General features: G+C 47.1%; 2 protein-coding genes across 8 annotated transcripts; both read left to right on the top strand.

Moving 5' to 3' along the window:
• Positions 1 to 16,258: 16,258 nt before the first annotated feature.
• Positions 16,259 to 260,198, top strand: LOC125467654 (disintegrin and metalloproteinase domain-containing protein 12-like). 7 transcript variants are annotated; one of them, XM_059650847.1, is made up of 22 exons: positions 16,259 to 16,675; positions 48,535 to 48,644; positions 64,196 to 64,272; positions 81,120 to 81,198; positions 85,602 to 85,678; positions 86,123 to 86,297; positions 99,038 to 99,103; positions 113,065 to 113,136; positions 118,771 to 118,937; positions 122,963 to 123,047; positions 139,559 to 139,701; positions 143,027 to 143,204; positions 146,401 to 146,493; positions 147,847 to 148,042; positions 152,302 to 152,410; positions 162,111 to 162,303; positions 171,984 to 172,061; positions 175,496 to 175,610; positions 188,848 to 188,916; positions 194,623 to 194,782; positions 197,586 to 197,655; positions 260,128 to 260,198. In XM_059650847.1, the coding sequence occupies exons 1-21, from the start codon at positions 16,459 to 16,461 to the stop codon at positions 197,641 to 197,643; spliced, it is 2,517 nt and encodes an 838-aa protein (XP_059506830.1). In that variant the 5' UTR covers positions 16,259 to 16,458; the 3' UTR covers positions 197,644 to 197,655; positions 260,128 to 260,198. The 7 variants fall into 7 exon arrangements, with proteins under 7 accessions (XP_059506830.1, XP_059506827.1, XP_059506832.1 ...); XM_059650844.1 differs by lacking the exon at positions 260,128 to 260,198 and adding an exon at positions 207,926 to 209,242; XM_059650849.1 differs by lacking the exons at positions 197,586 to 197,655; positions 260,128 to 260,198 and adding an exon at positions 207,926 to 209,242.
• Positions 260,199 to 347,955: 87,757 nt separating this feature from the next.
• On the top strand, positions 347,956 to 408,475 carry LOC132210502 (disintegrin and metalloproteinase domain-containing protein 9-like). Its single transcript, XM_059650860.1, has 6 exons — positions 347,956 to 347,982; positions 351,504 to 351,670; positions 358,638 to 358,722; positions 377,138 to 377,271; positions 392,922 to 393,014; positions 408,292 to 408,475. The coding sequence occupies exons 3-6, from the start codon at positions 358,696 to 358,698 to the stop codon at positions 408,323 to 408,325; spliced, it is 288 nt and encodes a 95-aa protein (XP_059506843.1). The 5' UTR covers positions 347,956 to 347,982; positions 351,504 to 351,670; positions 358,638 to 358,695; the 3' UTR covers positions 408,326 to 408,475.
• The last annotated feature ends 27,711 nt before the right edge of the window (positions 408,476 to 436,186 follow it).

Here is a 436,186-nt window from a genome sequence, read left to right as displayed (position 1 = left end):
CATTCAGAATGACATTGCATCCAAATGAATTCCTCTCCCTCTTTGACAGTGAATGTTCAGATTGAAATTAAGATCACTTTACAGTCTCGATTGATGTGGTTTAATGTGTGACATTTAGTCCCAGTTTATAGGAACTGATTTCAAACTGTGTCAAAATGACATCATTGTTGGGAGAATAGCTGTCAGCATTGTCTTTGAGCTGAGCTCACTTGTCCTGACAGCACTTGCCTCTATTCTCCTGAAATCTCTGCATTCTTTATTATCAGAGGCTTCTCCATTTGGGTCAGCCTAACACTGTTCTTTCTCTGGGGGGTTGGGAACTCTTCTAGTGTGGATTCTGAGGACCAAGTGGCAGCAAGGTTCAGTATTGAAATCATGCCTGATATAGTTTCTGGAGTTATTTGTGAAGATGAAAAGTGAGATAGATGAAGAGGGTGTAATGGATGTAATATATTTGGTTTGTTAGAAAATGTTTCAGAAAGTACCTGATAATAGGGATAAACCAGGAAACTATAGGGATAATCCAGGAAACCAGTGAGCCTTACATCGGTAGTTAGGAAGCTATTGGAGAGAATCCTTAATTCTTCGAATGGTGAAAAATTGCAGCATGTTGCTGTGCAGAGGGTCTTGGGTGTCCTTGTACATGAGGGTGCCCTTGTGCATGAAAATAAAGCGGGTAATTAAGGCAAAACAGAATTCTGTCCTTCGTTGCTGGAGGGATGGAGCTTAAAAACAGGGATCTTATGCTGCAGCTGTATAGGGAGCTGGTGGGGCCACACCTCGAGTACTCTGTACAGTTAAGCCTCCTTACACGAGACACTATATACTGGCGCTGGAGGGGGAATAGTGGAGTTTCACTAGGTTGGCTCCAGAGTTGCCGGGGCTGGGGGGGGGTGGTGTTAGCTTCTGAGGAGAGATTGAGTAGCCTGGGATGATATTCATTGGAATTTAGAAGAATGAGGACTGATGTTATAGAAACATGTAAAATTTTGAAGGGGGTGGATGAGATAGAAGTAGGGAAGTTGTTTTCAGTGATGGGTGAAATTAGAACTAGGGGCATCGCCTCAAAATAAGGGAGAGCAGATTTAGATCTGAGTCAAGGAGGAACTTCTTTATTCAAAGGGTTGTGGAACTATGGAATTCCTTGCCTCATGAAGCAGTTGAGGCCAAAATACATTTTCTAGAAAAGCGCAGCGGGTCTGGCAGCATTTGTGGAGAGAATCAGAGTTAACATTTCGGGTCGAGTGACCTTTTCTCAGAACAGGGTTCACTCAACTGGAAACAGGCCTGCTGAACATTTCTAGCAATGTCTGTTTTTGTCTCTGGTTTACAGGCTTGTTTTTTTAAGCATTTGAAGCTATATCATTGAATACTTTTAAGGCAAAGGTAGATAGATATTTGGACAGTGAAGAAATTTAGGGCTATGGTGAGTGGGCGGGTAGATGGAGCTGAGTACACAAGAGAATCAGCCATGACCTTATTGAATGGAAGAACAGGCTTGATGGACCAGACGGCCTACTCCTGCTCCTGTTTCTTATGTTGTTAGGGATCACATTTAGACGCATTTGGAAAAGCGTGGCCTAATTAGGGACAGTCATCATTGTTTTATGTGGGGCAGCTCATGTCATATTAACTGAATTTTTGAAGGAGGTGATAAAAATGATCACTGATGGTAGAGCAATGGATGTTGTCTACATAGATTTTAATAAAGCTTTCGACAAGGTCCCTCATGGTCAGCCTATCCAGAAGATTAAGATGCATGGGATCCACAATGACTTGGCTGCTTGGATTTAGAATTGGCTTGCACATAGAAAGCAGAGGGCAGTGGTGGGAGGGTGTTTCTCTGGCTGGAGGTCTGTGACTAGTGGTATTCCGCAGAGATCGATACTGGGACCTCTACTGTTTGTGATATATACAAGTGACATGGAAGAAAATATAGATGGATGGGTTAGTAAGTTTGTAGATGATACAGAGATTGGTGGAGTTCTGAATAGTGTGGAAGGTTGTGAGATATAGATCAGTTGCAGACATGGGTGGAGAAATGGCAGATAGAATTTAATCTGGGTAAGTGTGAGGGGTTGCAGTTTGGGAGTTCAAATATTAAGAGAAAGTATACAGTTAATGGCAGGACCCTGAACAGCATTGCTGTACAGAAGGAACTCGGGGTTCAAGTTCATAGCTCCCATGGAAGTGGCCACACAAGTCCTTTATTCCTTCAAGGGATGAGGGCATCGCTGGCTAGGCAGAATTTATTGCCCATTGGTAATTGACCAGAGGGCAGTTCAGAGTGAGCAACATTGCTGTGAGTCTGAAGTCACATGTAGGCCAGACCAGGTAAGGATGGCAGTTTCCTTTCTTAAAGGGTATTAATGAACCAGATGTTTTTTTTCCCAACAATTGACAATGGGTTCACAGTCATTGTTAGATTCTTAATTCCAGATATTGAATATTGAATGTAAATACCACCATCTGCTGTGGCAGGATTGGAAACTTTCTCCCCAAAATGTTATCTGGGTCCCTGGATTAACAATCCAGGGAATAATACCGCTAGGCCATTGCCTCCCCTACATAGATACGGTGGTAAAGAAGGCATTTATTGGTTGGAGTATTGAGGACAAGATTCAAGTCATGTTGCAGCTTTATAAGACTTTGGTAGGGCCGCACTTAGGGTATTACATTCAGTTCTGGTCGCCACGTTACAGGAAGGATGGGAAAGTTTTGGAGAGGGTGCAAAAAAGGTTTACCAGGATGCTAGATAATAAAGTGTGAAGCTGGATGAACACAGCAGGCCAAGCAGCATCTCAGGAACACAAAAGCTGACGTTTCGGGCCTAGACCGTTCATCAGAGAGAGGGATGGGGAGAGGGTTCTGGAATAAATAGGGAGAGAGGGGGAGGCGGACCGAAGATGGAGAGAAAAGAAGATAGGTGGAGAGGAGAGTATAGGCAGGTGCTGAGGCAGGTGATGTGGCTGTGGTACCTGGTTTGCTTCAGGACATGGTTGAGCAGGTTATTCCAGAACCCTTTCCCCATCCCCCTCTCTGATGAAGGGTCTAGGCCCGAAGCATCAGCTTTTGTGCTCCTGAGATGCTGCTTGGCCTGCTGTGTTCATCCAGCTTCACACTTTATTATATTGGATTCTCCAGCATCTGCAGTTCCCATTATCACTCACACTTACCAGGATGCTACCTGGATTAGAGGTTGTGAAGTATAAGGAGAGTTTGGAGAATCTCTGTTGTTTTCTCTGAAGCAGTGGAAGTTAAGGGGAGACTTGATGGAAGTCGATAAGGTGATGGGATGCACAAATAGATGTGACGGTCAGAATTTTTTTTCCAGAGCTGATATGTCTAACACTAAAAGGCATGCATTTAAAGCGAGGGGGATAAATTCAAAAGAGATGTGTGAGGCAAGTTTTTCACACAGAGAATGGTAAGGGTCTGGACCATGCTGAAAGATGTAGTGTTGGAGGCATATAGGGTTGTACAGACCCTTTGGTTCAACTCGTCTATGTCGACTGAATAACCTAAGTTAATCTATTTGCCAGCATTTGGCCCATATACCCATACAGTGGCCTTTTAAATGTTGTAATTGTTCCAGTCTCCTCCACTTCCTCTGACAGCTTGCACCACATCCTGGATGAAAATGTTTCCCCTTAGGTTCACAGAATCAACTGTACATTTCATAACTGGAAGGAAAAGTCAGTAAGAATGGAGGTTGGTGGAAGAGGAGTGAGGTGAGACAAATTGAAAGCAGCTTTCTCAAAGAGCAGGTATAGACACGACAGTCAAATGGCCTCCTTCAGATCTGTAAATTTTTATTGGTCTGTGAAAAGGAAGCACTGAATCTGCCACTGAGGGAAGATAGGTTTCTAACTCTGGCTATCTCTCCCTCCCTCTCATCGCCACTTGAACTTTTTCCTGAGACTCCTGCCTGACACTTCCCTTGCCCAAACACAAAGTTTTTCTTAGAACCTCCTTTTCGGAATGTTCACGTATTCAGACAGGGTGTTGCCAGGACTGGAGGGTTTGAGTTTTAAAAATAGCCTGGTACTTTTTCCACTGCAGGAATGAGGTTGAGGAGTGACCTTGTTTCACTTTATAAAATCAATGGTGAATAGCAAGGATCTTTTCCACAGGGTGGGGGAGCTCAAAACTAGTGGGCATATTTTTAAGCTGAGAGGACAAAGATTTAAAAAGCATGAGGGGCAACATTTTTACACAAAGGGAGTTCTGTATGTGGAATGAACTGCCAGAGGAAGTGGTAGATGCTGGTCCAGTTACAACAGTTAAAAGTACGTGAGGAGGAAATGTTGGAGGGATATTGGCCAAGCGCAGACAGGCCGGACTATTTAGTTTGGGAACATGGTTGACATGGATTGTTTGGGCTGAAGGGTCTGTTTCCTTGCTGTATGACTCTATGACTTTAACTTGACAATTGCCATGACTTTTCCATTGTGACTTGTTGCTGACTGATCTTTGAACCCTTAAGAAATACTGGGGAACATACTGTTAAACTGGTGAGCACTGCAAGTCCACATTGTTATTTCAGTGAGAGATGTTTCATATTCAGACCATGTTCTTTTGTTTGCCTGTTCTCTGATGTAGGAAGTAGAGCACACAACAAGCATCAGTTCAGAACTGACAGTGAGACTCTCAGGAACAAACTCACAGTTCTGAACAATTTACATTGGCAGTGAATTTCATTTTAACCAGAATTTACAAAAAGAATCCCATGAACTTCTTTACACTTTCAGAATGTGCCTTGTAACCGGACAACATGCGGACGGTTTTGTGAAATCTGATGGAGTCTTGTTCAGGCAGTGCTTCTCCTGCTGATAAACCAGGTATCAGTGTTGTTTCTGCCCTCTCTCGTGAACCTGAATTACAACAGCAACATCTTCCAGAGCAGGGTTGTTAGCGAGATAAAGGTGACATCAAATCACAAGAGGACACAGCTGGGCAGGGAGCTGGATTTAGTCCATAAAAACACAGAAAATTCTGTAGAAACCGTACAGTTGGAGCATTACTGCTAAGGCCACTGTTGGCCCCTTAGCTAAATTGGTCCCATTACCAAATTATTCCCAGTCCCAAATTGCTTTTTAAAATTGTTTTCAATCCAGAGACCCAGCTAAAGGTCTGGGGACCTGAGTACAAACCCCACCATTTTAGAAGGTGCAATTTGAATTCAAGAAAAATTTTGGAATTAAAAGTCTAATGATGACCATGAAACCATGCTGATTGTCGGAAGACCCCATCTGGTTCACTAACGTCCTGCAGAGAAGGAAAGAATTGCATCCTTATATGGTATGGCTTAAATAGGACTCCAGATCCACAGCAACGTGGCTCATACTTAACTGCTCTTTGGGATGGGCAATAAATGCCAGCCAGGCCAGTGATGCCCTCATCCTGTGAATGAATAAAAAGGAATTCCCATATTGGTCCCATTGCCAAATTTCTCCCACTCCTGATATTGAACCCATTCCCAAATTGATCTCATTCGCAATTTGTTCCCATTCCCAACTTGAGAACGTGGTACTGAGGGAATAAAAGTTTGGCTGTAACCAACCAGACCAGTCACAATCTGTTCTTCCAGTCACTGTGGGCAGCTCTGGTTGTCTTGAGTTTCTTCTCCTTTCCCCAGCCCACTGCACTGGTTGTTTCAAAAGTCTTTCCTGCTCCTCTGATGCTGCATAGCCTGCTCTGTTCATCCAGCTCGACACCTTGTTATCCCAGACTCCAGCATCAGCAGTTCTTACTATTTCTGCACTGAGATAATGGGAACTGCAGATGCTGGAGAATCTGAGATAACAAAAGTGTGGAGCTGGATAAACACAGCAGGCCAAGCAGCATCTTAGCAGCACAAAAGCTGATATTTCGGGCCTAGACCCTTCATCAGAAAAGGGGAATGGGAAGAGGGTTCTGAAATAAACAGGGAGAGGGGGGAGGCGGATCGAAGACGGATAGAGGAGAAGATAGGTGGAGAGGAGACAGACAAGTTAAAGGTGCGGGGATGGAGCCTGTAAAGATGAGTTTAGGTGGGGAGATAGGGAGGGGAGGCCAGTCCCGGGAGGATGGACAGGTCAAGGGAGTGGGATGAGGTTATTAAGTAGGAAATGGGGGTGTGGCTTGAGGTGGGAGGAAGGGATAGGTGAGAGGAAGAACAGGTTACGGAGGCAGGTCGAGATGGGCTGGTTTTGGGATGCAGTGGCGGGGGGAGGGGTAGATTTTCAAGCTTGTGAAATCCACATTGATACCATTGGGCTGCAGGGTTCCCAAACGGAATATGAGTTGCTGTTCCAGCAACCTTCGGGTGGCATCAATTCCCACAGCTACCTAGAATACACCTCCTCCCACCCACCTTCCTGCAAAAATTCCACCCCCAGTTCCCAATTCCTTCGCCTCCGCCGCACCTGCTCTGAGGATGAGGCATTCCACTCCCATCCCAGATGTCCTCATTCTTCAAGGACCGCAACATCCCCCCCGCAGTGGTCGAGAACATCCTCGACAGTGTCTCCTGCATTTCCCCCAACTCATTCCTCACACCCCGTCCTTGCAATAACCACCAAAAGAGAATCCCCCTCGTCCTCCCGTACCCACCCCACCAACCTCCAGATACAACACATCATCCTCCGACACTTCCGCCATCTACAATCTGGCCCCACCACTAAAGACATTTTCTGTCTCCACCCTTGTCTGCCTTCCGGAGAGACTAATCTCTCTGTGACTCCCTTGTCTGCTCCACACTCCCCTCCAACCCCACCACACCTGGCACTTATCCCTGCAACCGCAGGAAATGCTACACTTGCCCCCACACCTCCTCACTCACCCACATCCCAGGCCCCAAGATGACTTTCCACATCAAGCAGATGTTCCCCTGCACATCCGCCAATGTGGTATGCTGCATTCGCGTTTCCCGTTGTGGCTTCCTCTACATTGGAGAAACCAAGCGGAGGCTTGGGGACCGCTTTGCAGAAAACCTACGCTCGGTTCACAATAAACAACTGCACCTCTCAGTCGCGAACCATTTCAACTCCCCCTCCCATTCCTTAGACGACAAGTCCATCCTGGGCCTCCTTCAGTGCCACAACAATGCCGCGCGAAGGTTGCAGGAACAGCAACTCATATTTTGTTTGGGAACCCTGCAGCCCAGTGGTATCAATGTGGATTTCACAAACCTCCCACCCTCCCTCCCTACCTATACTCACCTCTACAGGCTGCATCCCCGCCCGTTTTGTCTTGCCTGTCTCCTCTCCACCTATCTTCTCCTCTATCCATCTTCGATCCGCCCCCCCCTCTCTCCCTATTTATTTCAGAATCCTCTCCCTATCCCCCTTTTCTGATGAAGGGTCCAGGCCCGAAACGTCAGCATTTGTGCTGCTAAGATGCTGCTTGGCCTGCTGTGTTCATCCAGTTCCACACTTTGATATCTCTTATTTCTGCACTGGTTGCTTTGTCACATGTAAACAAAACCATCCTTTTTTTCTGTTTCTGATTGTCCTGTTTGAATACAGAAGGAGTCACCACCTTCAACCCACCCCACTCCCCCTCCCCCACCTCCTGTCCCTCTCCTACTTTTGATGGATTAAGACACAATGTGTGCAGCAAACATTGTTTTGTAACTGAGAACATCAAACTTTCACTCAAACACCAGAAACGTAAACAATTTGTAAAGAAAGCATAGCCGTATCCAGTGGGAAAAGCCAGAAGATCTGGACCAGAACAAGACCAGTGTCTCAGGTTCTTGGAACTGGTCCTGGGGTACTGGTGATAGTGTCAATCTCACTGGCCCAATCTGACAATCACAACCCTATCAATTTCCGAGATAACAAAGTGTGGAGCTGGATGAACACAGTGGGCCAAGCAGCATCCTAGGAGGAGCACAAAAGCTGGAGCTGGATGAACACAGCAGGCCAACCTATCAATTTCCTCCATGATTTCCCAAGGAGTTCAGAGGATTACCTACCAACATTAACTGCACCAATCATTTAAGAATCTTTAAATAATTGGTATTTTATTTGATAACAAGTAAGTATAATAGGTTATGAAAACAAAGTGGACAGCATAAAAAAGACAATGCAAGAAGTGAAAGAAATAATTGTCACTTCCTTCGTACCCTTCACCATGTACGCACTTGAAAAAAAGGCAGGAGAGCAGCTGGACCATAGATCCACCACAGCACAGCTGGGGAGAGGTGGAGGAGGCGGTGCTGGTTGTGGGCTGCTGTTGCAGGCGGGCAGCTGGACCAGACAAGTGAATCAGCTCTGTACAGAATGGGTGAATGGTGAGGGTATGCTGAAAGATAAATTACTTTGCAGTTGACATGGCATCTTCAAATGCAGTCAGTAGGGCTTGTTTGTTCTTTTCCACCTTCCCCATCATGTCTGATGCCAGTGGATAAAGAATCCTTGAACATGATATTTTGGGTTTTTGTGTATGAAAATCTGATGTTTCCGAGAGATTTTAAAAGTCTGGCTGCATGGCCGCAGGGTATTGCTCTTTGCACAATAATTGCATTGAGCTCCTCAAACAGATAAACTCCTGGGGAAAGGGAACATTCTGAAGCTGGAGTCTAAATCTTTTAATTGGAACAGCAACTAGCTGCAATGAAGTAACTTCGGGTTTTCACCTCTTTCAGATCTGTAAATGATTTGCATGTGAACATAGGAAGTATGCTCAATAAGTTTGCTGATGATACAGTTTTGGAAGATCCAATTCAAGACCGAACTGTATGGTTAATGGAAAAGCCCTGGGGAAAATTGATGTACAAAGAGATCTGGGTGTTCAGGTCCATTGTACCCTAAAGGTGGCAATGCACATGGATAGAGTGGTCAAGAAGGCATACACCATGCTTTCATTCATTGGGTAGGTATTGAGTACCAGAGCTGGCAGGTCATGTTACAGTTATTTAGGACTTTGGTTCGACCACATTTGGAATACTGTGTACAGTTCTGGTCGCCACATTGCCGAAAGGATGTGGATGCTTTGGAGAGGGTGCAGAGGAGGTTCACCAGGATGTTGCCTGGTATGGAGGGTGCTAGCTATGAAGAGAGGTTGATTGGATTAGGATTATTTACATGAGAAAGATGGAGGTTGAGGGGGCACCTGATTGTGGTCTACAAAATCTTGAGAGGTATAGACAGGGTGGATCGCAAGAAGCTTTTTCCCCAGAGTGGGGGACTGAATTATGAGGGGTCACAATTTCAAGGTGAGAGAGGAAAAATTTAAAGGAGATACGTGTGGAAAATTCGTTATGCAGAGGGTGGTGGGTACCTGGAATGCGTTGACTGTAGAGGTGGGCATGATAGCGTCATCTTAAGAAGTATATCGACAGATACATGAATGGGCTGGGAGCAGAGGGCTACAGATCCTTGGAAAATAGGCGACAGGCTTAGACAGAGGATCTGGATCGGCGCAAGCTCGGAGGGCCGAAGGGCCTGTTTCAGTGCTGTATTTCTCTTTGTTCTTTATGCCAAAACTGGTGGAGTAGTGGTTACCTCAGAGTACAATGGGATTGCAATCAGGTGGGCCAGTGGGCTAAGGGGTGGCAGATAGAGTTTAGTTTAGATGAATGTGAGCTGCTGTGTTTTGGAAAGGCTGATCAGGGCAGGACTTATATGGTCAATGGCGAGGTCCTGAGGAATGTTACTGAACAAAGAGACCTTGGAGTGCAGGTTCATAGTTCCTCGAAAGTGGAGTCTCAGGTTGACAGGATAGTGAAGAAGTATGGCTGGGGAAGGAAGTGGGAAGGGGTCTCTTTCCATGCTGTATATCTCTATGTATCTATGAGCTCATAAAACAATAATTACTGCTCCATAAATTCAAGATAAATACCTCAAAACAGAAGCCGGCCTTGCAGCCACCACTTTTTCCCCTCATCCATACTGTGTGTGTGTGTGTGTCTGTGTGTGTGTGTGTGTGTGTGTGTGTGTGTGTGTGTGTGTGTGTGTGTGTGTGTGTGTGTGTGTGTGTGTGTGACTGTGAGAGAGGCAGTGTGTGTGAGAGTGTGTTTTGTGTGTGCAAGAGAGAAAATCGTAGGCATAGAGAATCACAGCATGGAAACAGACCCTTTGGTCCAACCTGTCCATGCTGACCAGTTATCCTAAATTAATCTAGCCCTATTTGCCAGCATTTGGCTCATACCTCTCTAAACCTTTCCTATTCATCTGCCCACCCAGATGCCTTTTAAATCTTGCAATTGTACCAACCTCCACCACTCCCTCTGGCAGGACATTCCATACACGCACCATCCTCTGTATGAAAAGGTTGATTTTTCTATGAACTAACTCCGATATCCAGAGACACATGAAAGTAAACAGTAGAAGCAGTCAGCAGTGAAGGCTCCCTGCTGTGTCATGCAGGTGTGCAGGTTTACTTCTTAGCAAGAACTGCAAATGCTAGAGTCAGAGATAACACAGTAATGAGCTGGAGGAACACACCAGGCCAGGCCAGGATTAGGAAAGTTGACATTTCGGGTCCTGGCACAACCTGTTCATCTTCTCTCCCACCTATCTGCCCCGCCCTTCCCACTGACTAATCTCTCCCACACCCTACTTGTATTCATTTGTCGCCATCCCACCTATCTTCCCCAATCCCACCCCTCTTTTTATTTACCAGCTCCCTTTCCCCCACCCCCCAGTTCTGAAAATGCTTCCCAACTGGAAACATCAACTTTTCTGCTCCTCTGATGCTCCAAAGCCTGCTGTGTTCTTCCAGCTTCATACTGGGAGAGCCTTGCTGTGATTGCACATTCTCCCTTTCTCTCCCCCCCGCTGTGACTCTGAGCAATGGGCTCTTATCTTTGACTCTACATCTCTACGACTCTCTTTCTCACACACACGCATGTACACACACACTCTCTCTGTCTCTGTCTGTCTCTCTCTCTCTCACATACATGCCCGCTTTCCCTCTCATACACACCCAGTCTTTCTCTCACTGTCACTCTGTCTCACCCCAGTGACTATTCTGTCTGTCTCTCTCTCTCCCCTGCTGAGACTGTGCTTTGTCTCTCAGTCTCCCTGTCCCCACCAATGTGACTACTCTGTTTGTCTCCCATCCACTGAGACTGTAGTCTCTTCCCCACCACCCCCTGTTGGGACTGCACTCTCTCTCTGCCTCTTTCTGTCTCCCACCCCTGCTGTGACTGCACACTCGCCGTCTGCGCCCCGCCACTGTGTTGCATACTCACCATCCCCCTCCACCACTAAGACTACATTCTCTCTCCTCCCTGCTGAGACTGTACTTTCTCCCTTTCCCCACACTGATGTGACTATGCTGTCTCTCTCCACTGTGGCAGCACATTCACTCTCTCTATCTTTCCCCATCCTCACTGTGACTACTCTCCCTCTCTCTCCCCCCTCGCTATGACAGCTCTCTCTCTTGCTCCCCGCCCACCGCTGTGACTGCATTCACTCACTGTCCCTCTCTTGCAACTCCCCCCCCCCCGCCTTGCTGTGATTGCACATTCTCCCTTTCTCTCTCCCCCGCTGTGACTCTGAGCAATGGGCTCTTATTCCCAATTACAAGTTGGAACACCATCAAGATGCCTTGAGTCGCCTCAACTGGTAGATACTCTGCTGGTGGGGCTGCTGCCAATAGAAGATTCCATTCAGGTTTTAAACTTTCAGGATACCTTTCTAGTTACTGTTGACAATATCCAACAGTGGACAGAAAGAGGTCTGACTCTGACAAAACTGAAGTAGCTCATGGTAATGGAACAGCCATCATGACCAGAATTGAAGCCTTTCTCGACCTAGCAAGACCAAATCCCCTTAGAGGAAGGCAATTTATTATGAGGAATAAGAGTGATTGCTCAAAGCAAAATTTGTCGCCAGAAATTGTCTGAATTCCACCAGGGTCATCCAGGGGTTTCCAAAATGAAGATATTGGTGAAAAGTTAAGTCTGGTGGGCAGGATTAGATGCTGACAAACAGAAGCTTCCCCACTTTCGTGGGAATGATTGGCTAAACCCTGGACTTTGTTATACATCGACTCTGCAGGTTCTTTCGTGGGCTCAATGTTCCTGGTCATTGTGGATGCACATTCAAAATGGCTGGATGTCATTCATCAAACCAGTGGCAATGATGGAAAAGCAGTGAGCATCTTTTGCAATACACAGGCCTCTGGAAGTGTTGGTTTCAAACAATAGGCCATCATTTACCTGCAGGGAATATAAGCACTTCCTAAAGTTGGATGGTATTCGGCACAGATGGACAACTGCACATCATCGGTCGTACGGTGGCCTGGGAGAAAGAGTAGTCCAAACTTTGCAGGCAAGTTTAAAGAAGCAGCCTACAGCTTCATTCGATATCAAACCGTCCCGATTCCTGTTCGATTATAGGACCCTCCCACGTACAACTACAGGGATAGCTCCAGCAGAGTTGCTGATGCAAAGAAGACTCTGTGCCAGGTTAAACCTGATCTTCCAGGACCCACGTTGGGTGTGGAGGAGACAGTTAAAAGGCGTTGGGAATACCAATACCGGCCATAAGACTGCTGTAAGCAAGAAAGGCGTTTTACTTTATTGGATGAGATTTGGTGTTGAAACCACAGCAAGGGCCCTGTAAGGGCAAGAGTCGACATCAACGCAAGGTCTGGTCCCATGACGGACAACGTTTGGGTTGGTGAGGTGGTCCTGAACAAGCGTGTGGACCACAGGGCAGGAGCAAATCATACCCAGCCCTTCAGAACAGCCAGCCGTGCTGTCAGAAACTGTGGGTTGTCTCTCTCCAACTAGTGTCGATAAACCTCTGAAAACAAGATGGACATGGCAGATATTACAGTCTTGACGCAGTTGCTGCCCGATGAAGAAGATGAATTCCAGCCAAGATGCTCCAGGCACAAGAGACGGGCTATGGTCCAGTATACACAGCCAGTATCTGAGGCAGCTTCAAAGGAACCGGACCTGGTGTGAAAACTCCCCAGGAGAGGTGACAGGAAAAGGAATGGCCCTATATCTCAGGATTTAGAGGGGAGGGACGCAATGATTGTAACAATGTCAGCCAGGTAGATCTCAGAGAATCTGAGTTCCCTGATTGGGACAGTTAACCTGGTCCAGTCAAGGTGCCCTGGCTGACAGATATAACCAGGAGCGATAATGGGAACTGCAGATGCTGGAGAATTCAAGATAACGAAGTGTGGAGCTGGATGAACGCAGCAGGCCAAGCAGCATCTCAGGAGCACAAAAGTTGACGTTTCGGGCCTAGACCCTTCATCAGAGAGGGAGCTGGAATAAATAGGGAGAGAGGGGGAGGCGGACCGAAGATGGAGAGAAAAGAAGATAGGTAGAGAGGAGAGTATAGGTGGGGAGGTAGGGAGGGCATAGGTCAGTCCAGGGAAGACGGACAGGTCAAGGAGGCGGGATGAGGTGGTAGGTAGGAAATGGAGGTGCGACTTGAGGTGGGAGGAAGGGATGGGTGAGAGGAAGAACAGGTTAGGGAAGCGGAAACAGGCTGGGCTGGTTGTGGGGAGAGGGGTCGAGCTGGGCTGGTTTTGGGATGCAGTGGGCGGAGCGGAAGAACTGGGCTGGCTTTGGGATGCAGTGGTGGAAGGGGAGATTTTGAAGCTTGTGAAGTCCACATTGATACCATTGGGCTGCAGGGTTCCCAAGCGGAATATGAGTTGCGGTTTTTGCAACCTTCGGGTGGCATCATTGTGGCACTGCAGGAGGCCCATGATGGACATGTCATCTAAAGAATGGGAGGGGGAGTGGAAATGGTTTGCGACTGGGAGGTGCAGTTGTTTGTTGTGAACCGAGCGGAGGTGTTCTGCAAAGCGGTCTCCAAGCCTCCGCTTGGTTTCCCCAATATAGAGGAAGCCACACCGGGTACAATGGATACAATATACCACATTGGCAGATGTGCAGGTGAACATCTTCTTGATATGGAAAATCATCTTGGGGCCTGGGATGGGGGTGAGTGAGGAGGTGTGGGGGCACGTTTAGCACTTCCTGCGGTTCCAGGGGAAGGTGCCGGGTGTGGTGGGGTTCGAGGGGAGTGTGGAGCTGACAAGGGAGTCGCAGAGAGAGCGGTCTCTCCAGAAAGCAGACAAGGGTGGGTATGGAAAAATGTCTTGGGTGGTGGGGTCGGATTGTAGACGGCGGAAGTGTCGGAGGATGATGCGTTGTATCTCCCCTTCCCCCACTGCATCCCAAAACCAGCCTAGCCTCCCCTCTCTCCCTATTTATTCCAGTTCCCTCTCCCCATCCCCCACTTTGATGAAGGGTCTAGGCCCGAAACGTCAGCTTTTGTGCTCCTGAGATGCTGCTTGGCCTGCTGTGTTCATCCAGATCCATACTTTGTTATCTTGGATTCTATAGCATCTGCAGTTCCCATTATCACTGATGTCTTTTCCGCTCAGTTGCCTCTGCTGGATGGGCTCAAGCAGCCTCCTCTTTACCATGGATCTACAATCCTTTTACATATACTTCCCGCATCAGGATGGTCTCAGGACTCTCTGCTTCTTCCTGGAAAAAAGGGATGAACTATCCCCATCCGCTACCAACCCCTCTGCCTGGCCAAGCCAGTCATCACTGTAAACAGCTTTCATAACTCCTCTCACTTTTTTCAGGATAAATGTGTGGCCACGCGTACCCATATGGGCCCCAGATATGCCTGTATCTTTCTGGTGTATGTGGAATATTCCTTATTCCAGTTCTACTCTGGCCCCCACCCACAACTCTTTCTCCAGTATGTCAATGATATCGTTGGAGCTGCTTCCACTTCACTGTCTCACCTAGAATTGGAAAAGTTGATCAATTTTGCTTCCAATTTCCATTCTGGGCATCTTTGACTCCTCCATTCCCTTTCTTGACATCTCTGTTTTCATTTCTAAGGATTGGCTGGCTTCCAATATCCACTGTAAACCCATTATCTCCCACAGTCATCTTGACTACACATCCTCACAGCCTCCTTCCTGTAAAGACTCCATGCCATTCTCCCTGTCCTCCATCTCTTTTGCCTCTGTTTTGATTATGCCAACTTCTACTTCCACTTCCTTCCTCTACTGGGGGTTCCCTGGCACCTTCGTTGACAGTGCCTTCTGCTGAGTCTGATCCATCTCCCAGCACTCATCCCCTTTCTTCCCCTTTTGCCTACTACCCCACTAACATCCACATCCAGAAAATCATTAGCCACCATTTCTGTGACCTCCAGCAGGATGCCACCACCAGACACATTTTTCCCTCCCCTCCCCTCCATTGCCATCCTTCTGCAGGTACCTTTACCCTGGGAAGTCCTGGCCGCTTCCTTCACTACCAACATCTACCCTCACAGCTCCACGGCCCTTTCCCTGCAACCATATATGGTGGAATACCTGCCCATTTACCTCCACCCTCCTCAGGGCCCAAACATAGCTTCCAGGTGAAGCAGCACTTTACCTGCACTTAGAACATAGAACATTACAGCACAGTACAGGCCCTTCGGTCCTCGATGTTGTGCCGACCTGTCATACCGATCTCGAGCCCATCTAACCTGTAATCACTGTTCACAATGTGGTTTCTTCTACATTCAAACATAGAACTGTTGAGCACAGGAACAGTCCCTCCGGCCCATGATCTTGTGCCAAGCATGACACCAAATTAAACTAATCCCATCTAAAAGTCCCTTAAATGCTCCTGTAGTATTGCCTCCACCACCACCCCTGGCAAAGACTCCTAGCTCCAGACTCCTACCACTCTCTGTGTAAAAGACTTGCCCCTCACATCTACTTGGAACTTTCCCCCTCTAACCTTAAATGCATGCCCCCTTGTGTTAGGCATTTCAGTGCTGGGAAAAAGATTCTGATCATCAACCCTATCTTTGAACCTCATAATTTTATAGACTTCAATCAAGTCTCCCTCAGCCTCCACCACTCCAGAGAAAACAAACTGAGCTTTTCTAGCCTCTCCTTATAGCTCATACCCGCTAATCCAGGCAGCATCCCCATTTCTGAAGAAGGGTCCAGACCTGCTGTTCTGAAGCTGCCTGGCCTGCTGTGTTCCTCCAGCTCCACACTATTATCTCTGACTCTAGCATCTGCAGTTCTTATTATTTCTGAGCATCCTGGTAAACCACTTCTGCACTCTCTACAAAGCCTCCATATCCTTCCTGTAATTTGGCGACCAGAATTGAACACAATACTCTAAGTGTAGCCTAACCAAAGTCTTGTAAAGCTGCAACATTATTTCCTGATACTTGTACTCACTTCACCGACCAATAAAGGCAGCAGGTATTTTCTGCAAAGGCGTTCTGGGACGTTTCTTTTCCTACTTCCTGGTTAGGGCTGGGCTGTTCCAAAGTTATTTCTGACATGAATCACAGAATGACACAGATTCAGAAATGAGCTGACACACAGAGACGTTGAGAGCACAAGCACAGAGAAACTGAAAAGGAAAAGAGAGATTGATTAGGAGGACAGGCAAAAAACTATGTGTTAACAATGGAACAGAACTCTGAAGTGGAGAGCAGAGAGTTGTGATCATTTGCAATGTCCGTCTGCAATGTGTGTTTGGTAGTTCTGATCTGGTGCCAGGTTTTAAATCTGTCAGCAGCAGAGAGCGAAGAATCTGTTTTCGACGATGGGAACCGTGGAAATGGAACAGTGTTCACTGTTTTCAGTAACAGAACCATCAGTCATTCACCAGAAGCTGGTTGGGATACCAAGAGTAAAGGAGCTACTTCAGGTGAACAAGGAACTGCTTCAGGTGAGTATGATCAGTCTTGATGTTCCTCTCAATGCTGTCACTTTTCCACAAATCCTGATAAAATGGTTTTTCACTTAAAGTGACAGCATAACAATAGAGAAAATGGTAGAGTGAAGATGTTGGGTGTTATTTTGTGAAACAGGACAGACATCAATTAAACAATACAGGTCGGGAGTGAAGTATTCTCTCAGAGGGGAGTGAATATGAGGAATTCTTTACAACAGAGGACTGACGAGTTTGGGTGTTTAATACATTCTGGGCTGAGAGAGACAGTGTTAAATCAGGAAAGGAATCAAGGCTAGTAGGGAAAAGGCAGGATGATCAGATTCAGGTCAGCCATGATATCATTGAATGGTAGAACAGACTCGATGGGCAGAAAGACCTAATTTTGCACCTCTGTCCTAAGAACAATTTATAACTCAACAATTAAATCACTTGCACTTGGAATACTGCATCCAGTTCTGGGCGCCCTATTATAGGAAAGATGTGGATGCTTTGGAGAGGGTTCAGAGGAGGTTTACCAGGATGCTGCCTGGACTGGAGGGCTTATCTTATGAAGAGAGGTTGACTGAGCTCGGTCTCTTTTCATTGGAGAAAAGGAGGAGGAGAGGGGACCTAATTGAGGTATACAAGATAATGAGAGGCATAGATAGAGTTGATAGCCAGAGACTATTTCCCAGGGCAGAAATGGCTAGCACGAGGGGTCATAGTTTTAAGCTGTTTGGTGGAAAGTATAGAGGGGATGTCAGAGGCGGGTTCTTTACACAGAGAGTTGTGAGAGCATGGAATGCGTTGCCAGCAGCAGTTGTGGAAGCAAGGTCATTGGGGTCATTTAAGAGACTGCTGGACATGTATATGGTCACAGAAATTTGAGGGTGCATACATGAGGATCAATGGTCGGCACAACATTGTGGGCTGAAGGGCCTGTTCTGTGCTGTACTGTTCTATGTTCTATGTTCTACTTAAATTTGAATGAGACCCAAAATTTTCAGAGGGAACAATCTCTTCCTTATTAGCTGAGGTGAGTGGGTCCAGTTGTCATTAGTTAAAAAATTGCTTTTCAGGTTGATGACGTTGTGAGGTTCTTCAGTTTGGACTGAGAAAGAATAGATCTGGAAACTTTGTGAATGGTATCAAGTTCAATATCATGGATATCCAAAGAGACTCGGTGGTGTAAGTTCGTAGATTTTTAAAATGACACAGGCAGGTACAGGAAATAATTAGGAAAGCTCAGGGAATGGTAGCCTTTATATCTCTTCAATCACCAATCAAATTTTTTGAACATAGTTGATGAGGGAAGGGTTGTGGATGTAGTTTATATGGACTTTAGTAAGGCATTTGATAAAGTCCCACATGGCAGATTGGTACAAAAACTAAAGTCACATGGGATTTGGGGTGGGCTGGCTAGATAGATACAAAACAGAAGTTGGTGGAAAAGCTCAGCAGGTCTGGCAGCATCTGTGAAGAAAAAATCAGAGTCAGTGTTTCAGGTCTGGTGACCCTTCCTCAGAACGGGTACAAAACTGGCTTGGCCATTGAAGACAGAGGGTAGCAGAAGAAGGGTATTTCTCAGAATGGAGACCAGTAACTAGTGGTGCCCATAGGGATCAGTCTTAGGTCCTCTTGTTTGTTGTATATATAAATGATCTGGTGGAAAATGTGGGTGGTCTGATTAGTAAGTTTGCAGATGTTATGAAGATTGATGGAGCTGCTGATAGTGCCAACGATTGTGAAAGGATACAACAGGATATAGATAAAAACCAAAAGAACTACAGATGCTGTAAATCAGGAACAAAAACAAAACCTGCTGAAAAAGCTCAGCAGGCCTGGCAGCACCTGTGAAGTAAAAATCAGAGTTAGCATTTTGGGTCTGTGATCCTTCCTCAGAACTTCACCGGACTTGAAATGTTAACTCTGATTTTTTTCTTCACAGATGCTGCCAGACCTGCTGAGCTTCTCCAACAACTACTGTTTTTGAACAGGACATAGATAGATCAGTGACTTGGGCACAAAAATGGCAGATGGAGTTTAATCCAGACAAATGTGAGATCAAATTTAGGTGTGAATTATACTGTTAGTGGGAGAACTCTTAAGAAAATTAACATACAGGCGGATCTGGATGTGCAGGTCCACAGTTCCCTATAAGTTGTAACACAGGTGGCCAGGGCGTTTAAGAAGGTAAAGTGGCATGCTTACCTACATCGATCGGGGCACAGAGTAAAGCATTAGCAAACCATGTTGCGGCTATATAAAAGTCTTGTTAGGCCACATTTGGAATATTGTGTGCAGTTTTGGTTGCCACATTACCAGAAGGACGTGGATGCTTTGGAGATAGTGCAGAGAAGCTTCTCTAGAATGTTTTCTGGTCTTGAGGGCATTGGTTATGAGGAAAGGTTGAAAAGACTAGGACAATTTTCACTGGAAAGACGCCGGCTGAGAGGAAACCTGTTAGAGGTCCACAGAATTATGAGAGGCATCGAGTGGGTGGATAGTCAGAGGCTTTTTCCCAGGGTTGAAGTTTCAATTCCAAGGCGAGAGAGGGAAAGTTTGAGGGAGATGTGCAATGAGTCAACCAGGGCAGTCAGGTTTGTGGATTTTGGGAAGGCGATAGAAGCGGGCGGTTCGGGTTTGGGGAACGATGAGGTTGGAGGCTGTGGGTGGGAGGTCATCTGAGGTGATGAGGTTGTGAGATAACAAGGTGTAGAGCTGGATGAACACAGCGGACCAAGCAGTATCACAGGAACAGGAAGGCTGATGTTTCAGGCCTAGACCCATCTTCAGTAATGGGGGTTAGGGTTAGGGTTAGGGTCTAGGCCCAAAACGTCAGCTTTCCTGCTCCTCTGATACTGCTGGGCCCGCTGTGTCATTCCAGCTGTACACCTTGTTATCTCAGATTCTCCAGTATCTGCAGTTCCTGCTGTCTCTGATGAGGTTGTGGATGGTCTGGGAGATGATGTTTTGGTGGTCGGTGGTCGGGTCATAATCAAGGAGGTGGTAGGAGGAGGTGTTGGAGAGTTGGCGCCTGGCCTCAGCGATGTAGAGGTCAGTGCCCCAAACTTAAACTGTGCCTCCCTAGCTTGTGAGATTTATGGTCACGTTGTGATTGGAGTGGAGGGAGAGGAGATTATGTGGAACAATTCCTCTTCCATACCAACACTGGCCCTAAACCGCACCTCTTCCTCCGTTACATTGACGACTGTATCGGAGCCTCCTCGTGCTCCCACAAGAAGCTCGTACAATTCATCCACTTCACCAACACCTTCCACCCCAACCTTCAGTTAACCTGGACCATCTCTGATACCTCACTCTCCTTCCTGGACCTCTCTGTTTCCATTCACAGTCATCCATTGCAAGTCCACCGACTCTCACAGCTACCTAGAATACACCTCCTACCCGCTTGCCATCCTGCAAAAATGCCATCACCTCTGCCGCATCTACTCCCAGGATGAGGCATTCTTCTCCCGAACATCTCAGATGTCCTCGTTTTCCAAGGACTGCAACTCCCCCCGACTCAGTGGTCTATAGGTAGGAAGAGAGATGGGGATTTAAGGCAGAAATTTAGGGAGCTAGGATGGAAGCTGAGAGCAAGGACGAACAGAGTTGTTGTCTCTGGTTTGTTGCCCATGCCATGTGCTAGTGAGGTGAGGAATAGGGAGAGAGAGGAGTTGAACATGTGGCTAGAGGGATGGTGCAGGAGGGAGGGTTTTGGATTCTTCGATAATTCGGGCTCTTTCTGGGGTAGGTGGGACCTCTACAAGCAAGGTGGTCTTCACCTGAACCAGAGGGGTACCGATATCCTCGGGGGGAAATTTGCTAAGACTATTCGGGTGGGTTTAAACTAATTCAGCAGGGGGATGGGAACCAAAATTGTAGTTTGAGTATAGAAAAGGTTGAGAGTAGGGAGGTCTGAGATAAAGTTTCAAGGGCGCAAGATGGCACCGGCAAGCAAGAAGTTGGTTTGAAGTGTGTCTACTTCAATGCCAGGAGCGTCCGGAATAAGGTGGACTTGCAGCATGGGTTAGTACCTGGGACTTCGATGTTTTGGCCATTTCGGAGACATGAATAGAGCAGGGACAGGAATGGTTGTTGCAGGTTCCAGGATTTAGATGTTTCAGTAAGAACAGAGAAGATGGTAAAAGAGGGGGAGGTGTGGCATTGTTGGTCAAGGACAGTAGTACAGTTGCAGAAAGGATGTTTGGGGACTCGTCAGCTGAGGTAGTATGGGCTGAGGCTAGAAACAGGAAAGGAGAGGTCACCCTGTTGGGAGTCTTCTGTAGGTCTCCAAATAGTTCCAGAGATGTAGAGGAAAGGATAGCAAAGATGATTCTCGATAGGAGTGAGAGAGACAGGGTAGTTGTAGAACATAGAACAATACAGCAAAGTACAGGCCCTTCGGCCTTTGATGTTGTGTCGACCCGTCATTCCGATCTGAAGCTCATCTAACCTACACTATTCCATGTACGTTCATATGCTTATACAATGATGACTTAAATGTACCTAAAGTTGGCGAATCTACAAACCGTTGCAGGCAAAGCGTTCCATTTCCGTACTACTCTCTGAATAAAGAAACTATCTCTGACATCTGTCTGATATCTTTCACCCCTCAATTTAAAGCTATGCCCCCTCGTGCTCGCCGTTACCTTCTCCTCTCTAATGAAAACAGCCTCAAGTCCCTCAGCCTTTCCTTGCAAGACATTCCCTCCATACCAGGCAACATCCTAGTAAATCTCCTCTGCACCCTTTCCAAAGCTTCCACATCCTTCTTATAATGCGATGACCAGAACTGTACACAATACTCCAAGTGCGGCCGCACCAGAGTTTTGTACGGCTGCAGCGTAATGGGGGACTTCAACTTTCCAAATATTGACTGGGTACACTATAGTTTGAGTACTATAGATGGGTCAGTTTTTGGCCAGTGTGTGCAGGAGGGCTTCCTGACACAGTATGTAGATAGGCCAACAAGGAGGCAAAGCCACAATAGATTTGATACTGGGTAATGAGCCTGGCCAGGTGTTAGATTTGGAAGTAGGTGAGCACTTTGGTGATAGCGATCACAATTCTGTTATGTTTACTTCAGTGATGGAAAGGGACAGGTGGATACCACTGGGCAAGAGTTATAACTGGGGGGAAAGCAATTACGATGAGATTAGGCAAGATTTAGGGAGCATAGGATGGGGAAGGAAACTGCAGGCGATGGGCACATTAGAAATGTGGAGCTTATTCAAGGAAAAGCTCCTGTGTGTCCTAGATAAGTGTGTACCTATCAGGCAGGGAGGAAGCTGTAGAGTGCGGGAGCTGTGGTTTACGAAGGAGGTGGAATCTCTGGTCAAGAGAAGATGAAGGCTTATGTTAGGATGAGATGTGAAGGCTCAGTTAGGGCGCTTGAGGGCTGTGAGGTAGCCAGTAAAGACCTAAAGAGAGAGCTCAGAAGAGCCAGGAGGAGACATGAGAAGTTGTTGGTGGATTGGATCAGGGTAAACCCTAAGGCTTTCTATAGGTATTTAAAGAATAAAAGAATGATGAAAGTAAGATTAGGGACAATCAAGGATAGTAGTGGTAAGTTGTGTGTGAAGTCAGAGGAGATAGGGAAAGCACTGAATGAATATTTTTCAACAGTATTCACTCTAGAAAACGACAATGTTGTCGAGGAGAATACTGAGATACAGACTACTAGAGTAGGTGGGATTGAGGTTCACAAGGAAGAGGTATTAGAAATCCTACAGAGGGTGAAGATAGATAAGTCCCCTGGGCCAGATGGGATTTATCCTCGGATCCTCTGGGAAGCCAGGGAGGAGATTGTTGAGCCTTTGGCATTGATCTTTAACTCGTCATTGTCTACAGGAATAGTGCCAGATGAATGGAGGATAGCAAATGTGATTCCTCTGTTCAAGAAGGGGAGTAGAGACAACCCTGGTAATTATAGGCCAGTGAGCCTTACCTCAGTTGTTGGTAAAGTGTTAGAAAAGGTTATAAGGGATACGATTTATAATCATCTAGAAAAGAATAAATTGATTAGGGATAGTCAGCACGGTTTTGTGAAGGGAAGGTCATGCCCCACAAACGTTATTGAGTCTTTGAGAAGGCGACCAAACAGGTAGATGAGAGTAAACAGGTTGATGTGGTGTATATGGATTTCAGCAAGGCGTTTGATAAGATTCCCCACGGTCGGCTATTGTACAAAATGCGGAGGAATGGGATTGTTGGAGATAGAGGGGTTTGGATCGGAAATTGGCTTGCTGAAAGAACACAGAGGGTGGTAGTTGATGGGAAATGTTCATCCTGGAGACCATTTACTAGTGGTGTACCGTAAGGGTCGGTGTTGGGTCCACTGCTGTTTGTCATTTTTAAAAATGACCTGGATGAGGGCGTAGAAGGACGGGTTAGTAAATTTGCAGATGACACTAAGGTCGGTGGAGTTGTGGATAGTGACAAAGGATGCTGTAGGTTGCAGAGAGACATAGATAAGCTGCAGAGCTGGGCTGAGAGGTGTCAAATAGAGTTTAATGCAGACAAGTGTGAGGTGATGCACTTTGGTAGGAGTAACCGGAATGCAAAGTACTGGGCTAATGGTAAGATTCTTGGTAGTGTAGATGAGCAGAGAGATCTCGGTGTCCATGTACACAGTTCCTTGAAAGTTGCCACCCAGGTTGACAGGGCTGTTAAGAATGCATGCGGTGTTTTAACTTATATTAATAGAGGGATCGGGTTCCGGAACCAAGAGATCATGCTGCAGCTGTACAAAACTCTGGTGCAGCCGCACTTGGAGTATTGCATACAGTTCTCGTCACCACATTATAAGAAGGATGTGGAAGTTTTGGAAAGGGTGCAGAGGAGATTTACTGGGATGTTGCCTCGTCTGGATGGAAGGTCTTACGAGGAAAGGCTGAGGGACTTGAGGCTGTTTTCATTAGAGAGAAGACAGTTGAGAGGTGACTTAATTGAGACATCTAAAATAATCAGAGGGTTAGATAGGGTGGATAGGGAGAGCCTTTTTCCTAGGATGGTGACCGCATGCGCGAGGGGGCATAGCTTTAAATTGAGGGGTGAAAGATATCGGACAGATGTCAGAGGTAGTTTCTTTACTCAGAGAGTAGTAAGGGAATGGAACGCTTTGCCTGCAACGGTAGTAGATTCGCCAACTTTAGGTACATTTAAGTCGTCATTGGATGGGCTTGAGATCGGTATGACAGGTCGACACAACATTGAGGGCCGAAGGGCCTGTACTGTGCTGTAATGTTCTATGTTCTATGTTCTCCTACCTTCAACCGTGTCTCCCACATTTCATGGAACTCATCCCTCACACCCCCTCTCCACAGTAACAACCAAAACAGAATCGCCCTTGTCCGTACGTACCACCCCACCAACCTCCGGATCCAACGCCTCATCCTCTGACATTTCTGCAATCTGACCGCACCACCAAAGACATTTTTCCCTCCCCACCCTTATCTGCTTTCTGGAGGGACCACTCTCTCCGTGACTCCCTTGTCCGCTTCACACTCCCCTCCAGCCACACTGCACCCGGCACTTTCCCCGCAACCACAGCAATTGCTGCGCCTGTCCCCACACCTCCTCCCTCACCCCCATCCCAGGCCCCAAAAAGACTTTCTACATGAAGCAGATGTTCACCTGAACATCTGTGAATGTTCAGTGCTGTATCTGCTGTTCCCATTGTGGTCTCCTCTCAATCAGGGAAACTTAGAAGAGTCTTGGGGATCACTTTGTAGGAAACCTACACTCGGTTCACACTAAACAACTGCACCTCCCAGTTGCACACCATTTCAACTCCCCCTCCCTTTCCTCAGATAACATGTCCATCCTCGGCCTCCTGCTGTGCCGCAACGATGCCACTCGAAGGTTGCAGGAACAGCACCTCATATTTCGCTTGGGAACCCTGCATCCCAATGCTATCAATGTGGATTTCACAAGCTTCAAAATCTCCCCTCCCCATACCGCTTCCCAAAACCAGCCCAGCTTGTCTCCACCTCCCTAACCAGTCCTTCCTCTCACCTATCCCCTCCCCCCACGTCATGCCCCACCCCCATCTTCTACCTACTTGCCTCATCCCACGCCTTGACCCGTCTGTCCTCCCTGGACTGAGCTATGCCCTCCCAACTCCCTACCTATATTCACCTTTACGAGCTCCATCCCTGCCTCTTTGATTCATCTGTCTCCTCTCCACCTATCTTCTCTATCAATCTTCTGTCTCCCTCCCCCTCTCTCCCTATTTATTCCAGAACCCCATTCCCCTCCCCCATTTCTGAAGAAGGCCTCGACCTGAAACGTCAGCTTTCCTGCCCCTCTGATGCTGCTTGGCCTGCTGTGTTCATCCAGTTCTGCACCTTGTTATCTCAGATTCTCCAGCATCTGCAGTTCCTACTATCATTGATAATGACTTAGAACAAAGAACAAAGAAAATTACAGCACAGGAACAGGCCGTTCGGCCCTCCAAGCCTGCGCCAATCAAGATCCTCTGTCTAAACCTGTCATCTATTTTCTAAGGGTCTGTTTCCCTTTGCTCCCTGCCCATCCATGTACCTATCCAGATACATCTTAAAAGACACTATCGTATCTGCGTCTACCACCTCCGCTGGCAACGCGTTCCAAGCACCCATCACCCTCTGCACAAAGAACTTTACACTCATATCTCCGCTAAACATTCCTCCTCTTTGAACTCATGACCCCTAGTATTTGAGCCCCCTACTCTGGGAAAAAGCTTCTTGTAATCCACCTTGTCTATCCCCTCATGATTTTGTAGACCTCAATCGGGTCCCCCCCAATCTCTGTCTCTCTAATAAAAATAATCCTAATCTACTCAACCTTTCTTTATAGCTAGCGCCCTCCGTACAGAGAGGGGAACATTCATAGGAGACTCCCGCACTACTTGCCTGCATCTTCTGGTGGTTACCCATCTACTTGATTAAAGCTGCGGTGTGACCACCTCCCTGAAGGTAACATCTGTCACGCTCTCTGCCCTCTGTACGCTCCTCTGTGCGTCCCACTGCCGCTCCAACTGAACCACGTGGTCCATGAGGACCTGCAGCTGGTCACACTTGTGCAGACATAGTGATCAGGAACAACAGACTGCTCCCTGAATTCCCACATCTGACAGGAAGCATACCACTGCCCTAACGGCCGTCTCTGCCCTTGTACACTTAAAAAATAAGAATCTTACCTTGCTTGTGTTCCTCTCAGTGCCCCTTTTTTTATTGCTTTCAGGAGCTTGGTGGTGGAGTGGATGGAGCACTAGACTAATGTAGTGTTTCACGTTTAACCACTCCTTGACACCAGTTCCTCTGCAATGTTCGGACCAGTCTGAATGTCTCTGCCGCCTTCTGATTCAATGATCTTCCTCATGTTAATCACTGAGGCTGCCCTGTCACAATCCACTGCCCAGTCATGCTGACTGTAGTGCCGCCTCTCATAATTCCTCTCAGTGACGTTTCTGTCGCCCTCTGATTTGATACTCTTCCTCACGTCAATAACTGAGAGTGTCCCCTTAAGAATTAAAAAAACATTCATAGAACATAGAACATAGAGCAGTACAGCACAGAACAGGCCCTTCAGCCCACGATGTTGTGCCGACCATTGATACTCATGTATGCACCCTCAAATTTCTGTGACCATATACATGTCCAGCAGTCTCTTAAATGACCCCAATGACCTTGCTTCCACAACTGCTGCTGGCAACGCATTCCATGCTCTCACAACTCTCTGTGTAAAGAACCTGCCTCTGACATCCCCTCTATACTTTGCTCCAACCAGCTTAAAACTATGACCCCTCGTGCTAGCCATTTCTGCCCTGGGAAATAGTCTCTGGCTATCAACTCTATCTATGCCTCTCATTATCTTGTATACCTCAATTAGGTCCCCTCTCCTCCTCCTTTTCTCCAATGAAAAGAGACCGAGCTCAGTCAACCTCTCTTCATAAGATAAGCCCTCCAGTCCAGGCAGCATCCTGGTAAACCTCCTCTGAATCCTGTCCAAAGCATCCACATCTTTCCTATAATAGGGCGACCAGAACCGGACGCAGTATTCAAAGTGCGGTCTAACCAAAGTTTTATAGAGCTGCAACAAGATCTCACGACTCTTAAACTCAGTCCCCCTGTTAAAGAAAGCCAAAACACCATTTGCTTTCTTAACAACCCTGTCCACTTGGGTGGCCATTTTAAGGGATCTATGTATCTGCACACCAAGATCCCTCTGTTCCTCCACACTGCCAAGAATCCTATCCTTAATCCTGTACTCAGCTTTCAAATTCGACCTTCCAAAATGCATCACCTCGCATTTATCCAAGTTGAACTCCATCTGCCACCTCTCAGCCCATCTCTGCATCCTGTCAATGTCCTGCTGCAGCCTACAACAGCCCTCTATACTGTCAACGACACCTCCAACCTTTCTGTCGTCTGCAAACTTGCTGACCCATCCTTCAATCCCCTCATCCAAGTCATTAATAAAAATTACAAACAGTAGAGGCCCAAGGACAGACCCCTGTGGAACCCCACTCACCACTGACTTCCAGGCAGAATATTTTCCTTCTACTACCACTCGCTGTCTTCTGTTGGCCAGCCAATTCTGTATCCAGACAGCTAAGTTCCCCTGTATCCCATTCCTCCTGACCTTCTGAATGAGCCTACCATGGGGAACCTTATCAAATGCCTTACTGAAGTCCATATACACCACATCCACAGCTCGACCCCCATCAACTTTTCTAGTCACATCCTGAAAGAACTCGATAAGGTTTGTGAGGCATGACCTGCCCCTGACAAAGCCGTGTTGACTGCACGAGTATTTTTCTTTTATTTTCATTCTTCAATTTCTCACAAAATCAATGGGCTTGATGTTATCATTTGATGTGACATGGACATCTTCAGTTATAAAAATGTAGTTGTTGACATATCATTAACATCACAGGAGATTCAATAGTGTTGTATAACCATATAACGTCTTTCACTTCTCACAATTTGTGGAAAACTTTATGTTGGAACACTATTAATAACTATAAAAGTATAACTTGTACTTTGGAAGAGAGACGTAATGAGAGATTCAAAGGAGGGAGGATTATTTGGCAGTTAGAGAGAGCCAATAAATGGAGGGGATACTTGTTGAATGAAATGCAGAGCCTAAGAACGGAGCAAATTGAAGTGAAAGGGATGAGGGGGTAAAGCAGGTTTAAGGAATCGAGTGTGGTATAGAAAGGAAGAAAACCAAGAAAGCCATGGAAGGCAATTGTGGAACTGGCAGACCACTTGATGACTAGCAAAGAAACAAACAAAGCAGGAACATAAAGGCAAAGTGTGACTTATGTGTTGAATGTTTGTGTTGAGAAAAGGAGTCCAGTTTGAAAAGAATTATAAAAGGTTTCTGTCATTTTTTTTCTTTATCCATAATCATTGAGCAAAAGAAATCAATATTGAATCTTTGTGAAATAATTGCACTGTTTGAGATGATAAAGTTGCTCATGCACCAAAGGTTAGTCTTCTAAAATTAAGCTTTATTGGAGCATGGCACAAACTTTATGCTGTAATGGACATCACAGCTATTTGAAGATACTAATATTGATGTAAAAGGTGGAAAATAATTTTCGTACAAGACTGTTTCCTGTCAAACGTTTTAAAGTACTTAACAGAATTACTTTTGTAAACTTATTGCCATTAGGGTGGATCATCATTGAAACTTCATCACAAAACCAGGTTTTGACCCATTTTTCTTAAAGCATTATAAGCTTCTTGACAGTGGCATCTGCTCACATTGTTCTCAAATTTCCATTATTTTTTCCCTTAAAATATGTGCTTGATTCACTGTATTCATTCACGGGATGAGGGCACCGCTGGCAAGACAGTCTTTATTACCTATCTCTAAACATCCAGAGGACAGTTCAGACAACATTGTTGTGGGTCTGGAGCCACATGTAAGCCAGACCAGGTAAGGATGGCAGTTTCCTTCCCGAAAGGACATTAGTGAACAAGGTGCGTTTGCGACAATGGCCATCATGTGGTTCTTAATTGTTTATTATTTCTTGAATTCAAATTCCACAGTTGGCCAAGGTGGGATTTAGACCTGGATCCCCAGAATGTTAAAATAGTATCAGAGATCATGGGAACTGCAGATGCTGGAGAATCCGAGATAACAAAGTGTGGAGCTGGATGAACACAGCAGGCCAAGCAGCATCTCAGAAGCACAAAAGCTGATGTTTCGGGCCCAGACCCTTCAACAGAGAGGGGGTTGGGGAGAGGGCTCTGAAATAAATAGGGAGAGAGGGGGAGGTGAAGTGAAGATGGATAGAGGAGAAGATGGGTGGAGAGGAGAGTATGGGTGGGGAGGTAGGGAGGGGATAGGTCAGTCCGGGGAGGATGGACAGGTCAAGGAGGTGGGATGAGGTTAGTAGGTAGGAAATGGAGGTGCTCTTGAGGTGGGAGGAAGGGATAGGTGAGATGAAGAACAGGTTAGAGAGGCGGTGACAAGCTGGGCTGGTTTTGGGATGCAGTGGGGGGAGGGGACAAGCAGGGCTGGTTTTGGGATGCAGTGGGGGAAGGGGAGATTTTGAAGTTTGTGAAGTTCACATTGATACCATTGGGTTGCAGGGTTCCCAAGCGGAATATGAGTTGCTGTTCCTGCAATCTTTGGGTGGCATAATTATGGCACTGTAGGAGGCCCAGGATGGACATGTCGTCTAAGGAATGGGAGGGGGAGTTAAAATAGTTTGCGACTAGGAGGTGCAGATGCTTGTTGCGAACCGAGCAGAGGTGTTCTGCAAAGCGGTCCCCAAGCCTCTGCTTGGTTTCCCCAATGTAGAGGAAGCCACAATGGGTACAGTGGAGAACGGGCAGCCCTCCGCTCCAACCCCAACCTCACCATCAAACCCGCAGACAAGGGAGGCGCAGTTGTAGTATCGCGCACTGACCTCTACATCGCTGAGGCCAAACGCCAACTGTCCGATACCTCCTTGTTCCGCCCCATGGATCACGACCCCACCTCTGAGCACCAAACCATCATCTTCTAAACCATTCACAACCTCATCACAGGTGACCTCCCACCCACAGCCTCCAACTTTATTGTTCCCCAACCCTGCACTGCCCGCTGCTATCTCCTTCCCAAAATCCACAAACCTGCCTGCCCTGGTCGACCCGTTGTCTCCGCCAGCTCCTGCCCCACCGAATTCATCTCCACCTATCTGGACTCCATTTTCTCCCCCTTGGTCCAGGAACTGCCCACCCACGTCCATGACACCACCCATGCCCTCCACCTTCTCCAGAACTTCCAATTCCCTTGTCCCAAACACCTCATTGTCACCATTGACGTGCAGTCCCTATATACCTGCATTCCTCATGCAGATGGCCTCAAGGCCCTCTACTCTTCCTGTCCCACAGGCCTGACCAGTCCCCTTCCACCGACACCCTCATCCGCCTAGCCGAACTTGTCCTCACCCTCAACAACTTTTCTTTCGATTCCTCCCACTTCCTACAGACAAAGCGGGTGGCCATGGGTACCCGCATGGGCCCCAGCTATGCCTGCCTCTTTGTATGTTACGTGGAACAGTCCCCCTTCCGCACCTCCACTGGCCCTAAACCTCAGCTCTTCCTCTGTTACATTGATGACTGTATCCCAAGAGGAGCTCGAACAGTTCATCTACTTCACCAACACCTTCCACCCCAACCTCAGGTTCACCTGGACCATCTCCAATACATCCCTCACCTTCCTGGACCTCTCTGTCTCCATCTCAGGCAACCAGCTAGTAACCAATGTCCATTTCAAGCCCACCGACTTCCACAGCTACCTAGAATACACCTCCTCTCACCCACCTTCCTGCAAAAATTCCATCCCCTATTCCCAATTCCTTCGCCTCCGCCGAATCTGTTCCCAGGATGAGGCGTTCCACTCGCGCACATCCCAGATGTCCTTGTTCTTCAAGGACCGCAACTTCACCCCCGCAGTGTTCGAGAACGCCCCGCAACTCATCCCTCATACCCCTCCCCCGCAGTAACTGCCCAAAGAGAATCCCCCTAGTCCTAACATGCCACCCCACCAACCTATGGACACAACGCATCATCCTCCGACACTTCCGTCATCTACAATCCGACCCCATCACACAAGACATTTTTCCATCCCCACTCTTGTCTGCTTCTGGAGAGACCACTCTCTCCGTGACTCCCTTGTCTGCTCCACACTCCCCTCGAAACCCACCACACCTGACACCTTTCCCTGGAACCGCAGGAAGTGATACACTTGCCCCCACACCTCCTCCCTCACCCCCATCCCAGGCCCCAAGATGATTTTCCATATCAAGCAGATGTTCACCTGCACATCTGCCAATGTGGTATATTGTATCCATTGTACCCGGTGTGGCTTCCTCTACATTGGGGAAACCAAGCGGAGGCTTGGGGACCGCTTTGCAGAACACCTATGCTCGATTCGCAACAAACAACTGCACCTCCCAGTCGCAAACCAATTTAAGTCCCCCTCCCACTCCTTAGACAACATGCCCATCCTGGGCCTCCTGCAGTGCCACAATGATGCCACCCGACTGTTGCAGGAACAGCAACTCATATTCCGCTTGGGAACCCTGCAGCCCAATGGTATCAATGTGGACTTCACAAGCTTCAAAATCTCCCCTTGCCCCACTGCACCCCAAAACTAGCCCAGCTCATCTCTGCCTCCCTAACCTGTTCTTCATCTCACCTATCCCCTCCTCCCACCTCAAGCTGCATCTCCATTTCCCGCCTCCTTGACCTGTCCGTCCTCCCCGGACTGACTTATCCCCTCCCTACTTCCCCACCTATACTCTCCTATCCACCGTCTTCTCTTCTATCCATCTTTGGTCCGCCTCCCCGCACTCTCCCCATACCCCTCTCTGATGAAGGGTCTCGGCCCGAAATGTCAGCTTTTGTGCTCCTAAGATGCTGCTTGGCCTGCTGTGTTCATCCGGCTCCACACTTTGTTATCCCCAGAATGTTATCTGGGTCTATGGATTAACAGTCCAGCGATAATACCACTACGCCATCACCTCCCCAATATCCTTGTTTGTTTAAACCTTGGGCATCCAGTTGTGATGGTAAAGACTCTTAATTCTAGATCGTTATTGAATTCAAATTTCACAATCTGCCATGGCAGGATTCAAAACCGGGTTCCCAAAACATTATCTAGGTCTTTGAAGGAACAGTCTACCGCTATTACCACTAGACCATTGTCTCCCTTTTCACGATGCCCTGTACATGTTCATGTAGGCACTAAATACCTTATACCTAACTAAACACACAACACACAAAATACATGTTATATTAAAGAAAGCAAAATGCAATTTGTCAATCCACCTATGTGTTATTTAAAACAAAAACACATGAATTCTTAAATTTGCCATTACAATTGTTAAGTGGCTGATGTTCCTGAAACTTAAAGCTGGCAGTTGGGACTAAATTTAGGATATCTGGTCGGCTTGGACGAGTTGGACGAAAGGGTCTGTTTCCGTGCTGTACATCTCCATGACTCTATGATCCTATGACTCTATGTCAGAAAATAGAAGACAAACACAAGCAGCACTTAACATTAAAACTGTGTTAGAGCAGTGGGAGGCTTTCATGAGGAAATTGTGAGAGTACAGGGCAAATATAATGTCAGAAAGTATGACCAAGACGAGAGCTTCCTAATGGTGAAGGGACATAAATTTCAGGATAAATGAATTATGGCAAATACTGAGGGTTCAATACGGCAGTGTCCATATGGGAGCAAAAACAGTGCAGGAGGAACTGAAAAAGGTCATTGGGAAAACTAAACCTGCATGAGAAAGCATTGGTGAGTAGAATAACGGTCGGCAGAATGTGGTGACATAGTGGTTCAGTGGTTAGCCCTGCTGCCTGATAGTACCAAGGACATAGAACATAGAACAGTACAGCACAGAACAGGCCCTTCAGCCCACGATGTTGTGCCGACCATTGATACTCATGTATGCACCCTCAATTTTCTGTGACCATATGCATGTCCAGCAGTTTCTTAAATGACCCCAATGACCTTGCTTCCACAACTGCTGCTGGCAACGCATTCCATGCTCTCACAACTCTCTGTGTAAAGAACCCGCCTCCGATTTCCCCTCTGTACTTTCCTCCAACCAGCTTAAAACTGTGACCCCTCGTGCTAGCCATTTCTGCCCTGGGAAATAGTCTCTGGCTATAGGTTTAATTCTACTCTTGAGTGACTGTGTGGAGTTTGCACATTTTCCCTGTGTCTGCATGAGCTTTCTCCCACAGTCCAAGGATGTGCAGGTTAGGTGGATTGGCCATGCAAAATTGCCCATAGTGTACAGCGACGTGTGGATTAGGTGGGTTGTAGGGCAATGGGACTGGGAGGATCCTCGGAGCATCACTGTGGACTTGTTGGGCCAAAGGGCCTATTTCCGCATGGATTCTAGTGATTATAAAACCCAAAGTCGTTTATTAAATAGAATCATAGAGCTGTACAGCATGGAAACATACACTTCAGTCCAACTTGCTCATGTCAACCAGCTATCTTAGATAAATCTAACCCCATTTGCCAGCATTTAGCCCATATCCTTCAAAATATTTCCTATTCTCGATTCTCAATAGGAGTGTGAGAGACAGGGTAGTTGTCATGGGGGACTTCAACTTTCCAAATATCGACTGGGAACACTATGGTTCGAGTAATATAGATGGGTCAGTTTTTGTCCAGAGTGTGCAGGAGGGCTTCCTGACACAGTATGCAGACAGGCCAACAAGGGGCGAAGCCACATTAGATTTGGTACTGAGTAATGAGCCTGGCCAGGTGTTAAATTTGGAAGTAGGTGAGCACTTTGGTGATAGCGATCACAATTCTGTTATGTTTACTTTAGTGATGGAAAGGGATAGGTGTATACCACTGGACAAGAGTTATAGCTGGGGGAAAGGCAATTATGATGAGATTAGGCAAGATTAGGGAGCATAGGATGGGGAAGGAAACTGCAGGGGATGGGCACATTAGAAATATGGAGCTTATTCGAGGAAAAGCTCCTGTGTGTCCTAGATAAGTGTGTACCTGTCAGGCAGGGAGGAAGCTGCAGAGTGCGGGAGCCGTGGTTTATGAAGGAGGTGGAATCTCTGGTCAAGAGGAAGAAGAAGGCTTATGTTCGAATGAGATGTGAAGGCTCAGTTAGGGCGCTTGAGGGCTACGAGGTAGCCAGTAAAGACCTAAAGAGAGAGCTCAGAAGAGCTAGGAGGAGACATGAGAAGTTGTTGGTGGTTAGGATCAGGGTAAACCCTAACGCTTTCTATAGGTATTTAAGGAATGAAAGAATGACGAAAGTAAGATTAGGCCCAATCAAGGATAGTAATGCTAAGATGTGTGTGGAGTCAAAGGAGATAGGGGAAGCACTAAATAGAACATAGAACAGTACAGCACAGAACAGGCCCTTCAGCCCACGATGTTGTGCCGACCATTGGTCCTCATGTATGCACCCTCAAATTTCTGTGACCATATACATGTCCAGCAGTCTCTTAAATGACCCCAATGACCTTGCTTCCACAACTGCTGGCAACGCATTCCGTGGTCTCACAACTCTCTGTGTAAAGAACCCGCCTCTGACATCCCCTCTATACTTTCCTCCAACCAGCTTAAAACTATGACCCCTCGTGTTAGCCTTTTCTGCCCTGGGAAATAGTCTCTGGCTATCAACTCTATCTATGCCTCTCATTATCTTGTATACCTCAATTAGGTCCCCTCTCCTCCTCCTTTTCTCCAATGAAAAAAGTCCGAGCTCAGTCAACCTCTCTTCATAAGATAAGCCCTCCAGTCCAGGCAGCATCCTGGTAAACCTCCTCTGAACCCTGCCCAAAGCATCCACATCTTTCCTATAATAGGGCAACCAGAACTGGACGCAGTATTCCAAGTGCAGTCTAACCAAAGTTTTATAGAGCTGCAACAAGATCTCACGACTCTTAAACTCAATCCCCCTGCTAATGAAAGCCAAAACACTATATGCTTTCTGAACAACCCTGTCCACTTGGGTGGCCATTTTAAGGGATCTATGTATCTGCACACCAAGATCCCTCTGTTCCTCCACACTGCCAAGAATCCTATCCTTAATCCTGTACTCAGCTTTCAAATTCGACCTTCCAACATGCATCACCTCGCATTTATCCAGGTTGAACTCCATCTGCCACCTCTCAGCCCATCTCTGCATCCTGTCACTGTCCCGCTGCAGCCTACAACAGCCCTCTATACTGTCAACGACACCTCCAACCTTTGTGTCGTCTGCAAACTTGCTGACCCATCCTTCAATTCCCTCGTCCAAGTCATTAATAAAAATTACAAACAGTAGAGGCCCAAGGACAGAGCCCTGTGGGGCAGCACTCACCACTGACTTCCAGGCAGAATATTTTCCTTCTACTACCACTTGCTGTCTTCTGTTGGCCAGCCAATTCTGTATCCAGACAGCTAAATTCCCCTATATAATAAAATGTGAGGCTGGATGAACACAGCAGGCCAAGCAGCATCTCAGGAGCACAAAAGCTGACGTTTCGGGCCTAGAAAATTCCCCTGTATCCCATTCCTCCTGACCTTCTGAATGAGCCTACCATGGGGAACCTTATCAAATGCCTTGCTGAAGTCCATATACACCACATCCACAGCTCGACCCTTGTCAACTTTGTCAACAGAAATTGGCTTGCTGAAAGAAGACAGAGGGTGGTGGATGATGGGAAATGTTCATCCTGGAGACCAGTTACCAGTGGAGTACCGCAAGGGTAGGTGTTGGGTCCACTGCTGTTTGTCATTTTTATAAATGACCTGGATGAGGGCGTAGAAGGATGGGTTAGTAAATTTGCAGATGACACTGAGGTCGGTGGAGTTGTGGATAGTGACAAAGGATGCTGTAGGTTGTAGAAAGACATAGATAAGCTGCAGAGCTGGGCTGAGAGGTGGCAGATGGAGTTTAGTGCGGACAAGTGTGAGGTGATGCACTTTGGTAGGAGTAACCGGAATGTAAAGTACTGGGCTAATGGTAAGATTCTTGGTAGTGTAGATGAGCAGAGAGATCTTGGTGTCCATGTATACAGGTCATTGAAAGTTGCCACCCAGGTTGACAGGGCTGTTAAGAATGCATACAGTGTTTTAGCTTTTATTAATAGAGGGATCGAGTTCCGGAACCAAGAGATTATGTTGCAGCTGTACAAAACTCTGGTGCGGCTGCACTTGTAGTATTGTAAACAGTTCTGGTCACCGCATTATAAGAAGGATGTGGAAGCTTTGGAAAGGGTGCAGGGGAGATTTACTAGGATGTTGCCTGGTATGGAGGGAAGGTCTTATGAGGAAAGGCTGAGGGACTTGAGGCCGTTTTCATTGGAGCGAAGAAGGTTGAGAGGTGACTTAATTGAGACATCTAAAATAATCAGAGGGTTAGATAGGGTGGATAGGGAGAGCCTTTTTCCTAAGATGGTGACAGCGAGCACGAGGGGGCATAGCTTTAAATTGAGGGGTGAAAGATATAGGACGGATGTCAGAGGTGGTTTCTTTACTCAGAGAGTAGTAAGGGAATGGAACGCTTTGCCTGCAATGGTAGTAGATTCGCCAACTTTCGATACATTTAAGTCGTCATTGGATAAGCATATGGACGTTCATGGAATAGTGTAGGTTAGATGGGCTTGAGATCGATATGACAGGTCGGCATAACATCGAGGGCCGAAGGGCCTGTACTGTGCTGTATTGTTCTATGTGTCTCTGTTTCTATTCATGTACCATCCAGATGCCTTTGTATTGTATCAGTGATAATGGGAACTGCAGATGCTGGAGAATCCATGAGAACGAAGTGTGAAGCTGGATGAACACAGCAGGCCAAGCAGGAGCTTTTTTATTGTAATTGGTCCAGCTTCCACTGCTTCCTCTGGCAGTTCATTCCATGCACACACCACCCTCTGCATGAAAATGTTGCCCCTTAGCTCCTTTTGAAATCTTTCTCCTGTCTCTTTAATCCTATGCCTCCCCTACCCTGAAGAATAGACCTTGACTGTTCACTCTCCATACCTCTAAAGGTTTTAGAAACTTCTGTAAGGTCATTGCTCAGCCTTCAATACTCCAGGGAAAATAGCCCCAGCCTATTTAGCTTCTCCTTATAGCTCACCACCCTCCAACTCTGGCAACATCCTTGTAAATCTTTATTGGACTCTTATCAAGTATCACAACATCCTTCCTATCATAGGGAGATCAATGTAGCTGTGTTCCAAAAGTGTCCTAATCTCAACCAATAAAGACTAAAGTGTGAGGCTGGATGAACACAGCAGGCCCACATTGGGAAAACCAAGCGGAGGCTTGGGGACCGCTTTGCAGAACACCTCCGCTCGGTTCGCAGTAAACAACTGCACCTCCCAGTCGCGAACTATTTCCACTCCCCCTCCCATTCTTTAGATGACATGTCCATCATGGGCCTCCTGCAGTGCCACAATGATGCCACCCGAAGGTTGCAGGAACAGCAACTCATATTCCGCTTGGGAACCCTGCAGCCCAATGGTATCAATGTGGACTTCACCAGCTTCAAAATCTCCCCTTCCCCCACCACATCCCAAAACCAGTCCAGTTCGTCCCCTCCCCCCACTGCACCACACAACCAGTCCAGCTCTTCCCCTCCACCCACTGCATCCCAAAACCAGTCCAGCCTGTCTCTGCCTCCCTAACCTATTCTTCCTCTCACCCATCCCTTCCTCTCACCCCAAGCCGCACCTCCATCTCCTACCTCCTAACCTCATCCCACCTCCTTGACCTGTCCGTCTTCCCTGGACTGACCTGTCCCCTCCCTACCTCCCCACCTACACTCTCCTCTCCTCCTATCTTCTTTTCTCCATCTTCGGTCCGCCTCTCCCTCTCCCCCTATTTATTCCAGAACCCTCACCCCATCCCCCTCTCTGATGAAGGGTCTAGGCCCGAAACGTCAGCTTTTGTGCTCCTGAGATACTGCTGGGCCTGCTGTGTTCATCCAGCCTCACATTTTATTATCTTGGATTCTCCAGCATCTGCAGTTCCCATTATCACCAATAAACACTAAAAGGCGGTTTATCAGCCTTAAGTATGAATCTGCAAGCCTGGATGAGGTGTGTCCCAGACTTCGACAAAGGCAAGGGGAGCTGGTATCTCGGGCCCCAGAAGCGATTTTGAAATCCTTTCTGGCTACAGTTAAGATGCCATTGGATTGCAGGACTCCTAACCTTTTTTTTCAAAAAGGGAGAAACATAGCACGTAGAACAATATAGCGCAGAACAGGCCCTTCGGCCCTCGATGTTGCATCGACCTGTGAACTAATCTAAGCCCCTCCCTCTGCACTACCCCAAGGACAAGGGAAGGGATAAATGAGGAAGTTAGGTAGAGATGTTATTAGAAAGAACTCTCAGAGACAGAATAAATCTGCACTTGAAGAGACATGGATTCATCAGGGATCATCAACATGGAATTGTTAAAGGAAGGTTGTGTTGACAAAATTCAAGGTTATATAGATGATGTGCTTGATGTCGGCTACAGAGACTTCAGCAAGGCTTTTGAGAAAGCCCCTCTTCACAAACTGGTCAAAATGTAAAAACCCATGGGATCCAAGACAGAATAGCATGTTGCATCAGAATTGACTGAGAGACAGGAAGCAGAAGGTAATGTGGGCCCTTGCTGTTTGTATTGAATGTGAATGATTTAGATTTAAATGTTGGGTGTTTGATGAAGAAGTTCAGAGATATTATAAAACTCGGTCAGGTGTCAAGTAATGACGTGGATATCATCAGACTGGACAGCATAAAGGCAAATGGAATTCGACCAGAAAGGTGTGAGGCTATGCACTTGGGGGTGGGGGCGTTGTTATTGTAGTAAGGGATTATACTGTGAATGGGAGGACACCAGGAACCTCAGAGGAGCAGCGGGATCTTGGGATACTTGTCCACAGACAGTGACAGGACAGGTTAATAGGATCATTAAGAAGGCATATACGAAACTTGCTTTTTTAAGTCATGGCAAGGATTAAACAGGCAGGAAGGTTATATTGACGCTGTCCAGGACTTTGTTGAGTTCACAACTGGAGCACTGTGTGCAGTTCTGGTCCCCACACTATAGGAAGGATGTGATTGCCCTGGAGGGGGTGCAGAGGAGAGTCACTAGGATGTTGCCTGGGATGGAGTATTTCAGCGATGAAGTGAAGCTGCATAAGCTTGGGCTGTTTTCTTTGGAGCAGAGAAGCTTGAGGGATGAGCTGATAGAGGTATACAAGATTATGAGAAGCACAGTCAGGGTGGTTCAGATGTACTTTTGATAGCTGTGAAAGGGTCAAAACCCCTGGGGGATAAGTATGAAATAGAAGTCTGGGGGAATGTTGAGAATTTCTTTTTCATCCAGAGGCTGATGGGAGTCTGGAGTTCACAGCCGAGGCCAGAGACTCTCATAACAGTTAAGGAGTATTTTGATCTTCACTAATGTTGCCAAATTCTCAAGGGCTATAACTGGAATATAGGATTAGTGTAGTCAGATATTTGTTAAGTGGTGCAGATGCAATGGACTGAATGGTCTCAGTCTGTGCTATAATCATCATCATCATTGACGGTCTCTCCCAGATGAGGATGCCTCTCTTCCACTCTCAGGGTAGGTCCATAGATGGCTGCACAAACTACCACAGGCCTTGTTACACTTGGGGGCAGAAGTAGGTCATGGGAAGGGGTGGGTCAGGTGTTGGTGCGATAGCATGGTCCTTTTGCTGTTATTTTCTTGGCTTCCATTTATTCCTGATGGCAAATCTCAAGGGGCTCAATGTAATAAAGTGTGAAGCTGGATGAACACAGCAGGCCAAGCAGCATCTCAGGAGCTTTTGTGCTCCTGAGATGCTGCTTGGCCTGCTGTGTTCATCCAGCTTCACACTTTATTATCTCGGATTCTCCAACATCTGCAGTTCCCATTATCAAGGGGCTCAATGCCTGCCTGGATGCTCCTCCTCCACTTTGAACATTCTTGGCACTGATTCCCAGTGAGGTCTTGAGGGTATCACTGAAGCACTTTCTCCGTCCACCTGGAGCTCGGATGCCATTTCAGATCTGGGAATACAGCACCTGCTTGGAGAATCTCATGTTGCTCATGCAGAAGGTGTGCCCAGCCCATCATTGTCGATCAGGGATGGTCAGTGCCTCAATGCTGGAGATGTTAACCTGTAGAGGATGCTGGTGTTGGTGTGTGACTTCCCAGGAAATTTGCAGGATCTTGTGCGGGAAATATTGGTGATACTGCAACAATGCCTTGAGGTGTCTGTTGCAGATAGTCCATGTCTCAGAGCCACTTAGGAGTGTGGGAACCACCACAGCTCTGTAGACCATGATCTTGATGTCAGATCTGGTTTTGTTATCCGTGATCATCCTTTTTCTCAAGCAGCCAAAGGCACACTGGGGACAGTGCTGGATCTCTTCATCAATAATTGTTTTGCCCGACAGGACAGTCCTGAGGCATTGGAAGTAGCTAATGTTACCTCCCCATGGACCTTGATGATCAGGGGTCACTTCACAATGCTGGGCCCAGGTTAGTGGAGAACCTTCATCTTGTAGGTGCTCAACGTGTGACCAGTGCTCTCATATGCCTCCCTAAAGGTGCTGACAATGCTCTGAAGTACATCCTCCGAGACAACACGTATACAAGCATTATCTGCATGCTGTAGCTTGATGACACAGATTGGGGTGACTTTGGTTTTGGCTTGGAAGCAGTGGTGGTTGAATAATTTCCCACTGGTTCGGTAAGTTTGCTCCACTCCACTGGGGAGTTTGTCAGTGGTGAGGTGAGGTGAGGTATTGCCAATGACTCAGCCCTACTTGATCCTGGTCCAAATGGAGAATGGGTCGGTGTTGAGCGATTTGTCATTACCACAACTTTCATGTCATTGTGGAGCAGGTAAAGGATGGTAACAAACTTCACGGTGCAGCCAAAGCAGATAAGGATGTTCCACAATGCTTCCTGACTGACAGTGGCAAAGCCATTTCTGGAAGGGGAAGAGGTACCTGGACTCTCGTCACCTACCCCCTCCTCTCACCTCAAGCTGCACCTCTATTTTCTACCGACTAACCCCATCCCGCCCCCTTGACCTGTCCGTCTTCCCTGGACTGACCTATCCCCTCCCTACCTCCCCACCTATACTCTCCTCTCCACCTATCTTCTTCTCTATCCATCTTAGGTCCGCCTCCCCCTCTCTCCCTATTTATTTCAGAATCCTCTCCAAATCCCCCTTTCTGATGAAGGGTCTAGGCCCGAAACGTCAGCTTTTGTGCTCCTAAGATGCTGCTTGGCCTGCTGTGTTCATCCAGCTCCACACTTTGTTATCTCCGATTCTCCAGCATCTGCAGTTCCCATTATCTCTGTTCACAATTTTAACCTCACTGCGAAGCTTCTTCCAGGATGCCGAACCTGTAAAAGTTACCTCTTCCGTCCGGACCAACCTCAGGGGATCTCTCTCCCACTGCAACTCTCTTGTCTTCTTCTCACCTATCTCCTGCTCCCACCTCAAGCCGCACCTCCATTTCGTACCTCCTAACCGCATTCCGCCCCCTTGACCTGTCCATTCTCCCTGGACTGACCTATCCCCTCCCTACCTCCCCACTCTCACTCTCCTCTCCACCTATGTTCTCCTCTGTCCATCTTCAGTCCGCCTCTCCCTCTCTCCCTATTTATTTCAGAATCCTCTCCCCATCCCGCTTTTCTGATGAAGTGTCTAGGCCCAAAACGACAGCTTTTGTGCTCCTAAGATACTGCTTGGCCTGCTGTGTTCATCCACCTCCACACTTTGTTATCTCAGAGGTACCTGGACAATCTGTTTCAGGAGACTTTATAAAGCTCTAGTTAGGCCCCATTTGGAATACTGTGTCCAATTTTGGGCCCCACACCCCAAGAAGGACATACTGGCACTGGAGCGTGTCCAGCGCAAATTCATACGGATGATCCCTGGAATGGTAGGTTTAATGTACGATGAACAGCTGAGGATCCTGGGATTGTATTCATTCGAATTTAGAAGGTTGAGTGGAGATCTAATAGAAACTTACAAGATAATGTATGGCTTAGAAACGGTGAACCTGGGAAGTTGTTTCCACTAGGTGGGGAGACTAGGACCCGTGGGCATAGCCTTAGAATTAGAGGGTAAATTTAAAACTGAAATGAGGTGACATTTCTTCAACCAGAGAGTGGTGGGTCATTGGAATTCATTGCCATGGAGCGCAGTGGAGGCTAGGATGTTAAATGTCTTCAAGGCAGAGGTTGATAAATTCTTGATCTCAGAAGGAATCAAGGGCTATGGGTAGAGTGCAGGAAAGTGGAGTTGAAATGTCCATCAGCCATGATTAAATGGCAGAGTGGACTCGATGGGCCAAATGGCCTTACTTCCACTCCTCTGTCTTATGATCTTAAAAATAGAGGCATGGACTATATTCTAAATGGGGAGAAAATTCGGAACTCTGAAGTGCAAAGGGACTTGGGAGTTCTAGTCCAGATTCCCTCAAGGTAAACTTGCACGTTGAGTCAGTAGTCAGGAAGGCAAATTCAACGTTGGCATTTATTTTGAGAGGACCTGAATATAAAAGCAGGGATGTACTACTGAGGCTTTATAAGGGTCTGGCCAGGCCACATTTGGAGTACTGTGTGCAATTTTGGGCACCACATCTCAGGAGGGATGTATTGGCCCTGGACTGAGTTCAGAGGAGATTCACAAGATTGGTCCCAGGAATGGAAGCTCAACATACGAGGAATGTTTGAGGATCCTGGAACTGTATTCGTTGGAGTTTAGAAGGAAGAGAGAGGATCTAATTGAAACTTACAGAATATTGAATTGCCTGGACACAGTGGATGTTGGGAAGATGCTTCCATTGGTAGGGGAGACTAGGACTCGAGGACATAGCCTTTGAGTGAAGGGAAGATCTTTTAGAACAGAGATAAGGAGAAACTAATTCAGCCAGAAAGTGGTGAATCTATGGAATTCACTGCCACAGAAGGCTGTGGAGTCCTAGATCATTGAGTACTTTTAAGACTAAGATAGGTAGGTTCTTGATTCTCAAGGGAATGAAGAGTTACGGGGAGAAAGCAAGGGAATTGGGTTAAGGAACCTATCAGCCATGATTGAATGGCGGAGTAGACCTGATGGGCTGAACAGCCTAATTTCTGCTCCTATGTCTTCTCCCTTATGGCCTTTGTAAGGTTCAAAGAAGACCGTGTCCAAGGTAAGTACTTCTGTCTTCAATCCTTCTGTAGTAGCTGTTGCATGGTAAAAATCATGTCCATTCTGCCCCTCTGTGGCCTGAAACTGTTGAGTTCCTCAGCTACAGGGAGGGGGTGGTTGAAGAGGACCTTGGCGATGACTTTTCCAGTGGTTGACAGCAGGGAGATTCCCCTGTAACTACAAGTGTCGTACTTGTTCCCTTTTTTTGGAACATCTCCTGGAATGGTCTCCTCCTTCCAGATATCACAAATGAGAGTACGTAGCTGCAACAGGAACTCTTCGCCTCCACATTTCAATGCCTTAGTAAGGATGGTGTCTGATCCAGTAGCCGCCTTGTAATTAAGCTGGCGGATGACGTTCTCTACTTCGTGCAGGGCTAGGATATTGCTAAGCCCATGGCATGTAGTATGCTGTGGGATGCCGTCAAGAGCACTTAGATAGATGGCAGATCCCTGCTTGAGGAAGCCTCTGAAGTGCTTGCCCCAGTGTTGATTGATGGCTTTTCTGTCTTTGTCCAGCAGTGACGTGTGACCTTGGATGGTTGTTCTGCAAGTGGTCTTTGTAGCAGAGGAAACCCCGTGTGCCATGGTTTTTGGGCATTTATTTGGCATCCAGTGCTTTCTCCACCCATCTAATGTTCTTTGTGTATGGGCCATGGGCACCTGCATGGGCCCCAGCTATGCCTGCCTCTTTGTAGGTTACGTGGAACAGTCCCTCTTCCGCACCTACACAGGCCCCAAACCCCACCTCTTCCTCCGGTACATTGATGACTGTATCGGCGCCGCCTCTTGCTCCCCAGAGGAGCTCGAACAGTTCATCCACTTCACCAACACCTTCCACCCCAACCTTCAGTTCACCTGGGCCATCTCCAGCACATCCCTCACCTTCCTGAACCTCTCAATCTCCGTCTCAGGCAACCAGCTTGTAACTGATGTCCATTTCAAGCCTACTGACTCCCACAGCTACCGAGAATACACCTCCTCCCACCCAACATCCTGCAAAAATTCCATCCCCTATTCCCAATTCCTCTGCCTCCGCCGCATCTGCTCCCACGATAAGACATTCCACTCCCGCACATCCCAGATGTCCAAGTTCTTCAAGGACCACAACTTTCCCCCCACAGTGATCGAGAATGCCCTTGACCGCGTCTCCCGTATTTCCCACAACACATCCCTCACACCCCGCCCCCCCCACAACCGCCCAAAGAGGATCCCCCTTGTTCTCACACACCACCCTACCAACCTCCGGATACAACGCATCATCCTCCGACACTTCCGCCATTTACAATCCGACCCCACCACCCAAGACATTTTTCCATCCCCACCCCTGTCTGCTTTCCGGAGAGACCACTCTCTCCGTGACTCCCTTGTTCGCTCCACACTGCCCTCCAACCCCACCACACCCGGCACCTTCCCCTGCAACCGCAGGAAATGCTACACTTGCCCCCACGCCTCCTCCCTCACCCCTATCCCAGGCCCCAAGATGACATTCCACATTAAGCAGAGGTTCACCTGCACATCTGCCAATGTGGTATACTGCATCCACTGTACCCGGTGTGGCTTCCTCTACATTGGGGAAACCAAGCGGAGGCTTGGAGACCGCTTTGCAGAACACCTCCGCTCAGTTTGCAACAAACAACTGCACCTCCCAGTCGCAAACCATTTCCACTCCCCCTCCCATTCTTTAGATGACATGTCCGTCATGGGCCTCCTGCAGTGCCACAATGATGCCACCCGAAGGTTGCAGGAACAGCAACTCATATTCCGCCTGGGAACCCTGCAGCCTAATGGTATCAATGTGGACTTCACCAGTTTCAAAATCTCCCCTTCCCCTACCGCATCCCAAAGCCAGCCCAGTTCGTCCCCTCCCCCCACTGCACCACACAACCAGCCCAGCTCTTCCCCTCCACCCACTGCATCCCAAAACCAGTCCAACCTGTCTCTGCCTCCCTAACCGGTTCTTCCTCTCACCCATCCCTTCCTCCCATCCCAAGCCGCACCCCCATCCATCTACTAACCTCATCCCACCTCCTTGACCTGTCCGTCTTCCCTGGACTGACCTATCCCCTCCCTACCTCCCCACCTACACTCTCTCCATCTATCTTCTTTTCTCTCCATCTTCGGTCCGCCTCCCCCTCTCTCCCTATTTATTCCAGTTCCCTCTCCCCATCCCCCTCTCTGATGAAGGGTCTAGGCCCGAAACGTCAGCTTCTGTGCTCCTGAGATGCTGCTTGGCCTGCTGTGTTCATCCAGCCTCACATTTTATTACCAATGTTCTTTGTGTCATGGGTTTGTTGTTGGGCCTCGCCCTTCAGTAGCCTGTGGGCCTGCCTTTCCTCTTCCAAATGCAGGTTGCTGTTATACATTCAGAAATGCTGTGCGCATCCAGCGAACCAGCCCTTGGATCTCCTGATCGTTCTCAAACCAGTCTTGGTGTTCTCTGTTTGAGTGACTAACCAAGTGTTTGCAGGTATTGATGGAAGTAGTCTCAGGGGTGGATCAGAGGCTGTTGGGATTCTGTGACTCAGTGTTGCATGGATCGCTAGGTTTGTGGAGAGGAGCTGGTTGTATGAGGTGATTTTTCCCACGTCTTTGAGTGCCTCAATATTGAACTTCTAGTTGCACCACTTCTGTTGCCTCCACTGCGGCGGGCAATTTGTGTTTGTGTTGATCCTGTCTCAGAACAGGCGATGGTTTGTCCAACGGTCGTTGGTTCGTGTCATGGCGCATGATTTTAATGACTTTCTGATCTCTCGTTCTGACGGTGACGTAGTCAAAGAGATGTCAGTAATTGGTGTGCAGGTGCTGCCACATTGTCTTGTATTTGTCCCTTTGGCAGAACAATGTGTTGGTGATGAGGAGGTTATGTTCACTGCACTTGGTCAAGAGAAAAGTGCTATTGGAGTATTGCTTCCCGACTCCCCTTTTCCCAATTATGTTGTCCCAAAGGTCTGCACTTTTGCTGACTCTGGTGTTGAATTCACCGAGGACAATCAGTTTGTCCACTGTAGAACAATCCATATGTACCATGTCCTAGTGTACATGGATTTAATTAAGGCGTTTGATAAGGTTCCCTAAGGTCGGCTCATGCACAAGGTAAGGAGGCATAGGAAAGGGGAAATGTGGCAGATTGGATTCAGAATTGGCTGACCCTGAGAAGACAAAGGGTGGTAGTGGTCGGAAAATATTCAACATGGTCCTCAGTTATGAGTGGTGTACCACTAGGATCTGTTCTTGGTCCTCTTCTAGTTGTGTAAATGATTTAGATGAAGGATTGGAAGGGTGGATTAGCAAGTTCGCAGACGATACAAAGGTGGGTTACGTTGTGGACCGTGCAGAGGGCTGTTCTAGGTTACAAGCAGACATTGATAGGATACAGAGCTGGGCTGAGAAGTGGTAGATGGAGTTTAACCCTGAAAAGAATGAGTTGATTCAATTTGGAAGAACAAACTTGAAAGCAAAATACAAGGTTAACAGAAAGATTCTTGGCAGTGTGGAGGAGCAGAGGGATCTTGGGGTTCATGTTCACAGTTCACTGAAAGCTGCCACCCAGGTGGATAGAGTTGTTAAAAAGGCATATGGTATGTTAGATTTCATTCATAGAGGGGTTGAGTTCAAGAGCTGTGAAGTTATGTTCCAGCTGTACAAAAGCCTGGTTCGGCCACATCTAGAGTATTGTGCCCAGTTCTGGTTGCTTTGTTACAGAAAAGATGATGTGGAACCGTTAGGAATGGTGCAGAAGAGATTTACCAGGATGTTGCCTGGAATGGTGGGCAGGTCTTACGAGTAACGGTTGAGAGAGCTAGTGCTTTTCTCTTTAGAATGACGAAGGATGGAAGGTGACTTGATAGAGGTGTACAAAATGATCAGAGGTATAGATAGAGTAGACAGCCAGAGACATTTTCCCAGGGTGGAGGTAGCTATTATGAGGGGGCATAATTTTAAAGTGAGTGGAGGTAGATATAGGGAAGACGTCAGAGGTAGATTCTTTACTCCGAGAGTGATAGGGGTATGGAATGCATTGCCGGAGAGGGTAGTGGAGTCGGCCTCATTAGGGGCATTTAAGCAGCTATTAGATAGGCATGTGGATGATAGTATAAGGTAGGGGTGGAGGTTAGATAGACCTTAGGATTAGGTAAAAGTTTGGCACAACATCATGGGCCAAAGGGCCTGTACTGTGCTGTTCTGTATTCTATGTCGAGACTTGTGAGAGAAATTGGTCAAGGCTGAAGTAGAATTTCTCCTTGTCCTCAGCTGCTGCATTGAGCCTTGGTGCATTTGCACTCAATACTGTGACATACTGGTACCATGCAAGAGTGATTCAAGACATCGGAGACCAGGCACTGCTGTTTGGCCTTAGATTGCCTGCTGTAGAGTGCAAACACTTTACCACCAGGCAACACCTCAGTTGTTGGTGCAATGGCACAAGGTCCGAGGTGAGGAGGGAGTGGAAAGAATGGGACAGAACGGGAAAGACAGCACAGTTGCTGCCATTGTGCTCGTCATTCTCAGTTGTGAATGTGAATTCACTGGGCTGGTCGTGACGGTTTGTAAGGTCATTTGGATGGAGTTAGGATAGTGCAGTAAAAAAATTAAGCTCATTTATAAAACACTGAAACTGAATAGGGGAGTGTTTATGAAACACTAAAGCTGGTTGGAGGATGTATAGCATACACTGGTTTCTCAGACATTGTTTAAAAAAAAGTCACTGGACACAGGGGGTTATATAAACACTGGCTTAGAGGTTCTTGTTATAGAATTTTTTTTTACCTTTATTCATTAATGGGATGATAGCATCACTGCTAGGCAGCATTTATTGCCCATCCCTAATTGCCTAATGGACAGTTCAGAGTCAACCACATTGCTGTGGGTCAGCAGGTAGACCAGACCAGGTAAGGATGGCAATTTCCTTCTCTAAAGGACATTAGTGAACCAACTGGGTTTTTACCCAACAATCAACAATGGATTCATGTTATATGAGATTTCTCCTGAATTCAAATCCCACCATCTCCTGTGGCAGGATACAGACCCAGGCCCCTAGAATGGTAATCAGAGATAATGGGAACTGCAGATGTTGGAGAATCCGAGATAACAAAGTGTGGAGCTGGATGAACACAGCAGGCCAAGATGCTGGATGAACACAGCAGGCCAAACAGCATCTTAGGAGCACAAAAGCTGATGTTTCAGGCCTAGACCCTTCACCCCTTTCTGATGAAGGGTCTAGGCCCGAAACGTCAGCTTTTGTGCTCCTGAGATGCTGCTTGGCCTGCTGTGTTCATCCAGCCTCACACTTTGTTATCTTGGATTTTCCAGCATCTGCAGTTCCCATTATCACTGAGTCCAAGATGCTGCTGGGCCTACTGTGTTCATCTAGTTCCACACTTTGTTATCTCTAGAATGGTACCTGGGTCTCTGGATTAACAGTCCAGCAATAATACCACGAGGCCATCACCTCTCAGCGATGTATGCCAGAGAGGTCGAATGGAGTATGAGGGGGGAAGGGAAAAGGGAAGGGGAGGAGTTGTGTGCTCAGCCAGTTGTAAGCCCCAGTCACTGCAGCCATCATGTTGTGCTTTTGTGCTGTTAATGCTGCAGACGAATAATGTTGAGGTAAATCACATAAAACCTGAGCACTGAATGTTATTAAAGTGTCATTCATTCTCTCCCTGTGTTTCATCCAGGCTTTCGATTTCACCAGGAAAAGTTACTTGAAGAACTGAAGGATTACAAGTTTGTATTCCCACAGCTGGTTTCAGGAAGAAGGAAGCGGAGTATCGCCATACTGCCTCAGGTAATGTTGATGAGCCACATTTCCAGGCTGAACCCTTCAACTCACCTCATCCCATTGCTGCTGCTCTTGTGCCATGATCACAAGGACTCTATGATAATGATCAACGCAATCTATGTGGTGTCCTCTGATTGTGATTGGTCAGGTAGCTCAAAGGCAGGGGGAGAGAGAGAGACAACGGGACAGGGGGGAGTTGGTAGAGGGAGAGGTGGGAAACGGGGAGAGAGAGAGGGGGGGGGCGTTGGGATGGGTCAGGAGAGAGAGATGGGGAGAGAGGGATGAGAGACAGGTGTGGAGGGGGTGCAAAGGAGACAGGCGACAGGGGAGGCGAGATGGAGAGTGGAATGGGGGAGAGCTACATGTCAAGGGGGAATGGCAGAGAGAAGGGACTTGGGGGTAAAAAGGGGAGTATGGAGGGGGAACAGAGGGGCATGAGGATCACGATGGGGGAACAGAGGGAATGAGGGTGACTGAGGGTTCTGCTTTCTTTATCTGCCCCTGAGAAAGAAAAGGAAAGGGGGAAAGTTCACTGACAAAGACTGATTGAAAACAGGAGCTGACTGACTGATCTGGCATTGACGCTGTGGACAATGTCACTGACTCTAAATGAAACAAACAGGCGGTGAGAGTGTCTTTCAGATTCATCATAAAAATATTGAAGGGGAAATTGAAACATTTCAACTATCATTGAAATATTTTCTGCAAATTCTTTGACAAAGTAATAAGGTAGTTCTTCAGATAGGGAATGGAGGTTTTGATAAACGTGGGAATCGAGACAGAACATGCTGAGAAACAGAAAGATGCAAAGAATTAAGAGATAGTATGAACTACAGATGCTGGAGAATCTGAGATAACAAGGTGTAGAGATAACAAGGTGTCGAGCTGGATGAACACAACACGCTAAGCAGCATCAGAGGATCAGGAAAGCTGATGAAGGGTCTAGGCCCAAATGTCAGCTTTCCTGCTTCTCTGATGCTGCTTGGCCTGCTGTGTTCATCCAGCTCTACACCTGGTTATGCGGAGAATTAAAATGCCCACAGTACCCAGATCAAATTAAGAACAAAGAAAATTACAGCACAGGAACAGGCCCTTCGGCCTGTTACGTCAAAGGAGACCATTATTTCGTCCTCTTCTATCTTGGTGTCTTTGGTGTTCAGGAATTCTTGGGTGGAGTGAATGGAGTGGCATGAGTCTTCTACTAGGTCTTCCATTCACTCCACCCAAGAATTCCTGAACACCATCAAAGACACCAAGATAGAAGAGGATGAAATAATGGTCTCCTTTGACGTAACAGCCCTGTTCACATCCATCAACATCAACCTGGCCAAAGAAACACTGACTACACTATTAGAAGAACCAAAGACACATACACCAGACACCACCAAACTCATCAGCAAGGACAGCATCATCCAGATAGTGGACCCATGCCTCAACACCCACTTCACTTTCAATAACAAAACCTACAGACAAACCAACGGTACACCCATGGGATCTCCGATATCAGGGTTCTTAGCAGAGGCAGTAATGCAGAGACTCGAACAAACAGCTCTGCCAATCATCCAACCCAAACTTTGGGTCCACTACGTGGATGACACCTTTGTCATCACTAAACAAAACAAATTAGAGGAAACCTTCAAGACCATCAATAATACCCTTACTGGCATAACATTCACAAAAGAGGAGGAAAGCAACAGCAAACTGCCATTCCTAGATGTCACAGTAGAGCGAACAGCCAATGGGGAACTTCAAACCAGCGTCTACAGGAAAACAACACATACGGACCAAATACTGAACTACAGGAGCAACCATCCCAACACCCACAAACGAAGCTGCATTAGAACATTATTCCAACGAGCCACCACACACTGCAGCACAGAGGAACTACGAAGAGCAGAGGAAAATCACCTATACAGTGTATTCAAAAAGAATGGGTACCCTATGAACACAGTCTGCCGATTTCTCAGCAACAAATCCAAACAGACAAAACATGCCCAGAAACCATAACCACTCTCCCCTACATCAAAGACATTTTGGAAATGACTGCCAGACTACTCAGACCTCTTGGCATCATGGTAGCCCACAAACCCACCAACACACTAAAACAGCAGCTAATGAACTTAAAAAACCCTATACAGACAACAAATAAAACGAACGTCATCTACAAAATACCTTGCAAGAACTGTGACAAACACTACATTGGGCAAACAGGCAGAAAGCTAGCCACCAGGATACATGAACATCAACTAGCCACAAAACGACATGACCCACTATCACTTGTATCCTTACATACAGATGAGGAAGGACACCACTTTGATTGGGACAACACATCCATCCTAGGACAAGCCAAACAGAGACACGCACGAGAATTCCTAGAAGCATGGCATTCCAACCGGAAGTCCATCAACAAACACATTGATTTGGAGCTCACCTACCACCCTCTGAGAAAAAGAAAAGGAAATGACATCACCAATGCAGGAAATGATATCACCAATCCAAGGAAACCTAAACAGACAAATAGAAAGTGGGACATAACACCAGCGCTTCACCGGATGCTCACTGATGATGTTACCTAGAATGGTGACGAAGTGTCTGAAAATGAACCTTCCAGCTCAGCGAGCAAACTTACATCCGGAACCTCAACCTGAGCTACACATCTTCTCAAAACTTGCTAAATGTTGACATATGATGTAAAAGAATTAGTGTAGAATATTAAGAGTCAGCAGATTTCATCTTAAAAGATAGCATGTGACTGGAATGCGCTGTAATGCAGTTGCAAGATTGAGGTGCAGCGTTTACCCAACCCTGTAAGATCAGATGTGAAAGGAGCTGCTCACAACTCACTAGCTAAAGAATGTTAACAGTACGTGTAAACATAAAACTTTACATATAACTAACTTTATAGCGGAACTAATATTATGAATTTTATAGCAATTATAGTAAGAACTAACTTTCTTTTGTATCTCCTGTGGTTAGGACAGTGGGAAATTGTAATATGAATAACAGAATTTGATAGGGATAGCAATGAATACAATGCACTTTCCCAGCCCAATCAACTTTTCTGATTTCTGAAGGTTTTTACAAGACATTACTTTATCCTCGTAATTTGTCTCTTTTATTGTAGGATCATTCTTTTCTTTTTCATGCTTGCTGCTGACTTCAGGCAGTCAGTTCCCCAACATCTCTTATCAGACTATCCTTTGCAGACATGTGCAGCTATCGTTTTTACAGAACTCTCTGTTTATTAGCTTGTATGACTCTTTGTTCATAATAGACGCTATTACTTGGGATAACTCCTTCTCAAAGCTCCCATTCTGCCAACTTATGACCTCACTCTAATGTTGAATCAGACAAGCCAATGCTGTTATTGCTGTCATTTATTATGCCATTAGAACATAGAACATTACAGCACAGTATAGGCCCTTCGGCCCTCGATATTGTGCCGACCTGTCATATCGATCTGAAGCCCATCTAACCTACACTATTCCATGTACGTCCATATGCTTGTCCAAAGATGATGACTTAAATGTACTTAAAGTTGGCGAACCTACTACCGTTGCAGGCAAAGCGTTCCATTCTCTTACTACTCTCTGAGTAAAGAAACTACCTCTGACATCTGTCCTTTATTTTTCACCCCTCAATTTAAAGCTATGCGCCCTTGTGCTCGCCGTCACCATCCTAGGAAAAAGACTCTCCCTATCTAACCCTCTGATTATTTTATCTGTTTCAATTAAGTCACCTCTCAACCTTCTTCTTTCTAACGTAAATAGCCTTAAGTCCTTCAGCCTTTCCTTGTAAGACCTTCCCTCCATACCAGTCAACATCCTAGTAAATCTCCTCATGCACCCTTTCCGAAGCTTCCACATCCTTCTTGTAATGTGGTGACCAGAACTGTTTACAATACTACAAGTGTGGCCGCACCAGAGTTTTGTACAGCTTCACCATAACCTCTTGGTTCCGGAACTCGATCCCTCTATTAATAAAAGCTAAAACACTGTATGCATTCTTAACAGCCCTGTCAACCTGGGTGGCAACTTTCAATGATCTGTGTACATGGACACCGAGATCTCTCTCCTCATCTACACTGCCAAGAATCTTACCATTAGCCCTGTACTTTGCCTTCCGGTTACTCCTACCAAAGTGCATCACCTCACACTTGTCTGCATTAAACTCCATCTGCCACCTCTCAGCCCAGCTCTGCAGCTTATCTATGCCTCTCTGCAACCTACAACATCCTTCGTCACTATCCACAACTCCACCGACCTTAGTGTCGTCTGCAAATTTACTAACCCATCCTTCTACGCCCTCATCCAGGTCATTTATAAAAATGACAAACAGCAGTGGACCCAACACCGACCATTGCGATACACCTCTAGTAACTGGTCTCCAGGATGAACATTTCCCATCAACCACCACCCTCTGTCTTCTTTCAGCAAGCCAATTTCTGATCCAAACTGATATATCTCCCTCAATCCCATTCCTCTGCATTTTGTACAATATCCTACTGTGGGCAACCTTATCGAACGCCTTGCTGAAATCCATATACACCACATCAACCGGTTTACTCTCATCTACCTGTTTGGTCACCTTCTCAAAGAACTCAATAAGATTTGTCAGGCACGACCTACCCTTCAGAAAACCGTGCTGACTATCCCTAATCAATTTATTCTTTTCTAGATGATTATAAATCCTATCTCTTATAACCTTTTCCAACACTTCACCAACCACTGAGGTAAGGCTCACTGGTCTATAATTACCAGGGTTGTCTCTACTCCCCTTCTTGAACAGGGGAACCACGTTTGCTATCCTCCAGTCGTCTAGCACTATTCCTGTAGACAATGACGAGTTAAAGATCAATGCCAAAGGCTCGGCAATCTCCTCCCTGGCTTCCCAGAGGATCCGAGGATAAATCCCATCCGGCCCAGGGGGCTTATCTATCTTCACCCTCTGTAGGATTTCTAATATCTCTTCCTTGTGAACCTCAATCCCACCTAGTCTTGTAGCCTGTATCTCAGTATTCTACTGGACAACATTGTCGTTTTCTAGAGTGAATACTGTCAAAAAATATTCATTCAGTGCTTCCCCTATCTCCTCTGACTCTACACACAACTTACCACTACTATCCTTGATTGGCCCTAATCTTACTTTCATCATTCTTTTATTCCTTAAATACCTATAAAAGCCTTAGGGTTTACCCCGATCCTATCCGCCAGCAACTTCTCATGTCTCCTCCTGGCTCTTCTGACCTCTCTCTTTAGGTCTTTCCCTCAAACCCCCTAACTGAGCCTTCACATCTCATCCAAACATAAGCCTTCTTCTTCTTCTATCCATTGTGTGGCCATTTTGTACCATCTCTGACCAGGGGCTGCCCCAACATCCAGAATGGCCTGAGGGAGAGAATTCTTGGATTTCGACCCAGCGACATTGAAGGAACAGTGCTGTATTTCCAAGTCAGGATGGTGATTGGCTTGGAGGGGACCTTGAAGTTAGTGGTGATCCCCTGTATCTGCTGCCGTTGCCCTTCTAGATTGAAGTGGCCATGGGTTTGGAATGAGGTGTCTGAGGAACTTTGGTGAATCTCTGCGCTGCATCTTGTAGATGGCACTCACTGCAACTATTGAGTATCGGTGGAGGAGGGAGTGAAAGCTGGTGCATGTGGTGCCAATGAAGTCGGCTGGTTTAGCCTGGTTGATGTCAAGTTTCTTGAGTGATGTAACTAATTAATTGCACTCAATTATGTCCATTAAGGAAAGATCCAGCGATGAAGGAAGTAAATCAGACCGTGAATATTGTTGCTAAAGAAATACTGGCATATTCATCAGAAAAAGGCATACCTAATAACGTACCATGAGCATCAGCATGGTAATGAAAGGAGACCTGTGCTGTGTCAAAGATGCTTTTGAAAACAAATCCAGGTAAAGCATGGGTTTGCAGTTTGAAAATGAGTTGTAACAAGGCTTTTCAGAAAGGTCAGGAATGGAGACAAGGAACTACTGCTTTCATAGTAGGGGTGTGTGGCAAGCTGAAACTATGGAAAAATGAATTATAAAATCTAAATAATGTGATATCTGCTATACAAATAAAGAAAGTTGGGAAAACTCAACAGGTCAAGCAGCATCCTGGGAAAAAGGCAGAATAAATCTTTTGGGTCAATTTGATCTTTCATCAGAATTTTAGCATGAAATGACCGTGAAATTGATACAAATATTTGAAATGGGCTCAGAGTTCATGTGGTGAAAGAATTGTTTTTCAATTTTAGCAACCCTTTGGGATTGGCTTCAAAGGTACGAGGCCTGTCAAGATTATGTGAGCAGGTCTTGCCTGATCAGTCCCAGCCTGATGGTTAGCAACTCCTTTGTCTGTCCAACTGTCAATTTCTCTCTCTTTGGGCTCTATCTTATCGTTTATTCCCTACCCCACCCACCTCCCTATTTTCTGCATATAAACTGACGTTTTTCCAGCCACCATCAGTTCTGAGGAAGGGTCACCAGACCCAAGATGTTAACTCTCCTCCACAGATGCTGCCAGACCTGCTGAGTTTTTCCAGCAACTTTGTTTTTGTTACTGACTAGTGTGTATCAAGGCACTTTATAAAGTATATTTGTACGAAAGAACAGGTTCATTAATCCCATAAAGGCCCCGGATTATAAAACCTGTTCTTCCAGCAAAACTGGAACTGGAACATAGTGAGCCACTCGAAAAATATTAATTTGTTTCAGAATTCTTGGGTTTCTTTGACAAGGTTTTCTAAAGCAGTATTTTGTTTTGGATTGAATATTCTGTAATGAGAAAAGCATAATTAACATCCCAGCCTCCTGGGAAATTCAATTCACTCTACATGATATTACAGAAACATTTGGAGCCACTGGATACTGCAAAGGCTACGGGCCCTGACAACATTCCAGCAATAGTGCTGAAGACTTGTGCTCCAGGACTTGCCTCTCCCCTAGCCAAGTTGTTCCAGTACAGTACAACACTAGCATCTACTCAAAGGTTCAGAAAACTGCTCAGGCATGCCCTGTACATAAAAGCAGGGCAGATCTGACCCGGCCAGTCACTGCCCCATCAGTCTACTCTTGATCATCAGGAAAGTGATGGAAGGTGTCAGTAACAGAGCTATTAAGTAGCACCTGCTCAGAAATAACCTGCTCACTAATGCCCTGTTTGGGTTCTGCCTGGGGCACTCAGCTCCTGATCTCATTACAGACTTGGTTCAAACATGGACAAAAGAATTGAATTCCAGAGATGAAGTGAGAGTGATAGCCCTTGACATCAAGGCTGCATTCAACTGAGTGTGGCATCAGGAGCCCTAGCGAAACTGGAATCCATGGATATCAGGGGGCAAACTCTCTGGTGGTTGGAGTCAGACCTGACATATAGGAAGATGGTCATTGTTGTTGTTGGAGGTTGGTCATCTCAGCTTCATGAAATCTCTGCAGGAATTGCTCAGGGTAGTGTGCTTCATCAATGACCTTCCCTCCATCATAAGGTCAGAACTGGGATGTTGTCGATGATTGCATAATGTTCAGCACAATGCGCAACTCGTCAGATACTAATGCAGTTCATGGCCAAGTGCAACAAGATCTAGACAATATCTAGGCTTTGACCAGCAACTGGCAAGTAACCTCTGCACAACAAAAATGCCAGGATAGCATTTCAGGGCAGCGGCTAGGAATATGGTAGTAAGTAACTTACCTCCTGACTCACTAAAGTCTGTCCAACATCTGCAAGGCACAAGTCATAGAATCCCTACAGTGTGGAAACAGGCCATTCAGCCCAACACACCACACCATCTCACCCACTTACCGTTTCCCTGTAACCCTGCATTTCCCATGGCAAATTCACCTAACCTATGCATCCCTGGACACTGTGGGACAATTTTGCATAGCCAAGCCACCCAGACTGCACACCCCTGGATAGTACAGGGAAATTTCCCATAGCAAATCCACTGAGCCTGCACATCTCTGGACACTAGGTGACAATTTCCCATAGCTAATCCACTGAGCCTGCACATCTCTGGACACTAGGTGACAATTTCCCATAGCTAATCCACTGAGCCTGTACTTCCCCGGACACTAGAATGCAATTTCCCATAGCCAGCTCACACAGCCTGCATATCCCTGGACATTACAGACAATTTCCTTTTGATAATTCATTAAGCCTGTGCATCATTGGGCAGTATGGGACAATTTTCCATGGCTAACCTTTCCATCTTGCACATCTCTGCACGATATAACATGGCCAATCCACTTAATGTGCACATCTTTGGACTGTGGGAGAAAATGCACACAGACACTGGGAGAATGTGAAATCCCTACGGACAGTTACTTTAAGCTGGAATCCCTGACACTGTGAGGCAGCAGCGCAAACCATTGAGTCACATGCCACCCAAAACACTTGTCTCTAACTTGTGAATTCCTGATCAGTATCACCACTGCTGTCTCCTTCCTCCCCTCCCGGATAGCCAGGCTGCTTGTGGTATGGCTGGCTCTGACTGCACTCCAGCACCCTCTTCAGACTCTGGAATAGAAAGCTGAGTTGTGAGTAGGCCCCAAGGGAATTCTGCACTACATGCTTCCTCATCCTGTGCATTCACCTGTGGTGGGATGACCACCTAAATGTACTTTAGGGTAGGCGATGGCTTAGTGGTATTAACGCTGGACTGTTAATCCAGAGATCCAGATAATGTTCTGGGGACCCAGGTTCAAATCCTGCCATGGCAATTGTTGGAATTTGAATTCAATAACTATCTGAAATTAAGAGTCTCATAATGACTGTGAATCCATGGTTGATTGGCGGAAAAACTCATCTGATTCACTAATATCCTTTAGGGAAGGAAACTGCCGTCCTTACCTGATTAGCCTGCATGTGACTCTGGACCCACAGCAATGTGGTTGACTCTGAACTGCCCACTGGGCAATTAGGGATGGGCAATAAATGCTGCCTAGCCAGAAACACCCTGTGAATGAATAATAAAACACAGCAGCCATTTATGGGTAGTTTCTGTAAATCTCAGCTGTGACAAATATCTGCTGACTGAAGCAGTTCTCTTTAATTCGATGGGAGCTTGAAGTATTAATTTTTTAATGGCCATTATTTCTAGGTATAGTAGGGTAATGAGTGGGCAAGTCTCCAGGATCCACAACTCAAAAAAATTGCAACAATTAACTCTACACCTGTGGTTTGATCCTTGCCTGCTGTGTTGAATGAAACCCCGCATAGACTCATCAATTCCATATACGTCACTGGGGTGGTATTATCACCACACTATTAATCCAGTACCCAGGTAATGTTCTGGTGAACCAGGTTCAAATCCAACCATGGTTGATGGTAGAATTTGAATTCGGTGTAAATCAGTAATTAAGAGTCTAATGATTACGGTGAATTAATTGATGATAGTTGGAAATAGCCATCTGGTTCACAAATGTCCATTAGGGAAGGAAACTGCCATCCTTACCTGGTCTGGCCTGCATGTGACTCCAGACCCAGAGCAATGTGGGTGACTCTTAGCTGCCCACTGGGCAATTAGGGAAGGACAATATATACTGCCTAGCCAGTGACGTGAATGAATAAAAACAAATCACCACGCCTACACTCATACACATCAGATTATGTCATACCATATGATTAGCCAAACCAGAGTCCTCCAGGCCCCTCTGGAGGACATGGTACTCATCAGTTAATCAGCCCATCCCAGAGGCTGCTTGCCAACCAGAGCTCTGGATAGCAACTATGCCCCAGCACCAAAATATATCAATGTCAGGTTCATCACCCTTTGATTAACCTCGGTTTGGGCTGGTTTGCCTAAGTACTATCACAGTGACAAATCCAGACGTACCCACCTACAGACTGTTGTCATATTGACTTGACCCGCCCTGGAGGGCTTAACCCTCCACTGCTCCAGGTTATTGTGAACAATCCCTGGCTACATCAGTCACTCTCCTGGTATCCCCACTGTTTGAGACTGTGTGAACCCAGTTTAGATTTGGGTATGGGGGCAGTTGCTCAGAGCTCCAAGCAAGCCAGGCAGACACATCACAATGAATACAAAGTATGTGACTTGACTACTCACTTGTCAGTGGTCCTGCTTCCTATACCCTGCTCACAGCGCCAAATTGGTTTGGTGGAATGACCAAATGTTTCTCTCGAGGCCCAGGAGTTCACTTCCAGCATCAAAGAGTTTATAAAATTAGATTGGTGGGAAGAAACCCTCTGAAAATCCAGAGAGATCATCACTAAGCAGAGGAAAAGATACATTTTTGTAAATTTTTTTGTTCTTGCCTTTAATCATTTGCAAACCAATCATATCAATTAACTGTATATAGGCTTGTGGTCAAACCCTGGTCCTCCGTGCTGTCCTGATGCTTTGCAGGCAATCTTATCTCCCTTCTTGGCACTTTTCCCAAAGGGCAGTGTAGTGAAGTACATTCCTGTCCAGGCACTTAGCCAGTTGCATTGTGTTAACTGCCAAGTAATTCGATACCTGCCTATCACTTAAGGACCTTTAAATTCCTTATTAACCTCAATACAGGAAATACAAAAGAATATTGTTATAATACCAGTTCCAACAAAGATATATGGTTACACCTAATGTGAGAATGCTTCAGCTAACGAATTGTGAGCAATTTCTTTCTCATTGTGTTGTCCAGGCATGCCTGTCGTTAACCTTGGGTGCCTTGCAATGTGTTTTTTCACTGCACATTCCAATGTCTGCTAGTTTCTGTACCTATGAATCATTTCACCCTGGAATGATGTGGGGACTGCTTTTACTGTCTGAGACTAGTTGGCTCTCATAATTTTTTGTGAACCTTTCCCTCTAATGTTTTTAGTGATTTTCTTTTGTATATAGATGAATCCATAATTACTGCGGAATCTGTGTAAGAACAAACAAAAATGCAGTACAGGAACAGGCCCTTCAGCCCTCCAGACTTGCGCCAACAAATTTTGCCCTTCCATACTAAAACTGTCTTCACCTTACAGAGGTTTATAAAATCATGAGGGACATGGATAGTGTAAATAGTCAAGGTCTTTTCCCCAGAGTAGGGGAGTCCAAAGTTAGAGGGCATAGTTTTAAAATGAGAGGTTTTAAGGTGAATGCTGCTGTTGCGTCTGCTTCCACCACTGGCAATGCATTCCAGGCACTCACGACCCTTTGTGTAAAAAATATGCCTCACACATCTGTTTTAAACTTGCCCCACAGCACCTTGAACCTGTGACTCCTAGCAATCGATCCCTCCATTCTGGGAAAAAGCCTCATACTTTCCACGCTCCTCATGCCATTCATAATCTAAACATAGGTCACCCCACAAACTCCTGTGTTCCAGTGAAAACAAACCCAGTTTATCCAACCTTTCTTCATAGCTAAAATCCCCTATACCAGACAACATCCTGGTAAACTTTTTCTGTACTCTCCAAAGCATTCATATCTTTCCGGTAGTCTGGTGACCAGAAATGTAGACAGTATTCCAAGTGTGGCCTAACTAAAGTTCTAGAAAGTTGCAGCAAAACCTTTCTATTCTTATACTGAATGCCCCTTCCAATGAAGGCAGCATACATTAGGCCTTTTTAACTACCTTATCTACCTGCACTGCCACCTTCAGTGATCTGTGGACCTACACACCCATATCTCTCTGCATGTCAATATTCTTAACAGTTCTGCCATTCACTGTATAATTACCACCTGTACTTGACCTTCCAAAAGGTATCACCTCACATTTGTCCAAATTAAAATTCATCTACCATTTTTCATCTCCAACTGATCTATATCCTGCAGTATTCTCTGATAATCCTCCTCAACATCTGCAACCCCACCAATCTTCATATCATCCACAAAGTTACTAATTAGACTAGTTATGTTTTCCTCCAAATCATTTATGTAGACCACAAACAGCAGAGGTCCCAGCACTGATTACTGAACACCACTAGCCACAACCGTCCATTCCAAAAAGCATCCTTCCCCTGCTACCCTCTGTCACCTGTGACTAAGTCTGTATCCATTTTGTCGGCTTACTTCGATACTATGTGACTTAGCCTTTTGTACCGGCCTGCCTTGAGAGACCTTGCCAAAGGCTTTACTAAGTCCATGTAGACAACATCAACTTTTCCCTCAATCATCTCCGTTGCTTCCTCAAAAAGCATGACCAAGTTAGTACGACATGACCTCCACTGCACAAAACCATGCTATCATTAATAAGTCTATTCGCTTCCAAATGCATACAGATCTTGTCCCTGAGAATCTTATCCAATAATTTCCCTACCACCGACGTGAGGCTTGTAGCCTGTAATTTTCTGGATTATCCCTGTCACTTTTCTTAAACAGTGGGACAACATTGGTAATTTCCAGTCCTCTGGGAACTCGTATGGTCAAAGAGGATACAAAGATGTCTGTCGATGCTCCAGCAATTTGCTGTCTTGCCTCTCTCAATATTCTGGGATAGATTCCATCAGGACCTGGTGACTTATCTATCTTAATAACTTTTACGATGCATAACATCTATTCCGTTTTAGTAGCAACTTGGCTTAGAAACTCAACATTCCCTTCCCTGAGATCATCCTCCATCAGTTCCTTCTCTTTGGTGAATACTGACAGAAAGTATTCATTGAGGACCTCACCTATCTCTTCTGGCTCCATTGAGATTTCCTCCTTTGTCCACGATTAGGCCAAGCTTTTGTAGGCTATCCTCTTGCTTTTTATATATTTATAAAAATCCTCGAGATACTCCTTAATCCTGTATACTAATAACTTGTCATGATCCCTTTTAGCCGAGCTAAATCCTTGTTTTAAGTTCTTTGTTACTTCCTTTATATCCTTAAAGGGCTTCATCAGTTCCCATCCTCTTCGACCTTATGAATGCTTCCTTTTCCTTTTTGACCAAAGTTATGACATCCCTGGTCATCGAAGGCTCTTGTAACTTCCCATACTTATGCTTCGTGCTTACAGGAACGTGCCATTCTGAAACCTTATCAACTACCATTTGAAATACTCCCACATGTCCGATGTGGATTTACCCTCTAATCAAAATTGTCCAGTTCATGCCTAATGTTGTTGTAGATTGCCTTCCTCAGTTTTAACACCTTCACCCAAGGACTGCGGTTATCCTGATCCATGAGATTCTTAAAACTCCCAACATTATGGTCACTACTCCCAAAATGCTCCTCCACTGAAATTTCACTCACCTGACCGGGCTCATTTCCTAAAACCAGGTCCAGTATAACTCTTCCCAACTTTTTTTCCTTCACAGATGCGACCAGACCTGCTGAGCTTTTCCAGCAACTTTGTTTCTGTTCCTGATTTACAGCATCCGCAGTTCTTTTGGCTTTTATTTAAACCGTTTACGTATTGTGTCAAGAAACCCTCCTGAATAGTCCTTATAAATACAGCCCCATACAAGCCCCGAGCACATTGTGAGTCCCAGTCAATACAGGAAAGTTAAAATCACTCATCTCAACAATCCTACTGTTTTTATGTCTTTCCAAAATTTGGCTGCATATTCCCTCCTATATCTCCCCCTGGCTGTTGGGAGGCCTGTAATGTACCTCCAGTATTGTGATTTCGCCTTTCCTATTCCTGAGATCTATCTATATTGCCTTGTTGCATGAATCCTCTGATGTCTCCTCCCTCAGTACAGCTGTGAGATACTCCTTTACCAGTAATGCAATTCCTTCACCCCTTTTACAGCCCTGGGACATTCAGCTGCCAGTCCTGTCCCTCTTTCAGCTAAGTCTCTGTCATTGCAGTAATATCATAGTTCCAAGTATTGACCAAAGCTCTAAGTTTATCTCCTTGCCTAGTATACTTCATGCATTGAAACACATTCTTTCAGGCCACATCACCTGTTACTGTTTGTCTTGGTTTCTACCTCTCCTTCAGTTTCTGCATCTACTGCCCTACTCCTCTGGTTCCCATCCCCCTGCCAGAGTATAAACCCTCCCCAACTCCCCAATCACTCTATCAAGTATCACCACCCATCCGCTCACCAACCCCCACACCAACCAAGGATGTCAGCTCCTGTCCTGCCCAGGTGTATCCCACCCAATTTGCACAGGCCTCAACTCCCCTGAAACTGGGCCCAAATCTGAAACCCTTCCCCTCATACCATCTTTTCAGCCGCATGTTCACCCTGTTTATCCAGCTATTTGCAGTAACCCTGAGATAGACTATCTTTGATGTCCTAATCTTCCTAGTTCTCTATATTCTGCTTTTAGGACCTAATCCAATTTTTTAATCCAATCCTACAGAAGGGAGGCAACACATCATTCTGGACTTTCATTTGTGGCCACTGAAACGTCTGTCTATTCCCCTTACGATTGAATCCCCTATAATTGTAGCATTTCTATGCCTATTTGCTCCTCCCTCTGCAGCAGAGTCAACCATGGTGCCATGAATTTGGTGGCAGCTGTATTCCCCTGATATCAACATTATCCAAAACGGTCATCCTGTTTTCTAGGGGAATAGCTACAGGAGATTCCCGCACTGTCTGCCTTGCCCTCCTGCTCTGCCTGGTGATTACCCATTCCCTTCCTGCCTGTGGAGTTTGACTCTGTGGTGTATCCACGATACTCTCTGCCTCGCAAATGGTCCACAATGTCCCCAGCCACTGCTCAAACTCTGAAACTCAGACTTCTGGCAGCTGTAGCTGGAGACACTTCTTGTACACATGCAGATCACCACTGGAAATGTGCCTGGCTTCCCACATTGAGCAAGAGGGCCAGACTGCGATTTGGACCTCTCCTGTCATGTCTTACCCCTTTGACTTACTTAATCCTCACAATGTTAAATACTTTCAATACCAGTTCAAAGCAGCTGGTGATGTCTGCTCCAATAACAATTTCTCAAAACATACCTGTTACTCATCAACAACAGTTTCCAGAATCTGTTTAGGCTCACACTCCTTTGGAACTCTTGTTGTCAACCTCCCTCTCACGATGTTCCCTCCATTTTTTTTGTTAGAAGAGGAGGGATGGATGGAAACACTTCAGTGAGGCAATATTTGGGGCTAACCATTCCTTAACAACAGGTTATTCTATGATATCCTTCACACCAATGCCGACTGCGAAGTCGACTCCCAGAATACAAACGAACGATGTCTCAGCGCCCTCTGGTTATGACTATTTGAAGGGTCTCAACTAAAACCTGCCATTAGTATTGTAACAGGTTGATTAAAGAGAGATTCACTCATTAAATGCAGTGCAACATGTTGTTACCTTGTCTTATGCATAAGTAACTGCAGCTGCGTACTTGTGAAGATGACATTAGCCAGATATTTTCCCAAGCCCTCTAAGTACTGTCAGCCACGTTCTGCTGCAATGGCGATGGGCAGTCATTGGCCATTTGGTGCTGCTGAGCTATGGGCAGCCCTATCAGACGGAATGTCCTCCTTCTGCTCGACATCATGAACCTGTGGTCAGTCCAGATGGAAGTTACTAGTTTGGTAGAGGTCCTCATGTTGGAGATAGTCAACTATTTAAAGATGCCTATTTTGAAGGAATGACTGTGAGTAGGGACTGTCAGTGAGATCCTCAATCTAATTTTGAGGAATTCTTTGTTTCCTGCACAGGCGTGGTATCCAAGCCACATCAGGATCTCAGTGATTCTAGAGGGGAAGGATTTAATACTAGACCTCAACCGTAATAGGTGAGTGAATGTTTCATTGTGGAATGGAGAATTCTGGGTTTGTGTTAAACTCTGTCCAATCCGTGCATGCAGTCAGAGAGCAGTGTTTCAATTCAATCAATGGTTTCCCAGTCACCACTGGAGAAAAATGCACAAAACGAACCCCACTTCCTTGACAAACCCTCAATGAAGGGATTAGTTTTTATTGCTTTCATTTTTGTAAGACCACTGTAGTTGTAAATGGGTTGGGGTTTGGCATTCTCGGTTGATCTGATTTGAACAGCTCCCTTTGATTTTAAGATAGCAGAACTGCACATGCTGGAATCAGAGGCAACACAGTGTGGAGCTGAAAGAACGCAGCAGGTCAGGCAACTCAGCGAAGCAGGAAACTTGCCATTTCAGGTCGGGACCCCTCTTCAGAAATGGGGAGGGGAAGGGAGCTGGAAAATAAATAGAGAAGAGGGGTGGGGCTGGGAAAGGTAGGTGGGATAGTGATATCTGCCTTTTGTTGGACCCACTCACTCCCCGACTTCCTCGTCCGCTCCACACTCCCCACTAACCCTGGCTCCCCCAGCACTTGCCGCTATACCTCCCCCCTCACTTCCATTCAAGCCTAAAACAAACCTCTCAATACAGACAGGGGTTCATCTGTATATTAATCAACTTGTTCTCCTGCATCTGCTGATCCCGATGTAGCCTCCTCTACATCAGAGACCAAATGGAGACTTGGAGACCGCTTTGTAGATCATCTGTGTTCTGTATGTGACAAACAACAACATCTTCCGGTCGCCAATCATTTTAACTCTCCCTTCCACTCTCTGGGTGACATGCCCATCCTGGGCCTCCTCCAGTATCACAGAGACACCACCCGTAAACTAAGCGTCTAAGCCCGAAACATCAGCTTTTGTGCTCCTAAGATGTTGCTTGGCCTGCTGTGTTCATCCAGCTCCGCACTTCGTTATCTCGAGCATTACCTCATATTCCACCTTGGGACCCTACAGCCGGATGGACTAAACATGGAATTCGCCAGTTTTAAAATTTCCCCACCCCGGCCTCATCCCATGACAACCCTCCCTGTCACCCCACCTTCTTGACTCGATGCAACCTGTCCATCGTCTCTCCCACCTATCCATTCCTCCCACGTCACTGACCAATCCCCACCACTCCTGACCTGCACTCACCTATCACCATCCCACCTACCTTCCCCAGCCTCACCCTTCTTCTCTATTTACTTCCCAGCTCCCTTCCCCCTCCCCATTTCTGAAGAAGAGTCCTGACCTGAAACGCCAACTTTCCTGGTTCCCTGATGCTGCCTGGCATGCTGTGTTCCACACTGTGTTGTCTTTTTGGTTCTTTTAGCTGTTCACAGGTTATCCCAAACTACAGCAAATGCCAGCAATTTGGACGAATACCTGAAGTGCTCAGCAAAGCACCTCTCAGCCCCCTCCATAGTAGCTTCCTGATGGTTGCTGTGTGTTCTGGAGATTTGCCAGGATTCCTGTCAACAGTTTCTGAGTCATGATAGTGAAGTTAACTTTGCCCCAAACTAGAATCTTCTGGAAACAAGCCCAGACTGTTCAAACAAAACACTCATTCCAGGAATCGACTTTGTTTATCTTCTCTGAACCACCTCCAATGCACTGACAGCCTTCCTTCAACAAGGAGACCAAATTTACATACAATCATAGGATTCCTACAGTGTGGGAACAGGCCATTCAGACAAACAAGTCCACACTGACCCTGAAGAGGATCCCACCCAGACTCACCCACCTATCCTATGCCTGCATTTCCCATGGCTAACCCACCTAACCTACACATCCCTGGATATTATAGGCAATTTTGCATGGGCAATCCACCTAACCTGCACACCTTTGGACTGTGGCAGGACACTGGAGCACACAGAACAAACCCATACAGACACAGGGAGAATGTGCAAACTCCACATGCTCACCTGAGGGTGGAATTGAACTTGGAATCCTGGTACTGTGAGGCAGCAGTGCTAATCACTGAACTGCCTTGCTACTCTAAGTCAGGAAGCGATAGAGTCAGATTTTTGCTGGTAAGGTGAGAGGGACAGCCCTTGACATCAAGGCTGCATTAAATGGAGTGTGACATCAGGGAGGCCAAGCAAAACTGTTATCATTGGCTACTGGGGGCAAAGTCTGTGCTGATTGGAGTTATACCTGGTACACAGGAAGATGGTCATGACTGTTGAGGTCGATCATCTTAACTCCAGGACATCTCTGTGGTGTTTCTCAGAGCAATGCCCTTGCCTTAACCATCTTCAGCTACTTCATCAATGACCTTCCCTCCACATAAGATCAGAAGTGGGGATGTTCGCTGGTGATTGCGTAATGTTCAATACCATTCACAACTCCTCAGATACTGAAGCAGTCCATCTTCAAATGCAACAAGATTTGCACAATAAAAGATGACAAAGTGTGGAGCTGGATGAACACAGCAGGCCAAGCAGCATCTCAGGAGCACAAAAGCTGAGGTTTCGGGCCTAGACCCTTCATGATGAAGGGTCTAGGTCCGAAACGTCAGCTTTTGTGCTCCTGAGATGCTGCTTGGCCTGCTGTGTTCATCCAGCTCCACACTTTGTCATCTTGGATTCTCCAGCATCGGCAGTTCCCATTATCACTGATACAAGATTTGCACAATATCCAGGCTTGGGCTGAAGACTCGCAGGTAACATTCACAGCACACAAATACCAGGCTTTGACCATCACCAACAAGGGACATTCTAACCACCACCCTTGTGTTATCATTGACCAGAAACTCAACTGGACTCGCCACATAAAAACAGTGGTTGCAAGAATAGTTCAGAAGCTAGGAATCTTGCGGTGAGTAACTCACCTCCTGACTCCTCAGAGCCTGTCCACCATCAACAAGGTATAAGTCAGGAGTATGATGGAATAATCGCCACATACCTGGATGAGTGCAGTCCCAACAACACTCAAGAAGCTTGATACCATCGAGGACAAAGCGGCCTGCTTGAATGGCACCACATCCATAAACTTCCTTCACAACCGAAGCTCAGTTGCAGCCATGTGTATGATCTACAAAATGATCTGAGGAGATTCACCAAAGATCCTTAAGTAGTGAGTTCCAAATCTATGGCCATTTCCAACTAGAAGATGAAGGGCAGCAGTTACATGGGAACACAACCACCTGCAAGTTCCCCTCCAAGCCACTCTCATCCTGATTTTTGATTTAATTTATTGTAGTCACAAGAACCTAAGTACAGTGAAAAGTTTTGTTTTGTGAGCCATACAGGCAGACTTTCTTTTCTTTATTCACAGGATGAGGGCATTTCTTTTTATTGCCCAGAGGGAGGTTTCAAATCACCACATTGCTGTAGATCTGGAATCACATGTAGGCCAATCCAGGTATAGAACATAGAAAAGTACAGCACAGTACAGGCCCTTCAGCCCACGATGTTGTGCCTTGGAATAATTCTAATCCAAAAATAAAATAACCTAACCTACATTCCCCTCAATTCACTGCTGTCCATGTGCATGTCCAGCAGTTGCTTAAATGTCACTAATGACTCCACTTCCATGACTACCACTGGTAAACTATTCCATGCGCTCACAACTCTCTGGGTGAAGAACCTCCCTCTGACGTCTCCTCGATACATAGAACATTACAGCACAGTACAGGCCCTTCGGCCTCGATGTTGTGCCGACCTATCATACTGATCTCAAGCCCATCTAACCTACACTATTCCATGTATGTCCATACCTTCCTCCTAACACCTTAAAACTATGACCCCTCGTGGCAGTCAATCCTGCCCTGGGGAAAAGTCTCTGGCTATCAACTCTATCCATGCCTCTCATTACCTTGTACACCTCGATCAGGTCACCTCTCTTCCTCCTTCTCTCCAGAGAGAGAAGTCTGAGCTCAGTCAACCTCTCCTCGTAAGATAAGCCCTCCAGTCCAGGCAGCATCCTGATAATCCACTTTGCACTCTCTCCAAAGCCTCCACATCTTTCCTATAACAGGGCGACTAGAACTGGACACAGTATTCCAAGTGTGGTCTCACCAGGGTTTTGTAGAGCTGCAGCATAACCTCGCAGCTCTTAATGTCGATCCCCCTGTTAATGAAAGCCAAAACACCACATGCTTTCTTAACAACCTTATCCACCTGGGTGGCAACTTTGCGGGAGCTATGCACTTGAACACCAAGATCCCGCTGTTCCTCCACACTGCCGAGAATCCTGCCTCTAATCCTATATTCAGCATTTAAGTTCGACCTTCCAAAATGCATCACTTCGCATTTATCCAGGTTGAACTCCATCTGCCATTTCTCAGCCCAGCTCTGCATTCTGTCAATGTCTCGCTGAAGCCTGCAATAGCCCTCGATACTATCAACGGCACCTCCAACCTTTGTGTCATCAGCAAACATACTAACCCACCCCTCAACCTCCTCATCCAAGTTATTTATAAAAACTACAAAGAGCAGAGGCCCAAGAACAGAGCCCTGCGGGACACCACTCAGCACTGGCCTCCAGGCAGAATACTTACCATCTACAACCACTCTCTGCCTCCTGTCAGCCAAGCAATTCTGAATCCAGACAGCCAAATCACCCTGTATCCCATACCTCCTGACTTTACGAATGAGCCTGCTGTGGGGAACCTTATCAAATGCCTTGCTGAAGTCCATGTACCACATCCATTGCTCGACCCTCATCAACCTGTCTCGTGACTTCCTCAAAGAACTCAATAAGATTTGTAAGGCATGACTTGCCCCTCACAAAGCCATGCTGACTCGCTTTAATCACACTATGCTTTTCCAAATAGTCATAAATCCTATCCCTCAGAATTCTTTCCAAAACCTTGTTGACCACAGATAAGGATGGCAGTTTCCTTTTCTGAAGGACATTTGTGTACCAGGTTGGTTTTTATGTTTAAAACAACAATTGTTTCATTTCATCATTAGATTCTTATTTCCAGATGTATTATTGAATTCAATTTGCACCATCTGCTCAGGCAGGATTTGAACCAGTGCTTCCAGAATTGTCCAGTGATAATACCACTAGCCTATCGCTTCCCCAAGCAAATAAGAACATACAGATCGTGAGATGCTTAGACTAGAGTGAGGCATACAAGGTTACACTGCACAGGAGGTATGCAAGCATGATCAATGTAATTTAGTTTTAAAAGCGTAGAACTGTTATAAGAAATGATAGAAAAAGATCTGCTGTAGGGAGCTTGCAAAGAATTGTCGCATCAACTCAGCATATGTACTGCAGCGGTTCAAGAAGGCAGTTCCCCATCACTTTCTCAAAGGCAACAAAGAATGGGGAATAAATGCTGACAAGCCAGCAATGCCCATATTCCATAAAAGTGAATTTTGAAACTATTTCAAGTGGTAAAATCACAGGGTGATAATTGTAAGGATTTCCGTGTCCTACCGTGAATTGAGATGGGCAAAGTGTGAAAGGCTAAGCGGGGTTAGAATTCTGAAGCTATATATGTTCAAGAGAGCTTTGCAACGCAGCACCTGGAGAGGTGTACAAGAGAGGAGCCAGTGCAGGACCTATTACAAAAGGGAATTGTGAGACTGTGGGCCAATATTCTCATAAAAGCGAATTGTGAGAAAGCCCTCGATGATGTACAGGATTGGATAAGGATAAAAAAAGCGCTTATGGCAAATATTAAGGGCTCAAAACAGCAGATATCTGAGGGGAATATAAAAGTTCAGGGTATTGTTAAAAAAGTAAATTAGGAGTATGAAGAGAAGATAAAAAAAATGCTGCTGGGTTAAAATTAAGAAAATTCAAATGTTGTTTATAATTGTATGAGGAACAAGAAAATAACCAGGGAAGCAATAGGAACCATTCAGGGCCAAAGTTGCAATCTGTGTATGGATCCAGAATAGCTGAGGTTTACAGTCAATACTTTGCATGTGGATTCTGTAAGGCTGCAGAATCACACAAGTACTGTGATGCTGGAGGAGGCCATCGGGCCCATTATACCTATTCCGACTCTTTAAACAGGCATCATTACCGAGTGCCAATCTCCTGCCTTTTCCCTATATACCTGAACACCATCACTATCCACATCTTCATCCAATACCCTCCTGAATAGCTCATTTGAACCTGCAGTACATTCCAGAACTAAAATAGTTGCTGTATACTTTCCGGCTTATTCTTGTGCCATCAACAAATCTGCTCAAATATTCAGTCCCTTCATGTGACTCATCGTAGATGGTAGATTGTTGAGATGCCTGTGGCACATGACTGGTATCGAGTAATGCTGCAAGCTGCTTCTTTCTGCCTGTCTTGAACGTTTGGATTTCTCTTTCCACTAGACCATTGGATGGATGGATGGTATGGAGCTGTACTTAGGTGCTGAATGCCATTTGACTTTAGGAAATGTTTGATTTCCCTCATGATGAATGAGAGAACATAGAACATTACAGCACAGCACAGGCCCTTCGGCCCTCGATGTTGTGCCGACCTGTCATGCCGATCTGAAGCCCATCTAACCTACACTATTCCATGTACGTCCATATGCTTGTCCAATGATGACTTAAATGTACTTAAAGTTGGCGAATCAACAACTGTTGCAGGCAAAGCGTTCCATTCCCTTACTACTCTCTGTAATGATGGCCCGTTGGCTGTGGCCAATACTTATGGGAACTTCCATATTGTGAAAGATGCGTGCAGCTTTTCTTTCGCTGTCCCTGTGTTTGACGAATAAACTCTATGCACGTCCGACCACTTTAAATGGGTGTCCACAGTAACTAAGAATGTTGAGCCCATGAAAGGACCAAAATAGTTGACATGTAACTGAATCCAAGGTTTGCCTGGCCATTCCCAGAAACGTGGGAGAGCTCCTGGCAGTGATTTTTGTTGGCTATCTGGGCACTGCTCCACCAATAGGATGTCTGCATCCAATCTTGGCCAGCCACCTCTTGTAAACCCCTGGAAGACCCCAGTGAAGTTCAGTCAGTGTCTGGCAGCAACCTTTGCTTGGGACAGTCACACTTGCACCTCATAATAAAATGCCAACACTGTCAGGGATCTGGTCTTGCCAGATACATTAAGGTTTCAATCCTGGTTACAATGGCCCTGTTGTTTCCTACATCAGCACTAGCTGTTTTAGTTTTGCCAGGACAAAAACGTAGTGTGTCAAAAATCTGATTTTCAGCAGTGACCGGAAGGGTATCCAAAAAGTTTAATACCACAGCGGATTTTTCTAGGGGATATACCATCAGTGGTATATTTTCCAGAGGGAAGTGGCTCAGGCATCCACATGAGCTGATGGCCCCCAAAAGAGTGTTCCAACTTATTATTGTATGCAGTTAAAATGAGAGCCCACCGCTGAATTCAACCTGAAGTTATCAGCAGCACAGGCTTATATTCTTTGAGTAGTTCTGGCAGGGGCCATCTTCATCTGGGCATGTCTTCCGTCGACATCAGCCAAAGTATGGGAGCCATACGCAATTGGGTGTTCCCCTCCACTAGACCAGGGGTGGGTCAACACCACCCCAGTACCATACGGGGAGGAATCGCATGTCAGCACCACCTCTTGCTTGGGATAGAACATAGAGCAATACAGCGCAGAATACCCCTTCGGCCCTCGATGTTGCACCGACCTGTGAACTAATCTAAGCCCCTCCTCCTACACTATCCCCTCATCATCCATATGCTTATCCAAGGACTGTTTAAATGCCCCGAATGTGGCTGAGAACAGACCCAAGTCCCTCAGCCTTTCTTCATAAGGCCTGCGCTCCAGACCAGGCAACATCCTGGTAAATCTCCTCTGCACCTTTTCCAATGCTTCCACATCCTTCCTGTAATGGGGTGACCAGAACTGCACACAATATTCCAAATGAGGCTGCACTAGCGTTTTGTACAGTTGCAGCATGACATCACGGCTCCGGAACTCAATCCCTCGACCAACAAAACCGAACACACCGTAAGCCTTTTTAACAGCACTATCAACCTGGGTGGCAATTTTCAGGGATCTATGTACATGGACACCAAGATCCCTCTGCATAGCCACACTACCAAGAATCTTTCCATTGACCCAGTATACTGCCTTCCTATTGTTCTTCCCAAAGTGAATCACCTCACATTTATCTGATTGAACTCCATTTGCCACCTTTCAGCCCAATTCTGCAGTTTATCTAAGTCTCCCTGCAACCTGCAACATTCTTCCACACTGTCCACCACTCCACCGACTTTAGTGTCATCTGCAAACTTACTAACCCATCCACCTATGCCTGCGTCCAAGCCATTTATAAAAATGACAAACAGCAGTGGTCCCAAAACAGATCCTTGAGGCACACCACAAGTGACCTGACTCCAGGCTGAATATTTTCCATCAACCACCACTCGTTGCCTTCTTACAGAAAGCCAGTTTCTAATCCAAACTGCTAAATCTCCCTCAATCCCGTGCCTCTGTATTTTCTCCAATAGCTTACCATGTGGAACCTTATCAATGGCTTTACTGAAGTCCATGTACACCATATCAACTACCCTACCCTCATCCACATGCTTGGTCACCTTCTTAAAAAACTCAATGAGGTTTGTGAGACATGACTTGCCCTTGACGAATCCATGCTATCTCTTATCATCCTTTGCAAAACTTTTCCTACAACAGACATAACGTTCACAGTTTGATAATTACCTGGGTCATCTTTACTGCCCTTCTTGAACAAGGTCACAACATTTGCAATCCTCCAGTCCTCTGGTACTAAACCTGTAGACAATGAGGACTCAAAGATCAAGGCCAAAGGTTCCGCCACCTCCTCCCTAGCTACCCAGAGAATCCTCGGAAAAATCCCATCCGGCCCAGGGGATTTATCTACCTTCACACCTTCTAGAATTGATAACACCTCCTCCTTACGAACCTCAATCCTTTCAATTCTGATAGCCTGTAACTCAGTCTTCTCATTTACAATATTCTACTGTTTCTGAGTGAAAACAGATGAGAAATATTCATTTAGCACCTCTCCGATCTCCACAGGGTCCACACACAACTTCCCACTTCTGTCTTTGACTGGCCCTATTCCTACCCTAGTCATCCTCTTATTCCTCACATATTTATAGAAAGCTTTAGGGTTCTCCTTTATTTTACCTGCTAATGTCTGCTCATGTCCCCTCCTCGCTCTTCTTCACTCTCTCTTTCAATCCTTCCCTGCTAATCTGTAACTCTCCATCACCTCATCTGAATCACATAAGCGTCCCTCTTCTGCTTTACAAGAGATACAATTTCTTTATTAAACCACAGTTCCCTTACCTTATCACTTCCTCCCTGCCTGACAGGGACATACCTATCAAGGACAAGCAATACCTTTTCCTTAAACCAGCTCCACATTTCAATTGTCCCCATCCCCTGTATTTTTCTAACCCATTCTATGCCTCCTTTGTCTTGCCTAATCGCATTGTAATTGCCCTTTCCCCATCTATAACTGTCGCCCTGTGGCATGTTCCTATCCCTTTCCATCGCTAAACTAAACGCATCTGAATTATGGTCACTGTCTCCCAAATGCTCACTTATCACTAAATCAAACACCTGGCCTGGTTCATTACCGAGTACCAGATCCAGTGTGGCCTCCCATCTTGTTGGCCCTTCGACGTACTGTGTCAGGAAACCATCCTGCACACGTTGGACGAAAACTGATCCATCCGACGTACTAGAGTTATAGTATTTCCAGTCAACGTGAGGGAAGTTAAAGTCTCCCATAATGACCACCCTGTTCCTTTCACTCCTGTCCAGAATCGTTTTGCCGATCCTCTCCTCCACATCCATAGAACTCTGTGGAGGCCTATAAGAAAACTCCCAGCAGTGTACCTCTCCTCTCCTGTTTCTGACCTCAGCCCCATACCACCTCAGTAGACGAGTCCTCATCAAAAGTTCTTTCAGCCACCGTTATACTGTCCTTGACTAACAAAGCCACATCTCCCCCTCTTTTACCAAGTTCCCTGATCTTAATGAAAGATCTAAACCCTGGAACCTGCAATATCCATTCCAGACCCTGCTCTATCCATGCCTCTGAAATGGCCAAGACATCGAAGTCCCAGGTACCTATCCATGCTGCAAGCTCACCTACCTTATTCCGGAAACCCCTGGCGTTGAAGTAGACGCACTTCAATCCGGCTTACCGTCTGCCGGTACACTCCTGTCTCAGTGAGTACCTGTCCATTTCCTCCCTGCTCTCATCCTCCTGTGTACTGAAACTGCACCTCAGTTTCCCATCCCCCTTCTGAGCTAGTTTAAATCCACCTGAATAGCACTAGCAAATTTCCCACCCAGGATATTAGTGCCCGCGGGTTTTGAGAAGATTTGTAACTCAGGTTGAGGTTCTGGATGTGAGTTTGCTCGCTGAGCTGGAAGCTTAGTTTTCAAACGTTTCGTCACCATTCTAGGTAATATCATCAGTGAGCCTCCAGTGAAGCGCTGGTGTTATGTCCCGGTTTATATTTAATAATAGAAAGCGGGACATAACACCAGCACTTCGTCGGAGGCTTACTGATGATGTTACCTAGAATGGTGATGAAACGTTGAAAACTAACCTTCCAGCTCAGCGAGCAAACTCACATCCATATTAGTGCCCCTCTGGTTTAAGTGGAGACCGTCCTGTTTGTAGAGGTCCCACCTTAGAACATAGAACATTACAGGTCCTTCGGCCCTCGATGTTGTGCCAACCTGTCATACTGACCTCAAGCCCATCTAACCTCCACTATTCCATGTACATCCATGTGCTTACCCAATGACGACTTAAATGTACCTAAAGTTGGCGAATCTACTACCGTTGCAGGCAAAGCGTTCCATTCCCTTACTACTCTCTGAGTAAAGAAACTACTTCTGACATCTGTCCTACATCTTTCACCCCTAAATTTAAAGCTATTCCCCCTCGTGCTCGCCATCACCATCCTAGGAAAAAGGCTCTCCCTATCCACCCTATCTAACCCTCTGATTATTTTATATGTCTCAATGAAGTCATCCCTCAACCTTCTTCTCTCTAATGAAAACAGCCTCAAGTCCCTCAGCCTTTCCTCGTAAGACCTTCCCTCCATACCAGGCAACATCCTAGTAAATATCCTCTGCACCCTTTCCAAAGCTTCCACATCCTTCTTATAATGTGGTGACCAGAACTGTACGCAATACTCCAAGTGTGGCCGCACCAGAGTTTTGTACAGCTTCTCCATAACCTCTTGGTTCCGGAACTCGATCCCTCTATTAATAAAAGCTAAAACACTGTATGCCTTCTTAACAGCCCTGCCAACCTGGGTGGCAACTTTCAAGGATCTGTGTACATGGACACCGAGATCTCTCTGCTCATCTACACTACCAAGAATCTTAGCATTAGCCCTGTACTTTGCCTTCCGGCTACTCCTGCCAAAGTGCATCATCTCACACTTGTCTGCATTAAACTCCAATTGCCACCTCTCAGCCCAGCTCTGCAGCTTATCTATGCAGCTCACCTTCCCCAGAATGAGCCCCAATTGTCCATGTACCTGAAGCCCTCCTTCCTGCACCATCCCTGCAGCTACATGTGCAGCTGAAATCGCTCCCTGTTCTTTGCTTCGCTATCACATGGCACGGGTAACAAACCAGAGATAATCACTCTGATCAGAAATAATGGGAACTGCAGATGCTGGAGAATCCAAGATAACAAGGTGTGAAGCTGGATGAACACAGCAGGCCAAGCAGCATCTTCGGAGCGCAAAAGCTGACGTTTCGGGCCCTGCTCCTTCATCAGAGAGCTCTGAAGGGTCTAGGCCCGAAATGTCAGCCATTGTGCCCCTAAGATGCTGCTTGGCCTGCTGTGGTTATCCAGCTTCACACTTTGTTATCAGAGATAATCACTCTGTTTGTTCTAGCTCTCCGCTTCCACCCTAGCTCACTGAAATCCTGCCTGACATCCCTATCCCTCTTTCTACCTATGTCGTTCGTGCCTACGTGGACCACAACTTGAGGCCGGTCAGTCTCTCCCTTCAGGACCCCAAAGACAGGATCTGAGACTTCACATACCCTGGCACCTGGGAGGCAACACACCAACCGTGAGTCTCTTTCGTCCTCAACAAACCTTCCACCAGTCCCTCTGACTATTGAGTCCTCAATGACTGACACTGTCTTCCAGTCCCGCCTTCCCTTCTGTGCAAGAGGGTCAGACTCTGTGCCAGAGACGTGCACCCCAGTGCATGCCCCTGGTCAGTTCCCCCCCCCCCCAACAGTATCTAAAACGGTATACTTGTTTCTCAGGGGAATGACCATAGGGGATCCCTGCTTCTCACTGTTACCCAGCTTTCTTCATGCTTAGAAGTAAATACTTCCCTGTAACTCTTGTCTATCACTGACTCTGCCTCCCGAATGATCCGAAATTCATCCACCTCCCGCTCCAGTTCCCTAACGTGGTCTTGGAGTTGCAAGAGTTGGGTGCACTTCCTGCAGATGTACTTATCATGTTGTGCTACATCTCAGAAGGCTTGTTCACTCCCCTAAAGGCTGTTTCTTGGCTATGTGACCATATCCAAGGCTGGCAATTTTTGAATAGCAGATGTAAGGCTATGTGTACGGAAGATGTGCCTTGTCTCCTCTGTAGCCCAAGTAGGCCACTTGGGGTGGCTGGTATATACATTTTTTCCCAATACTAAGGCACATGGGCCACCGTGTAGAAAAGTCTAAGCACTATGTCTCAGTTCTCGAAATGCTGTTTATTGATCATCTCTATTATTAACTTGTCATCCAGATAAAGGTAATGGCCTAGTGATATTATTACTGGACTGTTAATCCAGAGACCCAGGGAGTGTTCTGGGGATAACAAGGTGTAGAGCTAAATGAACACAGCAGGCCAAGCAGCATCAAAGGAGCAGGAAGGCTGACGTTTCAGTCCTAGATACTGGGATCCTAGTTTGGATCCTGCCATTGCAGATGGTGGAATTTGAATTCAATAAATATCTGGAATTAAGGGTTTAATGATGACTGTGAATCCATTGCCAATTGTTAGGAAAAACCAATCTGGTTCACTAATGTCCTTTAGGGAAGGAAACTGCCATCCTTACCTGGTCTGGCCTATATGTGGTTTCAGACTCACAGCTAATAAAGTGTGAAGCTGGATGAACACAGCAGGCCAAGCAGCAGCTCAGGAGAACAAAAGCTGGCGTTTCGGCCTAGCCCCTTCATCAGATGAAGGGGCTAGGCCGAAACGTCAGCTTTTGTGCTCCGGAGATGCTGCTTCGCCTGCTGTGTTCATCCAGCTTCACATTTTATTATCTTGGATTCTCCAGCATCTGCAGTTCCCATTATCTCAGACTCACAGCAATGTGTTTGATTCTGAACTGCCCTCTGGGCAATTAGTGATTGGCAATAAATACAGCCTCTCCAGTGATACCCTCATCCCACGAATGAATAAAGAAAAAATAACTAATGGCTTCAGGTAGCCCAAGTGAAATGTTCTCCATCCCCTACTGGAAAATTACACAGACTGACAATACCCCAAATGACAGTCTTGTATATTGGTACAAACCCTTCAGCGTAGTAAATGTAGTATACTTTTGGGAAGTCTCATCTAACCACAATTGCAGGAACACATGGCTCATGTCCAGCTTCATGAAGGACAGCCCACACCCCTTCCAGCTTTGTGTATAAATCTTCTAGGCGAGGGAATTGGTATTTATCCAGCTGCAAGTAATAGCTTACCATTTGCTTGAAATCCCCACAAAGTTGAATGACCCGTTAGCCTTCAAAGTCAATAGCACAGGTGTTGCCCATTCAGCAAACTGTTTTGGTTTGATGATTCCTTCACTCTCCAGCCTCCTGATTTCTGCTTCTACTTTTGCCTGCAAGATAAATGGCACTCGGCAGGCCTTACAGAATCATAGAATTATCTCCAGGTCAACATAGAAGGTTTTCTTGGTTCCTTCGATAGTCCCTAGACCTTCCTGAAAAACCTCTAGGTATTTAATTAGGACTTCACTCAGTCAGCCATTTTCTAATTGAAAAATATTGAGCCAATCAAGGTGAATCTTACTCCACCAATTTCATCCATTAGGATTGGACCCAGGCCTTTTACCATTCATATGAAACCAACCAAAGCTGTACCTTTAATCTGTAAAGGTTCCCTGATCTACATTATCAGTCTCGCCAACTGTCTTATGCAAATTTAAAGTTTGGAGTGCAGAACAAATTTTGTTAAACACTGGCGGTGCAATCATTGTAATAGCTGTATTGGTAAGGACTTCCATTAGAACCAGGTGACTGTTTAACCAGATGTTTTTTGTGATTGGTTCTGATTTGGATGTTGCTAAGCAATTTAACGTTCCAAACCACCTGTGGGTAGACTTCCCAATGTGTGCACTCTCCTGGATATGAGTTCTCTTACTCAATTTACGTCTAGTGGGACTCTTTTGCTGTCTTGATTCCGCATTTCGGCAGCAAATACAGTTGTCTGCTGGCCCAGATCCTGAAGAAAATGTTAACCATTTTTACAAGGCTTGACTTTGTTGTGGATTGACCTAGAGTCCCTCAGTTCCAGATGCGACCTGAGTGAGGCTATGCAATTGCCTTCACTCAAGTGGTGTTCTCCAAGCTCGGTCAGACTGACAAGGATGTCCATTTCCATTGGCATATCCTGTAACTCATATGCTCCACTTGCCGCATTTTCTAATGACAAAGCCAGTTGTAGAGTCTATTTGAAGTCCACTTGGGCTTCAGTTTTTGTATGGTTGCATCATTAATTCCATATACCAAACAGTCTCTCAGTATCTCATTAAAGGTTAAACCAATGTCAGTCAGGTTAACCTTGTCAGAAATCCTGATATGGATTTCCCTATTTTTTCCCCCTTTATTCATTAATTGGATGAGGACGTTGCTGACCAGGCAGTATTTATTGTTCACCCCTAATTGCCCAGAGGGCAGTTCAGTGTCAACCGCATTGCTGTGACAGCGATAATGGGAACTGCAGATGCTGGAGAATCCGAGATAACAAAGTGTGGAGTTGGATGAACAGAGCACGCCAAGCAGCATCTTAGGAGCACAACAGCTGACATTTTAGGCCTAGACCCTTCATCAGAAAACCCTTCACCCTGCTCCTATGATGCTGCTTGGCCTGCTGTGTTCATCTAGCACCACACCTTGTTATCTCAGATTCTCCAGCATTTGCAAATCCTATTATCTCTAGGTAAGGATGGCGGTTTCCTTCCCACAAAGGGATTAGTGAACCAGGTGCGTTTTTCCTGACAATCAACAATGGATTCATGGTCAACATCAGGTTCTTAATTCCACTTATTTATTGAATTCAAATTCCACCGTCTGCCGTGGTGAGATTCAAACCCGCGTCCCCAGAACATTATCTGGGCTCTGGATTAGCAGTCCAGTGATAATGCCACAAGGCCATTGTCTCAAATGGTTGTGTAAAACCGATAATGTCTTTGAATTAGAGGAGACTTGGGGTTGCAATATTCCTTGAAAGGTTTTAGTATCTGGTGCCTCAGGAAATGTTAAGCTCCTAATAACTAGACAAGCTTCAGGTCCACAAGCTGTCAGGAGAACTACTCGTTTCTCATATGTTTCAATGTCATTTGCCTGGAAAAATAACACATTCTTCCCACATATTGGGCTCATGCTTCGAAAGCAAGATTGAACAAGTTCAACTTCCCAAATAATGGCATAATGCCACAAATACACACCCCAATTCAAAGATGACTTTTATGAACAAATCTGTCCAGGGGCATACTTTTTTCTCTCATCGCCACTGAAATAACTCCACAAAGGCTGGTATCCCATTACCAGGTCACCTAGAAACAGACCCTTCTGTCCAACCAGTCCATGCTGAACATAATCCCAAACTAAACTCATCCCTGCTGCTTGCTCTTAGCCCATATCCCTCCAAACCTTTCCTATTCAAGTGCTTCTCCAAATGTCTTTTTAACATTGTAATTGTACCCACTTCCACCACTTCCTCAGGAAATCCATTCCACAGTTGGACCACCCCTTGTGTAAAAAAATTGCTCCCCATGTTTAAATCTTTCTCCTCTCATCTTAAAAATGTGTCCCCCTATGTTTGAAGCCATATCTAGGGAAAAAGAGAACTGCTACTAACTTTCTCTTATTCCCCTCATTGTTCTATAAATTTCTATTAGGTCACCTCTCAAACTCCTACACTTCAGTGAGAAAGGTCCCAACCTGTCCAGCCTTTCTTTATAACACAAACCTTCTATGTCCAACAAATACCGTTAATTTTCTTCTGAACCCTCTCCAGCTGGATAATATCCTTCACGTAGGTGGGCAAATAGCACTGGACTGAGTATTCCAGAAGAGGCCTCACCAACATGACATTTTAACTCTGGTCCACCTTCCTCAGTGCCAGCTCCTAGAGTGAGCAGAACCCCTGAAACTCCTGTTCACATCAGTCAGCCTGGACTCTCTGATTGTATCAGGTGGACAGCCCTAATCAGGGAGCTCATATTCTGTTTGGTCCACCTGGCTGACTCATTACTATCACTTCAGTTACTCATGAAGATAAAAATGTGGTCAGCTAGTCAGAGTGAGCTGGGCCTAGCTTGCTTAAAGGCTTTGGTTGGGAAGTGAACGAGTTGGAATCTGGTCGTCTGTCAGCATCTGTGATGGCTCGCCTAGTCAAATAGCTTAAGGTAGATATATAGAGCTGAACAAGTCCTGGAATTGATTGAAGGATCCATTATTATACTCGGACAGCATTACAATTGTGTCTCTTAATAGCCTGCTTTTCATATGCGAATTACATGTAGTCCTGTCCATACATTGCTGTGTTGGATCTCTTCTGGTATCTCGTTGACAGGGTCAGATAGTGTGTATCTTCCATGGACAGAGCACTGCGAAGTGCCTCTGCTGTTCATTTTCATTCTGTTATTTTTTTCCCACAGATTTCTCTTGCCTAGAGGATTCCAGGTGTTGCACTATGATTCCAATGGGACTCTGGTGACAGAGACAGACACTGAAATGGTGAGTAATATCTTCAGGCAGAGACAGGGCTGAATTTGGGAATTTTCAGACGTAAAAAACAGTGCTGCTGAAATGGCTTCCTTCTTACGTGACCTTGGTTTCCCACCCACTTTTGCTTGACAGGGTCCTCAACCACATTCGACCTATCACCTGTACTTCCATCCTCGCCCCTTCACATCACTCACACCATTGTGATCAGGTTCCCCTTGTTCTCACTTTTCATCCCACCAGCCTCCACATTCAAAGGATGATTCTCCACCATTTCAGACAATTCTAGCAGAACATCACCACCAAACATATCTTGCATCACTCCCCCGTCTGTATTTCACAGAGATTATTCCCTCCGACCACTAACACCAACCCCTCTTCCCAAGGCAACCTTGCCATGCAACTACAGATGATGCAATGCCTGTTCCTTCATCTCCTCCCTGCTCACTATCCAAGGGCCTAAACAGTCTTTATAGTTGAAACACCATTTCATCTGTACCCTTCCATTCTTGTTCAACGTATTCTCTGCACCCGATACAGCCTGCTCTACATTGGAGAAACCGAACATTGACTGCGTGACTGTTTTGTTGAACACCTCCAGCCTGTGTGTAAGCATGACCCTGACCTTCCTGTAGCCAGTCATTTTAACACAGCGCCTTGTTTGTGTGCCCACTTGTCTGTTCCCAGTGTGCTGCAATGCTCCTGCAAACCATAGCGCACGCTGGAGGAGCAATATCTTGACCAAGATCTTTGCAACCTCTCTAGGCACAGGAGAGGTCCCAGAGGACTGACGAGTGGCTAATGTTGTTCCTCTGTTCAAGAAGGAAAGTAGAGATAATCCAGGAAACTGCAGAGCAGTGACTCTCACGTCGGTGGTTGGGAAGTTATTGATGAGAATTCTTAGAGACAAGATTTACGTGCATTTGGAAAGGCATGGCCTAGTTGGAGACAATCAGCATGGCTTTGTGCAGGGCAGGTCATATCTTACTAACTTGATTGAAATTTTCAAGGAGGTGACGAAGGTGATCGATGAGGGTATAGCAGTAGAAGCTGTTTAATGGGTTTTTGTAAGGCTTTTGACAAGGTCCGTCATGGTTGGCTCATCCAGAAGATTAAGATGCATCGGATCCATGGTGACTTGGCTGCATGGATTCAGAGTTGGCTCTCCCATAGAAGGCAGAGGGTAAGGGTGGAAGGGTATTTTTCAGGCTGGAGGCCCGTGGCTAGTGGTGTTCCGCAGGGATCTGTACTGGTATCTCTGTTGTTTGTGATATGTATACATGACATGGATGAAAATGTAGATGGATGGATTAGTAAGTTTGCAGGTGATACAAAGATTGGTGGAATTGTGGATAATGTAGAAAGTTCCAGGATGCTGCCTGGACTGGAGGGCTTATCTTATGAAGAGAGGTTGACTGAGCTCGGTCTCTTTTCATTGGAGAAAAGGAGGAGGAGAGGGGACCTAATTGAGGTACACAGGATAATGAGAGGCATAGATAGAGTTGATAGCCAGAGACTATTTCCCAGGGCAGAAATGTCTAGCACGAGGGGTCATAGTTTTAAGCTGGTTGGAGGAAAGTATAGAGGGGATGTCAGAGGCAGGTTCTTTACACAGAGAGTTATGAGAGCATGGAATGCGTTGCCAGCAGCAGTTGTGGAAGCAAGGTCATTGGGGTCATTTAAGAGACTGCTGGACATGCATATGGTCACAGAAATTTGAGGGTGCATACATGAGGATCAATGGTCGGCACAACATTGTGAGCTGAAGGGCCTGTTCTGTGCTGTACTGTTCTATGTTCTATGTTCTAAAGTTGTCACAGGATATAGATCAGTTGCAGATCTAGGAGTAGAAATGGCAGATGGAGATAAATCTAGGCAAGTAAGAGGTGCTGCACTTTGGGCGATCAAATATTAAGGAAAAGTATACAGTTAATGGCAGGACCCTGAACAGCATTGATGTACTGAGGGATCTTGGGGTTCAAGTCCATAGCACCTTGAAAGTGGCCACGCAAGTAGATAGGGTGGTAAAAAAGGCATATGGCATGCTTTCCTTTATGTTTCAGGGAATTAAGTACAAGAATCAGGATGCATGTTGCAACTTTGTAAGATTTTGTTTAGGCCACATTTAGAATATTGCTTTCAGCTCTGGCTGCCACATTACAGGAAGGATGTGGAAGCTTTGGAGAGAGAGCAGAAGTTTACCAGGATGCTGCCTGGATTAGAGGGTATGAGCTATAAGGAGAGGCTAGAAAAACTTGGATTGTTTTCTCTTGAGCGGCAGAGGATGGGGGAGACTTGATTGAAGTCAATAAGATTGTGAGGTTCACAGATAGTGTTGATGACCAGAATCTTTTTCCCTGAGTTGAAATGTCTAAAACTAGAGGGCATGTATTTAAGGTGAGAGGGGGAAAGTTCAAAGGAGATGTGAGGGACAAGTATTTTTTACACAGAGAGTGGTAGAAGCGTGCAACGCACTGCCAAGGTTAGTGGTGGAAGTAGACACATTAGGGGTGTTTAAAAGACTTTTAAATAAGCACATGAATATGCAACAAATGTAAATATATAGACCAAGGGCAGGGAAAAGGGATTAGTTTAATTTGGCATCATGTTCTAACATCTCATCTTCTGACCAGGCAGTTTAAAACCTTCTGGCCTTAATATTAAGCTCAACACCTTCAAATTCTGAACCATCTCCCATGTCTTCCCTTTCTTTTAGTTTTACTTGTTGCATTCTCTGTCACCGTGTCCTCTCTCTTCTCCCCCTACTCCAATAAGACTATGTGTTCTTTCTAGTCCGGAAGTTAGTCAGACGCTTGTTCTGCCATTCTCACATTCCAATTACTGAATCTGAATTATCGACACCTAGCACCCTACATTCATTAACCCCACACCTCCACTCCAACTATAGCATAAATGCTGCCCTGTCCACACCTCACTTTTGCTCTGATGGAAAGTCATCTAGATTTGAAACTTTAGCTTAGATAACAAAGTGTGGAGCTGAATGAACACGGCAGGCCAAGCAACATCTCAGGAGCACAAAAGTTGACGTTTCGGGCTTGGACCCTTCATCAGAGAGGGGGATGGGGAGAGGGAACTGGAATAAATAGGGAGAGGGGGAGGCGGACCGAAGATGGAGAGAAAGGAAGATAGGTAGAGAGGAGAGGATAGGTGAGGAGGTAGGGAGGGAATAGGTCAGTCCAGGGAAGACTGACAGGTCAAGGAGGTAGGATGAGGTGGTAGGTAGGAAATGGAGGTGCGGCTTGAGGTGGGAGGAAGGGATGGGTGAGAGGAAGAACAGGTTAGGGAAGCGGAGACAGGCTGGGCTGGTTTTGGGATGCAGTGGTGGGAGGAGATGAGCTGGGCTGATTTTGTGATGCAGTGGGGGGAGGGGAAGAACTGGGCTGGTTTTGGGATGCAGTGGTGGAAGGGGAGATTTTGAAGCTTGTGAAATCCACATTGATACCATTGGGCTGCAGGGTTCCCAAGCGGAATAAGAGCGGAATAGACAATAGACAATAGGTTCAGGAGTAGGCCATTCGGCCCTTCGAGCCAGCACCACCATTCATTACTTCACTGCCTGCTGTACCTGCATGCTTGCTTTCATTGACTGATGTACAAGAACACCCAGATCTCGTTGAACTGCCCCTTTACCTAACTTGACTCCATTTAGGTACTAATCTGCCTTCCTGTTCTTGCCACCAAAGTGGATAACCACACATTTATTCACGTTAAACTGCATCTGCCATGCATCCATCCACTCACCTAGTCTGTCCAAGTCACCCTGTATTCTCAGAACATCCTCCTCACGTTTCACACTGCCACCCAGCTTTGTGTCATCAGCAAATTTGCTAATATTACTTTTAATGCCTTCGTCTATATCATTAATGTATATTGTAAACAGCTGCGGTCCCAGCACTGAACCTTGTGGTACCCCACTGGTCACTGCCTGCCATTCCGAAAGGGACCCGTTTATCACTACTCTTTGCTTCCTGTCAGCCAGCCAATTTTCAGTCCAACTCAGTATTTTGCCCCCAATACCATGTGCCCCAATTTTGCTCACTAAACTCCTATGGGGGACTTTATCAAAGGCTTTCTGAAAGTCCAGGTACACTACATCCACTGGTTCTCCCTTGTCCATCTTCATAGTTACGTCCTCAAAAAATTCCAGAAGATTAGTCAAGCACGATTTCCCCTTCGTCAATCCATGCTGACTCTGACCTGTCCTCTTACTGCTGTACAAATGATTCGTAATTTCATCTTTTATAATTGACTTATAGTCAATGACATTCCGGCCCCATGTTCCATACTCTGAGCCTTTGCTGTACCTGTTGGAATGGACCATTTAACTCAGAGCCAAAATCTGGTCAGTGTGATCCCTTGTGATGTTGTCAATGTCAGGATGTGTCTTCTTACAGTATCACTGTTATTATGTTGGATCTGTGAGAAGATTCCCTGGATCCCAGGTCTCTGCAAGCACCTGCTCGGGACTCAGGTAAGGAATCAGACAATTCCTTCTCAGGGTTTTACACGAACTGGTGAAACACAGATTTAAGTAATAAAATTTCAATCTGTGTGGTGTTACTTTTGCAGGATCACCTCTTGTGCGTCTCCACTGGGATGTGTTTATTCAACAGGATAAGGGTCACTGATTGTGTAACTGCATTGGGATGTGTTAATTCAGCAGGATGAGGGTCACTCACTGTAACTGCACTGGAATGTGTTTATTCAGCAGGGTTAGGGACATTGACTATGTACCCACTGGGAAGGATTTATTCAGTAGTGTGAGGGCCACGGACTTTGTAACTGTTCTGGGATATGTTTATTCAGTAGGGTAAGGGGTGACTCACCATATATTTGTGCTAAGATGTGGTTATTCGGCAGGGTAAAGGCTGCAAGCAATGTTTTCTGTCTGTCTCTCAACTTGTCTTTTCTGCAGTGCTCTGATTATGTTCAGTAATCGAACCTATGTCATTGAGCCTGTTGAGGGGGTTACAAATGGTCGTCATTTGTTATACAGAGCTGAAGATCTCTTGCCAGTGCCGAGTATCTGTGGAATCAGAACTCCATCCCCCGAGTTAACCCTAACTGATCATCTCCAGCACTCTCAAAGGGTGAGTAATGAGCCCTGTAACTAATTCATTGACAGAAAGAAAGGAGTCCCATTGAAATTACAACCTTCAGGCACACCCTTCAACTCAATCAGCTTGTGTAAGACTCATTTACTCAGCAAGTTCATCTTTTCCTTCTAACTCCTCATTTCCTGTCAGAAGTTGATCTTGATGGAATTTGTGTCTTTAACACTGACTCCGGAAATTAATCCATGGCTTCGCTATTCTTTCTGTGATGCAATCTCTGGTTATAAAGCTCTTCCAATGAATTGTTTCCCTTTGACGTCTAGTTTTCAACTGTCAGTGACTAGGAATCTACTTCCATCCATCAGCACCATTCTATCACTGTTCTTCAGACTTTCTGTCATTGATTACAAAAATATGCTCGCAGCAAAGAGTTCAGACCACTGTGAGAGATATTTAAAGCAGTGATGATTTAACTCAGGGTAAATAGTTCTCACTAAAACCAACAAAGGTGAAGGGCTTCAACAGGTTAGATGTCATTTAGAGTGATAATGGGAACTGCAGATGCTGGAGAATCCAAGATAATAAAATGTGAGGCTGGATGAACACAGCAGGCCCTGCAGCATCTCAGGAGCACAAAAGCTGACGTTTCGGGCCGAGACCCTTCATCAGATGCAGATGATGAAGGGTCTAGGCCAAAAACGTCAGCTTTTGTGTTCCTGAGATGCTGCTGGGTCAGATGTCATTTAGAGTTTGAATGGGTGATTTATTGTTGTGACATGTACCGATCGACAGTGAAAAGTGTTGTTTTGCATGCTGTATAGGCAGATCGTACCACATAAAGTGCATTAGGGTAGCAGAACATAGAACGCAGAACAGTACAGCACGGAACAGGCCCTTCGGCCCTCGATGTTGCGCCGACCTGGCAACTAATCTAAGCCCATCCCCCTACACTATCCCATCATCATCCATATGCTTATCCAAGAACTGTTTAAATGCCCCTAATGTGGCTGAGTTAACCACATTGGCAGGCGGGGCGTTCCACGCCCTTACCACTCTCTGAGTAGAGAACCTGCCTCTGACATCTGCCTCAATTTGTAGCTATGCCCCCTCACACAAGCTGATGTCATCATCCTCGGAAAAAGACTCTCATTGTCCACGCTATCTAATCAAAGAACAAAGAAAATTACAGCACAGGAACAGGCCATTCGGCCCTCCAAGACAGCGCCGATCAAGATCCTCTGTCTAACCTGTCATCTATTTTCTAAGGGTCTGTGTCCATTTGCTCCCTGCCCATCCATGTACCTGTCCAAATACATCTTAAAAGAGGCAAACGTGTCTCTGTCTACCACCTCCGCTGGCAACGTGTTCCAGGCACCCACCACCCTCTGTGTAAAGAACTTTCCACGCAGATCTTCCTTAAACTTTCCTCCTCTCACTTTGAACTCATGACCCCTAGTAATTGAGTCCCCCACTCTACAAAAAAGCTTTTTGCTATCCATCCTGTCTATACCCCTCATGATTTTGTAGACCTCAATCAGGTCCCCCCTCAGTCTCCGTCTTTCTAATGAAAATAATCCTAATCTACTCAACCTCTCTTCATAGCTAGCACCCTCCATACCAGGCAACATCCTGGTGAACCTCCTCTGCACCCTCTGCAAAACATGCACATCGTTTTTGGAAATATGGCGACCAGTACTGTACACAGTACTCCAAATGTGGCCGAACCAAAGTCCTATACAACTGCAACATGGCCTGCCAACTCATGTACTCAATACCCGGTCCAATGAAGGAAAGCATGCCACATGTCTTCTTGACCACCCTATTGACCTGCGTTGTCACTTTCAGGGAACAATGGACCCGAAAACCCAGATCTCTCTGCTCATCAATTTTCCCCAGGACTTTTCCATTTATTGTATAGTTCGCCCTTGAATTTGATCTTCCAAAATGCATCACCTCGCGTTTGCCTGGATTGAACTCCATCTGCCATTTATCTGCTCAACTCTCCAGCTTATCTATATTCTGCTGTAATATCTGACAGTCCCCTTCACTATCTGCTACTCCACCAATCTTAGTGTCATCTGCAAACTTGCTGAGCAGACCACCTACACCTTCCTCGAAATCATTTACGCATTTCACAAACAACATTGGTCCCAGTGCAGATCCCTATGGAACACCACTGGTCACAGATCTCCAATTTGAGAAACTCCCTTCTACGACTACTCTCTGTCTCCTGTTGCCTAGCCAGTTTTTTTATCCATCTGGCCAGCACACCCTGGACCCCATGTGACTTCACTTTCTCCATCAGCCTGCCATGGGTAACCTTATCAAATGCCTTACTGAAGTCCATGTATATGACATCTACAGCCTTTCCCTCATCAATCAACTTTGTCACGTCCTCAAAGAATTCTATTAAGTTGGTAAGACATGACCTTCCCTGCACAAAATCATGTTGCCTATCACTGATAAGCCCATTTTCTTCCAAATGGAAATAGATCCTATCCCTCAGTATCTTCTCCAGTAGCTTCCCAGCCACTGACGTCAGGCTCACCGGTCAATAATTACCTGGATTATCCTTGCTGCCCTTCTTAAATAAGGGGACAACATTAGCAGATCTCCAGTCCTCCGGGACCTTGCCCGTGTCTAAGGATGCTGCAAAGATATTTGTTAAGGCCCCGGCTATTTCCTCTCTTACGTCCCTCAATAACCTGGGATAGATCCCATCCGGACCTGGGGACTTGTCCACCTTAATATCTTTGAGGATACCCAACACTTCCTCCTTCCTTATGTCAACTTGACCTAGAGTAAGCAAACATCTATCCCTAACCTCAACATCTGTCATGTCCCTCTCCTTGGTGAATACCGATGCAAAGTACGCATTAAGAATGTCACCCATTTTCTCTGACTCAGCGCATAACTTTCCTTCTTTGTCCTTAAGTGGGCTAATCCTTTCTCTAGTTACCCTCTTGCTCTTTATATATGAATAAAAGGCTTTGGGATTTTCCTTAACCATGTTTGCCAGCAATATCTCATGTCCTTTCTGAGCCCTGTTAATTCCTAATTTCAGATTCACTCTACATTCCCAATATTCTTGCAAAGCTTCGTCTGTCTTCAGTCGCCTAGACCTCATGTATGCTTCCTTTTTCCTCTTGGCTAGTCTCACAATTTCACCTGTCATCCATGGTTCCTTAATCTTGCCATTTCTATTCGTCATTTTCACAGGGATATGTCTCTCCTCCACGCGCATCAACCTCTCCTTAAAAGCCTCCCGCATATCAAATGTGGATTTACCTTCAAACAGTTTCTCCCAATCTACATTCCTCAGAACCTGCCGAATCTTGGTATTGTCGGCCTACCCCCAGTTTAGTACTCTTCCTTTCGGACCACTCCTGTCCTTGTCCATGAGTATTGTAAAACTTAAGGAATTGCGGTCGCTATTTCCAAAGTAGTCCCCTACTGTAATATCAACCACCTGGCTGGGCTCATTCCCCAACACCAGGTCCAGTGTGGCCCCTTCCTGAGTTGGACTACATACATACTGCTCTAGAAAACCCTCCTGGACACACCTTACAAATTCTGCTCCGTCTTGACCCCTAACACTGAGTGAATTGCAGTCAGTGTTGGGAAAATTAAAATCTCCCATCACCACCACCCTGTTTCTCCTGCACCTTTCCCTTATCTGTTTACATATTTGTTCCTCTATGTCACGCTCGCTGTTGGGAGGCCTGTAGTACAGCCCCAACATTGTTACTGCACCCTTCCTATTTCTGAGTTCTACCCATATTGCCTCACTGCCCGGGCCCTCTATGTGGTCCTCGTTCAGTACAGCTGTGATGTCGTCTTTGACCAGTATTGCAACTCCTCCACCCCTTTTACTTACCTCTCTATCCCGCCTGAAGCATCGATATCCTGGGACAACTAGTTGCCAATCATGCCCTTCCCTTCACCAAGTCTCAGTAATAGCAATAACATCATACTTCCATGTACCGATCCAAGCCCTAAGCTCATAAGACCATCAGACATAGGAGTGGTAGTAAGGCCATTCGGCCCATCGAGTCCACTCCCCTATTTAATCATGGCTGATGGGCATTTCAACTCCACTTCCCTGCACTCCCCCCATAGCCCTTAATTCCTTGTGAGATCAAGAATTTATCCATTTCCGCCTTGAAGACATTTAACGTCCTGGCTTCCACTGCGCTCTGTGGTAATGAATCCCACAGGCCCACCACTCTCTGGCTGAAGAAATGTCTCCTCATTTCCATTTTAAATTTACCCCCTCTAATTCTAAGGCTGTGCTCAGAGGTGCTAGTCTCTCCCCCTAACGGAAACAACTTCCAGCGTCCACCCTTTCTAAGCCATACATCTGCCTTATCTACTACACTTCTCGCATTAAAACAACTGCACCTCAGACCACCTGTCCCTTTGTGTTCATCATCTGCTCCCTGACTACTATTCCCTTTAGTCACACTGACTCCATTATCTAGTTCCCCACAGGCTTTCATTACTACCTCTTTTCTGTCCAATATTTGGTTCCCATCCCCCTGCCACATTAGTTTAAACCCTCCCCCACGGCATTAGCAAAAGCACCCCAAAGGACATTGGTTCCAGTCCGGCTCAGGTGTAGACCGCCCAATTTGTAATAGTCCCACCTTTCCCAGAACCGGTTCCAATGTCCCAAAAATCAGAAACCCTCCCTCCTACACCATCTCTCAAGCCACTCATTCATCCTGGGTCTAGGCCCGAAACGTCAGCTTTTGTGCTCCTGAGATGCTGCTGGGCCTGCTGTGTTCATCCAGCTCCACACTTTGTTATCGTGGATTCTCCAGCATCTGCAGTTCCCGTTATCACTCATTCATCCTGGCTGTTCTTTCATTTCTGCACTGACTAGCATGTGGCACTGGTAGAAATCCTGAGATTACTACCTTTGAGTGCCTACTTTTTAACTTGGCTCCCAACTCGCTAAATTCTGCTTGTAGGACCTCATCCCGTTTTCTGCCTATATCGTTCATGCCTATATGCACCATGACAGCTGGCTGTTCACCCTCCCCCTTCAGAATGTTCTGCAGCCAATCGGAGACATCCCTGACCATGCATCTGGGAGACAACACACCATTCGGGAGTCCCGTTTTCGACCGCAGAACTGCCTATGTACTCCCCTTACAATTGAATCCCCAATGACTATCGCCTTTCCACTCTTTTTCCCGCCCATCTGTACAGCAGAGCCAGCCACTGTGCCATGAACCTGGCTACTGCTGCCTTCAAGATTTCAAAGTGTGAAGCTGGATGAACACAGCAGGCCAAGCAGCATCTCAGGAGCGCAAAAGCTGACGTTTCGGGCCGAGCCCGTTCATCAGAGAGGGGGATGGGGAGAGGGTTCTGTCACAAACAGGGAGAGAGGGTGAGGCGGACCAACGATGGAGAGAAAAGAAGACAGGTGGAGAGGAGAGTATAGGTGGGGATGTAGGGAGGGGTCAGGTCAGTCCAGGGAAGACAGACAGGTCAAGGAGGTGGGATGAATTTAGTAGGTTCTGAGCCATCTCCCCCAACAGTATCTAAAACGAAATACCTGTTTTGGAGGGAGATGACCGCAGGGGACACCTGCACTGCCTTCCTGCTCTTCCTCTGCCTTTTGGTCACCCATTCGCTATCTCCCTCAGCAATCCTAATCTGCGGTGTGACCAAATTGCTAAACGTGCTATCCACGACCCCCTCAGCATCGCGTATGCTCCAAAGTGAGTCCATCCGCAGCTCCAGAGCCCTCCTGCGGTCTAACAAGAGCTGCAGCTAGACACACTTCCTGCACGTGAAGGAGTCTGGGACATCAGCCCTGTCCCTGAGAACCCACATTGAGCAAGAGGAGCACAACACGGGTGTGAGATCTCCTGACATTATTAAACTTAACTTAGATAAATGAAAAAGGAACCAAAAAGTTTTTGGCAATCACACGATATATATAAAGAAACGTGAAATAGAAACAGCCTTACCTTATCTACACACCACCAAGTCCTTTTTTTTTGGTTAGAGGAGGAGGGCGGGTGGGAGGCACAACACGTGTCGTGTCTCGGGTTTAGCCGCTGCCCAAATAAATGAAGACCGCTCCCGCTCGAGGTAAGCATTTAAAGTGGGGAAAAAAAAAACCTTACCTTCCCGGCAGCCTCCTGGTGCTCTCTCTGTCTGGCTCTTGCTCTTCTCCCGAAAATGAATCATCTGTATGTCTCTATTAAGTCCCCTCTTAGCCTTCATCTCTCCAATGAGAACGACCCAAGTCCCTCAGCCTTTCCTCATTGGGCCTGCGCTCCAGGCCAGGCAACATCCTGGTAAATCTCTGCACCTTTTCCAATGCTTCCACATCCTTTGTGTAATGGGGTGACCAGAACTGCACGCAGTATTCCAAGTGAGGCCGCACTAGCATTTTGTACAGTTGCAGCATGACATCCCGGCTCCGGAACTCAATCCCCTTACCAATAAAACCTAACACACCATAAGCCTTCTTAATAACACTATCAACCTGGGTGGTTACTTTCAGGGATTGAAGTACATGGACACCAAGATCCCTCTGCACATCCACACTCCCCAGAATCTGACCATTGACCATTCTGCCTTCCTATTATTCTTCCCAAAGTGAATCACCTCACATTTATCCGCATTGAACTCCATTTGCCACCTTTCAGCCCAATTCTGCAGTTTATCCGAGTCTCCCTGCAACCTGCAATATTCTTCCACACTGCCCACCACTCCACCGACTTTAGTGTCATCTGCAAACTTACAGACCTATCCACGTATGCCTGCATCCAAGCAATTTATAAAAATGACAAACAGCAGTGGTCCCAAAACAGATCCTTGAGACACACCACTAGTAACCGGACTCCAGGCTGAATATTTTCCATCAACACCACTCGTTGCCTTCTTAATGAAAACCAGTGTCTAATCCAAACTGCTAAATCTCCCTCAATCCCGTGCCTCTGTATTTTCTCCAATAGCCTACCATGTGGAACCTTATCAAAGGCTTTACTGAAGTCCATGTGCACCACGTCAATTGCCTTCCCCTCATCCACATGCTTGGTCACCTCCTCAAAAAACTCAATGACGTTTGTGAGACTCGACCTGCCCTTGATGAATCTATGCTGTCCATCTCCAATCAAATTGTTGCTTGCTGGATGATTATAAATCCTATCTCTTCTAATCCTTTCCACAACTTTTCCTCCAACAGACGTAAGGCTCACAGGTTTATAATTACCTGGGTCATGTTTACTGCCCTTCTTGAACAAGGGCACAACATTTGCAATCCTCCAGTCCTCTGGTACTTAATCTGTAGACAATGAGGACTCAAAGATCAAGGCCAAAGCTCCGCCACCTCCTCCCTAGCTTCCCAGAGAATCCTTGGAAAAATCCCATCCGGCCCAGGGGATTTTTCTACGTTCACACCTTCCTGAATTGATAACACCTCCTCCTTACTAACCTCAATCCTTTCAATTCTAGTAGCCCGTAACTCAGTCTTCTCCTCTACAATATTCTCCTGTTTCTGAGTGAAAACAGATGAGAAATATTCATTTAGCACTTCTCCGATCTCCACAGGGTCCACACACAACTTCCCACTTCTGTCTTTGACTGGCCCTATTCCTACCCTAGTCATCCTCTTATTCCTCACATATCTATAGAAAGCTTTAGGGTTCTCCTTTATTTTACCTGCTAATGTCTGCTCATGTCCCCTCCTTGCTCTTCTTAACTCTCTCTTTAAATCCTTTTAGGCTAATCTGTAACTCTCCATCACCTCATCTGAACCACCTCATCTCATCATCACATAAGCCTCCCTCTTCTGCTTTACAGGAGATGTAATTTCTTCAGTAAACCACGGTTCCCTTACCTTATCACTTCCTCCCTGCCTGACAGGGATGTACCTATAAAGGACACGCAATACCTTTTCCTTAAACCAGCTCCACATTTCGATTGTCCCCATCCCCTGCATTTTGATAACCCATTCTATGCCTCCTTTATCTTGCCTAATCGCATTATAATTGCCCTTCCCCCATCTATAACTCTTGCCCTGTGGCATGTTCCTATCCCTTTCCATCGCTAAACTAAACATAACTGAATTATGGTCACTGTCTCCCAAGTGCTCACCTACCACTAGATCAAACACCTGGCCTGGTTCATTACCAATTTCCAGATCCAGTGTGGCCTCCCATCTTGTTGGCCCTTCGACATACTATGTCAGGAAACTGTCCTGCATACATATGACAAAAACTGATCCTTCCGACGTACTAGAGTTATTGTATTTCCAGTCAATGTTGGGGAAGTTAAAGTCTCCCTTAATGACCACCCTGTTCCTTTCACTCCTGCCCAGAATTGTTTTGCCAGTCCTCTCCTCCACCTCACTGGAACTTTACGGAGGCCTGTAATAAACTCCCAGCAGTGTTACCTCTCCTCTCCTGCTTCTGACCTCAGCTCATACCACCTCAGTAGACGAGTCCTCGTCAAAGGTTCTTTCAGCCACCGTTATACTGTTTTTGACTAACAAAGCCACACCTCTTTTACCACATTCCCTGATCTTACTGAATGATCTAAACCCTGGAACCTGCAACATCCATTCCTGACCCTGCTCTATCCATGTCTCCGAAATGGCCACAACATCGAACAGAGTGAAGAACATAGTGTTATAGCCATAGAGAAGGTCCAGAGAGAGAGAGAGAGAGAGAGAGAGAGAGAGAGATCAATATTAACATTGATAATATTGGTTCAAAAGTCTGATAAACGCTGGGAAGAAGAATCTGTTCGTACCTGTAATTAAACATAGAACATAGAACAGTACAGCACAGAACAAGCCTTTCAGCCCACGATGTTGTGCCGACCATTGATCCTCATGTATGCACCCTCAAATTTCTGTGACCATATGCATGTCCAGCAGTCTCTTAAATGACCCCAATGACCTTGCTTCCACAACTGCTGCTGGCAACGCATTCCATGCTCTCACAACTCTCTGTGTAAAGAACCCGCCTCTGACATCCCCTCTGTACTTTGCTCCAACCAGCTTAAAACTATGACCCCTCTTGTTAGCCTTTTCTGCCCTTGGAAATAGTCTCTGGCTATCAACTCTATCTATCCCTCTCATTATCTTTTACACCTCAATTAGGTCCCCTCTCCTCCTCCTTTTCTCCAATGAAAAGAGTCCGAGCTCAGTCAACCTCTCTTCATAAGATAAGCCGTCCAGTCCATGCAGCATCCTGGGTAAACCTCCTCTGAACCCTGTCCAAAGCATCCACATCTTTCCTATAATAGGGCAACCAGAACTGGACGCAATATTCCAAGTGCGGTCTAACCAAAGTTTTATAGAGCTGCAACAAGATCTCACGACTCTTAAACTCAATCCCCCGTTAATGAAAGCCAAAACACCATATGCATTCTTAACAACCCTGTCCACTTGGGTGGCCATTTTAAGGGATCTATGTATCTGCACACCAAGATCCTCCACACTGCCAAGAATCCTATCCTTAATCCTGTACTCAGCTTTCAAATTCCTCCTTCCAAAATGCATCACGTCGCATTTATCTAGGTTGAACTCCATCTGCCACCTCTCAGCCCATCTCTGCATCCTGTCAGTGTCCTGCTGCAGCCTACAACAGCCCTCTATACTGTCAACAACACCTCGAACCTTCATGTCGTCTGCAAACTTTTGACCCATCCTTCATTCCCCTCATCCAAGCCATTAATAAAAACTACAAACAGTAGAGGCCCAAGGACAGAGCCCTGTGGAGCAGCATTCACCACTGATTTCCAGGCAGAATATTTTCCTTCTACTACCACTCGCTGTCTTCTGTTGGCCAGCCAATTCTGTATCCAGACAGCTAAGTTCCCCTGTATCCCATTCCTCCTGACCTTCTGAATGAGCCTACCATGGGGAACCTTATCAAATGCCTTGCTGAAGTCCACATACACCACATCCACAGCTCAACCCTCATCAACCTTTCTAGTCACATCCTGAAAGAACTCGATAAGGCTTGTGAGGCATGACCTTCCCCTCACAAAGCCGTGTTGACTGCATTTAATCAAGCCATGCTCTTCCAGATGGTCATAAATCCTATCCCTCAGAATCCTTTCTAACACCTTGCAGACGACAGACGTGAGACTTACTGGTCTGTAATTGCCGGGGATTTCCCTATTTCCTTTCTTGAAGAGAGGAATTACATTTGCCTCTCTCCAGTCCTCACGTATGACTCTAGTGGAGAGCGAGGATGCAAAGATCTTCGCCAGTGGCGAAGCAATTGCATTTCTCGTTTCCCAAAGTAGACGAGGATAAAACTGGTCCGGGCCTGACGAATTGTCAATCTGAATGTATGTATATTTTTCGGCAGTATTCACTCTAGAAAACGACAATGTTGTCGAGAAGAATACTGAGATACAGGCTACAAGACTAGGTGGGATTGAGGTTCACAAGGAAGAGGTATTCGAAATCCTACAGAGGGTGAAGATAGATAAGTCCCCTGGGCCGGATGGTATTTATCCTAGGATCCTCTGGGAAGCCAGGGAGGAGATTGCCGAGCCTTTGGCATTGATCTTTAACTCGTCATTGTCTAGAGGAATAGTGCCAGACGACTGGAGGATAGCAAATGTGGTTCCCCTGTTCAAGAAGGGGAATAGAGACAACCCTGGTAATTATAGACTAGTGAGCCTTACCTCAGTTGTTGGTAAAGTGCTGGAAAAGGTTATAAGGGATAGGGTTTCTAATCAACTAGAAAAAAATAAATTGAATAAGGATAGTCACCACGGTTTTGTGAAGGGAAGGTCGTGCCTCATAAACCTTATGGAGTTCTTTGAGAAGGTGACCAAACAGGTTGATGAGAGTAAACCGGTTGATGTGGTGTATATGGATTTCAGCAAGGCGTTCGATAAGGTTGCCCACAGTAGGATATTGTACAAAATGCAGAGGAATGGGATTGTGGGAGATAGAGGAGTTTGGATCGGAAATTGGCTTGCTGAAAGAAGAAAGAGGGTGGTAGTTGATGGGAAATGTTCATCCTGGAGAGCAGTTACTAGTGGTGTACCGCAAGGGTCGGTGTTGGGTCCACTGCTGTTTGTCATTTTTATAAATGACCTGGATGAGGGCGTAGAAGGATGGGTTAGTAAATTTGCAGATGACACTAAGGTCGGTGGAGTTGTGGATACTGACGAAGGATGCTGTAGGTTGTAGAAAGACATAGATAAGCTGCAGAGCTGGGCTGAGAGGTGGCAGATGGAGTTTAGTGCGGACAAGTGTGAGGTGATGCACTTTGGTAGGAGTAACCGGAATGTAAAGTACTGGGCTAATGGTAAGATTCTTGGTAGTGTAGATGAGCAGAGAGATCTCGGTGTCCATGTAGACAGATCATTGAAAGTTGCCACCCAGGTTGACAGGGCTGTTAAGAAGGCATGCAGTGTTTTAGCTTTTATTAATAGAGGGATCGAGTTCTGGAACCAAGAGATAATGCTGCAGCTGTACAAAACTCTGGTGCGGCTGCACTTTGAGTATTGTGTACAGTTCTGGTCACCGCATTATAAGAAGGATGTGGAAGCTTTGGAAAGGGTGCAGAGGAGATTTACTAGGATGTTGCCTGGTATGGAGGGAAGCTGTTACGAGGAAAGACTCAGGGACTTGAGGCTGTTTTTGTTTGAGAGAAGAAGGTTGAGAGGTGTCTTAATTGAGACATCTAAAATAATCAGAGGGTTAGATAGGGTGGATAGGGAGAGCCTTTTTCCTGGGATGGTGACAGTGAGCACGAAGGGGCATAGCTTTAAATTGAGGGGTGAAAGATATAGGACGGATGTCACCGGTGGTTTCTTTACTCAGAGAGTAGTATTGGAATGGAACGCTTTGCTTGCAATGGTAGTAGATTCGCTGACTTTAGGTACATTTACGTCGTCATTGGATAAGCATATGGACGTTCATGGAGTAGTGTAGGTTAGATGGGCTTGAGATCGGTGTGACAGGTCGGCACAACATCGAGGGCCGAAGGGCCTGTACTGTGCCGTATTGTTCTATGTGTCTCTGTTTCTATTCATGTACCATCCAGATGCCTTTGTATTGTATCAGTGATAATGGAAACTGCAGATGCTGGAGAATCCAAGATAACGAACTGTGAAGCTGGATGAACACAGCAGGCCAAGCAGGAGCCTTTTTGTTGTAATTGGACCAGCTTCCACTGCTTCCTCTGGCAGATCATTCCATGCACACACCACCCTCTGCATGAAAATGTTGCCCCTTAGCTCCTTTTGAAATCTTTCTCCTGTCTCCTTAAACCTATGCCTCCCCTACCCTGAAGAAAAGACCTTGACTGTTCACTCTCCACACCTCCAACGGTTTTAGAAACTTCTGTAAGGTCATTCCTCAGCCTTCATTACTCCAGGGAAAATAGCTGGCCCTTCTTGGATTTGAGGAATGTCAGTGTAGCCATGACCAATGTGGCTATACCTGTGGAGTGGAGGGTAAAGTGGAAGCGATCAAGATGGTGTAGCATCAGGTAATCAGAGAGGAAAAGAATGCACAAAAACATGAGAGGGAAGATGAGAGAGTCCAGCGAGAGGGTGAGGAAACAAATGGAGAGTGTGTGAAAAGAGAGAGAGAGAGACAGGAAAGCGAAAATAACTGTTCAATTAAAAATTTTAACCCAGAGACACAAGAAAACACTGAGTACTAAATAAGAGGGTGCTGACACTGCTGAGCCTTCAGGTGTGATTGTCTTCCTTCCAAAAAGGATACCTGTCTCAATTTACCTCTATCACACTGACTGAGATTTTCTCCTTTGCAGGTCAAAAGGAACGTGTTACAAGAGTTGAGACACCTGGAGCTGGTGCTTGTCGCTGATACTGGAATGGTGAGTGTCTTCCCTGCTCACATCAATGATGAGTATCTGAGGGCCAACAGAACAAAACAAAATGAGTTCAGCTGGAAAGGGAAGCAAGGAATGGCAGCTTTTAATTGGGGGGATATTGACCTTGGGGTTTCATAGGCTGAAATGTGTCAGAGGGAGGACCAAGGAAGGTGAGAAATTCTATGGTTTCTATTCATAAGATTGATTACAAAAAATCCACGAGTTGAAGTTTGAAAATATAATAAATTCAAGAAAAGGACATGACTCTGTCCAGAAAATGGAAAGTATAAGACCCAGTAGCAGCACAGAAGGAAGTGAATGGCCTGGATTGAAGTGATATGATGAGTCTATCCTGGTTAGGGTGAGACCCCAGCTTCAGTAGGCAGCAGAGAGCCGTAGAAAATGAGGGATGCAAATAAAGATGATGAAACTCACAATAAGGCTCTGACATTGGTACAACAACAAGCAGTGGAATAGAATCAGTATTAGTTGAGGAATGTCTCAGACAATGACAGCAGTTTTAAATAATGCTTTCATGGACAGATGTAAATGAGAGTGTTACAGTACATCAGGAGTGGAGGAGCTTTACTTGAGAGGCACCAGGCAACTAGAGACTGAGAACATTAAAAAAGGTCAAGAGAGCCCAATAATTTACAGGCCAGTCAGTGCCTCCAATTCTGATGGAGAACACATCTTGAACAATTGCATATGTTCCGTTGATTCCTGCAGTTTTCATTTTTTGGTGGACTATCAAGAGGCTTATGTTAACAGCTTGGGCCTTAGCTTCAAACCACATCAGGAGGATCTCCGAGATAATGGGAACTGCAGATGCTGGAGATTCCAAGACAACAAAATGTGAGGTTGGATGAACACAGCAGGCCAAGCAGCATCTCAGGAGCACAAAAGCTGACGTTTCGGGCCTAGACCCTTTATTTGTGCTCCTGAGATGCTGCTTGGCCTGCTGTGTTCATCCAGCCTCACATTTTATTATCTTGGAATCTCCAGCATCTGCAGTTCCCATTATCACTGATACAATTTTAACTTCACTGCGAAGCCTCTTCCAGGGATGCCTAACCTGAAGAAGATACCCTCCTCCCTCCAGACCAACCTCAGGGAATCTCTCTCCCATTGCAACTCTCTTGTAATCTCTTCGGCCTTGAAACTGCTCGACCATGTCCTGAAGCAAACCAGGTACCACAGCCACATCACCTTCCTCAGCACCTGCCTACGGAACCAGATCATCCCCAAGGGACTACAGTCCACATTTCAGCCTTCCCAATTTGGCCCCAACCGTGACCACCTCTACACCCAGAATATTCAGACCCTTCAGAAGCGGTTCTCCCTGCGAGTCCTGAAACAGACACTTGCAGCCATGCGCCGGCACCTCCAGGCACTGCCATCCAGCCTGCCCCAGCTCAGAGCCTCCCTCTCCCAGACCTGCACATGACCCCTGCTGTTTTTTATCCGCCGCAGGATCCACAGACTGAACACCCAGTTCCACTCAGCTTTACTGGACACCAAAAATCGTAAGTACAACCAACTCACTGGCCCCTGCCACCCACCAGAGGATTCCTGCGCCTCCCAAATCCCGAGTCTGTCCCTGCCCCTCCCCCACCATGCACCCGCCGCCATTGACCATGAGGACACGGCCGGAGACCCCACCGATGACGTCACATCGGCCTCCGCCGGCCACAGAACTTCCGGAACCGCTGCTGCAGTCACCACCTCCACGTCCAGGTACTGCAGCCCACACACCACCCTCACCTCAGCTGCTGCCACCCACCCCGATCCTCCCACCGCCGACGGAACCCCGCCCACGGCCGACGCCGACGGAACCCCGCCCACGGCCGACGCCGACGGAACCCCGCCCACGGTCGACGCCGACGGAACCCCGCCCACGGTCGACGCCGACGGAACCCCGCCCACGGCCGACGCCGACGGAACCCCGCCCACGGCCGACGCCGACGGAACCCCGCCCACGGTCGACGCCGACGGAACCCCGCCCACGGCCGACGCCGACGGAACCCCGCCCACGGCCGACAGAACCCCGCCCACGGCCGACGACCTCATCGCTCCGCCCACAGCCAGCAGCCCCAGAGGAGACAGCCACACCCGGCCCTGCCGCATCTTCACCGTCCCCCCAGACCTCCCACTGACTGAGGACGAACGGTCAGTCCTCAGGAAGGGGCTCACCTTTGTCCCCCTACAACCACACATCAACGAATACCAGTCACGGTCGGACATAGAGCAGTTTTTCCGCCGTCTTCGCCTCCATGCCGACTTCTTCAACCGGGAACCCAACCCTCCTTCCACTGACCCCTTCACCCGCTTCCAACACAAGTCCTCCTCCTGGACACCACCCCCAGGCCTCCTACCCTCCCTCGACCTCTTCATCTCCAACTGCCGTCGAGACATTAACCGCCTCAACCTCTCCACCCCTCTCACCCACTCCAACCTCTCCCCCGCAGAACGGGCAGCCCTCCGCTCCCTCCGCTCCAACCCCAACCTCACCATCAAACCCGCAGACAAGGGTGGCGCAGTGGTAGTATGGCGCACTGACCTCTACATCGCCGAGGCCAGACGCCAACTCTCCGACACCACCTCCTACCGCCTCCTCGATCATGACCCCACATCCGAGCACCAAACCATCATCTCCAACACCATTCATGACCTCATCACCTCAGGGGACCTCCCACCCACAGCCTCCAACCTCATTGTTCCCCAACCCCGCACGGCCCGTTTCTATCTCCTTCCCAAAATCCACAAACCTGCCTGCCCTGGTCGACCCATCGTCTCAGCCTGCTCCTGCCCCACCGAACTCATCTCCACCTATCTGGACTCCATTTTCTCCCCTTTGGTCCAGGAACTCCCCACCTACGTCCGTGACACCACCCACGCCCTCCACCTCCTCCAGGACTTCCAATTCCCTGGCCCCCAACACCTCATCTTCACCATGGACGTCCAGTCCCTAGACACCTGCATTCCGCATGGAGATGGCCTCAAGGCCCTCCGCTTCTTCCTGTCCCGCAGGCCCGACCAGTCCCCCTCCACCAACACCCTCATCCGCCTAGCTGAACTCGTCCTCACACTCAACAACTTCTCTTTTGACTCCTCCCACTTCCTACAGACTAAGGGGGTGGCCATGGGCACGCGCATGGGCCCCAGCTATGCCTGCCTCTTTGTAGGTTACGTGGAACAGTCCCTCTTCCGCACCTACACAGGCCCCAAACCCCACCTCTTCCTCCGGTACATTGATGACTGTATCGGCGCCGCCTCTTGCTCCCCAGAGGAGCTCGAACAGTTCATCCACTTCACCAACACCTTCCACCCCAACCTTCAGTTCACCTGGGCCATCTCCAGCACATCCCTCACCTTCCTGGACCTCTCAGTCTCCATCTCAGGCAACCAGCTTGTAACTGATGTCCATTTCAAGCCCACCGACTCCCACAGCTACCTAGAATACACCTCCTCCCACCCACCCTCCTGCAAAAATTCCATCCCCTATTCCCAATTCCTCCGCCTCCGCCGCATCTGCTCCCACGATAAGACATTCCACTCCCGCACATCCCAGATGTCCAAGTTCTTTAAGGACCGCAACTTTCCACCCACGGTGATCGAGAACGCCCTTGACCGCGTCTCCCGCATTTCCCGCAACACATCCCTCACACCCCGCCCCCGCCACAACCGCCCCAAGAGGATCCCCCTCGTTCTCACACACCACCCTACCAACCTCCGGATACAACGCATTATCCTCCGACACTTCCGCCATTTACAATCCGACCCCACCACCCAAGACATTTTTCCATCCCCTCCCCTGTCTGCTTTCCGGAGAGACCACTCTCTCCGTGACTCCCTTGTTCGCTCCACACTGCCCTCCAACCCCACCACACCCGGCACCTTCCCCTGCAACCGCAGGAAATGCTACACTTGACCCCACACCTCCTCCCTCACCCCCATCCCAGGCCCCAAGATGACATTCCACATTAAGCAGAGGTTCACCTGCACATCTGCCAATGTGGTATACTGCATCCACTGTACCCGGTGCGGCTTCCTCTACATTGGGGAAACCAAGCGGAGGCTTGGGGACCGCTTTGCAGAACACCTCCGCTCAGTTCGCAACAAACAACTGCACCTCCCAGTCGCCAACCATTTCCACTCCCCCTCCCATTCTTTAGATGACATGTCCATCATGGGCCTCCTGCACTGCCACAATGATGCCACCCGAAGGTTGCAGGAACAGCAACTCATATTCTGCCTGGGAACCCTGCAGCCATATGGTAAAAGAGCTCTCTGATGAAGGTCTAGGCCCGAAACGTCAGCTTTTGTGCTCCTGAGATGCTGCTTGGCCTGCTGTGTTCATCCAGCCTCACATTTTATTATCAGGAGGATCTCCGCTGTTTACTAACATTTCTCACTGATCTCTGGATTCTCCTTGTTCAGAGAATTGGATTGCCTGTTCCAGTATTAAACCCTCCATGGCAGAAAGTCCGAGAAGTTTTTACATCGACTGCCATATGGTCTTTAACAAATTGACCATTTAAAGCTTCAGAGCAACAACATCTTGCTTAAAAGTATGATTCAGTGACTAGGTCTTGTGGTGATTGCAATGAGCTCCCTGCTTGGGGCTATTAATCTGGTCCAATCAGAGAACTCTGGCTGACAGGTATATAGGGGAGTGTCCCTGATAGGCAATGTGTCAGAGGGTGGTGAGAAATTCAATCATTTTTGCTCATGAGATTGATTACAAAAGATCAATCAGTCAAAGTTTGATAATGTAATAGTGACTTCAAAGAGGTAGGACTAAAGTGAAGGACAGTTCATGTGTAAATAAAGGGTGGACTTGGTGATGGGATACTGGTCTCTGTGGAGTTATTTTAGTGGCAAGGAGAATAAAGCATAATCCTGAAGAAACCTACTTGCAAAAGCCTTTGAATTAGGGTAAATATTTCTTGTGTCATGCCATATTTGGGAAGCATAATTCATTTGATTTTGCCATTCAGGACTGGGCCCAGTATGTGGAAAGAATAGTTTATTCTTTTCAAGCAAACAACTTTGTGGCAGACAAGAAACAATGAGTAATTATCGTTGTTAGCAGCCTAGCTATCCCTGTAGCACCAGATACTAAAACCGTTTGAGAGTTGATAGATTTAGTTAAAGATCCTTTAGTTCTGAGATACTATCAGTTTTACTTGGCAATTCAAGAACCAGGGGAGTCCGTGATGGGATTTTTGGTTGGTTGATATGTGGGATTAATGATGTAACTATGCAAAATTGCTGACTAGGTGAAGCCCAACTGGACTTCAAACAGGCTCTACAACTGGCTTTATCATGAGAAAATGCGCCAAGTGGAGTATATGAGTTACAGGATATGCCAATGGAAGTCCATACTATCGCGAATCCAACTGAGCTTGGGGACCACCACTTGAGTGAAGGCAATATAGAGCCTCACTGAGGACATATCCTGAACAGAGGAACTCTAGGTCAGCCCACAGCAAAACACAAAACAAAGCCAAGCCTCAGTCAAACAGTTAAAATTTTCATCAGGATCCAGGCCAACAAGCCATTGTAATTGCTGGCTGTATGCGGATTTGAGACAGCAAAAGAATCCTACAGGACCTGAACAGAGTAAGAGAACTAATTAGCTGGTATCCAGGAAAGTGCACATGTTGGAAAATCCACCTCCAGGTGGTTTGGAAAATTAAATTGCTTAGCAACATTCAAACCAGAACCAATCATAATAAACATCTGGTTAAATGGCCACCTGGCTCTAATGGAAGTCGATACCAGTGCAGCAGAACCGTCCTTAATAAGATTCACTCTGAACTCCAATCCTTCAGTTTGCGTAAGACCTTGACTAGACTGAGAGCCTATAATGGGGAAACTTTACAGATTAAGGGTACCAACTTTGCTTCTGGTCTGTTATGAGAAGCATCTGGTGCAGTTGCCACTGGTTGTAGTAGAAGGCTTGGGCCCAAGCTTGATGGGTTGGGATTGGTTGAAAAATATTCACCTTGATTGGCTCAATGTTTTTCGTTTTGTTTTTGGTTGCCTGTGTGAAGTATTCTAGGGAGGTTTAGGGACTATTGAACGAACCAAGGCCACCTCGCATGTTGATGAGGAAACAATTGATTCTTCAAGGCCCACCCAGTGCCATTTGCCTTGAGGGCAAAATTAGAGACAGAAATCAGGAGGCTGGAAAGGAAGGGAATCATTAAACCAGTCTGGTTTGCAGAATCGGCAACACTGGTCGCACCACTTTTGAAGCCCAGAGGGCCGGTTCACCTTTGTTGGGATTTTAAGCAAAGGGTAAGCCACTTTTGAAGCTGGATAATACCCAATCCCTCACATAAGGACCTATATACAAAGCTGGCAAAAAGGGGGTGCAATCCTTCATGAAGGACATGAGCCATGCGTACTTGCAAATGTAGTTGAATGAGAATTCCCAGACATAATTAATACCTATAAGAGTTTGTACCAATAAACAAGACTGCCTTTTGGGGTATTGTTAGCCTGTGTCATTTTTCAGTGGACGATAGCGACCAGTTTACAAGGCCTATCTCAGGTCGCCATTTATTTAGATGATGTGCTAATTATAGGGAAGACCAATAAGGAACATTTAGAGAACTTGGACACAGTTCTTAGATGGTTTTCCAAGGTGGGCATATACCTAAGAAGGGAAAAATGTGTGTTTCAGACACTCTAAGTGACCTACTTGAGCTACAAAGAGCCGTCAAAACTAAGTTACATCCGTTAGAAGACAAAGTGAGGGCGATCAAAGGTGCCCCGGCACTCACATCTGTACCAGAGCTTCAGTCAATTTTTGGACGGATGAATAATTCTGAAAAGTTCATCACATAACCTAGCCTCCATCTGGCACTTTTGTATCAATTCCTAAAAAAGAGCCAGCCTTGGAAACGGTCACACAGCAAAGCTGAAGCTTTCAGTAAAATGATAAAACAGCCCTCCGCTTCTTCCGCAGGCCCGACCAGTCCCCCTCCACCGACACCCTCATCCGCCTAGCCGAACTCGTCCTCACCATCAACAACTTCTCTTTTGACTCCTCCCACTTCCTACAGACTAAGGGGGTGGCCATGGGCACCCGCATGGGCCCCAGCTATGCCTGCCTCTTTGTAGGTTACGTGGAACAGTCCCTCTTCCGCACCTACACAGGCCCCAAACCCCACCTCTTCCTCCGGTACATTGATGACTGAATCGGCGCCGCCTCTTGCTCCCCAGAGGAGCTCGAACAGTTCATCCACTTCACCAACACCTTCCACCCCAACCTTCAGTTCACCTGGGCCATCTCCAGCACATCCCTCACCTTCCTGGACCTCTCAGTCTCCATCTCAGGCAACCAGCTTGTAACTGATGTCCATTTCAAGCCCACCGACTCCCACAGCTACCTAGAATACACCTCCTCCCACTCACCCTCCTGCAAAAATTCCATCCCCTATTCCCAATTCCTCCGCCTCCGCCGCATCTGCTCCCACGACAAGACATTCCACTCCCGCACATCCCAGATGTCCAAGTTCTTCATGGACCGCAACTTTCTCCCCACAGTGATCGAGAACGCCCTTGACCGTGTCTCCCGTATTTCCCGCAACACATCCCTCACATCCCGCCCCCCCCCACAACCGCCCAAAGAGGATCCTCCTCGTTCTCACACACCACCCCACCAACCTCCGGATACAACGCATCATCCTCCGACACTTCCGCCATCTACAATCCGACCCCACCACCCAAGACATTTTTCCATCCCGACCCCTGTCTGCTTTCCGGAGAGACCACTCTCTCCGTGACTCCCTTGTTCGCTCCACACTGCCCTCCAACCCCACCACACCCGGCACCTTCCCCTGCAACCGCAGGAAATGCTACACTTGTCCCCACACCTCCTCCCTCACCCCTATCCCAGGCCCCAAGATGACATTCCACATTAAGCAGAGGTTCACCTGCACATCTGCCAATGTGGTATACTGCATCCACTGTACCCGGTGTGGCCTCCTCTACATTGGGGAAACCAAGCGGAGGCTTGGGGACCGCAATGCAGAACACCTCCGCTCAGTTCGCAACAAACAACTGCACCTCCCAGTCGCAAACCATTTCCACTCCCCCTCCCATTCTTTAGATGTCATGTCCATCATGGGCCTCCTGCAGTGCCACAATGATGCCACGCGAAGGTTGCAGGAACAGCAACTCATATTCTGCCTGGGAACCCTGCAGCCTAATGGTATCAATGTGGACTTCACCAGTTTCAAAATCTCCCCTTCCCCTACTGCATCCCTAAACCAGCCCAGTTCGTCCCCTCCCCCCACTGCACCACACAACCAGCCCAGCTCATCCCCTCCACCCACTGCATCCCAAAACCAGTCCAACCTGTCTCTGCCTCCCTAACCTGTTCTTCCTCTCACCCATCCCTTCCTCCCACTCCAAGCCGCACCCCCATCTACCTACTAACCTCATCCCACTTCCTTGACCTGTCCGTCTTCCCTGGACTGACCTATCCCCTCCCTACCTCCCCACCTATACTCTCTCCACCTATCTTCTTTTCTCTCCATCTTCGGCCCGCCTCCCCCTCTCTCCCTATTTATTCCAGAACCCTCACCCCATCCCCCTCTCTGATGAAGGGTCTAGGCCCGAAACGTCAGCTTTTGTGCTCCTGAGATGCTGCTTGGCCTGCTGTGTTCATCCAGCCTCACATTTTATTATCTCATCCTTTAACAACATCTTTATGCTATGATATCCTTCCTTCAATAAGGAACTCAAACTGCTCACAGTATTCAGATCTGGTCTCACCAGTATCTTTTACAGTTGCAATAAGGCATCCTACTCTTCATACTCCAATCCCCTTGAAATAAGGGCCAACCTTCCATTCTACTTCTTGATTACCTACTGTACCTATGTCTAGCTTTCTGTATTTCAAGCACAAGCCAAAAGCAAAGAAAGGAATAACAAAACAGAAGTACAGAACAGGAACGGGCCCTTCTGCCCTCCAAGCCTGCGTCGATCATCACGCCCTAACTGAACTAAAAAACAAACTTTCTGCCCTTATTCGGGTCCATATCCATATATTCCCTCCCTATTCATGTAACCCTCCAGATGTCTCTTAAATGTTACCAGTGTATCTACTTCCACCACCTCCTCAGGCAGTGTATTCCAGGCTCCTACCGCTCTCTGCATGAAAAAGTTCCTTTGCACATCTCCTTTAAACATTTCCCCTCTCATCTTGAACCAGTTCCCCCTTGTAATTGAAACTTCAACCCTAGGAAAAAGCCTCTGACCACCCACCCAATTCTTGCCTGTAAGCATTTTGTAGACCCCTATCAGGTCTCCTCTCAGCTGTCGTCTTGCCTGTGAAAACAGTCCTATTCTTTTTAACCTTTCCTCTTTGCCAGTGCCGTCGAGACTGGGCAACATCCTGGTGAAAATTCTCTGTACTCTCTCCAAAGCCTCCAAGTCCTTCTGGTAATGTGAAGACTAAAACTGCACACAATTCTCCAAACACAGCCGAACAAGGCTTTTATACTGACTAATCAGATGACCCACATTTTCCTCCAGAATATTTATACATACTACCAATAGCAGAGGACCTAAGATTGATCCCTGTAGAACACCACTAGTTACTGGTCTCCATTCTGAAAAGCACCCTTCAACCTCTACCCTCTGTCTTCTACAACCAAGCTAGTTTTGTATTCATCTAGCCAGCCCACCCCAAATCCCATGTGGCTTATAATTTTTGTACCAATCTGCTGTGTTGGACTTTATCAAATGCCTTACTAAAGTCCATGTAAACTACATCCTTGGCCCTTACCTCAATTATCTTTGTTGCCTCTTCACAAAATTCAGTCAGGTTGGTGAGACATGACCTTGCCCGTAGTAAACCATGCTGCCTGTCACTAACTAGTCCATTGTCTTCCAAATGCGCATATCTCTTGTTCCTCAGCGTCTTCTCCAAGAGCTTCCCCATCAGATGTTAGGCTCACTGGCCTACAATTTCCTGGATTAACCCTGCTTCCTTTCTTCAACAAGGGAACAACATTGGCTAACCTTCAGTCCTCTGGACTCTTGGCTGTGGTTAAAGGGGATGTGAAAATATCTGCTAATGCCCCAGCTATTTCTTCCCTTGCCTCTTGGAGTAACCTGAGATAGATCCCATTTGACCTGGGGACTTGTCTTCCTTATTGCAATTTAGGATGCCAAAACTTCCTCCTTCAATATATTGACATTCTCTAGAGTTATGCATATACTCATCCCTGACATTGGCATCAGTCATATCCTTGCCCTTGGTGAATACCGATACAAAGCACCCATTAAGTATCTTCCTCACTTCCAATGTCTCCACGCATAAATTCCCTCCTTTGTCCTCGAGTGGACGTACTCTTTTCTTTGCTCCCCTCTTTCTTCTAATACATGCGTATGATGGGATAGTGTAGGGAGATGGGCTTAGATTAGCTCACAGGTCGGCGCAACATCGAGGGCCGAAGAGCCTGTTCTGCGCGGTATTGTTCTACGTTCTGTGTACACTTTCCCTTGTCATCCATGTTTCCTGGATCCTGCCATTCATATCCTTCAGCTTTGCGGGGACATGCATGTCTTACACTTTAACCAGCTGGTCTTTAAAAGCCTCACACATGCCAGACACCGATTTCATACATCACTGGGTCCTTTTGTGTTGCAACTGTCTGGTGTTTTTCTCCATTTAAATAATGTTCTGTTTTTTTGTTCTTCCTTCCAAAATGAACAACTTTGCATTTGTCCACATTACACTCCATTTGCACACTTTCTTAACCAATGAATATCTCTTTGTAAATTGTCTCTATCTCATAATCTCGCTTTTCACCTACTTCTGTGTCCTCTGCAAATTTGGCTACAGTACGTTGACTTCCTTCCTACAAGTCATTGATTTATATTGTAGACAGTTGCAGACCAAGCACTGGTCCCTGTGCACCAACACAGATTGCCATCCTCACTGTTATCTGCCCATGATTGAATCCTCTAGCCATGCCAGTGTACTACATCCAGCACTGTGGGCTCTTATCGTACGACTTAACCTTATGTGAGGCACCTTGTTGAACATCTTTTCAGAAATCCAAATGGAACACATGTACTGATTTTCTGCTATCCACTCTGGTTGATACTTCCTCAAAAAATTCTAATTAGTCAGACACAGTTTCCCTTTAATGGGCCCATGCTGAGACTGCTTGATTAGATTATGATTTTCCAAATATTCCAACATGACTTCCTTAATGAACAAATGAAAAAGTAAAACACATTCACCAAGCCTGTGCCGACCATCATGCCCTAAATAATCTAAAAATAAACCCGCCATTTTTTTATCCTTATCCCTCTATCCCTCCCTGTTCATATATCCATCTAGGTGCCTCTTAAATTTGTTCAATGTGCTTGCATCCGCTACCTCTTCTGGTAGTGCATTCCAGGCTGCTACCACTTGGCACGAGAAACTTCCTTTGCACATCTCCCTTAAACTTTCCCCCTCTGACCTTGAATCTGTGCCCCCTTGTAATTGAAACTTCAACCCTGGGAAAAAGCTTCTGATGATCCACCTTATCTATACTTGTCATAATGTTGTAGACATCAATCATGTCTCCTCTCAGCCGCCATCTTTCCAGTGAAAACAATCCTAGTTTTTTTAACCTTTCCTTATAGTCAATGCATTGGAGACCAGGCATCATCCAAGTGAGCCTTCTCTGTACTCTCTCCAAAGCTTCCACATCCTTCTGGTAGTGTGGTGACGCTAATAATGATAATAATTGATTTCCAACAATACATGGTAGACTCAGAGATAATGGGAACTGCAGATGCTGGAGAATCCAAGATAACAAAGTGTGGAACTGCATGAACACAGCAGGCCAAGCAGCATCTTAGGAGCACAAAAGCTGACGTTTTCGGGTCTAGACCCTTCGTCAGAAAAGGGGGCTGGGGAGAGGCCTCTGAACTAAATAGGGAGAGAGGGGGAGGCGAACCGAAGATGGATAGAAGAGAATATAGGTGGAGAGGAGAATACAGGTGGGGAGATATGGAGGGGATAGGTCAGTCCAGGGAGGACGGACTGGTCAAAGGGGCGGGATGACGTTAGTAGGTAGGAAATGGAGGTGCGCTTGAGGTGGGAGAAGGGGATAGGTGAGAGGAAGAACAGGTTAGGGAGGCAGGGACGAGCTGGGCAGGTTTTGGGATGCAGTGGGTGGAGGGGAGATTTTGAATCTAATCTCATCTAATCTAAATATGAGGTGTTGCATTTTGGAAAGTCAAATCAATGTAGGCGTTTTATGGTGAATGATAGAGCCTTAAGGAGTGCAGAGGAAGAGAGCAACCTTGGAGTTCAGGTGCACGTTTCTCTGAAAGGGAGACAGGGCAGTGAAGGAGGCTTTTGGCACACTGGCCTTCATCAGTCAGGCTATTGAGTACAGAAATTGGGAAGTTATGTTGCAGTTGTACATGACATTGGTGAGGCTTCCTTTGGAGTATTCAGTTTTGGCCACCTTGCAACAGGAAGGATGTTGGTAAACTGGAAAGAGTCTAGAAGGAATTTACAAGGGTATTGCCAGGTCTCAAGGGACTGAGCTATAGAGAGGTTGCACATGCTAGGACATTTTTCTTTGAGAGCATAGGAGACTGAGGGGGATCTTATAGAAGTGTCAGATCATAACAGGCTGATGGAGTGAATGCACTCAGTCTTCCTCTAGGGTTGAGGAATCGAGGACTAGAGGGCCAAGCGGCATCTTAGGAGCACAAAAGATGACTTTCCACATCAAGATACGAAGCAGAGAGTAATAGTGGAAGGATGTTTGTCAGACTGGAGGCCAGTGACTAGAGTGTGCCTCAGAGGTCAGTGCTGGGATTGTTGCTGTTTATTATCTGTAGCGATGATTTGGATAAGAATGTACACGGCACGATTAGTAGGTTTGAGATGAGACTAAACTAGGCAATATCGTGGACAGAGAGGGAGGTTATCAGAAATTGCAGTGGGATCTTGATCTTTTGGGGAAGTGGGCCGAGAAATGGCAAATTGGGGGGGGGGGGGTGCGGTGACCCTCCACCCACGGCATCCCAAAACCAGCCCAGCTCGTCCCTGCCTCCCTAACCTGTTTTTCCTCTCACCTATCCCCTCCTCCCACCTCAAGCCACACCTCCATTTCCGACCTACTAACCTCATCCCCCCCCAACCCCCCGACCTGTCTGTCCTCCCTGGACTGACCTATCCCCTCCACATCTCCCCACCTGTACTCTCCTCTCTACCTATATTCTCTTCCATCCATCTTCGGTTCGTCTCCCCCTCTCTCCCTATTTAGTTCAGCGCCCTCTCCCCATCCCCCTTTTCTGACGAGGGGTCTAGACCCAAAAACGTCAGTTCAAGGTAAGAGGAAAAAGAATAAATGGGAAGCTGAGGAGCAACTTTTTTACACAGAGTGTGGTATGCATATGGACTTAGCTGCGAGCAGAAGTCCTTGAAGTGGGTACATTAACAACATTTAAAAGGCATTTGGACAAATACATAGATAGGAAAGGTTTAGAGGGATATGGGCCAAGTGCAGGGAAATGGGGTAAGCATGGAATGACACTTTGGTCGGCATGGACCAGTTTGGATCGAAGGGCCTAACTCCGTGCTGTAGGACTCTATGACTGTACGAATCTCTCTCCGTCATCAGGGCTGTCAGTATGTATTCATTCACATAGTCTTCTGAAAAACACAGCAGAAGCAGATTCAAGAGCAACTTCCAAAAGGGAAATTGTTTCAAGGGGAAAGTACTTTGGACGGAATGGCACAAGAGCAAGGATGGTTGGGGGAGGGGCGGGTGTTGGTAGCAGTTGGTTAACCCAACAGGTACACGTTGGATCAAGTGGTGTCCTGTAATGACACTGGCAGTTGAGGTGTATGTGATGATGCGGCTTGAACATGGAGTTATTTTGATCACTGAATTATTGGCAATTGTTTGTTTTCCATTTAGTATTTGTACCTGGATCGTAATAAGGAAGCTGTGGTGCGGAGAATGATTAACGTTGCTGGTACCGTGGACATGGTGAGTGACTACAGAGACTGTGTTCACACTGATGACAGGTTAACCTTCTATTTCACTGTTAACAACCCCATCTTTGTTTATTTCTGTGGTATGAATTCTCAAAACAAGACTGATTGCATTTGGAACATGGATACCTCTCACAATGTAGCAATAGTAAGATATTGCCGGACCATATTTTACAGTCGCCAGAACTACTCAGTTCCTCACATCTTGCAACTTTCAAAATAGCTTTGAATTCCATTTATTTCCCTAACTTTGCCTCTTTTCCTAGTTTTGCCCCTTCACCATCTGTCCTCTTTCTCTCACACTCTATCTTCTCCCACTGACCTGTTTACTTAAGGGTATCATGCCAAAATTGTTGCCTTTATTCAGGCTAGTTTGATTATATTATGATCACTGCTGCATAGAGGTGCCTTTCCTCTGGATCATTAGTAAATCCTGTCACATGGTGTTACGCCAAGCCTGATATATGTTGCTGAGGTGGTAGGAACATGCAGATGCTGGAGAATCTGAGATAGCAAGTTGTAGAGCTGGATGAACACAGCAGGACAAGCAGCATCAGAGGAGCAGGAAGGCTGATGTTTTGGGCCTATACCCTTCTTCAGAAATTGTTCAGAGAATCTGAGATACCTTTTTTCTGAAGAAGGGTCTAGGCCTGAAACGTCAGCCTTCCTGCTCCTCTGATGCTGCTTGGCCTGACATGTTCATCCAGCTCTACACCTTGTTATGTCTGATATATGTTGCTCACTGGTGACTTCCAGAATGTGCTGTTCTAAGGAACTATCTCAAAGGCATTCCTTGAACTCCTTAATCAAGCGACAAGACTATTGCCGTCCCTTCTTCATTAGCACCAAATATTTCTTGAATATTTTCTCCCACATTATGGTTAGTGCTACCAGCTTGTAAACCACTTCCACTAGTGATTTTTTTTCCCTTACTGTTCCTCGTTTCCACTGAAACTCTTTCCAGGAACATAGGAACAGGAGCAGGCCATTCAGCCTGTTCTGCCATTCAATGAGATTATGGCTGATCTGTGGTTCAACTCCACTGCCTTTGACCAGTATCCATTAGACCTTTCCTAAACAAAATGATTATCTCTCTCAGATTTAAATTTAACAACTGATCCTGCACCCACTGGCATTTGTGGAAGAGAGCTCCAAACATCGAGAAATGTTTCCCAAATTCTGCCTGAATGGTCTGGCCCAAATTCTCAGATTTTATCTCCTGGTTCTACATAGAACATAGAACATAGAACATAGAACAGTACAGCACAGAACAGGCCCTTCAGCCCACAATGTTGTGCCGACCATTGATCCTCATGTATGCACCCTCAAATTTCTGTGACCATATACATGTCCAGCAGTCTCTTAAATGACCCCAATGACCTTGCTTCCACAACTGCTGCTGGCAACGCATTCCATGCTCTCACAACTCTCCTTGTAAAGATCCCGCCTCTGACATCCCCTCTATACTTTCCACCAACCAGCTTAAAACTATGACCCCTCGTGCTAGCCATTTCTGCCCTGGGAAATAGTCTCTGGCTATCAACTCTATCCATGCCTCTCATTATCTTGTATACCTCAATTAGGTCACCTCTCCTCCTCCTTTTCTCCAATGAAAAGAGACCGAGCTCAGTCAAACTCTCTTCATAAGATAAGCCCTCCAGTCCAGGCAGCATCCTGGTAAACCTCCTCTGAACCCTCTCCAAAGCATCCACATCTTTCCTATAATAGGGCGCCCAGAACTGGACGCAGTATTCCAAGTGCGGTCTAACCAAAGTTTTATAGAGCTGCAACAAGATCTCACGACTCTTAAACTCAATCCCCCTGTTAATGAAAGCCAAAACACCATATGCTTTCTTAACAACCCTGTCCACTTGGGTGGCCATTTTAAGGGATCTATGTATCTGCACACCAAGATCCCTCTGTTCCTCCACGCTGCCAAGAATCCTATCCTTAATCCTGTACTCAGCTTTCAAATTCGACCTTCCAAAATGCATCACCTCGCATTTATCCAGGTTGAACTCCATCTGCCACCTCTCAGCCCATCTCTGCATCCTGTCAATGTCCCGCTGCAGCCTACAACAGCCCTCTACACTGTCAACGACACCTCCGACCTTTGTGTCGTCTGCAAACTTGCTGACCCATCCTTCAATTCCCTCGTCCAAGTCATTAATAAAAATTACAAACAGTAGAGGCCCAAGGACAGAGCCCTGTGGAACCCCACTCACCACTGACTTCCAGGCAGAATATTTTCCTTCTACTACCACTCGCTGTCTTCTGTTGGCCAGCCAATTCTGTATCCAAGCAGCTAAGTTCCCCTGTATCCCATTCCTCCTGACCTTCTGAATGAGCCTTCCATGGGGAACCTTATCAAATGCCTTACTGAAGTCCATATACACCACATCCACAGCTCGACCCTCATCAACCTTTCTAGTCACATCCTCAAAAAACTCGATAAGGTTTGTAAGGCATGACCTACCCCTCACAAAGCCGTGTTGACTGTATTTGATCAAGCCATGCTCTTCCAGATGGTCATAAATCTTATCCCTCAGAATCCTTTCTAACACCTTGCAGACGACAGACGTGAGACTTACCGGTCTATAATTGCCGGGGATTTCCCTATTTCCTTTCTTGAAGAGAGGAATTACATTTGCCTCTCTCCAGTCCTCAGGTACGACTCCAGTGGAGAGCGAGGATGCAAAGATCTTCGCAAGTGGCAAAGCAATTGCATTTCTCGCTTCCCAAAGCAGCCGAGGACAAATCTGATCCGGGCCTGGCGACTTGTCAATCTTAATGTTTGACAAAATTTTCAGCACATCAGCTTCCTCTATCTCTATCCATTCCAGCATGCACACCTGCTCTTCAAAGGTTTCATTCACTACAAAGTTGGTTTCTTTCGTAAAGACAGAAGCAAAAAACTCATTTAGGGCTTCCCCTACCTCCTCAGGCTCCACACACAAGTTCCCTATGCTATCCCTGATCGGCCCTACTCTTTCTTTGACCATTCTCTTATTCCTCACGTAAGTGTAAAATGCCTTTGTGTTTTCCCGGATTCCTTCTGCCAAGCCTTTCTCGTGCCCCCTCCTGGCTCTCCTCAGACCATTTTTGAGCTCCTTCCTTGCCTGCATGTAATCCTCTCTAGCTGAACTTGACCCTAGCTTCCTCCACCTTATGTAAGCTACCTTCTTCCTTTTCACTAGAAGCTCCACCGCTCTCGTCATCCAAGGTTCCTTTATCTTACCCCTTCTTGCCTGTCTCAGAGGGACATATTTACTCATCACTCCCAACAACTGTTCCCTACGATGCACAACCAGTGGAAATAGCTTATTTTTATCTACCCTATCTTTTCCTGCTAATGCCTTGAAGACTTCAATCAGGGACAGGACCTCCACACAGGATCAGGACCAACACACAGGGACAGGAGCCAACATAGGAACAGGACCACCTCACAGGGACAGGACCACCACACAGAGACAGAGTCTCAACAGGCAGACAGGACCCCCTCTCAGAAACAACCTCCATACAGGGACAGGATCACCACAGAGACAGGACTTAGACACGGGTACAGGACCCTGTCATGGAGACAGGACCTTGATATGGAGACAGGACCTTCACACAAAGACAGGACCCCCATTGGGGAACATGACCCTGACATGGGGACAGGACTCCACATGGAGAAAGAACCCCCACACAGGATCAGGACACGCCCACACAGACAGGATTTCCACATAGTGACAAGCCCCCTACACAGAGACCAGACCCCCACATGGGGAAAAGACTCTCACACGGAGACAAGACACCCCACACAGGGACATGGCCCTCATCTGGAGACAGGACCCTCACAGGGAGACAGGAACCCAACACAGGGACTGGGTCTCCACACGGAGAGGATCCTCACATGGGGACATGAGCCGTCCATTGGGGTCAAGATCCCCACATGGGGACAGGACGCCCGTACAGGGACAGGACTCCCACACAGGGGCATGAGCCCCATACAGGGACAAGATCCCCACAAGGAGACAGGATCCCCACACAGAAACAAGATCCTCCCATGGGGACAGGGCCCTCACACAGGGACAAACCCCCACCTGGGGACAAGAGTCCCACATGGAGACAGGAGCCCCACATGGATACAGGACTCACACACAGGGACATGACTCCACTCAGGGACAAGATCCCCACACAGAGTCAAGATGCCCATTCATGCGCAAGACCCACACATGGGGACAGGAGCCCCAACCGGACTCAGGGCCCCCACACAGGAGCAAGATCCCCACATGTGGACAGGACCCCCAAACAGGGACAAGACACCCACACAGGGACAAGACCCGCTCAACCAGCAGCTACCAACTGCTGCTGCTGACTCTATGACTTACCTTACCCTCCAGAAGGTACGTAGAGAGAAAAAAAAGCTGAAAGGACTTAAAAAAAGAAAAAAAGTGACAAAAGAAGGAAGTAGAACGGTTGGAGCAGATGAGCTCTGGTTCAGTAGCTCTACTCTGCCACAATGTTGACTATATAATTACCCTCAATTCCATAGGCTGCTACTTTCATTATAGTCTACCTCAGTTGTAGAGTCTCATTAAAGGAGCCAGCGGCTGAACTGTAGCAATGTGAATTCAAGCACATCAATCATTTTGGCTGATTGAAGCGTTAATCTCTCTAGCTAGGCAGTGACAATGAGCATGCCGTATAAAAAGGAATTGTAAACAAACATGCTGAAGGAGTCTTCAGCTGATTGGGCTGAAGGCTGATCTGCCAGAAGTTTGGCTCAAAATAGAAATTTGGTTCAGGGAGTGGTGGGAGGGAGGGTGCTTTAATTATGATTTACTAAAAGAAGTAAACTCTCCAGAGCAAGAGGTGAGTGGGAGATGATGAGAGGTGTGGATTGAGCAACCAGCTGCAGTAAAACCAGCAGTAGAGTGACAACACAAGCCACAGTGTGAGTGAGTGAAGAGAAAGTAGTTGATCAGTGAGCAGGACTGGTGAATAGTTCTAATCGTTAAAGTTGAAGTAAGGTTGTCAGTTTTATTTCAACTTGAATTCTTTTTTCTTTTCTTATAAATAACTGCTTAAGTATTAGTGTGATACCAGTGAACACTCTAAAGTAAGTGTTTGCAGCTTTTGGAATTTTGGATCAGAAGTGAGGAGCTGGAGGCTGAGCTGCAAACATTGTACCATGTCAGGGAAGGGGAACATTACCTGGGCATTTTACTTAAGTTGGGGGCATACCCTTCAGACCAGGTCATTAATCTGAGTGTTCCCCAACCAGAAACCATGATTGGATAGCAGACAAACTAATACTTTTCACTATAGCTCAGTAGATGTAACAACAGAAAGTGAAAGAAAGTCACAGTGAGTAATCAATTCACTCAGTTCAAGGGCAATTAGGGATGTACAATAAAAGATGGCGTAACCAATACCACCGTGTCCCGTGAGTTAATCAAGAATAGGACCGTATCAGCCATCCCTGTTGGACAATGTCAGTTCACCAGTTCTATATTACTCACTCACCTACCTCGCAATGTGTTGACTAATCTGGGTATGATTTGATGGTCAATTCAGTTGACACTTAATTTTTGACCGATCAGTTTCAGATCAGTCCTCTGTCTAACAATGCTGTTCTCTCCAGTATTACAGACCATTTAACATTCGGGTTGCTCTGATTGGTGTGGAGGTTTGGACCACCAACCAGATCACCATCGACAGGAGTGCTTCAAAAACCTTGAATCGTTTCCTGCATTGGAGGAAGAAGACCCTCCTCCTACGACTGCACAATGACAATGCCCATCTTGTCATGTGAGTAGCTCACACCCAACCCTCCCAAATCGACACCGGCCAGCAAACTGTCACGATTGTTAAATCGACACAAGGTTGTGGACTGTGATGATAAGTTTCACTTTGATTAACTATCACTGTTTGGTGACTGTGAGTGGCTAAGTTTGTTAAAACTCCCCCAGACCATGTGCTGAAGGAATGACATGATGACGTTACATTTAATCACATTTGTGATCTTGACTGGGAAAGATTGTTAGACCTGAATTGTATCAGAGATACTGGGAACTACAGATGCTGGAGAATCCAAGACAATAAAGTGTGAAGCTGGATGAACACAGCAGGCCAAGCAGAATCCCAGGAGCACAAAAGCTGACGTTTCGGGCCTAGACCCTTCATCATCTCTGATGAAGGTTCTAGGCCTGAAACATCAGCTTTTGTGCTCCTGGGGTGCTGCTTGGCCTGCAGTGTTCATCCAGCTTCACACTTTATTATCTTAGACCTGAATTGTTTCTTTTTAAAGAGATCAATGAAAGGATAGTGAAAAGAATATTTCTTTTTAACATAGCATGCCTTGAAAAGCATACAGTTGCAGATAATCATTCATCTGAATTGCTACAGAAACTTAGAATATAGCAGCAAGAGTAGACCATTTGGCCCTTTAAGCCTGTTCTGCCATGCATTACAATCATTATGATCACCTTAATCAACAACCCTCCTCCTGCTATTCCCCCATATCCTTTGATCCTTTTATCCCCCAAGTGCTTATATCTAACTTCTTGAAATCATACAATGTTTTCACACTTGCTGCTTTCTGTAGTAGTAAATTCCACAGGCTCACTCCCAACTCTGCGAGAAAATATTCCTCCTCATCTCAGTCCTAAATGGCCTACCTAATATCCTCAGACTCTGACCCCAGTTTCTGGACTCCCTGGTCGTTGACAAAATCATTCCTCTCTTTCGCCTGCCTACTTCTGTTAGAATTTTATAGGTTTCTAGGAGCTTCCCCTTCATTCTTCTAAACTCCAGCGAATACAATCTATCTGACTCAACATTTCCAACAATAAATGATGTTCTTTTACAGCTGGGCTTTCTAAGCTATTACAGCTGTCCTCACACCAAGTGATTAGGTGCAGCTCAATCAACACTCAAGAAATTCGACACCATCCAGCAGCCCACTTGATTGGCACCATATCCAAAAGCATCCATTCCCTCCACCACTGACAATCAGTCACAGCAGTGTGTACGATCTACAAGATGCACTGCAGAAATTGACCATAGATCCTCTGACAGCACCTTCCAAACCCACAGCCACTTCCATCTAGAAGGACAAGGGCAGCAGATATATGGGAACACCACCACCTTCAAGTTCCCTTCCAAGCCACTCACTTAGCACAAAGCCTGGCTGACTAATAAGTTTATTCTTTTCAAAATGCAAGTAAATCATATCCCTAAGAATTTTCTGCAATAATTTTCCGTGCCACTGATGCAAAGTCTATAATTTCTGGGATTATCCCCGATGCTCTTCTTGAACAAAGGGATAATATTGGCTATCCTCCAGGCATCTGGGACCACCATCTGTGACCAAAGAGTGTACAAAGATCTTTGTCAAGGCCCCAGAAATCTCCAGCCTTGCCTTGCTCAGTGTCCTGGGATAGATCCCATCAGACCTTACGTTAATTTTTTACAACACACGCAACACAACCTCCTTCAATTTGACCTGCCTTAGATTATCAACGTACCCCTCCCTAATCTTACCATCATCCATATCCTTCTCATTGGTGAATACCGATGCAATTAAGGACCTCCTTCACTTCCTACAACTCCGCACATAAATTCCCTCCTTTGTCCTTGATTGAGCCTACCCTTTCCATAGTTACCATCTTGTTCCTTATATATGTGTTAGATTCTTCTTAATCTTCTTAATCATGACTCATCTAGCCCTCCTAATTCCTTGTTTAAGTTATTTACTGCTTTCTCATATTCCTGAAGGACCTTGCTTGCTGGCAGTTTCCAAAACCTTACAAAAGCTTCTTTTGCCTTTTTAATGAAACTTTCAACATCATTTCAAGAATGGATCTCACAGAAACTGATAAAATTCAAACAGCATTTGTCAGGCTAGATGCAGGAAGAATGTTTCCGATGTTGGGGATGTTCAGAATCAAAGGTCATCGTTTAAGGATAGAGGTAAACCTTTAGGACTGACATAAGGAGAAATGCAAAACAACAAACCAGCTCAACAAGCCAACCAACCTCAACGCCCACATCCCGAGCTATAGATCTGCCCCAAAACCTGAGAGAAATGTCCTCACCCAGAGAGTGGTGAACCTGTGAAATTCACTACGACAGAAAGCGTTTGAGGCCATAGCGTTATCTATTTTCAGGAAAGATATAAATACAGCACTTGTGGTTAAAGGGATCAAGGGATATGGGGGGGGTGAGAGTGGGATTAACGTGTGGACCTCGATGATCAGCCATGCCCGTACAAGTCGGTGGAGCAGGCTGAAGGGGCTCGAATGACCTACTCCTGCACCTGCCATCCATGTTTCAATGATTTGTCGTCGCTGACTTGTTCATGTAGCTGTTTTATTTATTAGATAGTCCAGATCAGTAAGTGGTCAATGGAAACCCTGAGGAAGTTGATGGTGGGAGATTCATTGATGGTAACTATACTTAATGTGCAGCTTGATAGTTCAATTCTGTCTTTTTGGGATAGTGAAGTTGGGACCTGTGGAGAAGACTGAATCAGACTTCAGAGACAGTGTCTCTCTACTCCTCAACACCATCCTTGGGTCTGTCCTGTCCCAGCGGCATGAGAGGTGTGTGACAGAGTGGTACACTGTCAGGAGGGATGTTCCCCAGGGAATCCTCAACTTTTACTTTGGACCCGCTGTGTTCCCATGATATCAGGTCAGTCATGAACAAGGAACCTTCAACCCCTCAACCAACTGAGAAATCAATCAGCCACCAATGAATAGTTAGAGAACATTGGATATCACCGTCTCCACCCTGTTTGTGCTGACAGTTGGGAAGAGCAACAATAAAGCTATCCTTCAAGCCAGGAAGCAAGAATTCTGAGGAGCAGTCATACCGGACCGAAAACTTTCACTTGGTTTTTATCTCTACAACGCTGCCAGACCTGTTGAGTTTCTCCAGCACTTCCAGTTTTAGTTCCAGAGTTCCAGCACCTGCAGGGTTTTAGTTTTACATCCAGTTATGGGACAGAGATAGTAAGAACTGTCAATGCTGGAGACTGAGATAACACAGCGTGGAGCTGGAGGAACACAGCAGGCCACGCAGCATCGGAGGAGCAGCAAAGCTGATGTTTTGGGCCGGAATCCTTTTTCAGAACTTCAGGCCAAAAACGTAAACTTTCCCGCTCCTCTGATGCTGCCTGGCCAACTATACGACAGGTAGCCTATCTTCTGAGATGGAGTAAACGCTGGAATGAGATAAATACAGGATATTTCAAAAACTGTCTCGCAATCAGGCAATTACTGTGGTTTAGTGAAATAGACAAAATGTTTGACTAACTTGCTTGAATTGTTTGAGGACAGAAAACATGATGTGAAGAAAGGGGAAACAGTAGATGTGGGAAAACAAAATTCCCAAAAGGCATTCCATCAGTTTTCTCTTTACTTCTGCAATGTGGGTGCCACCAGCTGAGCCAGAATTTATTTCCCATCCCGAGCTGCTCTGTGTCACTGTGTCAAATCCTGGAATTCCCTCCCTAACAACACTGTGGATGTCCCCACTACACATGGACTGCAGCGGTTCGAGTAGGCAGCTCACCATACCTTCTCCAGGGTAAAGAATAATTGCCATTGTAGGGTTGAGATTTTGTGTCTCTCATCATTGATTATCTGAGTCTAGGGCTCAGGCCAAAGTCTCAGCCTTGATCACAATTCCAAACAGACCGAGGTGGGTGACAGAAAGTGTGAGCTGCTCCGTGGCCTTTGTGAAGCTTAATTGTTAATCCCACCCATGGAACATAAATATTCTTAATTTCAGCACCATCTTCGGTGTTAATGATGATTTCTGCTTTCCAGAAGGTCCTCCTTTGCAAATGGCATTGCTGGCTTGGCACCAGGTAATGGTATATGCACCGTAGACAATTCTGGAGGAGTCAACACGGTGAGCACCGATTTTCTACCACTCCTCATGGGTTCTATCACACGGCTGCTCCAATCCTCAACTCCTGAGAATTCCCATAACAATTACAATCAACCAGCAAATATGACAATATGGTGTCAGAAGTTACAACTGAGATATTACAGCAGTGCACTAAGAAAACTATAAGGGAATTTGACACAGTCAAAATGTTTTGTGAAAAGGAGATCATGTTTTACTAATTTGATGGAGTTCGGTGAAGAAGTAACTTAGAATCATAGAATTACAGAATCATACAGTACAGAAAAGGCCCTTCAGTCCATCAAGTGTGTGCTTTGCTGCACTAGGCCCATAGCTTTGAATGTTATGACATTCCAAGTGTTCGTCCAAATAGCTTTAAATACAGGGGTGATAGATATAGGACAGATGTCAGAGGTAGGTTCTTTACTCCGAGAGTAGTGAGGGCGTGGAATGCCCTGCCTGCAACAATAGTAGACTCGCCACGTTTTAGGGCATTTAAATGGGAATTAGATAAACATATGGATAATAATGGAATAGTGTTGGTTAGATGGGCTTCAGATTGGTTTCACAGGTCGGCGCAACATCGAGGCCGAAAGGCCTGTTCTGCGCTGTAATGTTCTATGTTCGTTGATATCTGTTCAAGTACTTTTTAAAGGTTGTAAGGTTTCCTTCCTCAACTACCCACCCTCTGGTGAAAAGGTTTTTTAATCAAATCCCCTCTAAACTTACTGCCATTCATTTTAAGATTATGGCCCTAGTTATTGATCATCAACAAAGAAAAGGATGCTGTAGTGGAGCAGCCATTTTTAGACCAGCCATTTTGAGAATGACTGTTCTGCAGTTGAAGTGCTGCTAGAAGTTGAAATGTGGGTGTTGGTGAATAGTGGGCTTCAGTGAGAAGGGCGATCAGCAACGAGGTAAGCATAAGGTCAGTTTCTGCTTATCGTTTTAGTGCAAAGGGGCAGAGAAGGCAGTGAGGGCAGTGGTGTGTCCCTCCTGCCAGGTGTGGGAGATGAAGGAACAGTCTAGTGTCTGCAGGAAGGTAACCGGCTGCAGCTCCTCACAGACCGTGTTGTTCAGTGCGACACACTGAGGAGCATACAGAGGGCAGACAGTGATAGATGCCAGCTTCAGGGAAGTGGTCACACCAAGGTTCAGTCGGGTAGACAAATAACTGCCAGGAGAGGCAGGCAGGTAGTGAAGCAGTCTCCTGTGGCTGATCCCCTCTCTAACAGGTTTGCCGTTGTGGATGCTGTTGGGGGGGGATTAACCTCTCATGGCAGTACAACAGCAGCAGCTGGGCCAGTGCTACCACAACTGGCTTTGCTGCAGATGAGGGTTGGGCAAGATCCAAATGCGTGTTGTCATAAGGGACTCACGAGTCAGGGGCGCAAGATGACACTGGCAAGCGAGAACTTAGTTTGAAGTGTGTCTACTTCAATGCCAGGAGCGTCTGGAATAAGGTGGGTGCTCTTGCAGCATGGGTTCGTACCTGGGACTTCGATGTGCGGCCATTTCGGAGACATGGATAGAGCAGGGACAGGAATGGTTGTTGCAGGTTCCGGGATTTAGATGTTTCAGTAAGAACAGAGAAGATGGTTGGGGGGGGGGGGTGTGGCATTGTTGGTCAAGGACAGTATTACAGTTGCAGAAAGGATATTTGGGGACTCGTCAACTGAGGTAGTATGGGCTGAGGTTAGAAACAAGAAAGGAGAGGTCACCCTGTTGGGAGTTTTCTATAGGCTTCCAAATAGTTCCAGAGATGTAGAGGAAAGGATAGCAAAGATGCTTCTCGATAGGAGTGAGAGAGACAGGGTAGTTGTCCAATATTGACTGGGAACACTATAGTTCGAGTACTATTGTTGGTAAAGTGTTGGAAAAGGTTATAAGAGATAGGATTTATAATCATCTAGAAAAGAATAAATTGATTAGGGATAGTCAGCACGGTTTTGTTATGGGAAGGTCGTGCCTCACAAACCTCATTGAGTTCTTTGAGAAGATGACCAAACAAGTAGATGAGAGTAAACCGGTTGATGTGGTGTATTTGGATTTCAGCAAGGCGTTCGATAAGGTTTCCCACAGTAGGCTATTGTACAAAATGCGGGGGAATGGGATTGTGGGAGATATAGCAGTTTGGATCAGAAATTGACTTGCTGAAAGAAGACAGAGGGTGGTAGTTGATGGGAAATGTTCATCCTGGAGACCAGTTACTAGTGGTGTACCGCAAGTATCGGTATTGGGCCCACTGCTGCTTGTCATTTTTATAAATGACCTGGATGAGGGCGTAGAAGGATGCGTTAGTAAATTTGCAGATGACACTAAGGTCAGTAGAGTTGTGGACAGTGACGAAGGATGCCGTAGGTTTCAGAGAGACATAGATAAGCTGCAGAGCTGGGCTGAGAGGTGGCAAATAGAGTTTAGTGGGGACAAGTGTGAGGTGATGCACTTTGGTAGGACTAACCGGAATGTAAAGTACAGGGCTAATGGTGAGATTCTTAGTGGTGTAGATGAGCAGAGAGATCTCGGTGTCCATGTACACAGATCCTTGAAAGTTGCCACCCAGGTTGACAGGGCTGTAAGAAGGCATACAGTGTTTTAGCTTTTAATGATAGAGGGATCGAGTTCCAGAACCAAGAGGTTATTGTGAAGCTGTACAAAACTCTGGTGCGGCCGCACTTGGAGCATTGCGTACAGTTCTGGACACCGCATTATGAGAAGGATGTGGAAGCTTTGGAAAGGGCGCAGAGGAGATTTACTAGGATGTTGCATGGTATGGAGGGAAGGTCTTACGAGGAAAGGCTGAGGGACTTGAGGCTGTCTTCATTGGAGAAAAGAAGGTTGAGAGGTGACTTAATTGAGACATATAAAATAATCAGAGGGTTAGATAGGGTGGATAGGGAGAGCCTTTTTCCTAGGATGGTGACGGCAAGCATGAGGGGGCATAGCTTTAAATTGAAGGGTGAAAGATATAGGACAGATGTCAGAGATAGTTTCTTTACTCAGAGAGTAGTAAGGGAATGTAACGCTTTGCCTGCAACGGTAGTAGATTTGCCAACTTTAGGTATATTTTCGTCGTCATTGGATAAGCATATGGATGTACATGGAATAGTGTAGATTAGATGAGCTTGAGATCGGTATGACAGGTCGGCACAACATCGAGGGCCGAAGGGCCTGTACTGTGCTGTAATGTTCTATGTTCTCTCAAGGTAGACTTGCAGATTGAGTCAGTAGTCAGCCAGGCAAATGCAATGTTGGCATTTATTTGAGCAGAATTGAATATCAAAGCAGGGATGCATTCCTGAGGCTTTAAAAGGCTCTGATCAGGCAACATTTGGAGCATTGTGTGCAGTTTTGGGCCCCATATCTCAGGAAGGATGTACTGGCCCTGGAGCGGGTTCAGAGAAGGTTCAGGGAATTGAAAGCTTAACGTATGAGGAACGTTTGAGGACTCTGAGACTATACTCATTAGAGTTTAGAAGGATGAGGGGGGATCGAATTCAAACTTTCAGAATACTGAATGGCCTGGACACTGTGGATGTTGGGAAGATGGTTCCATTGGCATGACAGTCTTGGACCCGAGGGCACAGCCTTAGGGTTAAGGGAAGACCTTTTAGATTGGAGATAAGGAAACTTACTCAACCAGACAGTGGTGAATTTATGGAATTCACTACCACAGAAGGCTGTGGAGCCCAGGTCATTGAGTACATTGAGTTTAATACTGAGATAGATAGGTTCTTGATTGTCAAGGAGATCAAGGGTTACGGGTAGAAAGCAGGAGAATGGAGCTAGGGAACTTATCAGCCATGATTGAATGGCGGAGCAGACCCGATGGGCCAAATGGCCTAATTTCTGCTCCTATGTTTGATGGCCTTATGGTCTAAAATCTAATATTTCTCCGAAGTCCAACATTATCAGTATGGATAGAGCTGAGAAATTCTAAGGGTAGAAAGACCCTAATGGGAGTTGTCTACAGGTCCCCAAACAGTAGTCAGGATGTAGGGTGCAAGTTGAATCAAGAGTTGAAATTGGCCTGTCACAAAGGTATCACTACAGTTGTTATGGGAGATTTCAACATGCAGGTAGACTGGAAGAATCAGGATGCTACTGGACCGCAAGAAAGGAAGTTTTTGAAGTGCCCCTGAGATGGATTCTTAGAACAGCTTGTACTGGAGCCTACCAGGTAGGAGGCAATTCTGGATCAGCTGTTGTGCAACAAACCGGATTTGATCAGGGACCTCAAAGTAAAGGAGCCATTAGGAGGTAGTGACCATAATATGATAAATTTTAAGCTAGAGGGCACAGGTTTAAGGTGAGAGGGGAAAGGTTTCAGAAGGACCTGAGGGGCTACTTCTGCACACAGAGTGGTGCATAGATGAAAGGAACTGCCAGAGAAAGTGGTGGAGGCAGGTACAATAGCAATATTTAAAACAACATTTGGATAGATACAGGGATGGGAAGGGTTTAGCGGGATTGGGACCAAATGTGGGCAATTGGGACTGAATGGGCACCATGGACCAGTTTGGGCCGAAGGGCCTGTTTCCATGCTGTGTTACTCTACTCTATGACTGTTAAGACTAAAATGGGGCCCTTGACGTCAGCAATGGGTGAATTTATTATGGGGAACAAGGAAATGGCAGAAGATTTGAATAGGTACTTTGGATCTGTCTTCACTAAGGAAGACATAAGCAATCTCCCAGATGTAATAGTGACTGAAGGACCGAGGGTAATGGACGAACTGAAGGGAACTTCTATGGGGTAATGGACGAACTGAAGGGAACTTCTATGAGGCAGGAAATGGTGTTGGATAGACTTGGCTGATAATTCCCTGGGACCTGATGATCTGCATCCTAGGGTATTTAAGGAGGTGGCTCCAGAAATCGTGGACGCATTGGTACTCATTTTCCAATGTTCTATAGATTCAGGATCAGTCCCTGCGGATTGGAGGGTGGCTAATGTTGTCCTACTTTTCAAGAAAGGAGGGAGAGAGAAAACAGAAAATTATAGACCAGTTAGCCTGACGTCAGTGATGGGAAAGATGCTGGAGTAAATTATAAAAGATGAAATTACGACTCATTTGGATAGCAGTAACAGGATCGGTCAGAATCAGCTTGGATTTAGGAAGGGGAAATCATGCTTGACTAATCTTCTGGAATTTTTTGAGGATGTATCTATGAAGATGGACAAGGGAGAACCAGTGGATGTAGTGTACCTGGACTTTCAGAAAGCCTTTGATAACGTCCCACATAGGAGATTAGTGAGCAAAATTAGGGCACGTGGTATTGGGGGCAAAATACTGGCTTGGATTGAAAATTGGCTGGCTGACAGGAAGCAAAGAGTAGTGATAAACGGGTCCCTTTCGGAATGGCAGGCAGTGACCAGTGGGGTACCACAAGGTTCGGTGCTGGGACCGCAGCTGTTTACAATATACATTAATGATATAGATGAAGGTGTTAAAAGTAATATTAGCAAATTTGTTGATGACACAAAGCTGGGTGGCAGTGTGAAACGTGAGGAGGATGTTATGAGAATACAGGGTGACTCAGGCTAGGTGAGTGGACGGATGCATGGCAGATGCAGTTTAATGCGGATAAATGTGTGGTGATACACTTTGGTGGCAAGAACAGGAAGGCAGATTACTATCTCAATGGAGTCAAGTTAGGTAAAGGGGAAGTGCAACGAGATCTAGGTGTTCTTGTGCATCAGTCAATGAAAAGCAAGCATGTAGGTTCAGCAGGCAGTGAAGAAAGCTAATGGCATGCTGGCCTTCATCACAAGAGGAATTGAGTATAGGAGCAAAGAGGCCCTTCTGCAGCTGTACAGGGCCCTGGTGAGACTGCACCTGGAGTATTGTGTGCAGTTTTGGTCTCCAGATTTGAGGAAGGACATTCTGGCTATTGAGGGAGTGCAGCGTAGGTTCACAAGGTCAATTCCTGGAATGGCGGGACTATCGTATGTTGAAAGATTAGAGCAAGTGGACTTGTATATGCTTGAGTTTAGGAGGATGAGAGGGGATCTGATTGAGACGTATAAGATTATTAAGGGATTGGACACTCTGGAGTCAGGAAGCATGTTTCCGCTGATGGGTGAGTCCAGAACCAGAGGACACAGTTTAAAAATAAGGGGTAGGCCATTTAGAACAGAGTTGAGGAAAAACGTCTTCACCCAGAGAGTGGTGGATATATGGAATGCTCTGCCCCAGAAGACAGTGGAGGCCAACTCTCTGGATACTTTCAAGTAAAAGATGGATAGAGCTCTTAAAGATAGTGGAATCAAGGGTTATGGGGATAAGGCAGGAACAGGATACTGATTGTGGATGAGCAGCCATGATCATAATGAATGGTGGTGCTGGCTCGAAGGGCCGAATGGCCTACTCCATCATCTGTTGTCTATTGTCTATTATTGTCTATTACACTACCTGGGCTGTAATTGGCTGTGTTTTTGTCCCCAACACTATTACAGAGATATTTTCCTGTGCTCTGCAACTTTGTCAGAATGTGAAAGTCAGTGTGTGACTGTGTGAGAGTGCGCCAGGGAGTGTGACTGAGTAAATGCGCCTGGGTATGAGTGTGACAGGGAATGTGAGTGTGATGTGGAGTGTGACTGTGTGCGACCGTGGCTGCGTGCGACCGCGCACAGGGAGTGCGACCGCAGGAGTGTGATGGGAGGTTGTATGGGAGGGAGGTGTCATCACAGTAGCGTCTGTGGACTAGTAATTCAGACACACAGGTTTGTACTCTTGGACATTGTTCACATCCCACCATAGCAGCTCTACAATTTCTGTGAGAGTCATAGATATGTACAGCATTGCAACAAACCATTTAGCCCAACTCATCTATGCTGACCAGATATCCTAAAGCAATCTAGTCCCACTTGCCAGCATTCATATCCATATACCCATCCAGGTGCATTTTAAATGTTGTCATTGTACCAACCTACATCATTTCCTCTCGCAGATCATTCCATGTATATACCACCCTCTGTGAAAATATTGCCCTTCTGTCTCTTTTAAATCTTTCCCGTCTCACTTTAAACCTATGCCATCTAGCTTTGGACTCTCCTACCTTGGGAAAAAGACCTTGATTCTTCACCCTATCCAAACCTCTATACAGTCACCCCTCGTTGTCTGATGCCCCAGGAAAGTATCCCGAGCCTATTCAGCCTGTACCTGTAGCTCAAACCCTCCAACCCTGGCAACAGTCTTGTAACTTTTTTCTGAACCCTTTCAAGTTTCACAACACCCTGTCCCAAAGCAGTGAAACCAGAACTGCACAGTGTTCCAAAAGGGGCCTAACCAATGTCCTGTACAGCCTCAACTTAACGTCTTAATTCCTATACTCAATGCACTGATCGACACAGGCAAGCATGTCAAATGCCTTCTTCACTATCCTGTCTACCTGTGACTCCACTTTCAAGGAACTATGAAACTTCATCCAAGGTTTTTGATCCGTAACAGTCCTCAGGACCTTATCATTAAGTTTTCTGCTTTGATTTGCCTTTCCAAATTGCAACACCTCACATTTATGGTGGGAGGAGGGGATAGGTGAGAGGAAGAACAGGTTAGGGAGGCGGGGACGAGCTGGGCTGGTTTGGGGATGCAGTGGGGGGAGGGGACGAGCTGGGCTGGTTGTGTGGTGCAGTGGGGGGAGGGGACGAACTGGGCTGGTTTTGGGATGCGGTGGGGGACGGGGAGATTTTGAAGCTGGTGAAATCCACATTGTTACCATTGGGCTGCAGGGTTCCCAAGCGGAATATGAGTTGCTGTTCCTGCAACCTTCGGGTGGCATCATGCAGGAGGCCCATGATGGACATGTCGTCTAAGGAATAGGAGGGGGAGTTAAAATTGTTCACGACTGGGAGGTGCAGTTGTTTATTGCGAACCGAGCGGAGGTGTTCTGCAGAGCGGTCCCCAAGCTTCCGCTTGGTTTCCCCAGTGTGGAGAAAGCCACAACAGTACAGTGGATACAATATACCACATTGGCAGATGTGCAGGTGAACATCTGCTTAATATGGAAAGTCATCTTGGTGCCTGGGATGGGGGTGAGGGAGGAGGTGTGGGTGCAAGTGTAGCACTTCCTGCAGTTGCAGGGGTAGGTGCCGGATGTGGTGGGGTTCGAGGGGAGTGCGGAGCAAACAAAGGAGTCACGGAGAGAGTGGTCTCTCCGGAAGGCAGACAAGGGTGGGGATGGGAAAATGTCTTGGGTGGTGGGGACGGCTCGTCCCCTCCCCCCACTGCATCCTAAAACCAGCCCAACTCGCCCCCGCCTCCCTAACCTCTTCCTCCTCTCACCTATTCCCTCCTCCCACCCCTTGCCGCACCTCCATTTCCCACCTACTAACCTCATCCCGCCTCCTTAACCTGTCCGTCCTCCCCGGACTGACCTATCACTTCCCCACCTGTACTCTCCTCTCCACCTATCTTCTCCTGTATCCATCTTCGGTCTGCCTCCCCCTCTCTCCTTATTTATTTCAGAACCCTCTCCCCATTCCCCTTCTGATGAAGGGTCTTGGCCCGAAACGTCAGCTTTTGTGCTCCTGAGATGCTGCTTGGCCTGCTGTGTTCATCTAGCTTGACACTTTGTTATCGTGGATAGCAAGAAGGTTTTTCCCAGAGTTGGGGACTCAATTACTAGGGGTCATGAGTTCAAAGTGAGAGGAGGAAAGTTTAAGGGAGATATGCGTGGAAAGTTCTTTACACAGAGGGTGGTGGGTGCCTGGAACGCGTTGCCAGCAGAGGTGGTAGACGGAGACACATCTTTTAAGATGTATCTGGACAGGTACATGGATGGACAGGGAGCAGAGGTATACAGTCCCTTAGAAAATAGATGACAGGTTTAGACATAGGATCTGGATCAGCGCAGGCTTGGAGGGCCGAAGGGCCTGTTCCTGTGCTGTAATTTTCTTTGTTGTTTGTTCTTTATTCCCCTCCAACAACTTGCCCATCAAAAATACAAAAACAAAGAATCATTTTGAGTAAGGGTCACCAGACTCGAAATGTTAACTCTGTTTTTTCCATCACAGATGCTGCCAGACTTGCTGAGCTTTTCCGGCAACTTTGTTTCTGTTCCTGATTTACAACATCCGTAGTTATTTCAGTTTTTATTGCCCATCAACGTCAGGCTCACCAGCCCATGGATCTCTGGCTTTTCCTTACCATCATTCTGAAAGAATACTGTCATATCAGCCAACATTCAGTCTTCCGGCATCTCACCTGTTGCTATCGATGATACAAATATCTCAGCAAGGGTCCCAGCAATCGCTTCCCTGCCTACCACGATTTCTTGGATACACGCATTCACCTCCCAGTGATTTATCCACTTTTGTCCATTTTAAAATGTCCAGCACCATTTCCTCTGCACTACAGATACTTTTCAAGATGTCACTATTTATTTTCCCAAGTTCTCCAGCTTCCATCTCCATTTCCACAGTAAACACTGATAATAATAGAGACAAAGAAACTGCAGATGATGGAATCCAGGTACCTATCCACATGTTTTTTTAAAATGTTGCTATTGTACCTGCCTCAACCACTTTCTCTGGCACCCCATTCTACATCTGCACCACTCTCTACGTGAGGCAGTTGCCTTCAGATCCTTCTTAAATTTTTTCCCTCTCTCACCTTAAAACTATCCCATCTTGTTTTCACACCCTTATCCCTGGGAAAAGGACTATACGCATTCATCCTGTCTATACCCCCCATGATTTTATACACCTCAGCAAGGTCATCCCTCATTCTCTTACATTCCAAGAAATAAAGTCCTATTCTGGCCAACCTCTCCCTGTAGCTCAGGCCTACTAGTCCTGGCACCATCCTCATAAATCTTCTTTGCACACTTTCCAGTTTAACTATGTCTTTTCTGAAACAGGCTGACCAAAACTGTATACAATACTCTAAGTACAGCCTCACTAATGACTTGTACAACTGTAACATAATGTCTTAACTCCTATACTCTGTGCCTTGACTGAATAATGCCAGCATGCTAAATGTCTTCTTCACCACCCTGCCCACCTGTAACAACAATGTACCTGTACTCTTTGGTCCCTCTGTTCCATAACACTCCTCAGGACCTTACTATTTACCATGTAAGTCCTACCTTGATTTGACTTTCCAAAGTGCAATACTTCACACTTATCTGAATTGAATTACACTTGCCATTTCCCCATCTGAACAAGATCCCTTTTAATTTTTGATAACCTTCCTCACGATCAGTGATACCTCCTAATTTTATGTCATCCTCAAACTTACTAATCATGCATTGTGCATTCACATCCAAATCATTTATGTAAATAACAAATAAGGAAGGTCCCAGAGAGTGGTGAGGACATGGAACGCCCTGCCTGCCAATGTAGTTAACTCAGCCATATTAGCGGCATTTAAACAGTCCTTAGATAAACATATGGATGACGATGGGATAGTATAGGGGGATGGGCTTAGATTAGGTTACAGCTTGATGCAACATCGAGGGCCGAAGGGCCTGTTCTGCGCTGTATTGTTCGGTGATCTATGTACCACACTCTGTCTTCTATTGGGCAGCCAGTTTTGTATCCAGACAGCCAGATTTCCCTGAATCCCATGCCTCCTTACTTTCTGAATAACCTACCACTGGGAGTATTATTAAATGCCCAGCTAAATTCCATATACACCACATCTACTGCTTCAGCTTCATCAATGTGTTTTGACACATCCTCAATAAGACTTGTGAGGCATGACCTGCCCCTCTCAATGCCATGCTGACTATTTCTAATCAAACTGTGCTTTTCCAAATAATCGTAACTGCTAGCTCTCAGAATCGTCTCCAATAGTTTGCCCACCACAGAAGTAAGACCGACTGGTCTGTAGTTTTCCAGGATTATCTCTATTCCTTGAGCAAGGGAATGACGTTTGCTACCCTTCAATCATCTGGTACTACTCCAGCGGACAGTCAGTCCGCAAAGACCATTGCTAAAGGGGCAGCAATGTCTTCCCTCGCTTCCTGTAGCAACTCTGGGTATATGCTGTCTGGCTTGGGGAATTATCTGTCCTCATGTTTTTCAAAATTTCTAGCACATTCTCCTTACTGACATCAACCTGTTTGAGCATATCCGCCTGTTTCATGCCACCCTCACAAATATCAAGGTCCCCGTCACTGGTGAATACTGAAGCAAAGTAATCATTAAGGACCTCCTCTGATCCCAGGCACAAGTTCTCTCCACTATCCCTGATTGGCACTGCCCTCACTCTGGCCAGCCTCTTGTTCCACACATAAGTACAGGACACTTTGGGATTTTCCTTAATCCTACCCACTAAGGTTTTTCCATACCCGCTTCTAGCTCTCCTAAGTACATTTTTCAGTTCCTTCCTGGCCACCTAATAACCGTCTAGATCCCTGCCCAATCCTTGCTTCCTCAACTTCAAGCAAGCTTCCTTCTTCCTCTTGACTTGATGTTCCACATGTCTTATCATTCAAGGTTTCTTCACCTTACCATCCGTTCCTTGCCTCAGTTGGACAAATCGATCCAGCACTCGTAGCAAGTGTTCCCTAAATAACCTGCACATTTCTGTTGTGCATTTCCCTGAGAACATTTGTGCCCAATTTATGCTCCACAGTTCCTGCCTAATAGCATTGTAATTCTCTCTCCCCTAATTAAATACTTTTCCGTACCATCTCCTCCTATCCATCTCCATGACTATAGCAAAGGTCAGGGAGTTGTGATCGCTATCACCGAAATGCTATCCCACTGAGAGAGCTGACACCTGGTCTGGTTCGTTGCCAAGCATCAAATCCAATATGGCCTCCCCTCTTGTTGGCCTATCACAGAACCCAAGTAGCTAGCTCTCCTTGTGTCCTGTGCTATCCTAACCTTCATGACTAGCCTGCCATGTAGGACCTTGTCAAGGGCCTTACTAAATTCCTGGACAAACCTGACAAAATGAAGAGGAAGAGGGAGGCTTCTGTAAAGATGAGGAGTGAAGGCTCAGTTAGGGCGCTTGAGAATTACAAGTTAGCCAGGAAGGACCTAAAGAGAGCTAAGAAGAGCCAGGAGAGGACGTGAGAAGTCTTTTGCAGGTAGGATCAAGGAAAACCCTAAAGCTTTCTATAGGTATGTCAGGAACAAAAGAATGATTAGAGTGAGATTAGGACCAGTCAAGGACAGTAGTAGGAAGTTGTGCGTGGAGTCTGAAGAGATAGGAGAGGCGCTAAATGAATATTTTTCTTCGGTATTCACACAGGAAATAGACAAGTTTTGTCGAGGAGAATACTGAGATACAGACTATTAGACTAAATGGGATTGAGGTTCATAAGAGGAGGCGTTAGTAATTCTTGAAGGTGTGAAAATAGATAAGTCCCCTGGGCCAAAAGGTATGTATCTTAGGATTTCTGGGAAGCTAGGGAAGAGATTGCAGAGCCTTTGGCTTTGATCTTTATGTCGTCATTGTGCTCAGGAATAGTGCCAGAAGACTGAAGGATAGCAACTGTTGTCCCCTTGTTCAAGAAGGGGAGGAGGGACAATCCTGGTAATTATAGACCAGTGAGCCTTACTTCAGTTGTGGGTAAAGTGTTGGAAAGGATTATAAGAGATAGGATTTATAATCACCTAGAAAGGAATAATTTGATTAGGGATAGTCAACACGGTTTTGTCAAGGGTAGGTCGTGCCTCACAAACCTTATTGAGTTCTTTGAGAAGGTGGATAAGCATATGGACGTACATGGAATAGTGTAGGTTAGATGGGCTTCAGATCGGTATGACAGGTCGGCACAACATCGAGGGCCGAAGGGCCTGTACTGTGCTGTAATGTTCTATGTGACCAAACAGGTGGATGAGGGTAAAGCGGTTGATGTTGTGTATATGGATTTTAGTAAAGCGCTTGATAAGGTTCCCCACTGTAAAATAAAATGTGGAGGCATGAGATTGAGGGTGATTTAGCGGTTTGGATCAAAAATTGGCCAGCTGTAAGAAGGCAGAGGGTGGTGGTTGATGGGAAATGTTCATCCTGATGTTCAGTTACTAGTGGTGTACTGCAAGAATCTGTTTTGGGGCCACTGCTGTTTTGTCATTTTAATAAATTTCCTGGATGAGGGCGTAGAAGGATGGGTTAATAAATTTCCAGACGACACTAAAGTTGGTGGAGTTGTGGATAGTGCGGAAGGATGTTGCAGGTTACAGAGGGGCATAGATAAGCTGCAGAGATGGACTGAGAGATGGCAAATGGAGTTTAATGCGGAAAAGTGTGAGGTGATTCACTTTGGAAAGAGTAACAGGAACAGAGAGTACTGTGCCAATGGTAAGATTCTTGGTAGTGTGGACGAGTAGAGAGATCTCGGTGTCCATGTGCATAGATCCCTGAAAGTTGCCACCCAGATTGATAGGATTGTTAAGAAGGCGTACAGTGTATTAAGTTTTATTGGTAGAGGGATTGAGTTTCGGAGCGAGGAGGTCATGTTGCAGCTGTACAAAACTCTGGTGCGGCCGCACTTGGAGTATTGCGTACTGTTCTCGTCACTGCATTATAGGAAGGATGTGGAAGCATTGGAAAGGGTGCAGAGGAGATTTACCAGGATGTTGCCTGTTATGGAGAGAAGGCCCTATCAGTAAAGGCTGAGGGACTTGAGGCTGTTTTTATTAGAGAGAAGAAGGTTAAGAGGTGACCTAATGGAGATATGCAAGATGATTAGAGGATGAGATAGGGTGGACAGTAAGAGCCTTTTTCCTTGGACGGAGATGGCTAGCACAAGGGGACATAGCTTTACATTGAGGAGTGATAGATATAGGACAGATTACAGAAGTAAGTTCTTTACCCAGAGAGAAGTGAGGGCATGGAATGCCCTGCCAGCAACAGTAGTAGACTCACCACGTTAAATGTTCATTCCATAAACATATGGATGATAATGGAATAGTGTAAGTTTGATGGGCTTCAGTTTGGTTTCACAGGCCGGTGCAACATCGAGGGCCGAAGGACCTGTACTGCACTGTAGTGTTCTATGTTCTATGTTCTAAAATCTGCTCTATCCAAATTATTCGCACTTCGGAGGTTCCAGTCGATATTAGAGAAGTTAAAGTCACCTATTACAACAACCCTCTTACTTTTGCACCTTTCCAAAATCTGTGTCCCAATCTGTTCCTCAGTGTCTCTGTTGCAGTTTTGGTTGGGGTGGTGTTCCTGCCACTGTGATATTCAAATCCCCATAATGGCCACAACATCATAGCTCCAAGTCCTGATCCATGCTCTTAAGTTCTTCATCCTTATTCTTGACACTTGTTGCTTTAAAATAGACACACTTCATCCCATCTGACTGCAACTTTGCCCTATCAACTGCCTATCCTTCCTCATAGACTCTCTGCATGCTGTATCTGCCCGTGTACCAGCTACGGATCCCATCCCCCTGCCAAACTAATTTAAACAATCCTGAAAAGCTCTCGCAAACATCCACCCAGGGTATTGTTGCCCCTCCAGTTCAGGAGCAACCCATCTTTATTGTACAGGAGGTATCCCAATGATCCACATATGTGAAGCCCTCCCTCCTACTACACCAGCTGAATAGCCATGTGTTCAGTTGTAATCGCTGTCTATTCCTAGCCTCACTAGCCCATGGCACTGGTAGTAATCCTGGGATTACTACTCTGCTTGCCCTGCCTTTTAGCTTCCAACCTAACTCCCTATATTCACTTTTCAGATCCTCATCCTTTTTTCTAGTTATGTCATTGGTACCGATGTGTTCAATGACTTCTGACTGTCACTTTCCCCCTTGAGAATCCCATAGATTTGATCCAAGACATCCCTGACCCTCGCACCCAGGAGGCAACGTACCATCTGGGAGTCTCGCTTGATCCCACAGAATCTCCTGTCTGTTCCCCTAACCATTGAATCTCCTGTCACTGTCACTCTCCTATTCTCCCCCATTCCCTTCTGAGCCAGAGAGCCAGGTTCAATGCCAGGGACCTGACCGCTATGGCTTTCCCCTGGTAGATCATTCCCCCGGAGCAGTATCCAAAGCGGTGTACTTATTATTGAGGGAAACGGCAACAGGGGATCCCTGCACTGTCTCTCTATTCCCTTTCCTTCTCCTGACAGTCACCCAGCTACCTTTATCCAGTAACTTATATTTGACCACCTCCTTATAACTCCTCTCTGTAAACCCCTCAGCCTCCTGAATGATCCGAGTTCAGCCAGCTCCAATTCCTTACACGATTTTTGAGGAGCTGGAGTTGGGTGCACCACTCGCAGGCGAAGTCAGCGGCAACATCAGTACTGACCCTTACCTCCTACCTCCTACATCCTACAAGAGGAGCATGCAACTGTCCTCGCTTCCACTCCCTCTGCTCTCAGTTGCCAACAGAGATAAAGAAAAAGAAAGAAAAACCTCACCTTTACCAACCTTCCATAGAGGACATTAGTGAACCAGATGGGTTTTTCCTGACAATTAAATCATGGTTATCATTCGATTCTTAATTCCAGATGTTTTATTAAACTCAAGTTCCACCATCTGCCATGGTGGGATTCAAACCCAGATCCCCAGAATATTATCTGGGTCTCCGGATTAACAGTCCAGCAATAATGCTATTGGGCCATCGCCTCCCCTGTTCCCTGTTGTCAGTACGTGAATGATCAGAGGATTAGATAGGGTGGACAGTGAGATTCTTTTTCCGAGGATGTCGACTTCAGCTTGTACAAGGGGGCATAGCTACAAATTGAGGGGTGATAGATTTAAGACAGATGTCAGAGGCAGTTTCTTTACTCAGAGAGTGATAAGGGTGTGGAATGCCCTGCCTGCCAATGTAGTTAACTCAGCCACATTAGGGGCATTTAAAGAGTTCTTGGACAAGCATGTGGATGATGATGGGATAGTGTAGGGGGAGGGACTTAGATTAGTTCACAGGTTGGCACAACATCGAGGGCCAAAGGGTCTGTTCTGCGCTGTATTTTTCTACGTTCTATGAGTGTAACTCTAAGTCTGGCTAAATCACTGTTTCAGTGTGAGTGCGTGACTGTGTCACTGTGTTAATGTGTATGTGTAAATATGAGTGTAACTTTTTGTATATGTAAGTGTGTTGAGGAGTATGAAAGTTGAGAGTATGAGTACTATTTTGTAACTTGAACTTCTGTATTGCATTTCTGTGACCATGTGTGTCTCAATGTAAGAGTGAGACAGTGCTGTGCTTGGCCAAAATCCCTTCTCTTCACTCAGAAATAGTAAAAACTGTTGATGCTGGAGCCTGAGATAACAGTGTGGAACAGAAAAGTTTGAAGTTTTGGTTCAAGAAGAAGGGTCTCAACCCGAAATGTCTGCTTTCTTGCACCTCTGATGCTGCCTGGCCTGTTATGTCCCTCCAGCTCCACACTGTGTTATCCCATCTTTTCACCACTGCTTGCTGCTTCAGTTGGCATCACATTGTTGGTGAGAGTATGTGCGAGGGGATGTACACTAGTGAGCTGGCTTTGTCAGGGTTCACCAGCCCATGCAATGGTTCATTCTTGGTGTTGGGGGCTGAGCTTGGAATATGATCACAGAAAATTCCTTCTGTACCTTTCCTTTCAGGACAGAGGGTCAAGTTTCTTGGCTCTCGCTGCGACACTCGCCCATGAAATTGGACACAATCTGGGAATGTCACATGACACAGAAGATCGACACTGTAACTGCCCAGATGTGGATGGTGGCTGCATCATGGAAGAAGCTCTAGGGTGAGGAACAGCATGCTGTGGTTGATGTTGCAACAACTCTCCCTCTGCTCCCCCTTCTCTCTCTTTCTCTCTCAGTCCTAAATCTGTCCCCCAAGTTTTGAGGCTATGAGCTCTTGCTCTAGTTTATTCCCTTGCTCCCTCCCTCCCACTCTCTCTCCCTCCCTTTCTTTTTCCCTCCTTCCCTCTCTCTCTTCCTCATCTCCTCTCCCACACTGTGTTTTATAACACCAAGCACCAACCTCTCTGTCATTAACACAGGGCTGAGGGAAGAGTGAAAATACAATCTTAATTTGCAGACATTCCTTAAAACAAGTTTAAATTGTTTTTAATTGAATTTTAGCAAAAATTCTACTGAAGAACAACACATCCAAGCAGGAGTAGCTCAGAAAGCAGACAGTGCAATTCAAACAGTTCAGTTCACCGTCCACTCCTTTAGTCCCAAAATCCCTTTGTCTGATCATTGAGATGGATATTCACAACAGCAAAACCTTCACCTCACTTCAGAGTCTCACAGAAGTGAGTGACATTGCTCTCACTGCTTCTCTCCTGAGAGCTTGTCCTATTCTCCTGGCACTTGGAAAGAAGATTAAACCTGCTCCTGGTTCATTACTCATTTGAAATCTTGCTAAGAGGTCTCATCCCATTCTGCTGGACAGCAGGATATCCACACCTAGTCTTGAACTGGTCAGCAGAGCCACTCCTCTAGCTAGGCCAGTTTACTGAGTCTCTGATAACAGCTCACTGGGAACAATTGTTTTTAGACTATAACTGTGAGGATGGAAAAGCACAGCAGGTCAGACAGCATCTGAGAAGCAGAAAGTCAATGTTTCAGGCCGAAACCTTTTGTCACGACTGTTGAAGGGGAGGGGAACCTAGAAATAAATAAACAGATGTGAGTGGGGCTGCGGGAAGGATAAGAGAGATGGGGATTGATAGATGCAGGTAAGGAGCTATTGTGATTCGTACATGGGAAGGGTGAGCAGATAGGTGAGTAAGAAGATGGACAGGTTAGATCAGGTCAGGAGTGGGGAGAGCTGGACAAAGGATAAGGCTGGGGGTGGAGGGATTTTGAAGCTGGTGAAGTCAATACTAACACATTGGGCTATATGCTTCCAAGGTGAAATATCAGGTGGTGTTCCTCCAGTTTATGTTTGGCCTCACTCTGACAATGGAGGAGGCCAAGGATGGACAGGGGGAGGGGAATTTAAAATAGATGGCAACGGAAGGTCGGTTCGTTGATGTGGGCAGAGTACAGGAGCTTTGCGGTCCCTGACTCTGCACTTGGTCTCCCCAGTAGAGACGAGACCAAATCAGGAGCAACGGATGCAGTAGAGAAGATTGGATTAAGTGCAGGTGAATCTCTGCCGGAACTGGAAGGATTGTTTAAGGCCTTCAGTGGAGGTGAGAGGGAGCGTATGAGGGCAGGTTTTGCACCCCTTGTGGTTGTAAGGAAAGGTACTGGGTGTGGTGGAGAATTGGTGGGGGGTGTAGAGTTGACGAGGAAGACACCAAATGAATGGTCCCTGTGGAAAGTGGTCAGGGGTGAGAAGGGAAACATCTTTTTGGTGGTGGGATCTGATTTCAGGTGACAGAAATTCAGTCCTAAATCTGTCCCCCAAGTTTTGAGGCTATGAGCTCTTGCTCTAGTTTCCATAAGACCATAAGACATAGGAGTGGAAGTAAGGCTATTCGGCCCATCAAGCCCACTCCACCATTTAAATCATGGCTGATGGGTGTTTCAACTCCACTTCCCTGCACTCCCACCATAGCCCTTGATTCCTTCTGAGATCAAGAATTTGTCGATTTCTCCCTTGAAGGCATCCAACATTCCGGCCTCCCTAAGACCATAAGACATAGGAGTGGAAACAACCTCCCGGCTTCTATCTTATCTTATCCCTTCATAATTTTAGAGAGATAGTAGGAACAGCAGATGCTGGAGAATCTGAGATAACAAGGTGTAGAGCTGGATGAACTCAGCAGGCCAAGCAGCATCAGAGGAGCAGGAAAGCTGACGTTTCGGGTCAAGACCCTTCTTCAGAAATTTTGTTTTCGTAAAATCTCCCCTTGTTCTTCTAAATTGCAAGCCCAGTCTACGCAGCCTCCCCTTGTAAACCAAATCTACTAACTCCAAAATCAACCTAGTGAACCTCCTCAATACCCTCTCCAGTGCCACCACATTCCTTCTCAAGTAAGGAGACCAAAACTGCACATAGTACTCCAGGAGTGGCCTCACCAGCACTTTATGCAGCCGCAACATAACTGCCCTGCTTTTAAACTCAAACCCTCTAGCAATGAAGGACAATATTTCATTTGCCTTCTTAATTACCTCTACCCTCAAACTAACTTTTTGTCACTTATGCACAAGTATACCCAGGTCCCTTTGCATTTGTTGGACAGAAGAGAAGAGAATGCTAATTGTTGTCAAGTAGCTCTGGATGGACTTTGGAAGAGAGTGCAATGTGGAATGTGTCTGCTAATGACCTACAGTTAAATTAAATATTAAACCAGGCACACTGACTCTGGTTGGTCAAGGCATTGTCATGAGAAATGAACTGGTGAATGGCTGTCGCCTGTTTTGAGTTGCTGGGCAGTATGAAATCTGGTGGAGTGCCCAATCACAGTGGGGGAAGAGGGTTGCAGCCAGTCAGCCAGCCACATACAGGCTCAGGATTTCCATATCTGAGCATAGATAGAGCAATTAAGATGATTTCCCTTGGAGAGGAGAAAGCTGAGTGATGATCTGATTGTTTCAGAGATAATAGGAACTTCAGATACTGGAGAATCTGAGATAACATGGGTAACGGAAATGCATTTCTGAAGAAGGGTCTAGGCCCGAAACATCAGCCTTCCTGCTCCTCTGGTGCTGCTTGGCCTGCTTTGTTCATCCAGCTCCACACTTTGTTATATCTGATGATCTGATTGACATTTTCAAAATCAGAAGCATGCTGGGCAAAGTAGACACTGAGTGACTGTGTTCCCAGCCTGTGGCAGCACTGCGCATGAGTGCAGCAGAATTAAAATAATTAGTTAGGAAGGCAGAAAAAAAACAATCTGTGCAAATGCATTTTTGTGCTTCCAATAGCTAGGGTCTGGAATGTACTCTGAGAGTGTGAACGAGGCAGGTTCGCTGAACGTGTTGAAATGGAATAACCTGGTTCTTTGAAATGAAATGTGTTGTGTCAAAAAGGCTGGGGTGAATTGTGCAGAGCAGACACAGTGGACCAAATGGCCTTTTTCTGCACTTGTACACTTCTGTGGTTGTATGCACCTTTCCATACACACTTTAAGCTTTGACCTTCTTCCTCTTTCCTGGTGTTTTGCTCAGATTGAAATTGCCGAAAGCCTTTAGCAGCTGCAGCCGTGCTGATTTAGTGAGGGCTCTCCTCCAGGGTGTTGGACCCTGTCTCTTCAACCTCCCAGATCCTGAGCAGCTGGTGGCGGGACCGAGGTGTGGAAACCTGTACATGGACAAAGGCGAGGAGTGTGACTGTGGCCCCCCCAAGGTAAGTGTTTTATTGTGTGGGGCAGAGTGTGGCTGTCCAGGGCAAAGGAGGGGATCACTGGCAGGGCGCAGGGGATTGTTGGGGGCTGTGAAGTAGGGCAGAGATGGGGGTAGGTAGTGGAAGTGGAGCTGGAATACCTCTGAATCTGAAAGCTGTTATTCCCCTCGCTATCATACAGACTGTGTGTTTGTGTGTCCGATTGGCTGTCCATTACATTGTCAATATTAATTTTGATTGTTTAATGTGACGTTCATTCGATCAACTGTTTCTTAGTTTGTGACAGTAATGAATAATCATGTAGACTCCAGTATTAATGTAAAACTGGGAGAGAAGCTACACACTTGGAGGAACAGTGAGCCTGTAAGATTTACCGATTTAAACTTGACGGACTGTCAAATCCTTCTGTTGTGTGTTTGTTCCTTGAATTTACAAAGTGGCTGTCAAGAATGGAACATAATGAAGATGTCTAAAGAGCAACGATTGCACCGAGATTTCATGTTTCTCTGGATTCCTGCTAGGGACCATGAGGAGCAGGTACTATACCTTTGAGGAAGCGAATTTCAGTTCAGCTTTTTGAAGAAGTAACAAAGAAGATTGATAAAGACAGAGAGGTAGATGTTCAACAAGGTTTCACATGGTAGACTGGTTAGCAAGGTTAAACCATGTGGAATCCAGAGAGAGCTAGCTATTGGAATCTGAAATTAGTTAGAAGGTAAGAGATAAAGGATGGCGGTGGAGGGCAGCTTATCAGCGCCGGGGTATGCTGCTTTTTGTCATTTATATGAATGATTTGAATTTGAATCAGGGAGGTGTCATTCTTTTTTTTCAAGATCGTTTTTCCAGGGTAGGGGGAGTCCACAACTACAGGGCCTTGGTTTAAGGTGAGAGGGGAAAAATTAAAAGGGGACCTAAGGGACAACTTTTTCATGCAGAGGTTGGGGCATATGTGGAAAGAGTTTCCAAAGGAACTGGTGCAGGCTGGTACAATTACAAGGCATCTAGATGGGTATATGAATTGGAAGGATTTAGAGGGAGAGATAACTGCAGGTGCTGGTGAATCTGAGATAACAAGGTGTAGAGCTGGATGAACACAGCAGGCCAAGCAGCGTCAGAGGAGCAGAAAGACCCGAAACATCAGCCTTTCTGCTCCTCTGATGCTGCTTGGCCTGCTGTGTTCATCCAGCTCCACACCTTGTTATCTCAGGGTTTAGAGGGATATGGGCCAAATGCTGGCAAATGGGACCAGATGAATTCAGGACATCTGGTTGGCATGGACGAGTTGGACCAAAGGATCTGCTTTCATGCTGTACAGCTGTGACTTTAAACTGAGGTACCCTCTTTGGTGTTGTGTGGCACTATCACCATGCTAAATGTGACAGACTTCACACAGATCTAGCAATTCAAGACTGGGCATTGTGGGGCGCTGTGGTGCATCAAGAGCAGCAGAATTGTACTCCAGCACAATCTGTAATCTGATGGCCCGGCATATCCCCACTCAACCATTACCATTGAGCCAGGGTATCAACCCTGGTTCAACAGAGAGTGGAGAAGGACATGCCAGAAGCAGCACCAGGCATACTGAAGATAAGGTATCAAACTGGTGAAGCCAGAAAATAGGACTATTTACTCACCAAACAGCGAAAGCAGCAAATGATAAACGGAGCTAAGCGATCCTACAACCAATGGATGAGATTGTAGCTCTACAGTCCTGCCACATCCAGTGTGAATGGCGGTGGACAATTAAACAACTCACTGGAGGAAGAGGCTCGATAAATAACCCCATCCTCAATGATGGAAGAGGCCAGCACTTCAGTGCAAAAGATAAGGCTGAAGCTTTCGCAGCAATCTTCAGCCAGAAGTGCTGAGTGATTGATCAGCCCTGGCCTGCTGCACTACTGCAATCTGTTCAGAATTCCCCCTCAACCCTGACAGCTTCTGTCAATACTGAGATCCCACTGGGCGAACCTTGTGTTAAAACCTGCATGGTTCCTATGCATCTGTGTCGAAAGCACCGTTCAATTCAGTGTTAGCTGTTTGTCAAAGAGGCTACATTTCCAGCTGGTACATTCCCATACAATCTCCAGCTACCAACTGGTCAACTCTGAGAATGCTTTTGCCACTGTGCCATCATCACTGCTGCCTGCTTCCTTAGTGCCCATCACCAGCTGCCATATCACCCAGTTGCATTGGTTCTCTGGCCAGGAGTTAGCCCAAAGGTGAGGTGGAGATAAGCCTGCTCAAGAGTCGCAGCATCAGGAAAGGCTCAGTGATAGTAGCTGCTGACTAGTTTCACTGATCTGATTTGGCGCAGTCCTTATGATCTCTGGGCGTGGGATCTGTGCATGACCCTGCAGATCCTAAACATGGCCTGCTCCCAGTTTGTAGGACATTGCCTTTCCTGGCAACACGTATAAAGTCAACTATTCAAATGTGTTGAACATCCTTACTTAAATAAGGAGACCAACACTGTACGTAGTATTCAGGGAGACGTCTGATCAATGTCTTATATGATTGAGGCGTAACATCCTCATTTTTATATTCAATTACTCTCATTGTAAAGTGTGGTGTGGTGTACCCTTAGCTCTTTTAATTAGGTGCTGTATTTGTAACAAACCTATCTTAGAACAACTAAATCTGTCTGTTCCTCAGACATCTGTACTTGTTCTCCAGTTAATAGTCTGCTTTTATTCTTCTTACCAAAGTGTATGATTCATATTTTCTCACATTAAACTTCATCTGATTACTACCACTCACTGAGCATGTCTAGATCCAACAAGAACTTCCTGATGACTTATTCACAGTACTTCCCCATCTATTTGATGTTCTCTGTGAATTTAGCTACAATGCCTTCTCCCCTTCACCTACATCATGTTATACATTGTAAAAGGCTGACTCCTCAGCATAGACTCCAGGCAGAATTCTACTCATCCCTTGCTGCCAATCAGACCTGATTATCCTAACTCTCTGTTTTCTGTTAGCCAGACAGTCTTCTATCCATGCAGATATAGTATCCCCTAAACTATGAGCTTTTATATCTCACAGTCGCCTTTGAAATGGCACATCCTGATTTTATATTTCCAACCATCAATGTCTGATGTTTTTTGCTTCTGCAATTGAGACAGTGAAAGTGCTGCTACCTTGTGGAAGTGATTTCTCAGTGACTGGTATTCCCTCTCTGTCTGTGTTTTACCCTCAGGAATGTACCGACCCCTGCTGTGAGCCATCGACGTGTAAACTCAAACCCAGGGCACAGTGCCCATCCACTGGTGCCTGTTGCAAAGACTGCCAAGTAAGATCTCACTGCGCCGTGACCCATGGTTCTACAAGAGGGGTCTCGGAGATGGGATATGGAGTAATAGTGGAATTGATCTTATCAGGTTAATACAGCGGCAGGTAACCAATCAGAATTGTTATGACTGTCTTTGACATCAAGGCAGCATTCATAGAACATAGAACATTACAGCACAGTACAGGCCCTTCGGCTCTCGATGTTGTGCTGATCTGTCATACCGATCTGAAGCCCATCTAACCTACACTATTCCATGTACGTCCATATGTTCATCCAATGATAACTTAAATATACTTAAAGTTGGCGGATCTACGACCGTTGCAGGCAAAGCGTTCCATTCCCTTACTACTCTCTGAGTAAAGAAGCTACCTCTGACATCTGTCCTATATCTTTCACCCCTCAATTTAAAGCTACGACCCCTCATGCTCCCCATCACCATCCTAGGAAAAAGGCTCTCCCTATCCACCCTATCTAACCCTCTGATTATTTTATATGTTCAATTAAGTCACCTCTCAACCTTCTTCTCTCTAACGAAAACAGCCTCAAGTCCCTCAGCCTTTCCTCGTAAGACCTTCCCTCCATACCAGGCAACATCCTAGTAAAACTCCTCTGCACCCTTTCCAAAGCTTCCACATCCTTCCTATAATGTGGTGACCAGAACTGTACGCAATACTCCAAGTGCGGCCGCACCAGAGTTTTGTACAGCTGCAGCATAACCTCATGGTTCCGGAACTCGATCCCTCTCTTAATTGAAGCTAAAACCGAGTATTGCATGGAATCGGGGTGGGGGGGGAATTTTCTGCTGTTTGCAGTCATACTTAACACAGTAAGATGGTTATGGTTGTTGGAAGCCAGTCATCTCTCACCAGAACATCTCTGCAGGAGTTCCTCAGGGTACTGTCCTTGGCCCAACCATCTGCAGCTGCTCTTTAATGTCCTTCCCTCCATCATAAGGTCAGAAGTGGGGATGTTCAGCTCCGTTCGTTCCTCCTCAGTCTCTAAAACAGTCCTTGTTCAAATGCAACAAGATCAGGACAATATCCAGGCTTGGGCTGACAAGTGGCAAGTAACATTTGTGCCACACAAATGCCCAGGCTACGACCATCACCAAAAGAAGACAATCTAGCTACCAATCCTTGACATTCAATGGTGTTACCGTCACTGAATTCGCCACTGTCACCACCCTAGAAGTTATCATTGACCAGAAACTCAGTGGACTCACCACATAAACACAGTGACTATAAGAGCAGGTCAGAGGCTAGAAATACTGTGGTGAGTGACTCACCCCCTGACTCCCCACAAGTACGCACAGTTAAAATGTCATCACAGTTCATTGCAGGCTTTGTTCTGTAGTTCCTTCCAGGAGGGACAATGTGCCGAGCGCCAATGGGAGAATGTGACCTGCCAGAGTTCTGTACAGGAAATTTCTCTAATTGCCCTGAAAATGTGTATCTGCAAGATGGGCACACGTGCAGTAATGGGACTTTATACTGCAGCAATGGTATCTGCCAGTCTGCGGATGAACAGTGCCAGGAGATCTGGGGTCCCGGTGAGTACACAGCACCAGAGCCTGCCTTATTCTTACAGCACCACTTGACAGCAAGCAGAGAGAGAAAAACCACGGAAATGGATTGTTAGAGTGTTAATTTACAGCGTGTAAATTTGATGCAAGTAAAAGGTGTCCTGCGGGGGAAGGAAATGTTTGTGATCACTCCTCATCAGACAGAGTAGAATCTGGAGAGAGAAAGAAAATAGGTCCATGAAAGGTGACAAGATGAAATGTTAACTCGGCTCCTCTCTGCGCACTGTCATTGCCAGACATGCTGAGTTTCTCCAGAATTCTCTGTATTTGTTTCAGACTGCTAGGATCCACAATAATTTTTGTGGGCTTACTGCTGTTTATATTTGTAACTTCCAGCAGCCGATGAATATTTATTTGAAGTTGTTATTTGACATTGTCAAGTGTACGGGAATGAGAGCAGGAGAGGTAGTGGTGTATTCGAAATGTCACTGGGCAAGGAACGGGTGAGATGATGGGTGTAGTTCCAGCAACACTCAAGAAGCTTGACTCAAAGCAGTATGCTTGATTGGCAATATGTCTACAAGCATCCACTCCCTCTACCACCGACATTCAGTAGCAGCTGTGTGTTGTATCCTGGGATAGTTTGTCCTTATTTGTCCAAATGTCAATCAGCACCTGGAAGAGAATCATAGGAGGAAAAGGAAGAGGAGAGAAAGAGAAAAATGACACTGTGGAGCTGGAAGATCACAGGAGGCCAGGCAGCATCAGAGGAGCAGGAAAGTTGACGTTTTGGGTCGGGACCCTTCTTCAGAAATGTGGGAGGGGGAAGGGAGCTCTGAAGTAAACGGACAGAGGATGGGTGGGGCTGGGGAAGATAGGTGGGATAGCGATAGGTGAGTGCAGGTAGGCAGTGGTGGGGATTGGTTGATGAGGTGGGAGGAGCAGATAGGTGTGAGAGAAGACGGACAGGTTGTGTCAGGTCAAGGAGGAGGGGATGAGAGAGAAGTTTGGTCATGGGATGAGGCTGGGAATGGGGACATTTTGAAACCAGTAAAATCCACATTTAGGCGATTGGGCTGTCGTCTCCCAAGGCGGAATATGAGGTGCTGCCCCTCCAGGTGGCATCATTGTGACAGTGGAGGAGGCCCAGGTTGGACATGACGTCCAGGGAGTTGGAGGGGGAGTTGAAGTGGCTCACGACTGGAACGTGTTGACATTTGTCATGAACAGAACGCAGGTGCTCTACAAAGCGGTCTCCGAGCCTCCACTAGGTCTCACTGATGTAGAGGAGGCCATACCGGGAGCACGGATGCAGTAAGCCACCTTAGTGGCTGTACAGGTGAACACCTGTCTGAAGTAGTTTAATAATTATCAATTGTCTATTGTCATTCTAATCCAGTGTCAGTTTCCCGCCATTTCCCCCGTATCCCTGCACAAATTATTATCCGAAAAACTGTCCGGTGCCCCTTTAAATGCCATTCAAGTCTTTTATGAATGCTTTTCTTCCTTGTGTCACCTTTTGCTTCCTTTGCAGATCACTTTAAATCTATGTACTCTCATTCTTGTTTCTCTTACAAGCAGAAACAGCTTTTCCGTCCCTACTGTATCCAGCTAGCACCTGGTTTTGAAAGCTTCAATCAGATCTCCTCTCTGCCTTCTCTCCTGGGAGAACACCCCCACATCTTCAATCTATTCCCTCATTCTTAGAGAATTACCTTGGCAAATGAACCAGTGAATGATTGTCACTTATTTTGTGAATTGAAACAGGTATTCTTTCTGTTTGTAAAGCACAAGGCCCAGTAGTAAATTACATAGCTTCTAGTACTTACACGTGTGCGACACTTTGAATCAAACTAGCATTCCTAAATTTGTTCTCAGTGTAATTTATTGCAAGTTATGGATTAGCCAGCAGCTATAATCCAATTTCTGATTCACATTTGATGTTGGACATTGTGTTGCAAGTTTTACAAGTGTGGGTTGATTGAGTATGTTAGGTACTTTCCTTGCTGTGAACTGCCAAAGGGAGTTGTCATTTTGTATGATTTGTCCAGGACTGGTTCTCTTGACCCAGCATGGCAGTCTTCTTCGGCTGAGGCTTCTAGCCCAGTATTCTAGTGGCTCGGCATTGTGGTCTCATCCTGGAATGGTGGTCTCATCTCGGATATGTCCTCCACATATTCCATTGCCCTTTAATTGTCTTTCCCTGAACCCGGGAGACATTAACTAACTGATAAACGTTGTCTTAATTTTTCTTTTTTTAGTACTATGTAACTTCTGTCATTAGTGTAGGTGTGTTGTGAGGCAAATTATAAAACTTTTCTCTATATTTTTCATGAAAAAGTACATGACAATGAATTTCTATTCTTCTTTCTAAAAGATGCACTGCAGAAATTCACCAAAGATCTTTAGACAGCACCTTCCAAACCCACTACCACTTCCATCTAGAAGGACAAAGGCAGCAGGTGCATGCGAACACCATCACCTCCAAGTGCCTCTTCAAGTGACTCAGCATCCTGATTTGGAAATATATCGCTGTTCCTTCACTGTCACTGGGTCAAAGTCCTGGAATTCCCTCGCTAAGGGCATTGTGGGTCAACCCACAGCAGGTGGACTGTAGCAGTTCAAGAAGGCAGCTCACCCCAACCTTCTCAAGTGACAACTAGAAATGGATTGTAAATGAAGATTCAATAGTTAGGGGATCAGGCAGACATTTGTAAGGTTGCAGATATGATTCTAGGATGGTGTGTTGGAGGTAGCTTCCAGGATGTCACAGAATGGATTTTGTGCAGGGCCATACCAGTGCTCTGACTGGAGGATAGAGTTAAACTACAAAAGGACATGCTGATGAAACAGGAAAACATGTTTAAGACAGGTGCGCATGTTTGTGCGCGTGGCCATGATTAAATGACAGGGCAGACTTGATGGGCTGCATGGCCTAATTTTGTCCTGTATTTTGTTATCCCATGGTTATTTGCATCTAATTAAGTAAGCATTCATTTAAAAATTCTCATTTTATTTCATATCTTCCCAAAATCTCTCAACTTCCCTCTCTCTGTAATCTCCTCCACATTCGTCTGGAATTTTTTCTTTGCTTTCTTTATTCATTAATGGGATGAGGATGTTGCTGGCTAGGTAGCATTTATTTCCATCCCTAATTGCCCAGTGGCAGTTCAGAGTCAACCACATTGCTTTGGGCCTGGAGCTCAATGTAGGCCAAACCAGGTAAGGATGGCAGTTTCCTTCCCTAAAGGACATTAAGCAGATGGGTTTTTCCAACATTCAGTAATGGATTCATGTTCATTATTAGATTCTTAATTCCAGGTATTTTATTGAATTCAAATTCTGGCATCTGCTGTGGTGGGTTTCAAACCTGAGTCCCCATTATGTTATCGGGGTCTTCAGATTAACAGTCCAATGATAATACCACTAGGCTATTGTCTCCCCAGCATCAGTCATGAAAACGGAAGTTGCTGGAAAAGCTCAGCAGGTCTGACAGCATCTGTGAAGAAAAATCAGAGTTAACGCTTCGGGTCCAGTGACCTTCCTCAGAACTGGGTTCCCCAATGTCTTTGTTTGTTTAAATCTTGGGCATCCGGTTTAAATTGCATCAGCAACACCTTGGCTAATTGTCAAACTTATGCAAAGTGAATAAATCACAGATTGAGATCTGATTCCAGAGTTATTCTGCACACAAGCTGCTCTGGTACTTCCAGGTGTCTTTCTGGAGAAGTTGTGGCTAGCTAAATTCCCTTTACTGGAGACACTGGACTGGATTTTAGTGGTAAAGTGGATGTGTTTTCAGCACATATATTGCTGAGAGAAATTGTAAAGAAAGCCAGAGGGAATATGGGCTCTGGCTTCATGCCAGGTCACATATTCTCTTTCATTATCGCTCTCTTGCTCTCTCTCCCTCAGAGTGCAGAATTGCAATCATCTTATTCTACACAGACACTTGATCATGTGTGTGTTCTCTGTCTCATGAGCTCTCCGGTCTGTGTGACTTCATCCAAACTCCCTTTTTGCTGTTGCATCCAGCGGCATTTCCTCAGCAGTGTCTCATTTTAAAAAGTTCAAGCTTGATTTGTATGGGTCCACATTGTCTTTATTAGAAGTAGCTTTTGCATCAGAAACTTTTCTCTCCATCTCTAACTCTGAGTCTCCCTTCTCCCAGATACCACTCCCTGCTTACTGAGGTTGGGCTGGGGAGATGACTTTGTGACAGGGAACAGTTTAGAGCAGTTTCTGGTTTGAGGAATCTCTGTAATTCTCCCCTTTCTCTCTGATAGGTGCAAGATCTGCTGAAGATATATGTTACTCATTTACAAATAAAGCTGGAAGCCCCTTTGGAAACTGTGGCAAGAATGAGAATAATGATTACATCAAGTGCCAAAACAAGTATGTTTGGCTGAAAAATTTGGCTTTTATCGAATTGCTTGGAATTTTATATCAAACATAATGTTGACAATATATATGTTTCATGTTGTTTCAAAATTCTGGTTTAAACAATCATGCTACTGGTGAGACCAGAACCAGAACATTGTGTGCAGTTCTGGTCGCTATGTTACAGGAAGGACATAATTGCTCTGGGGAAACTGCAGAGAAGTTTTGATGAATGAATTAATACTTTATTTATTGTCACACATACCTTGAAGATACAGAGAAAAATGTCTTGTTGCCACAATCTGGTGCCATTTACTACACTGCTTCCAGGGCTGGAGAATTGTAGCTGTTTGGAGAGATTAGAGATGTTGGTGCTATATTCCTCGTAACAGAGAAGGCTGACAGGTGATGAGATTGAGGTATAAAAAAATTGTAAGGGGCAGAGATAGAGTAGACAGGAAGAACTTGTATCCCTTGGCAGAGAGTTTAAAAAGTAACAGTGACAGGAAAAAAAAACCCTGAACTACCTGTTGCCTATAACTTTAACGCACCATCCTGTTCCCTGGCTAACATCTTTGTCTCTGGTTTGCTGCAGTGTTCTAGCAAAGCTCAACGCAAGCTGAAAGAACCTAATTTTCCACTTGGGGACCCTGCAGCCCTCTGGACCCAATATTGAGTTCAATAATTTTAGGGCCTAAACTCTCCCATGTCCCAGCCCCCTAACCGACACACCAGGCCTTGAAAGCCCATCATTACACACCACCTATTATTAGTCACAAATAGCCCCCTTTAACAACTATTCACCCTCCGAGCCTGATCATTATCAAATCTTTGTAAGTCCAACTGCTCTTCTCTATCTTGAGGCTATATCCTATGGCTCACTCCCGACCCATCCCCCTTCTTTTTTTTTGCATTTAACTGATGTTTCCCCAGCCACCATCAGTTCTGAGGAAGGGTCACTGGACCCAAAATGTTAACTCTGATATTTTCTACACAGATGCTGCCAAACGTGCTGAACTTTTCCAGCAACTTAGTTTTTGTTCATAAACTAAGGGTCTTAGATTCCAGTGAAGTGCCAGAAAGATGAAAGGGGATGTGAGGAAAAACTATTTAATGCAGAGGATGGTCAGAGAGCCATACAGCATGGAAGTAGGATTTATAATCATCGAGCAAGCAACAATTTGATTGGAGATAGTCAACATGGATTCATCAAGGGCATGTCGTGTTTCACAAACCTCATTGAGTTTTTTGAGAAGGTGACCAAGCATGTGGATGAGGGTCAGGCAGTTGATGTTGTGTACATGGACTTTAGTAAAGCCTTTGATAAGGTTCCACGTGGTAGGCTATTGGAGAAAATGTGGAGGCATTGGATTAGAACATAGAACAATACAGTGCAGAACAGGCCCTTCGGCCCTCGATGTTGCGCTGACCTGTGAATGAATTGAAGCCCCTCCCCCTACACTATCCCATCATTATCCATATGCTTATTGAGGGAGATTTAGCAGTTTGGGTTAGAAACTGGCTTTCTGTATGAAGGCAACAAGTAGTGGTTGATGGAAAATATTCAGCCTGCAGTCAGGTCACTAGTGGTATGCCTCAAGGATCTGTTTTGGGACCACTGCTGTTAGTCATTTTTATAAATGACTTGGATGCAGGCATAGGTGGATGGGTTAGTATGTTTGCAGGTGACACGAAAGTCGGTGGAGTGGTGGACAGTGTGGAAGAATCTTGCCGGTTGCAGGGAGGTTTGGATGAACTGCAGAATTGGGCTGGAAGGTGGCAAATGGAGTTCAATGCGGATAAATGTGAGGTGATTCATTTTGGGAAGAATACTAGGAAGGCAGAATACTGGGTCAATGGAAAGATTCTTGGTAGTGTGGATGTGCAGAGGGATCTTGGTGTCCATGTACTTAGATCCCTGAAAGTTGCCACCCAGGTTGATAGTGCTGTTAAGAAGGCATACGGTGTGTTAGGTTTTATTGTAGAGGGATTGAGTTCTGGTGCCGTGATGTCATGCTGCAACTGTACAAAACGCTAGTGTGGCCTCACTTGGAATATTGCGTACAGTTCTGGTCGCCCCATTACAGGAAGGATGTGGAAGTATTGGAAAAGGTGCAGAGGAGATTTACCAGGATGTTGCCTGGTCTGGAGCGAAGGCCTTATGAAGTAAGACTGAGGAACTTGGGTCTGTTCTCATTGGAGAGAAGAAGGCTAAGAGGGGATTTAATAGAGACATACAAGGTGATCAGAGGATTAGATAGGGTAGACAGTGAGAGTCTTTTTCCTAGGATGATGACGTCAACTTGTACGAGGGGGCATAGCTGCAAATTGTGGGGTGATAGATTTAAGACAGATGTCAGAGGCAGGTTCTTAATTCAGAGAGTGGTAAGAGCGTGGAACGCCCTGCCTGACAATGTCGTTGACTCAGCCACATTAGGGGCATTTAAACAGGTAACAAAGCCTGGTGTGTCAGGTGGGGTGTCTGGGTCCTGGGAGAATTAAGGCCCTAAAATTATTAAGCTCAATATCGAGTCCAGAGGCCTGTAGGGTCCCCAAGTGGAAAATGAGGTGTTGTTCCTCCAGCTTGCTTTGGGCTTCACTGGAACACTGTAGCAAGACAGAGATAGAAATGTTGGCCAGGGAGCAGAGTGGTACGTTGAAATGGCAGGCAACAGGTAGTTCAGGGTCTTTTTTGCGAGCTGAACGTAGATGTCTGCGAAGCGGTCAGTCAATCATTTTCTCCCCTTTGGTCCAGGAACTCCCTACCTACGTCCGTGACACCATCCACGCCCTCCACCTCCTCCAGAACTTCTAATTCCCTGGCCCCCAACACCTCATTTTCACCATGGACATCCAGTCCCTATACACCTGTATTCCGCATGAAGATGGCCTCAAGGCCCTCCGCTTCTTCCTGTCCCACAGGCCCGACCAGTCATCCTCCACCGACACCCTCATCCGCCTAGCCGAACTTGTCCTCACCCTCACTAACTTCTCTTTCGATTCCTCCCACTTCCGACAGACAAAGGGGGTGGCCATGGGGACCCGCATGGGCCCCAGCTATGCCTGCCTCTTTGTAGGTTACATGGAACAGTCCCTCTTCCGCACCTACACAGGCCCCAAACCCCACCTCTTCCTCCGTTACAATGATGACTGTATCGGCGCCGCCTCTTGCTCCCCAGAGGAGCTCGAACAGTTCATCCACTTCACCAACACCTTCCACCCCAACCTTCAGTTCACCTGGGCCATCTCCAGCACATCCCTCACCTTCCTGGACCTCTCAGTCTCCATCTCAGGCAACCAGCTTGTAACCGATGTCCATTTCAAGCTCACTGACTCCCACAGCTACCTAGAATACACCTCCTCCCACCCACCCTCCTGCAAAAATTCCATCCCTTATTCCCAATTCCTCCGCCTCCGCAGCATCTGCTCCCACGATAAGACATTCCACTCCCGCACATCCCAGATGTCCAAGTTCTTCAAGGACTGCAACTTTCCCCCCACAGTGATCGAGAACGCCCTTGACCGCGTCTCCCACATTTCCCACAACACATCCCTCACACCCTGCCCCCGCCACAACCGCCCAAAGAGGATCCCCCTCGTTCTCACACACCACCCCACCAACCTCCGGATACAAAGCATCATCCTCCGACACTTCCGCCATCTACAATCCAACCCCACCACCCAAGACATTTTTTCCATCCCCACCCTTGTCTGCTTTCCGGAGAGACCACCCTCTCCGTGACTCCCTTGTTTGCTCCACACTGCCCTCCAGCCCCACCACACCCGGCACCTTCCCCTGCAACCGCAGGAAATGCTACACTTGTCCCCACACCTCCTCCCTCACCCCTATCCCAGGCCCCAAGATGACATTCCACATTAAGCAGAGGTTCACCTGCACATCTGCCAATGTGGTATACTGCATCCACTGTACCCGGTGTGGCTTCCTCTACATTGGGGAAGCCAAGCGGAGGCTTGGGGACCGCTTTGCAGAACACCTCCGCTCAGTTCGCAACAAACAACTGCACCTCCCAGTCGCAAACTATTTCCACTCCCCCTCCCATTCTTTAGATGACATGTCCATCGTGGGCCTCCTGCAGTGCCACAATGATGCCACCCGAAGGTTGCAGGAACAGCAACTGATATTCCGCTTGGGAACCCTGCAGCCCAATGGTATCAATGTGGACTTCACCAGCTTCAAAATCTCCCCTTCCCCCACCACATCCCTAAACCAGCCCAGTTCGTCCCCTCCCCACAATTCACCACACAACCAGCCCAGCTCTTCCCCTCCACCCACTGCATCCCAAAACCAGTCAAACCTGTCTCTGCCCCCCTAACCTGTTCTTCCTCTCACCCATCCCTTCGTCCCACCCCAAGCCACACCTCCATCTCCTACCTACTAAGCTCATCCCACCTCCTTGACCTGTCCGTCTTCCCTGGGCTGACCTATCCCCTCCCTACCTCCCCACCTATACTCTCCTCTCCACCTATCTTCTTTTCCCTCTATCTTCGGTCTGCCTCCCCCTCTCTCCCTATTTATTCCAGAACCCTCACCCCATCCCCTCTCTGATGAAGGTTCTAGGCCCGAAACGTCAGCTTTTGTGCTCCTGAGATGCTGCTGGGCCGGCTGTGTTCATCCAACCTCACATTTCATTATCTTGGATTCTCCAGCATCTGCAGTTCCCATTATCAGTGACTCAATCTACGCTTCGTTTTCCCAATGTAGAGGAGGCCCGAAACGTCAGCTTTTGTGCTCCTAAGATGCTGCTTGACCTGCTGTGTTCATCCACCTTCGCACTTTTGTTGTCTCAGATTCTCCAGCATCTTTAGTTCCCATTATCTCTGATACAATTTTAACCCCACTGTGAAGCTTCTTCCAGGGATGCCTAACCTGAGGCAGTTACCCTCCTCCCTTCAGACAAACCTGAGGGGATCTGTCTCCCACTGCAACGCTCTTGTAATCTCTTTGGCCTTGAAACTGCTCGACCATGCCTTGAAGCAAACCAGGCACCGCAGCGACATCACCTTCCTCAGCACCTGCCTGCAGAATTAGATCATCCCCAATGAGCTACCTTTTTCTGATGAAGGGTCTAGGCCCAAAACGCCAGCTTTTGTGCTCCTAAGATGCTGCTTTACCTGCTGTGTTTATCCAGCACCGCGCTTTGTTGTCCAGCATAACCTATGCTTCTTACACACGTCACTTCTGCTCCAGAAAAGATTCTGATGATCCAAATATGTGTATCCTGCACCAGCTGTTTAGCGACGCATTCATCTGCTCTAGCCCCCTATTCCTACCCTCGCTAGCACGTGGCACTGATAGTACCTCAGAGCACAAAGGGAGCGTGATTAGATGGGCCAATGAACCAAGGAATGGCAGATGGAGTTTAATCAAGATAAATGTGAGGTGCCTTGTTTTACTAGGATGTTGCCTGGTATGGAGGGAAGGTCTTACGAGGAAAGGCTGAGGGACTTGAGGCTGTTTTCATTAGAGAGAAGAAGGTTGAGAGGTGGCTTAATTGAAACATATAAAATAATCAGAGGGTTAGATAGGGTGGATAGGGAGAGCCTTTTTCCTAGGATGGTGACGGCGAGCAGGAGGGGGCATAGCTTTAAATTGAGGGGTGAAAGATATAGGACAGATGTCAGAGGTAGTTTCTTTACTCAGAGAGTAGTAAGGGAATGGAACGCTTTGCCTACAACGGTAGTAGATTCGCCAACTTTAGGTACATTTAAGTCGTCATTGGATAAGCATATGGACGTATATGGAACAGCGCAGGTTAGATGGGCTTGAGATCGGTATGACAGGTCGGCACAACATCGAGGGCCGAAGGGCCTGTACTGTGCTGTAATGTTCTATGTTCTATGTTCTGGAAAAGCAAATCAGGCAGGACTTATGCACCCAATGGTAAGAGGGCGGGAATGGGATACTGAGTTTGCATGATCAGCTATGATTGTATTGAATAGTGGTGCAAGCATGAAGGGCCAAATGGTGTATTCTTGCACCTATTTTCTATGTTTCTATGTCTTAGGGAGTGCTGGTGAACAAAGAGACCTCAGAGTGCAGTCTCAGGTAGACAGCATAGTGAAGAAGGTGTTTGGTGTGCTTGCCTTTATTGATCAGTGCATTGAGTATAAGAGTTGGGAGGTCATTTTACAGCCGTACAAGACATTGGTTCAGCCACTTTTGAAATGCCACGTCCATTTCTATTTTCCCGCGAGTGTTGGATGCTGTGAAACAATTTGTAGACTCATAGAGATACACAGTGCAGAAACAGATCTTTCGCTCTAACTTGTTCATGCCAAACAGATATTTAGATTAGATTCCCTACAGTGTGGAAACAGGCCCTTCGGCCCAACAAGCCACACTGCCCCTTGGTGCATCCTACCCAGACCCATCCCCCTATAACCCACACACCGTGGCAATTTAGTATGGCCAATCCATTTAGCCATGTGCAAACTCCGCACAGACAGTCGCCTGAGGCTCGAATCGAACCTGGGTCCCTGGCGCTGTGAGGCTGCAGTGCTAACCACTGAGCCACCGTGCTGCCCCAAATATCCTAAATAAATCTAGCCCCATTTGCCAGCATTTGGCTCATATCCCTGTAATCTCTTCCTGTTCATACACTCATCCAGATGCTTCTGGCAGGGCACTCCATACATGCACCATCCTCTGTTGAAAAAAGGTTGCTCCTTAGGCCCCTTTTAAATCTTTTTACCTCTTACCTTGAACCTATGCCCTCTAGCTTTGGACTCCCCCACCCCAGGGATAAGAGCTGGTCTGTTTATCCAATCCATGCCAGTTAGCAGAAAAGGCTAACACGAGGGGTCATAGTTTTAAGCTGGTTGGTGGAAAGTATAGAGGGAGGGTCTAGGCCCGAAACGTCAGCTTTTGTGCTCCTGAGATGCTGCTTGGCCTGCTGTGTTCATCCAGCCTCACATTTTATTATCTCAGTACCAGAAACTTGACTGTCAGTGCTACATGCCACTTGCGAAGATCTTTGCATCCTCGCTCTCCACTGGAGTCGTACCTGAGGACTGGAGAGAGGCAAATGTAATTCCTCTCTTCAAGAAAGGAAATAGGGAAATCCCCGGCAATTATAGACCGGTAAGTCTCACGTCTGTCGTCTGCAAGGTGTTAGAAAGGATTCTGAGGGATAAGATTTATGACCACCTGGAAGAGCATGGCTTGATCAAATACAGTCAACACGGCTTTGTGAGGGGTAGGTCATGCCTTACAAACCTTATCGAGTTTTTTGAGGATGTGACTAGTAAGGTTGATGAGGGTCGAGCTGTGGATGTGGTGTATATGGACTTCAGTAAGGCATTTGATAAGGTTCCCCATGGAAGGCTCATTCAGAAGGTCAGGAGGAATGGGATACAGGGGAACTTAGCTGCTTGGATACAGAATTGGCTGGCCAACAGAAGACAGCGTGTGGTAGTAGAAGGAAAATATTCTGCCTGGAAGTCAGTGGTGAGTGGGGTTCCACAGGGCTCTGTCCTTGGGCCTCTACTGTTTGTAATTTTTATTAATGACTTGGACGAGGGAATTGAAGGATGGGTCAGCAAGTTTGCAGACGACACAAAGGTCGGAGGTGTCGTTGACAGTGTAGAGGGCTGTTGTAGGCTGCAGCGGGACATTGACAGGATGCAGAGATGGGCTGAGAGGTGGCAGATGGAGTTCAACCTGGATAAATGCGAGGTGATGCATTTTGGAAGGTCGAATTTGAAAGCTGAGTACAGGATTAAGGATAGGATTCTTGGCAGCGTGGAGGAACAGAGGGATCTTGGTGTGCAGATACATAGATCCCTTAAAATGGCCACCCAAGTGGACAGGGTTGTTAAGAAAGCATATGGTGTTTTGGCTTTCATTAACAGGGGGATTGAGTTTAAGAGTCGTGAGATCTTGTTGCAGCTCTATAAAACTTTGGTTAGACCGCACTTGGAATACTGCGTCCAGTTCTGGGCGCCCTATTATAGGAAAGATGTGGATGCTTTGGAGAGGGTTCAGAGGAGGTTTACCAGGATGCTGCCTGGACTGGAGGGCTTATCTTATGAAGAGAGGTTGACTGAGCTCGGTCTCTTTTCATTGGAGAAAAGGAGGAGGAGAGGGGACCTAATTGAGGTATACAAGATAATGAGAGGCATAGATAGAGTCGATAGCCAGAGACTATTTCCCAGGGCAGAAATGGCTAGCACGAGGGGTCATAGTTTTAAGCTGGTTGGTGGAAAGTATAGAGGGGATGTCAGAGGCAGGTTCTTTACGCAGAGAGTTGTGAGAGCATGGAATGCGTTGCCAGCAGCAGTTGTGGAAGCAAGGTCATTGGGGTCATTTAAGAGACTGCTGGACATGCATATGGTCACAGAAATTTGAGGGTGCATCCATGAGGATCAATGGTCGGCACAACATTGTGGGCTGAAGGGCCTGTTCTGTGCTGTACTGTTCTATGTTCTATGTTCTATGTTCTATTCCCCAGAGAGGCCTTCACTCCCTACATTTTCCAAAACAGCATACTTGTTTGAGATGGGGGTAGCCACAGGAAACTCCTGCACTCCTTGCCTATCCCTCCTGTCTTTCCTCGAGGTAACCCATTCAGCTGTGGTTTTTCTACCTTCCTGAAACTACCATCCATCAAGATAGTACTCCTGCAAGATGGCAGCAGAGTCAGATGCTTCTGTAAGAACTCCTGTGCTCACCTGTTCTTTTTCCTCCTTTTTTTCCCCCGTTTCTTTTTCCTCCTTCTCTCCTCTCAGCACCGGAGCCGGCAACAAGTCCAGAGCAATGAGCCCTCATGCCTCAGAATGCCATGAGCAGCGAGTCCTGCAGCAGCTTGGGCAAGAACCCCGCAGCAGGATATGGGGAAGCAGTCATGGAACTTTGCGCAGGTAGCGCGTAGGAACATGCAGCCTGAGACGGCGACGGAGGGTCTGCAATACAAATCCTGGTACAGCGTGACTTACCTGGTTGCTGTTTAGTGTCGGTGAGGAGCGGACTGGAGGCTGGAGTGATACAGGACAATTGCTGTACTTGGGCCTGGCGCCACATGCTGAATTGCGTTTATTGGACTGTAATTTAAATCCTTTTCACCATGTTGCAGCTACCTCTATAAGTAATTCTTACGCTTTCCTTTAATTGCCTTTGTGTAAGACCACTTTAATCGGTAAGATTTGTGCCTAGGTACTTATACCTAAGATGGTGCCATTAAAAGGCAGCCATTGTGAAAACTTTTCACTGCACTTCTACACTTCTGTATTGCAGTACAAGTGACATTAAAGGATATTTTATCCATCACAGCCCTGACTCCTGTAAATTCCTCATTGTCACTAACTACCACTCCAACCTATTCATGCAATCCAATAGGATTCACAACCAGATTTGTGTTTAGATGAGCACAGCCTTACTGTGCCAATTGCTGAGTCTCAAAGCTCTGATTTACTGTGTTGTCTGAGAAAGTCTGAGATTGCTCACATTGTAAGCTGATGTCACAAGATGTTCAAGCCTCAGCCATTCCGAGTTGATAAGATGCAGGGCTGTGTGTGGAACAGGAGCTGTTTCCAGCTGGTACCACTGCTGCTGTTGTTTCACTGTCATCCTTTGGGAAACATAGGATCGCTGATCGGCCTCAATTTAACAGCCAGAAGACTGGCCAAGCTGGCCATAATGCTAACTAATGTCAACTAGTGTACATGAAGCTGAAAGTTGTTTGTCTCTCTCCTACAGAGATGTAAAGTGTGGGAAGATTCAGTGTAAGGGTGGAAATTCCTCTCCAGTCCGGGGAGGGAATGTACACTATTCCACCACCGAATTTGTGATTAACGGTGTGCAAATGAAATGCAGGGGGACATTTTCGAATTTACCTGACTCCATTTCTCCAGACCTCATTCGACAAGGAACAAAGTGTGGAGACAAGAAGGTGAGTCATTCATAGTCACTAGAATGTAATATTAAATAAAAATTTGAGGAAGAGACATATCGGACTCAAAAGTTAGCTTTGTTTCTTTCTCCACAGATGTTGCCAGATCAGCCGAATTTCTCCAGCATTCTCTGTGTTTGCCTTGAAGTTGTGTTAACTTCCTCTCCTTCACATTACTCCCAAATTCCCTTTATATTCTCCCTATCTTTGCCATTTCTCATTTCCTCATTCTCAGGCAACATGAACTGCATGGCCCTCATCTATCATCATCACGACCTTCATCTAACAATTTCAACATCTTCATCAAACTGCTTCACCAACTAATAAACAAGGAATATGTACTGATAGTATTTCAGGCGAAAATTTGGATTTGGATTTGGATACAGGTTAAGAAAGGAAAAACTAGAGGAACTGATGTGTACCCAAATCAGGGAAAGATGTAAAAACAGCAGGATTCTGGAGCATAGATAACACAGTGTGGAGCTGGAGGTGCACAGTGGGCCAGTTAGCGTCAGAGGAACAGGAAAGTTGACTTTTTGGTTCGGGACTCTTCTTCAGAAATGGGGGATGGGGAAGGGAGATCTAAAATACCAGAGTGTTGCAGTGGGAGAGAGATCTACTTCGGCTTTTCTAGAGGGAGGAGGGTAAGTTCTTCAAAGCCGTCATCCCTAGAAGAGGCTTTGCAGTGGGGTTATAACTTAGTCAGAGATAGTAAGAACTGTTTGAGTAATTTTAACTTTCCCAATATTGGCTGGGAGTCCTTTTGTGCCAGGGGCTGAGAAGTAGCAGAATTTATTAAGTGTGTCCGGGAGGGTTTAGAATATAGAACATAGGCCGGTTCCTGTGTTTTACTGTTCTATGTGCCCACGATGTTGTGCCAAACATGACACCAAATTAAACTAATCCCTTCTCCCTCCCTTGGCCCAATCGTATCTGCCAGCACCACCATCACCATCCCAGGCAGAGTGTTCCTGACTCCTGCTACACTCCATGCAAAAAACTTGCCCCTCATGTCTCTGCTAAGCTTCCCCCCCAACCTTAAAGCCATGTCCCCTAGTATTAGACACCTCAACTCTGGGGAAAGAGATTCTGGCTGTCAAACCTATCTATGCATTTCATAATTTTGTAGACTTCTATCAGGGCATCCCTCAGCCTGTGCATTTTTTTCTATTCATTTTGTGGGATGTGGGCATTGCTGGCTGGCCAGCATTTCTTGCCCAGCCCTAGTTGCCCTTGAGAAGGTGGTGGTGAGCTGCCTTCTTGAACCATTGCATTCCTGCTGCTGTGGGTTGGCCCACTATGCAATGAGGGGTGCGGGGGGGGGGGGGGGGTGTATCCAGGATATTTACCCAGCGACAGTGAAGGATATATTTATAAGTCCGGATGGTGAGTGGCTTGGAGGGGATCTTGGAGTTGGTGGTGTTCCCATATATCTGCTCCCCTTGTCTTTCTAGATGGAAGTGGTTGGGGTTTTGGAAGGTGCTGTCTGAGGATCTTTGGTGAATTTCTGCAGTGGATCTTGTAGATAATACACACTGCTGCTACTGAGCGTCAGTGGGGAGGGAGTGAATGTTTGTGGATATAGTGCCAATCAACCGGCTGCTTTGTCCTGGATAGTGTCAAGCTTCTAGTGTTGTTGGGGCTGCACTCATCCAGGAAAGTGGGTGTATTCCATCACACACCTGATTTGTGCCTTGTAGATGGTGGACAGGCTTTGAGAAGCCAGGCCCCAGCTTCTGACCTGCTCTTATAGCCACTGTGTTAATGCATGGAGTCTAGTTGAGTTTCTGGTCAATGGTAACCCCCAGGAAGTTGAAGTGGGGAATTCAGTGATGGCAACACCATTGAATGTCAATGGGCAGTAGTTAGATTATCTCTTATTGGTGATGGTCATAGCCTGGCATTTGTGTGGCATGAATGTCACTTGCCACTTGTCAGCCCAATACTGGATATCGTTCAGATATTATTGCATGTGAACATGGACTGCTTCAGTGTCTGAACATTGTGCAATCATTCGTGTACATCCCCACCTCTGATCTTATGATGGAGGGAAGGCCAGTGATGAAACAGCTGAAGATGGTTGGGCCGAGGATGCTACCTTTAGGAACTCCTGACGAGATATCCTGGAACAGAGATGATTGACCTCCCACACCCACAACTTCGCCAACTTTAGGTACATTTAAGTCGTCATTGGATAAGCATATGGATGTACGTGGAATAGTGTAGGTTAGATGGGCTTGAGATCGGTATGACAGGTCGGCACAACATCGAGGGCCGAAGGGCCTGTACTGTGCTGTAATATTCTATGCTCTATGTTCTAACTGTCTTCCTATATGTCAGGTTTGGCTCCAAGCAGTGGAGAGTTTGCCCATGATAACCATTGATTCCAGTTTTGCTAGGGCTCTTTGATGCCACATTCAGTCGAATGCAGTTTAGATATCAAGAGCTGTCACTCTCACCCCACCTCTGGAATTCAGCTCTTTTGTCCATGTTTGAACCAAGGCTGTAATGAGATCAGGAGCTGAGTGGCCCTGGCAGAACCCAAACTGGGCGTCACTGAGCAGGTTATTGCTGAGCAGGTGCTGCTTGATAGGACTGTTACTGACACCTTCCATCACTTTACTGATGGTCGAGAGGAGACTGATGGGGCAGTAATTGGCCGGGTTGGATTTGTCCTGCTTTTTGTGCACAGGACATACACTGGTAATTTTCCACATTATCGGGTTGATACCAGTGTTGTAACTGTACTGGAACAGCTTGGTGAAGGGAGCAGCAAGTTCTGGAGCACAAGCCTTCAGTACTACTGGCGGAATGTTGTCAGGGTCTGTAGCCTTTGTAGTATCCAGTGTCTCCAACTGTTTCTGGATTTCACGTGGAGTGAATCGAATTGGCTGAAAACTGGTATCTGAAATGCTGGGGACCACTGTAGGAGGTCAAGATAGATCATTCACTCGGTACTTCTGTCTGAAGATTGCTGTGAATGTTTCAGTCTCATCTTTTACACTGATGCGCTGGGCTTTTCCATCATTGAAGATGTGGATCTTTGTGGAGCCTTCTCCTCCAGTGAGTTGTTTAATTGTCCACCACCGTTCATGACTGGATGTGGCAGGACTGCAGAGGGTAGATCTGATCTGTTGGTTGTGGGATTGCTTAGCTATGTCTATTACTTGATGCTTGCACTATTTGGTGTGCAAGTAGTTCTGTTTGGTGGCTTCACCAGGTTGATACCTCATTTTCAGGTATGCCTGGCACTGCTCCTGGCATGCCCTCCTGCCCTGTCCATTGAACCAGGGTTGATCCCCTGCCTAGATGGTAATGGTTGAGTGGGGGCTATGCCGGGCCATGAGGTTACAGATTGTGTTAACAATTCTGTTGCTGGTGATGGCCTGCAGCATCTCATGGATACCCAGTCTTGATCTGTGTGAAGTCTGTCCCATTGAACACGGTGACAGTGCCACACAACACGATGGAGGTTGTTCTCAATGTGAAGGCAGGACTTTGTCTCCACAAGGACTATGCGATGGTCACTCTTACCGATACTGTCTTGGACAGATGCAACTGCGGCTGGCAGATTAGTGAGGATGAGGTCAAGTATGTTTTTCCCTCTTAGTGGTTCTCTCACCACCTGCTGCAGAGCCAGTCTAGCAGCTATGTCGCTTAGGACCCAACCAACTCGATCAGTAGCACTGCTGCTGAGCCACTATTGATGATAGACATTGAAATTTTTGGATAGCAAAAAGCTTTTTGCCAGAGTGGAGGACTCAATTACTAGGGGTCATGAGTTCAAAGTGAGAGAAGGAAAGTTTAAGGGAGATATGCATGGAAAGTTCTTTACACAGAGGGTGGTGGGTGCCTGGAACACGTTGCCAGCGGAGGTGGTAGACGCAGACACGTTAGTGCTTTGTAAGATATATTTGGACAGGGACATGGATGGGCAGGGAGCAAATAGACACAGACCGTTAGAAAATAGATGACAGGTTAGACAGAGGATGTTGATTGGCGCAGGCTTGGAGGGCTGAAGGGCATGTTCCTGTGCTGTAGGTTTCTTTGTTCTTTGAAATCTTCCACCCAGAGTACATTTTGTGCCGTCGCTATCCTCAGTGCTTCCTCTAGGTGTTGTTCAACATTGAGGAATACTGATTCATCAGCTGATGAATGACAGTATGTGGTAATCTGCAGGAGGTTTCCTTGTCTATGTTTAACCTGAAGTGGGGTCTGCAGAGGAAGTTCACCAGGATGTTGCCTGGTATGGAGGGCACTAGCTATGAAGAGAGTTTGGATAGATTAGGATTATTTACATTAGAAAGATAGAGGTTGGGGAGGACCTGATTGAGGTCTACAAAATCATGAGAGGTATAAGCAGAGTGGTAGCAAGAAGCTTTTTTCCCAGAGTGGGATACTCAGTTACTCGGAGTCACAATTTCAAGGTGAGAGGAGAAAAGCTTAAGGGAAATATGTGTGGAATGTTCTTTACTCAGAGGGTGGTGGGCGCCTGGAACATGTTGCCAGCAGAGGTGGTAGAGGTGGGCACAATAGCATCATTTAAGATGTAACTAGACAGATACGTGGATGATGATAACAAAGTGTGGAGCTGGATGAACACAGCAGGCCAAGCAGCATCTCAGGAGCACAAAAGCTGACGTTTCGGGCCTAGACCCTTCATCAGAGAGCACCTCTCTGATGAAGGGTTTCGGCCCGAAACGTCAGTTTTTGTGCTCCTGAGATGCTGCTTAGCATGCTGTGTTCATCCAGCTCCACACTTTGTTATCTTGGATTCTCCAGCATCTGTGGTTCCCATTATCATAGATACATGGATGGGCAGGAAACAGAGGAATACAGATCCTTGGTAAATAGATGACAGGTTTAGACAGAGGATCTGGATTGGCGCAGGCTTGAATGGCCGAAGGGCCTGTTCCTGTGCTGTAATTTTCTTTGTTCTTTGTTCTAAATGCTGGCCTAGCCAGTGACACCCTCTTTCCATGAATGAGTATAAAAAAAAACTAGGGAAGGGAATCTTAGACCTTGTGTTGTGGAGTGAGCATGGTCAGGTGATTGAAGTTCCAGTAGGAAAACATTTTGGGAACCGTGATCATGACTCTGTAATTTTTAAGATAGTTATGGATAAAAATAAGACTGGCGTTTGGGTGAAAGTGCTAAATTGGGAGAAGGATAATTACAATAGTATTCAGCAGGAATTTGAGAAATTCGACTAGGACTGTGTTGAGTCCAAATCCACATGTGACATATAGAAGTCTCTCAAAAGTCAGAGTTCAGGATTGTGTTCCTGTGAGGATGAAAATTAAGGATGGAAAGGTTCAGAATCCGTGGATGACAAGAGAAATTGAAAATTCAGTTTTAAAAAGATAAAGGAAACATATACAAGGTTTAGGAAACAGAAATCAAACAATCTCCTTGAAGAATATGAAAGACGCAGAAAAAAAACTTTATAAAGAAATGAGGAGGGCTTGAAAAGGCCATGAAATAGCCAGTCAGATTACGGAAAATCTCAAGGCATTTTATACTTATGCAAGGAGCAAGAGGGTAACTAGGGAAAAGGAATTGACAAAGGAGGGAATTTATGTGTGGAACCAGAGGAAGTGGCTGAGGTCCTTAATGAGTACTTTTGCATCTGTATTCACGAAGGAGAAGGACAAGACTGATGGCAATATTAGGGAAGGGTTTGCTGATATTCTCGGTTGATATTGAGGAGGAGCTGGTGTTAGGGTTTTGAAAAGCATCAAGGTCAATAAGTCCCCAAGGCCTGATGGGATATATTCCATAGAGAGACATAGGAGGAGATAGCTGGTGCCTTGATCAAGATTTTTGCATCCTCTTTAGCCACAGATGAAATCCCAAATGAGTGGAAAATAGATAACGTTTTTCCTTGTTCAAGAAGGGCAACAGGGATAATCCAGGAAATTACAGGCTCGTTAGCCCTATATCAGTGGCAGGGAACTTATTGGAAAAGATTCATAGAGATAGAACCTTTTGCATTTGGAAAAGAACAGTCTTATTAGAGATAGCCAGCATGGCTTTATGCAGGGGGCGTCTCATCTCACAAATTTGAGTTTCTGGAGGAAATGACGAAGATGGGCAGTAGATGTTTTCTACGTGGCCTTTACTAAAGTATTTGATAAGATACATCATGGTAAGCTAGATGAAGCCACATGTGATCCACAGTGAATTGGTAAGTTGGAATACAATTGGCTTGGTCAGAGAAGACAGAGGGTAGTTGTGGATGGATGTTTTTCTGATTAGGGCTCTGTGACCAGTGGTATTCCACAAATGTCCGTGCTGGGATCTCTATTATTTTGTAATATATATAAAAGACTTGGATAAAAATGTTAGTGGTCTGATTAGTAAGTTTGCAGATGACACAGAAATTGTTGGAGCTTTGGATAGTGGGGAAGGTTTTCAAAAGATACAGCAAGTTGTGGATCAGCTGGGAAATTGGGTGGAGAAATGGCAGATGGAGTTTAATTCAGACAAGTGTGAGGTGATGCATTTTGGGAGGTGGACTTCAAAAGGAAAGTATACAGTAAATGGCAGGGTCCTTAGGAGCATTGATGTATCGAGGGATTTTGGGGTCCAAGAACATAGGTCTTTGTCACTGGCAACCCAAATGGATAAGATGGTAAAGAAAATGTACAGCATGTTTGTCCTCATTGCTCGGGACATTGAGTATAAAAGTTGGCATTCATGTTCCAGCTGTGTCGAGTTTTAGTTAGGCCACGTTTGGAATATTGTGTGCAGTTCTGGTCACCACACTAGAGGAAGGATGTGGAGGTTTTGGAGAGGGTGTAAACAAAGTTCACCACAATGTTACCTGGATTGGGGTGTAGTAGCTATAAGGAGAAGTTGGACAAACTTGAATTATTTTTACCAAAGCGTCAGAAGCTAAGGGGGGTGGGGGCCAACCTGTTAGAATTATATAAAATTCTGAGGTATGGGTGGGTGGCATCAGAGTCTGTTTCCCATTGTGGACATATCAAATTCAAAGGAGGAAAATGAGGGACAGTTTAAAGGAGATATTCAAGGCAAGTTTTTTTTACATAGAAGTTGGTAAGTGCCTGGAATGCGCTACCAGGGGAGATGGTCGAAGCAAATACAGTAGCCATGTTTAAAAGTCATGAACAGGCAGAGAACAGAGGCATACGGACCATGTAAAAGCAGAAGGGTCTAGGCCCGAGACGTCAGCTTTTGTGCTCCTGAGATGCTGCTTGACCTGCTGTGTTCATCCAGCTCCACACTTTGTTATCTGGGATTAGATTAGAATGGTTGGCACAGACATGGGCCAAAGATCTGTTCCTGCCCTTCTGTGTACTGTGGAAGTAGTGAGACAATTTGAGAAAGTACTGGAAATACGTGTAAGCGGGAGGCTCTTAGATTTCTAAAGCAGTGGGAAATGTTCTGGGCCAGTTGGGACAGCTTACACCTTTTCAAGACTGGAAACGATATCCTCACAGGGTAATTGGACAATGCTGTCAGGGTTGGAAACCTAAGGTTGAGCCCAAGTCAAAAGGAAGTAAAGCAAGAACCTGGAGATTGAGAAGTAGAATTGGCAGTTAGACAAAGTGGAGGTGAGCATCAACTAAGTTTTTGGATGTAAAATAATGTCAAAGTATAAAGTTAAAAGCGAACAACCTGAAAGCACATGGTATTCACAAGGCCAATAATCAAAAACCACAAATAGAGAGACATGATCTAATTGTCATCACAGAAAAATTGACCCACGGTGACTAGGGCTGGCAACTGAATATTTAATGCTTAAGGATGGGCTCAATCCATTGCTCAGGGAGAATCTCAGATCAGGAAAACTGTGTTGAATCTCCTTTGCATGGAATTAAGAAACAGTAGCAGGCAGCAGTCACTTATATATAGGCCAAGGAATAGCAATGGGAGTGTGGCACATGATCTTTACCAGGAGATGGAAAAAAATATGTAGCATGGGGACCACAGTTATCCTGGGGGATTGCAATCTGCATGGAGACTGGGAAAATGATTTGAGCGCACAAGCTCAGGAGGATGAGTTCCTGGGCTGTTTTCAACATGGATTTCTAGAGCACTGCATTGAGGTGCCAACCGGAGGACAGGCTGTTTTAGACCATGTATTCTGGATTGAGAAAAGGATAATTAACAATCTTGTGGAAAAAAAAACTTTTCCGGATGAGTTCCACAATATGATGGAATTGTCCATGATGTTTGACAACATGAGGCACTCATTGGCTGAAGTGGTTTGGAAAATACATTGAAAAGCCTGACTCTACATGGGCAATGGATAGTCTTTAAAGAACTTACAGCAACTGTGCATTCCCTCAAGGTGCACAATCTCAGAAACAGTCAATCAACTGCGGGCAACAAGTGAATTTCAGGATTGTGTAAGATTCAAACTAAAGGTCTACAAAGTTGCCAGAAGACCTGAAGTAAACCTGAAGGTTGGGGGGTTTGTAGAATACAGCTTTTATAGGTACATAAAAAGGAACCATTTGGTTATAGGAAATGTGGATCCATTACAGGCTAACAGGATTACTTATAATGGGCAGTAGAGGAAAGAAAAGAAGCTAACTGAAGAAGGGTCTAGGCCCGAAACTTCAGCCTTCCTGCTCCTCTGATGCTGCTTGGCCTGCTTTGTTCATCCAGCTCTACACCTTGTTATCTCTTGATTACTTTGTGTCTGCTTTCACTTCGCAAGAGTGGCTTCTGCTACCTTCTCCTGTGCCCCTTAAACCCCTTACCAATCAAGAACCTATCTATTTCTGTCTTTTCTGCAGAAGCATGTAGAGGCCATGAATTGATTCACTGCCCACTGGCTGAAGAAATTCCTCCTCATGTCAATTCCAATGATTTTTTTGTGCTCCTAAGATGCTGCTTGGCCTACTGTGTTCATCCAGCTCCACACTTTGTTATCTCGGATTCTCCAGCATCTGCAGTTCCCATTATCTCTAATGATTTGTTCCTTTCACCCTGAGACTGTGCCCTCGGGTTGTTGTCTCTCCTACTAATGAAAACAGCTCCTCTATGTTCAGTATTCTGTAAGTTTCAATCAGATCCCACCACCCCCCCCCCCCCCCCCCCCCCCACCATCCGTTTAAATGCTTATAACCCTCCGCTGGATCCCCTCCGAAGCCAACATGTCTTTCCTTCAATATGAGGCCCAAAACCACTCTCAATATTCCAAATGCAGTCTGACCACAGCCTTATGCAGCCTCAGCAGTACATCTCTGCTCTCGTATTCTAGCCCTCTTGAAATGAATGCTAACATTGCCTTAGTCTCTGTAACTGCCAACTGAACCTACATGTTTACGTTAAGAGAATTCTGAACTAGGGCTGCCAATTCCCTTTGCACTTCAGATTTCCAAAACCTTTCCCCATTTCAAAAAACAGTCTACACAGCTTGCAGGAACCTGGGAACTGTTGGACAATTGCAATGTGAGCCTTCTGGGTGCCCAGATATGCCTCACTTGCAGTGACGCTGTTCTGTCCCTGATCATAGACCAACATTGAATGACCTGGTCTGAAGGGTATGCACCCCCACCCCCTCCTGAAGTAAAATGCCCAGGTAACTTTTCCCTTCCCTGAAGCGTTTGTTACCGATTTTGCCATAAACCGTTAAAGCTCATTGTTGAAGCCTAATTGGCAGTGACACTGTGACAACTGACATTGTGTTTGCCATTTGACAGGTCTGCTTTGATCGCAGCTGCCAGGATGTGAATCTGTTTAATATACAAAACTGCGAGGAGACCTGCAACTACCGAGGGGTATGGAATTATTCACACTGCTTTCAGTCAGACAGACTGGATGTCATAAGATGATCGTGTTATTGTGCTCAATCTTTGTCAGTTATTGAGGTGATTGCAAACGGAGTATTTTGTTGGATTCTGAGCACTGCACCATCTCAAAGATGGCTAGATGATGTAAGACTGTTCTTAGCCATGAGAAATGTCAGTTACACAGAAACTGCAAATGGATTTATTTTAACAAGATCAGATTAAGAGGAGCTTTGATGCTGAGTGGTCATACTGATTCAGTGTTTGACAGAGGAATTGAGGAGGAGAAGGATCAGTAACTTGAAGGGATAATATCAGCAAACAGGCAGACCCTTTGGTTGAACTTGTCCATGCTGACCAGATATCCTAAATTAATCTAGTCACATTTGCCAGCATTTGCCCCAAATCTCTCTAAACTCTTTCTATTCATGTACCCATCCAGATGACACAAATGTAGTAATTGCTGCAGCCTCCACCACCTCCTCTGGCAGCTAAATCTCAGGTCCCTTTTAAATCATGCCCCTTTCACCTTAAACCTATGCTGCCAAGCTTTGGACTCCCCAACCCTGTGGAAATGACCTTGTCTATTCACCCTATCCATGCTCCTTATAATTTTATAAGCCTCTATAAGAACACCCTTCAGCCCCCAAAGGTCCAGAGAAATAGCCCCAGCCTATTAAGTCTGTCCTAATATCTTAAATGCTGCAACCCTGGCAACACCCTTGACAATCTTTTCTGAACCCTTTCAAGTTTCACAACATCCTTCCTATGCTAGGGTGACCAGAATTGAACACAGAATTCCAAAAGTATCCTCATCAATGTCCTGTTCAGGCATATGGCAAACCAATCCAGGGCAGCTCACAAAGGAATCAGTACCTTCCAAGCTGTTGTGATCTGTTTGAACATAGTTCCTGCCTCAAATGGAAAAGAAAACAGATTTGAGACAACATAAATATCCATTTGTATCAAGTTCCAAATTGGCAAAGCATCCAAAAGTTCAGAATGGAATATCAGCGAGTCAAAAACTTGACATGGCACAGTAGGAGACTGTTCCATCAATCCAGGGCATTGTCCCTCTACACAGCAGCCATCCCCTTGTTCTGTCACTGGGGCTGTGCAGCTTTCTTTCCATTCCAAGCATCAATCCAAACTCCCTTTTCAGATATCAGCCATCATCTCTTCTTTCACCCAAATCAAAATCCAATCGGTTCAGGTCCTTACCAGCAAGTCACTGCATCAATTTGTGATTGTGCTGGAGGGGATGCAACAGAGATTTACCAGGATGTTGCCTCAGGTTAACCTAAACAGATAAATAGAAAGCGGGACATAACACCAGCGCTTCGTCGGAGGCTCACTGATGATGTTACCTAAAACGGTGACGAAACGCCTGAAAACTAACCTTCCAGCTCAGTGAGCAAACTCACATCCAGAACCTCAACCTGAGCTACAAATCTTCTCAAAACTCACTATAATCAACTAATGCCCAGGAATTAAAGAAACAAAGGCAAGCAACTTGAGTTAACATGGTGTGAAGCTGGATGAACATAGCAGGCCAAGCAGCATCAGAGGTACAGGAAAGTTTGACGTTTTGGGTTGGGACCCTGCTGCTTGGCCTGGTGTGTTCTCCAGCTTCACATCGTGTTATCTCAGATTCTCCAGCATCGGCAGTTCCTACGATCTCCCAAACAACTTGAGTGTTTTCCTGCATTGAAGGCACAATATGAAGGTAACCTCTTCTACTTGTCAGGGAGCAGTATTTATCACTTAGAAAACATAGAGCTGAAGGTAAAGTGCCAGTTACCTGTGAGGACTCGATGTATTTTTGATATCTGGACCCATTCTGCCATATTTTACTTCAAACAGTATTATTATGAACACAGTAAGTGTAGAATGGGACTGCGAACGTGAGACACAATCTTTAACTCACATTGCTCTCCCAGTCACTTGCTGTAGATGTGAGCGACACAGTATGAGGATTTGGGGTAGACTATTTAGGACGGAGATGAGGAGACATTTCTTCACCCAAAGAGTGGTGAACCTGTGGAATTCATTACCACAGAAAGTAGTTGATGCCAAAACATTGAATGTATTCAAGAGGTGACGAGATATAGCACTTGGGTCGAATGGGATCTAAGGTTACGGGGAGAAAGTAGGATTAGGCTATTGAGTTGGACGATCAACCATGATCATGAAGAATGGCAGAGCAACCTTGAGGTGCTAAATGGCCTCATCCTGCTCCTATCTTCTATGTTTCTACATTGGTGTGTCAGTATCAGGATATTTGTTGATAGCATTGTATTAGTTCCCAACGCTAAACTCAATTTAATAGCAAATAAAACGTGGGGTTGTGTTATCAAATAGCAGAACTCAGTTGGAAGATCCTCTTTAAATCATCAAAATATTTCCGAGGTGATGAAGATGCCTGAAGCCGAGAGAACTGGTACATTCCTTTGATTAAGGCAGAAGGTCGGGTGAGATGACAAATTACAAGAAGGAAATGAAATATCCTTTTTTTGAAAATATCAGCACATCTTACCTGTGCAGAGGATTAACACGATCTCATTGATTCCTTCTTTTCCCGGTGTCCCATCCATAACAGTGGGTCCATTTATTACATTTTGCAATTCTTTTGAGTGAAAAGCACTTTGAATCGGCCCAGGAGCAGTTCCAGCTTTCCCACCTTCACATGCCCAGGATCTGCTGGTCCCTTTCAGACAAAAGGCAAAGTCATTTGGTAAAATGCGGAGACTCCTCAGGACTTTGCTGAGGAAGTTTTGAATCTAGTTTTTGGTTACACTGCAATTCCCATCTTGATTAAAGAAAGGTGAGGAATCCTGTTTGAATTCACTATGGACATGAGGAGTAGACACTCTGTGGTATAGCAACACTTATACAGAAAAGCTGTCATTGTACTGGCCAGGAGCTACCCCTTGACCAGACCGAGGTTCGTTGATCCACTCCTTGACTTGAAATTTGGAAAGTTGGGAATTTAGAAGAATGAGAGTCGACCTTATTAAACATGCAAAACAGAGCAGGGACTTGACAGGGGAGATGTGGCGAGGTTGTTTCCCCTTGCGGGAGAATCCAGGACCGGGGGAACCTTCTGAGAATAATGGGTCGCACATTTAATACAGAGATGAGGAGGAATTCCATCTGTCAGAGAGTAGTAAATCTGTAGAATTCTTTATCACAGTGACCTATTGAGGATGGGTTATTAAGTACATTAAAGGCTGACTTAGACAAGATTTTTTAATCATTAAGGGGAATCAAGGGTTATGGGGAAAAGCAGGAAAATGAATTTGTGAATAATCAGATCAGCCAAGATTTTATTGAATACCGGAGCAGACTCAATGGGCTGAATGGCCTACTTTTGTTCCTATGTTGATATCCTTAAGAAATAGTAAATACTGTGGGTTTTGTTTCAGGTTTGTAACAGTAAAGGGAACTGTCACTGTGATATGGGCTGGGCTCCTCCATTCTGTAATGTCAGAGGCTCTGGTGGCAGTATTGACAGTGGACCCATGAAGTACACCACACCAGGTAATCATTTTGGTTCCTGTGCTCTTTCTCATTGGCATTTTGTCCCTGCTCTGTCTTTCTCCACGTCTCTTCCAACTGAGCTGGCTCTACTTTCTGCTCATTCTTCATTTCACTGTTCAGCTTCAATCAGCTTTGATTCCTGGATGACAAATCTGCGCCTTCGTTTACCCTCACACATAGGAGCAATTGGCTGTACACTGGTGGCTGCCTGAGCTCACACAGAATACCAGCTTGAATTAGCAGGCATGGGAGATCCTTGAAAATGGCTCCTTTGGGTCTGTGCAGGGTTCGTGGGCAGTTGGCATTTCCCTGCACACCCTGATTGCACAGAGCAACAGCATGGCAAATACAGTCAGCTCCCACTTTGTGAGTTTTTCAGTCAGAGCATGTGCAGGAAGCAGTGAACTTTGTGTTTAAAAAGGCTTCTTTGAGTGGCCCACATCATTTCACAATGAATCTTTAGGACAAGAATCGAACAACAGTTGCCTCCGTCTCTGCAGCTTCACCAAGCCTCCAGCAAGCCCCAGAGAATACAATCAATCGAGGGGGCTATTAATAGACCCTGTCCATCCTCCTTCACGTCTCTTGTCTCTCTACCTCTCTCCGTCCTCACTCATGTTTGATGCTGGGACCAATCTACTGCCAAACTCCTGAAAATCTGACCATTAGAACCCAGTTGCTGCCCTCTCTTTGTTGTTGATACTAATGTGCCTATCACAAACTCTGGCCCACTCCCTACCCACTGCAAAATATTTGATACTGCTCTGTGTACAGACTTCAGGAGAGACTCACTGAGTCATTTGAATTCTAGTTTGTCCCTAGGCTGTAGAACCTCCCCCAGAAACGGGGAAGCAACCCCTCGCTACTCTCCCATCTTGGCCAGCCTCTTGTACTTTGGTATCACAAGGTGCACTCCTTCAGGATATCCTCGCTGCCGTTGGACTTGATGCTAAGTGATGGTTTGAGAAAGGCACGCTTTCGAAGAGGGCTAGGTTTGATCCAGGAAATTTTCATTGTCCCTAGTGCTGAAGGAACTGGAGACACATTCAAACAAGTCAGTCTCTGGATGTTCCCAAAAGGAGTAAGAATTTCAAGGATCAGAGGGCTCATCAGTGATCTAAAACAATCATGATTCCCTCTTTTAGGATTTAGTCACATTCTTGTGGAAAAATTCTTGTTCTTTTGTCTTTGTCCAGATTTACAATTTAATGCTCTGTGACAAGGTACTTCATATTACTCATAGAACGAGCCATTTTCAGACCCCTCAGTCTGAATTTCCAGAGCGCCAGAGAAGCTCAATGGTGGAGTTTAGTGGGAAGCTGCCAGAGTGAGAAGCCTTTGATAACTGACAGGGGATAACTAAGTTAGCAATAAGGGGGTAGAAAATGAAATATGAGACTGAGCTAGCTGGTATTATAAAAGAAAATTGCAAGAATTTTCTTAGATATCTAATAAGTAAGAGAAAGGCTCAAGTAGACATTGGACCTCTGGAAAATGAGGCTGCAGAAGTAGTTATGGGGAATAAGGAAATGGTGGATGAACTGAATTGGTATTTTGCATCCGTATCGGTGTGGAAAACACCAGCAGCACAGCAGAACTTCAAGAGAGTCAGGGACAGAGGTGAGTGCAATGACCACAACATAGGACAAGGTGCTGGGGAGGTGAAAAGGTCTGAAGGTGGATAAATTACCTTGACCAGAGAGACTATGTCCCAGAGTTCTGAAGGAATAAATTACACAAAGGACAGCCAGTGGACCCGAGCTATTTGGATTTCCTGATGGCCTTCAACAAGGTGCCAAACAAGAGGCTGCAAAATAAGATAGGAGCCGATGGTGATAATGGGAACTGCAGATGCTGGAGAATCCAAGATAACAAAGTGTGAGGCTGGATGAACACAGCAGGCCAAGCAGCATCTCAGGAGCACAAAGGCTGATGTTTCGGGCCTAGACCCTTCATCAGAGAGGGGGATGGGGAGAGGGAACTGGAATAAATAGGGAGAGAGGGGGAGGCGGACCGAAGATGGAGAGAAAAGAAGATAGGTGGAGAGAGTGTAGGTGGGGAGGTAGGAAGGGGATAGGTCAGTCCAGGGAAGACGGACAGGTCAAGGAGGTGGGATGAGGTTAGTAGGTAGATGGGGGTGCGGCTTGAGGTGGGAGGAAGGGATGGGTGAGAGGAAGAACAGGTTAGGGAAGCAGAGACAGGTTGGACTGGTTTTGGGATGCAGTGGGTGCAGGGGAAGAGCTGGGCTGGTTGTGTGGTGCAGTGGGGGGAGGGGATGAACTGGGCTGGTTTAGGGATGCGGTGGGGGAAGGGGAGATTTTGAAGCTGGTGAAGTCCACATTGATACCATATGGCTGCAGGGTTCCCAGGCGGAATATGAGTTGCTGTTCCTGCAACCTTCGGGTGGCATCATTGTAGCACTGCAGGAGGCCCATGATGGACATGTCATCTGAAGAATGGGAGGGGGAGTGGAAATGGTTTGCGACAGGGAGGTGCAGTTGTTTATTGCGAACCGAGCGGAGGTGTTCTGCAAAGTGGTCCCCAAGCCTCCGCTTGGTTTCCCCAATGTAGAGGAAGCCAAACCGGGTACAGTGGATGCAGTATACCACATTGGCAGATGTGCAGGTGAACCCCTGTCTGCTTTCCGGAGAGACCACTCTCTCTGTGACTCCCTTGTTCGCTCCACACTGCCCTCCAACCCCACCACACCCGGCACCTTCCCCTGCAACCGCAGGAAATGCCACACTTGCCCCCACACCTCCTCCCTCACCCCCATCCCAGGCCCCAAGATGACTTTCCACATGAAGCAGAGGTTCACCTGCACATCTGCCAATGTGCTATACTGCATCCACTGTACCCGGTTTGGCTGCCTCTACATTGGGGAAACCAAGCGGAGGCTTGGGGACCGCTTTGCAGAACACCTCCGCTCATTTCGCAACAAACAACTGCACCTCCCAGTCGCAAACCATTTCCACTCCCCCTCCCATTCTCTAGATGACATGTCCATCATGGGCCTCCTGCACTGCCACAATGATGCCACCCGAAGGTTGCAGGAACAGCAACTGATATTCCGCTTGGGAACCCTGCAGCCCAATGGTATCAATGTGGACTTCACCAGCTTCAAAATCTCCCCTTCCCCTACCGCATCCCAAAACCAGCCCAGCTCTTCCCCTCCACCCACTGCATCCCAAAACCAGTCAAACCTGTCTCTGCCTCCCTAACCTGTTCTTCCTCTCACCCATCCCTTCCTCCCACCCCAAGCCGCACCCCCATCTCGTACCTACTAACCTCATCCCACCTCCTTGACCTGTCCGTCTTCCCTGGACTGACTTATCCCCTCCCTACCTCCCCACCTATACTCTCCTCTCCATCTATCTTCTTTTCTCTCCATCTTCGGTCCGCCTCCCCCTGTCTCCCTATTTATTCCAGAATCCCCACCCTATCCCCCTCTCTGATGAAGGTTCTAGGCCCGAAACGTCAGCTTTTGTGCTCCTGAGATGCTGCTGGGCCTGCTGTGTTCATCCAGTCTCACATTTCATTATCTAGGAGCCAATGGTGTTAGGAGCAACCTACTGGCATGGATAGAAGACTGGCAAACTGACAGAAGTCAATGAGTAGGGATAAATGGGTACAAACTGAAAGAAATGTGGATGCTGCAAATCAGGAACAAAAACTGAAGTTGCTGGAAAAGCTCTGGTGGCATCATAGAAGATAGAACATAGAAAAGTACAGCACAGTACAGGCCCTTCGGTCCACGATGTTGTGCCTTGGAATAATCCTAATCCAAAAATAAAATAACCGAACCTACATTCCCCTCAATTCACTGCTGTCCATGTGCATGTCCAGCAGTTTCTTAAATGTCACTAATGACTCCACTTCCACGACTACCACTGGTAAACTATTCCATGCGCTCACAACTCTCTGGGTGAAGAACCTCCCTCCAACGTCTCCTCTATACCTTCCTCCTAACACCTTAAAACTATGACCCCTCGCGGCAGTCAATCCTGCCCTGGGGAAAAGTCTCTGGCTATCGATTCTATCCATGCCTCCCATTACCTTGTACACCTCGATCAGGTCACCTCTCTTCCTCCTTCTCTCCAAAGAGAAAAGTCCGAGCTCAGTCAACCTCTCCTCGTAAGACAAGCCCTCCAGTCCAGGCAGCATCCTGGTAAACCTCCTTTGCACCCTCTCCAAAGCCTCCACATCTTTCCTATAACAGGGCGACCAGAACTGGACACAATGTTCCAAGTGTGGTCTCACCAGGGTTTTGTAGAGCTGCAGCATAACCTCGCAGCTCTTAAACTCGATCCCCCTGTCAATGAAAGCCAAAACACCGTATACTTTCTTAACATCCTTATCCACCTGGGTTGCAACTTTGAGGGAGCTATGCACTTGAACACCAAGATTCCGCTGTTCCTCCACACTGCCGAGAATCCTGCCTTTAATCCTATATTCAGCATTTAAGTTCGACCTTCCAAAATGCATCACTTTGCATTTATCCAGGTTGAACTCCATCTGCCATTTCTCAACCCAGCTCTGCATTCTGTCAATGTTTCGCTGAAGCCTGCAATAGCCCTCGATACTATCAACGGCACCTCCAACCTTTGTGTCATCAGCAAACATACTAACCCACCCCTCAACCTCCTTATCCAAGTCATTTATAAAACCTACAAAGAGAAGAGGCCCAAGAACAGATCCCTGTGGAACGCCATTCAGCACTGACTTCCAGGCAGAATACTTACCATCTACAACAACTGTCTGCATTCTGTCAGCCAACGAATTCTGAATCCAGACAGCCAAATCACCCTGTACCCCTTACCTCCTGACTTTCTGAATGAGCCTGCCATGGGGAACCTTATCAAATAGAACATAGAACATAGATCAGTACAGCACAGAACAGGCCCTTCAGCCCACAATGTTGTGCCGACCATTGATCCTCATGTATGCACCCTCAAATTTCTGTGACCATATGCATGTCCAGCAGTCTCTTAAATGACCCCAATGACCTTGCTTCCACAACTGCTGCTGGCAACGCATTCCATGCTCTCACAACTCTCTGCGTAAAGAACCTGCCTCTGACATCCCCTCTATACTTTCCACCAACCAGCTTAAAACTATGACCCCTCGTGCTAGCCATTTCTGCCCTGGGAAATAGTCTCTGGCTATCAACTCTATCTATGCCTCTCATTATCTTGTATACCTCAATTAGGTCCCCTCTCCTCCTCCTTTTCTCCAATGAAAAGAGACCGAGCTCAGTCAACCTCTCTTCATAAGATAAGCCCTTCATAAGTCCAGGCAGCATCCTGGTAAACCTCCTCTGAACCCTCTCCAAAGCATCCACATCTTTCCTATAATAGGGCGCCCAGAACTGGACGCAGTATTCCAAGTGCGGTCTAACCAAAGTTTTATAGAGCTGCAACAAGATCTCACGACTCTTAAACTCAATCCCCCTGTTAATGAAAGCCAAAACATCATATGCTTTCTTAACAACCCTGTCCACTTGGGTGGCCATTTTAAGGGATCTATGTATCTGCACACCAAGATCCCTCTGTTCCTCCACGCTGCCAAGAATCCTATCCTTAATCCTGTACTCAGCTTTCAAATTCGACCTTCCAAAATGCATCACCTCGCATTTATCCAGGTTGAACTCCATCTGCCACCTCTCAGCCCATCTCTGCATCCTGTCAATGTCCCGCTGCAGCCTACAACAGCCCTCTATACTGTCAACGACACCTCCGACCTTTGTGTCGTCTGCAAACTTGCTGACCCATCCTTCAATTCCCTCGTCCAAGTCATTAATAAAAATTACAAACAGTAGAGGCCCAAGGACAGAGCCCTGTGGAACCCCACTCACCACTGACTTCCAGGCAGAATATTTTCCTTCTACTACCACTCGCTGTCTTCTGTTGGCCAGCCAATTCTGTATCCAAGCAGCTAAGTTCCCCTGTATCCCATTCCTCCTGACCTTCTGAATGAGCCTACCATGGGGAACCTTATCAAATGCCTTACTGAAGTCCACGTACACCACATCCACAGCTCGACCCTCATCAAACTGTCTTGTGACTTCCTCAAAGAACTCAATAAGATTTGTAAGGCTTGACCTGCCCCTCACAAAGCCAGAGATAATGGGAACTGAAGATGCTGGAGAATTCCAAGATAATAAAAACGGCTCCATCCAAACCATCTGCACGAAGGAGGTTCCAATCAATATTGGGAAAGTTGAAGTCACCCATAACGACAACCCTGCTATGTTTGCACTTTTCAACAATCTGCCAGCCAATGAGTTCTTCGATCTCCCTACTGCTATTTGGGGGTCTGTAGAGAACCCCCAGTGAGGTGACTGCTCCCTTGCTGTTCCTAACTTCCACGCACACTGACTCAGTCAACAAACCTTCCTCGGCAACCTCAGCCTATACCACCTCAGTAGACAAGTCCTCATCAAAGGTTCTTTCAGCCACCGTTATACTGTCCTTGACCAACAAAGCCACACCTCCCCCTCTTTTACCACCTTCCCTAACCTTAATGCAAGATTTAAAGCCTGGAACCTGCAACATCCATTCCTGACCCTGCTCTACCTGTGGAGAAAAATCACATTTAACATTTTGGGTCTGGTAACCTTTCCATCGAGCAGTTCTGAGGAAGAGTGACCGGACCCAAAGTGTCAACTCTGATTTTATCTTCGCAGATGCTGCCAGACCTGCTGAGGCCAGGCGCCAACTCTCTGACACCTCCTCCAACCACCCCTCGATCATGACCCCACCCCTGATCACCAAACCATCATCTCTCAGACCATTTATAACGTCATCACGTCAGGTGACCTCCCATCTACAGCCTGTAACCTCAATATTCCCCAAACCTGCACCGCCTGTTTCTATTTCCTTCCCAAAATCCACAAACCTATCTGCTGCAGCAGATACATTGTCTCTACCTGCTTCTGCCCCACTGAACCCATCTCTGCTCACCTTGACTCTGTTTTCTCCCCCCTGGGTCCAGGAACTCTTCATCTATGCCCAGGACATCACCCACACCCTCCACCACCTCTAAGACTTCCAATTCCCTGGTGCCCAACACCTCATCTTCACAGTGGACCCCCAGCCTCTGTACACCCGTATCTCCCATGTGGATGGCTTAAAAGCCCTCTGCTTCTTCGTCTCTCATAGGCCCAAACAGTCCTCCTCCATTGACACCATCATCCGCTTAACTCATCTTGGCCTTACCCGTAACAACTTCTCCTTCAACTGCTCCTACTTCCTACAGATTAAGGAAGTGGCCATGGGCACCTGAATGGGCCCCAAGCTATGCCTGGTGTCTTCGTAGGATATTTGGAACAGCCAGTTTTCTGCTGTAACACTGACACTATCATCAACCTCTTCCTCTGCCATATCGATGTCTGTATTGACGCTGCCTCGTGCTCGCACAAGGAGCTTGAACAGTTCATCAACTGGATCAACACCTTTTGCCCCAACCTCAAATTCATCTGCACCATCTCCAATACTTCCCTTCCTGGACCTCACGGTCTCCACCTTTGGTAACCACCTCAACACAAACATCAATTTCAAGCCCACCAACTGCCATAACTACCTGGGCTATTCCTCCTCTCACCCACTGTCCGAGAAGTATGTGATCCCATACTCCCAATTCCTCTGCCTCTGCTGCATCTGCTCCCAAGGTGGAGCATTCCACTCCTGGACATCCCAGATGTCCTCCTATTTCAAGGACCACAACCTCACTTCCACGCTCCCCCCGCCGTCACCCCCACCAAACCAGTGATCAAAAATGCCCTCAATCACATCTGTTGCATTTCCTGCACTTATGGTCTCAAACTCCCCGCCAATAAAAGTAAAGAAAGAATCCCCCAGTTCCTTATCTCTGCATGCACTGTATCACTCTCCGCGGTCTGCAATCTGACCCTACAACCAAAGAGATATTTCTTTCCCCAAATCTATCTGCCTTTTGAATGACTGGTCTCTCTGCAACCCCTCTCATCTACCCCACACTCCTTGCTAACGCCACCACCCATGACACAATTCCCTGCAACTGCAGGAAGTGCTACACCTGCCCTACTTGTCCCCTGTCACCTCCTTCCAATGCCCAAAGCAAACTTTCCAAATCCATCAGGAGTTCGTTCACCTGTGCATCCTTCAACCTGGTCTATTGTATCCGTTGATCCCAATGTGGCCTCCTCTACATCGGTAAGACCAAGTGTAGACTCGGAGACCGTTTCGTAGAGCATCTGTGCTCTGTTTGTGACAAATGACAACACCTTCCAATCGCCAACCATTTTAACTTGCCTTCCAACTCCCTGGGTGACATGTTCAAGCCAGGCCTCCTCCAGTGTCACAATGACACTAGGCGCAAACTAGAAGAGCAACACCTCATATTCTGCCTCTGGAGCCTACAGCCTACTGGCCTGAACATGGAACTCACCAGTTTTAAAATTTCCCCAACCCAGGCTTCATTCCCATCCAACCCTCACTCTCATCCCTGTCTCCTTGACCTGACCCAACCTGCCTACCTTCTTCCCCACCTGTCTGCCCCACGCTTCCCACTAACCAATCCATCTAGCCCCAACTTGTATCCACCTATCACCACCCCACCTACCTTACCCCAGCCCCACCAATGGAAACAGACCCTTTGATCCAACTCGTCCATTCTGACCAGAAATCTTAAATTAATCTAGTCCCATCTGACAGCATTCCGCCTATATCCCACTAAACCCTTCATATTCACATACCGATCCAGATGCTTTTAAAAAGTCGTAATTGTCAGCCTCTACCATTTCCTCTGGCTGCTCATCCATTACACTCACCACCTTCTGCATGAAAAGGCTGCCCCTTAGGTAACTTGTAAATCTTACCCCTCCCGTTAACCCTATGCCATCGAGTTTTGGACACCCCCACTTCAGGGAAAAGACCTTGGTTCTTTACCTTATCAATACCGCTCATGATTTTATAAATCTGTAGAAAGTCACCCCTCAGCCTCTTATGCTCCAGGTCCCTGGCCCCAGTTGAAATCACAAGACAGTTCTAGAGTGTGTGTGGGTGTGTGTGTGTGTGCACATGTGGTTGTGTTGTGTGTGTCTGTCTGTGTTTGTGTCATGAACCCAATATCCTGTTTAAGTTGCCCTCATGGGTGCCCAACTTGGTCATAAAGCTCAGCGACACTGCGTTGTTGAGTATCCTGAAGTCTGCCTTGAGGGACATTTACCCAAAGATCTGAGGCCAAATGTCCTTGACCGCTGAAATGTTCCCACATGGGGAGGGAATGCCGCTGTATGGCAATTGTTGCATGGTGTCCATTTACCAATATACCATGCCTCGCGGCGTCCTTGTCTGCAGCATATGAGATAGATAACATTGGCCGAGTGACATGATTATCTGTTATGCATGTGGCGGGTGGTGTTCCCACATGTGATTGTAATGTCCATGTCGAAGATCTGACATGTCTTACAGAGGTTACCATGAGAGGATTGTATAGTGTATGGTGACTGTTGTCCTGAAGGCTGCGAGCACTGTTCTATTTAAGGTTTTGTGGTTGTTTGAAGGTGAGAAGTGTGGGTGTGGGGAAGATCTTGGTGAGGTGCTCATTGTCATTGATAATGTGTTGAAGGCTGTAAATGTGTTGAAGGCTGTCTGCTCCCGGGAGGTTTCGCACCATATCCCTGGTCTGCCTTTTGAGGAGGTCATTATGGTTTTTCACTGGCACGCGAGAACTGGCAATTGATGAGCATCATACCCTGTTCCTGTGAGGGCAATTTCAACATCTTCAGGTGTCCATCTCATTTCCTTGCATCCGAACAGTTCCTGTATCTGCTTTGAGCTTGTCCATAGGGGACAATTGATTAGATTAGTTTCCCCACAGTGTGGAAACAGGACCTTCGGCCCAACAAGTCCACACCGTCCCTTGAAGCATCCCACCCAGACCCATAGCACTGTAACCCACACACCTGAAGACTAAGGGCAATTTATCATGGCCGATCCACCTAGCCTGCACATCTTTGGGCTGTGGGAGGAAACCGGAGCACCCGGAGGAAATCCACGCAGATACGGGGAGAATGTACAAACTCCACACAGGCAGTCATCCGAGGCTGGGATTGAACCCGGGTCCCTGGCGCTGTGAGGCTGCAGTGCTAACCACTGAGCCACCGTGCCATGAGTATTTTAATATGTCTAAGCTGGATGCTAGAGAAATGCAGCATGTGAGGTTGTCAGTGGGCTTGCGTTAGAGTGAAGTACAGAGGTGTTTGTCCCTGTTAGAGGTGTGTGTGTGTGTCAAACAATGAGACTGTTTCTAAACAGTAGTCCATGATAGGGTACGCTATATCGCCCAGTACTTCCCAGTAGAAACCACGCCATGTTCTTCGCAATTATTGATGATGATGAGTATCTCTCCAAAATCTTACCCACACCTCCACTTCTCACACACACACACACACACACACACACACACACACACACACACACACACACACACACACACACACACACACACACACAGACACACACACACACACACACACACACACAATGGCCTAGTGGTACTAATCCAGAGACCCAGATAATGTTCTGGAGACCTGGTTAATGCCACCATGGCAGATGGTGGAATTTTGGAATTTCAATTTAATAAATTTCTGGAATTAAGATTCTGGTGATAACCATGAATCCATTGTCGATAGCTGGAAAAACCCATCTGGTTAACTAATGTCCTTGAGGAAGGAAACTGCCATCCGTACCTGGTCTGGTCTACATGTGACTCGACAGTAATGTAGTTGACTCTTAACTGCCCTCTGGGCAATTAGGGATGGGCAATAAATGCTGCCTGGCCAGCGGTACCCTCATCCTGTGAATGAATAAAGAAAACAAACACTCAGCACACACATGTGAGTCTATGTGGTGAATTTGTATTGGCAGATACGTTCTATTTTCAAAAAACACACAATTTATAGACAGTCAGTCAATGTGGCGTTTTATAAATTTCTACTGTAGGAATCCAATCTGATGCCAACCAAAACACAAGCAGATTTGAAACAAGGCCTCACACCTAACATGCCTTATTTAAACCTAAAGTCTCACCTTTTCATTACACTGATAAAACCTTTAGTTCTCTCAGGACAGTAGCTTAAAAGGTATTCGGGGATTTACATATACATGTTAATCAATTGAAAATTTCTAAATGATTAATGATTTAACGGCACCTCAGGTTTGTTTAATACATCCTGGTCTGTGGTGTGACCCTTTGCTCTTATAAATTCTGTTTCTGATACTACTAGCCCTGAAGGAGAGACTCCGAAAGCTTGTGTTTTCAAATATACCTGTTGGATTATAACCTGGTGTCGTGTGAAATCCAAACTTGTCCACCCAGTCCAACACCGGCACTTATAAATCATGAACCCTATCAAGTTCCACTACATCCTTCCTCTTGCTGGGAGATCAGAACTGAACACAGTATTCCAAAAATGGCCTAACCCATGGCCGGTACGGCCGCAACATGACGTCCCAACTCCTATACACAATGCGGTGACCAATAAAGACAAGCATACCAAATGCCTTCTTCACTATCCTATCTACCTGGGACTCCGCTTTCAAGGAACCGTGAACCTGCCCTCCAATGTCTCTTTGTTTGTCAACACTTCCCAAGACCTTAACATTACATTTGTGCGTTCTGCCTTGATTTGCCTTAAAAAGATGCAGCACCTCACATTTGTCTAAATTCAATTCCACTCACTACCCCTTAGCCCATCTGACCCAGTTGTATACACTGTAAGATAACTTTCTTGGTTGTCTACCACACCACCAATTTTGATGACATCTGTAAACATATTAACCATTCCTCTTATATTAACATTAAATAAATGCTAAAAAAAGCAGTGGACCCAGCAACAATCCCTGCAGCGCGCCACTGGTCACAGGTCTACAGTCTGAAAAACAACCCTCCTCTACCACCCTCTGTCTTCTACCTTTGAGTCAATTCTGGATCCAAATAAAAACCAAAAGAACTGTGGATGCTGTAAATCAAGAACAAAAACAAAGCTGCTGGAAAAACTCAGCAGTTCTGGCTACATCTGTGAAGGAGAAAATAGAGTTAATGTTTCGGGTCCGGTGACCCTTCCTTTCAACTCGTTCTGAACTAGTTCTGAGGAAGAGAGATAATGGGAACTGCAGATGCTGGAGAATCCGAGATAACAAAGTGTGGAGCTGGATGAACACAGCAGGCCAAGCAGCATCTTAGGAGCACAAAAGCTGACGTTTCGGGCCTAGACCCTTCATCAGTTCGCAACAAACAACTGCACCTCCCAGTTGTGAACCATTTTAACTCCCCCTCCCATTCCTCAGACGACATGTCCATCATGGGCATCCTGCAGTGCCACAATGATGCCACCTGAAGGTTGCAAGAACAGCAACTCATATTCTGCTTGTGAACCCTGCAGCCCAATGGTATCAATGTAGACTTCACAAGCTTCAAAATCTCCCCTTCCCCCACTGCATCCCAAAACCAGCCCAGTTCTTCCCCTCCCCCCACTGCATCACAAAATCAGCCCAGCTCATCCACGCCCCACATTGCATCCCAAAAGCAGCCCAGCCTGTCTCCGCTTCCCTAACCTGTTCTTCCTCTCACCCATCCCTTCCTCCCACCTCAAGCCGCACCTCCATTTCCTACCTACCACCTCATCCCGCCTCTTTGACCTGTCGGTCTTCCCTGGGCTGACCTATCTCCTCCCTACCTCCCCACCTGTACTCTCCTCTCTACCAATCTTCTTTTCTCTTCATCTTTGGTCCGCCTCCCCCTCTCTCCCTATTTATTCCAATTCCCTCGCCCCATTCCCCTTTCTGCTGAAGGGTCTCAGCCCGAAACGTCTCCTTTTGTGCTCCCGAGATGCTGCTTGGCCTGCTGTGTTCATCCAGCTCCACACTTTGTTATCCTGGATTCTCCAGCATCTGCAGTTCCCATTATCACAAGTGTACTTTACACCTGTCAGCAGAAGGTCAGGAGGTATGTAAGTTCTGATGGAGACACCGAGGAAGGTCTTCATGCTGCAATTGTTACTCCCATACTCAGTGCAGTGTGATTCTCAAACTGGGACAAAGTGAGAGAGGTAGGGAGTGACAGAGTGAGAGACTGAGTGAGGGAGGGAGTGAAAGTGTGAGGGGGAGAGTGTGAGGAAGGGAGTGAGTGAGTGAGTGATTGACTCAGTGCATGAACATTGATTAAGGATATTCATGTTTTTCACTTCACACAGCTCCATCACCTGAGACAAAAGGAACTGAAACAAGCATCACCCTGCTGCTAAATACTACCCAAACGTCAGGTGAGATATCTCCTGCAAAGCATCTTGCCCCTTAATTGTAATTTTCTTCTTATTCCTGGGACATGGCATCACTGGCTGGGTCAACATTTATTGCCTGTCGCTAGCTACCCTTGAGAAGATCGTGGTGAGCTGCCTTCTTGAACTGCTCAGCCCATGTGCTGTGGGTTGACCCACAGTGCCATTAGGAAGGGAATTCCAGGATTTTGATCCATCAACAGTGAAGAAACGATGATATATTTCTAAGTCAGGATGGTTAGTGGTTTGGAGGGGAACTTGAAGTTGATGGTGTTCCCATATGTCTGCTGCCCTGGCAAAGGGAGAGTCAGAGGCAGGTTCTTTACGCAGAGAGTTGTGAGAGCATGGAATGCGTTGCCAGCAGCAGTTGTGGAAGCAAGGTCATTGGGGTCATTTAAGAGACTGCTGGACATGTATATGGTCACAGAAATTTGAGGGTGCATACATGAGGATCAATGGTCGGCACAACATTGTGGGCTGAAGGGCCTGTTCTTTGCTGTACTGTTCTATGTTCTATGTTCTATGTAACCACGTTGCTCGGGATCGAAAGTTGCAGGTAGGCCTGACTAAGTAAGGATTGCAGATTTCCTTCCCCAAAGGACATTAGTGAACCAGGTGGGTTTTTCCTAACAATCGGCAATGGTTTCATGGTCATCATTAGACTCCTAATGCCAAATTTCAGTGTCAAGCCTATTGTGCGTTATTGGAGCTACACCCTCTCCAGGCAAGTGGGGAGTATTCCATCACACTTCTGACTTGTGCCTTGTAGATGGGGGACAGGCTTTGTGGGGTCAGGAGGTGAGTTACTTGCCTCAGTATTCCTAGCCCCTGACCTGCTCTTGTAGCCACTGTGTTTATGTGGTGAGTCCAATTGAGTTTCTGGTCAATGGTAACCCCCAGGATGTTGATAGTGGGGGATTCAGTGATGGTAACACCATTGAATGTCAAGGAGTGGTGGGGTTAGATTGTCCCTGTTGGTGATGGTCATAGCCTGGCATTTGTGTGGCACAACTGATTGAAATGTTAGGTGATCTCACTGGCAATGTTTCTACTGGTTAAACGTCAGAATATTTCGAACTCAGGTCACAGTGACCTTTCTCAGAATTATGTGCTAGATGTTCCGGTGAGTGTCACCGTGAGCTTCTGTGATTACCATGAGAGCCTGCTCTGGCCTTGAGAAAGCACAGTTCTCCCACTTTCAGCAGATATCATTTCTACATCCTCTACTGCCCTGCTCCAACTCAACTTAGAGCTGAACCAAGACTCTGAACACTAAATCGAAAAGAACTCCAACACTGCCTTGTTTACCCCAGTACCTACAAGTGACAAGTCATCAGGTTTTAATCTCAGTACGTCAGGAAGATGCCTCTGGATTCTGTAAATGGCTCCAGGCGGCAGCCATCAGTGTCAGTCTCATTCAGATGGGTTCCCCGTTTATCTCACAACTGGCTCCCAGAAATGTGAGGCAGAGGTGGGACCAGGTTGAATAGCTGACCCAACACATCTCCATTCATTAGTTCACTTCCATCTCCAATCCCAACCAGGTTCTAGTGAGTTAAAATTGCTGGCCATATGTAGGGATGAAATGTGACCAGGAGGGAAACGAGGAGCACAGTATGAGTTAAAAGGGACAGGAGATATGGATACTGTTTGGGAGTGGAGTTGCCTGCTTATTGGAGACATCAAGTGGGATAACCCGTGGAGGTTGGTATATAAATCTGTGGCCTGGGAAAGTGTCTACTTTATTGTCTTTAAAAGACAAAGCGTTTGTTGGCTTAAGGGTGTACAGGTGAAAAGTGGTTGAACAGGACGTCTGAGGAGCTGGGGCCTTTGGTGGTACATTGGTAGTGTCCGTACCTCTGAGCCAGGAGGCCTACAGCCAAGTCCCACTTGTACCTGAGGTGTATGATAATATTTCCAAGGTCTCTGGCACAGAGTCTGTCCCTGCTGCTCAGAAGGGAAGGGGGAAGAGGAGCAGAGTATTAGTCATTGGGGACTCCATAGTTAGGGGGACAGATAGGAGGTTCTGTGGGGACGAGAGAGACTCACGGTTGGTGTGTTGCCTCCCAGGTGCCAGGGTGCGTGATGTCTCTGATCATGTTTTTGGGATCCTTAAGGGGGAGGGGGAGCAGCCCCAAGTCGTGGTCCACATTAGCACCAACGACATAGGTAGGAAGAGAGACGGGGATTTAAGGCAGAAATTCAGGGAGCTAGGATGGAAGCTGAGAGCTAGGACGAACAGTTATTGTCTCTGGTTTGTTGCCCGTGCCACGTGCTAGTGAGGCGAGGAATAGGGAGAGAGAGGAGTTGAACACGTGGCTACAGGGATGGTGCAGGAGGGAGGGTTTTGGATTCTTGGATAATTGGGGCTCTTTCTGGAGTAGGTGGGACCTCTACAAGCAAGATGGTCTTCACCTGAACCAGAGGGGTACCGATATCCTGGGGGGGACATTTGCTAAGACTGTTCGGGTGGGTTTAAACTAATTCAGCAGGGGGATGGGCACCAAATTTGTAGTTCGAGTATAGAAAAAGTTGAGAATAGGGTGGTCCGAAATAAAGTATCAGGGAAGCAAGATGGCACCGGCAAGCAAGAAGTTGGATTGAGTGTGTCTACTTCAATGTCAGGAGCGTCCGGAATAAGATGGGTGAACTTGCAGCATGGGTTAGCACCTAGGACTTCGATGTTGTGGCCATTTCGGAGACATGGATAGAGCAGGGACAGGAATGGTTGTTGCAGGTTCCCGGATTTAGATGTTTCAGTAAGAACAGAGAAGATGGTAAAAGGGGTGGAGGTGTGGCATTGTTGGTCAAGGACAGTATGACAGTTGCAGAAAGGATGTTTGGGGACTCATCAACTGAGGTAGTATGGGCTGAGGTTAGAAACAGGAAAGGAGAGGTCACCCTGTTGGGAGTTTTCTATAGGCCTCCGAATAGTCCCAGAGATGTAGAGGAAAGGATAGCAAAGATGATTCTCGATAGGAGTGAGAGAGACAGGGTAGTTGTCATGGGGGACTTCAACTTTCCAAATATTGACTGGGAACACTATAGTTCGAGTACTATAGATGGGTCAGTTTTTGTCCAGTGCCTGCAGGAGGGCTTCCTGACACAGTATGTAGACAGGCCAACAAGGGACAAAGCCACATTAGATTTGGTACTGGGTAATGAGCCCGGCCAGGTGTTAGATTTGGAAGGAGGTGAGCACTTTGGTGATAGCGATCACAATTCTGTTATGTTTACTTTAGTGATGGAAAGGGATAGGTGTACACCACTGGGCAAGAGTTACAGCTGGGGGAAAGGCAATTATGATGAGATTAGGCAAGATTTAGGGAGCATAGGATGGGGAAGGAAACTGCAGAAATGTGGAGCCTATTCAAGGAAAAGCTCCTGTGTGTCCTAGATAAGTATGTAGCTGTCAGGCAGGGAGGAAGCTGTAGAGTGCGGGAGCCATGGTTAACGAAGGAAGTGGAATCTCTGGTCAAGAGGAAGAAGAAGGCTTATGTTCGGATGAGATGTGAATGCTCACTTAGGGCGCTTGAGGGCTACAAGGTAGCCAGGAAAGACCGAAAGAGAGAGCTCAGAAGAGCCAGGAGGAGACATGAGAAGTTGTTGGCGGATAGGATCAGGGTAAACCCTAGGGCTTTCTATAGGTATTTAAGAATAAAAGAATGATGAAAGTAAGATTAGGGCCAATCAAGGAGAGTAGTGGTAAGTTGTGTGTGGGGTCAGAGGAGATAGGGGAAGCACTAAATGAATATTTTTCAACAGTATTCACTCTAGAAAACGACAATGTTGTCGAGGAGAATACTGAGATACAGGCTACTAGACTCGGTGGGATTGAGGTTCACACAGAAGAGGCATTAGAAATCCTACAGAGTGTGAAGATAGATAAGTCCCCTGGGCCAGATGGGATTTATCCTCGGACCCTCTGGGAAGCCAGGGAGGAGATTGCCGAGCCTTTGGCCTTGATCTTTAACTCGTCATTGTCTACAGGAATAGTGCCAGAAGACTGGAGGATAGCAAATGTGGTTCCTCTGTTCAAGAAGGGGAGTAGAGACAATCCTGGCAATTATAGACCAATGAGCCTTACTTCAGTTGTTGGTAAAGTGTTGGAAAAGGTTATAAGGGATAGGATTTATAATCATCTAGAAAAGAATAAATTGATTTGCGATAGTCAGCACAGTTTTGTGAAAGAAAGGTCATGTCTCACAAACCTTATTGAGTTCTTTGAAAAGATGACCAAACAGGTAGATGAGAGTAAACTGGTTGATGTGGTGTATATGGATTTCAGCAAGGCGTTCGATAAGGTTCCCCACAGGAGGCTATTGTACAAAATGCGGAGGAATGGGATTGTGGGAGATATAACAGTTTGGATCGGAAATTGGCTTGCTGAAAGAAGACAGAGGGTGGTAGTTGATGGGAAATGTTCATCCTGGAGAGCAGTTACTAGTGGTGTACCGCAAGGGTCAGTGTTGGGTCCACTGCTGTTTGTCATTTTTATAAATGACCTGGATGAGGGTGCAGAAGGATGGGTGAGTAAATTTGCAGACGACACTAAGGTTGGTGGAAGTGCCCGAAACGTCAGCTTTTGTGCTCCTGAGATGCTGCTGGGCCTGCTGTGTTCATCCAGCCTCACATTTTATTAACTAAGGTCAGTGGAGTTGTGGATAGTGACGAAGGATGCTGTAGATTGCAGAGAGACATAGATAAACTGCAGAGCTGGCCTGAGGGGTGGCACATGGAGTTTAATGCAGACAAGTGTGAGGTGATGCACTTTGGTAGGAGTAACCGGAAGGCAAAGTACTGGGCTAATGGTAAGATTCTTGGTAGTGTAGATGAGCAGAGAGATCTCGGTGTCCATGTACACAGATCCTTGAAAGTTGCCACCCAGGTTGACAGGGTTGTTAAGAAGGCATACAGTGTTTTAGCTTTTATTAATAGAGGGATCGAGTTGCAGAACCAAGAGGTTATGGTGAAGCTGTATAAAACTCTGGTGCAGCCACACTTGGAGTATTGTGTACAGTTCTTGTCATCGCATTATTAGAAGGATGTGGAAGCTTTGGAAAGGGTGCAGAGGAGATTGACTGGGATGTTGCCTGGTCTGGAGGGAAGGTCTTACGAGGAAAGGCTGAGGGACTTGAGGCTGTTTTCGTTAGAGAGAAGAAGGTTGAGAGGTGACTTAATTGAAACAGATAAAATAATCAGAGGGTTAGATAGGGTGGATAGAGAGAGCCTTTTTCCTAGGATGGTGATGGCGAGCACAAGGGGGTATAGCTTTAAATTGAGGGGTGAAAGATATAGGACAGATGTCAGAGGTAGTTTCTTTCCTCAGAGAATAGTAAGAGAATGGAACGCTTTGCCTGCAACGGTAGTAGATTCACCAACTTTAGGTACATTTAAGCCATCGTTGGACAAGCATATGGACGTACATGGAATAGTGTAGGTTAGATGGGCTTGAGATCGGTATGACAGGTCGGCACAACATCGAGGGCCGAAGGGCCTGTACTGTGCTGTAATGTTCTATGTTCTATGTTCCTGGTTACTGAGCAACATATTTGAGGCACTGAGCTGGTCTTGTGTTGAGCACTGTATGCTGTCTGTTGTCGAATTTCCTTTGGAGAATGACTGCTGCAGATAGAGACTCGGTTCTTGAGTGGGGTGTGCTCTAGACTAACCTATTCTTCCTTCTCGCAGATACATTGAGTGCTTTTCAATGGATTGTGCCAGTGGTTGCGCTATTTCTGTTCCTGTTGCCCCTGACTGGTTTCCTGGTGAGGTTTCTAATGAACAAGGGATGGATGTGCACTAGAGCAAGGAAAACAACTTCGACAACAGAGGCATTGTCTGCTCTAAGGTAAGGATCTCTATAATTCCACAAAGACAGTTACCCAAGCCTGTGGTCAAAATCAGATCTTTGCCACTGTGAGGCAGCAGTGCTAATCATTGAGCCACCGCGGTGAGAGGGTAAAAAGCGCTGATGTACAAAGGGACCTGGGTATCATTGTCGATAAGTCACTGAAGGCTAACACGCAGGGGAAGCAGGTTATTTGGAAGGTGGATGGAAGTTAGCCTTGATCATGAGAGGATTTGGGTACAGGACAGCTGGCCGTCTTGTTTCAATTGCACAGGAGCTCAGTTAAACTGCACCTGGAGTACTGTATGCAATTTCAGTTTCCCTCTCTCGGGAAAGATATTAGTGCCTCAGAGAGTGTAATGGAGGTTGTTCAGACTCTTTCCTGGGATAATGGGACTCCCTGTGAAGAGTGATTGGACAAACTGGGCCTGTATTCTTTGGACTTTTGTGTTCTCATTGAGGTACCATTTAAAATAAAACAAACAGTACTGGAGAAACTCAGGGGTTTCAATATCTCTCAATAAAAGCCATGCCTTTGTGTGCTGTAGGAGCTAACTCTGGGGCCGTGAACACCACTTCAGCCATAATGAGGTTTCCTTTGTTTAGAACCACCTGGGTGGACACATTCTCTGTTGCTGCTTTGTGCAGGTTTTACTGTAATGTTCCAACAAATAGAAGATGTAAGCATCCACAAAGATGATGATAAAATGTGAGGCTGGATGAACACAGCAGGCCAAGCAGCATCTCAGGACACAAAAGCTGACGTTTCGGGCCTAGACCCTGCTCCTGAGATGCTGCTTCGCCTGCTGTGTTCATCCAGCCTCACATTTTATTATCTTGGAATTCTCCAGCATCTGCAGTTCCCATTATCTCTCACAAAGATGATGAGTTACCTTTTGTTTTGGTAATTCTAGTACATTTCTAGAAGGAACCAACTTGCTTATTCCATGTTCAATCATAACAAAAGTTGACTTTCAAAATTAACCGGAAAGTAGAGTTCTAAAGAGTGCAATTTAGGCCCTGTCTTCACACCTCGTGATGATGGCAGAAACCTGGCACCTGTACTGAGAGAATGGGAAACTCCTTCTTCGTTTTGTAATCTATTCACATGGGAGGTGTTTAACTGGTACGACTCCAGCACCATCCTGCAGGATAAAGGCAGGGAGAAACTAGCCATAGGAACAGGCCATTCAGTCCCTTAAGCCTAATCCAGCATCAATACGTTCACTAGTTGATTGGCTCTGATCAGTTGACAGCTACACAACTGTTGAATCATAATGTACGTTGCTACCTATATTGAACCTTTGTTTGGGATCCATTTGAAGAATTGTGTTGTGTTCTATATGGTGGGTATTATCAGCAGAGACCTAGGTAGCCAGAGATGGAACTTCCTAGCCTGTTTCCTGTGACCCACCCTATGGTTGAAATCTGGGCTGTATCCAGATGGCAAGCTGTTATTTCCTGTGATTTTGTCCTTGTGAGCAGGCTCACTCCCAGAAACCCTCATTGGAAAATCAGCAGCAAACTGCAATTCTCACAGCAGGTTCACTAGGTTGATTTCTGTTGTAAGGGCTGTCGTACAAGGGGCGGTTGAATAACCTGGGCTTGTGCTCACTGGAGTTCAGAAAAATGAGGGGGAAATCTGATTGAGCTATATAAACACTAAAGGAGACTGACAAAGTGGATGCTGAACAGATGTTCCCCTTGTGGGACAGTCTCAATCAAGAGATTAGAAATGCAGATTGAGAGGAGGAAGGTTCACAGGTCGGCACAACATCAAGGGCCGAAGGGCCTGTTCTGCGCTGTGTTGTTCTATGTTCTGTTACGTTGTGTACTAATCTAAGGCCAACCCCCTACACTATCCCAGCATCATCCATATGCTTATCCAAGAACTGTTTAAATGCCCCCAATTTGGCTGAGTTAACTACATTGGCAGGCAGGGCATTCCACACCCTTACCACTCTCTGAGTAAAGAACCTGCCTCTGACATCTGTCTTATATCTATCACCCCTCAATTTGCAGCTATGCCCCCTCGTGCAAGCCGACGTCTGCATCCTCGGAAAAAGACTCTCACTGTCCACCCTATCTAACCCTCTGATCATCTTGTATGTCTCTATTAAATCCCCTCTTAGCCTCCTTCTCTCCAATGAGAACAGACCCAAGTCCCTCAGCCTTTCTTCATCGGGCCTGCGCTCCAGACCAGGCAACATCCTGGTAAATGTTCGATGAAACTACTTCTCTCAGTGGGTTACAAACCTGTGGAACTCACTATCTCAGAGTGCAATGGAGGCAAAATCAATCAAGAGTTTCAAGAAAAAAATAGATATGTTTCTGATGAAAAGTAGAATAAAGGTCTCTGGGGAGCAGGGAGGAGAGGGAACTTGAGACCAAGATAAGATCGGCCACGATCTTATTAAATGACAGGGTGGGCTCGAAGGGCTGAATTGCCTGCTCCCTAATCCTAATTCCTACATTCATAAACTGTGCACAGTCTTTCAAATTTGATATAAATAGCTGTGAAAACATGTTCAGAACTACTGGGTTCCAGCATGCGTTTGGAACGATAGCACATCTTCTGAAAATGAGGTGGGACACAACAGACACTGTTCTTACTTTGCTCCAAAGGTCCTGCGTCACTACAAGAGCTCACAAAGACAGCTCAATATAATTAGGGCCGACAGTAAATGTTGCCTTGCAATGGGCAAATCCCAAGACAAAATGAAAACCAACACAATACTATCAGTGAAGAAGAGCAAGATTGTTCAGTGTACAACCAGCTCAAAGTGATTTCTTCTTCATTTAGATCAGACATTGACGTCTCCACAAGATTGCAAGATCCACTTCCAAATACCGCAGTCTGACAGTCTGACCCCGTGAGTAATTGAATTTCTCATACACAATGACTAACAGCAAGGCATCAAAGACAAATGGTCAGGGAGGATGTATCCCATATTTGCTGTATATTGCAGAGTGATGTTGAAAGGAAGTTCAGCTTCTGCCTTCAATTGTTTGAGTCTTTGACCCCAGTGCTCTTCTCTTGGGCAGGAAAATGTTCACACAGAAGGACAAAGGGATCATCTGTATGTACCACCTCGAAATATCCAACCAATCCCACTATCACATGGAAATCTATCCAAATTTTCCAATCAGTTCCACAGACTGACCTTCCGCACCAACATCACTGGCATGCAGACATTCTGACATGTCATCATTTAGCGGTAAGACTGGGTTGTTAAGAAGGTGTGCAGCGTGTTAGGTTTTATTGGTAGAGAGATTGAGTTTCGAAGCCATGAGGTCATGTTGCAGCTGTACAAAATTCTGGTGCGGCCGCACTTGGAGTATCGTGTGTAGTTCTGGTCGCCGCATTATAGGAAGGATGTGGAAGCATTGGAAAGGGTGCAGAGGAGATTTATCAGGATGTTGCCTGGTATGGAGGGAAGGTCTTATGGGGAAAGGCTGAGGGGCTTGAGGCTGTTTTCATTAGAGAGAAGAAGGTTAAGAGGTGACGTAATAGAACATACAGGATGATCAGAGGATTAAATAGGGTGCACAGTGAGAGTCTTTTTCCTCAGATGGTGATGGCTGGCACAAGGGGACATATCTTTAAATTGAGGGGTCATAGATATCAGACAGATGTCAGAGGCAGATTCTTTACTCAGAGAGCAGTAAGGACGTGGAATGCCCTGCCTGCAATAGTAGTTGACTCGCCAACATTAAGGGCATTTAAATGGTCATTGGATAAACATATGGATGGTAATGGAATAGCGTAGGTTAGATGGGCTTCAGTTTGGTTTCACAGGTCGGCGCAACATCGAGGGCCGAAGGGCATGTACTGCGCTGTTATGTTCTATGTTCTATTACTTTCTCAAGGGCAACTAGGGACTGACAATAAATGTTGCCCAACTCTCACGAACAAATAATTTTAAAAATTATTTTATAATTCGTCAGTAAGGCCCTTAATGGGGCAAACCTAACCTTTACCAACTTTGTAAACAACAACCTCTTATTGAAAGGTGCTCTCCACAGTGCAAGGGAGCAGCAAGAGAATAGAGAGGGAGAAAGAAATGCAAAAACAGTGCATTCTCTTCCAAACATTAGAAACTTTTCTTCTCTTCACAGATTCAGACATCTGTTGGCCAATAATTAGTGTAGTCTGTATCTGTCTGTGTTCTGCATATGATCCTGTAATGAGAAGCTGGTTGTTTGTGGGGAATGGTACAGTTTGGAGATAGTAGACTGAGCACAATGCTTATGAATCTGAATGAAGAACTAAATCTGCTGTTGGATCACAGCGAGGACAACAGAGTCCCTCTGAGAGTTGATGTAATCCATTGAGCAGTTCTTTCACTTCATTGATGAAACATAGTACTATTGAGACAATGCATTCCCTGCATTCCCTAGCCTCCATTTCTTTCTCCACAGAAAATACTGACACAAGTTTAGGAGAGGAGAGGAGATGTCTTCTTCTGGACATTTTTGAGAGGGGCTGCTTTGTGTTTAAAGTGTTGCTGTAGGCCTAAGTGAGGGTGAATTCTGGGGAGGTGGGTGGCAACAACAAGGTTTGGGCAAGGTAAGACCTTTTATTTGCCCTGAGTGCGATCTGTTAACGGTGCAGAGTTGGCAGTCAGTGGAGGGGTATGATCCTGCTGTCAGATATGGGAAATTAGGAGTAGTTATGTTCCTGGTGACTATGTCTCCATTAAGTGTCTGGCTGCAGCTCCTCTCAGACTGTATGGATTGGTTGGAATGGCGGTTGGAAGCAATGAGGAACACACACAGGAGCCAGAGTGTGAGATGGATAGTAGCTTCAGGGAGATGGTTCAACCACAGGATTAGCCTGGTGGATGAGTGACTGCCAAGATAAGTAGGCATGTAGTGCAGGTATCTCCTGCGGCCAGTCCCCCCTCAAAAGTATATTGTTGGAGGATAGCCTCTCAAGGGAAAACAGCAATAGCAGAGCCAGTTTTTTGACATCATGACTGGCTCTACTATAAAGCAAGATATGGCAAAATCCAAGCAAGCAGTTGTGATCAGGGATTGCCTTGCCATGGGCACAGAATAGTTTCTGTAGCCATGAATGATTCTCCAGGATCGTGTGTTGCCTATCTGGTGCCAGGGTCAGGCAGTTGTAGTGAATTCTCAAAGGAGAATGTGAGCAGCCAGGGGTAATTATATACTTTGGTGCCCATGACATAGGTAGAAAAGGCATGAGCTCCTGTGGAGTGAATGTAAGGAGTTTAGCAAGAAGTTCAAAAGCAGGACCTCAAGGGTAGTAATTTCTGGATTACTCATGGTGGCTCTTGCAAATGAGATTAGGAATACGAGGATAGGGCTCAGGAGCTGGTACAGGGAGCAGGGATTCAGATTCTTGGATTGTTGGAATCGCTTCTGGATAGAGGTGACCTGAACTAGGGAGGAGGACCAATATCCTGGTGGGAAGTTTAGCTAGAGCTTCCTTGGACTAAACAAGTCTGGCTTGGGAGAGGGACCCTAAACAGTAGTGAGATAGAGAGCAGGTCAAGGCTGATAGAAGTTAGAGAGAGTAAGTAAAATAGATAAGGCAGGCAAGAGCATAGCCGGGAGCAAGGGAGAACTAATGAATTAAACTGCATTTCTTTCAATACAAGAGTTCTGATAGGAAAGGCAGATGAACTTGGGGCATGGATGGGAACGTGGGACTGGGACATCCTAGCTAACACACAGCTGAGGAAGGTGGCTCAGTGCTCCAGGGTTAAAAAACAAGAGAGGAGCAGGAGTAGCAGTTTTGATCAGGACAAACGTCAGAGCAGTACTGAATGATATCCTGAAGGCATTGCCCAGTGAGGCTGGATGAGTAGAACTGAGAAACAACAAAGGCAGATCATTTTGAGAGGAGGAAACAGCAGATAGGTGTAAGATTGTAATAGTAAGGGATTTTCATTTGTCTAACATAGGCTGGAACTGCTATTGTGTTCAGGGCTTGGCTGGGTATGAATGTGTTGTGTATTCAGGATTTTTTTTTCTCAATCAATATATAAATGGCCCTAATAGAGAAGGGGCAAAACACCACTTCCTCTTGACAAATAGGCAGGGCAAGTGACTGAGGTGATAGTGGGGGAACACCTTGGGACCAGTGTCCAAATTGCATTGGCTTTAAAATCCTTATGGAAAAGGACAGATCTGGTCCGCAAGTTAAAGTTCTAAACTGGGGCAAGGCCAATTTTGATGGTATTAGACTGGAATTTTCAGAATTTGATTGGGTTGGGGAAGGCTGTTTGCAGGCAAGTGGTGGGCTTTCAAATGTGAGATAACGAAAATTCAGGGACAGCATGTTCCTGTTAGAGTGAAGGGCAAGGCTGGCAGGCATAGGGAACACTCTATAACAAGAGATATTGAGGCTCTAATCAACAAAAAGGCATGTCAGGTGTACGCAGCTGGGATCAAGTAAATTCCTTGAGGAATACACTTACAGGAAAATCAGGAGGGCAGAAAGGGGACATGAGATAGCTTTGGCAGGTAGATAAAGGAAAATCTAAAGAGATACTACATTTAATTTAAGGGCAAAAGCGCAACTAGGAGAAAATAGGGCCCCTTAAAGATCAACAAGGCCATCTGTGTGGAGCCACAGGAGATGGCAAATGAATATTTCTCATCAGGTTTTTACCATGGAGAAAGTGATGAATGTTAGGGAAATAAATAGTGCTGTCTATAGAAGTCGCATTACAGAAGAGGTGCTGGAGGCCTGAAAATGCAGAAAGGTATATAAGTCTCTGGGACCTAATCAAGTGTATCACAGGAGATCATGGGAAGCTGGTGAAGAAATTGTGGAATCCTAGTGGAGATAGTTGCATCATTGACAGGCACAGGTTGGGTGCTGGAAGATTGGCGGGTGGCTAGTGTTCTGTAGAAAGGCTGCAAGGAAAAGCCAGGGAATAACAGACGGGTGAGCCTGACGTCAGTGGTGGGTAAGCTGTTAGAGGAAATGTTGAGACAGGATCTAAACTCCTTTGGAAAGGCAAGGACTGATTAGGAAAAGTCACCATGGCTTTGTGTGTGAAAAATCATGTCTCAAACTTGACAGATTTCTTTTTGAAGAGGTGAACAAGAAGACAAATGAAGGCAGAATGGTAGACCAACTTTAGCAAGATTTTCAACAAGGTTCCGCATGGTACACTGGTTAGCAAGGTTAGATCAGGTGGGATCCATGGAGAACTAGCCACCCAAGTGGACAGGGTTGTTAAGAAAGCATATGGTGTTTTGGCTTTCATTAACAGGGGGATTGAGTTTAAGAGTCGTGAGATCTTGTTGCAGCTCTATAAAACTTTGGTTAGACCGCACTTGGAATACTGCGTCCAGTTCTGGGCGCCCTATTATAGGAAAGATGTGGATGCTTTGGAGAGGGTTCAGAGGAGGTTTACCAGGATGCTGCCTGGACTGGAGGGCTTATCTTATGAAGAGAGGTTGACTGAGCTCGGTCTCTTTTCATTGGAGAAAAGGAGGAGGAGAGGGGACCTAATTGAGGTATACAAGATAATGAGAGGCATAGATAGAGTCGATAGCCAGAGACTATTTCCCAGGGCAGAAATGGCTAGCACGAGGGGTCATAGTTTTAAGCTGGTTGGTGGAAAGTATAGAGGGGATGTCAGAGGCAGGTTCTTTACGCAGAGAGTTGTGAGAGCATGGAATGCGTTGCCAGCAGCAGTTGTGGAAGCAAGGTCATTGGGGTCATTTAAGAGACTGCTGGACATGCATATGGTCACAGAAATTTGAGGGTGCATCCATGAGGATCAATGGTCGGCACAACATTGTGGGCTGAAGGGCCTGTTCTGTGCTGTACTGTTCTATGTTCTATGTTCTATGTTCTAGCCAACTGGATACAAAATTGACTTCCCTATAGAAGACAGAGGATGGTGAAGGAGGGTGTTTTACAGACTGAAGTGCTGTGGCTAATGGTGTGCTGCAAGGATCAGTTCTGGGTCCACTGTTTGACTATTTCTGTAAAAAATTTGGATGTGAATATAGCAGGAATGTTTAACAAGTTTATGGATGACACCAAATTTGGTGGTATAGTGAGCAGTGAAGATTGTTATCTAAGAGCACAACGGTCACATGATACCAGGTTATTGTCTGACAGGCTTATGTGAAATCACAAGCTTTTGCCTGATGAAGTGGAGAGAGGTACACAGGAACAGAATATGTAGGCAGAGAAATAATGGCAAAGTAACACCAGGTGATTAGGAGTGCCAACAGATAAGTATCATAGACAATAGAAAATAGGTGCAGGAGTAGTCCATTCGGCCCTTCGAGCCAGCACCACCATTCATTATGATCATGGCTGATCATCCATGATCAGTATCCCGTTCCTGCCTTGTCCCCATAACCCTTGATTCCACTATCTTTAAGAGCTCTATCTATCTCTTTCTTGAAAGTATCCAGAGACTTGGCCTTCACTGCCTTCTGGGGCAGACCATTCCATATACCCACCACTTTCTGGGTGAAGAAGCTTTTCCTCAACTCTGTTCTAAATGGCCTATCCCTTATTTTTAAACTGTGTCCTCTGGTTCTGGATTCACCCATCAGTGGAAACATGCTTCCTGCCTCCAGAGTGTCCAATCCCTTAATAATCTTACACGTCTCAATCAGATCCCCTCTCATCCTTCTAAACTCAAGTGTATACAAGCCCAGTCGCTCCAATCTTTCAATATATGATAGTCCCGCCATTCCGGGAATTGACCTCGTGAACCTACGCTGCACTCCCTCAATAGCAAGAATGTCCTTGCTCAAATTTGGAGACCAAAACTGCACACAATTGTGTGCAGTTTTGGTATAAATTTTTGTATAAATTGTGGCAGCAGAGTGTCAACGGGCTAAATAACAAGAGAGGGGATGGCCTATGAACCGATTAATTGAAACAGAGAGATAATTGCAAACAATCAAAAATAAAAGTGCTGGAGACATTCCAAATGGCTGGAATAACATGGAGTAGGTATCAGTCACATGACAAGAGTCTAACCTAAGTAATCAAAAACTGTTCAAACTAAGGTTGGGAGATAATCGCAGGTTACAAAAGTAACGGTGTCTAAACAAGGCAGTAGGGAATATTTTATCGATAGAACGATGTGGATGGGTTACATATAGCATGATATGAATGCACAATCACAATTGAGGCCATATTCATGGGTATGGAACTTGGCTATCAGTTTCTGCTCGGCAATTCTGCATTGTCATTTGTCTTGGAGGCTGTTTACTTGAAGATCGGAGGCTGAATGCCCTTGAGTGCTGAAGTGTTCCCCACTGGGATGAAGCATCCTTGTCTTGTGATTGTTGAGCGGTGCCCATTCATCTGTTTTTGCAGTGTCTGCATGGTCTCACCGATACACTACGCCTCAAGTATCCTTGCCTGCAGTGAATGAGGTGGACAACATTGACCAAGTCACATGAGTACCTGCATGTAGAAGGTGGGTGGTGTTGCCAAGTATTATGGTAGTGCCGATGTTGAAGATCTGGCATGTCGTCTTGTAGAGTTTGCGGTGGCAGGGTTGTGTGATGTCTGAGTCACTATACCCAGTGTTCAGGAGAAGTTTGTTGTGAACAGTGGCCAGCTTGAGGTAGGGCAGCTGTTTGGAGGCATACGGATGGCCTTGGTGAAATACCTGTCGTCATCAATGATGTGTTGACTGCTGTGAAGAACATGGCATAGTTTCTCTGCTCCAGGGAAATACTGGTTGATGAAGAGTATTCTATTGGTTGTTCCCGATGTCCATCTTCTGAGGAAGGCATTGTGGTTTTTCACTATGGCAAATCGGAACTGTCCATCAATGAGTTGAGCATCATATCCCATTCTAACGATGATGTGTTTCAGCATCTGTACAGGTCTGTTGCATTCCTCCTCATCTTAGCAGATCCTGTACATACAAGGACTTGTCTGTAGGGATGGCTGTTTTAAAATGTTTGGGGTGGAAGCCAGAGAAGAGCAGCGTCATGAGGTTGGCCATGAGCTTGTGGTAAAGTCAGGTACCAAGGTTTCCATGGAGATGTGTGTCCAAGGATGAGACTGATTCTGAAGGGCAAACCCGAGTGAGTCTGATGGGATGAAACTTCTGATATTGCAATTTCTGTCAGTCTCATGCTTGCACACACTCACCTCTATCAGTACTTCATTCCACCATAAAGCCATGGATAACCTCACTATGGATAATCTCACTATGTTTTAGTTGTGTGCCTTCCACCCTAAACATGTTAAAGCCATCCCCCTGCAGACAAGCTCTGTATTAGAAAAGATTTGCTCAGAGGAGGAATGTGATGGATACCTAGAGACACTGAAACACACCCTTATAAGAACAGGATACAACGCTCAACTCATCAGACACTCGTGAGGTGCTACAGTGACAAACCACAATGATCAGCTCAGAAGACAGACACCAGATACAACTTGGTCATCCGCGACTTCATTGGAGTGGGGAAGCTATGGCATTCTTTATCACTGCAGCCTTCAACATATCGTCATTGAGCATCTTGCCAAGATCATCCCTACTTCTCTCCTTCAAACAGCTGCCTTACGTACAAACGACTTTCGTTCGCAGCAAACTACCCAGCCTTCAGTCGGTGTTCAACTGACCACAACATGATACAATCCTGGATGGAAACCTCTGCAAAATATGTCAAATTTTCATCATGGATAGTACCATCATATGTGGTAACACCACCCACCACTTACACAACAGATACTCATGTGTTTCAGTCATGGGAACTCGCATGTGCCCAAACTATGCCTGCCTCTTCATACGATACATGAAATAGCCCCTCTTCTGCTGCTACACTGGCACTATCCCCCACCTCGTCGACTGCTACATCGATGACTGACTGGATTGGCAATGTCTTGTGCTCCCACAAGGCGTTTGAACTGTTTTTCAACTTCAATAACACCTTTCACCCCAACCGCCAGTTCATCTGGACCTCTCTGATAGCTCCCTTTCTTTCCTGGCCCTTTGTCTCCATCTCTGGTGACCACCTCAAAACTGACATCTATTTAAAGCCCACCGACTCCCACAGCTACCTAGATGACACCTCCTCTCACCCACCTTCCTGCAACTATGCAGAATCCCCTAGCTCCAATTCCTCCTCCTCTGCCATGTCTGCTCGCAAGATGGGTGTTCCACTCCGGAACATCCCAGATGTCCTCTTATTTCAAGGACTGCAACTCCTCCCCCCCCACCTCCTTTCAGTGGTTAAAAATGCTCTCGACTGCATCTCTTGCATTTCCCGCACTTCTGCCCTCACATCCCCTCCCCACAACAAAAACATAGACAGAATCCCCTTTGTCCTCATGTATCACTGCACTAATCTCCATAACGAATGTATCATTTTCTGCCACCTACAATCCAACCCCAGCCCTATCTGCCTTTTGTAGGGACCCTCTCTCTGTGACTTCCTTGTCCGCTCCACACTCCCCACTACCTACGACACTTTTCCCTGCAACTGCAGGAAGTGCTTCATCTGTCCCTACACCTCCCTTCCATTCAAGGCACCAAACAAACCTTCCACATCAGACAGAGGTTTACCTGCACATCAATTAAGGTGGTCTATTGCATCCGCTGTTCCCAATGTGGCCTCCTCTACATCAGTGAGGTCAAGCAAAGGCTCAGAGACCGCTTTGTAGAGTACCTGCTATGTTCATGATAAATGACAACACCTTCTGGTTGCAAACCATTTCAACTCCCCCTCCCACTCCCTGGGTGACATGTCCATCTTGGGCCTCATTGAATGTCACAATGATGCCACCTGGAAATTGGAAGAGTAGCACTGCATTCTGCCTTGGGAGCCTACAGCCCAATGGTCTCAATGTGGATTTTACCAGTTTCAAAATCTCCCCACTCCTGGCCTCACCCCATTACCAACCCTCCCCCTCATCCTCGCCTCCTTGACCTGACAGCTTTTCTCCCACCTGTCCTCTCTTCCCACCTCACTGACCAATCCCCACCGGTACCTACATGCATTCATCTAACACCGTCCCACCTACCTTCCCCAGTCCAACCCCTCTATTTATTTCTGAGCCCCCTTCCCCCTCCCCATTTCTAAGGAAGTGTCTCAACCTGAAACTTCAACTTTCCTGCTCCTCAGGTGCTTTCTGGCCTGCTGTGTTTCTCTAGCTCAGTTATCTATCTCATATGCTGCAGACAAGGATACCACAAAACATGCTATGCTGTCGAGACCATGCAGACGCTATAATAATTCATTTTCGATCCGCCTCTCCCCGCCTCCCTATTTATTTCAGAATCCCCTTCCTCTCCCCCATTTCTGAAGAAAGATCTAGCCCTGAAACATCAGCTTTCCTACTCTTCTGATGCTGCTTGGCCTTCTCTGTTCATCCAGCTTTACACCTTGTGATCTCAGATTCTCCAGCATCTGCAGTTCCTACTATCTCTTGATAATAGATGAACAGACACCTCATGTGACAATTGCCAGACAGGAATGTTTCTTCCTAGTCGGAGCACTTCAGCAGTCAAGGGCATTCAGATTCCTACCTTCTAGTAAGTAGACTTTGAATATCTCAACACACAATTGCTGAGCAGAAACTGATCGCCAAGTTCTATCCCCAAGAGGATGGCATCAACAGTGATTCTGGGTTCACATTGCCATACATGTAACCCCACCGTACTGTTCTGTGTCTGTAAAATCTTCTTTACTGTCCTGTTTTGCCTCCATTGCCTTTGTTACTTGTGATTATCTCCTTACCTTAATTAGTTTGTACAATTTTTGATTACTTTGTTACTTTGGTTAGAACCTCGTCATGCAACTCTGATACCTACTCCCTTTGTTCCAGTCAATTGGTTTGTCTCCAGCTCCATCTTATTTTTGATGTGTTTTTTTTTCTCTTTTTTGTTGTAATTAATTCAGACAGTGAGATGATCAGTTAAAACATCCTCCCTTCACTTGTTAATCTATTGTTGATACTTTACTCTCATGGTTTGACACTTCTGATCACCTGCAAACACTTGTTGTTCAGTCTGTCATTGCATTCACACCAATGTGCCTTCATGGTGATCACCCAGTGGCTCTGACCTCGATAATCACCAAGTGCTTGAAGAGATTGTTCATGGCCCACATCAACTCTAGCCTCCCAGCCTGCCTCAATCCCCTGTTATTTGTCTACCAACATAACAGGTTCACAGCGGATCCATTTCCTAAGCCTTGCACTTTTCCCTGGAACATCTAGAAAAAGCTTCGCCTTCAACACACTAGCCCACTCCAGACTAACATCAAGACTCGAAGACCTAAATTTTAGCTCCACCTTATGCAACTGAATCCTCAGCTTCTTAATCTATAGACCAAAATCAGTGAACACTGGAGAGCTGCATCTCCTCCACAATAATCCTCAACACTGGCACCCCTCCAGGATGCATTCTCAACCCCCTTCTGTTCCCCTGTACACCTATGACTGTGTAGCCAAATTCCACATGAATTCCATCTGCAGGTTTCCTGATAACTTATTGGTGTCAGACTGGATATCAAACAATGATGAATCAGAATGCAGAAAGGAGAGAGCGCTTGGTATGATGGTGAAATGATAAACAGTCGTCAATGTCAGTGAAACAAAAGAACTGATCATTCCTATCAGGAAGAAAGGTGGAGAGCGTGCTCCGATCCACGTCAAAGGAGCTAAGCGGAGAGGGTTGAGGGCATCACATTCTTCAGAGTAATGATTATCAACAATCTGTCCTGGACTTACCACCTTGTTATGACTGCCAAGAAGGCACAACAACACCTTTTCTTCCTCATGGAGCTTAGGAAATTTGGCAGGGCCATTAGTACCCTCTCCAACTTCTACATACGCATTATAGAAAGCATTCTATCCAGGCGCATAACAGCCTACTACGGCAACTGCTCTGCTTAGGACTGTAAAAAAAACTACAGAAGATTGTGTACACAGCCCCAACCATTACAGAAGCCAACCACCCATCAATGGACTCCATTTACATGGCTCTCTGCTTCAGAAAGGCTGCCAATATCATCAAAGACCCTTACCACCTTGCTGATGCGCTTCTACAACCTCTTCCATCAGGAAGAAGATACCGGAGCTGAAACGCATGCACCAACAGGTTCAAGAACAACTTCGTTCCTGTTATTATTTGAGAGATGCATGGACTGTGCAACTTCAAATAAAGTTGGTCTTGGTAATGTTGATCTTGCCTAGCGCACCTCCTGTGCAGTGTAACCTGTATGCATCATTCTGTCTTAGCACCCTATGTTCTGCATGTCCTCATTTGCAATGATCTACCTGTACTGCTCGCACCTAAGCTCTTCACTGTACTTAGGTACATGTGACAATAAATCAATTCAAATATTTGTGCTTAATGATTGCCACTCTTAATTACCTGGAATTATCTTGCCATTATTTCTCTGCCTACATATTCTGTGCTGAGTGCCTCTCCACTTCGGTTCCAAAAGATTGTGATTTTAAATAAACCAATTGGACTATAACCTGGTGTCATATGACTTCGAACTGTGTCTATCCTAGTCCAACACGGGCATCTCCACATCAAGAATAAAACATGATCTTGATCAACCAGGCAAGCAGGCTGCAGAATGGCAGATGGAGTTTAATTTAGAAAAGTGCAAGGTATTGCATATTGGTAAGATAAACCAGGGTAGGACTTATTCAGTTAATGATAGGGCCCTGGGCAGTGTTGTCGAGCAGAGAGAGGTAGGGGTTCAGCTACATAGTTCCTTTGAAAGTGGCATCACAGGTAGACAGGGTCATGAAGAAAGCATATAGCATGCTTGCCTTAATTGGCCAGATCATTAAGTACAGGATAAAAACCGAAAGAGCTGAAGATCCTGTAAATAAGGAACAAAAACAAAGTTGCTTGAAAAGCCCAGCTGGTCTGACAGCATCTGTGAAGGAAAAACAGTCAATGTTTTGGGTCCGGTGACCCTTCCTCAGAATTGACCTGAGGAAGGATCACTGGACCCGAAATGTTAACTCTGTTTTTCCCTTCGCAGATGCTGCCATACCTGCTGGGCTTTTCAAGCAACTTTGTTTTTGATCCATTAAGTACAGGAGTTGGGACGGCATGGTATGGCTGTACAAGGGACCGGTAAGGCCACATGTGGAGTAATGCATATAATTCTGGCTGACCTGGTACAGATGTGATATTATTAAACTGGAAAGGGTGAGCAAAATATTCATAAGGATATTACTGAGACTGGTTGGTTTGAGACGTAAAGAGAAGCTGAATAAGCCGGGACACTTTTCCCTGGAGCTTCAGATTTCGCCGCCAATGGGGCGACTGTTGAGATATGGTAAATAGCCAAGTTCTTTTCCACAGTGTAGGGGGGTCCAAAACTAGAGGACATAGCTTTTGAAGTGAGCGGAGAAAGATTTTAAAGGGACCTAAGGGGCACACTTTTCAAATGGAGGGCCGTGGGTGCATGGGATGAACAGTCATAGTGAAACAAAGAACAAAGAAATTTACAGGAATAGGCCCTTTGGCCCTCCAAGCCTACACCGACATGCTGCCATTACAACTAAAACACCCTACCCTTCTGGGAACTGTATCCCTCTATTCCCATCTTATTCATATTTGTTAAGACGCCCTTTAAAAGTCACAATAGTATCTGCTTCCACTACTTCCCCCGGCCGCGAGTTCCAGGCACCCACAACCCTCCGTGTAAAAAACTTGCTTGATACATCACCTTTAAACCTTGCCCCTCACACCTTAAACCCATGGCCCCTGATAACTGACTACTTCTCCCTGGGATAAAGCTTCTGACAGTCCAGTCTGTCCATGCCCTTCATTATCTTGTAGAACTCTATCAGGTCGCCCCTTAACCTCCATCGTTCCAGTGAGATCAACCCAAGATTTTCCAACCTCTCCTCATAGCTAATGCCCTCCATAGCAGGCAACATTGTGGTAAATCTTTTCTGTACCCTCTCCAAAGCCACCACATCCTTCTGGTAGTGTGGCGACCAGAACGGAATATAACATTCCAAATGCGGCCAAACTAAGGTTCTGTACAGCTGCACAATTATCTTCCGATTTTTAAACTCAAGTGCCCCGACTGATGAAGGTAAGCATGCCATATGCCTTGTTGACTACCTTCTCCACTTGCGTTGCCACTTTCAGTGACCTGTGTGCCTGTACACCCAGATTCCCCTGCCTATCAGTACTCTTAAGGATTCTGCCATTTACTGTATATTTTTGATCTGGATTAGATCTTCCAGAATGCGTTACTTCACATTTTACTGGATTAAACGTCATCTGCCATCTCTCTGCCCAAGCCACCAACCGATCTATATCCAACTGTATCCTTTGACGGTCCTCATCGCTATCTGCAATTCCACCAACCTTGGTGTCATTGGCAAACTTACTAATCAAACCAGTTACATTCTCCTCCAAATCATTTATATATATATATATTACAAATAGCAAAGGTCCCAACACTGATCCCTGAGGAACGCAACGAGTCACAGCCCTCCATACAGAAATGCTCCCTTCAATTGCTACCCTCTATCTTTTATGACCGAGCCAGTTTTTTATCCATCATGCAAACTCACCTCTGACCCAATGCGACTTTACCTTCTGCCATGAGGGACAAAGGCCTCACTGAAGCCCATGTAGACAACCCTCAGCCCTACCCTCATCAATCATCTTCATCACTTCCTCAAAAAACTCAGTCGTTAGTGAGATGCAACCTCCCCTTTACAAAACCATGTTGCCTCCTCTGATGCTGCTTGTCCTGTGATAGGGTTCATTCAGTTGTACACCTCGTTATCATAAGCGTTTGTAGTCAGTTTTTATGTTTCCCTCAACCTTACTCTTATATTTTATATTTTCCTTCTGAATTAAATCATTTGTCCTCCTGAATTTAAAATTTCTCCCAGTGTTCGGGCATGTTTTTTTTCGCCAATTTATATGCCCCCTCTTTGACTTAAACACTAGAAAATAAAACATTACAGCACAGTACAGGCCCTTTGGCCCTCGATGTTGTGCCGACCTGTCACACCGATCTGAAGCCCATCTAACCTACACTATTATATTATTATCTCTTATTTGTCTTGTTAGCCATGGTTGAACCATCTTCCCTGTTTTACTCTAATGCAGTTGTTGAAGTTCATCCATGTGTTCTTTGAATGTCTGCCTTTGCCGATCCACCATCAGAATTAGCTTTCTGTAAGTATCAATATGTAAATTGAAGTCACCCATCATCACTGCTATAAGCTTACTGCATGATCTCTAATTTCCTGTTCAATACCATTTTATCTGTTCACAACACCCACCAACGTCTTTTTTACCTTTGGTGTTCCACAACTTCACCCATACATATTCCACATCATCCAGGGTAATGTCCTCCCGTACTTTGTGTTAATCCTCATCTTAACCAGCAATACTACCCCAGCTCCCTTTGCTTTCTAAGATAATAAAATGTGAGGCTGGATGAACACAGCAGGCCAAGCAGCATTTCAGGAGCACAAAAGCTGACGTTTCGGGCCTAGACCCTTCATCAGAGAGGGGGATGGGGAGAGGGAACTGGAATAAATAGGGAGAGACGGGGAGGCGGACCGAAGATGGAGAGTAAAGAAGATAGGTGGAGAGAGTGTAGGTGGGGAGGTAGGGAGGGGATAGGTCAATCCAGGGAAGACGGACAGGTCAAGGAGGTGGGATGAGGTTGGTAGGTAGCTGGGGGTGCGGCTTGGGGTGGGAGGAAGGGATGGGTGAGAGGAAGAACCGGTTAGGGAGGCAGAGACAGGTTGGACTGGTTTTGGGATGCAGTGGGTGGGGGGGAAGAGCTGGGCTGGTTGTGTGGTGCAGTGGGGGGAGGGGATGAACTGGGCTGGTTTTGGGATGCGGTGGGGGAAGGGGAGATTTTGAAACTGGTGAAGTCCACATTGATACCATATGGCTGCAGGGTTCCCAGGCGAAATATGAGTTGCTGTTCCTGCAACCTTCGGGTGGCATCATTGTGGCAGTGCAGGAGGCCCATGATGGACATGTCATCTAGAGAATGGGAGGGGGAGTGGAAATGGTTTGCGACTGGGAGGTGCAGTTGTTTGTTGCGAAATGAGCGGAGGTGTTCTGCAAAGCGGTCCCCAAGCCTCCGCTTGGTTTCCCCAATGTAGAGGAAGCCGCACCGGGCACAGTGGATGCAGTATACCACATTGGCAGATGTGCAGGTGAACCTCTGCTTAATGTGGAATGTCATCTTGGGGCCTGGGATGGGGGTGAGGGAGGAGGTGTGGGGACAGGTGTAGCTTTCTGTCCACCTTTCCTGAAAATTGAATAACCTTGGACAATGAGTTCCCTTCCTTGGCCACCCTGGAGTCAGGTCTCTGATTCCAATTACATTGTATCCATTAATAACTGTCTGAACAGTTCATTCATCTGCCATATTATAAGTGCTCCTTGCAGGCTTTTTTTTACGTTTATTGCCATTTTAGAAACATGATGTAATGTGGCCCTTTTTGATTTTTGTCTTTGGTTACGCTGCTTTCCATTCTCACTTTTCCCCTGACTATCTTTTGTTTCTGTCCACTCTTTACATTCCTCTGACTTCCTGCATTGGTTCCCATCCCTCTTCCAACAGCAAGAGAAGGCATTTCCCCAGGACATTGATTCTGGTCCTCCCCAGGTACAGACCATCCAGGCTAAACTGGTCCCATCTCCCCCAGAACTGGTTCCAATGTCCAGGGAATTTGAATCCCTCCCTCTTGCACCATTCTTCAAGCCACGTATTCGTCTTAGCTATCCTTCCATTCCTACTCTGACTAGCACATGGCACTGTTAGCAATCCTGAGATTACTACCTTTGAGACCCTTCTCTTTAGTTTAACTCCTGACTCCTGGAATTCAGCTTGCTGGACCACATCCCGTTTTGTTACCAATCCTATATTTATCATGATAGCTGGCTGTTCACTCTCCCCCTCCAGGATGTCCTACAGCCCTCTGAGACATCCTTCACCCTTGCACCAGGGATGCAACTTACCATCCTGAACTCTCATTTGCAGCCACAGAAACACCTATCTATTCCCCTTACAAGTGAATCCCCTATAACTATCACTCTGCCACTCTTTTTCCTACCGTTCTGTGCAGCAGAGCCCAGACTGGTCCATGCTGAACAAGGTGCTCACTTAGCTAGTTCCAACTGCCCACATTTGGTCCATATTCCTCTAAACCCTTGTCATCCATGTACCTATCCAAATGTTTTTTAAATATTGCTATTGTACCAGTCTCTGTCCTTTTGAGTTCTTTTTCACCTAACATATACACTTGAAACAAATGTACAGCTTCAACAGACAGGTGACACGAAGATTGGTGGAGTAACAGATAGTGAAGGAGACTCCAAGATAACAAAGTGTGGGGCTGGATGAACACAGCAGGCCAAGCAGTATCTTAGGAGCACAAAAGCTGACGTTTCGGGCCTAGACCCTTCATCAGAAATGGGGGGTGGGGAGAGGATTCTGAAATAAATAGGGAGAGAGGGGGAGGCGGACTGAAGATAGATAAAGGAGAAAATAGGTGAAGAGACCACAAGCGAGTTGCAGTGAGAGAGAGATCCCCTGAGGTTGGTCAGGAGGGAGGAGGATGACTTCTTCAGGTTAGGCATCCTGAAAGAGGCTTTGCAGTGGACTGTCAGAGATTACAGCAGAATATAGATAGATTGGAGAGTTGGGCAGATAAATAGCAGATGGAGTTCAATCCGGGCACATGCGACATGCATTTTGGAAGATCTAATTCAAGAGCGAACTACACAGTAAATGGAAAAGTCCTGGGGAAAATTGATGAACAGAGAGATCTGGGTATTCAGGTCCATTGTTTCCTGAAGGTGGCAACGCAGGTCAGTGGAGTCGTCAAGAAGGCATATGGCATGTTTTTCTTCATCGGACGGGGTATTGCGTAGAAGTGTCGGTAGGTCATGTTGCAGTTGTATAGGGCTTCGGTTCAGCCACATTTAGAGTACTGCGCACAGTTCTGGTCGCCACATTACCAAAAGGATGTGGATGCTTTGGAGAGGGTGCAGAGGAGGTTCACCAGGATGTTGCCTGGTATGGAGGGCGCTAGCTATGAGGAAAGGTTGAGTAAATTAGGATTATTTTCATTAGAAAGACGGAGATTGAGGGGGGACCTAATTGAGGTCTACAAAATCATGAGGGGTATAGACAAGGGTGGATAGCAAGAAGCTTTTTCCCAGAGTGGGGGACTCAATTACTAGGGGTCATGAGTTCAAAGTGAGAGGAGGAAAGTTTAAGGGAGATATGTGTGGAAAGTTCTTTACACAGAGGGTGGTGGGCGCCTGGAACGCGTTGCCAGTGGAGGTGGTAGACACAGACACAAAAGTGTCTTTTAAGATGTATCTGGACAGGTACATGGATGGGCAGGGAACAAAGGCATACTGACCCTTAGAAAATAGATAACAGGTTTAGACAGAGAATCTCGATTGGCACGGGCTTGTGGAGCCAAAGGGCCTGTTCCTGTGCTGTAATTTTCTTTGTTCTTTATTCATAACTTGCAATATCATTTATTTAAGTAAGTGCTTACAAATATGGAGGATTACTGTACAAATCCCATGCTATACGTGGCGTATTGCACGGTGATGCCCCGCCAATAAGGGAACTGTCTTCCCTTTATGTAAGATTTTACATCACAGTCAGTCATGTATGCAAGATACAACTTTTTACTCCCCCATAGTCATATGCCTAGCAACAGTGATAGTACATGACTTAATCACCTAACTTTAGAAGCAAAGGCCAGCTGCCCAAAAACAATATGTACAACTAGATAGTCCCTCAATTCTCAATTGCTGCTCTAGACAGTCCCTCATCTTTTTAGCCTTAGTTCAACATTTACAGCGAGCAGAGTATAATTAGATTACCACATTTCATCCACGAGGCAGAGGCTCCCACGGTGCAACTTAGCACCTAATTTCTTACATGTCAGCAAAACAAATAATCCCCCTTCAACATTTCATTCCCTCCTTTTCTCATTCCATGATAACTAACTAAATGGGGGCTGAGAAAGGTGCCGCCAGCTTATTCATAAGAATCTTACAACCAGTATTTAAGCAAGTTATTAACACACAACATTCAATGATTATTACAACAAGAATTACTAGCCCATGCAGTAGTTAGGATCCCCAGGATCCTCCCAGTAGCCACCCTAACCAGCCATCTCCTTTTTGAAGACTTTGCCTGAAATCATCTAATTGCTTCTTAATGGACTGAATGGCGTGGGTTATGTTATATGATTCATCCGTAACATGGGTGATGCATTTTTCTCCTACTATAGTACATACCCCCCCTTGTTGAGCTACCTGTTAATCCACAGCATACCTTGTCTGTTGTGCGTAGAGCCTTAGTTCTGCCAGTTCCTTATTAATAGCTTCTAGTCCTCCTACAGTCCCATTTCCCAGGATGGTTAATCCACAAATAAGATAGTTCCTATTCTTGGCACTAATGATTCCCACTGCTCCCCCCAGAGATATGGCCCCGAGGAACCCATAGCCAAGTGAGGACCTCAGTGTTACTGAGTCCTTACAGTCTGTACAGAATCGTTCGCTAATGGCTCGGGTCACTATCTTCCTACAGGTATGTCCTCGCTGGGGGCATGGGATGGTAATTGGTCCGAAAGTACCAGCTGCAAAGAGGGTCGGGGTGTCGGTGTGGCTGTCATGTAAGTCCCATTGAGGAGAAACACAAAACCTTCCTTGGCACGATAGCATTTGACCTCGGTCTGATTGGCATTTATGGTATACTGCTTGATACCCCAGGTTGATTGATATGGGCACCCGGACGGAGAGGGAGAAGAGGGGGATGTGAATGAACCCCCCCCCCTCAACGCCCCAGTACCCCGCCTCTCCACCTCGCCACCACCCCCCCCCCCCCCCTCCGCCGCCGCCGCTGCCGTTCGGAGTCAGATGGGTAGGACCAGGTCACTGAGGAAACATGTGTGCCATTACAGTTACTTTAGAAACTTTAGAGACGAGGTTTGCATCTCTTCTCCCATGATATTCAAGTCTATTTGGGCAGGTGGGCCCGTGTCAGCGTCCCAAGGGGTTCTACTGGGTCGGCCATAAATTATCTCTGCAGCCAATAAACCCATAGTTGAATGGGGATTATTCTCATGTGGTATAAAGCTAAAGGAAGGACTTTTAGCCAATTGAGACCAGTCTTGGACATTAACTTAGTATCAGAGATAATGGGAACTGCAGATGCTGGAGAATTCCAAGATAATAAAATGTGAGGCTGGATGAACACAGCAGGCCCAGCAGCATCTCAGGAGCTGCTTGGCCTGCTGTGTTCATCCAGCCTCACATTTTATTATCTCGGGCATTAACTTAGTCAGTTTAGTCTTAAGGGTTACATTGACCCTTTCCACTATTCCTGCTGTTTGGGGATGCTGAGCACAATGAAATTGCTGCTGAATAAGCAGTACCTCACATAGCTCTCTGTTGATCTTCCCTACAAATTGGGGGCCATTGTCTGAACTAATCTGTCAAAGCACACCGAACCTTGATATGTTCTCTGTCAGTAGTAATTTTACCACTGTTTAGGCTTTATTATTAGTGGTTGGAAAGGCCTCAATCCATCTACTAAATACGTCAACAATAAAAAGAGAATACTTATAGCAGTGTACACGCGGCAATGCAATAAAATCAAGCTGAATGCACTCAAATAGACCACCTGGCAAGAGTGTTTTCCTGTTATGCACCGCACTCCTTGACCAGCATTATTCTTCTGGCACGTTAGATATGATTGGACACGCATTTGGTCTGCCTCAGCCAGTCAAGGGTGCCACCAGGTGCGTAGCATGATATCATTCATTCCCTCCCTGCCAAAGAGGGTATCAGTATGAAGACAGTCACTAAGCATTGGTAACAAAGCATCAGGTACACACAGTTGGCCAACTGGAGTGATTCAGAGGCCTTTTGACACACAGTATGGGGTGTCCCCCTGTAAACGCTGCACCATGACAATGTCTGTTATGCTCATTGTTTTTGAGGCAGGTGAACAATTTAGGGCCTGCTGGTTCATAGAGGACACAATAGAATTGCAAACTGTTGTAGCATCTTTGGCAGCTTGATCACCTGTAGCATTGTCCTTCCTGACACCTGCATCGTCCAGTACATGGGCAGCACATTTGATTATGGCCAAATGCTTGGGGAGGACAAAGAACAAAGAAAATTACAGCACAGGAACAGGCCCTTTGGCCCTCCAAGCCTGCGCCTATCGAGATCCTCTGTCTAATCTGTCACCTATTTTCTAAGGAGGATGGCTTTGAGAAGCTTTTGGACATATAGTGAGTTCTGAATGGGTGATCCCGAGGAGGTGAGGAACTGTCGTTGGGACCAAAGCTGGCTAAAATCATGGGCCACGCCAAAGGCATATTGTGAGTCAGTATGTATATTAGCCGACTTCCCAGTGGCTGAGATATAGGCTCATGTTAAGGCAAAAGTTCCGCTTTTTGGGCGGATACAGGAAGATCGAAAGAGGCTGATTCTAAGGTGGTTGTGTGGTCCACAATAGCATAGCCTGAAAGGGGAACTCCTAAAGGTGCTATTGAAGAGCTACCATCCATGAAAAATATGAGATCTGGTGTTGGTAATGGGTCATCTGAAAGGTCTGTTCGAGGGGAGCTTAGGAAATGATTGTGCAATAGGCAATCATGGTGTGGGGGGGGGTTCCTGAAGTTCTTCGGGTGGGCTACTCGAAGGCCACTGGGTTTACAGTCGAACAGTAAGAGAAGGTCAGAAGGGGATTATTAATGAGAGTTACCTCATAACGGCTTAGGCGTGCCTGTAAGATGTTGGGTCTGATGGGAAGTCAGGAGGGCTACAATAGCATGTGACGAATAAATAGTCAGGGGTTGCTGGAGTGTAATATTGGAAGCAGCGGTTACAAGAGAGTACATAGCAGGGAGAATTTGCGAGCAGTGTGGGAGTCCCATGGCTACTGGGTCAAGGCAGGTCGAGTAGTATGCCACCGGCCTTTTGTGATCCCCATGGGCTTGGGTCAAGACAGCAGTTGCACAGTCCTCCAAGATACTGGCATATAACTGGAACAGCCTATCATACAAGGGTCTTCCGAGTGCTGGTGTACTGGCAAGGGCCTTTTTTAATTCCATGAAGGCTGACTGTTGTTCATTGCATAGGGTAAAAGTATTTGGGGCCTTGCTTGAGGCCAAAGCGGTTAACTGTTTGGTGAGTAATGTTACATTCGGGAGTCACTGTCAGCAATAGTTAACTAAGCCTAAAAAGGCACGCATTTGCTTGGGATTTGAAGGCAAAGGTCTCATTAAGATAGGTGTAATGTGTTCGGGGGTCAACTGTTTATTAGAAGTGCTGATCAAAGTTCTCAGAAACTTTACTTGTCGCTGGGTGCGCTTAACCTTAGTGGCTGCTGTAACATATTCCCAAGAGTGGAGAGCATTCAAGAGACGGTTAGTATCAGCAATGTTCGCAGATTCTGAAGGACTAGCTAGGAGCAAACCGTCAACATATTGGACAAGGGTAGAGCCGTCCAGGAGCCGAAACTTCTGGAGCTGCCGATGTAATATCTGGGAAAATAAAGTAGGTGAATGGACAAATCCCTGGGGGAGGCGTGTCCAAGTGTATTATTGGCCCTTAAAGGTGAAGGCAAATAAATATTGGGAATCTTCAGCTAACGGGATAGCAAAGAAAGCATACTGCAAGTCAACCAGGGTGAAAATACAGGCATCCGTGGGAATATTGCTAAGAATCATTGCAGGGTTGGGCACAACTGGGTGTAAAGGTTGGACTATTTTTTGACCTGTTTAAGATCCTGCACTAATCTCCATTCCGAGCGTCCTCGTTTTGGGACAGGTAAAATGGGGGTGTTGCAGGATGATTGGCAGGGAACTAGAATACCTTGTTGGAGGAGAAACTCTGTCAAGGTTGATACCCCTGCTATAGCTTCCGGTCTTAGGGGATATTGGGGTATCGAAGGCAGGTTTGCCCTCGGATAATCTGGATCCTTATAGGCTCTGCAGAGGTACATCCTACTTCATGCTTAGAGGCCGACCAAATGTCAGAAAAAGGTTCTTCCGAGGTCTCGTGTTGGGCTTGGTGGTGACAGAGTGGGCCCACTCTGGTGTAAGGATCAGAAAAATAAGTTAAACTCCTGTCAGCCAGTTGTTGAGGTCTGTCAATGACACTAAGATCTGACTGATGCTCTCGGCAGTGGGCTAAGAATCCCAGGGCCTTTGCCTTTTATTCTTCATTCATAGACAAGGTGATGTGGGGGGCTACCAAGCCTGATTGGCGCCAGAGGTGGATGGGAACGTCCATCAGGAGAGCTGACCCCTCCTTACTTTCAATGCATCCTATAATACTAACAGAGACAGTCATTCCTAGGAAAGGAGCAAAGAAAGCCAGTAACTCAGTGGAGCTTCCAGTAGGATCATAACAAAGGGTTACATGGGGGCCAGGGGTCCGTAAGGGAGGAGGAAAATCTTCTGGTTTCAAATCAAACGCCCACCACTGGGGGCAACAGTGGGTCCAAAATTGCGTCTTGGTGGCCTCATTCTTTATAGCAATGCCTTCATTAAGACAAAGGGTTTCGACCTGAAGGGAACACAACAAAGCTGTTCCTGCTAGATTACCCCCTAAATCAGGAGTTTGGGTGAATTGAGCCATACAGGTATGAGGGCCAAATTGGACAATCAGTGGTTCTGTCAGGGGGCATTGCCTCTCCTGCCCAGTTAGACCACTGAGGTACATGGAGATGGCGCACACATGGCTGACGCACACAAAAAGTGTCAAGTGTTGATGCTGTGGCTCCCGTATCTATCATAAAGGGGACTTCCTGTCCTTCGTTAGACAGAAGTATTATTGGTTCACCTACAGGGTCTCTGGTCAAAACTGGTAAATTTGAAAGGGGAGGTAGCCGTGCCGAAAAGGGATTACTGGTGGATAAATGTTGTCTTTTCCCATGGGACCTTCCTTGAAATTGATTCTACCATAGGGCAGTCCCGCTTCCAGTGGTTCCGACTACCACAACGGAAGCGTCCGTGCGTTGGGCGGGGTGGCCCAGACCTCATGTTTCGGTTTGGGGCTTGACACATAATTAAGCACATCTCTTGGGGTTTCCAAGGAGTGAAGGCCTGTATAGTGGCCTGGCCTGCCTGTCTGGGATGTGGGTTAGGGACGAATCGATTAGGAAACTGTCTCTGTCTGCGTTTACAGGAACCCTTTTGTCTTTCCCTTTCGAATGGGTCACCAGGATTGACCGGTTCCTCTATAACTCTCCTTGACCATTCTTCATTCTCGGAATTGTAATGTGGAGGATTGTCATACTCCGTACTGCTATCTGTGTCAGTATTATACAATAAGTCTTTCTGCCCCCTATGTGCCTCAAAAGAATTAGTCACTCATTTTTTCTGGGTCTTTGAATGGGATCTCTAGGCCCCTGGATCATTAAAACTATCCGTAGTCTGTTTCTGGTCAGCAGGGTGGGTAACATTTCCATGTGAAATGGGCTGGGTAGGCAGAGCGGGAACTGGGGTAGGTTGCAGGAGTGTGGAAGGTCGCAGAAAATAGGGTGGGGGTAAGGGCTGCTGGCCCTTGGACTGAGGCCGAGGTAGAGGAGCACTGACAGTAGGATTAGGGTATATAGGTTGGTATGGTTATGATGGTGGGGCACTGGGTGACACTCGCCAATCCTCCTCTTGTGCATCCGTATCATTATCCTGGAATAACATGGGCAGACCAGACATGTCAGGAGGTCCCTCTGATTTTTTCCACATGATAAACTGGCTTGACACTTAGATTCTGATTCCTTATTTTGCCTCTCCTTTCTCAATCGTTCCTGTTCTGCTTTACTCAAACCATAATCATCACACTGCTGCTTCAACACCTCCCATGACTTAGGGTTTCCCTCATGATCACATACTCTAATCCCTCTTCGATGTGCATTATTCTCCCAGCTGGCCTGTTTAGATTTATTCATTATTTCCTCAGCAGTCTTTCTCCACGTGGACATTAAAGCTTTCCATTTAGTCCCCGCATTGTGTTTCCAAATTGCTTCTTCCGCCTTTGTACATTTACCTACATCCCAAGTTCTTCCTAGTGGCCAAATATCATTCCTTAGTTCTTTTACCAACAGACGTCTGAACCGTTCCTCATCCTCAGGATTATCTCGGCACATTCAATGTAGGCGAGCTCCAGTGCCAGATTTATCCAAGGTTTGGCCCATTCTTTGAATCACCCCACTTTTTGTTGTCTTTTTTTAACCCAGTGTCCTTAGTCTCCACACCCACTTCAGGGTCCTGACCTTCACGTGGGGGATTTCCACTTTTAACAACCTGTCTAAGGCAGGGTGGTTGAGACAGACAGACAATGTAACAATCCTGTACCTATGCCGGACACTTATTCTACTTTACCAATCTTATATGAGTTCCCCGCCGCCCCAGACTTAGTTAATTTTGCCTGACCTAGGGACTCCTAACCCCACAAATACTGGAGGACTCCAACCTCCAAATTCCTAACCCTGACCTGGGGACTCAAACCCCAATCACCGGGGGCCTCGAATCTCCTGGACATAATGTAAAAATAATCAGAGGGTTAGATAGGGTGGATAGGGAGAGGCTTTTTCCTAGGATGGTGACGGCGAGCACGAGGGGGCATAGCTCTAAATTGAGGGGTGAAAGATATAGGACAGATGTCAGAGGTAGTTTCTTTACTCAGAGAGTAGTAAGGGAATGGAACGCTTTGCCTGCAACGGTAGTAGATTCACCAACTTTAGGTACATTTAAGTCGTCATTGGATAAGCATATGGACGTACATGGAATAGTGTAGGTTAGATGGGCTTGAGATCGGTATGACAGGTCGGCACAACATCGAGGGCCGAAGGGCCTGTACTGTGCTGTAATGTTCTATGTTCTATGTCTGTTAGTGCCCAAGCGTATTATTCATGCTGAGATCCCATCAACATAGAGACCACTGGGACGAGGGGTCGACCGAATGTTAGGTTAATGACAGAGGTCAAAGCAAATCTTACCTTGTGGGCCCACCTGTCTCATGTCCCCTGCACAAGGTCAATCACTTAGTCAGTCCTCCTAGGAGCTCTGTATGTGTTGGGATCCCGTCCTCATTGCCAAATTGTCCTTTTGAGTTCTTTTTCATCTAACATATATGCTTGAAACAAATGTATGGCATCAACAGACAGATAACTTGCAGTATTGTTTATTTAAGTATACGCTTACAAATATGGAGGATCACTGTGCAAATTCCACACTATACGTGGCGTATTGCACCATAGAACATAGAACATAGAACATAGAACACAGAACAGTACAGCACAGAACAGGCCCTTCAGCCCACAATGTTGTGCCGACCATTGATCCTCATGTATGCACCCTCAAATTTCTGTGACCATATACATGTCCACAACTGCTGCTGGCAACGCATTCCATGCTCTCACAACTCTCTGCGTAAAGAACCTGCCTCTGACATCCCCTCTATACTTTCCACCAACTAGCTTAAAACTATGACCCCTCGTGCTAGCCATTTCTGCCCTGGGAAATAGTCTCTGGCTATCAACTCTATCTATGCCTCTCATTATCTTGTATACCTCAATTAGGTCCCCTCTCCTCCTCCTTTTCTCCAATGAAAAGAGACCGAGCTCAGTCAACCTCTCTTCATAAGATAAGCCCTCCAGTCCAGGCAGCATCCTGGTAAACCTCCTCTGAACCCTCTCCAAAGCATCCACATCTTTCCCATAATAGGGCGCCCAGAACTGGACGCAGTATTCCAAGTGTGGTCTAACCAAAGTTTTATAGAGCTGCAACAAGATCTCACGACTCTTAAACTCAATCCCCCTATTAATGAAAGCCAAAACACCATATGCTTTCTTAACAACCCTGTCCACTTGGGTGGCCATTTTAAGGGATCTATGTATCTGCACACCAAGATCCCTCTGTTCCTCCACGCGGCCAAGAATCCTATCCTTAATCCTGTACTCAGCTTTCAAATTCGACCTTCCAAAATGCATCACCTCGCATTTATCCAGGTTGAACTCCATCTGCCACCTCTCAGCCCATCTCTGCATCCTGTCAATGTCCCGCTGCAGCCTACAACAGCCCTCTACACTGTCAACGACACCTCCAACCTTTGTGTTGTCTGCAAACTTGCTGACCCATCCTTCAATCCCCTCATCCAAGTCATTAATAAAAATTACAAACAGTAGAGGCCCAAGGACAGAGCCCTGTGGAACCCCACTCACCACTGACTTCCAGGCAGAATATTTTCCTTCTACTACCACTCGCTGTCTTCTGTTGGCCAGCCAATTCTGTATCCAAGCAGCTAAGTTCCCCTGTATCCCATTCCTCCTGACTTTCTGAATGAGCCTACCATGGGGAACCTTATCAAATGCCTTACTGAAGTCCATATACACCACATCCACAGCTCGACCCTCATCAACTTTTCTAGTCACATCCTCAAAAAACTCGATAAGGTTTGTAAGGCATGACCTATCCCTCACAAAGCCATGTTGACTGTATTTGATCAAGCCATGCTCTTCCAGATGGTCATAAATCTTATCCCTCAGAATCCTTTCTAACACCTTGCAGACGACAGACGTGAGACTTACTGGTCTATAATTGCCGGGGATTTCCCTATTTCCTTTCTTGACGAGAGGAATTACATTTGCCTCTCTCCAGTCCTCAGGTACGACTCCAGTGGAGAGCGAGGATGCAAAGATCTTCGCAAGTGGCGAAGCAATTGCATTTCTCGCTTCCCAAAGCAGCCGAGGACATGATGCCCCCCCAATAAGGGAACCATTTTCCCTTTATAAAGAGATTTTACATCACAGTCAGTCACGTATGCAAGATACAACTTTTTACTTCCCCATAGTCATATGCCTAGCAACAGTGATAGTACATGACTTAATCACCTAACTTTAGAAGCAAAGGCCAGCTGCCCAAAAACAATATGTACAACTAGACAGTTCTTCAATTCTTAATCACAGCTCTCGACAGTTCCTCATCTTTTTTAACCTCAGGTCAACATTTACAGAGAGCAGAGTATAATTAGATTAACACATTTTGTCTGTGAGTCAGAGGCACCCATGGCACAGCTTAGCACCTAATTTCTTACATAGGCCGGCCTATTGTTGAAAAGTGCAAACGTATCAGGGTTGTTGTTAGGGGTGACTTCAACTTTCCCAATATAGATTGAAACCTCCTTCGTGCAGATGGTTTGGATGGAGCTGTTTTTGTCAGGTGTGTTCAGGAGGGTTTCCTTACTCAGTATGTGGACAGGCCGACGAGGGGGGAGGCCATTTTGGATTTGGTGCTCGGCAATGAGCCAGGACAAGTGTCAGATCTCGTGGTGGGAGAACACTTTGGCGACTGCGACCACAACTGCCTCACATTTACCACAGCCGTGGAAAGGGAAAGGAGCAGTTACCAGGGGAAGATATTTAACTGGGGTAAAGGAAACTATGATGCTATCAGACAGGAGTTGGGAAGTACAGATTGGGAGCAATTGTTCCACAGAAGGAGCACAACAGACATGTGGAGGCTGTTTAAGGAGCAGTTGTTGCGAGTGATGTATAAATTTGTTCCTTTGAGACAGGTAAGAAGGGGTAAGATTAAGGAGCCTTGGATGACGGGTACAGAGGTGCTTCTTGTCAAAAAGAAAAAGGGAGCGTACGTAAGGTGGAGGAAGCAAGGGTCTAGCACAGCTTTAGAGGATTACAGGCTTGCTCGGAAAGAGCTCAAAAGTGGACTGAGGAGGGCCAGGACGGGGCACGAAAAAGGCTTGGCAGGAAGGATTAGGGAGAACCCAAAGGCATTTTACTCATACGTGAGGAATAAGAGAATGATCAGGGAGAAGGTAGGGCCGATCAGGGATAGCGTAGGGAACTTGTGTGTGGAGTCTGAGCAAGTAGGGGCAGCCCTCAATGAGTTTTTTGCTTCGGTTTTCACAAAGGAAAGGGACCTTGTTGTGCAGGAGAACTTTGGGCAGCAGGAAAACGGGCTTGAACAGATCAAGATTGAGGAAGTTGATGTGCTGGAAATTTTGGCAAACATTAAGATTGATAAGTCCCCAGAGCCAGACCAGATTTATCCTAGGTTGCTCCGGGAAGCGAGAAAGCAGGTTGCTAAGTCGCTGGCGAAGACCTTTGCTTCCTCACTCTCCATGGGAGTCGTAACGGAAGATTGGAGGGAGGCAAATGTTTTCATCTTTTCAAGAAAGGGAATAGGGAAATCCCTGGAAATTACAGACCAGTCAGTCTTATGTCTGTGGTTAGCAAGGTTTTGGAAAGAATTCTTAGGGATAGGATTTATGACTATTTGGAAAAGCATAGCGTGATTAAAGGGAGTCAGCGTGGCTTTGTGAGGGGCAGGTCATACCTTACAAATCTTATTGAGTTCTTTGAGGAAGTCACGAGACAGATTGACAAGGGTCGAGCAGAGGATGTGGTGTACGTGGACTTCAGCAAGTCAATAGATAAGGTTCCCCATGGCAGGCTCATTCAGAAAGTCAGGAGGTATGGGATACAGGGTGATTTAGCTGTCTGGATTCAGAACTGGTTAGTTGACAGGAGGCAGAGAGTGGTTGTAGATGGTAAGTATTCTGCCTGGAGGTCAGTGCCGAGTGGTGTCCCACAGGGCTCTGTTCTTGGGCCTCTGCTCTTTGTAGGTTTTATAAATGACTTGGCCGAGGGATGGATTAGTATGTTTGCTGATGACACAAAGGTTGGAGGTGCCGTTGATGGTATTGAGGGCTATTGCAGGCTTCAGCGAGACATTGACAGAATGCAGAGCTGGGCTGAGAAATGGCAGATGGAGTTCAACCTGGATAAATGCAAAGTGATGCATTTTGAAAGGTCGAATTTACATGCTGAATATAGGATTAAAGGCAGGATTCTCGGCAGTGTGGAGGAACAGCGGGATCTTGGTGTTCAAGTGCATAGCTCCCGCAAAGTTGCCACCCAGGTGGATAAGGTTGTTAAGAAAGCATCTGGTGTTTCGGCTTTCATCAACAGGGGGATCGAGTTTAAGAGCTGCGAGGTTATGCTGCAGCTCTACAAAACCCTGGTGAGACCACACTTGGAACATTGTGTCCAGTTCTGGTCGCCCTGTTATAGGAAAGATGTGGAGGCTTTGGAGAGGGTGCAAAGGAGGTTTACCAGGATGCTGCCGGGACTGGAGGGCTTGTCTTACGAGGAGAGGTTGACTGAGCTTGGACTTTTCTCTCTGGAGAGAAGGAGGAAGAGAGGTGACCTGATCGAGGTGTACAAGGTAATGAGAGTCATGGATAGAGTCGATAGCCAGAGACTTTTCCCCAGGGCAGGATTGACTGCCGCGAGGGGTCATAGTTTTAAGGTGTTAGGAGGAAGGTATAGAGGAGATGTCAGAGGGAGGTTCTTCACCCAGAGAGTTGTGAGCGCATGGAATAGTTTACCAGTGGTAGTAATGGAAGCAGAGTCATTAGTGACATTTAAGCGACTGCTGGACATGCACATGGACAGCAGTGAATTGAGGGGAATGTAGGTTCGGTTATTTTAGTTTTAGATTAGGATTATTCCACGGCACAACATGGTGGGCCGAAGGGACTGTACTGTGCTGAACATTTCTCTGTACTCTATGTACTATGTACTCTATGTCAGCAGAACAAATATTGACCTTTTAGATTTCACCTCAACCATTTTCTCTGGCAGCCCATTCCATAAACTCACTGTTCTCTGCATGAAGAAGTTGTCTCTCAGATCCTCCTTAAATTTATCACCTCTCCCCTTAAATCTATACCCTTTAGTTTTAAATTTCCCATCCCTGGGAAAAAGGCCATAGCATTTATCTTATCTATGCCCCTCGTGATTTTATACACCTTAATAAGGTCACCCCTCATGCTCCTACATTCCAAGGAATAAAGTCCTATCCTGGCCAACCTGTCCCTACTACTCGGGCCTTCTAGTCCTGGCAACATCCTCGTAAATCTTCTTTGCACACTTCCCAGTTTAATTATGTCTTTTCTGTAAAAGGGTGGTCAAAACTGTACACAGTACTCCAAGTCTCTCCAACAACGTATACAACTGTAACATAATATCCCAACTCCCGTACTCGATGCCTGAAATGCAATCTCTCTTCATCATCGTAGTGCTCCATCACAGGCACCATCTTGGTGCATCTCCTTTGTGCTCCCTGCAGGGCAATCGCGCTGGTCCTATAGTGTGATGACCAAACAGGTAGGTGAAAGTAAACCGGTTAATGTGGTGTATATGGATTTCAGCAAGGCGTTCGATAAGGTTCTCTACAATAGGCTATTGTACAAAATGCGGAGGAATGGAATTGTGGGAGATATAGCAGTTTGGATCGGAAATTGGCTTGCTGAAAGAAGACAAAGGGTGGTAGTTGATGGGAAATGTTCCTCTTGGAGACCAGTTACTTGTGGTGTACCGCAAGGGTCGGTGTTGCGTCTACTGCTGTTTGTCATTTTTATCAATGACCTGGATGAGGGCGTAGAAGGATGGGTTAGTAAATTTGCAGACGACACTAGGGTCGGTGGAGTTGTGGATAGTGACGAAGGATGCTGTAGGTTGCAGAGAGACATAGATAAGCTGCAGAGCTGGGCTGAGAGGTGGCAAATGGAGTTTAATGCAGACAAGTGTGAGGTGATGCACTTTGGTAGGAGTAACCGGAAGGCAAAGTACAGGGCAAATGGTAAGATTCTTAGCAGTATAGATGAGCAGAGAGATCTCGGTGTCCATGTACACAGATCCTTGAAAGTTGCCACGCAGGTTGACAGGGCTGTTAAGAAGGCATACAGTGTTTTAGCTTTTATTAATAGAGGGATCAAGTTCCAGAACCAAGAGGTTATGGTGAAGCTGTACAAAACTCTGGTGCGGCCGCACTTGGAGTATTGTGTACAGTTCTGGTCACCGCATTATAAGAAGGATGTGGAAGCTTTGGAAAGGGTGCAGAGGAGATTTACTAGGATGTTGCCTGGTATGGAGGGAAGGTCTTACGAGGAAAGGCTGAGGGACCTGAGGCTGTTTTCATTGGAGAGAAGAAGGTTGAGAGGTGACTTATTTGAAACATATAAAATAATCAGAGGGTTAGATAGGGTGGATAGGGAGAGGCTTTTTCCTAGGATGGTGACAGTGAGCAGGAGGGGGCATAGCTTTAAATTGAGGGGTGAAAGATATAGGACAGATGTCAGAGATAGTTTCTTTACTCAGAGAGTAGTAAGGGAATGGAACGCTTTGCCTGCAACGGTAGTAGATTCGCCAACTTTAGGTACATTTAAGTCGTCATTGGACAAGCATATGGACGTACATGGAATAGTGCAGGTTAGATGGGCTTGAGATCGGTATGACAGGTCGGCACAACATCGTGGGCCGAAGGGCCTGTACTGTGCTGTTATGTTCTATGTTCTAACTATGCCACGACAGATTACAACAATCATGCCGTATGCCTTCTTAACTACTGTATTAATCCATCTTGCCACCTTCAGGAATCTGTGGTTAAAATCTCCAAGATAGAGTCATACAGCCCAACCCGTCCATGCTGACCAGGTTTCCGAAACGTAGCTAGTTCCATCTGCTTGCATGTAGTCCATAACTATCTAAACCTTTCAAATCCATGAATGTGTCCAAATATTTTAAATGTTATAATTTGTATTTCTCCAGCTACTTGTTCCATAGATTGTCATGAACCAGACGGACTAGATCCTAACTTTTTCTTATTTTAAAGGCAAACGTAATGTGCTGTGTTCCAAATACAATTTGACCGGTCAAACTACTCGATAGTAAACAAAACAGAGTTTAGAATTAGGATTATAAAGTGTGAAGTTGGAAGAACACAGCAGGCCAAGCAGCATCTCAGGAGCACAAAAGCTGACGTTTCGGGCCTAAACCCTTCATCAGAGAGGATCTGATGAAGGGTCTAGGCCCGAAACGTCAGCTTTTGTGCCCCTAAGATGCTGCTTGGCCTGCTGTGTTCTTCCAGTCCCACACTTTGTTATCTTCCAAGTCCAACGTCATTTTTGCATCCTTTCCAGTTTAACAATATCTTTTCCTATAGCAGAGACACCAGAATTTTACTCTGTTCTCCAAATGTGACCTTACTAATGACTAGTGTACAGCCTCAATATGCGTCCCATCTCCTATACTAAGTGATGTATCTAATCGAAGTGATTACACTAGCTAAGTGATGGGAAGTGTGCCAACACGTTTTTTGTCACCCTGTCTACCTGTGATGCTACTTTCAAAGAACTATGTATTTGAACCCCTAAATCTCTCTGTTTGACAACACTCCTGTACTCAAATGAGTAAATATGTCCCTCTGAGACAGGCAAGAAGGGGTAAGATAAAGGAACCTTGGATGACGAGAGCGGTGGAGCTTCTTGTGAAAAGGAAGAAGGTAGCTTACATAAGGTGGAGGAAGCTAGGTTCAAGTTCAGCTCTATAGGATTACACGCAGGCAAGGAAGGAGCTCAAAAATGGTCTGAGGAGAGCCAGGAGGGGGCACGAGAAAGGCTTGGCAGAACGGATTAGGGAGAACACAAAGGCATTTTACACTTATGTGAGGAATAAGAGAATGGTCAAAGAAAGAGTAGGGCCGATCAGGGATAGCATAGGGAACTTGTGTGTGGAGTCTGAGGAGGTAGGGGAAGCCCTAAATGAGTTTTTTGCTTCTGTCTTTACGAAAGAAACGAACTTTGTAGTGAATGAAACCTTTGAAGAGCAGGTGTGCATGCTGGAATGGATAGAGATAGAGGAAGCTGATGTGCTGAAAATTTTGTCAAACATTAAGATTGACAAGTCGCCAGGCCCGGATCAGATTTGTCCTCGGCTGCTTTGGGAAACGAGAAATGCAATTGCTTCGCCACTTGCAAAGATCTTTGCATCGTCGCTCTCCACTGGAGTCGTACCTGAGGACTGGAGAGAGGCAAATGTAATTCCTCTCTTCACGAAAGGAAATAGGGAAATCCCTGGCAATTACAGACCAGCAAGTCTCACGTCTGTTGTCTGCAAGGTGTTAGAGAGGATTCTGAGGGATAGGATTTATGACCATCTGGAAGAGCATGGCTTGATCAAATACAGTCAACACGGCTTTGTGAGGGGCAGGTCATGCCTCACAAACCTTATCGAGTTTTTTGAGGATGTGACTAGAAAAGTTGATGAGGGTCGAGCTGTGGATGTGGTGTATATGGACTTCAGTAAGGCATTTGATAAGGTTCCCCATGTTAGGCTCATTCAGAAGGTCAGGAGGAATGGGATACAGGGGAACTTAGCTGCCTGGATACAGAATTGGCTGGCCAACAGAAGACAGCGAGTGGTAGTAGAAGGAAAGTATTCTGCCTGGACGTCAGTGGTGAGTGGTGTTCCACAGGGCTCTGCCCTTGGGCCTCTACTGTTTGTAGTTTTTATTAATGACTTGGATGAGGGGATTGAAGGATGGGTCAGCAAGTTTGCAGACGATACAAAGGTTGGAGGTGTCGTTGACAGTATAGAGGGCTGTTGTAGGCTGCAGCGGGACATTGACAGGATGCAGAGATGGGCTGAGAGGTGGCAAATGGAGTTCAACCTGGATAAATGCGAGGTGATGCATTTTGGAAGGTCGAATTTGAAAGCTGAGTACAGGATTAAGGATAGGATTCTTGGCAGCGTGGAGGAACGGAGGGATCTTGGTGTGTAGATACGTAGATCCCTTAAAATGGCCACCCAAGTGGATAGGGTTGTTGAGAAAGCATATGGTGTTTTGGCTTTCATTAACAGGGGGATTGAGTTTAGGAGTCGTGAGATCTTGTTGCAGCTCTATAAAACTTTGGTTAGACCGCACTTGGAACACTGCGTCCAGTTCTGGTTGCCGTATTATAGGAAAGATGTGGATGCTTTGGAGAGGGTTCAGAGGAGGTTTACCAGGATGCTGCCTGGACTGGAGGGCTTATCTTATGAAGAGAGGTTGACTGAGCTCGGTCTCTTTTCATTGGAGAAAAGGAGGAGGAGAGGGGACCTAATTGAGGTATACAAGATAATGAGAGGGATAGATAGAGTTGATAGCCAGAGACTATTTCCCAGGGCAGAAATGGCTAGCACGAGGGGTCATAGTTTTAAGCTGGTTGGAGGAAAGTATAGAGGGGATGTCAGAGGCGGGTTCTTTACACAGAGAGTTATGAGAGCATGGAATGCGTTGCCAGCAGCAGTTGTGGAAGCAAGGTCATTGGGGTCATTTAAGAGACTGCTGGACATGCATATGGTCACAGAAATTTGAGGGTGCATACATGAGGATCAATGGTCGGCACAACATTGTGGGCTGAAGGGCCTGTTCTGTGCTGTACTGTTCTATGTTCTATGTTCTATGTACTCCCCATATCCTTACCATTAATTGTGTAAGTCCTGCCTGGGTTTATATATCAAACTCCATCTGCCACTCCTTGGCTCATTGGCCCAAACTTCTTCATTGTCCACTGTATCTCTAATTTTGGTAGCCTTTCTCAAATAATGGAACTAAATTAGCCAATCTCCAGTCTTCTAGCATCTCACCCATGACTTTTATTAAGACAAATATATATGCTGCAGCCCTGCAATTTCTTTCCAGATTCCCACAATGTCCTGAGATACACCTGGTCACATTCCCAGGAATTAACCACCTTTATGCATTTCAAACATCTAACACCTCCTCTTCTATAATGTGGACTCTTTATCAATATATCACTGTTTTTCCCCAAGTTCCCTAGCTTCCATGTGTGTGCCCACAATACATCCTGATGAGAACTATTCATTTAAACTATAGGACCGTAAGACATTGGAGCAGAAATTAAGTAATTTGGCCTGTCGAGTCTGCTCTGCCATTCAATCATGGCTGATAAGTTCCTCAAATCCATTCTCCTGCTTTGTCCCTGTAACCCTTGATCCCCTCAATAATCTATCTCAGCCTTAAATGTACTCAATGACCTGGCCTCCACAGTCTTCTGTGGCAGTGAATTCCATAGATTCGCCCCTTCATGGCTGAAGAAATTACTCATTACCTCCATTCCAATAGATCTTCCCTTTACTCTAAGGCTGTGCCCTCGGTCCTAGTTTCTCCTACCAGTGGAAGCATCTTCCCAACATCCACATTGTCCAGGCCATTCAGTATTCTGTAAGTTTCAATTAGATCCCCCCTCATCCTTCTAAACTCCAGTGAGTATAGTCCCAGAGACCTCAAACAGTCCTCATATGTTAAGTTTTCCATTTCTGGGATAATTCTTATGAACCTTCTCTGAACCCGCTCCAGGGCCGATACATCCTTCCTGAGATATGGGACCCAAAACTGCACATAATACTCCAAATGTGGCCTGACCAGAGCTTTATAAAGCCTCAGTAGGACATCCCTGCTTTGATATTCAAGTCCTCTCAAAATAAATGCCAACATTGCATTTACCTTCCTAACTATTGACTCAACCTACAAGTTTACCTTGAGAGAATCCTGGACTAGAACTCCCAAGTCTCTTTGCTCTTCAGATTTCTGAATTTTCTCCCCATTTAGAAAATTGTCCATACTTTTATCCTTCTTAACAAAGTTCTTGCCCTCATACTTCCCCACATTGTACTCCATCTGCCACTTTGCCCACTTTCCTCACCTGTCCAAATCCTTCTGCAGCCTGCCCACCTCCTCAATACTACCTGTTTCTCCACCTATCTTTGTATCGTCTGCAAACCTAGCCAGAATGCCCACAGTTCCTTCATCTAGATCATTAATGTATAAAGTGAAAAGTTCTGGTCCCGGCGCTGACCCTTGTGGAACACCACTTGTCACCGGCTGCCATCCTGAGAAAGACCCCTTTATCCCCACTCTTTGCTTTCTGCCAGACAGCCAATCTTCAATTCATGCTAGCACCTTGCCCCGAACATCATGGACGCATATCTTCCTCAGAGGTCTCCTGTTTGATCTTCTTGAAGTCCTGGTAGATAACATCCATTGGCTCTCCTTTGTCTACTCTGCTCACTACTTCCTTAATGAATTCTAGCAGATGTTGCAGGCATGACCTCCCCTTGATGAAACCATGCTGACTCAGCCCTACTTTACCATACACTTCCAAATATTCAGAAATCTCATCCTTTACAATGGACTCCAAAATCTTACCCATGACCAAAGTTAGGCTAATCGGCCTGTAATTTTTCGCCTTTTGCCTTACTCTCTTTTTGAATAGGGATGTCACATTAACGATTTTCCAGTCCTGTGAAACTCTCCCTGACTAGTGATTCCTGAAAGATCACCACTAATGCTTCCACTATCTCTTCAGCGATCTCCTTTAGAACTCTGGGCTGTAATCCATCTGCTCCAGGTGATTTATCCAGCTTCAGGCCAGTCAGTTTTACTTGCACCTTTTCCTTGATGATGGCCACCGTACTCAGCTCTGCCCCCAACTCTCATGAATTTTTGGGAGATTACTCATGTCTTCCACCGTAAAAACTGATGCAAAATAATTATTCAGTTCCTCAGTCATTTCCTTGTTCCCCACTGCTAACTCTCCACCATAATTTTCCAGAAGTCCAATGTCCGCTTTTGCCTCTCTTATGTATCTAAACAAACAATTTCAGTCATCATTTATATTACTGGCTAGCTTACCCTCATATTTAATCTCCTTCGTTATTTCTTTTTTTTGTTGCACTCTGTTGGTCTTTGTAAGCTTCCCAGTTCTCTGGTTTCCTACTGCCCTTTGCCACATTATATGTTTTCTCTCTTGCTTTTATGCAATCCCTGACTTCCTTAGCCAGCCATGGTTGCCTCATCCTCTCTGTACCATGATTCTTTTTCCTCAGGATGAATTTTTGCTGCATCTCCAGAATTACTCCCAGAAACCTCTGACATTGCTGTTCCACTGTCTTTCCTGCTCAGCTCGTCTTCCAGTCAATTCTGCCCAGCTCCTCCCTCATACCTGTGTCACCGCCTTTATTCAGCTGAAAGACTTATGATTCAATCTTCTCCCTCTCAAATTGCAGAGTAAATTCTATCATCTTATGATCACTGCCTCCCAAGGGTCCCTTTACCTTAAGCTCCCTTATCGAGTCTGTCTCATTGCACAACACTAAATCCAGTATTGCCTGTTCCCTTGTGGGCTCCTCCACCAGCTGCTCCAAAAAGCTAACTTCTTTTCTCGCAATCCACTACCAACATGATTTTCCCAGTCCGCCTGCATATTGAAATCCCCCATGACCACTGTGACTTTGCCGTTCCTACGCACCTTTTCTATCGCCTGCTGTATCTTGCGCTCCAGCTCCTGACGACTGCTTGGAGGCCCTACACAGCTCCAACTGTGGTTATTTTTTACTTTTACGTTTCCTCAATTCTAGCCATACAGATTCTACACAATCTGATCCTACTTCATTTCTTCCTATTAATTTAATTTCATTACTCACGAGTAAGACAACCACACCCCCTCGGCCCACCTGCCTATCTTTTCGATAGGATGTATATCCTTGGATATTCAGCTCCCAATCCTGATTCCCTTGCAGCCACGTCTCTGTGATGCCTACCACATCATACCTGCAAGTTTTGATCTGCACCACAAGCTCATTTACCTTATTCCTTATACTGCTTGCATTCACATATAACACCTTCAGTCCTGTATTAACCCTTCATCTTCTCATTTTCATTAGTCTGTCCAGTGTTTGATTACTAGCCCTTTGCAAACAATGTTTGTCTGTGCTGGAAACTTTAATAACCTCTTCTGAGATATCCTTACCTGTCATTTCTCTCATAATTTTCCACAGAGTTGAATCCGCCACTACAGACATTAACCTGCGCTTTGTTTCCCACTGGGGCAAGTTTCACTATTTCCTTCCCCCCACTTTCTATTTTAAAGTCCTGTTGACCAGCCTGTTTACCCTTTTCGCTGGAACATTGGTCCCAGTTCGATTCAGGTAGAGACCGTCCCAATGATACAGATCCCTCCTGTTCCAATACTGATGCCAGTTCCCCATGAAAAGAAACCCCTCTTTCCCGCACCACTCTTTCAGCCATGTGTTTGCTTCCCTTATTCTCATGCCCCTACGCCAATTAACACGTGGCTCGGGCAGTAACCCAGAGATATAATCCTTGAGGACCTGTTCTTTAATTTGGTTCCTCGCCACAGGAAGTGGTGGAGGCTGGTACAATTACAGCATTTAAAAGGCATCTGGATGGATATGTGAATAGGAAAGGTTTAGAGGGATATAAGCCAAATGCTGGCAAATGGGACAAGATTAAATTAGGATATCTGGTTGGCATGGACTAGCTGGACCAAAGGATCTGTTTCCATATCGTACGCCTCTATGGCTCTTAAATTTTACGTTTAATGTTGACGTCACGCTTTGTGTACTTTCTCCGCAACTGTAACATTGTAATCCTTGCTCTGTTACCACAATGCACCTCTCGTACGATATGATCTGCCTGTACTGCACACAAAACAAAACTTTTTACTGAATTTTGGTACATATGACAATTATGAATCAGATAAGAAAAAATGAAACCATTTACAATTGACAGAAAACATATCCCATTGGGGAGGGAAATTTGCCATCCTCATCTGGTCAAGCCGACATGTGATTCCAGACCCTGAGCAATGTGGTTAACTTTTAACTGCCTTTTGGAATGACCGAGCAAGGCATTCAGTTCGAGAGCTGCTATGAAGGGGCAAAAATGCTACACAAATAGTGATGCCCACATCCCAAAAATGAATGAGAAAAGATGGGTGAGATCCGAAAAAGCCTTCCTTGTTGAGCAGCAGGAGTCAGGAGAGAGTGAGGGGACCACTAGGTAAGTTAAATCATATATTCTGGAACACTGTGGCACACCTGGGAAGGGGAGAAGTACCTTGGCGCTTTGTTTCAGGACACAGTCACACCTGGTAGATGAAATACTTCAAATTTGGTCAGTGGCCAGGGACAGCAGGGTGTGACTGTAGGCGAGGCAGGTCAGGTGTCCTACAGTCAGGAACAGAGGACCCTCAGCTCTTGACCTTGTACAATAGGTACGAGGTACTTGCTCCCTGAGTGGGTACGGAAAAGGGCCACAGGGAGGATGAGCCAACTGACCACTGCATCGTCATAGGGGAGGTCATTCAAGAGGGGGGAGCAAAATGACAGGTGGTGTTGTAGGGGATTCTATAATAAGGGGGAAAGGTAGCATCCTTTGTAAGCAGAATTGAGAGTCCCGCATGGTGTGTTGCCTGCCCGGTGCCAGGGGAAGGGATATTTCTGACCGTCTGGAAAGGATATTAGAGCGAGAGGGGGAGAATCCAGTTGTTGTGGTCTAAGCCAGAGCAAACAACGTAGGGGACACAATGAAAGAGCAGATAATGGGAACTGCCGATGCTGGAGAATCCGAGATAATAAAGTGTGGAGCTGGATGAACACAGCAGGCCAAGCAGCATCTTAGGAGCACAAAAGCTGACGTTTCGGGCTTAGACCATTCATCAGAGAGGGGGATGGGGAGAGGATTCTGAAATAAATAGGGAGAGAGGGGAGGCAGACCAAAGATGGATAGAGGAGAAGATAGGTGGAGAAGAGAGTATGGATGGGGAGGTAGGGAGGGGATAGGCCAGTCCAGGGAGGATGGACAGGTCAAGGGGGCGGGATGAGGTGAGTAGGTAGGAGATGGAGGTGCGGCTTGAGGTGGGAGGAGGGGAAAGGTGAGAGGATGAACAGGTTAAGGACGCAGGGACGAACTGGGCTGGTTTTGGGATGCAGTGGGGGGAGGGGAGATTTTGAAGCTTGTGAAGTCCACATTGATACCATTGGGCTGCAGGGTTCCCAAGCGGAATATGAGTTGCTGTTCCTGCAACCTACGGGTAGCATCATTATGGCACTGCAGGAAGCCCAGGATGGACATGTCGTCTAAGGAATGGGAGGGAGAGTTGAAATGGTTCGTGACTGGGATGTACAGTTATTGACTGCGAACTGAGCGTAGATATTCTGCAAAGCGATCCCCAAGCCTCCGCTTGGTTCCCCCAGTGTAGAGGAAGCCAAACCAGGTACAGTGGATGCAGTATCCCACATTGGCAGATGTGTAGATGAACATCTGCTTGATGTGGAAAGTTATCTTGGGGCCTGGGGTGGGGGTGAGGGAGAAAGTGTGGGGGCAAGTGTCGCACTTCCTAAGGCCCTCCGCTTCTTCCTGTCCCGCAGACCTGACCAGTCCCCCTCCACCGACACCCTCATCCGCCAAGCCGAACGTGCCCTCACCCTCAACAACTTCTCTTTCGATTCCTCCCACTTCCTACAGACAAAGGGGGTGGCCATTGGTACCCGCATGGGCCCAAGCTATGCCTGCCTCTTTGTACATAATGTGGATCAGTCCCTCTTTCGCACCTACACTGGCCCTAAACCCCAGCACTTCCTCCATTACATTGATGACTGTATCGGTGTCGCTTCCTGCTCCCAAGAGGAGTTCGAACAGTTCATCCTCTTCACCAACATCTTCCTTAAGTTCACCTGGACAATCTCCAACACATCCCTCACCTTCCTGCACCTCTCTGTCTCCATCTCAGGCAACCACCTAGAAACCAATGTCCATTTCAAGCCCATCGACACCCACAGCTACCTGGAATACACCTCCTCCCACCCACCTTCATGCAAAAATTCTATCCCCTATTCCCAATTCCTTCGCCTCCGCTGTATCTGCTTCCAGGATGAGGCATTCCACTCCCGTCCATCCCAGATGTCCTCATTCTTCAAGGACTGCAACTTGCCCCCCGCAGTGGTCGAGAATGCCCTCGACCGTGTCTCCCGCAACTCATCCCTCACACCCCGCACCCACAATAACTGCCAAGAGAGAATTCCCGAGTCCTCACATATCACCTCACCAATTTTTGGATACAACGCATCATCCTCCTACACTTCTGCCATTACAATCTGACCCCACCACCAAAGCCATTTTTCCATCCCCACCCTTGTCTGCCTTCCGGAGAGACCACTCTCTCCGCGACTCCCTTGTCCGCTCCACACTCCCCTCTAACCCCACCACACCCAGCACTTACCCCTGCAACCGCAGGAAGTGCTACACTTGCCCCCACACCTCCTCCCTCACCCCCATCCCAGGCCCCAAGAAGACTTTCCACATGAAGCAGATGTTCACCTGCATATCCGCCAATGTGGTATACTGCATCCGCTGTACCCGGTGTGGCTACCTCGACATTGGGGAAACTAAGCGGAGGCTTGGGGACCACTTTGCAGATACCTACGCTCGGTCCGCAGTAAACAACTGCACCTCCCAGTCGCAAACCATTTCAACTCCCCTTCCCATTCCTTAGACGACACGTCCACCTAGCCTGTTTCCACTTCATCAAAGAACTCTGACAAATTTGTGAGCCATGATCTCCACCACATGAAGCCATGTTGACAACTCCTAATCAAAGAGATAATGGGAACTGCAGATGCTGGAGAATCGGAGATAACAAAGTGTGAAGCTGGATGGACACAGCAGGCCAAGCAGCATCTTAGGAGCACAAAAACTGACGTTTCAGGCGTAGGCCCTTCATCAGAGAGGGCGATGGAGAGAGGGTTCTGAAATAAATAGGGAGAGAGGAGGAGGCGGACTAAAGATGGATAGAGGAGAAGATTGGTGGAGAGGAGAGTATAGGTGGGGAGTTAGGGAGGGGATAGGTCAGTCCAGGGAGGACGGACAGGTCAAGGGGGCGGGATGAGGTTAGTAGGTAGGAAATGGAAGGAGTTGAAATGGTTCATGACTGGGAGGTGCGGTTGTTTATTGCAAACCGAGCGTAGGTGTTCTGCAAAGCGGTCCCCAAGCCTCCGCCTGGTTTCCCCAATGTGGAGGAAGGATCTAGGCCCGAAATGTCAGCTTTTGTGCTCCTCAGATGCTGCTTGGCCTGCTGTGTTCATCTAGCTCCACACTTTGTTACAATGAAATAGGACCTGTTCAGAGATTATCAGGAATCAATTTAAAGAGCACGTCCTCAAGGATTACAATCCCTGGATTACTGCTTGAGCCACGTGCTAATTGGCGTAGGGACATGAGAATAAGGGAAGTAAACACATGGCGAAAAGAGTGGTGCGGAAAGTGGCATCAGTATTGGAACAGGAGGGATCTATACCATTGGGACGGTCTCTACCTGAATCAAGCTAGGACCACTGTTCCAGCGAAAAAGGTAAATACGTTGGATAACAGGACTTTAAAATAGAAAGTGGGGGATGAAGAGAATGGTGAAACTTGCCCCAGTGTCAAACAAAGCAACAGGTTAACATCTGGTGGTGGATTCAACTCTGTGGAAAAATGTGAAAGGAACGACAGGTAAGGATATCTCAGGAGAGGTTATTAAAGTTTTCACACAGACAAACAGTGTTTGGAAAGGAAGGGTACCAGCGAAATTCAGTGCAAGCTGGAACAGCCGACGCCGATGGAACTCCGCCACAGCCGACACTGACATAACTCCACTCACAGCCTCCACAGCCAGCAGCTCCAGAGGAGACAGCCACACTGAGCCCTGCCGAATCTTCACCAACCCTGCCTGACCTCCCCCTGACTGAGGATGAACGATCAGTCCTCAGTAAGGGGCTCACCTTTGTCCCCCTTCACCCACACATCAACGAATACCAGTCACGTTTGGACATTGAGCAGTTTTTCCTCCACCTCCACGCGCACTTCTCTAACTGTGAGCCTAACCCTCCCTCCACTGACCCCTTCTCCCACCTCCATCACACCCCGTCCTCCTGGACATCACCCCAAGGCCTCCTACCCTCCCTCGACCTCTTCATCTCCAAATGCTGTCGAGACATCAATCGACTCAACCTCTCCACCCCCTCACCCACTTCAACCTCTCCCTCACAGAACGTGCAGCTCTCCGCTCCCTTCACTCCAACCCCAACCTCACCATAAAACCTGTGGACAAGGGAGGCGCAGTGGTAGTATGGCCCACTGACCTCTACATTGCTGAGGCCAGACACCAATTCTCTGACACCTCCTCCTACTGCCCCCTGGATTATGACCCTACCCCTGAGCACCAAACCATCATCTCCCAAACCATCCACAACCTCATCATCTCAGGTGACCTCCCACCCACAGCCTCCAACCTCATTGTTCCCCAACCCCGCACCGCCCACTTCTATCTCCTTCCCAAAATCCACAAACCCGCCTGCCCTGGTCGACCAATTGTCTCCGCCTGCTCCTGCCCCACCGAACTCATCTGGACTCCATTTTCTCCCCTTTGGCCCAGGAACTCCCGACCTACGCCCATGCCCTCTACCTCCTCCAGAACTTCCAATTCCCCAGTCCCCAACACCTCAATTTTACTATTGACGTCCAGTCCCTATACACCTGCATCCCCCATGCAGATGGCCTAAAGGCCCTCCACATCTTCCTGTCCTGCAGGCCCGAACAGCCCCCATCCACCGACACCCTCATCCGCCTAGCTGAACTCGTCCTCGCCCTCAACAACTTCTCTTTCAACTCCTCCACCTTCCTACAGACAAAGGGGCTGGCCATGGGCATATGCCTGCCTCTTTGTAGGATACATGGAACAATCCCTGTTCTGTACCTACACTGGGCCTAAACCCCACCTCTTCTTCCGTTACATTGATGACTGTATCGGTGCCACCTCATGCTCCCAAGAGGAGCTCGAAGAGTTCATCCACTTCACCAACACCTTCCACCCCACCTCAAGTTCACCTGAACTATCTCTAACACTTCCCTCACCTTTCTGGACCTCTCTGTCTCCATCTCAGACAAGCACGTAGAAACCGATATCCATTTCCAGTCCACCGACTCCCACAGCTACCAAGGATACACCTCCTCTCATCCACCTTCCTGAAAAAATGCCATCCCCTATTTCCCATTCCTTTGCCTCCGCCGCATCTGCTCCCAGAATGAGATGTCCTCGTTTTTAAAGGACCACTACATCCCCCCCGCAGTGGTCAAGAACACCCTCGACCGTGTCTCCCGTATTTCCCGCAACTCATCCCTCACAACCCGTCCCGCAATAACCACCAACAGAGAATAGCCATTGTCCTCACATACCACCCCACCAAACTCCGGATCTAACGCATCATCCTGCGACATTTCCGCTATCTGCAATCTGACCCCACCACCAAAGACATTTTTCCATCCCCACCCTTGTCTGCTTTCCAGAGGGAACACTCTCTCCGCGACTCACTTGTCCACTCCACATTCCCCACCAGCCCCACCACACCCGGCACTTTTTCCTACAACCGCAGGAAGTGCTGCACCTGCTCCCACACCTCCCCCCTCACCCCTATCCCAGGCCCCAAGATGACTTTCCACATTAAGCAGATGTTCACCTGCACATCTGTTAATGTGATTTAATGTATTCGCTGTTCCTGTTGTGGCTTCCTCTACATTGGGGAAACCAAGCGGAGTCTTGGGGTCTGCTTTGCAGAACACCTACACTCAGTTTGCAATAAACAACTGCACCTCCCAGTCGTGAACCATTTCAACTCCCCCTCCCATTCCTCAGACGACTTGTCCATCATGGGCCTCCTGCAGTGCCACAATGATGCCATCCAAAGGTGGCAGGAACAGCAACTCATATTCCGCTTGGGAACACTGCAGCCCAATGGTGTCAATGTAGATTTCACAAGCTTCAAATTCTCCCCTCCCCCAACTGCATCCCAAAACCAGCCCAGATTGTCCCACCTCCCTAACCTGTTCTTCCTCCCCCCCATCCCCTCCTCCCACCTCAAGCCCCACCCTCATTTCCTACCTACTGACCTCATCCCACCCCCTTGACCTGTCCGTCCTCACTGGACTGACCTATCCCCTCCCTACCTCCCCACCTACACTCACGTCTAATGGCTCCATCTCTGCCTCTTCAACTTGCCTGTCTTCTCTCCACCTATCTTCTCCTCTATCCATCTTCAATCCGCCTCCCCCTCTCTCCCTATTTATTCCAGAACCCTCTCCCCACCCCCCTCTCTGATGAAGGGTCTAGGCCCGAAATGTCAGCTTTTGTGCTCCTGAGATGCTGCTTGGCCTGCTGTGTTCATCCAGCTCCACACTTTGTTATCGTGGATTCTCCAGCATCTACAGTTCCTGTTATCTCAAGAACAACATGTCGCTTTCTGCTCTGGCACCCTGAAGCCCTCCAGACTATCAAATTCAAATTTTAGGACCTAATCTTCCCCATGTCCTTGCCCCCAACCCCACATACAAGGCCTTGTTATCACACAGTCTGCTGTTACACCCTGCCTATTGATTGCCACTCACGTTCTCCATTAACAGTGTATCCACAGAGATTAATTCACAAGGGAAGAAGAAACCACAATCCACTTCCATTTCTGAATGTTAAAATTGAGCGATTGACCAACAGGGTATTCCAAACCTCAGAATACAGAAAAGCAACCCATATAGATCAAATCTTCAACTTCCACAGCAATCACCTCAATGGCCACAAACGAGGCTGCATTAGGACACTATTTAAATGGGCCAGGACATACTGCAACACTCCAGAACTGTGCAGGAAAGAGGAAGAACACTTATACAAAATCCTCCATTTAAATGGATATCCCTGCAACTTCATCCACAGATGCCCTTGTAACGTATAACAGGAGGACACAGTACGCTGTAACACACTGGCCTCACTGCCCTCCATCACGACCATGTCAGAACTGACAACAAGACTCCTAAGACCATTAGGAATCATGGTGGCCCATAAGCCCACAGACACTATATGACAAACACAAGGATTAAAGATACCATTTTCACAACATGCAGAATGAACATGGTTTCCAAAATACCATGCAACGACTGCTACAAGCATTACATCAGTCAGACAGGAAGGAATCTCACCATCACAATATATGAACATCAGCTAACAGCAAAACAGCACAACAAACTCTCCTTAATATTGGTCCACTCAGACAATGAAGGCCGGCAATTTAACTGGGACAAGGTAACCCTTGCAGCCCAAACTACACATCGACATGCGTGGGAATTCTTAGGGGCATGGTTCTCCACCCATACTTCAATCAACAATCATATAGAATTGGACCCCATATCCAAACTCATGCAGAAAAAAAAACTGGAAATGACAGTACTCACCATAACAGACCGAACAGTATAAATTCTAAGCAGAGTAGAATAACCTCGCTTCATTGGAGGTTCCACTGATGATGTCACCTAGCATGATGATGAAAGGTCCGAACAAAAACAAGCCAACTCGGCGAGCAAATCAACAACCTCATCTTCCCCAATTATTGTTTCCTCTTTGCGCCCTCCCTCCATCCTGTCTTCTCCACATAAACCAACGTTTTCTGAACTGCCATCAGTTTTGTGGAAGGCTCACTAGAAGAAAAATGTGAGCTCTGATTTCTCTTCACAGATGCTGCTCGAACTGCTGAGCTTTTCCAGAAACTTTTGTTCTTGTCCCTGATTTACAGCACCTGCATCTATAGACTCATACAGAAATGCAGCATGGAGACAGGCCCTTCATCCCAAACTGGTCCTTGCTGGCCATGGTGCCCACTCAACCAGTTCCAGTTGCCTGCATTTGGTCCATATCCCTCAAAACGCTTTCCATCCATGTGCCTATCCAAATTTTTTAATGTTTTTATTCTACCTGCCTCAACCAGTTTCTCTAGCAGCCATTCCATATACACACCACTCTGTGCATGAAGAAGTTGTCCTCAGGTCCTTCTTTAATCCTTCCCCACTTACTTTAAACTGAAACCCTCTAGTCGTCAATTCCCCACCCCAATATGCATTCGTCCTATCTTTATCCCTCATGATTTTATACACTTCAATAAGGTCACCCCTCATTCTTCTATACTCCAAGGAATAAAATCCTATCCTGGACAACCCCTTGCTGTAATTCAGGCCTAATGGTCCTGGCAACATCCTAATAAGTCTTCTTTGCACACTTTCCAGTTTAAGTAAGTCATTCTTAGGGCAGTGTGACCAAATGGATGTAAGTTTGCTCGCTGAACTGGAAGGTTCATTTTTAGACTTTTAGTTGCCATTCTAGGTAATATCATCAGTGAGCCTCCGGTGAAGCGCTGGTGTTATGTCCCGCTTTCTATTTATCTGTTTATGTTTCCTTGGGTTGTTGATATCATTTCCTGCATTGGTGATGTCATTTCCTGTTCTTTTTCTCAGAGGGTGGTAGATTGATTTGGAGCCATTGTGTTTGTTAATGGAGTTCCGGTTGGAATGTCATGCTTCTAGGAATTCTCGTGTGTGTCTCTGTTTGGCTTGTCCTAGGATGGATGTGTTGTCCCAATTAAAGTGGTGTCCTTCCTCATCTGTATGTAGGCATATTAGTGATAGTGGGTCATGTCTTTTTGTGGCTAGTTGATGTTCATGTATCCTGGTGACCAGCTATCCTGGTGGACAAACAGGCAGAAAGCTAGCCACCAGGATACGTGAACATCAATCCCTAACCTGTTCATCCTCTCACCCATCCCTTCCTCCCACCCCAAGCCGCACCTCCACCTCCTACCTACTAACCTCATCCCACCTCCTTGACCTGTCCGTCCTCCCCAGACTGACCTATCCCCTCCCTACCTCCCCACCTATACTCTCTCCACCTATCTTCTTTTCTCTCCATCTTCGGTCCACCTCCCCCTCTCTCCCTATTTATTTCAGTTCCCTCTCCCCATCCCCCTTTCTGATGAAGGGTCTAGGCCCGAAACGTCAGCTTTTGTGCTCCTGAGATGCTGCTTGGCCTGCTGTGTTCATCCAGCTTCACATTTCGTTATCACTGCCAATGTAAATTGTTCAGAACTGTGGGTTTGTCCCTGAGAGTCTCACTGTCAGTTCTGAACTGGTGCTTGTTGTGTCCTCTACTTCCTACATCAGAGAACAGGCAAACAAAAGAACATGGTCTGAATATGAAACATCTCTCAGTGAAATAACAAAGTGGACTTGCAGTGCTCACTAGTATAACAGTATGTCCCCCAGTGTTTCTTAAGGGATCAAAGGTCAGTCAGCAAAAAGTTATGGTGGAAAAGTCATGGCAGTTGAGTGCATGAACATTCAGAAAAAGACGTTCAGAGAAAGGGGCAAAGGAGTTGCCAGGCCGGAGTCTCAAGTAAATATCACAGAATGAGGAATGTGAAAGCTGATAATGTCATGAATGGGAACAATTTCAGTAATTGAGGCCCATCTAAGCAGTCCCAGCATTTTGTTTTCATAGAACCCAATAAAGAAAGAGGCCTTTCGGGCCATTGTACCTATACCAGCTCTCTGAAGAAGGGTCTCAGCCCGAAATGTCAAACTTTTCTGCTCCTCTGATGCTGCTTGGCCTGCTGTGTTCATCCAGCTTCACACCTTGTTATCTCAGGTTCTCCAGCATTGGCAGTTCCGGCTATCTTTGAAAGATTTTCCTTCACCTGCACCATGGGTCTGGATATACTTCCTTTCCAAGTGTCTGTGAAAGTTGCATTTCATTTTGCTTCCACTTGCCACTAACTAGCTGTGTAGTGAAATCTCAGTTCACTGTGGATTTGTTTGCCAGTTTCTTTATTGATTGGGTTCTTTGCAGCCCATCAAGTCCGTGGAGAATCCAGTCAGTCCAATTTCCCCACACTGCCTCTGTAACCCTACTATATTTGATTATTGCTGAGGTCAAAAGTCACACGACACCAGGTGATAGTCCAACACAAGCTTTCGCAGTGCTGCCCCTCTGTCACGTGTCACTTCATCTGTTAGACTATAACCTGTTGTTGTGTGACTTTTGACCTTGTCCACCCCAGTTCAACACCATCACCTCAAATCTTGATTATTGCTGAGCGACATGAGACAGATTTCTTCTTTTTGAAACTACAGTATGGTGTCAGGTGTGTTGTATGGCATTGGATCCCACCAGGACATTTTAACTAATCTGCATATATTTCTCAGCTCATTGTCCCTGAAAGCAACATGCTGCTTGACCTCCTTGGTTTGTGGGTGGTAGGTGTGCCCAACATTCTCGGAACCGGCAACACCGTCTGGGTTCAAGGGGTCTGATTCCATATTGACCCTTCCAAAATCTCCAACTCTAACTCAGACAGCGCAAAGGGGATTTCTGCAGGTTCAAACTCACACTACAATGTTTGCCATTACAGCAGTGATCTCTCTGCTGGAATTTCTAGCCTGGTGTCTCTGACAAAGCAACAGGGAGCATAGCAAGGCAGAAACCTGCCCTGTGCATACAGCATTCAGCATACATGGTCCTGCTCCCAACTTGTTCAATCCTGTCTATTTTTCAGGGTTTCCTTTTACTTCCTGGTTAATGCTGGTCTGTTACAAAGTTATTTCTGACATGAATCACAGAATGACACAGACTCAGAAACAAGCTGAGACACAGAAACATTGAGAGCACAAGCACAGAGAAACTCAAAAGGGAAGGGAGATTGATGAGGAGGGCAGGCAGAAAACTATGTGTTAACAAAGGGACAGAACTCTGAAGTGGACAGCAGAGGATTGTGACCATTTACTATGTCCGCCTGCAATGTGTGTGGGGTATTTCTGATCTGGTGCCTGGTTTTAAACCTTTCAGCAGCAGAGAGCGAAGAATTTGCCATTTACGATGGGAACCGTGGAAATGGAACAGTGTTCACTGTTTTCAGTAACAGAACCATCAGTCATTCATCAGGAACTGGTTGGGAGACCAAGATTAAAGGAGCTACTTCACATGGACAAGGAACTGCTTCAGGTGAGGATGATCAGTCTTGATAATCCTCTGGAATTATGGAGTTGGTTGCATCATAGAGATCTGTGTTAGCTCTCCTTTAGAGCTAGTCAGCTTCCTGTTAAAACTAACAAGCTTGCAGCTCAAACTTGTTAAACTCTTTGTTGGAGGCAGTCAGATCATCCCCATAGAGGGTCTCAGCCTGAAACGTCAGCTTTCCTGCTCCTCTAATGCTGCCTGGCCTGCGGTGTTCCTCCAGCTCCACGCCTTTTTATCTCAGCTCATCCCCATAGCCTTGCAATTTGTTTCATTTCTGTTTCTGACCTGACTCCTTTCGTGAAAACCACAATAGAATCTGCAACCACACTCAGGCAGTGCATTTAAAGTTGAGGAGAAGTTGGTGACTTGGTGATTATTTGAGTGGCCGGGTAAACCCTGGACTCGGTTACACGTTGACTGTACGAGCCCTTTCATGGCATCACTGTTCTTAGTCATTGTGGATGCCCACTCAAAATGGCTGAATGCTTAGAATTCATTTGTCAAACATGAGGATGACGATAGAAAAACTGTGCACGTTTTTTGCAATACATGGATTCCCAGAAGTGTTGGTTACAGATACTAGGCCATTGTTTACCAGCAGGGAGTTTGAGTAATTCCTAAAGTCAAATGGCATTCGTCATACAAGGACAACACCATACCATCCATCATCCATTGTTCTGGTGGAAACAGCAGTCCAAGCTTTGAAGGCAGCCTTAAGGAAGCAGCCCGCAGGTTCACTTATACCAAACTGTCCTTCTCGTTTGATTGCCAGACCACTCCTCATGCAAATGCAGGGACAGCTCCAGCAGAGTTGCAAAGGTGAGAAGACTCCGCACAGGTTAAACCGATCTTCCCAACCTACAGGTGAGGGTGAAACGGCATCTGGAACGCTAATGCCAGACACAAGTCTTTGCTAAGCAAGATAATTTACTTCAGGGGACGAAGTTTTGTGTAGAAACCATTGGAATGGCCCTGTATGTGTGAAAGGCATGTTCAATATGAGGTCAGGTACAGTGAAATATAAAATTCGGTAGGTGCGATGGTGCTGAACGAGCATGTGGACCATTTGAAAGCTGCAAACTCACAGATGCTGCAGGAGCAATCATCCAACTCTACACCTTGTTATCTCAGATTCTCCAGCATCTGCAGTTCCTATTATCTCTGACTCCTTGATTGCCATTTTGACTGTTTTGGAACCTGTGTGTTCTTCCTCTCTCTCAAGCATTGATGATACCTCGGAATCTGAGATGGACATGGCAGATAGATCATAGAACTGTACAGCACTGCAACGGGCCCTTTGGTCCACGATGTTGTGCCAAACATTAAGCCAAATGAAACTAACCCCTTCTGACTGCCCTTGGTTCATTCCCCTCCATCCATGCATATTCATATGCTTAACTAAAAGTCACTTAAATGCCCTTATTGTCGATGCTTCCACCATCACCCATGGCAGTGCATTCCACAGTCCTACCACTCTCTGTGTAAAAAACCTGCCCCTCACATCTCCTTTGAACTCCCCCCCCCCCCAACCTTATATACATGCCCCATAGTATTAGACATTTCAACTCTTGGAAAAGTTGTGACCATCAGCCCTATCATCTCATAATTTTATCTCAATTATCTCATAATTTTATTGGGTACTGTTGGGGGAGATGGCTCACCAGGGGAAGGCAGCAGTAGCCAGGTTCATGGCACAGTGGCTGGCTCTGCTGTACAGATGGGCGGGAAAAAGAGTGGAAGGGCGATAGTCATTGGGGATTCAATTGTAAGGGGAGTACATAGGCGGTTCTGTGGTCGAAAACGGGACTCCCGAATGGTGTGTTGCCTCCCAGGTGCACGGGTCAGGGATGTCTCCGATCAGCTGCAGAACATTCTGAAGGGGGAGGGTGAACAGCCAGCTGTCGTGGTGCATATAGGCACCAACGATATAGGCAGAAAATGGGATGAGGTCCTACAAGCAGAATTTAGGGAGTTAGGAGCCAAATTAAAAAGTGGGACCTCAAAGGTAGTAATCTCAGGATTGCTCCCAGTGCCACGTGCTAGTCAGAGTAGAAATGAAAGAAAACCAGGATGAATGCATGGCTTGAGAGATGGTGCAGGAGGGAGGGGTTCAGATTTTTTGGACATTGGAACCGGTTCTGAGGAAGGTGGGACTATTACAAATTGGACGGTCTACACCTGAGCCAGACAGGAACCAATGTCCTTGGGGGTGCTTTTGCTAATGCTGTGGGGGAGGGTTTAAACTAATGTGGCAGGGGGATGGGAACCAAATATTGGACAGAAAAGAGGGAGTAACGATAGCCTGCAGGAAACTAGATAACGGAGTCAGTGTGACTAAACGAAATAGTAGTCGGGGAGCAGATGATGAACACAAAGGGACAGGTGGTCTGAGGTGCATTTGTTTTAATGCGAGAAGTGTAGTAGATAAGGTAGATGAGCTTAGGGCTTGGATCGGTACCCGGAGGTATGATGTTATTGCTGTTACTGAGACGTGGTTGAGGGAAGGGCATGATAGGCAACTAGTTGTCCCAGGATATTGATGCTTCAGGCGGGATAGAGAGGGAGGTAAAAGGGGTGGAGGAGTTGCAGTACTGGTCAAAGATGATATCACAGCGGTACTGAAGGAGGACCACATGGAGGACCCGAGCAGTGAGGCAATATGGGTAGAACTCAGAAATAGGAAGGGTGCAGTAACAGTGTTGGGACTGTACGACAGGCCTCCCAACAGCGAGTGTGAGATAGAGGTACAAATATGTAAACAGATAATGGAACGGTGTAGGAGAAACAGGGTGGTGGTGATGGGAGATTTTAACTTTCCCAACATTGACTGGGATTCACTCAGTGTTAGGGGTCAAGATGGAGCAGAATTTGTAAGGTGTGTCCAGGACGGTTTTCTAGAGCAGTATGTATGTAGTCCAACTCAGGAAGGGGCCATACTGGACCTGGTGTTGGGGAATGATCCCAGCCAGGTGGTTGAAATTACAGTAGGGGACTACTTTGGAAATAGCCCACAATTCCGTAAGTTTTACAAGACTCATGGTCAAGGATAGGAGTGGTCCTAAAGGAAGAGTACTAAACTGGGGGATGGCCGACTATACCAAGATTTGGCAGGATCTGAGGAACGTAGATTGGGAGAAACTGTTGAAGGTAAATCCACATTTGATATTGCTGCAGATGCTGTAAATCAGGAACAAAAACAAAGTTGCTGGAGAATCTCAGCAGGTCTGGCAGCATCTGTGAAGGAGTAAACAGAGTTAACACTTCGGGTCCAGTGACCCTTCCTCAGAACTATTTTGAGGTAGGGTCACCGCACCCGAAACGTTATTCCCTTCACAGATGCTGCCAGACCTACTGAGCTTCTCCAGCAACTTTGTTTTTGTTCCAGCTTTTCCAAATGTGTGTAAATCCTATCCCTAAGAATTCTCTCCAATAGCTTCCCAAAAACTGATGTGAGATTCACCAGTCTATAGTTTCCTGGATTATCCTTATTTCTCTTCTTGAAGTCAGGAACAACATTTTTCCAGCTGAAGAAGAGAATGAATTTCTTTCCAGATGTCGTAGGCGCAAGAGTTGAGCAGCTGTGCATTACACACTGTCTGTGTTAGAAGCAGAATTAGAGAAGCCTGACGTGGTGCTAAAATGCCCCAGGGAAAGCTACAAAACAAAACAACCAAAGTCCTTGGGGATAATGGAAACTGCAGATGCTGGAGAATCCAAGATAACCAAGTGTGGAGCTGGATGAACACAACAGGCCAAGCAACATCTCAGGAGCACAAAAGCTGACGTTTCGGGCCTAGACCCTTCATCAGAGAGGGGGATGGGGAGAGGGTTCTGGAATAAATAGGGAGAGAGGGGGAGGCGGACCGAAGCTGGAGAGAAGAGAAGATGGGTGGAGAGGTGCAGTGGGAGAGAGATTCCCTGAGGTTGGTCCGGAGGGAGGAAAAAGACCAGAATTTAACATTGTCCGATAAAACAGCAGAGATCCTGAGTTAAACAGTGACTCCACACTTTCTGTCTGCTTCTTCTACAACTTTATATAGTGATTATTTGTTTGGCAGCTTTCAATGAACACACTGCGCAAACAAAATGACCTTTGATATAATACTACAGAGCTTTTTTTATTTTCTCAAGGGATGTGGATGTTGCTGATTGGGCCAGCATTTACTGCCCGTACCTATTTGCCTCTTGAGAATGTGGTGGTGAGCTACATTCTTCAACTGCTGCAGTCCGTATTCCCTGATTTGACCCACAATGCCCTCAGGGAGGGAGGTCCAGATTTTGACCTATTGACACTGAAGGAGCAGTGATATATTTCCAGGTCAGGATGGTGAGTGCCTTGGAGGGAAACATGCAGGTGGTGGTCTTGCCAATATCTGCTGCCCTTGTCATTCGAGATGGAAGTGGCCATGGGTTTTGAAGTTGGCAAATTTCTGCAGTGCATCTGCTGTTAATACATGTCTGTTAGTGTGCGTGCGTGCTGCAGGGAGTGGATGCTTTTAGAAGTGTGGTGTCAACGAAGTGAGTCGCTTTGTCCTGGATGGTCTTGAGTGTAGTTGGACTTGCACTCATTCAGATGAGTCAGAACTATTCAATCACACTCCTGATTTGTAGATGATGGACAGGCTTTGAGGAGTCAGGTGGGGAGTTACTCACTGCAGTATACCTAGCTCTGAGCTGCTGTTAGAACATAGAACATTGAACGTTACAATGCAATACAGGCACTTCGGCCCTCGATTTTGCGCCGACCTGAGAAACCCAACTGAAGTCAATCTAACCTACACTATTTCATTATCATCCATATGTTTGTCAACGAACATTTAAATGTCCTGAAAGTTGGCGAGTCTACTACTGTTGCAGGCAGCGCATTCCACGCCCGTACTACTCTCTGAGTAAAGAACCTACCTCTGACATCTGTCCTATATCTATCAACCCTCAATTTAAAGCTATGTGCCCTCGTGCTAACCATCCCCATCCGAGGAAAAAGGTCTCACTGTCCACCCTATCTAATCCTCTAATCATCTAGTATGTCTCTATTAAGTCACCTCTTCACCTTCACTCTAACGAAAACAACCTCAACTCCCTCAGCCTTTTCTCATAAGACCTTCCCTCCATACCAGGCAACATCCTGGTAAATCTCTGCACCCTTTCCAATGCTTCCACTTCCTTCCTATAATGCGGCGATTAGAACTGTACGCAATATTCCAAGTGCGGCCGCACCAGAATTTTGTACAGCTGCAACATGACCTCATGGCTCTGAAACTCAATCCCTTTACCAATAAAATCTAACACACCGTATGCCTTCTTGACAACCCAGTCAACCTGGGTGGCAACTTTCAGAGATCTGTACACATGGACACCAAGATCTCTCTGGTCATCCACGCTACTAAGAATCTTACCTTTAGCCCTGTACTTTGCCTTCTGGTTACTCCTTCCAAAGTGAATCACCTCACACTTTTCTGCATTAAACTCCATTTGCCACCTCTCAGCCCAGCTCTGCAGCTTATCTATGTCCCTGTGTAACCTGTAACATCGTTCCACACTGTCCACAACTTCACCGACTTTCGTGTCATCCACAAATTTACTAACGCATCCTTCTATGTCCTCATCCAGGTCATTTATAAAAATGACAAACAGCAGTGGCCCCAAAACAAATCCCTGCCGTACACCACTAGTAACTGAACTCCAGTTGTAACCACTGTGTTTATGTGGTGAGTTGAGTTGAGCATCTGTTCAATGATCAGTGACAGTAACACTATTGAATGTCAAGGAGTAGTGATTAGATTGTCTTTTATCGGTGAAGGTCATAGCTTGGCATTTGTGTGGTGTGAATGTCACTTGCCACTTGTCAGCCCAAATCTGGATATTGTCCAGATCGAATAATGTATCAGAGATAATAGGAACTGCAGATGCTGGAGAATCCGAGGCGATGAGGTGTGGAGCTGGATGAACACAGCAGGCCAAGCAGCATCTTAGGACCAGAAAAGCTGACGTTTCGAGCCTTCTTGTTGCTTGTGAACACAGACTAATTCAGTGTCTGAGGAGTCATGAATGGTGCTGAACATTGTGCAATCATCGGCAAACAACCCCACCTCTGATGGAGAGAAGGTCATTGATGAAGTAGCTGATGATGATGGGCAAAGGTCACTACCCTGAGGAATTCCTGTAGATATGTCCTTGAGGTGAGATGACTGACCTCCAACATCTACGACCATCTTCCACTTGGTCAGGTATGACTCTAACCTTCAGAGAGTTTGTCCCCTGCTTCCCATTGATTCCAGCTTTGCCAGGGCCCTTTGATCCCACACTTGGTAAAATGCAGCCTTGATATCAAGGGCTGTCACTCTCAGCTCACCTCTGGAATTCAGCTCTTTTATCCATGTTTGAACCAAGGCTGTAATGAGGTCAGGAGCTGAGTGGCCCTGGCAGAACCCAAACTGGGTGTCACTGAGCAGGTTATTGCTGAGCAGATGCTGCTTGATAGGACTGTTACTGACACTTTCCATCACTTTACTGATGATCGAAAGTAGACTGATGGGATGGTAATCGGCCAGTTTGGATTTGTCCTCCTGAATATGCCTGGGCAATTTTCCACATTATCGAGTAGATGCCATTAGACCATGAGACATAAGAGCAGAAATTAGGCCAGTTATTCCATCGAGTTTGTGATATACATAAATGAGCTGGAGGAAGGTATAGATGGTGTGATTAGCAAGTTTGAAAATGACACTAAGATTGGTGGAGTAGCAGATAGTGAAGGGGACTGTCAGAGAATGCAGCAGAATATAGATAGATTGGAGAGTTGGGCAGGTGGAGTTCAATCCTGGCAAATGCGAGATGATGCATTTTGGAAGTACCAATTCAAGAGCGAACGATATGATAAATGGAAAAGCCCTGAGGAAAATTGGTGCACAGAGAGATCTGGGTGTACAGGTTCAATGTACCTTGAAGGTGGCAACACAGGTCAATAGAGTGGTCAAGAAGGCATACGGCATGCTTTCCTTCATCAGATGGGGTATCGAGTACAAGAGTTGGCAGGTCATGTTATAGTTGTACAGGACTTTAGTTCGACCACAGTTGGAGTACTGCACACTGTTCTGGTCGCCACATTACCAAAAGAATGTGGATGCTTTGGAGAGGGTGCAGAGGTTCACCAGGATGTTGCCTGGTATGGAGGGTGCTGGCTATGAAGAGAGGTTGAGTAGATTAGGGTTATTTTCATTAGAAAGATGGAGGTTGAGGGGGGACCTGATTGAGGTCTACAGAATCATGAGAACATCATGGTGAACATCTGCTCAATATGGAAAGTCATCTTGGTGCCTGGGATGGGGGTGAGGGAGGAGGTGTGGGGGCAAATGTAGCACTTCCTGCGGTTGCAGCGGATGGTGCTGGGTGTGGTGGGTTTGGTGGGGAGTGTGGAGCGGACAAGGAACCGGACCTGGGCAAATGTCCGCCTTAATGCCTTTTAGGCTTCCCGACACTTCCTCCCTCATTATGCCGACTTGACCCAGACTAAGCAAACATCTATCCCTAACCTCAGCATCCATCATGTCCCTCTCCTTGGTGAATACCGATGCAAAGTACTCATTAAGAATGTCACCCATTTTCTGACTCAATGCATAACTTTCCTTCTTTGCCCTTAAGTGGATCAATCCTTTCTATAGTTACCCTCTCGCTCTACATATGAATAAAAGGCTTTGGGATTCCACGTTCTTCGAGGACCGCAACTTTCCCCCCGCTGTGGCCACGAACACCCTTGACCGCGTCTCCCACATTTCCCGCACATCCCTCACACCCCGCCCCCGCCACAACCGCCCCCAGAGGATCTCCTCGTCCTCACATACCACCCTACCAACCTCCGGATACAACGTATCATCCTCCGACACTTCCGCCATCTACAATCCGACCCCACCACCCAAGACACTTTTCCATCCCCACCCCTGTCTGCCTTCCGGAGAGACCACTCTGTCCATGACTCCCTTGTTCGCTCCACACTGCCCTCCAACCCCACCACATGCGGCACCTTCCCCTGCAACCTCAGGAAGTACTATACTTGCCCCCACACCTCCTCCCTCACCCCCATCCCAAGCCCCAAGATGACTTTCCATATTAAGCATAGGTTCACCTGCACATCTGCCAATGTGGTAGACTGCATCCATTGCACCCGGTGTGGCTTCCTCTACATTGGGGAAACCAAGCGGAGGCTTGGAGACCGCTTTGCAGAACACCTATGCTCGATTCGCAACAAACAACTGCACCTCCCAGTCGCAAACCATTTTAACTCCCCCTCCCATTCCTCAGACGACATGTTCATCCTGGACCTCCTGCAGTGCCACAATGATGCCACCCGAAGGTTGCAGGAACAGCAACTCATATTCCGCTTGGGAACCCTGCAGCCCAATGGTATCAATGTGGACTTCACAAGCTTCAAAATCTCCCCTTCCCCTACTGCATCCCAAAACCAGCCCAGTTGTTCCCCTCCCCCCACTGTACCACACAACCAGCCCAGCTCTTCCCCTCCCCCCACTGCATCCCAAAACCAGCCCAGCCTGTCTCTGCTTCCGGAACCTGTTCTTTCTCTCACCCATCCCTTCCTTTCACCTCAAGCCGCACATCCATTTTCTACCTACTACCTCATCCCGCCTCCTCGACCTGTCCATCTTCCCTGTACTGACCTGCCCCCTCCCTATCTCCTCACCTGTACTCTCCTCTTTACCTATCTTTCTTTCTCTCCATCTTCAGTCTGCCTCCCCCTCTCTCCCTGTTTATTCCAGTTCCCTCTCCCCATCCCCATCTCTGATGAAGGGTCTAGGCCCGAAACGTCAGCTTTTGTGCTCCTGAGATGCTGCTTGGCCTGTTGTGTTCATCCAGCTCCACACTTTGTTATCTTGGAATCTCCAGCATCTGCAGTTCCCATTATCACTGGGATTTTCCTTAACCATGTTTACTAAAGATACCTCATGTCCCTTTTTAACCCTCTTAATTCCTCGTTTCAGATTTGCCCCACATTCCCGATATTCTTCCAAAGCTTCGTCTGTCTTCAGTCGCCTAAACCTTATGTTTGCTTCCTTTTTCCTCTTAGATAGTCTCACAATTTCACCTGTCATCCATGGTTCCCTAATCTTGCCATTTCTATGCCTCATTTTCACAGGGACATGTCTCCTGCACGCGCATCAACCTCTCCTTAAAAGCCTCCCAAGTGTGGATTTACCTTCAAACACTTTATCCCAATCTACATTCCCCGGATCCTGCCGAATTTTGGTATAGTTGGCCTTCCCCCAGTTTAGAACTCTTCCTTTAGGACCACTCCCATCCTTGTCCATGAGCATTGTAAAACTTAAGGAATTGTGGTTGCTATTTCCAAAGTAGTCCCCTACTGTAATATCAACCACCTGGCCGGGCTCATTCCCCAACACCAGGTCCAGTGTGGCCCCTTCCTGAGTTGGACTACATACATACTGCTCTAGAAAACCCTCCTGGACACACCTTACAAATTCTGCTCCATCTTGACCCCTAACATTGAGTGAATCCCAGTCAATGTTGGGAAAATTAAAATCTCCCATCACCACCACCCTGTTTCTCCTACACCTTTCCATTATCTATTTACATATTTGTGCCTCTATCTCACGCTCGCTGTTGGGAGGCCTGTAGTACAGCCCCAACATTGTTACTGCACCCTTCCTATTTCTGAGTTCTACCCATATTGCCTCACTGCTTGAGTCCTCGATGGAGCCCTCCTTCAGTACAGCTGTGATATCGTCTTTGACCAGTTCTGCAACTCCTCCACCCCTTTTACCTCCCTCTCTATCCCGCCTGAAGCATCGATATCCTGGGACAACTAGTTGCCAATCATGCCCTTCCCTCAACCACGTCTCAGTAACAGCAATAACATCATACTTCCAGGAACCGATCCAAGCCCGAAGCTCATCTGCCTTACTTACTACACTTCTCACATTAAAATAAATGCACCTCAGACCACCTGTCCCTTTGTGTTCATCATCTGCTCCCCGACTACTATTCCCTTTAGTCACGCTGACTCCATTATCTAGTTCCCTACAGGCTATTGTTACTCCCTCCTTTCTGTCCAATATTTGGTTCCCATCCCCCTGCCACATTAGTTTAAACCCTCCCCAACAGCGTTAGCAAAAGCAGCCTCAAGGACATTGGTTCCAGACCGGCCCAGGTGTAGACTGTCCAATTTGAAATAGTCCCACCTTCCCCAGAACCGGTTCCAATGTCCCAAAATCTGAACCCCTCCCTCCTGCACCATCTCTCAAGCCATGCATTCATCCTAGCTATTCTTTCATTTCTGCTCTGACTAGCACGTGGCACTGGTAGCAATCCTGAGATTACTACCTTTGAGGTCCTACTTTTTAACTTGGCTCCTAACTCCCTAAATTCTGCTTGTAGGACCTCATCCCATTTTCTGCCTATATCGTTGGTGCCTATATGCACCATGACAGCTGGCTGTTCGTCCTCCCACTTCAGATTGCTCTGCTGCCAATCTGAGACGTCCCTGACCCGTGCACCTGGGAGGCAACATACCATTCGGGATTCTTGTTTTTGACCACAGAACCGCCTATTTACTCCCCTTACAATTGAATCCCTAATGACTATCGCCCTTCCACTCTTTTCCCCACCCTTCTGTACAGCAGAGCCAGCCACTGTGCCATGAACCTGGCTACTGCTGCCTTCCCCTGGTGAGCTATCTCCCCCAACTGTATCCAAAACAGTGTACAGTGTGCAGGGGACACCTGCACTGCCTTCCTGTTTTTTCTCTGCCTTTTGGTCACCCATTCCCTTTCTCCCTCAGCAATCCTAATCTGCGGTGTGACCAAATTGCTAAATGTGCTACTCACAACCCCCTCAGCATCGCATATGCTCCAAAGTGGTTCCATCCGCAGCTCCAGAGCTGTCATGCGGTCCAACAAGAGCTGCAGCTGGACACAATTCTTGCACCTGAAGGCAGGACTTTGTCTCCACAAGGACTGTGCGATGGTCACTCTTAACAATGCTGTCATGGACAGATGCAACTGCAGCCAGCAGATTAGTAAGGATGGGGCTAAGTATGTTTTCCCCTCTTGTTGGTTGCCTCAGCACCTGCTGCAAACCAGCTTGATCAGTAGTACTGCTGCCGAGCCTCTCTTGGTTGTGGACACTGAAATCCCCCACCCAGAGTACATTTTATATTCTTGCCATTCTCAGTACTTCCTCTAAGTGTTATTCAACATTGAGGAATATTGGTTCATCAGTTGAGGGAGGACAGAATATGATAATCAGCAGGTAGTTTCCTTGCCCATGTTTTGCCCGAAGCCATGAGACTTCATGAGATCCAGAGTCAATTTTGAGGACTCTCAGAGCTCCTGTCTTCCAATTGCATCCTGCTGTGCCGACCCCCTCCTGTGTCTGTCCTGCCATTGGGACAGGACATATGCAGGGATGGTGATGGTGGTGTCAGGGACATTGTCTGTAAGGTCTGATTCTGTCAGTATGACTATGTCAAGCTATTGCTTGCCTAGATGCAAGATGGCTCTCCCAGTTTTGGCACTAACCCCCAGATGTTAGTGAGGTGGACTTTGCATGGTTGACAGGGCTGTTTCTGCTGTTGTTGTTTCCATAGTTGAATCCGAATAGTCTGTCCAGTTTCATTCAGTTTATTTTTCTGTTTAAGTGATTGATACGACAGAGTGGCTTGCTAGGCTATTTCAGAGAGTGCTTGCGAAACACCCACATTGTGGGTCTGGAGTCTCATGTAGGCCAGAACAGGTAAGGATGGCAGTTTACTTCCTGAAAGAGCATTGGTGAACCAGACCTGTTTTTCCAACATTCAATAAAGGATTCACTGTTGTCAATAGATTCTTAATTCCAGATATTTATTGAATTCAAATTCCACCATCTGCTGTGGTAGATTCAAACCTGGATCCACAGAACACCTCCACTTGTTAAGATTTTTTATTACAGTTTCAACATATCCCATTGAGAACATTGTATTTGCTTGTTAATGTGTTATTATAAAACATAATTGACTTGTAAAGATCAGTGTTGATCACAATTTCAAAATCCCTCATTACTCAGCATCCTACTCCTCATTGTTTTGTTTTGTGTCTTGTTTGTCCTTTCCAAATGCATGACCTCAGATTTTGTCCATATTGAATTTTAAATACCACTTTTCTGCCCACCTGACCAATCTGTTTATCACTTCCTGCTGTCCACAGCTTTTGCCTAGTTTCAAATATGCAAATAATTTTTGCATCAAATGAAAATGTCTTAAACATGCTGCCTAAACTTTTGTTCTAATTATTTTTTGATATACAGTACGAAGAGCCGGGAACCTCTTGTTGAACCCTCTGGAAACGTTTCCATTTACCAAAGCACCATCAACCATCACCCATTACTTTTTATAATATGTATGTTCATGGAATATGAACATTACTGGCTAGGCCAACATTTATTGACCATCCCTAATTATGTGGTGATAAACTGCTTTCTTGAATCATGGTAGAATTTTAAATACTGCTGTTAAAATCCGCATAGAAAACATCAGATGTGGTGCATTTATCAACCCTCCTTATTACCTCCTGAAAAATTCTATTGTTAGTCCAATATAAATATTCCACTGAAAAATCCATGCTGACCTGATCAATCTGAGTTTTTCTGAATGACCGTTCATCTTTTCCCTCAAATATCTCTGACGGTAATTTGCTTACCACCAAGATTAATCCAGATTGTCAGCATCCTCATTATGTGTCACTTTTCTTTCAACAGGTTTCAAATTGGCCCAGCAAAACCATTTCAAAAAACTGAAAGATTACACGTTTGTAACCCCATATGTTTTATCAGGGAAACTGAAACGCAATATAACTGTACTTCCACAGGTAATTAATCTGACATTGTTTGACAGTGTGATTGCTTCAATTCAATTTAATCTGCTGCCTCATTCCCATCTATTGCTATCCTCCAGATTGTTCCAACAACTAATTGAAGTTCTTATAACATCAATTCCCCATGTGGAAATCATGACCCCATTTACAACAGTTTCAGTTTTTAGCAGCAGGGGAAAGGAGTGCACAGTGGCTCAGTGGTTAGCACTGCAGCCTCGCAGGGTCAGGTACCCGGTTTCAAATCCAGCCTCAAGTGACTGTCTGTGCAGCATTTACACATTCTCCCTATGACTGCATGGGGTTTCCTCCCAATGCCCAAAGATGTGCAGGCTCGGTGGATTGGCCATGCTAAATTGCCCATAGTATTTAGGGGTGTGTGGATTATAGGGGAATGGGGATGGGTCTGGGTAGGATGCTGCAAGGGTTGGTGTGGATATGTTGGGCTGAAGGGCCTGTTTCCACACTGTAATTAATGTAATCTGAAAAAGAGCTTTGTGTCAGCACAGACTTGGTGGGCTGAAGGGCCTGTCCCTGTGCTGAACTGGTCTTTGTTCTTTATTCTGCAAAATGGGAGTCGTTAATTGGAATCATAGAGTGATTCCTGGCCAGTGACACCCTCATCCCATTAATGAATCAAAAAAATTGGCCCATATCCCTCTCATCTCTTCTTGTTCATATACCCTCCAGATGCCTTTTAAATGTTGTAATTGTACCCACCACCACCACTTCCGCTGGCAGCTTGGTTCATACACGCACCACCCTCTGCATGAAGAAGTTGCCCCTTAGATCCCTTTTAAATCTTTCCCCTCTTACCTTAAACCTATGCCCGCTAGTTTTCGACTCCCCTATTTTGAGGAAAAGAACTTGGCTCTTAATCCTATCCAAGCCCCTCCCAATTTTATAAACCTCTAAAAGGTCTCCTCTCAGTCTCTGATACTCCAGAGGAAATAGCCCTAGTCGATTCAGCCTCTCCCAATAGTTCAAACCTTCCAGTCCTGGTAACATCCTTGGAAATCTTTTCTGAGCACTTACAAGTTTAACATCATCCATCCTATAGCAGGGGGACCGGAACTGAATGCAGTATTCTTAAGATCGGCATCACCAATGTCATCTACAGCTACAAATGACCTGCTAGCGTCCACGCTTAATGCACTGATTAATGAGGGCAAGTGTACCCAATGTATTCTTCAGTATCCTGTCTACCTTTGATTCCACTTTCAAGGAACAAAGCAACTGTACCCCGAGGTCCTAGATGTTGGTGTGTTTGCTGAACGAGGAAGTTTGATGGCAGACTTTTCATCTGCTTACTGGGTGACATTCTCAATGTTGTGGAGCCTCCTGTGAAGCGTTGTCGTCCTGTGCTGGTTCAATTTTATATGGTATAGTTTTTGCTGCATCCGGTAGGAGCCGGTTCTGGCTGTGCATTGTAACGGTCAGTATATCGGGTCTAATTGAAGGCTGATAAGATCCCGTGACCTGATGGTTTGCATCCCAGGGCACTTGAGTTGCCTCTACAAATCGTGGACGCATTGGTAATTATTTTCCAATGTTCTATAGATTCAGGATCAGTTCCTGCGGATTGGAGGGTGGCTAATGTTGTCCCACTTTTCAAGAAAGGAGAGAAAGAGAAAACAGGGAATTATAGACCGGTTAGCCTGACGTCAGTGGTGGGAAAGATGCTGGGGTCAATTATAAAAGATGAAATTACGAATCATTTGGATAGCAGTAACAGGATAGGTGAGAGTCAGCATGGATTTACGAAGGGGAAGTCGTGCTTGACTAATCTTCTGGAGTTTTCTGAGGATGTATCTATGAAGATGGACAAGGGAGAGCCAGTGGATGTAGTGTACCTGGACTTTCAGAAAGCCTTTGATAAAGTCCCACATAGGAGATTAGTGAGCAAAATTAGGGCACGTGGTATTGGGGCAAAATACTGAGTTGGATTGAAAATTGGCTGGCTGACAGGAAGCAAAGAGTAGTGATAAACGGGTCCCTTTCGGAATGGCAGGCAGTGACCAGTGGGGTACCACAAGGTTCGGTGCTGGGACCGCAGCTATTTACAATACACATTAATGATACAGATGAAGGCATTAAAAGTAATATTAACACATTTGCTGATGACACAAAGCTGGGTAGCAGTGTGAAATGTAAGGAAGATATTATGAGAATACAGGGTGACTCAGGCTCGGTGAGTGGATGGATGCATGGCAGATGCAGTTTAATGTGGATAAATGTGTGGTTATCCACTTTGGTGGCAAGAACAGGAAGGCAGATCACTATCTCAATGGAGTCAAGTTAGGTAAAGGGGAAGTACAACGAGATCTGGGTGTTCTTGTACATCAGTCAATGAAAGCAAACATGTAGGTACAGCAGGCAGTGAAGAAAGCTAATAGCATGCTGGCCTTCATAACAAGAGGAATTGAGTATAGGAGCAAAGAGGTCCTTCTGCAGCTGTACAGGGCCCTGGTGAGACCGCACCTGGAGTATTGTGTCCAGTTTTGGTCTCCAGATTTGAGGAAGGACATTCTTGCTATTGAGGGAGTGCAGCGTAGGTTCACAAGGTCAATTCCCGGAATGGCGGGACTATCATATGTTGAAAGATTGGAGTGACTGGGCTTGTATACACTTGAGTTTAGAAGGATGAGAGGGGATCTGATTGAAACGTATAAAATTATTAACGAATTGGACACTCTGGAGGCAGGAAGCATATTTCCACTGATGGATGAATCCAGAACCAGAGGGCTCAGTTTAAAAATATGGGGTAGGCCATTTAGAACAGAGTGAGGAGAAACTTCTTCACCCAGAGAGTGGTGGGTATATGGAATGCTCTGCCCTAGAAGGCAGTGGAGGCCAAGCCTCTGGATACTTTCAAGAAAGAGATAGATAGAACTCTTAAAGATAGTGGAATCAAGGGTTATGGGGAGAAGGCAGGAACAGGATGCTGATTGTGGATGATCGGCTATGATCATAATGAATGGAGGTGCTGGCTCAAAGGGCCGAATGGCCTACTCCTACACCTATTGTCTATTTTCTGTCATGATTTCCCTGTGACATGATTTTCGATGGCTATTTTCTATAGCGCAATTTTCTATAACACGAGGTCACACAACTATCGCTTTCTCGAAAAGCGACCTGCATTGGGGCAGAATTGGTTTAGAAGGATTCACCTTGATTAGCTCAACATTTGCCTCAGTGAAGTCCAAATGAAATAGCCAGGTGTTTTTCAGGAAGCACGAGGGACCAACAAAGGTGTAAAAGCCACTTTACATGTTGACCAGGAAGCAATTTCGAGATTTTGCAAGGTCAGCCCCAGTGCCATTTGCCTTGTGAGCAAGAGTAGAGGTGGGAATCAAAAGGCTGCAAAGTGAAGGAAACTCCGAACCAGTACGGTTTGCAGAATGGGCAACACCGGTCGAACTGATTGTGCAGCTGATGGTAAATACCCAGCCCACAATCAGCATCCTGTTCCTGCCTTATCCCCATAACCCTTCATTCCCCTATAGAACATAGAACAGTACAGCACAGAACAGGCCCTTCAGCCCACAATGTTGTGCCGACCATTGATCCTCATGTATGCACCCTCAAATTTCTGTGACCATATACATGTCCAGCAGTCTCTTAAATGTCCCCAATGACCTTGCTTCCACAACTGCTGCTGGCAACGCATTCCATGCTCTCACAACTCTCTGCGTAAAGAACCTGCCTCTGACATCCCCTCTATACTTTCCTCCAACCAGCTTAAAACTATGACCCCTCGTGCTAGCCATTTCTGCCCTGGGAAATAGTCTCTGGCTATCAACTCTATCTATGCCTCTCATTATCTTGTATACCTCAATTAGGTCCCCTCTCCTCCTCCTTTTCTCCAATGAAAAGAGACCGAGCTCAGTCAACCTCTCTTCATAAGATAAGCCCTCCAGTCCAGGCAGCATCCTGGTAAACCTCCTCTGAACCCTCTCCAAAGCATCCACATCTTTCCTACAATTGGGCGCCCAGAACTGGACGCAGTATTCCAAGTGCGGTCTAACCAAAGTTTTATAGAGCTGCAACAAGATCTCACGACTCTTAAACTCAATCCCCGTTAATGAAAGCCAAAACACCATATGCTTTCTTAACAACCCTGTCCACTTGGGTGGCCATTTTAAGGGATCTATGTATCTGCACACCAAGATCCCTCTGTTCCTCCACACTGCCAAGAATCCTATCCTTAATCCTGTACTCAGCTTTCAAATTCGACCTTCCAAAATGCATCACCTCGCATTTATCCAGGTTGAACTCCATCTGCCACCTCTCAGCCCATCTCTGCACCCTGTCAATGTCCCGCTGCAGCCTACAACAGCCCTCTACACTGTCAATGACACCTCCGACCTTTGTGTCGTCTGCAAACTTGCTGACCCATCCTTCAATTCCCTCGTCCAAGTCATTAATAAAAATTACAAACAGTAGAGGCCCAAGGACAGAGCCCTGTGGAACTCCACTCACCACTGACTTCCAGGCAGAATATTTTCCTTCTACTACCACTCGCAGTCTTCTGTTGGCCAGCCAATTCTGTATCCAAGCAGCTAAGTTCCCCTGTATCCCATTCCTTCTGACCTTCTGAATGAGCCTACCGTGGGGAACCTTATCAAATGCCTTACTGAAGTCCATATACACCACATCCACAGCTCGACCCTGATCAACTTTAAGAGCTCTATCTATCTCTTTCTTGAAAGCATCCAGAAAGTTGGCCTCCGTTGCCTTCTGGGGTGACTGCAGGAGGAATCCCATAAATATGCTACAATTATTACCCTTAAGGGTTTAGCTCAATGAGGAAGACTGACATTTGGGATATCATCATTCTTTAGGGACAGGACTTCAACAGAGTAACAACTGTTAGAACACAAACCCCGCCACGCTACTTAAAAATGACAGGGCCATGCCGTCCATACCTTCTGGTTGATTTCAGCATCGGGCCCTTGTTCACAACATGTATAGGAACAAGCTGGAGCACCATCCAGGAAGCCAACTGGCTAATGCAGATACCCAGGGACACCTCCCACTAGCAGATACTCCGTAGGTGCTGCCTGCCCGGAACAGTCTGTTCTGGTTTTAAACTTGCTGGACAACCTTCCAGTCACTGCTGAACACCACTAGTCACCGAGCTCCATCCTCTGTCGTCTACTAGACAGCCAGTTCTCTGTTCAGTCAAATTTCCCTGAATCCCATGCCTCCTTACTTTCTGAGTGAGCCTACCATGGGGAACCTTACCAAATGCCTTGCTAAAATCCGTATACACCACATCCACTGCTTTGCTTTCATCAATGTGTTTTGTCACATCCTCAATGAATTCAGTAAGGCTTGTGAGGCATGACCTGCCCCTCACAAAGCCATGCTGACTGTTTCTAATCAAACTGCGCTTTTCCAAATAATCACAAATACTATCTCTCAAAATCCTCTCCAATAATTTGCCCACCATAGAAGTAAGACTATAAAATGTGAGGCTGGATGAACACAGCAGGCCCAGCAGCATCTCAGGAGCACAAAAGCTGACGTTTCGGGCCGAAACCCTTCATCAGAGCCTGGGTCTAGGCCCGAAACATCAGCTTTTGTGCTCCTGAGATGCTGCTGGGCCTGCTGTGTTCATCCAGCCTCACATTTTATTATGTTGGATTCTCCAGCATCTGCAGTTCCCATTATCTCTGATAGAAGTAAGACTGACAGGTTTGTAATTTTCAGCATTATCCCTATTTCCTTTCTTGAACAAAGGAATGACATTTTCCACCCTCCAAGCATCTGGTACTACTCCAGTGGACAGTGAGGACACAAAGATCATCACGATAGGAGCAGCAATCGCTACCCTCGCTTTCTGTAGAAACCTTGGGTATATCCCAAGGTTCATCATGGGCTGAAGGGCCTGTACTGTGCTGTACTTTTCTATCCCGTTTGGCCTCAGGGACTTATCTATCCTCATGTTTTTCAAAATTTCCAGCTCATCCTCTTTCCTAACATCAACCAGTTCAAGCATATCTGCCTGTTTCATGCTGTCCTCACAAACGTCAAGGTCCCTCTTACTGGTGAACACTGAAGCAAAGTAGTCATTAAGGATCTCCCTTACCTCCTCCAACTCCAGGCACAAGCTCTCTCCACTACCTATGAATGGTACAACCCTCACTGTGACCATCCTCTTGTTCCTCACATAAGTATAGAACACCTTGGAGTTTTCCTTAATCATACCTGCCAAGGCTTTTTATACCCTCTTTTAGCTCTCCTAAGTCCATTCTTCAGTTCCATCCTGGCCACCTTGTAACCCTCTAGATCCCTGCCCAATCCTTGCTTCCTCAAATTTAAGTAAGTTTCTTTTTTCCTCCTGACTAGATGTTCCATATGTCTTGTCATCCAAGGCTCCTTCACCTTACTATCCCTTCCTTGCCTCAGTGGTACAAACCTATCCAGTATTTGTGGCAACTTCTCCCTTAACAACCTCCATGTTTCTGTTGAGCATTTCCCTGAGAATATCTGGTCCAAACTTATGCTCCACAGTTCTTGCCGAATAGCATTATAATTCCCCCTCCACCAATTAAGTACTTTCCCATACCGTCTGCTCCTATCCCGCTCCATGACTATGGTAATAGACAGGGAGTTGGGATCACAAACACCAAAAGTTGATAGATGAGGGAAGCACTGTGGATGTCATATGCATGGACTTCAGTAAGGTGTTTTATAAAGTTCCCCATGGGAGGATGATGGAGAAGTGAAGTTGCATGGGGTCCAGGGTGTACTAGCTAGATGGATAGAGAACTGGCTGTGCAACAGGAGACAGAGAGTTTTAGTGGAAGGGAATTTCTCAAAATGGAGACCTGTGAACAGTGGTGTTCCACAGGGATCTGTGTTGGGACCACTGTTGTTTGTGATATACATAAATGATCTAGAGGAAGGTGTAGATAGTCTGATTAGCAAGTTTGCAGATGACAATAAGATTGGTGGAGTAACATAGTGAAGGGGACTGTTGGAGAATGCAGCAGAATATAGATAGACTGGAGAGTTGGGCAGATAAATGGCAGATGTAGTTCAATCCAGGCAAATGGGAGGTGATGCATTTTGGAAGATCCAATTCAAGAGTGAACTATACAGTAAATGGAAAAGTCCTGGGGAAAATTGATGAACAGAGAGATCTGGGTGTTCAGGTCCATTGTTCCCTGAAGGTGACAACGCAGGTCGATAGAGTGGTCAAGAAGGCATATGGCATGCTTTCATTCATCGGACGGGGCATTGAGTACAAGAGTTAGCAGGTCATGTTACAGTTTTCTAGGAATTTGGTTTGACCATATATGGAATACTGCGCACAGTTCTGGTCGCCACATTACCGAAAGAATGTGGATGCTTTGGAGGGGGTGTAGAAGAGGTTCACCAGGATGTTGCCTGGTATGGAGGACGCTGGCTATGAAGAGAGGTTGAGTAGATTAGGATTATTTACATTAGAAAGCCAGAGGTTCAGGGGGGACCTGATTGGGATCTACAAAATCATGAGAGGGATAGACAGGGTGGATAGCAAGAAGCTTTTTCCCAGCGTGGGGGACTCAATAACTATGGGTCATGATTTCAAGGTGAGAGGGGAAATGTTTAAGGGAGATATGTGTGGAAAGTTCTTTACACAGAGGTTGGCAGGTGCCTGGAACGTGTTGCCAGCGGAGGTGGTAGAGGCGGGCATGATAACATCATTTCAGATGTATCTGGACAGATACATAGAACATAGAACATAGAACAAAACAGCACAGAACGGGCCCTTCAGCCCACAATGTTGTGCCGACCATTGATCCTCATGTATGCACCCTCAAATTTCTGTGACCATATACATGTCCAGCAGTCTCTTAAATGACCCCAATGACCTTGCTTCCACAACTGCTGCTGGCAACGCATTCCATGCTCTCACAACTCTCTGCGTAAAGAACCTGCCTCTGACATCCCCTCTATACTTTCCACCAACCAGCTTAAAACTATGACCCCTCGTGCTAGCCATTTCTGCCCTGGGAAATAGTCTCTGGCTATCAACTCTATCTATGCCTCTCATTATCTTGTATACCTCAATTAGGTCCCCTCTCCTCCTCCTTTTCTCCAATGAAAAGAGACCGAGCTCAGTCAACCTCTCTTCATAAGATAAGCCCTCCAGTCCAGGCAGCATCCTGGTAAACCTCCTCTGAACCCTCTCCAAAGCATCCACATCTTTCCTATAATTGGGCGCCCAGAACTGGACGCGGTATTCCAAGTGCGGTCTAACCAAAGTTTTATAGAGCTGCAACAAGATCTCACGACTCTTAAACTCAATCCCCCTGTTAATGAAAGCAAAAACACCATATGCTTTCTTAACAACCCTATCCACTTGGGTGGCCATTTTAAGGGATCTATGTATCTGCACACCAAGATCCCTCTGTTCCTCCACGCTGCCAAGAATCCTATCCTTAATCCTGTACTCAGCTTTCAAATTCGACCTTCCAAAATGCATCACCTCGCCTTTATCCAGGTTGAACTCCATCTGCCACCTCTCAGCCCATCTCTGCATCCTGTCAATATCCCGCTGCAGCCTACAACAGCCCTCTACACTGTCAACGACACCTCCGACCTTTGTGTCGTCTGCGAACTTGCTGACCCATCCTTCAATCCCCTCGTCCAAGTCATTAATAAAAATTACAAACAGTAGAGGCCCAAGGACAGAGCCCTGTGGAACACCACTCACCACTGACGTCCAGGCAGAATATTTTCCTTCTACTACCACTCGCTGTCTTCTGTTGGCCAGCCAATTCTGTATCCAAGCAGCTAAGTTCCCCTGTATCCCATTCCTCCTGACCTTCTGAATGAGCCTACCACGGGGAACCTTATCAAATGCCTTACTGAAGTCCATATACACCACATCCACAGCTCGACCCTCATCAACTTTTCTAGTCACATCCTCAAAAAACTCGATAAGGTTTGTAAGGCATGACCTACCCCTCACAAAGCCGTGTTGACTGTATTTGATCAAGCCATGCTCTTCCAGATGGTCATAAATCTTATCCCTCAGAATCCTTTCTAACACCTTGCAGACGACAGACGTGAGACTTACCGGTCTATAATTGCCGGGGATTTCCCTATCTCCTTTCTTGAAGAGAGGAATTACTTTGCCTCTCTCCAGTCCTCAGGTACGACTCCAGTGGAGAGCGAGGATGCAAAAAACTTCGCAAGTGGCAAAGCAATTGCATTTCTCGCTTCCCAAAGCAGCCGAGGACAAATCTGGTCCGGGCCTGGCGACTTGTCAATCTTAATGTTTGACAAAATTTTCAGCACATCAGCTTCCTCTATCTCTATCCATTCCAGCATGCTCATCTGCTCTTCAAAGGTTTCATTCACTACAAAGTTCGTTTCTTTCGTAAAGACAGAAGCAAAAAACTCATTTAGGGCTTCCCCTACCTCCTCAGGTTCCACACACAAGTTCCCTATGCTATCCTTGATCGGCCCTACTCTTTCTTTGATCATTCTCTTATTCCTCACGTAAGTGTAAAATGCCTTTGTGTTTTCCCGGATTCCTTCTGCCAAGCCTTTCTCGTGCCCCTTCCTGGCTCTCCTCAGACCATTTTTGAGCTCCTTCCTTGCCTGCATGTAATCCTCTCTGGCTGAACTTGACCCTAGCTTCCTCCACCTTATGTAAGCTACCTTCTTCCTTTTCATTAGAAGCTCCACCGCTCTCGTCATCCAAGGTTCCTTTATCTTACCCCTTCTTGCCTGTCTCAGAGGGACATATTTACTCATCACTCCCAACAACTGTTCCTTAAACAGTCTCCACATGTCTATAGTTCCCTTACCATGGAACAACTGCTCCCAGTCCATGCTTCCTAACTCATGTCTAATCGCATCATAGTTTCCTCTTCCCCAATTAAATATCCTCCCATTCTGCCTAATCCTCTCCTTCTCCATAGCTATGTAGAATGTGAGGCAGTTATGGTCACTATCACCAAAATGCTCTCCCACCACAAGATCTGATACCTGCCCCGGCTCGTTTCCGAGCACCAAGTCTAGAATGGCCTCTCCCCTCGTCGGCCTGTCAACGTACTGCGTTAGGAAACCCTCCTGAACACACCTTACAAGAACAGCTCCATTCAAATCTTCTGCTCTAAGGAGGTTCCAATCAATATTAGGAAAGTTAAACTCACCCATTACAACAACCCTACTGCGTGCACACTTTTCCAAAATCTGCCGACCTATGCTTTCTTCAATCTCCCTGCTGCTATTGGGGGGGCCTGTAGTAAACCCCTAACGAGGTGACTACTCCCTTGCTGTTCCTAATTTCCACCCACACTGACTCAGTCGGCAGATCTTCCTCGACAAAGGAAGCTTCTGTAGCTGTGATACCCTCTCTGATTAGTAGCGCTACACCCCCTCCTCTTTTTCCCCCCTCCCTATTCTTTTTAAATGCTCTAAACCCTGGAACATCCAGCAACCATTCCTGCCCATGAGAAACCCATGTCTCTGTTATGGCCACAACATCATAGCACCAGGTACTGATCCATGCTCTAATTTCATCACTTTTATTCCTGATACTCCTTGCATTAAAGCAAACACACTTTAACCGATCCCTTGGTTCCTTCCCAGGAAAATCCTTCCCACTAGCTGGTCTACCTCTTGCTACTGCCTCACCTGCATCAACTCTCACCTCCGGTATACAGCTCAGGTTCCCACCCCCCTGCCATACTAGTTTAAACCCTCTCGAACTACTCGAGCAAACCTTCCACCCAGGACATTGGTCCCCTTCCAGTTCAGATGCAACTCGTCCTTCTTGTACAGGTCCCACCTTCCCCAGAAGGCATCCCAATTATCTACATATCTGAAGCCCTCCCTCCCACACCAGCTGCGTAGCCATGTGTTCAGCTGCGCCCGTTCCTGTTCCTCACCTCACTATCTCGTAGCACCGGTAGTAAACCAGAGAACACTACTCTGTTCGTCCTGCTCTGCAGCTTCCATCCTAACTCCCTGAAATCACTTTTTATACCCTCAATCCTATTTCTGGCTATATCATTTGTGCCAATATGTAACACGATTTCTGGCTGTTCGCCCTCCCCTTTTAGAACCTTATACACCCGATCGGAGACGTCCCGGACCCTGGCACTAGGGAGGCAACATACCTTCCGGGAATCCCGATCTTGACCACAAAATCTCCTGTCGATTCCCCTAACTATCGAGTCCCCTACCACGAGTACTTTTCTATTCTGCCCCCTTCCCTTCTTTGCCACAGTGTCAGGCTCAGTGCCAGAGGACTGACTACTGTGGCTTTCCTCTGGTAGGTCAACACCCCCAGCAGTATCCAAAACGGTGTACTTATTGCTGAGGGGAATGCCCACAGGGGATCTCTGCACTGTCTGTCTGTCCCCTTTCCTCCCCCTAACTGTAACCCATCTATCCTCGTCCTGAGCCTTAGGAGTGACCAACTCCCGATAACTCCTCTCAATTACTCCCTCTGCCTCCCGAATGATCTGTAGTTCATCCAGCTCCAGCTCCATTTCCCTAACACGGTTTTCAAGGAGCTGGAGTTGGGTGCACTTCCCGCAGATGTAGCCAACGGAGACGTGTGCCACATCTCCCAACTGCCACATTCTGCAGGAGGAGCAAGCAACTGCCCTAGCATCCATACCCCACTTATCTGAACACCCACCCAATACTAAAGTAGAAAGCTTACTTCAAGTTGCTTTAAAATTAATAACAAACTTATATTCAATAGAGAAAGTTTAGCATGAACCTTACCTTGTTAACTAGGTTAGAGGAGGAGGGCGGGTGGGAGACTCTACAGTTGTACAGTTCCTTCCCGGCTGCCCCTCTGGTCCTCGTCACTTCCTCTGCTGCTCCTGCTCCTTCTCTGAAAGAGGAAAGACACCGCTGCCCGCTACCGGTAAGTAATTTTAAAAATAAACTGCTATGACTATACATGATTGAGCAGGGAACAGTGGGACACAGATCCTTGGAAAATAGGTGACAGGTTTAGACAGAGGATCTGGATCAGCGCAGGCTTGGAGGGCCGAGAGGCCTGTTCCTGTGCTGTAATTTTCTTTGTCCTTTGTTCTTTGAAATGTTCTCCCACCAAGAGATCTGACACCTGACCTGGTTCGTTGCCAAGCACTAAAACCAATATGGGCTCCCCGCTAGTTGGCCTATCTACATATTGAGTCAGAAATCCTTTTTGGACACACCTGACAAAACCTGCTCCATCCAAACTATGTACAGTTAGGAGATTCCAGTCTGTATTAGGGAAGTTGAAGTCGCCCATGACAACACCCCTATGACTTCTGCACCTTTCCACAATCTGTCTCCCAATCTGTTCCTTAGTGTCTCTTTTGCTATTGGGGGTTCAACAGAAAACTCTCAAGAAAGTGACTGCTCCTTTCCTGTTTCTGCCTTCCACCCACAGACTCAGTGGAGAAACCCTCCTCCACAACCTCCCTTTCTGCAACTGTGATACCATCCTTGATTAACAATGCCACTCCCCAACCTCTTTTACCTCCCTCCCTATTTCTATTGAAACATCTTTACCCCAGAACATCCAACAACCATTTCTGCCCCAGTGATATCCAAGTCTCCGTAATGGCCACAACATCATGGTTTCAAGTACTGATCCATGCTGTGCCTGTCGCACTGACTGTAACTTTGCCCTATCAACTATTTATCTTTCCTCACAGACTCTCTGCATGCTGTATGTGCCAGGATACCAGCTGTCCCTTCCTCTGATCCGTAGCTCAGGTTCCCATCCTCCTGCCTAACCAGTTTAAACCCTCCTGAACAGCAATTGCAAACCTCCCACCCAGGATATTGGTGCCTCTTCAGTTCAGGTGCAACTCATCCTTCTTGTACAAGTCCCACCTTCCCCATAAGGTATCCCAATGATCCACATATCTGAAGCCCTCCCTCCTACACCAGCTCTGTAGCCATGTGTTTGGCTGCACTTGCTCAGTATTCCTAGCCCGTCTCATTAGCCTATGGCACAGGTAGGAATCCTAAGATTACTGCTCTGCTCATCCTGCCTTTTAGCTTCCAACCTAACTCCCTATATTCACTTTTCAGGTCCTCATCCTTTTCTTAGTAATGTCATTGGTAATAATGTATACCACAACTTCTGGCTGCTCACCCTCTCCCTTAAGAATCCTGTAGATTTGATCCGAGACATTCCTGACCCTGGCACCCGGGAGGCAACATACCATCTGGGAGTCTCAGTCGGCACCACAGAATGTTCTGTCTGTTCCCCTAATCATTGAATCTCCTGTCACTATCACTCTCCTATTCTCCTCCCATTCCCTACTGAGGCGCAGGGTCAGGCTCAGTTCCAGAGACCTGGCCGCTATGGCCTTCCCCTGGTTGGTCGCCCCTCCCAGCAGTATCCAGAGTGGTATACTTATTAATGAGGGGAACGGCCACAGGGGATCCCTGCACTGTCTCTCTATTTCCTTTCCCTCTCCTGACTGTCACCGAGCTGCCTTTATCCTATAATTTGGATGTGACTACCTCCTCATAATTCCTCTCTCTAAACCCCTCAGCCTCCTGAATGATCCGGGCTTCATCCAGCTCCAGTTCCCTAATGCTGTCTGTGAGGAGCTGGAGTTGGGTGCACTTCTTGCAGGTGAAGTGACCGTTTCCTCCCACATCCTGCAAGAGGAGCATGCAACTGCCTGAACTTGCATTCCCGCTGCTCGAAACTGCCAAGACATAAAGAGAATGAAAACAGTAGCTCACCGTACCGACCCTCCGGACGGAGTCTTTTTCACTAGTTAGAGAAGGAGGATGTGTGGGAGACACTAAAAGTGTTTTGGGTTTAGACACTGCCCGAATATATTAGTTCACTTATCCAGCAGTCCCTGTGTCGGCGTTTCCTCCTGCTGAGCCTTCGCTCTGCGTATTCATGAGGCAAATTTTTACACAGAAACCAGCTGCTCCCTGGCTCGCTCTGTCACAACTCCTGAATGAGAGGCCACTGTCTCACGAGGCAAATTCAGTGTAAAAAATGTGTCCTATTGAAACTGAAACATCTGGTGGTAATGGGGGAAACAGAAGGGCTACTACAAACAGGACTGAAACTTAACTGGACCTGGAGAGACCAGATCACCACAGAGGACGGCATATTACTCTGGGGCCAAGAGTGAAGGTCACCACTGGATACTGATGAACTCCTCGAGGGTCATTCAGTGGTTTCCAAAATGAAGATGCTGGCAAGAAGTTATGTCTGGTGGCCAGGATTGGATGCCAATATAGCTGCATTGGGTGGGGCAGCACCCAGAGAGCCAATAAGAACCAAATGAGCTCAATGCTCCTGGTCGTTGTGAATGCCCCGTCAGAGTGGTTGGATGTTCGCGGAGTTCATTCCACAGACTCAGGATGACAATTGAAAAGCTAGTCATTGTCATGTGACACTGACTCACCAATCCAGACACTCGCTCACCTGGGACCACATAACATCAGCACCAGTTGCTCTGGAGATTTTCTTGGCCGGGAACAAGCAGCTTACAGTCAACATAGAACATTACAGCACAGTACAGGCCCTTCGGCCCTCGATGTTGTGCCGGCCTGTCATACCGATCTCAAGCCCATCTAACCTACAATATTCCATGTACGTCCATATGCTTATCCAATGACGACTTAAATGTATCGAAAGTTGGCGAATCTACTACCGTTGCAGGCAAAGCGTTACATTCCCTTACTACTCTCTGAGTAAAGAAACTACCTCTGACATCTGTCCTATATCTTTCCCACCTCAAATTAAAGCTATGCCCCCTCGTGCTCGCCGTCACCATCCTAGGAAAAAGGCTCTCCCTATCCACCCTATCTAACCCTCTGATTATTTTATATGTTTCAATTAAGTCACCTCTCAACCTTCTCTCTAATGAAAACAGCCTCAAGTCCCTCAGCCTTTCCTCGTGAGACCTTCCCTCCATACCAGGCAACATCCTAGTAAATCTCCTCTGCACCCTTTCCAAAGCTTCCACATCCTTCTTATAATGCGGTGACCAGAACTGTACACAATACTCCAAGTGCAGCCGCACCAGAGTTTTGTACAGTTTCACCATAACCTCTTGGTTCCGGAACTCGATCCCTCTATTAATAAAAGCTAAAACACCGTATGCCTTCTTAACAGCCCTGTCAACCTGGGTGGCAACTTTCAAGGATCTGTGTACATGGACACCGAGATCTCTCTGCTCATCTACACTACCAAGAATCTTACCATTAGCCCAGTACTTTGCCTTCCGGTTACTCCTACCAAAGTGCATCACCTCACACTTGTCTGCATTAAACGCCATTTGCCACCTCTCAGCCCAGCTCTGCAGCTTATCTATGTCTCTCTGCAACCTACAGCATCCTTCGTCACTATCCACAACTCCACCGACCTTAGTGTCGTCTGCAAATTTACTAACCCATCCTTCGACGCCCTCATCCAGGTCATTTATAAAAATGACAAACAGCAGTGGACCCAACACTGACCCTTGCAGTACACCACTAGTAACTGCTCTCCAGGATGAACATTTCCCATCAACTACCACCCTCTGTCTTCTTTCAGCAAGCCAATTTCCGATCCAAACTGCTATGTCTCCCACAGTTCCATTCCTCCGCATTTTGTACAATAGCCTATTATCGAACGCCTTGCTGAAATCCATATATACCACATCAACCGGTTTACTCTCATCTACCTGTTTGGTCACCTTCTCAAAGAACTCAATAAGGTTTGTGAGGCACGACCTTCCCTTCACAAAACCATGCTGACTACCCCTAATCAATTTATTCTTTTCTAGATGATTATAAAACTTATCCCCTTATAACCTTTTCCAACACTTTACCAACAACTGAAGTAAGGCTCACTGGTCTATAATTAACAGGGTTGTCTCTACTCCCCTTCTTGAACAGGGGAACCACATTTGCTCTCCTCCAGTCATCTGGCACTATTCCTGTAGACAATGACGAGTTAAAGATCAATGCCAAAGGTTCGGCAATCTCCTCCCTGGCTTCCCAGAGGATCCGAGGATAAATCCCATCTGGCCCAGGGGACTTATCTATCTTCACCCTCTGAAGGATTTCTAATATCTCTTCCTTGTGAACCTCAATCCCACTTAGTCTAGTAGCCTGTATCTCAGTATTCTCCTCGACAACATTGTTGTTTTCTAGAGTGAATACTGTCGAAAAATATTCATTTGGTGCTTCCTCTGTCTCCTCTGGCTCCACACACAACTTACCACTACTATCCTTGATTGGCCCTAATCTTACTCTCATCATTCTTTTATTCCTTAAATACCTGTAGAAAGCCCTAGGGTTTACCCTGATCCTATCCGCCAACAATGCCACTGTGTCCCTACGCATCCTGCCCTCGGGCAGCTCACGCTCACTGTGCCCTTCTCTTCCAGCACTTTCCGGTCACTACAATCCCTGGCCACTACAGCAGCTTCCAGTCACTGTGCACCCTTCGTCCCCAGCACTTTAGTCACTGTGTGGCTCTCTCCCCCGCAGCAGCTTGCGGTCACTGTGCCCCAAACCCCAGCAGCTTACATTCACTACACACCTTCCCCCCCGACATCAGCTTCCGGTCACTATGCCCCTCTCCCCCAGCAGCTTACAGTCACAGATAACAAAGTGTGAAGCTGGATGAACACAACAGGCCCAGCAGCATCTCAGGAGCACAAAAGCTGACGTCTCGGGCCTAGACCCTTCATCAGAGAGGGGGATGGGGGGAGGGTTCTGGAATAAATAGGGAGAGAGGGGGAGGCGGACCGAAGATGGAGAGAAGGTGGAGAGAGTGTAGGTGGGGAGGTAGGGAGGGGATAGGTCAGTCCAGCTTACGGTCACTGCGCCCTTCTCCTCCAGCAGCTTCCAGTCACGATGCACCCTCGCCCCCAGCAGCGACCGGACACTGTGTCCCCCTCCCCTAACAGCTTATAGTCATTATCCACCCTCCCCCGCAGCACCTTCCAGTCACAACGCACCGTCCCCCCGACAGCAGCTTCAGTCACCATGCACCCTCCACAACAAGCAGCTTCCAGTCTCTATGCACCCTCCCCCCCAGCAGCTTCCAGTCACGATGCACCCTCCCCCCCAGCAGCTTCCAGTCACGATGCACCCTCCCCCCCAGCATCTACCGACCACTGTGTCCAATCTCTGCTGCTGTCCCCCTACCTCAGGACTGAAGAATCGTCCCGATCCATACGTCAACACTCCTGCTCCTGCAATGTTGTCTGACCGGCTGTGTTCCTCAGCTCCACACTGTGTTGACATTATACAGCAGGGATTCTTTTCTCAGGATTTTAGATTTAGATTTTATTGTCATGTGTACTCAGTACAGAAGGACAGCTGTGCCATGAAAAGTGTGCAGTGTCGCCACACAAGAAATCATCTTAGGTATAAAGTAATAAGAGGAACAAAATTAACAAAGGAATAAAGAAAATAAAGGAATATGTTAAAAGCTCAGGAATTTTTGAAGAGTCCTCACTTATCTCGCTGTCTGGAAGATCATTGCTCTCTGTTCTTGATGCCACTACCACAGATATCGTTGGAGTTCCCTCACCAATCAAACTTCCCTTGTTGGGCCGCAATCCCATCATCTCACAGTTGACTAATTGTAAAGTGCCTCAGGAAAATGCCCGGGACAGATCCACTCACACACTGAGTTGGGACTCTACCATCAGCTGCTGAGAGACCAGGGCAAGACCCAATGAGAGACCAGACTGAGAACCACCAAGAGACTACCAAAATACTACCATGAGCCGCCAAAAGATCAATCCAGTACACCACTATGCGGGAGGTGAGAAAAGACCAAGAGATAAAAGTTTAAAAATTGAGAAGAAAGAAAGAAGGGAAATGAGAAATAAACAGATGGAATGGAGGAGCTCCAGCTGGACTATCATACTCAGTCACCATCTTGAACACAGGATTTTAAACAGGTTGATAACTGGAGAGAGCGAAACCAGACAACCCAACCTGCAGATTTCAAAGTAGCACTGCCTCCAACCCAAAAACCCAGTCAGACATTTCACTTTTTGATTTCTCTTTTCAATATTCTCTGTGGTGGCTAGTTCCCTGGATTGGCCAATTCAACATCCAATCAGCTGCCAGTTGCTGAGAGTACTGACATCTTTGTGCAGGTTTGTCTGCAGTATTCTTAACCTACATCGTCTTTCCAGGCCAGTTCCTAACAATAACATCAGTCCTTTGTTCTCTCCTTATTTTATTAAAAATGCTACTGTTCAAACTCTCTGTCTGTCACCCACACAGACTGATTCTCAACACTCAGTATTGTATAAGTGCAGAATATTAATTTCTTTTCCAGACATGCTTCTCCTTGGGTAGAAACTGGTAATCTTTCTCCTATCTGTGAGTTGAGCTACCCTTGATCTCCATCAGAAAATGCAGAAATACACACCCAGCTTTTACTGTACTTTCAGCATTAGTATGAAAGGGCAATGGAATTGTGAAACAAACATAGGAAGCCAGCAATGTCTATGAACAAATGACAAACATTTCTGCCTGTACGTATTTCACCTCTACTGCACAAATGATATGCATTGTTTTGTTTCCTGTGCAGCGGAGCCAACCAGATGACATCAGCATTTCGGTGGTGTTAGATGGAGCAGAGGTAATACTGGATCTCAAAAAAAATACGTGAGTAGATCTTGGTTTGTATCAGAAACAATATGAAGCAATCACCCACATTTTGTCTCTATGTCCCTCTGACCAACAAGTGAATGGGAGGTAAATTTTTTCTATTGAAGATCGGAGGGGGGCAAATGTCATTCCCTCATTCAAGAAAGGAAATAGGGATAATCCTGGGAATTACAGACCGGTCAGTCTTACTTTTGTAAGATAATGAGATGTGAGGCTGGATGAACACAGCAGGCCCAGTAGCATCTCAGGAGCACAAAAGCTGACGTTTCGGGCCTAGACCCTTCATCAGAGAGCTTTTGTGCTCCTGAGATGCTGCTGGGCCTGCTGTGTTCATCCAGCCCCACATCTCATTATCTTGGATTCTCCAGCATCTGCAGTTCCCATTATCACAGTCTTAGTTTTGTGGTGGGCAAATTATTGGTGATTATTCTGAGAGACAGTATTTATGATTATTTGGAAAAGCACAGTTTGATTAGAAATACTCAGCACTTTGGGAGGAGCAGGTCATGGCTCACAAGCCTTATTGAATTCTTTGAGGATGTAACAAAACACATTGATGAAGGTAGAGCAGTGGATGTGATGTATTTGGATTTTAGCAAGGCAGTTGATAAGGTTCCCATGGTCGGCTTATTCAGAAAGTAAGGAGGCATGGCATTCAGGGAAATTTGACTGTCTGGATAGAGAATTGGCTGTCCAATAGAAGACAGAGGGTGGTAGTGGATGGAAAGAATTCAGCCTACGGCTCGGAGACCAGTGATGTTCCGCAGGGATCTGTTCTGGGACCTCTGGTCTTTGTGATCTTTATAAATGGTTTGGATAAGGAAGTAGAAGGGGGGTTAGTAAGCTTGCCAAGGACACAAAGTTTGGTGGAGTTGTGGATAGTGTGGAGGGCTGTTGTAGGTCGCAGTGGGACATTACATAGAACATTACAGCACAGTACAGGCCCTTCGGCCCTCGATGTTGTGCCGACCTGTCATACCGATCTCAAGCCCATCTAACCTACACTATTCCATGTATGTCCATATGCTTGTCCAACGATGACTTAAATGTACCTAAAGTTGGCGAATCTACTACCGTTGCAGGCAAAGTGTTCCATTCCCTTACTACTCTCTGAGTAAAGAAACTACCTCTGACATCTGTCCTATATCTTTCACCCCTCAATTTAAAGCTATCAAGTCCCTCAGCCTTTCCTCGTAAGACCTTCCCTCCATACCAGGCAACATCCCAGTAAATCTCCTCTGCACCCTTTCCAAAGCTTCCAAATCCTTCTTATAATGCGGTGACCAGAACAGCTGCAACATAACCGCTTGGTTCCGGAACTCGATCACTCTATTAATAAAAGCTAAAACACTGTATGCCTTCTTAACAGCCCTGTCAACCTGGATGGCAACTTCCAAGGATCTGTGTACATGGACACTGAGATCTCTCTGCTCATCTACACTACCAAGAATCTTACCATTAGCCCTGTACTTTGCCTTCCGGTTACTCCTACCGAAGTGCATCACCTCACACTTACATAGAACATACATAGAACATTACAGCACAGTACAGGCCCTTCGGCCCTCGATGTTGTGCCGACCTGTCTTGTCCGCATTAAACTCCATTTGCCACCTCTCAGCCCAGCTCTGCAGCTTATCTATGTCACTCTGTAACCTACAACATCCTTTGTCACTATACACAACTCCACCGACCTTAGTGTCGTCTGCAAATTTACTAACCCATCCTTCTACGCCCTCACGTGCACATCTGCCAATGTGGTATACTGCATCCACAGAACACCTACGCTTGATTCACAATAAACAACTGCACCTCCCAGTCGCGAAGCATTTCAACTACCCCTCCCATTCCTTAGGCGACATGTCCGTCCTGGGCCTCCTGCAGTGCCACAATGATGCCCCCCGAAGGTTGCAGGAACAGCAACTCATATTCCACATGGGAACCTTGCAGCCCAATGGTATCCATGTGGATTTCACAAGCTTCAAAATCTCCCCTCCCCCGACTGCATCCCAAAACCGGCCCAATTCGTCCCCACCTCCCTAACCTGTTCTTCCTCTCACCTATCCCCTCCTCCCACCTCAAACCACACCTCCATTTCCGACCTACTAACCTCATCCTGCCCCCTTGACCAAATCGTCCTCCCCGGACTGACTTATCCCCTCCCTCCCTCCCCACCAACAGTCACCTCTTCAGGCTCCATCCCCACCCCTTTAACTTGTCTGTCTCCTCTCCACCTATCTCCTCCTCTATCCATCTTCAATCCGCCTCCCCCTCTCTCCCTATTTATTTCAGAACCCTCTCTGTCTCCCCCTCCCCTTTTTCTGATGAAGGGTCTAGGCCCGAAACATCAGCTTTTGTGCTCCTAGGATGCTGCTTGGTCTGCTGTGTTCATTCAGTTCCACACTTTGTTATCTCTAATCTATCTATATTCTGCTACATTTTCGACAGTCCCACAGCCCAACAGTTTCACAGCATAATTTCTGACATATCTCGGTGTTGTATGTGAATTTTGTGACATGCCTCTCACTCCTTGTGGTGAATTGTAAAAAGTTGGAACCACAGAACAAACCTCTGCAGAATCCAAGATAACAAAGCATCTTAAGATGCTGCTGGGCCTGCTGTGTTCATCCAGCTCCACACTTTGTTATCTCGGATTCTCCAGCATCTGCAGTTCCCATTATCTCTGCAGAACTCAATTTGTCACATTCTCCCGATCAAAAAAAACATTTTTGCACCCACTGTATTTTCTGCCAGCCAGTGAATCTTTGATCTGTGTGAAAATATTACCTCTGACAGCATGAACTTTAGCTTTCTGTATTAGGAATATGAGAATTCGGATCAGGAGTAGGCCACTCAAGTCCTCGAGCCTGCTCACCATTTTATACCATCGTGGCTGATCTCATATTTATTTTTTGAAGGCTTCTCAATCCTTTGGCTTCCTATTAAGCTTTACCACATTGCATGCTTTTTCTTTAGCTTTAATGCTAACTTGACATCCACGATCTCCTCAAACTCCCTTTAGAATGTTTCTTCTTCCTTGGGATAATTTTGCTGTGTCTCCTGAATTACCCCCAGAAATTGCTGCCCTTGTTGCTCCACTGTCTTCCCTGCTAGGTACTCCTCTGATCAACTCTGGGAAGCTTCTCACTCATGTCTTTAGAATTGACTTTATTCAATTATAATACTGTTACATCTGCTTCTGTCTGAAACTGCATGTCCTGCATTGACTGAGCCCTTTCTCATAGTTATCCCCTTGTCTGCTGTACCTGAAGTTAGAATCCTAAATCTTTGCATAGTCTCTATCCTATTTCTTGACCTGGAAACTTTAATAATTTCTGCTGAGCCCTCCCCCACTTTAACTTTTTCTTGAATTTTCCATGCAAGTGACCCCACCTCCCACTATTTAGTTTAAAGCCCTACCCAAAGCCCTAGAACATAGAACAGTACAGCACAGAACAGGCCCTTCAGCCCACGATGTTGTGCCGACCATTGATCCTCATGTATGCACCCTCAAATTTCTGTGACCATACACATGTCCAGCAGTCTCTTAAATGACCCCAATGACCTTGCTTCCACAACTGCTGCTGGCAACGCATTCCATGCTCTCACAACTCTCCGTGTAAAGAACCCGCCTCTGACATCCCCTCTATACTTTCCTCCAACCAGCCTGGTTTACCTGGTATCCTGGTAAACCTCCTCTGAACCCTCTCCAAAGCATCCACATCTTTCCTATAATAGGGCGACCAGAACTGGACGCGGTATTCCAAGTGCGGTCTAACCAAAGTTTTATAGAGCTGCAACAAGATCTCACGACTCTTAAACTCAATCCCCCTGTTAATGAAAGCCAAAACACCATATGCTTTCTTAACAACCCTGTCCACTTGGGTGGCCATTTTAAGGGATCTATGTAGCTGCACACCAAGATCCCTCTGTTCCTCCACACTGCCAAGAATCCTATCCTTAATCCTGTACTCAGCTTTCAAATTCGACCTTCCAACATGCATCACCTCGCATTTATCCAGGTTGAACTCCATCTGCCACCCCTCAGCCCATCTCTGCATCCTGTCAATGTCCCACTGCAGCCTACAATAGCCCTCTATACTGTCAACGACACCTCCAACCTTTGTGTCGTCTGCAAACTTGCTGACCCATCCTTCAATCCCCTCATCCAAGTCATTAATAAAAATTACAAACAGTAGAGGCCCAAGGACAGAGCCCTGTGGAACACCACTCACCACTGATTTCCAGGCAGAATATTTTCCTTCTACTACCACTCGCTGCCTTCTGTTGGCTAGCCAATTCTGTATCCAGACAGCTAAGTTCCCCTGTATCCCATTCCTCCTGACCTTCTGAATGAGCCTACCATGGGGAACCTTATCAAATGCCTTACTGAAGCCCATATACACCACATCCACAGCTCGACCCTCATCAACTTTTCTAGTCACATCCTCAAAAAACTCGATAAGGTTTGTGAGGCACGACCTGCCCCTCACAAAGCCGTGTTGACTGCATTTAATCAAGCCATGCTCTTCCAGATGGTCATAAATCCTGTCCCTCAGAATCCTTTCTAACACCTTGCAGACAACAGACGTGAGACTTGCTGGTCTGTAATTGCCGGGGATTTCCCTATTTCCTTTCTTGAAGAGAGGAATTACATTTGCCTCTCTCCAGTCCTCAGGTACGACTCCAGTGGATAGCGAGGATGCAAAGATCTTCGCAAGTGGCAAAGCAATTGCATTTCTCGCTTCCCAAAGCAGCCGAGGACAAATCTGGTCCGGGCCTGGCGACTTGTCAATCTTAATGTTTGACAAAATTTTCAGCACATCAGCTTCCTCTATCTCTATCCATTCCAGCATGCACATCTGCTCTTTAAAGGTTTCATTCACTACAAAGTTCGTTTCTTTCGTAAAGACAGAAGCAAAAAACTCATTTAAGGCTTCCCCTACCTCCTCAGACTCCACACACAAGTTCCCTATGCTATCCCTGATCGGCCCTACTCGTTCTTTGACCATTCTGTTATTCCTCACGTAAGTTTAAAATGCCTTTGTGTTTTCCCGGATTCCTTCTGCCAAGCCTTTCTCGTGCCCCCTCCTGGCTCTCCTCAGACCATTTTTGAGCTCCTTCCTTGCCTGCATGTAATCCTATAGAGCTGAACTTGACCCTAGCTTCCTCCACCTTATGTAAGCTACCTTCTTCCTTTTGACGAGAAGTTCCACCGCTCTCGTCATCCAAGGTTCCTTTATCTCACCCCTTCTTGCCTGTCTCAGAGGGACATATTTACTCATCACTCCCAACAACTGTTCCTTAAACCATCTCCACATGTCTATAGTTCCCTTACCATGGAACAACTGCTCCCAGTCCATGCTTCCTAACTCATGTCTAATCGCATCATAGTTTCCTCTTCCCCAATTAAATATCCTCCCATTTTGCCTAATCCTCTCCTTCTCCATAGCTATGTAGAATGTGAGGCAGTTATGGTCACTATCACCAAAAAACCACAAGATCTGATACCTGCCCCGGCTCGTTTCCGAGCACCAAGTCTAGAATGGCCTCTCCCCTCGTCGGCCTGTCAACATACTGAGTTAGGAAACCCTCCTGAACACACCTTACAAAAACAGCTCCATTCAAATCTTCTGCTTGAAGGAGGTTCCAATCAATATTGGGAAAGTTAACGTCACCCATTACAACAACCCTACTGCGTGCACACTTTTCCAAAATCTGTCGACCTATGCTTTCTTCAATCTCCCTGCTGCTATTGGGGGGCCTGTAGTAAACCCCTAACGAGGTGACTACTCCCTTGCTGTTCCGAATTTCCACCCATACTGACTCGGTAGGCAGATCTTCCTCGACAATGGAAGCTTCTGTAGCTGTGATACCCTCTCTGATTAGTAGTGCTACACCCCCTCCTCTTTTCCCCCCTCCCTATTCTTTTTAAATGCTCTAAACCCTGGAACATCCAGCAACCATTCCTGCCCATGAGAAACCCATGTCTCTGTTATGGCCACAACATCATAGCACCTAGTTACAAGGTTCGCCAGGACTCTGGTCCCAACATAATTCAGGTGGCGCCTGTCCCATCGGAAAAGCTCCCTCCTTCCTCAGTGCTGGTGCCAATGTCCCAGGAATTCAAACCCATTTCTCCCACATCAAACTTTCAGCCACACGTTTACCTCATTTATCTCCTTGACCCTGTGCTAATTTGCTCACGGCTCAGGTATTAATCCAGAGATTATTAATTTGTTGATTCTTCTTTTTAGTTTAGCACCTAGCTGCTCATATTCTCTCAGTAGAAACTCTTTCCTCTTTGTATACCAATCGGCAGATCACTTTATTTTGTGAGTTTTGGGCCCCATATCTCAGGAAGGACGTACTGGCCCTGGAGAGAGTTCAGAGAAGGTTCACGAGAATGGCCACAGGAATGAAGAGCTGAACATATGAGGAACATTTGATGACTCTGGACTACACTCACTGGAGTTTAGAAGGATGAGGGGGGATCCATTTGAAACTTTCAGAATACTGAATGGCCTGGACAATGTGGATGTTGGGAAGATGCTTCCATTGATAGGAGAGACTAGGACCCGAGGGCACAGCCTTAGGGTAAAGGCAAGACTTTTTAGAACAGAGATAAGGAGAAACCTCTTCAGCCAGAGAGTGGTGAATCAAAGGAATTCGCTGCTGCAGAAGGCTGTGGAGGCCAGGTCATTGAGTACATCTAAGACTGAGATGGATAGGTTCTTGATTATCAAGGGGATCAAGGGTTATGAGGAGAAAGTGGGAGAATGGGGTGAGGAAATTATCAACCATGATTGAATAGCAGAGCAGACTGGATAGGCCGGATGCCCTCATTCCTGCTCCTTTGTCTTATGGCCTTATATCATTGAAACCTACATGGACCATGACAATTGGATCATTCCTCTCCCACTCCAAGATCCTCTGCAGCCCATGTAAGATATCATGAACCCTGGTTCCAGTCAAGCAACACAGCCTTTGGGATTCTCGAACCTGATCACAGAGAACAGTGTCTATTCCCCTGACTATACTATTCACAATTACCAACTACATTTCTCTTCTCCCTGGTCTTGACTGGCTGCCTAAACCATGCTAATTTGTTAAGTTTGCTTTCAAAACTTTAATAACGAACAAAGGACAATGGCAAAAGACACATGGAGAGAAGATGAAATATGGGAGTCAGCTAGTGAGTAATCTGAAAGAAGATTACAAGAATTAATTTTCATACCTAAAAGGTTAGAGACAACCAAGAATGGACATTGGTTTGCTGAAAAATTAGGCTGGAGAAGTCATAATGCAGAACAAAAAAATTTGAACACAGAACAAACAGCATAGGAATAGACCCTTCGGGTCTACAGTATTGTGCCAAACATGATGCCATGTTAAACTAATTCCTTCTTATCTGCCAGAGATAATGGGAACTGCAGATGCTGGAGAATCCAAGATAATAACACAGCAGGCCAAGCAGCATCTTTCGGGCCCACACCCTTCATCAGAAAAGGGGGATGGGGAGAGGGTTCTGAAATAAATAGGGAGAGGCAGACCGAAGATGGAGAGAGGAGAAGATAGGTGGAGAGGAGAGTATGGGTGGTGAGGTAGGGAGGGGATATGTCAGTCCGGGGAGGACAGACAGGTCAAGGGGGCGGGATGAGGTTAGTAGGTTCGGAGATGGAGGTGCGGCTTGAGGTGGGAGGAGAGGATAGGTGAGAGGAGGGGGACCGCTTTGCCGAACACTTACGCTCGGTTCACAATAAACAACTGCACCTCCCAGTCGCGAACCATTTCAACACCCCCTCCCATTCCTTAGACGACATCTCGATCCCAGGCCTCCTGCAGTGACACAATGATGCCACACGTAGGTTGCAGGAACAGCAACTCATATTCTGGTTGGGAACCCTGCAGCCCAATGGTATCAATGTGCATTTCACCAGCTTCAAAATCTCCCCTTCCCCCACTGTATCCCAAAACCAGCCCAGCTCGTCCCCGCCTGTCTAAACTGTTCTTCCACTCACAGTGAGAGAAACAACCTGAGCTTTTCTAGCCTCTCCTTAAAGCTCATACCCTCTACTGCAGGCAGCGTCCTGGTAAACCTCTTCTGCACCCTCTCCAAAGCCTCCACACCTTTCCTGTAATGTGGCAATTAGAACTGAACACAATACTCTAAATATGGCAGAACCAAAGTTTTGTAAAGCTTCAACATGTCATCCATAGTCAGCACGGTTTTGTGAAGGGAAGGTCGTGCCTCACAAACCTTATTGAGTTCTTTGAGAAGGTGACCAAACAGGTAGATGAGAGTAAACCGGTTGATGTGGTGTATATGGATTTCAGCAAGGCGTTTGATAAGGTTCCCCACAATAGGCTATTGTACAAAATGCAGAAGAATGGAATTGTGGGAGATATAGCAGTTTGGATCGGAAATTGGCTTGCTGAAAGAAGACAGAGGGTGCTAATTGATGGGAAATGTTCATCCTGGAGACCAGTTACTAGTGGTGTACCGCAAGGGTCGGTGTTGGGTCCACAGCTGTTTGTCATTTTTCTAAATGACCTGGATGAGGGCGTAGAAGGATGGGTGAGTGAATTTGCAGACGACACTAAGGTTGGTGAGTTGTGGATAGTGAAGAAGGATGCTGTAGGTTACAGAGACATAGATAAGCTGCAGAGCTGGGCTGAGAGGTGGCAAATGGAGTTTAATGCAGACAAGTGTGAGGTGACGCACTTTGGTAGGAGTAACCGGAAGGCAAAGTACAGAGCTATTGGTAAGATTCTTAGTAGTGTAGATGAGCAGAGAGATCTCGGTGTCCATGTACACAGATCCTTGAAAGTTGCCACCCAGGTTGACAGGGCTGTTAAGAAGGCATACAGTGTTTTAGCTTTTATTAATAGACAGATCGAGTTCCGGAACCAAGAGGTTATGGTGAAGCTGTACAAAACTCTGGTGCGGCCGCACTTGGAGTATTGTGTACAGTTCTGGTCACCGCATTATAAGAAGGATGTGGAAGCTTTGGAAAGGGTGCAGAGGAGATTTACTAGGATGTTGCCTGGTATGGAGGGAAGGTCTTACGAGGAAAGGCTGAGGGACTTGAGGCTGTTTTCATTAGAGAGAAGAAGGTTGAGAGGTGACTTAATTGAAACATATAAAATAATCAGCGGGTTAGATAGGGTGGATAGGGAGAGGTTTTTTCCTAGGATGGTGCCGGCGAGCACGAGGGGGCATAGCTCTAAATTGAGGGGTGAAAGATATGGGACAGATGTCAGAGGTAGTTTCTTTACTCAGAGAGTAGTAAGGGAATGGAACGCTTTGCCTGCAACTACCACCCTCTGTCTTCTTTCAGCAAGCCAATTTCCGATCCAAACTGCCATATCTCCCACAATCCCATTCCTCCGCATTTTGTACAATAGCCTACTGTGGGGAACCTTATCGAACGCCTTGCTGAAATCCATATACACCACATCAACTGGTTTACTCTCATCCACCTGTTTGGTCACCTTCTCAAAGAACTACCTGTTTGGTCACCTTCTCAAAGTCCCAGCACAGATCCCTGTGGAACATCACTGGTTACAGGTCTCTAATTTGAGAAACTCCCTTCCACTTCTACCCTCTGTCTCCTGTTCAGAGCCCTGCCATTAATAATAAGTTTTTCCTTAACATTTGATCTCCTAAATTGCAGCACCTCAGTTGCCTGGATTAAACTCCGTCCGCTATTTCTCAGCCCATATCTGCAACTGATCTATATCCTGTTGTATCCATTCACAATCTTCTCCACTATCCACAGCTTCACCCATCTTTGTATCATCTGAAAACTTACTAACCCACCCATTTACATTTTCATCCAAGTTATTTATATATATCACAAACATCAGAGGCCCTGGTATGGACTGCTACAGGACGCCATGAGTGACAGACCTGCAGCCTGAAAAACATCCTTCCACCACTACCTTCAGTCTTCTATGGGAAAGCCAAATCTGAATCCACGTGGCCAAGTCACCATGGATCCCATGCATCTTAATCTTCTGGATGAGCTAACCTTGTCAAAATCCTTAGTAAAATCCATGTAGAGAACATCCACTGCTCTACCTTCATGGATCACCTTCATCAACTCCTTGAAAAATTTAATTAAGTTATTAAGACATGACCTGTCCTGCACAAAACCATGCTGACTGCTCCTAATTGGGCCACATTTTTCCGAATGCGTGCAAATCCTATCACTAAGAATTCTTACCAAAAGCTTCCCAACCATCAATGTGAGACTTACCCGTCTGTAGTTTCCCGGATTGTCCCTAATTCCCTCTCGAACAGAGGAAAAACATTAGTTACTCGCCAGTCCTCCAGAACCCCTCCAGTGGCTAGTGAGGATACAAATATCTTATTTAAGACCATATTAATCTCCTCTCCTGCCTCTCTCAAGAACCTGGGGTAGATACCATCAGGTCCTGGGGACTTATCCACCTTAATGCTCTTCAAGAAACCTAACACCACTTCTTTCTTGATCTGAAAATGCCTGAGCATATCAGTACCCTCCCCTCAAATCTCATTATCCTTCATATCCTCATTTAGAATCTCACGTATATCTTCTGCTTTCAAGCCCAAGTTCCTTCTTTTTTCTTTGAGCAGTCCTACCTTCTCCCTCGTTATCTTTTTGTTTTTAATGCATCTATAAAATGTTTTGGGACTCTCTTTAACCCTACTTGCCAATATAATTTCATGGTCCCTCTTGCTCTCTTGTTGCGCTGCTCATGTACTTTTCTGCTTTCTTTATATTCCTCATAAGCCCTGTCCAATTTTAACTTCGTAAATCTTATATCTCCTTTTTTTTGTCTTTTGATGAAATTCACAACCTCCCGCTTCATCGAACTTCCCTTTCCTTGCCATCCTTGTACTTCCTCCTTACTGGAACATGCCAAGCTTGAAGTCTGCCCTGCAGGTCTTTAAACAATTCCCACACATCACATGTGGACTTGTCTGTGGACTCTCCACCCAATTCACACTCCCCAGCTTCTGCCTCATGCTGACGTAATTTGCCCTCCTCCAATTTAGTAACTTGCCTCAAGGCCCTGACTTGTTCTTATTCATAGCTATCTTAAAAGTTAAAGAATTGTGATCACTGTTTCCAAAATGTTTTTCCACTGAAAGTCAGTAACCTGGCCAGGCTCAATGGCCACTTGAAGATCCAATATGGCCCGTCCACAATGTGGACTATCCTCATACTATTCCAAGAAACCCTTTTGGATATACTTAACAAATTCTGCCCCATCTAACCTTTTTGCTCTAAGGGAGTCCCAGTCAATATTGGGGAAGTTAAAATTAACCCACCGTGACAACTCAGTTTTTATTGCACCTTTCCAAAATCTGCCTACATACGCTTCAAACTCTCGGTGGCCATTGGGGGCCGATAGTATAATCCAATCAGACTGATTGCGCCCATCTTATTTTTAATCTCTGCACATATTGCCTCAGTGGATGAGCCCTGCAACATGTCCTTTCTGAGTGCAGATGTAACATTCTCCCTGATTAGACATGCAGCTGAGTACATCATGTTCATTCACTAGTCTCTGCCTGTCTTTTCTTTCTGTTTTACTGATCTTAACATCTACCTCCCCCTCAATCCCGCCAATTGCTGACCTGCTGCTTTGGTTCCTAGCCCCCTGCCACTCGAGTTTAATCCCTCCCAAGTAACAAGAGTGAACTTCCCTGCAAGCATACTGGTCCCCCTCCAGTTTAAGAGCAACCTGTTTCTCAAGTACCGGTCATTTGTGCCCCAGAGAGGTCCTAATGATCCAAGAACCTGAAACCCTGCCCCCTGTACCAGCTCCTTAGCCAAGCATTCATCTGTCCAATCTCTTTATTCTTTACCTCATGAGCACATGGGACTGGTAGTAACCCAGAAATTACTATTCTTGAGGTCCTGTTTTTCAGCCTCTTTTCAAAGTTTTGCTACTCACATGGCAGGACCTCAGCCCTCTTTCTACCCATGTTTAATTTTCCCAACATTGACTGGGATTCACTCAGTCTAGATGGAGCAGAATTTATAAGATGTGTCCAGGAGGGTTTTCTAGAGCAGTATGTATGTAGTCCAACTCGGGAAGGGGCCACACTGGACCTGGTGTTGGGGAATGAGCCCGGCCAGGTGGTTGATATTACAGTAGGGGACTACTTTGGAAATAGCAAACACAATTCCGTAAGTTTTACAATACTCATGGACAAGGATAGGAGTGGTCCTAAAGGAAGAGTACTAAACTGGGGGAAGGCCAACTATACCAAGATTCGGCAAGATCTGAGGAATGTAGATTTGGAGAAACTGTTTGAAAGTAAATCCACATTTGATATGTGGGAGGTTTTTAAAGAGCGGTTGATTAGCGTGAAGGAGAGACATGTTCCTGTGAAAATGAGGGATAGAAATGGCAAGATTAAGGAACTGTGGATGACAGGTGAAATTGTGAGACTAGCCAAGAGAAAAAGGAAGCATGCATAAGGTTTAGGCGACTGAAGACAGACGAAGGTCTGGAAGAATATCAGGAGTGTAGAGCGAATCTGAAACAAGGGATTAAGAGGGCTAAGAGAGGACATGAGATATTGCTGGCAAACATGGTTAAGGAAAATCCCAAAGCCTTTTATTCATGTATAAAGAGCAAGAGGGTAACTAGAGAAAGGATTGGCCCACTTAAGGACAAAGAGGGAAAGTTATGCACTGAGTCAGAGAAAATGGGTGACATTCTTAACGAGTACTTTGCATCGGTATTCACCAAGGAGAGGCACATGACGGATGTTGAGGTTAGGGATAGATGTTTGCTTAGTCTAGGTCAAGTTGACATAAGGAAGGAGGAAGTGTTGAGTATCCTAAAAGACATTAACGTGGACATTTGCCCAGGTCCGGATGGGATCTATCCCAGGTTTCTGAGGGAAGCGAGAGAGGAAATAGCCGGGGCCTTAACAGATATCTTTGCAGCATCCTTAGAGATGGGCGATGTCCCGGAGGACTGAAGACTTGCTAATGTTGTCCCCTTGTTTAAGAAGGGCAGAAGGTGAGCCTGACGTCACTGGTAGGGAAGCTACTGGAGAAGATACTGAGGGATAGGATCTATTTCCATTTGGAAGAAAATGAGCTTATCAGTGATAGGCAACATGGTTTTGTACAGGGAAGATCATGTCTTACCAACTTAATGGAATTCTTTGAGGACGTGACAAAGTTGATTGATGAGTGAAAGGCTGTAGATGTCATATACATGGACTTCGGTAACGCGTTTGATAAGGTTCCCCATGGCAGGCTGATGGAGAAAGTGAAGTCACATGCGGTCCAGGGTGTGCTAGCTAGATGGATAAAAAAAACTGGCTCGGCAACAGGAGACAGAGAGTAGTAGTAGAAGAAAGTTTCTCAAATTGGAGACCTGTGACCAGCGGTATTCCACAGGGATCTGTGCTGGGACCACTGTTGTTTGTGATATACGTAAATGATCTGGAGGAAGGTGTAGGCGGTCTGATCAGCAAGTTTGCTGATGACACTAAGATTGGTGGAGTAGCAGATGGTGAAGGGGACTGTCAGAGATGACAGCAGAAAATAGATAGACTGGAGAGTTGGGCAGATAAATGGCAGATGGAGTTCAATCTGGGCAAATGCGAGGTGATGCATTTTGGAAGATCAAATTCAAGGGCGAACTATACAGTAAATGGAAAAGTCCTGGGGAAAATTGATGAACCGAGAGATCTAAGTGTTCAGGTCCATTGTTCCCTGAAGGTGACAATGCAGGTCATTAGGGTGGTCAAGAAGGCATATGGCATGCTTTCCTTCATTGGATGAGGTATTGAGTACAAGAGTTGGCAGGTCATGTTGCAGTTGTATAGGACTTTGGTTCGGCCACATTTGGAGTACTGTGTACAGCTCTGGTCGCCTCATTACCAAAAGGATGTGGATGTTTTGGAGAGGGTGCAGAGGAGGTTCACCAGGATGTTGCCTGGTATGGAGGGTGCTAGCTATGAAGAGAGGTTGAGTAGATTAGGATTATTTTCATTAGAAAGACGGAGGGGGGACCTAATTGAGGTCTACAAAATCATGAGGGATGTAGTCAGGGTGGATAGCAAGAAGCTTTTTTCCCAGAGTGGGGGACTCAATTACTAGGGGTCCTGAGTTCAAAGTGAGAGGAGGAAAGTTTATGGGAGATATGCGTGGAAAGTTCTTTACACAGAGGGTGGTGGGTGCCTGGAACGCGTTGCCAGCGGAGGTGGTAGACGCAGACACGTTAGCGTCTTTTAAGATGTATCTGGACAGGTACATGGATGGGCAGGGAGCAAATGGACACAGACCCTTAGAAAATAGATGACAGGTTAGACAGAGGATCTTGATCGGCGCAGGCCTGGAGGGCCAAAGGGCCTGTTCCTGTGCTGTAATTTTCTTTGTTCTTTGTGTGTCGTTGGTACCAATATGCACCACAACCTCAAGCTGCTCACCCTCCCCCTTAAGAATTTCGTGCAACTGCTCAGGGACACCCTTTACTATGGCACCACGGAGACAACATACCCTCCTGGAGTCTCAGATGTACCCATGGAATTGTCTGTCTGTCCCTAGCTAGCAAGTCATCTCCCACTATCGCTTGCTTGGATCTTGCCCAACCCTCATCTGCAGCAAAGCCAGTTGTGGTAGCACTGGCCCAGCTGCTGCTGTTGTACTGCCATGAGAGGTTAATCCCCCCCCAACAGCATCCACAACGGCAAACCTGTTAGAGAGGGGATCAGCCACAGGAGACTGCTTCACTACCTGCCTGCCTCTCCTGGTGATCATCCATCTATGTGACTGAACATTGGTGTGACCACTTCCCTGTAACTAGTATCTATTGCAAACTATTTCTTGTTTATGTTGACAGTGATGATCAGTCACTGGACATATTCACTAAAGGCTGCCAGTTTACTTTTAACGAAAGAATAGAAAAGTTTATTGCGCACAAAGAAAACATACAAACTCCGTTGCATTGCACAGGAACTATTTGAAAAGGTCTTTTAACAAATCACAGAAAGAAAGATTCAACGTCCACAGTAATCTAACCTTTTTAAAAACATCAAGGGTTTTTCTGAATTTAAGTTTCACATTCTGCCATGATGAGACTCCAATGCACATCCTCAACTCTGGATTCCTTATTCAGTAACGTTCCCACAATGCAACTATGTCTCCAATTCGATGAATTAATCTGAAAGCGAAATCTAGCCTCAGTAATGGTGGCATGAATCATAGAATTCCTACAGTGTGGAAGCAGGCCATTTGGCCCATCAAGTCCACACTGATACTCTAAAGAGCATCCCACAAAAACCCACCCCCTACCCTATTCTTACATTTTCCACCCTCGACATATCGGGCAATTTAGTATGGCCAATCCATTTGACCTGCTCATCTTTGGACTGTGGCAGGAAACCCACGCAGAAACGGGGAGAACATACAAACTCCACACAGCCAGTCACCTGTGGCTGGAATTGAACCCATGTCCCTGGTGCTGTGAGGCAGTAGTGCTAAAGACTGAGCCACTGTGCCACCCATTCTAGGATTCTCTGATTCTATGAAACTGTCATTAATTGCTGTGAAAATATCTGATTCAATCATATCGTTAAGGGAAGGGCATCCTTCGTTTGGATGGCTTTGCAGCATTTGTCTTTTGTGATAGTTTAATGATCAGCGTGTCAGCCTCAGTATATCTTTTCAGGATAGACCAGCACCGAGGAAGTCTGTTCAATCATGCTCCTTTTCTTTTCCACAGGTACCTCATGACCAAAGAGTTCCAGGTATCCTACTATGAATCAAATGAGACTGTGGTGACGAAGAATGACACTGATCTGGTGAGCAATCTCTAGTAAACTGTTTGGCTTTCATTGGCAGGGAAATTGAGTTTAAGAGCTTTGAGGTTATGCTGCAGCTCGAGAAAACTCTGGTTAGAGAATTCTTGGAAAATTGTGTTCAGTTCTGGTCACCTGATTATAGGAAAGATTTGGACGCTTTAGAGAGGGTGCAGAGGAAATTTACCAGAATGCTGCCTGGACTGGAGGGCAGGTCTTATGAGGAAAAGTTGAGGGAGCTAGTGCTTTTTTCATTGGAGCAAAGAAGGATGAGAGGTGACTTGAATGGAGGTGGACAAGATGATGAGAGGCATACATAGAGAGTATAGTCAGAGACTTTTTCCCAGGGCACAAATGACTATTATGAGGGGGCATAATTTTAAGGTGAATGGAGGAAGGTATAGGGGAGATGTCAGAGGTAGGTTTTTTACACAGAGAGTGGTCAGTGTGTGGAATGTGCTGCCGGTGGTGTTCGTGGAGTCAGATACTTTAGAGACTTTTATGCGACTATAGATGGGTCAGTTTTTGTCCAGAGTGTGCAGGAGGGCTTCCTGACACAGTATGTAGACAGGTCAACAAGGGGCGAAGCCACATTAGATTTGGTACTGGGTAATGAGCCTGGCCAGGTGTTAGATTTGGAAGTAGGTGAGCACTTTGGTGATAGCGATCACAATTCTGTTATGTTTACTTTAGTGATGGAAAGGGAAAGGTGTATACCACTGGGCAAGAGTTATAGCTGGGGGAAAGGCAATTACGAAGAGATTAGGCAAGATTTAGGGAGCATAGGATGGGGAAGGAAACTGCAGGGGATGGGCACATTAGAAATGTGGAGCTTATTCAAGGAAAAGCTCCGATGTGTCCTAGAAATGTATGTAGCTGTCAGGCAGGGAGGAAGCTGTAGAGTGCGGGAGCCGTGGTTTACGAAGGAGTTGGAATCTCTGGTCAAGAGGAAGAAGAAGGCTTATGTTAGGATGAGATGTGAAGGCTCAGTTAGGGCGCTTGAGGGCTACGAGGTAGCCAGGAAAGACCTAAAGAGAGAGCTCAGAAGAGTCAGGAGGAGACATGAGAAGTTGTTGGCGGATAGGATCAGGGTAAACCCGAAGGCTTTCTATAGGTATTTAAGGAATAAAAGAATGATGAGAGTAAGATTAGGCCCAATCAAGGATAGTAGTGGTAAGTTGTGTGTGGAGTCAGATGAGTTAGGGGAAGTGCTAAATGAATATTTTTCGACAGTATTCACTCTAGAAAACGACAATGTTGTCGAGGAGAATACTGAGATACAGGCTACTAGACTAGGTGGGATTGAGGTTCACAAGGAAGAGATATTAGAAATCCTTCAGTGGGTGAAGATAGATAAGTCCCCTGGGCCGGATGGGATTTATCCTCGGATCCTCTGGGAAGCCAGGGAGGAGATTGCCGAGCCTTTGGCCTTGATCTTTAACTCGTCATTGTCTACAGGAATAGTGCCAGATGACTGGAGGATAGCAAATGTGGTTCCCCTGTTCAAGAAAGGGAGTAGAGACAACCCTGGTAATTATAGACCAGTGAGCCTTACCTCAGTTGTTGGTAAAGTGTTGGAAAAGGTTATAAGGGACAGGATTTATAATCATCTAGAAAAGAATAAATTGATTAGGGATAGTGAGCACGGTTTTGTGAAGGGAAGGTCGTGCCTCACAAACCTTACTGAGTTCTTTGAGACCCTCTGATGAAGGGTCTAGGCCCGAAACGTCAGCTTTTGTGCTCCTGAGATGCTGCTTGGCCTGCTGTGTTCATCCAGCTTCGCACTTTATTATCTTGAGTTCTTTGAGAAGGTGACCAAACAGGTAGATGAGAGTAAACCGTTTGATGTGGTGTATATGGATTTCAGCAAGGCGTTCGATAAGGTTTCCCACAATAGGCTATTGTACAAAATGTGGGGGAATGGAATTGTGGGACTTATAGCAGTTTGGGTCGGAAATTGGCTTGCTGAAAGAAGACAGAGGGTGGCAGTTGATGGGAAATGTTCATCCTGGAGACCAGTTACTAGTGATGTACCACAAGGGTCGGTGTTGGGTTCACTGCTGTTTGTCATTTTTATAAATGACCTGGATGAGGGCGTAGAAGGATGGGTGAGTAAATTTGCAGAGGACACTAAGGTCGGTGGAGTTGTGGATAGTGACGAAGGATGTTGTAGGTTGCAGACAGACATAGATAAGCTGCAGAGCTGGGCTGAGAGGTGGCAAATGGAGTTTAATGCAGACAAGTGTGAGGTGATGCACTTTGGTAGAAGTAACCGGAATGCAAAGTACAGGGCTAATGGTAAGATTCTTGGTAGTGTAGATGAGCAGAGAGATCTCGGTGTCCATGTACACAGATCCTTGAAAGTTGCCACCCAGGTTGACAGGGCTGTTAAGAAGGCATACAGTGTTTTAGCTTTTATTAATAGAGGGATCGAGTTCCGGAACCAGGATGTCATTGTGAAGCTGTACAAAACCATGGTGCAGCCGCACTTGGAGTATTGTGTACAGTTCTGGTCACCGCATTATAAGAAGGATGTAGAAGCTTTGGAAAGGGTGCAGAAGAGATTTACTAGGATGTTGCCTGGTATGGAGGGAACGAGGAAAGACTGAGGGACTTGAGGCTGTTTTCATTAGAGAGAGGAAGGTTGAGAGGTGACTTAATTGAAACATATAAAATAATCAGAGGGTTGTATAGGGTAGATTGGGAGAGTCTTTTTCCTAGGATGGTGATGGTGAGCACGAGGGGGCATAGCTTTAAATTGAGGGGTGAAAGATATAGGACAGATGTCAGAGGTAGTTTCTTTATTCAGACAGTAGTAAGGGAATGGAACGCTTTGCCTGCAACGGCAGTAGATTTGCCAACTTTAGGCACATTTAAGTCGTCATTGGATAAGCATATGGACGTACATGGAATAGTGTAGGTTAGATGGGCTTGAGATCGGTATGACAGGTCGGCACAACTTCGAGGGCAGAAGGGCCTGTACTGTGCTGTAATGTTCTATGTTCTGTGTTCTATGTTCTTGTATAGGCACATGGAGGATTGTAAAATGTAGAGTACGCAGGGTAGATTGATCTTAGTCAGATTTTAGGCACAACAATGTGGGCCAGAGGGCCTGTACTCTGCTACATTGTTCTATGTTCTAAACTGAGACTCAATGGAATTCACTTGAATGTGGTCTGAAGACTGTCTCTTGATTTTCTGTTCTTTTAATTGGGTAAACCTGATGGGCCGAAGGGCCTGTTTCCACACTGTAGGGATTCTGTGATGATTCCCTGTTGAAATGGGAAGCCAATGAATGTGGATACTCAACATTTGAAAATTAAGTGACCTGAGCCTCATTTAAGTGCTATTTACACAGCTGCTGGTTTAAACAATGGAGGGAAGATCTATAGATGGGCTGGAGCATGTGTGTACAAGAGGTATTTTGCCAGCAACACACAGCTGGTTGGACTGTGAAAGGGCAAGCAGTTATTGATTAAAAAACATTTTCTACCCATTGATATTTCTGGGGAGATGATGGCCTAGCAGTGTTAGTTGCTAGATTATTGATGTAGAGCTTCAGGTAATGTTCCAGTGACCTGAGTTCAACCTGAGTTTCACCTGACCAGTGAAAACCCTGAATGGAAGTCTGCTGACTACTATTTTTTTTGTTGTAAGCGACTTTGTAACATCTTTTAGGGAAGAAGTCAGCCATTCTTATCCATGGTTGGCCTACGTGTGACACCAGACCCAAAGCAATTTGATTGACACTTAATTGCCCTGTGGGCAATTAGGGTGGGCCCAGTCAGCAACACCCACATCCACTGAATGAATAAAATTAAGGTTGCAAAAAGCAAGTTTTTTTCCTCCACATGTTGCTGTAAGTTGAGGCTTTTAACAAACAAATCAGAAAATTTATAAGTTGTGAAATCAGTTGCTCTGTGCCTCCCCCAGGAAGTGAAAGTCCCTGGAGAGGGAAAAATCGAGGTGAAACAAAGAGAAACCAAAAAAATCACAGCAGTGAACTCTGGGAACAGGGACCAATGAACAGTTTTGCCTTCCACTATAATAAAATGTGAGGCTGGATGAACACAGCAGGCCAAGCAGCATCTCAGGAGCACAAAAGCTGACGTTTCGGGCCTAGAACCTTCATCAGAGAGGGGGATGGGGGGAGGGGACTGGAATAAATAGGGAGAGAGGGGGAGGCGGACCGAAGATGGAGAGTAAAGAAGATAGGTGGAGAGAGTATAGGTGGGGAGGTAGGGAGGGGATAGGTCAGTCCAGGGAAGACGGACAGGTCAAGGAGGTGGGATGAGGTTAGTAGGTAGTGGGGGGTGTGGCTAGGGGTGGGAGGAAGGGATGGGTGAGAGGAAGAACCGGTTAGGGAGGCAGAGACAGGTTGGACTGGTTTTGGGATGCAGTGGGTGGGGGGGAAGAGCTGGGCTGGTTGAGGGATGCAGTAGGGGAAGGGGAGATTTTGAAACTGGTGAAGTCCACATTGATACCATATGGCTGCAGGGTTCCCAGGCGGAATATGAGTTGCTGTTCCTGCAACCTTCGGGTGGCATCATTGTGGCAGTGCAGGAGGCCCATGATGGACATGTCATCAAGAGAATGGGAGGGGGAGTGGAAATGGTTTGCGACTGGGAGGTGCAGTTGTTTTTTGCGAACTGAGCGGAGGTGTTCTGCAAAGCGGTCCCCAAGCCTCCGCTTGGTTTCCCCAATGTAGAGGAAGCCGCACCGGGTACAGTGGATGCAGTATACCACATTGGCAGATGTGCAGGTGAACCTCTGCTTGATGTGGAATGTCATCTTGGGGCCTGGGATGGGGGTGAGGGAGGAGGTGTGGAGACAAGTGTAGCATTTCCTGCGGTTGCAGGGGAAGGTGCCGGGTGTGGTGGGGTTGGAGGGCAGTGTGGAGCGAACAAGGGAGTCACGGAGAGAGTGGTCTCTCCGGAAAGCAGACTGGGGAGGGGATGGAAAAATGTCTTGGGTGGTGGGGTCGGATTGTAAATGGCGGAAGTGTCGGAGGATAATGCGTTGTATCCGGAGGTTGGTGGGGTGGTGTGTGAGAACGTGGGGGATCCTCTTGGGGCGGTTGTGGCGGGGGCGGGGTGTGAGGGATGTGTCGCGGGAAATGCGGGAGATGCGGTCAAGGGCGTTCTCGATCACCGTGGGGGGAAAGTTGCGGTCCTTAAAGAACTTGGACATCTGGGATGTGCGGGAGTGGAATGTCTTGTCATGGGAGCAGATGCGGCGGAGGCGGAGGAATTGGGAATAGGGGATGGAATTTTTGCAGGAGGGTGGGTGGGAGGAGGTGTATTCTAGGTAGCTGTGGGAGTCGGTGGGCTTGAAATGGACATCAGTTACAAGCTGGTTGGCTTGAAATGGACATCAGTTGCAGTTCCCATTATCTCTTGCCTTCCACTGTTTTGTTGTGTCTGTCTATTTGTGTTATTAAGGAGGTTAGAGAGTTTTAACTGGTAGCGGTAAATGTTGTTAGTTCATAATTGTGTCTTTCTTATTAGAACTGATTACTGTCTGTAATAAGTAGTAATTCATGTTAACTAGGAGTCATGATCTGTGATTTCTGTCCGCCTGGGTCTGACAGATAGGTAAGGTGGATACTTGGTAAAATTATCAGCTTTTGTGAGATGTGCAGGAAGAGCAGGGCTTGATTTCCAGCAAGAATGACAGATGTTGTCATGAACGACAAGAGAGTTTGCTAGACTCAGTCCAATACGACTTTTTTCAGTCAATATGTTAAACTCTGCATTGCTTCAATGCTGCTTCGGATTCTTCAACAGCCTGACATAGTCATACTCAGGCAATGTCCCAGACACCACAATCACCATCACAAGATAACAAAGTGTGGAGCTGGATGAACACAGCAGGCCAAGCAGCGTCTCAGGAGCTGATGTTTTGGGTCTAAACCCTTCATCAGGACAGCCAGCAGAGAGGGTGATACAGTTGGATACATTCGGAAGGGAGTTGTGCTGGGAGTCCTCAATATTGACTCCCGACACCATGAAGTCTCATGGCTTCAGGTTAAACATGGACAAGGAAACCTCCTGCAGATTACCACACACCGTCCTCCCTCAGCTGATGAATCAGTCTCCCCTCAATGTTGAACAATACTTAGAGGAAGCACTGAAGGTGATAAGGGCACAAAATGGACTCTGGGTGGGGGATTTCAATGTACACCACCAAGAGAGGCTCGGCAGCAGTACTATTGATCAAGCTGGTCGGGTCCTAAAGGACATAGCTGCTAGACTGGGTCTGCGGCAGATGTTGAGGGAACCAACAAGAGGGAACAACAGTGATAATGGGAACTGCAGATGCTGGAGAATCCAAGATAATAAAATGTGAGGCTGGATGAACACAACAGGCCAAGCAGCATCTCAGGAGCATAAAAGCTGACGTTTCAGGCCTAGACCCTTCATCAGAGAGGGGGATGGGGAGAGGGAGCTGGAGTAAATAGGGAGAGAGGGGGAGGCGGACCGAAGATGGAGAGAAAAGAAGATAGGTGGAGAGGAGAGTATAGGTGGGGAGGTAGGGAGGGGATAGGTCAGTCCAGGGAAGACGGACAGGTCAAGGAGGTGGGATGAGGTTGGTAGGTATCCGGTTCCGTAGGCAGGTGCTGAGGAAGGTGATGTGGCTGTGGTACCTGGTTTGCTTAGCAGTGTCAAGGCCGAAGAGATTACAAGAGAGTTGCAATGGGAGTGAGAGTCCCTGAGGTTGGTCTGGAGGGAGGAGGGTAACTTCTTCAGGTTAGGCATCCCTGGAAGAGGCTTCGCAGTGAAGTTAAAATTGTATCAGTGAATCTCTCTCCCATTGCAACTCTCTTGTAATCTCTTCGGCCTTGACACTGCTAAGCAAACCAGGTACCACAGCCACATCACCTTCCTCAGCACCTGCCTACGGAACCGGATACCTACCAACCTCATCCCACCTCCTTGACCTGTCCGTCTTCCCTGGACTGACCTATCCCCTCCCCACCTCCCCACCTATACTCTCCTCGCCACCTATCTTCTTTTCTCTCCATCTTCGGTCCGCCTCCCCCTCTCTCCCTATTTATTCCAGAACCCTCACCCCATCCCCCTCTCTGATGAAGGGTCTAGGCCCGAAACGTCAGCTTTTATGCTCCTGAGATGCTGCTGGGCCTGCTGTGTTCATCCAGCCTCACATTTTATTATCTTAAGAGGGAACAACATACTTGACCTCATCCTTACTAATCTGCCAATTACCAATGCATCTGTCCATGACAGTTTCAGTAAGAGTGACCACCGCACAACATCCTGCCATAGTCAGAGGGTTATTAAGCACAAAAGAGGCCCTATGGACAATTTAATCTGTGCTGACTTATTGAGGACACTTTGATGAAATGTATGATGATGTACAGGACATTATTTTCCACTTTTTTATCCATGGCACTGTTTCCAACTTACACATGGCTGGAGCTGTTCTGGCATGATGCTTCATTGCAGTGATGCACAGGATGGCCTCCAGATGGTTGGCTATGCTGACAGCCAGCTCCAACAATCAGAAAAGTAAAAGCCACAAGGCACACAGAGGTCAATGAGTGTTGCTCTCAGCTTGGTGCTGATCCTACACTCTCTGAAACCTTCTCCGGCCTCTCTGTCCGAAGTTGTTGGAGTGCCCGAATTGAACAATGATGTCTGGGACAGGAAGTTCACGGCAAATAGAGGGAACAGTGATAAGGCCTGGTGGATCCTGCACAGAATCTGGGTGCTGTACAGTGCATGACCCATATGCACTCCCTTTAAAATCTTGGACACCAGGTGCTCCCACAGCCCTCTCACTCACAGGTGAATTCACTGACTCCTCCTGCTCAGAACGAGGTCACAGCCATTTTCTTTCTCATTGCACACATTGAATTTGCAGCACAATGGAAGGTGACAGTCAGTGCTCATTGACTGGCTTCCAATTTCACTTCTATATGTCACTGAGCCCCCCAACTTGAAGTTCCCATCCTGGGAGGTCTCCTTGAAAACACCATCAGCTTCTTACCTCTCCATATCCCCATTCTACAGCTGGCCACCTTTCCCACCAACCGTCCAGCTACTGGAGCAGATTCCTGACTGTCCTTCCCAAATAAACAACCTCTTACCGTTCATCCCACCAGCCCTGAGTTTCGATGGATGAACCTGACAGACTGACTATGCCCAGCCCTTGAGTGACTCCCTGCCCCCCAGCAAATCCTGGACGAAAAGTGGCCACAGACTTAACAATGGTGGTTCATCTTTCAAAGCACGAGAGTGGTAACTGTGGAGCCAGAGGACTAATTGTGGACTGCAGCAGCATTGACTGTGTGCCGACTGAGAGTACACTGGGCAGACAACTGACCATGGCCAGTCCCCTGGCCTGGGGTTGGAAGGTGACCTTGGCTCACTGTGCCACAGCCACCTGACTGACTGCTTTCTCCATGGATTTCTGTGACCTCTGAGCCCCTCAGTCATTGACAGATGTTGTCTGATTGTTGTCCATGCTGTGTGTTTGCTGCATAAACTGCTGGTGCATGGTGGAGATCTGAGATTGAGCAAGCTGTGTCCCCCCTGGACTGAGGCCTGCTGAGCAGCAAGATAAGCTGCTTTGTCATGTGACTGCATTGACGGACAATGCAAAGCAAAGGCAAGGCTAGGCCTGAATAGTTGGAGCATGCAGCTTTGTTGTTATTTATTAACAGGATGTGGGTATCACTGGTCAGGCAGCAGTTATTGCCCATCTCTAATTGCCCAGAGGACAGTTCAGAGTCAACTACATTGCTATAGGTCTGGAGTCACATGTAGGCCAGACCACGTAAGGTTTCCCCTCCCTAAAGGACATTAGTGAACCAGATGAGTTTTTGCGGCAATCAACAATGGAACTCATGGTTATCATTAGAATCTTAAGTTCTCAAGTTCCACCATCTGCTGTGGTGGGAATCAAACCCAGGTTCCCAGAACAATATCTGGGTTTATGGATTAACAGTCCAGTGACAATAGCATGGGGCCATCGCATCCCACTTAGCTGTGTGCTAAGTGAGTGGCCAGGGGGTGCAGACTGCCCTAGTCCTTTATCTGAGTCGCCGATCCTGTGAACTGCATTTCCCGATCCCAAACTTTCAGTTGTAGTTGTTGATGTGCCAGCCAGTACCTCAGAGAGGGACTGCTAAATGCCAGTTGCTGATGCCCATGGTGAAAAGGTGCATGCAGTTGGAGCCTGTGGAACACGCTCTGAGAAGCTGTTTGCTCCTCTAACATGTAAGTCTGAAGGAGACCCTGCTTAACGTTTCTGCTTTTTTGGTCTTGATTCCAATATCAGTCAATATTTAGACCCAGTTCTCTTTTTCTAAGACTCGATGTTTTTGTTACATTGATTCCCTAATGTTAATGGCATTTAACATATGGAAGAGTTCCTGTGAAACTTTTTTGGGGATTCTATGAACTGAGAATAGTTTGATCCTGAGATGTGGCCATCTTCCCACAGTACCAGTGTTACTATCAGGGATCTGTGAGAAAATTCCCTGGATCCCAGGTCTCTGCAAGCACCTGCTCAGGACTCAGGTAAACTGACAGATACTTCTCTGAATTGTACTTGTGTTAATGAAACTGAAGCTAAAATTTTGGATGATTTAACCTGGGGCCTGTTTGTTCAGTTGGGGAAAGCTTGTGACTTACGTAAAATGTTTTCTTTGACAGGTGTTGCTAACTATGTAGCTGTGTTAACTGTTTTAAGATGGAAATCCTGTTCATAAAATGTAGACTAAGAAGCAAACTTTACATCCTGTACAAGATTTTAAGTTTGATAAGCATCTCATGTGACTGTTGTTCTGATGCAGACCTAGACAGCTGAACCTAATCAGCCACCGTACTTTGTATTCACAATATAGTAACATTAAACTATATGCCTTCTTTACCATCTGCTTCTACGGACTCTCCAAGGTTCACTAACTGGGGGTCACCCTCATACCCATTGTCTGACTACCAGGCACACCAACATGCAGACTTGCCAAAGAACTACAGCAGAAATTGAAATTCTTAGCACACAACACTACCCAGTTCACCCACTCCTGCCAAGAATTCCTCACCATCGTCAAGGATACCAGGATAGAAGAGGATGAGATGATGATATCCTTCAATGTAACAGCACTATTTACATCCATAAACATTGACCTAGCCAAAGAGACAACTGCCTCACAACTGGATGGATCAAGTAGCAGGGCACCAACAATAGCAATAAGGACACCACCATGAAACTACTAGATCTGTGCCTCACAGCCCACTTCACCTTCAATATCAGGACTGATTGTAGAAGCAGAAAGGAAAGGTAAGAACGGTCAGTACTCCCCTCTGTACTACCCAAACTGATGGTCCATTGTGTAGATGACACCTTTGTGACGATCAATCGCATAAAACTACAAGAAACCCACCAACACATAAACAACATCCTCACTGGGATAAAGTTCACAAAAGAAGAGGAGATCAACAACCGACTACCCTTCCAGGACATAATGAAAGAACGCAAAGACAGCAGGGACCTCTAGACTACAGCATAGAGAAAGACCACACCCACGGACCAGATACTCAATGACACTCGCAAACATCCCAACTCCCACAAACAGAGCTGCATCATGACACCATTTAAACAAGCCACAACACATTGCAGCAGCCTGGAACTACGCAAAGCACAACAGGAGCACCTATAAAGGAGTCTTCAAAAGGAATGGATATTTCAAAAGCACAATCTGCTGTTTCCTCCAAGACAGACCACAACAGGAAGACACAACACGACCAGGCTCACTGATCACCCTACAGTACATCAAGGACATTTCAGAGATGACCACAAGACAAAGAACAAAGAAAATTACAGCACAGGAACAGGCCCTTCAGCCATCTAAGCCTGTTCTGATCCAGATCCTCGGTCTAAACATGTCACCTATTGTCCAAGCATCTGTATCTCTCTGCTTCCTGCTCATTCATATATCTGCCTGGATCCATCTTAAACGATGCTATAGTGCCTGCCTCTACCACCTCCGCTGGCAACGCGTTCCAGGCACCTACCACCCTCTGCATAAAGAACTTTCCACACAAAGCTTCCTTAAACGTTTCTCCTCTCACCTTGAAATCGTGACCCCTGGTAATTGAGTTCCCCACTCTGGGAAAAAGCTTCTTGCTATCCACCCTGTCTATACTCCTCATTATTTTGTAGACCTCAATCGGGTCCACCCTCAACCTCTGTCCTTCTAATGTAAATAATCCTAATCTACTCCATCTCTCTGCATAGCTAGCACCCTCCATACCAGGCAACATCCTGGTGAACCTCCTCTGCACCCTCTCCAAAGCTTCCACGTCCTTTTGGTAATGTGGCAACCAGAACTGTACGCAGTATTCCAAATGTGGTCAAACCAAAGTCCTATACAACTGTAACATGACCTGCCAACTCAGACCCCTCTGTATCAGGATGGTTGACAAACCAACAACCAACCTACAAACATACCCAAAATGACCAAAACTGGGGTAATATACAAAATGTAGAGCTGGATGAACATATTTTTCGAAGAAGGGTCTAGGCCTAAAGGTCAGCCTTCCTGCTCCTCTGATGCTTCTTGGCCTGCTGTGTTCATCCAGCTCTACACCTTGTTATCTCAGATTCTCCAGCATCTGCAGTTCCTCCTATCTAGTAATATACATAACACCATGCAAGGACTGTGAGAAATGCGACATAGGCCAAACCGGAAGAAAACTGGCAACACAGATACATAAACACCAACTAGCCACTGAGAGACACAACTCATTCTCACTTGTCTCACGACATATGGACAACGACGGTCCTCACCAAAAGTCCTACTCTGGCCACCCTCCTCCGTGATGTCATGTTCAAGCTGCTGCTGAGATGAAGAAGATAAAGACAAAAAAAAGACACAACGGGTGAAGATGGAAGTGGCCAGTCTGCAGTCAACGAGCTCAGGAACCCAAATGCTACTTGCCTTGCCGATGCTGCCATCTAAACAAAACTATGTATTTATAATACGCTGCGTGTAGTGTGTGTATCTCTGTGTGTGTAACTGTATATATGTGTACATGCGTGTGCGCAAGCCTGTCCACCATCTTCAAGGGACAAGTCAAGAGTGTGATGGGATACTCCCCACTTGCCTGGATGGGTGCAGCCTCAACAACACTCAAGAAGCCCGACACCATCCAGGACAAAGCAGCCACTTGATTGGCACCACATCCACAAGCATCAACTCCCCCCACCACCGACACTCAGTAGCAGCAGTGTGTACTATCTACAAGATACACAGCAGAAATTCAGCAAAGATCCTCAGACAGCACCTTCCATATCCACAACTACCTTTGTCCAGAAGGACAAGAGCATCGAGATATATGGGAACATCACCACCTCCAAGTTCCGCTCCAGGTCACTCACCATCCTGCCTTCGAAATATATATCACTTCCTTCACTGTCGAAGGGTCACAAACCTGGAATTCCCTCCTGAATAACATTGTGGGTCAACCCACAGCAGGTGGACTGCAGCAGTTCAAGAATGCAGCTCACCCCCACCTTCTCAAGGGGCAACTAGGGATGGGCAAGAAATGTAGGCTCAGCGAGCAATGTTTAATTCCCACAACTGAACAAAAAATGCTCACCGTGTAACTGTACTGGCATGTGTTTATTCAGCAGGATAAGGTTTACTCACTGTGTATTTCTTTCTGTGAAGTTATGTATTGAGCAGGGTATGAGATGCTGAATCTGTAGACACAGGTTTGCAATTCAGTAAGTGATTGCATGTTTTCACTCTCTCGCTGTCTCTGTCTCTTTCTCTATTCCAGTGCTCTGATCATTTTCAGTAATCAGACTTATATCATTGAACATCTTGAGGATGATGAATCAGGCCAGCATGCTTCATACAAAACTGAAGATCTCTCCCGAATATGGACTAGCTGTGGAATTAAACATTCCTTCCAGGAGTTAACAGTCACTGATCAATTTCAGCCTCCATGGAGGGTAAGTAATAAACACATCAACTAACTGAGTAAAAACAATATATATCAATATTTTACCTTGCAAAAATTCTGCCCAATCAGCCCACGTCGCCTCCATTTGATAAAACGATTCTAATCACAATTGTTGACTATGTTCTGAAAATAAATTATTCTTGATAATATTTGTTGCCCGTCCCTAACTGCTGTGGTCAAGGTGTCAAGAACATTTTTCTTCAACTTCTACAATTCAATGACTTTAGGAATACCCAGATTGTGGTGTGAAAAGAGTTCCAGGATTTCGTTTAGTGAAAAGGGGGCAATCTCTGGACAAACTTCCTGTGTTTTCAATCAGAGTCAACTGGCATTTTCAAAAATTTAAACTAAAGCTCTGAGGTGACTTCATGTTATGTTATCTATGGTAATGCATCAACCAATATCATACCAGTCACTAACCAATCAGCACTGTTTCTGAGATAACACGGTGTGAAGCTGGATGAACACAATGAGCCAAGCACCATCAGAGGAGCAGGAAAGTTGATGTTTCAGGTCAAGACCCTTCTTCTCAGAAATGCAACAATGCATTTCTGAAGAAGGGTCTCGACATCAACGTTCCTGTCTTCTGATGCTGCTTGGCCTGATATGTTCATCCTGCTTCACATCGTGTTGTCTCAGATTCTCCAGCATAGGCAGTTCCTACTATCTCAGCACTCTGTTTCTCATGTTTTTTTGCTCTTATCCTCAGTTATTAGAAATCATAGAATCATAGAACCCCTACAGTGTGGAAACAGGCCCTTTGGTCCAACAAGTCCACACTGACCATCAGAGCATCCCATCCAGATTCATCCGCAGATAATCCACCTAATCTACACATCCCTGAATACGATGGGCAATTTAGCATGACCAACCATCGTAGCCTGCACATCTTTGGTCTGCATGAATCCACTGTCTGACCAGCAATAAAATCTTTTATGTATTAGCAACACCTTATGAATGTTAACATACATAAATTGCTACAGAGCCACAATTGAGACACAGCTAAAGGGTTGTTCTAAGAGTTAGGGTTGAAGCAGCCTCCGATAGCAGGAAAGTGATGTGGAGAGGCAGAGAGGTTTTTGGAGGGAATTTCAGAGCTTGGGTTAAAGCAACTGGAACAACTGTTGTTGTGAAGCAATTAAAATTGGGGGTACCCAAGATTATCCTCTTATCGTTCCCTTTCTTTTCCTTTAGATTCCAGTCTTTTCATATTAAACTGTATTGTAGATAATGCTTACTGCGACATTTCAATTTTACATTTCCCTCCTGATTCTTCATTCACTGGGAGAAACTATACTTGCATCAGAATTTTCTCAAGTCCCCTTCTAACTGCCAAATAATTTTTTTATCTTCACTAGGTTTTCCGGAACTAAAATCAATCCTCAATTATTCTAAGCCAAAAAGCTAGTTGAAGTCTTTCACAGTTTCCTCTCTCTCTTCTGTTGGAAACACGCAAAATATAAACACATTTCCATGAAGTCACATCCATCCTTGGCCTCCTGCAGTGCCACAACGTTGCCATGCGAAGGTTGCAGGAACAGCAACTCATATTCCGCTTGGGAACCCTGCAGCCCAATGGTATCAATGTGGATTTCACAAGCTTCAAAACTTCCCCTCCCCCGACTGCATCCCAAAGCCAGCCCAGGTAGTCCCCGCCTCCCGAACCTGTTCTTTCTCTCACGTATCCCCTCCTCCCACCTCAAGCCGCACCCCCATTTCCAACCTTCTAACCTCATCCCACCCCCTTGACTTGTCCATCCTCCCCGGGCTGACCTATCCCCTCCCTACCTCCCACCCATACTCTCCTCTCCACCTATCATCTCCTCTATCCATCTTCAGTCTACCTCCCCCTCTCTCCCTATTTATTTCAGAATCCTCTCCCCATCCCCCTTTTCTGATGAAGACTCTAGGCTCGAAACATCAGCTTTTGTGCTGCGAAGTTGCTGCTTGGCCTTCTGTGTTCATTCAGCTCCACACTTTGTATTCTCCATTAAGATTCTTGGAGACACATTCTGATTTAAAATTGTGGTTCCAGTGTGACTGCTCTCATTAATTTTTAGCACCTTCAGAAAAGTAAACAGACATCATATGCTTCAGAGATAGTAGAAACTGCAGATGCTGGAAAATGTGAGATAAGAAGGTGGAGAGCCGGATGAACACAGCAGGCCAAGCAGCATCAGAGGAGCAGGAAGGCTGACCTATCCCCTCCCTACCTCCCCACCTACACCCTCTCCACCTATCTTCTTTTCTCTCCATCTTCGGTCCGCCTCCCCCTCTCTCCCTATTTATTCCAGTTCCCTCTCCCCATCCCCCTCTCTGATGAAGGGTCTAGGTCCGAAACGTCAGCTTTTGTGCTCCTGAGATGCTGCTTGGCCTGCTGTGTTCATCCAGCTCCACACTTTGTTATCTTGGTTAACTGGCTAACTAGGTTAGATCATGTGGAATCCAGGGAGAACGAGCCAACTTGGCTTGAAGATAGGAGACAGAGGGTAGTGGTGGATGGTTATTTACCAGACTGGAAGTCAGTGACCAGTTGGGTACGGCAAGAATCTGTGCGGGGTCCAAAATACAACTGAGGAAGGGTCACCGGACCTGAAATGTTAACTGCGTTTTTTTTTCCCTCCACAAATGCTGCCAGACCTGCTGAGCTTTTCCAGCAAATTTGTTTTTGTTTTTGTCTCAATGCTGGGTCCATTGCTTTTTGTCATTTATATAAATGACTTGAGTATGTATATAAGAGGGATGGTTAGTTTGCAGATGACATAAAGATTGGTGGTGTAGTGGACGGTGAAAAGGGTTACCTCAGAGTACATTCAAACCTTGCCCAGATGGGCCTATGGGCTGAGGAGTTGCAGATGGATTTAAATTAGATAAATGTGAGGGCAGTTGAATGTTCCTCCTGCAGAATGTGGGAGGTAAGGGTCACACTAGTGTCCCTGCTGACTACATCTGCGGGAAATGCACCCAACTCCAGCTCCTTGAAAACCGCGTTAGGGAACTAGAGCTGGAGCTGGATGAACTTCGGATCATTCGGGAGGCAGAGGGGGTTACTGAGAGGAGTTACAGGGAGGTAGTCACTCCTCAAGTACAAGAAGAAGGCAGATGGGTTACAGTCAGGGGACGGAAAGGGAACCGGCAGGCAGTGCAGAGATCTCCTGTGGCCATTCCCCTCAACAATAAGTACACCGTTTTGGATACTGTGGTGGGGGACAACTTACCAGGGGAAAGCAGTGGGGCACAGGTCTCTGGCACAGAGTCTATCCCTGCTGCTCAGAAGGGAATGGGGAAGGGGAGCAGAGCATGGGGACTCCATAGTTTGGGGGACAGATAGGAGGTTCTGTGGGGATGAGAGAGACTCACGGCTGGTGTGTTGCCTCCCAGGTGACAGGGTGCGTGATGTCTCTGATTGTGTTTTTGGGATCCTTAAGGGAGAGGGGGAGCAGCCCCAAGTCGTGGTCCACAATGGCACCAACAACATAGGTAGGAAGAGAGATGGGGATTTAAGGCAGAAATTCAGGGAGCTAGGATGGACACTGAGAGCCAGGACGAACAGGTTTGTTGCCCGTGCCACATGCTAGTGAGGCGAGGAATAGGGAGAGAGAGGAGTTGAACACGTGGCTACAGGGATGGTGCAGGAGGGAGGGTTTTGGATTCTTGGATAATTGGGGCTCTTTCTGGGGTAGGTGGGACCTCTACAAGCAAGATGGTCTTCACCTGAACCAGAGGGGTACCGATATCCTGGGGGGGGAAATTCGCTAAGGCTATTGGGGTGGGTTTAAACTAATTCAGCAGCGGGGTGGGCACCAAAATTGTAGTTCGACTATAGAAAAGGTTGAGAATAGGGTGGTCCGAAATAAAGTATCAGGGAAGCAAGATGGCACCGGCAAACAAGAAGTTGGTTTGAAGTGTGTCTACTTCAATGCCAGGAGCGACCGGAATAAGGTGGGTGAACTTGCATCCTGGGTTAGTACCTGGGACTTCGATGTTGTGGCCATTTCGGAGAAATGGATAGAGCAGGGACAGGAATGGTTGTTGCAGGTTCCGGGATTTAGATGTTTCAGTAAGAACAGAGAAGATGGTAAAAGCGGGGGAGGTGTGGCATTGTTAGTCAAGGACAGTATTACAGTTGCAGAAAGGATGTTTGGGGACTTGTCAACTGAGGTAGTATGGGCTGAGGTTAGAAACAGGAAGGGAGAGGTCACCCTGTTGAGAGTTTCCTCTCGGCCTCCAAATAGTTCCAGAGATGTAGAGGAAAGGATAGCAACGATGATTCTCGATAGGAGTGAGAGAGACAGGGTAGTTGTCATGGGGTCTTCAACTTTCCAAATATTGACTGGAAACACTATAGTTTCAGTACTATAGACGGGTCAGTTTTTGTCCAGTGTGTGCAGGAGGGCTTCCTGACACAGTATGTCGATAGGCCAACAAGGGGCGAAGCCACATTAGATTTGGTACTGGGTAAAAGGCGTGGCCAGGTGTTAGATTTGGAAGTAGGTGAGCACTTTGGTGATAGCGATCACAATTCTGTTATGTTTACTTTAGTGATGGAAAGGGATAGGTGATTACCACTGGGCAAGAGTTATAGCTGGGGGAAAGGCAATTACGATGAGATTAGGCAAGATTTAGAGAGCATAGGATGGGAAAGGAAACTGCAGGGGATGTGCACATTAGAAATGTGGAGCTTATTCAAGGAAAAGCTCCTGTGTGTCCTAGAAAAGTATGTAGCTGTCAGGCAGGGAGGAAGCTGTAGAGTGTGGGAGCTGTGGTTTACGAAGGAGTTGGAATCTCTGGTCAAGAGGAAGAAGAAGGCTTAGGTTAGGATGAGATGTGAAGGCTCAGTTAGGGCACTTGAGGGCTACAAGGTAGCCAGGAAAGACAGAAAGAGAGAGCTCAGAAGAGCCAGGAGGAGACATGAGAAATTGTTGGCGGATAGGATCAGGGTAAACCCAAAGGCTTTCTATAGGTATTTAAGGAAAAAAAGAATGATGAGAGTAAGATTAGGCCCAATCAAGGATAGTAGTGGTAAGTTGTGTGTGGAGTCAGATGAGATAGGGGAAGTGCTAAATGAATATTTTTCGACAGTATTCACTCCAGAAAACGACAATGTTGTCGAGGAGAATACTGAGATACATGCTACTAGACTAGGTGGGATTGAGGTTCACAAGGAAGAGGTATTAGAAATCCTTTCGAGGGTGAAGATAGATAAGTCTCCTGGGCCGAAGAGGATTTATCCTCTGATCCTCTGGGAAACCAGGGAGGAGATTGCGAGCCTTTGGCCTCGATCTTTAACTCGTCATTGTCGACAGGAATCGTGCCAGATGACTGGAGCATAGCAAATGTGGTTCCCCTGTTCAAGAAGGGGAGTAGAGACAACCCTGGTAATTATAGACCAGTGAGCCTTACCTCAGTTGTTGGTAAAGTGTTGGAAAAGGTTATAAGGGATAGGATTTATAATCATCTAGAAAAGAATAAATTGATTAGTGATAGTCAGCACGGTTTTGTGAAGGGAAGTTCGTGCCTCACAAACCTTACTGAGTTCTTTGAGAAGGTGACCAAACAGGTAGATGAGAGTAAACCGGTTGATGTGGTGTATATGGATTTCAGCAAGGCGTTCGATAAGGTTCCCCACAATAGGCTATTGTACAAAATGCGGAGGAATGGAATTGTGGGAGATATAGCAGTTTGGATCAGAAATTGGCTTGCTGAAAGAAGACAGAGCGTGGTAGTTGATGGGAAATGTTCATCCTGGAGAGCAGTTACTAGTGGTGTACCGCAAGGATCGGTGTTGGGTCCACTGCTGTTTGTCATTTTTATAAATGACCTGGAGGAAGGCGTAGCAGGATGGGTTAGTAAATTTGCAGACGACACTAGGGTCGGTGGAGTTGTGGATAGTGATGAAGGATGCTGTAGGTTGCAGAGAGACATAGATAAGCTGCAGAGCTGGGCTGAGAGGTGGCAAATGGAGTTTAATGCAGACAAGTGTGAGGTGATGCACTTTGGTAGGAGTAACCAGAAGGCAAAGTACAGGGTTAATGGTAAGATTCTTGGTAGTGTAGATGAGCAGAGAGATCTCGGTGTCCGTGTACACAGATCCTTGAAAGTTGCCACCCAGGTTGACACGGCTGTTAAGAAGGCATACGGCGTTTTAGCTTTTATTAATAGAGGGATCGAGTTCCGGAACCAAGAGGTTATGGTGAAGCTGTACAAAACTCTGGTGCAGCCGCACTTGGAGTATTGTGTACAGTTCTGGTCACCGCATTATAAGAAGGATGTGGAAGCTTTGGAAAGGGTGCAGAGGAGATTTACTAGGATGTTGCGTGGTATGGAGGGAAGGCCTTACGAGGAAAGGCTGAGAGACTTGAGGCTGGTTTCATTAGAGAGAAGAATGTTGAGAGTTGACTTAATTGAAACATATAAAATAATCAGAGGGTTAGATAGGGTGGATAGGGAGACCCTTTTTCCATGGATGGTGACAGCGAGCACGAGGGGGCATAGGTTTAAATTGAGGGGTGAAAGATATAGGGCAGATGTGAGAGGTAGTTTCTTTACTCAGAGAGTAGTAAGGGAATGGAACGCTTTGCCTGCAACAGTAGATTCGCCAACTTTAGGTACATTTAAGGCGTCATTGGATAAGCATATGGATGTACATGGAATAGTGTCGGTTAGATGGGCTTGAGATCTGTATGACAGGTCGGCACAACATCGAGGGCCGAAGGGCCCGTACTGTGCTGTAGTGTTCTATATTCTATGCTCTAACTAAGACATAATGGGGACTGCAGATGCTGGAGAATCCAAGATAACAAATTGTGGAGCTGGATGAACACAGCAGGCCAAGCAGCATCTTAGGAGCACAAGAGCTGATGTTTCGGGCCTAGAACCTTCATCAGAGAGGGGGATTGGGAGAGAGTTCTGAAATAAATGTGGAAAGAAGGGGAGGCTGACCAAAGATGGATAGGGGAGAATATCGGTGGAGAGGAGAGTATAGGTGGGGAGTTAAGGAGGGGATAGAACAGTCCGGGGAGGACGGAAAGGTCAAGTGGGCGGGATGAGGTTAGTAGGTAGGAAATGGAGGGAGTTGAAATGTTTCACGACTGGGAGGTGCCGGTGTTTACTGCGAACTGAGTGTAAGTGTTCTGCAAAGTGGTCCCCAAGCCTCCATCTGGTTTCCCCAATGTGGAGGAAGGATCTAGGCCCGGATCATCAGTTTTTGTGCCCCTAAGATGCTGCTTGGCCTGCTGTGTTCATCCAGCCCCAGACTTTGTTTTCATTCTCTGCAGTGTTGACTAACTATGATGCCAAGAACAATCTGGCATTTACAAAGATAATGGGAACTGCAGATGCTGGAGAATCCAAGATAATAAAATGTGAGGCTGGATTAACACAGCAGGCCAAGCAGCATCTCAGGAGCACAAAAGCTGACGTTTCAGAGCTGATGAAGGGTCGAGGCCCGAAACGTCAGCTTTTGTGCTCCTGAGATGCTGCTTGGCCTGCTGTGTTCATCCAGCCTCACATTTTATTATCTGGCATTTACAAATGCTGCCTCTCTGTAAGACATCAAAGTGGTACTAGATCATACGTGGCCCATGAAAAAGAACATGCAACAGCTTATGAATCCAGGACTTTTGCAGGGGAGGCTCCTGAGGTTGCAGGCTTAATTAAAGATTTGTTGTCTTTTTTTTCTACAGTTATGACTAATATAAGATTATTATTCACTTTGTTTCACTAATGTTCAAAAAAACCAAAACATTCTGAGAAAATTTTGTGACTTTTTTTCAAAAGAGCTTTTCGTTTAAATGAGTTTTGCCGGGTCGATAGTGAACGGCTGAGATTTCTTTTTGTTCTAAATTCAGAAGTTTAAAAGGGCTCCATGCGTCTTTGAGAGATTTTTTTACATTGCAGAAGTTTTTTATTGAAAAGCCGAGCAGTTTTTTCATCGGGAGGCCACATCGGGAACAGTGGATACAATATACCACATTAGCGGATGTGCAGATGATCATCTGTTTAATGTGTAAGGTTTTCTTGGGGCCAAGGATGGAGGTAAGGGGTGAGGTGTAGGGACAGGTGTAGCAGCTCCTGCAGTTCCAGGGAAGGGTGCCAGGTGTGGTGGGGCTAGTGGGGAATGTGGAGCGGACGAGGGAGTCGCGGAGAGCGCGGTCCCTCTGGAAGACAGATAACTGTGGGGAGGGAAATATATCCTTCATACTGGGGTCAGGTTGCAGGTGGCGGAAGTGGTGGAGAATGATGCATTGAATCTGGAGGATAATGGGGTGATACATGAGGACAAGGGGAATTCAGTCTTTGTTTTTGTTGTGGGGCGGGTGTGTGAGGGCTGAGGTGTGGGAAATATAAGAGATGCGGGTGAGGACATTTTTGACCACTGAGGGGAGGATGTTGCAGCCCTTGAAATACAAGGACATCTGGGATGTTCGTGAGTGAAACAGCTCATCTTGGGAGCAGATACGGCAGAGGCGGAGGAATTGGGGCAAGGGGATGGCATTTTTGCAGGAAGGTGGGTGAGAGGAGGTGTAGTCTAGGTAGCTGTGGAAGTCGGTGGGCTTGAAATAGATATCAGTTTCAAGGTGATGACCAGAGATGGAGACAGAGAGGTCCAGAGAGAGGTTTCAGAGATTGTCCAGGTGAACTTAAGGTTGGGGTGGAAGGTGTTAGTAAAGTTGATGAACTGTTCAAGCTCCTCGTGGGAGCACAAGGCAGCACCAAACAGTCATCGACGTAGGGGAGGAAGATGTGGGGGATATCAGCACTCCCTCTCATCCCTGCCTCATTGACCTATCCATCTTCTCTCCCACCTATCTGCTACTCCCACCTCACTGACCAATCTCCACCACCGCCTAACTACACTCACCTTTTCTAGCTTCATCCCCGCCTCCTTGACCTGTCCGTCTTCTCTCCCACCTATCTGCTCCACTATCTACCTGCTTTCACTGCCCCCCTGCCTCTCCATTTTTTCAAAGCCTCCTTCTCCTCCCCCATTTCTGAAGAAGGGTTCCAACTCGAAACGTAAGCTTTACTGCTCCTCTGATGCTGCCTGGCCTGCTGTGCTCATCCAGCTCCACACTATGTTACCTCAGACTCCAGCATCGACATTATAACTATCACAGAAACTTGGCTAAGAGATGGACATGACTGGAAGCTCAATGTTCCCGGTTTCAGATGCTGTAGGAAGAATAGAAAAGGAGGCAAGAAAGGAGTAGAGGTGGGGGTGGGGGTGGTGTTTTTGTTTAAGGAATACATTACCACTGTAACTAGGGAAGATATTTCTGAAAAAACGTCTAGTGAAAATTTATAGGTAGAAATTACAAATCAGAACGGAAAGATCACTTTGATTGGTTTGTACTGTAAGCCCTGCAATAGCAGGAGGGAAACTGAGAAACAAAGATGTGGGGAGATTTCAGATAATAAGGTTGTAATAATTGGGGCTTTTAATTTTCCAAATATTGACTAGGGCTTACTTTGAAGGGATGAGGGCACTGCTGACCAGACAGCATTTATTGCCCATCCCTAATTGCCCAGAGGGCAGTTCAGAGTCAATCACGTTGCTGTGGGACGGGAGTCACATGTAGGCCAGACCAGGTAAGGATGGTAGTTTCCTTCCCTAAAGGACATTAGTGAACCAGATGGGTTATTCCTGACAATCGATTCATAGTCATCATTAGGTTCTTAATTCCAGATATTTATTGAATTCAAATTCCACCATCTGCCGTGGTGGGATTTGAACTCGGGTTCCCAGAACGTCATCTGAGTCTCTGGATTAACAGTGCACTGAGAATACCACTAGGCCATCACCTACCCTGGTGAAGAATTTGTCAAATGTGTTCAAAAACATTTCATCAATATGTGGATGCATTGCAGTTGGCTGAAAGAAAAGTGGGGGAACGCTTTGGACCTAGCAATCATAATTCTATTAGTTTCAAAATGGTGAAGGCTGGACTGAAGAATGAGACTGCAGCCTTGCTAGATACCAAACTGTCATAGTTCTTCTTTGATTATAGGACCACCTCACGTGCAACTACAGGGATATCAGGGCAGAGTTGATAATGACTAAAAGACTATGCGCCAGGTTATGTCTGATCTTCCTGGACCTGGTGGGATGATGAAATGGCATTGAGAGCACCAATGTCAGACACAACACTCAGTGAGATGAGATAGATTCAAGGTTTGATACAAGGGATGAAGTTTGATGTAGGAACCATAGGAATGGCCCTGCATGGGTAAGAGGTATGGTCGACAAGAGATCAAGACCAGTGATGCATAAAGTTTGGGTTGGTGCAACAGTCCTGAACAAATACATAGACCATTTGAAAATTGCAAATTTGTAAACTTGATCGCCCCCTCCTAGGAGCCTTCAGAAATACTTAAGGAACCCACTGATTTACCCTGTACTTCAAGCATTGTTGAGTTCTCTGAATCAGAGATGGACATGCCAGAAGTAGCCACCCTGATGCTCCTACCTCTGGAAAGAGGAAGTGAAAGCCTCCCAAGGTGCTCCTGGAGCAAGAGACGAGCTCCCATGCATTACACTCCCCTGTGTTGGATTTCAAGTTGGAGTAGCCTGTACCAGTATTAAGGCGCCCCAGGAGGTTCAAAGGAATCAGACTGCCCTGCATCCATGGACTCAGTGGGGGAAGGATATAGTGATTATAATGAGGTCAACCAGCTGGACATCATAGAATATGAGATCCCTGATTGGGGATGTTACTCTTGACCAATCAGTGAGACCTGCCTGACATAAAAGCAGCACGGTGGCACAGTGATTAGCACTGCTGCCTGACAACACCAGGGACCCCAGCTTGATTCCATCCTTGGGCGACTGTCTGTGTGGAGTTTGCACATTCTCCCCGTGTCTGTGTGGGTTTCCTCTCACAGATGTGCAGGCTAGGTGGATTGGCCATACTAAATTGCCCCATTGTCTTCAGGGATGTGTAGATTAGGGGGAATGGGCCTGGGTGGGATACTCCGAGGATTGGTGTGGACTTGGTGGGCCGAAGGGCCTGTTTCCACACTGTCAGGATTCTATTTAAAAAAGGGTGAATGGGGAGGCTGAATGTCTGGCTCAGTGAGAGGCAGTGCAATTCTCATTAGCTATGTACTGGTAAATAAAGGATGATTGGTGATGGGATGGTGGCTTCTGAAGAGTTGTTACACCAGGAAGGTCACTTGACTTCTGCTCATTACGCCCCACTCATCTTGGAGGTCGAGTAGCATATGATACCACACTGTTACACTTTTCCTCAGAGATTCTCCTGAGACTGTCCAGAAAAAAATGTAAGTACTTTGTCCCTATGTAAGGCAATAAGAAACTATTCTAACTGGTGAAGGCAGCCTGAACAAAAGTGGCTGAGGAGGTCAATGCCTATGAACTTCTCCAAAGAACCCGGACTAAGTGCCACTTGAGGACAAATGATCTGCCAAGCTGTGCATCACTGTCTACTCAGTACTCAATGGGATTGGAAGAAGGGACTGGTGAAGGAATTTAAAATGGTAAGAGACAGAGGAAAGAGCGAAGCACTAGTCATTAAATTCTCCAAAATAAAATAAAGCACTGCAGATCCTGGAAAACTGAAATAAAAAAAAGAAAATAATGCTTAACTTTTTAAGTCTTGTTTCTCCTACTGCTTTGTACTAAGATGTTTTTTGTACCTTGGTACCTGAGATGGCACTTTGTGTGGCGACATTATGTACTTTTCATTGTACTCCTGTACTTCTGTACTGAATACATGTGACAATCAAATCTAAAATCAAATAAAAGATCTAAAATCTAGAAAGTGCTGGTGTCAGCAGGTTTGGCAGAAACAGTGGAGAGAGAAACAGAGTTAAAGTTTTGAATCCAGTGATACCTGTGCTCCTGAGATGCTGCTTGGCCTGCTATGTTCATCCAGCTCCACACTTTGTTATCTAGAACTGATGTGGAACTGTTTTGGGAACAGTTGCACTGGATTCAAAACATTGATTCTGTTTCTGTCTCTACAGACCTGCTGACTTTCTCCAGCACTAACTGTTTTTATTCTTTATTTGTTATTTTGAGAGTTGAAATCTGTAATTATCAGACAAGACTGAATAAAATACTTGTCTGTAACAAGTTTTAATTAATCTAATTTGTATTGTGATTGGTTCCCTCCCAGCCAGAGCCAGATGTCCACTTTCACCTCAAACTGACTGAGAAATCTTTTTTTCCAGGTTAAGAGGGATCAACTGACAGAGATGAAATATATTGAAACAGCATTTGTGGCAGACCAGAGTCTGGTGAGTTTTTTTTTAAATAATGTATTCTTGCAATGTGGGTGTTGCAGGCTGGCCAGCATTTATTACCCATCCCTAGTTGCCCCTTGAGAAGGTGGAGATGACCTGCCTTCTTGAGCCGCTGCAGTCCACCTGCAGCGGGTTGACACACAATGCCCTTGGGAGAGAATGCCAGGATTTTGACCCAGCAACAGTGGAGGAACGGCGATATACATTTCCGAGTCAGGATGGTGAGTGGCTTGGAAGGGAACTTGGAGGTCATGGTGTTCCCATGTATCTGCTGTCCTTGCCCTCCCAGATGGAAGTGGTTGTGGGTTGGAAGGTGGTGTCTGAGGCTTTTTGGTGAATTTCTGCAGTGCATCTTGTATATAGTCCACACTGCTGCAACTGAGCGTTGGTGGTGGAGGGAGTGGATGCTTGTGGATGTGGTGCCAATCAACCGGCTGCTTTGTCCTGGATGGTGTCAAATTTCTTGAATGTTGCTGGGGCTGCACCCATCCAGGCAGGTGGGGAGTATTCCATCGCACTCCTGACCTGTGCCTTGTAGATGGTGGGACAGGCTTTGGGGAGGTGGGAGGTGTTACTCGCTGCAGTATTCCTAAATTCGGACCTGCTCTTGTAACCACTGTGTTTATATGGCAAGTCCAGTTGAGTTGCATCCTCACTTCTGACCTTATGATGGAGGGAACATCATTGATGAAGGAGCTGAAGATGGTTGGGCCCAGGGCACTACCCTGAGGAACTCCTGCAGAGAATGTCCTGGAGCTGAGACGACTGACTTCCAATTACCATAACCATCTTCCGATGTATTAGGTATGATTTGAACTGACTGATGCTCAGATGTAGAGACCCTAGCAAACCATTGCTTCCTGGATCTAGAGTACCTTACAGTAAGATGCCATCCCTCCTTCCGAGGATAAGAGTTCACCTCTGCCATCCTGAACGCAATCAATTTCACATACAAATGTGAAGTATGCCTGAGAAGTGATTTATACCATCACAAATGCTATGGAGACAGATTTCCCCAAGGCCTTATACAGTGTGGCTAGTGACTTCAACAAAGCCAACCTCAAGGGTGCTGCCAAAACACTAACAACATATCTTCTGCCCCACCAGGGGACCAAATATTCTGGATCACTCCTGCACAACCCATCAAAGACACCTACCACTCCATCCCCTAGCCACACTTTGGAAAATCAGATCACAACACTGTGTTCATCCTCCCAGTTAACAAGTAGAAGCTGAAGCAAAAGGAAACCTAATGCCAGTGTGAGGCAGCTGAAGACCATCTCCTGGGACACTTGGAATCGGTAGACAGGTCCGTGTTCAAATACTCAGTGGCAAACCTGTAGCAAGTATGTGGAGGACTGCCTGCCAAAGAAGTCAATCTGGGTCTTCCCCAACTGGAAGCATTGGATGAACCAGGAAGTCCATTCTCTATTGAAGACCAGACATGCAGCATTCAAGTCAGACAACCCTGACCTATGCAGAATATCCAGACATGATCTCAGCAAAACCATCAGAGATGCCTAGAGACAGTACTGGGCCAGGTTTGAGGTCCAGATCAACCATACAGACACCTGCCGCCTGTGGCTAGGCCTAAACAATATTACAGGATACACAATGAAGTGGAGTAAGATAGTGGCAAAGATATATTCCTCCCTGATGTGCTCAATGCATTCTATGAAGAGTTCAAGCAGAAAGCCAGTGGCACGGTGTCGTCTACCCCGAGTGCCCGGGATGTACCTGTTGCCTTCGTCGCCGCTGCAGACATCACATAGGTCTTAGAACATAGAGCATAGAACAATACAGTGCAGAACAAGCCCTTCGGCCCCCAATGTTGCGCTGACCTGTGAACTAATCTAAGCCCCTCCCCCTACACTATCCCATCATCATCCATATGCTTATCCAAGGACTGTTTAAATGTCCCTAATGTGGCTGAGTTAACAACATTGGCAGGCAGGGCATTCCACACCCTTACCACTCTCTGAGTAAAGAACCTGCCTCTGACATCTGTCTTAAATCTATCACCCCTCAATTTGTAGCTATGCCCCCTCGTACAAGCTGACGTCATCAACCTCGGAAAAACACTATCACTGTCCACCCTATCTAATCCTCTGATCATCTTGTATGTCTCTATTAAATCCCCTCTTAGCCTTCTTCTCTCCAATGAGAACAGACCCAAGTCCCTCAGCCTTTCTTCATAGGGCGTGCGCTCCAGACCAGACAACATCCTGGTAAATCTCCTCTGCACCTTTTCCAGTGCTTCCACATCCTTCCTGTAATGGGGTGACCAGAACTGCACGCAATATTCCAAGTGAGGCCGCACTAGCGTTTTGTACAGTTGCAGCATGACATCACAGCTCTGGAACTCAATCCCTCTACCAATAAAACTTAACACACCGTAAGCCTTCTCAACAGCACTATCAACCTGGGTGGCAATTTTCAGGGATCTATGTACATGGACACCAAGATCCCTCTGCACATACACACTACCAAGAATCTTTCCATTGATCTGGTATTCTGCCTTCCTATTATTCCTCCCAAAGTGAATCACCTCACATTTATCCGTATTAAACTCCATTTGCCACTTCTCAGCCCAATTCTGCAGTTTATCCAAGTCTCCCTGCAACCTGCAACATTCTTCCACACTGTCCACCACTCCACCGACTTTAGTGTCATCTGCAAACTTACTAACCCATCCACCTGTGCCTGCGTCCAAGTCATTTATGAAAATGACAAACAGCAGTGGTCCCAAAACAGATCCTTGAGGCACAGCACTAGTAACTGGACTCCAGGCTGAATATTTTCCATCAACCACCACTTGTTGCCTTCTTACAGAAAGCCAGTTTCTAATCCAAACTGCTAAATCTCCCTCAATCCCGTGTCTCTGTATTTTCTCCAATAGCCTACCATGTGGACCCTTATCAAAGGCTTTACTGAAGTCCATGTTCACCACATCAACTGCCCTCCCCTCATCCACATGCTTGGTCACCTTCTCAAAAAACTCAGTGAGGTTTGTGAGACACGACCTGCCCTTGACGAATCCATGCTGACTATCTCCAATCAAATTGTTGGTTGCTAGATGATTATAAATCCTATTTCTTTGTTATGTTTCGCAGTACCTCGGTAGCTACGGACTCAAGGTATGATCGACTGTACGCGGACGACTAGGCGCAAGCTGATGCGAACGGTGACGGTAGATGATAGTGGACAAGCCCCAGTCCCCAGCTAGAGTCGCACTCCAAACTTACTGACGCAGGAAGAGAGGACATGGGGTTTAGAAAAAGAGCTTTTTCTGTCTCAGTCCAAAGACACAAAATGGACACAACTCGTCTGTATTTATACATTAGGAATGACCTCGACCAATCAAATGCGGAGTAGCATACTTAAGTGTCCATCAGCCAATGAGAAGTGAGCTTATTGATAGGCGGAAACGGCGTGAAAAACTTGAAACTTAAACCTTAGAAAAAGCAAAACCTCGACAGTGTGTAAACGACACAGATCTTGGGGATGGAAACATCCCCAATACCTACCCTGTTTGAAGACTGTTAGTAACGTACAAGCTTTGGGTTCACCTGGACGTGCTGGGGCTGACAACGGTTTCGATCTGTCCGTCTTCTCAGTCGGAGTGCCGGATCAACCAGGGTTTCGCTCTCAAAGTTTGTCTCATCTGGTTCCGTCGCATCTTGTGGTAGCCAAAACGTGTCTAGCAACACGTCAAGGGGAATTTCCACCGATGCTTCTGCTGACTCTGCAGCGTGCTGCTGGTGAAGTTGGTTGCGATGCCTCAACCAGAGGAAATCACCAATTGTTACATCGTACAGCACCCTCCCTCGTTTTCTTACAATCTGCCCTTCAATCCACGGGTCGTGTTTCGGTCGGTCGTCACGAACATACACGTGGGAGCCAACTGTGAAGGGAGATCTCGCCACTGGTGTTTCAGTCTGTTTTGCATTTCTCGGAATCATGGTGTGGTTGATCGTTTGCAGGTTTCAACCCATCAAGGCTTCCGCCCTTGACCGCGTCTCCCGCATTTCCCGCGACACATCCCTCACACCCCGCCCCCGCCACAACCGCCCCAAGAGGAGCCCCCTCGTTCTCACACACCACCCTACCAACCTCCGGATACAACGCATTATCCTCCGACACTTCCGCCATTTACAATCCGACCCCACCACCCAAGACATTTTTCCATCCCCACCCCTGTCTGCTTTCCGGAGAGACCACTCTCTCCGTGACTCCCTTGTTCGCTCCACACTGCCCTCCAACCCCACCACACCCGGCACCTTCCCCTGCAACCGCAGGAAATGCTACACTTGTCCCCACACCTCCTCCCTCACCCCCATCCCAGGCCCCAAGATGACATTCCACATTAAGCAGAGGTTCACCTGCACATCTGCCAATGTGGTATACTGCATCCACTGTACCCGGTGCGGCTTTCTCTACATTGGGGAAACCAAGCGGAGGCTTGGGGACCGCTTTGCAGAACACCTCCGCTCAGTTCGCAACAAACAACTGCACCTCCCAGTCGCGAACCATTTCCACTCCCCCTCCCATTCTCTTGATGACATGTCCATCATGGGCCTCCTGCACTGCCACAATGATGCCACCCGAAGGTTGCAGGAACAGCAACTCATATTCCGCCTGGGAACCCTGCAGCCATATGGTATCAATGTGGACTTCACCAGTTTCAAAATCTCCCCTTCCCCTACTGCATCCCTAAACCAGCCCAGTTCATCCCCTCCCCCCACTGCACCACACAACCAGCCCAGCTCTTCCCCCCCACCCACTGCATCCCAAAACCAGTCCAACCTGTCTCTGCCTCCCTAACCGGTTCTTCCTCTCACCCATCCCTTCCTCCCACCCCAAGCCGCACCCCCAGCTACCTACTAACCTCATCCCACCTCCTTGACCTGTCCGTCTTCCCTGGACTGACCTATCCCCTCCCTACCTCCCCACCTACACCCTCTCCACCTATCTTCTTTACTCTCCATCTTCGGTCCGCCTCCCCCTCTCTCCCTATTTATTCCAGTTCCCTCCCCCCATCCCCCTCTCTGATGAAGGGTCTCGGCCCGAAACGTCAGCTTTTGTGCTCCTGAGATGCTGCTTGGCCTGCTGTGTTCATCCAGCCTCACATTTTATTATCAAGGCTTCCGCGGTGTTTGGTGGTTAGTCAGAGTTTCGTTGGGCGTGGAGCGATACACAAGTAGGAATCTCTGCAGTACCTCGACGGACGTCCCCTCCCCTTGAGCTTTAAGCAGGGCTCACTTGAAGGTGTCAACGAAGCGTTCCACTTGGCCATTGGATTGGGGGTGGTAAGCCGGATGTGCGAGATGTCATGAGAGCGACAGAACTCGGCAAACTCACTAGACGTGAATTGTGAGCCATTGTCTGTGACGATAGACTCTGGTAAGCCATGTTGACTGAAAATTTGGGTCAGGGCTCGTACCATCTACGTAGTCGTTGCAGGTGCCAAGGGGACAATCTTGGGCCACTTGGAAAACGCGTCGACCAGAATCAGATAGGACCAACCGTTGATAGGCCCCGCGAAATCCAAATGAAGGCATGGCCATGGACGTTCCGGCCATGACCAAGGCACAGGTGGCGTTCTTGGGGGATTTTTGGCTGCTTGTTGGCACCGAGGGCAGCGTTTGACGAAGGACGTGATGTCACCATCCATACCAGGCCAATAAGCAAAGCTGCATGCAATCGATTTCATCCGAGAGGTACCTGGGTGGGCGGAATGAAACTGGCGGAGAACACGTAAGAGGAGTGTCTTGGGTACCACAACACGGTCGCCGAACATAAGACAATCATTTACAACACACAGTGACTCACGGCGATGGAACTATTGCTGCAACTCGTCACTCGGTGAGTGGGCTGGTCTCCAACATAACAGATGGCTCATTGTAGCATTGGGTCCACCTGCATCGCTTGTTGGATCTCAGTGACAGTTACCGGTAGACCGCGTATGGTGTGGGTCAGGTGGTGGATGGCACAGTCATCCGTCGAAATGGTGGCGATGACGGCCTCTTGGTCAGAGGTGGGATAGTCGCTGATGAGGCGTGAGAGAGCATCAGCTTGGCCAAAATCTTGGGTGCGCCTGTATTGGATGTGAAAGTCGTAACCGAGGAGAATTAACGACCAGCGTTGGAGTCTGTTGGCTGAGTGTGCTGGGATACCTGTTTTGGAACCGAAGAAGGAGGGTAGTGGTGTATGATCGGTTAACAGGGTGAACTTACGGCCATAGACCAACTTGTGGAAACGCCGCACTGCGAAAACGAATGCAAGGGCTTCTTTCTCGATTTGGCCGTAACGTTTTTCTGCAGGAGTTAGAGTCCTGGAGGCGTGCATGATCGCTTTCTCGCTGCCATCATTGAAGACATGAAGGATTACAGCACCAACACCATAGGCAGAGGCATCAGCTGCCAATACAATTGGTAACTGTGGATCATAGTGTGTTAAGAGGAGATCAGATGTGAGCATAGACTTTAGCTGACAGAAAGCTGCTTCACATTCACCCGACCAGTTCCAAGGCCCGTCTTTTCCAAGCAGTTGGTTTAGCGGCACTCGGACGTTGTGTAGCGATGGAAGGAACGCGGAATAATAACTGATCAATCCCAGGAACGAACGTAGTGAGGGAACATCCGTCAGGATTGGCATCTGGTGAATTGTGCAAATGTTTTCCGGAGCAGGATAGCGACCTGAGGCATCAAAGATGAAGCCAAGGTACTTCACCGACCGGAGGAAGAATTGGCACTTTTCAGGCCGGAGGCGGCATCCATTATCCTGAATGTGATGAAGAACAGCCTCGGTGCAACACCACAGTTCTTCGGAGGAACCAGTGACGATCAAGACTTCGTCCAGATATGCAGCCACACCTGGGTTGCCAGATAAGATCATCTCCATTACCTGTTGGAAAATAGCTGGGGCGGATTTGACACCAAAAGGTAAACGCGTGTATTGGAAAAGACCTCGATGGGCGTTTATAGTCAATAACTCACGGGATTCCGGTGCGACTTCCAACTGGAGGTATGCGTCAGCAAGATCGAACTTAGCAAAGAAATGGCCTCCGTTCAGGATAGTGAACAGGTCGTCTGGAACCGGCAACGGGTAGTGGTGGGAGAGAATGGTGATGCCCGATGCAGTGTCCAGATGCAACCAGACCGGGCGGCCATTGACGTTGACCGTGATGGGCTTCCTTCGCCAGGGGCATTGACTTGGAAAGTTGCCAGCAGGCTTTGGGAAAAGGCAGCCTGCTTCGTCTTGCTTTGGGGGCTTGCGTGCAGCTTGGGTGCGTCAGGTCTGTTGGCTTGTCAAGATTTGCAGTGGCCATCCTTGTGATCGACCGTATCACACTGGCGGCATCAATGGTGCTTGAAGGGGCAGAGCCTGACAAAATGCCAGGCCCTGCAGTGCCAACAGGGGGACGGTGGCTTCTTCTTCGAGCCGTTGTCAGAGTTCGGACCAGAATGCGACGAGCCAGAGGACGAACCAGAGGAATACGTGCCAGAATTGGAAGGACCGGAATGTCTGGTGGCCTGGCGAAGTGCATGAACTTCGGAACCCCCTTGGCCCCCAGATTGGACCAAAGTGGTGTCATGCTGCAGATTGATCAACAGTTGGTATTCGTCTGTGATGGCGGCGAGAGTCAGCGTAAGGTCCTGTTCCAACCGATTGAGAAGGCGCACGCGGATATCTGCAGATTTAGGGGACTGGAGACTGCATATAAAGGTAAGTGCTTTGAACTGATCATCAGTGAGCGATCTTAACTTGAAACGTTCACAGTCACGGTTAACTCTCCCATCATGTGTCAGAGAATCGCCTGATTCATTCCTGACCAACTTTAAGCAACGGTAGCGTATGCCGAACAACGAGGACCGATCACCGAAGTGCTGCTTTAGCGATTGAACTGTGGCATCAAACGACCTATCCGCGGGTGTATCTGGCATGATAAGGTTGCAGTACTTGTCCAGCACTGCCTGGCCAAGTTTACGAAGCAAGAGCCAGACTTTTCATGCATCATCCTGACCAGCGAAGTCGACACAAAATAGCTCCTTGTAGTGACGGAATCAGGTATCAAAAGTAACATTGGCCTCTGGGTCATACCCAGACTCGGTGATACTGTTAGCGATACTGTCAACGGAAGGCGGAATACTAGTAGACACTGCTGGTGCCAGAACCCTGGTTTGTGCGAGCATCTCCATCAACTTTAACTGCTGTTCGAGTAGAAGCTGCAACTTTTCTGGGTCCATTTTACGATCACCTCATCGCCAATCTGTTATGTTCCGCAGTACCTCAGTAGCTACGGACTCAAGGTATGATCGACTGTACGCGGACGGCTAGGCGCAAGCTGATGCGAACGGTGACACTAGATGATAGTGGACAAGCCCCAGTCCCCAGCTAGAGTTGCACCCCAAACTTACTGACGCAGGAAGAGAGGACACGAGGCCTTTAGGAAAAGAGCTTTTACTGTCTCAGTCCGAAGACACAAAATGGACACAACTCGTCTGTATTTATACATTAGGAATGACCTCGACCAATCAAATGCGGAGTAGTGTACTTAAGCATCCATCAGCCAATGAGAAGCGAGCTTATTGATGGGCGGTCTTTTCAGCCAGGAAAGCAACATGGCGGAAACGGCGTGAAAAACTCAAAACTCAAACCTTAGAAAAAGCAAACCTTCTACAGTGAGTAAGCAACACAGATCTTGGGGATGGAAACATCCCCAACACTCTTATAATCCTTTCCAAAACTTTTCCTACAACAGGTCTATCATTACCTGAGTCATCCCTACTGCCCCTCTTGAACAAGGGCACAACATTTGCAACCCTCCAGTCCTCTGGTACTAAACCTGTAGACAATGAGGACTCAAAGATCAAGGCCAAAGGCTCCGCCACCTCCTCCCTACCTCTTCCTGGGAATCAAGCCAAGGAAAGCAACAGACCCGGACAGAATTTGTTTTTTTTTTGCTTTATTCATTCACGGGATGATGGCGTTGCAGGCTGGACAGCATTTATTGCCCATCCCTTATTGCCCAGAGGGCAGTTAAGAGTCAACCACATTGCTGTGGTCCTGGAGTCATTAGCTGGGTCTCTGGATTAACGGTTCAGTGATAATAGCACAAGGCCATCGCCTCCCCCAAGGCCCCAACCGTGCACTTAGATCCTGTGCGGAACAGCTGGTAGATGTATTCACTGACATCTTCAACCTGTCCCTCCTACAAGCTAAAGTCTCTAATCGTTTCAGTGCTACCACCATCATACTAGTACCTAAGAAAACACATGCAATGTATCTGAAGGATTACCATCCAGTGGCTCTGGCCTCAATAATCATAAAGTGCTTCGAAAGGCTGGTTATCGCCCACATCAACTCGAGCCTCCCAACCTGCCTCAATCCTCTACAATTTGCCTACTGACATAACAGGCTCACAGATGATGCTATATTCCTAGCCCTGCACTCGTCCCTGGAACATCTGGATATCAAGGACACATTATGCCAAATTCCTGGTCATTAACTACAGCTCCGCATTCAACACCATTTCCCCCTCTAGACTGACCTCAAAACTGCGTGACCTTGGTCTCGGCTCCACCCTCTGCAACTGGATTCTCAGCTTCCTGACCTGTCGGTCTCAAACATGAGGGTTGGTAACTGTACCTCCTCCACAATAACACCTAACACTTGACACCCCCGAGGATACGTCCTCAGCCCTTACTGCCCTCCCTGTACACCCACGACTGTGGCCAAATTCCGAACAAATGCCATCTTCAGCACTGACAACACCTCTGTTGTAAGACAGATATCTAACTGGGAAGAGTCAAAATACAGAAGGGAGATAGAGCGCTTGGTGATGTGGTGCAATAAAAACAATCTATCCCTCAACATCAGAAAAACTAAAGAACTGATTGTCGATTTCAGAAAGATAGGAGAAGAATAGGGCCCCAACCACATCAATAGAATTGAGGTTGAGAGAGTGGAGTGTGCCATGTTCCTTGAAGAAACGTTAAGCAACTACCTCTCCTAGACATCCCACGTGGTTATGACAGTCAAGAAGGCACAAATGCCTCTTCTTCCTCAGGCAACCCAGGAAATTTGACATGTCCATCAGCTCCCTCACCAACTTCTACAGATGAACCATTGAAAGCATACTGACTGGGTGCGTAACAGCCTGCGGTGGAAACTGCTCTGCCCAGAACCGTGAGAAACTACAGAAGGTTGTGTGCACTGCCCAGACCATCACAGAAGCCAACTGTCTATCCATGAACACAGCAGGACAAGCAGCATCAGAGCAGCAGGAAGTATGTGAGATAACACGGTGTGAATCTGATGAACACAGCAGGACAAGCAGCATCAGAGCAGCAGGAAGTATGTGAGATAACACGGTGTGAATCTGATGAACACAGCAGGACAAGCAGCTTCATCCAGCTCCACATTGTGTTATTTCAGATTCTCCAGCATTCTTCTACCCATGGACTCCATTTACATGACCCATTGCCGTGGAAAGGCTGCCAACATCATTATAAACCATTGCACCCCTGTAATGCTCTCCTACAAATTGTTCTGTCAGGCAGAAGATACAGAATCTTGAACACACACACACACACACACACACACACACACACACACACACACACACACACACACACACACACACACACACACACACACACACACACACACATAAGCAGGTTCAGGAACATCTTCCTGGCTGTTATCAGACTGATGATTGGAATTGTAGCCCAAAATAATGCTGATCTTGCTAAAGTTGATCGTGCCTGGTGCACGCCTTGTGGAATGCAACCTGTATGCCTCTACCTAAGCTTTCTCACAACCTTTGATCTGCTTACTTTGACCTGCCTGTACTGCTTGTAAAAGAAGCTTTTGATGGTACTTCAGTACACATGACAATAAATCAATCAATCAATCAATAGAACTGTTGATGATAATTTCCATGGTTTTATTGCTGATCGAAAGTAGATTGATGGGATGGTAATTATTCTTCTCTTTGTGTGTAGGACATACCTGGGCAATTTTCAACATTATCAGGTGGATACCAGTGTTGTAACTGTACTGGAACAGCTTGGCTTGGGGATCAGCAAGTTCTGGAGCACAAGTCATCAGTACTATTGCTGGAAATGTGACAGGGCCCGTAGCCTTTGCAGTATCCAGTGTCTCCAACCATTTCTTGATATCATGTGGAGTTAAATGGAGGGATTTCCTCCTGTGGAGAGGTTGAGATTTGAAGAATAATAGGACATCTTGTTGAAACAGACAAGATTTTCATAAGACTTGGCTGGGTGGCTTGGAAAGGTTGTTGTCCCTTGTGGGACAGTCTGAGACAAGAAAGCATCATCTCAAAATAAGCAGTCGCCCATTGAAGACAGAGATGAAGAGCAGGAATTTCTGCTCTGCTCTGCAAAGGGATTCTTTACCAGCTTTTGTGGCTGGGATCACATGTGGGATAATGGAGTTTGTGATGGACCACTTTTGGCCACTGACTGTTCAACAAGTATTTGCTTTCTTTTCAGTTCGCAAGACGTAGGAGTAGAGAAGCTACAGTGAACCTATTGCTTACTGTTGCCAATACATTGGACTTGGTGAGTGTGGAAAGATTTTTGATCAACCTGTTTTCACATGTGATAAGAGATAATGGGAACTACAGATGCTGGAGAATCTGAGATAACAAACTGTGGAGCTGGATGAACACAGCAGGCCCAGCAGCATCTTAGGAGCACCAAAGCTGACGTTTCGGGCCTAGGCCCTTCATCAGAGAGGGGGATGGGGAGAGGGAACTGGAGTAAATAGGGAGAGAGGGGGAGGTGGACCAAAGATATATAGAGGAGAAGATAGGTGGAGAGGAGAGTATGGGTGGGGAGGTAGGGAGGGGATAGGTCAGTCCGGGAAGGACGGACAGGTCAAGGGGGCGGGATGAGCTTAGTAGGGAGGAAATGGAGGTGCAGCTTGAGGTGGGAGGAGGGGACAGGTGAGAGGACGAACAGGTTAGGGAGGCGGGGACGAGCTGGGCTGGTTTTGGGATACAGTGGCGGGAGGGGAGATTTTGAAGCTGGTGAAGTCCACATTGAAACCATTCGGCTGCAGGGTTCCCAAGCGGAATATGAGTTGCTAGTCCTGCAATCAATGGGTGGCATCATTGTGGCCCTGCAGGAGGCCTGGGATGAACATGTCATTGAAGGAATGGGAGGGGGAGTTGAAATGGTTCGCGACTGGGAGGTGCAGTTGTTTATTGCGAACTGAGCATAGGTGTTCTGCAAAGCGGTCTCCAAGCCTCCGCTTGGTTTCCCCAATGCAGAGGAAGCCACAACGGGTCCAGTGGATGCAGGAAAACCACATTGGCAGATGTGCAGGTCAACATCTGCCAGATGTGGAAAGTCATCTTGGGGCCTGGGATAGGGGTGAGGGGGGAGGTGCAGGGGCAGGTGTAGCACTTCCTGCGGTTGCAGGGGAAGGTGCCCGGTGTGGTGGGGTTGGAGGGGAGTGTGGAGCGGGCAAGGAAGTCGCGGAGAGAGTGGTCTCTCCCCAAGGCAGACAAGGGTGGGGATGGAAAAATGCCTTGGAGGAAGTGTCGGAGGATGTTGCGTTGTATCCGGAGGTTGGTGGAGTGGTATGTGAAGATGAGGAGGATTCGCTTTTGGTGGTTATTGCGGGGGCGGGGTGTGAGTGATGAATTGCGGGAAATGTGGGAGTCGAGGGCATTCTGGACCACTGCGGGGGGAATGTTGCGGTTCTTGAAGAACGAGGACATCTAGGATGTGCAGGAGTGGAATACCTCATCCTGGGAGCAGATGCGGCAGAGGCCAAGGAATTGGGAATAGGGGATGACATTTTTGCAGGAAGATGGGTGGGAGAAGGTGTATTCTAGGTAGCTGTGGGAGTCAGTGGGCTTGAAATGGACATCAGTTTCTTGGTGGTTGCCTGAGATGGAGACAGAAAGGTCCAGGAAGGTGAGGGATGTGTTGGAGATGGCCCAGGTGAACTTGAGGTTGGGGTGGAAGTTGTTGGTGAAGTGGATGAACTGTTCAAGCTCCTCCTGGGAGCAAGAGGTGGCACCGATACAGTCATCAATGGAGCGGAAGAAGAGGTGGGGTTTAGGGCCAGCGTAGGTACAGAAGAGGAACTGTTCCACGTAACCTAAAAAGAGGCAGGCATAGCTGGGGCCCATGCGGGTGTCCATGGCCACCCCCTTTGTCTGTAGGAAGTGGGAGGAATCAGAAGAGAAGTTGTTGAGGGTGAGGACGAGTTTGGCTAGGTGGATGAGGGTGTTGGTGGAGGGGGACTGGTAAGGTCTGTGGGACAGGAAGAGGAGAGCCTTTAGGCCATGTATGTGGGGAATACAGGTGTATAGGGACTGGACGTCCATGGTGAAAATGAGGTGCTGGGGGCCAGGGAATTGTAAGTTCTGGAGGAGGTAGAGGGCGTGGGTGGTGTCACAGAGTTCCTGGACCAAGGGGGAGAAAATGGATTCCAGATAGGTGGAGATGAGTTTGGTGGGGCAGGAGCAGGTGGAGACAATGGGTCGACCAGGGCAGGTGGGTTTGTGGATTTTGGGAAGGAGATAGAAGCGGGCCGTATGGGGTTGGGAACAATGAGGTTGGAGACTGTTGGTGGGAGGTCACCTCTGGTGATGAGGTTGTGAATGGTTTGGGAGAAGATGCTTTGGTGTTCGGGGGTGGGGTCATGATCCGGGGACGGTAGGAGGAAGTGTCGGAGAGTTGGCGTCTGGCCTCAGCAAATGGTATCAATGTGGACTTCACAAGCTTCAAAATCTCCCCTCCCCCCACTGTATCCCAAAACCAGCCCAGCTCATCCTCGCCTCCCTAACCTGTTCTTCCTTGCAACTATCCCCTGCTCTCACCTCAAGCCGCACCTCCGTTTCCTACCTACTAACCTCATCCCGCCCCCTTGATCCGTCTGTCCTCCCCGGACTGACCTATCCCCTCCCTACCTCCCCACCCATACTCTCTTCTCCACCTATCTTCTCTTCTATCCATCTTCGGTCAGCCTCCCCCTCTCTCCATTTTCATTTCATAACCCTCTCCCCATTCCCCATCTCTGATGCAGGGACTAGGCCCGAAACATCAACTTCTGTACTCCTAAGATGCTGCTCGGCCTGCTGTGTTCATCCAGCTCCACACTTCACATGTGATAACACAGCTCTGGAGTGGAAGGGGCCTGCAACCAGTCCTCCTGGTTCAGTGGAGGGGCATTATGACTGTGCCTCAGGAGCCCTCCTGCTGAATATGGAGACTGTGTTCACTTTTCAATTTTTCACAGATTCACTTTTCTCTTCCATTTCTCTGTTTCAGTCTCCCCTGCTGCCAGCTGGCTCATGACCAAACTAACAGGAAGTCCAGTCTTACAGCAACATAGAACATTGATCAAGGCCAAGTGCAAGTTGAAATTATACAGTGAACGGCAGAACCCTTCGGAGTATTGACATGCAGTAAGATCTAGGTGTACAGGCCCAAAGATCACTGAATATAACAGCGCAGGTGGATAAAGTACTAAAGAAAGGCCTACAGCATGCTGAGATAGTAAGAGCTGCTGGAGTCAGAGGTAACATAGTTGAAGCAGGCCAGTTTCAAAATGTCCCCACCCCCAGCCTCGTCCCATGTTGAACCCTCCCTCTCATCTCTTCCTCCTTGACCTGACACAATCTGTCCATCTTCTCTCCTGCTTATCGACCACTGAAGGAACACAGCAGGCCAGGCAACACCAGAGAAGCAGGAAAGTTGATGCTCCTCAGATGCTGCCTGGCCTGCTGTGTTCCTTCAACTCCACACTGTATTGCCTACAGCATTCCTGAGTTAATTGGAAGTGGCATTGAGTAAAAGGATAGATAAGTTATGTTGCAGTTTCATACAGCTTTAGTTCGACCATTTTTGGAATATTGCATACAGTTCTGTCACCACACTACCAGAAGGATATTCTGAGGAAGGGTCATCTGACCCGAAACATTAACTGATTTTTTCTTCACAGATGCTGCCAAACCTGTTGAACCTTTCCAGCAACTTTTTGTTCCTGATTTACAGCATCTGCAGATCTTTCGGTTTTTACCAGAAGGAAGTGGATGCGTTGGAGAGGATACAGAAAAGGTTTACCAGGATGTTGCCAGGGATGGGGGACTTTAGCTATGAAGAACGGTTGAAACGACTGAGATAATAAGGTATGGAGCTGGGGGAACACAGCAGGCCAGGCAGCATCAGAGGAACGGGAAAATTGATGTTTTGTGTCGGGACCCTTCTTCAGAAATGGGGAGGGGGAAGGGAGCTGGAAAATAAATACAGAGAGGAGGGGGTTGCTGGGGAAGGTAGGTGGGATGGTGAGAGATGGCTTCAGTCCGCAGTGGTGAGGATTGTGAGGTGGGAGTGGTCGATAAGTGGGAGAGAAGATGGACAGATTGTGTCAGGCCAAGGAGGCAGAGATGGAGGGCTCAACATAGGGCAAGGCCGGGGGTCGTGGGGACATTTTGAAACTGGTAAAATCCATGTTTAGGCCTTGGGCTGTAGGCTCCTGAGGTGGAATATGAGGTGTTGGTCCTCCAGTTTACAGATGGTGTCATTGTGACACTGGAGGAGGCCCAGGATGGACATGTCACATAGGGAGTGCGAGGGGGAGTTAAAATGTCTTGTGATGGGAAAGTGTTGTCGTTTGTTGCGGACTGAGTGCAGATGCTCTACAAAACTGTCTCTGAGTCTCTGCTTGGTCTCACCGATGTAGAGGAGGCCACACCGGGAGCAGCGGATGCAGTAGACCAGTTGACGGATGTGCAGGTGAACCCATGTCTGCCTGATGTGGAAGGTTTGTTTGGTGTCTTGAATGGAGGTGAGGGGGGAGGTATAGGGGCAGGTGTAGCATTTCCTGTGGTTTCAGGGAAAGGTCCCGGGAGTGGTGGGGTTCATGGGGAGTGTGGAACAGACAAGGGAATTGTGGAGAGAGCACTCCCTATGAAAAGCAGATGGGGTGGAGATGGAACTCTCGTTTTGGTTGTGGGGGTCGGATTGTAGGTGGCGGAAGTTGGGGAGAATGATACGCTGGATGAGCAGGTTGGTGGGGTGATATGTGAGGGCTAAGCGGATTCTATTTTTGTTTTTGTTTTTCCTGAAGGGAGGCAATGAGAGGGCAGCGGTGAGGGAGATGCAAGAGATGCGTTTAAGGACGTTTTTAATCATTGGAGGGTAAAAGTTACAGTCCTTGAAATACGAGGATATCTGAGATGTTCAGGAGTGGAATGCCTCATCTTGGGAGCAGATGAGGCGGAGACACAGGAATTGGAAATAGTGGATTATGGGCTTGAGATAGACATCAGTTTTGAGGTGGTCACTAGAGATGGAGACAGAGATGTCCAGGAAGGAGAGAAGGTATCGGAGATGGCTCAGGTAAACTCAAGATTGGAGTGAAAGGTGTTAGTAAAGTTGATAAACTTCTCAAGCTCCTTATGGGAGCACAAGACAGCACCGATCCAGTCATCGATGTCGTGGAGGAAGAAGTAGGGGATAGGGCCAGTCTACCTGCGGAAGATGTGAGGTGTGAGGTGATGCACTTTGTTAGGAGTAACCAGAAGGCAAAGTACAGGGCTAATGAGCAGAGAGATCTCGGTGTCCATGTACACAGATCCTTGAAAGTTGCCACCCAGGTTCAGCCACATTTAGAGTACCGTGTACAGTTTTGGTCGCCACATTACCAAAAGGACGTGGATGCTTTGGAGAGGGTGCAGAGGAGGTTCACCAGGATGTTCCCTGGTATGGAGGGCGCTAGCTATGAAGAGAGGTTGAGTCGATTAGGATTATTTTCATTAGAAAGACAGAGATTGAGGGGGGACCTGATTGAGGTCTACAAAATCATGAGGGGTATAGACAGGGTGGACAGCAAAAAGCTTTTTCCCAGAGTGGGGGACTCAATTACTAGGTGTCATGAGTTCAAAGTGAGAGGAGGAAAGTTTAAAGGAGATATGCGTGGAAAGTTCTTTACGCAGAGGGTGGTGGGTGCCTGGAACGCATTGCCAGCGGAGGTGGTAGACATAGTCACGATAGCATCTTTTAAGATGTATCTAACAGATACATGAATGGGCAGGGAGCAGAGGGACACAGATCCTTGGAAAATAGGCAAGAGGTTGAGATAGTGAATCTGGATTGGTGCAGCCTTGGAGGGCCGGAGAGCCTGTTCCTGTGCTGTAACTGGCTTTGATAAGGTGGATGAAGAAGGGTCTAAGGCCGAAACGTCATCTTTCCTGCTCCTCTGATGCTGCTTGGCCTGCTGTGTTCATCCAGCTCCACACCTTGTTATCTCAGATTCTCCAGCATCTGCAGTTCCAACTATCTCTGTGATTTTCTTTCTATGTTCTTTATGAAGGGGCCTTTCTCAGGATGGCAGCCAGTGACAAATGGTGTTCCGTAAGGGTCAGTGCTGGGACAACTTTTCGCTTTATACATTAATGATCTAGATGAAGGAACTGTGGGTATTCTGGCTAAGTTGCAGACGATACAGAGATAGGTGGAGGGACAGGTGGTATTGAGGAAGTGGGGAGGCTGCAGAAGGATTTGGATAGATAAGGAGAGTGGGCAAAGAAGTGGCAGATGGAGTACAATGTGGGAAAGTGTGAGCTCATGCACTTTGGTGAGAAGAATAAAAGGATGGGCTATTTTCTAAATGGGGAGAAAATTCAGAAGTCTGAAGTGCAGAGAGACTTGGGAATTCTAGTCCAGGATTCTGTCAAGGTAAACTTGCAGGTTGAGTCAGTCGTCAGGAAGGCAAATGCAACGTTGGCATTTATTTTGAGAGGAGTTGAATATCAAAGCAGGGATGTACTACTGAGGCTTTATAAGGCTCTGGCCAGGCCACATTTGGAGTATTACATGCAGTTTTGGGCCCCATATCTCAGGAAGGATGTACTGGCCCTGGAGCGGGTTCAGAGGAGGTTCACGAAAATGGTCCCAGGAATGCAAAGCTTAACATATGAGGAGTGTTTGAGGACTCTGGGACTATACTCATTGGAGTTTAGAAAGATGAGGGGGGATCTAATTGAAACTTATGGAATCTTGAATGGCCTGGACAGAGTAGAGTTGGGAAAATGCTTCCATTAGTTGGAGAGTCTCGGACCCGATGACACAGCCCTCGAGTAAAGGGAAGACCTTTTAGAACAGAGATAATGAGAAACGTCTTCAGCCAGAGAGTGGTGAAACTATGGAATTCACTGCCACAGAATGCTGTGTAGGCCAGATCATTGAGTACATTTGAGACTGAGATAGGTAGGATCTTTGATATCAAGAGGATCAAGGGTTACGGGGAGAAAGTGGGAGAATGAGGTTGGGAAACTTGAGGTGAATAGCATCTGCCCATTTCCCTCCTCCATCCCCAGTATCCAAGGGGCCAAACATGCCTTTGAAGTGAAGCATCATTTCACCTGCACTTCCCAGAATCTAGTTTACTGTATTCACTGCTCACAATCTGGTCTCTTCTACACTGGGGAAACGAAGCAGAGACTCGGTGACCGCTTCGCAGACATCTACGTTCTACTTGCAAAAAGACCCTGAACTACCTGTTGCCTGCCACTTCAATGCACCACCTTGCTCCCTGGCCAACATCTCCGTCTCTGGTTTGCCACAGTATTCCAGTGAAGCTCAATGCAAGCTGGAGGAACAACACCGCATTTTCCACTTAGGGACCCTACAGCCCTCTGGACTCAATATTGAGCTTAATAATTTTAGGGCCTAAACTCTCCCATGTCCCAGCCCCCTACCCCACACACCACGCCTTGTTACCACATAGCCTGCCATTACACACTCCCTGTCGTTAATCACTAACAGTCCCCAATAACAGCGACTTACCCTCCCAGCCTGATTGTTAGCAACTCCTTTGTCTGTCCAAGATAACAAAGTGTGAAGCTGGATGAACACAGCAGGCCAAGAAGTGCTCCTGAGATGCTGCTTGGCCTGCTGTGTTCATCCAGCTTCACATTTTATTATCTTGGATTCTCCAGCATCTGCAGTTCCCATTATCTCCTTTGTCTGTCCAGCTGTCTTTCTCTCTCTTTGGGCTCTATCCTATCGTTTATTCCCTACCCCACCCACTTCCCGATATTCTGCATATAGACTGACATTTTCCCAGCCACTGTCAGTTCTGAGGAAGGGTCACTGGACCTGAAATGTTAACTCTGTTTTCTCCTTCACAGATGCTGCCAGACCTGCTGAGCTTTTCCAGCAACTTTGTTTTTGTTTCTGATTTACAGCATCCGCAGTTCTTTCGGTTTTTGTCCATGACAGAAAGTTGCTTGGAGAGTTCTATTTCAAATGCCAATATCATGGATGTTCAGGGGGCTCTAAGCTTTTTGCATGCAAGAGTAAGGTGATGATCTTCTTTTGGCTTAAACGACTGCCCAATCATGATTAAGCATGAGAAATGTCTCTGAGACCTTGAGAACTCTTTGTATTTGTCCAATTAGCCAAATGTTGTTTGCTTATCCAGGTGGGGAACAAATTATTGCGAAGTGCCAGTAGTTGCAGTTGAACATCAGCTAAGGCCTACAACACAATAAAGGAGCATAACTGAGCCTGCTGGATGGCTCCGGCATTGTCATGAACTTGGCCAGTTCACTGGTTGATAGACCTGCTGTACAGACTTGATCAGAGTGATGATGTAGTTGTCAATTCCTGTTCCCTGTGTACGGAGGTTTGTGGTGAGTTGCTGAATGTTGATGTTATCTTGTGGCAAGTCATGGACATTTTCTCATAATTGGTTAAGTCACTCATTAAGGGCTGCTAGATCAAGGGAATTAACGGATGCCACTCCTGCTGCATACCCAGCTCCTGCCATTTCACCAAGTCCTCTTTTGGTTCGCTTATTTTTTTCTGGTCCAACTGAACAAATGGTCTTCATTGAAGAATATCTGTTAGCAGAGAGTAAAAGACAGTTATTTCTCATTTTGGACAAGGAGGAGCAGCATCAGGTTTACTTGGATCAAAAAGTGAATCTTCTTTATCTGGAGGGTTAAAATGCTTGGGTTTCTGTTTCTTATAACACTAGGCCATTACCCAGCGTATAGGTTATACTTTCATCACAAGTGGGATTAGCAGGGGTTGGTTCGGAAATGTGTAGATTTGGTCATTGTCCGACTTGGATCTGGTACTGCTTTCCATCAGCACACGAGTGCCCGTTTTCAAATTTGGTGCATTTCCCATAATGAGTGGCAGAGTATATGATTTTACAGCACTATCTAGATTCCAAGGTACAATTGGTCCTACCAGTATGCCAGTGTATACTGCTCATGTCTCCTGCATTTTGGGCTTGGGACCATACAATAGGATCATTTATAATTCTGATCTGCATTTTTTAAAATTGCTGCCGATTACTTTGCTTTGTGAGAGAATGGAGGTTACAGTCACAATGCTCCTTAATATCAAGGGATATGTTATGGCACACTGCTGTGCCAGACCCTTCTCCAAAGGTCTTGTTAACAGGTTTTCCATCTGTATTTGTGATAATGGGAACTGCAGATGCTGGAGAATCCAAGATAATGAAATGTGAGGCTGGATGAACACAGCAGACCCAGCAGCATCTCAGGAGCACAAAAGCTGAAGTTTCGGGCCTAGACCCTCCTCTCTGATGAAAGGTCTAGGCCCGAAACGTCAGCTTTTGTGCTCCTGAGATGCTGCTGGGCCTGCTGTATTCATTCAACCCTCACATTTCATTATCTTCCATCTGTATTTGTGCAGGTTAACAGGGGAATAACTTGCGCACAAGCAAATTGGATAGTGTCTTCCCTCCTTATCCACCGTTCACCATTTTGGCGGACGTCAGTAATGCCAATATAATATATTTCACTATCCTGCTGTATACAAGTGGAGCAGTTGTGGTTATGTTGGCAGACCTGTGAGAGCATGGAGTAAGCTTGTACAGTCACAATAGTGCAATCACCGGTCCTGGTTATCACAGCGCAGTAGCCAATGACGACAGCCCACTGGATTAAGAGGTACCACCTGTGGAGACATAATGCAGAACACACAAGCACAACACCTTGCCCAAGCAAGGTTGGGAGTTTTCTATAGGCGTTGGGAGTTTTCTATAGGCCTCCAAATAGTTCCAGAGATGTAGAGATAAGGATAGCAAAGATGATTCTCGATAGGAGTGAGAGAGACAGGGTAGTTGTCATGGGGGACTTCAACTTTCCAAATATTGACTAGGAACACTATAGTTCGAGTACTATAGATGGGTCAGTTTTTGTCCAGTGTGTACAGGAGGGCCTCCTGACACAGTATGTAGACAGGCCAACAAGGGGCAAAGCCACATTAGATTTGGTACTGGGTAATGAGCCTGGCCAGGTGTTAGATTTGGAAGTAGGTGAGCACTTTGGTGATAGCGATCACAATTCTGTTATGTTTACTTTAGTGATGGAAAGAGATAGGTGTATACCACTGGGCAAGAGTTATAGCTGGGGGAAAGGCAATTACGATGAGATTAGGCAAGATTTAGGGAGCATAGGATGGGGAAGGGAACTGCAGGGGATGGGCACATTAGAAATGTGGAGCTTATTCGAGGAAAAGCTCCTGTGTGTCCTAGATAAGTATGTAGCCGTCAGGCAGGGAGGAAGCTGTAGAGCACAGGAGCTGTGGTTTATGAAGGAGGTGGAATCTCTGGTCAAGAGGAAGAAGAAGGCTTATGTTAGGATGAGATGTGAAGGCTCAGTTAGGGCGCTTGAGGGTTACAAAGTAGCCAGGAAAGACGTAAAGAGAGAGCTCGGAAGAGCCAGGAGGAGACATGAGAAGTTGTTGGTGGATAGGAACAGGATAAGTCCTTCGGCTTTCTATAGGTATTTATGGAATAAAAGAATGACGAGAGTAAGATTAGGGCCAATCAAGGATAGCAGTGGGAAGTTGTGTGTGGAGTCAGAAGAGATAAGGGAAGCACTAAATGAATATTTTTCGACATTATTCACTCTAGAAAACGACAATGTTGTCGAGGAGAATACTGAGAAACAGGCTACAAGACTAGGTGGGATTGAAGTTCACAAGGAAGAAGTATTAGAAATCCTACAGAGTGTGAAGATAGATAAGTCCCCTGGGCCAGATGGGATTTATCCTAGGATCCTCTGGGAAGCCAGGGAGGAGATTGCAGAGCCTTTGGCGTTGATCTTTGACTCGTCATTGTCTACAGGAATAGTGCCAGATGACTGGAGGATAGCAAATGAGGTTCCCCTGTTCAAGAAGGGGAGTAGAGACAACCCTGGTAATTATAGACCAGTGAGCCTAACTTCAGTTGTTGGTAAAGTGTTGGAAAAGGTTATAAGAGATAGGATTTACAATCATCCAGAAAAGAATAAATTGATTAGGGATAGTCAGCACGGTTTTGTGAAGGGTAGGCCGCGCCTCACAAATCTTATTGAATTCTTTGAGAAGGTGACCAAACAGGTAGATGAGAGTAAACCGGTTGATGTGATGTATATGGATTTCAGCAAGGCGTTCGATAAGGTTCCCCACAATAGGCTATTGTACAAAATGCGGAGGAATGGAATTGTGGGAGATATAGCAATTTGGATCAGCAATTGGCTTGCTGAAAGAAGACAGAGGGTGGTGGTTGATAGGAAATGTTCATCCTGGAGACCAGTTACTAGTGGTGTACCACAAGGGTCGGTGTAGGGTCCACTGCTGTTTGTCATTTTTATAACTGACCTGGATGAGGGTGGAGAAGGATGGGTTAGTAAATTTGCAGACGACACTAAGGTCGGTGGAGTTGTGGATAGTGAAGAAGGATGCTGTAGGTTACAGAGAGACATAGATAAGCTGCAGAGCTGGGCTGAGGGGTGGCAAATGGAGTTTAATGCAGACAAGTGTGAGGTGATGCACTTTGGTAGGAGTAACCGGAAGGCAAAGTACAGGGCTAATGGTAAGATTCTTAGCAGTGTAGATGAGCAGAGAGATCTCAGTGTCCATGTACACAGATCCTTGAAAGTTGCCACCCAGGTTGACAGGGCTGTTAAGAAGGCATACAGTGTTTTAGCTTTTATTAATAGAACATAGAAGAACATAGAACAGTACAGCACAGAACAGGCCCTTCAGCCCACAATGTTAGAACATAGAACATAGAACAGTACAGCACAGAACAGGCCCTTCAGCCCACAATGTTGTGCCGACCATTGATCCTCATGTATGCACCCTCAAATTTCTGTGACCATATACATGTCCAGCAGTCTCTTAAATGACCCCAATGACCTTGCTTCCACAACTGCTGCTGGCAACGCATTCCATGTTCTCACAACTCTCCTTGTAAAGATCCCGCCTCTGACATCCCCTCTATACTTTCCTCCAACCAGCTTAAAACTATGACCCCTCGTGCTAGCCATTTCTGCCCTGGGAAATAGTCTCTGGCTATCAACTCTATCTATGCCTCTCATTATCTTGTATCCCTCAATTAGGTCCCCTCTCCTCCTCCTTTTCTCCAATGAAAAGAGACCGAGCTCAGTCAACCTCTCTTCATAAGATAAGCCCTCCAGTCCAGGCAGCATCCTGGTAAACCTCCTCTGAACCCTCTCCAAAGCATCCACATCTTTCCTATAATAGGGCGCCCAGAACTGGACGCAGTATTCCAAGTGCGGTCTAACCAAAGTTTTATAGAGCTGCAACAAGATCTCACGACTCTTAAACTCAATCCCCCTGTTAATAGAGGGATCGAGTTCCGGAACCAAGAGGTTATGGCGAAGCTGTACAAAACTCTGGTGCGGCCGCACTTGGAGTATTGTGTACAGTTCTGGTCACCGCATTATAAGAAGGATGTGGAAGCTTTGGAAAGGGTGCAGAGGAGATTTACTAGGATGTTGCCTGGTATGGAGGGAAGGTCTTACGAGGAAAGACTGAGGGACTTGAGGCTGTTTTCATTAGAGAGAAGAAAGTTGAGAGGTGACTTAATTGAGACATATAAGATAATCAGAGGGTTAGATAGGGTGGATAGGGAGACCGTTTTTCCTAGGATGGTGACGGCGAGCACGAGGGGGCATAGCTTTAAATTGAGGGGTGAAAGATATAGGACAGATGTCCGAGGTAGTTTCTTTACTCAGAGAGTAGTAAGGAAATGGAACGCTCTATAAAACTCTGGTTAGACCACGCTTGGGATATTGTGTTCAGTTCTGGTCACCTTATTATAGGAAGGATGTGGAAGTTTTAGATAGGGTGCAGAGGAGATTTACCAGATTGCTGCCTGGACTACAGGACAGGTCTTATGAGGAAAGGTTGAAGGAGCTAGAGCTTTTCTCTTTGGACGAAAGAAGGATGAGAGGTGACTTGATAGAGGCTTACAAGATGATGAGAGGCATAGATAGAGTGGATAGTCAGAGACGCTTTCCCAGGGTGGAATTGACTATTACGAGGGGACATAATTTTAAGGTGTTTGGCGGAAAGCATGGGGAGATATCAGAGGTAGGTTCTTTAGACAGAGAGTGGTGGGCGTGTAGAATGCGCTGACAGCAGTGGTAGTGAAGTCAGATACGTTAGGGACGTTTAAGTGACTTTTGGATAGGCGCATGGAGGATAGTAAAATATAGGGTGTGCAGGGTAGGTTGAGTGGGATAATAGGTCAGCACAAAATTGGCACGGTGGTTCAGTGATTAGCACTGCTGCCTCACAGTGCCAGGGACCTGGGTTCAATTCCACCCTCAGGTGACCCTCTGTGTGGAGTTTGCATATTCTCCCCGTGTCTGCGTGGGTTTCCTCTGGGTGCTCCGGTTTCCTCCCACAGTCCAAAGATGTGTAGGCTCGGTGGATTGGCCATGCTAAATTGCCTGTAGCATTCAGGGAGGTGTAGATTAAGTGGGTTACAGGGGATGGGGCTGGGTGGGACGCTCTGATGGTTGGTGTGGACATGTTGGGCTGAAGGGCCTGTTTCCACACTGTAGGGGGACTCAATTACTAGGGGTCATGAGTTCAAAGTGAGAGGAGGAAAGTTTAAGGGAGATATGCGTGGAAAGTTCTTTACACAGATGGTGGTGGGCGCCTGAAACGCGTTGCCAGCGGAGGTGGTAGACGCAGACACGTTAGCATCTTTTAAGATATATTTGGACAGGTACATGGATGGGCAGGGAGCAAGACTGTTAGAAAATAGATGACAGGTTAGACAGAGGATCTTGATCGGTGTAGGCTTGGAGGGCCGAAGGGCCTGTTCCTGTGCTGTTGGTTTCTTTGTTCTTTGTTCTTTGTATCCTTGATTGGGCCTAATCTTACTCTCATCATTCTTTTATTCCTTATGTACCTCTAGAAAGCCTTAGGGTTTACCCTGATCCTCTCCGCCAACAACTTCTCAAGTCTCCTCCTGGCTCTTCTGAGGTGAGCTGGTGGGGGTAAGCTGCCTTCTTGAGCCGCTGCAGTCCTCCTGCTGTGGGTTGACCCACAATGCTATTAGGGAGGGAATTCCGGGATTTTGACCCAGCAACAGTGAAGGAACAGCGATATATTTCCAAGTCAGGTTGATGAGTGACATGGAGGGGAACTTGGAGGTGATGGTGTTCCCATGTATCTGCTGCACTTGTCCTTCTCGATGGTAGCAGTCATGGATTTGGAAGGTGCTTTCTGAGGATCTTAGGTGACTTTGTGCAGTGCATCTTGTAGATAGTGCAGAGATAATGGGAACTGCAGATGCTGGAGAATCCGAGACAACAAAGTGTGGAGCTGGATGAACACAGCAGGCCAAGCAGCATCTCAGGAGCACAAAAGCTGACGCTTCATCAGAGAGGGGGATGGGGAGTGGGAACTGGAATAAATAGGGAGAGAGGGGGAAGCGGTTATACTACACACTGCTGCTACTGAGTGTCGGTAGTGGAGGGAATGGGATGTTTGTGGATGTGGTGCCAATCAAATGGGCAGCTTTGTCCTGGATGGTGCCAAGCTTCTTGAGTGTTGCTGGGGCTGCCCCCATCCAGGCAAGTGGAGAGTATCCCATCACACAAGCGAGAAAAGCTCAACAGGTCTGGCAGCTTTTGTGAAGGTAAAAACACAGTTGATGTTTTGGGTCCAGTGACCCTTTATCAGTGGCTGGGAAAATATCAGTTTATATGCAGAAAAAAGAAGACGGGGAATGGGGTACGGTATAAATGATGGGATAGAGCCCGAAGAGAGACAAGAGCGCTTAGACAGACAAAGACAATGATCAGGCTGGGAGGCCTAATAGTTGTTAATGGGGACTATGAGTAACTAATAGCAGCAGCAGCACGAGCGGGAGCTTGGACCAGGGGCCTGTCGGGAAGCCGGTGAGTCAGAGATATTTCAATCTTTAAAAGCTTACCTCGAGCATCGGCGCCTTCCATTTCTGGTTACAGCAGCAGCACCTCAGAGCAGAGGTTTCTGGGAAGGGAGGGACTTTTTTTTACGTCCCTCAGCTATATAAGTGATCGTTGTCTAAACCCAAGACCCTATCCTTTTAGGGCCTCCCGGCCATCCACCTCCTCTAACCTTATACACCAGGAAAAAATCAAGGTAAGCTTCTCTTTTTTTGACTTTCTGATTAGGGGATCAGCAGGGATGGCAGTGGAGGGAGAGGAATGTTCCTCCTGCATGATGTATGAGGTGAGGGACGCCATTAGTGTCCCATCCAAATACGTCTGCAGGAAGTGCACCCAACTCCTGCTCCTCCAAGACCGCGTTAGGGAACTGGAGCGGGAGCTGGATTAACTTCGGATCATTTGGGAGGCACAGTCAGTGATAGACAAGAGTTACAGGGAAGTAGTTACTCCCAAGCGTGAAGAAAGCTGGGTAACTGTGAGAAGGGGGAGAAAGCAGTCAGTGCAGGGATTCCCTGCGGTCGTTCCCCTGAAAAACAAATATACCGTTTTGGATACTGTTGAGTGGGACGACATACCAGGAGCATGCACTGGGGCGCAGGTCTCTGGCACAGAGTCTGTCCCTCTTGCACAGAAGGGAAGGGGGGATAGGAAGAGAGTGTCAGTCACTGGGGACGCAATAGTTAGAGGGACTGACAGAAGGTTTGCCAGGAACGAAAGGGACTCATGGTTGGTGTGTTGCCTCCCAGGTGCCAGGGTCCGTGATGTCTCAGATCATGTCTTTGGGGTCCTGAAGGGAGACGGTGACCAGCCTCAAGTCATGGTCCACATAGGCGCCAACGACATAGATAGAAAGAGGGACAGGGATGTCAGGCAGGATGTCAGGGAGCTAGGGTGGAAGCTGAGAGCTCGAACAGAGTAATTATATTTGGTTTGTTACCTGTGCCACGTGATAGCGAGGCAAAGAACAGGGAGAGATTTCAGCTGAACACGTGGCTGCAGGGATGGTGCAGGTGGGAGGGCTTCAGGTACGTGGACAATTGGGGCTCATTCTGGAGAAGTTCGGACCTCTACAAACAGGACGGTCTCCACTTGAACCAGAGGGGCACTAATATCCTGGGTGGGAAATTTGCTAGTGCTATTCGGGTGGATTTAAACTAGCTCAGAAGGGGGATGGGAAACTGAGGTGTAGTCCTAGTACACAGGAGGATGAGTATAGGGAGGACACGGTCAGGACCTCACTGTCACAGGAGTGTGCTGGCAGGCAGCAAGCTGGGTTGAAGTGTGTCTAGAACAGATAGAACATAGAACATTACAGCACAGTACAGGCCCTTTGGCCCTAGATTTTGTGCCGACCTGTCATACCGATCTCAAGCCCATCTAACCTACACTATTCCATGTACGTCCAGATGCTTGTCCAATGATGACTTAAATGTACCTAAAGTTGGCGAATCTACAACCGTTGCAGGCAAAGCGTTCCATTCCCTTACTACTCTCTGAGTAAAGAAACTACCTCTGACATCTGTCCTATATCTTTCACCCCTCAATTTAAAGCTATGCCCCCTCCTGCTCACCGTCACGATCCAAGGAGAAAGGCTCTCCCTATCCACCCTATCTAACCTTCTGATTATTTTATATGTTTCAATTAAGTCACCTCTCAACCTTCTTCTCTCTAATGAAAACAGCCTCAAGTACCCCAGCCTTTCCTCGTAAGACCTTCCCTCCATACCAGTCTACTTTAATGCCAGGAGTATCCGGAATAAGGTAGGTGAACTTGCAGCATGGATAGGTACCTGGGACCTTGATGTTGTGGCCATTTCGGAGATATGGATAGGGCAGGGTCTGGAATTGATGTTGCAGGTTCCAGAGTTTAGATCTCTCAATAAGATCGGGGAAGGTGGTAAAAGAAGGGGAGGTGTGGCTTTGTTAGTCAGGGACAGTATAACGGTGGCTGAAAGAACTTTTGACAAGGACTCGTCTACTGAGGTGGTATGGGCTGAGGTCAGAAACAGGAGAGGAGAGGTCACACTGCTGGGACTTTTTAATAGGCCTCCACAAAGTTCCAGGGATGTGGAGGAGAGGATCAGCAAAACGATTCTAGGCAGGAGTGAAAGGAACAGGGTGGTAATTATGGGAGACTTTAACTTCCCCAACATTGCCTGGAAATGCTATAACTCTAGTACATTGGATGGATCAGTTTTTGTCCAATGTGTGCAGGAGGGTTTCCTGACTCAGTATATCGAAGGGCTGACAAGAGGGGAGGCCACACTGGGTCTGCTACTTGGTAATGAACCAGGCCAGGTGTTTGATTTAGTGGTAGGTGAGCACTTTGGAGAGAGTGACCATAATTCGGTTATGTTTACTTTAGCGATGGAAAGGGATAGGAACATGCCACAGGGCAAGAGTTATCGATGGGAAAAGGCAATTGTAATGTGATTAGGCAAGACTTAGGAGGCATAGAATGGGTTAGAAAAATGCAGGGGATGGGTACAATCGAAATGTGGATCTGGTTTAAGGAACAGATATTGCGTGTCCTTGATAGGTATGTCCCTGTCAGGCAGGGAGGAAGCGATAAGGTAAGGGAACCGTGGTTTACTGAAGAAATTGTATCTCTTGTAAAGCTAAAGAGGGAGGCTTATGTGACGATGAGACAAGATGGTTCAGATGAGGTGATGGAGAGTTACAGATTAGCCAGGAAGGATTTAAAGAGAGAGTTAAGAAGAGCAAGGAGGGGACATGAGCAGACATTGGCAGGTAGAATAAAGGAGAACCGTAAAGCTTTCTATAGGTATGTGAGGAATAAGAGGATGAGTAGGAAAGGAACAGGGCCAGTCAAAGACAGAAGTGGGAAGTTGTGTGTGGGCCCTGTGGAGATTGGAGAGGAGCTAAATGATTATTTCTCATCTGTTTTCACTGAGGAACAGGAGAATATTGTAGAGGAGATGACTGAGTTACGGGCTATTAGAATTGAAAGGATTGAGGTTAGTAAGGAGGAGGTGTTATCAATTCGAGAAGGTGTGAAGGTAGATAAGTCCCCTGGTCTAGATGGGATTTTTCCGAGGATTGTCTGGGAAGGTCGGGAGGAGGTGGCAGAGGGATCTTGGTGTCCATGTACATAGATCCCTGAAAGTTGCCACCCAGGTTGATAGTGCTGTTAAGAAGGCTTACAGTGTTTTAGGTTTTATTGGGAGAGGGATTGAGTTCCGGAGCCGTGATGTCATGCTGCAACTGTACAAAACACTAGTGTGGCCTCACTTGGAATATTGCGTACAGTTCTGGTCGCCCCATTACAGGAAGGATGTGGAAGCATTGGAAAAGGTGCAAAGGAGATTTACCAGGATGTTGCCTGGTCTGGAGCGCACACCCTATGAAAAAAGGCTGAGGGACTTGGGTCTGTTCTCATTGGAGAGAAGGAGACTAAGAGGGGATTTCATAGAGACATACAAGATGATCAGAGAATTAGATAGGGTGGACAGTGAGAGTCTTTTTCTGAGGATGATGGCGTCAGCTTGTACAAGGGGGCATAGCTACTGCCTGCCAATGTCGTTAACTCAGCCACATTAGGGGCATTTAAACAGTCCTTGGAGAAGCATATGGATGATGATGGGATAGTGTAGGGGGAGGGGCTTAGATTAGTTCACAGGTCGGCACAACATCGAGGGCCGAAGGGCCTGTTCTGCGCTGTATTGTTCAATGTTCTATGTTCTCATAACAGGTCGTGTGTAATGGCAGGCGGTGATAACAAGGCCTGGTGTGTGGGATAGGGGGCCGGGACATGGGAGTGTTTAGGCCCCAAGCTTTTTTTTTTGTTCCTGATTTACAGCATCCGCAATTCTTTGGGTTTTTGTTTAGTATTCAATCACACTCCTGACTTGTGCCCTGTAGAGGCTGCACAGACTTTCAGGGGTCAGGAGATGAGTTACTCACCACAGTATTCCTAACTTCCACCCTGCTCTTGCAGTCACTGTGTTTATGTGGTGAGCCAGTTGAATTTCTGGTCAATGACAACCTTCAGGATGTTGACAGTGGGGGAATTCAGTGATGGTAACACCATTGAATGACAAGGAGTGTGGTTAGACTGTCTCCCATTGGTGAATGTCACTTGCCACTTGCCATCCAAGCCTGGATACTGTCCAGATCTTGTTGCATGTGAATATGGACTGCTTCAGTATCTGAGGAGTCACGAACGTTGCTGAATATTGTGCAATCACTGGTGAACATCCTCAGTTCTGACCTTTTGATGAAGGCAAGGTCATTGATGAAGCAGCTGAAGATGGTTGGGCCAAGGACACTACCCTGAGGAGCTCCTGCAGAGATGTCCTGGAGCTGGGATGATTGATCTCCAACACCACGACCATCTTCCTATGTGTCAGGTACGACTCCAACCAGCGGAGAGTTTGCTCCCTGATACCCATTGAATCCAGTTTTTCCAGGGCTCCTTGATTCCACACTCGGTCAAATGCACCCTTGATGTCAAGGGCTGTCACCCTCACCTCACCTCTGGAATTCAGCTCTTTTGTCCATGTTTGAACCAAGGCTGTAATGAGATCAGGAGCTCAGTGGCCCTGATGAAACCCAAACTGGGTGTCACTGAGCCGGTTATTGCTGAGCAGGTGCTGCTTGATAGCACTGTTACTGACACCTTCCATCACTTTACTAATGATCGAGAGGGACCGATGGGGCAGTAATTGGCCGGGTTGGATTTGTCCTGCTTTTTGTGTACAGGACATACCTGGGCAATTTCCCACATTGTCGGGTAGATACCAGCGTTATAATAGTACTGGGACAGCTTCGTGAGGGGAGCGGCAGGTTCTGGAGCACAAGCCTTCAGAAGTATTGCTAGAATTTTGTCACGGCCCGCTTTTATCAGGCAAGTGTTAGTTAGAGCAACAGTGCACAGAACAAGAGAGAGGCATGTTGAGCTCAGTTGAATAGAGGGATAGAGCACAGCGATAGAGTGACAGACCACAGCGGGAGAGAGAGGGATAGAACACCGCGAGGGATGGAGAGATAGGGGACAATTACAGAGTTGTCTCCCTGGGATGCTGTACTCTTTGTCTCCTGATGAATGATTTGCTACCCGTGCCACCACTTTTCCCAATGTGAATTGTTTTCAGCTATATTTGATGCTATATTGTAAATTTAACCAGGCATACACCTGCCCTGCTGATGTTTTGCTTTCAGTGCCATTTTACTGCAGAACTGTTTTGATTAACTTGCTTTTCCATCATTCTTTTTCAGATACATTGGATACTCTAATTACCTGACTACTTTTCTTTCTTCAGTACTTCAGACCACTGAACCTTCGCGTTTGTCCAGTGAGAGTTGATGTGTGGGGTGTAGACCCATTCAGAGTGGATTTGGATGCTTCAGTCACCCTGACTCGATTTCTCAGCTGGCGGTCGAATCGGCTGAATCGTAGAATTGTGAATGACAATGCCCAGCTCCTTATGTGAGTGAATTTAAACGTTTTCTACAAGGAAACCATGGACAGTTGTACCAACTGATCCAGAGAGGTTAATGTGGAATCAGGCTGACTGCTCACTGAGGTTTGACGTGTTTAAGTTTGAAGACTGACTGACTGACTGACTGGCTTCAAACACAGGCACAATGAGCAGCGGCTGGGTTCCAACGTGCAGATTTGATTGATACCTGGAGCAAGTGAGTTGAGTTTTGGGAAAGATTGGGCAGACTGAGCTTACTTTTACTGGAGTTTCGAAGACTGAGTGGTGGGACTTGATCAAAGTGTCCAAGATCTCAGCAAGGTGGAAGTGAAAAAGATATTTCTTCTTGTGGGTCAGTCCGGAATTGGGAGATACTAAGGTGGAATGAGATGTTGCCTTGTTAGGTCAAAGTTGAGGGGAATACTTTTCTCTCAGAAGATTGTGTGATTTTGAAACTGTTAGAAAGTGATAGAATCCGGGGCAGAGAGGAGTATTGAGTTTTGGGTTGGCAGTGGAATTACAGGATCTACCCAAGATGTTGCAGAAAGGAGAATGTTTTATTCTCTTGGACTACTTTCCAGGTGAAGCAACACTTCACCTGCACTTCCCAGAATCTAGTCTACTGCATTCACTGTTGACAATGCCGTCTCATCTACATTGTGGAAACAAAGCGTAGTCTGGGTGACCGCTTCACAGAACATCTATGTTCTGCTCGCATAGAACATAGAACATAGAACATTACAGCACAGTACAGGCCCTTCGGCCCTTGATGTTGTGTCGACCTGTCATACCGATCTCAAGCCCATCTAACCTACACTATTCCATGTACGTCCATATGCTTATCCAATGACGACTTAAATGTACCTAAAGTTGGCGAATCTACTACCGTTGCAGGCAAAGCGTTCCATTCCCTTATTACTCTCTGAGTAAAGAAACTACCTCTGACATCTGTCCTATATCTTTCACCCCTCAATTTAGAGCTGTGCCCCCTCGTGCTCGCCGTCACCATCCTAGGAAAAAGCCTCTCCCTATCCACCCTATCTAACCCTCTGATTATTTTATAGGTTTCAATTAAGTCACCTCTCAACCTTCTCTCTAATGAAAACAGCCTCAAGTCCCTCAGCCTTTCCTCATAAGACCTTCCCTCCAGACCAGGCAACATCCTAGTAAATCTCCTCTGCACCCTTTCCAAAGCTTCCACATCCTTCTTATAATGCGGTGACCAGAACTGTACACCATACTCCAAGTGCAGCCTCACCAGAGTTTTGTACAGCTTCACCATAACCTCTTGGTTCCGGAAAAGACCCTGAACTACCTGTTGCCTGCCACTTCAACGCACCACCCTGCTCCCTGGCCAACATCTCTGTCTCTGGTTTGCTGCAGTGTTCCAGTGAAGCTCAGCGCAAGCTGGAGGAACAACACCTCATTTTCCACATGGGGACCCTACAGCCCTCCGGACTCAATACTGAGCTCAATAATTTTAGGGCCTAAACTCTCCCATGCCCCAGCCCCCTACCCCACACACTAGGCCTTGTTACCACATAGCCTGCCATTACACACCCACCATTGTTAGTCACTAACAGTCCCCATTAGCAACTACTCACCCTCCCAGCTTGATCGTTAGCAACTTCTTTGCCTATCCAACTGTCTCTCTCTCTCTCTCTACCTCTTTAGGTACTATCCTATCGTTTATTCCCGACCACACCCACCTCCCTATTTTCTGCATATAAACTGACGTTTTCCCAGCTACCATCAGTTCTGAGGAAGGGTCACCGGACCCAAAATGTTAACTCTGTTTTCTCCTGCACATATGCTGCCAGACCTGCTGAGCTTTTCCAGCAACTTTGTTTTTTGTCCTGATTTACAGCATCCACAGTTCTTTTGGTTTTTATTAAGTTCATATGTGAAGTTGGAGTATGGGGAAAGAAAGAAAATGCAAAATAGAGCTAACTTATAGGTATGGAAATATACAGAGTATGGTAAATTCAGTTCAGGAGCTCCAGTCACAGGCTGCAATGTGGAATTACGATGTTGTAGCTACAACGGAGACCTGGCTGAAGGAACGCTGACACAAAAACAGAAGTTGCTGGAAAATCTCAACAAATTTGGCAGTATCTGTGAAGAGAAAGAAAAGGCCTTCACCTTCCAGTAGCCTGCCACTGTAACACACCACCCTGTTCCCTGGCCAACATCTGTCTCAGAGAAGAGATAATGGGAACTGCAGATGCTGGAGAATTCCAAGATAATAAAATGTGAGGCTGGATGAACACAGTAGGCCAAGCAGCATCTCAGGAGCACAAAAGCTGACGTTTCAGGCCTACACCCTGCATCAGAGCTCTCTGATGAAGGGTCTAGGCCCGAAACGTCAGCTTTTGTGCTCCTGAGATGCTGCTTGGCCTGCTGTGTTCATCCAGCCTCACATTTTATTATCTGTCTCAGAGAAGCTCAGTGCAAGCTGGAAGAATAGCATCTCATTCTCCACTTGTGACTCCTACAGCCTTCTGGACTCAGTGTTGAGCTCAATAATATTAGGGCCTGAACTCTCCCATGTCCCAGTCCCCAACTCCATGCACCAGACCTTGTTATCACATAGCCTGCCATTACATACTGCCTATTGTTACCCACGAATATTCCCCATTACCAGCTATTCACCCTCTTAGCCAGATCAGGATTGACTCCTTCATCTGTCCAATTGCTGTTCTCTGTCTTTGGGCTCTATCCCCACCTGTCATTTAGTCCATACCCTCACCCGCCACCCAATCTTCTGTATTTTCCTAACTACCTTCAGTTCTCAGCAAGGGCCAAACGTGAACTCTATTCTCTTCACAGATCCTGCCAGACCTGCTGAGCTTTTCCAGCAACTTTTGTTTTGTTTCTGATTTATAGCATCCATGGTTCTTTTGGTTTTTATCAAGGAAAGCCAGGACTGGATGTGAAATATTCCTTGGTAAAGTTGTTCTGAAAAGATGGAAGTGGAAGGAATGGAGGAGGGGGTAGTTGGTTAAAGATAATGCCTCAGTATTCATGGGAAGAATCAATTACGCTTGAGTTAAGGAATTGAAAGGATACAATTTCATTGCTCCTTATAGTCCACAACTAGTGAAAAGGACGTCGAAGAACAAGCCTGTGGGGAATTAGAGAAAGACAATCATTACAGAGAGTAGTTATAATGGAGAGCTTCAACTACCCAAATATAAATTGGAATAAAAAACAGAAATTGCTGGAAAAGCTCAGCAGAACTGTTCTGAGGAAGGGTCACCAGACCCAAAATGTTAACTCTGTTTTATTCCTTCACAGATGCTGCCAGACCTGCTGAGCTTTTCTAGCAATTTTTGTTTTGTTTCCTGATTTACAGCATCTGCAATTCTTTCATTTTTTATTTGAAAAACTGGAATACTCAGGTTCAAAAGACAAAAAAATTGGACTGCCACAAGGATTAATCCTGAGGCCTCAGTGATTGACAATATACTTCAAGGACTTGAGGAAGTGTCATGTTCTGGTGGTGTGCTAACAGGAGGGTCATGTTCTGGCAGGAATGAGGACATAAGGAATCTGCAAGTCAAATAAATGAGTGAGTGAGCAAAATACATTTAGATCAAGTGTGACGTGGAAAAGCATGAGCTTTGGTCTGAAGAATTAGAAGGCAATTATGTAAATGTTGAGTGGCTCCAAATTTAACAGCAGTTGCCCTCAGTCAAAGCATCAGTGATGACGGAGCATAGTGAGAAATAACAGGCAAAAGGTTGAGAGAGAATATTTCTCTCCCAGAGGTTAGTTGGTGTCTGGAATGCGCTGTTTGGGAGGGTATATATTCACTTACAAAGAAGAACAAAGAAAATTACTACCGAGGAACAGGCCCTTTGGCCCTCCAAGCCTGCACCGACACACTGCCCATCACAACTAAAACTCCCTACCATTCTGGGGACCATGTCCCTCTATTCCCATCCTATTCATGTATTTGTCAAGACGCCCTTTAAAAGTCACTGCAGCAACTGCTTCCACTACCTCCCCTGACAGTGAGTTCCAAGCATCCAGCACACTCTGTGTAAAAAACTTGCCTCATATATCACTTTAAAACCATGCCCCTCGCACCTTAAACCCATGGCCTCTGGTAACTGACTCTTCCACCCTGGGAAAAAGCTGCTGACTGTCTACTCTGTCCATGCTCTTCATAATCCTGTAGACCTCAATCAGGTCGCCCCTCAACCTCCATCGTTCCAGTGAGAACAACCCAAGTTTCTTGCCCTCCATACCAGGCAACATCCTGGTAAATCTTTTTTGTACCCTCTCTAAAGCCACCACAACCTTCTGGCAGTGGTGACCAGAACTGAACACAATATTCCAAATGCGGCCTAACTAATGTTCTATAAAGCTGTAACATTACCTGCCAATTCTTAAACTCAATACCCCGGCCGATGAAGGTAAGCATGCTGTATACCTTGTTTAGTACCCTTTCGACCTGCATTCCCACGTTCAGTGACCTGTGTACTTGTATACCCACATGCCTCTGCCTATCAATATTCTTTAGGGTTCTGCCATTTATTGTATATTTTCCATCTGGATTGGACCTTCCAAAATGCATTACCTCATATTTTTATGAATTAAACTCCACCTGCCATCTCTCTACCCAAGTCACCAACCGAGCTATATCCTGCAGTATTCTTTGACAGTCCTCATCGCAGTCTGCAATTCCACCAAACTTTGTGTCATCTAAAAACTTACTAATCAGACCAGTTACAATTTCCACCAAATCATTTATATATATTACAAGTAGCAAAGGCTCCAACACTAATCCCTGAGGAGCATCACTAGTCATAGCCCGCCATTCAGAAACGTTCCCTTCCACTGCTACCCTCTGTTTTCTATGACTGAGCCAGTTTTTTATCCATCTTGCAAGCTCACCTCTGACCCCATGTGACTTTACCTTCTATATCAGCCTGCCATGAGGGACTTGCCAAAGGCCTTACTGAAGTCCATGTAGACAACATCCACTGCCCTACCCTCATCCATCATCTTCGTCACTTCCTCAAAAAACTCGACCAAGTTACCGAGACACCAGCTCCCTCACAAAACCACATTATCTCTCGCTGATACGCCCATTGATTTCCAAGTGGGAGTAAGTCCTGTCTCAAAGAAACCTCTCCAATTAAAAGTGTGAGGTGGTTCACTTTGGAAGGAGTAACAGGAATACAGAGTACTGGGCTAATGGTAAGATTCTTGGTAGCGTGGACGAGCAGAGGGATCTCGGTGTCCATGTGTACAGATCCCTGAAAGTGGTCGCTGAGGTTGATAGGGTTGTTAAGAAGGCTTACAGTGTGTTAGGCTTTATTGATAGAGGGATTGCGTTTCAGAGCCATTTCGTTAGCGAGAGCAAGGTTAAGAGGTGACTTAATAGAGACATACAAGATGATCAGAGGATTAGATAGGGTGGACAGTGAGAGCCTTTCTCCTCGGATGGTGATGGCTAGCATGAGGGGACATAGCTTTAAATTGAGGGGTGATAGATATAGGACAGATGTCAGAGGTAGGTTCTTTACTCAAAGAGTAGTAACAGTGTGGTATGCCCTGCCTGCCACAGTAGTAGACTCGCCAAGTTTAATGGCATTTAAATAGTCATTTGATAAGCATATGGATGATAATGAAACAGTGCAGGTTAGAAGGGCTTCAGATCGGTTTCACAGGTCGGCGCAACGTCGAGGGCCGAAGGGCCTGTACTGCACTGTAATGTTCTATGTTCTAATAATTTCCCGACCACTGATGTAAGGTTCACTGGCCTGTAATTAGCTGGATTATTCCTGTTCCACTTCTTAAACAAGGGAACAATATCGGCTTAGAAAATGGGAACTGCAGATGCTAGAGAATCCGAGATAACAAAGTGTGAAGCTGGAAGAACACAGCAGGCCAAGCAGCATCTCAGGAGCACAAAAGCTGACGTTTCGGGACTAGACCCTTCATCAGAGAGGGGGATGGGGAGAGGGAGCTGGAATAAATAGGGAGAGAGGGGGAGGCGGACCGAAGATGGAGAGAAAAGAATATAGGTGGTGAGTTGCAGTGGGAGAGAGATTCCCTGAGGTTGGTCCGGAGGGAAGAGGGTAACTTCTTCAGGTTCAGCATCCCTGGAAGAGGCTTGACCTATCCCCTCCCTACCTCCTCACCTATACTCTCCTCTCCACCTATCTTCTTTTCTCTCCATCTTCGGTCCGCCTCTCCCTCTCTCCCTATTTATTCCAGTTCTCTCTCCCCAACCCCCTCTCTGATGAAGGGTCTAGGCCCGAAACGTCAGCTTTTGTGCTCCTGAGATGCTTCTTGGCCTGCTGTGTTCATCCAGCTTCACACTTTATTAACAAAGTATAGAGCTGGATGAACAAGGGTCCAGGGCCGAAACGTCAGCTTTTGAGCTCCTAAGATGCTGCTTGGCCTGCTGTGTTCATACAGCTCCTTTGTTAATCATTTCAATGTCCCTATTTCATTTGCTAACAAGGGGCATTGTTTTCATGTGAGATAGAGCACCGTTAGGTGCTTGGGGATATCAAATTCCCTGTTATTTTGTTGTCCTTGTGTAACGATCTTCTTGCTGTGTCAGGCCATATGGGTGTACTACGTTGGCCTCATGGTTTGTAATTTATTTAAGAAAATGCTGATCAGTTCATTTGGGCCTGTTTAGCTACTTTCTTTCTTGTTCATTTCGATGGAGTTCCTATTCCTTCCATTTTCGCCCTGATATGTTGGAAGTCCTCCTCCCTCCGAGCTTTCCTGCTCCTATGATGCTGCTTGGTCTGCAGTGCTCATCCAGCTCTACACCTTGTTATCAAAGCTACATAGGGGTTTGTGTGTAATATCATGAAGGCTTAGGGTTAGATAATGGTAAGGGGGCTCGTTGAGTCTCCATGTTGCAGAATCTCCTGAACCCAGTATTCACAGAAAGGACAACAGCCTCAAATATTTGCTCAGCTCATATTAATTTTCTTTTCACAGAGGCCACACTTTTCAAAATGGGATAGATGGAGCTTCAACAATACGGAGTATCTGCTCAATGATTAGTTCTGGAGGAGTGAACTCGGTGAGTTCACATTCCCTTCTTATTCCACACGTGCAGACAGACAGACAGACAGACACACACACACACACACACACACACACAGGCACATGCGGGCACATACACATACACACATACACACAGGCCTATACACGCATGTACACACACACACCACACACACATGCACAGACATACACACACCCCCACTCTCTCTCACACACATGGACACACACACACGGCCCTACACACACACACACACACACACACGGACACACACAGGCGCACCCACATAGATACACATACATACACGCGCGCGCGCGCACACGCACTCACATATACACACACAGACCCAGACACGCGCACACACACTACACAAGCACACACACACGCACACATAGACAGTCAGACAAGAGTGACACACACATGCACCCTTCACACACACACACTTACACACACTTACACAGATGCACATGCACACGGACACACATGTAGACACAGACACACGGATACGCACACACATAGACACGGGCACAAACACACATACAGACACATAGACATGCACACACACAGACAGACAAACATCGACACACACGTATTCGCACTCACATACATACATACACATACACACGCACATGCAGACACACACATACACTCACACATGCGCACACACACATACACATACATGCATACAACACAAACAGAGACATACGCACACACACACAGACAAACAGACACACATAGAACATAGAAGAGTGCAGCACAATATGGGCCCTTAGGCCCACCATGTTGTGCCAACCTATTATCCTCCTTGAAGATGAACCTACCCAGCATACCCTACATTTTACTATCCTCCATGTGCCTATCCAAGAGTCGCTTAAAAGTCTGTAATGTATCTGACTCCACTACCACTGCTGGCAGCATATTCCACACACACACCAGTCTCTGTGGGACTTGGCCAAAGAGAGAGGACACTGATATTGAAATGCCCTTCCTACCATTGGAATTTCAGGATTTTGCAGAGGCATCGCTTGGTGATGTTCCCTTTGGGATTGGAGATGTCTGTAAATTGTCCCTATTTCTGATATTTACAGATGGATAGGAAGATGGACTGACCTGTAAACCTTGGGCCTTGGTTAACTAAAGGCACATTCATTTATGCATCTCCATTTGTACATCAACAATGCATGTGAGCATGTGTTTGACCATTGTTTTTGAGTTCATACAAAGCATTAAGACCATTAGACACAGGATACACTGAGACTGCTGGGCTATTCGATCAGAGTTGATATGTTTCTCAATCCCAATCTCCTGCCTTCTCCCTGTAACCCTTGATACCCTTACTTCTCTAGAACCTGTTTATCTGTCCTGCCTTCTCTCTGTAACCCTTGACCCACATACTAATCTAGAACCTGTTTATAGAATGTAGAGCTGGGTGAACACAGCAGGCCAAGCAGCATCTTAGGAGAACAAAAGCTGACATTTCAGGCCTAGAACATTCATCACCTGGGGGAGGTGTGGGAGTGGTGTTTGGGGGAGTGTGTGGGGGTGGGGGAGTTGTGTGGGGGTGCGCGGGGGTGGTGGAGTGTGGGGGCACTGTGTGAGGGTGGGTTCGTGTGTGGGGGTGGGGGCAGTGCGTGGGCATGGGTGCGGTATATGGGGAGTGTGTGGGGGTTTGGGCGGTGTGTGGGGGTGGGGGAGTGTGGGGGTGGGTGCAAAGTGTGAGGGTGGGTTGGTGTGTGGGGGTGGGGGAGGTGTGAGGGCATGGGGGCGGTGTATGGGCATGGTTGAGTGTGTGGGGGTGGAGGCAATCTGAGGGGTTAGGAGCGGATTGTGGAAATGGCTAGCACGAGGGGTCATAGTTTTAAGCTGGTCGGTGGAAAGTATAGAGGGGATGTCAGAGGCAGGTTCTTTACGCAGAGAGTTGTGAGAGCATGGAATGCGTTGCCAGCAGCAGTTGTGGAAGCAAGGCCATTGGGGTCATTTAAGAGACTGCTGGACATGTATATGGTCACAGAAATTTGAGGGTGCATACATGAGGATCAATGGTCGGCACAACATCGTGGGCTGAAAGGCCTGTTCTGTGCTGTACTGTTCTATGTTCTATGTTCTATGTTCTTAAGTGGTGGAGTGTGTGGGGGTGGTGGTGTGTGGGGTTGGGGGTGTGTCTGGGGTTGGGGGAAGTGTCGGGGTAGAATGTAGACTATTACAGTGCACTACCGGCCCTTCAGCCCTCGACGTTGCGCCGACCAATGAAACCAATCTGAAGCCCATCTAACCTACACTATTCCATTATCATCCATATGTTTATCTAAAGACTATTTAAATGCCCTTAAAATTGTCAAGTCTCCTGCTGTTGCAGGCAGGGCATTCCATACCCTTACTACTCTCTGAGAAAAGAACCTACCTCTGACATCTGTCCTGTATCTATCACCCCTCAGTTAAAAGCTATGACCCCTCGTGCTAGCCATCACCATCCGAGGAGAAAGGCTCTCACTGTTCACCCTATCTAACCCTCTAATCATCTTGTATGCCTCTATTAGGTCAGCTCTTAACCTCCTTCTCTCTAATGAAAACAGCCTCAAGTCCCTCAGCCTTTCCTCATAAGACCTTCCCTCTATACCCAGGCAGCATCCTGGTAAATCTCCTCTGCATCCTTTCCAATGCTTCCACATCCTTCCTATAATGCGGCAACCAGAACTGTACACAATACTCCAAGTGCGGCCGCACCAGTTTTGCACAGCTGCAACATGACCTCAAGGCTCCGAAACGCAATCCCTTTATCAATAAAACCTAACACACCGTACGCCTTCTTCACAACCCTATCAACCTGGGTGGTAACTTTCAGGGATCTATGCACATGGATACCAAGGTCTTGCTGCTCATCCACACTACCAAGAATCTTACCATTAGCCCATTACTGGGCTGTGTTCCTGTTACTTCCTCCAAAGTGAATCACCTCACACTTTTCCGCATTAAGCTCCATTTGCCACCTCTCAGTCCATCTCTGCAGTTTATCCAAGTCTCCCTGCAACCAGTAACATCCTTCCGTACTACCCACAACTCCACTGACTTTAGTGTCATCTGCAAATTTCCTAACCCATCCTTCCCCGCCCTCATCCAAGTCATTTATGAAAATGACAAACAGCAGTGGTCCCAAAACAGATCCTTGTGCAACACCATTAGTAACTGAACTCCAGGAGGAACATTTCCCATCAACCAGCACCCTCGGTCTTCTTACAGCAAGCCAATTTCTGATCCAAACCACTAAATCACCCTCAATCCCATGCCTCTGTATTTTCTGCAATTGCCTACTGTGGGGAACCTTATCAAACGCTTTACTGAAATCCATATAGACCACATCAACCGCTTTATTCTCATCCACTTGTTTGGTCACCTTCTCAAAGAACTCAATAAGGTTTGTGAGGCACGACTTACCCTTCACAAAACTGTATTTACTATCTCTAATCAAATTATTCCTTTCTAGATGATTCTAAATCCTATCTCTTATAATCCTCTCCAACACTTTACCCACAACCGAAGTAAGGATGACTGGTCAGTAATTACCAGGATTGTCCCTCCTCCCCTTGTTGAACAAGGGAACAACATCTGCTATCCTCCACTATTCTGGCACTATTCCTGAACATAATGAAGACATAAAGATCAAAGCCAAAGGTTCTGCAGTCTCCTCCCTGGCTTCCCAGCGTATCCTAGGATAAATCCCATCCGGCCCAGAGGACTTATCTATTTTCACACCTTCCAGAATTGCTAACACCTCCTCCTTATGAACCTCTATCCTGTCTAGTCCAATAGCCTGTATCTCACTGCTTTTTGCTTAGTGGAGTGTGTGGGGGTGGGGGTTGTGTATGAGGGTGGGTTGGTTTGTGGGGATGGGGGTTGTGTATGAGGGTGGGTTGGTTTGTGGGGATGGGGGTTGTGTATGAGAGTGGGTTGGTTTGTGGGGATGGGGGTTGTGTATGAGGGTGGGTTGGCGTATGGGGGTGGGTGTGGTGTGGGGGTGGGTTTGATGTGTGGGCATGGTGGAGTGTGTGGGGTTGGAGGCGGTGTGAGAGGGTGGGCTGGTGTGTGGGGTTGATGGAATGTGTGGACGTGGGGGCGATGTGTGGGGGTGGGGGAGGTCTGTGGGGGTGGCAGAACATGTAGGGGTGGGGTGGTGTGTCAGGGTGGTGGAGTATGTGTGGGTGGGGGTGGGAAGTGGGGTTGTGGGCAGTGTGTGGGGGTTGGGTCGGTGAGTTGGGGTGGTGCAGTGTATAGGGGTGGGGGCAGTGTGTGGCTGTGGTGGAGTATATGGGGGTGGGAGTGGTGTTTGGAAGTGGAGGGGTATTTGGGGGTGGAGGTGATGTTTTGGTGTGATAGAGTGTGTGGCGGTGGGGGCGGTGTATGGGGTTGGACTGGTGTGTGGGGGTGGTGGAGTGTGTGGGGGTGGGGGCAGTGAGTGAGGTTTTTTGGTGTGTGGGAGTTATAAAATGTATGGTGGTGTGGGCGGTATGTGGGGGTGGGCTGAGATTGGGGGTGATGGAGTGTGTAGGGATGGGGGCAGTGTATGGGGTTGGACTGGTGTGTGGGGGTGGTGGAGTGTGTGGGGGTGGGGGCGGTGTATGGGGTTGGACTGGTGTGTGGGGGTGGTGGAGTGTGTGGGGGTGGGGGCGGTGTATGGGGTTGGACTGGTGTGTGTGGTGGTGGAGTGTGTGGGGACAGGGACAGTGCTTGGGGGTCAGTGTGCGGTGTGTTGGGGTGGGGGCTGTGGGTGCGGTGTGTTGTGGTGGTGGAGTGTGTTGGGGGGTGGTGTATTGGGGAGCATGTGGGGGTGGGGGTGTGTGTGGGCATTGTAGAGTGTGTGGTGTGGGACATGGTGTGTGGGGGTGGGGGATGGTGTGTGGTGATGGTGGAGACGTGGGTGTGTTGAGGTGTGTGGGGATGGGAGCAGTTTGTTGGGGAGTGCGTTGTGGTGCCGGTGTGTGTGGGGGTGGGGGAGAAGTGCGGGTCCGGGCTTGGTTTGGGCGGGTGGGGGCTGTGTGTGAGGGTGGGTTGGCGGGTCTGTTTGGCGTGTGGTGTTTGGGGGGATCAGTGTGCGGTGTGTGGGTCTAGGGGTGGTATGTTGGGGTGTGGGTTTGTGTGGGGGTGGTGGAGTGTGTGGGTTTGGGAGCAGTGTGTGGGGATGGGTCAGTGTGTCGGGGTAGTGGAGTGAGTGGGGGTGGGGACCCTGTGCGGGGGTGGTGGAGTGTGTGGGGGGGCGCAGTGCGGTGAGGTGGTAGAGTATGTCGGGGGTGGGGGGGGTGGTGTGTGGGGGTTGGTGCGCGTCAGTGTGCAGTGTGTGGGTATGCGGGTGGTGTGTTGGGGTGGTGGAGTGTGTGGGTTTGGGAGCAGTGTGTGGGAGCGGTGTATGGGGCTGGGGGCGGTGTGTGGGGATGGGGGGGCAATGTGTGTGGTTGGTGTGTGGTAGTGGCAGCTTTGCGTGGAGGTGGGAGTGGTGTGTGGGGGAGGCAGATGTGTAGTGGTGGTGGAGTGTGTGGGGGTGGTTGAGTGTGTGGGTGTAGGTCATTTTGTGTGGGTGGGCCTCGTGAGTGGGTGTAGTGGTGTGTGGAGGTGGGGGCAGTGGGTAGGGTTGGTAGATGTTTGGAGGTGGGGGCAGTATGTAGGTTTGGTGAGCAGTGTTTGGGGCAGTGGAGCGTTTTGGGGGTGGGGGCAGTATGTACGGGTGGTGGAGTGCGTGGGGTGGGAGCGCTATGTGGGGGTGGGGGCGGTGTGTGTGGGTGGTGTGTGGGGGCGACAGCTTTGCGTGGGGGTGGGAGCGGGGGTCGGGGTGGTAGATGTGTGGGTGTGGTGAAGTGTTTTGGAGTTGGAGCGGTGTTTGGGGGTGGTGGAGTATGTAGGGTGGGTCAATGTTTTGGGGTGGTGGAGTGTTTGGGGTGCGGGCAGAATATGAGGTTGGACTGGTATGTGGGGGTGGGGACAGTGAGCGAGGTTTTTCGGTGTGTGTGGATCGGTGTGCGGTGTGTGGGAGTGGAGGCGGTGTATGGGGTTGGGTGCGGTGTGCAGTGTGGGGGGTTGGGTGTGGTGTGTGGGGTTGGGTGCAGTGTGTGCATGTTGGGGGTTTCTGTGTGGGTGTTAGGGGGGTTGTGTGTGGGTGTTGGGAGAGTTGGGGGTGGTGTGTGGGTGTTGGGGGCGGTGTGTGGGTGTCGGGGCGGTTGGGGGTGTTGTGGGGTGTTGGGGATGGTGATGGGGGTGTTGTGGGGTGTTGGGTGTGGTGTGGGGTGTTGGGGGTGGTGTGTGGGTGTTGGGGGTTTGTGTGTGGGGTGTTGGGGCTGGTGTTTGGGTGTTGGGGGTTTGTGTGTGGGTGTTGGGGGTTTGTGTGTGGGGTGTTGGGGTGGTGTGTGGGTGTTGGGGGTGGTGTGTGGGTGTTGGGGGTTTGTGTGTGGGTGTTGGGGGTGGTGTGTGGGCGTTGGGGGTGGTGTGTGGGTGTAGGGGGTTTGTGTGTGGGTGTTGGGGATGGTGTGTGGGGTGTTGGGGGTGGTGTGTGGGTGTTGGGGGTGGTGTTGGGGGTTTGTGTGTGGGTGTTGGGGGTGGTGTGTGAGTGTCGGGGGTGGTGTGTGGGTGTTGGGGGTTTGTGTGTGGGTGTTGGGGGTGGTGTGTGAGGTGTTGGGGCTGGTGTTTGGGTGTCGGGGGTGGTGTGTGGGTGTGGGGGGTGGTGTGTGGGGTGTCGGGGGTGGTGTGTGGGTGTCGGGGGTGGTGTGTGGGTGTCGGGGGTGGTGTGTAGGTGTTGGGGGTGGTGTGTGGGGTGTCGGGGGTGGTGTGTAGTTGTTGGGGATGGTGTGTGGGTGTTGGGGTGGTGTGTGGGTGTTGGGGCTGGTGTTTGGGTGTCGGGGGTGGTCTGTGTGTGTTGGGGGTGGTGTGTGGGTGTTGGGGGTGGTGTGTGGGGTGTTGGGGGTGGTGTGTGGGTGTTGGGGGTTTGTGTGTGGGTGTTGGGGTGGTGTGCGGGTGTTGGGGGTGGTGTGTGGGTGTTGGGGGTTTGTGTGTGGGTGTTGGGGGTGGTGTGTGGGCGTTGGGGGTGGTGTGTGGGTGTTGGGGGTTTGTGTGTGGGTGTTGGGGATGGTGTGTGGGGTGTTGGGGGTGGTGTGTGGGTGTTGGGGGTGGTGTTGGGGGTTTGTGTGTGGGTGTTGGGGGTGGTGTGTGAGTGTCGGGGGTGGTGTGTGGGTGTTGGGGGTTTGTGTGTGGGTGTTGGGGGTGGTGTGTGAGGTGTTGGGGCTGGTGTTTGGGTGTCGGGGGTGGTGTGTGGGTGTGGGGGGTGGTGTGTGGGGTGTCGGGGGTGGTGTGTGGGTGTCGGGGGTGGTGTGTGGGTGTCGGGGGTGGTGTGTAGGTGTTGGGGGTGGTGTGTGGGGTGTTTTGGGTGGTGTGTGGGTGCTGGGGGTGGTCTGTGGGTGTTGGGGCTGGTGTTTGGGTGTCGGGGGTGGTCTGTGTGTGTTGGGGGTGGTGTGTGGGTATTGGGGGTGGTGTGTGGGGTGTTGGGGGTGGTGTGTGGGTGTTGGGGGTTTGTGTGTGGGTGTTGGGGCTGGTGTGTGGGTGCCGGGGGTGGTGTGTGGGTGTTGGGGATGGTGTGTGGGGTGTTGGGGGTGGTGTGTGGGTGTTGGGGGTGGTGTGTGGGTGTTGGGGCTGGTGTTTGGGTGTTGGGGGTGGTGTGTGGGTGTTGGGGGTGGTGTGTGGGGTGTTGGGGGTGGTGTGTGGGTGTCGGGGGTGGTGTGTGGGTGTTGGGGCTGGTGTTTGGGTGTTGGGGGTGGTGTGTGGGTGTTGGGGATGGTGTGTGGGGTGTTGGGGGTGGTGTGTGGGTGTTGGGGGTGGTGTGTGGGTGTTGGGGCTGGTGTTTGGGTGTTGGGGGTGGTGTGTGGGTGTTGGGGATGGTGTGTGGGGTGTTGGGGGTGGTGTGTGGGTGTTGGGGGTGGTGTGTGGGTGTTGGGGCTGGTGTTTGGGTGTTGGGGGTGGTGTGTGGGTGTTGGGGGTGGTGTGTGGGGTGTTGGGGCTGGTGTTTGGGTGTCGGGGGTGGTGTGTGGGTGTTGGGGATGGTGTGTGGGGTGTTGGGGGTGGTGTGTGGGTGTTGGGGGTGGTGTGTGGGTGTTGGGGCTGGTGTTTGGGTGTTGGGGGTGGTGTGTGGGTGTTGGGGGTGGTGTGTGGGGTGTTGGGGGTGGTGTGTGGGTGTCGGGGGTGGTGTGTGTGTGTTGGGGGTGGTGTGTGGGGTGTTGGGGGTGGTGTGTGGGTGTTGGGGGTGTTGTGTTGGTGTTGGGGGAGGTGTGTGGGGTGTTGGGGATGGTGTGTGGGTGTTGGGGATGGTGTGTGGGTGTTGGGGGTGGTGTGTGGGTGTTGGGGGTGGTGTGCGGGTGTTGGGGATGGTGTGTGGGTGTTGGGGGTGGTGTGTGGGTGTTGGGGGTGGTGTGCGTGTGTTGGGGGTGGTCTGTGGGTGTTGGGGGTGGTGTGTGGGTGTTGGGGGTGGTATGTGGGTGTTGTGGGTGGTGTGTGGGTGTTGGGGATGGTGTGTGGGTGTTGGGGTGGTGTGTGGGTGTTGGGGATGGTGTGTGCGTGTTGGGGATGGTGTGTGGGTGTTGGGGGTGGTGTGTGGGGTGTTGGGGGTGGTGTGTGGGTGTTGGGGGTGGTGTGTGGGTGTTGGGGCTGGTGTTTGGGTGTTGGGGGTGGTGTGTGGGTGTTGGGGGTGGTGTGTGGGGTGTTGGGGGTGGTGTGTGGGTGTCGGGGGTGGTGTGTGTGTGTTGGGGGTGGTGTGTGGCGTGTTGGGGGTGGTGTGTGGGTGTTGGGGGTGTTGTGTTGGTGTTGGGGGAGGTGTGTGGGGTGTTGGGGATGGTGTGTGGGTGTTGGGGGTGGTGTGTAGGTGTTGGGGGTGGTCTGTGGGTGTTGGGGCTGGTGTTTGGGTGTCGGGGGTGGTCTGTGGGTGTTGGGGGTGGTGTGTGGGTGTTGGGGGTGGTGTGTGGGTGTTGGGGATGGTGTGTGGGTGTTGGGGATGGTGTGTGGGTGTTGGGGGTGGTGTTGGGGGTTTGTGTGTGGGTGTTGGGGGTGGTGTGTGAGTGTCGGGGGTGGTGTGTGGGTGTTGGGGGTTTGTGTGTGGGTGTTGGGGGTGGTGTGTGAGGTGTTGGGGCTGGTGTTTGGGTGTCGGGGGTGGTGTGTGGGTGTGGGGGGTGGTGTGTGGGGTGTCGGGGGTGGTGTGTGGGTGTCGGGGGTGGTGTGTGGGTGTTGGGGGTGGTGTGTAGGTGTTGGGGGTGGTGTGTGGGGTGTCGGGGGTGGTGTGTAGGTGTTGGGGATGGTGTGTGGGGTGTTTTGGGTGGTGTGTGGGTGCTGGGGGTGGTCTGTGGGTGTTGGGGCTGGTGTTTGGGTGTCGGGGGTGGTCTGTGTGTGTTGGGGGTGGTGTGTGGGTATTGGGGGTGGTGTGTGGGGTGTTGGGGGTGGTGTGTGGGTGTTGGGGGTTTGTGTGTGGGTGTTGGGGCTGGTGTGTGGGTGCCGGGGGTGGTGTGTGGGTGTTGGGGATGGTGTGTGGGGTGTTGGGGGTGGTGTGTGGGTGTTGGGGGTGGTGTGTGGGTGTTGGGGCTGGTGTTTGGGTGTTGGGGGTGGTGTGTGGGTGTTGGGGGTGGTGTGTGGGGTGTTGGGGGTGGTGTGTGGGTGTCGGGGGTGGTGTGTGGGTGTTGGGGCTGGTGTTTGGGTGTTGGGGGTGGTGTGTGGGTGTTGGGGATGGTGTGTGGGGTGTTGGGGGTGGTGTGTGGGTGTTGGGGGTGGTGTGTGGGTGTTGGGGCTGGTGTTTGGGTGTTGGGGGTGGTGTGTGGGTGTTGGGGATGGTGTGTGGGGTGTTGGGGGTGGTGTGTGGGTGTTGGGGGTGGTGTGTGGGTGTTGGGGCTGGTGTTTGGGTGTTGGTGGTGGTGTGTGGGTGTTGGGGGTGGTGTGTGGGGTGTTGGGGCTGGTGTTTGGGTGTCGGGGGTGGTGTGTGGGTGTTGGGGATGGTGTGTGGGGTGTTGGGGGTGGTGTGTGGGTGTTGGGGGTGGTGTGTGGGTGTTGGGGCTGGTGTTTGGGTGTTGGGGGTGGTGTGTGGGTGTTGGGGGTGGTGTGTGGGGTGTTGGGGGTGGTGTGTGGGTGTCGGGGGTGGTGTGTGTGTGTTGGGGGTGGTGTGTGGGGTGTTGGGGGTGGTGTGTGGGTGTTGGGGGTGTTGTGTTGGTGATGGGGGAGGTGTGTGGGGTGTTGGGGATGGTGTGTGGGTGTTGGGGATGGTGTGTGGGTGTTGGGGGTGGTGTGTGGGTGTTGGGGGTGGTGTGCGGGTGTTGGGGATGGTGTGTGGGTGTTGGGGGTGGTGTGTGGGTGTTGGGGGTGGTGTGCGTGTGTTGGGGGTGGTCTGTGGGTGTTGGGGGTGGTGTGTGGGTGTTGGGGGTGGTATGTGGGTGTTGGGGATGGTGTGTGGGTGTTGGGGTGGTGTGTGGGTGTTGGGGATGGTGTGTGCGTGTTGGGGATGGTGTGTGGGTGTTGGGGGTGGTGTGTGGGGTGTTGGGGGTGGTGTGTGGGTGTTGGGGGTGGTGTGTGGGTGTTGGGGCTGGTGTTTGGGTGTTGGGGGTGGTGTGTGGGTGTTGGGGGTGGTGTGTGGGGTGTTGGGGGTGGTGTGTGGGTGTCGGGGGTGGTGTGTGTGTGTTGGGGGTGGTGTGTGGCGTGTTGGGGGTGGTGTGTGGGTGTTGGGGGTGTTGTGTTGGTGTTGGGGGAGGTGTGTGGGGTGTTGGGGATGGTGTGTGGGTGTTGGGGGTGGTGTGTAGGTGTTGGGGGTGGTGTGCGGGTGTTGGGGATGGTGTGTGGGTGTTGGGGGTGGTGTGTGGGTGTTGGGGGTGGTGTGCGTGTGTTGGGGGTGGTCTGTGGGTGTTGGGGGTGGTGTGTGGGTGTTGGGGGTGGTATGTGGGTGTTGGGGGTGGTGTGTGGGTGTTGGGGATGGTGTGTGGGTGTTGGGGTGGTGTGTGGGTGTTGGGGATGGTGTGTGCGTGTTGGGGATGGTGTGTGGGCGTTGGGGGTGGTCTGTGGGTGTTGGGGGTGGTGTGTGGGTGTTGGGGGTGGTGTGTGGGTGTTGGGGATGGTGTGTGGGTGTTGGGGATGGTGTGTGGGTGTTGGGGGTGGTCTGTGGGTGTTGGGGGTGGTGTGTGGGTGTTGGGGGTGGTATGTGGGTGTTGGGGGTGGTGTGTGGGTGTTGGGGATGGTGTGTGGGTGTTGGGGATGGTGTGTGGGTGTTGGGAGTGGTCTGTGGGTGTTGGGGGTGGTGTGTGGGTGTTGGGGGTGGTATGTGGGTGTTGTGGGTGGTGTGTGGGTGTTGGGGATGGTGTGTGGGTGTTGGGGTGGTGTGTGGTTGTTGGAGATGGTGTGTGCGTGTTGGGGATGGTGTGTGGGTGTTGGGGGTGGTGTGTGGGTGTTGGGGGTGGTGTGTGGGTGTTGGGGATGGTGTGTGGGTTTTGGGGATGGTGTGTGGGTGTTGGGGGTGGTCTGTGGGTGTTGGGGGTGGTGTGTGGGTGTTGGGGGTGGTATGTGGGTGTTGGGGGTGGTGTGTGGGTGTTGGGGATGGTGTGTGGGTGTTGGGGGTGGTCTGTGGGTGTTGGGGGTGGTGTGTGGGTGTTGGGGGTGGTGTGTGGGTGTTGCGGGTGGTCTGTGGGTGTTGGGGTGGTGTGTGGGTGTTGGGGGTGGTGTGTGGGTGTTGGGGGTGGTCTGTGGGTGTTGGGGATGGTGTGTGGGTGTTGGGGGTGGTCAGTGGGTGTTGGGGGTGGTGTGTGGGTGTTGGGGGTGGTGTGTGGGTGTTGGGGATGGTGTGTGGGTGTTGGGGGTGGTCTGTGGGTGTTGGGGGTGGTGTGTGGGTGTTGGGGGTGGTGTGTGGGTGTTGGGGGTGGTGTGTGGGTGTTGGGGATGGTGTGTGGGTGTTGGGGGTGGTCTGTGGGTGTTGGGGATGGTGTGTGGGTGTTGGGGGTGGTCTGTGGGTGTTGGGGGTGGTGTGTGGGTGTTGGGGGTGGTCTGTGGGTGTTGGGGGTGGTGTATGTGTGTTGGGGATGGTGTGTTGCCTTTGGGGGTGGTGTGTGGGTGTTGGGGGTGGTGTGTGGGTGTTGGGGGTGGTGAGTGGGTGTCGGGGGGTGGTGTGTGGGTGTTGGGAGTGGTCTGTGTGTGTTGGGGGTGGTCTGTGGGTGTTGGGGGTGGTGTGTGTGTGTTGGGGGTGGTGTGTGGGTGTTGGGGGTGGTCTGTGGGTGTTGGGAGTAGTCTGTGGGTGTTGGGGGTGGTGTGTGGGTGTTGGGGGTGGTGTGTGGGTGTTGGGGGTGGTCTGTGGGTGTTGGGGGTGGTGTGTGGGTGGTGGGGGTGGTGTGTGGGTGTTGGGGGTGGTCTGTGGGTGTTGGGGGTGGTGTGTGGGTGGTGGGGGTGGTGTGTGGGTGTTGGGGGTGGTCTGTGGGTGTTGGGGGTGGTGTGTGGGTGTTGGGGGTGGTGTAGGGTGTTGGGGGTGTTGTGTGGGTGTTGGGGGTGGTGTGTGGGTGTTGGGGGTGGTCTGTGTGTGTTGGGGGTGGTGTGTGGGTGATGGGGTTGGTGTGTGGGTGTTGGGGGTGGTGTGTGGGTGTTGGGGGTGGTGTGTGGGTGTCGGGGGTGGTATGTGGGTGTTGGGAGTGGTCTGTGGGTGTTGGGGGTGGTGTGTGTGTGTTGGGGGTGGTCTGTGGGTGTTGGGGGTGGTGTGTGGGTGTTGGGGGTGGTCTGTGGGTGTTGGGCGTGGTGTGTGGGTGTTGGGGTTGGTGTGTGGGTGTTGGGGGTGGTGTGTGGGTGTCGGGGGTGGTGTGTGGGTGTCGGGGGTGGTCTGTGGGTGTTGGGGCTGGTGTTTGGGTGTTGTGGGTGGTGTGTGTGTGTCGGGGGTGGTGTGTGGGTGTTGGGGGTGGTGTGTGGGTGTTGGGGTTGGTGTGTGGGTGTTGGGGGTGGTGTGTGGGTGTTGGGGGTGGTCTGTGGGTGTTGGGGGTGGTCTGTGGGTGTTGGGAGTGGTGTGTGGGTGTTGGGGGTGGTGTGTGGGTGTTGGGGGTGGTCTGTGGGTGTTGGGGGTGGTGTATGTGTGTTGGGGATGGTGTGTTGCTGTTGGGGGTGGTGTGTGGGTGTTGGGGGTGGTGTGTGGGTGTTGGGGGTGGTCTGTGGATGTTGGGGGTGGTCTGTGGGTGTTGGGGGTGGTCTGTGGGTGTTGGGGGTGGTGTGTGTGTGTCGGGGGTGGTGTGTGGGTGTTGGGGGTGGTGTGTGGGTGTTGGGGTTGGTGTGTGGGTGTTGGGGGTGGTGTGTGGGTGTTGGGGGTGGTCTGTGGGTGTTGGGGGTGGTCTGTGGGTGTCGGGGGTGGTCTGTGGGTGTTGGGAGTGGTGTGTGGGTGTTGGGGGTGGTGTGTGGGTGTCGGGGGTGGTGTGTGGGTGTCGGGGGTGGTCTGTGGGTGTTGGGGGTGGTGTGTGGGTGTCGGGGGTGGTGTGTGGGTGTTGGGGGTGGTCTGTGGGTGTTGGGGGTGGTCTGTGGGTGTTGGGGGTGGTGTGTGGGTGTTGGGGGTGGTGTGTGGGTGTCGGGGGTGGTCTGTGGGTGTTGGGGGTGGTGTGTGGGTGTTGGGGGTGGTGTGTGTGTGTTGGGAGTGGTGTGTGGGTGTTGGGGGTGGTGTGTGGGTGTTGGGGGTGGTGTGTGGGTGTTGGGGGTGGTGTGTGGGTGTTGGGAGTGGTGTGTGGGTGTTGGGGGTGGTCTGTGGGTGTTGGGGGTGGTCTGTGGGTGTTGGGGGTGGTGTGTGGGTGTTGGGGGTGGTGTGTGTGTGTTGGGAGTGGTGTGTGGGTGTTGGGAGTGGTGTGTAGGTGTTGGGGGTGGTGTGTGGGTGTTGGGGGTGGTCTGTGGGTGTTGGGAGTGGTGTGTGGGTGTTCGGGGTGGTCTGTGGGTGTTGGGAGTGGTGTGTGGGTGTTGGGAGTGGTGTGTGGGTGTTGGGAGTGGTGTGTGGGTGTTGGGAGTGGTGTGTAGGTGTTGGGGGTGGTGTGTGGGTGTTGGGGGTGGTCTGTGGGTGTTGGGGGTGGTGTGTGGGTGTTGGGGGTGGTCTGTGGGTGTTGGGGGTGGTGTGTGGGTGTTGGGGGTGGTGTGTGGGTGTTGGGGGTTGTCTGTGGGTGTTGGGGGTGGTGTGTGGGTGTTGGGGATGGTGTGTGGGTGTTGGGGATGGTGTGTGGGTGTTGGGAGTGGTCTGTGGGTGTTGGGGGTGGTGTGTGGGTGTTGGGGGTGGTATGTGGGTGTTGTGGGTGGTGTGTGGGTGTTGGGGATGGTGTGTGGGTGTTGGGGTGGTGTGTGGTTGTTGGAGATGGTGTGTGCGTGTTGGGGATGGTGTGTGGGTGTTGGGGGTGGTGTGTGGGTGTTGGGGGTGGTGTGTGGGTGTTGGGGATGGTGTGTGGGTTTTGGGGATGGTGTGTGGGTGTTGGGGGTGGTCTGTGGGTGTTGGGGGTGGTGTGTGGGTGTTGGGGGTGGTATGTGGGTGTTGGGGGTGGTGTGTGGGTGTTGGGGATGGTGTGTGGGTGTTGGGGGTGGTCTGTGGGTGTTGGGGGTGGTGTGTGGGTGTTGGGGGTGGTGTGTGGGTGTTGCGGGTGGTCTGTGGGTGTTGGGGTGGTGTGTGGGTGTTGGGGGTGGTGTGTGGGTGTTGGGGGTGGTCTGTGGGTGTTGGGGATGGTGTGTGGGTGTTGGGGGTGGTCTGTGGGTGTTGGGGGTGGTGTGTGGGTGTTGGGGGTGGTGTGTGGGTGTTGGGGATGGTGTGTGGGTGTTGGGGGTGGTCTGTGGGTGTTGGGGGTGGTGTGTGGGTGTTGGGGGTGGTGTGTGGGTGTTGGGGGTGGTGTGTGGGTGTTGGGGATGGTGTGTGGGTGTTGGGGGTGGTCTGTGGGTGTTGGGGATGGTGTGTGGGTGTTGGGGGTGGTCTGTGGGTGTTGGGGGTGGTGTGTGGGTGTTGGGGGTGGTCTGTGGGTGTTGGGGGTGGTGTATGTGTGTTGGGGATGGTGTGTTGCCTTTGGGGGTGGTGTGTGGGTGTTGGGGGTGGTGTGTGGGTGTTGGGGGTGGTGAGTGGGTGTCGGGGGGTGGTGTGTGGGTGTTGGGAGTGGTCTGTGTGTGTTGGGGGTGGTCTGTGGGTGTTGGGGGTGGTGTGTGTGTGTTGGGGGTGGTGTGTGGGTGTTGGGGGTGGTCTGTGGGTGTTGGGAGTAGTCTGTGGGTGTTGGGGGTGGTGTGTGGGTGTTGGGGGTGGTGTGTGGGTGTTGGGGGTGGTCTGTGGGTGTTGGGGGTGGTGTGTGGGTGGTGGGGGTGGTGTGTGGGTGTTGGGGGTGGTCTGTGGGTGTTGGGGGTGGTGTGTGGGTGGTGGGGGTGGTGTGTGGGTGTTGGGGGTGGTCTGTGGGTGTTGGGGGTGGTGTGTGGGTGTTGGGGGTGGTGTAGGGTGTTGGGGGTGTTGTGTGGGTGTTGGGGGTGGTGTGTGGGTGTTGGGGGTGGTCTGTGTGTGTTGGGGGTGGTGTGTGGGTGATGGGGTTGGTGTGTGGGTGTTGGGGGTGGTGTGTGGGTGTTGGGGGTGGTGTGTGGGTGTCGGGGGTGGTATGTGGGTGTTGGGAGTGGTCTGTGGGTGTTGGGGGTGGTGTGTGTGTGTTGGGGGTGGTCTGTGGGTGTTGGGGGTGGTGTGTGGGTGTTGGGGGTGGTCTGTGGGTGTTGGGCGTGGTGTGTGGGTGTTGGGGTTGGTGTGTGGGTGTTGGGGGTGGTGTGTGGGTGTCGGGGGTGGTGTGTGGGTGTCGGGGGTGGTCTGTGGGTGTTGGGGGTGGTCTGTGGGTGTTGTGGGTGGTGTGTGTGTGTCGGGGGTGGTGTGTGGGTGTTGGGGGTGGTGTGTGGGTGTTGGGGTTGGTGTGTGGGTGTTGGGGGTGGTGTGTGGGTGTTGGGGGTGGTCTGTGGGTGTTGGGGGTGGTCTGTGGGTGTTGGGAGTGGTGTGTGGGTGTTGGGGGTGGTGTGTGGGTGTTGGGGGTGGTCTGTGGGTGTTGGGGGTGGTGTATGTGTGTTGGGGATGGTGTGTTGCTGTTGGGGGTGGTGTGTGGGTGTTGGGGGTGGTGTGTGGGTGTTGGGGGTGGTCTGTGGATGTTGGGGGTGGTCTGTGGGTGTTGGGGGTGGTCTGTGGGTGTTGGGGGTGGTGTGTGTGTGTCGGGGGTGGTGTGTGGGTGTTGGGGGTGGTGTGTGGGTGTTGGGGTTGGTGTGTGGGTGTTGGGGGTGGTGTGTGGGTGTTGGGGGTGGTCTGTGGGTGTTGGGGGTGGTCTGTGGGTGTTGGGAGTGGTGTGTGGGTGTTGGGGGTGGTGTGTGGGTGTTGGGGGTGGTGTGTGGGTGTCGGGGGTGGTCTGTGGGTGTTGGGGGTGGTGTGTGGGTGTCGGGGGTGGTGTGTGGGTGTTGGGGGTGGTCTGTGGGTGTTGGGGGTGGTGTGTGGGTGTTGGGGGTGGTGTGTGGGTGTCGGGGGTGGTCTGTGGGTGTTGGGGGTGGTGTGTGGGTGTTGGGGGTGGTGTGTGTGTGTTGGGAGTGGTGTGTGGGTGTTGGGGGTGGTGTGTGGGTGTTGGGGGTGGTGTGTGGGTGTTGGGGGTGGTGTGTGGGTGTTGGGAGTGGTGTGTGGGTGTTGGGGGTGGTCTGTGGGTGTTGGGGGTGGTCTGTGGGTGTTGGGGGTGGTGTGTGGGTGTTGGGGGTGGTGTGTGTGTGTTGGGAGTGGTGTGTGGGTGTTGGGAGTGGTGTGTAGGTGTTGGGGGTGGTGTGTGGGTGTTGGGGGTGGTCTGTGGGTGTTGGGAGTGGTGTGTGGGTGTTGGGGGTGGTCTGTGGGTGTTGGGAGTGGTGTGTGGGTGTTGGGAGTGGTGTGTGGGTGTTGGGAGTGGTGTGTGGGTGTTGGGAGTGGTGTGTAGGTGTTGGGGGTGGTGTGTGGGTGTTGGGGGTGGTCTGTGGGTGTTGGGGGTGGTGTGTGGGTGTTGGGGGTGGTGTGTGGGTGTTGGGGGTGGTGTGTGGGTGTTGGGGGTGGTGTGTGGGTGTTGGGGGTGGTGTGTGGGTGTTCGGGGTGGTGTGTGGGTGTTGGGGATGGTGTGTTGCTGTTGGGGGTGGTGTGTGGGTGTTGGGGGTGGTCTGTGGGTGTTGGGAGTGGTGTGTGGGTGTCGGGGGTGGTGTGTGGGTGTTGGGAGTGGTGTGTGGGTGTTGGGGGTGGTCTGTGGGTGTTGGGGGTGGTGTGTGGGTGTTGGGGGTGGTGTGTGGGTGTTGGGGGTGGTCTGTGGGTGTTGGGAGTGGTGTGTGGGTGTTGGGGGTGGTGTGTGGGTGTTGGGGGTGGTGTGTGGGTGTTGGGGGTGGTGTGTGGGTGTTGGGAGTGGTGTGTGGGTGTTGGGGGTGGTGTGTGGGTGTTGGGGGTGGTGTGTGGGTGTTGGGAGTGGTGTGTGGGTGTTGGGGGTGGTCTGTGGGTGTTGGGAGTGGTGTGTGGGTGTTGGGGGTGGTCTGTGGTTGTTGGGGGTGGTGTGTGGGTGTTGGGGGTGGTGTGTGTGTGTTGGGGGTGGTGTGTGGGTGTTGGGAGTGGTGTGTGGGTGTTGGGAGTGGTGTGTGGGTGTTGGGAGTGGTGTGTGGGTGTTGGGAGTGGTCTGTAGGTGTTGGGGGTGGTGTGTGGGTGTTGGGGGTGGTGTGTGGGTGTTGGGAGTGGTGTGTGGGTGTTGGGGGTGGTGTGTGGGTGTTGGGGGTGGTGTGTGGGTGTTGGGGGTGGTCTGTGGGTGTTGGGAGTGGTGTGTGGGTGTTGGGGGTGGTGTGTGGGTGTTGGGGGTGGTGTGTGGGTGTTGGGGGTGGTGTGTGGGTGTTGGGAGTGGTGTGTGGGTGTTGGGGGTGGTGTGTGGGTGTTGGGGGTGGTGTGTGGGTGTTGGGGGTGGTGTGTGGGTGTTGGGGGTGGTGTGTGGGTGTTGGGAGTGGTGTGTGGGTGTTGGGAGTGGTGTGTGGGTGTTGGGAGTGGTGTGTGGGTGTTGGGAGTGGTGTGTAGGTGTTGGGGGTGGTGTGTGGGTGTTGGGGGTGGTCTGTGGGTGTTGGGAGTGGTGTGTGGGTGTTGGGAGTGGTCTGTGGGTGTTGGGAGTGGTGTGTGGGTGTCGGGGGTGGTGTGTGGGTGTTGGGAGTGGTCTGTGGGTGTTGGGGGTGGTGTGTGGGTGTTGGGGGTGGTCTGTGGGTGTTGGGAGTGGTGTGTGGGTGTTGGGGGTGGTGTGTGGGTGTTGGGAGTGGTGTGTGGGTGTCGGGGGTGGTCTGTGGGTGTTGGGAGTGGTGTGTGGGAGTGCCGGGGCTATTAACCCAGGCTGCAGCCCGGTGTTCTATGTGGTTCCATGTTGTCCTTGTTGCTGTTTGAGAATGAGATCGCACTGTGCTCTCTGACCTTACTCCTCCTCCTTTCCAGGCAAACAGTGATGATTTATCCCGTATTGTTGCGACTGTGGCCCATTCAATGGGACACAATCTCGGAATGCTGCACGATGATGGTCGAACCTGTGCCTGTCCACAACCCTCCTGTCTGATGAAGGCAGTAAAGAGGTGATGTACATCTTTGAACAGAGTGACTTGTTTTCTGGTTCTCATTTGTGACATCGACCAGCAAAAATGAGCTATTCCAGTACTGGGGTCTTTCAAGCTTATATTGTGTTAACTATTGGAACATTAATGCTGTAAAGTGTTTCATACTGAGAACGGGTAAAGAGAAGTTTTACTTTCAGAGTAATTAATAGCTGTTACATCTCAGCTGGCTACAAGTCAGTGAACATCATTCCCCACTGCTTCTTGAGTTTCCTGTTTGCGTTCATGTTCTCAGGTACAAAATTGTCAAATTGTATTCCTTCTGTCGTATTGCCTAGAGCAAGAGGTTTTCAACAGATGCAAGACCATAAGACATAGGAGCAGAAATTAGGCCATTCAGCCCATTGTGTCTTCTCTGCCATTCAATCATGGCTGATAAGTTCCTCAACCCCATTCTCCTACTTTCTCCCTGTCACCCTTGATCCCCTTGATAATCAAGATCCTACCTATCTCAGTCTTAAATGTACTCAATGACCTGGCCTCCACAGCCTTCTGTGGCAGTGAATTCCATAGATTCACCACTCTCTGGCTGAAGAGGTTTCTCCTTATCTCCGTTCTAAAAGGTCTTCCCTTTACTCGAAGGCTGTGTCATCGGGTTCTCGTCTCCTACCAATGGACGCATCTTCCCAACATCCATTTTGTCCAGGCCATTCTGTATTCTGAAAGTTTTACTTAGACCTCCCCGGCCTCGTCCGTTTAAACTCCAATGAGTATAGCTCCAGTGTCCTCAAACGTTCCTCATATGTTAAGCTTTCAATTCCTGGGACCATTCACGTGAACCTTCTCTGAACCCGCTCCAGAACCAGTACGTCCTTCTTGCGGCACGGTGGCTCAGTGGTTAGCCCTGCAGCCTCACAGCGCCAGGGACCCGGGCTCGATTCCAGCCTCGGATAACTGTCTGTGCGGAGTTTGCACATTCTCCCTGTGTCAGCGTGGGTTTCCTCCGGGTGCTCCGGTTTCCTCCCACAGTCCAAAGATGTGCAGGCTAGGGAGATTGGACCTGCTAAATTGCCCGTAGTGTTCAGGAGTGTGTGGCTTATAGGGGGATGGGTCTGGGTGGGATGCTCCAAGGGGCAGTGTGGACTTGTTGGGCCGAAGGGCCTGTTTCCACACTGTAGGGAATCTAATATATGGCCCAAAACTGCACGCAATTCTCCAAATGTAGCCTGACCAGAGCCTTATAAAGCCTCAGTCGTACATCCCTGCTTTTATATTCAAGTCCTTTGAAAATAAATGCCAATGTTGCATTTGCCTTCCTGACGACTGACTCAACCTACAAGTTTACCTTGAGAGAATCCTGGACTAGAATTCCCAAGTCTCTTTGCACTTCAGATTTCTGAATTTTCTCCCCATTTAGAAAATAGCCCATCCTTTTATTCTTCTCACCAAAGTGCATGAGCTCACGCTTTCCCACATTGTACTCCATCTGCCACTTTGCCCACTCTCCTCACCTGTCCAAATCCTTCTGCAGCCTCCCCACCTCCTCAATACTACCTGTTTCTCCACCTATCTTTGTATCGTCTGCAAACTTAGCCAGAATGCCCACAGTTTAGATTAGATTCCCTACAGTGTGGAAACAGGCTCTTCAGCCCAACAAGCCCACACCGCCCTTGAAGCACCCCCTATAACCCACATACCCCTGAACACTACGGGCAATTTAGCATGGCCAATCCACCTAACCTGCACATCTTTGGACTGTGGGAGTAAACCGGAGCACCCGGAGGAAACTCACACAGACACGGGGAGAATGTGCAAACTCCGCATAGACAGTTGTCCGAGGCTGGAATTGAACCTGGGTCCCTGGCGCTCTGAGGCTGCAGTGCTAACCACTGAGCCACCGTGCCGCCCAGCTAGATCATCAATGTACAAAGTGAAAAGTTGTGGTTCGAGCAATGACCTTTACGGAACACCACTTGTAATCAGCTGCCATCCTGAGAAAGACCCCTTTATCCCCACTCTTTGCTTTCTGCCAAACAGCCAATCTTCTATCCATGCTAGCACCTTGCCCCTAACACCGTGGGCCCTTAACTTACACAGCAGCCTCCTGAGTGGCACCTTATCAAAGGCCTTCTTGAAATCCAGGTAGATAACATCCATTGGCTCTCCTTGGTCTACCCTGCTCGTTACTTCCTCAAAGAATTCTAGCAGATTTGTCAGTTATGACCTCTCCTTGATGAAACCATGCTGATGTTGCCCAATTTTACTGTACACTTGCAAATATTCAGCAATCTCATTCTTTCCAATAGACTCCAAAATCTTACCCACAACTGAGGTTCGGCGAATTGCTAATACCTCCTCCTTCTAAATCTCAATCCTGTCTAGTCTAATAGCCTGTATCTCAGTATTCTCCATGACAGCATTGTCTTTTTCCTGTATGAATACTGACGAAAAATATTCAATTCGCGCCTCTGCTATCTCTTCGGACTCCACGCACAACTTCCCACTACTGTCCTTGACTGACCCTAATCTTACTCCAGCCATTCTTTTGTTCCTGACATACCTATAGAAAGCTTTAGGGTTTTCCTTTATCCTACCTGCCAAAGACTTCTCATGTCCCCTCCTGGCTCTCCTTAGCTCTCTGTTTAGGTCCTTCCTGGCTAACTTGTAACTCCCAAGCGCCCTAACTGAGCCTTCACGCCTCATCTTTACATAAGCCTCCAATGTCCTTTCGAAAAGGGCTTCAATGTCTTTAGTAAACCACGGTTTCCTCACTTGACCAATTCCTCCCTGCCTGACAGTAACATGTTTATCAAGGACACGCAGTAGCTGTTCCTTGAACAAGCTCCACATTTCAATTGTGCCCAGCCACTGCAGTTTCCGTTCCCATCCTATGCATCCTAAATCTTGCCTAATCACCTCATAATTGCCTTTCCCCCAGCTATAACTCTTGCCCTGCGATAAATACCTATCCCTTTCCATCGCTAAAGTAAACGTAACCAAACTGTGGTCATGATCACCGAAGTGCACACCTACCTCCAAGCCTAACACCTGGCCTGGTTCATTACCCAGAACCAAATGCAGAGTGGCCTCACCTCTTGTTGGCCTGTCTACATACTGTGTCAGGAAGCCCTCCAGCACACACTGGACAAAAAACGACCCATCTATAGTACACGAACTATAGCGTTTCCAGTCAATATTTGGAAAGTTAAAGTGCCCCTTAACAACTACCCTATTACTTTTGCTCCTATCCAGAATCATCTTTGCTATCCTTTCTCTACATCTCTGGAACTTTTTGGAGGCCTATAGAAAACTCCCAACAGGGTGATCGCTTCTTTCCTGTTTCTAACCTCAGCCCACCAGCGAACATCTCCATTTCTGACCTCATGATAGAGCGAAGGTCATTGATGAAGCAGCTGAAGATGATTGGGCCTGGGACACTACCCTGAGGAACTCCTGCAGGGAGACCCTGGAGCTGGGATGATTGACCTCCATCTTCCTATGTGTCAGATATGACTCCACCAACTGGAGAGTTTGCCCACTAATACCCAATGATTCCAGTTTTGTCAGGGCTCCTTGATGCCACACTCGGTCGAATGCAGCCTTGATATCAAGGGCTGTCACTCTCATGTCACCTCAGCTCTTTTGCTCATGTTTGAACCAAGGCTGTAATGAGGTCAGGAGTTGAGGGGCCCTGGCAGAACCTAAACTGGGCGTCACTGAGCCGGTTATTGCTGAGCAGGTGCTGCTTGATAGGACTGTTACTGACACCTTCCATCACTTTACTGATGATCGTGAGGAGACTGATGGGGCAGTAATTGGCCGGGTTGGATTTGTCCTGCTTTTTGTGTACAGGACACACCTGGGCAATTTTCCACATTGTTGGGTAGATCCCAGTGTTGTAACTGTACTGGAACAGCGTGGCTCAGTGAGCAGCAAGTTCTGGAGCACAAGTCTTCAGTACTACTGGTGGAATGTTGTCAGGGCCCATAGCCTTTGCAGTATCCAGTGTATCCAACCGTTTCTGGATTTCACGTGGAGTGAACTGAATTGCCTGAAGACTGATATCTGTGATGCTGGCGACCACTGGAGGAGGCTGAGATGGATCATTCACTTCTGACTGAAGATTGCTGCAAATGCTTATCTTTTGCAGTGATTTGCTGGGCTCTTCTATCATTGATGATGCGGACATTTGCGGAATCTCCTCCTCCAGTGAGTAATTTAATTGTCCGTCACCATTCACGACTGGATGCGGCAGGATTGCCGAGCTTAGATTTGATCTGTTGGCAGTGGGATCGCTTAGCTCTGTCTATCACTTGCTGTTTTCGCAGTTTGGTGTGCAAGTAGTCCTGTTCGGTGGCTTCACCAGGTTGACACCTCATTTTCAGATCTGCCTGGTGCTGCTCCTGGCATGCCCTCCGGCACTCTCCATTGAATCGGGGTTGATCCCCTGGTTTGATGGTAATGGTTGAGTGGGGGCTATGCCGGGCCATGAGGTTACAGATTGTGCTGGAGTACAATTCTGCTGCTGTTTCTGGCCCACGGTGCCTCATGGATGCCCAGCCTTGAGTTATCAGATCTGTGTGAAGTCTGTCCCATTGAGCACGGTGACAGTGCCACACAACACGATGGAGGGTGTTCTCAATGTGAAGGCGGGACTTTGTCTCTACAAGGACTGTGCGATGGCCACTCTTACTGATACTGTCATGGACAGATGCAGCTGCAGCCGGCAGATTAGTGAGGATGGGGTCAAGTATGTTTTTCCCTCTTTTTGGTTCCCTCAGCATCTGCTGCAGACCCAGTTTCGCAGCTATGTCCTTTAGGGGCCGACCAGCTCAATCAGCAGTACTGCTGTGGTGGACACTGAAATCTCCCACCCAGAATACATGTTGTGCCCTTCCATTCTCAGTGCTTCCTCTAAGTGTTGTTCAACAGGGAGGAATGCTGATTCATCAGCAGAGGGAGGATGGCGTGTGGTAATCAGCAGGAGGTTTCCTTGCTCATGTTTAACCTGAAACCATGAGACTTCATGGGATCCGGAGTCAATATTGAGGACTCTGAGAGCAAGTCCCTCCCCACTGTATCCCACTGTACCACCCCTCTGCTGGGTCTGTCCTGCCAGTGAGACAGGACACATCCAGGGATGGTGATGTTCGTCCAGCTCTACACCTTGTTACCTCAGATTCTCCAGCATCTGCAGTTTCCACTTGCTCTGAAACAATTTTAACTGTGAAGCATCTTCTAAGGATGCCTACCTTTTAAAAGTTACCCTCCAGAAAGACCTCAGTGGATCTGTCTCCCACTACAACTCTCTATCCATCTTCTATCCACCTCCCCTCTCTCCCTATTTATTTCAGAATTCCCTTCACCTCCCCATTTCTGAAGAAGGGTCTCGGCCCGAAACGTTAGCTTTCCTGCTCCTCTGATGCTGCTTGGCCTGCTGTGTTCCTCCAGCTCCACACCTTGTTAGCGCTGGTGATGTGGTGCCTGGGACATTGTCTGTAAGGTATGATTCTGTGAGTATGACTACGTCAGGCTGTTGCTTGACTTGCCTGTGAGACAGCTCACAGTGGTGGGCTTTGCAGGATTGACAGGGATGTTTCTGCCATTGTCTTTTCCTGTGCCTTGGTCAATGCCAGGCGATCCATCCAGCATCCCAGGAGCACAAAAGCTGACGTTTCGGGCCTAGACCCTTCATCAGAGAGGGGGATGGGGTGAGGGTTCTGGAATAAATAGGGAGAGAGGGGGAGGCGGACCGAAGATGGAGAGTAAAGAAGATAGGTGGAGAGGACAGTATAGGTGGGGAGGAAGGGAGGGGATAGGTCAGCCCAGGGAAGACGGACAGGTCAAGGAGGTGGGATGAGGTTAGTAGGTAGATGGGGGTGCGGCTTGGGGTGGGAGGAAGGGATGGGTGAGAGGAAGAACCGGTTAGGGAGGCAGAGACAGGTTGGACTGGTTTTGGGATGCAGTGGGTGGGGGGGAAGAGCTGGGCTGGTTGTGTGGTGCAGTGGGGGGAGGGGATGAACTGGGCAGGTTTAGGGATGCAGTAGGGGAAGGGGAGATTTTGAAACTGGTGAAGTCCACATTGATACCATTAGGCTGCAGGGTTCCCAGGCGGAATATGAGTTGCTGTTCCTGCAACCTTCGTGTGGCATCATTGTGGCACTGCAGGAGGCCCATGACGGACATGTCATCAAGAGAATGGGAGGGGGAGTGGAAATGGTTTGCGACTGGGAGGTGCAGTTGTTTGTTGCGAACTGAGCGGAGGTGTTCTGCAAAGCGGTCCCCAAGCCTCCGCTTGGTTTCCCCAATGTAGAGGAAGCCGCACCGGGTTCAGTGGATGCAGTATACCACATTGGCAGATGTGCAGGTGAACCTCTGCTTAATGTGGAATGTCATCTTGAGGCCTGGGATAGGGGTGAGGGAGGAGGTGTGTGGGCAAGTGTAGCATTTCCTGCGGTTGCAGGGGAAGGTGCTGGGTGTGGTGGGGTTGCAGGGCAGTGTGGAGCGAACAAGGGAGTCACGGAGAGAGTGGTCTCTCCGGAAAGCAGACAGGGGTGGGGATGGAAAAATGTCTTAGGTGGTGGGGTTGGATTGTAAATGGCGGAAGTGTTGGAGGATGATGCGTTGTATCCGGAGGTTGGTAGGGTGGTGTGTGAGAACGAGGGGGATCCTCTTTGGGCGGTTGTGGGGGGGGGTGAGGGATGTGTTGCGGGAAATACGGGAGACGCGGTCAACGGCGTTCTCGATTACTGTGGGGGGAAAGTTGCGGTCCTTGAAGAACTTGGACATCTGAGATGTGCGGGAGTGGAATGTCTTATCGTGGGAGCAGATGCGGCGGAGGCGGAGGAATTGGGAATAGCGGATGGAATTTTTGCAGGATGTTGGGTGGGAGGAGGTGTATTCTAGGTAGCTGTGGGAGTCGGTGGGCTTGCAATGGACATCAGTTACAAGCTGGTTGCCTGAGATGGAGACTGAGAGGTTCAGGAAGGTGAGGGATGTGCTGGAGATAGCCCAGGTGAACTGAAGGTTGGGGTGGAAGGTGTTGGTGAAGTGGATGAACTGTTCGAGCTCCTCTGGGGAGCAAGAGGCGGCGCCGATACAGTCATCAATGTACCGGAGGAAGAGGTGGGGTTTGGGGCCTGTGTAGGTGCGGAAGAGGGACTGTTCCACGTAACCTACAAAGAGGCAGGCATAGCTGGGGCCCATGCGGGTGCCCATAGCCACCCCCTTAGTCTGTAGGAAGTGGGAGGAGTCAAAACCCCACCTCTTCCTCCTTGAAAAGTTTTACAAGGATGTTGCTGGGTTCGGAGGGTTTGACCTATAGGGAGAGGCTGAATAAGCTGGGGCTATTTTCTCTGGAGTGTCAGAGGCTGACGAGTGACCTTACAGAAGTTTTTGAAATCATGAGGGGCATGTAACTAGCCAAGATCTTTTTTCCCAGGGTAGGCTAATCCAAATAGTGGGTAGAGATGTGAAAGATTTAAGGGGCAGCTTTTCCACACAGAGAGTGGTGCATGGAAGAAATGAGCTGCCAGAGGAAGTGGTGGATGCTGGCACAATTACATTTAAAAGATATCTGAATATATATACGAATGGGAAGGGTTTAGATGGATGTGGGCCAAATGCTAACAAATAGGATGAGATTGATTTGGGACATCTGGTCTGCATGGATGAGTTGGACCGAAGTGTCTGCTTCAGCGCTGTGCAGCTCTCTGACTCCATGACTGTATCTCATTGAAACATGTAGGATTCGGAAGGGACTTGACAGGGTAAATGCTGAGAGGGTGTTTCCCTTCATGGGAGAGTCTAGGACCAGAGGGTATAGTCTCAGAATAAAGGGACAGCAATGTAAGACTGAGATAAGGATAAATGTCTTCAGTTTTTGTCGATACAATGTGGAACTGGAGGAACACAGCACGTCGGGCAGCATCAGAGGAGCAGAAGAATCAACATTTCAGGCCTCGACTGTTCACCAGTCCTAATGATGGGCCTAGGCCCAAAATGTTGCCTTTCCTGCTCCTCTGATGCTGCCTGACCTGCTGTGTTCCTTCAGATCCACATTACATTGACTCTGACTACAGCAACTGCAGTTCTTGCTGTCTTCAGTTTGTGTATGTTTTGGATTCTCCATCTGATAGTCAGTCCTGTGAATATTCCATTTTGAGTATCTTCAAGAATTGTGCGATACTAAGGGAATGAGAGACAATGGGAGACTGTGAGAATGTGGAGTCTCAGAGAAAGATCAGCCACGATCTTATTGCCTCTTAGAGCACATTCAAGCCGAGAATTGGCTGACTGTAAATTCCTGTTTCTTATGTTTTCTGTTTTCCAGTACACCATGGCCAGTAAGTTTCAGTAGCTGCAGCAAAAGTGATTTTGAGAACTTCTTGCTCAATGGCCATGGAGTATGTCTGTCAAGTCTGCCGGACTTTCATAAACTGGTTGGGGGTCCCACGTGTGGAAACATGTTCACAGAGAAAGATGAGCAATGTGACTGTGGCCAACCTTCGGTAAGAAAAGTGGATGATAGGAATGAGTTCTTTCTGGCAGCTGCTGGCTTTTATCATTTGAGTTGATCGGATTTATTAAAAAAGTTTAGTTGCTATACACCTGTGTCTGATTGCAAACCCAGCTATGGTCAAGCCTGAAGAACTTGGCAACCACTTTATGGGCTCCCAACCCTTCGATCCTGCTGGGATGATCCAAACCATGCTGTGCATTACCAGGGGTTTCCGTTCGACAGACCGGCTGGTAGCTTATGCGCCTTAAACTGAGCAACCAAGGAAACAGCTCATTGGAAAGAACTTATCATTTGGTGTCTCTTTTAATCAAAACCAGTTTCTCCAGAAACTTACTGTTACAGTTCAGTTAATTCCCTTTTTATTCATTTGTGGGATGTGGATGGTGCTGACTGGGTCAGCATTTATTGCTCACCCCCAGTTGCCCCTTGAGAAGGTGGTGCTGAGCTGCCTGCTTGAACTTCTGCAGTCCGTGTGCTGTGGATTGACCCATAAATTTCTGAGGGGCGAAATTCCAGGATTTTGACCAAGGAACACTGAAGGAATGGTGATATATTTCCAAGTCAAGATGATGACCTTGGAAGAAAATTTGCAGAGTGTGCTGCTCCCATGTATTTGCTGCATCTTGTCTTTCTGGGTGGAAAGACAATGGCTAACATTTAAGGATGATAGAAACATAAAAAAACAGAAAGATCAAATATATGCTTAAATTACAATTGTTCATTGCTCACTAATGGAAAAAAGGCTCAGCAGTGACTTAAAAAGAAACTAGTGATGGAATTAGATCTAAAGAGGAGATATGAAAAATTGTCAGAAAGCGCAGCAAACCTTAGGATTGGGAATGATTTAGAATTCAGCAAAAGAGGGTAAAACGATCGATCAATGGGTGGAAAGTAGAGTATGAGAAGACAAATACGAGTCCCTTATGCTTAGAAAAGGAGAAATTAAATGTGAAACAAAGAACAGGCATGAGAATTGAACACAGACTTTGTTTCTGTCTTCACAAAAAAAGAACTTAAAGAACTTCCCAGAATTATAATGGAACCAAGGGTTCAGTGAGAGGGAGGAATTGGAGAAAATCCTGATTTGTAATGGGGATGTTCCCCTCTCCAAACATGACCATGATGACAACCCAGGATGCCAGTGGGTCTGCTAGCCATATTCTGAATACACAAGCCAGGACAAGTGTGGGCTTTCCTTTATCTAGCTGGATGTTTTGTGCTTTGCGTGTTGTCCTGAAAGGGCCTGACAACTCTGGTTTTGTGCTGAGCTGTTCAGACTCTGGGCCATCTGTTCACCTGTTAAACCACTCCCTTCCAGTTTTATACCTAGATCTTTATGTGTGAGGGTAGGGGTGTGGGTGGGAGTGAGCCTGTTTCATGGCCTGATTCACATTCAGCTTGTAATTCCCAAAGATGGGAATGATTTCATCCAATTTCACTGCTGGCGCTATGGGTACTGCCCATTCTTCATTTGGCACCACTTAAATGATCTCCACGGTATTCCAGCCCTTTCAATGCTGTTTGGATAGTCTCCAATAGAAGAAAGCATATGACAACAGGACTGGCACTGAAAAACTGAGTAGTGGCTTCTGGGTTCACATGAATTCTCACCTTTGCCCATAGAATCATAGAATGCCTACAGTGAGGAAGCTGGTCATTTCGACAATAGAGGCTACACTGACCCTCTGAAGATCATCCCACTCACATCCATTCTCCTACAGTATCCAATGGTTAATCCACCCAGCCTATACATCCCTGGACACCATGGGGCAATTTAGCATGGCCAATCCACCTAACCTGCATGATTTTGGCCTGTGGAAGGAAACCAGAGCACCCAGAGGAAACTCACACAGTCAGCCACCTGATTGTGTAATTGAACCCAGGTCACTGCTAACCACTGTACCGCCATCCTTCTCTTTCAAAGAACAAAGAAAATTACAGCAAAGGAACAGGCCCTTCGGCCCTCCAAGCCTGCACCGATCGAGATCCTCTGTCTAACCTGTCATCTCTTTTCTAAGGGTCTGTGTCCATTTGCTCCCTGTCCATCCATGTACCTGTCCAGATACATCTTAAAAGACGCTAACGTGTCTGCGTCTACCACCTCCGCTGGCAACGCGTTCCAGGCACCCACCACCCTCTGTGTAAAGAACTTTCCACGCATATCTCCCTTTAACTTTCCTCCTCTCACTTTGAACTCATGACCCCTAGTAATTGAGTCCCCCACTCTGGGATAAAAGCTTCTTGCTACCCACCCTGTCTATACCCCTCATGATTTTGTAGACCTCAGTCACGTCCCCCATCAATCTCTGTCTTTCTAATGAAAATAATCCTAATCTACTCAACCTCTCTTCATAGCCAGCACCTTCCATACCAGGCAACATCCTGGTGAACCTCCTTTGCACCCTCCCCAAAGTATCCACATCCTTTTGGTAATGTGGCGACCGGAACTGTACACAGTATTCCAAATGTGGCCGAACCAAATTCCTATACAACTGCAACATGACCTGCCAACTCTTGTACTCAATACCCCGTCCAATGAAGTAAAGCATGCCATATGCCTTCTTGACCACCCTATTGACCTGCATTGTCACCTTCAGGGAACAATGGACCTGAGGACCCAGATATCTCTGTTTATCAATTTTCCCCAGGACATTGCCATTTACTGTATAGTGCGCCCTTGAATTTGATCGTCCAAAATGCATCACCCGTCCAAAATGCATCACCTCGCATTTGCCCAGATTGAACTCCATCTGCCATTTATCTGCCCAACTCTCCAGTCTATCTATATTCTGCTGTAATCTCTGACAGTCCCCTTCACTATCTGCTACTCCACCAATCTTAGTGTCATCTGCAAACTTGCTGATCAGACCGCCTAGACCTTCCTCCAAATCATTTACGTATATCACAAACAACAGTGGTCCCAGCACAGACCCCTGTGGAACACCACTGGTCACAGGTCTCCAATTTGAGAAGCTCCCTTCTGCTACTACTCTCTGTCTCCTGTTGCCTAGCCAGTTTTTTATCCATCAAGCTAGCACTCCATGGACCCCATTTGACTTCACTTTCTCCATCAGCCTGCCATGGGGAACCTGATCAAACTCCTTACTGAAGCCCATGTATATGACATCTATAGCTTTCCCCTCATCAAACAACTTTATCACGTGCTCAAAGAATTCTATTAAGTTGGTAAGACATGACCTTCCCTGTACAAAACCATGATAATAAAATGTGAGGCTGGATGAACACAGCAGGCCAAGCAGCATCTCAGGAGCACAAAAGTTGACGTTTCGGGCCTAGACCCTTCATCAGAGAGGGGGATGGGGAGAGGGAACTGGAATAAATAGGGAGAGAGGGGGAGGCGGACCGAAGATGAGAGAAAAGAAGATAGGTGGAGAGAGTATAGGTGGGGAGGTAGGGAGGGGAGAGGTCAGTCCAGGGAAGACGGACAGGTCAAGGAGGTGGGATGAGGTTAGTAGGTAGATGGGGGTGCGGCTTGGGGTGGGAGGAAGGGATGGATGAGAGGAAGAACCGGTTAGGGAGGCAGAGACAGGTTGGACTGGTTTTGGGATGCAGTGGGTGGGGGGGAGATTTTGAAACTGGTGAAGTCCACATTGATACCATTAGGCTGCAGGGTTCCCAGGCGGAATATGAGTTGCTGTTCCTGCAACCTTCGGGTGGCATCATTGTGGCACTGCAGGAGGCCCATGACGGACATGTCATCTAGAGAATGGGAGGGGGAGTGGAAATGGTTTGCGACTGGGAGGTGCAGTTGTTTGTTGCGAACTGAGCGGAGGTGTTCTGCAAAGCGGTCTCCAAGCCTCCGCTTGGTTTCCCCAGTGTAGAGGAAGCCACACCGGGTACAGTGGATGCAGTATACCACATTGGCAGATGTGCAGGTGAACCTCTGCTTAATGTGGAATGTCATCTTGAGGCCTGGGATAGGGGTGAGGGAGGAGGTGTGGGGGCAAGTGTAGCATTTCCTGCGGTTGCAGGGGAAGGTGCTGGGTGTGGTGGGGTTGCAGGGCAGTGTGGAGCGAACAAGGGAGTCACGGAGAGAGTGGTCTCTCCGGAAAGCAGACAGGGGTGGGGATGGAAAAATGTCTTAGGTGGTGGGGTTGGATTGTAAATGGCGGAAGTGTTGGAGGATGATGCGTTGTATCTGGAGGTTGGTAGGGTGGTGTGTGAGAACGAGGGGGATCCTCTTTGGGCGGTTGTGGGGGGGGTGGTGAGGGATGTGTTGCGGGAAATACGGGAGACGCGGTCAAGGGCGTTCTCGATTACTGTGGGGGGAAAGTTGCGGTCCTTGAAGAACTTGGACATCTGAGATGTGCGGGAGTGGAATGTCTTATCGTGGGAGCAGATGCGGCGGAGGCGGAGGAATTGGGAATAGCGGATGGAATTTTTGCAGGATGTTGGGTGGGAGGAGGTGTATTCTAGGTAGCTGTGGGAGTCGGTGGGCTTGCAATGGACATCAGTTACAAGCTGGTTGCCTGAGATGGAGACTGAGAGGTCCAGGAAGGTGATGGATGTGCTGGAGATAGCCCAGGTGAACTGAAGGTTGGGGTGGAAGGTGTTGGTGAAGTGGATGAACTGTTCGAGCTCCTCTGGGGAGCAAGAGGCGGCGCCGATACAGTCATCAATGTACCGGAGGAAGAGGTGGGGTTTGGGGCCTGTGTAGGTGCGGAAGAGGGACTGTTCCACGTAACCTACAAAGAGGCAGGCATAGCTGGGGCCCATGCGGGTGCCCATGGCCACCCCCTTAGTCTGTAGGAAGTGGGAGGAGTCAAAAGAGAAGTTGTTGAGGGTGAGGACGAGTTCAGCTAGGCGGATGAGGGTGTCGGTGGAGGGGGACTGGTCGGGCCTGCGGGACAGGAAGAAGCGGAGGGCTGAGAGACCACTCTCTCCGTGACTCCCTAGTTCGCTCCACACTGTCCTCCAACCCCACCACACCCGGCACCTTCCCCTGCAACTGCAGGAAATGCTACACTTGCCCACACACCTCCTCCCTCACCCCTATCCCAGGCCCCAAGATGACATTCCACATTAAGCAGAGGTTCACCTGCACATCTGCCAATGTGGTATACTGCATCCACTGTACCCGGTGTGGCTTCCTCTACATTGGGGAAACCAAGCGGAGGCTTGGAGACCGCTTTTCAGAGCACCTCCGCTCAGTTCGCAACAAACAACTGCACCTCCCAATCGCAAACCATTTCCACTCCCCCTCCCATTCTCTAGATGACATGTCCATCATGGGCCTCCTGCACTGCCACAATGATGCCACCCGAAGGTTGCAGGAACAGCAACTCATATTCCGCCTGGGAACCCTGCAGCCTAATGGTATCAATGTGGACTTCACCAGTTTCAAAATCTCCCCTTCCCCTACGGCATCCCTCAACCAGCCCAGTTCATCCCCTCCCCCCACTGCACCACACAACCAGCCCAGCTCTTCCCCCCCACCCACTGCATCCCAAAACCAGTCCAACCTGTCTCTGCCTCCCTAACCGGTTCTTCCTCTCACCCATCCCTTCCTCCCACCCCAAGCCGCACCCCCATCTACCTACTAACCTCATCCCACCTCCTTGACCTGTCCGTCTTCCCTGGACTGACCTATCCCCTCCCTACCTCCCCACCTATACTCTCTCCACCTATCTTCTTTTCTCTCCATCTTTGGTCCGCCTCCCCCTCTCTCCCTATTTATTCCAGTTCCCTCTCCCCATCCCCCTCTCTGATGAAGGGTCCAGGCCCGAAACGTCAGCTTTTGTGCTCCTGAGATGCTGCTTGGCCTGCTGTGTTCATCTAGCCTCACATTTTATTATCTTGGTATTCTCCAGCATCTGCAGTTCCCATTATCTCTGTACAAAACCATGTTGCCTATGACTGATAAGCCCTTTTTCTTCCAAATGGGAATAGATCCTATCCCTCAGTGTCTTCTCCAGTAGCTTCCCTACCACTGACATCAGGCTCACTGGTCGATAATTACCTGGATTATCCTTGCTACCCTTCTTAACTTCTTTACTTCTTAAACCACAAAGACCTGGGGTCTTGTCCACCTTAATGTCTTTTAGGATACCCAACACTTCCTCCTTCCTTATGTCAACTTGACCTAGAGTAAGCAAACATCTATCCCTAACCTCAACAGCTGTCATGTCCCTCTCCTTGGTGAATACTGATGCAAAGTTCGCGTTAAGAATGTCACCCATTTTCTCTGACTCAGCGCATAACTTACTTTCTTTGTCCTTCAGTGGGCCAATCCTTTCTCTAGTTACACTTTTGCTCTTTATATATGAATAAAAGGCTTTGGGATTTTCCTTAACCATGTTTGCCAGCAATATCTCATGTCCTCTCTTAGCCCTCTCAATGCCTCATTTCAGATTCGCTCTACGTTCCTGATATTCTTGCAAAGCTTCGTCTGTCTTCAGTCGCCTAGACCTTATGTATGCTTCCTTTTTTCTTTGGGCTTGTCTCACAATTTCACCTGTCATCCATGGTTCCTTAATCTTGCCATTTCTATTCTTCATTTTAACAGGAACATGTCTCTCCTTCACGCTAATCAACCTCTCCTTAAAAGCCTCCCACATATCAAATGTGGAGTTACCTTCAAACAGTTTCTCCCAATCTACATTCCTCAGATCCTGCCAAATCTTGGTATAGTTGGCCTTCCCCCAGTTTGGTACTCTTCCTTTAGGACCACTCCCATCCTTGTCCGTGAGTATTGTAAATCTTATGGAATCGTGTTTGCTATTTCCAAAGTAGTCCCCTACTGTAATATCAATCACCTGGCCGGGTTCATTCCCCAACACCAGGTCCAGTGTGGCCCCTTCCCGAGTTGGACTACATACATACTGCTCTAGAAAACCCTCCTGGACACACCTTACAAATTCTGCTCCATCTTGACCCATAACACTGAGTGAATCCCAGTCAATATTGGGAAAATTAAAATCTCCCATCACCACCACCCTGTTTCTCCTACACCTTTCCATTATCTGTTTACATATTTGTGCCTCTATCTCACGCTCGCTGTTGGGAGGCCTGTAGTACAGCCCCAGCATTGTTACTGCACCCTTCCTATTTCTGAGTTCCATCCATATTGCCTCACTGCTTGAGTCCTCCATGGGGCCCTCCTTCAGTACGTTTGTTTGTTTCTCCTTAGGAGTGTGAAGACGCCTGCTGTGAGGCTGCAACATGTAAACTCAAACCTGGGGCGCAATGCTCATCCACTGAGCTCTGCTGTGAAGACTGTAAGGTAAAGTTCAAATTGGTCCCTCCCTGTGCCATGCAGATAAATGCAGAGTAAGAACAGTGTGTCAGGAAACTGGTTGGGGGGCACTGTTACCTTTAACATTGCTCATTCACTTCACAATCAAACTAAAAACTCCTCATGCAGATGGGATGGGATGAGAGACGTTGACAGTTGTGATTGGTTTGGAGAATGTTGTACCTGGGAAAGAGGAGAGAAGAGGGGTTCATACAAATACACAACACAAAAGGATGTGGATGTGCCGGTGTTGGATTAAAGTGGACAAAGTCATAAGTGATTGATTTTCTGTTATATGGACCAAAATACAGTGAAAATCTTTGTTTATGAGCGGTACAGGCAGATCACAACAAGCAAAGGATGTAGAGATCATAAAGTCCTGGACAGAAGCACACTGGTGACATGACATTATGTTATAGACCAACATGACAAAGGAACAGGACCCCAAAAGTTTGTGATTTCAAATAAACCTATTGGACTATAACCTGTTATTGTATGATTTCTGATTTCACATAAAACGAGGTCGCCTGGTGATTCAAACTGTGGGCTTTAGATTGTTGCATTGCTTGTGCAATACAGATTTCCCACGTGTACTGGATTGGCAATGGTTCAATTTACTTAAATACCTCAAACAGGTTTGTTATCAGTTTGTTTGTCATATATTTAGTAACAGAACAATTCCTGTACACATCTGGTAAGGTCATGCCTCACAAACCTAATTGAGTTCTTTTTGAAGGTGACCGAATAGGTAGATGAGGGTAAAGCAGTTGATGTGGTGTATTTGGATTTCAGTAAAGTGTTTGATAAGGTTCCCCACGGCAGGCTATTGCAGAAAATATGGAGGCATGGAATTGAGGGTGATTTAGAGGTTTGGATCAGAAATTGGATAGCTGTAAGAAGACAGAGGGTGGTGGTTGATGGGAAGTACAAAGGAACGAACAAAGAAAATTACAGCACAGAAACAGGCCCTTCGGCCCTCCAAGCCTGCACCGATTGAGATCCACTGTCTAAGCCTACAATCTATTTTCTAAGGGTCTGTATCCCTTTGCTCCTCGCCCATCCATGTACCTGTCCAGATACATCTTAAAAGATGCGATCGTGTCTACGTCTACCACCTCCACTGGCAACGCGTTCCAGGCACCCACCACCCTCTGTGTTAAGAACTTTCCACACATATCTCCCATAAATTTTCCTCCTCTCACTTTGAACTCATGACCCCTAGTAATTGAGTCCCGCACTCTGGTCTGTCTAACCTCCACCCCTACCTTATACTATCATCCATGTGCCTATCCAACAGACGTTTAAATGCCCCAAATGAGGCCGACTCCACTACCCTCTCCGGCAATTCATTCCATGCCCCTACTACTCTCTGAGTAAACAACGTACCTCTGACATCTCCCCTATATCTACCTCCACTCACTTTAAAACTATGTTGCCTCATAATAGCTGCCTCCACCCGAGGAAAAAGTCTCTGGCTGTTTACTCTATCTATTCCTGTGATCATTTTGTACACATCTGTTGAGTCACCTCCATCCTTTGTCGTTCTAAAGAGAAAAGCCCTAGCTCTCTCAACCTTTCCTTGTAAGACCTTCCCTCCATTCCAGGCAACATCCTGGTAAATTTCCTCTGACCCTTTTCCAACACTTCCACATCTTTCCTGTAGTGAGGCAACCAGAACTGGACACAATGCACCAAACATGGCCAAACCAGGCTTTTGTATAGCTGGAGCATAACTTCATGGATCTTGAACTCGATCTCTCTATTAATGAAGGCTAACTCACCATCCTCCTTCTTAACAACTCTACCCACCTGGGTGGCAGCTTTCAGGGAACTGTGAACATGAACCCCAAGATCCCTCTGCTCCTCCACACTGCCAAGACTCTTTCCGTTAACCCTGTATTCTGCTTTCAAGTTTGTCCTTCCAAAATGAACCACCTCACACTTTTCAGGGTTAAACTCCATCTGCCACTTCACAGCCCAGCTCTGCATCCTATCAATATAACAAAGTGTGAAGCTGGATGAACACAGCAGGCCAAGCAGCATCTCAGGAGCACAAAAGCTGACGTTTTGGGCCTAGACCCTTCATCAGAGAGGGGGATAGGGTGAGGGTTCTGAAATAAATAGGGAGACAGGGGGAGGCGGACCAAAGATGGATAGAGGAGAAGATAGGTGGAGAGGAGAGTATAGGTGGGGGAGGTGGGGCAAGGATAGGTCAGCCCTGGGAGGACGGACAGGCCAAGGAGGCAGGATGAGGTTAGTAGATGGGAAATGGAGGTGCGGCTTGGGGTGGGAGGGGGGGATAGGTGAGAGGAAGAACAGGTTAGGGAGGCGGGGACGAGCTGGGCTGGTTTTGGGAACTTGCTAATCCACCCTTCCACTCCTTCATCCAAATCATTTACAAAAATCACAAAAAGAGGAGCCAGAACAGATCCTTGTGGTACACCACTCGTAACTGAGCATCATGTTGAATATTTTCCATCCACTACCACCTTTTGCCTTCTAAGGGTCAGCCAATTCTGAATCCGATATGCCACATTTCCCCCTATCTCATGTTTCCTTATTGATTGTATGAGCCTACCATGGGGAACCTTATCAAACACCTTACTTAAATCCATGTGTACCACATCCACTGCTCTATCTTCATCCACATGTTTGGTCTCCTCTTCAAAGAATTCAGTAAGGTTTGTGAGGCATGATCAACCCTCACAAATCCGTGCTAACTATCACGAATCAAACTGTGCTTTTCCATGTGATTATAAATCCTGTCTGTCAGAGCCCTTTCCAATAATTTGCCCACCACTGACATAAAACTAACTGGCCTGTAATTTTTGGAGTTATCCCTGTTCCCTTTTTTGAACAAGGGAATGATGTTTGCCTCTTTCCAATCTTCCGCCTCTATTCCCATGGACAGTGAGGACAAAAAGATCATCGCCAAAAGCCCAGCGATTTTGTCCCTTGCTTCCCATAGAATCCTTGGATAAATCCCATCAGGCACGGGGGACTTGTCTATCTTCAACTTGCTCAGAATTCCTAGTACATCTTCTTTACTAACATCAACCTCCTCTAGATTACATGCCTGCTTCACAACATCCTCCTCTATAACTAAGTCCCTCTCAGTTGTGAATATTCAAGAAAAGTATTCATTAAGGACTTTGCCTCTCTCTTTAGGCTCTGTGCACAAATTCCCTTTACAATCCTTGATCGGCCCTACCCTTTCTCTGGTCATTCTCTTGTCCTGCATATACAGGTAAAAAGCCTTGGGGTTTTCCTTGACCCTATCAGCCAAGGTTTTCTTATGCCCCCTTTTTGCTCTCCTAAGTCCTTTCTTCAGCTCCTTCCAGGCTAACTTGTGTACCTCTAGAGCATTTTCTGTTCCTTGTTTCCTAAACCTTACATAAGCATCCTTCTTCCTCTTAACCAGTCATTGACCTCTCTCGAGAACCAAGGCTCCCTCACTCGACCACATCTTCCCTGCCTGCTAGGGACAAATGTATCGAGCACACGCAGCATGCATTCCTTAAACAATCCCCACACTTCAGTAAGGCATTTGATAAGGTTCCCCATGGTAGGCTCATTCAGAAGGTCAGGAGGAATGGGATACAGGGGAACTTAGCTGCTTGGATACAGAATTGGCTGGCCAACAGAAGACAGCGTGTGGTAGTAGAAGGAAAATATTCTGCCTGGAAGTCAGTGGTGAGTGGGGTTCCACAGGGCTCTGTCCTTGGGCCTCTACTGTTTGTAATTTTTATTAATGACTTGGACGAGGGGATTGAAGGATGGGTCAGCAAGTTTGCAGACGACACAAAGGTCGGAGGTGTCGTTGACAGTGTAGAGGGCTGTTGTAGGCTGCAGCGGGACATTGACAGGATGCAGAGATGGGCTGAGAGGTGGCAGATGGAGTTCAACCTGGATAAATGCGAGGTGATGCATTTTGGAAGGTCGAATTTGAAAGCTGAGTACAGGATTAAGGATAGGATTCTTGGCAGCGTGGAGGAACAGAGGGATCTTGGTGTGCAGATACATAGATCCCTTAAAATGGCCACCCAAGTGGACAGGGTTGTTAAGAAAGCATATGGTGTTTTGGCTTTCATGAACAGGGGGATTGAGTTTAAGAGTCGTGAGATCTTGTTGCAGCTCTATAAAACTTTGGTTAGACCGCACTTGGAATACTGCATCCAGTTCTGGGCGCCCTATTATAGGAAAGATGTGGATGCTTTGGAGAGGGTTCAGAGGAAGTTTACCAGGATGCTGCCTGGACTGGAGGGCTTATCTTATGAAGAGAGGTTGACTGAGCTCGGTCTCTTTTCATTGGAGAAAAGGAGGAGGAGAGGGGACCTAATTGAGGTATACAAGATAATGAGAGGCATAGATAGAGTTGATAGCCAGAGACTATTTCCCAGGGCAGAAATGGCTAGCACGAGGGGTCATAGTTTTAAGCTGGTTGGTGGAAAGTATAGAGGGGATGTCAGAGGCAGGTTCTTTACGCAGAGAGTTGTGGGAGCATGGAATGCGTTGCCAGCAGCAGTTGTGGAAGCAAGGTCATTGGGGTCATTTAAGAGACTGCTGGACATGTATATGGTCACAGAAATTTGAGGGTGCATACATGAGGATCAATGGTCGGCACAACATTGTGGGCTGAAGGGCCTGTTCTGTGCTGTACTGTTCTATGTTCTATGTTCTATGTTCTATTTTTATAGTGCCCTTCCCTGACAGCATCTGTTCCCATTTAATGTTACCCAGTTCTTGCCTAACAGAATTGTAATTACCCTTCCCCCAATTATAAACCTTACCCTGCCATATGTCCCTATCCATTCCATGACTATTGTAAAAGTAACAGAGTTATGATCGCTACTGCCAAAATGTTCTCCTTCCAACAGGTCTAACATTTGACCCGGTTCGTTGCCAAGCACCAAATCCAAAGCGACCTCTCCTCGTGTTGGTCTATCTACCTACTGAATGCACTGGACAAAATCCATTCCACCTAAACTATTACAACTAAAAAGTTTCCAATCAATATTTGGAAAGTTGAAGTCACCCATGACGACAACCCTGTGACTTCTGCACCTTTCCAGTATCTGCTTCCCAATCCACTCCTCCACTCCACTGCAACTATTAGGGGGTATGTAAAAAAACTCCAACAAAGTAACTGCTCCTTTCTTGCTCCGAACCTCAACTCAAACTGATTCAGTAGACATCTAATTCTTGAACTGCCTTTCAGTAGCTGCTATACTTGCCCTGACTAGCAATGCCACTCCCCCGCCTCTTTTTCCACTCTCTCTATTTCTTTTAAAGCATCCAAATCCCGGAACTTCCAACAACCATTCCTCTACCCGAGTTACCCAAGTTTCTGTAATTGCCACAACATCGTAGTTCCTAGTACAGGCCCATGCTCTAAGTTCATCCGCCTTATTTCTGATACTTCTGGTACAAGTGAGTGGCTTGCTCTGCCATTTCAGAGGGCAGCTGAGAGTCAATCACATTGCTGTGGGCCTGGAGTCACATGTCAGCCAGACCAGATGAAGGTGGCAAGATTTCCTTCCTTAAAGGACATTTGTGAACCAGATGGGTTTTTAGACAATCAACAATGAATTAATAGTGATCAGTAGATTTTCAATGCCCAGACCGTTTTTAAGTTATTCATTTCAAATTCCACCATCTGCTGTGGTAAGATTTGAGCCCAAGTCCCCAGAGCGTTAGCTGAGTTTCTGGATTAAAAGACAAGTAACAACAATCAAATACCGGAAACACAAATGAAAAGGAGAAGACGGAGGGTTAATATAAGGAATAAGGTAAATGAGCTTGTGGCACAGATTGAAACTGGCAGGTATGATGCTGTAAGCATCACGGAAACGTGGCTGCAGGGCGATCAGGATTGGGAACTGACTATCCAAGGGTGCACATCCTATCGAAAAGAAAGACAGGTGGGCCGAGGGGGTGGGGTTGTCTTATCAGTGAGAAGTGAAATTAAGTTATGTATCATGTGATTGCCAAAAACATTTTGGTTCCTTTTTCATTTATCTAATTAAGTTTAATAATATCAGGAAAATCTCACACCCGTGTTGTGAGAGTAAACCGGTTGATGTGGTGTATATGGATTTCAGCAAGGCGTTCGATAAGGTTCCCCACAATAGGCTATTGTACAAAATGCGGAGGAATGGAATTGTGGGAGATATAGCAGTTTGGATCGGACATTGGCTTGCTGAAAGAAGACAGAGCGTGGTAGTTGATGGGAAATGTTCATCCTGGAGAGCAGTTACTAGTGGTGTACCGCAAGGGTCGGTGTTGGGTCCACTGCTGTTTGTCATTTTCCTAAATGACCTGGATGAGGGCGTAGAAGGATGCGTTAGTAAATTTGCAGATGACACTAAGGTCGGTGGAGTTGTGGATAGTGACGAAGGATGCTGTAGGTTGCAGAGAGACATAAATAAGCTGCAGAGCTGGGCTGAGGGGTGGCAAATGGAGTTTAATGCAGACAAGTGTGAGGTGATGCACTTTGGTAGGAGTAACCGGAAGGCAAAGTACTGGGCGAATGGTAAGATTCTTGATAGTGTAGATGAGCAGAGAGATCTCGGTGTCCATGTACACAGATCCTTGAAAGTTGCCACGCAGGTTGACAGGCCTGTTAAGAAGGCATACAGTGTTTTAGCTTTTATTAATAGACAGATCGAGTTCCGGAACCAAGAGGTTATGGTGAAGCTGTACAAAACTCTGGTCCGGCCGCACTTGGAGTATTGCGTACAGTTCTGGTCACCGCATTATAAGAAGGATGCGGAAGCTTTGGAAAGTGTGCAGAGGAGATTTACTAGGATGTTGCCTGATATGGAGGGAAGGTCTTATGAGGAAAGGCTGAGGGACTTGAGGCTGTTTTCATTAGAGAGAAGAAGGTTGAGAGGTAACTTAATTGAAACATATAAAATAATCAGAGGGTTAGATAGGGTGGATAGGGAGAACATTTTTCCATGGATGGTGACGGCGAGCACGAGGGGGCATAGCTTTAAATTGAGAGGTGAAAGATATAGGACAGATGTCAGAGGTAGTTTCTTTACTCAGAGAGTAGTAAGGGAATGGAACGCTTTGCCTGCAACGGTAGTAGATTCGCCAACTTTAGGTACATTTAAGTCGTCATTGGATAAACATATGGACGTACATGGAATAGTGTAGGTTAGATGGGCTTGAGATCGGTATGACAGGTCGGCACAAAATCGAGGGCCGAAGGGCCTGCACTGTGCTGTAATGTTCTATGTTCTATGTTCTTGCTCAGTGTGGGAGCTCATGGACAGGGCTGATGACCCTGACTCCTCAGGTGCAGGAATTGTGTCCAGCTGCAGCTCTTGTTAGACCGCATGACGGCTCTGGAGCTGCGGATGGACTCACTTTGCAGCAAACGCGATGCTGAGGGGGTCGTGGATAGCACATTTAGCAAGTTGGCCACACCACAGATTAGGATTGCTGAGGGAGAAAGGGAATGGGTCACCAAAAGGCAGAGGAAGAGCTGGAAGGCAGTGCAGGTGTCTGCTGCGGTCATCTCCCTCCAAAACAGGTATTCCCTTTTGGATACTGTTGGGGGAGATGGCTCACCAGGAGAAGGCAGCAGAAGCCAGGTTCATGGCACCATGGCTGGATCTGCTGTACAGAAGGGCGGAAAAAAAAGAGTAGAAGGGCGATAGTCATTGGGGATTCAATTGTAAGGGGAGTAGATATAGGCAGTTCTGCGGTCAAAACGGGACTCCCGAATGGTATGTTGCCTCCCAGGTGCACGGGTCAGGGATGTCTCTGATCGGCTGCAGAACATTCTGAAGGGGAATCTCAGGATTGCTACCAGTGCCACATTCTAGTCAGCGCAGAAATGAAAGAATAGCCAGGATGAATGCGTGGCTATAGAGATGGTGCAGGTGGGAGGGGTTCAGATTTTTGGGACATTGGAACCAGTTCTGGGGAAGGTAGGACTATTACAAATTGGACGGTCTACACCTGAGCCGGACTGGAACCAATGTCCTTGGGGGTGCTTTTGCTAATGCTGTGGGTGAAGGTTTAAACTAATGTGGCAGGGGGATAGGAACCAAATATTGGACAGAAAAGAGGTAATAACGATAGCCTGCAGGAAACTAGATGATGGAGTCAGTGTGACTAAACGGAATAGTAGTCGGGGAGCAGATGATGAACATAAAGGGACAGGTGGCCTGAGGTGCATTTGTTTTAATGCGAGAAGTGTAGTAGATCAGTCAGATGAGCTTAGGGCTTGGATCGGTACCTGGAGGTATGATGTTATTGCGATTACTGAGACTTGGTTGAGGGAAGGGCATGACTGGCAACTAGTTGTCCCAGGATATTGATGCTTCAGGTGGGATGGAGAGGGAGGTAAAAGGGGTGGAGGAGTTGCAGTACTGGTCAATGACGATATCACAGCGGTACTGAAGGAGGGCCCCATGGAGGACTCCAGCAGTGAGGCAATATGGGTAGAACTCAGAAATAAGAAGGATGCAGTAACAGTGTTGGGACTGTACTACAGGCCTCCCAACAGCGAGCGTGAGATAGAGGTACAAATATGTAAACAGATAATGGAAAGGTGTAGGAGAAACAGGGTGGTGGTGATGGGAGATTTTAATTTTCCCAACATTGACTAGGATTCACTCAGTGTTCGGGGTCAAGATGGAGCAGAATTTGTAAGGTGTGTCCAGGGGGGTTTTCTAGAGCAGTATGTATGTAGTCCAACTCGGGAAGGGGCCACACTGGACCTGGTGTTGGGGAATGAACCCGGCCAGGTGGTTGATATTACAGTAGGGGACTACTTTGGAAATAGCAAACACAATTCCGTAAGATTTACAATTCTCATGGACAAGGATGGGAGTGGTCCTAAAGGAAGAGTACTAAACTGGGAGAAGGCCAACTATATCAAGATTGGGCAGGATCTGAGGAATGCAGATTGGGAGAAACTGTTTGAAGGTAAATCCACATTTGATATGTGGGAGGCTTTTAAGGAGAGGTTGATTAGAGTGCAGGAGAGACATGTTCCTGTGAAAATGAGGGATAGAAATGGCAAGATTAAGGAACCATGGATGACAGGCGAAATTGTGAGACTAGCCAAGAGGAAAAAGGAAGCATACATGAGGTCGCGGCGACTGAAGACAGACGAAGCTTTGCAAGAATATCGGGAATGTAGAGCGAATCTGAAATGAGGCATTGAGAGGCCTAAGAGAGGACATGAGATATTGCTGGCAAACATGGTTAAGGAAAATCCCAAAGCCTTTTATTCATATATAAAGAGCAAGAGGGTAACGAGAGAAAGGATTGGCTCACTTAAGGACAAAGAAGGAAAGTTATGCGCTGAGTCAGAGAAAATGGGAGACATTCTTAACGAGTACTTTGCATCGGTATTCACCGAGGAGAGGGACATGATAGATGTTGAGGTTAGGGATAGATGTTTGCTTACTCTAGGTGAAGTTGACATAAGGAAGGAGGAAGTGTTAGGTATCCTAAAAGAAATTAAGGTAGACAAGTCCCCAGGCCTGGATGGGATCTATCCCAGGTTTCTGAGGGAAGCGAGAGAGGAAATAGCCGGGGCCTTAACAGATATCATGGCAGCATCCTTAGACACGGGTGAGGTCCCGGAGGACTGGAGACTTGCTAATGTTGTCCCCTTGTTTAAGAAGGGCAGCAAGGATAATCCGGGTAATTATTGACCGGTGTGCCTGACGTCACTGGTAGGGAAGCGACTGGAGAAGATACTGAGGGATGGGATCTATTCCCATTTGGAAGAAAGTGGACTTATCAGTGATATTCAACATGGTTTTGTGCAGGGAAGGTCATGTCTTACCAACTTAATGGAATTCTTGGAGGACGTGACAAAGTTGATTGATGAGTGAAAGGCTGTAGATCTCATATACATGGACTTCGGTAAAGCGTTTGATAAGGTTCCCCATGGCAGGCTGATGGAGAAAGTGAAGCCACATGGGGTCCAGGGAGTGCTAGCCAGATGGATAAAAAACTGGCTGGGCAACAGGAGACAGAGAGTACTAGTAGAAGGGAGTTTCTCATATTGGAGACCTGTAACCAGTGATGTTCCACAGGGATCTGTGCTGGGACCACTGTTGTTTGTGATATATGTAAATGATCTGGAGGAAGGTGTAGGTGGTCTGATCAGCAAGTTTGCTGATGACACTAAGATTGGTGGAGTAGCAGATGGTGAAGGGGACTGTCAGAAATTACAGCAGAATATAGATAGAATGGAGAGTTGGGCAGATAAATGGCAGATGGAGTTCAATCTGGGCAAATGCGAGGCGATGCATTTTGGACGATCAAATTCAAGGGCAAACTATACAGTAAATGGAAAAGTCCTAGGGAAAATTGATGAACAGAGAGATCTGGGTGTTCAGGTCCATTGTTCCCTGAAGGTGACAACGCAGGTCAATAGGGTGGTCAAGAAGGCATATGGCATGCTTTCCTTCATTGGACAGGGTATTGAGTACAAGAGTTGGCAGGTCATGTTGCAGTTGTATAGGACTTTGGTTCGGCCACATTTGGAGTACTGTGTACAGTTCTGGTCGCCACATTACCAAAAGGATGTGGATGTTTTGGAGAGGGTGCAGAGGAGGTTCACCAGGATGTTGCCTGGTATGGAGGGTGCTGGCTATGAAGAGAGGTTGAATAGATTAGGATTATTTTCATTAGAAAGACGGAGATTGAGGGGGGACCTGATTGAGGTCTACAAAATCATGAGGGGTATAGACAGGGTGGATAGCAAAAAGCTTTTTCCCAGAATGAGAGAAGGAAAGTTTAAGGGAGATATGTGTGGAAAGTTCTTTACACAGAGGGTGGTGGGTGCCTGGAACATGTTGCCAGTGGAGGTGGTAGACGCAGACACATTTGCATCTTTTAAGATATATTTGGACAGGTACATGGATGGGCAGGGAGCAAATGGACACAGACCGTTAGAAAATAGATTACAGGTTAGACAGAGGATCTCAATCACTGCAGGTTTGGAGGGCCGAAGGGCCTGTTCCGGTGCTATAATTTTCTTTGTTCTTAAATCAATATGAAGAAACAAAGCAGGGTCAAGTGGTGTAAAATCTGTGTGGGTATTATTGAGGAAACGCAAAAGTAAAAAATAACCACAGTTGGAGCTGTGTAGGGCCTCCAAGCAGTCGTCAGGAGCTGGAGCGCAAGATACAGCAGGAAATAGAAAAGGTGCGTAGGAACGGCAAAGTCACAGTGGTCATGGGGGATTTCAATATGCAGATAGACTGGGAAAATCATGTTGGTAGTGGATTGCGAGAAAAGGAGTTTGTGGAATGTTTATGAGATGGCTTTTTGCAGCAGCTGGTGGAGGAGCCCACAAGGGAACAGGCAATACTGGATTTAGTATAAACGTGCACGAGAATTCCTAGAAGCATGGCATTCCAACCGGAAGTCCATCAACAAACACATTGATTTGGAACCCATCTACCACCCTCTGAGAAAAAGAACAGGAAATGACATCACCAATGTAGGAAATGACATCACTCCCCCAAGGAAACCTAAACAGATAAATAGAAAGTGGGACATAACACCAGCGCTTCGTCGGAGGCTCACTGATGATGTTACCTAGAATGGTGACTAAACGTCTGAAAACGAACCTTCCAGCTCAGCGAGCAAACTCACATCCAGAACCTCAACCTGAGCTACAAATCTTCTCAAAACTCACTGGATTTAATGTTGTGCAATGAGACAGACTTGATAAAGAAGCTTAAGGTAAAGGAGCCCTGAGGAGGTAGTGATCATAAGATGATAGAAATTACTCCGCAATTTGAGAGGGAGAAGGTTGAACCAGAGGTCACGGTATTACAGCTGAATAAAGGTGATTACAGAGGCATGAGGGAGGAGCTGGTCAGAATTGACTGGAAGAGGAGCTGAGCAGGAAAGACAGTGGAACAGCAGTGGCAGGAGTTTCTGGGAGTAATTCAGGAGATGTAGCTGTAGTTCATCTCGAGGACAAAAAGCATGGTCCAGGGAGGATGAGGCGACCATGGCTGACTAAGCAAGTCAGGGATTGCATAAAAGCAAAAGGGAAAGCACATAATGTGGCAAAGGGCAGTGGGAAACCAGAGGACGGGGAAGCTTACAAAGACCAACAGAGTGCAACAAAAAAAACGAAGGAGATTAAATATGAGGGTAAGCTAGCCAGTAATATAAATGATGACTGAAATAGTTTGTTTCGATACATAAGAGAGGCAAAAGCGGACATTGGACTATTGGAAAATGACAGTGGAGAGATGGTAGTAGGGAACAAGGAAATGGCTGAGGAAGTGAACAATCATTTTGGGTCAGCCTTCACAGTCGAAGGCATGAGTAATCTCCCAAAAATTCAGGAGACTCACGGGGCAGAGCTGAGTATGGTGCCATCACCAAAGAATAGGTGCGAGTAAAACTGACTGGCCTGAAGCTGGATAAATCACCAGGAGCAGATGGACTACACCCCAGAGTTCTAAAGGAGATCGCTGAAGAGATAGTGGAAGCATTAGTAGTGATCTTTCAGGAATTGTTTGAGTCAGAGAGTGTCTCAGAGGACTGGAAAATCGCTAACGTGACACCACTGTTTTAAAAGTGAGCAAGGCAAAAAATGGAAAATTACAGGCTGATTAGCCTAACCTTGATCATGGCTACGATTTTGGATTCCATTATAAACAATGAGATTTCTGATTATTTGGAAGTGTGTGGTAAAGTCAGGCAAAGTCACCATGGTTTCATCAGGGGTGGTCATGCTTGAAAAATCTGTTAGAATTCTTTGAGGACGTAATGAGCAGAGTAGACAAAGGAGAGTCAATGGATGTTATCTAGCTAGACACCAAGAAGGCCTTTGATAGCTTTGCAGAACACCTGCGCTCAGTTCGCAACAAACAACTGCACCTCCCAGTCGCAAACCATTTCCACTCCCCCTCCCATTCTCTTGATGACATGTCCATCATGGGCCTCCTGCACTGCCACAATGATGCCACCCGAAGGTTGCAGGAACAGCAACTCATATTCCGCCTGGGAACCCTGCAGCCATATGGTATCAATGTGGACTTCACCAGTTTCAAAATCTCCCCTTCCCCTACTGCATCCCTAAACCAGCCCAGTTCGTCCCCTCCCCCCACTGCACCACACAACCAGCCCAGCTCTTCCCCCCCACCCACTGCATCCCAAAACCAGTCCAACCTGTCTCTGCCTCCCTAACCGGTTCTTCCTCTCACCCATCCCTTCCTCCCACCCCAAGCCGCACCCCCAGCTACCTACTAACCTCATCCCACCTCCTTGACCTGTCCGTCTTCCCTGGACTGACCTATCCCCTCCCTACCTCCCCACCTACACCCTCTCCACCTATCTTCTTTACTCTCCATCTTCGGTCCGCCTCCCCCTCTCTCCCTATTTATTTCAGTTCCCTCCCCCCATCCCCCTCTCTGATGAAGGGTCTAGGCCCGAAACGTCAGCTTTTGTGCTCCTGAGATGCTGCTTGGCCTGCTGTGTTCATCCAGCCTCACATTTTATTATCTTGGAATCTCCAGCATCTGCAGTTCCCATTATCTCTCTCTCTCTCAGGCCTTTGATAGCGTTGCACAGAGGAGGCTGCTGAGTAAGATAAGGGCACACGGTGTTAGAGGCAAGGTGTTAGTATGAATTGAAGATTGGCTGTCTGGCAGAAAGTAGTGAGTGGGGATAAAGGGGTCTTTCTTGGGATGGCAGCAGATGACAAGTGGTGTTCCACAAGGGTCAGCGGCAGGACCACAACTTTTCACTTTATACATTAATGATCTCGATGAAGGAACTGTAGGCATTCTGGCCAAGTTTGCAGATGATACAGAGATAGGTGGAGGGGCAGGGAGTACAATGTGGGAAAGTGTGAAGCCATGCACTTTGGTAAGAAGACTAAAAGCATGGACTATTTTCTGAATGGGGAGAAAATTCAGAAATCTGAAGTGCAGAGAGACTTGGGAATTCTAGTCCAGGATTCTCTCAAGGTAAACTTGCAGGTTGAGTCAGTCATCAGGAAGGCAAATGCAATGTTGGCATTTATTTTGAGAGGAGTTGAATATAAAAGCAGGGATGTACTACTGAGGCTTTATAAAGCTCTGGTCAGGCCACATTTGGAGTATTATGTGCAGTTTTGTGCCCCATATCTCAGGAAGGATGAACTGGCCCTGGAGCTTGTTCAGAGAAGGTTCACGAGAATGGTCCCCGGAATGGAAAGCTTAACATATGAGGAATTTAAGTCGTCATTGGATGAGCATTTGGATGTACATGGAATAGTGTAGGTTAGATGGGCTTCAGATCGATATGACAGGTCGGCACAATATTGAGGGCAGAAGGGCCTGTAGTGTGCTGTAATGTTCTATGTTCTATGAATGCTTGAGGACTCCTGGACTATACTCATTGGAATTGAAAAGGATGAGTCAGGATCTAAATGAAACTTGCAGAATACTGAATGGCCTGGACAAAATGGATGTTGGGAAGATGCTTCCATTGGTAGGAGAGACTAAGGAGAAACTTCTTTAGCCAGAGGGTGGTGAATCTATGGAATTCACCGCTACATAAGGCTGTGGAGGCCAGGTCATTGAGTACATTTAAGACTGAGCTAGATCCGCTCTTGATTATTAAGGATATCGAGGGTTACAAGGAGAAAGCAGAAGAATGGGGTTGAGGAACTTATCAGTCGTGATGGAACAGCGGAGTAGACTCAATAGGCTGAATCACCTAATTTCTGTTCCTATGTCTTATGGTCTTATAACACAACAAGGCCATTGCCCACCTTCATTATCATGTCTCTATTCCCTCACTTTCGCTGGATCAAAATCCCCAGAATTCCCTCCTACTGGCATTGTATGTCTACCTCCTGTACATGATCTGCAGCGGTTCAAGAAGGCAGCTCACTACTACCTTCTCAAGGGCAGATACTAGCCAGCCAGCAACGCCATGTCATATTCGTGAATTAAAAATAAAGCACACACTGAGTAAAAACTGAAAAAAAACCTGCAAATACTGTAAATCTGAAACAAAAACAGAAATTGCTGGAAAAGCTCAATACATCTGGCAACATCTGTGGAGAGAAATCAGTGATAACATTTGGCATCCAGGGACACAGATTCTGTCAGACCTATTGAGCTTCTTCAACAATTTCTGTTTTTGTTTCTGATACAGCACACACTCCCATAGCAACTGGTTCACTTGGAACACAGATGTACAGCTGTAGCAGTTTCTAAAGAATTTCCCAGTGACGATGTGCTCTCATGTTATCGCTGTCTTTGTTCTGCAGTTTCTTCCAATGGGAACAGTTTGTCGACCGTTGAGCAATGAATGCGACTTGGAAGAGTATTGTTCAGGGATCTCCTCATATTGCCCCGACAATGTATATCTAAAAGATGGCTATGAGTGTGAAGGTGGGACCTTGTACTGCAGTAGTGGAGCTTGTCAGGCTGCGAACATCATGTGTGAGGAGATATGGGGTGAAGGTGAGTCCATATTATTCAAATACTTTTTGAACCAGCATCAAAATCACTGAGAATAAATTCTGTCCATGATACATGTAGATCCAGCAGACACTGCAGTTCCACCATTCCACATTTCCAGTTTCCACGAGGCCCCGTTAAATACCACAGCTATATCAAGTTGTCAATATAGCAACAGCTGGATTTGATTTATTATGATCACATCAGTACGTGAAAAGTTTGGTTTTTGCGTGTAGTCGAGGCAGATCATACCATGCAAAGATCACAGGGTGAAAGGACAGAGTGAGGAGTACAAAGTTATGGCTGAAAAGAAGGTGTACAAAAAGCAAGATAACATTAGATTTGAAACTTGAGGTGTCCATGTATAAGTTTAATGACAGCGGGGAAGAAGCTCTTTTTGAACCTATTGGTACATGCTTTTAAGCTTCTGTATCTTCTACCTGATGTGACACTTTGGGAGAGACTATAATCGGGGTGGGGAAGGGTCTTTGATGATGATGGCTGCTTTTCTGAGGCAGCGATAAGTGTAAATGGAGTCAGTGGATGGAAGATTGACTTCAGTGATGGATCAGGCTGTTTTCACAACTCCTTGCAGTTTCTTACGATCCTGGGCAGAGCAGTTGCCTTGCCAAACTGTGATGCATCCAGATAGTATGCTTTCAATGGTGCATCCCTAAAAGTTGGAGAGGTACATGGAATAGTGTAGGTTAGATGGGCTTGAGATCGGTATGACAGGTCGGCCCAACATCGAGGGCCAAAGGGCCTGTACTGTGCTGTAATGTTCTATGGACATGCTGAATTTCTTTAGCCTCCTGAGGAAGAAGAGGCATTGTTGTGCCTTTCTGACCGTTGCATCAGTGTGGGTGGCCCAGGACACACTGCTGGTGATCATCACTTCTAGGAACTTGATGCTGTTGACCATCTCCACCTCAGCTCTATTGTTGGAGATAGGGGCAGGTCCTCCACCTGCTTCCTGAAGTCAATGATCAGCCCTTTCACAAATATTGTGTGAGAGATTATTATATTTATTATCATTATCATATGGAGTGGCACGGTGGCTCAGTGGTTAGCACTGCAGCCTCACAGTGCCAGGGACCCGGGTTCGATTCCAGCCTCAGGCGACTGTCTGTGTGGAGTTTGCACATTCTCCCCGTGTTAGCGTGGGTTTCCTCCGGGTGCTCCAGTTTTCTCCCACAGTCCAAAGATGTGCAGGCTAGGTGGATTGGACATGCTAAATTGCCTGTAGTGTTCAGGGGTGTGTGGGTTATAGGGGAATGGGTCTGGGTGGGATGCTTCAAGGGCCAGTGTAGACTTGTTGGGCCAAAGGGCCTGTTTCCACACGGTAGAGAATCTAATCTAATCTATTTACAACACATCACCAAGCACTATGTGTCTTTCCTGCTTTCTATGTTGTCATTGCTTCCTTGTTAATTGGCACAAGTCCGGATAGAGCAAGAGGACTGCTGGGTAAGTAAAATCATATATTCTGGCTGTGGCTAAACCTGAAACACTACAAGTGTAGTGTCTCCCACCTACCCTCCTCTAACCAGTAAAAAAGACTCTGTGCAGAGGGTTAATAAGGCAAGCTTTTTCCTTTCTTTCGTTCCTTTTTGCTTTTGTTTCGCAGGAAGCTGGCGGAAGGAGGAGCAGCAGAGCAGAGGTGAGTAAAGAGGACCTGAGCTCAGAGCACAAGCTGCTAAAAAAATACTCGAGTGATGTCAGAGGGAGGCTGTGACCTGATTCGCTGGCAGGAAATCTGCACGAAATTTGTAAAAGAACCCAGGAAAGAAGTATCAACAAATTTAGTTAACCCATTATGTTAAATGCTATAAATTAATAAAGCAATTAACTAAGTAGAGATGGCTGGGCAGGTGATGAGCTGTAGCTGTATGATTTGGAAGCTGGCTGATCCCATTGCGAACTGCAGTGACCACATCTGCAGCCAGTGTTGGTTGCTGGAAGAACCCTGGCTCAGAATTGATGATCTGGAATCTGAGCTTTAAACACTGCAGCACATCTGGGAGGGGGAGAAGTACCTGGATTCTTTGTTTCAGGAGACAGTCACACCTGGTAGATGAAATACTTCAAATTTGGTCAGTGGCCAGGGACAGCAGGGTGTGACTGAAGGCGAGGCAGGTTGAGGGATCCTGCAGTCAGGAACAGAGGATCCTCAGCTCTTGATCTTGTACAATAGGTACGAGGTACTTGCTCCATGTGTGGGTACGGAAAAGGGCCACAGGGAGGATGAGCCAACTGACCACTGCACCGTCATAGGGGAGGTCATTCAAGAGGGGGGAGCAAAAAGACAGGTGGTGTTGTAGGGGATTCTATAATTAGGGGGATAGGTAGCATCCTTTGTAAGCAGAATTGAGAGTCCCGCATGGTGTGTTGCCTGCCCGGCGCCAGGGGAAGGGATATTTCTGACCGTCTGGAAAGGATATTAGAGCGAGAGGGGGAGAATCCAGTTGTTGTGGTCTAAGCCAGAGCAAACAACGTAGGCAAGACAAGGAAAGAGGACCTGTTCAGAGATTATCAGGAGCTGGGAACCAATTTAAAGAGCAGTTCCTCAAGGATTATAATCTCCAGATTACTGCCCGAGCCACGTGTTAATTGGCGTAGGGGCATGAGAATAAGGGAAGCAAACACATGGCTAAAAGAGTGGTGCGGGAAAGAGGGGTTTCTTTTCATGGGGAACTGGCATCAGTATTGGAACAGGAGGGATCTGTACCATTGGGACGGTCTCTACCTGAATCGAGCTGGGACCAATGTTCCAGCGAAGAGGGTAAACAGGCTGGTCAACAGGACTTTAAAATAGAAAATAGGAGGGCAGAGAATAGTGAAACTTGCCCCAGTGGGAAACAAAGCGCAGGTTAACATCTATAGTATCAGAGATAATGGGAACTGCAGATGCTGGAGAATCCAAGATAATAAAATGTGAGGCTGGATGAACACAGCAGGCCCAGCAGCATCCCAGGAGCACAAAAGCTGACGTTTCGGGCCTAGACCCTTCATCAGTTTCGGGCCTAGACCCTTCATCAGACTCCTCTCTGATGAAGGGTCTAGGCCCGAAACGTCAGCTTTTGTGCTCCTGAGATGCTGCTTGGCCTGCTGTGTTCATCCAGCCTCACATTTTATTAACATCTGTAGTGGTGGATTCAACTCTGTGGAAAAGTGTGAGAGAAATGACAGGTAAGGAAAATTCAGGAGAGGTTATAAAAGTCTCCAGCACAGATATAATCAGGACAGAGTGTTTGGAAAAGGCTAGTAATCAAACACTGGACAGACTAATGAAAATGAGAAGATGAAGGGTTAATACAGGACTGAAGGTGTTATATGTGAATGCAAGCAGTATAAGGAATAAGGTAAATGAGCTTGTGGTGCAGATCAAAACTTGCAGGTATGATGTGGTAGGCATCACAGAGACGTGGCTGCAAGGGAATCAGGATTGGGAGCTGAATATCCAAGGATATACATCCTATCGAAAAGATAGGCAGGTGGGCCGAGGGGGTGTGGTTGTCTTATTCGTGAGTAATGAAATTAAATTAATAGGAAGAAATGAAGTAGGATCAGATGGTGTAGAATCTGTATGGCTAGAATTGAGGAAACGCAAAAGTAAAAAATAACCACAGTTGGAGCTGTGTAGGGCCTCCAAGCAGTCGTCAGGAGCTGGAGCGCAAGATACAGCAGGCGATAGAAAAGGTGCGTAGGAACGGCAAAGTCACAGTGGTCATGGTGGATTTCAATATGCAGATAGACTGGGAAAATCATGTTGGTAGTGGATTGCGAGAAAAGAAGTTTGTGGAATGTTTATGAGATGGCTTTTTGCAGCAGCTGGTGGAGGAGCCCACAAGGGAACAGGCAATACTGGATTTAGTATAAACGTGCACGAGAATTCCTAGAAGCATGGCATTCCAACCGGAAGTCCATCAACAAACACATTGATTTGGAACCCATCTACCACCCTCTGAGAAAAAGAACAGGAAATGACATCACCAACGTAGGAAATGACATCACTCCCCCAAGGAAACCTAAACAGATAAATAGAAAGTGGGACATAACACCAGCGCTTCGTCGGAGGCTCACTGATGATGTTACCTAGAATGGTGACTAAACGTCTGAAAACGAACCTTCCAGCTCAGCGAGCAAACTCACATCCAGAACCTCAACCTGAGCTACAAATCTTCTCAAAACTCACTGGATTTAGTGTTGTGCAATGAGACAGACTTGATAAAGAAGCTTAAGGTAAAGGAGCCCTGAGGAGGTAGTGATCATAAGATGATAGAAATTACTCCGCAATTTGAGAGGGAGAAGGTTGAACCAGAGGTAACGGTATTACAGCTGAATAAAGGTGATTACAGAGGCATGAGGGAGGAGCTGGTCAGGATTGACTGGAAGAGGAGCCAATTTTGGGCCCCACACCTCAGGAAGGACATACTAGCCCTGGAGCGTGTCCAGCGGAGATTCACACAGATGATCCCTGGAATGGTAGGTTTCATGTATGATGAATGGCTGAGGATCCTGGGATTGTACTCATTAGAGTTTAGAAGGTTGAGGGGAGGTCTAATAGAAACTTACAAGATAATGTATGGTTTAGAAGGGGTGGACGCTAGGAAGTTGTTTCCTTGAGGCGGGGAGACAAGGACCCGTGGGCACAGCCTTAAAATTAGAGGGGATCAATTTAAAACAGAAATGAGACGACATTTCTTCAGCCAGAGATGGTGGGCTTGCAGAATTCATTGCCACGGAGTACAGTGGAGGCCGGGACGTTGGATGCCTTCAAGGCAGAGATTGACAAATTCTTGATCTCAGAAGGAATCAAGGGCTACGGGGAGAGTGCAGGGAAGTGGTGTTGAAATGCCCATCAGCCATGTTTCAAATGGCGGAGTGGACTTGATGGGCCGAATGGCCTTACTTCCACTCCTATGTCTTATGGTCTTAAGGAAAGACAGTGGAACAACAGTGACAGGAGTTTCTGGGAGTAATTCTGGAGACGCAGCAATAGTTCATCTCGAGGACAAAGAATCATGGTATAGGGAGGATGAGGCGACCATGGCTGACTGAGGAAGTCAGGGATTGCATAAAAGCAAAAGGGAAAGCACATAATGTGGCAAAGGGCAGTGGGAAACCAGAGGACGGGGAAGCTTACAAAGACCAACAGAGTGCAACAAAAAAAGAAATGAGGGAGAATATTAAATAGGCTAGCCGTAATATACATGAAGACTGTAAAAGTTACTTTAGGCTTAAAAATGTCAAAATAGAGGGAAAAGCGGACAATGGACCACTGGAAGATGACAGTGGAGAGGTGGTGGAGGGGAACAAGGAAATGGCTGAGGAACTGAATAATTACTTCGCATCAGTCTTCATGTTGAAGACACGTATAATCTCCCAAAAATTCAAGAGAGCCGGGGGACGGAGCTGAGTACGGTGGCCATCACCAAAGAAAAGGTGCTTGTAAAACTGATTGGCCTGAAGGTGGATAAATTACTAGGACCAGATGGACTGCACCCCACAGTTCTAAAGGAGATCGCTGAAGAGATAGTGGAAGCATTGGTGGTGATCTTTCAGGAATCACTAGTCAGGGAGGGTCTGAAAGGACTGGAAAATCACTAACATGACACCCCTGTTTAGAAAGAGAATAAGGCAAAAGATGGAAAACTACAGGCCGATTAGCCTAACCTCGGTCGTGGGTAAGATTTAGGAGTCCATTGTAAAGGATGAGATTTCTGAATATTTGGAAGTGTATGGTGAAGTAGGGCTGAGTCAGCATGGTTTCATCAAGGGGAGGTCATGCCTGCCAAATCTGCTAGAATTCATTAAGGAACCAATGAGCAGAGTAGACAAAGGAGAGCCAATGGATGTTATCTACCCGGACTTCAAAAAGACCTTTGACACGGTGCCAAACAGGAGGCTGCTGAGTAAGATAAGAGCCCATGGTATGAGAGGCAAGGTGCTAGTATGGATCGAAGATTGGCTGTCTGGCAGAAAGCAGAGAGTGGGGATAAAGGGGTCTTTCTCAGGATGGCAGCTGGTGACCAGTGGTGTTCCACAAGGGTCAGCGCAGGGACCGCAACTTTTCATTTTATACATTACTGATCTAGATGAAGGAACTGTGGGCATTCTGGTAAGTTTGCAGTCGATACAAAAATAGGTGGAGGGACAGGTGATATTGAGGAGGTGGGGAGGCTGCAGAAGGATTTGGACAGGTTAGGAGAGTGGGCAAAGAAGTGGCAAATGGAGTACAATGTGGGAAAAGTGTGAGCTCATGCACTTTGGTGAGAAGAATAAAAGGATGGACTATTTTCTAAATGGGGAGAAAATTCAGAAATCTGAAGTGCAAAGAGACTTGGGAATTCTAGTCCAGGATTCTGTCAAGGTAAACTTGCAGGTTGAGTCAGTCGTCAGGAAGGCAAATGCAACGTTGGCATTTATTTTGAGAGGAGTTGAATATAAAAGCAGGGATGTACTACTGAGGCTTTATAAGGCTCTGGTCAGGCCACATTTGAAGTATTGTGTGCAGTTTTGGGCCCCATATCTCAGGAAGGATGTATTGGCCCTGGAACGGGTTCAGATGATGTTTATGAGAATGATCCTAGGAATGAAGAGCTGAACATATGAGGAGTGTTTCAGGACTCTGGCACAATACTCAATGGAGATTAGAAGAATGATGGGGGATCTAATTGTAACTTTCAGAATATTGAATGGCCTGGACAAAATGGATGTTGGGAAGATGCGTCCATTGGTTGGAGACGAGAACTCAAGGGCACAGCCTTAGGGTAGAGGGAAGACTTTTTAGAACGGAGATAAGGAGAAACTTCTTCAGCCAGAGAGTGGTGAATCTATGGAATTCACTGCCACAGAAGGCTGTGGAGGCCAGGTCAGATCATTGAGTATATTTAATACGGAGATAGATAGGATCTTGATTATCAGGGGGATTAAGGATTATGGGGAGAAAGCAGTAGAATAGGGTTGGGGAACTTATCAGTCATGATTGAATGGCAGAGCAGACTCAATGGGCCAAATGGCCTAATTGCTGCTCCTACGTCTTATGGGCTTATGGTCTTAAGATCTGGCCTGCAATGGTGTTGCTGTAAATGGAGTTAAGATGAAATTTGGCCACACAGTCATGAATGTGCAGGGGAGGATGGTAAAGAGCTAAGTATGCACAGTGTGGAGCACCGGTGTTGAGGATTATCGTGGAGGAGGTGCTGTTGCCTATCCTCACTGATTGCAGTCGATGGGCCCGGAAGTTAGGAATCCAATGCAGAGGGCAGAGCAGAGATCTCGGTCTCGGAGTGTGGAGATTAGTTTGGTTGGAATTATAGTGTTGAAGGGGAGCTGGAGTCAATAAGTAGGAGCCTGATGTAGGTATTCTTGTTTCAAAGATAATGGGAACTGCAGATGCTAGAGAATCCGAAATAATAAAGTGTAGAGCGGGATGAACACAGCAGGCCAAGCAGCATCTTAGGAGCAAGGGTTTAGGCCTGAAACGTCAGCTTTTATGCTCCTAAGATGCTGCTCAGCCTGCTGTGTTCATCCAGCTCCACACTTTGTTATCATGGTATTCTTGTTGTCTAGATATTCTAGGAATGGTTGTATGGCTGTGGAGGTGACATCTATCGTAGACCTGTTGTGCCAGCTGGCAAATTGCAGGAGATCAAGGCAGGCTGGGAGGCTAGAGTTGATGTGAGCTATGACTAACCTCTTGAAGCATTTCATAATTATAGAGGCCAGAGCAACTGGGCAGTAGCCTTTGAGGCATGCCACATACTTTTTCTTTGGCATCAGGGTGATAATGGTGTTCTTGAAGCAGGTGGGGACTTCATATCTTGTAAGGAGAGGTTAAAGATGCCTGTGAATACTCCAGCCAGCTGATCCACAAAGGATCTGAGTGCATAGCCAGGGACTCCATCTGGGCCACTCGCTTTCCATGGATTCACTCTCAAGGAGCCTAGTCTGACATCTGCAGCAGTGACTGAGGGAATCAGGTGCATCTGAGGTTGTCGGAGCAGGTGTCACTCTTTCAAGTGTAATATGCATTCAGCATATCAGGAAGGGATATGTTTTTGTCTGCAATTCTGTTCTGCTTCACTTTGTAACCCATTATTTTGTGTAAGCCTGCCCCTACACCAGTTCCTTAGCCACACATTCATCTCTCCTATTTTTCTATTTCTATCTTCGCTGGGATAAGGCACTGGGAGTAATCCAGAGATGACAACTTGTGAAGCCTTTCCTTTTAGCCTACTGCCTAGTTCCCTGAATTCCCTATTTTGCCCATATCTTTAGTACCAACATGTACCACAACATTGAACTGCTCAGCCTTCCCTTTTAGGATGCTCTGTATCTGGAACGGGGTGGGGGGGGGAGCAAAAAAGATTGACAAGGATATTGCCAAGCTTGGAGGCTTAGTGCAATAGGGAGAGGCTGGGTAGCCTGGGACTTCTTCTTCCTGGACCTTCAGAGCTAATGGGTGATTTTATACAGTTTTATAAAATCAGGAGGGGCATGGGTCGGATGAAGAGCCAAAGTCTTTTTCCCAGGTAGGGGAGTTCAAAGCTAGAGGGCATAAGCCTAAGGGGAAAGATTTACATGGGACCTAAAGGTCAACCTTTTCACACAGAGGGTGATGCATATGTGGAATGAAGTGCCACAGGATGTGGGTAAAGGAAGGTATAGTTAAACATGTAGAAGACATTTGGACAGGTACATAGATAGGAAAGGGTGAGAAGGATATGGGTCAAATGCAGGGAAATCAGATGAGTTTAATTTGGGAAACCTGGTTATCATGGACAAGTTGATGTGAAGGGCCTGTTTCTGTGCTGTAAGACTCGGTGACTGTAAGGATTCATTAAGGATTTCACCCACTTCCTCTGGCTTCACGCATAAAGTTCCCTCCTTCATCCCTGAGTCGACCTAACCGTTTCCTAGCGACTTTCTTGCTCCTTTTAAAACGCCTTGGGAATTTCCATAATCCCTGTTTGCCAACATCATTTCATGACTGCCTTCCTAGCTCCTTGCGTAAATTCCTATTTTCCTGTTCCTTTGTTCCTTGTGGTCAGTTTTCTCACTGAAATCCTTTGTTATAGAACATAGAACATAGAACAGTACAGCACAGAACAGGCCCTTCAGCCCACAATGTTGTGCCGACCATTGATCCTCATGTATGCACCCTCAAATTTCTGTGACCATATACATGTCCAGCAGTCTCTTAAATGACCCCAATGACCTTGCTTCCACAACTGCTGCTGGCAACGCATTCCATGCTCTCACAACTCTCTGCGTAAAGAACCTGCCTCTGACATCCCCTCTATACTTTCCACCAACCAGCTTAAAACTATGACCCCTCGTGCTAGCCATTTCTGCCCTGGGAAATAGTCTCTGGCTATCAACTCTATCTATGCCTCTCATTATCTTGTATACCTCAATTAGGTCCCCTCTCCTCCTCCTTTTCTCCAATGAAAAGAGACCGAGCTCAGTCAACCTCTCTTCATAAGATAAGCCCTCCAGTCCAGGCAGCATCCTGGTAAACCTCCTCTGAACCCTCTCCAAAGCATAGTGTCCTGAAATGGAAATGTCCTGGAATCTGACGCATTATAAATATGAGCAGAGAATAAATATAAAGAAGTTAAGCTAAACTTGTGTAAAACCTTGGTTCAGCCTCAATGGGAGAAATATATCTGGGTGGGCATGTATTATCAGGTAACAATGGGAGTACATAATGGCAGGCTATGTGATAACAAGACCTGGTGTGTGGGGTAGGGGGCTGGGACATGGGAGAGTTTAGGCCCTAAAGTTGTTGAGCATGATATTGAATCTGGAGGGCTGTAGGGTCCCCAAGCGAAAAATGAGGTGTTGTTCCTCCAGCTTGCTCTGAGCTTCGATGGATCACTGCAGCAAGCCTGAGACACAGATATTGCCCTGGGAACAGGCTGGTGTGTTAAAGTGGCAGGCAGCAGGTGGTTCAGGGTCTTTTTTATGAGCAGAATGTAGATGTTTTGCAAAGTGGTCGCCACGTTTACGCTTCATTTCCCCAGAGTAAAGGAGACCACAGTGCAAGCAGTGAATGGAGTAGACCAGATTTTAGGAAGTGCAGATGAAGTGTTGCATCACCTGGAAGGTATGTTTGGGCCCTTGGATACTGTGGGGGAGACATGTATCTGGTCACCAGAACTTTGCTAAGGTATGAATCAGTTGGGCAGGAAGCAGACATGCTTTCTGAGAATGTTTCCAGGTCTAAGCAAGTCCAGATGCACAGGTGGATTGGAAATAATGGAATGCTTTGCTGTGTGCTGAGAGGTGTTTCTATAAAATCTGAAGAGATCAAGACAGAGTGGATAGGAGAAAATACTTCTCACATTGGTGTAAAAAGCCTGTTTTCAAGGATGAACAGCCTGTTGGTTTGTCGAATCTCTGTCACTTCCCACTCTTTCTCTGACAGGTGCACAATCTGCTGAAGACGTTTGTTATTCAAATCTAAATGAGAAAGGAGATGCATTTGGACACTGCGGCAAGGATCAATATGATCAATTTAAACGTTGCCCATCTTGGTAAGTTTGCCAGAGGAAGTCAATCTGTTTAGAACTTAGCCACTTAAGTCAAAAATTTGTAAACAATAGAAAATGGAAACCATGAATTAAAGAGAGGTTGATTAGGGAGTAGTCACCTCGTTAGGGGTTTACTACAGGCCCCCCAATAGCAGCAGGGAGATTGAAGAAAGCATAGGTCGACAGATTTTGGAAAAGTGCGGACGTAGTAGGGTTGTTGTAATGGGTGACGTTAACGTTCCCAATATTGATTGGAACCTCCTTCGAGCAGAGGATTTGAATGGAGCTGTTTTTGTAAGGTGTGTTCAGGAGGGTTTCCTAACTCAGTACATTGACAGGCCGACGAGGGGAGAGGCCATTCTAGACTTGGTGCTCGGAAACGAGCCGGGGCAGGTATCAGATCTTGTGGTGGGAGAGCATTTTGCTGATAGTGACCATAACTGCCTCACATTCTACATAGCTATGGAGAAGGAGAGGATTAGGCAAAATGGGAGGATATTTAATTGGGGAAGAGGAAACTATGATGCAATTAGACATGAGTTAGGAAGCATGGACTGGGAGCAGTTGTTCCATGGTAAAGGCACTATAGACATGTGGAGACTGTTTAAGGAACAGTTGTTGGGAGTGATGAGTAAATATGTCCCTCTGAGACAGGCAAGAAGGGGTAAGATAAAGGAACCTTGGATGACGAGAGCGGTGGAGCTTCTCGTCAAAAGGAAGAAGGTAGCTTACATAAGGTGGAGGAAGCTAGGGTCAAGCTCAGCTCTAGAGGATTACAGGCAGGCGAGGAAGGAGCTCAAAAATGGTCTGAGGAGAGCCAGGAGGGGGCACGAGAAAGGCTTGGCAGAACGGATTAGGGAGAACACAAAGGCATTTTACACTTACGTGAGGAATAAGAGAATGGTCAAAGAAAGAGTAGGGCCTATCAGGGATAGCATAGGGAACTTGTGTGTGGAGTCTGAGGAGGTAGGGGAAGCCCTAAATGAGTTTTATGCTTCTGACTTTACGAAAGAAACGAACTTTATAGTGAATGAAACCTTTGAAGAGCAGGTGTGCATGCTGGAATGGATAGAGATAGAGGAAGCTGATGTTCTGAAAATTTTGTCAAACATTAAGATTGACAAGTCGCCAGGCCCGGACCAGATTTGTCCTCGGCTGCTTTTGGAAACGAGAAATGCAATTGCTTCGCCACTGGCGAAGATCTTTGCATCCTCGCTCTCCACTGGAGTCGTACCTGAGGACTGGAGAGAGGTAAATGTAATTCCTCTCTTCAAGAAAGAAAATAGGGAAATCCCCGGCAATTACAGACCAGTAAGTCTCACGCCTGTCGTCTGCAAGGTGTTAGAAAGGATTCTGAGGGATAGGATTTATGACCATCTGGAAGAGCATGGCTTGATTAAATGCAGTCAACACGGCTTTGTGAGGGGCAGGTCATGCCTTACAAACCTTATCAAGTTCTTTGAGGATGTGACTAGAAAAGTTGATGAGGGTTGAGCTGTGGATGTGGTGTATATGAACTTCAGCAAGGCATTTGATAAGGTTCCCCATAGTAGGCTCATTCAGAAGGTCAGGAGGAATGGGATACAGGGGAACTTAGCTGTCTGGATACAGAATTGGCTGGCCAACAGAAGACAGCGAGTTGTAGTAGAAGGAAAATATTCTGCCTGGAAGTCAGTGGTGAGTGGGGTTCCACAGGGCTCTGTCCTTGGGCCTCTACTGTTTGTAATTTTTATTAATGACTTGGATGAGGGGATTGAAGGATGGGTCAGCAAGTTTGCAGACGACATGAAGGTTGGAGGTGTCGTTGACAGTATAGAGGGCTGTTGTAGGCTGCAGCGGGACATTGACAGGATGCAGAGATGGGCTGAGAGGTGGCAGATAGAGTTCAACCTGGATAAATGCGAGGTGATGCATTTTGGAAGGTCGAATTTGAAAGCTGAGTACAGGATTAAAGAAAGGATTCTTGGCAGTGTTGAGGAACAGAGGGATCTTGTTGTGCAGATACATAGATCCCTTAAAATGGCCACCCAAGTGGACAGGGTTGTTAAGAAAGCATATGGTGTTTTGGCTTTCATTAACAGGGGGATTGAGTTTAAGAGTCATGAGATCTTGTTGCAGCTCTATAAAACTTTGGTTAGACCGCACTTTGAATACTGTGTCCAGTTCTGGTCGCCCTATTATAGGAAAGATGTGGATGCTTTGGACAGGGTTCAGAAGAGGTTTACCAGGATGCTGCCTGGACTGGAGGGCTTATCTTATGAAGAGAGGTTGACTGAGCTCGGACTCTTTTCATTGGAGAAAAGGAGGAGGAGAGGGGACCTAATTGAGGGATACAAGATAATGAGAGGCATAGATAGAGTTGATAGCCAGAGACTATTTCCCAGGGCAGAAATGGCTAGCACGAGGGGTCATAGTTTTAAGCTGGTTGGTGGAAAGTATAGAGGGGATGTCAGAGGCGGGTTCTTTACACAGAGAGTTGTGAGAGCATGGAATGCATTGCTAGCAGCAGTTGTGGAAGCAAGGTCATTGGGGACATTTAAGAGACTGCTGGACATGCATATGGTCACAGAAATTTGAGGGTGCATACATGAGGATCAATGGTCGGCACAGCATCGTGGGCTGAAGGGCCTGTTCTGTGCTGTACTGTTCTATGTTCTATGTTCTATGTATGATTAGAGTGCAGGACAGACATGTCCCTGTGAAAATGAGGGATAGAAAGAGCAAGATTAGGGAACCATGGATGACAGGTGAAATTGTGAGACTAATGAAGAGGAAAAAGGAAGCATACATAAGGTTTAGGTGACTGAAAACAGACGAAGCTTTGGAAGAATATCGTGAAAGTAGGACCAATCTGAAATGAGGAATTTAGAGGGCTAAAAGGGGTCATGAATTAACTTTAGCAAACAGGGTTCAGGAAAATCCGAAAGCCTTTTATTCATACATAAGTAGTAAGAGGGTCACTCGAGAAAAAGTTGGCCCACTCAAGGACAAAGGAGGGAAAATATGCGAAGACTCTGAGAAAATGAGTGAGATTCTTAATGAGTACTTTGTGTGGTATTCACCGAGGAGAGGGACGTGATGGATGTTGAGATTAGGGTTAGATGTTTTATTTCTCAAATTCAAGTTGGCATAAGGAGGGGGGAAGTGTTCGGTACTCTAAAAGGCATTAGGGTGGACAAGTCCCCAGGTTTGGATGGGATCTATCCCAGGTTACTGAGGGAAGCAAGAGAGGAAGTAGCTGGGGCCGTAACAGATATTTTTGCAGCACCCTTGAACTCAGGTGACGTCCCAGAAAACTGGAAAATTGCTAACGTTGTCCTCTTGTTTAAGAAGGGTAGCAGGGATAACCCAGGTAATTGTCGACTGGTGAGCCTGACGTCAGTGGTAGGGAAGCTGCTGGAGATTATACTGATGGATCAGATGGGTACAGATCCTTGGAAAACTGGTGACAATTTAGATAGAGGATCTGGAGGGCCCAAGGGCCTGTTCCTGTGAAGTAATTTTCTTTGTTTTTTGTTCTTTGACATTACTGAACCAGATGAGTTTTTCCTGACAACTGACAATGTATTCACAGTCATTAGATTCTTCATTCCAGTTATTTACTGAATTCAAAGTCCACCATCTGCCATTGCAGGATTCAAACCCATGTCCTTCGAACATTATCTGGGTCTCAAGATGAACAGTCCAGTGATAATACCACTCAGCCTTCCCCTCTCCTATGCAGCAGAAGTCTTCAGTATTATTGCTGGAATATTGTCAGGGCCCATCGCCTTTGCAGTATCCAGTGTCTCCAACCGTTTCTTGATATCACGAGGAGTGAATAGAATTCGCTGAAGACTGGTGTCTGTAATGCTGGGGAAGACTGGAGGAGGCCGAGATGGATCATCTACTTCTGGCTGAAAAATTGCTGCAAATGCTTCAGCCTTATCTTTTGCCCTGATGTGCTGGGCTCTTCCATCATTGAGGATGGGGTTATTGGTGGCGCCACCTCCTCCAGTGAGTTGTTTAATTGCCCACCACCATTCAGGACTGGATGTGGCATGACTATAGATTTTGATCTGTGGACTGTATTTGATTTTGATTTGATTTTGATCTATTTCTTTGGTTGTCAAATCACTTATTAGATCTAACATTTGCTGCTTATGCTGTTTGGCGTGCAAGTAGTCCTGTTTGGTGGCTTCACCAGGTTGATACCTCATTTTCAGATCTGCCTTGCGCTGCTCCTGGCATGCCCTCCTGCGCTCTCCGTTGAACCAGGGTTGATCCCCTGGTTTGATGGTAACATTGAGTGGGGCCTGTGCCGGGCCATGAGGTTACAGATTGTGCTGGAGTACAATTCTGCTGCTGTTGATGGCCCACAGCGCCTCATGGATGCCCAGCCTTGAGTTATTAGATCTGTGTGAAGTCTGTTCCATTTAGCACGGTGATAGTGCCACACAACATGATGGAGATTGTTCTTAATGTCAAGATGGAACTTCGTTTCCACAAGAATTGTGCAGTGGTCACTCTTACTGATACTGTCATTGACAGATACAACTGCAGCCAGCAGATTAGTGACGATGGGGTCAAGTACGTTTTTTGTTCTTGTTGGTTCCCTCACCACCTGCCGCAGACCCAATCAACAGCTATGTCCTTTAGGACCTGACCAGCTCGATCAGTAGTACTGCTGCTGAGCCTCTCTTGGTGATGGATATTGAAATCCCCCACCCAGAGTACATTGTGTGCCCTTGCGACCCTCAATGCTTCCTCGAAGTATTGTTCAACATTGAGGAGAGACTGATTCATCAGCTGGGGGAGGACAGTATGTGGTAATGAGAAGGAGGTTTCCTTGCCCATGTTTAACCTGAAGCCAGCGTCGAGTCTGAGCAGATAGGGGAAGCCCGAAATAAGTTTTTTGCTTCGGTTTTCACTAAGGAAAGGGACCTTGTTGCGAATGAGAACTTTGAGGAGCAGGAAAACAGGCTTGAACAGATCAAATTGAGGAAGTTGATGTGCTGGAAATTTTGGCAAACATTAAGATTGATAAGTCCCCAGGGCCAGACCAGATTTCCTAGGTTGCTCCGGGAAGCGAGAAAGGAGGTTGCTAAGCTGCTGGCAAAGATCTTTGCTTCCTCACTCTCCACGGGAGTCAGACTGGAAGATTGGAGGGAGGCAAATGTTGTTCCTCTTTTCAAGAAAGGGAATAGGAAAATCCCTGGAAATTACAGACCAGTCAGTCTTACATCAGTGGTCAGCAAGGTTTTGGAAAGAATTCTGTTGGATAGGATTTATGACTATTTGGAAAAGTATAGCGTGATTAAAGGGAGTCAGCATGGCTTTGTGAGGGGCAGGTCATGCCTTACAAATCTTCTTGAGTTCTTCGAGGAAATCACGAGACAGGTTGATGAGGGTCGAGCAGTGGATGTGGTGTACATGGACTTCAGCAAGGCATTTGATCAGTCTTACAGGGCTCTGTTCTTGGGCCTCTGCTCTTTGTAGTTTTATAAATGACTTGGATAAGGAGGTTGAGGGGTGGGTTAGTATGTTTGCTGATGACACAAAGGTTGGAGGTGCCGTTGATAGTATCGAGGGCTATTGCAGGCTTCAGCGAGACATTGACAGAATGCAGAGCTGGGCTGAGAAATGGCAGATGGAGTTCAACCTGGATAAATGCGATGTGATGCATTTTGGAAGGTCGAACTTACATGCTGAATATAGGATTAAAGGCAGGATTCTCGGCAGTGTGGAGGAACAGCGGGATCTTGGTGTTCAAGTGCATAGCTCGCTCAAAGTTGCCACCCAGGTGGATAAGGTTGTTAAAAAAGCATGGTGTTTTGGCTTTCATTAACAGGGGGATCGAGTTTAAGAGCCGCGAGGTTATGCTGCAGCTCTACAAAACCCTGGTGAGACCACACTTGGAATATTGTGTCCAGTTCTGGTCACCCTATTATAGGAAAGATGTGGAGGCTTTGGAAATGGTGCAAAGGAGGCACCAGGATGCTGCCTGGACTGGAGGGCTTGTCTTGACTGAGCTCGGACTTTTCCCTCTGGAGAGAAGGTGGAAGAGAGGTGACCTGATTGAGGTGTACAAGGTAATGAGAGGCATGGATAGAGTCGATAGCCAGAGACTTTTCCCAGGGCAGGATTGACTGCCACGAGGGGTCATAGTTTTAAGGTGTTAGGAGGAAGGTATAGAGGAGAAGTCAGAGGGAGGTTCTTCACCAAGAGAGTTGTGAGCGCATGGAATAGTTTACCAGTGGTAGTCATGGAAGCGGAGTCATTAGTGACATTTAAGCGATTGCTGGACATGCACATGGACAGCAGTGAATTGAGGGAAATGTAGGTTAGGTTATTTTATTTTTGGATTAGGATTATTCCACGGCACAACATGGTGGGCCGAAGGGCCTGTACTGTACTGTACGTTTCTACGTTCTATATTCATGAGGAATGGAGTCAATATTCAGGACTCCCACAGCGACTCCCTCCTAACTGTATCCCACTGTACCACCCCCTCCCCTGGGTGTCTCCTGCTGGTGGGACAGGACATATCCAGGGACAGTGATGGTGGTGTCTGGGATATTGTCTGTAAGGTATGATTCTGTGAGTATGATTATGTCAGGCTGTTGCTTGACTAGTCTGCGAGACAGCTCTCCCAATGTTGGCACTAACCCCCAGATGTTTTCTGAGCCAGACTGTACAAGTGATAGATATTGAACACCAAGTTTATAACTCACAAAAATTGCAATATTAAGAATGTCAGCAGAATACAGAAAAATAATCTCATCAATATCGACAAATTAATTCCAATCTGCTTGATCATAAGCCCCCGTCTCAAACAGGGAGACACAGATACAATTAAACAATATTTTTTTTGAAAAATAAAGGAATTTTTGTTCCTAGTTTGATAACTGTTTCAACGATGTGTACTGGGTCTCCGTAAAATCCTTGGACTATGGGTTGTATTGCAGGAAGTTAGGATTGTATCTTGCTTGAATTCTGAAGTTTCCACTCAATGCAAACAACTTCCACGGACCTCCTGAGAAGTTTCCTGATTTCTTAGTAACTGGAGTTCTTTTCTCAAAACTTTTAATAAGTCAGAACATAGAACAGTAAAGCAAAGTGCAGGCCCTTTGGCCCATGATGTTGCTGCAACCTGTTATCCCACATTTTACTCTTCTCCATGTGCTTATCCAAGAGTTGCTCAACAGTCCCGAGAGTGTCTGACTCCACTACCACTGCCGGCAGTGCATTCCACATACCCACCATTCTCTGTGTGAAGGGCCTACTCTGACATCTCCGCTATACCTTCCTTCAATCTCCTTAAAATTATGACCCCTTGTAATAGTCATTTGTACCCTGGGAAAAAGTTTCTGGCTATCCACTCTATGTATGCCTCTCATCATCTTGACCATGAATTAAAGAGAGGTTGATTAGAGTGCAGGGCAGACATGTCCCTGTGAAAATGAGGGATAGAAAGGGCAAGATTAGGGAACCATGGATAACAGGTGAAATTGTGAGACTAATGAAGAGGAAAAAGGAGGCATACATAAGGTTTAGGTGACTGAAAACAGACGAAGCTTTGGAAGAATATCGAGAAAGTAGGACCAATCTGAAATGAGGAATTTAGAGGGCTAAAAGGGGTCATGAAATACCTTTAGCAAACAGGATTCAGGAAAATCCTAAAGCCTTTTATTCATACATAAGTAGCAAGAAGGTAACCAGAGAAAGAGTTGGCCCACTTCTTCGGCCCAATGAAAAAAACCTTCACTTCCTTAACCTGTACTGGCCTGTCCTCCAGTCCAGGCAGCATCCTGCACACTATCTAAAGCTTCCACATCCTTCCTATAATGAGGCGCCCAAAACTGAACACAATATTCCAAGTACTGTCTACTTTCCAAAACTCAGTCAGAAACTGTTCACCCTTTAGTTCCTCATTCTTTCTCAATGATTGTGATTGTTTGGCCAGTACCAGTGTTATTTTCTGAAGAAGAGTCCAGACCCGAAACGTCAGCTTTCCTGCTCCTCTGATGCTGCCTGGTCTGCTGTGCTCCCCCAGCTCCACGCCGTGTTATCTTTGACTCCAGCATCAGCCGTTCTTACTATCTCTGATTCAGTATTAGTCTTCCCCTTGATTGGCGAATTCAACATCAGACCAGTTGCCAGTTCTGGAGCAGAACAACCTCTCTCTGTGCTGGTTTGTCTCCAGCATTCTCAGAGCAGTGAATTAACCTGCATTATCTTTTCAGGCAAGTTACCTACAGCAAACATCAGTTTTTTGTTCACTCTCCCTTTCTAAAACAAAAATGAAGCTGCTGTTCAAAGTTTAACTCTCAGCTGCGATTCTGAGTTTCACACTAAAAACAAGAATAATAAAAATGATGATGGTCTCAGCACAAGCCTGGAGCCACCTTACCTTCATTTCATACTATGGCCCAATTGCTTTTGACTCCTATTTTTTCTGCCTTACACTTTTGCTTCATTTTCTTTGTCTTTCATTTCAATCCCTGTTCCCACTTTCTCCGTCTCTCTGCTCAGGGTCTGATTTAAGATGTGGAGGCTTTGGAGAGGGTGCAAAGGAGGTTTACCAGGATGCTGCCTGGACTGAAGGGCTTGTCTTACGAGGAGAGGTTGACTGAGCTTGGACTTTTTTCTCTGGAGAGAAGGAGGAAGAGAGGTGACCTGATCGAGGTGTACAAGGTAATGAGAGGCATGGATAGAGTCGATAGCCAGAGACTTTTCCCCAGGGCAGGATTGACTGCCACGAGGGGTCATAGTTTTAAGGTGTTAGGAGGAAGGTATAGAGGAGAAGTCAGAGGGAGGTTCTTCACCCAGAGAGTTGTGAGCGCATGGAATAGTTTGCCAGTGGTAGTCATGGAAGCGGAGTCATTAGTGACATTTAAGCGACTGCTGGACATGCACATGGACAGCAGTGAATTGAGGGGAATGTAGGTTAGGTTATTTTATTTTTGGATTAGGATTATTCCACGGCACAACATTTTCTTTGACTTTCATTTCAATCCCTGTTCCCACTTTCTCCGAAGAGCCTGTACTGTGCTGTAATTTTCCAGATCAAATCCTTCCTGACAGCAGTTGCAATTCACCTCCCCAGCGAAGAGTAATTGGTCCTGAGCCTGCCCAGGTGTAAACCCTGACCCCTTTGAATGAGTGACCCCCTTCCTCACAACAGATCCCAATGACCCAGTCACTGAAGCCCTTCTGCCTGTTCAATCTGTACCTTGGGAGGTGTGAACATCTCTCTGAACGTGCCAATCAAAGACTTGCTGAGTATTGCAGACACTCCACAGTCAGGTCACCTGCAACACCAGCTCTGAAATGCAGGTAGCTACTTGCTGCATCTGGACACACTTCCTGCACACGTGGTCACCAGGAACAACCGAAGCTTCTAGGGTTTGCCATAAAGTACAGGAGGAACATATCATGAGTGTGAATGTATAAGAGAGAAAGAGTTACCTATCAATCTGTTGGCTGTAATGTCACACTGTTGTGGGTCACTCACTGTCTCAGGATTGCTGTCACTTACTGCACAGTTCCTTTCTCTGTATTGGTGCAAAAACCAATTCTTAAACAGCAAGATGGTGGAAGGCTCATGGCAAATACAAACAAACGGCTTCTTCCCACTCACCTAACTCCGAATGAACCAGCAACACGCCCCCGTTAATAGAACATAGAACATTACAGCACAGTACAGACCCTTCGGCCCTCGATGTTGTGCCGACCTGTCATACCGATCTCAAGCCCATCTAACCTACACTATTCCATGTACGTCCATATGCTTGTCCAATGACGACTTAAATGTACCTAAAGTTGGCGAATCTACTACCGTTGCAGGCAAAGCGTTCCATTCCCTTACTACTCTCTGAGTAAAGAAACTACCTCTGACATCTATCCTATATCTTTCACCCCTCAATTTAAAGCTATGCCCCCTCCTGCTCACTGTCACGATCCTAGGAAAAAGGCTCTCCCTATCCACCCTATGTAACCCTCTGATTATTTTATAGGTTTCAATTAAGTCACCTCTCAACCTTCTCTCTAATGAAAACAGCCTCAAGTCCCTCAGCCTTTCCTCGTAAGACCTTCCCTCCCTACCAGGCAACATCCTAGTAAATCTCCTCTGCACCCTTTCCAAAGCTTCCACATCCTTCTTATAATGCAGTGACCAGAACTGTACGCAATACTCCAAGTGCGGCCGCACCAGAGTTTTGTACAGCTGCAGCATAACCTCATGATTCCGGAACTCAATCCCTCTATTAATAAAAGCTAAAACACTGTATGCCTTCTTAACAGCCCTGTCAACCTGGGTGGCAACTTTCAAGGATCTGTGTACATGGACACCGAGATCTCTCTGCTCATCTACACTGCTAAGAATCTTACCAATAGCTCTGTACTTTGCCTTCTGGTTACTCCTACCAAAGTGCATCACCTCACACTTGTCCGCATTAAACTCCATTTGCCACCTCTCAGCCCAGCTCTGCAGCTTGTCTATGTCTCCCTGCAACCTACAGCATCCTTCGTCACTATCCACAACTCCACCGACCTTAGTGTCGTCTGCAAATTTACTAACCCATCCTTCTACACCCTCATCCAGGTCATTTATAAAAATGACAAACAGCAGTGGACCCAACACCGACCCTTGCGCTACACCACGAGTAACTGGTCTCCAGGATGAACATTTCCCATCAACCACCACCCTCTGTCTTCTTTCAGCAAGCCAATTTCCGATCCAAACTGTTATATCTCCCACAATACCATTCGTCCGCATTTTGTACAATAGCCTATTGTGGGGAACCTTATCGAACGCCTTGCTGAAATCCATATGCACCACATCAACCGGTTTACTCTCATCTACCTATTTGGTCACCTTCTCAAAGAACTCCATAAGGTTTGTGAGGCACGACTTACCCTTCAGAAAACAGTCCTGACTATCCCTAATCAATTTATTCTTTTCTAGATGATTATAAATCCTATCCCTTATAACCTTTTCCAACACAGTACCAACAACTGAAGTAAGGCTCACTGGTCTATAATTACCAGGGTTGTCTCTACTCCACTTCTTAAACAGGGCAACCACATTTGCTATCCTCCAGTCATCTGGCACTATTCCTGTAGACAATGACGAGTTAAAGATCAATGCCAAAGGCTTGGCAATCTCCTCCCTGGCTTCCCAGAGGATCCTAGGATAAATCCCATCCGGCCCAGGGGACTTATCTATCTTCACCCTCTGTAGGATTTCTAATACCTGTTCCTTGTGAAGCTCAATCCCACCTAGTCTAGTAGCCTGTATCTCAGTATTCTCCTCAACAACATTGTCGTTTTCTAGAGTGAATACTGTCAAAAAATATTCATTTAGCCCTTACCCTATCTCCTCTGACTCCACACACAACTTCCCACTACTATCCTTGATTGGGCCTAATCTTGCTTTCGTCATTCTTTTATTCCTTAAATACCAATAGAAAGCCTTAGGGTTTACCCTGATCCTATCTGCCAACACTTCTCATGTCTCCTCCTGTCTCTTCGGAGCTCTCTCTTTAGCTCTTTCCTGGCTACCTCATAGCCCTCAAGTACCCTAACTGAGCCTTCACATCTCATCCTAACATACGCCTTCTTCCTCTTGACCAGAGATTCCACATCCTTTTATTCATATAAGCCTTTTATTCATATATAAAGAGCAAGAGGGTAACTAGAGAAAGGATTGGCCCACTTTCGGACAAAGAAGGAAAGTTATGCGCTGAATCAGAGAAAATGGGTGACATTCTTAACGCGTGCTTTGCATCGGTATTCACCAAGGAGAGGGACATGACGGATGTTGAGGTTAGGGATAGATGTTTGCTTACTCTAGGTCAAGTTGACATAAGGAAGGAGGAAGTGTTAGGTATCCTAAAAGACATTAAGGTGTACAAGTCCCCAGGTCCGGATGGGCTCTATCCCAGGTTAGAGGGAAGCGAGAGAGGAAATAGCCCGGGCCTTAACAGATATCTTTGCAGTGTCCTTAGACACGGGTGAGGTCTGGAGGACTGGAGACTTGCTAATGTTGTCCCCTTGTTTAAGAAGGGCAGCAAGGATAATCCAGGTAATTATCGACTGGTGAGCCTGACGCCAGTGGTAGGGAAGCTACTGGGGAAGATACTGAGGGATAGGATCTATTCCCATTTGGAAGAAAATGGGCTTATCAGTGATAGGCAACATGGTTTTGTACAGGGAAGGTCATGTCTTATCAACTTAATAGAATTCTTTGAGGATGTGACAAAGTTGATTGATGAGTGAAAGGCTGTAGATGTCATATACAGTAAGGCGTTTGATAAGGTACCCCATGGCAGGCTGATGGAGATAGTGAAGTCACATGGGGTCCAGGGTGCGCTAGCCCGATGGATAAAAAACTGGCTGGGCAACAGGAGACAGAGAGTAGTAGTAGAAGGGAGTTTCTCAAATTGGAGACCTGTGTTGTTCCACAGGAATCTGTGCTGGGACCTGTGGTGTTCCACAGGGATCTGTGCTGGGACCACTGTTGTTTGTGATATATGTAAATGATCTGGAGGAAGGTGTAGGTGGTCTGATCAGCCAGTTTGCTGATGACACTAAGGTTGGTGGAGTAGCTGAGAGTGAAGGGCACTGTCAGAAATTACAGCAGAATATAGATAGATTGGAGAGTTAGGCAGATAAATGGCAGATGGAGTTCAATCCGGGCAAATGCGAAGTGATGCATTTTGGACGATCAAATTCAAGGGTGAACTGTACAGTAAATGGAAAAGTCCTGGAGAAAATTGCTGAACAGAGAGATCTGGGTGTTCAGGTCCATTTTTCGCTGAAGGTGACAACGCAGGCCAGTAGGGTGGTCAAGAAGGCATATGGCATGCTTTCCATCATTGGATGGGGTATTGAGTACAAGAGTTGGCAGGTCATGTTGCAGTTGTATAGGACTTTGGTTCGGCCACATTTGGAGTACTGTGTACAGTTCTGGTCGCCACATTCCCAAAAGGATGTGGATTCTTTGGAGAGGGTGCAGAGGAGGTTCACCAGGATGTTGGCTGGTATGGAGGGTGCTAGCTATGAAGAGAGGTTGAATAGATTAGGATCATTTTCATTAGAAAGATGGAGATTGAGGGGGGACCTGATTGAGGTCTACAAAATCATGAGGGGTATAGACAGGGTGGATAGCAAAAGGCTTTTTCCCAGAATGGGAGACTCAATTACTAGGGGTCATGAGTTCAAAGTGAGAGGAGGAAAGTTTAAGGGAGATATGCGTGGAAAGTTCTTTACACAGAGGGTGGTGGGTGCCTGGAACGCATTGCCAGCAGAGGTGGTAGATGCAGACACGTTAGCGTCTTTTAAGACATATTTGGACAGATACATGGATGAGCAGGGACACAGACTGTTAGAAAATAGATGACAGGTTAGACAGAGGATCTTGATCGGTGCAGGCTTGGAGGGTCAAAGGGCCTGTTCCTGTGCTATAGGTTTCTTTGTTTTGTAAACCACGGCTCCTGCGCTCTACAGCTTCCTCCCTGCCTGACGGGTACATACTTATCTAGGACACACAGGAGCTTTTCCTTGAATAAGCTCCATATTTCTAATGTGCCCATCCCCTGCAGTTTCCTTCCCCATCCTATGCTCCCTAAATCTTGCCTAATCTCATCGTAATTGCCTTTCCCCCAGCTATAACTCTTGCCCAGTGGTATACACCTATCCCTTTCCATCACGAAACATAACAGAATTGTGATCGCTATCACCAAAGCGCTCACCTACTTCCAAATCTAACACCTGGCCAGGCTCATTACCCAGTACCAAATCTAATGTGGCTTTGCCCCTTGTTGGCCTGTCTACATACTGTGTCAGGAAGCCCTCCTGCACACACTGGACAAAAACTGACCCATCTATAGCACTCAAACTAGAGTGTTCCCAGTCAATATTTGGAAAGTTGAAGTCCCCCATGACAACTACGCTGTCTCTCTCACTCCTATCGAGAATCATCTTTGCTATCCTTTCCTCTACATCTCTGGAACTATTCGGAGGCCTATAGAAAACTCCCAACAGGGTGACCTCTCCTTTCCTGTTTCTAGCCTCAGCCCATACTACCCCAGTTGACGAGTCCCCAAACATCCTTTCTGCAACTGTAATACTGTCCTTGACCAACAATGCCACATCTCCCCCCCACCTTTTACCATCTTCTCTGTTCTTACTGAAACATCTAAATCCCGGAACCTGCAACAACCATTCCTGTCCTTGTTCTGTCCATGTCTCAAAAATGGCCACAACATCGAAGTCCCAGGTACTAACCCATGCAGCAAGTTCACCCACCTTATTCCGGATGCTCCTGGCATTGAAGTAGACACACTTCAAACCAACTCTTTGCTTGCCGGTGCCATCTTGCGTCCCTGAAACTTTATTTTGGACCTCCCTACTCTCAACCTTTTCTATGCTCGAGCTACAATTTTGGTTCCCATCCCCCTGCTGAATTCCTTTAAACCCACCCGAATAGCCTTAGCAAATCTCCCCCCCAGGATATCGGTACCCCTCTGGTTCAAGTGAAGACCATCTTGCTTGTAGAGGCCCCACCTATGCCAGAAAGAGCCCCAATTATCCAAGAATCCAAAACCCTCCCTCCTGCACCATCCCTGTAACCACGTGTTCAACTCCTCTCTCTCCCTATTCCTCGCCTCACTCGCACGTGGCACGGGCAACAAACCAGAGACAACATCTCTGTTCGTCCTAGCTCTCAGCTTCCATCCTAGCTCCCTGAATTTCTGCCTTAAATCCCCATGTCTCTTCCTACCTATGTCGTTGGTGCCAATGTGGACCACGACTTGGGGCTGCTCCCCCTTCCCCTTAAGGATCCCAAAAACACAATCAGAGACATCACGCACCCTGGCACCTGGGAGGCAACACACCAGCCGTGAGTCTCTCGTCCCCACAGAACCTCCTATCTGTCCCCCTAACTATGGAGTCCCCAATGACTACTGCTCTGCTCCTCTTGCCCCTTCCCTTCTGAGCAGCAGGGACAGACTCTGTGCCAGAGATCTGTGCCCCACTGCTTTCCCCTGGTAAGTCATCCCCCACAACAGTGTCCGAAACGGTGTACTTATTGTTGAGCGGAATGGCCACAGGGGATCTCTGCACTACCTGCCCCCTGACTGTAACGCATCTGCCTTTTTCTTGTCCCTGAGGAGTGACTACCTCCCTGAAACCTCTCTCAATAACTCCCTCTGCCTCCCGAATGTTCCGAAGTTCATCCAGCTCCAGCTCCAGTTCCCTAACGCGGTTTTCAAGGAGCTGGAGTTGGGTGCATTTCCCGCAGATGTAGTCAGCAGGGACACTAGTGGTGACCCTTACCTCCCAACCTTACGCAACCACACCAAAATATTACCTCACTTAGTCCCGTGTCCGCTCCTGCTGAGCGTATCTCCGCCTATTCACAAGGTAAGCTTTTTAAAGATTTAAAATCTCTGACACACCGGCTTCCCGAAAGGCTTCTGGTCCAAGCTCCTGCTCGTGCCGCTGCTGCACAAAGAAAGCTATACCAAGCTCCCTCATTCAGATTTGACTCAGACTCGGGCTCAGCATTGACACACCTTCCCCCCACCACAGTACACAACCAGAACCCACTTCTCCAGCAACAGGCTTTGAGCCACATAGGCATCTCCATCATCAGATTTGTTTAAACCAGTTTGTTCACAGCTCGGATCACTATCTGGAAATTACAACCTTTGATTTTCTGTTTGTTAATTTGGTGCTAAGTCATGAAACAGTGCAGAACCTCCCTCTTTGTCCTGATATTGCACTGACATTTTTCTTATTCATTCATGGAATGTGGGTGTTCTTGGATTGGCCAGCATTTCTTGCCCATCCCTCAATGCCCTTGGGAAGGCGATGGTGAGCCACTGCAGTCCCTGTGCTGTATTTCACCCACAGGTAGCAAGGAGTTTCTTTTAAATTCATTCACAGGATGTGGGCATCACTGGCTGAGCCAGCATTTACACCCCATCCCTAATTGCCCAAAGGGCAGCTAGGAGTCAACCGCATTGCTATCGGCCTGCAGTCACATGTAGGCGAGACTGTAGGTTGGCAGATTTCCTTGTCTGAAGGGCTTTAGTGAACCAGATGGACTTCTCCAACAAATAGCAATGGACTAATGGTCATTAAATTCTTACTTCCAGATTTCCTTTAATTGAATTTAAATTCCACCATCTGCTGTGGTGGGATTCGAATCTGGGTCTCTGGAACGTGACCTTGATTGCTCAATTAACAGTCCAGTGACAATGCCACTGGGCCGTTACCTCACTGATGGACCATGATGGCTGAATCCTCCTCCATCTCATTACAAGTTCCTCTCCAGCCCTTTGCAGACATCTCAAAACTTGTCACTGGGCAGCAAACAACAATCTAGAAGATTCTAAATCCCTTTAAGGTCATAGGTATCTGCTCGTCCTTGTTCTGAAGGGTCGACCACTTGTCCTGACAATGTTTCTCTCATGTTCCAGGTTCTTCACTGAGTTACAGTGCCCTCTGGCTGTCTGCTCACTCAATATGTTTTAACATCAGCTCTCAGTATGTGAGGTATCTGGTATTGAGCTTGAACACCTGGCAGAATGCAAGAAGTAAATAATTGTTTGTGTCTTCCTGCAGGGATGTAAAGTGTGGAAAAATCCAATGTAAAGGTGGAGGATCACGTCCACTTCAAATGGAAACAGCTGTTGTCAAAACAGTAGAAATTACAGTGATGGGTACTCATTATCAATGCAAAACTGCACATGTTGTTATGACTGATTTCCGAACTTCAGAGCTTGTTCGAAAAGGAGTCAAGTGTGCAAATCGGAAGGTAAACACAGAATCGTGTAGGTCAGAAGCGGCTCTTCAGTCCATTGAGTATGCACTAAATCTACATCAGTCCATTACTTGGCCATTTCAAGTGTTCATCTGAGCATTTTTTAAAGATTGTGAGGTTTCACACCTCCCAGGCAGTGCGTTCCACACCCCTACCAACCCCTGGGTGAAAACCCTCTTCCCTCATATCGCCTCGAAATGCCTTTTACTTTAAAAAAATTGACTTCTCATTATTGACACTTCGACTAAGGGGAACTGTTTTCTGTCCACCCTGTCCATGCCCCTCAATGTTATCCACCTCTGTCGGGATCCCTTTCAGCCTACTGTGCTCCAAAGAAAACAACTT

The sequence above is a fragment of the Stegostoma tigrinum genome, chromosome 1 (assembly GCF_030684315.1).
Source record: "Stegostoma tigrinum isolate sSteTig4 chromosome 1, sSteTig4.hap1, whole genome shotgun sequence".
Lineage (NCBI taxonomy): Eukaryota > Metazoa > Chordata > Chondrichthyes > Orectolobiformes > Stegostomatidae > Stegostoma > Stegostoma tigrinum.
This window is presented reverse-complemented; position numbering and strand designations above follow the sequence as displayed.

Excerpts from the sequence above, each read along its gene's own strand:
- LOC132210502 (XM_059650860.1), top strand. The coding sequence starts at position 358,696 with ATGATTAGTTCTGGAGGAGTGAACTCG. Across the intron at positions 358,723-377,137 it reads GTTCTGGAGGAGTGAACTCG|GCAAACAGTGATGATTTATC; the intron begins GTGAGTTCACAT and ends CCTCCTTTCCAG. Across the intron at positions 393,015-408,291 it reads TCTGCTGTGAAGACTGTAAG|TTTCTTCCAATGGGAACAGT; the intron begins GTAAAGTTCAAA and ends TTTGTTCTGCAG.
- LOC125467654 (XM_059650847.1), top strand. The coding sequence starts at position 16,459 with ATGTCCGTCTGCAATGTGTGTTTGGTAGTTCTGATCTGGTGCCAGGTT. Across the intron at positions 175,611-188,847 it reads CATGAAGTACACCACACCAG|CTCCATCACCTGAGACAAAA; the intron begins GTAATCATTTTG and ends CACTTCACACAG. Across the intron at positions 194,783-197,585 it reads GAGGCATTGTCTGCTCTAAG|ATCAGACATTGACGTCTCCA; the intron begins GTAAGGATCTCT and ends TTCTTCATTTAG.